Source organism: Tursiops truncatus, chromosome 10 (assembly GCF_011762595.2).
Source record: "Tursiops truncatus isolate mTurTru1 chromosome 10, mTurTru1.mat.Y, whole genome shotgun sequence".
NCBI lineage: Eukaryota > Metazoa > Chordata > Mammalia > Artiodactyla > Delphinidae > Tursiops > Tursiops truncatus.
The window spans coordinates 85310824-85887539 of NC_047043.1; the positions used below are offsets into that span (position 1 = coordinate 85310824).

The window sequence follows — 576716 nt, forward strand, 5'->3', positions numbered from 1 at the left end:
ATGGGTTTGAACTGCATGGGTCCACTGACATGTGGATTATTTTTCAATGGTAAATATACTACAGTACTGTATGATCTGTGGTTGGTTGAATTTGCAGACATGGAGGACCCACCCTAAATTATATGTGGATTTTCAGCTGGTGGAGGGTTTGAGCCCCTAACCCTCACGTTGTTCAAGGATCAACTGTATATGCAGTATTGTTATTATTGTTAGTAGTAGTCTGAGTGCTTTGACATATGTTGTCAGTTTGGTATCCTAATATGGTCTTATTTTCCCACGAATTGGCTGGGTTCTCACACAGCAAACTGAACAAAAAGCATAGTGCAGTCCCTCCACATTATTCAGAGATTGTGTGCTTGCAAATTTACCTACATGCTAAAATTTACTGGTAACCCCCAAATGAATACAGCACTTTTGGTCATTTCTGAGTATGCACAGAGTGGTGAAAAATGAGGGTCTGGGGTCCACCAAAATGACCTGGAACAAGGTGATGTTCTGTCTCCTTGTTGCAGCTCTCACACTGTAAACAAGTGTCCTTCTCGTGGGTCATTCAGAGACAAGTTTTGCAGTTTTGCATTTGTTGTTGTTGGTGGTGGGTGATTTCACTGTTTAAACAACACCCTTGCTTAGTGCTAAAGTGTTGTCTAGTCTTCCTAAGTGCAAGAAGGCTGTAGGGTGCCTTATGAGGAAACATGTGTTAGATAAGCTTCATTCAGGCATGAGTTATAGTGCTTTTGTCAGAAGTTCAATGCTAATGAATCAATGGCATATTCTAACTAACGTGTCCTTGAGCAGAAACACACGTAACACGTTGATTGGTTGATGAAAATGTTGTGATCAGAAGCTCACAGGAACCTAACCCTGTATTTCTCCTAGGAGCCTCGTTCAATACTCATTAAGTCAGTGTTCGTGGCAACTTTATAGAACATAGCGACCGTGAGTAATGTGACTGTATCACTTTCTTGAGGCCGCCTTTTCAAAAGTGTTCCTCTGCAGTGATTCAAGAATCTCAGGGGCAGGACCGGTTACAAAATTTGTAGGCTCACGCAGAATAAAAATGCAAGACCTGTTGTTCAAAAGTTAAGCAGTTCAAGATGAACATTGAACCAGGTAAGCTGAGCATATGGGGTCCTCTGCGAGTGCAAGTGTCACAGGCCCACAGAGATGGTCCAGCTCATGGGTTTACTCGATCTGAAAGACTGTACCTCAAAACAGCAGGCTGGGAGAGAAGGGGGAGAATGTGATGAGCCCACAATGGCTTCTGCTTTTGGTGGCCAGTGTGGAAGGTGTCACAGTTGAAAGTGAAGGCTCACAGTTCAATGGACACAGCTTGTCCACTAGTGTATAGTGTCCTTGCTGGTCTAGGCCCTGCCCAGGCTGCCATGTTCCTATTTTTAGAGTTCCCATCACATGATCAGTTACCCATCCCCAAAGCACAAACGCCATGGGAGGGTAGTCAGCTCTTGGTAGAGTGTGGAGTGCAGCCCAGACTTCTCCCGCCTTTTTGAAGCTCTCTTTGGAGGACTTATTTGGCATCTCATCTCAGTCCCCCCAATGGTTTTCTAAAACGTTTGATTTGGGGGAAGCAGATGTCCTTAATATTTTTACCCAGGAAGTTCCTGGGACTTGATGCTAATTTGACTTTTCTTATTCTAAAGGTCTTCACAGCACAGCAAGGGGGAGGGGACAGCTTTGCTAACTTAAAGGACCAATTAAAAAAAAGAGAGAGAGAGAAGATGAGGAGTTAACTTTTTTTTTTTGCAAGTTGTTTTATTTACAGTGCCAGCTTTTAAAGGTCACTAAGGTAAAGTTAACTGGACAATAAACTAGGCAGAAATAGCTTTACAAAGAGAGGGAAAGCCCAAAATGCCACTTTCTATAGAGAACCCACAGTTCAAGTTTATTCAGAGCAAAGAAAAAAGAACTTTTGATCATACTGGAAGAAACTGAGCCATGAGTTTGCAATCTGTGCTGAAACTACACATGCAGCGAGGATGACATTCTGCTAATACAACTGATTTGCTGCTGCATTTGTGGACCGTTTTTCTAATATTAACAATTATAAACAAAGCAGTGCAACTAGTATTTGCAACAGTCCTTACAGTGTTACAGCATCAGACACAAAATTTCACTTCTCCTCACACCACTGGTTCTCTTTGCATACCTGGGCTTCCTCTTCTTCAATAAAATCATTTTTGATATTGAATGTCTTTCTAATCTCCTCAGGAGTTTTCCCCTTGATCATATTGGCAACAGTCTTGCAGGTAACATCAAGCAAACCTTTGATGTCTAAGTAGTTTGCTGCCAGTATAAGCTCAAAAAGTGTTCCTTGGTCAACTTTCAGGAATTCTTGATCCCAAACAGGGATGTCATCTGTTCGCTTTTCTTTGTCCTCACCATCCTGAGGAGAAGGAGAATCACCCCTGTGGTGGGTGCACCACTGAACGACCTCTTTTAATATCGTTGCGTTAACATTTGGCACGGGGACTGGCTCATCATCTCCTTCATCACCCGCTCCCAAATATTTCAGCATGGTCTTAATAGTCACAGATTGTTTCGCAACTTCAACATCAACTTCAAATATCTCTCCATCAGAACTCTGCAACTCAGCTGAAGGCATGGTGTTAGGACTCAAGGAGATGGCAGGCCAGAGGCTGATGAGAGCAGGGCGGCGTCTGCAAAAAGAAAAACAGAAAAGTGGAGAACAAGGGCAGCACTGCAGAGCGGCACGACGTCTGCCTCGGATGTAACTTTTTAACTCTCTCCTTCCTCTCTCCTTCCACATACATACACACGCTCATGCACACACTTCCAGTCTCCCTAGCCTGGCAATTCAGTTAAATGATACCTTTTGGTTATATCAATATCTCTGTTTTCTTACTGTGAAATTTAAATGTAATTCACAATTTTTCTATTTATTATGTCGTGCGTCTTATCATGCATTACTTCCTTTGTTGTACAACTCTGCTTGGAATAAAATTTATTTTTTAATTACTTAAAATAAAAGGGACCAATAGTTTCATCCCCTCAAAGTGTGAAAGCCTAGGAGTTTGGCCGTATGTGAAGAGGCTCCTTACGTTACCCTACATAGAAAATAATGACAGTGTGCTCCAAGGTACCGTCTGGCTCTGCGTTGGAGCAGCAGTGAAGAACTGACACAGAGATGTCATACACATTCATTTCTTTTTTTGGTTTGGCCTGTAAAGAGGTTTTTTTTTTTTGTAAAATTTCAAACAAGTTGTCAATATTTAAATTTCATAAAGAAATCTATTGTAGCCTCTCTGGGAAAAATCTGTGGATCTGAAAACAGATGGCTTATATTCCCACATCTGCCGTGATCTGGAACTGACAGCAGCTTCCCCTACAGGCAAGCACGAGCTTTCCTCTTCCACAGCCCCCTGTGCCCACAACTTCCTTTCACCTGCTGGGCCATGTGGGCAGGGCTGATAGATGCTGACGGGGACTGTTCTGAACCCACGGGTGCCCAGGTAGTGCCAGCTGTTAAATATTCAATATTTTGAATATCACTCCCTCCTGGAGCCATTTGAGCTGCTAACCTTGCTCTGCAGAGAAGCAGCTGTCAGCTTCTTGCTAAAAAACTAAATTCAGACTCCGGGGTCATTGTGTTACAATGATTAATCTGTTAGATTGTCAGGGTTCTTCACCATTTCATTTATCCGGAGCGGGGCTTCTAGATGAGTCTATGGAATTCACAAACTGTGGCCATGTCTCTGCTGATGGTGTGGGCACCCTGGGAAGCCAATCTGCATGAGGACTGAGGCCCTTCCTGGGGGATAATTCGTCCTGATGAAACAAGGAGCCAGCTCTGGAGAGCCCGACCCTGTTAGAGGAAGCTCCGCTGTCAGATGACGGTGTGAAGTCTGTCATCTGGATTTCTCTCTGCATCCAGCCCTCACTGGATTCTCTTTGTTCTCTCGGAGAGTAGAGCAACAAGTGAAAAAGGAACAATGTCTCTACAAACCCTTGGGTATCCCTTTAACAGAGTTGAACATAAAGGAGATAAAGAGACATTCTCCCATCAGTTCCCCATGGGCACTTTCAACACTTGGAACACACCTGTACACCTGGCAGACACTCCAGTGCCCCGTGGGAGAAGACATGTGGCCCCTGTGGATGGTTTGGGGTCCTAACTAATCAGCATCACACCTTTCCAGATCCTGAAAGTGTAGCAGACAGAAGGAAGCAAATGGGTTCAAACTCAGAAATTGAGAATATGGCAGGGTGGTTATATTGGCTGCAATTTTCTTAAAATATTTCATTGTGGATGGTGGTGTGTGGGGGGTGTGTGTGTGTGTTTATTAACTTCAATATATACCCTAGGAACTGTTGATTAGCATTTCGATTATTTGTAGTCTGGTTACCTATTGCTGCGTAACCCACCCTAAAATTTACTGGGTTAGAAAGCAGCATATTACTATCGATATTTCTCATGGGTCTGTGGTTGGACTGACTCAGGTGGGCAATTCTCACTTGGAGCTTTCTGCGTCGTTGCCGCCTGATGACAGCTGGGGCTGGAGGCACCTGGAGCCTTATCTGGGCGGGATGTCAACATGGATTCTCTCCTCCTGGCTGGCACCTGGGCTGGGGTGTCTGGAACAGCTGGGGCCTAGCTGAGCATCTCTTTTCCCTCAACCCCAGTCCCTCCCCTCTCACTCCTACAATGTGCTGCTGTCTTATTTTGCCCCTTTAGTCTGTTGGTAAATGTCTTTCCCTACTCCCTCCCCACACTTTTATTAACAGTTTCCATATTAAACTCCCCTTGCATTGCCCAATCTGAGTGCGTCCTCTCTTTCCTGCCTGGACCCAGACTCAGACACTAGGTCAGCTGGTTTCTCAACTAGGGACCATTTTGTCCTTCAGGAATGTCTGGACAGATTTTTGGCTGCAATTAAGGGAGGATGCTACTGGCATCTAGTGAGTAGAGGCCAGGGATGCCGCTAAACATCCTACAGTGCACAGGACGGCCCACAACAGAGACTTATCCACCCCGAATGTCAGTAGTGCCCAGGCTGAGAAACCACACTCTAGGCGTTAACTCTCACGTCTGCTCTACAAGTATAAACTCAACACAGATCACATAGGAATAAAACTATATAACCAACGACATTTAAATTAACAATGTTAATTGTAAGTGAAGGATGCTGTTGTTTTGCTGAAATTAAACTGCTGCTCACACAGTACGAGGTGGTCCTGACTGCTGGGTGCTGGTTGCGTGTGAATTTGGTGGATGTCCATCCGTAAACCAGCCAACTCCCTTCTCTCCAGACGCCTCTCTGCTCAAGCTCCCAGGACACCTCTCCTCCTAGGGCACACAGCGGGGTCTTGTTGGCTTTTCCTTGGCATCAGTATAATTTTCATCTAAAGTCTACCACTATCGTTTCTCTCATTAACTCGTTTCCATGGAAGTTATGCTAATTGGTACCAATATACACGATTGCCAAGGAGAACCCTATGACAGTTCTCAATCCTTCAGATATTTTTTTAAGATTTAGTCGAAATGAAGGTAGGAGACGAAAATAGAAGGTTTATAGAGAGCTCATGGCACCCTGAGAAGCTATCCTTGGAGTCCTGGGAGAGAACCACTCCTGTGATGTTCGATGGAAAATGGAAACAGACCCCGTTCCTTCTTGTGGTTGAGGATGGAAATACAGAAAGCCTCCACTGCGGGCAGAAGCCTTTGCTAATGGACAACCACAGCTTTCTTCTTGGCTCTTTTTGTAGTGCCTCAAATATAAAGAAAGGACTTTCTGATTAAAGCTTTATCCCCTAGCCACACAGCAGAAGTTCTTACACATTCCAGTCAACGTGTTTTGCTTTCTCAGCTCTGGCTTTCTTAATGAACTTCGCCCGTGACAGGAAGATGGCAACATGAAATTCTTCTCTTCATCAAAGATATTTGTTGGATTTCCTCCTTTTTCCTCTGGCTGGGGAAGTGCGTCAGCTTCTCAGGGCTGTTGAGTTTGCACTGTACAGACCAGCTCTGTAAAGAGCCTGTGTTCTCTATTCCACCCAGGACATGCAGACCTCCTTCTTGCATTTAATGACACATCCGGCCTACCAGATCCATCTTGTTTTGCTCTTTCTTTTGTTCACGTGTTAGCACCTTTTGCAAATCTAAAACAATTATGAAGCCATTTAGAAACAATAATGCTTAAGTGCAAATACTTAAATGTTATTAAACGGTTGGCATCTTGCTGAATTATTTCCTTATGGTTAATTACTTCATTTCTTTATAGCTAGCCATGATTGATTCCTGCTTAGGGCTGTTTCTACTCTGTAAGAAAATATAGTTATATACTTTAAAACGGTAAGGGATGCCCACCACTGCTTTCCAAACTCTCTGAAAGCATTTTTTTTTTGGTCATGGGAGTTCTTAATTTTAATTTAGTTTTTATTTTTAAATAAATATTTAGCTACAGTGATTTTGATGAAAAGCTCTTTACTGGCTTAATGAATTTTATGGGTCTATATAACATCAGTGTCTTAATTACTACAAATGGATAATAAACCCTTTCTCATATACGGGAATAGGAAACACACAGAGTGAGTGCCATTAGGAACAATTGGATTTTCACTTGATAATTCAGTAAAAAGAAAAAAAAAAGCGTAAATACTGCAAGTAACAGCCCAAGGGGTAATCTCTGCAGCTCCACCAGAAACCGTAGAGTGTAACTAATTTTTACAGAGATTTTCTCTGTGTTTTTTGGGCTGTGACAAAAGCAAAGTATAAATTCATGCAGGGAATGAAATAGTTGTTCATTTGATAGGTGCTAATTGATTTCTCCCTGTATGTCGGAGACATTTAATTCCTCATCATAAAAGGTCCTTGAATTTAGGAGGACACCCGGAGAGGAATCTGTGACCCCAGGCGAGTAGTTGCAGTGTACCAGGAAGAGTATCGTGGGTTCTTATTGTGTGTGTGGCTTTAAGAAATTCACTTGGTCTGAGAAACTGTCACTGCTGGTGCAGAGTGGGCTTTGCCTGGTTAGCAAAAGGCCAATCAGAAAATAATCTCAGAGAGGTGGTAGGGTCAGTACTTCAAATAAGTGAATGAAGAGTTATTTAGTAGATCTTGAATGAGCTGTCGAATTGTTGCACTCTTAATATTTACAAATCAGAGGTTTTCAAGCTAGAGTGTGTCTAAGAACTGCTTGGAAAACGAGGTAAAGTGAAGATTTGGGAGCTCTTCTCCAAGAATTGATTCAGCAGGTTTGGGTGGAGTCTAGGAATGCTTTATTGATAAGAATCACAGGAATGGACCATATTTTGAGCACATTGGTTTCTTTTGGTGGGTTAAGCATTCCCCTTGAAGTTATTCCTTTTATTTTTTTCCCCCCATTACATAAAAGCGTTGAATTTTACTCAGTCCCTCATCAGATGGGCCCAAATTTCAAGTTAAAAATCTTAAGACCTGTTTATACACAGGAGGTATTTTCCCCACCGTCTTGGCCGTGCAATGTGTTGTGGTCTTTGGATTGTGGCAGCCCAGAGATCGTTCTAGAAAATGGCAGTTGTTTGAAAAAGCTTGTAAATTGAGTACGTGACTGTATCGCTACCTTTTCTTCATAGCTCTGGTTTGAATTAAGATAGGGAATCTGCAGCCCAGGTCTGAAGAAAGATTGTGCCCCCAGCTCCAAAAACGTAATTTATAAGCTTCTTGTAACAAGATTTTGGTTGGACCTGTGTCTACGATGTTATTTGATTAAAGATTTATCACTTTAATTGGGGGTTAGCTTTTATTTCTGATAGTATAAAGCATTTCCTTTGTCCTATATTTTTCTCCTTTGCATACCCACCTCCATTTTTAAACCCTCAGTGCTCCGTAATGTGTCGTTTATTTTCAAATGAACTAGTCACAAAACCAAAACATTTTCTTCATCTACTTCAATTTAGGATCTTAAGAAACTGACCCATTTTCCTCTTTGAAAAAAAAAACCCAACGTTTTCCTCTTTGAAAAAAAAAAAAGGGTCCACCATATCTAACCTAAGAGGACCACTGGGGTCCTAGGTAATTCTTATATATCACTTATTAGTACAAAAATTGAGATTTAAGTTTTGATTCAAAAAGCAACATAGTTTCAATTTTTCAAGGATTTAAAAAGTACAAAGGAGAAAATAAAAATCGCCCATTGTACTACCCTGATGTAACTCAGTTAATATTTTGGCAGAGTTGACTTTCCGTCTTCTAAGCCTAGATTTTGTTAAAAGGAGTTTAAATTTTACAGTACTCGCTCTTAGAAATTTATTAAAAACCTCTGACCTATGTGGCCACGTTTTGTCTTGTCTTTTGGAGCATCTCCTAAGAGGAGAGAGACTACACTGTGGGGTTATTTTTTTTTTAATTTTATTTTACTGAAGTATAGTTGATTTACAATGTTGTGTTAATTTCTGCTGTACAGCAAAGTGGTTCAGTTATATATATATATATATTCTTTTTCATATTCTTTTCCATTATGGTTTATCCCAGGATTTAAAAAAATATATTTATTTACTTATTTATTTATTTGGCTGTGCCAGGTCTTAGTTGCGGCATGTGGGATCTTCATTGCCGCATGCGGGATCCTTAGTTGCGGCATGTGGGCCCTTAGTTGAGGCATGCGGGACCTGGTTCCCTGACCAGGGATTCAACCTGGGCCCCCTGCATTGGGAGTGTGGAGTCTTAACTGCTGGAACACCAGGGAAGTCCCTATCCCAGGATATTGAATATAGTTCACTGTGCTATACAGTAGGACCTTATTGTTTATCCATTCTATATACAATAGTTTACATCTGCTAATCCCAAGCTCCCACTCCATCCCTCCTCCACCCCCTCCCCCTTGGCAACCACAGTTCTGTCACTGTGGGATTGCTGGAGATACTTCCAGGCTTTGCACCAATTCTGTTATGGGCTCTTTGCTACTGGTTCTCTCTCCTAATCCTCTTGGAGGTTATGGGATCCAATTTGGGGGACCAGTGAAAGAAATTTCTCTCCTCCTCTTCTTCCTTCCTCCTCCCCACTCATTCCTTTCCTCAGCTGGCTCTTGTCTGGGTGAAAACACAAACCTTCCTGTGGGGATCTTATTAATCAATACCCACATGACACACTACAGAGGTAGATTTTTCTCTCTGTTGTGACTGCTGTAATTTGATATTTGCCATGCCAATAGCCACCACGTCCTGTCTTGTAGTTAAATGACATTTATTTGACATCCTTTGTCACATGAGTAATCTTTATCCTATGCTGCCCATTTATCTTCTTCCGGTCTTTTGGTGACAATCTTTGTTCAAATAATAACAGTGGCATGTATCCATCGGTTATTGACCATTTACAGTGTGCCGGGTGCTGGCATGAGTGCTTAAAACATATTTCCTCAGAATCCTTGCAGCCTTCTCTGAGGCCAATGATGGCATCATGTTTTGACAGGCAAGGCAGTTAGGTTCAGAGGGTTAAGAAATTTTCTTTGACGTGGCAGGTTCCAATCCTGGTTTCTTGCATTGCTAGCTCGTGGTGACAATAAATGGAGACTGGTTTCTAGGCAGTATTATTGTTTGTTTTAAAATTCTCTACAGTCAGTGCTCTTCCTTATTTCCTGTACTTGGGGAGGATCACACGTCCCACCCCCCCACCCCCTGGCCCTTGGTACATTCCCGCTTCAAAGATTGCTTTGGCTTCAGGTGAGTTTTGAGCTATTTCTAATCCATTTCGTGATTTCGTTTTCCCACCATTTTTCTCAGATGAAGGCTCCTGGACGACAGTCTGGGCCAGGGTTAGCATTGTTTGATGGAGGACGTCCTTGGTCTGAGCACGTGAGCCCACGACCCCACTGCCAGGAAAAGAGGAGCGTGGTGATGCTGCCTGGAGGGCTGAGTTGGCCTCGGCCACTGACATTCTCATCCCAGCCCCCAGGGACACCACTGGCCAGGTGTCTCACCACAGTTGAAATGCCCCATGACCCTGGTACAGAGAGAAAGTCAACGGTCTGCATTAAGATCGAATCTCTTTCTAATCTGGGTTCTTTAGGAGGGCGCTCAGATATACCAGTGCCCCCGTTTCCGCCAGATGCAGAAAGAGTACCAACCTAGCTCTCCAGGCTATGCCAGCAACTTGAGTTCACCAGCTGCGTTTACCCCCCTCCTCTGGCTGCATTTTCTTCTAAAATGGCTACTTAACAGCACAATGTAATCTTGATCAGCAAATCCCATTAGGAGATGGTCCCTTTGCAGGACAATCTCATCAGAAATTCCCCTGGAGAAAAAAATTATATTAAATTTGGTTGAGGGAATCCTAATTCCATCCAGTACAGCGTCTCTAAAATATATCCTTCTTGTGATGAGACCAGAAAGGCCTGTGGATTCATCCTTATCTTGCTGGTACTTGCTTTGTAGAGATTTTATTTTTAACTGTAGAAATGATAAATACAGCAAGTGTATTCCATTTGGCTTTCCATGTGAGATAAAATACTTATTGAAATGAGGAGTGTTGGAAACCTCTGAGACTAGTAAGTCCATAGAACATCTGGAGGAGAACCCAAGAAAATGCTTTCGTAGGTTTTTGTTGCAGGGAGACAAGTGGGACTTGGGCTGTAGGAGGTGGGCGGCTGAAAGTGCTTTGTCTCATTTGAAAAGACGGAACAGGATTAGGCCGGGAGGTCCCCAAGGAGTTGGGAATCACGTGAACCAAGCCTGTTGTAGGCATAACACACTTTATGTGTGAGAGGTGCTTTGCCAGTCCTGGGACTGTTTGCCTGGAATCCAGTCTGGGGGAGGAGGGGTGGCCCCTGCAGGCTCCTATAACGCCTGGCTTGGTTGGGCCAATGGGATGCGTGGGTGGGAGGTTGGAAGCAGAGGTAGGGGTAAGCCAGGGTCTGTTTCCTCCCGTCCCCACCCTTCTGTCTTGGGCAGTGTCTCTGGCAGCAGCTGTGGTTGCTCTGTGGCCTCAGCCCTGTTGCTTCAGGGCTGTAAGGACTTTCTGCTGTTGCTTTTTCCTGGGGCTGCCTCCCTGTCCCCTATTGGCTTCTCAGCTCTTTCCTCCTTTGGGTAATCAATTCCTTGCTTTAAATTCCCTCTGCTTCAAATGCAGAGAAGTTTCCATTCTTCTGGCAGGATCCTGAAGGATGCAACCTGAATTCTTTTGTTTTTAGAATTGGCCCCATGGGAACCATACATGAACCATACACGAGGCAGATACATGTTTGGTTTATTCTTCACTTACAGTCATTCTTGTCCTTCTGGTTCTTCCTCCTTGTATTCCATCAAGGACCTGTTCTAGACTTGTATCTCTGCTGATCAGAGCACCATTGGAAAAGAATTGTTGGTTTCATATTGATAAGGTTAATTGACTGGATGGATTTTGGGGGTTCAGTAAATAGACTGAATGCTGCAGCCCCAGAGTTGGGAATAGATAGGAAGCCCAGCACCGCCCTGGTCATAGAAACGCTCCTGCTACTACTTCCATGGCTGACCTTTAACCTGACTTTCCATTCTGATGATCCCCGAGACTCAAGAGTCCTGATGGGTAGAATGCTGTTGGCTGAGCTGAAGTCATGAGGCCCCCTCCATCTGTACCAGGGGACATGGGAGTGGGGAGGAAGGAGCCCCACGCTTTGATTTCCACAATGACTGTGAGTCTCTGTAATTACCATCCCACAAGGACCACACACAAAGGAGAATAGACGACACCCCAGGGGGAACTGGGCCACTGTTGGGAAGGGCGTATGGAAGCTGGGCAGCCATAGTGGGACCAATATTCGCCACCTGCTTGAGGAAGGGTAGTTCTTGTTGGTTACTCTTCCTATTCCAGCTTCTCTGGGGAGGGTCTCCTAGTCACTACTGGTGTTTTTGCTTTTTGGCATTCAGCTAAGAGTATCATTTCATTTGTCAGTTTACAGATGAGAAGACAGTGGCCCAAGATGCTGAAATAAATGCCAAAGCTCACACAACTGGAAAAGCAGCACAGCTAGGTTTTAGTTCAGGTGTGTCTGGCCCCAAGGCTTTGGATGGCGACCAGGAAGCCTCCTTCTAGAGAGGCTAGTTATGCATGGTCTGTGGTTGCATCCACCTAGAAGGAGCTCTGTAGGATAATCTCCCTTCAGGGACTCATGGTGTATACCATACTAGAGGCTCTGAAAAGTCCTAAAATGATAGACCCTTTAGAGCTTTGCTGAACTTATAATTTACTAGCCTAATTTGACTTTAGAACCCATTATACTTATTAACATCCGTGTTAGGTAGGATTCTCCAGAGAAACAGAACCAACAGGATACATATTCTAAGCTGGAGAGGCAGGGAAGTTGGTGGTGTAATTCCAGGCTGAGTCTGAGGCCGGAGAACCAGGGGAGCCTCTGGTGTAAGTCCCAGTCCCAGGGTGGGAGGAGATGAGCTGAGATGTCCCAGCTCCAGCAGGTAGGAAGGACAAGGGGCCATTTCCTCCTTCCTCACCTTTTGTTCTATTCAGACCCTCAATGGATTGAGCCTAATCCAAACTGGACTTTGAGTTCCCCAAGTCAAATGCTAATCTCATCCAGAAAGACACTTGCAGACACACCAAGAGATAATGTCTAATCTGGGCAAGCGATGGCTAGTCAAGGCGACACATGAAATTAACCATCACAGTATGTCGTCTGATAGACACCATATTGGAAAATTGCACTGCACCGCCGCTCACCCTTCTAGGTGAATAGGTGAGGATGCTCCTGGCTGAAGACGGATAGCGCAGGGGCTGTGACTGCTGTAAGGAATGGGGGGAGATATTCTGGTAACTCAGTGTGCTGTGCCACACTGGTGCGGACGATGCCATGCAGTTTTGGTGCCAGGCCAGAAATTCTGGACTTTTTCTTCTCATTCTCAAATAAATAGGCATGCCACCTTGCTACGTCACCTCATAAAATGATTGAAATGGATTTAAGTAGATTTTGGGGACTGTTAAGACATCACTTAAGGTAACCAGAAGTCTCCTTGGTGTTTCAAAATTACATTTGGGGCCAACATTGGTTTCAATATTTTGTTACTAGATTATTGTATTCTGGGATTAGAGACACACTCCTGAGGCCATCTTGTCTTTCCCCAACCAAGATGAATAGAAAAGAGGATTCTGTAATTTCATTCATGCATTTTTCATTAAAAAAGCAATCCTGCCTCAAATCTTTTACATCTGACTTTGTTTTAGAAATCAACACAGTGATCTTTCCAGATGGAGTTTTCTAGCATGCACGTGTATGGGTGTGGGAATTAATGGTGGCAGCAGTGGTGGTCATTTCCTGGTATCTTCATTAGAGAATTAAAGAATAAAGTCTCTGAAGAATGACAGTGACTGTGTTTGAACTGTCAGCCATCTTCCCATGACACATTGCAGCTTGCATCTTTTGGCTGTAAAGCTGCAATCCTATAAATCTGGAAAGAGGCAAATTACAAATTAGGCATCTTGTGCTATTAGCTGCAGATTTCATGATAAATCCTGCACATAAAAATTTCCCTGCAATGGTTCTATCTGTGAGAATTTGTACTCCACATAGATCTTTCAAAATGAAGATCGATGAATAATGCTTTGGCTAAGCAATAAATACATAACGAAGCATCACCTTTGACCTTTCTTGCTTTCTATGAGGTCAAAGTTGGGATAGGTTATAAATCATGATTTATGCCTTTAAATCTCTGTTTTGTTTTTTTTCAAGTAGCCTCTTCCCCGCACTGGTTTGATTTTGAGGTGTTTAATTATTCATCAATCTGCAGTACTTTCACTTCTTCGATATTAGGTATATTTGTTTAATTTTGGATACCATTTGGTTTTTGAGGTTTGCCTTTGTTTTTCCATCACAGTGTATCGTTTTGTTTTTAATCTATTGCATGTTAATAACGTCACTGTGAAGACAGCTGCAGTAATAAAAAGCTAAAAGACATCTGTATATACATGGGATCAACTGCAATGGAAATAATAGATTTTAAAATAGAATTCTGAGGCATTTTCTTCACTGGGTACATCTTTTTCTGTTTTTCTTCAAAACTCAAACATCTAAATGCTCACAGGAGCCGTGGGGACTCAAACACATGGGATGTTTCTCACGCAGTTATAATGACTTTTAAAATACTGCTCGATGGTATAGGCATTTGATGAGAAGGAATTTTTTAAAACAGTGTTTCTTTATAAGATAATTGATTAATAGTAAGAGAAAACTCGAGTTGGTTTTGCAGACCCGGGGATGAGGTGCAGGGGGGAGGCACACATACTTTTCAACCTAGAGAGACAGCACCACGCAAATTCCTTTTTATCTTAGTGGTTGGTTTTAAATTTTAGGGTTGATGGATAGACAAGACCGTAATGTATCTAGCCCCTACATTTTATGTTATCTGATGTTAAAATACATCCATCAACCTTTTAGCATAACTTGATGCTGTAATTGGATACTGGCAAAAGCTTGTTTTATACATTACTTCTGTTAATTTGTTTTTAGGCCCCAGTTAAATTTCCCTGCCACTCAGTACCTCATGGCGAAGAGACAGTTGGCAACATACTCAAGAAAAACCCCGGAGTTCCTCACATACAGGGTAAAATACCTCTTTTCTCCCCCACATTGTCTTTGTACCTTGAGAGAGAGTTCTGCCGAGGATGAGGTTGTTGAAACAGCACAGAATATTTTAGTGAAAGCAGCATCACCTCATTAAGCATCCTTAGCAAGGATTGAATATGGCCTTGTGGCCACTCTCATGAATATAGTCCCCGCACTAAAAAACATTTATCGCCACCATTAAAAAAGGAACTTTTAAAATGAGTTTGAAAGAAAGCCATTAGCTCCTTAACTACCAAATAAACTCAGTGGTCTATGTATATTATGATGAAATATCTCTGGTGCTTCCATCTTGTTCTCTTTGTTCTATAAGCTGTAATTCATACCCCGCTTTTGCTGACATTTGGGTGACTCTCCTCTCCAGGTCCCTCCCCTCGCCCAGCAGCAACCTTGGCTCGCTTATGGTTTTTTGCTTTGTTTGCTTTACGCTCTTGTTTTCATCTTGGAATCAACTTGTTTATTCATTATTTTCTTTTTAGCCGCACGTGTGCATGTATGTGTGGATATAGCCTAAGGTATAGAAACTTGAAATAAAAGTTTGTTGCTGTGGAGCGTGGTAGGAACAGGCTATCACAGCAAGCATTACGTTTAGATTTCTGTGAGTGTTTCTTGCAAATACTGTAATTCACTGATAAGTATAGACTAGACTGCAACATATTTGGGAAAACTTAAATGAATTGACCTAGATCATCAGGAATAGAGAAGTATCCAGTTACTCCACCATCACACTGACCAAGGTCTAGAAATCTAGTTTCTCGAAAGCTCCATGAATCCTAAGAAGACATAGTCAACAGTTTTCCATGCCGAGGGGGCAGAGCACAAAAGCTTTTCCTTCTCATTTTCTCTTGGCCGCTTTGCAGTAGGTTCTGGGTATGGCTGTGCTCTGTCTTTAAAGGCAACAATAGGAGTGGAGTTTGGCAGAGTCTTTGGTAGGAGTAGTAGAATCCCTGGGAGGTCTGAATTTTTCTGCCAGTCAGCCATTTTATTAGCCCTGTTCCTAACATATACCCAGCAACATCCAAAATGCTTTGGGTAAGAATCAGCTAAGTCTCTCTCTCCAACTGGCCATGCTTTAATTGCAAATCATTGATACCATTTTATGACTGGAGGGTTCCTGAACTTAATCCCAAGTCTTCTAATGCAAAGGGGCTCACAAGAGAACAACTAACCAACAAGCAAGTAAACAAACAGACACAGTATCTAAGTGAGTGAATGTTCATGTTCATTTTCAGCTCATAATCTCTCTAGTGTGGCTGAGGCCCCAGACTGTGTCCATGGAAGTTCCCACCTGTGACTTCCAGGGCTGGCAAACAGGACGAAGGACAAAAGACTTTGTGGTTGCGGAGTGGCAGGCGGGGTAGGGAACGAGTCAGGAGACCTGGTCTTAATTCCTCCCGTCTCTCCTTCCTAGATGCGACCTGACACCCCGCTAAGGTTCACTTTCTCATTTCGGGAGTCAGGATAAGGCCAGGGGTATGAAAGCAAGCAAAGTAACAGATGTGGAGACACTTATTAATAACATAAATTTCTTAATGATTGTTATTTGGATTGATTTGTGGCAGGACCAGCGTCACGGGAGGTGAGCGATTCAGTCATACCGGGGTCATGCTCAGAAGGGCCCTGAGCTTGGTTGAATGCTCTCCTGTTGCCATCTTGACATTCTTCATACTTTTTGAATACAAGACTCCACAGCCCCACACTTTTATCTTGCACTGGGTCCCCCAGTTCCATAGCCAGTCCTGACTGTGAGTCCACATTTGGTTTGCACAGATGGATTTGTCCACCTAACAGGTGTTACCAGACCCTGCTCTGGGCAGATGTGATTCTTAGTCCCGCGTCCGTCTCCATCCTCACAGAAAGGCAGTGGCAGATTGACTGGAAAGCTGGTGCCACTGAAGCCTCTGGGTCCCTCCCTTGCGTGGCCCCCTCCAAGGCTTTGGGAGGGCCTTTAGAGATTTTGAAAGTATATTTACGCAAAATTGTATGACCTTCCGCTCCATCTCTGCATCCACCTCTGCTGTCAGGGAGCACTGTTTTGAGATTTATGGGAGTGTTTCTGGTTGTCATAGTAATCGGGGGGGGGGGCATGCTGGCCCTTGGTGGGCAGGGTTAAGGATTGCTAGGCTGCCTGACATGCACACGCTGTCGCACATGTTAGAGAATTTCCTTCCTTCCCATGTGATGTTCGAATGACTTAACCAGACATTCTTGTAAGTGAACCCTGGTTTCTGTTTACAGAAGGCAGGATCTTAGTGCCATTTTCCACGTTAGTACAATACATTTTTGCCGGGTTTTAATATACACTGAATCTTCCAGGAATGCAACTGCAGTAAAGTAAAAATAGAGGGCATATTATATAGTGTGCTTCATGTAGAACTTTACTGAGAATTATCCTCTATTTTTGAGGTTCTTAACCCCTGATATGGCGCTCTTGTCTGAGTCCACACTGGCTGAGGCGTTCAGGGTGCTCTGATACACATATATACACAGGTATACTTACTTACATAGGCTTTATTTAGACATGTCCAGTCCAGACCTAGAGATGATAAGGAGATACAAGCATCTGGCATCTTGTTTTTTTTTTTAAAATAAATAAATAAATTTATTTATTTATTTTTGGCTGTGTTGGGTCTTCGTTGCCGAGCGCAGGCTTTTCTGTAGTTGTGGCGAGCGGGCGCTACTCTTTGTTGCGGTGCATGGGCTTCTCATTGTGGTGGCTTCTCTTATCGCAGAGCACGGGCTCTAGGCGTGCGGGCTTCAGTAGTTGTGGCATGTGGGCTCAGTAGTTGTGGCGTGCAGGCTCAGTAGTTGTGGCGCATGGGCTTAGTTGCTCCGCGGCATGTGGGATCTTCCCGGAGCAGGGTTGGAAGCCGTGTCCCCTGTATTGGCAGGTGGATTCTTAACCACTGCGCCACCAGGGAAGCCCCTGACATCTTGTTATAGGTCTAGTTACTGTTGTTGTTCCCGCAAACTAGAGCTTCTGGGCCAAATCCATCCCATGGCCTGTTTCTGTACAGCCCATGAGCTAAGATTGATTCTTACATCTCTAAAGGGTTGTGTATATAAAAAAAAAAAAAAAGAAGAAGAAGAAGTATGCAACAGAGACTCTCCGTGGCCCGCAAAGCCTGCAGTGTTTACTAAATGATCCTTTACCGGAAAGGTTTGCTGACCCCTGGTCCACTGTAATAATGTTCAAGCACCTATATACCACAATACATAGTTCAATTAAATTATTTTCTTTTTTATTTCTCCTTTATGTTAGAGTCAGGACAAGGTATTGATTGAAGCAACTTGTCAGCTGGTAGGGTATTTACTACTTCCTTTCCGAGCAGTAGATGATGATGTTATCCACGACCTCTCCATCTCTTGCCTCAAGGTGACCTTCATTCTCAAGCTGGTCCTTCCCACCTGGGAGCAATGCTAGCTTTGGGTGAGGAGGAAATGCGTATCTCCTCACTCCTCCTGCCTCCAGAGAAGCAGGAACTTCTATCACCCTCTCTCTCCACAAGGGAGAAGGAGTGACGTCTGACGCTATTTGCAAGAAGGAACTGGGCATGTGCAACTCAGTGGCCTTTTCTTTTTTGGGATGATCTGTCTTCAAGATGATCGTATTATTGGCTGTTCATGTGACAAGCTTACTAGGGTGGGGCCTGTCCTCCTCCAGTAATAAAGCTGATATTGTTTATCTGTATCATTGACTCCTATGTCAGTCCCTCTTAATTAGATTTGTGTACAGGAGTGGAGAAAGTGCGGTTTAACCACCAACTTCCAAACCCCATGTATGACCACAATTCACGGTTTCATTTCACCAGTTTAGCAACCTGGAAAGAAAAGCTTCCTTTCTCTGTATCGTGTTAGCAGAAGTGTCCATCTGACCCTCCTTGGGTAGGCCTGAGTCCCATGTGTATCCTTGAACCAGTCTTGCAGATCAGCCACGTCTGTGGGTCAGCCCCACTGGGGTCACAGACACAGTGAGCAGAGAAAGGGTGGGGGTCTTAAGACAGTGCTTTCCAAACTGTAATGTACAAACAGGTTACCTGGGTATCTTTCTAAAATGCAGGTTCTGATTCAGTAGGCTCCTCTGGTGGGGCCTGAGATTCTGCATTTCTGACACGCTCCCAGGCGATGCTGATGGTACTGGTCCGCGGACCATCCTTTGCATAACAAGGTTTTAAGGAACATTTTAGTGTGGTTACCATAGGGGTAATGATGGTGGGCAGGGGAAATAACCCACACATGCTCATCATACTTCCTATTGCCCACCTCTTCTGCTCAGTGAACATGAGTCCCAAGCTTCCCATGAAACTTCCCTCAACAACTGCAATCCACAGTGATCTGTTCCTCAGTGATCTCTTTAATGGTTACTGTATGAAATTAATCCAACTTTAAAAAAACATTTTTATTTATTTATTTTATACAGCAGGTTCTTATTAGTTATCTATTTTATACATATTAGTGTATACATGTCAATCCCAATCTCCCAATTCATCCCACCCCATCCCCGCTGCCGCTCTCCCCCCTTGGTGTCCATAGGTTTGTTCTCTACATCTGTGTCTCTATTTCTGCCTTACAAGCAGGTTCATCTGTACCATGTTTCTAGATTTCACATACATGTGTTAGTATATGATATTTGTTTTTCTCTTTCTGACTTACTTCACTCTGTAGGACAGTCTCTAGGTCCATCCACGTCTCTACAAATGGCCCAATTTCGTTCCTTTTTATGGTTGAGTAATATTCCATTGTATACATGTACCACATCTTTATCCGTTCGTCTGTCTATGGGCATTTAGGTTGCTTCCATGCCCTGGCTATTGTAAATAGTGCTGCAGTGAACACTGGGGTGCGTGTGTCGGGTTTTTTTTTTTGGTATTTATTTATTTACATCTTTATTGGAGTATAATTGCTTTACAATGTTGTGTTAATTTCTGCTGTATAACAAAGCGAATCAGCAATATGTACACATATATCCCCATGTCTCCTCCCTCTTGCGTCTCCCTCCCACCCTCCCCATCCCACCCCTCTAGGTGGTCACAAAGCACCGAGCTGATCTCCCTGTGCTATGCGGCTGCTTCCCACTAGCTATCTGTTCTACCTTTGGTAGTGTATATATGTCCATGCTACTCTCTCACTTTGTCCCAGCTTACCCTTCCCCCTCCCCGTGTCCTCAAGTCCATTCTCTACATCTGCCTCTTTATTCCTGTCCTGCCCCTAGGTTCATCAGAACCTTCTTTTTTTTTCTGGTTCCATATATATGCGTTACCATAAGGTATTTGTTTTTCTCTTTCTGACTTCACTTCACTCTGTATGACATACTTTAGGTCCATCCACCTCACTACAAATAACTCAATTTCATTTCTTGTTATGGTTGAGTAATATTCTATTGTATATGTGTGCCACGTCTTCTTTATCCATTCATCTGTCGATGGACACTTAGGTTGCTTCCATGTCCTGGCTATTGTAAATAGTGCTGCAGTGAAAGTTGTGGTACATGACTCTTTTTGAATTCTGGTTTTCTCAGGGTATATGCCCAGTAGTGGGATTGCTGGGTCATATGGTAGTTCTATTTGTAGTTTTTTAAGGAACCTCCATGCTGTTCTCCATAGTGGCTGCACCAGTTTACATTCCCACCAGCAGGGCAAGAGGGTTCCCTTTTCGCCACACCCTCTCCAGCATTTGTTGTTTGTAGATTTTCTGATGATGGCCATTCTAACTGGTGTGAGGTGATACCTCCTTGTAGTTTGATTTGCATTTCCCTAATAATTAGTGATGTCGAGCAGCTTTTCATGTGCTTCTTGGCCATCTGTATGTCTTCTTTGGAGAAATGTCTATTTAGGTCTTCTGCCCATTTTTTGATTGGGTTGTTTGTTTTTTTAATATTGAGCTGCTTATATATTTTGGAGATTAATCCTTTGTCTGTTGATTCATTTGCAAATATTTTCTCCCATTCTGAGGGTTGTCTTTTCATCTTGTTTATAGTTTCCTTTGCTGTGCAAAAGAGTTTAAGTTTCATTAGGTCCCATTTGTTTATTTTTGTTTTTATTAATCCAATTGTTTATGATGGTAAGACATACGGATGTGAAGAAAAATCCTTGAGGAGAAATACATCCTTACAAAACTCAAAGAAAGGAAGAAACATTGTTTCCCACATTGGAGGACATTCTGTAGAGCTTTTGCTCTAAGTCCATCCATTCTACAGGTAGATTGGGACTGAGAGGCTTCTGTGGCCTGGCCCACAGAATAGATAACTTGCTTTGCTGGAGAAAATTGGTTCTACATTGCAAACCAATAATTTATAAAAAACAGTCTTCTGGAACAAAAAAATACTTGGTTGAGCAAGTTCCTTCCGTTGCTTGGGAATAAGCAAGAAATCTGTGTATCATTTGAGAGAAGTATACGCCAATGTGGTAACAGTGGTTTATCTGAAGTTGTTGGGCTTGTTCCTTAGTTAGCTAATGCTCTGTAACAAAACATTCCAAAAATTTAGTGGCTTAAAACAACAACCATTCATTTGACTCGGGAGTCTGCCATCTGGGCAGGGTTTGGCAAGGGCAGCTCATCTCTGCTCTACTTGGCATCAGTTTGTGGGGGGCAGTCACGGGAACAGGAGGGTGGAATCACCTGGCGGGTCACTGGTGTGTCTGGTGGAGACTCAAACAGCTGGGGCTGGACAGCCGGAGCTTAGCGTTTATCTCCTATTTAGTTTCTCCTTGTGATCTCTTCAGCATGGAGACTTCTTTCATGTCCATCCAGGGCTCCCAAAGCCCATGTTGAGAGAGAGAGACAGAGAGACAGAGAGACAGAGAGAGAGAGAGAGAAAAAGGGAAGAGTGGAGAACGCAGCTACAGCCACATCACCTTTTATGACCAATCCTTGGAAATTATACAGCATCACTCGCACTGAATTTTAAGTGATCAATGCAGTTTCAAAGACCCACATAGCTTCAAGGGGAGGAAACATGGATTCTCAATGTGAAGTATCCATTTCACAGTGTAAGAAGAACTTGAGGGGTGGTGTGTGTGTGTATGTGTGTGTTTATAGCCATCTTTAGAAAACAAAAACTGCCACAGAGGCTATGAGTGACATTATAGCCTTTAAAAGATACGTACCTTTTTGATTTTTTCAAGGAGAACATATTGTGTTAATAACCAGAAAAAATTACAGTAAAGCAACTTTGATAAAAAGGACTTTGTGTAGGATCTTAGAACCAAAGACTTGGCTAATATATAGTGTTTTTCTTGGCCCTAATCTCCTCGCCCCTCTGATCACTGATTATGACTGAATCAAGCCTGCTCAGCACAGAACAAGCCATTGGTAACCTGGCTGGCCAAATCACAAACAAATTGATTTCTTCTCAGTACTTCTTGATATTTCAGACCAGCAGCAAGTGAAAAGCTGAGGATGTTCTAAGTCAAATTAGAGAACCCCCGCCCCAAAACGCTTGTCAGTCCTTTCTGTTCAGTGGAACTGTGCAATTGCTGAGGCTGGGGTTGGGCTCCGAAAGCAATATCATGGCTGCAGGACATGGTGACAGGTGGAGTATGGCGTCTAATAAGCTCAAACTCTCCATCATGGCCTGGCCACATAAGGAGAGCGACAGAAACACTCAGAGAATGAAAACATCCATCAAAGGCTGACAACCTCTGACACAGATTTCCTTTCTGTTACTGAAGGAGCTAGTTAAATGTGACGGAGCTGCTCATAAAAAGTCCTTGTTGGTCCTAATGAAACAGCTTTGTATGCCCCATCTCCTTCCTTGTTAGGTGAGCAGAAAAGAAGCACTAGAATGTTCGGTGGCTAACACTGTAGTCTAAGGCAAGGAGACAAGTGACACCCAACTCAGTTGTCTTTTGGAACTGGTGATGACTCGGCGGTGAATTGTTTGAGTGGTGGTCTTTGCCACTGAGGGGCTCGTTTTGTTATTGTAGCCAAAGAGCAGATGCTTTAGAGCCAGCGAGAGGTGAGGGAGACAGGATCTGCTCTTCCCTCCATGAGTCTAATGTGTTGCTTTCTTCTGTCATCAAAGATGGTACCTTGAGGCGAGTGAGCTACTTCTTCTAGGGCTCAGCAGAGGAGAGTGATCTGTTCCATGCTGAAGGAAAAACTGGTTTCAGAGGAATTAGTGAATAAGGTACTTTAGTTGCAACATGGTCATTCTTAGGTTGTGTCCCCTTCTTAACTCACCTGCACTGACCACAAAACATCTGGGGTGACGGGGCATTGTCTTGGTCCACATTGATTACTTCCTGTTTCCCAGTGTCCACTGCCAGGAACTTTGATTCCGGTGGCATCCTTGCTTTCCTGACATTGAAGGGGGTGGCCTCTTTGGCCAAGTAGGAGACCTGTGGCCTGTGGGCCCTTGTCCTCCTGTGCGCTACACAGCCATCCCTCCTGAGATCTGACCATCTCCCAGGGCACAGTCAGGGAGCAGGGACTTCTCCGGGCAACGTAGATTGTGACTGTTCTCAGGACCCAGAGACCCCTGTCTTCTTCCCAGTCTGGGGGGATTCCTCTTCCTCATTGTTCTCCTTCCTTTCCAAGCCTCTAGTTTCTTGGCTTATCTAGCATTACGGCTTTCTTGGAGTTGGGCTTTCATAAAACACCAGGAAGGTGGCAACGTCAGTCTGCTTCTGCTCTCTTTCCTATTAAACAAACAAAAAAATCCCTGAAACAGTTTAGAAGGGACTGTCTAGCTTCCAGGAGGGGAAAACAGAGAGAAAAACATATAACGCAGCTTCTCAGAAACATAGCCTTGTCTATCACCAATTCTGGCATGGCGTGCTCTTTTGCAGATGAGGAAATCAAAGCCTGGGGAGATGAAGGGATTTGGACACAGTGACGTTATTAGAGGCTGCTCTAGGCTGAGGTTCTGCCAGTCAAAGCCCAGTATGTCTCCATCATTTGGAACCAACTCTGCTCGTCAAATGGGTAATGCACTTCTGAGTGTTTACTCTTGTCACGGCTACGACTTCTGTCCTCTGGACAGATATGTGGACCGTCAGAACACCTTGGAATTCCAGCTTTCCAGCTGCCACAGTTGTGTGATTTTGGACAATTCACCAGCCCTCTCTTGATCTCCAATTTTTAAAATCTAAAACACTTCCTAGATCAATCTCAAGAGATGGTGAGGATTAGAGGAAAATTCTGGAAGTCTTCAGTGCGTCATAAGCCCCCCAAGGGTGGGGTGTAAGCGATCAGAATTGCTATGATCTTCCTCTGCTTGCTTCAGACTTCAAGGGATCGTTTTCTTCACCTCTTCTAGTCTTGAAAATCTCCAGAGACCTGACGTCACAGTGTGGGCATTAGAGACATTTATTTGCTTATTATTGTTTTTACGACCTGCGACTATCTCTTGCCTCATTGGGATTTGACTCCTCCTACACAGAAGTAGTTTGGGATGTCATCCTGTTGACAGAAGTCACTGAACAATTAACCTGTGTCCTTGATAGTTTGTTACCAACCTCTAGGCTTTGGTGATGTGTGGCCCTGGGCGTCTCAATGAACCATTGTTCCTCCCTGGTCTCTTGTGAAAGGGGTTGACTGTGCTCTAGGGCAGCTCTATCCTGGAGGAAGAAGTTCTCCTTATTGAAAATAAAAGGTTCTTCTCACATCTGCTTTGCCAATACAGCCCCTTCCCTTGCTCAAGGCCTGTAGGTCTTAGGTGCCAAGTGGAGCAGAATGCTTCTTTTGTAGGTCTTTGTTACCATCAACATAATGGAACTCTTGTTTACTTAACGACTTCTTTCCTGACCAGATTGAGTTACCAGGGGTCAGGGCTCCTCTATTCTTTCTAGTATCACCAACACCATGTAGCCGGATAGTTCACATATTATATTTGGTGGCTAAAGCTTGTTTTGAGCTGAATTTTCCTCCTGAGTTGCCTTCTCCACACAGAATGGCCGGTGGACTTATGAGCTGTTGGTATTAACCTAGCAAGTTTATTTTGCAGATAAATGGCTTGTTTAACTGCAGAGGGTGAGTAGACAGACTCATCTTGTGCCATGTACGATTGCACCAGATAGTATGTCGAAGTAGGAGAAATCATGGCGTTGGCAGGTCTGATGTCTTTCTGCGGCAGCTGCCGGAATGCCTCTAGAAGTACTTTGGAAATTGCCTTGAAAATAAGCAGGCTCAGAGTTTCAGAAGGTCATGAGACCAGAATGCATATATGTTAGGCGTGAGGGGAGCGTCTAAAAATACATGTTTTAGGCTTTACCGTCAGAGATGAATATTCAGTGGGTTTGAGACGGGACCCAGGAATCTACGTATTACGTATTTAACAACCCCAGATGTTCAGCTGAAGGTGGTCCTCCCAACACGGTTTGAGAAACACTGATATTTTCTCCCAATTCCTGAACAAAAAGAAAACCGGACATCCGAGTGATTGGCAACGTTGAGATTTCCGAAGTATTGTGTTGACTAAAAACATGATTCACAACCTACAAGTTGAGAGTTATGTATTATTTGGTGGGAATTTTTAGGACTTCAAGCCCGGGAGGCAGCATCTCAAGTCAGCTTTAGAGAACTGCTCCGAGGAGGTGAGAGGGGAGCTGGGCTGTATAGGAGTTTTGCAACAAAGGGTGGGTAGTCTGAATGTCAAAAGATTATTGTTAATTAAAGAAAACCAGATATCCCAAGTTAAGGAATTTAGCGCTTTTTTATGTATGGGAAGATGCAAGAGTCTGGGCTCACTGAAATCATTCCTTTGATATGCACCTCACCTATCTGGGGCCAGTATCTTGGAGTTTCCTCAGGGTTCCCCGGAGGGAGTGGCTGCAGTCTGATGGCTGCTATATGGCAGGTATTCTTTCCTTCCTGAGTTTCCTCAGGGCTCACTGACACACAGCAGAGGGCTGCAGTTGCTGCTGACTGTGACATCCTTTGTTTACTATATGGCAGGAAATATTCCATTTCTCAAATGAAAAGTTGCATGACAATATTTCGGAGAAGGATGAAATCCTTAGAATGCAACATGGGCAAAATACACATTTGCAAGGTGAAGTTCAAATGTGGAAGACTGATATTCTGGTTATCTACTGCTGCATAGACAACTATCTAATCTGTAGGTTAAAATAACCATTTTAGTTTGTTTTCGAATTTTGGGGGGGTCAGGAATTGGCGAAGGACTTGGCAGGGCAGTTGGAGTCTGACTCACAGGCTATCAGCTGGGCCCACACAGCCGGAAGATCCACTTCCACGACGGCCTTTACAATCACATGCCTGGTGCCGACAGTGCTTGTTGGCCTCTCTCTGTCCACATCCTGCAAGGCCTCTCTGTGTGGCTCGACCTTTCCGAGCGTGGTGGTTTCAGCGTAACTGTACTTTTTCACAGTGGCTGACTTTGGAGAAGCAGAAACAGGAAACCACCAGGCCACTGAAGGGCTACGTGGATAACTGGCGCAGTGTTGCTTCTGGGGCATTGCGCTGGTGAAGGCTGCCCAGGTTTAAGGGGATAAAGGAATATACGCCACCACCGGATAGGGTGTTGGGAGGTCTCATTGCAAAAAGAGCCTGTGGGTTGGAGGATGTTGTTGAAGCCATCCTTGGACAATACAGTCTGCCATGTGTAACTTGCCCGGGATTAGGCCAAGAAGAGGTCTCCTGGAGGATGCGTGCCTAGGGAAGGGGTCCCATTGTATGTATCCTTTAGGAACAAGTGCATATATTGGTAATGAAAATGTTGGGGGGTAGACTGTTACAGCACATGCTTAATAATCTCTATGTTTACAGAATGTTTACTCTGTTACTTTGCATATTTTCTTGGCATTTTTGCGAAATGCAAACTCCCATCACACACACTTTCACATTTATTCTCTTTGTCTTGTGTACCTTTGTGAAGAGTGAGACTGCACATACCACGTGCCTCCCATTTCCTGGATGGCCTTGGAATGTTCACCTGTACTCATGGGTCACTTTTCAAGTTACATATCCTCTGACTTTTTTTTTCTAGTTAAAAAAATTCATAACCTCGTGTCTTTGGTCCTTAGTGGTATTTCCTCTTTTCCAATCATACTTTAAAATCCAATTTCATTGTCCCATTAGATGTGGTTCTTCTATTTCGATTTCTGCTTTTTCACTCTTTTGCAATTGGCGCTATCACATCAGTGACACTGACTAGTGGTTCTATTATACAAGAGTGCAAAAGAATTGCCTTTCCTCCACTTTTATAAATGTCGTGCCCACATTCGGGCTGTGCATAGATTTCGCTGAAATAACCTGAACTCGTCAGTTGTTCCACAAATAGCTCCTCTCTCTGTTTATGCTAATACTTTACGCTGAACAACAATTTCACACTTAGAACTGTCCCTGTTGGTCTGTCTGTTTTAAATGTCATCTGCTCTATTTATGAACATGGAATGAGCTTACTTAAATTGGATTTCTTGGGTCCAGGACACTTCTGATTTTCCTAATGACCAAATAACCAAAAAAGCAGAACCGATTAAGAAGAAAAAAAAGAAATCTCAGGCATACACAGCCTCCAAGCGGTCAGGGTTTGTTTAAAGCTGTTTTGTTCGGCAGGAATGGTTAATAAAAGAAACATTTCCCCAAAGAATTGTTGTGGTCTTTAATTAAACTCCTTTCGCATAGGTTTGTAATATAGCATTGGACAATATTTGGTCAGTTTCTCTGCCTCTCTTTCTTAGTCACAGGCTGGACTTGATTGGATCCCAGGTCCTAAGGGAACATTAGGAACAGAGAGAGGCAGGCTGCATCCGATGAAAAGTTAATTGTGTTTAAGCTGTGTTGGAAACCAGCCTCCTGTGCACCTCAGCTGAGAGCCAAGTTCAATGTGCAGGTGCCCTGGCTGTCTGGCTGGGTCCACAGCCAAGCGTTGTGTGACACAGAGTTTAGCAGCACAGAGGCTCGGGATCGTGGAAAAGGCTGGTCCTCAGCCTCACCATTTAGCTGTCACGGGCTCTGGAACAATGCACAGTGGAGGTGATTGATTCTGCTGCGGGGGGGGGGGGGGCGCTGGAAGTTGGGGTTTTTTCTCTTTGAAAAAAGTGCTCCTGGGCTGCAGTCTCAACATATAGTTCGTTAAGACCCAGAAGTGTCTTGTGGGAAAGCTCTGATGAATTGCTCTAAATGATCAGGAAACTAATCGCTGTTGGAGTTGTTCAAGAAGTATTTCATCTGGCTTTCTTCCCCTCCTTGAATTGAAACTCACTATACCAGAGCAGACACATGCCGTGGGCCATGTTTTTAGAGGAAATGCGCCCTTTCCTTCTTGTCTGCACCTAGGGTGGACCACTCCCATCTCCCCCAGCCTTGGCACATCCCGGCACACACATCATTGGGAAGGGATGCTCAGAGGTCTTCTGGGGGCGCTGTGAACATTCTCTTTCTTCATCTGGATGGTGGTACCACACCCGCGCGATTTATGATTACTTATCCACTCGCGTGTTTTACTGACGTTAGGGTGTGAATTAAGATACAAAATTGCTAGTAGTTGAGCGTTTTTCAGCCTATAAAAATGGAAGTTTTATAAGGTTAAACATATATTTTACAAGGAAATCATAAAGTAACGTAGTGCAAATACATCGGTATTTGATCAGTAGTCGTGAGATGTACGTAGGGCAAAAAAAGAGGCATTATCTATAATCTAGGTGTTGGTGGTAATTATAGAAGCTATTCCATTAAATAAGGGTCCTATTTTCTTTTGCTCTGAGAAACAGTGCATTGTGGTGCTCCCACAGCCAGACATATTTGGGTTTGAGCCTCTGCTCTACCGTCTACCAGCTGGTTGGCCTTGGGGCAAGCTCAGGGCCCCAGTTTTCGCATCTGAAAATAAGGCTGGTAATAGTACGTACTTTCTAGGATTGCTAAGCAGATCATGTTAAATAATAGAGTCGATCCTTGGACAATATGAGTTTGAACTGTATGGGTCCACTTATGTTCAGATTGTTTTCAATAAATACATACTACAGCACTACATGATCTGTGATTGGTTGAATCCCCAGTTGGTTTAAACCACGGATGCATGAGCTGACTGTAAAGTTATACTCGGATTTTCTACTGCACAGAGGGTCGGTGCCTCTAATCCCTGCATTGTTCAAGGGTCAACTGTAGCTATCTTGCCAGATACATCTCCCACCACATTCCTTTCACATTTGATGCTCTAGATGCTCTGGACTTCTTTTCCCTTGAGTCTTCTGGGTCTTCCCTTCTGCCACTGAGTCTCTGCATGTGCTCTTCCGCTCTCCAGAAAGTTCTTCTCCCATTCCTTTGCCTACATGATTCCCCCTCCTGCTTGGGATCTCAGCTCCCTTCTTGTTTTCTTAGCTGTCCTCGACATCTCTAGCTGGGTCATGATTGTTGACTTAAACTCTAATGGAACCCTGTAACTTTCCTTTGTGACACTGATGACATCTGTGATTTCAGAGTAAGACATGTGATGGTTTGATCCATCTGTCACCCTCATTTGACTGTGAGCTCCATATGGGCAGGAAATGAGATGTTTCATTGTTGTTCTCTGGGGGATCTGGCTCATAGTTGGGGTTCCAGAAATATTTAATGAATGAAGGGGCTTATGTTCTAGCCATTCTTATGATTTAAGACTTTCTGATATTTCTTGTAAAATAACGAAATAGGAAACCATGTACTTAAGCACATGTATATGTGTCTGCATAAGAGTAATTGATCAACGCTTCAGCTTTCAGAAAGTCACTCTCGGCATTTTTTACAAAGTAGTGGGTGGGCAGTGAAGTGCAAGGTTTAAGAGCAAAGTCTTTGCAGAAGTTGAGGTTCAAGCTTAGCTCATCACTTGTGTGCTCTGTGATCTTGGAAAAGATACTTTTTCTGAAACTCAATATCTTTATCTGTAAACTGAATATTAAAACTCGTACCTATATGTTGCAGGTTGAATTATGTCCCTCCAAAATTCACATGTTGAAGTCCTAACCTCCAGCTACCTCAGAAAGTGACCTTATTTGGAGGAAGGGTCTTTACAGAGGTCATCAAATTAAAACAAGGACGTTAGGTTGGACCCTAGTCCGATTGGTGTCCTTATAGAAGGAGAAATTTGGACATAGAAACACAGATAGAGGGAACATGATTAAAGAGATAGAGAGAGAGAAGATGGCCATCTACAAGCTAAGGAGAGAGGCTCGGAGACAGGCTCCAGAGCCCTCGGAAGGAACCAAAACTGTCAACCCCTTGATTTTGCACTTCTAGTCGCCAGAACCTTGAGGTGTTAAATTTTTGTTGTTTAAGCCACCTAATGTGGTATTTTGTTTCAACAGCTTTAGCAGACTAATATGCTGAATCAGTTTAATATACAGTAATGCTTTGTGTTGAACAATCCAAAAATCTCAGTGACTTACGGCAGAAAACATGCATTTTTCTTGCTTGTGGGCCTGTGGGTTGGTTGAAGTTCACCCAGACTCTAGACCAGTTGGGTTCTGATCCTTGTGCATTTCTCACTCTGGCACTGGCAGCTACCTAGGGCATGTTCTCTCACGGAAGAAGGTAAGAGAAATGCCCAACACAAATGATGCGGACCCACTGAAAGTCTTTCATGGCACTGTAATCATGCCTGGTAGCATTGCGTTGGCTAGAGCAGATCACCTGGCCAAACCTACTTCCGATAGGCTGAAATAGATACACTCTGTCTCCTGTAGGGGGAGGCATTGAGAGCCACATGGAAAAGGCAGTGAAATACTCCAATTGACCACAGTACCTACACATCACAGGGTTGTCTTCGATAGATAAGATTTTGCAGGTAAAACTCTTTGCACAGTGCCTGGCACCTAGTAGCAGTTCCATAAACGGTCATTGCTATTGTTGTGGTTTTTGTTCTTATTCTTGAACAAATTCTAGTGTTCATCTTCAATTGCAAGTCTTCATGGACACTTTCCTTTCAAACAAGCAGAATTAGCTGAATAAATTGCATTAATACTTGGTTAAGTAGAAGTCTCTGTAGACTGCATTCTCGCATCTGTGATTAATTCTTTTAAATTCTTTTAAATTGCATGTCTGCTTCAGTGGATTGGAACAGAGATATGACTTCAAGCTTATGTTTCTCGTTAGGATGCAGAGGCCACAATTAAATGTACTTTTTCTTCTTCTTCTTTTGAAAAAAATCAAAGTCTCTTAAAATGGATTGTTGTGAAAGGACACATAAATATGTCTAAATCGATAGTTGAATTCTCCAAAGCACCATTGAGACAAAACTGTTAAATGTTCTGATTAAATTTGTGATTGGTTAAGCTAGAAATCCATACAGTTGCATGTCACACAGTATTTAATAAATGGCATGTAGAGTATCTTAATTGTACCCATTTCTCTCTTCCCTCTGCTTCTAACTGCATAAAGTTATCAAAATCTGGACACTCAAACATTTTTATTTCAACTTGCTTGGTTGGGCTTTGTTCTCCATATTTCTTGCCGTATTGGGTCTGGTTTTGAGTTAAATATTTCTGACACAACCTTCATGACTCATTTACATTTAAATAGTAACAGGAAATCTCTTTGCCAAGAAGGCTATTGGAATCGAATTTTATACCAGATCTTTTCTTTTAAATATGTTATTATCAAATATTTTGTACATCAAAGTACTTTTTTGCTTTCCTTTTTGTCAATCTAAGTATTTTAGGCTGTATACAAATGTTTCATTTTTCATCTTGGGTGATTATTATTGCTTCTGACGCTCATAATTTATGCCAGTTGCTATAATGTTAAAAATTAGAAACGGACTTCTGAGACGTTCATTGCCATTGAAGTTTTGTTAAAGAGAGTTTAAAATATAATGCATGCCCTTGACCTTGTTATTTCATGTTGAATGAGATCTACCTATAGGATAGGGAGTATATAATTATAGGAAAGGTGATGAAATCAAACGGATTCCTAATCAGCAAATTGAGGTGTGATTTACCGACATCCAGATGATGAGAAGATTTAGTGCAACTTGGTGCAAGTTGAAGATGATCAAGAGTAAATCTCTCGAGCTGGGAAAACAAGTATCTTTTTTTTTTTTTGCAATTAATTAATGAATTGTTTTTGGCCGCGTTTGGTCTTCGCTGCTGTGCGTGGGCCTTCTCCAGTTGCGGCGAGCGGGGGCTATTCTACGTTGCAGTGGGCGGGCTTCTCGTTGCAGTGGCTTCTCTTGTTGCAGGGCATGGGCTCTAGGTGCGTGGGCTTTGGTAGTTGTGGCGCGTAGGCTCAGTAGTTGTGGCTCGTGGGCTCTAGAGTGCAGCCTCAGTAGCAGGCTACTGAGTAGGGGTAGTAGTAGTAGGGGTAGCCTTCAGTAGTTGTGGCGCACGGGCTTAGTTGCTCCGCGGCCTGTGGGATCTTCCCGGACCAGGGCCCGAACCCATGTCCCCTGAATTGGCAGGCAGATTCCCAACCACTGTGCCACCAGGGAAGCCCAAAACAAATATCTTTAATAGAGGCTCAGAGAAAAAAAATTCCCAGGCATCCAAGTGGATTTCACCTACCACACTACCTCATATTCCAAGGAACTCTTTTAAGGAGGTATTCGAATCACAGGAAGGTTTCCAAGCTTGTAAACCAACGTCAGTGGCATCAGCTTCATTAGACATTGTTATTCTAGATGTTGTCTGTAGGAGGAAGAACAAAAGCATTGTGTGCTGAGATCTTCTCATGATTCTCCCTGAATTGGATTTTTTTGAAGGGCTGGTTAAAGCCTTGTTTAAAAATAACTTACATTTTACTGAGTGCTTAGTTTGTACCAGGCATCGAGGGTCTTACTTATATCAGTTCATCTTATTCCTCCCCAAAGTCTTTTTTTTTTTTTTTTGGAGGTGATGGATAGGTTTATTACCTTGATTACAGTGATGGTTTCATGGGTGTAGGTATATGTCCAAATTCATCAAATTGTATGCGTGAAATATGTGTAGTTTTAAAATATATCAGTTACATCTCAGTAAAGCTTAAATAACATGAGAGGATACAGGTTTCTTGAGCTTGAAAATCTCCCCATTTTCCTCCTGAATCTTCTTTGAGGGAGATTTTTTGTTTTTAACTTTTTATTTTATATTGGAGTATAGCCAATTAACAATGCGGTGATAGTTTCAGGTACACAGCAAAGGAATTCAGCCATACATATACAGGTATCCATTCTCCCCCAGACTCCCGTCCCATCCAGGCTGCCACGTAACATTGAGCAGAGTTCTCTGTGCTATACAGTAGGTCCTTGTGGGTTATCCTTTTTAAATATAGCAGTGTGTATGTGACAATCCCAAACTTCCTAACTAACCCTTCCCTTTGAGGGAGATCTTTGATGCCCACGTTTCTCCACTACACATCCTCCTGTATCTAGAATTCAGTGAAATTCTCCTGCGAAATCCTCATGTAACAGACTCACTGGGACAGGCAGGGCTGGGGGTGTCCTCCCCAAAGCCTTCTGGGGTAGGTCGTATTATTCCTATTTTCAGAAGACAAAACTGAAGCCCGAGGAGGCTGGGCAGCACTGGAGCTGCACATGAAACCTTGGTGGCCAACCTGGAGTGTCCACGGTCTTAATTACTGTGCTTGTCTTCACACTCTCTTGCTGTCCTTCGTGCAGTCTCTCCCTCATTCCCTTGGGTGTATATATATAGACACTGTATGTGCTGTGCTCTGTTCTAGACACTGGGGATGAGATGTATTTACAACAGAAACGATGCCTGTCTTCAAGGAGTTGATAGTCTCCTGGGGCAAACAGACAATAAATAAGTAAGCGAACAAAACCATAATGCAATTTCAGGTTGTGCAAAGTGCTATAAAAATAAAGCCATGTCGGGCTAGAAGTGCTGGGAGGAGAGATGCTGTCATAGAGATGCTGATGTTTGAGAGATTTCCAACAAGGGATTCAAGATGTTGAAAAGTTCATCGACTTGCAAAGTGAGCAAGCCCGCTCTCCCGGTGTAACTCAGGGTGTGATCTGGGACGTCCGGGAAACTCTTTGTTAATCTTTTACCACATTGGACCACAGATGTAGAAAGTTTAAAAGCCTGTAGGCTACATTTTTTTTTTTTTTTTTTTTTTTTGCAGTACGCGGGCCTCTCACTGTTGTGGCCTCTCCCGTTGTGGAGCACAGGCTCCGGATGCGCAGGCTCAGCGGCCATGGCGCCCGGGCCCAGCCGCTCCACGGCATGTGGGATCTTCCCGGCATGGGGCATGACATGAAACCGTGTCCCCTGCATCGGCAGGCGGACTCTCAACCACTGCGCCACCAGGGAAACCCTAGGCTGCATTTTGAATGATCTCAGAACAAACTTGGGACTTACTTGTTTTGCCCTATTCCCCTCCCCAACCCCCGGTATCTTCCCTTTGAAAATCCAGGCTGGAAGACTCAGCAAATCAACTGTTTTCTCCTTAATTGGGAAGGTACTACAACTGAAATAGTTCCTCTGTATTACAGACCTAGTGGGGCAGATCACCATGGAAGGAACCTGCTGCCATTGAAGAAGATTAGATGGTGGGGGGGGGGGATTTAAAAACATTGCAGAGTGATAGTTAGAAACCAATATCAGACTATGTGTTGAAAATTATGAGATAAAAACAGCTTTTAATCATCTGCTTATCCTTTCTTCATTTAACCAAGTACTGATAGATTAACATCAGGACTATTGGTGAGCTAGGATGGGGATAAACCAGAAGAGGAATGAGCAGTAGGCTGCATCTCAAGTGCCCGCTCTGATCTTTTTTAGAGGCTTCGTGGAGTGCAGTGTTGAGAAGGATTCTGAGGTTGCATTTGGGCTTGATGGTAAGAATGCTGTAGCCAGTAGTGTTTTCTGCTGGGAGCCCAGGTAGGAGGTGTGGTTCTGTGTCTATAGAGTGGCGTTGGAACCAGGTTGTGGAAACCATTATACTGTGACTTCTCTGGCCTGATTGAAGTCAAGCAGCACAGTGAGGAAGTGTAGCAGGTGGATGTTAATTAAGGCTGACTTCCTTCCTCTGTCCCTTCTTAGTTTCCTCCCTCCCCTGCCCTCCTCACCCCTCCATTCCCTTCCTCCTTCTCCTTCTCCGCCAAGTAGTACAATATGACAGTCCATTGTGAGGAAGATCAGAAGTTCTAGAGTTGGGCTCCTTGACTCCCAAGTCTGATTCTATCACCTTCTACTCGTGTGACCTTGTGCAAGGCACTTCAGCTCCCTTGTCTGCAGTCTGGGAGAACAATGCCTGCTTCCTCATGCCTCTCATTTCTGGTCTCTTGTAATATTACTTAGAAGGACTGCTTCTCAATATGTGACACATACACCCAAATTGGCAGTAAGTCTGAGACAATTTTCGGTGTTTGGCAGACAAGGTGTTAAATAATCCTGTCTTGCAGAGTGAGATGTGAGTCTTCTTTGGCTTCTCTTTGAATCCTTCTGTGAAATCAAGGATAAAGTCTCAATGTAGAGTGCTGTTCTCTAACACTTTTTCTAACACTTGCACGTCTACCTTATTAGCTAAAGAACAGACCTTTCTGAACAGAGCTTTCTGTTGGGACCATCTCTAGCCTGAAATTAATGTAATTTGTATCATATCGCATTTTGGAGTTACCTTTCTTCGTGGCAAGCGATACTAGTTTTATGCTGAGAGAGAGGATACAAAATTTCTGTTCACATTTTTGTGCAAAGAGAAAAAGTCAGTCTCTTTTAAGAAAAAATCCCAAATGCACAGTGGAATGGGACATAATCATGACTGAAGCGTGGCATGCGCATGACTAATACTCTGGCGTTTGCAGTGGGATAGATGGAGAAGGACAGCAGAGATGGGCAACCAGTTGGGATTAAGTTTGAATATGGTTCTCTCTGTTCAAGCCAAACTGGGCTTCCCTCTCTCCTGCCACCAGCTGTTTGCAGGGCTTTTGCCAGATTGTTCCCTCTGCCCGCCTTTCCACTCCCCTTCACCGAGTATTTTTTTTTGCGGTACGCGGGCCTCTCACTGTTGTGGCCTCTCCCGCTGAGGAGCACAGGCTCCGGACGCGCAGGCTCAGTGGCCATGGCTCACGGGCCCAGCCGCTCTACGGCATGTGGGATCTTCCCGGACCGGGGCACGAACCCGTGTCCCCTGCATCGGCAGGCGGACTCTCAACCACTGCGCCACCAGGGAAGCCCCACCGAGTCTTTTTAATATTTCAGATTTCTGCTCCTTTATCTCATTCTCAAAAAAGCCTTCCTTGATTCCACATTCAAGGCCATATTCTTTGTTAGTGGTTCTCCTAGACTGGTGTTCAGTCCTTGTGAGCACACATCTCTTGTGAGCACACACAACCAGAGCACACATCTGGCTCATTGTATATTTCTTGGCAAATGTGTTAGTGGTGTCTGCCTGTGCTGTTGAACTCTAGGCTATATGTGGACAGGGTCCATGTGTATTTGAGCTCATCCATTATCCCCAGAACCTACTAGGATGTAGAAGTTATATCTTTGGTAGTTTACTGTAAATATCAATACATCAGTATTGACCATTTCATATATCTTTCCATGTGGGTTGAAGTCAACTTTATATTCTACTTTAGGAATAGTTAATGTCTGGATTAGTGTCATCATGGACCCACACTCCAGGGCAGCCAACAGGTATCGCTCTCTGAATATGCACCATTGGGTCTGTTAATTTACATAAGGGACATTAGAAATAAGTTTTATTACTTATGACGCTTGTTACAGATGGTGAGGCAGGCTTTCTTCAGGACCATCGTGACAGGTGGGTAGTGTCCACTGCAATGGGATGTTACAGCGTGGGAGAGAGATTGGGCCCAACCCTGAATACAGCATGAGAAAGCGGGGATGTATACCAAAGGAGCAGGCTGGGGGTCCGTGGATGGGAAATTACTAAGAGGGAAACATACGGGGTCCAGAGGATTCTGGCCAAACCAACTAACAGGATTCTTGCCGAGGCCAGGCCAGGGTAATCAGACATCACCTGGGGAATGGTGGCGGATGAGGAAAGTGGTCAGATATCGAGGGTGATGGGTCATCGAAGGTGTGGGGAATTTTGATTAAACTAATTCAGCCGGGTTCTTGCTAAAACTGGATTTTACAAAGGATCTAGGAAAAGGTTCGGGGGCCTGACTAAAGCGTGGTCAACAAAGTGTCTTTGTCGGGGTTTAAAAATAAGGTTCATCGAGGTCTAGAAATCCGAAAGGTTCTAGTCCTCTGTTCAAGGGAGAATTCTGTTGCCTGAATTAATTACACAGAGTTGAACCTGCCTTTAGAACACTGTGGTACTTGCCCCAGACTGCATCTATGCAAAGTGCTTTATAACGCGCCTAAGAAGCCTGAGAACAGGGACTTAAGTTCCCTCTGCGAAGGCCAGGTGGTTTGACTCTCTGGGGACCTGCTTGCTCATAAACGTTTGGAGGGGTGGTGGAATTCAGCGTGAGACTTGCTTTAATCGTGACCTACCACCTGGCTAGGAACAGGGGTTTGAGGAGACCTATGGTTCTCAGCCACCTCTAAACATTGGACGTTACCCAGAGTCACTAAGAGAGCTCGGCAACCATTAATGGCCAGTTGACTTGGTCATCTTACAACAAGAGAGCGATAGACCGTTGTTGAAGGAAGACCTGAATGGGAGAGGCGGGGGTGGGTTGAAGAATGTGGAGACAGAGTTGAAGGACCTTGATGACTGATTTACGTGGAGGTGCAGGGCGGGCGGCAATGATGCCTGGTCCTGGGAGCAGGTTTTGAGGTGTAGGTTGGTTGAAGGAGTCTTATTATTCCATCTTGTAAACTGGGCTGGTCCCTGACTCTTTTAGGAAGCAGACAGTGTTGGTTTTTGATAACCTCTCACCTCTCTTTCACTGTGGCCCATTGTGAGATATTTCTTCCCCCAGTGCTTCGTCTTAAGTAACATCCTGCCTGTCTGGTGTGCTGTGTGTAACAGCAGGCTCCCAGGCTTTGTTTTCCAGAAAAGGCGCTTCAGGGTCATCTATTTACCCAACCTTTGTTGTGATGATTATGGTTGGAAATCCCATGGGACTCCAGCCCATGTAAATAAATCTTTTATATTCAACTCATTTTAGATTTACTGAAAAGTTGCAAAAATACTGTAGAGAACTCTCTGATACTGCTCACCTTACTTGCCCTTAGCATAACATCTTAAATAACCACAGTGTTATTATCAAGAATAAGAATTTGATATTGGCATGATATTATTAACTGAACTACAGACCTTATTTGAAATTCACCAGTTTTTCCTCTGACACTCTCATTCTGTTTCAAGATCCCATCTAGTCTCACGTGTTGCCTTTGGTTGTTATTTCTCCTTAGTTTCCTCCAGTCTGGGACAATTCCTTGATATTTCCTTGTCTTCGTGACCTTGATACTTTTGAAGAGTACTGGTCACTTATTTTATAAATAAACCTCAATTTGGGTTTGTTCGATGCTTTCTCATGATTGAACCGAGGTTATGCATTTTGGGCATGAATTTAACAAAAATATTGTATCCTTCTCAGTGAATTATATGAAGGTGTTCACGATGTTGATATGTCTCATTACAGGTGAGGTTTTCCTTGATCGCAGCTTGGTACGTTGGTGTTTGCCAAGTTTCTCCTGTGTAAAGTTACTATTTCCTCTTGTAGTTGATAAGCACGTCTGTGATTTTAAACCTGATAGCATGCCAGTGAGGGTACTGAAATTTTGGACAGGAGAAATTGTCCCCCTCCTCCCAGCCTTCCTTTAAAAAGCATCCATTTGAACACGGTGGCTCGTCCTGGAAAACCCACGCAGAATGGTTGATACAGCTCAAATGAAACTATCTTACGGCTGCTTCGGTGGCAATTTTAAAAGATGGAAAAAGTGATAATTCCTTTCTCCCTACCACCATTAGTGTAGAACCCATCTTTGATCATTTTATCTTCCTGATGAAAAACGTCTGGGTTCCAAATGACTGTAGGAAAATGCTCTAACTACTCCACGTGCCACCGAGGACCCTCCACAGTAGGACTGCGATCGACTTTTCCATTTTCCTTCTTACTTTCTCTCTCCTGTGCCCTCCACGCCCACAGATCCCATATGTCAGCCATGTTCAACCAACAGCGGTCCTTGGGTCTCTGTTTTGGCGTATGCTGTCCTCTCAGCCAGACGTTTCTTCTTTTCTCACCTCTGCCTCTTAAAATGCTTCTTTTGTGTGGATTACATCATTAGTTAATTACATCATTAGTAATTAAGCTATTGTCTCTCAGCTCCGAACCCACCTTTCTCTATTCTGCTCTGCGAGGCTTGGGACACTGCACACCACATTTCTGCTTCGGTCAACTGCTTCCTAGGAGGCTCTGCCAGTGTGGGGAATTAGAGGATACTGGAAGCTCTTGTCTTCCTGTGAGCATCACCCCAGTCATTCTTCTTCATGCCAGCAGTGGCATTTCCTTCTCGTAGCAGCACCGGAATTCATCTGCAGTTTTCCCAGCACTGTCAGAATCAGCCACGTTGTACCTTCTCAGACGCTGGTCCTAGCTGCCCGTACCCTCTCCTTGGATATCAGAGTCCCAGCCGCATGGGAACCCCTCATTTAAGCTCAGAGTTCACAGCACCAGCCTGGCAGTACCTCATCCCCAAAGATCTGCATTTTCAGCTCTGCAGAGAACCTTCTCTAAGCTTTGAGGTTCTAATAATTCCAACCTCTTCCCTTGGTTCCTGCAGTCCTGGGAGTGGTAGCTTTCTCCCTAAGTGGTCGCTTAATGTTCCCTTTTTGCTCTTTATAAAGTTAACAATCTGATCCTTAGGTAATGCTTATTTTTATTAAACTTTGTGTTACAAAACCATGCGACCAAACAAAAAACCCTGGTATCGTTTCTCTCTCCTGATGGGACCCTGAATGATATGGACATTGGTACCAGGGGCAGTCCTAAGAAACTGGTGCTCCAAGATGGGTTTGGGGCTTTGTTTCATGGGGCCCTAAGGCTTGGGCACGGCTGGATTCTGCCAGCGGCAAGTGCGCTGCTGGGACTCCATGCAAGCAGTCACATCGTAATTTGTGGTACCTTCTGAAGCAAGGATCAGGGGTCCACGTGACTTCTGTCCTTGACTGTAATGGCAGTCGTGATGACTACTAAGATGACACGCTCAGATATTTAAGCTCTCGGCTCATGTCATGGGTACAGAACCAGAGAGCTTCCCGGCAATCTGAAAACAAACTTGCTTACTTACATCATAGTTGGAGATGATGGTGACTCTCTTTGTTATCATGTTTCCCTGGTTTGAGAGAAAGAGAGAGAATATGAATAAACCCAGCTTGGTTAAGAAGTCTCCCCCTGTACAATGAAGCTCTGGCCAGGCAGGAAATGCCCCACAGTGGGAACAGGGCCGCCAGCTATGAGCAGCTATTTCGCACAGCAGAGGGTGGAGGCAATACACCAATAGTTGTCTTTTTAAAAAATTGAGATATAATTTACATATAACACTGTGTAAATTTAAGGGGTACAACGTACTTGATACATTTATATTGCAGTATGCTTGCCATCGTAGCAATAGCTAACAGCTCTGTCATGTCACGTCATTATCATTTGTTCTAGTGATGGGAACTATTCAGATCCAGTCTCTTAGGAAGTTTAATGTTTTATTGTCTCTAATCAGTGTACTATGTATTAGGTCTCCACCAGTTGCAAGTATAAGCCCTTAAACAACATCTACCCAATTCTCCTGCCGCCAGCCCCTGGTAACCCATTCTACTTTCTTTTGTTCAAGATTACACATATATGAGGCATTTGTCTTTCTCTCTTTGACTTATCTCACTTAGCATAACGTACTTAAGGTCCATCTATGTTGTTGCAAATGGTGGGATTTCCTTCCTTCTCATGGCTGAGTAATATTCCATTGTATATGTATGTGTGTATACTTCACATCTTCTTTATCCACTCATCTGTTGATGGGCACTTAGGTTGTTTTCCTATCTTGGCCCTTGTAAATGCTGCTTCAGTAAACATGACAGTGCATATATTTGATAACCTCTTCTCATTTCCCTGGGGTCTATACCCAGAAGTAGAATTGTTGAATTGTATGAGTTGTAGTTTTAATTTTTTGAGGAGCCTCTACTCTGTTCTCCATCGTGGCTGCACCAGTTTACATCACCACCACCACCAGCTGCTGCCTTTAGAATAGGTATGGGGGTGCAGACCGTGGCCCAGGGGAGGAAATCTAGCGCCTGGTCACCTTGAGGGTGGGGAGAATTGTTTTCCAGCTCAATCTCAAAAACAGAGTCTGACCTTTAAAGCGAAACGGCCTCCGGCCGATATATGAAGAAGTTGTTTTCAAGAAGGACTTTGAGATTCAGGGCCAGAGCTTGGCCGCGCTGCACCTTGGTAACAGAGCAGGACTCCGAGTGAGGGAAAGGGACAACCTTTCCTTTTCTTCACGGAGCTCAGTATGGCTTTAGAATGGCAGAGACCGAGGGTTGCTTGGTGCCGTGTGCCCCTTGAAAACCGTGTGTGTTTCGTCTTTGGGAGTCTTAAGGAGACTGCAAGCCAGGCAGAGAAACAGCCTTCTTGAAGGAGAGAAGGGGTGGGCAGGGTGGGGCTCCTTCACCCAGCAGATGCCAACCGGGAAGCCAGAGAGAAAGACACATCCAAAGGACTTCCCTAAATAGTGAGAGATTTTGAAGTGGCGTCTGAAGAGCCAGTGTAATTCAGATATAAGTGTAATTTCATTTATGCTCTCCTGCTGGCGAAGCTTGGGATTGCTCAGGTTACATTAAAACCTGCCTAAACAACTTTTTTCTTTTTTTTAAAACATAGTATTGTTATTCTGTACCATGAGCCTATGGCAGGCTCTCCTTATCCTGAAGACTTAAGTGTTTGAAACCCAGACCAAGAGAATGGCAAAGAAAGCCGTGGACATAAATCCCCTGGTTTTCACTTGCATGTCTTTTTCACTGGCATCTTTTCAGAGTTTCCAGGAGAATGAAGCTGACTGGCAAGGGGCTTCTGAGACCGTCAATTCCTCAGAGGCACTTTGGAGTTTGTCATTAGCAGACCTGGCCGAGCACACATGGAAATAGCTCATTACTTGTTTTACCTGTTGTTTTAAGAAGGGAGCTTTGAGACACTTTGAATATTTTGCTGTAGGGGTTTTGGCAAAACATATTTCAAATGCAGGGGGCGGGCAGAACAAACAGTGGGAAAGAGCAAATGAGTGTCCTCTGAAGGAACGCTAGTTAGGACACATGTGTACGTTGCTTGAGGATGTAAATGAGAACACTTGGAGACCCCCTGGTATTATTTCTGAAGCCCTTTACTTATTATTCATGGTTTCATTATGGCCCCTTTTATTCACAGACACATCTAGGAGCAGGGGAGGGGAGGGGGCAGTTGCTGTGGTTAGCCTTAAAAAAATAAAAAAAACTAAACATAAAACTCGCCATATATTTTAGAGTTATAGGTGCATGCATTTTTTTCCCCCCTTCCATCAAATCTTACTTTTCCATTTTAGCCACATAAATGGTTGTCATAGTGACATTTGCTTCCAGCCTCCATAGCTTTGGTACGGAGAAGAAAGCTCAGACAGCATCCAGTGACCGTAAATTCAGCTCTAACTGTCTCCTTAGCTCGCTGAAACTCATCAGAAACAAGGGCTGTCGTGGAGCCTCTCCTGCTATCACAGAACAAGTGAAAATGACGTTGAAATTAGGCTACAACGGACCCTTTGTCTGAGTTACTCAGAATGGTGTTATTCACTTTTAGGGCAGAGTTTGCAAGCTCAGCATTCCAAAGAACATTTAGCCACAGCAAAAGTCATGATTTCTGTGATCCAGCAGTAAAGTAGGACGTTGAAATCCTTCTAATAATCTCTGCATATCTTGGATCTGGAGTCGACCCTTAGCAGTGGTGAGATGGCTCAAAAAATAATTTTTCAAAATTTCTTCTCTAAAGATATTTCCTTAAAGATTTTTTTTTGTTTTTTCATTGAAAGATTTAACTATAATCTGGAGGCAAAGTCTTCAGGTTAAATTCAGCAGTTGAAGGTTCTAAGGTATTGAGCAGACTGTGGAAGACCGCTGAGGTGGAACTAATTTATGGGGGAGGAGATGGAAAAGTAACTTCCTGGTCTTAGTTGAGGTTGAGGGTCCGTCAAGGACTGGTCATTTCCCTCAAGCCTTTCCTGGTGGTCATGTGGGCCTTTTGCTGTGGCCAGTCTAACGTCCATCAGAGTAGGACACGCAGCTGTCAGCAGTGGCACAAAATATGAAAAAAAAAAAGGCAAAGATGACCCGGGATAATATATCATCCGAGATGCTTTTGACTGCAAGAAAGAAAATAGCACCTAAAAGTGGCTTTATTTGTTTGGACTTATTTTTCTTTTTATAACAAGAAGTCAGGAGGTAGAGAATTCCAGGGTTGGTTCAGCCAACCCATAATGCCGTAGATCTGGGTCATTGTCTCTGCAGTTTTCTTACTCTTCGCCTCCTGCTGCCACTTCAAGTTCACATCCTGAGTTGTCATCATCCGTTGTTGAAGGAGGGAGAAGATGGGCAGGCTCCGCTTGCTCTTCCATCTGTCTCTTTTTCTCTTTCTCACGCACTTTCTTTTTTAATCTGAGATCTCTCTCTGGTCCTGCAGATATCCACTTATGTTCACTGGTAGGATCGTATCACACGACAACCCCTGGTGCCAGGAAGGCTGGGAAATTGAGTGTCTGGCATTTTTAGTCTCTATTGTGGGAGGTGGAATCTGCCTACAGAGTAGAAGGGAGAAGTAAATGGTTGGGGTTGAGTGTTGAGAACCAAAAATGTCAGCCCTAGATGGAGTTTGGGAACGAAAAAACTTCACGGCATTGCTTTGCCCCTCTAGTCTGACTTAGGAGGAAACTGGCACCAGAATAGAATAGATGACCTGCCCGCACAGCTTGGTGTCAGGTGCAAAATTTGAGTCTAGATCTTCCGGCTCACAGCGTCAGTGAGGCTGACGATGACTAACGTCTGACCTGCGTATTCCAGCTGGCACAGTGAGGGCTTTGTTCAGCGTGCCTCAGCTTGCCTAACTTCTGCCTTTAGCATGGAGGGGCCCACAGGCTTCTCAGAGCAGAGGGCACCGATGCTGCGGCGTTTCGCTTCTCCTGCTGAAAAGTGGCCAATCGTTGCTTCCTAATTAAAGATCAGACATGATTTCAGATGGTCCCCTTCCTAAGCTGTCACGGGAGATGTTCCTCATATCTGTCAGTGGCGCTGATCATGTTGTCATTCTTGGCAACGAATTCCTGGAATGAATAATAAAATTATAATAATCTCGCACCAGAGGGAGGACAACCAATTTGTAAAGTCCATTAAGAATTGAGCAAAGGATTGTCCTCTAATGAGGTGGAGCACGTCACGGAGACCATACATCAAGCTGCTCTGTCACCGATGCACAAAGGGATCCTGGAGGGAGGGGCTCCTGCAGGGCTGGCAGACAGGGCGCGTTGTCCTGGAGGCACATTTACATGTTGTCATTGATGGGCTGCCAGAGAAGGGAATGGCAAGAAGAACACCAGCGTTCTCCATTGTGAGGCCTGAGGAGTGTTTATGTCACCAGTGATTCATTCCGCATAGGGCAAGAAGCATTACTCACCATTTCCTCGTGTGCCAGAAAGAGAAATGGAATCAACGGGCATATCATCTCCTTGTTGGAAGATGACAGCTCCCTTATTATAAATCCCCAATAAATTGATGGAAGAGCCGTTCAAGCTTCATAGATATAAATGTTTCCTGGGATTGATGGAAAGTTATTCCTAGAAATGACTTACAGTTTAGGAACCAATCTTTGAATTTTGAGGTATTGTTTTTGGTTTTTGTTTTTCCTCTAGATGTCATGATGCCCCTCAGAGCAGCTGAGTACAAATGGCAAAGTTTTCCCATTGACCCCTTTCCTGTACCCACCATTTTCCCACTTCTGTTGCTAAACATTTATAGCTTAAGAAAAGTTAACTTATACCTTCTTTTTGGAGGAAATCTTCTTCCTTTTGAAACTCCTTTATAGGGGAATTTAAAAAGTACAAATCTCCTCGTGACTCTTGGGGAGATGGAACCCTTCCCTGGTAGCACAGAAGCTAAACTACTGCTTGTTACTGTATTTTAAGGAGTTGAAGTGTTTTATTCAATAGATATCTTAGCATTTTTGCTTTCAGTGTCGTTTGTAAATCAGGGTGTTGAGCCCCTTGACTGTCCCTTTGGGAAGGGATTGTGGCTGCAAATGGCTTATCTGTTGAGTTATCAGAGTGCTTCTCCCATGTAGCCTCCAAGGGCCATTTGGGGACTGTCACTTGGTATTTATATTAACGTTGATACTCTTTTTAACCGAGAGCTTTGACAAATGGAACTGGATCGTTTGTCCAGCACCAGGAGCATGTGGGCACTTAATAAGTACCAATCAATAGCTTTTGCTGATACTGGAATGTGGACCCATCTGCTTCCCACATGGCTCCATGGGGAGAGATGTGTCGATAGCTTGTGATTTATTCTAAAAAAAGATGCTAAGGGCTGACACTCTGTTGCCTTTGTTGAACCTGTGCTGGTTATGACGGTTACCCAGGTGATGCCGTTTCTGTCTGTCATTTGCTGGGAGCCAGCACTACAGTTCGTCTTCCACCCGATTTGCCCTACTTTTAATTTGCCCCAAGAGCACCTGACTGGGGGGTGAGGGTGTTGTCTGTAACCCTGCCAGCCTTCCAAATGGCTTTGAACCCACACCTCAGCCTCCTGCCTGGATTTCCAAGAAGTCAGAGTTGGCCCTTCCACACTTCACCTAGCTTCTCCAAAGCGGGCAGGATTCTGGTGACTGCTACCTTCTTGCCGTTTCTACAGGAATTGATTCATGCCACCTCTTCCCCCGCAGTCCCAATGCTACATGGATGTGGTGTATAACAACGGTTTACAGAATTTGAGGGTAATGGAGGAGGAGAGCACAGGGAACATGTTCAATCTGAGAATTAGATATCACTTTTTTTTTTTTTAAACCAGTGCCTTGGTTTCCCTCTCTAGGGGCACCCTCACGGGTGGTCTTGACGACTTAGGTTCCGGACTCCTGCCATGCTACTGCCTCCGCTCTCCTCTTTGCTTATTCAGTCGACAAATTTTTTTTTTTTTTTTTTTTTTTCCCGGCCTCTCTCTGTTGTGGCCTCTCCCGTTGCGGAGGACAGGCTCCGGACGCGCAGGCTCAGCGGCCATGGCTCACGGGCCTAGCCGCTCCGCGGCATGTGGGATCCTCCCGGACCGGGGCACGAACCCGTGTCCTCTGCATCGGCAGGCGGACCCTCAACCACTGCGCCACCAGGGAAGCCCCCAGTCGACAAATTCTGAGGATCTACTGTGCATCAGGCGCTAGACCAGACGCTTAGACACAGACCAGTAAATGCAAAACAGACTCCAGCCTTGACGTGAGGGGGCTTTTAGTTTACAATGGAGGGTTACAGAGGGGAGGAGAGGTTAACTGCACTACACACAAATGAATTCTAGCTGCGATAAACTGAGATGAGGACTAAAAGAAGGAAAACTGGGTTCTGTGAACAAGATTAGTATTACAGGGCTTCCCTAGTGGTGCAGTGGTTGAGAGTCCGCCTGCCGATGCAGGAAACATGGGTTCATGCCCCGGCCCGGGAGGATCCCACATGCCGCGGAGCGGCTGGGCCCGTGAGCCATGGCCGCTGAGCCTGCGCGTCCAGAGCCTGTGCTCCGCAACGGGAGAGGCCGCGGCAGTGAGAGGCCCGCGTACCGCAAAAAAAAAAAAAAAAAAAAAAAAAAAAAAGATTAGTATTATATCTTCCCTGTTTCCTAGCTCTGTACATCTCCCCGCTTTTACAGGTCACCTTTGAACCTGTGGAACTCCAAATCTCTCTCTCCTCATCTTTCTTTCTTTCTGTCTTTCTTCCTTCCTTCCATCCCTTCCTCCCTTTTTCTTTCTTCCCTTCCCTTTCCTCCCTTCCTTCCTTCCTTACCTCTCTCTTTCACCTCTTTTTGTTTTGATGGCCTCATTCCAGATCTGGCCCAGGTTGGGGATCCTCCCCTTTCCCACCCAAAGAGACTATCAAAATACTTCCTTAAAGAAAGGGCCACCTCCCTGCATAAGAAATATGCTACTACTCTCCTATGGTAAGACCCCAGGGATATGGTTTTATTTTAAATTGCAATTATTTGCTTTCTGAAACACCGTCTTAATATTTTGTTTTAAAATGTGAGATGTCCAAAATGAGGGTGTGAAAGTTGTTTTAGACGGTTTCTGGGAGAATATTAACCAACAACATATTTCATAGTGATACAGACATTTTCTCCACCTCCTTTTATTTTTATTGAGATATAGTTGACATATAACATTGCATTAGTTTTAGGTGTCTAACATCATGATTTGATATATGCCTATATTGTGAAATGATTACCACAATAAATTTAGTTAGCATCCATTCCACAAAGTTACATATGTGTGTGTGTGTGTGTGTGTGTGTGTGTGTGTGTGTGTATATATATATATATATATAAAATCTATGATTTTTTTTTCTTATTTCATTATTGCTCCTTCCCTCCCTCTCTTCTCTCCCTTCTTTCTTTCATATTCACTGGAGGGTAAAACCTGCCACTTAGCAGTTGCCCATTTATGCGTTAGCAAATATTTTTATAGTACTTTTATGTTCCAGGCACTGTTCTGAGCACTCATTCCAAATTGATACTGTCGATTGGGTCCAAGAAGAAATCTCAGCTTGGTGCTGTTATGATTTGGTTATTTCCCCCTCTGAGTCCATAATGACCAGCTCTGGGCTCAGAAGCTCTGACGTCTAGCTAGAGTTATAGAACTCTGTTTGGTTTTGTTTCATTTTACTATCTTATTTCAAAGATTATCTTCTACTTATAGAAATCGACTAAAAGTTTCTTTTCAAAGTAAGTTTATTGTTAATGTTACATATAACATGATGGATAAATACATTAGGGTGGGTAGTGCCTGGATATAGCAAAATCATGGAGCTAACTAGACTGTCTAAAGCTTGGAAGTCCTTAGTACCGTGTGTTTCAGCAGAGAATGCAGTGGGCAGGCTCATGTCGTGTAATGAGGATGGAAAAGGATATTGGGTTAACGTCAGAAGACCTGGTGTGAATCCAGGTTTTGCCCCATCTTGTCTACGTGGCCTTGGGTAAGTCACTCTCCCCTCTCAACCTTGATTTCTTCTCCTTCCAAATGATGATGGATACCGGGCTGCTGTAAAGATTAAATGGGAAAAAGCTTGAGGAAATTCTTGGCATGGTGTCTGGCAAGTAGTTGATGTAGAACAGATGTTTGTTTTTAAGTGGAAATCGCAACATTTTATTGAATTAAGAATTAATTATTTAAAAACTGAAAAGGCCTCATTATGGAAAGCTGCTGGGTTCCAGACCCTGGGTTGTCCATGATGGAGATGAAGGACTGGGCCCCATGCTCCAGGAACTTCAGTGCCACAGGACAGACAAGACACATTTCAGTGAATCCTGGAATGCGAGTTGCGATCATCTTGAGGAAGAAGAGAGAGGTTGGTGCTATGGGAATATTTGACAAACAGGCTTCACATTTACTGGGGAATGAAAAAGGTGTACCAAGACAACGATGACAAGGAAATGCTGAAACTGAGACCCTACCCGCCGCAAATGTGTAGGTGTCAGCCAGACAGAGAGGGGGATGAGGGAATAACATTTAGACGATGAGCCTGCTCTCACTTCTACCTGAGAACTTCACGCTGCCCATCGTGCACAGAACAGATAAACTCATAGCAAGCTCAGTTTATGACATCCATAAAAGGATTTCATCCATCTGCCATTCTCCAGGCCGTCCGTTCATAGTGGTGATCTTTCTTCCTGCTTTATATTACAACCAAAGCTTTTCCTTTTCCAAATTGCCTGGCAGCCAGGCGAGTTTTATGCATGCCTGGGTCTCTAGGAGCAAGCCATGGTTCCAAGGCCTCGATTTCTCCATCTCTGCTGGCCTAGTACACTCATCTCCTCCAGGCACTCCGTCGTCCTTAAAATGAGAGTCTCATTCTGTGATGGCTGATGTTAAGTTTTCCTGAGAGTCATATTTGATGAGGACAAAAGACCAGATTCAATCCTATTAGATGGCATCTCCCTTTATATTTTTGGCTCGTTTTGAAAAGAGGGTCTGTATCGATGTTCACCGTGATACGCCCTGTAAAGAGAGGGGCATGTCAGAAGCCAGGCCTGAATTAGGATGGAGCATATTAAACTTTTCCTATTCATTGGCTTAAAAAAAAGTCCCTGTTCCCATAAAGGCAACTTGACCAGAAATGGGTGGTTGCACTAGCTTTCTGCTTCTTGCTTATTATTCCAAGCCAGGGACTCTTTCTGGTTAGGTAAGTTTGCATTTCTACTTTCATTGCTGTAAAAATAGCTCCAGTTCTGTCTAATCTCATCTCTTGCTACTTGTGGGTATGCTAAGCGTGAGCCATACCAAACGTTTTAGTTTCTTGAATAATACTCGTCCCCACTCGCCTCTTGGATCTGCTCATGAAGTTCCCATTTCCTGAAATGCTCCTCTGCCTGGAACACCACCCACCTCCCCATTCACCTGGATGTCTCCTTCCGGTTTCAGCTGATACATAACCCGTGGGACGCTCTCTCTGAAAAGGGCAAGATGAGGTTGGAGCCCCTTTCTCCACACATGCTCAGATGAGGCTCTATAATTCTCCTACCAGGGCACTTATCACAACTGATTATATTAGCCTGATTACTTGTTAGCTTGACCTCCACTCTCTGCTGAGGCTCGGGCAAGCTACCATGTTTGCGTCTGTATCTCCTGAGTCTAGCAAAATCCCTATACCTGGTGTTCAATATATATTTAAATGAATGAATGAATAAATTAATGAGGGAATAATGTGGGTGTTTTCATATGGGCTTGGATTTGCCTTCGAAATCATTAAAAGTCAGTATTTTTCCCAGTCTCTTGATATGTTCCTTTATTTTCACCCAAGACATATCCCTCTTTAAAATGTGTTAAAGGTAAAATACTGTCTTGGGTTTCGTCATCTTCATTATTCAAGGCAGTCCTTATAGGGTAGTATCTTTCTTCCTGTTTTATATTACAATTTGCCTAATTCAAAGTAGTACTACAGGAGTGCTTTTCTAATAGACTCCCAGCAATGAACTCAGTGGCTGAAGCAGGATTGTTGAGGGTAGAAGAAAATTAGTCCAAGCCTGACTTGGCACTGGCCAACTGACTTATCTCTTGAGTTTTTGGTTCCTCATCTGTAAAATAGAGATATTCGTAGTACCTACTTCATAGAATTGGTGTGAAGAGTAAAGGCCATCTATCTGAATGAAGTATAACTGAGAGGTGACTGTAAAATATTCCTTAGAGCAATGGCCTTTCTCACCAACACGAGTTGTAATTTCAAAGCTCACGTTAATTTAATTTAATTTTTTTTTCACATTAATTTTAAACAGCTAGGGTACGGTGTCAGGCACTGGACAAGTACTCAGTAAATAGTAGCCATTACGGTAATGCTCATTCAGATTAGCTTATGAATACACGTCAGTGCTTGCCTCGATCTGGAGCACACTGGGAAATGAAAGCATGTTCCAAACTTCTGAGAGGGAAAGCAAATGAACCCTCACCTCTGCCATCTTGAGAAGTCCTTGTCAAAAGATATTTCAAGCATGTCTCAGATCAACCTTCCCGTCACCACCAACTCTTAGGCTCTTGCGGCTGGTGACCCCAGTGACTAAACTCACCCTGTAACAGGGATGATTATGACAAGGGGCAAATGACTGTGAAGGAAAACTCTTGGGTAGAGGTTGAAGATTAACGCGTGCTTTGCAAATTTCCCTAGAGGCGCTCATCAGAGAGTTTCAGCCAACTGGCATTATTCATGATCTAGTGTGAAAAATTGGTGCTGAAGCCGCTTTGAGTTTTGAAGGTAATTTGAGCTTTTTATTTGCTTCCGTGGATTTAAGATACTGACCACTTTAGGGAAGTTTTGAAAGAGAGGCTAGCCTCTTTCACCCCACAAAGCAGTATTCACAGCCAATCAGACTGTTTTGGTTAATGAAATACTGTTGACCTCTTTTTGGAACTCATCTTCAGACTTAATAATATGGTTTTATGCTTAGTTTTCATGGAACTGGGCTCACGTTTGATTCTTCTGTCCATTGTGCTCTTCCGCCTGGAAGTAGAAGACAGGATACCTGGAATATCTTTTCTACCTCTGTAGGTGAGCGTATACCTAGAATTTCTGGAATTTGACCAGAATTGGATTAATAATAAATCTGGAGTTCACATAGTTTAATTATAATGATCATAATGATGGGCGTGAAAGGGAGAATACAGCTGTTTTAGTACACGTTTGTGTGTGTGCATCTGTATATGAACATGTATGGATTCTGAGATATATAATAAGCGTATGTATATACACATGCCCACGTGCACATCCACAGGTAGAATCGCAGTTCATTGCTTTAAAACAGTTGTCACTTGCCAAGATATATAAATGACATAGAACAACCCTTTCAACTTGTAAATTACGCTCGGGACTGATAGTCACGTGAATGTGATCAGCCCTTTTTACCCGTCCCATTATCCCCCCATTGATGGATCAGTCTATCATGACATCCCCCATGAGACATTCATAGCCTTGCTATCACTACACTTTTTGCATTATTTACAGTGGTGTGACTTTAGAATTGAATTATTGGCAGGACTTCCAGGTATGGCTGAATAAGGAAGTCAGTAAATCCTTTCCCCCCAAAACATCTGTAAAGTTGGATGAAATTGACACAGCAACCGTTTCAGCATTCTGGAAATTAACCAACAGCATACAGCAATTTAAGAAGAATTTATGCTTGAAAATCTGCTGAAATTCTAGAACACTGGGGAAGCCTATGGTGTGCTGGTCTGAAGCTTCTCCCCTTCCCGGCTCAGTTGGTGCTGTTGCAGTAGCATGGCGCTTTTGCAGTTTCGAGCAGTGGGTGACATACTGGTTATTGGTAACCAGCATAGTGCTTTTATGATCTTGGTGACCAGCAAGTGGAGAGGGTCAGTAGCTCTACTAGCCTCAGTTTTCAGTCATGTTTGGGGCAGGTTCTGAGGTTGTGTACATGTACAGCTGAGACCAGAGAGAGCCGAAGCTATTCATATACTCCTGGCCAACCCTAAACCTTTGCACATATCCACAGAATACATGAAAGGGCCTAGCAGGAAGCAAAAGCTGGGACAGACTTAAGAATAGCCTGACCTTTTACCATCCACTTCTATCCTCTACCATCAGCAGGAGATAATAGACTTATTGGTTCCAGTGTTTGAGTACAACCTCTTTCTAGTAGCTGACTACTGAGCTATGCTGATACAGCCCCTATGATGCCAGGTTTAAAAGTAAAATCAAGAACTTAAAAAAGCCTGAACAGAAACAATAGCAGGTACACACTATGGAGGTGATAGGTTTCAAAGTTTAGCCAAGGAAAGTTTCTAAATAAATAGAACCAATGAAATAGCAACAATTACCATCGCAGGGAACAAATCAGAATCCAGAGTTGCTGTAATACGCTCTCCAAAATGTTCAGCGTTCAACGACGCAGATGAGACATACAGAAAAACAGGTGTGACCTGTAATTGGAAGAAACTGCAGTTAATAGAACGGTTTCTGAATGTGCCCAGATGTTGGATTTCGCAGACAAAGCTTTCAAAGCAGCTATTAAAAATATGTTCAAAGAACTAAAGGAAACCATGTTTAAACAACTAAAGGAAAGTGTGTTAATCACGGTTCTCCTGAGAAACAGGACCAGTAAGATAAAACATATATGTGTATATATATATTATATACACACATACATAAAAACAAAAGGGAGGGGAATGGAGCCATGCTGGGGCAAAGTTTCTATACTTTATTAGTATCATGTTAGTATCAATCTGAAGTAGGTTGCAATAAGTTGACACATGCTGTAATTCCTAGAGTGACCACTAAGAAGATAACAACAACAAAATAACAGAGGAATTAAAATGATGCACTAAAATTTATTTAATACAGGAGAAGGCAATCAAGGAGGAAAAAAGGAACAAAAAGGAAGAAAAAGATGCAGAAAACAAAGTGGAAAATATAAATCAAACCATATCAATAATTTCAATAACTGAGAATGATTTAAATAGTCTAGTCAAGGAGCAGAGAGTGTCAAATTAGATTTACTAAGAAGCAAGACAGTCCCTGAGAGACAACACAAAGAGCACCATCTCGCAAAGAAAAAAAAATGCATTTGTATAATCAACGTGAAGAAATTTTGTGCTTTAGAGAACACCATTAAGAAAATGAAAAGACAGGACACGCACTGGGAGAAAATATTCAAAATTCATATATCTAGTGAAGGACTGTAGCCAAAATATATTTTTAAAACTCTTACAATTCAATAATAGGAAGACAACCCAGTTTTTAAAAATGGTCAAAAGATTTGAAGAGACATTTCACCAAAGAAGATACAGTGAATAGATGGCTAATAAATGTATAAAACGATGCTCAACATCATAAATCATTACAGAAATTCAAACGAAAACTGACATGAGCTACCACTGCACATCCATTAGAATGGCTATAATCAAAAAGGTGGACAGTACTAAATGCTGACAATATGTAGAGAAATTTTATTATAAAGTACGGATGGGAATATAAAATGGTATAGCCTCTCAGGAAAACAGTTGAACAGATTCTTAAAAAGTTAAAAATAACTCACCATATGACCCAACAATTCTGCTTCTAGGACTCTTTCCAAAAGAAATGAAACCATGAGTCCATATAAAGACATGTACACATAACAGCATTATGTATAACAGCCTCAAACTGGAAACAATGTGAAGGTCCATCAGTTGTGACTGGGTACACAAAGTGTGGTACCCATACCTGCTGCAACATAGATGATCCTGAAAAACATGATGACGAATGGAAGGAGCCGGAGGTAAATGACCACATGTTGTATGATTCCATCTATATGGAGTACCCAGAAGAGGAAAATCTAATAGAGGTAGAAAGCAGAGCAGTGGTTGCCTTGGGCTGGGTAAGAAAGTAGGGATTAAATCAAAATGGACATGAGAGAACTTTTGGGGGTAATGGCTGAGTTTTATGGTATGTCAGTTATACCTCAATAAAGCTGTTTTTTAAAAAACACTAAATCGTTAGATATTATCTTTGGAAAATTTGATTAAGCCATTCAGATAAATTCTTCCAGTGTGTGGATTTCTGAACAAATGGTCTACTCTTTGGTCACATCTGAGAAAAACTGTTTCAAATGAATATTTGTAGTACGTTACTTAATTTTACTTTGTACCTGTGCTTTACACATACCCAGAAGTATACTCTGAAGCTGCTGGTTTCCCAACTATTCACCTGTGTGGGGTGTCATTGGCAAACAATCTCTTGATGCATAAGAACCTTCCTTCAAGGACAGAACTCGTTAAACGTCAATTAGCACAGATTTTTTTTATAATGCTAATTTTGGGACACATTTTCAAAAGTATATTCATATATAGCCCTCCTTCATAGTATCGTATAGGATAGAAATACATTCCCCTGTAATCTGCATGCTACATTATTTGCTCTCATTCAGTAGGGTTTGACAGGCAGCAGTGTATGACTCTTGCCGAGTGTCACAAGGTGTTTCATACAGTGAAATCTGTTGGCCAGTTGGTGTCCTGTCACGTTATTTTGAGTGAGTTCTGTAATGTGTTCTGCATCATCTCCTTCTGTCGTAGTGTGCTATCAGACACCCACCCCACTGCTCTTAAATATACACACGTGGTAACTTTCCCTCAATTTTGTTTTCAAGTCTCTGTTGACATGTCTGGCAGGCTCCCTTCCCCCTTATTGCTCAAGGGTGGCCGATGTGCCTCTCCTAACTGTTCCCTTAGTATTTCCTAAACCTTGCTTTCTTGCACTTACCACACTTATGGCAGGCACTGCTGATTACCACCCCAATATCCATTCGTTCTTATTACCAGAACCCTGATTTTTCTCAGAGTAACTGTGTGCCCAGTTAAAAATTCTTACCTTCCCAGACTCCCTTGCAGATGTGTGTGGTCATGTGACCCAGTAGCAGCCAATGAGATGGAAGGGCTAGTCTACGGAGTAAAATTTCCAAGCCATCATATCCATTTAAAAGAGAAGTCAACTAGTTCTGTACATTGTTTTGCCCTTGTCCTTCGCTTTGTCTCCTTTGTCCATTTGGAATTCACCTTTGAGCCTTGAGGAGCAGCAGGCTTCTTGTGAGAACAGAAATGAAACAAAATGTTAAGGATGGCAGAGCAGGAAAATGAACTGTATCTGTGGCCTTTCTCACTGCAGGGACTGCCTTAGATGTCTGGGACTACCTGCCTTTGGATTTCTTTTCCCATGGAAACGTATCTGGTTAAGTCAAATCCATGTTTGATTAAAGTATTACATGCAGCTGAACACATTCCTAACTGATAGTACAATCTTCTAACGGGCTATTTACTTAACTGGCTTTATTTCTAAGGAGTAACTTCCTCAGAAGGCAGGAACCCTGTCTTGTTCGCTTCTGTATTCTTCGTGACTTGGTAATGAAAGTTGGCACAGAGTAGATGTTTAGTAAAAGTCTGTTGAATAGATAATTGGTTGAGTGAATGAGTCAAGGTGAAAATGTATGGATTTCCCCATGATTTGCATTTACTCTCTTTGGGTATTTTCTCTTAGGGAGCTGGGTCTTGAGACCCAATAAGACTTTTTGGCATACTTTCTAGATCAGGATTTCTCAGCCTCGACACAATCAACATTTTGGGCCAGATAATTCTTCATTGTGGGGAAACCGTGCTGGGCATTGTAGGATGTTTGACAGTATCCCTGGTCTCTGCCCGGTGGATCGCAGGAGCACCGAACTTCCTCCAGTTGTGACAAACAGTGGTGTTTCCAGACATGGCCCAGTGTCCTCAAGAGGGCAAAATTGCCCCTGGTTGGGAACCACTGGTATGGAAAAGGGATTCTGAACTTGAGTCCTATGAACTACTGGGTAGTATGTGTGCGTGTATGTGTGAAGCCTGTAAATAACACAGAAAATTTGTTACGTGTGTGCGTGCATTGTTTTGGGTGGAAGATCTGCATCTCTTATATATCCTCGAGGGCTAATGGTTCCAGCAAAGTTCAGAACCATTGCTCTAGAATTGTAAAGCTGCTTCTAAACTTTTCACTGTGTTCTTTTAACCTCCTATACACTGTTGAACTTAATAGTTAGAGAGGTTAAGACCACTGCTTAATGACTAGGTAAGTTCTAATCAAGTGTTAAAGTCTAATAAACTGCAGTTGCTTTGAGGTCCACAAAACAAGCCTTTTGAAATATTTTGGAGAGCTGTTATAAATATGGAAATCGAGGACGGTATTCTTGTGCATTGTAACATAATGGTCAATCCACTTAACAAAGGAGAATCAGATTGCAGTTCTGAAACTCTAAATGCAGCAGTAATTGGATGAAAAGTAAGAAGAGAAACTCTCATAAACAGATTACTTAAAAATGGTCTCAGGTGAATATATACTGGCAGGAAAATTTAAATTATAAAAAAGAAATAAGATGGATGTAAGCATGACTGAACTGAATTTAACGGTTGATGTTCTCACTTACTTAATCACATAATGCCACTGCTTGGGACTCTTACTGAAGCAAATCATTTGTTGCATCCAAAGAGAGCCATAATAATGCAGAACGTGCCATGAAATACCCAATTAAATTATTTTAACACGTTGGAGATTGTGGGCTGATGCATGTGTCTTAGTGTTTCCTCAGCCTGACAGTCTGGAGAGTATGATCCACGTTTAATATCTGGTGTGTATTTCTTCGCTCTGACCTGTGTGTGTGTGTGTGTGTACGTGTGTGGATTCATTGCTCTGCTCTAGCTCTGAAAATGTTTGAGCACGGCACAGCCGGGAATATAAGGAATGAAAAGAATCTGTACATAAGACAGTCACCTTCTGCAGCACTCCTAGGGGAAGCTGGGAACGTGACATACCAGGAACTTGGAAATGAGGTTTCCTAAACTTCATACCGCAGCAGAGGCTTATTACGGTGAATGTGCCGGGGGCACGTTCCTTGCTAACCGATAAAATAGAGCTGTGTGATGGAAACAACTGCTTCACTTGCTTGCATGATTTTTGCGGGTCGGGAGTGGAGAGACTGTACACAACTTCCCTTTCCACCTGTAAAGTGTTTTTACAAATTTCACTTTTAATCATCCAGCTTATTCTTGACTGTAACCAAGTATGTAGATGACCCACGTATAATTTAATTATATATTCTGTGTATAAAAATTATATGCATTCATCAGAGGAAAAGATAAAAAAGAAAATGAGAATTTCCTTATCACCACCAAAAGACAACTGCCCCGTAGTATATTTCCTATTCATATGTATTGAAATCTAAAAAGTTTCTTTTTTTAAAGAAATAGTCTCGGGGCTTCCCTGGTGGCGCAGTGGTTGAGAGTCCGCCTGCCAATGCAGGGGACACGGGTTCGTGCCCCGGTCCGGGAAGATCCCATATGCCGCGGAGCGGCTGGGCCCGTGAGCCATGGCCGCTGAGACTGCGCGTCCGGAGCCTGTGCTCCGCAACGGGAGAGGCCGCAACAGTGAGAGGCCCGTGTACCAAAAACAAAAACAAACAAACAAACAAACAAACAAAAGAAATAGTCTCATTAATACACAAAGCTGGGGAAATAGCCTGTAATACTTGGGCCCAGAAATAGCAGTTTTTCATTTTTGTTTTGTTTTGTTTCTTAGGCTGTGCTGGGCGGCCTGCTGTATCTTAGTTCCCCTACCAGGGATCAAACCTGGGCCCATGACAGTGAAAGCGTGGAGTCCTAACCACTGGACCACCAGGGAATTCCCCAGTTGTTCATTTTTGTATGTTAATGTTCCACTTTCCCCCCCAAACACTTTTGCACCCACAGACATTTGTAGATGGGATGTTACCCCACCATGGGTACCCATTCTGTCATGGGTATCTTTCCAAGGCAATAGTCAGACCTGTGTAGGACACAAAACTTTATTGTCTGTATACAAAAAAATATGTTCTACGGGATAGGAGGAGAAGGGATCTACAGAAAGATTTGCAAAAGACAGTAATAGTATCCCAAGCCCACCATGCTGATATAAGCGATCCTAACACAGATGGACATTTAAAAACACATGTGCGTCCATTAATTCAATTTTACATGGTATTGTAGAAAGCCAGCTTTCATCTACAAAGTGCTTTCGTGCAAACTATAGGAGGTACTCCCTTCCCGATGGATACAGCTCCTGCTTGCCCCATCGAGTACAGGGAGGGCTCAGAGTGCTCACACGTAAGGGGCAGACCTAGATTCTCTCACTCAGCAATATGTGGAAGACACATACTATCACCTAGAGATGTACCACCATCTCCACATCAACAGCCCCTCTATAAGAGAGAACACTGAGTCTGGTGCCTGCTGCATTCCAGTGCTGTTCTGAGAGTTTTACAGATATCACCCTATTTAACCCTTTAACAATGATGTAGTGGGTACTGTTATTTTCCCCATTTCATTTATGAGAAAACTGAGGCACAAAGAAATTAAATCTCTTGTCCAAAGTCATCCGGCTAGTGAGTGGCAGGCCCGGGATTTGAACTCTGCTCTTAACTGCTCTGCCATTCTAATTCATCTCTTCTTGGCTATTTCTTCTTTTTTTCCTTTTAAAACAATGTTGCAGTGAACATTTTTATCTAATTATTTACTTAGGATCATTTTCTACTTCGTTTTTGTTTAAATAACACGAAATGCCTGACACTGTTATAAACATTTTACCAAAATTAATTCACTTGATTCTCCTACCAACCCTAGGAGTCAGTATTTATTATAAACTTCATATTAGATGAGGCAGAGAGAGATTAACTAAAGTGAGTGCCAGAGCTGAGATTCCCACCCAGGCAGTCTGACTCTAGGACCTGTTCCTTAACCATCAAGTTATGTAGCCTCTTCCTCTCTTCAGGAAGCAAGGAAGTATCATGGGCCTTAAACTGGTTATACAACTACCAGATTACACTCAATAGAGACTATCCCAATGGATGATTTCCATATTAGGGAATTTTGTTCTAGCCATCTTTTCAGATGCACATCAAAATAGAATTTATATCATACCCTATATATAAATTTATTTGTAATTAATTTTTTTATTAAAAGTAACTTAGAAAATGAAAAATAAAGAAAATATTAAATTTGCCAATGACAAATCATGCAGAGATAATTACTGACGTCCTATAGGCTATACAGTACTTTTTTTTAATGGAAGTAGAACTATACACACATTAAAAATAAAATTGCTATCCTTCTTGCAATGAAAATGATTTTTGACACTAACAGTTATTAAAAAAGTAGTTTTTATTTGTGTCATAGTGAATTGTAAAAATGCAGTATAATATTTAACAATCTGTTAATGAAACAGATTACACTGAATTTTTGTTTTTTGCAGGAAAAAAATATTACATTGATGAACGTCTTCATACATTATTCTTGTTATGGTTTTTTATTCCCTCAAGATATGTTCTTGGGAGAGGAATAATTCAGTCAAGGGCTATGAATATTTGAGGGCTTTATAGATACACTTTTAGCTAACTTGTAAGAGGCATTTTTCTAAGTTACTATAAACTATAAGAACCATTTTACTCTCTGAATAATGTGTGGTTATATATCTAGACCATACCTTACTTAACTCTTTCACTCTAGCGTGATGACTTTATTTAGAGTGGTGTTATTCAATCATTTAAAGTCCCCTTTTGATAAACATTAAAACCTCACACCTCCTTTAATGTAATTTTTAGACAGTATTCAAATCAGTGACAACTTTAGGAATAAAAAATTCATTTTGATTTTGAAAAATTATTCCCTTCAGCCTGAAAAATCTTTTATCATTTCTTAGAGTTCAGGTCTGATTGCAACAAATTCTTTTAGTTTTCTTTCATCTGAAGATGTTTTTTTATTTTGCCTTCCTTCTGAAGGACATTTTAGTTGGGCATAGAATTCCTTTTTGACATGTTTTTCTTTAGGACTTTACAGGTATAAAAGCTAGTCCATATGATATTATCCCCAATTTTTCTGAGGCTCTGTATATTTTTCTCAATCCTTTTTCTCTGTTTGCTTTAGATTTGGTAATTTCTTTTGACATAGCTTCACTTTTACTAACTCTTTTCCCCGTCATCTCTCTTCTTCTGTTAGGCCCGACCACTGATTTAAATTTCAGATATTTTAATTTTCAGTTGGAGAATTTCCATTGGGGTCTTTTTTCATAGTTTCTATGTCTCTTCTCATTCATCAGGAGAAATTTTAAAATGTACTTCATTAAACATTAGTTAGAACAGCTGTTTCAAATGCCAGCATGGGGTCATTTCTGGATTAGTCTCTGTTTTCTCTACTCTTGCAACTAAGTCATGGTTTCTGATTCTTTGAATATTGAGTAATTTTGGATTGTAGCCCCAATACTGTGATGTTATACTGTAGAAACTCTGGATTCCATTATACTCCTCTGAAGACTATTGATGTTTTTGTTTGATCAGGCAATTAACTTGGTTGAATTCAAATGGTTAACTCTCACTTTTGAGCAGCAGCTCGAATCTCTGTTCAGTTCTTTTGTCTTTAGCTGAACTGCTTGGAAATCTGCCCAGTTAATATGTCAGCCAGACACTTGGGCAGAAACTACGTATAGAAATTAGAGTTCTTTCACTGTGGCTTTCTCATCTCTCTCCTTACTTTCTAGCGGCAGTAGTTGACCCAGACTCTATCCTCTTGTTCCTCAGGTCAGAAAAATTAGGATATTTCTTTCAGAGTTTCAGCCACCTCGTGTGGAGCTCAGGCTTAAAGCTGTAGAGACAGGTAACTCATTTTATGCCCTTCTTCCAAGTTTTGACTACCCTCTTGTTATTAAACAACGATTTGCATACCTATTTGTCTAACATATCTTTTCCATGAGAGCACAGGAAAACCTGTGATCCCAGCACATAGGCCTGGTACATAGTAGTATCTCTTTAAATATTTGTTGAGCAAACAAATACAGCCAGGAGATGCTGAGAGTCTAAACCAGGGCACAGGCAATGAGGGTAGAGAAAATAGGGTGTGTTTAAGAGAAACCTCAGAGAGAGCTTTCAAGGAATTGGCTTATTGGCTAGATAGGTGGGGGGACTTGTGGAAGATGGAGGAGTTGAGATAAAACCTCAAGGACTCTATCTGGGGTACCTTGGCAGATGGTTATATAGGGTCAGCGAATGGGTGCTTGGATTGAGACGGAACTTCTGAGCGTTGAGAAAAATGATCCTTTGGTCTTTGCATGTTGTCTCTCCTAATTTTTGATTAGCATTTATCCTGCCCTTGGCCCATCCTTGACTGGAACTGAGATTAAACTGAGACTGGAACTGATCTTTCGATCAGTAGCGAAATTTCTAATTCTTCAGTCCTGATCCGGTGCAGCTGGCTCTGCTGGGAGAGAAATGACCAAGTCTGGGGTCCAGGGCATCTATTAAAGAAGGGTGTTTCTCTATGATAAGAAGCTGAGTATTGAAATGTAATCCTCCAAACCCCTGCGTCCCCAGGACTGCATTAAATTGTTCCTGTTAGTGTGATTGCTCCAAGATACCCAAAGAGCAGGGGAAATGTTAGAAAGCCTGCAAACGAGGGGAGAGATGCTGGAAGCTGCAGCTCAGTCATGACTTAGGAGCCTCGCTAAATTCATAAGCGGAAATGTCTGACAGCCTCGGAACCTGAAATCTTTCATCCTCCTGGTGGAATATGAGTTAGCTGGTGCAGTAAAATGAAAACTGGTGGTGAGCGCGGCAGTCAGGTTAATGTTCCCTTAGCAGCGGGGTTTGGGATGAGAGCATAATTACATGTAGAAACGGTGCCCTGGGCTTCCTTTCCTGCGAGTAGCCACGATAAAGGCAGCTTCTAATGCCTGATGCCAGGGCAACCTGCTCTGTCCAGAGGTTTCTCATTAGCGCCTCTGATTTCATCTGGAGCCACAGACTTTCGGCTAATCCTTCCGTGGAGAGCGGCTGGTCTTGCCGGCCTCAGTCCAGGCATTTAGCCCCAGGAATGCCGCTCCTGATGGGCTCCCCAGCCACAATTAAGAAAAACAGGTTTCCAAGGGGAGGAACTTGTGGAGGGCTGTGCCTTTCAGCGGGGTGTCTGTCACTATTTCTGTTCTGAGGCGGGTCTCACCAGGATGTCTGGTTCTCTGCCACCCCTCAGGCCATGCACCGGGGGACTGGTTACCTTGCCATGGTCGGGGCCGGGGGGTTGCATGCTCTTCTTGTCATGCCTTTAGAGGTGGAGACGAGGAGATGCTAAAGATAGAAGCCGGCCCAGCAAATGGACGGGACTTGAAGAAATGCAGCCGTGAGTGCTTTCATAGTACTTGCACAAGAGAACACCATTGCTAGCCGAACGTCAACGACCCTCGCCTACGGGCTCCCTCCCACACAGGCCCCAGCAGTTAATTCTGAGAGAACCCAGGGGCTGTCTTGTGAGCGCTCAAAGCACGTCTCCTCTGTTTTTCTGTGCCACCTTCCTCACCGCATTCTGCTGCCCTCATGCACGGGAGCACATCTGCGGCACCAGCTTGGTCCAGCCCAACAGGCACTGCTGCCGCGGCTCGGAGTTTCTCTTCTGCTGCTTCCCTTACACATTGATGCCCCATTGCTGCCTGCCCAAGTCCACAGGGTCCCAAGGGTGGGATGGGGTAGGTGTCCGAGGGCTCCCCCTCCAATTCCCTCCATTCAGTCACCTTGTGTGTGGTCAGAGCTTCGCGATATTCTTCTAGAAAACAGACCCTGCACTTCTTCTGTGCTGTCCTCTCTCTGCAGCTGTGGTTCACACCTCTGGCTCACAGTGGGTCACACATGCAGCCTTTTATAGACACTCTTGTCCAGGTCCCAGGCCAGGGCTTTGAACTTAGTATCTCATGGGCTGGGCCCTGGAGTTGTGGTTTTTAAGCTCCCCAGGTGACTCTAATGTGTTGCCAGGGCTGAGGGCCCCCTCTCTGCAGGAAGCAGGGAAGAACTTGACCTCATTGTGGGCTGGGCAGAGGGTTGCTATCCATACCCTCGTCTCCCCATCGCCAGCCTCAGATGCCTGCAGGCTTCTGCCCTTCCGCACAAATTGATGTCTGTCCTTGGATGGTACTGGCCATGGGCCAGCAGTTTGGCTGGAAGCCAGACTGTGGATTCCAGTTCACTCTTAAACATTTTAATGTAGTTATTTCAAATATTACTTTGGCTTAGCTCACATAAATCTTATTGGAAGCCGTGAGCTCAGCGTCATATAGACGGGAAAAAAATGTGGGTTGGGAGACTTAAAGTAGCCGCAGAATCCACTTCTAGCTGTGTGATCTTCAACAAGTAACTCATACTCTCTGAATCTCAGTTTCTCCGCCTGTAAAATGGGTATAGAGTTTACCCGGTGGGGTCGTTACCATGTACCTATTAGGTGACATGTGTGAAAGCGTTTTGTAGGAGTAAGGCACTGTGGGAAAGCAACACCTTGGTATGTGATATTGACCAGCCATCTTGCAGATATAGGACTTGAATTACTTGTGGTATGAGTGGTTCAAAGGGGATTCATTACCAATATTGGAAAGGCCGTTCCGAGCACACATTCTGGGGGTGAAACCTTGATGTTTTATTTTTGTGACTGCGGGAGCAGCGGCATCACTAGGATTTAATTCTGCGATCCTCTGTAAGAGTGCCACTCCTATGGCAGAATTATCAATTTTTTTTCCAGTACTGGGAATTCTGACCCTGGAATATTTTCACATTTTTCAAAATGATATCTTCTAGCCCGGAGGTTCTTAAACACTAGAGGCATCAGAACCACCTGGAAGGCTTGTTAAGACAGATTGCTGGGCCCTACCCCCAGGCCCAGAGTTTCTGATTCAATAGATCTGGGGTGGGGTCCAAGAACTTGCCTTTCTAACAAGCACCCAGTGGCGCCGATGCTTCTGGTTCAGAGAGCACACGTGGAGAAGCCCTGTGCAGACTGTTTCTGCAGCGTCACAGCATTTCCTCCAGGGCAGCGATTCTTATCCTTAACTGCACATTAGAATTACGCGGGGAGCTTTTAAACACACTGATCTCTGGACCTCACCCCACAGCAATGGCATTGCTCTCTGGAAGTGGGCCCACGGTACCATTATTTAAAAATGGTTCTGTGGGTCATTCTCAGGTGCAGCCAGAGGTGATTTCCCTTCCCGTCTTATGCCCTATAACACATTTTCCACTCGGCAGCAGAGCCTATTTTGAGAATATACATCAGATTAGCTCATGGCATTTCTGCTTAAATCCCCTCACTTACTTTCCGAAGTCCTTAGGAGAAAGTCCTAGCCCTGTGCCTCAGCTCCGAAGTCCTGCTACACCTGCTTCCTCCTGACTCGACACCCTCGCTCTGCCATCTGCACATCTCACCTATGTGCCAGAGCACGGGCTTTCTTTCTTTCCTCCGATAGGCCTAGCCCTGCCCCGAACCAGGGCCTTGCTCTTGTCCTCTGGCCGGGATGCTCGACCCCGCCTCCCAGCACTGCTGTCTCCTTTCGTCCCTCCAGCCTCAGCTCCAGTGTCCCTTCCTCACAGAGGCCTGCCTTGGCCAGCCTGTTAATGGTTAATGGTGATGCCACTACTAAAATAGGTCCTTTCCCATCCCCCAGTTCGTGCACTCCTATTTTCCTGATCACATTTTAGTATCTTGTTTATTTACGTGATTGCTTGTGTATCATCTGTCTCTAGAAATCATTTTCACGAGTGCAGGGACCTTGTCCACTTTATTCATTGCTGTTTCATGTGCTTGCTAAGGCAGAAGGGCCATAGATATATTTATCAAATGAATGAATGAATGAATGAACCCTCCAAATTGTGGGCTACAGGAACCTACTCTGTTTGGCGACTGCAAGGCACCATCACTCCAGACACATGTGACAATAGACTCTTCCAGCCCATTGAGCTCCAGGTGGCCAACACTGGAGGCCACATGCCCGTCAGGTCATCCCTTGAGCCGGCTTGACTGCTCGCTGAGTGCCCATCACAGCTTAGGTCAGACAGTGGGGGGAGAGGCCAGGGCAGACCAGCACTGCATTTGCATTTGGAAGGGAGATTTGACAGGGGTGATGGAGGAGCACTGGCATCCTTTACAACACGGTTCCCTTACAGAGGGGTGGAGCCATGCAAGTGTCAGTAATCGATAATTGCCTATTTTATATGGATGGTTTATAGGCTAATCTCAATGAATTGTTTCTGAAAGAGCAGTAAAATTAGGCAGGAAGGCCATCCGCTGTGATGCCCTGCGAAGTGCAGCAGCACAGACAGGCTGTTAGCATCGCGGAGGTCACAGCAGTCTCTAAGTGAAGGGCAGAACGCCTCCAGAACGAGATAAGACGTTCAGCTTCCTGCAGAAGAAAAGGCTGAGAGGACAGAGTCTGTGCTGGAGGAGGGAGGTATAGTCGAGAAGGATCAGACGGAAAATCGGGTGATCAGAGCAAGCAGGTCTCTTTCTAACAGTGCATTTTCTTTTTCTCTTATACACAAAGAAGTTTTTCACGATCAGTGCGACTCCCTCATCTCTTTGAAGTTGCAGTCTTTTCTCCTTGTACAAAGTGATGCAGCGTGTGCATTTCTATGTGAAACTGAAGTGAGGTGGGAAAAAAATTGTGCTTCTCCAATAATTATCCTTGAATTCCAGGATAATTGGCAGGATAGTCCAAAATGTAGCCACCCTTGCTGTTTATCAGTGAGAGGGTGTTAGGTGTGTGTGTGTGTGTGTGTGTGTGTGTGTGCATTTGTCATTAAAAAATTTAATAGTATAGGAGAAGATCTATAACTAGGACGTAATACCTATGTGTTTTCCTTTGTATTGTGGTATAAAGTGTTTTGTACAAACCAGTTTACTTTAAAAAGGATGGGTTGATTTTAAAGAAAACTAGTAAGGAACTATCAGAAGGAAGTAAGGAGATAAAGCAACAATTATTTGGGGTTTGAGAATTCCTGGGAACCAGGACTAGGACACCCAGACCTAAGTAAACGATTAAGCAAATTTCTTCTTTGTTTAACGGATGGAACTGGGAGAAAAATTGGCTTTGCTCAACATCTTCAGCATAAACACTTGAGAAGTGCAAGGTTATCCAGCCCCTTTGACCACCTGTTAATTCGTTGGGTGAGCTGAGCTTCCTCATGGTGGACCCATGGAGCAGAAGAAGATAGCAAAGAGACTGCAATTAGCTGGAGTAACCAAACCAGTGTTGGGTTTTTTTTTTTTTTTGTCAGCGGAAGATAGATGCTGCTGTCACATGACGCTAGCTTCCTTAAAAAAACCTGCCCTGGCTCTGGACACAGGAACTCATCAATCTCTTAGCAGCCTTTGACCCCAGCAGGAAGACAAAGTTGGGCAAGGCTTAGCAAACTTGGATCTCTTCCTAGTTCAGTTACTCGAGAGGGAACAGTTTGCACTGCTGGTCACACTAAAGTGCCGTCAGTTGCCTGTTTTATGGGAATGCCCCAGAATGAATTTAGCATGGTAGTATTTTCAGATGATTGAAATGTGGGCCTCTCACTGTCAACCGTTGCTAGTAGTTTTGAACACGCCAGTAGGTGCTGACAACTGCTCTTAGCCCATTTCTCTTGATGAAGTTACTCTAATTGAAAAGAGACTTGGGTAGGAGAATTTCTTTTTTAAAAAATTTATTTTAGGGCTTCCCAGGTGGCGCAGTGGTTGAGAGTCCGCCTGCCGATGCAGGGGACACGGGTTCGTGCCACAGTCGGGGAAGATCCCACATGCCACGGAGCGGCTGGGCCCGTGAGCCATGGCCCCTGAACCTGCGCGTCTGGAGCCTGTGCTCCACAGCGGGAGAGGCCACAACAGGGGGAGGCCCCTGCATACCGCAAAAAAAAAAAAATTATTTTACTGAAGTATAGTTGATTTACAAAGTTGTGTTAGTTTCTGCTGTACAGCAAAGTTATTCAGTTATACATATATCTATATATTCTTTCTCATATTCTTTTCCATTATGGTTTATCACAGGAGATATATATATATATATATATATTTTTTTTGTGATACGTGGGTCTCTTACTGCTGTGGCCTCTCCCGTTGCGGAGCACAGGCTGCGATGCGCAGGCTCAGCGGCCATGGCTCACGGGCCCAGCCGCTCCGCGGCATGTGGGATCTTCCCGGACCAGGGCACGAACCCGTGTCCCCTGCATCGACAGGCAGACTCTCAACCACTGCGCCACCAGAGAAGCCCTATCACAGGATATTGAATATGGTTCCCTGTGCTATACAGTAGGACCTTGCTGTTCATCCATTCTATATATAATGGTTAGCATCTGCTAATCCCAAACTCCCAATCCATCCTTCCCCTAACCCCATCCCCCTTGGCAACCACAAGTCTGTCCTCTATGTCTGTGGGTCTGTTTATGCTTCCTAGATAACTCTATTTGTGTCATATTTTAGATTCCACATATAAGTGATATCATATGGTATTTGTCTTTCTCTTTCTGACTTACTTCACTTAGTATGATAACCTCTAGGTCCATTCATGTTGCTGCAAATGGCATTCTTTCATCCTTTTTAATGGCTGTGTAGTATTCCATCGTATATGCATACTACATCTTCTTTATCCATTCATCTGTCAATGGACATTTAAGTTGCTTCCATGCCTTGGCTATTGTGAATAGTGCTACTGTGAACATAGGGGTGCGTGTATCTTTTTGAATTATAGTTCTGTCTGGGTATATGCCCAGAAGTGGGATTTCTGGGTCATATGGCAACTCTATTTTTAGTTTTCTGCTGAATCTCCATACTGTTCTCCATAGTGGCTGCACCAATTTACATTCTTGGGTGGGAGAATTTCTAAATATATAGGCACATTGTTATTGGCGATCTGCACTATTCAACATGGTAACCACTAGCCCCTGGGACCATTTAAATCTAACTTAATTAAAATTAAATAAAGTTGAAAATTCGCATTAAATGTAAGAGTTAAGGTTCAGCTTAAAATTCTCCTTTGCACCAGCCACACTCCAAATGCTTAATAACATCATATGGCTATTAATACTGGATATCATATTATATAACACAAGTATAGAATATTGATTCAGGACAGAAAGTTCTTTGGACAGTGCTATATGAATGAATCCTTTCTGAAACTGGACAGAATCAGCCTGGTTTCAAGGAGGATCATTGCATCCATGGGGGTTCGAGTGTGTTGGGGTGGAGGTGTCAGCAATCAGCAGTTAGAGATGTTTTTCACTTTTCCAATTCCCAGCCGTTTCTTAGTGTACTTGCATCACCCCCGAAAATGTCTCTCGTCAGCATACCTACTCCATCTGAGGGTGACTGGCTTCTCCACATGAATGTGTTGTCTGTTCTGGCTTTTCTAATTGAAAGGAATTCTTGCCATTTCTGGAGAGTGTTAATAGTCGATGAATCAAAAAGGGAAAGTCACGGGCTTCCCTGGTGGCGCAGTGGTTGAGAGTCCGCCTGCCGATGCAGGGGACGCGGGTTCGTGCCCCGGTCTGGGAAGATCCCACATGCCGCAGAGCGGCTGCGCCCGTGAGCCATGGCCGCTGAGCCTGTGCGTCCGGAGCCTGTTGCTCCCCAACGGGAGAGGCCACAACAGTGAGAGGCCCACGTACCGCCAAAAAACAAAACAAAAACAAAAAAAAGGGAAAGTCACAATTAAATCCATTCTTAAGAGTTTCACTGTCTTCATTCTTAAGTCTTCCCCTTAAGGTGGTAAAACAGTCCGTGGTCAACACTTACCTTGTAAACATACTCTCTACCAAAAAAGATGAAGAGGTGATCTAGAGGTGGGAGGAAATTTATTTTGGAATTTCTCTAGGTGGAGTCAGGACATTGGCTTTTCTAAAAGCCAGGACTGGACATTTTTGTTGAGTGGATCTTGTCCCTTGCAGCACAGACTCCCTACTGCCCTTTGAGGGATGCAGAAGGGACATCGATTGAGCCTCTGCTAAGAAAACAAGTATCTCCACTCGATTCGAGAAAATACGTGTCACACACTTAGTGAAAATCAATGATGCAGGAAAATTTACTGGCCGCTATTCAAATCTCAGTTCCTCTAATTGTAGGGGCTGGAAAAGCCCTGGTTTTTGAAGTTTAGAGGTTTTGCCGTAAGTACAAGTCACTCGCTCTTTGGATGACCTGAAAAGAGTCTCAATTGAGTTGTTTCTTGTGATAATGACATGGGAAACAAGGGGAGGAAGCCAGTGACACAGACTGGAGGCGCCTGTGTTCAGAGCTGCTCCTGAGGCTGCAGGCTGACTCGGTAGAAGAGGATGATAAAACGATGCTTCTGGTGGGGTTTCTCAAAGCAGGAATCCTCTCCTGGCTCGCTTCACCCATATAAGTCATCCACCTCGCACTGGCTGGGATTTACGTTTATGACTCATCTTTAGGGAAACCTAGGTATTGCTTATAAATAGTTGGATTTGAAGGCAAAGAGGAAAGAGAAGGGGAACCCTCAAGGAGCCCTGGAATCGAAGAGTTGTCTGCTGTGGTCCGAGTTGAGGCAGAAGTCGCCTACCATGCTCCATCCCTTCCATTAAAAAAAGAAATTTAGAAGCAGAATAAGAGAGTTGTAGAATGTAGGGCAGGGGTGGGCTGGAGGATGCCGATACGGAAAGACTGATGAGAAATTGTAAATGAGTATTGAACTGTGGGCAGTAATATGGTGAATTATAGCCCCAGCCCTTGAACGATGGCTGGAAGTCATCAAGTCTCTGGATTTTACTAAGTTGTCGTTCACATGTTATATTAGCTGCAACTGTAACGGCTGCATCCCTCTCGGAATGGCTCTCCAGCCTATGTTACCGCCCCCATGGTACTGATTTTGGGTGGGTAGGCAGTGATTCATGGGGCCCTCCCCATCACCACCTTTCTTCCCCCTAGCTCCGGATTTTCAAGAGTCTTGTGTGAATTGTACTAGTTTAGTGACAACCCAGCAGGAAAACTCATCGTATTTGCAAATGACTGCTTGGGATTTGGGGGAGGCAGGAGGATTAGGGAGAGAATCACCAAATATAAGGTGAAATCATTAAGGCCAGGAATAAGGGGACATTTAAAAATCTATCAGGGACAGGGGGCTTCCCTAGTGGCACAGTAGTTAAGAATCCGCCTGCCAATGCAGGGGACACGGGTTCGAGCCCTGGTCTGGGAAGATCCCACATGCCCCGGAGCAACTAATCCCGTGCACCACAACTACTGAGCCTGCGCTCTAGAGCCCGTGAGCCACAACTCCTGAGCCAGCGTGCCACAACTACTGAAGCCTACACGCCTAGAGCCTGTGCTCCGCAACGAGAAGCCCCGACAATGAGAAGCCCTCACACCACAATGAAGAGTAACCTGCTCGCCACAACTAGAAAAAGCCCGCACACAGCAATCAATACCCGACACAGCCATAAATAAATAAATAAAATTTTAAAAATCTATCAGGGACAGAAGGGAACAGTTCTGCCTGGAGTTCTCACCCGTTAACTCTGGCATCCCTGGGGAAGAAAAGAGGGGAAAATAAATATTTGGGCTGGTTCTCTTTCTGTGTTTTATTGACAGTTTCCACGACACTCTCTCCCTTTTTTGCTGAAAAACTTTCCCAGAGCCCTTCTCCAGTAGGCGAGGGCTCTCCTTGAGATGCAGCGGATGCATCAGTAGTACTTAGGTGCTTTTCTGCCTCTTTCTTCTCAGCTGGGATTTGGGATCGAAGCAGGCTTCTGCTGCCTATCAGTGTTCATCCGGACACGACCCTGGAGTCTCAGTCCAACTCCCCACCACGCCTTGCCCCCAAACTTGGCTGATGATGAAGGGTGACATTCGTGAGAATCTTAAAATCTGAGGGTTTTTTTTTTTTTTTTTTTTTACGTTGGGTGATGGCTTGACCTTGATCTTTGATCTAAAAATCCCCAACTTCATTCTGGGTATACTTTCACCGTCATTTTTTCTGTTTTATTCCATTCTATCTCCTTGATTTTAGGTAACGTATTTAGCAGGTAGCTCTCATCTAAAATGTGATATAGTAATTAAAAAGATATAATAATAACAGTAATAGTTATCGTTACACTTTTAGTAATATATTACATATTAGTTATAGTAACATGTAGTAATTGTTATAGCTGTATACTTTTCTACTGTTGATATAATAATACTTTTTTGTCACTGCTAACATTTATTGAGCTCTTACTGAGAGCCAGATGCTATGCTAAACACCAATCATGTATTATCTGATTTAATCCTCAGAAAACCCTGTAGGTGAGTTGTATCATTTTACCCAGTTCATAACTGAGGAAACCGAGACTTACAGAATTTAAGGGATATGCCCTAGGACACACAGAGAGATGATGGCAGAGCTGGGCATTCTGCCTCTATTGTCCTCATTTGTCACCTCTGTAAACACTGCTCTGTGATTTGGTGGGGCAAGACAGGTGCCTCCAGGCCCAGGTGTCTGGCCCTCCTTCAAGCCTTCTGTTCTCCGGATGATGGAGAAGCCAATTTCAGCCTCCAAGATGATGTCATTTTCCAATGAATGGATGATGGCCCCAGGCCCGATTAGTTGGCCGGCGTGGTGGGTCTCAAGGTGGCTGTTTAGTGGATCATGGGGCCAGTGCACATATGGGTCACCCCATCTTTTCTGACCCCAAGTGATGCATTGGTAGATGGGTGTATTGGTAGTGATGCATTGGTAGATGGGTGTATTGGTAGTGATGCATTGGTAGATGGGTGTATTGGTAGTGATGCATTGGTAGATGGATGGGCTCCATCCAGCAGTAGGTGCGTTCTGCAGGGTGCAGCCCCGGGGGCAGTGCAGTGAATCCAGTCTGTAGATTAGCAGGATCTCTCCTCCCACTGCTGGCTGCCTCATCTAAGTAATGTGTGAGGAACTGTGCAGGGAGCCCGTGATGATGAATTACAGCTGGCGCCGGGGCTGGGAAGTGGGCAAAATCGACCCAGTCTTGTCTTTGTTCTCACTGACAAGAATAACAACAAATCCCAATTGCTGAAGGTAGAACCTTCCACCTCATCCCATGGAATCAAAAGGGCCTGAGTTTGCCTTATTCACTCCGCTCTGGGGTCTGCAGATCAGTGCACAGGGCTAGTCTGGGCAGCCACATGCTGGCATATATCTTGGAAGCAGCAAGAAAAAGCATCTGTAATTTGTCCTGTAACATATACCTGGGAATTTACAACAGTGTTGTCCTTCCAGCCCATACTCTGAGCCCCTAGCAAGTCCAAAGGCCCACCCGTGGACCTTCCTGCTAGAGGACATTCCAGAGAGGCCCCTTATCCCAGCGGAGGAGGGTTGCCTGGGGCAGTCACAGTTCACACCCATCATTCTAGAATAATTATTAATAGCGTCTCTTTTCACTCTTCAAAGTTCCTGTTGGAATATAAATTATGTGGTCATTTTATGACCTTGTAAAGAACAAGAGTGCTGGCGTCCACAGCCGAAGTGTGAACCTTGGCTTTTCCTATTCAAATCTCTGCGGCCTTGCACCGTTAGCTTTCTAAGCCTTCACTGCTTCACCTCTAAAATGGGAGGAATCACGGCCACTGTTTCTGAGGCCGGTTCTGAGGATTACATGAGATGGTGTATGTGAAGGGCCTAGTAGGAGGGGCCTACATGATAGGCACTGTGCACACTGCGTCTAGATGTGGCGGTGAGTGTGGCTCTTGGACATTCTGGAGTGTCAGCAATGCAAAGTAGCTTGTTTTCTATACGTCAGTTAAATTTCTGGTTCAGACCTTCCTTTTTTTTTTTTTTTTTTAAATGGAGAAGGTGACATGACCTTCACCTTCTTTTTTTAAAAAAATTAATCGATTTATTTATTTTTGCTGTGTTGGGTCTTCATTTCTGTGCGAGGGCTTTCTCTAGTTGTGGCAAGCGGGGGCCACTCTTCATCGCGGTGCGCGGGCCTCTCGCTATCGCGGCCTCTCTTGTTGCGGAGCACAGGCTCCAGACGCGCAGGCTCAGTAGTTGTGGCTCACGGGCCTAGTTGCTCCGTGGCATGTGGGATCCTTCCAGACCAGGGCTTGAACCCGTGTCCCCTGCATTAGCAGGCAGATTCTAAACCACTGTGCCACCAGGGAAGCCCGTGACCCTCCTTTTTTTTGAGGCTGATAACACCAATCTATGAGTGTCAGATTTTAACCCTGCTGGTGAATAGCTGTGCTCCCTAAAGCAATTTTGCAGTTCCTCACTCAGTGTCGCCTTCTGTAAGTTGAACTGATTTGTTACACTTTGAGACTCTGGAAGCTGAAGCCAAGTGTCTGCTTTCAAATCCTGGCTCATGTACCCCATTGCCACGTGACCTTGGGGGGGGATTCCTTTGCCTCTTTGTGTCTGCTTCCCATCTGCAAAATGGGCATAGAATCTACCCTATAGGGTGTTATGAGACTTAAACGTGTGAACACACATAAGCCTCTGAACTGTCCCCAGCAAATAGTGAGCATTTGGTGAATGATAAATATAGTGTCATTTTTCTGGAAAGTATGAAGAAATGTTTTAAAAAGTTCATGATTCCATCATCTAGAGATATCCACTGTTAAAATTTTAGTGTATTTCCTTTCATTTATATTTTCATACCTAATATTTTAAAAATAGAGTAATGACGCACAGACCCTTGGCACTGCGTTTTCTTAGGTCACAGTTTTTTCCCCCATTTCATTGGTGTTAAACTCAATTTTTTTTTTTTCGCGGTACGCGGGCCTCTCACTGTTGTGGCCTCTCCCGTAGCGGAGCACAGGCTCCGGATGCGCAGGCTCAGCGGCCATGGCTCACGGGCCCAGCCGCTCCGCAGCATGTGGGATCTTCCCAGACCGGGGCACGAACCCGCGTCCCCTGCATCGGCAGGCGGACTCTCAACCACTGCGCCACCAGGGAAGCCCTCAACTCAAATTTTATTAGCAGCATTATATTCCATCACAGGATGAAAATTATTTTTTATTCTCCTGCTATTATATATTTACATGATTTCTAACTTTATTCTCTTATTTGCTAAACAAAATATTTTGTTCAGCAAATATTTTGAATGAAAACTGCAGAAATTTCTGGACCCCTTCTTTGGTTACTTCCTTTGGATGGAGTCCTACCTGCAGAAACACTGGGCCGGTGAATACTGATCGTTTTTCAGGTTCTTGATATAGATTGTCAAGTCGAGCTCTAGAAATGTACCAAATTTATGTTCTTAGCAGCAGAGTGTAACAGTGCCGTTTTATCACACTTTCACCAGTGTTCTCTTTTTTTTTTTCTCTCACTCGCTGGCTTTTGTAAACAACCTACTCTGTTATCTCTAGACCAGTGCTGTTTAATAGAACTTTCTGGGATGATGGAAATGTTCTGTATCAGCATTGTCCAGTATGATAGCCGCTAATCTCGTGGGGCTCTTGAGCTTTTGAAATGTGGCTAATGCACCCAAGGAAGTGCATTTTTAATTTCACTTGGACCAGTTTGAATTTACAGAGCCACATGCGACTGGTGTTTGTGGTATTGGCCAGTGCAGCTTCTGAAATCCACCGTGACTACGGCGGAACAACACGGTGTGTTGTCACCCTGGAGCTCGTTTTGTGTTTTCGTCTGGTCCACACGGGGGAGCAGAGCGAGTGGCCAGACCACCGTCAGTCGGTGCTATTGGGGAAATAATCTCCTTTTCCTCCTGCGTCCCTCAGCAGCCCTCCCAGAAGGCCACCAGCCCCGAGAGCTGAGGATACTTCTGGCATTAAAGAAGACTTAAGTTGTGTACAAAATTGTTGGCCGCTTCCTTTTCCTTATGTTCCAAGGTTGCTGCCTCTCATACCCCGTTATTCTTAGACCTATTTCCCAGGTGCTGTAGAAGCCCCGGAATAGTGGTCCCGCTGCTGCTCTGCCACCGGCTCATATTGGTTTGGAAAGTGATGAGCTGGTTCTCTGCTTCCCGCTGCCCTTTCCGCAGATGATGCCTCTCGTATCTCAGAGTCCAGGGCTTCCGCTTCTCACTCCGCAAATGCTTAGCTTGTAACGCCTTCCAGTAGGGTTTGTCCCAGTCACGTGACTGGTGACACACAGCGGTTTAGTGCAGGCCTGAGCTCAGGACCTCGAGCTGCGAAGCGTGACTCCGCCCGTCTGCTCAGCCCCGGCCAGTGGGGCCAGAGCGGAGCGAGCCCCAGACGCCCAAGGCAACAGCTGCTGAATGGCTATTGGCAGATGTGGACATGCCCTGTGGTCTCCTCCTGCCCACATCAGAAGAGAAACTAATGTCACGCTGTATCTTCTTGTTGTTTCACTCTTGGCAAGCCCAAGCTACTGATCATCTCATTTATCAATAGTTGGACTCATTTTCAAAACCCTGAAAGAAACAGGCAGCAAGAAGCAGTTTTTAAAAAAAGGCTTAAAATCTGCTTTGGGGTAGCACTCATCCACCGTTCTGTTCAGATAAGAGTTCGCTTGCGTGGTCCCCCTGGGATCTGTCCTTGCCTTTTAGTTTTTAATCATAACTTTTAATTCCACTAATTTAAGAAAAGTCCAGGAAATTGCACATGTAAACTCTTACGTATGAATTCGCTCGAAGGCGCATTCTTCCCCATGTAGCTGGGACACTAAGAGACAGCCCTCTTGGACGGTGCCCGTGAGTTTGCTGAGTGTCAGGCGTGAGCTCCGTGCTTTGCATGGATTACTGTGTTTAATCCTTACAACATTTTCCTAGAGGCAGTGACGTTTTTATTTCCAGCTGCAAATGAAGTGGTTTTAAGGGTAGAGAAGGTAGGTGGCTTGCTTCATGTTACCCACTTAGTAGGTGATAAAGCTGGGATTGTATTCCAAGCAAATGGACTCGAGGGTCTGTATGCCTGCCCTATGTACTTAACATACTTACAAAAGTGAACAAATGTGCCAGGCACTGTGCTGGGCATTTTATGAGGATTCTTCTTTTATAATTGTTTTTTAACTCTCCCAACAACCTTATAGGCTATGGGTACTACTCTTGCCCCCAATTTACAGACGCATAAACTGAGGTTTATAGACTTGAGGGAGGGGATCCCAGGTCACATAGGAAGGAAAGTGGTGGAACCTGGGTGGGCGAAAGTTTGGCTCTTCACAGAGCCCAAGTTCTTAACTACCAGGTTATACTTCTACCCTAGCAGTTTGGAGGTTTACATAGGGAGGTGGCCAGAGTGTCATTTCTTAGAGCTTGCCAACTGATAAATAATATAGTTACATGCTTTTCCATTAAATTAGATCTGTGGTGATTGGTGAGAGAGACTTAATGGTATCCATCAGTGCTTCTTGAACTAATAGTCATGGTGAAGGACCAGATTTTTAAAAACTTTCCAATCCAGTATAGCCCCACCATACATAGATAATGATGGTGCTTGGGCCACACACAATTCGCTAGGGAGTTGGAAAGACCCAGAATTCCGAGAGACTGGAAATGTCAGCATTGTCAACTTGCTATAAAGGTTGCTCAATGCTTATCCTCAATTTCTGTACTTACGTCATTGCAGACAGGCAACAAAGAGTTCATGGATCAGTGCTGGCCGTGGACCACAATTTGAAACTCATTTCCAAACATGAGATTTCAGGCTCAGGTTTCAGGAAACACTCATTCTAGCTCTGCCTCTACCTTGCAGAGTGGCCCTAGGAAAGTCACTTAACCTCTCTGAGTTTAAGATTCTTCATCTGTCAGTGGATAGGTTTGGAGCAAATACAAGATCCCTGCCAGTTCCCAGGCGCTAAGATTCTATGTGGGTTTTGAGGGTCTCCTGCACTAGAGATGCCTGCGATCAGAAGTGCAGGAACAACACACTTTTAGAATATGCTGAAAATGGTCTGTTTCTTAACAGTGCCTGGCACAGGTGACTTGGGAGCGTTGCCTTATAAAGGGCTCTTGTGATTGATAGCCTGTGACACCCATTTGTTTGACAAATGAATTCCAAGGGCATGGGAGTAGGTTGAATTTGCTGAGCATCAAAGCATGTGCAATGTACCCAAGTGAGTTTTGTGTGGTCACTCTTTGAGTTTAATTACAGTGATAGTTAAAATAACAGGAAATATAATGAGGTTTGTAAAGTACAATTCCCTTGTTGGTTGTTAAGTCTGGTTTCTTTTCACATCAGTCAGGAAACTGGAGCTGGTGTCCTGGGTTTCTATATCAATAGTATTTGAGAAAGTGATTCAAGGGCCTCTGCTTATATTGCAGCGTCAGTGAGATTCCTTTAGTCTGTGTTTTCTAAATTCTCACCATCATCTAAAGTGTGGTCCGTGGACCAGCAGCCTCGAAATCTCCTAGGAACTTGTTAGAAATGCAGAATCTCAGGTCTTACCCCAAAGCAAATGAGTTAGAATCTGCTTTCTAAGAAGATCCCCAAGTGAACCTTATGTATTAAAGTATAAGAAGGGCAGTTCGTGGGCCCTGGAATTGCTCTTGCAAAGGTGAAAATGGAAGACTTAGTCATTCAGTGAGTGGCACTCTCGGTGGCCTGTTGGATGGCAGGCCTTATACCGGGCACTGGCCTGGCGTTTAAAGGGGACAGATCTGGTCTCCTCCTCACAGAGAGACACCACACGGTCACGTACCTCACACTGAACTTGGTGCTCTGATAGGACCCATGAATGGGTCCATGCACATCCAGAGGAGGGGTGCTCACCCAGTCCACGGAGGTCAGGGAGGGCTTCCTGGGGCTATGGCTTTTAAGCTAAGACACAAAAGTATGATTAAAAATACTGGCGAAATGCTGTTGCTCCTCGTTGGGGGAGAGGGACTTGCTTTGCTCTCTGTCCTGGAAGGTTCCTGATTCCCCTAGACCAGTGGTGTGTAATCTGTGGCCCACGGGGCCCAACCCAGCCCACTATTTATTTTTGGAAATGAAATTTTATTGGAGCACAGCCTTGCTCATTTGTTTATATATTGTCTATGGCTACCCTCCTGATAAACAGCAGAGTTGAGTAGTTGCAACAGAAACTCTATAGCCTGCAAAGTGAAAATGTGTTTACCGTCTGCGCCTTTAAAGAAAATGTTCTCAGACTTCTCTTCCAGAGCGTGGTTCCCAAAGTGTGGATTCCAGCTCAGCATCGTCGCTGTTGGCTGGGGACTCTCTAGATGGGAAAATTCTCAGGCCCCACCCCAGACTCATTGAATCAGATTCCGGGGGTGAGGCACAGTGATGTGTTTTTAACAAGTCCTGCCGGCGATTCTGATGCACAGAAAGTTCCAGAAATACTGCCTCAGACCGGACTCTGCTGTGCTGTGGGACCTTCCCGTAGTCACATCTTCTCCCTAGACCGCAAGGCTCATTCTATCCTCCAGACCCCAGCTCAGACAACCCCCTTCAGAAAGACCTTCTTTGGACACACAGTCTAGAGGGGACTCCTTAGCCAGTCTGACCCATCACCTATTCTTCTATTTCTCATGGCTCCTATCCTATTTCCCCCACTTTTTAAAATTCATACCACACCCCCCTTTTTAAATCTGCAAAGTCATTCTCTCTTAGCTTCAGTTTCCTCATCTTTAAAATGGGGATACTAATAGTACCAGTGCTACCAGCTTATTGCGGGGGAGGAATTGAGTGACCATGTTAAGTACTTAGGCTCTGGCACTTGTAGGTGTTAGCCTAAGAGATGACACAGTGCTCGACAGGTGTCCTGTGGCAGGAGTCACTTGTCATGGTGAGTGAACTGGCCTTGGTTTGGAACTCATATCTCCTGGACTCAAAGTTCTTTTCTTTTTTTTATAATTTTTTTTTTAATCATTGCGTTCTGAATTCACAGCATTTTAAAAAATTTAGTTTTTACTTCAGGCTGTGTTGGGTCTTCATTGCTGTGCACGGGCTTTCTCTAGTTGCGGCGAGAGGGGGCTACTCTTCGTTGCGGTGCGTGGGCTTCTCATTGTGGTGGCCTCTCTTGTTGCGGAGCCCATGCTTCAGTAGTTATGGCTCACGGGCTCTAGAGTGCAGGCTCAGCAGTTGTGGCGCACAGGCTTAGTTGCTCTGCGGCATGTGGGATCTTCCCGGACCAGGGCTCGAACCCCTGGCGCCTGCATTGGCAGGTGGATTCTTAACCACCGAGCCACCAGGGAAGTCCCTCAAAGTTATTTTCACTGGGCCCTCTGGTTCTCTGTTCTGGTAACTGGACCAGTGGAATGTTGGAGCTGGTGAAGCTCGAAGATCATCAGGTCTAATGCTCTCGTTTTCCAAGGGAGCTGGGCCTTGGTAGGAAGTCCCGTGTGCTCTGTTGCTGTGGAATGCTAACAAGTACTTGACATGTCCTATCTCTTTAGTTCCACAACCACTCCTCCGTGTCCGCAAGTTGAGGAGAAACGCTCAAAGAATTTCACTGACTTGGCTAAGATCAAGAGCGGTGGCTCACACACAAAGGTCTGTGTTCTTAACAATTTAATAAGCTTATCCAATGAGGTCACAAGGAAGTGTGATTTCTGCCTGTGGTGGCTCCTTCTGAGGTTGTATTTTTCCGGAAGAGTAGGGTCTCAACCCCCAACCTTGACATCAAACTCGCCAGCACTCTTACTGCCTCTGCTGGTGTGGCATTGATAGGCTTCTCTCCATGGACACGTGATTCAGGGAAACCTGGGTATAGGAAATGCCCAATGGACACAGCGGGCTCCCTTCCCTTGTATGCTGCGCTTCTTTCATGACCTTTGAAATGGTCGGCACTGAACTCAGCACTGCTGGAATAGCCTTTCACAGCCAATTAGCTTGAGATCTGGTTGGAGGTAGGGTGCAGGGGACAAAAAACCCGCCCCACCAAAAAGACACTATGTAGGAAATTAGATTGTCAGGGTTACTTACAAAGGTAAGGGCAGTAACATACCCACTTAAACATGGAGAAAATTTCCCCTAAGATGCCTATGGAAAAATATTAGCATGCAATGAAGAATTGTTGGAAAAACAGATACTTTCTTCTAATTTCCTTGCATGTTTTAAGGGAGAGGCCCTTTGAAATGAGGCAGGCATGAGCCAGGTCCTCCTCGTTCATAGAATGAAACAATAGGAAGGGATGCTGGCTGTCCCAGGCAGCTCAGCTCAGGACTTTGTAATTACTTTCATCCTGATAACATGCTGGGCCAGGATATTTTTATTGCTTTGCAAAGAAGAACTGCCCTCAAGTTATCTAAGAAAAGCCAGTCAAAGGCACGTTTATAAAGGGATTGACCTTAAGATAATAATAAAGTGTGTGGCTGAGGGAGTGTGGAGGCATATTGGGTTTGTGCGGGATTTGGAGGGAAGGGGGTTGTCACTGGGAATCGAAGGGCAGAGGAAGGATCGGAGAGTTGGAACCTAGCAAATGATGGAAAGGCACGTGGGTTCTTTTATTGTGCTCTGACTTGGAGAGGCCCGAGGTAGTTATAGAATGGAGATCATCATGGTGCCCTGTGCTCGTATGGCTTTCCTTGAGGCAGTTTCAGTGTTTGGAAAGCGCAGGAAGAAGAAAAAGGGATTTAAAATAAAACCACTAGTTCAGTGCTTTGTACTGTGTCCTTTTCCAGAATGTCATACAGCTGGAATCACAGAGGACGTAGCTTTTTTCAGATTGGATAACTACATTCTCAGTGACTGATTCGGAGACATTGAATCAACAAATAGGTTTATTTGCTTGGGTTCTGCAGGTGGACAGGTGTCTGGTTGCTCTGGAGGCTAACGTAACACTGTAAAGCGGAAGTTGGCAAGTTTTTTCCATACAGGACCAGACAGTAACCATTTTAGGCTTTGTGGGTCAAGAGGCAAAATCAAGGACATTAGGCAGGTATTTATATAATCATTTATGATATAACCACTTAAAGATGTAAAGGTCGGGACTTCCCTGGCAGTCCAGTGGTTAAGAATCCATGCTTCTACTGCAGGGGGCGTGGGTTCGATCCCTGGTTGGGGAACTAAGATCCTGCATGGTGCACGGTGTGGCCAAACATACCCACATACATGCATAAATAAATAAATAAAATAAAAGAGACCCTAGGGGTTAATATCCAAAATATATGAACAGCTCATACAACTTAACATTAAAAAAAAGATGTAAAAATCATTCTTAGCTCATGGGACATACTGGATTGGGCCCATGACTAAAGTTGGCTTACCTCTGATACTATAGATTTAGAGAGAGAACTCAGCATCCAGACAGCCATCCCCTCTTCAGTTTGCCACGGATCACTCCACTCCCATAAGCTGACTGCTTCCTCTATTTACATCACCTATCTGACCCGTTTAGGCCACTAAGTTTGCAACTCCTGGGCTCAAGGAATGAGCGCTAAAGAATAAAATCGTCCTTCAGATACTTTATATGTCATGTCTTCAAAGAGCTGGTGTCAATGTTGCGTATGAGGGGAATGAAGACGAACAGTTGAGGGTGGGGTAGCGTTACAAGCTGAGAGAACAAGGACTAGGGGCTCCGGTAGGTGGTTCTCTTTGGTTGGAGTAATCCATGAGAGCAAAAGCAGGCCTGGCTCTGCCATCTACAGGCTGTGTGACCTTGGACCAGCCAGCTCTCCAAGACTCAGTGTCTTCATCCATAAAATGGGGATGATGATCCCAGCCTTCTGGCTGGATAGGCTCGTTGTGAGACTCAGGTCATATTCCTTTTCTTTTTTTTAAAAATATTTATTTATTTATTATGGCTGTGTTGGGTCTTCATCTCTGTGTGAGGGCTTTCTCCAGTTGTGGCACACGGGGGCCACTCTTCATCGCGGTGCGCGGGCCTCTCGCTATTGCGGCCTCTCTTGTTGCGGAGCACAGGCTCCAGACGTGCAGGCTCAGTAGTTGTGGCTCATGGGCCTAGCTGCTCCGCGGCATGTGGGATCTTCCCAGACCAGGCTCGAACCTGTGTCCCCTGCATTGGCAGGCAGACTCTGAACCACTGCGCCACCAGGGAAGCCCAGGTTATATTCTTTTATTATGTGAGGCTGTGTTGGGAAGTATAGTATTTAGTATTTTTTTCTCCTGTATTTAGTATTTTTGACTTTGGATCATGGAAGATTGAATGAAGGTAAGTTTGAAGAGTGATTTGAAGGGCCTGGGAACCATAGCCTAAGAGACCAGAATTGGAGACTCTTAAATGGTTTAGTTTTAGAAATGAGAAGAAAATGTGTCACCGTTTGACAGACAGTTCTTGAGAAGCTGTTACTCTGTAAAGCCTGATGGATGAGAAGTGTCCATTTAGAGACTTAATTAGGACAAACAGAGTAGCTCCCTTTGGTCCAGAGTCTGGCCCTTAGCCATGTGGCCTCCAACGGTCCACAGTGTCCTGACTGTGTTCATCTTTCAGGACAGGACTCAGGCTGGCAAGACTCTCGTGACCAGTGTTCCAGAACCAGACTCTTAATTTATTCATTTCTAGTGAAAAGTTCTAGTGCCAAAGGGATCACAGCACTCATGCCTGGTGATCCTCTGCTTCTCTCCCTCTTTGCAGAACCATGTGGAAGCCCAGTTGGACCCAGAAAGTTGCCTGGGGAGTGAGGTGTGGGCACCAGAGAGGCGAGTGAACTGAGTCCACAGGTTCGGGGTGGGGGTAGCCTGTTTCTACCATCTCCCAAGTTCCCGTGGATGGCTTTGCCCAGGAGACTGGAAAACTCAGTCTTTTGCCTGAAATTTCCTATATCTCTCTGTAAAAATATATACCTATTTCCAACAGCCTTTGGAAAATGCAGACACACACACACAAATAGAAGCGGTCTGTAATTCCATCACTCAGTCCTACCCGCAGTTAATATGTAATGGTAAGTTTTTTCTATGTGTGTACACATTTTAAACAAGAATGTCATTATAGAATGCAAAAGTGGACTAGTCAGGGTTCTCAAGAGAAACAGAACCAACAGGATCGATCGATGGATTGGTCCTTCCATCCATCCATCCATCTATCCATCCATCCAGAGACAGAGGCGATGGAGAGTGGGGGGAGTAGAAAATACCCAAGGGATTGGCTCTGGCTCACACAGTTACGGAGGGTGAGAAGTCCTGGGGTGGGAATCAAGATGGTGGAGTAGTAGGATGTGGAACTCACCTCTCCCCACAGATACATCAAGAGAAGTCCCAAGATCTGGGTCACCAAACTGGAGACCCTGGTGTAGCTGCAGTCCCAAAGCCGGCAGGCTCGAGACCCAAGCAGAGCCAATGTTTCAGTTCTAGCCTGAAAGCAGGACAAGACTGATGTTCTAGCTCAAGGCAATCAGGCAGGAGCTTCCTCTTATTCTAGGGCAGGTCAACCATTTTGTTTCATTCAGGACTTCAATGCGTTGGATGGGGTCGCCCACATCGGGGAGGGCCATCTGCTTCACTCAGTCTACTGATTAACGTATCATCTCATCCAGAAACACACTCAGAATAATATTTAACCAAACGTCTGGGCACCCCATGGCCCAGTCCAGTTGACAGATAAAAAGTAACTGTCACAAATGCTGCTTTAGTATTTATATACCTTTTCCATATAATATATTGGGAATATTTTCCATTTCATTACATAACCTTCCACAACACCTTTTAAGTTATACCACGTTTTAATGAACCATTTCACCATTGTTGTACATTTCCATTGTCCTTCCTAGGTTTTGGTGCCCTTCCTAAAATCCTTTCTGAAACAAGAATAGTATAAATAAAGCAGTAATATACTCTATAAATAAAAGGCGTAATACAGTTAACCCTTCAACACCACTGGGGTTAGGGGAATCTCCCTCTGCACACTCAAACATCCACGTATAACTTATAGTCGGCCCTCTGTATCCTGGGTTCCTCCTAATCTGGAGTTCCACATCTCCAGATTCAACCAACATCGAACTGTAATATTCACTATTGAAAAAATCAGCATATAAATGGATCTGTACATTTCAAACCTGTGTTGTTCAAGGGTCACCTGTAAACATCATAGGGGATAAAATGCCTCCCCAGGCGATGATATGTTATTCCACTGTCGCAGATGGCCCATGGGTCTGACTCATGGGGCAAGTCTAGTTGCATTGCCTGAAACCCCTTTATATAGATTTTTCCGTTTTCTCTCTGGTCAGCACCTGCCAACCCTTTCCCTGACAATGAGCACAGTTCCTGGCATATAGCAGGTATATGCCTCTGTGTTTCTTGTCTAAAATTATCTCCCCAGCCCCTTATTCTGTACAACTATTGTTACCTTCATAGCACCTACCTCTATCTAAAAAATTCTTGGTAATTTATTACTTATTTATATGTCTTCCCACCTAGAATGGAAACTCTATGATGGCGGGAATTATCGTATCTCGTGCACTTAGAACACAGGCACATAGTCAGTGTTCAATGAATATCTGATAAATGAAAAACAAATACCTGGGTGGCTATCCTATGAAACATCTCTGAATTTCTAGAATCAAACTTATTGGTCCAGGAGGGAAACGTCCATGATTCTCTTCTGTAGTTACAAACGGGACAGATACGCATCCTGTATTGGTTAGCTTTCGCTGCAGTTACGCTGTGCCGTTTTGATCATTTTTTGTGGTCTTCTTGAATCCACTGGCGTGTATTTCTGGTAGTATTCTCTCAAATCAGATTTGGGGAAGCGTGTCCTACACAGTGGTCCCTTCCTGCTCTCTTGTAGCTTTGACGTCTCCTTTCGTTAAGCTTCTCCACCCCCCAGGAAAAGGCTCTCACTGGAAAGCTGGCAGAGAGTGTTTGGAACACCTGTGAGTCCATCCACAGAAGGCGTGGGCCTTGCTAACCCTCCCTGCCAGGGGCCTGTTATTGGGGGGCAGGGGCTCAGTGACAGAAGAGGGAGGGAGATGTGTGCCTGGTCCACAGAGACCTGCTGGGCCTTCTCACCTTTGACTTCCATGTATCCTCTTGCTTCCAGTAAGTGGGAGCTTTCTTTCATGTCAGGGGTGAAAATGTAGCCTGCAAAAACATCAGGGCTGGTCAGATAAGGCTAGGCCGTCGTGGCATAGAAGGCTGCCACAGGGGCTTGGCGTCTGCTCCACGGGGAGATTCTGTCCGGCAATGAAAACTAGCAATTGCGTAGTTTGGTCTCTTGTGGTACAGAGCTGAGTTCTACTCTTCTTATCAACTGGGACATTTTACTGTATTAGGAGTCAGCACACGTTTTCTGGTAAAGGGTCGGATGGTTGCTAGGTTTGGTTTTGTAGGCCTTGTGGTCTTGGCTGCACGACTACTCAACTTTCCTGGTGCGTGGAAACAGCCCTGGACAGTACTGAACGGCACGGCCGCGTTCTAATAAAACTTTATTTACAGAAACAGGAGGTGGGCTGGATTTAGCCCATGGGCTGTAGTTTGTGCACCCCTGTGCGTTGCAGATGTGGATTCTGGAATCAAATGTGCCTCATTTCAGAAGACAACGCCACCACTTTCTGGCTGTGTGACTTGGGGGCTTGGGGGAGGACAGCAGACTACCTTAAATTCTGTCTCCTTGTCAGAGGAGATCTGGTGAGAAAACTGCTCAGCACAGGGCCTTCACGTTAGTTTTCTTTTTCTCCCAGAAATTAAATCAGGAACATTTTACTTTTTACTGAGAGTTCCTTTAGTGGAAAAGAAAAAAATCCATTCTAAGGCAAAACATGAGACCCCTCTTTACTTAGGCAAAATGTGATCTTGTGACCACTTGAGGCAGCCAGTAGCTTAGGGCATCAGACAGGAACCTGATCCTCTAAAGAATGTTTTGCTTTGAAAGGCATAGAATAAACCAGACCACTACTGGCATCTTTTAAAAATGTTAACTGTTTTTTTTTCTCCTAGAGAAAATACAAGTAGGTTTCTAAAATCAAATTTCTCTTTGTTTCCCGTACAAAGGTACTTAGAATAGACGAAACGAACCCAACTTGCCTGTGAGACCTCCTCCATGTGGTCCAGTGGGGGCCGCCAACTGCACAGCCCCTCACGGCAGTGGCTGCCCAGTGAAATCTGGGGGGCCTGCTTAATGAGGGGTGAAGACAATATGGGCTCTGGGGTGTGGCCAGTTGCTTTTTCACAGTTGGTAGGCAGTGTTGCAGGTGCATTCTCTTAATGAGGGTTAATTTGTCTCATATTTTAATCTGACAGAATCTGGCCGTGTTGCTAGTATTCCTTGGAGGTGACTTGGTTGTTCTTGGTTGGCATAAAGAGAGAAAATGGAGTGTCATTTGGGGGTTATTCAATGAGGAAGCAGTGAGCTGGAATTGGTAGGAAATCCTGCCTTTTGGGGACCCAGAGTAACAATTACCTGGAGGGAGAGCATTTTAGTAGAAATGGCACATATGAAGGAGGCCTGAATAATGTTTCTGGAAGACTCCACTTTGTAATGGCTTGCTGTACAATGAACTGGATCAGCAAACGAACCAGAGGCCTACTGTGCACTGCGTGTGTGAATTTGCTGGTTTCAGATATTGCTACCTGTGGGGTATTTAGTGGTTGCTACTCGGACATGAACACAGATTCTTCCTCTCCTTAATTAGAGACAAAAGTGTTTCTGAAAAAACTGGGTTTTACCTGAAAAATCAATCATGAAAAATAATAAGTACCTATTGAAAAGTTAAAATAAGTGAATAAAATGGAACATGTTTTCCCTACCTTAAATTTCAATCCTAGATTTTTAGACCTAAGTGTTGTTAAACTGCTTGGATGTGTTTTGAATTGGGTAGGGAGGCGTACAAAAGCATACATGTATATATTCACAGTATTTGGGAAAGTTCTTTAGTTTGAGCGCGATAGAAACCAAACTCCAATCGGCTTGTGACAAAAGTAGAATTAATAGCTGTGCTGTTGGGAAGCATGATTGAGTCCTGGGGTTCATTTGAAGTCTTCCCTCCTTCTTTCTCTCCCTTTCTCCTTTCCCATCACCTCGTTCTTTTCTTTTCATTCCAGTCCACTGCAGAAGGATCTCCTTCCCTTGAGGGGAAAGATGCTTACCTGTATCCCCAGGCTTATAACACATCAGTTCAGTGATCCCCCGTGAAAAGAGGAACTTCTTTATCTAGGGACCTGTAGATCAGTCCCAGGGAAGGATGGTGACAGCTCTGCTTGGGCCAATCTCCGTGGACAGTGGGGACTATACCACGACAGACCTGGGTCACCTCTCTTTGTGACCAGGTCGGGGGTGGGGTGTTATTATGGGGCACTGCAAGGGACAGAACCACATGAACTCAAAGGAGAGGGAGCTGCTGATACCAGAAAAAGGAGCTGGAATGACAATTAAATAAACCCACGTATATGTGCGTGCACACACACGCACATATTAGTTTAAACAGAAAGAAGAATGTAGAATCTTTGGTATTGTACAGCTCTATTTTTCACTTGGTGTATACCTTTCTGTGTGTGTGTGTGTGTCCTTCTAGTTTCCTTTTGAAACGTTCAATAAGTTTCATAATTGGCACGCATTCTACTTTACCAAAGCCAAAGGAATAACCACTTAATGAACAACAATCATTTCACAGCCATCTTAAAGCACGTGACAATTTATATTTCAATATTCCCTGTGCGTCTCTGACAGCTATCACCAAACTCCTAATTTCATGAAATAGATTTTAAAAACAGAGAGACACCATATTCTGTGTCGGATTGGCCTTTGTCAGCAGGAAACAACGTAGAGAGTTCTGAGCCTTTAGAGAAGCCCCTCACTTATTTCTTACTGCCTGGTGTTCTATTTCTACAGTTGCTTTCCTTTAGGCTTGAAAAATGAAAATCTTAGCCCCAGAGGGGTGATGATTTTAGCCATGAATCATTTTTATTCCCTAAGGTAAATGAGTTTTCTAGAGCCTTTCTCTGCTTAGAGGTTTTGATAGGAGATGAGAGGGAATCCTGGACCCTGGGAGCGAGTGTTCCTTGGAGTGGTGGGCTGTACAGGTAAGGGGGAGAGAAGAAAAGAGGGGTAGGGTTGACGCAAAATACATGGGTGCTTCGGGGGACAAGGCAGAGCTCAGTGTTTCATAGAGAAAAGATGAAAACGTCTCCTGCCTCTCGGGGATTTGCTCCAGCTGTACCAAGACCTGTAGGAGTCCAGAGGACTCTCCCCTCCCCAATTTCTGCCTGTGTCCTTCTGCCTGTACACACCCCCATCTGCCTGTGCTGTTTCGACTCCACACTTGTTAATATCTGCACAAAGCCCAGCCCCTTCTTGGTTTGCACAGGACACTTCCTCATCCCCCAAACATTAGTAAGCATAATAACTTTTACTGCAAACTTCAGAGAATTCATGGAAAGGAATAACAGTGGGATTCCTGTGACTCCTTTGACCACCTCTGGTGCCCACGTGATTTTTTTCTTTATTCCTGTCCGTCTCTCTGGGATCAAAAGAAATTCTCTTGTTTCCTGTAGAATAGTTCTGTGTGAAGTTCCCAAGTTCTAATAACCCCAAGCACTTTTCAAGAGGCCGAATAATGTTCTCCATCGGATTAAAGCAGTGTAGGAGAAAGAACATACATGTTGGAATCAGGCAGGCTTGATTTGAAATTCTCGCCCTTCTGCTTCCTGACTGGGCAACCTTGGGCCAGTCCCGAAACCTCTCCAGACTCAGCTTCCTCGGCTGTGAGACGGTGGCCGTGACGCCCACCGGAAAGCATTGCTGGGAGCCTGCAGTGGTGCCTCCCAGGCAGAAAGCCCAGCGCGTGGACACTTGTGGGGCTGGAGGATAGGGTACATGTGGCTCTGTAAGAGGTGGGGTTTAAAAGGGGAGCAGAGGCTACGTTGTGGAACCTTCTAAATGTCAACCCAGTTTTTGACTTTATTTTGTAATCCAGTTAGGAGCCATTAGAGGTATATTAATAGGGCTGGGCCTTAGAAAGATAATTCTGGGAGCATGAAGGAAGATGGGGGTGGTCCAGGCAGGCCCAGGAAGTGCTGATGAGCTCTGGTGCTAGGAAAACTGCACCACCACGTCTGAGGTGGTGTCAATGGAATTTGATAACTTATTAGATTCTAGCTGGGAGTCAGCTTCCATTCATCCCTTTCCCTCTGTGTTTAGTTTTGTGATTTGATGCTACTCGTTGATTACGCATATTACGATTTTTTCTAATCATTTATTTTAATTTTTAATGGCGACCAAGAGAACGCCTTTGCAAAGTTCTGGTTCCCAAGAATGAGGACTACTTCTTTTACCAAGGTCCCCTAGAGAACTTGCACCCAGCACACTGGGGGTCCTTAGTACATATTAAATGAGCTGTTATCTTCGTACTTGTTTGCTGTGGAAAGTTGCATTGAGGGGTATGAACGGTAGGGTTCTTCGATGGACAGTTTGGAAGGAAAAGAATCTCTCTCCCAGGCAAAATGGCAAACATTTCTTTACACATGGTAGTTATCTGTCATTACGGGTATCATCCACAGTACATCTCTCAGTAGAATTCTGTTGCTGCAACGTCAGAGCAGATCTTCAGCTGCTGGCGTTAGAGATGGTGCTTTAGGCGTTTCTGTTGCCTACTCTGTGGGGTAGGATGCTTGCAGTGGGGCTATTTGCAGGGAAGGGGATTGGAGAATGCCACGAGAAACTTTGTATATGCAGACAAAGCACAAAGCTGCTGGTAATGAGAGTTTCCAGTTTCGACAAAGGCACAAGGGCTTCAGAATTTCCCCACACCTCAGGTGTGAGAGCTAAATTTACCTCTAGGCTGTTTCAACTGAATTGCCTAATTGGTACTTCTTTGATAAATCCGTCTCTAAAGGCTTAGCGACCAGTAAGGCTGATCTTCCATAAGGTTGAACAGTTCTCAACTTCCCTGGCAGTTTAGACATGCACTGGGCTTTCCCCTCCTCCGCCCCAGTCCTATTAGTAACGCCTCCTGCCTTGTTCTACTCTTGCGTTTTCTTACCGTGTGGGTACACGTAGCATGAAATTCCCAATTTGTTTACGTCTGACGTGTCCCGTGTTTATCAGGCTCATCTCTCCATAATTAGGAAGCACTGAGATGGACCTTTGAAATGGAAGCCAAATCTTATTAAAGACTTAATCATAGGTCTTCAAGTTATATAATTGCTTGTGATCTCCCTCTCTTGGTCCCTCTTATGCAAATTAAGTTTGGTATCTAAATTTCTGTAAGGTAATTGAGCTGGAAGAGGCTGCATCCAGTAAAAGCCTATTCAAATGGTACAGAAAAGTGTGTGTGTGTGTGTGTGTGTGTATAGGGAGAATGGATTCTTGTTATGTATTCTGCATGTTCATTTAATCTTTTTAGATGCATGTCCTTATTACTATTGTACATTGAAAATCACGTTGTCTTCGCTGGGTGAGCCCCGGAAAAGTGAAGCTTGCAAACCAGACTTGCTTGGCAGAACGATGAGCCTTGTTTCGTGGCCTGAATCACTTACGTGCTACCTGTGTGGGCGTCTGTGTCTGGATTTCTCTTGCTGTAGGATCCAGGAGCCTTCAAATCTCACTCCCAGAGGTCCATGAGACCCATCTCTCAATGAAACGAGAAACTTCTCCTGAGTTAGATAACGTTCGAGTCTGCCTAAGGGCTTGAGGCGAAGGGAATGAGAAAACGCAGAAGGCTGTGCTTATTGAACAAAGCTGCCCATCTGGGGTTCATCCAACCAAGGCTGACATAAAATGGGTAAAAAAAACTGAAATGGGAGACTTTGCTTAGTTTTATTTCATTTTTTGCCTGCTGTAGCCAGAACTTTGCATTTGCTGGGTAATATGCACATTACCCCCTGTTATCCCTGTCTATGCTTTATAGCTCTTGAAAAATCAAACTGCCCTTCATGTTGACTGTTTTTCATCAAATCCGAATGCTTACAAATACACTAAGGCATAAGGTCAGAAATCAATTCCATCTTCCTAAAATTACTTGCATGCGGGAGATGGCTGCTCCGGGGAACCTAGTTCAATATCTCATATTCTACTCTCGGAGATTACTTGTTTAGTTTCCTAATATCTGGAACATGCTATGGGATATTTTCTCTTAAAGCAAAAATTCAAAAGTGCTTGGTGAAAGGAGATCAGCGTTTAAAATCCAGGACTGGGCATCACTGGGAAAGCACTTGGGCCGAGGATACTGCTGGGTGGCTCCTCTGGACACTTGAGCATCTGAAGGTTTTTTTTTTTTTTTTTTTTTTGCGGTATGCGGGCCTCTCTCTGTTGGGGCCTCTCCTGTTGCGGAGCACAGGCTCCGGACGCGCAGGCTCAGCGGCCATGGCTCACGGGCCCAGCCGCTCCGCGGCATGTGGGATCTTCCCGGACCGGGGCACGAACCCGTGTCCCCTGCATCGGCAGGCGGACTCTCGACCACTGTGCCACCAGGGAAGCCCCAACAGCTGTTACTCTTATAATCAGGGCTCAGCTAACCTATGGCTCATGGACCGAATCCGACCCCCACCTGGCTTTGGATGGCTCACATCCAAGAATAGTTTCTACATTTTTGAAATGGTTTTAAAAAAAATCAAAAGGAGGATGATATTGAGTGATAGGTGATAGTTCTATGAAATTCAAATCCTGGTGCCCGTAAGAAAACTTTTACAGCGACAAAGCCTCCTTCGTTACTTTACGTACTGTGGAGGGCAACTCTTGCTAGATAGCAGCAGGGCTGAGCGGCTGAGGCAGAAGTCGGGTGGCCTGCAACGTCCAAGATATTTACTATGTGGCCATTGGCAGAAAAAGCCTGCCCACCCTGCTCTTAATCAGTGCTCATTCACCTATCTGTTGATCATCACTCACAATACTAGTCACGCTCCTGTTACACTTGCTGTGTCCTGGACACTGTTCTAGCCACTCAAAAACAGCCTTTTGTATCTGATGTCATCAACACCCCGTGTTCACCCATGAGGAACCTGAGGCAACAAGATGCACGTTCTGGGGACTTTGCACCTGAACACAGATCCGTGCCCAGGTGCCCTCCTCGCCTGCATTTGACAGAGGAGGAGAATGTGAGACAGAGAGGACACGTGACTTTCCCTGGGTTGCACAGGAAGCTGGAGACGGACGTACCCCCACCGTCACGCTCCTCCGTGCCGCTCTCAGAGCACACCAGGGCTGCCGCGTTTTTACGGAACTGCCCTCGACACGTGTCCCCCAGGTGAGGTTGTGCCCTCGGTGCCCCGGATGGCCTGGCCACACCGTCTTTCATCCTTTGAGAGCTGGCTCCCCTTCCCCCCTCGGGGCCCCCCACGCCTATCCATCCATCCCAGCTAAACCGAGCCTCAGTAATGATCTCATTTACGTCTGGGAGGGAAGGGAAGATTTAGTTCAAAACCGCGTGGGCAAAGGCGTCTTCCAGTCGTGCGGCTTTTCAGCCGCGTGCTAAAACTGGTCTCGGTAATTCCTTCTTCCCCCTTCTCTCCCCGGGAACCAGAGGATTCAAATCCCAGCAGGCTGGCAGCAGGCCCTTCTCCTTTCAAGTCGGATAAGTGGAGGCTCACGCGGCATCTGCGGGAATAGTTTTGATGGTCTCACAAGGTGAGAGCAGCCCTTTCCTTTGAAGACCGTGCTTTTTAGGCCTTACTGCTGAGTCCCTGTTAGAATAAATGTATGTGGTATTTCTTGAAAGCTCCCGTGCCCACACTATGGATGCTTACGTAGGATGTCTCTTTTGGAGGCGTGAGAAGAGAAAGGTACTGTTTATAGTCTTAGAAGAGCTTCCCTTCCAGACCTCTCTCCATTTCATTCTAAGCCACCCTCCCCTTCCCCACTGTCTCTCCTCCTCTCTTTCTCTCTCTCTCTCTCTCTCACGCACACACACACACACACACACACACACACACACACACACACATAGCTTGCACCCATTGCAAGAAAATGTTCATTAAGCACCCCACAGCAAAGCAACTTCATTTAGTTTTTTTGTGACTTGTGTTCATTCCTAGAAATATTCATCCCCTGTAAAAAATTGGACAAAACAGTTACACGGGCATCTGAATCGACTGTGAGAAAGCTCTGCTCTGTGTTTGTAAGTGTGGGCAGTATACTGGGAGGAGAGACGCTTGTATTTAAAACAGAAGACAAAATATTTAAAAATCCCTTCTAAGGCAAGGCAAGGTGTGAAGCCCTACAGTGTATATTGCTTGACATTGACTCCTAGTGTGTGGGGAAGCCTAATTCCTATACGTGGCTGGGGATAGTTTTACGATGCTCGCTGATGCAGGTAGGGTTAGAAATCAGCTTGAAAATGAGAATATGATTTACAGAAGAACACTGGGGCTGGATTAGCCACAGGAAATAGGCAACATCATTCAAGAAGTAAAAAGAAAAGAAACATGCTTGAATTCCTTAGCGTAGCTAGGTAAAGCACAGGTCAAGGATTGGCGAACTACAGCCCACGGGCCACATCTGGCCCTCTGCTGGATTTTGTAAACACAGTTTTATTGGAGCACAGCTATCCCCATCTGCTTTTGTATTACTTCTGGTTGCTTTTGCCATGCAATGGCAGAGTTGCGTAGTTACAACAGGGACTGAATGACCGTGCAAAGCCTAAAATATTTACTATGGACCCTTTTATAGAAAACATTAGGAAGATGCACTAGACGTTGGTAAGAAAGCTGCAGTAGGGAAATAGAATGGAGCAAAAGGTGAGAAAAAAGGGAAAAAGAGGAAAGTTTAGAAGAGTAAGTAAGAAAAAAAGAAAAATAGACGCAGAAGGCAAGAGTTTACTAGGTTTTGTGTGTGTGTATGTGAACCCTTTCTTTCAACCAAATATGTCATAACTGTTATTCATGGTACCTGGCAGTGCCACTCCCTGTGGGACTGTGGAATCACGGTAGAATCACTGTTGGCCAAATGACAACAGGTTGGCCTGAAGAGTTCAGTGTCATAGAAAATTTGAAAGAAAAAATTCAGAACTCCTGAGAACTAAATAATGTGTGGATAAGAGCCGTGTGAGACCTGAAGGCAAAAGCATTGCCATCCTGCTTTAGATGTTTCACACTAAATTTGACAACCAGAGCCACTCACTAGGGTGAATTTAGCATTTCCCCAATTTCTAGAACATTCTCAATGGTATCACATGCTTGGTCAGGGAAGTTAGGGAAGTGCTGGGTTAAATACAATTAAACTTGCTGCAGGACTTCTCAGAGCCTTTAATGTGGCTCACGAAGCTCTGGGAGCAGAAGAAAAGGTATGGTGCTTCTCAGATTTATTTGACATGAATTTCATCGGGCTTTTCAAGTAAAGCCCATTTGGGGATGCAGTGGTGTAGGCATTAGTTTGAGATTCATATGTTCATATGCAGACAGAATCTTAAAGGTCTTGTAGCCCCATGCCTTCATAATAATGTTATGAATCTTCTTCCTAGGAACTTTTTAAAATCAAATTTAAGCCTGAGAGTCTGTACTACTGATTTTAATGTTGTTCTTGGAAATTTGTTTATGAAGTTTGGGTTTAGACATTTTGTAATTGAGATTTCTAATCCAATTCTGACCTCAAATTCTACTTTTCTCTTGACCCCTGAATTCTCTCCTTCCTGAGGGGGTAATGGCAAAAAAAAAAAAAGGGGGGGCTGAAAATGATAAAACTTTGTAATTGGACACTTAGAGGTCAGTCACTGGAAAAAAATGAACCAGCATGTTGCCTCAATGGTCGTAGATGATGAGTTTTGGGTTTAAACAAAAATCCCGTATTTCAAATACAGCACAGAATCAGCCCTAATTGACTGAACTGTGGGCTTCCAAATGAGTGTCTGGAAATTGGCAATCAGCACAAGTCCACATCTGCTGTGATAAACTCCTGACTGCACTGTGTTCTCGATCACATGAAGAAGCCTTACTCATTTTTCCAGTAATACTGTCCCCTCAATGCAGATTTTGCGTCCTCTGTGACCTGCTTTGCAAACAAGGGAGGGCCACCCTAGGGGCTTGGGGAAGTGTGCAGGGTTTACTCAAAGCTCTAGGATAAACCCGGTGTATTTTCCTGGAGAATCTTTTAAAATAACTTTTTACTGAAGTATAATACACACACACACACACACACACACACACACACACACACACACACACACAGAAAAGTACACACGTCCTGATAGTATAACTTAGATTTTCAACATATGAACTTACCCACATAACCAACACTCCCAGAGTATCAATTTTAATCATATTTTATATTAAATTATGTGAAGCTATATTATCAAGTAATATACTGGATTTTTTTTTTTTTTTTTTTTTTTTTGCGGTACGCGGGTCTCTCACTGTTGTGGCCTCTCCCGTTGGGGAGCACAGGCTCTGGACGCGCAGGCTCAGCGGCCATGGCTCACGGGCCTAGCCGCTCCGTGGCATGCGGGATCTTCCCGGACCGGGGCACAAACCCGTGTCCCCTGCATCGGCAGGCGGACTCTCAACCACTGCGCCACCAGGGAAGCCCCTTATATTTTTTCAAGATTAGATTTCAAATAACTTTCAGAGCTCTGCGTGGATCACTCCAGGCTCTGTCCTCGGAAGAGCTGGTGTCCACTTCTAAGGGAACAAGTGGATGCCTCTTTGCTGTTTGGTGGAAAAGTTTAGTGGCTGTTTGGTGAAAAAGTTCCAGGAGAAATGACCAGGCAGGTATGAGAAGTAATCAGCATCACACTGAGTCCTTACCGTGGGTTAAGCATTGCATGTGTATATTGTGAATGTTCACAACATACCTGGGGGTAAGTGCACAGCGCACTTGAAGCAACTGAGGCTTCAAGGCACAGTATCAGTTACAGAGCTAGGATCCCAGATCCTTCAGAACCGAACATCCATCCTCTTAGTCTCTCTGTTCAACTGCCTTCTGTGACATTTCCCTGTTTCCTTTTGTTTGGAGCCAAGCGATCTTACAAAGGGATGTTGTTATCATTTTTTTTTTTTTAATGAATTGAACATCCTGACTTCTTGCTGTAGCATTCTGAAAGCAGAAAATTCATTTTTAGGATAGAGATACACACCAACGGTCTTGTAACATAGCCCCCTGTCAGTTTTACAGGAAAAGCAATCCAAGTTGAATTTGGAATGAATTACCTTCAAATGGCCATGCTCCGCAATGTACTACTGTAATCTGGGATATTGCAAGGAAGCTTAATGTGCTGGGTGATGACACGTATGACCATTATGTGGCTTTCCCTCATTGAATGCATTGGGTGCAACCCGAATCATAAATCTGCCAGCAGACAAAACATAAAATTTACATGCGAGATCAAACCTCTCCTGTCCTGATTTTTTACACAAGGGTCACCAGTGGGTAGTAAATTAAGATTCAGAATAAAAGTTACCTGCAAGTGCTAAATCACTAGACCATGTCAGGATCATAGCGGTTTCTTTTGTGAATAATGTCACTGTTTGTTATCAGAGCCTGTGCTTATAAAAAGCACGGGTCGCTGCTTGTATAAGGAAAGGTGCCCTTTGTCCCTTAGAGATTTTGGATTTCTTTGGTCAAAGGTACTCACATTGTTTTCCCGAACAGCAGGATATCTGGTATCAAGATCTGGGTTTGAAAGCTAGATGTAGGAGAAGCAGACATGCTTGGATGGTCTTTTGCGCTTATAAATCTCTGGATACCAAGAAATTACACATATATTTCAATTTCATTAGCTTTCAAGAAATATTTATTGAGCACCTGCTGCCAGTTCCTGTGTTAGGCACTGAGTGTATAAATAGGAATAAGACAATTCCACGGAGAAATGATCAATCAGGGAACAGCCCAAGAAAATACCACCCTAGGTATTTTAAGCAGGTAGAGGTTTAATGTTGGAAAGCGGATGCTTAGAAAGTTGCAGGAAGCACTGAAGGAGTACCGTCAGCCCTGGCCTCCAGGGCCGATTCCATAAGCACCTCTGGTCATCAGGCAGGAGGTACAAGAACCACTGTCACCAGCGTTATTACCTCAACTGCCCCTTGACACACAGAGACTGGAGAAAGCACGCTGAATGCTGCTGTACAAAAACGTGTTTCTGAGCCCTTCCTCGGTAATACGAAACATCCTACAAAGGTAGGAAGATGGCCTCTGCTTCACTTCTGCCTTCCAAAGGTTGCATGAGTGCAGTTGAGTTGCTGAGTCTACTTTATGTCCAGCTGCAAAGGAGTCTGGGAAGAGTCATTCCAAACACTCCTACTAGAAAGATGGCATGGAGATGAGGAGAGTCAGTCTGTAATATCTCCCACTGGAAGTGGGGCAGGGATAGATGTAAACATGTATACTTTCCAAATAATATGTTAAGAATAGTCACTGTCCTCTGCATCAAGTGTTGCAGGAATAGAGGGGACACATGCTTATCCGAGAAACAGCCATGGGGACAGCATGAGCAAAAGTAGAGGGCTGTGTGTGTGTGTGTGTGTGTGTGCACATGCATGTCTGCCTGTGCACACACACATACAAACCATAGTAAAGTCAGGGTAAATAAACCATTCAGTGTGAAGTGGGCTTTATTAGGCGATAGTGTCGGAGAGAGATGCAAATGTACTGAGTTAAAGAAGGCCTTGTTTCCCGTACCCAGGAACGTGGCTACTTTGCAAAAGGAGAGTGTGTTATGAACATTTATTTTTTTTATGTATTGTCATTTGTTTCCTGTACCTTTAAGAGTAGCCCTTAATTCCTCTGGGGAACTTCTCCCCAGTCTCAGTCAATGTGGCTAAAGTGAGGTTGACCCCACCCCCGACTGCAGTGGAAGACACGGGACCCAGGCCTGCACAGTGAAGATATTGTATATTCCGCGCCCTGCAAGTAGGAGATTTGAGTTGAGCCAATCGGTGACAGCATGCATCAGACCTTAGACTCTTACTGCATTTATTGGTAAATATAAGCGTATTTAAACCCTCCTGGGGTTGCTAAGTGGAGATGCCGAGGTTCCCTAGGGGGATGCCTGAGAATGACATCAATAGAGAGGAGAGCAAAGCCCAGAGATGGAGAAAGACCGGGTGCTAGTAATTTTCCTTGCATCCATGAGCCATTGGCCATGCTGGTCACTAGCCTAACAGCATCCCCAGTTTCCTGAGCCAATGAACTCTCCTTTTCTGTTCAAGCAGTGGTGATTTGGTTGTCACTTTCCGTGGAAGGAGTCTTTAGGGTTATTTGGGACCATTGAAATGTTTTAAGACAAGTATCAATACGATCAGACAGAATTAATGGGTCTAAGACTGAAAGCAGGAAGATGATTCTGGAGGCTACTGTACGCATCCCACAGAAACACCGTGTAAGCTGGCTTCCGTAGCGAGCAGTGGTGGAAGGGACAGATTTGGGAAATGGTGAGTATGTAAAGTCAGCAGTGCTTATGGCTGCTAATTTTATCTGGGTTAATGGCCACGTTCCTGGCTTGCGGCTCGGGCAGTCATGTGACTAAGTAGTAGCTGGTGGGAAGTATGCAGAAATGATATATACCCCCCTCCCCCATCAAGTCTTTAAAATGAAGCTGCTTATCCTCTGCTTCTGCTTGTTCTCCTCCTTGGCCTCTGATGGACTGAAATACAGACCTGGGGATTGCCGGCAACCTCAGCCATGCAGACGAGACCAGCGCTCTAAGAAGGGCAGGGCTTGGGCTTCCCTGGTGGCGCAGTGGTTGAGAGTCCGCCTGCCGATGCAGGGGACACGGGTTCGTGCCCCGGTCCGGGAGGATCCCACGTGCCGCGGAGTGGCTGGGCCCGTGAGCCATGGCCGCTGAGCCTGCGCGTCCGGAGCCTGTGCTCCGCAGCGGGAGAGGCCACAACGGTGAGAGGCCCGCGTACCGCAAAAAAAAAAAAAAAAAGAAAAAAAGAAAAGAACGGCAGGGCTTGCAGAACCCTGGATTCTGATGGCCTCTTGGAGCAAAACTGCCTACCTTCTTGTACGACTTACCACCTTCGCCTTCTACTGAGAGAGAAGGAAACTGTTACCTTGTTTAAGCCAGTGGTTCTTAGTCTATCAAGGGTGGCTGACCCATTATTGTAACTAATATTTATATTTAAATATAGAGCGTGAGGACAAGGAAAGAATCCAGAGGGAATGATTGCCAGGTAAATTTGTGTTTCAGAAAAATTGCTCTGGTGGAGAGTAGGTTTGGAGGATGGTACCAGCTGAGGAAATGGAGGCCAGTGCAGTGGTCCAAGGGGGAGAGAATGACATCTGGGACGAGGGTGTTAGTAGATGGGACAGAAGGAGATAAGTGGATGGACTAGATATATATTTAAGAGCTAGAAGCCACTGGACATGATGAATGACTGACTTTGGGGGTGAGGGGGAAAGAAAGAGTCAAATCGCCTTAGGCCATTGGGTTGAAGATGGTACCGTTTGTTGAGTTTGGCTAGGTTAGCAGAAGAAGGAAAAGAAGTGAAGTTGAGGCACACTGAGTTTGAAGTGTGACACCCAAGAGGGGATGGCCAGTAGGTTTTAGCGGACAGGGGCCCAGAGCTGGGGTAAAGATCTGAAAGTTAGCAGCAGGGAAATGGTAATTGAATGCATGGGTGTTGATGGAATTGCCTGAGAAGGGGACAAGGTCTAGACCAGAATTTCAAGGGTGTGATATTTCCGAAAAAGAAGTGTCCATGAAAGAGTGGTCAGAGAGGTGGGGGGAAGGAGGGAATAGGAAGATGTTTTGAGAGGAGGAGGTTAGAAATAGGCTGCTGCTGAGAAACTGGAAGAGAAAAGATTCTGGAAAGGGTCCATATGGGTTGATGACAAGGGCAATTCCAGGGGAGAACTGGGGACAGAAACCAGCTGGGAGTGGTTTGAAGAGTGAGTGGGAGTGAGGTAGGGAAGACAGTGTGTGTAGATGACCCCTTCAAGGAGTTGGGTGTAAAGGGAAAGCCAGGGATCTGGTGGCAATTGGAAGATGACATCAGACTCAAGGTGAAACTGTACTTGGGCTTTTTCTCTTCCCTGTTTCTAACTCACATCAGCCTGTGAGCTAGTGGGTCTGCATAAAGGATGTAACATTTTCTCAAAAAGAGTTGGAAAGACTTATTTTAATGTTTTAGGTAGCTATAACAGGGCCATGTAAAGGTCTTTGCATCTGCCACCAGGTCCATAATGTACGGAACGGACTCACTTTGTACTTTCATTAAGCCAGTGGCATTTATTGAGGACCTACTATGTGCGGAGCACCATGCTAAGTGCTGAGAGGGCTGCAGAAGGCAAGTAAGATATGATTTCTGTTCTGCTAAAATAACAGTGGGTAACAGCCCAGCGTTTTGAAATGACAAAGTGCTGTTGAATATGTTTTCTTATGTGAGTCTGATAGCCGCACACCTGAAGTGTGGAGTGCTGGGTACCCACAGGAGCAGAGCAGCAGTAAGGGATCCACGTGTTCCCTCTCTCCAACCATCAAACCCCCTCCTTCTTGCTAGAAGCATTTTCCAGAAACATGGACCCGAGGATGGAGAGTGGGTGGGAAGCAGAGCCTTCCCTTCTCCCTGCCATGACTTGCCAGGCCTTTCCTAAGGGCATCCAGCCCCCATGCACAGGATGAGTGGTGTGCTGGCAGAGGGACACATCAGAGCAAAGAAGCTTGTCGTTCAGGACCCTAGAGGTGGGTTGAGGTGGCTTTGGGTGACAGAGAACCCGGGGGTTTGCGTTTCATCGTCTTGTGCTAGTCAGCTTCCCTAAATCAACCTTTCATAGCCGGAAGGCTCTTTCAAGTGGCACTGAAATAGGGATGCACAGCGTGGAACGGAGTGATGTACTGTCTTCGTCAGGTGATATTAAGGTAGATTGGGGGGGGCGGTGGCATAGGGCATGGTTGGGGAGAAGTTAGTGTAAGGATGGAGTGTAAGGAACATAGAAACATTTGGCCAGGTCCCAGGAGGCCAGGGCCATCATGGAGAACGCAGCGTAAGTTACATGTCTGATGAGGGCTCCCAGGACAATAGTAATGATAAATAATCATAACCAAAGCCACTAATACTTACTGAGAGCTTATTACATTCTAGGTACTGTGCTAAGAGATGTGTATCCGTTACTCTTTTTGTTCCGTTTCTCTTTAAAGTTTCATTCTTTGTATACATAAGAGTCACACTTCAGAAAAGCATACGTGGCTATCCCTGTCTCCTGGACAACAATGCTGTTAATGATTTTGGTATATCCTTGCAGAGATATTTTATGCATAAGCAAATACCTATGTTTATTCTTTGCCCTTGTTTCTTTTAAAAACACAAACAGAAGCATTCTGTACACCTGTTCCATACCCAGCGTTTTCACTTAATAATGTAGTATAACTTGCAGTTCTTTCCGGGTCAGAAGTAAAAGAACCCATTTATTTTTGTTTATTTTTGGGAAGACAGCATTATATCCCACTGTTTGGAATAATATAATTTGTTTAGTCCTCTACTAAAAGCCACTGAAACTGTTTCCATTTGTTTGCAAATACAAACATTTGCAAACCTTGCATATAAGTCATTTTCCATTGCAACTGAATCTGTAGGATAAATTCCTAGAAGTGTAATTGACACATCAAGGGGTATGTGCCTTGGTTATTTTGGTAGATAATGCCCAAGTGTCCCGCCTGGACATCTATTTATATGGCCTGCAGCCCTATATCTATTCTGTACAGCACAATGGGTTATTCAACTTTTGTATTGTTGTTGATAAGCTAGGTAAAAACTGACATCTTAGTACGGTTACAATAGACAGTTTTCTTCTTGTGAATGAGCATCTTTTCGTGTGTTTCGTCATTTCTATTTGGTTGTATGTATGTTTTTTTCTCTGTTTTGGGTTGTCTCTTTGACTTCAATTTTTAGACGTTCTTGTTTATGAGAGAGGTTAATTTTTTGTCAGGGATGTGAGTTGTTGATATTTCCCCATTTGTTGCTCTTTTCACTTTATATAAGTGGTTTTGCCATGCTGATTAAAAAGTTTTCTACATAATTTATCAGTCTTCCGTGTTTTATCAAAAGAGTGTCTCCACTGTGATGTTATAAAAACATATTCCCATGGTTTTTTTCCAGGACTTCTGCGGCTTTATTTTTATATTACCATTTATGGTAACAGTATTACCATTACTGTTTATTCTGGTATAAGATCTAGGTACCTGTATCGCTTTGTGTATTTCTGATGGCTACCCTGTTATCCCAGCACCATTTGTTGAAAACCCATCTTTTCTCACTGATTTGAGATGCTTCGTTTATTATACGCCATTATTTCATTTAATTCTTATGACAATCCTTTGAAGTTAGTGTTGGTCCCCATTGTACAGATGAGGACACCGAGGCTCAGCGAGGGTGCATTACTCGAGTCACACGTCTAGAAGTGGAGTCGCCAGGGTCTGAGCCCAAGTGGCCGCTCTGCTGTATTGTTTGTTGAAACAGCAATTCTAGAAGTGTCTTGGTCAGGGGCTTGTGCCTCTGCTTGGCCCCTGTGACCCCATGTTACTGTGGCTCTGCATTTGTCTGTCTCTGTTCCTGCCGTCCCTGCCACTATGTACTGAAGTCCTCTCTGTGCAGCTTTTGGGCTCAAATGCTTTAAAGGGAATACTGAGTGTGTCAGCCTCCAGCCATTCGCTGGAGCACTCTTGATGGGCAGGGCTCTTAGGCAAGACTGCATCCTATGTCGTGAGCAGCTGGCTGCTTGTAGATCCACTGCCCACTCCAATGGTAGCCACAACCAAGGTAGAGGAACCAAGCCATGCAGTGTCAGCCACCGCAGAAGAGGAGTGTCCTCCAGGCTCAGGCTTTCCAGGGTGAGGCGCTCTGCTCAGCTGACTACGGCTATGAGCGATGTGTGGATGAAGTCTTGTATCCTCTGTACAGATCGAGACGCTTTGGGTTGTAAGTGATAGAAACCCAACTTGAACTAACTTGTGCAAAAGGGGAGTTTCTCTTCTAATCAAGCCACAGAAAAAGCTGTGATCTTATTGGCCCAGGATGCCTGGATTCGGGAACCTCAAAACCATCAGTGTCTGTCTGTCTGTGTTCTCTCCCATTGTCCCTCCTTCTCTTTCTGTGACTCCATAATTCCAGAAAAGGAGGTTCTGAGCTTACAACATTACAGTTCGTGAATTGCAGGGAAAGATTCTGATTGGCTGGACTTGGGACACAGATCTTCCCTGAAACAATCACTACGGCCAGGGAGGGGAGGCGTGGGATATATGACTGGCCCAGATAGCCAGGTGACCACCACCTGGGTGAGGGTAAGTGGGTAGGGTCATTGGAAGATCCAATAAAATCTTGTGGTTGGAATGGAGAGAGGCCGGAAGGTGATGACTTTTTCCAAAGACCATCAGGCAGAGAAAGAGAACAGATTTGCTCCGCCTTATTCTGCCCTTTGGTTCAGAGCCAAAGCAAAGTACTTTGCCTGGTGTCATCTAATTTTGGCACTAAATACGGTCTCCTCATCTCCTTCCTATTTCTGGAAAAGGGCTCATTGTACTTAGAGGTTCCCATGAGTTTTACATCAGTAATTCTCTTCTTCGTTCGTGGCCCCTGATCCGTTTGTCTCAGATAAATTTATTCACATATTTACAGATGGTTTCATCCAACAGATTTTATTGAATTCTCCTCTGTGCTGGTGGGTCTGCTCTGTTACCATTAATGTGGAATTGGAGATTCAAGATTTATATAAATGCTCAGTATTGGAGGTATTAGGAGAAATAGAAATCCCCTGGAATTAGCTCAAGGAGAATGGTCGGAATCGATTAAGGTACATTGGAAACCAGAGCCTCAGGAAGCGACCAGAAGCAGGCCCAGAAAGGATTCAAGAGTTTTCCGGCATCTCTCCTGTCTGCTTCTGCCCTTAGACCTTTTTTCTCTTTAGGCTCAGCTGAATGACTCTCCCAATGGTCCCACCCCCATCCCTGGAGCTTCCGCATTATAGTTCTGAACACCTACAGAGACGAATTATATCAGTCTTCTAGGAGTGCCATAACGAAGCACCATAAACCGGGTGGCTTAAACGACAGAAATGCATTATCTCACAGTCCTGGAGGCTGGAAGTCCTAAATCAAGATATCCACAGGGTTGGTTCCTTCTGAGGGCTGTGAGGTCTCCTCCATTAGCTCTAAACGTTGACTTCTCTCGTCCGCTTCTAAACTGCAAATGCCCTTCAGTGGTCATTCGTTATTGGTGGGCATTGTGGCGATGAATTAGCAGAGAGCTGTTAAGACTGACCCCCTTAGTCTGGTAACCGATATCAGGCTGGCCCTGCCCAAACTGGGATCCCAGTCACATTCCCTGAGCTTTGTTGTGCCTGGAAAAATGTGCTACATTTGGTGAAATATCTCTTTTGCTTTCTTATTTTCCCAAAGAAAGGGAGGCATTTTGTTTCAGGTTATAAATGTTCTTTTTTTTTAAGAGAAATGGATAACACAAAATACTAAGAAAGTATAAAGGGCTCCTAACCCCACGTGCCTGAAATGAGCACTGTTAGCAGTTTGGTGCACTTCCTTGCAGACTGTTGTCATTTATGAATAAATACATACAGGTGCATGCACCCGTGTGTTGATGTGTTAATGGGATTGTATCATATATAAATTTGCCTTTTTTACTAAAATCTTATTGGCGTCATTCCATGTTAATCTGCCTAGATCTACATCAGCTTTGTAAAATCGCTACATGGCGCTTCAAATCTATTTACTCCTTCTATTAATGGATACTGTAGGTGATTTTCACATTTTTGTTCGTGACTATCCTTATCCATGTGTCTTTATGAATTTCTGGAAGGAGAATTTCCAGGTCAAAGGGTGTGCTCTGCCTTAGATGGAAAAATAGAATAGGAATACTAGGGGCCTGGTAATCACACCCCTGTCCTCCAGCCCTGAAGCACACACAGGCATTTAGAGAAAAGTTGCTTCTGCGTAGCATCTGGTAGATGAGAGGATGTGGTTTTCCTGGTAGTGTTCTTTCTTGGCTAGAGTTTTCATCAGGCTGCTCCTATTACTGGGCACGATTTCCTTTGCTCTCACCTGGCAGTTTACAGCCTCAAGCCCTGTACTCCTGCGGCAGCAGGCACAGACCCAGCGTTCAAGTCCCCACCCACCAGAGTAAGTGTTGATGGGTTTTCCTGTTCCATTTATGATCTAGTTGTAGATTTCTTCTCTTCCTGTGTCGGGGTTGAAACCTTGCTTGTGAGCTGGCCTCATGCCTGCTGAGCCCACTGGATGCCAAGCAGAGCAGGTGGTGGGCCTGCTGTGGCCCCAGAGGCTGGACAGGACGGGTTTTATGTTGACTGGTGTGGCCAGGTGATTTTTTTCCTTTAAGCCACCCATGAACCTACAAAACAGCAACAAAGGAGAAATCAAGTGGCCCTTTCTTTCCAGGAGAATGTCTTGGTGTCTCTGATTTTCGAGGCGTCTGCGTTACAAAGGAGGATTGATGTGTGGCATTTTATCTAAGCTGGTATTACTCATTATGTCACTGCAGTCTGTTTCCAAGTCGCCTGCACATGACAGATGATAAAAATCAGGCCGTTGTGACATCTGGGCTGAGAAGCAGTCCCCTGTAAGCCTTTGTCTCTGGGGGCGTTTATAGATCTCTCATTCTAAGCTTGTCTTTGGGTTTATGGAACCTGCAGAGAAACTTTGCAGGGAGGGCAGTGAAGGCTGTGTGTGTGTGTGTGTGTGTGTGAGCTGCATAGCCATGTACACAAACAACCATCAGGCATACTGTTAGTGCATCATCAAGGGAGTTCCACCTGGGCACAGATGTACAACTTCTTAAAAGCTTCACACAAAAATATATTTTTAAGAAGCACCCCCTCACTCACTCGTCATACTCCCCATAGTTCATCCTGAGTTGATTGCTATCACTGACAGGCTTTGTGTTATGACAACCACTCATCAGCCCATCACGGGCCCCAGTGACAGTGCAGCAGCAAAGGATGGAGAAGGACCAAAGGAGAGGTGGGTCCACCAGGCTCTGAATGCGGTGGTTTGCAGGGAAGGAGGAAGTTCTAGCCTGTTTCTAAGAAAACCTGTGATATAGGATGTGAAGTAGGAGAAATAGATGAAGGGAATCCAGAGAGCTTCTTAAAAATGCACATCGATGGTGCGTTTGGAGTGAGATGAGACAACGCTAATTTTATCATTCGTAAGATAAATTATACATACCCAGAGCTTACTATGTATCAGGCACCAGTGCTAAGTGCTTTATATTTTATGAAATACTCATAAAACCCTCTGTGGCTGTATTAGTCCCATTTTACAGATGAGGAAGCCGAGTCGGGGAGAAGTTACATCATGTGCCCAGGATCACACAGCTGTGATTTCATCCCATTCCTCTCAGATCTCAGAGCCCCCTGTGTCCGCAGCCACAGCCCTATATAGTCCCACAAGTTCACGTGCAACTTTTGGTTTTGGGGAGAATGCTTTTCCGAGACGATAAGTGAAATCGAGGTGGACGTCATCTCATCAGCTATACATTTCCTTTCAACACTGGAAAGATGATTCTTTCCTTCTTTCCTAATTATTTGTAATAATAATTTGAGTTGACTGAGCATGGACTGGGGCCCAGCTTTTGCACAAAGGCCTTGACGTGTATTATTGCATTTAATCCTCTAATAACCCTGTGATAGATCCTATTATGATCCCTACAATTTCCAAAAATGTTGCCTGTTTACTTCTGTTTTGTTTTGATCCCCTCTCTGCAATTAGAATCCAAGCTTCATGAGGGTAGGGACCATTTCTGCTGGTTCTAACCCTAGCAAAGATGAGGATTCAGTAAATCATCACTGAATCCAGGAATTAATCCGTATTCTAGGGGCAATAAGTGAAGCCTGGAGAGATTGGATAACTTACCCAAGCCTCAGGGTCGGGTAGTAAGTAGGGGGCCAGGGGCACTTGGATACTTTGTCTACTCCAGCTGAGAGTTAAGAACTTTACTTGCTGACTCCAAGAGGATTAATGTGGATGGTTATAATTAGGGGGAATCAGAATTTTAGGACAGTTTTTAGAAAGTAAAACTCTGACCCTTTCCACCTTGGGTAGACAGTACATATCAGCTGTGCAGAACTTTTAGCCAGTGCCCCTGCCAGAGAGCAGGGCTACCCACCTGTGGGCACGCTGGCCTCATGACGTCCATGGACCATCTGTGGTTGAGCTGTCAGGATCCCAGCCTAGCAGTTGGAATAAGCTGCACTTTAAAATCCTTTTGTGTCCAAATTGGGAAACATCAAGGTACCTATATGAAAACTGCACAAACGTTTTGCAAGAAGGGCCCTAGTTTCCCTGGCACATGGTGCTCTTAAGTTGGTCTTCTTATAAAACCATTGGAAATCGTGACCGGGGCTCTACAGGCAGGAACACTGTGCCCTGGCGGCATCTTTCTCCAAAACCAGTAGGGGAGACCTCAAGGAGGGCATTTTTAACAAAAAGCTTCTGGGTTACTGCAACACGGACCCCGGTCCCACTCTAAAGGCCCGAGCAGTTACCTTGCTTCTGGACAGGGGCTGTTGAGACTAGGCCAGGATGGGCCAAGAAGGCACTCATCTGGGCTTCGGATGAGAAACAGCCCATTTGCAAATAGGTACCGAGTTCTTTTTTTTGTTTGTTTACATCTTTATGGGAGTATAATTGCTTTACAATGGTGTGTTAGCTTCTGCTTTATAACAAAGTGAATCAGTTATACATATACATATGTTCCCATATCTCTTCCCTCTTGCGTCTCCCTCCCTCCCACCCTCCCTATCCCACCCCTCTAGGTGGTCACAAAGCACCGAGCTGATCTCCCTGTGCTATGCGGCTGCTTCCCACTAGCTATCTATTTTACATTTGGTAGTGTATATATGTCCATGCCACTCTCTCACTTTGTCACAGCTTACCCTTCCCCCTCTCCATATCCTCAAGTCCATTCTCTAGTAGGTCTGTGTTTTTATTCCCATCTTGCCTCTAGGTTCTTCATGACATTTATTTTTCTTAGATTCCATCTATATGTGTGAGCATATGGTATTTGTTTTTCTCTTTCTGACTTACTTCACTCTGTATGACAGACTCTAGGTCCATCCACCTCACTACAAATAACTCAATTTCGTTTCTTTTTATGGCTGAGTAATATTCCACTGTATATATGTGCCACATCTTCTTATCCATTCATCTGTCGATGGACACTTAGGGTGATTCCATGTCCTGGATATTGTAAATAGAGCAGCAGTGAACATTTTGATACATGACTCTTTTTGAATTATGGTTTTCTCAGGATATATGCCCAGTAGTGGGATTGCTGGGTCATATGGTAGTTCTATTTTTAGTTTATTAAGGAACCTCCATACTGTTCTCCATAGTGGCTGTATCAATTTACATTCCCACCAACAGTGCAAGAGGGCTCCCTTTTCTCCACACCCTCTCCAGCATTTATTGTTTGTAGATTTTTTTGATGATGGCCATTCTGACCAGTGTGAGATGATATCTCATTGTAGTTTTGATTTGCATTTCTCTAATGATTAATGATGTTGAGCGTTCTTTCATGTGTTTGTTGGCGATTTGTATATCTTCTTTGGAGAAATGTCTATTTAGGTCTTCTGCCCATTTTTGGATTGGGTTGTTTTTTTAATATTGAGCTGCTTGTAAATTTTGGAGATTAATCCTTTGTCAGTTGCTTCATTTGCAAATATTTTCTCCCATTCTGAGGGTTGTCTTTTGGTCTTGTTTATGGTTTCCTTTGCTGTGCAAAAGCTTTTAAGTTTCATTAGGTCCCATTTGTTTATTTTTGTTTTTATTTCCATTTCTCTAGGAGGTGGGTCAAAAAGGATCTTGCTGTGATTTATGTCATACAGTGTTCTGCCTATGTTTCCCTCTAAGAGTTTGATAGTGTCTGGCCTTACATTTAGGTCCTTAATCCATTTTGAGTTTATTTTTGTGTATGGTGTTAGGGAGTGTTCTAATTTCACACGTTTACATGTACCTGTCCAGTTTTCCCAGCACCACTTATTGAAGAGGCTGTCTTTTCTCCACTGTATATTCTTGCCTCCTTTATCAAAGATAAGGTGACCATATGTGCATGGGTTTCTTAGGTGCATGGGTTTCTTATTTTTGTGATGGAGTAGTTGACCACAGTTGCGTGGGTTTATCTTTTGGCTTTCTATCCTGTTCCATTGATCTATATTTCTGTTTTTGTGCCAGTACCATACTGTCTTGATTACTGTAGTTTGTAGTATAGTCTGAAGTCAGGGAGCCTGATTCCTCCAGCACTGCTTTTCTTTCTCAAGATTGCTTTGGCTATTCAGCGTCTTTTGTGTTTCCATACAAATTGTGAAATTTTTTGTTCTAATTCTGTGAAAAATGCCATTGGTAGTTTGATAGGGATTGTGTTGAATCTGTAGATTGCTTTGGGTAGTAGAGTCATTTTCACAATGTTGATTCTTCCAATCCAAGAACATGGTATATCTCTCCATCTATTTGTATCATCTTTAATTTCTTTCATCAGTGTCTTATAATTTTATGCATACAGGTCTTTTGTCTCCTTAGGAAGGTTTATTCCTAGGTATTTTATTCTTTTTGTTGCAGTGGTAAATGGGAGTGTTTTCTTAATTTCACTTTCAGATTTTTCATCATTAGTGTATAGGAATGCTAGAGATTTCTGTGCATTCATTTTGTATACTGCTACTTTACCAAATTCATTGATTAGCTCTAGTAGTTTTCTGGTAGCATCTTTAGGATTCTCTATGTATAGTATCATGTCATCTGCAAACAGTGACAGCTTTACTTCTTCTTTTCCGATTTGGATTCCTTTTATTTCTTTTTCTTCTCTGATTGCTGTGGCTAAAACTTCCAAAACTATGTTGAATAAGAGTAGTGAGAGTGGGCAACCTTGTCTTGTTCCAGATCTGGAAATGGTTTCAGTTTTTCCACCATTGAGGACGATCTTTGCTGTGGGTTTGTCATATATGGCCTTTATTATGTTGAGGAAAGTTCCCTCTATGCCTCCTTTCTGGAGGGTTTTTATAATAAATGGGTGTTGAATTTTGTTGAAAGCTTTCTCTGCATCTGTTGAGATGATCATATGGTTTTTCTCCTTCAATTTGTTAATATGGTGTATCACATTGATTGATTTGCATATATTGAAGCATCCTTGCATTCCTGGGATAACACCACTTGATCATGGTGTATGACCCTTTTAATGTGCTGTTGGATTCTGTTTGCTAGTATTTTGTTGAGATTTTTTGCATCTATGTTCATCAGAGATATTGGCCTGTAGTTTTCTTTCTTTGTGACACCCTTGTCTGGTTTTGGTATCAGGGTGATAGTGGCCTCTTAGAATGAGTTTGGGAGTGTTCATCCCTCTACTATATTTTGGAAGAGTTTGCAAAGGATAGGTGTTAGTTCTTCTCTAAATGTTTGATAGAATTCCCCTGTGAAGCCATCTGGTCCTGGGCTTTTGTTTGTTGGAAGATTTTTAATCACAGTTTCAATTTCAGTGCTTGTGATTGGTCTGTTCATATTTTCTATTTCTTCCCAGTTCAGTCTCAGAAGGTTGTGCATTTCTGTGAACTTGTCCATTTCTTCCAGGTTGTCCATTTTATTGGCATAGAGTTGCTTGTAGTAGTCTCTCATGATCCTTTGTATTTCTGCAGTGTAAGTTGTTAATTCTCTTTTTTCATTTCTAATTCTATTGATTTGAGTCTTCTCCCTTTTTTTCTTGATAAGTCTGGCTAATGGTTTATCATTTTGTTTATCTTCTCAAAGAACCAGCTTTTAATTGTATTGATCTTTGCTGTCGTTTTCTTCATCTCTTTTTCATTTATTTCTGATCTGATCTTTATGATTTCTTGCCTTCTGCTAACTTTGGGGATTTCTTGTTCTTCTTTCTCTAATTGCTTTAGGTGTAAGGTTAGGTTGTTTATTTGAGATGTTTCTTGTTTCTTAAGGTAGGATTGTATTGCTATAAACTTCCCTCTTAGAACTGCTTTTGCTGCATCCCATAGGTTTTGGGTCATCGTGTTTTCACTGTCATTTGTTTCTAGGTATTTTTTGATTTCCACTTTGGTTTCTTCAGTGATCTGTTGGTTATTAAGTAGTGTAGTGTTTAGCCTCCATGTGTTTGTACTTTTTACAGATTTTTTCCCTGTAATTGATATCTAGTCTCATAGCATTGTGGTCAGAAAATAGACTTGATATGATTTCAATTTTCTTAAATTTACCAAGGTTTGATTTTTGATCCAACATATGATCTATCCTGGAGAATGTTCCATGAGCACTTGAGAAGAATGTGTATCCTGTTGTTTTTGGAGAGAATGTCCTATAAATATCAATTAAGTCTGTCTTGTTCAATGTATCATTTAAAGCTTGTGTTTCCTTATTTATTTTCATTTTGGATGATCTGTCCATCAGTCAAAGTGGGGCGTTAAAGTTCCCTACTATGACTGTGTTACTGTCGATTTCCCCTTTTATGGCTGTTAGCATTTGCCTTATGTATTGAGGTGCTCCTGTGTTGGGTGCATAAATATTTACAATTGTTTTATTTTCTTCTTGGATCGATCCCTTCATCATTATGTAGTGTCCTTCTTTCTCTCTTGAAATAGTCTTTATTTTAAAGTCTATTTTGTCTGATATGAGAATTGCTACTCCAGGTTTCTTTTAAGTTGCATTTGCATGGAATATCTTCTTCCATTCCCTCACTTTCAGTCTGTATGTGTCCCTAGGTCTGAAGTGTCTCATGTAGACAGCATATATACAGTTCTTGTTTTTGTATCCATTCAGCCAATCTATGTCTTTTGGTTGGAGCATTTAATCCACTTACTTTAAAGGTAATTATCAATATGTATGTTCCTATTACCATTTTCTTAATTGTTTTGGGTTTGTTATTGTAGGTCTTTTGCTTCTCTTGTTTTTCCTGCCTAGAGAAGTTCCTTTAGCATTTGTTGTAAAGCTGGTTTGGTGGTGCTGAATTCTCTTAGCTTTTGCTAGTCCGTAAAGGTTTTAATTTCTCCATCAAATCTGAATGAGATCCTTGCTGGGTAGAGCAATCTTGGTTTTAGGTTTTTCTCCTTCATCACTTTAAATATGTCCTGCCACTCCCTTCTGGCTTGCAGAGTCTCTGCTGAAAGATCAGCTGTTAACCTTATGGGGATTCCCTTGTGTGTTATTTGTTGTTTTTCCCTTGCTGCCTTTAATATTTTTTCTTTGTATTTAATTTTTGATAGTTTGATTAATATGTGTCTTGGTGTGTTTCTCCTTGGGTTTATCCTGTATGGGACTCTCTGTGCTTCCTGGACTTGACTATTTCCTTTCCCATGTTAGGGAAGTTTTCAACTATAGTCTCTTCAAATATTTTCTCAGTTCCTTTCTTTTTCTCTTCTTCTTCTGGGACCCCTATAATTCGAATGTTGGTGCATTTAATGTTGTCCAGAGGTCTCTGAGACTGTCCTCAATTCTTTTCATTCTTTTTTCTTTATTCTGCTCTGCAGTAGTTATTTCCACTATTTTATCTTCCAGGCCACTTATCCGTTCTTCTGCCTCAATTATTCTGCTATCGATCCCTTCTAGAGTATTTTTCATTTCATTTATTGTGTTGTTCATCGTTGTTTGTTTCATCTTTAGTTCTTGTAGGTCCTTGTTAAATGTTTCTTGCATTTTGTCTATTCTATTTCCAAGATTTTGGATCATCTTTACTTTCATTATTCTGCATTCTTTTTCAGGTAGACTGCCTATTTCCTCCTCATTTGTTAGGTGTGGTGGGTTTTTATCTTGCTCCTGCATCTGCTGTGTGTTTCTCTGTCTTCTCATTTTGCTTATCTTACTGTGTTTGGGGTCTCCTTTTCGCAGGCTGCAGATTCGTAGTTCCCTTTGTTTTTGGTGTCTGTCCCCAGTGGCTAAGGTTGGTTCAGTGGGTTGTGTCGGCTTCCTGGTGGAGGGGACTGGTGCCTGTGTTCTGGTGGATGAGGCTGGATCTTCTCTTTCTGGTGGGCAGGTCCACATCTGGTGGTGTGTTTTGGGGTGTCTGTGGCCTTATTATGATTTTAGGCAGCCTCATTGCTAATGGGTGGAGCTGTGTTCCTGTCTTGCTAGTTGTTTGGTATAGGGTGTCCTGCACTGTTGCTTGCTGGTCATTGAGTGAAGCTGGCTCTTGGTGTTGAGATTGAAATCTCTGGGAGATTTTCACCATTTGATATTAGGTGGAGCTGGGAGGTCTCTTGTGGACCAGTGTCCTGAACTTGGCTCTCCCACCTCAAAGGCACAGCCCTGACGCCTGGCTGGAGCACCAAGAGCCTTTCATCCACACGGCTCAGAATAAAAGGGAGAAAAAATAGAAAGAGAGAAATAAAATAGTTATTAAAATAAAAAATAATTATTAAGAAAAAATTTTTTTAAAGTAATAATAAAGAAAACACACAAAAAATGGACAGGCAGACCCTAGGACAAATGGTAAAAGCAAAGCTATACAGACAAAATCACACACAGAAGCATACACATACACACTCACAAAAAGAGAAAAAGGGAAAAAAAAAAATATATTGTTGCTCCCAAAGTCCACCTCCTCAATTTCGGATGATTCGTTGTCTATTCAGGTATTCCACAGATGCAGGGTACATCAAGTTGATTGTCGAGCTTTAATCCGCTGCTCCTGAGGCTGCTGGGAGAGATTTCCCTTTCTCTTCATTGTTCTCACAGGTCCCAGGGTTCAGCTTTGGGTTTGGACCTGCCTATGTGGGTAGGTTGTCTGAGGGCATCTGTTCTTTGCTCAGACAGGACGGGGTTAAAGGAGCAGGTGACTCGGGGGCTCTGGCTCACTCAGGCCGGGGGGAGGGAGGGGCACGGAGTGCGGGGCGTGCCTGTGGCGGCAGAGGCCGGCGTGACGTTGCACCAGCTTGAGGCGCGCTGTGCGTTCTCCCGGGGAAGTTTCCCTGGATCCAGGGACCCTGGCAGTGGCGGGCTGCACAGGCTCCCCGGAAGGGAGGTGTGGAGAGTGACCTGTGCTCGCACACAGGCTTCTTGGTGGCGGCAGCAGCAGCCTTAGCGTCTCATGCCGTCTCTGGGGTCCGCGCTGTTAGCCGTGGCTCACGCCTGTCTCTGGAGCTCGTTGAGGCAGTGCTCTGAATCCCCTCTCCTCACACACCCCAAAACAATGGTCTCTTGCCTATTCGGCAGGTCCACACCTTTTCCTGGACTCCCTCCCGGCTAGCCGTGGTGCACTAACCCCCTGCAGGCTGTGTTCACGCTGCCAACCCCAGTCCTCTCTCTGCCATCCGACCTCTGAAGCCCGAGCCTCAGCTCACAGCCCCCGCCCGCCCCGGCGGGTGAGCAGACAAGCCTCTCGGGCTGGTGAGTGCAGGTCAGCACCGATCCTCTGTGCGGGAATTTCCCCCACTTTGCCCTCCGCACCCCTGTAGCTGTGCTCTCCTCTGCTGCTCTGAAGATTCCCCCTCCGCCACCCGCAGTCTTCGCCTGCAAAGGGCCTTCCTAGTGTGTGGAAACCTTTCCTCCTTCACGGCTCTGTCCCACTGGTGCAGGTCCTGTCCCTAGTCTTTTGTCTATATTTTTTCTTTTTTCATTTGCCCTACCCAGGTAGGTGGGGAGTTTCTTGCCTTTTGGGAGGTCTGAGGTCTTCTGCCAGCCTTCAGTAGGTGTTCTGTAGGAGCTGTTCCACATGTAGATGTATTTCTGATATATTTGTGGAGAGGAAGGTGATCTCCGTGTCTTACTCTTCCGCCATCTTGAAGCCCCTCCCCTCAGAAAGCATATGTATTTTTAACGCAGTATTGCAAAGTAGCTGCTCAACATTTTTGCAAGCCCAATCGGTTAAGTTTTTTCTGAGTTTCTGTCCCTTCTTGGGTAGACGATGAGGTTTTGGTGTTCTTGCGAATCATTTAATAATGAAGGTGTGGATCTAGCCCATTCAAATCCCCTCCTAATGGTCTAGAGTTGAGGTTGTGATTTTTTTTTTCCCAAAAGGGGGCATTTTGTTTCATTTTAGGTTCAGTGTGAATCCTTCCCATAAGTTTCTAACACTGATGGAAGTCTTTTGATCAATGGTACCATAAACACAGGCAATTTTCTACATCATGTTCGTAGGCTTTTGAAATTTACAAGGTTTCTCTTTAATACAATTTTCTCTGCTAGGTAACAGGCAGTTTTATAGTCCATCCGTATTTATCATTAGGATAAAAAAAAAATACCCTCACCTTAGATTCTTTATTCTCCCAGGGACATAAATAATCCCCAATAACCAGCAATAGCTTAGCCACAATTTGATTTGGTAGCTCTGGGGGAAATAGCTCCTGTGTTGCTAACTGTTAAAGCTCTTTCGACCACTGACATCTGAGTTTTGAAAGGCCTGGGCAGATTCTAAAATGTGTGCTACGAACCTGGTTAATGTATACAAAAATGTCAGAATGTGGTTTTGAAATAATCATAACATGATTGAAGTTCCCCGGAACCCTTTTCACACTTCTATCTTTGGCTCCTTTGGGGGAGGGGAAGAGAAAAGTGGTCAGAGTGGCCAGAGTTTTGAGGTTCCATTTGTGACTGTCATAGCTCACAAATTTATAGAATTGCTGAAAATCAAGTTACATTTCTATTATATTGGTACAATCAGTCAAACAGTTTGTCATCCTGTTAAGACCATAAGATCAAATCAGTTTTTCTCCCAAACGTGTAAGTTAACCCATTTCAACAGTTCTTAGTAGTTATTTTAAAAATAGATTTTTGGCCTCTGCTCTGTATACATCTAACCAACTGCTACCAACACGTTATAAAATATAACAAGATACATATGTGTGTAGCAGGAGATACATTAAATTTTAGGTGTATAAAAACTCATCTTTCCTTATTGGCCATTATTTATCGGCTCTTGTTCACAAGCGACTTTATCAAGACTATTTCAGATAAACACTACTACAACAGGTAATAGGAAAACGACAGAAACTTAAACAAGATTCTTAACTTTTCTTTCACATAAAAAAAAAAGTCTGGAGATGGGAGATTGAGGGCCGACAGGACAGCACCACATTTGTGATGACTGCTCCTGGCCGTTTATTCTCCTTCCTTAAAGCATGACCATTGACTCATTGTCCAAAATAGTTGCTGGGGTACCAAGCATCACATCCAGGTTCCAGGCAGCAGGACAGAGGAAGGAGAGAAGTCTCTGCTCACATTCTTTTAGGGAGACTTTGTGGGAGTCTCATACAACATATCTATTTACATCTTACAGGCCAAAACTTAATGACATGGTCACATCTGCTTGCAAGGGGCAGGGGCTGGGAAATGTAATTCTTTAGTTGGTTGTCAATATACACAGCTGAAAATCAGGATTCTTTTACTGAGAACATTGGGCAACAAGCCACCCCCTTATTCCACTAGGGGAGAGAGTCTTTCCAAGTAAAGGTAACTAGGACTTTTCCTGTTGAAAACAGCTGCTTTTAGGTTAACTCTGTCTCTCTTGAGTAAATATGGATTCTCTCCTTTTTCCTCCTTCTCTTCTCCCTGGGTGGCATCTGGTTAAGGAGGGTAGCAACCTCACAGGGGCACCGCTGGGTGGAAGGAGGTGCCTCTTGTTTGTGCTGCCCCTCTGGGCCTGAATGGTTCCCGCTGTGTGTGGCCCAGGACACGAGGCTGGCAAATGCTGCACTGTGCCTGGTCTTGTTCTGTCTCTGGGGGTCGCACTGGCCTCCTATGGTTGCTGACAACAGACCATACCTTCTGTTCGTGAGGTCTCTCCTGACCTCTCCTGATCTCTCAGAACCTCCACAGCTGTGCCCTGGAACACCCGTGAACTTCCCACCTTAGCACAGGCCGGTAGAGGGGACTCACAGGTGGGACATCAGGCCCGTATCTTTTACCTTAAGTGTCCTCTTCCTCTCTTAGGTGGGTGTCTCAGAGGGGCGAGGTCTCCCTACAGTTCTTCTAGGGGCAGGGGTTGCCAGCCCCCAAATTTCCACCATCTCCTTCTCTCAAGGTCCAACCCTGCTGGTGGACTAGAGAGAAGACTGGGGGCTCTGAGGTCTTATGTCTTGGTCCTGCTTGCCTTTTTCCTTATGTCCGTAGGTTTCCCTGCTCTGTGGACTTGTTTTGGGGTAAACTGCCTTTTCCTTTCCCAATAAGCTTCATGGCTAAGCCTTATTGGTGAAAGAACTGCAGGGGGAAAAAAAAGAAATGTATTGTAAGGAAAAATACTTAAGAAAATGTCCTTTGACACATGCAAAAGCTGCTTATTTTCTGGGTAAGTCAGAAACAGCATTGCAGTATCCTGTGTTCATGTGTATGTTTTCTTGTAGATGGCATAAAAATCAACTTTAATTTTCTCCTGGTCCAATTAGCAACAACACAAAATTAACAAGAATCCTAGTCAAAAGTTGTTTATAATAATATTAGTATGTGGTAAGATTAGAATATGTACCATTTCGATGAATAGTGAGTGATTTGGATTTTTTAAAAAAGGTATTATTATTGTTTTACTGCTATTAGTGTTTTCGGTTCCTGGCGTGTATTTGTTGAATGAATGAATACCTGAACGCCAGATCAAGACTGCTTAAGGGGGAAAAGAAACTAAGAAAAAGAATTCACCATTCTCAAGCTCAGCCTTTGATTTTAACTTTAGATATTCTTTCCCCTTCGGCATTTTGATTGTCTTAATTCAAACCTAGATGGCCCTCGGCACATATTTTATCCTGCTCAGAGGCAATATGAAATTTACGCTGTCTGTCATGGGCAGTAATTGCTTTAGGGAGACTCATCAACGCACGCCTCTCTCCAGCCCCCTGCTTGGGGCTGCACCTCCTGCTACACATCAGCTTATCTCTGTCGAAATGCAGGGCACCCACATTAAGAACATGTTTTATTCTTCATCCCTTACTCAGTGACACTGAAAAAGGACAATCGTTACCCAGCTGAGAGGGGAGCGCCACTGTTTCTAAAGCAATAAACATTTTCACTCTCTTCTTTCCTGTTGGTGGCTATTAATTGTAAACTTTTGTGATATCAGGAGCAGTAAAAAGGCCAATAAAATTGTTCCTGTGAATTGTGGGGCTTTGGGCCTGTGGCATTTATTTGTTTAGATATGTATTTATTACTGAAAATTTTTTTTTTTTCTTTAAAGATCTAATAAGTCTGCTTGAGAGACCCAGGTAGCCACTTTTTTATAAGGTGACCAGATATTAATCTAAAGATTAATGAAGTTCTGCCGGTTTCCTGGGGCTGTACAAGGTACTATGGCTTTTGGTCATACTTATCTTTCTTTTTTTTTTTTTAAATTCCTTTGAGAGATGAAAATGCCTTATGATTTCAGGCAGGCTTTATTAAACTGTAAGTGGAAGTTTGAGGCTTTGCCATTTATGTAAGAGAAACGACCATCTCTGTAGTACTGGTATATCTGCTGAGTGTTTTATTCGTGGCCAACATTTGCTTTGGAGGGAGAAAGCCGGTTTCTCACTCGCCTCAGTGGGCTATTGGAATGATACCTCTGGGTCAATTTGGATCCTTTGAGAAATTTAAATCGATTAAATCCCCTAAGCCCTAAATCACATTCTAAAGCAAAACCTAAAGAAATAGGAGTGTGGGTTTCTCAGCACCCCTGTGGTACGTGGGAGGCTGTCTGCTTCACCCACACTTGGAGAGAAAAGCCGCCCCCATTCCCTGGTCCCCATCAGTGGTCCCCTGCAAGCTAAGCTAAATATTTATGTCCATTTTTTCTTGTGGCCAAATAGTACAGAAATATATATGTATGCAAAAGCAAATAATACAGAAATATAAAAAGTAGACAGTGCAAGTCTCTGGGTAAACCACCTTTAGACATACCTATTCCTTGATGCATATCAAATGACATAGATTCTAAAAGACATGGAAAATTTAGAATGTATGGGGACCGTAGGATTTAGGAAATGGGGAAAAGTAGAGAAGATGTGGTCATTACGGAAATCAGTGATTCCCAGTTATACCCTGCTGCCCATCTCGTGGGGATGGGGGTGAGATTCCACCAATTTCTGGTGAGGTGAGAAAATAAGAATAACATAAGAAAATAGGAATAATATAAGTTCTGTTCTTCCTATTTTTGTGGTGTTAAAGTATCACTAGTGCAATAATAATAGATGTTAGTTAATGTTATTTTCTTAAATCCTTTCTTGAAGTTGTAGATTGGGTTGTTAATTCAAAGTACATAGTTGCTGCCCCTCCGTAGAGGGGAAATATATATATATCCTCTCCCACTCTTGCTCCTGAGACATCAGTCTTGGCCGTCTGACTTGCTTTGGCTATTTCGCTGGTCAACTGTGTCATTTCCTATGAGAATCTTTAAGAGATGCTGTATGTTTCTCCATTCTTTCTTTCTTTTTCTTTTCTATTATGGTTTATTAGAGGATATTGAATATAGTTCCCTGTGCTATACAGTAGGACCTTGTTGTTTATCCATTCTCTATATAATAGCTTGCATCTGCTAATCCCAAACTCCCAATTCATCCCTCCCCCACCCCTCTCGCTCTTGGCAGCCACAAGTCTGTTCTCTGTGAGTTTGTTTCTGTTTTGTAGATAAGTTCATTTGTGTCATATTTTAAATTCCGCATATAAGTGATATCATATGGTATTTGTCTTTCTCGTTCTGTCTTATTTCACTTAGTATGATAATCTCTAGGTCCATCCACGTAGCTGCAAATGGCATTATTTCATTCTTTTTTTATGGCTGAGTAGTGTGTGTGTGTGTGTGTGTGTGTGTGTGTGTGTATACACACACACATTTAGATTGGCTGTTTAGGTTGTTTCCATGTTTTGGCTATTGTAAATACTGCTGCTATGAGCATAGGGGGTGCATGTATCTTTTCAAATTATACAATAGTTTTGTCCAGATATACGCCCAAGAGTGGGATTGCTGGGTCATATGGCAACTCTATTTTTAGTTTTTTAAGGAACCTCCATACTGTTCTCCAAAGGGGCTGCACCAATTTACATTCCCACCAACAGTGCAGGAGGGTTCCCTTTTCTCCACACCCTCTCCAGCATTTGTTATTTGTAGACTTCTTGATGATGGCCGTTCTGACCGGTGTGAGGTGACACCTCACTGCAGTTTTGCGTTGCATTTCTCTAATACTTTGCGACGTTGAGCATCTTTTCATGTGCCTGTTGGCCATCTGTATGTCTTCTTTCAGGAAATGTCTATTTAGGTCTTCTGCCCATTTTTGGATTGGGTTGTTTGTTTTTTTGTTATTGAGTTGTATGAGTTGTTTGTATTGTTTCTCTGTTTTTTCTTTTCCTTCTTCCCTAAGGTAGGATCTCTTCCATCTGCCTAGGTCTCAGAGCGACGATGATGTGGAGCAGAGTGGCAGGCATTTCGTGTTGGGCATGTTGCGTGAGGAGGAAATGAAACTGGGTTGTTCAAGCCACTGAGCTCTGGGGCTGCTTGTTACTGCAGCCAACCAATACACTTGGCAAAATTCAATATGCTCAACCCTCCAGGGCCTCATCAGGTATTTAGAATTTTATGTCTATGAACTTTAAGCATCTGGGACTCCTTGCTGTACGTCAAAATAAAACGGTAGCAAATGGCACTATTACTCTAGGGCATGCTGTCTAATAAGGTAGCCATTAGCTACACGTGGCTTTTTAGCGCTTGAAATGTGGCTGGTCTGCATTAAGGTATGGTATAAGTTTGAAATACACACAGATGTCAAAGACAGCACGAAAAAATGTGAAATACCTCAGTAATTTTTATATTGATTACATGTTGAAATGATAATGGTCTGAATCTCTTGGGTTGAAAATCAAATATATTAGTAGCAGTGATTTCACCTCTTCCTTTTTACTTTTCAATCTATTTATTTCTTTTTATTTGTACTTTTTTAATGTGACTACTAAAATGTTTTAAGTTACGTATGTGGCTCACATTAGATTTTTATCAGACACTCCTGCTCTAGGCTGTGGAGTCAAACAGACCTTGGTTTCTGTCTCAGCTCTGCCAGTGTCTTCCAGTGAGACCCTGTAGAAGTTACTTCATGTCTTATACTCCTCACCTGTAAGCAGGGAGAAAATCTGTCTCCCAGGGATATTATGAGGACTGAGTAAGATAACGAACAAAAGTCGTGCAGCCCGTGGTAAATGGCCTTCTTCTCTCTCCTGCTTTTCTCAATAATGTATTTTTTAGGGGCTTACTTTTACATTGTAATTTGCTCTTTTTTTTTTTTCTTTTTTTTTTTGCTGGGGATGGGAGTGGGGCAGTTAATATCATGACTTCCAGATGCTTCTAGAATTCAGAACCTTGGAGTCATGGGTGAGATGAACAGGTTGGGCCAAAGTTTTGCTCTGAATGACAGGAGTGAGGCCTTCTCAGTCTGTTTGTATACTTTGTCTTCCCTGGAGGGTAGAGAATTGTCTTGGATTACTGTTCACCCTGATTTCATTATTCGCCTCTTTAGAAAATGCAAATGGCCTGGGCATTCTCTAATGGATTGTGTTGGGATGTTCATCTTGAAATCCTTCATCTTTATTGATTCTTTTGACACAACACATTTGGGGTGCATGAAAAGCAAATTCCCCCTGGACCACAAATTAATTTCCTCCATGAATCTACTCAAAGATGCCAGGTTAGTTTGTTTATCTTGGTGGCTGAACCATGAGACAGATTGAGTCATTTGAAAAATATCTGTCTTACCAGTTTAAACCATTTTAATATAGAGACTTGCTTCTATTTTAGTTAGGTATTCCAATTCATTTATATGTATGTGTGTTATGAACATCTGGAACATTTCTGAGAGTGTTTTTGCCTGTGTGAATAGCTATCTGTCAAGTTTTAAAGCATCATTCATATCGTAAACCTATTGATGCTAAATGCTGTGAGTTAGCAAATGATGAAGGTGCAAGCTTTATGCTCTATGACCCAAGTGTTAGACATCGCCCTTCTTTGTGACTCTCATGCTACCTTTCAAAAAAGGTTTCTTCTTATTTCCATCAGAAAGCCCTGAGTTAAAGGAGTGGAGATTGGATCCAGCCTCTCGGGCAGCAGGTAAAAGAACCCGGATTGGGGCACTGTGGTTGTCAATCCAGTACCGTCACCACTATCAACAGCCTATGTTGCTGGGCTCTGATCTATGTAAGGCAATACAGTGAGCACTTCCACAAGCTTCTGATCTCCCACGGTCCCTGTTAGCTCATCACATTGCTTGAGATACTCTTTTCTTCATAATGGGATGCTGGGTCTCCTTTATCCCCTTTCTTATTTAACTTCAGGTTCAGCTACAAATCAAGGATGACCCAAAATAACTGATTTAAACAAGATTAAAGTTAATATCCCTCCTTTGTAAACAAAGACCAGAGGTAGCCATCCAGGGCTGCTAGTATGACCTCCAAATTCCTTTTCTCCTGCTGCTCTGCAGTTCTCCACCTCACAGTCCACAGGGGCTGCTTGACCTCCTGCTATCATGTCCACCTACCAGTCAGCAGAAAAGAAGAAGGGAAAGAAGGATCAGCCCATAGCCTTTTAAGTGAATATTCCAGAAGTTGCACATAACACTTCTGCTTACGTAAGATTGGCCAACACTTCATCGCTTGGCTGTAACAAGCTGCCAGGGAGACTGGGAGAGACTGCCTTGATTCTGAGCAGCTAAGCTCCTGCTGAAAAGTACAGATATTAATAAGGAAGAAGGGGAGAGAGAATATTGAGGTTAAGAACCAGTAGTCTCCTTCTAATCATCTTCATTTAGTAATCCTTAAAAAGACAGTTTTGTAAACCTTATTTTACAATACCTGATTAGTCCTTTCTCCCAGCCAGATGAGGGAAGCGGTATTATCTTCATTTTCCAGATAACGAACTGAAGTTCCGGAAGTGCCTCTGTACTGAGTCAAGGGCACAATAATAATGGCAACTATTATTGCTGTGAACGTTTAGTGTGCATAACTGCCATTAATTTTGGTCCCTCCAACATCCAGTGAGTTGGCCCTTTTATACCCCAATTTTATCGTACATAGAAGGAAATGTTGGCTGACTTGTCCAAGGTCACAGATTACTCTGTAGTAAAAGGAAGAACTTCAGACTTTTTGGACCCTTTTTCCTTTTCTACTGCTGCCATAGCAATTACCACAAATTTAGGGGCTTGAAGCTGTACCCACTATGTTGTCCCAGCTCTACAGGTCAGAGGTCCCGTGGGCTTGGCTGGTTTCTTGGTTCCAGGACCCACAAGTCTGAAACCCCTGGGCCCCAGAATCTGGGAAAATCTCCCTATTTTAAGAGTAGCTGATTAGTAACCTTAATTCCATCTTCAAAATCCCTTTTGCCATGTAATGTAATATAGTCACAGATCCTGGGGACTAGGGTGTGGAACCTCTGGAGGTACCATTATTCAGCCAGCCGCAGACTGTGACCTATCAAGGGACATACCTTTTACGTTTCAACCCAGCCCACGTGCGTAACAGAGAGTGGAGATGAGTTTCACGGACGATACTTACCCATTCATTGCTTTTACTTCAGTATCAAGGAAGCCGAGCAAACCCCAGCAAGTTGATTTCATGATGTACAGCTTGAAAAACACTGCCTAAGCTTCTCCCGTTTCCGCCGCTCTTACCTCTGTCTGGTCACCGTCCGCTCTCGTCTGGATTGTTAGGAGAAGCCTCTCAGGTGCTATCTGCTCTTCTCAGCTCTCTCCCTCCCAGAGAACCCACCAACCCCAGCACTTTTATACTCCCTACACGTGTGCTGCTCTTGCCCAGATATCTGTATTCCCCATGGTTACCAAGCTAAGAAGCCTGGTGGGCATTTCTAAGAGGGACCCCGAGTGAGCTGCTAGCTGGTTTTCATAACCAAGGCTTTGGAAAAGACTATAACTTCAAACAGTGCAAATGAGTTCAACTTTGATCTACTGATAATGTCTAAGAGTGGAGCACCGTGAAAAGCACTGTGAAACCTCACAAAGGACCGGCAGAGGGTACTGGAATCGATTAGGGGTGTCTGCTGTGGACATAGGAGGGGAGAGAGATGGCTTAACAGCCAGACGTGTGCTCTCTCTGTGGTTAGTGGATGTCTGTCACACTGTCCTTACAATTAGCAAAACCAAACCAAACATCCCTCGAAAAGCAAAACCCAAATAAAAAGGAAGGAACTTTAAGCAGGACTAGATCTGAATTTTAAGAAGGAAAAGGGCCCCTGTATTTGTGTGGAAAACAAGATAAATAAGATACCGGTATTTGTAGGAGCCTGGAGAAAAAAATAATTTTTGTAATTTGGGCTTGTAGAACTGGGAAGAATACAAATCACTCTCTTAGGCTGAAAGAATTCGTAGCTCATTAAAGCACATTGCTGCCTTTACAACCATCCTTAGCTTCATAAATCTGCACTTCATCATTTTGTGAGGTCTTTGTATTTTTCTTGGTTGTTTTTCTGTTTCTTCAGACCAGGGGTCAGGAGCTTAGATGCCTGCAAAGGAAGACCTTTGGAGCCAACCTCATGACCTGGTTGAAAGCCCTCCTCTGGAGTCAGGTCGTCTGGGTTCAAATCCCAGCTCTGCCACTTACACCGAGCTTGAATTTCAGCAAGTTGCTTGACTTCTTGGGGCTTCAGTTTGTCTTTCTATGCTGTTAATAACTGGAGGTGCTGAGAAGCTGGGTGACATTTGTTCGTTGATGATCTGTGGATCAAGCCTCCTGCTTCATAGGGTCCTTTGGTGGAAGACGTAATGCGTGCGGGGCATGAGGCACGTAGTTGGTGACTGACAAATGGTAGTTATTATCATTCCTTAGCTAGAATTGGTGACTCTAGTGTTTGTACCATTGCTTAGCCATGTTTTAATTATTTCTTTACATGTTTCTTCTCCCCAGAGAGGGTAGATCAAAGGCTGATTTCATCCTCTGTCCCTCTTAGTATCTAACAGAGTAGTCTGAACTTTCAGTCATGTTCTGTGTCCACTCTGGCTCCCCAGAATCTCCTCTCCCCACGGTGGCCAGATGGATCTTTCGGACGCCTACATCGGATCATGTTGTCCCTGGTCAAACTCTCTGATGGTTCCAGTGGCCCACAGGGCCCTTCATGACCTACTCTCTTCACCTGTACCCCTCTCACCTCATCTCCTATCCCACCGCATCCCACGCCAGCACACGGGCTCCTTGAACATGCCAAACAGGCGCCCACCTTAGCCTTTGTACTAGCTATTCCCACCTTCTAGAACATTCTTCCCATAGAGATCTTCCTGACTACGCTTTTTAAAAATTGAAGCGCAGTTGCTTAAAAATATTATGTTAGTTTCAGGTGTAAAGCAAAGTGATTCAGTTATATATATAGATTTTTTTCATATTGTTTTCCATTGTAGGTTATTACAAGATATTAAATACAGTTCCCTGTGCTCTACAGTAAATCCTTGTCATCTATTTTATATATGTATATTTATATATTTATGTGTAGCAGTTTGTATCCATTAATCCCATACTCATCCCTCCCTGCCTTTCCCCTTCGGTCATACAAATCATAAGTTTGTATTCTATGTCTGTGAGTCTATTTCTGTTTTACATGTAGGTTCATTTGTATTATTTTTTAGATTCCACATATAACTGATATCATATAACATTTGACTTTCTCTGACTGACTTACTTCACTAAGAATAAAATGGCAATATTTCAGTCTTTTTTATGGCTGAGTAATATTTCATTATATATATATATATATATATATATATACACACACACACACACACACACACACACACATACACACACCCCCCCCCCCCCCATCTTCTTAAACCAATTGTCTGTTAATGGGCACTTGGGTTGTTTCCATGTCTTGGCTGTTGTAAATAGTGCTTCAGTGAACACTGGGGTGCATGTGTCTTTTTGAATTATGGTTTTCTCAGGGTATATGCCCAGTAGTGGGATTGCTGGGTCATATGGTAACTGTATTTTAAGCTTTTTAAGGAAACTCCATACTGTTTTCCATAGTGGCTGCACCAATTTACATTCCTACCAACAGCGTATGAGGATTCCCTTTTCTCCACACCCTCTCCAGCATTTATCACGTGTAGACTTTTTGCTGATGGCCATTCTGACCCGCATGAGGTGATACCTCATTGTGGTTTTGATTTGCATTTCTCTAATAATTAGCGATGTTGACCATCTTTTCACGTGCCTGTTGGCTGTTTATATGTCTTGTTTGGTGAAATGTCTTCTGCCCATTTTTTGATAGAGTTTTTTGTCCTTTTGATATTGAATCATATGAACTGTTTGTATATTTTGGATATTAACCCCTTGTTGGTCATATCATTGGCAAACGTTTTCTCCCAGTTCATAGTTTGCCTTTTCATTTTGTTGATGGTTTCATTTGCTGTGCAAAAGGTTTTAAGTTTGTTTAGGTCCCATTTGTTCATTTTTGCTTTTATTTATTTTGCCTTGGGTGACTGATCTAAGAAAATATTGCTACAATTGAAGTCTAAGAATGTTTTGCCTATGCTCTCTTCTAGGAGTTTTATGGTGTCATGTCTTATATTTTGGTCTTTAAACCATTTTGAGTTTATTTTTGTGTATAGTGTGAGGGTGTGTTCCAATTTCATTGTTTTAAATTTACTTGTCCAGCTTTCCCAGTACCACTCGTTGAAGATACTGTCTTTTCTCCACTATATACTCTTGCCTCCTTTGTCATAGATTAATTGACTGTAGATGTGTGGGTTTATTTCTGGGCTCTCTCTCTATTCAGTTCCATTCATCTATATGTCTGTTTTTGTGCCAGTTCCACACTGTTTTGATTCCTGTAGCTTTATAGTATTGTCTGAAGTCTGGGAGGGTTATGCCTCTAGCTTTGTTCTTTTTTCCTCAGGTTTGCTTTGAGAATTCTGGGTCTTTTGTGGTTCCATATAAATCTTAGGATTATTTTTTCTATTTCTGTGAAAAATGTCATGGGTGTTTTGATAGGAATCACATTAAATCTGTAGATTGCTTTGGGTTGTATGGCCATTTTAACAATATTAATCCTTCCAATCCAAGACCCTGGGATACCTTTCCATTTCTTTGAGTCATCTTCAGTTTCCCTTATCACTGTTTTATAGTTCTCGTCATGTAAGTCTTTCACCTCCTTGGTCAGATTTATTCCTAAGTATATTATTATTTTTTGATGGAATTTTAAAAGGCATTGGTTTTTTTACTTTCCCTTTCTGAAATTATTAATTGTAGTTATAATCACTTTTGCAAAGTTTTTGGGGTTGCTTTTTAATCTATGTACTGGCTTATTTAAGTGATCTTCAATCTTTTTATTTATTTGCCTTTCCTGCTGTGTTTTTTCCTTTCCTGTAGATTCTTGCTTCTTTTTTGTTTAGATAAGATCTTTCAATATTTCTTTTAGGGTAGGGTTATTATTGCTGAATTCTTCTGGTTTTTGCTTCTCTGAGACATTCTTTCTCTCTCCTTCTGTTCTAAATGATAATTTTGCTGGGTGGAGTATCCTAGTTTACAGGTTTTTTCCTTCCAGGACTTTGAATATATCATGCCACTCCCTTCTGGCCTGCAAAGTTTATGCAGAGAAATCAGCTGATAGCCTTATGGGAGTTGCCTTGTGACTGACTCTTTGTTTTTCTCTTGCTGTTCATGGCTTTGTTTTCACTTCATTCACAACGTTGCTCAAATACCACCTTCTCAAGAGAGGCCTCCTGTAATCCCCTTTTGTAAAATAGAAACCCCTCACCCCACCATCACTCTTTGTCCTGTTGCTCTGTGCTGTTTATTTCCTAAACATTTTGTCGTACCTAAGCATGCTGTATTTTTGCTTGATTTTTAGTTTTTTTAAAAAATTGTTGTGGTGGTGTTTTTTGTTGTTGTTGTTTTACTGTCATTGCCTATTTAAAATGAAAACTCCCTTAGAGGAAGGACTTACTTGATTTTGTTCACGGCTGTATCTGCTGTCCCTGGCACCCTGCCCAGCATACAGTAGGCTCTCAATAATATTGATTGATTGAATGGCTAAATAAAATCCACTCAAAAGATTTTAACTGAGGCTCTACCGTGTGCCCGGCACTGTGTCAGCCTTCAGTATATACACATTGAACAAGATTGGACACGGTCTCTGCCATCTTGGATTTTGTGGTCGATTAAAGGAGACACACAGATAAGCCCCCAAATTTTCAAATGTGTGAAGAGAATGATGAGAGAGGAACTAGAGAGCGCTCTGGAGAGACATTGCAGAGGTTTCTATCTCATCTAGGGCCTTACAGAAGAAGGCATATTTAACCTATGCCTAGAGGATCAGTAAGACTTCAACTGAATGACAGAGTATCTTGGGATGGGGAGGCGTGTTTCAGACTGAACTGGAAATTTAACCAATCACTGGAGACTTTCCTGCCAAGGTGGGTTTCTGAGACTCCAGGAGATCTTTTACAAATGATAGTCGACCCACTGTGGAGGCCCCAGCGTCTCCAAATAGTAGGGATTTGGGGGCAACAATTTGGTTGAAAGGGGGATTGCTTTGAAGCAGTATTGGCCAAGAAGAAATTTACACTTGGTTCTTATTGTATCTTCAGTGGGGCTTAGGTTTCTGAGGAGGATTAATTAAGGGCCAGAGCCACTCTTGGCCGCGTTAGTGCCGCAACTGTGGGTGCTTCTCAGAGAGGTTGTCTGGCAGACCTGATGGAGTATGATTTCCTAGACTAGGCAGAGTAAGGGGTGGTGGCTTCTCCCTTGTCCCCTCTGTTAGCTCCCTTACCGTGAGGGAACCCACCCTCCAGGTCATGAGGATACTCAAGTAGCCCATGGAGAGGCCCACAAGGGGGGGCAGCGAAGTTTTGTGCGAACATCCAGCACCATGGGAGTGAACCACCTTGGAAAATATTCTTTAGTCCCAGTTAAGTCTTCAGATGCCTGCTGCCCTGGCCAATATATTGAATGAGACTTCATAAGAAGCCCCAAGTCAGAATCACCTGGCAAAGATGATCTCGAATTCCCGACCCACAGGCAGGAATACAATATATCCTATTTAGATATTTAGAATATAAATATCTACTGCCAGGCAGTAGATATTTGTTTTAAGCTGCTAACTTTTAGGGTAATTTGACACACAGGAGAAGAGAACTCATCCAGAATGCCACTCCTATCATTTATTTTTTATTTCTCTTCTTCAGTAACGAACACTGTTCTCAGCTCTTATCCCAACTTCCAAACTTGTTCTTTTTCTGCTTTCTCCGTCTCTGTGTTAGGGATCATTACTGGCCCCATTGGATAGATAAAGAAATTGAGAAAAGGCTTTTGTAAAGCGTCCATAGCAAACCTGAAATTGGTCCCATCGGTGCCTTTCTATCACGCCACATTTGTACCACTGATTGAGCTCTTACTGTGTGCCAGGCATCTCCCTGTGAGCTTTGGCATACATTGTCTTGTTTAATCCTTTCATCATCCCCTTGAAATGGGTACTGTGGTTTCCCCTTATTTTCAGATGAGAAAACTGAGGGTCAGAGAGGCTAAGTAAGGTGACTAATAAGATCACACAGTCGGTGACAAAGGGACTCTCTCGCTCACTACACTTTTAGCTACACTCTGAGGAGCCGTCCGGGGTTTGGGGATGGAGGAATGGGGGAGGTGAGAGGGATGACGATGTAATCCAGGGTTTCTCAAGCTTTAACGGGCAGGCAAATCTCATGCAGATTTTGGTAAAATGTAGCTGCTGATTGAGTAGGTCTCGGCTGGATCGTAGGAATCTGCATTTCTAAGAAGCATCCAGGCCCTGCTGCCCCAGCTGGGCCCTAGCCACACTGTGGTTGGCACGGGCGTAGAAGACTTGAGATGGAAAATAAAACTACCAAGGGGACCCTCTGGCCCCAACCCCATGCCTTGTTACAAAGCTCTGGAGATCAGATGTCTTGGAGCAGTAACTGCTGAGAAAGCCATAATATAAAAGGACCGGCGCTCGGGAGTTGCGCCTCATTTTGAAAGCAGTTAGCCAACTAATTTGGTTTAATCATCACAGGAAAATGCAACCAGAAAAGAGAAGGCACACAGCCTTCATCTGCCACGTTGTGTTTCAGGCTGCCAGACCTCTGGACTCTGGGCTTTCGCTGATACTATACAAAGGATTTATACATGGAATAAATATTCTTAAATCTTTGTAAGGTGCCTAAAACATTTATGGCTGTTTCAGTTGGCTTTGCATGCCATATTGTGCTCTTACATTAAGCAGTGTTTACACCATCGAGGTTTCCCATTAATCATTGCGGCCTGTTCCCAGCTCTCTTAACTGAGGGGAGATCTATTACAGTCCACAAGCAGAGCCAAATGATCTAATTTCTCCTTTGGCTGTTTCACCGAATGGTTCATAAACCGATGGCTGTTATTGTATTAGGAAGACACATTGTGGTCCTTGAGTGTCATGTTGACATGTTTATGTTTCTTTCTGTGAAGAGAAATCCTGATTAAAACGGAATATCCTTTCACAGGAGGACGTTTTATAACAATTTCGATCTGATGAAATTAAAAAATGGGGAGCATTCAGTCTCCACCAAATGCTGAACTGGTTGAATCAGTTTCGCTGAAAGCACAAAACAATCCCCCTCCTTTCGTCTTAGCACCCAGAGCTATTCCAGTGGTGCTTTAAAGAACAAGGAGATTTGCGGGGCGAGGATGATTGTCGTCCCGGGAAGACGAAAGTAGGGGTGGTACTTTTTAGGAGGAGACCTAGGGCTTGGGATGGGAGAACTTGATGGTCTTACTACTTCCCTGTCGACTGAGTATGTACACATTCTTGAAAAATAATTTTCTGGGTGTCTCGGAGTCCACCTTGACTCTTGTGAAATTGATCTTAAAATAGGTAAGAACTGAAGATGACAAATGCCATTTTCTTTTCCTGTTTTATTTGGTTGAAGTATAGTTGATGTACAATATGATATAAGTTACAGGTGTACAATATAGTGATTCATAGTTTTTAAAGGTTATCCTTCATTTATAGTCATAAAATACTGGCTAGATAAATGCCATTTTATTTTAAAAAAATTTTATTGAAGTATAGTTGATTTACAATATCATGTAAGTTTCAGGTATACAGCACAGCAATTCAGTAATACATATGTATATATGTGTATATATATTCTTTTTCAGATTCTTTTCCCTCATAGCTTATTTTATAATATTGAGTATAGTTCCCTGTGCTAAACAGTAAGTCCTTGGCTATCTATTTTATACATAATATTGACAAATGCCATTTTAAACTAATGTTAAAAAATGGAGGGCTTCCCTGGTGTCTCAGTGGTTAAGAATCTGCCTGCCAGTGCAGGGGACACGGGTTCGAGCCCTGGTCCGGGAAGATCCCACATGCCGCGGAGCAACTAAGCCCATGCGCCACAGCTGCTGAGCCTGCGCTCTAGAGCCCACGAGCCACAACTACTGAGCCCATGTGCCAAAACTACTGAGCCTGTGCTCTAGAGCCCGTGCTCCGCAACAAGAGAAGCCACCACGATGAGAAGCCCACGCACCGCAATGAAGAGTAGCCCCCGCTCACCGAAACTAGAGAGCGCCCATGTGCAGCAACAAAGACCCAATGCAGCCAAAAAGAAAAAAACAGAGAAGAGTGGAGAAAGGGCAAAATTTCCTCAAATAAATTTGGTTTCCGTATATTTCTTTGGATTGTGTGGAAGTGTGCGCATGCATGTGTGTTCTTCGTTTTTTTTAAAAAACTATTTTTTTTACATATTTTATTTTTGGCTGCGTTGGGGCTTTGTTGCTGCACACGTTGCGGTGTGTGGGTCAGTAGTTGTGGCTCGCGGGCTCTAGAGCGCAGACTCAGTAGTTGTGGCGCACGAGCTTAGTTGCTCCGCAGCACGTGGGATCTTCCCGGACCAGGGCTAGATCCCATGTGCCCTGCACTGGCAGGCAGATTTTTAACCACTGTGCCACCAGGGAAGCCCATGCTTCCTTTTTGACTGGAGGGTAAATGGACATGATCGTCTCTGCACCTAAGCCGTATTTAGACTTCTTTATATACACACTAACGTTAAGCACCATCCCGAAAACAGCCTAACCTCTTTAATCACAGGATAGTTTTTAAGGAGAAAGCAAGGCCTGCAATCTCTTTAAGTTATAAAATTACTTTAACTTTTTAAGCTTCCCTTTATTAATCCACACATCCACAGTTAAAGTGCTCTGGAAAGAAACATGTTGTTTTTCGCTTCACTGATGAGAGAATTTATAGATAAAATATATGTAAGTTCAGAAGTCATTTTTGTAAACCATTGCTTCCTTTCATTCACTGGGTCATCACTAGCAGAATGTAGACAGCACACAGCCATGCCATAGTCCTCTGAAAACCACACATGCTGTCAGTAGTTTTCCCAAGGATCCCTCTTTGCTTTCAGCGGTCATTTTGCATATTTATAGACAGATTTGAACTAGCCGTGTCACTGTCTCCCATGTCAACCTGATTAATTTGCCACAGTGTCCAAAACTACACATGGCAGTCGGGAAGGGGAATTCACATGTAATCGCAGCCAGCCCAAATCAAGGCCAATGGGCTGAGCCACGAACCCTGGAGGCCCTTCCCCATTCATCCATGGTCACAGCCGCTTTTGTGAACTTGAGGTGCAAGATTCAATGTTTTTCTTACAACTCATGCTTTCTTTAATAATTCTTGCTGGAGTAGTATGCTGGTGAGGAGAACGGATGAAGGGCTAGAAATCACCATCGTTGACCAAGATTCAAAACCTAAGCTAAGTTTTGTTTGCAGGTTGATGGTCCCAAACAGTCCATTAAAGATGCATGAATGCAGATGGCTGTATGCAGGAAAGTCACAGCTGTTGTACCCTGCAAGACCCGCATGCACATGTTCTCAGCCGAGGCGTTCAAAGCTTTAAGCACAAAGGCACAATAGGGGGTGTCCTTGTTTTGATAGAATCACTCCTTACCTCTGCCCTTCCTTGCTTCCCTCCCCTACCTCCAGCATCACGAAGCCTGAAACATGGCCAGGCTTCCCGAGTCCCACGGGGCCATGATTATTCCATGATAACAGCACTCCCTGGAGTGGTCTTATCGGTACTATAAAAAGTGTTTATTGTGGAGAAAGACGATATTTTTGGTGCTGGCAGGAAAGGCTATTGAGCGGTAGGCACAGCTGTGGTTATGATTTGAATGGATAAATCTCACGCTTTAGACATCTCATTAGCTAATCAAAGGAATCCTAAAATAAGAGGGGAATTTGTAGAGAGAGGCAGAGCATGTTCAGAACGAGGCCAGTCCTCCCTTCCTGTTGCAAACTGCAGCCAAGCTTCTCCCGGGTCCTGCTCGCTCCCTTTGCAGGAGAAAATGATTCCCTCCAAATCCTCCCCGCCCACAATCAAGCCGGGGTGCCTCCGTGGCCCTCTCAGGATTTCCTGAGCCAGGAGGTATGCTTTGTTTTTATCTCAGAGATTTGGAGCAGAGCAATGGGCGGCAGCAGAGAGTCACCGGAAGACCACCATAGGTGTGGGGATGATTTGCACCATGACTTTGGCGGGGTGGGGGTGGGGAGGCAGTGGCAATTCTCGTCTTTCTGGAGGGAACTGAACAGGTTACTTGTCCAGGCAGCACCCCCAGAATCACACCTGGGTGGAGTCCTCGGTGTAAGGTGTGAAAAGGAATCTCATGGGATATCTCTAGCAGACACATCAAGCCAGGTCTTGGTGTTGCAGGGCGATCAGATGCTGCCTGACATGTCAAAACGGGCACAGCATAGGCGTGGATCGGCAGGGAGGGGTGAACTTGGGTGGTAGGTGCGTTTGGTTCTCTCAAGCACGGAAATGGTTTAACAGCCCAGATGGGTCTGCCTGTCTCTAAAATGCAGCCTTACTCTCGCCTCAGTGGCAAAAACCTCTTTGTACGTGGCTAGTGGAGACTCTGAGCCTTTTATCAGGGGCTGTTTATTGAGCACCTGGTATGTGTGCTGTGCTGTGTTTGGGTGGTAGAGGGTCTCACAGGTAAGTGAGAGCTGGACTTTGCCCTCGAGTCAAGGAGCTCAGAGTCTGGGCCATTAAGAGGTGATTCTTTTTTTTTTTTTTGGCGGTACGTGGGCCTCTCACTGTTGTGGCCTCTCCCGTTGCGGAGCACAGGCTCCGGACGCGCAGGCTCAGCGGCCATGGCTCCCAGGCCCAGCCGCTCTGCAGCATGTGGGATCTTCCCGGACCGGGGCACGAACCCGTGTCCCCTGCATCGGCAGGCGGACTGTCAACCACTTGCGCCACCAGGGAAGCCCAAGAGGCGATTCTTAACCTACTGTATGCTGTGACCCCCTTTACCCATCTGGTGAAACTTTAGGCTCCCTTCTCAGAATACTGTTTTTAAGTTAAGTGAATAAGTAACATAAGGACAATAAGGACATCAATGACACTGACAGTATCAAAATATTAAAAAAAAATCTGTGATCTAGTACTAAATGTGGTTTTTTTATTAATGCATTACATAGCCACAGCTTGTAGTGGGTCTAATAAGTAGTTTCAAGTTAGGAATTTGTGTTAAGAATATTTTGATGTAGCTACAATAACTATGACGTGATGTGAAAACATTTGCCTTCTTCTATGAATGGCAGAGTCAGGGGTACTTGTTGCCTTTATAATTGAAAGATAAGCACAGTTTCAGCTAGATGTCAGTGAAGGGGGAGGTTTTTTTCATAAATAAGTTCGGGGACTCTTGAATTTTCTCCTAAGGACCCAGGTTAAAAGCTGAGACGGAGGGGGTGGAAATATAGAAGTTCATCTGTGGCAGTCTCAAGCGATAGTGACCTGGGTGATGGAAGCAGGAAGAGGGGAGATTATCTACCTGAAGGAGTCTGGAAACTCTTTGTGGAAGAGCTAACATTTGGACTAAAGGATAGTGTTCCCTGGGAATGGAAGTGAGGAGGGATTGAGGGAGACACGTGGTAGGTCTGGGATCTTCTTCCAACAAAATCCCTTCTTTCTCAGTCTTGTAGCTTCACCCTCCTGTGTTGAGCTGGCACGGTAACACTCCTAGGTACAGCGTGAAGGCACACAGCCCAGATGCTGCCCCTCAGTAATCCCTTGCCCAGGGCAGACATAACCAATCAATCAGAGTCCTAAACATAGATGTGGTCCCACAGATCCTAAGAGGAGTTTCAAATAGCCTTCTACTTTTCATGTGTATTCTCAGGTCAAACATACTGGCCATTGCAGCCCTAAAGACAAAAGTGTCCTAAATAATGTCGTGTAGAAGGACGACATACGGTTATAAATTGAATACTCAGCTCCAGCTATGTGGAGTTCATGAGCCATCAGGTTGCTTGGTCTTGTGTTTCCTCCATTCATGATACTTTTGTACAAGCAAATGAATGCAGATTGCAGTCAGCAGGGCTACTGACTATGGTGTTTGGGTGTGTCTTTTTTCCTATATCCACTTGCCACCTCTGCTCTTGTTTACTTAATATTTTTAAACCAAAATTTACTTAAAAAAACATAAATTAGCATACACTGCAAGAAAACTTTAACTTGTAACTGTAAGTAGAAAATAGAAATTACTTGCCACAAATAGGAAGTAATTGTGAAAGTAAGTACTATGCTATTGAAAACAAATATTATTATTCAGTTCTAGTTAAATACTGTTGTCTTGAAGGCTCTGAGCTCAAGGCCTATTCCCTGTCAATTAGCAGAAGACATAACTATTACAGAAGTTTTAAGGACCCGTTTGTACCAATAGGAGGCTCTTTTTAAAGAAGCACTGTAAGAAAATCGAAGAGGAAATAGCTTTCTCTCTGCTTTTCAATTTAATATTATCTGAATCTTCATACAGAGGGACCCTGTTCCACCCTACCTTGTCCTATAAAGAAAATCAGAGCGAGGAGGCATCTGTTTCCGTGGAGTTAGAGAAGAATGTCATTTCACAAGATATAAGGAAATGGTTTATGCCAGCCACCTGATTCCCAGCTAAATGGGGATGAGCACTTTGCAGATTTCATCCCCTCAATTCAACTGCTATTTCCAGAGCCTGATTTGAGTGGGTCTTGAAGAGGCAGCTGGCATGGTTGGGGGTGGAGGTGCTCATTACCAAGGTCGTCCTTGGCCTTCATCTAGTCCCCATGTGTATCCCTGGGATCAAGCTGCGCTCAGCGTCACAATCAGCCCCACAGGTATCGTAAGTCAGCGGCCAGGTCTCCTAGGAGCGAGTCATTTGATGAGGAAACAGCATGACATAGTTGTTGTTTATGGGACGTGTTCCCATGGCTTTCTTACCGCAATCTCCTGGGCTCCCTTCCCGCTGCCTTCTTATGTTTAAGCAGGGGCTTCTGTTGGCTTACAGCAGGGTTTCTCCACACCCGCAATGATTGACATGTTAGGCAAGATTATTCTTTGGTGTTTCTGTGGCAGGGGCGGCGGGGACGGTGGATGGTGCAGGACTGTCCTGTGCACTGTAGGACCTTCAGCAGCAGCCTTGTTTCCCTATCCACTCTATGCCAGTAGCACTTCCCCACTCCCCATACTGTGTGACACCAAAAATGTCTCTAGACATTGCCGAGTGCTTCCCAGGGGGCAAAATCCACCCACCCAGCCCTGCTGAGAATCAGTAGCCTAAAGGCGTTGTATTTCTTGGTGCATTTTGGGATGTAAACAGACCAAGCGGCTCAACACCACCTCGTGTCCTCCCCCCTTCAGATGCTTTCTGTCCTCCTCTGACACTGCCTGGTTACCGGATGGGCAGAGAGTGAGTGGGTAATGGCTGGTAAGGAGACATGGTGTGGTCTTCTTTACCCCTGTAACTCCAGCCTATGATGCAGCCCGTGGCTGACATTAACAGTCTGCTTGTAGGAGGAATGAGTCTGACAGGTTGCAAGAGCTATTTTTGGTACTCAGGTCATCTGCGGTTTTAAAGACCAACATTACATTGCCTACAGGAGACCCACATTAGCTTTAAAGACACATGTAGCTTAGAGTAAAGGGATGGAAAAAGATATTCTAAGCAAATGATAACCGAAGAAAGCAGGGGTGGCTATACTTATATCAGACGAGGTGGACTTCAAGAATGGTGACAAGAGACAAAGAGATCATCATATAATAATAAAGGTCAATTCGTCAAGAAAGTATAATATTTGTAAATATTTAAGCATCCACCATAAGAGCATCTAAATATGTAAGCACATGCTAATAGAACTAAAAGGGGAAATAAATAGCAGCACAATAATGTTGGGGACTTTTTAAAAAAATTATTTATTTATATTTGGCTGTGTTGGGTCTTTGTTGCTGCTCGCGGGCTTACTTTAGTTGTAGCGACTGGGGCCTATTCTTCGTTTTGCGGTGCGCGGGCTTCTCATTGCGGTGGCTTCTCTTGTTGCAGAGCATGGGCTCTAGGCACGCGGGCTTCAGTAGCTGTGGCTCGCGGGCTCTAGAGCGCAGGCTCAGTAGTCGTGGCGCACGGGCTTAGTTGCTCCATGGCATGTTGTATCTTCCCGAACCCGTGTCCCCTGCCTTGGCAGGCGGATTCTTAACCACTGCGCCACCGGGGAAGCCCTAATAGTTGAGGACTTTAATACCCCACTCTCAACAATGGATAGATCATCCAAACAGAGGATCAGTGAGGAAATAGTGAAGTTGAACACTTTAGACCAAATAGAACTTGCAGACATATACAGAGCATTCCATCCAACAGCAGCAGAGAATACATTCTTTGACATTGATCTTAGAAATGGTATTTTGTTTATGACACCAAAAGCGGAAGCAATAAAAGCAAAAATAAACAAATAGGATCACATCAAAATAAAATGCTTCTGCATAGCAAAAGGAATTAGCAACAAAATGGAGAAAATATTTGTAAATCATATATCTGATAAGGGGTTTATATCCAAAATATATAAGGAACTTATCCAATTCAGCAAAGTAACAAATAATCCAGTTGAAAAATGGGCAAAGGACCTGAGTTAACATTTTTCCAAAGAAAACATACATATCGTCAACATTTCCCTACATGAAAGGGAAATGCAAATCAAAATCACAGTGAAATGTCACCTCATTAGAATGTTAGAATGGCTGTTTACAGAAAGACAAGAGGGCTGGTGAGGATGCAGAGAAAAGGGAGCCCTTGTGCACTGTTGGCGAGAACGTAAATTGGTGCAGCCTAATGAAAAACAGAGGCTCCTATATGATCCAGTAATCTCACTTCTGGGTATATCTCCAAAGGAAAAGGAATCACAATCTGGAAGAGATATCTGCTCCCCTGTAGTCATTGCAGCATTACTTACAACGGCCAAGACACGGAAACAACCTAAGTGTCCACTGATGGATGGATGGATAAAGTGTGGTATAAATATAATGGAATATTATTCATCTAGAAAAAAATCCTGCCGTTTGCAATAATGTTGATGAACCTTGAGGGCATTATGCTTAGTAAAGTGAGTCAAACTGAGAAAGACAAATGCTGTATGATCTCACTTATGTGTGGAATCTAGAAAAAAAACAACAACAAAAACTCACAGAACCAGTAGATCGGTGATTGCCAGGGGTGGAAGGGTGGGGGGAAAGGGTGAAGGTACCAAATTTGTACCAAAAGGTACAAATTTCCTTTCTAAGATGAATGAGTTCTGGGGAGCTAATGTACAGGATGGTGACTATAGTTCGCAATACTGTATTGTATATTTGAAAGCCGCTAAGAGTGGATCTTAAAAATTCTCATCACATGCACACGCACGCACAGGGTAACAGTGTGTGTGTGTGTGTGTGTAATCATGCTGCACACCTTAAATTTACAATATTACGTGTCAATTATATCTTCGTAAAACTGGAAAAACAAATTAAACTTTTAGTATTATTTTGAAAAGCGGTGGTGTTTAAGGAAGGAGTTCCGGAAAGGAGTGCAGGGTCAGTTGATGGTACGAGCGGCTCTTCTAGTAAATGATGAACAAGATGATGGCGAGTCATGGGGTACCATCATCAGTGACTGTGGGCCAGGCAACGTGATAGGGTTTTACGTCTTTTCTTCCATTCGATCATTATGACAACCTTACTAAGCAGGTGTTAGTATCTGCATTTTCTAGATGACAATACTGAGGGTAGATAGGTTAATTCACTTATCCAAAGTCACGCAGGTCCTTTCTCCATCACCGAGAAGCTGTGTGACTTTCAGAAGGTCATGCCACTTTCTGTCCTCCTCTATCCTCATTTCTAAAGTTAGGGAATTAGACTAGTTATTTTGAGCTCGAAAGCTCTATTGCAAACTGGGTGGCTTAAAACAGCAAAAATATATTCTTTCACAGTTCTGGAGGCTAGAAGTCCCAAGTGAAGGTGTCAGCAGGCCTACCCTCCCTCCACAGGCTCTAGGGGAGAATCCTGCCTTGTTTCTTGTAGCTTCTTGTGGCCTTGTGACAGCATCACTCCATCGTCTTCACGTGGCCTTCTCCTCTTCTGTCCATTCTCCTTTCTGTCTCTTACAGGGATGCTTATTGGATTTAGGGCTTACCTGGATAATTCATGATGATATCATCTCAAGACCCTTCATTATAACTTCGAGGAGTCTTTTCCCAATAAGGTCACATTAACAGACACGGACGTATCTTTGGGGGGCCTACAGTTCAGCGCACTACACTGGGCTCCTGGTTCCCCGATGGAAAAGGAAGAAACTCAATAACACTAAAATTCTAGCCAGTCCTAAAATGCAGCAGCCCTCAGCCCTTCAGTAGGATGGTGGCAGTGAGAAAGCGGAGAGAGAAATAAATCCGAGAGACACTGAGATGAAAGGAAGAGTCTGTCTCAGTTGTGGCTTTTAGAGTCACCACTTGCCCTGACTGCACGGTAGGGCCAGTCCCAAGGCTGAGTCACCGGATGGCCCACCTGCCTTTTATGCCCTTCGGACAAGGTTTTCTGAGAAAATCTACCCTGGAATTGCTTTGACGCATGGCTCACCCCACGGCTTGAGAAATCTCCCAGGTTTTCCGCTGTGTTTCCCAGTGGTCTGCCCCCTCCAAAGTAAACCAAGTTATCACTCAGAAAAGGCCTGGTGATATCCTCAAATTTGCATACCCCAATGAGGCTGCAAAGCCATTTATCTCCTGAGAGCAGCCTGCCGTGGTCCCTTTTATTTTTTTTATGGGATTGTCCTTAAATGGCTGATTAGTTTGGGGTGATTTATAAATGCTTCAGGATTGGCAATTTCCTCCTTAATGATTGGACAGATTTGTGTCTGACTTTCAGCAGTCTTGGCTTTTTTTTTTTTTTTTTCATTTGTTTTAGTGTATTCTCCCACTGCCCATCACCCTCTACCTACTGCTTCGAGTCTGAGTCCACTTCAGTCAAAGTCAACTTTATCTTTCTGCAAGTTTTCCCAGCATTTAAACATTGCCTGTCTCTGGTCGTTTATTTTTTGGAAAGGCAGAAAACCGGATACAGATAGTTTCGTCTTATTCCCTTCTATTCAGGCCCAAGAGAGAATTGCACTGACCTTGGTTCCGTTAGTTATCTTTTCTGAGCCTTGGTTTACTTGCTGGAAAATGGGAAAATGATAGAATCTTGTTCTACCTCAGGGGCTGTTTGAGAATGGAATTACCTAATGTTAGGAAACTGCTTAGCACTGTTCTCTGTTCACAGTTAGCCCTTGATAAATGTTAGCTGCTGTTTTTACTATTCTAATGATATGGCAAAAGGCAAGCATGAAAAGTGAGGACATTTGCACGTTATCCTCTTAAACCCATTTAATCTTTTCACAGTTATTTATGCCTGGCCTCTTTCCAGTGAAGCTTATCTATGGGGAGTCTAGCTTTGCACCACTCTGTGATAATATACCCTCACGTATTAAGTAACTCCTTTATATTTTGCTCTTTGCTATTTTTAATTTAATTTTTAGTGTAATACATGTACACCAGCTTTTTCTTATGCTGGTTACTTTTATATTTTTAAGAAATATGTTTGTATTGCTATTTCTTGACTTATGTATTTTAGACTACTTACAGGCTTCCTAAAATGGAGGATGATAGATTCACCTTCTTATATACCCTCCCCCAGAGGCACAAACCCACATACATTTTCCCCTCTCCACATTCTTCCATTATCGTTATATCGTAAGGTTTGGTCAAATTAGTATTCTGTAATCATATTATTTTTATTATAAAAATAGTGTTCACTGCTGAGCCATGGAGTATACTATACAGTTAATTTTTCCTTTCCTGTGAAGACTTTCGTTTTTCCTGGAGTTAATAATTGCTTTGATTATTTATTTGAATTTGCTTAATTCTCTGTGTACTTGTCTCTCATTTTTTCCCTCAAATATTCTGATAAAACTATAAGGCTCTTCTCATTATAGACTAGCACCTCAGATAAGACATAGTTTCCTTTCCTGAGAGGCATTCCTTCTGTACCAACCTGAGCTGGTTATCCTGTAGGCCAGCTGTACCATCATCTTCCAGGGATTTCCTTTTACCAACAGGGAATTTTCTTTCCTCTTGTGATAGGTATTCTCTTTCCTGTATGTCTTGGAAATTATCCTTGGTTTACTCACTCATTTTTCTGGCACAAATCCCCTAGTAACTGGCCGAGAAAGGATACGTAGAATGCCAGAAAAAAAAAATTAAGTACATGTCTAAAAATGTAAAGACATTTTATTATTGCATTTGACTCATACTTTATTTGGGTATGTAATTCTGGGTTGGATACAATGATTTCTCAGGGTATTTGAGGCCTTGCTCTGTTGCCTTCTCGTTTTCAGGTTTAATGTTGAGAAGTCGAATGCTCATTCCTGATCTTCTGTAGGTGATATGCTGTATGTATTTGCCTCTCTGGAAGCGCTTAGCTCGTTTTTCATAGTGTTCTGAAATGTTCTAACGATTACAGTGGACTTTTAGCCAATGCTTGTGCTGTGCCTCCTCTGGGCCATTTAATCCTAGAAATCTATTTCCTGCTGCTCTGGCACATTTTCTTGTTTTACATCATTGATGGATTACTTTATTTTCCCTGTTTACCACTTTCAGCCTTCCATTTTGGACTCTTTGGGTTGAGCCTTTAATTTTATCTGTTCTCTTCTGCTTTCCGTGTACTTTGTCTTTTTGTTATACTTTCCAGGAGATTTTTTTCCCCAACTATTTCTACCGTGTCTTGAACGGATTTTTTCCAGTATCATGTTTTAAATTTCTAGATCCTCTTTGTTACTTTCAGAATGTTTCCTTTATAGAAATCTGGTTTTGTTTCATGGATGTAATATCTTTTAGTCTCTCTCAGTATTGTGATTATGCTATTTGGAACTTTTATTCTGTTCCCTGTACTATCTTTTTTTAAAAATTCTGGATTCTCCTCCCTGCCCAAACTCACCCCAGTCTAATTTTTGTGTTTTTTTTGGCTTTGCTCTTTCATTTTAGAAGATCGATTTAAGCACCTGGTTGTCTTTTCCCAGTCATATTATAAGAATCAGGGGAAAAGTTTCTGGAAAGTTAAGTGTGTATGTTCAGGGTTATGTGTGTCTATATGTTTTAAGTATGTGTACGTGTCTGAGATAGTTGTGTAGTGTTTGGTATTTGTGGTTTGTGTGTATATGATATGCATGTAAGTGTGTTTGCTCTATGGGTTTGTGTGTGTTTGGGGCATTATGTATATGCGTCTTTGGGGTGTATGTGTGTGTGTGTGTGTTTGGGGTATGTGTATATAGGTCTTTGGGATATGTGTGTGGGGTGGAGTATGCGTTTGTATTTGTGTCTGTGTGACGTACGTGTATCTGGAGTGGATGTGCGTGTGCATTTCTGTTTGGAGCGGGTCTGTTGGTGGGAGGAGATTGATGGCTTCACTGTAAGGTAAGCAGGTGCAGCCCTGCCATTTTATCACGAGACTCCTCAAATGTCAATATCTGGAGGTATTTTTCTCTCAGATCCGTCAGTTTTGCAAGCTCGGCTCTTTCATCTTTTGCCTCCTCCTGTCTGAGCTCTGCTCCCAGGATGATTGTCGAAGTCCCAGTGGACAGAAGGGACGAGGCTCGCGCTATGGGTGTGCAGACTTCTACCGCATCCCCGTTTTCAGTGTGATGCCTCACTTGAATCTTCACTGTGCCTTGAGTTTTCACGTTTGGAAAACGTGTCTGGTCTGATATCTCCAGATATAAAAATCCCCCCAACTCTTGGGGTCAGGTTGGGTCCTGACCTAGCCATGTGGTGTTAGGGGAGGTGCCCTGGTGGTTTAAATACTCCTTTCCTGGACGTTGAGCTAATTTTTGTTTTACCCTTATCGGTCGCCCCTCTCTTTAGAGATTCCCGGTGCCTCTGATTCCCGAGTCTTTCTGTGGCCGGTTCAGCATTTCAAGGTGGCATCCTTGTTTTTTGCTGTGCCCACCCCGACCCATGCACACTGAGGGCCCAGCGTTCTGTGTTCAGAACAATTTTTCTGATGTCTTTCAACTCTTGGCGTCTTATCTCCTATTCTCTTCATCTTTGTGAGTTTATACCTTTTTGTACCTTTGTAGTATTTATTGAGATTTTTGGGAGGAAACAGGAACAATTGCATGTGTTCAATCAGTGAAGGCCTTCTAGGGGTCTCAGTTCTTTTTGCCACCTTATCACAAGGTCCGTACATCTCTAAGCAGTGTGATGGAAAGTGGGAGTCACACACACACACACACACACACACACACACACACACATTTACATGTTATATATATATTTTTTCTGGGCTAGATTCTATGTATTACATGCTGTGCACATTTGTTTCTTTCAACATATATTTATTGAGCACCTACCATATGGCCAGGAAGTATTTTAAATTGGAGTGGGTGGGGATGCCCAGGCTAACAGACAATCTGTGTTTGGGGGAACTGGTATTCTTGATGGCGGTAGGAAACAGGCTATAAAAAGTAAGCAAAGTCAGCGTTGTCAGGTGGTCTTCAGTACTGTGTGGAAAGTAAAAGAGGTGAGTGCTGGAAAGTTACGAGGGAACTAGTTTAGATCGGGTGGTCAGGGCAGGCCTCCCGGGAATCAGGACATTTAAAGTGACCTGTGAGTGACCAGAGGGAGGCAGCTTTGCCAAGGCCAAGGGAAAGGGCAGCAGGGACATCGGCAACAGCTGGAGCAAATGCTGCAGGTGGAAACGGATGTCACCAAGAAGCATAAAGAAGGACCCACAGAACCCACGGGAAACTTCCAGGAGCTCAGGGAGAGGTGCTGATGGCTTGACCAGCTGGTGGGGAGAGGGCCGAAGGGGCTTTGTGTTGGCAGCCGAGAAGGCAGGGTGTGCCGGTGAGCTGGATGTGGGAAGAGAATCCCCGAGGATCATGTCGGGATTTGGGCCTTCTCCGGGGGGCGTCTAGGGAGCAAGTTTATAGAAAAGAGCAACTGAGAGCGTGGTTCCAGAAGGTTAATTTAAAAGGAAAATGCTTTTTCTTGCAGCCAGAAAAACACAGCCGTCATCAAGGATGAGTTTTTGCTGAGTGAACACAGTCACGTGAGCGCCGTGGAGAGCAGGACATCGAGTCTCCTCGTCACTGCGAGGTGTGGTGTGATTTGGAGTCTTCTGTGCACAAGGAGGGATGTGAGGTAAGTGTCTGGAACAGGGACGAGGTAAAAGTTTGGGAACCACTGGCATATGAATGATATCTAAAGCCAAGGAACTAGATGAAATGAAGTAGAAGGAGCGTATGGTAGAGCCCAGAAGGTTTTCTGCTGCCAGCCTGTGGGTGGTGCAGGCGGTTGGATTGGGAGCCCGGGGGCGGGATGACATTAGGGCAGCGAACAGCAGCCGTCAGGTGGGACAGACAGAGGATCACGGTGGGCCGGACGTCAAGAGAGGGTGTAAAGGGGCGCGTGATTGGATACGTTGCAAGGCGCTGGGAAATTGGAGGAAGATGAGGTCAGAAATGTGCTCTCTGCCCCGGTTAGCACGAGGGTCCCCTGTGACGCTGGGGCCTTAGTTACCCTTGTGGGGATGGGCGTCCAGCTGGAATCAGTGACAAAGGAAACAGGCTTTGAGGAAGTAGAAACAGCAGGAGGATATAGAATTAGATGGATCACTGATGGGAAGGGAAACGCAGAGATGCTGTGATGTTTGCAGGGGGTCCTGGGATTAAAAAGGAGGATTTTTTTTTTTTAATTTAAGATGGGAGATGCTCTTTTTTTTTTTTTTTTTTTTTTTTTTGATCCAGTGACAGGGAAATAATGATGACACGGGGAAGAGTGGATCTAAGCTCTCAGGAAGGGGAACATCCAGAGGACAGTTAATTTTAAGGAATAATGACATTTTCCTGATGAGAACAGAAATTTTAAGCAGAGAGGGGCATCTGCCTGCAGGTCAGGCTGTGGATATCACCGTGGAGTTCTTGTCTCACTGCTTCCCCTTTGTTCCTGAAGTATTGACCTAGGGCATTGGCTGGGAGAGGACGGAGGAGGGAAGCAAGGGGGTTTGAGGAAACAGAAGACTTGAAACAGTCGTTGAGAAACTGGGGAAGTAAACTTACCAGAGAGGTACGGTTGGCCTGGAAATTCTCCATGGCCCCTGGGATTTGTGGGTGTGAATTTCACATGAGGTCAGCCAGCCCCGTGGTAACTTTGTTTCCTGCAGCCACATTCAAATGTTAGGTGTCAGCCTGGAATAGGGGGTGGAGAGCCACCAGTGCCATCACTTAGTCCTCCAGCAACGCTCCAAGGCGTGGGGTGAGCTGTCCAGAGACCAGAGCTTGTCGGGGGTGGGGCCGGAGTCCCCGTGCCTCTCGAAGCAGTGTCACTCTGTCCTGCAGAACCACTGCCAGGACACGGAGACAGACGGTAAGGTGAGAGGGCGGACGGGGACTTCTGGAAGTTGGGAGCTTTTTGATCTGAGAAAGGGGCCTCTTGATTGGAGCATCGCCGGAGATCCTGGTGCGAGGCGTCGTCCGCTGCGCTTTGAGCCGCGCTGTCCTGGAAACTTATTCAGTGACGTAGCACCTGTAGAGCCCTGGGCACGGGAGAGCCCGGTGAACCCGCTTTGCCAGCTACTGAGGCCTCCATCAATGTTAGTGGTGAGGATGATAATGATGTTTTTTCATAATCGTTCCTAAGGTGCCACTAGTAATTACTGTGCTAGGCCCATTGCCGACAACCTTCCTTCTCCCCAAAAGGAACAGGGATTGGAAGAACAGACGTGTGTCTGTGGCAGCCACTCAAGGAGAGAGCAGATGCCTGGGTGACCCTGGGCAGCCAGACCGCACGCTTCAGTGCCTGCGGGAAAAACGAGAATATCAGGGTTTGCACAAAGGAGAGGAGCCGCCTCTGTGTGCCATCGCTCCCTGAGCATCCCGGGACCGGGTGCCGGGTGCCTTACCAACCAGCCCGAGTGGGTACCACAGGTCTCTCCCTGAGACGTGCTGGAGTTGCTCTTAGCACAATATTTATCTCACCACGTAAACCAATCTAGCTGGTTAGAAAAACAAGTTTTATTGCATTCTTAGGCAGTGCACTTAGGTGACAGTGCACTTAGTGTTTCTGACAGTAGAGATAACTTACCGGCATAAAGGCTGGGTAAATTGGATTAAGGAATCACTGTGTGCTGAGAAAGTGGACAGAATAAATTTAGAAATGGGACAGAACAAGAAACAAACAAAAAAATCAGGAAGGAAGAGTGAACTGGTGGCTGAGCCCAGCTGCAGAGCTGGAATCTCTTGAGTTCAAATCCCAGGTCCTCTACTAGCTGTGTGACCAGGGGCAAGCTACTTGACTTCTCTGTGTCTTAGTTTACACACTCAGTGGGGAATTCAATGAGCAAGTAGATGTATTTAAAAAGGCCTTCAAACAGTGCCTGTAAATAGTAACAGCTTGGTAATATCAGTTATAATATAACAGAACTTTGGAAAAGTTGGAATGTGGGAGCTAGGGGGCTGGGACTGGGGTGAGGGGTGTAAGGTGCTCACTTGTAGTATAACATTTAAGGGGTGCCAGAAAGGTTAGCAGTCGAAATATAAAGAGGACTTTAATGTAATATTTTTAGAACATCAAAATGCATGATAAGAAAATATCAAAATTGTAAAATAAACATAAGATGTGACCCTGTAATTGCCTCACCCTGCCTCACTTGCCTTACTCGAATCCCAGCCCCGGATTTCCAGTAAAACTTTATTTACAAAAACAGGTGGCCAACACAAGGGCCAGAGGTTGATACTTTGATTTCTTTTGAAAGGATTGCATTAAAATATTATTTATCCTTATCATTGAGGGTTTTGGCACCCCCTTAAATTTTACACCCAAGGTTAGTTCCTCACCCTAGTCCCAGCTCTGGACGTTTTCCTTCTCTGAGAGTATCAGAGAAATTCTAAATCGTACACTGACCTCAGAGCTCTTAGGGGCCAACAGGAATTTCCCCCGAGCTGGAGGACACAGACAGTTAATTGATTCCGTGCATGTGGGAGTTTGGGATGGAGTGAGGCTGTCGGAACTGCTCTGAGGTCACCTTAAGACTAAACTTCCAACCCAGAAAGGAAAAAAGAAAATCTGATTTCACATAGTCTCCTTCTGCCCACAGAGTGTATTTTTGAAAATAAATTAGATGCAGCGGGGAGGGAAGGGCCAAAGCACGGAGAAGCCTGGATGACAAATTCCAGGACCAAGAGTTGCTGCCTTTCGCTTTGTTGTTTTAACCTTCCTGGGGCTCTTCAAGAAGGAGGCATTTGTCATCCCGATGATCAACTTTAGTGCCCTCCGCGTTTATAGCTTTGAATTTAATAGAAAGGACATAAACATATACTTTTCATCCATTTTCACTGTTACCTGCTCAGCTCAGACAGCAGCTAGGATTATCATAGCCCTTCGGAGGGAGATATTATGAGGCTGCGGTTTACCCCTGCCCTAGCAGAGCCATAAAGACGGTGCCTCTGTGTGCAGAAACACGCCGTCGTTAACGCGGCCCGGTCATTTTCAAAGCCCCCCACCCACCTTATTTGTTAGGATTAATCCCCTCTTTTCAAAGCTTAAAGTCAACCAGCGTTTAGCTCTCCCCTGACAGTTGCTCCGATGTTGCAGTGGGTGAATATAAAACGCAGGCTGTGAACTGACCTTTCTCGAGGGAAAATAAGCCAGAGCTTGGAGTTTTTGCTGCTTTGGCCCACAGCTAGGGCAGCTAGGGCAGTGGCCCTTCTGCATCATTTGGACCCAGAAGGCTGCCAACACAGCCACTCATTCCCGAGAGCCAGGGAGGAAATGAGCTTTCTTGCTGCCTTAGCTGCAAGCAGCCAGTGAGATGTGAGCCAGGCCAGCTAAGTGGCCCCGGCCTCGGGCCCTGTGGGTGGAAGATGACGGGGTGCGGTGTCAACCCGGGGTAACGTAATGCTGATGGGAGGCGTTGGCGTGACTGCCACATCCGAAAGCGGTAGCGTGGGGGTTGTGATTACAGATTTTGTAGCTTTTTTTTTTTTTAAACTTCCTTTACTAGTAGTCAAAGAAATGGAAGTTAAGGTAACTGGATAATTCATAATTTTTTTCAAGATTTTTTGATGGGAACCATTTTTAAAGTCTATATTGAATTTGTTACATTATTGCTTCCCTTTGCTGTTTTGGCTTTTTGGCCCTGAGGCATGTGGGATCCTCCCAACCAGGGGTCGAACCCACGCCCCCTGCACTGGAAGGCGAAGTCTTAACCACTGGACCTCCAGGGAAATCCCGATAATGAATATTTTAAAATAATATTCTCTGCTGCTGAGGGTATGAAGAGTGAGTTTCTTACAGTCTGCTGGTCAGATTTTGTAACTTTGCAGAGAACTCAGCAATGAAAAGAGTCCTTCAACTATGCAGTCTGATGTGAAGGAGAGTGTATTAGAAGTCACTTAACAGGAAGACAAGATAAATCAAAATGCATGCACACACACACAGACACACAGATACCAAATGACCATCCCGTCCTAATGCGGAAATTCTGACGCAGCAAAACAAGGATTAATGTTTATTCCTTTCAATACCATGCTTTGGCTCGGGTGCAGGTAGGGAAGTTGTTTCTTTGTGTTAATGTGAGTTTTGTGACATCCCGGATGGTATAAAAATTATTTAGTGGTTCTTAAAAAAATTCAGTTTATTAAAGTCATACTCTAATTTTTCCTTAAACTTTTTTTTTTATAAATTTATTTATGTATTTATTTTTGGCTGCATTGGGTCTTCGTTGCTGCGCACGGGCTTTCTCTAGTTGCGGAGAGCGGGGGCTGCTTTTTGTTGAGGTGCGCGGGCTTCTCATTGCAGTGGCTTATCTTGTTGCAGAGCACGGGATCTAAGCACGTGGACTTCAGTAGTTGTGGCACGCAGGCTCAGTAGTTGTGACATGCGGGCTCAGTCGTTGTGATGCATGGGTTTAGCTGCTCCGCGGCATGCGGGATCTTCCCGGACCAGGGCTCGCACCTTTGGCCCCTGCATTGGCAGGTGGGTTCCTAACCACTGTGCCACCAGGGAAGTCCCTAGTGTTTCTGCAAACTTTTAATTCCAATTTCTCAATCTCATGATCTTGTTTATAAATCTCACATTTTAGCCATCTCATTAAAGATTTTGTTTGTTATTTGAGATAATTTACTATTAAAAACATAGGTGATTAAACCTTTTTAAACATTTTAAACTGAATCTATTAGCTGATATGTTTAATTTCCTTTTTTTTTTTTTTTTTTTGCGGTACGCGGGCCTCTCACTGTTGTGGCCTCTCCCGTTGTGGAGTACAGGCTCCAGATGCGCAGGCTCAGCGGCCATGGCTCACGGGCCCAGCCTCTCCGCGGCATGTGGGATCTTCCCGGACCGGGGCACGAACCCGTGTACCCTGCATCAGCAGGCGGACTCTCAACCACTGCGCCACCAGGGAAGCCCCTAATTTCCTTTTTAAGAACTTCAGTTTATTCAGTCATATGGAGAGAGGGTCTTTACAGAGACGGTCTAGGTAAATTGAGGTCACTGGGGTGGGCCCTAATCCTACGTGACCAGTGTCCTTATAAATGGGGAAATTTGGACATAGAGAAAGAGACACACAGAGGGAAGATGGTCACATGACACTGGAGTCAGGATTGGGGCGAGGCATATACAACTCAAGGAACACCCGAGGCTACTAGACGCTGGGAGAGAAACATGGAACACATTCTCCTCCGGAATCTTCACAGGGAGCGTGGCCTGCCATCACCGCGATTTCAAACTTCTAGCCTCCAAAAACTATAAGACAATAAATTACCGTTGTTTTAAGCCACTCAGTTCGGGGTACAGTATTATAACAGCTCTAGGAATCGAACCCACGTACTAAGGATGTCCGTTTCTTTCTGCCGGTTGGAAGGATGTACCTCAGCTTTAGAGTAAGTTGACCCCGTCTTATTTTTAAAAACCACTCTTGCTTTTCCCTGGCCTCAGTTCTTCTTGTTGCCATCTCCTCAAATGTCACCTCCTCGGAGAGGCCTTCCCTGACCCCCGCCTGTAGCAGTGTCCACCCTCGTTCTGCATGACCCACCTGTGTTACAGGCTTCTTCAGTCTGGAGTCGTCCTGTTCAGGTATTGGTTCGTTGTTTATTTGCTCTCTCCTCTCCCATCCTTCTAGGACATGAGCTCCAGAAGGCTAAGGACCTTCTCTGCTGTCTACAGCAGGGCCTAGGACACGATGGGCACCTGATCAATATTTATCCAATGGCTGAGTGTAAAGCAAGTTTGAGATAAAATAGAGCTCCCATCTCTAGTTCTTCACTCACTACTGTAAGTTCTTCCTCCTCCTTCCTGCCTTCCCTGGAAGATCTCAGTGGCAAGTCTAACTCCCTCCTTCTTCCTCCCCTCCCTTTTTCCCTTTCCTCCCCCTCCCTTCCTTTGTTCCATCGCCCCCTTCCCGCCCCCCTTTATTCCTTCCTTCATCACAGTATCACCAAGCATCTCCCACGTCAGAGGCACCGTGCTAGGTCTCTGGGTGTCCTCATGGAACCTAGAGTCAATCAGAGGTGACAGACATTCAAGTGATTGTTAGCATTTTCATACATTTTAGGAAGTAATTTAACACATTGAGGAAGTATTCCAAGGTGCTCTGAATGTTGACGATGGGGGACCTTTCTTAGTCTGCAAGGTGACTGTGGATGGCAAAGCTTCTCTGAGGAGATGCTATCTTACCTGGAACCTGAAAGGAGAGGAGGAGTGACCGGGGAGAGAGGCGAGGAAGAGATTCTAGAAAATGAAACTGTGTGTGCTAAGGTCCTGAGTGGGAAAGAATTCTCTGGAAGAAATGGAAGAAGACAAATGTGGCTAGAGCACCAGTAGGGCTGGAGTAGTCAGCCTCAGGATCAGGGGAATTTTCAGAGGAGCAGTGAGAAGTGTAGAATTTAAGCACAGGGGGGACATGATCAAATTTATATTTAAAAGAGATCATTTTTGACTGCCTCGAGGAGGAAGCATGGGTGGGGTGGGCAAGACTGAATTTGGAAGACCAGTTAAAAGACTATAGCGGTGGCCCTGCTGAAGAATGCTGGTGGCTTAGGGATGGGGATGCCTGGGTGCCTGGGTGCTCCCCCTGTGCTAACAGACAGCCATTTGTGTGGATGGTGTTCCTCTGGTCGTCTAGCGATGGGATCTGCTAACACGTCCCACATAGCTGGGCGGTGGGGCGTTGGCACAGACTTCCTGGAAGTGGTATCTCTCAAAATGAAAAAGGATATTGCAGTTCCCCTTGTGGGATTGCTAAATGATGAAACAGTGGAACAGAGGTGCAGAGATGATTCTCTTAGCACGTTTACCGCAGAGCTGGTTAGGAGAGTCAGACGTTGGCAAGAGTGCAAAAGCCCCGTCTCGTGGCGTGATTGAAGACATGTGTGTACCTGGGTGATGGTCCACCACGTGCCCGTGAAAGCGATGATGCAGATTTTTATTCATTTACACAGGAAAATGTCCACGGTGTCTTTTTTTATGGAGAGAAAGTTACAGAAATTATTCTGTTGGTGTAAATAAGCAGACAGCTGTGCTCCAGCATGCAGGCAGATATAGAAATGCTTCTCCGAGTATTGTCTTGTGTAAGAGACTCTATAGGCTTGCCCTCATTCTGGAAGGAGAAAAAGAAAAGACTGGGGGAGGTTTGAAGTGGTTGCTTGTGGAGACACAAGGACAGAGGCAGAGTGACCTCATGGGATCACTGTCAGTCATGCCGTTGCTTTTATGACTACCCTCTCACGCTAAAGGAAATCCTGAAAACGTAGTCTTGTTTAGTTAAAGTGGTGCTCTTGATTTCAGGACTGGTCAGAGGGTCCTGCAGGGAGCGGTTAAGAGCCTTGGCCTTGGAGTAAACCCTGAGGGGGCCTGGCAGCCCTGCTGCTTGCCGTGTGTCTGACTTTGAACAGGTCACTTAGACTTGCAGAAGGCTGCCGTCCTCACTTGTGCAAAGGCACACACTTCAGGGGATTTTCTAAGAGCCAGATGAGGTTTAAGAGCTTAGCTCAGTACCTGGCACATGGTAGGTGCTCAGTAAATATTAAGAACTTTTAGCACCTACCTGCTCCCAGACACCTGACAGGTTCTTCGTGATCTTACTTGACTTTGACAGCCCTTGGGGGCACAGTAAAAGGAGGATCATGTAGTGATGAAAGCATGGAGTGTAAACAAGAAGCTGGGGTTTTTTTACTCTTGGTTTTCCATGAACCTGGTAGGTGACCTTCAGTACCACTCACCCCCCTGGGCTAAGTCTCTCTTTTTTTTTTTTGTGGCCTCTCCCATTGCGGAGCCTGACGTGCTCACGGGCCCCAGCCGCCCGCTCCGCGGCATGTGGGATCTTCCCGGACCGGGGCACGAACCCGTGTCCCCTAGCATTGGCAGGCGGACTCTCAACCACTGCGCCACCAGGGAAGCCCTGGGCTAAGTCTTTTTAACTTTAAAGTGAGAAGGTTAGACTGAGAAAGCTTCCAACTCTATAATTCTATGACTGCATGGCCTGAAGACCTGATAAAACCTATTTGACTATCTTGTTGAGGCTTCCAGGTAGAGGCCGGTTATCTGTGTGCCCTAGGCTAGAAGGCGTCTTTAATGGACTCATAGCAAAGAATTCAGTTTCTGTTTCCTGATCCTGTGGCACCAGCTGATAGGCCTGCAGAAGGCTGTTATCAACGATTTATGGTCACCTCCATGCCTTGCTCTTATCAGCAAAGCTAATCATATTTTAAGCTTTTTGAGTTTTTCTGCTTGGAATAATTGCTTGCTCTTACTGCCTAACGAATCTTCAAATGATAGTTTGATTCCTTGGTGTGGGAGAACTGGAGGATGTTTCCTATAGACGCCAGCTCTTTCTGCCCCAGGTAGGGACCTATGAGGCGAAAAGGGCAGTGCCTAACTTTTCCTTCCTCTGCACGGGTGCCATGGGCCTCGGTCCAGCTGGCTTTATATTGGCTGACTTCCTGCTTTCTCTTCCGTGTCTCTCTATCCATACTGCAAAGCTCATTACCAGCATCTTCCAATTACTTTCCTTAGTAAGTAGTTCTCAGAGATGTGATGGGGTGTTGTGAAAAGAAGTGTAAGATGAAAAAAAAAAGTTGGTAATGAAATAAAATTGGAGTCTTTGTTGATTATATTTCTTTTTAAAAAAAATTTATTTCATTGAAGTGTAGTTGATTTACAGTGTTGTGTTAGTTTCTCCTGTACAGCAAAGTGATTCAGCTATACATACATATATATTCTTTTTCATATTCTTTTCCATTATGATATATCACAGGATATTGAATATAGTTCCCTGTGCTGTACAGTAAGACCTTGTTGTTTATCCATTCTATATATAACAGTTTGCATCTGCTAATCCCAAACTTCCACTCCAGCCTTCCCCCATCCCTCCTCCCCCTTGGCAACCACAAGTTTGTTCTCTGTGTCTGTGAGTCTGTTTCGTAGACATGTTCTTTTGTGTCATATTTTAGATTCCACATATAAGTGGTTATATTTCTTTCTTTTTTCTGGAGACTGATAAAGTACCATGTCATATCAAAGTCACTGCAGAGTCCTGCAGTCAAGAAATAACGTTTCACTTGGTTTAATCCAACGTATCCATATTCCTTTCAGAATATGGAACGTTTTCATGAATAATACTTCTTAGCATCTTGGTAAACTGATACTTTGAAAAGATTCAGGATTGTGCTGTTGACCCTTTGAGCAGAGCTAGACTCGACTTATGGCTTCTGTTTAGAAGAATCCTTATGAAGTGTTGGAGGTTTGACCACCAGCTGCCTTGCTAGGGGGTGACTGCATGAGTCGTGTCAGCCGAGGCTCCCTCGCTCTCCTTCCTTCCCCACCAGGATGTGTGCCCCTTCTGGGGCCTCCGTGAAATGTCTTCTCTCCCCTGCTTCTGAGGCCTTTGTGTAGCTGGGCCAGGCTGCCAGGATCAGAGGTGAGGGAAGGAAAACCTCCCGTTGCTCCAGCCGCCTTCCGGCAGCTCTGGGGCGGGCCAGGGGCCCAGTAGCTGTTCTGAGGCCTGAAATCCTAGGGGAGGGACCAGCTGCTCCTCTGTCTTCTTGGTCATCTAACGTTGGAAATCTGGGCCACCTGCTTCTTGTCTGGAGACTTGATGTTGCCAGTTTCCACCCCATCTTCCTCTCACATATTGACCCAGGGGTGACGCCTCTACCTGGCTCCTTGGAAACGGGCTCTGACTTTATTTAACTTTTACATAGGCACTCAAAAACCATGCAGTGATCCTCCCTGAGAGGAAGCAAGTGGAGCAATAGGAAACTTCACCATAAAGGGAGGCCAGGGCTTCCCTGGTGGCGCGGTGGTTGAGAGTCCGCCTGCCGATGCAGGGGACACGGGTTCGTGCCCCGGTCCGGGAAGATCCCACATGCCGCAGAGCGGCTGGGCCCGTGAGCCATGGCCGCTGAGCCTGCGCGTCCAGAGCCTGTGCTCCGCAACAGGAGAGGCCACAACAGCGAGAGGCCCGCGTACCGCAAAAAAAAAATAAAAAAGGGAGGCCAGGGCCCCATTCTTCTCCGTGTTCTGTGCTTCAGTGTGCTCGTTTGCTAGGGCTGATGTAATGAGATACCACAAGCTGGGTGATGGGAAGAACAGAAATTCATTCTCTCACAGTTCTAGGCTAGAAGTTTAAAGGTCAAGATGTTGGCGGATTTGGTTCCTTCCAAGGGCCGTGGGTGAGAGTCAGTTCCAGGCCTCTCTCCTCGCTTCTGCTGGTTTGCTGGCAATCTTTGGCGTCCCTCGGCTTGTAGAAGCGTCAGCTCCATCTCTGTCTTCATCTTCGTATGGCCTTTTCCCTCGGTGTGTCTGTCTCCAGATTTCTCCTTTTTATAAGGACATCCGTCATAGTGGACTAGAGGCCACCCTGAGGATCTCATTTTAAATTGATGACCTCCTTAAAGACCCTTTCTCCAAATAAGTTCGCATTCTCGGGTGCTTGGCGTTACGACTCCCATATGTTATTACGGGGGGGTGGGGGGGGCAGGACATAGTTCAACCGTAACTTTGAATGTGAGGGAACACCGGGATGGTGATGAGAGTATGGCATCCCTCACTCCAGATGGAAGCTGGGGGAAGGGGGGCTGTTAAGATTGCCGTGCCATGACCTGTGGGAGAGTGTGGTAGACACAGCACCGGAAGCCTCAAATATTTGGGACGTAGTACTCATTTCATGCTTACAGAGCATCAGTTAGCTTTGCTTTCGTCATCTCATCAAATCCTTATGAAAAGCACCCCACGTCCCTAGAGACACTCCTCCCAGGTGCCTCCCCTGACCTCTCCAACCATATTTCCAGTCATTTCCCTCTTGTTTTCCTGCTCAAGCCACTCAGGACTCATTTCCTCGAGAGGAATCTGTTATCAGGGAGGTAGGCAGAGGCCAGACAGGAAAATCAAGGGCAAAGGCATTTGCGACCTCTCTGGCAGAGGCTCTTACACATTCGAGTCAGGCTATAATATGTGCGGGGAGCTGACGGATTGTTGAGGAAGTTTCTCAGAGCAGTTCAGGCAGGAAGTACAGAATAGCTTCTATTGGACCAAAGTCAGAAATAAAGGCGAAAGACATTTGTGTGTATACAGTGCACTCAGAAATCTGTTTTCCGCCCAGGGTGTGAAGGAAGGGGAGCTCGGGGAAGGGGAAATGGCCCCTCAGGGAGTCTAGGAGACGCATGTGTGCCTGAGAATGGCTTGGATGCAGGCAGTCGTGGCATCTCCAGGGACGTGTTGGTCCCCAGCTGGACAAAGCCAGAACCTCCACCTGCATCATGGAGCTGTACCTGTCCAGGTGTAGTTAGAGCCACACATAACTCTCAGTTTTAGGAAAGTAGGTTACATTGCATCCACGGCAGTTTTCCAGCCACTTCCTGGCAGCTGGGGCTGTGGGAAGAGAGAAGGATGCTTGAGTTTTGGAACCATGGTCTCGTGAGGAGTCCGAAGATATGGATGGTGGTGGTCTGTGATGGTCAACCTTACGTGTCCACTTGCTTGGCCATGGGGTGCCCCGTTATTCGGTTACACATTATACTGGGTATTCCTGTGAAGGTGTTTTTGGATGAGATGAATATTTAAAAATCAATAGACTGAGTAGAGTAGATTCCTCTCCCCGATGTGGGTGGGCCTCATCCACTCACCTGATGTCCTGAATAGAACCCAAAGGTTGCCATTCCTCTCAAGTAAGAGAGCGTTCTTCCTGCCTGATGGCCTTTGGACTGGACATCAGCTTTTTCCTGCCTTTGGACTCAAACTGAAACATTAGCAGTTCCCGGGTCTCGAGCCGACCAGCCTTAGGGTCAGAGCTAGAACTGCACCATTGTCTCTTGTGGGTTCCAGCTCACCAACTCACCCTGCAGATCTTGGGACTTGCCTGTCTCCATAACCGTGTGAGCCAATTCCTTATTAAAAAAAATACCTTTCTATCTGTGTTCATCCATTCATCCATACGTATGTGTACACACACACACATGTGCACAGTGGTTCTGCTTCTCTGAAGAATCTTGAGTAATACAGGGTCTCAGCTAGAAATGAGCAAACTAGGGCCCATGAGCTAGATCCAACGTGCCATCTGTTTTTGCACAGTCCACGAGGGAAGAATGGTTCTCCCTGATACATATTTGTAATCGATTTGATGATAGGAACATTTATAATAACTTTGATCCCCAAGTAAGCAAAATGTTACCCCTCCACACCCTAATTCCCTTCTTCTCATTAGTAGACCTATATGACTAAAAATTCTTCTCATATACTTTGAAATTCATCAGTGAAAGTTGTGGAAATGTGTTTTTTCTCTTCTTATGTAAGTACCTACTTAACGTCCTTGATTTCGTGTCTGGGCCCACACATCTTAAGATATTTACTGAAAAAGTTCTCTGGCCCATCATCTAAGATCTGACTGTCCTATAACTGAAATAATGTGGTGGGTATCTTAAAGACATCTACAGCACATCTTTCCCCCTTTATAACTTTAAAAAGTATCTATGTTAATATTCTGCAGGAATCTTTTTAACATTAAAAAAACAAGAAAAAAAGGAAAATTTCCCAGTGGATGTAATTAGAGCAAAGATGGCATCTTTTTCCTGGATGAAGGTGAATTCAGGGGAGGAGGAGAGTGGCGTCCTCGGAGTCTCTCAGGCCGGCTGGCATTGTGTGTTGTGCTCACCGGAACTGGGTCTTTACAGTGTCCTGAGTAGCAGCCTCGATTTGGCCCCAACCCGTCCCTCTGGCCCCAGGCACCTTGAATCACTGCAGTCGTGTTTGTCATTGCTTTCTTTCATTTGCCGCTGTTCATCTCCTTTTTATGAAGCCGCCTTGAATTTGTCTGGGAGCATTCTTTGTTTATTGGCTTGAAGTGAAGAGAACTCAGCTGCTTCAGAATAGAGTGTAGAAAGTCAGACTGCCCAGGGTCTCCCGCCTTGCTTACTGGGTGACACCTGGGAGCCCCTTTGTCCAAGGTCACTGAGAGTTCATTCTGAGGGGAGACCCAGCCAGGCTCTGTAAACGATGGCCTCGGCTTCAGTAGGCCCTCCTTGGTGGGCTGCCAAACGAGAAAGGCAGTCGTGCTCACAGAGAAGCGTAGGTTTTTCACCTGCTCATTAAGCTAAGAGGAGATCTACCTTTGTGTTCCTTGAGAAGGTAAGACTCTGGATCCCACAGTCAGAGATGGGACTCGTAAGATGCAAGGCATGGCCTGTCGGGCAGTCTGATTCCATAGGAAGTTTTTTCCTACCCCAGGCCTTTTGCACTTGCAGTTCTAGTTGGCTAGGAACATTCTGGCCTACACTCTGCATGGCCGTCTCTTTCTCAAACTTCAGATCTCAGCTTAGGTGTTTAGAGTGGTCTTTTTCAGCGTAAAGTACAATAACCCAACTGAGTGTCCCTTCGACATATTTTATAAAGCCCCTACTTTGTCCAGGGACTGTTCTAAGAATTAGGGATAAAAACAACCAACCAAACAAAAACCTTCACAACCCAAACAGTCAAAATTCTGTTTATTTGCAGTGTTTCTCAAACTTTGGCATGCATCGAGTCATCTGAAGGGCTTGAAAAAACAGACCGCGTGGCCCCCGAGTGTCTGGATCTGTTGGTCTGGGTGGTGCTCGAGAACCTGCATTTCCTATAATATCCCAGGTGCTACTGGTCCTGCTGGTCCGGGGACTCCACTTTGAGAACCACTGGTTTAGTGGGTAACGCTCCTCTCAGACCAGTGCTTGTTTGCCTAACATGATTTGCAAGTCTTTTTCTTTGTTTACTTGTGCTTTTTTTTTTTTTCCCTCCCCCCGGCGGAATGGGTACTCTGTGAGGGGGGAGTCATCTCTGTCTTATCCCCAATGTAGCCCTGGTGCCAGGAGAGTGACCAGCACACAGTAGGTGCTCCGTAGATACTTGAAGGACTGAGGAGGAGTGAAGGCCGGCAGGCAGCAAGGAAAAGCTCCCTTTGCTGTTCCTCCCTGTGTCTGCCCTTCTTCATTTCGCCACTTCCACGATCCATGAGAAATCTTGGCAGGTGGGACGGGTAGAACCTGGGTTAGCTTGTCATCCCCAGTGAAAACCTCAGGTGTTCAGTCAGATTACTGAAGTGAAAACAATTCTTTATGCCTCAAGGGGGTAAGATTGTAGAGCAGGCAAGTGAGAGATCGGGGAATGGTGGGTGTCCACACGTATGGGATGGGCGGTGTGAGGGAGATTGCAATCGGAGACCTCGTGACATTTAAGCATCCAGACTGTTTTTTTTTTTTTTTTTTTTTGCGGTACGTGGGCCTCTCACTGCTGTGGCCTCTCCCGTTGCGGAGCACAGGCTCTGGACGCGCAGGCTCAGCGGCCATGGCTCACGGGCCCAGCCGCTCCGCGGCATGTGGGGTCTTCCTGGACCGGGGCACGAACCTGTGTCCCCTGCATCGGCAGGCGGACTCCCAACCACTGCGCCACCAGGGAAGCCCCAGACTGTTTTAAAAAGAGCTCCCAGAATTTGGGCAGTGAGATAACCCTTGTTGAGAGTTATCTTCGTGCCTACGTTTTTTAGATTAGAGAGAAGTCTGTGCTATGAAATCTCCCCACAGAGGCAACAAGAGGCCAGCCTTCTTTATGCCTGGACACAGACCTGCCAGTTACAGAAGAGCCCCAAGTGTCTTTGTACCTCCCATCTGGCATCTTAAGGAGTTTTCTGAAAAGCGTTTTGGTATTATTTGGCACCATTTGTAATTGATGAGTCCTGCGAGAGAAACGAAGTGTCTTAGTCCATTCTGTCTGCTGTAACGAAATACTATTGACTGGGTGGTTATAAACAGCGGAAATTTATTTCTAACAGTTCTGGAGGCTGGAAGTCCAAGATCAGGATGTCAGCAAGCTCACGTTTGGGGCGGAAGGCCCTCTTCTGGGTTGCAGACGGCTGTCTTCTTGTTGTCTCCTTACATGGTGGAAGTGGGGAGGCCTCTCTGCGGGGCCTCTTTTATAAGGGCACTAATCCCGTTCATGAGGGCTCCAGCCTCCTGAGCTAACTACTTCCAGAGGCCCCACCTCCTAGTACATCACCTTGGGGAATTAGGTCTCAACATAGGAATTTTGGGGGGCACAAATATGCAGTTCTGTAGCACTAAGGTAGGCGTGGCCCGTGCCCCGAGCAGTCCCTAGGCCCAGGAGACATAGGTATAATTTGTTTCCTGGGCACCCAAATCATAAAAGCATTCTCAGCACAAATGAAGGGTCACCAGCTTCCTTTTGCTTTGGATCCATTCTACCTCAGATGAGATCCAACGCCAGTATCTGGGAGGACTTCCGCAAAAACTGTGGACCCCCTAGGACTGCAAATAAAATGTGGCACTTGTGTTCATTTTCTGATTGCGGGGGTGTGTGTGCAGCTCTCCTCAATGTTGGTAACAATCTACACACCCAAGAAGCCAAAGGGAATTTGGTTTGAGATGTAAGACATGAGTTATTTTTTTAATTGTGATTATTTACATACACATGTGTATACCTATATATGAATATATATCATAAAATTTGCCATTTTAATCATTTTTAGGTGCACAATTCAGTGCACTAAGTACATTCACACTGTTGTGCAACTATCACCTTTACCTGTTTCCGAAACCTTTTCATCACTCTAAACGGAAACTCTGTAGCCATTAAGCAGTAATTCTGCATCCCTCTGCCCCCCAGCCCCTGGTAACCACTTAAGTTTCTGTCTCTATGAATTTGCCTATTCTAGATATTTCATATAACTGGAGTGATACAACATCTGTCTCTTTTTGTCTGGCTGTTTCACTTAATGTTTTAGGGGTTCATCCATGTTGTGATGTGTATCAGAACATCATAGCTTTTTTTTTTATAACTGAATAATATTCCACTGTGTGTTTACACCCCATTTTGTTTAGCTCTTGATGGGTACTCATGTTGTTTCCATCTTTTGGCTGTTGGGAATAACGCTACTATGAACATTAGTTTACAAATATCTTTTCGAGTCCCTGCTTTCAATTCTTTTGGGTTTATGCCAGGATGTGAAATGACTGGATCATCCGGTAATTCTACATTTAATTTTTGAGAAACCACCAAACCGTCTTCCAGAGCCACTCTAGCATTTTTACATTTTCACCAACAATGTACAAGGGTTCCGGTTTCTCTCCTTTCCAACACTTGTTATTTTCTGTTTTTCTGATAGCAGCCCTCTTAGTGGATGTGAGGTCGTTTCTCGTTATGGTTCTGATTTGCTTTTCCCTAATGATTACTGACGCTGAGCATCGTTTCATGTGCATATCGGTCAGCTGTGTATCTTCTGTGGAGAAATGTCACCTGAAGTCCTTTGCCTGTTTTTATTTATTTATTTATTTTTAACTTTTTTTTTTTTTTTTTTTTTTTGGCGGTATGCGGGCCTCTCGCTGCTGTGGCCTCTCCCGTTGCGGAGCACAGGCTCCGGACGTGCAGGCTCAGCGGCCACGGCTCACGGGCCCAGCCGCTCCACGGCATGTGGGATCTTCCCGGACCGGGGCACGAACCCGTGTCCCCTGCATCGGCAGGCGGACTCTCAACCACTGCGCCACCAGGGAAGCCCCCTTTGCCTGTTTTTAAATTGGGTTATCTTTTTGTTGATGAGTTGGATTAAGGTGGGCCCCTATCCAACATGACTGGAGTTCTTTATGGATTATAGACAGTAAACATTTATCACATAGATGATTTGCACATCCTTTCTCCCATTCTGTAGGGTGTCTTTTCACTTTCTTAATAATGTCCTTTGGTGTAAAAAGTTTTAAGTTTTGATGAAGTCCAATTTGTCTGTTTTTCTTTTGTTGTTCATGCATTGGTATCACATCTGAGACTCCGCTGCCAAGTCCAAGCTCATGAAGATGACCTGAGGTGTTCTTGGACTAGGAGATCAAGTCAACATTTATCACATCTTTGCTTAAGATCGTACTGATACACTGCTTCTGTGAATCCCCTGAATTATATGCAAAATTGTCTGCTTTCTCTGGCACTTTACATGTGTCTCTTTGTTAAAAACTAAACAGCACTGAAGCATTTTGGTATCATATGAGTTACTGGCTGGTTGCTATGGAGTTTTGATTGCTCACATCTCCCAAGGCATTACTTTGAGAGGCAGGTGTCCTGGCTTACCCTGTGGACCTTGAACATGCTCATTGAGTCTGGTAGTGGATCTAACATACTTGCAGGTCTTTTCTCTTTATATAGGATGAGGATTCGCTGAGCTCTCGTGGGTTTTAAGAAACACAGTTAATATGTGGCCTTGTTACAAAATGTAAAACTACCCACCAAAGTATATACTTCTCTTGGAATTACGCTTGACGCTAAATGAAGGAATGACTTCCAAGCCTGGCTTATAAATTGTGCTTGTTGCTCATAAGGAAAATGAGATCATGGTACATAAGGTAGATATTAAAGAAGTGATTCTGGTAAGGAGGAGGGAAAAGCAAAAGGGTTAATGGAGTGGAAAATAGAAACCAGGTCACATTCCTGGAAAGGCTGGGTCAACCAGAGCCAGAAGATTTAAAACTCAGCTAAAAATTGGTCATGTATAAGTCTCCCCGCGGAAGTACCGCTTAAAATGTTGGCTTGGAATCCAGCAAGCGGGCATGCCCGTGTACTTAAGGAAACAGAGTCCATACATACTGGCAACAGTGCTCAGGTCAGACCGAAGGGGGTTCTTAGAAGCTCATTTTTCCATCAGCCCCCAATACCCCTTGTCCCTAAGACTCAACTCAAAAACCAAGTGGGCAGGTTTTGTTTGTTCATTCTGGGTAAAGGTTAGGCATTTGCAAAGTCAACATTCCTTGCCTCAAACACCCTGCTTCTCAGAAAATGGAAAAGCTTAAATCGTATGTAATTAGGATTTATTCAGCCCCTCTATGCAGTCCATTGGCACCGAGAAACTTCTTTCTGGAGGTGGATGGGCCTTTGGGACCTTGTGTCCTCTGCTTACGGCACTTTGGAGATCATTTATGAAGGCAGGAAGAGCTGACTGGGTGGCAGCAGGGGTTGGAAAGCCTCCCTGTTTGACAGGAGTCATTGACATTAGTTTATACAGCAGGGGACCATTCAGGAGCCTGCCTACTTAGAGAAGCTGTGTGGCCCTGAAACGAAATTTCCTTCTTCATTATGCGTGTGAGGAGACCATTTCATCAGATCAGGCACTCCTCCTCCGGATAGCGGTAAAAACTGGCAGGAAAAGCTTTCGCTGGAAAGGAAGGGAGGAGGAAACTCACTTTTTGTCTAAGCTACTGATCTGTGTGTGCATGATGGGTGATGGCAAGTGGAGCCCTAGATGGAGAAACATGTTCTAGCCAGAAGCCAATTTGCACTTTGTAGAAGTGAATTGACTAAGCTTATCAAGCTTATCACCTGTCATGGCATAGAAATGGGAAGCAATGTGGTTATAAACAGATTTATCCTTGGGCTGGAAAAAGGCAGAGGATGAAAAGGGTGGCAGGTTATCCAGACTCTTAACGATGAAATGTTGTGTGCCCCCAAAGTCATGTGTTGAAGCCCTAACCTTCAAATGTGATGGTATTTGGAGGTGGGACCATGGGGAGTTAATTAGTTTTAGATGGGGTCATGAGGGTGGGGCCCCTATGATGGGATTAGAGTCTGTGAAAGAAGAGAGAGAGACCAGAGCTTTCTCTCTCTCTGCCGTGTGAGGACCTAGCAAGAAGACAGCCATCTGCAAGCCAGAAAGAGAGGGGTCACCACAACCCAGCCATACCGGCACGGCCTTAGACTTCCAGCCTCCAGACTGGAAGTGAGAAATAAATTCCTGTTGTCTAAGCCACTCAGCCTGTGGTATTTTGTTAGGGTAGCTTGAGCTAAGAAACAGTCAATTAGGTATGAACCTCCCCCAGAGTGAAAACCCATGAGCCCCTGTCATGGAGATGCTGCTTCCCAGGCCAGTGATGAAGTGTGGGTACAAAGAACTGGTCTCACTTTGCCCCTGAGCCTGTACGTCTCTTTCACTTTGAGTGAGTTGCTTCCCTAAGTCTTCTTTGTTTTCTTATCTGCAAAACAAGGATAATAAACCCACCCATCTCACAGGCAATTTAAGGTTAAGCAAGTTAGTACGTGTCAAACATTTAGCATAGTTTCTAGCACATATTAGGTGCTCCGTAAGTGTCGGCCATATTGAATAGGGATTTATGGTCAAGTGTTTGGTTCTCTCCTGTCCCCCCACTCTTACTACACACCATTCTCTCTTCCAGTGCTTTATGCGCTCAAGCCACACTGGCTGTCTTTTCGGTTTGTTTTAAATAAACCATGTCTCTCCCACCACAGGGCCTTTGCACATGCTGTTTGCATGGCTTGGAATATCACTTCTGTCTTTTCCTAGTTAACTCACATTCATCCACTGGCTCTCAGCTCAACCATGACTCTTGTGAGAGACCCTCCCTGAAATCCATGGCACTAGCTCTCCGGTCCGTCGTCCCCTCTCCCACTCTAACCTTGTTGACATTTTAAAAGTATTTGTGTGATGACTGGATTTTTATTTTCTTTCCCACTAGATGTAAGCTCCATGAGAACTCATGGCCCTGAACACAGTGGGCACAAAAACTCCTGGCTGAACAAATCCATCCTGGCTTCTGACACAGTGCCTAGAGCATAGAGGTGATCATGATTCTTCAGAGCTAAAAGTGCTAAATCAGACCCATACCGTCTGGGCTGGCAGCTGAGGAGGAGGAATGAATGCACGAGTCAACGTGATCCTAACGTGTTTTCGAGAGACTCAGACGTCTAGGGAGTTTCATTGGGCTTTTGACAAGAATCACTGCATTGGTAAGCAAGTTTAAGTTTGCAATAGCCCCAATTCAAGTAAGGATCATTAATTCCTCATTTTTCATTTTAAAAAGATGCTGAGTGCATGTGGTCAGCGTTCCGCCACTGAAAGGCAAAACCATGTTCGTTATAGGCAAAGCACATGCCCCCACGGACCGTGCCCTTTTAGGATTAGCTTAAACTGGAAGCTAAAGGAAAATGGATCATGTAATCAGAAAAACCCATCTGAATGAAACCCCAGGAACCACACTTTGTTTTCTAGCTGCTTTCGGGAATTCACATTTAATCAAAATTGAAGAGTACAGCGGTTGCCGTGAGAACTCTTGCATCTCATCTCCGTTTTAATGATTTCTTTTTAATTAGTTGATGCTCTGCAGATATCCTAGTGTGCTTCAAACAACTGGGAAACAGAAAAAGAAGTGGGAGTTGCAGTTGCTTCTGGCAGAATTGTGTTTGCTTCCTTGGTTCTGGGCAATCTTGCTAACAAGTAACCTGTAACCTACCGCTAAGGCTACAACTAGATAATTACTTGGTTAATTTTCATACTTTAGTTTACAATCCTAATGAGTTCTCTGACTCGTATTCCCTAGGCAATGTAGAGTTCTATCTCGTCACATTTGTGGTTCTTGTATTTGGAGTCTCCTGTTTTCATTTAAAAGATGAAAAGCTTAATTAGTGCCCCCAGTTCCTAGATTTTTATACGCTGTCGTATGCGTTTGCCAGGAGTGTTAGGATATTTTGTCATTTAAAACTCAAAAGGGAACTGAGTGAAATGCCTGTCACTTTGAAGCAGTTTCTTTCATCGTAATCATGACTAGGTTACAAAGAGTAGCATAACGCAAACGGACTTAAGAGTCACTGCTTGAGAAGCCCGTGGAGGCAGAGTTGGGAAAGGTAAAGGGTTTGGCGTCAGGAGGATGCAAATTCAAATCACATCTCTACACTCATCTGGGCAAGGTTCTCAGTCTGAATGTGAACTGGTGATAAGGCCCTTTGCCTGGCAGAACTGCCCTATGGATTTGGTGAGATCGTGAGGTCCCGTGTTTTGCACACCCACACCTGATGGTCTCTGTATTGGTGCTATCCAACAGAAATGAAATGTGAGTCGCATCTGTGATTTAAATGTTTCCAGTAGCCACATTAAAAAGTAAAAAAGGTGAAATGAAGTATAATTATTTTATTTAATCCAAGATGTGCAAAGTATTAACATTTCAACATGCATAGACTTCTTGAAATAGTTTACATCGTCTCTCTTTTGGAGCACTAAGTCTTTGAAATCCATTTTCTCAGAACAGTTCAATTTAGACTCACCATACTTTAAGTGTTTAATAGCCAGCTGTGGCCAGTGGCTACTGTACTGGAAAGTGTAGCACTGGATGATCAATCAATTTTCATTTCTTTCCCTTTATATTTTAGGAATAAAGTTGCCATCCATCCAGTGGAGTGGCTGTTACGGAGCCTCGGGACTCTTTCCTCGTCGTAGTTCGGAAATCGGTTTAATCCTGGGAGAAACGACCGTTAGCACGACTGGAAGAGTACAGGTATCAGTGGTTTGTTGAATTTTAATTGCCTTAATATGGGTCTCATGGGGGAAAATGTACTCCTTGATATTTAAAATGGTCATTGAAATCAAAGAGTGCTTATAAAAGGCGCCTAAAGATAGTGTGAAAAATATAGAGCGATCAAGTTCAGTTGGTCGAAACTCGAGATTTTTGTACCTTTAGACGAGGTCCATGAATGGACTTCGGGGGCACATAAAGCCTCCAAAATTATATGCAAATTTTTTTGTGTTGTGTATCATACGTATATTTTCCTGTGGGGAGAACCCGTAATTTCCATCACGTTCTTAAATGCGCCAAGGAAATGACAGTGTAAGCAGCTGTGGTGGTAGCAATCCCTGTTGGCTACAGGGGAAATTCTGTTTACGTGGGAACTACGGTTTCATATCTGGGAGGACGGAAGTTGTACGTCGTCTCTTGTCACCGTTAACCAGGAAAATCCCTCAACTCGCCTGTTGAGGAAATGCCTGTGCTCGGAGGCACTTGGGGGCTCAGACTCACTGAAAAATGGGATTCGCGTCTCCTGACTGATGTTCACTCCAGGGCATCCACTGGTGAGCTGTGTTTATATCTTGGTTGAGGGCACAGGAGTGAATACGTTCAAGTTAACTGTGCACTTGACAGCGACCTTCCCCCGTGGGAGTGGCCGTAAGGGCTATGGGAACGGGTGTTGGGTTCTGAATTCAGATCCCAGTTTGTTCATTAAGCAGCCACCGTTTGTCTCCTTGAGTCTCCTGCTCATTGATCAAATGATTTCTCAGGTCTCTTCCGACTCCTTTTAGGAGTTGATTTGCTAAATTCGGTTCGGGAAACCTCGTATGACATTGCAAATTAGGACCAAGTGTATCCATATGAAAAAGTGATTGAAAAAATAAGTTGGAATTGAAGGGTCTGGAATTGGGATTAGAATGTATGTTACTTTTTATTTCCCTCCACTGTTTCACACGGGGCACAGACTGACCCCTAAATCCAGAGGCACCCAGGGAGCCCTGATTGGAAACCCCTCAACTTCAGCCTGATGGCACATGACTGTTTAGGTGGGAGATCTTTGCTCTTGTAGCCGCGTACACCCCTCTGGCCTTTAATGAGAACACACAAGGCAGGAAGGCTATTTCTCCAAAGAAACCCACGCACTTAGTCTTATACCCAACCTGTGTATGTCTTGCCGCGTTTTTGTTTTGTTTTTGCGGTACGCGGGCTCCTCACTGCTGTGGCCTCTCCCGCCGCGGAGCACAGGCTCCGGACGCGCAGGCTCAGCGGCCACGGCTCACGGGCCCAGCCGCTCTGCGGCATGTGGGATCTTCCCGGACCGAGGCACGGACCCGCGTCCCCTGCATCGGCAGGTGGACTCTCAACCACTGTGCCATCAGGGAAGCCCTCTTGACGCAATTTGTAATTCATCTGACTGGTGTTGGTTCTCGGTGACACACTAACTAGCAAGAAAGGGTGTGAGGTTAAGAGAGCTGGAGATGGGGCGCTGCTCCTGGGAGCCAAGGATCCAATTCTGTTGGAAGTTGAACTTGGAGAGTATTGGAAAACCATGGTGCTAACAGGCCACCTTTTGCAAACACTAAGGTAGCAGGTGTAATTATCTTCGCGATGCCTGGTCTGGAAGAGGTTATGAACAGATATCTTAATAGTGAGGAATAAATATATCGGTGTCGTATCTACATTGTTTGTTCTAATGGAAGTACGACTACTAATGACTAGTCTTAAGATGTTGGCCACAAGGGAGGAATATGGGTTCGAACAGGGTGTGTTGGAGGAATCTAAGTCTCAGATACCTAAACACCTGGCCACTTCAATCCAAATTTCAGTGAGAAAACCAGGTGTCTGGCATCACGGCAAATGAAAATACCTTTTGTGATCCCAGTCATTCGTTCATTTGTGTATGTATGTATGTACGTATGTCTTTTTAGTAGACATTATAGCTGACATTTGTGTGAACGCTATCATCGGGGAACAATTCGTAGTGAATTCAGTATTTGGGATCCTGTGGGGTGTTGCGGTGTGAAACATACCAGTTTTGAAGCCCACCCACTTTGGTGACCCTTGCTATTCTATGAAAATATTGTGGCTTTTGCAGATGCATGTTAGAAATGGAAAGTTGGGCCTAGCTACTCAGAGATGTTGTTAGATACTACCGACAGGCGGTAATGGTGGCAGTAAACCAAAGGGGTTTTGTTGTGAACACGAGCTTGGTTGATAAACTTGCTCAGTTATTCCAGTTTATAGCACAGTGGGCCAAGTTGAGGGTTTCTGTAAGGCAGACAGTCATTCGAATGCTAGATTTTTTTCCTAACAAACAAACAGACCTGTCTTTGGATTCCGAGCAGAATGAAGGTAGTGGATGACCTGAAACGCTCAAATTCTTCCGAGGCAGCAGGTAATACAATGAAGGGAAAAAAAATACACACTGCAAAAGGCTTTTATTTTATAGGCACCACTGCAAAATGAGGAATCACTTCAAAACATATCAAATAGAAAATAATAATTTATTTTAACTTCATTTTACTTACTGTTTATAACTAACCATGGTTCTCTGAATTTGCTCGAAAAAGTCTGTCCCTTTGAATCTACAAAGCAAAGGTTTACTACAGTGAGCACTTAAAATTCCACAAACCGTCTCCATCCACAACTTTCCTGTACATGCAAAGTCCTCCAACGGGTTGCAGTATCTGCAAACATGCTTTAAACTTCCACGAAGCTGTGTTGTTATAGTTTGCCGTCTGTTAAAAACCTTTACACTCTCTTGGGAACTTTAACCAGGAGAAGAATGTTTAAATTTATGTGTAGTATACCTCGTGAACCACAGAGTTTGGTGGTTTTTGGAGCTGAAGCTTTGACCTAATGTTAAACGGTCACTCACATATTATAAAGTAGGGTTCCATTAAAAATACATACTGGCAGTCGTATCTGAGTTTTCGGCAGGCAAAAAAAAAAAGTGTGTTTGTTTAACTTTCGTATATGAATATAGTGTGTAAACAAATTCTTCTGTGAAGGTATGCTTAATAAAAGAGCTTTTTGAAATTTTAAAAACTTCATGTGAAAGGTAACGCGTATAAAAAGTCCCATTGCTATTTGAAAAAAAGCTCTGTTTGTTTTGTTAATATTGCCTTCCAAGACAGTTACGGGTGGTTTTTCTCCGCTTAAAATAGAGCTAAGACGACACCCAGAGTGAGTGAGTGGGTAGGGCTCGCTGATTTCGACTATAAACATGATGACACTATTTATCTTATATACAAAAGCTTGCCGCATTGAACGAGGCAGGAATTGCTACCTCAACGGTAGTGTTCTCTCTTATGTACATAATGCAGAAGGGAAAATTATACAGTAGTCACCGATAGGAACGAATTGTATACTCTAGTGCCGTCTGGAGATTTCGTGCCGTGGGTTAAGAGTTCTTGGATCGTCATCCAGTTATCAAATATCTTTTTATTCCTCTTCTTCATCATCTTTTTGTGGCTGAGTTCCAGGATGTTCATCTCCTTCCTGTCGTCGGCCCCTTGCTGCTCCTTCAGGCAGTCGAGCCGGCTCTGCATCATGAACTCGCGCCTCCGCCTCTGCTCCTTGGCCTTCACCACGTGTTGCTTCCTCTCCTCCTTGCTCCAGTACCGCCCCATCTTCAGCTCGCTCACCGCATCGTCGTCCGTGGTCATGCCCCTGCGCTCCTCGCGGATCTTGAGCGCGCGCTCCCGCAGCAGGCGATCCCGCACCGGCCGCTTGGTGATGTAGCGCGTCCCGTCGCTCCGGATCTTCACTTTCCACTCCATTCTCGGCTCCGACTGGTTGGCCGAGTTCAGGTCCTTGCACATGCTCACCAGGCTCATCTGGCTTTGCGCGTACTCCACGGCCGACTTCTGCTGGATCAGCTGCATGTAGCTCTGGTAGTGCTGCGCGTGCGCCGGGATGTGGGCGTGTTTGTAGGGGGAGTGCGGGAAGGGCGACAGGTACGAGCCACCGCCCAGCTTCTGGCTGGGGGTGGGGCTCCCGCTGCCGTCGTCGCTGGGTTTCCTCTCCTTGCCCTCCAGGGCCTGGCTGGGGTCCAGCTCTTCAGGGGAAGGGCTGTAGTCCGGAGAGCCCACTTCGGGATCTTCCGTGATGGAGAGCAGATTCCTTGGGGACGGCCCGTACGCCTCGGTGGTCCCCGCGGCGCCTTCGCCGCCGGGGCCGCCGACGCCCTCGGCCGCTCGCCTCAGAGAGTTGTCGGGGGACATCTCCAAGGTGAGCGGGGTGCTCCGGCAGCTCTCGCCTGTGTTGTACGCGCTCGAGCTGTCTTTGTCGGACTTCTCGGGGAGCTCGGTGATGTCCGAGAGCTCGCGCCTGCGCACGTCGACGCTGGTGTTGTAGTTGCGGAAGCCGCTGTTGTGCAGCATCCAGGGCTCGCGGTACTGCTCCTTGAGCTGCTGCATCTTGTGCGCGCGCACGATGCTGAGGCACTCCAGCTCGATGCTGCGCAGCTCCTCGTTCAGCAGCTCCAGCTCCTTGTCCACGCTCTCCGGGTCGCTCTTGCTGGCGTCCAGGGGGCTGCCCGGGTAGTACAGGCCGTAGGGGCTGGCACTCTTCACCTGGCACTTGAGCTCCAGCAGCTCGCGGAAGCGCTCGCACTCGTCCACCGGGATGCCCAGGTAGTCGGCGTCGGCGCAGTCGGCCGAGATGAAGGACTCGTTGCTGAAGGGCAGGTCGCTGCTGCCCAGGGTGTCCTGGCTGCACGTCAGCTTCCTCTGGCCGGCCAGTGGCGGGGAGGCCGCGGGGGCGTCGTCGCCGTTGTTCTCCTGCTCTGAGCTCTCGTCGTTGCGCGTGCTCTCGTCCGTCCGGCCCACGCCACTGTCCTTCTCGTGCTGGTTGGACAGGATGGTGGCCGTGTCTGTGGTTCCCCCGTCTTCCTCGTGCTTCTTCTACACGACAGAAAACAAGAACACACGGGCACAGTGAGGGGCGCCAGAGGTGCAGTTCCCAGGTGTGACTCTTCCTGTAGGAGGGGGGCCTGGGCATTAGCTACGGGTTAACTACCCGGTCAGCCTGACCTGGGGGAGCCACTGAACCTCCTTCTCGGCCTCAGTTTCCGCACCTGGGAAAGGAGGACGGTAGTCACCTTACCTCACCGAATGATTCCAGCCATTCGAGGACCCCTGTGCACGCACGGGAAGCAGGAGGCATAGGTGATGTCCTTTTAGCTCCTAAGGGCCTCGATTAGCAGTCACTTAGGGTATCTCTGACAATGGTCGTGGCACAGAAGGGGGACGGAAAGGGTGCCAAGCAGCTCAGGTTAAACAGAGGGAATTGCTTTGCTTTTCAAAACATGACTTTTTCTTTCTCTGCTCTAGCGATTAATGCCGGCACAGGGGGGTTTGGTTTCGAAACGAGTGTCAGAAGGTCAGGGGTACCCGGGCATTACTGCTTTTGCTTTTATAAGCCACACGGCACTCTCGTGGTCAGGGAAACTACGGGCTTGCCTTTCACTCGGGCGAACAGAAAAGCACTTCGTGAGTTAGTTTCCTGGCCGTCTTCCCGGCGGCAGCTGGGTTGCTCAGGGGCTTGGGCATCCCGAGGGAGATGTGGGGCCGGGTTTCCCTGCTGCTGAGAGGGCGGAGGGGCTGGCGGGGGTGGTACCTGCTGCAGCACGCCGGCGGTGAACTGCATGGCCTGGTGGTGCTGCTCTTCCAGCATGTCCATGTGCAGGTCGTCCAGAAAGTCGTTTCTGTCGTCGTCCATCCACCCCTCGTCCAGCTGGGGAGAGACAGCCGCCCACACATGCCCTTCAGCTGAGGCTCCTTTCGCTCTCATTTTATGTATTTATTTTTAAGAAAGGACAGTAACCCTGGGGAGAAATACTTCTGGGGCCCCCTCCGGGGGTCATCAAAATGCAGGCTGCCTGTCGTTTTGCTCTACGACAGACGACTACCCCACGCTCACGGTGAAGACAGCTCCCCCCCTACACATCCGGGGGACGGGGCTGCGGTCTGCTCTTTTACTGTTGGAGGGTGAGGCGCTTTCCCCCAGGTTAGCTCCTTTCGGTGAAGGAGGCCAGTGAGTATAGGGGCGGCGTCCAGGAGCCCTTGCCCTGCCTGCCCTTCTGCTTGACGGCCCGCACATAAGTTTAGCAGGTCCCCACGAGAAGGCACTTACAGTACGGAAAGCATTCTTTCTGACAAAAAAAAAAAAAGGTAGCTCTACTAACCTAGCCGTTTGTTAGTCTTGGGCAAGGCCTATCACTTTGATCAGGGCTCTTCTCTCTCATGCTCATAAGAAAGCAGACCGCTCAGGGGTCTGACATCTACCTCCCGTGGGCCAAATCTGGCCTGCGGCCTATTTTTGTTTGTTTAAAAACAGCGTAATTGGAACACAGCCAAGCCCCTTTGTTTACGTATTGTCTGCGGCTGCTTCTGCACTGCAGTGGCACCGGAGACCATATACACAGCTCCCAAAGCCCATCCTACTTCTTCTTTGGCCCTTTAAGGAAGAGTCTGCTGACCACAGTTTCTTTCCTTTTTTTTCCAGTAAAAACTGTCCTACGTGGCAGATGTACGTCACGATGATTTGATGTGCATATAGACATAGTGAAATAATTACCAGTCGAGTAACTAACGTATCTCACAGTGACTGTTTTTTGGGTGATGAGAGCACCTGGAGTTTAACTATAATCGTCATGCTGTACGTTCCTTAACACGCTGCGGTTGTAAATGAGACCCACACAGATACTGGTCAGGTCCTGGGAAGTCAAACATGTTGACGGGCATGACCCTGGCTGTGTTTTCCACGCCCTCATGTTCCCTCCTCTTTTCTTTCATTATGCTCCCTGCGTTAACGAACGTGCGGGGCTCGCGGTGTAAATGCCAGGGTGGATGTCAGCACGCTCCTTAGAAGGTCAAAACGAGAAACGGATTGGAAGTCCGAGCAACTCAGATTACCTTTCCGGGGTACGGAGTACCCTTCAAGCTCAGATTCGATAGGTGGGCAGTGTTCTGCAGGGCCAGGGACTTCGTTAGACTTCGTTACTGATTTTAGAACTACAGACCCAGCTTCACGTGCCGGAAGCTGACTCACCTGGAGTTCGGGCCTTGCAATTAGCAAGGAAAAGTTCTTGTTGTCTTCACTGGTTAGAAGAGCCACGGCCTCTTCGCGGTTCTGTACCTCTATCCCGTTAATCTAAAAAGGAAAAGGTGGAAGGGTAGACAAGGAGCATGAGTAAGTTGTGCAGAATCATTCTGCACTGTTGCAGGCCTGCATCTCACAGCTGGAACAGAGAACTTCCAGGCAGCTTGAAAAGAAAACGCTGGTGTTCAGAAGGAAAGGCCTTGCTCAAACTGACACAGTGTCTCTGGGCTACATGACAGCCTCCACGGGCGTAGTGCCCAGGCGGAGGCTACGTGAGCAGAAGTAGCTGGGACTCCAAAAGGCAGCCCTGAGAAAAATCACAGCGTTGTGAAGAGGGAAAACATCTAAGCAATTTAATGACACGTAATTAAATATACTCAGGCAGGAGTCTAAATGGAATCTACTAAAGCGTGACTACAGCTAATTTTCAGATAATATCGGAGAAAAAAGCAGCACTGGGGGCTGTACGTGAACGTGCTGGAATTATGCAGCGTGTTCTGTGTTCCCAGTTTCACACTTGAATGTTTTAAGGTGGGACACAAGGTCAAGCGGGAGGGAGTCTCTCACCATCACGCCTGATCACGCTAGGGCAGGATTCTGGCTTCCTGTCCTGTCACCTTCGAGCTCTGCTGGTCTGGAGGTCTCAGCTCCAGGGTGCACGGCAATGGTTCCGTGGAGCTGGAAGGGGAGCCTGCCCTCGACTCTCTATGCCAGTGAAGGAACGGGCAGCAAAGGGGGCGATAGCTCTCGGTCAACGAGGGGAGGTGTGGCAGGCAGGGAGGCGGGGAGGGCCAGATAAGGAACTCAGTGCTTCCGTGGCCAAGGGCAGATGCCAGTGGAAAACTAGAGCCGCTGAAAAGGCCGTTACTCCTGAGGGTTCAGCCCCGTCAGGAATGACAGTCCGGGCTGAAGTCAGGGCAAGTGTAAGAATAAGCAGTGGCAAAAGGAAACGAAAATTACTCGCAGGGAGGTAGGCAGGGATACGTCTAAACACAGTGGATTCGAAATGAGAAGACAGGAATGAGCAGAGGTAGAAGCTAAGTCTTCTACCCATGAACCAGAGCCTCTCAATTTCTGTGAGATTAAAAAAGACTGTAATAGAATTTACCATGTGATCCAGCAGTGCCACCCCTGGGCATATATCCAGACAAAACTATAATGAATTCCAAAAGACACACGCACCCCGGTGTTCACTGAAGCACTGTTTGCTACAACAGCCAAGACATGGAAGCAACCTAAACGTCCATGGACAGATGAATGGATAAAGAAGGCGTGGTACATACAGACAGACAATGGAATATTACTCAGCCATCAAAAAGAAAGAACGAGACGATGCCTTTTCCAGCAACGTGGATGCAACTAGAGATTATCATACTAAGTGAAGGAAGTCAGAAAGAGAAAGACAACTATCTTATGATGGCACTCATACGTGAAACCTAAAATATGACACAAATAAACCTATGTCTGAAGCAGAAACAGACTCACGGACACAGAGAACAGACGGGTGGTTGCCAAGGGGGACGAGGGGGGGAGAGGGTTGGATTGGGAGTCTGGGATTAGCAGAGGCAAACTGGTATATATAGAGAATGGATAAACAACAAGGTCCTACACTGTGTGTAGCACAGGGAACTATACCCAATCTCCCGTGATTAAACCTTAATGGAAAATAATAGAACGTATACACGTGTATAACTGAGTCACTTTACAGCTGTAACTAACGCAAGATTGTAAATCAACTGTACTTCAATAAAGAATGTTATTTGTTAAAAAAAATAATTAAAGCTTAAATTAAAAAACAATTAAAGGGAAAAAAAGACGGGTCTCAGTTTGACTCGAAAGAGCAACAGGTATCCTTTACAGATAAAGAAACTACTCTTAAAAGCCATGGCATATACTAGTTAAATGCTGAGGCATGGCGTTTAAAAGATGGCTCAAACTTGAAATGTTCGGTCCAAAATTAATCCCTCCGAGAAAGCTCAAATGAGCATTATTTTGTTTCACAAGAACTGTGGGCCTGAGCTGGCCCACTGATGTGTTGTCTGTGGCCCAAAGAGAAGGGCAAGGAAAGGAGATGAGCTGGCTCATATGCTGCAAAGCGCTGGGGCAGCCTTCCTGCTTAGGTGGGGCAGGCATCCTCTCCAGTTTGTCTCACGCCTCACACACCCTGTTGCCAGGTATTTTCCATAGCTTGTACTTCAGCCATCATCACCTTCTCTGGCCTCACCACACACCCGATATTTGCGACCCCCTGTTTGTTAACTTCTGCATTTCCACCCCAAAGCTATTAATGAGAACCAGTTTGCTCTTTAGTGATAAACAGGAAGCTGACCTACCTGGATGATGCGGTCTCCTTCTCGGATGCGCCCATCCTTGGCCGCGATGCTGTTAGGGTCGATCTGAAACACACAGCAGACATCTCAGCACCGAGGGGGTAACTTAAACACGCACGAAAATAAACAACAGCCCTTTCCAAAGTCTGCCTCTAACACATGGTCGTGCTCGTCCCTCTGTTTTCGTTTTGTGCCGAAATAAACAAGACTTAGGGTCATGCAGAGGGAGACGAACAGGGACTGATCTGTTTCCAAGCCCTTTGCAGGCTGTGTTCCGGGATCCTTGCACGGCAACCCTGCTGCACAGCAACCCTGCTGCACAGCAGTGTGCACAGACCCTGGTGACCTGAGGGGATGAAGAGGCACAGCTGACTCCTGTTGCACGCACAGGAATGAAAAGCAAAAGTGTGCTGGAGAACAGGTTAAAGGGTACCCTTCATCATGTGGGCTAGCAACCTTGAAAATAATTAAAGCAACTTAATTATTTTACCAAATGGGTATATTGAAGTTTGGAAAGTAACTTTAAAAATGAAATATAATTGAGACAAGTGGGATTCAGTTTGGGAGAGACACCCCCGAAATGCAGTCATGATGGGCCAACTTAAGCTTGGTGGGCGAAGTATACCCCAAGGGATAATTATTAAGCCTAGCAGACACATCCCTTGATTCATCCCATGGGGATGGATTGTATTTCCTGACAAAATGGGGTTTCTGTGCTTGCAAAGAGGGCAGTGCGTGGTAAGGTATCCATCCTGAAATCAGTTGCTTTGCATTGTCTCCTCTGGGAAGATAAAGATAGCTTCCGTCTATGTACTTTGAAATTGCACTGAACTTACGTGAATTCAACTGTACACACCGCACCAAAAGCAAAGAAAAAAGAGAAACAGACACAGAAATACTTTAAAAAGTGTAAGTGATGCCCTCCCCCATCCCATTCAATGAACACGAGAAGGGAAATGTCAATCTGCTCTTCCCTCGGGGTTGAACACATGAAGCCATGTACACGGCTCCATTTTATGGCCGATTTGCAGGCTTCTGAAGGGTAGTTTTGTCTTATGTGCCAACATTAGGACTTAACCCCTATGTAAAGACGTCACTCCATGGAGCGTGATAAAGGGGACGAAGAAATCTGTCTGCGTCTTTCCACAGACATCTCCGTGAGCCAGAGTTAAGGTTGGTTAACACATAAAAGGCAAAAAAGAGACCAACTCCCTTGCTATGATAGTTATAAAAAAATCAGCCCCGATACCTCGCTTATATAGATCCCAATGTCATCTTCATCGTCCGTCCGGTAGCATACTGTGAGGCCCAGCTTGTCCTGGCTGTTCATTCTGTAGAGATCCACTTCCTAGACAAAGAAAGGGCATTTCCCTGTGAGACCCCGGCAGGCAGTGAGGGCTGGGAGGACGTCCAATGCTTTAAAAAACATTTCGTTTAAATGATGAACTGGATTTCTTCGCATTGGATGTGGGCAGAGCGGTTAACTTACTAAACAAAAACATGATTACGGGCATGGGATCAATGCCCAGGGCATTTCTGACCTTTCCGTCAATATAAAGTCATTTTGAAAATAGTTATTGTATTGATCCCCCCAAAGAAAAATTACCCATATTTCACTCAGCGTCAAGACTTCTGGGGTCGGGCTTTGAAAAAGCATTCTTTCAATGTCTGCCGCAAACAAGAATATTTCCAAACCCCAACCCATCCAGCCATTTCAGTACAAATGCCTCCAATGTGTGTGGTGAGATTATTTCCCGTTGTGTTCTGTTAATATGCACAGTAACAGAACTTGCAAACAGACTACACATAAATTGATCCAGGGAAGGAGGGTAACGTGATAGCACGCAATTAATGCTTTCCCCAACAGCTGTGATATTTACAGTCGAGAAATTAGTTTCCGCCGCTATTACAGCAAATTAAGTAAAAGCAAAGCGAGCCCAAACGCGAGACACAAGGGCACAGGGAACGCCACTGTATTTGCCAATTAACCTGCACTTTGGAATGAAGTCAGAACTTTGAAAACTGTTGGACCCCTGGAGGAAGTGGCGTGCTTCTCTGAAAGCGTTCGTGGGCCAAGTCTCCCTTTCCGCCCATCCTGCCAACCACCCACACGAGACGCGGCAGCACGAAGGGCCAAGGGCTGCCTGATGGTAAGTTCTCAGGCAGAGGCCCCGGTCTGGTGTTTAGTGTTAGCTGCTTGCCAACCAGCAGGAGCTCTGAGATGGGGTCGGTCTCTGGAAATATCTTCTCTCTCCCGGTTCTTCTTGGTGAGGGCACAGTTGTTTTTGTGGTCAAAGCTCAACACAGTTACATAGCAGATACTTACGGAACCCTCCCCTGGGTGCCCAATACCATGGATACTTTCGAGACAGAAGAACAGGAGGTGCAAAGGCCCTGGGGCCAGGAGGGCTGAAGCCCTGTGAACGAGGAAGAGCGGGGCAGGCTGAGCATAGCCAGGCAGTGGGGCCAACGGGCCAGCGTCGGGGAGCTCAGATTTGATTTCAGCATCACGGGAAGCCTTGGAAAACTTTTAAAGTGAAGACTGCCATGATCTGCTGGATACTTTCAGCAGGCTTTCCGGCTGATGTGTAGAGTATAGTGTGGTGCTTAAGAGATGAGGCTCAAAGACCTGTGTGCAGATCCCAACTCTAGCTTTTTCTAGCAGCTTCATCACGGGGTTTCATGGGCTCGTTACTATATCTGAGCCTGCTTCCTCACTGGCGCATGTCACCCTGCCGCTTGGTCAGGGTGAAGAGTCACTGAGACGAGACTGCCGAGCTCTCAGCACAGTGACGGGCCCAGAGACAGTCCACGGAAAACCGCAGTACGATACGTGCAGGCAGCTTCTTGCCGGAAGTCACAGCCGTTGTCTGCAGCAGCCAAGTGCGTGTATTTCTCGTGCCCCCAATAAGATAATTTTATTTTCTGAATACTGACATGTGATTTAATTCAATGACTTCCTCATTATAGCTTTAGCAACCTGGCACGTTTCCCTTAAATGAAATCCCATTAATTTCTGATAATTTAGTGGAGTTGGATGGAAATTTCGTTTCTTGTTGTTTTGAGAGAAAGACTAAGCGATCAAAGAGGCAGCACGAGTTTAACCACGAGGGCACATAACTTTCCAGGTACTTTGGAATAACCCGGTTGCATACCGCAAATACACTAGGCCCACAGCATCCTCATGTTTCAAACGCATGCCCAAGTCTCTGTCTCAGGTTGCACCCCATCTGGGTACAGGCAAAAGGGAAGACCTTCTCCGTTTCGGCGCTTCCTAAGAGGCAGCGTAAATCTGTGGAATGTCCCGATTACTCGTTTGTCTCTACATGCACCGCTGCAGCCCCACTGCTGCCACAGAGCCCTGGCTTCAAGGTGGAAGCCAGCTGGTTCTGGAACAAGGTCACGTGCAACCAAAGCAGAGAGAAGGGTAACTGGAGAGGCTGAAAGAAGAAAACTTAGAAAGATAATAAACATTGTGATATGACTTTTCCCAGAATAAAAGCGATACTACAGGTTATAGTTTTCACTGAATGACTGGCCACCAAGGTGAACAGCTCTTAAGAAAGGTCAAAAGATACCAGAGCTCCACTGGGCTTCACTCTACTATGACTCAAAGTTTGCTTCAAGGTCACGGCGAGGTAGGTGCGGAAAATGAGGGCAGTGTTTAGAAATTTTATAGCACTTGGATGCTGTCATGATAGCCAAGGATAGGATTAGCAGACTTGTCTCACTGACCACGGTGTGAGACTGCGTCAGGTACTATTGAGCTGAAGTGGCAAGGGGTGAGCTATGGAGTCACTCATGGCAGAATCACGTATTGGTCAGTGACATGTTAAAAATTAAACCAACCGGCTAACCTGGTCCCCCCGGTCCTTCACCGCCGAGAGTCTGAGAAGCATGACTCTGTAATACACGTGTAGGATTGAGGGCTCCATTTAAGAACTCGGGAAAGTGAAAAGTCTGGAACTGATGTCTTGGGAAAAAAACAGCATGACGTACCAGGAGTATTCAAATAGGAAAAAGGAAGACTCGTAGGGAATGTGACAGATGAAGGTCCGACACGTAAAAAAAGATTTCATGCATTTGGCCTAGTCCCCAAACTCTGTGCAGTCTGCTATCTACAATCAATAGGATTTTGATCAAAACCTAACTCGAAAAGCACTCCTACTCTATTTTTTGTCAATATTTTGATGGACAGAAATTGGAAGAACTACTATTATAACAAGAGACAACCTTCTTAGAACAAAACAGCAGGTTGGCGTGGAAGAGATCCTAAAACATTTGTTGCTTTAAAGTATTTTCACCTGAATCACTGATAATTAATCAAGAACAGTATCTTACGCTCTTTCTTACTTAAACCCTTTTTATATGCTGCCGTTAACCCCATATGTGGTTCGAAAATTAGTCATAGATTCCCCATAAATGCTGTTTGGACTTATGTTACATACAACACGTGTTGGTGAAGATGACATTTCTGCCTGGTAGACAAGACGTTCTGATTACCAGGTCTGTTTGCAGTCACTGATATTCTGAAAACAACGCTTCCTCACTCTAGTAGAATGATATACGGCCCAGCACTGCACTGAGCCTTTAAATCCCACTGCAAAATTTCCCAGGACAGGCTGTCATGGGGACACTCACATTCTCACTTTGGATAGACTTGACTTAAAAACTGCAAAGGCCAATTTACGTCCTTGCTGCGGAGGAGAAGCCCAGGCCTGGCTGCGGCCTGAGGCGTACGCTGTGTGTCAGGGCAGTGCATGGGAGGAGCCAACTCCAATCTGAAACACTCGCCTGAGGATGTCCAAGCCCCACGCCCCACCCCAATTCCAGCTGGCTGCCAAGCACAACTTTAGCACTCGATGCTTTAAACCAGACTCAAGAAGGGGAGCGCAATTCTACTTTAAGGGCAGTCCTTTAGGAGCCGCTTTCTATCTTGGAAGTGGTCTGGTTCTAAAAAGGATGTGTGGTTCTGGATAAACAGATGCTGGTAAAGCACATTTTCGGTAATAATAAAGCACAGGGGAACTTCCCTGGTGGCGCAGTGGTTAAGAATGCGCCTGCCAATGCACGGGACACGGGTTCAAGCCCTGGTCTGGGAAGATCCCACGTGCCACGGAGCCACTAAGCCTGTGCGCCACAACTACTGAGCCTGTGCTCTGGAGTCCGCGAGCCACAACCACCGAGCCCGTGAGCCACAACCACTGAAGCCCGCGCTCCTAGAGCCCATGCTCCGCGACGAGAAGCCACCGCAATGAGAAGCCCACGCACCGCCATGAAGAGCAGCCTCTGCTCGCGGCAACTAGAGAAAGCCCTTGCGCAGCAACAAAGACCCAACGCAGCCCAAAATAAATAAATAAATAAATTTATAAAACAAGCAAACAAACAAAGCACAGGGTATTACTCTGGGGTTTACTCTAGGTATGTACTTGACAATGATGTTGAGATAGCATGGGCTATAGTATTTGCTTTTGTTACCTGGATCTTCTTGGGAACTCTAAAAAGAAGTTGGAAAAGTGTCACTTACAACCCACACGAGGACAGAGACAAGACAGTGGAGTAGAAGGATGTCAGCTCACGGCTTCCTACAAAAAACAACCAAATCACAACTAACTGCTCAACAACCATGGACCAAAAAACCCCTGGAAGCTACCAAAAAAAGACATACTACATCCAAAGACAAAGAAGCCACAACAAGATGGTAGGAGGGGGTGCAACTGCTATAAAATCAAATCCCAGACCCACCGGGGGTGGGGGGCGACTCACAAGTGGGAAAATAATTACACCACAGAAGTTCTCCCACAGGAGTGAAAATTCTGAGTCCTACGTCAGGCTCCTCAGCCTGGGGGTCTGGTTACAAGAGGAAGGAGCCCTCAGAGAGTCTGGCAGGGTTTGATTGCAGGAATTCCACAGGACAGTAGGAAACGGTAAGTCCACTCTTGGAGGGCACACACAGGGTCCTGTGCATACTAGGAGCCAGGGAAAAAAGCAGTGACTTCATAAGACTCTGGGCAAGACCTACCTGCTAGTATTGGAGGGTCTCCTGCAGAGACGGGCATTGGTTGTGGCTCACTGAGGGTACAAAGACACTGGCGGCGGCAGTTCTGAGGAGTACTTATTGGCTTGAGCCCTCCTGGAGGCTGCCATTTTCTTACCAAGTCCTGGCCCTACCCAACAGCCTGCAGGCTCCAGTGCTGGGATGCCTCAGGCTAAACAACCAGCAGGGCAGGAACACAGCCCCACCCATCAGCAGACAGCCTGCATAAAGTCTTCCTGAGCCTACAGCCCTCTAGGCACGCCCCTTGGCATGGCCATAGCTACCCGCCAGAAGGACAAGACCCAGTTCCACGCACCAGTGGGCAGGAACCACTGCCTCCCACTGGGAAGCCTGCACAAGCCTCTCAGACAGCCTCCTCCCCCAGGGGGCAGACAGCAGAAGCAAGAAAAACTACAACCCTGCAGCCTGGAACGGAAACCGCAATCACAGAAAGTTAGACAAAATGACATGGCACAGGAATATGTCCCATATGAAGGAGGAACAAGATAAAACCCCAGAAGAACAACTAAGTGAAGTGGAGATAGGCAATCTACCCGAAGAAGAATTTAGAGTAATGATAGTACAGATGATCCAAGATCTCAGAAAAAGAATGGAGGCACAGATCAAGAAGATGCAAGAAATGTTTAACAAAGACCTTGAAGAACTAAAGAACAAACAAACCGAGATGAACAATACAGTAACTGAAATGAAAAATACACTAGAAGGAACAAACAGCATAATAACTGACGCAGAAGAATGGATAAGTGAACTGGAAGACAGAATGATGGAAATCACTGCCACGGAACAGAAGGAAAAAGAATGAAAAGAAATGAAGACAGTCTCAGAGACCTCTGGGACAACAATGAACACACCAACGTTCACATTACAGGGGTCCTGGAAGGAGGACAGAGAAAGGACCTGAGGAAATACTGGAAGCATTAATAGCTGAAAACTTCCCTAACATGGGAAAGGAAATAGTCACCCAAGTCCAGGAAGTGCAGAGAGTCCCAGGCAGGATAAAACCAAGGAGGAAAACACCGAGACACACAGCAGCAATCAAACTGACAAAAATTAAAGACATAGAAAAAGATATTAAAAGCAACAAGGGAAAAGCAACAAATAGCACACAAGGGAATTCCCATACTGGCATCAGCTGATTCCTCAGCAGAAATTCTGCAGGCCAGAAGGGAGTGGCACGATATATTTAAAGTGATGAAAGGGAAGACCTGACAACCAAGAATATTCTACCCATCAAGGCTCTCATTCAGATTTGATGGAGAAATCAAAAGCTTTACAGACAAGCAAAAGCTAAGAGAATTCAGCACCACCAGACCAGCTTTACAACAAATGCTAAAGCAACTTCTCTCGGTAGAAAAGGAAAGGCTACAACTAGAAACAAGAAAATTATGAATAGAAAAGCTCTTCGGTAAAGGCAAACATACAGTAAATGTAGGAAATCATCCACACACAAATATGATATCAAAACCAGCAATGGTGAGAAGAGGAGAGCACAAATGCAGGAGATTGGAAATGCATTTGACATTAAAAGACCAGCAATGTAAAGCAATCTTGTATATATATACACTGCTGTATCAAAACCTCATGGAAACTGCAGACTGAAAATCTACAATAGACACACACACACAAAAGACAAAGGAATCCAAACACAACACTAACGTTAGTCATCCAATCACAAGAGAACAAAAGAGGAAGGGAAGAAAAAGACTCACAAAAACAAATCCAAAACAGTTAACAAAATGGCAATAGGAACATACATATCGATAATTACTTTAAATGTAAATGGATTAAGTGCTCCAACCAAAAGACACAGGCTCACTGAATGGATATAGAAACAAGACCTGAATATATTGCTATCTACAAGACACCCACTTCAGATCGAGGGACAGGTACAGACTGAAAGTGAGGGGATGCTAAAAGGTATTCCATGCAAATGGAAATCCAAAGAAAGCTGGAGTAGCAATACTCATATCAGACAAAATAGACTTTAAAATAAAGACCGTTACAAGAGACAAAGAAGGATTCGACACAATGATCAAGGGATCAATCCAAAAAGAAGATATAACAATTGTAACTATATATATGCACCCAACATAGGAGCACCTCAATATATAAGGGAAATTGTAACAGCCATAAAAGGAGAAATCGAAAGTAACACAATCATAGTGGGGGACTTTAACACCCCACTTTCACCAATGGACAGATCATCCAGACAGAAAATCAATCAGGAAACACAGGCCTTACATGACACATTAGACCGGGTGGACTTAATTGATATTTACAGAGCATTCCATCCAAAAGCATCAGAATGCACATTCTTCACAAGTGCCCATGGAACATTCTCCAGGACTGATCATATGCTGGGCCAACAAAGCAAGCCTCAGTAAATTTAAGAAAACTGAAATCACATCAAGCACCTTTTCCGATGACAACACTATGAGACTAGAAATCAACTACAAGAAAAAAAACTGTGAAACACTAAACATGTGGAGGCCAAACAACAATATGCTACTCCACAACCACTGGATCCCTGAAGAGATCAAAGAGGAAATCAAAAAATATCTGGAGACAAATGAAAATGAAAGCACAATGATCCAAAACCTATGGAACGCAGAAAAAGCAATTCTGAGAGTGTACTTTATAGCAATACAATCTCACCTCAGCAAACAAGAAGAATCTCAAGTAAACAACCTAAGCTTACACCTAAAGCAACTAGAGAAAGAAGAACAAACAGGACCCAAAGTTCGTAGAAGGAAAGATATCATACAGATCAGAGCAGAAATAAATGAAAAAGAGATGAAGAAAACAATAGCAAAGATCAATGAAACTAAAAGCCGGTTCTTTAAAAAGACAAACAAAATTGATAAACTTCTAGCCAGACTCATCAAGAAAAAAAACAGAGGGCTCAGATCAATAAAATTACAAATGAAAAAGAAGTTACAACTGACACCACCACAGAAATACAAAGGATCATCAGAGACTGCTACAAGCAACCATATGCCAATAAAATGGACAACTTGGAAAAAAATGGACAAATTCTTAGAAAGGTACAACCTTCTAAGACTGAACTAGGAAGAAATAGAAAACATGAACAGACTAATCACACAAGTAGTGAAATTGAAACTGTGATTAAAAATCTTCCAACAAACAGAAGTCCAGGACCAGATGGCTTCAGAGGCAAAGTCTCTCAAACATTTAGAGAAGACTTAACAGCTACCTTTCTGAAACTGTTCCAAAAACGTGCAGAGGAAGGAACGCTCCCAAACCCACTCTATGAGGCCACCATCACTCATACCACACACAAAAAAAGAAAATTACAGGCCAATATCACAGATGAACCCAGGTGCAAAAATCCTCAACAAAATATTAGCAATCCCCATCCACCAAAACATTAAAAGGATCGTACACCATGAGCAAGTGGGATTTATCCCAGGGATGCAAGGATTCTTCAATATACGCAAATCAATCGGTGTGATACACCACATCAACAAACTGAAGAATATAAACCACACGATCATCTCAAGCAATGCAGAAAAGCTTTTGACAAAGTTCAACACCCACTTATGATAAAAACTCTCCAGAAGCTGTACCCAGAGGAAACATACCTCAACATAATAAAGGCCGTATATGACAAACCCACAGCAAACATCATTCTCAGTGGTGGAAAACTGAAAGCATTTCCTCTAAGATCAGGAACAAGACAAGGATGTCCACTCTCACCACTTTTGTTCAGCATAGTTTTGGAAGTCCTAGCCATGGCAGTCAGAGAAGAAAAGGAAATAAAAGGAATCCAAATTGGAAAAGAAGAAGTAAAACTGACACTGTTCGCAGATGACATGATACTATACATACGAAATCCTAAAGTTGCCACCAGAAAACCACTAGAGCTCATTAATGAGTTTGGTAAAATTGCAGGATACAAAATTAATACACAGCAATCTGTTGCGTTTCTATACACTAACAATGAAAGATCAGAAAGACTAATTAAAGAAACAATCCCATTTACCATCGCATCAAGAAGAATAAACTACCTAGGAAGAAACCTACCTAAGGAGGCAAAAGACCTGTACACTGAAAACTATGTCACCGATGAAAGAAATCGAAGATGACACACAGATGGAAAGATATAGCATGTTCTTGGATTGGAAGAATCAATATTGTGAAAATGACTATACCACCCAAGGCAATCTACAGATTCAATGCAATCCCTGTCAAACTACCAAAGGCACTTTTCACAGAACTAGAACAAAAAATCCTAAAATTTGTATGGAGGCACAAAAAACCCTGAATAGCCAAAGCAATCTTGAGAAAGAAAACTGGAGCTGGAGGAATCAGGCTCCCTGACTTCAGACTATACTTCAAAGTTACAGTCATCAAAACAGGATGGTACTGGCACAACAAAAGAAACCTAGCTCAATGGAAGAGGATGGAAAGCCCAGAGATAAACCCACACACCTATGGTCAATATATATATGACAAAGGAGGCAAGACTATACACTGGAGAAAAGACAATCTCTTCAATAAATGCTGCTGGTAAAACTGGACCGCTACATGTAGAAGAATTAGAACACTCTCCAACACCATACTCAAAATGGATTAAAGACCTAAATGTAAGACCAGATACTATAAACTCTTAGAGGAAAACATAGGCAGAACACTCTTTGACATAAATTGCAGCAAGATCCTTTTTGATCTGTCTCCTAGAGTAATGGAAATAAAAACAAAAATAAACAAATGGGACCTAATTAAACTCAGAAGCTTTTGCACATCAAAGGAAACCATAAACAAAACGAAAAGACAACCCACAGAATGGGAAAAAATATTTGCAAACGATGCGGCTGACAAGGTGTTAATCTCCAAAATTTACAAACAGCTCATGTGACTCAATATCAAAAAAACAAGCAACCGAATCAAAAAATGGGCAGAAGACCTAAATAGACGTTTCTCCAAAGGAGACATACAGATGGCCAAGAGGCACATGAAAAGATGCTCAACATCACTAATTAGGGAAATGCAATCAAAACTACAATGAGATATTACCTCACACCAGTCCGAATGGCCATCATCAAAAAGCCTAAGAGCAATGAGTGCTGGAGAGGGTGTGGAGAAAAGGGAACCCTCCTACACTGTTGGTGGGAATGTAAATTGGTGCAGCCACTATGGAGAACAGTATGGAGGTTCATTAAAAAACTAAAAAGAGAGCTACCGTATGATCCAGCAATCCCACTCCTGGGCATTCATCCGGAGAATAGCATGGTTCGAAAAGATACATGCACCCCAATGTTCACTGCAGGGCTGTTTACAATAGCTAAGACATGGAAGCAACCTAAATGTCCATCGACAGATGAATGGATAAAGAAGGTGCAGTACATATACACAATGGAATATTACTCAGCCATTAAAAAGAATGAAATAATGCCATTTGCAGCAACATGGATGGACCTGGAGATGATCATACTAAGTGATGTAAGTCAGACGGAGAAAGACAAATATCATATGATATTGCTGATATGCGGAATCTAAAAAGAATGATACAAATGAACTTCTTTACAAAACAAAAACCGCCTCACAGATTTAGAGAATGAACTACGGTTACCGGGGGAAGAGGTGCGGGGGAGGGATAGAGTGGGAGTCTGGGATTGACACGTACCCACTGCTATATTTAAAACAGATAACCAACAAGGAGCTACTGTATAGCACAGAGAACTTGGCTCAGTATTCTGTAATTACCTAAACGGAAAAAGAATTTGAAAAAGAATAGACACATGTATCTGTATAACTGAATCCCTTTGCTGTGTCTACCTGAAACTAATACAACATTGTTAATCAACTGTACTCTAATATAAAATAAAAATTTTTTTTAATTAAAAAAAGATTTTAAAGTAGAAAAAATTAAATTCAGAAAAGTGCAAAGAAGGGAATGATCATTTATATTCTTATCACCCAGAATTAAACATGGTTAATCTCTTGACAGGAAAAAAACAGAACAAACCAAAAAACCCCCCCCCCCCCCAAAACCCCACTATGACTTAGTTGTGGTCACTGCATTTCCAGGGGATGGTTGCACATCATAGAGAAGAGCCTGGTTGCTAATAGTTAAGCAAAGAGTGAACCATAGAGGTTTTCAGAAGCTCTGGAAATACAACACTGTTAAGAGCCGATACCGTCTTGGGATCTGTATAGATTTAGGTTTTACCTTGGCTGCTCATACAGAAGATTAATTACAGTAACGCAGTAGCAGTTGAACTGTGCACTAAAGGCAGCGTCTAGCCTTATATACCGCGCATGGTAGGTGCTCAATAAAACTGAATTAGCTTGAGGTTCCAAGGCAGACTAAAGATCCAAACGAAAATTAAACTTGGCTCTGCCATTAGCAAGCCAGGCTGCCCTAGGAAAGTCACTTCACTTCTCTGAAACTTCTCGGCTCTTCTACCATCTTATCCCCAGAGACAATATCTTGGGGCTCGGTGGCAACTGCCGTTCCTCCAGCTTATTGAGTGGTTAGTAAATTCTCAACATTTCATTCTCACTCCAAGCTAGACGTAGAACCTTCCACAATTGAGTACCTCATGGAAAGCACAGAGGGCATCAATACATATCTGTCTGTGATGATGGAGATAAGATGGCAAAGAAGACCATTAATCAAACTCGTATGAATAATGGATTACCATTATCTGGATTACGCCTCCCCCACCACTGGTGTCCTGTTGCTTACCGGTCTAGATGGACGGCTGGATAAAAATGAACAGCTAAGCCTGACATTTTAGATGAAATGGAAACGATAGCTCAATTGAGTAAAGTACGGGGGCCGTTCCACCTTGGTTGATTCCAGCTTTCTGTTTCAACGACAGCCACTTTAATCGGAGGGCATCCCAGAGACTAATTTCGATGGCTTCTGCACCTCTAGGAAGACTGGTTACTGAAGCATAACTCTAAGACCTTATCGATCCAGAACTGCTTGTTCATATTTCTTGAAATCATCTCCACACGTTATCTATGCGTGGCACTGTCGGGGACGTAGAGACGTCTCTAGGAAGACCGCACTTGGCTTCAAGGTCCTGACATGTGAGATTGGGTCACAAGGCATTTATTCCTGTATCCAACAGATGTTTCTTGGGTGCCTACCCCCTGCCAGGAGCTGTCTGAGCACAAGGAGTCTAAGTAGGAAATGGCCCTACTGGGGGAGGGGTGCTTTAGCCAGAGCCGTACGGAAGCTTTGCTGGAGATGAGCCACACTGAGCCGGGCCAGGATCTGGGGGGATAACATAAGAGCAGGGGGCAGGTTCTGACTGCAGGTGGCAGGAGAAAGAACGGTCAAGTGCTGATGAAATCGGGAGGGTGGTGAGGAAGCTGACTCAGTGAGGGTAGGGCCGACCAGGGAAGGTTCCCCGGAGGAGCCATGGCACTGTGCCTTAAAGGCTGAAGAAAAGGGCATAGGTTGGCGGGGACAGCCTGCATTACCTCCAGGACGGTCTCGCTTCCCTTGAGATCTTATGACGTTACACTATGCAACCAGGTTTGGAGATCATTTTAGTCTCCCTGGTGAGAGCGTAGCTTTCTTTTCCTTTCTGGTTTCAAAATGACATCATCAAGACCCAGCATAGGTGACGGCAGCTTCACAGCCCGGCTAGGATGCTACTGATGAATCAACTGGGAAATTAAAACAACAGACGAAGGAAAAAGAAAAGCCTCCTTCAGATGTCTATTTCTCCGTCTTAATTACCTACAGGAAGATCCAGAGCAGGTGTTCAGTACCTGAAAATTTACGGGTAATTATTTGGCGGCTCGACCCTTGGGTATACTGGGGTGTAATCCTTTTAACGCTAAGCAGTTTCACAATAACAGGGATTTGACACTTACCTAAATATGATCATTTTGTGTGCTTTAAAAGAGAGAACATCTGTTTTTCTCTGTGCATTTGCTTCCATAATATCCCCAAACACTCATATATTTTCCTCCTATATAATATCCACGGAACGGGTTCCTTTTCGAAAGGGGCAGATGTTGATCTACTTCAGCTTAACACGAGGAGCGGTGGTGGGCTGAGGGTGGCCCCCTTACTCACAGCAAGCCTGGGTGGGGGGACCCAACAGGCTGATGGGACCTAGCAGGGACACACCGTTGACGGCTCTAAGAAATCTTGCGAGGAAGCGGCGATGATGGTACACGCCGTTCCCCCAGAAAACTGGGTCTGCTTTAGGAATGCCAGCTCTTGGCCGTGCTGCTGTTCATTAACCTTCTCGAACTGACCGGGTGACGTTCCAGAGACACGCCTCTGCAACAGAGCCTTCCTGGAAGTATACACACCGTCCTCTCCTGGAGATTCCCTCCTGGTGAGGGGCCATGGAGAGAACCTCCCTGAACCTTGACCTCAGAACTTGGGACGCGCCGCTTGTCCAAAACCACCAGGTTCACTTAGTTAACAGAAGTAACCTGGTGACATCCAAGCGGCTCTAAACGAAAGTCCAAATGTAACAGCAGCCTTCCTGCCTGGTATGGACTCATGGTACTTCGTGATGATGCTCAAAGGAGCTGTAGATGGAGAATGGCCACAGTTTGGTTTTCTAGATGAAAAGCTCACGTCTAAGCTAATGGCTGATGACCCAAAGGGACTATGGCCTCCTGAAGGGCAGGCAGGGTGATGACTTGCTGATTTTGCCTTTCTAGCACCAAAAAGGATATTCCGTGTAACAGATGCTCAGTAAATGCAGGCGGGCAGAAATGAATGTAAGCGTGCGCGTAGGCTCTCTTTGTGCTTTCTACTTAACAACAGGAAGAAGTCTGAGCAGAGTCTTGAATGTCCGTGAGGGGCTTAGTCATCTCTAGTCCACGGGACTTCACTCTGCCCCAATGGCGTGGGTGGTATTCGAGGCTCGGAGGTACAGCTTCCCGCCATAATGAAGGAAACGCACAGAGCCTCGATCGTGTGGCTCAGGACGAGGGCAAATGCAAGCCTGGGCTTCTCTGCCTGGGCCTGGGGCCTCCGGGTCAAGGGCCCTGGGACTTGTGCACCGCAACACCTGGGGATCTTGGTAAAATGCAGATTCTGATTCTGTACGTCTGAGGGCCCAGATTCTGTGTTTCTCACAACCCCCCCCCCATGCTGCTGTCCCAGTCTTTGCACCACACTTTGAATAACAAGGCTCTAGGGAGGCGTTTCAGAGTGGCCTCCTCCCACTAAAAGCAAGATGCTCTCAGATAGTTCATGTTGAGAAAGTTACTTCCTTTAGGAAGTAAAGGAAGTACCTTCCTTACCACTTCTGTGATACTAGCCCATCTCCTTAGACAGAGAGAAAGGCAGCAGGAGGCAGTGGAGAGAACGGGCCCCAGGCAGCCAGCCCTGGGCAGGTACCAGTGACAAGCACCAGGATTTAATAACACTGCCTCGTGTCCGCTGTATTTACTGGACACCTTCCATTCATGTCAAGGGATGCTGATTTTCTGACTGAGCTAGGGATACAGCATTTCCTTTCAAATTCTCCTTCGTTTACAACCCAATCCAAAAATGGGCAGAAGACCTAAATAGACATTTCTCCAAAGAAGACATACAGATGGCCAAGAGGCACATGAAAAGATGCTCAACATTACTAATTATCAGAGAAATGCAAATCAAAGCGACAATGGGGTATTACCTCACAGCGGTTAGAACGGGCATCATCAGAAAATCTACAAACGAATGCTGGAGAGGGTGTGGAGAAAAGGGAATCCGACTACTGGGCATATACCCAGAAAAACCCATAATTCAAAAGACACATGCACCCCAGTGTTCACTGCAGCACTATTTACAATAGCCAGGTCAAGGAAGCAACCTAAATGCCCATCGACAGACGAATGGATAAAGAAGATGTGGTATATAAAGACAGTGGAATATTAGCCCTAAAAAGGAACGCAGTTGGGTCATTTGTAGAGACGTGGATGGACCCAGAGACGGTCACACAGAGTGAAGTAAGTCAGAAAGAGAAAAACAAATATCGTATATTAACGCATACACGTGGAATCTAGAAAATTGGTACAGATGAACCGGTTTGCAGGGCAGAAATAGAGACACAGATGTAGAGAACAAACGTATGAACACCAAGTTGGGGAAAGTCCGGGGGGGGGGGCGGGGGGGACAATGGTGGTGGGGGGATGAATTGGGAGATCGGGATTGACATATATACACTAATATGTATGAAATAGATAACTAATAAGAACCTGCTGTATCAAAAAAATAAAATTCAAAAAAGAAAAAAATTTACCTTAGTTTAAGGGAGTTGGGTTTAAGTTAAAGGGAAAGAGAAAGCAAACAGCGGTTCTGGTGTATCAGATATAACAAAACAACCGTAAGGCAGAGTGGGCCACACGCGGCAGATACTGTGGGAACTCAGTGACCCTCCAGATATCACATGCAAACTCTTAGAGACGGGAGCATTTTTCCAGGGAGAGCCCACAGCTTCCATCAGATTCTCAAAGGTGTTAGAAAGTAAGATGGAACTAAAGAACCCACTGCTATAAAGTTAACGAAATATCAAAGATTTACAAAGTCGACATCCTACTCCAAAAATCTAGCTCCTGAGATATTTCGTAGCTTTTTAAAGACCTCTGCTTTGTCACAATGATCCTCAAAAAGCAGTGCTGTCCTATAAAGGTTATTAAATAGCCCTTCTTCTTGCAAAGCAGTGTTCCAGGGAGGCCTCAACCCACTGAACGCGGCTCTTCTAAAAGAAATCCACGAGAGGTGGACATTCCATGAGCATCCGTAATCTCAATGCATGCTGCTAGAGACGTATTAGCCTTCACAGCGACTATTGAAACGAGCCAGGGACGTGCTTCTTACCTCCAGCTCCAGCTCCTCTCTCTCCATCTCCTGATGGATGCCTTCAATGTAGTCATTTGGATCGTAGTATTCATGGGCTGAGGGATGCCTGAAAAAAGATGAAAGATCGTTAAGGCCCTGCTTGCGGTTCTAAGTATCTGTTCCCATCACCAGGCCCATCAGTGCCACAGGGGCTGTTCTCGGAGGCTGGGGTTCTTACTCAGTTCACTTCCCTCTGGTTGCGTTTCCCGGCACAGTCAGGACCTCCCTCACAATATTTCCACCATCTTCTCTAAAGCCCATTTCCTCCACAAGAAGGAGTTTAGATGCAGGTTGAGGGCGAGGGATGGAGTGGGAGATTGGGGTAAGCACACGTAAGCTAGTATACGGAGAATGGATCAACAACAAGGTCCCACACTCTAGAGCACAGGGAACTATATTCAATATCCTATGATTAAACCATAATGGAAAAGAATATAAAAAAGAATGTATATATATGCATAATGAATCACTTTGCTGTACAGCAGAAATTAACACAACATTGTAAATCAACTATACTGCAATGAAAAAACTTGTTAAGAAAAAAAAAGATGCACGGTGAGAGAGGGACTGGCTTCGTGGTTTGCAGTGATCATTCCCTGGCCCACTAGTCATGTGAGTCAATGTGACTAATTTCTAACTCAGTCTGTAGGTGGGAGACAAACTCTTATTGACTGCTCATGGCTTCATTCTTAGATTTTATCTCTGGGGAGAAAAAAGCTTCACTTCAGGCAACACTTAAAGACACGTGCCGGCCTCTGAGATAGGTTCAAAGGGCTGTGAAACTGAAACTGCTATGCTGTCATCTAGGACGTTTCTTTTCAAACTTCTTTGATTGTCTCGCAACGAGAAATACATTTGACATCACCCAGTATACACGTATACGTATGCAGAACATGTGCACACAGGCACACATATAATGCATGTGTGTATATATGCAGACCCACATGCGTACACACGCCTAGGAGAACGGAAGCTTGCATTTCTCTAGGTTAACAAGGATACAGCACAATTCACAGAGCCCACTACCTCTTTGGAAACACCGCTAATGGAACCTCTAGGACCAAAGCCAGCGGGAATTACAACATGCTCAGTCAGGGCTGTGGCTCTGAAAGGTGTCAGATGCGGATGGAGAGCTTCAGCCTGATGGTTGGCTGGGGACCCAAACCTCCGCGTTCTCAAAGGTCAACAGGGCAATCAGTGGGCTCTGGTCTTCTCACCCAGGCACTTAGTTTTGAAACAACAGACCAGACATGAGCGGTCGTTCAAACGAGGGCTGGCTTTCAATTTTCTGCACCCATCAGGCAAATATGCTGCCTGCACTTAAGGGGCTGTTAGTACTGAGGACGCTGCTGGAAGGCCTGGGCTTTCAAGCCTCAGGGTAATCCCCCCCCACCCCCACCCCCCCATTCAGCCCTGATGCACACTCCTGCTGTCCTCTGACCTCGCAGCCAGAAGCAGGAGAGCACTGACCTCAGCACTCTTCTGACATTTCTCAAATTGCCCCTTGGGGGAAGAGTCATGTCACGTTAACTAGACTTAAGAGGAAATTAAGGGTTTAGCTTCTAAAAGGCCTGTCACTGTGACGGTTCAACATCGAGAGTCAGGAGTAGCCTTAAAGGCCTCATCAATGTGAAAGGCAGTTTGGGTCTAAAACATCCAACAACTGATTTGAATGACTGTAGTCAGTGAATCATCCAGTTGTTTCCTATCAACTGGCACGCTATGGAGTATTGACGCTGAGGTGGGACAGACCTGCCTTTCCATCCAGCTGCCAACTTTCATGGAGTACCACTGCTGAGTCTGCAGTTCCTCGTGGCACAGAAGGGACAGTCATGAGAAATGGGTGAGGTGACGGTTCTCTGCATACTGCCTTGTGCCCTTTGAGTGTCAGACGGGATCGGGGGCGGGGGGGCACCCCCTCCTCTACCTTTACCCGCTGCCCGCCGCCCAATTCACCTTGTCACGCCTGGGGAATTAGCCCTGGGTTCTGATGACAGCTAACCGTCAGAACCACGGGATGAGAGGCCAGCCTCTGTCTGGAATCTGGTAGAACAACAGGAAACGTGTGCTCACTCCAGCTACTGAGTTACTAACAGGAATCCAACAGGTATTGATTGCTCAGAGGATCTCCCTAGGAGAGGTGGAGATGCCCTTTGAAATAAGGCATCAAGGCAATGATCCGAACCAGCCGCAAGATGGGAGGAGGGGCTCTAACATCAACCGGAGAGGCTAAGAAGGGGAGGTGGACACCTTGTCCAGAGATGTGCAAAATCACATCCGAAAAGCCACCTTAAAATGGACATCTTTTAAGCCACTTGTCCACCTGAGAAAATTTCTTGCTCTTCATTTTTGTCCCTCCATATTTTACATCAATCACTAAATTACCAGTGATCGCCACTATCATTTATCCAGCGCTTACCGTATGCCACGCTGAGAACCTGTCACGCATTAGTTCATTTAATCCTTCAACAATCCTATAATGTGATTATCATCCCATTTTAATAGAAGGAAAATAAGGCCCAGGGAAATCAACTACCCAAGTTACACAGCTAGAGATTAGGCTTTGTCCAACTCGGAGCCTCTGAACTACCTGATATCTCTGGCAGTAAGTAAGGTAAGAGGAGAGTCGTGTGTAAAGTAATTTACGTGATGCACTACATCACAGCTGTTATTTAATCGGTAACTGCAGCGCTTATATGAGGCACGTGTGAATTTACTCCATGGATCCAGGTTTGAAATGAGACCCAAGAAAGCAGAAGGCACAACCTCCTGGGCTCTCTTGACACTCACAACTTGCTTTGCTGTCTCTTTAAAACAACCATCAGCATTCCCTCTAGTGAGAACTACCAAACCTTCCCACTGCCATTTGCGGTGATTAAATTTCATTCGGAAACAACTTTTATGACATTTGTAAGTCATTTTGTTCTTCGAATATAATTTGAGTAACTCCGCTCCAGGGTTCTAACAAAGTAATTAATATGTCGGAGGGGTTTTGAGCAGGATTCAATTTATTGCCTCTACAAACAATAAAGTGAAACGTGGGCAACTTGGGGGGAAACTGTAAGATGTGTTCATTTTCTTCACCACACGGAAGGGAAGAAACCAACTTCTCTGTACTTCTGTACCACACTTAACACATTTAAGATTCATCACCATGTGACTTACTCCTCAGGCAAGAGATAGGGATCCAGCACAGGTGGGGTGGGTGAGGACATCTTGGTAAGAGCCATGATGTGCTCAAAGGTGATGTCCGTTTGGGTTCCCGTGTCCACCATCTGTGACTCTGACGGAGGCGTGAACATTTTGGTCCGTGGTGTTCGCCTCAACACCTGGACCACGATGGGCTCCTTAGCTGTCTTGAAGGCTTCCACAGCCTGGTCATGAGTTGCTCTGGATAAGTCTTTGCCATTAACCTGTCGAAAAACAGTAGAGGGGGAGAGGATTATAATTAAGCAGAAGCCGGAAAGACGGTTTTCGTGTGTAAGCAGCTAAAAGGAAAACGTGCGGGCGTCCGAGGACTTCACTGCTCTGTTTCAGGTTTCCCCAGGAATGCCTGGTGGGAAGGCGGTAGGTTTGGAGGTGTGCAGATCAGGCATGAAATAATAAATCTCACGGCGGGGAAGGCGTGGCTTCCCACTGGAGTGTCTTTAACACAATTTCATCCCCTTCTCATCTTGCCTGGGAGAGAAAAGAGCAGCCTCAGGCTCACAGCCTTTATGGGCCATACTAGCTAACTGGAAATTAATTATATTGTTCTGTTTTAATGGTGTGTATTTTCCCAGTTCCTGTCAGGTGAGATTAGTTTCCCTTTTATGGAAGCGATATGACATTTCCTTCTTAAATGAATGCCTTTGCTTTTCCTTAAAAAGTCAATGAGAATATTAAGTAAGTGATAATACAGGTCACAGGTAGATATGGCAAGTATCAAGGAGGAACTCAAATGACCTGACATTCTGGCCCATGTTCGGGAAACAGCAGCTAGCTTAACTGCTGTGTTGTTTCCCACTGTGCACACAGTCCTTTGCTACTGCTGCATCCTCAATGTCTACACTTACCGAGTGCCCACTGTCTACCACATGACTTAAATGAAGACGCCTCTTAACACGTCCGTCATCACAGTCATGGGAAGCTGGAAAGACCAGAAGTACGTGCATCCCTCTCCCCTTATAGCCACAAATAAACTGCGCAAGATGACCTTGCTGGTGACTGATGGGTCAGAACTTCGGACGCTGCATCCAGGATTCTTTCCAACGATAGAATCCGAACTGAACACGGCTGTCTTTAGAACAGCTTACACAAGAGGAAATAGAAGCCGGAACCTTATGTCTAGAAAATGAAGTTATTCCAAGCAACATGGAAGCTCAGCTATTTACCCTCCCCGTCCCACTCCCCACAGCAAAGGACTAAGACACTGTGTTCCGATAGCTAGGTGATGTCTCATGACTGCACTCACATGAGAGTTATCAGGCTCTGAAATATTTTGATACCATCCCCCAAGTGGTATGTATACTGCTTAAGGGCCAATATAAAATGATGGTATAGGAATCATATTCTGCAGAATATATGTTTGTAGAAGTTCCTTGGCTTCTCAGATCTTCTCTGGACAGCACCACTGACAAACTCATGTCACTTATTTGTAAATGCCCAAACCAACACCGAACCTTTGCTAGTCTGGCGTCTACATGCCCCACCTTAGCATCGTGTACTTCAAAGCACACTGACGATTAGGTCTGTCCCCTGAGGTAGAGCACTTCGGTTTCTCTTTGCCAAGCAGAACATGAATACCGATTATGCAGCAGTTTTTCTGGTTTTTTTTTTTCCCTAAGCCCTTTCACTCTGGCCCTACAGGGACAAGAACTCTAGGTTGGAGTGCCTTGCAAACAACTGCTGGGTTGAGGAAGAGATGTCGGATTCTTTCCTTGTAATGAAGCCCAAATGAATCGCCAGTGGAGATTATTAATGATTTGGATTCAGTCCACTTAAGTAATTTACTATCATCATGAGGGAGTTAGGCAGAGCAGCAACTGTGGGCTGCAAAATGACTCAGGTGCACCAGTAAATAAGTCAATGGCTGAACCATCAAACTCTTACCATCCTTCACCCTGGAGGAGTGGAAACACCAGGATTTAACACCACGGCCGTCTTCATTCCTCCTCCATGGAGGACAGAATGAAAGGACACGAAGGAATTCTTCCTAGCTTTGCAAACCAGTTGAGCACCTCGACCCCTTCCCTGCTCAGAGCCTAGAACTCTGAGGGCTTGGGGATGAGGTGAGGGCAGGGGAATGAAGCCCAAGTTGGAGTGCTGTGAAATTCGCGCCAAGGCCGAACTGTCTGAGCCGTGTCTTCCGTTAATGCGTGACACCGGGAGTCAAATCATCTACGAATTTATGATGCCGTAGTAAATTTCTCCCTGGATTAAATGAATGCCGTAGACAGCACCCTGAGGAGATATCGGTTTGGCCAGTGCCAGCTCGCCATGCTGGGGATGTCTTGTGCTAAAGGTAGTTTTACCCACAGTGAACTCACAGTAAGACTTTTGAATGGGTCTGCAAGTTGGCCTTTTGCCAAACAGGAACGAGCATGGGACTTTCTTCTAAGGGAGCCTTCCAACTGTGTCTTAAAAAAAAAAAAAAGAAATCCATCCTAGGAGTCTTTACGTTTTATCCACATAATTAGGTCTTGCAAATACCTCAGCGGAAAGGTCAGCTGCCTGATAAAAAGCACCCCTCCTTGTTCCTCCTGCTTCCTCTCTGCTGAAAGAGCTTGGACTTTGTTTCCTTTCCACCAGATCAGAGAGCATTCCCTCTGGGGGAGACTTGAGATGTGGGTTTAATTGGCTTTAGCCCATTGTGGAGGTCTGGTTCCTTTTGCTTAGACATGGAGCGGGGTCTCTGAGGCCAGGTTAACACACTAAGGGATGCAGAGCAGAAAAATAGAGAACTGGGGTCTCTTGATGATTATCATTGAGCACATGAAGCGACCAAGCTTAGAACCTCTTAACCCCAAACTTCTTGTCATATTTGATAACACAATCCTCATACTTGAGGCCATTTTCACTTGTATTTTAACTCCCTGCAGCCCCAAACACCCCAATAGGTATAGATATTGCACCGATGTACTGTAAAGTTAGACAGGAGTGTAGTATTTGTTCCTACAGACGTTCCTCTGATGTGTATAAAACAGGGGGTGAAAATGCTTTTCTGATTAGGAGTGTATTTTACTCAGCTTATTATTATTATTATTTTGTACAGAAAAGTGATGGCAACTATTGCTTTCTCGTACAGGTGTCTAAACCAATGCTAGAACCGCTAAGCAGATGCTTAAATGGTACCTACAACACTTAAAGGATGGACTCGTCTGCAGCAGTCTAAGCTAAGAAGATTCTCGGGGGCAAAGAGCTGCCCTGTGTCCGGGCGCACACGATTACAGACGCGGGCAAGCTTTTCCGAATCCCTCTGACTTTGGGTATTATTCAACGGCATGGATGCATCGGCACCCATAACATCCCGAGGGCCTAAGATGCAGAGAAAGAGGAGGTGGCAAATCCCAAGGGAGGCCAGGAACTTGGTCGGCGACTGTGAAGCATCCTCTCATCCCCCACCAGATCGTCACCCCCCGCTCACGGCCGGGTCCCACAGAAAGGCAGTTCTGACCACTGAAGCGGACCCAACAATTTCAGGAGCCCGGTGCCCTGTATATGTTAATCAAACACAGTTCCAGTATGCCGCTCCACAAGCCAGGGGACCTGCTCCTTTCTCACGGCTCAGGGCTGCAGTGCCCAGGGGCTCAAACTGTGGAATCAGACCGGGGTTAGAATCCGGACTGTCGCTTTGGACAATTTATTTCCCTCTGAGTCTCGGTTTCCTCATGTGCAAAATAAATGTAATTATAGTGTCACGCCTCTTAGGGTTATTATAAAGTTTAATGAGATAATCTACTTTACAGCCTAGCATGCACATCATAAGAGTTTACTAAGATACCAGTGCTCACGGGGATCCTACCCCAAAACAGTCACATTTTCCCAGGAGAAAAGAGTCTGCAAATCAAAGAAGCAAACGCAGCCTAGTTAGGTGGTCTTAAGAGGCATTTGTATACTGAGAGGCTTTTTGATTTTTCAGGGAAGTTCCCAGCCCAAACGTTCCTCCGCTACCGACACACATATTGATATTTTCAGTCCGCAGTTTGGGATTCTCTGGGGCGGGCGGTGCAACGGAGAAATCTTACAGGACGCCTAGACCCCTGCCACACAAGCTTCTTGACAACGTATTTTAGGCATCATTACATTCTCTTAAAAGACGATGAGACAAGGCAGGGACTTACTCTCCTAGACAATCCATTTTTGCGGCCAAATTTGTTTGCAATTACCTTGTGCACATAACACTTATTACCCTGTCATCTTGGAATCACATCACTGAGAGACTTAAGTGAGGTGATGAGTCCGGTGCATGCCGTCAGCCAGCCGAGAATGACAACCTTTATTCCCGGGATTAGCATTACATGTACATTACACAAGACGGCGGTGATGATGGCTGCAATTACAGGCGCAATGCTCATCCCGTGACGTTTGGCCCAGTCAAATTAAATATCATTAACTCGCCCAATTGAGCAGATTGCCTTTAAAACAGTTTATGCAGCTCTAAAACCAAGGAAATGGAATGTTTGGGGAGAAAAAACGCTGCTGGTAAACTTTATTATAAATTAAATGCTTACGTTATTCACCTAAGGCTCTGGATGGTCCCCTGGGATATAGGTGCCATTAGGGTGAAAATCCAATTCCTTTATCTCAGGGCAAACATCACTGCTGCAAAAGTGACAGGACACTAAGGGACCTTCAAGAGGTCCTTTAGCATACGATCTCCAGGGACAGGATGCCGAGGGCACGGAAGGATTCCCTCCCGGTTGCATTTAAGCCTGGGTAGCATGACTCCGGCTCTTTGCATGAGGTGCCCGTCGGTATGTTTTCCACGGTCCTGAGAACGAACGCAAAGCTGGTAGGTTTTTCCACATGGGGGTACATTTCATGGATAACCCAGCTGTCCATCTTTCACCCATTCACCAGGTATTTTCTGAGGTTACTCAGGGAGACCTGTTCCCCTCTTGGCTGACGGGATACCACTTGGAAGGATTTCTTGGGGAAAAATGAGGCCACAGGAGGTGCAAGCCACTTAAGAAATGGTCAGATGAAATGCACTGTGGGTAGCATTTCACCGTGGCATCTAATGAGAGGTTGGATCTGGCCGAGGAAGGCAAAATCTACACACGCTGGAACGGTAATTAAGCTCACGACCTAGAAAGACTCTTGGTTTTCACGGTCTACCTAGAAATTCCACTGGTGAAACTACTGTCATACGCTTTTTAAAATCACCTTTCAAAACAGGAGCCGGAAAGCTTTCAAAGTTCCCTACAACATAATTATAAGCATTTCGCGGTATTTTAAGATCTATCTGGAAAAGACATAGCATATTCTCTCTAAATTAGGCAATCCTTTCTATTTATGGGAAGACAGTTGGTTTCTGAGGATCTACGTATCACGATCACCTCGATTTCTATTACCTGTGCAAACGACCCCAGTATAAAGTGCTAATGCAGTTTTCAATTCAGCCTACTATAAATTACGCCCCGGGCTAAAACCCCAGTTTTATAGGGTTCATTTAATTAAATACAGGGGCAGTGATTGCATTCTGTAAAATATCACACCTATGTTGTCAAACTAATTAAAACTTAGATTCCACTGGAAGCAATAGACGATAATAAACTACACACCGAAAAGTAAAAGGTTTCAAGCCCTGATTTAGGTTGGATTAAAAAAACTTCTTTCATTCAGGCAAACTCCTGTCTGCCTTAATTTATTTCAAATTTATAGTCTGCTCTGGGGCTTGATAAAGGGAAGGCCAACTTATCTAAAATAGAGGTATTATGGCGGTGAAGAAGGAATATGGGTCTTAGTGAACAAATGGTGTTCAAATTAATATGTTTCTGTGCAAAGTACTCACTTTCAAGACGGTATGAACAAGGAGAGTACACTCACAGAGACCTCAGTTCCGATGTAGCAGAACTTACATCTGTACGGGTGCATTCGGTTTGCAGTAAGGACCGCAGTGAGGTTCGTCCATGGTCATTTCTAAATGTGTCCTGATGTTTTTTCCTAGGTTTGGTATTTCTTCAACGGGAAGATCCCCTCATTGTATTCTGAGTGCCCTGTGTGGATGAAATGTGTAGCCTGGCTAATGTTCCTATCAGAGGAGTCTTCCTTCTGTCAAACTTAAGCCTATCATGTTTCAAAATGCTTTACTGTTTTTTTTTTTCCCCCTAAATATAGAATATACATGGCTACCAGCCTCCGAGTGATAAAAGAGATGACACATCTTAAAGAAAGAGGCTAAAAATCATAGATGTACTCAGATTAAAAAGTATTAGTCCTACACTATTACAAGATGCTTTTCTTCTCAGGTCAAAATCTTGTCTTCATCAACAAAATTCTGCTTATCTCCTTTTGGAAGCCTTGATTTCATCCCCCCAAAATCCCACTGTGAACGATAGGTCACAGAGGTCCATTAAACTACAGTGGTTTTGAACCATTTTGCATCTTAAAATGAACATGCCTACTTTAACCTCATCTTAAAGGTGGTAATTTAAAGAAGCAGCTCAACGTATCATAGGAAAGCCCAGTGGTGAGTACTTGGAAACAAGGTTTTTCTACAGCTGAATCTCTCTACAGTCTAGGTCCCTTAAGTCCTTCTTTGAAACGCGAGTGTCTTTTCCGGGTATGTATTTAATGCTGGAGGAGGGACTGGTTTCAGGTTACAAGTCAGTTAAATATGGTCCTTCACATTCCAAGGGTTCAGCGCTGTTCATCCCGGGAGGATGTTCTCGCAAATGTCTTCAACCATCCCTGCCCCTCTCTTATTCTTTCTTACTCATCTGAAAAGCCCTGGCCTATCTTTCTGGCCAGTCACCTGCCTCCCCGTTTCTACCTGTAGACTAGTGATGCTGGAGAACATTCCCACAGGAGATGTCGCTGAGTCAAACGGGATCACACCCTTCACAGCTGTTTTGAAATGTGTAATTATGTACTTATTTGATTTTCGGTTGATGGCCGACATTTTCTCATGGGGCCCTAAGTTCCACAAGGGCAAGAACTGTGTGTTTTGTTCACTATAGGACACCCGGAGCTTAGCACAGCGGCTGGCATGTAGCAGCCTCGCAAATAATTTATCACCTGAGTGACCTATTCACGCATCTGCAGACTGTCATGTTCCTCTCGTGCACAGTTGTTGGCATTTCATGGTCTTTCCTACTCTTGAAACAAAAGCATTTTCTGCTCTGATCTTACATTCATAGCTAAGATTGACACAAACCTGATTATGTGTCCATTTTTATAATTGTCAGATTCCAAACAAGAATAAAACGTGTGTTGTATTTTGTTACATACATACATATTCCGTGAGGAGTGCTTTCGATCTTAAAGCGTCTCCTGTTCCATTTCTTGATACGATCCAAGTGGTATCAAGGAAAGTACCCTCTGATGTTTTGGAGAATGAAATATATGAGGCCCAGAGAGGTCTTGGAGTGTTTGTGAAGAAACAAGGCAGCCCTAGCTAAGCTCTCCTGAAGTCCCTGGGTTCTGAACTTGCAGGTGACAAGGTGGAACCACTAGAAGTCAAAAAGGAACCTTGAAAAAAAAAAAAAAGGAACCTTGATCCCCAATGGAGAGGAAAGAAATAAGAAATACCAAATTGACAGACCTCACCGAAAAATCCGAAAATGGGAAATTGCTTCTTTCTCTTTCTCGGACCATTCTCTCTCCTCCGCATATCCGTCCTCCCCCTTCCAGCAGGGGCGCAGACTCAACCGTGAGCAACGTGCCCAGGCCGGGAGGTGATGAGGACAGGTGGGCTACAGGCGTGTCTGCCCAGAAGAAGGCGGGCCCTTCTCTAACTCACAGCGAAAGCCAGAAAGGCTGGCCTTGGGCCCGCTCGGGTGCCCAGCTCTGGAGTCGGGTGTAGTGGAAGCGCGCGATGGCCTGGCCTACGGGCATTTACACTTGAGTCCTGGATACATGGAGGGGACTGCTGGGTGCTCGGCTACCTCACCCTGCACCAGGAGGGTTGTCAACAGGGGTCCTCCCTGAGGACATCCAGGTTGAACACTCCGAGGAAGCTCTCTGTGCGGCATCGCTCACCTTGGTACCTAATGAGTGAACAGAATACGTGAGGCCAAATGCTGGAGTCTCTGACACGTCAATCGTGATACAGCCAACAGGGGGACAGCACCCTGCTGTCCTGCCAGACGAAGACTTAGCCTAAGCACTCTGTCTGCGTTAACTCACGCAGTCTTCCCATGAGGGTGGTGCTACTATCCTCACCATTTAACGGGGATGAAATCCAGAAGCACAGAGAGTGTTTGTGCACCTGAAGACCTTCCGCTAAGGATGCTGGTGGCTTTCGCCTTGAATTGGGAGACGCACGCTTAGTTCAGAAGGGTTCACGCTTCTTTCTACACGTCAAGTTTACTGCATTTAACCATCCATATTGGCATGATCTCCTACGGTAACAGCAAATATAGCCGCACGTAGAAGGAACAAAGTGTGGCCAGGTTTTTGCAAGCATCACAGCAAAGCCTTATGAAAACCATTTTATGTCATTTCCATCTCCTTGGTATAAACTTCATATTGGTCTCATAAATCTCCTGTACAAACTTAAATTTGTTCGTTGATTTCCTCAGACTAGAGGGCTGGCTAGAATAAAATTTCTACCCTCTGGTCTCTGACCATTGGAGGAAGGGACGTGTAGGAAGATTCTTCCATCAACAGAATTGTCGTCACACAGGATTTACAACAACGTTTCGTGATGTTTCAAGTCACCACAGTCATTTAAGTTTCAAGTGAGGAGGGGCTTCTAACGGATACTGCATGAAGACGGGCAAGAAGAGGCAGGAGTTTTACATGTGATGGGGGTCCGCGGTGAAGGTTGTAAGCTCCAGCCCTAGGGCTGATTGCCTCGGCTTCAACGTAGGCCGTGTCACTTATGTGCTGTAGCATCTTGGGCAAGTTAACCTCTCGGTGCCTCAGTTTTCTTACCAGCGAAATGGGTTTACAGCAGGACCTATCTCGTTGGGTGGTGTTAGAATTAATTAGGCTGTGCAGAGAAAGTAATTAGGGTGTACGGCCCTGCACAGAGTGAGGGCTCAATAAACATTAGCTATCTGTTGTCCTCACTCATTTGGAGACTTACTGGGGAACCCATCATGTGCCAGGCACTGATACAGTGGTAACCAAGGCCCAGTAACACTGGGTAAAGAATGAACACTGTCGGGGCTCTGGGGGGAGACACACAGGGGTCTGAATCCCTGCTCCGTTTACCAGACGTGTGACTTTGGGTAAATCATTCTACCCCTGTGCCTCAGTGTCCCAGTTGGAAATGGGGGACATTAAAGTATTTCCCTCCTAGGGTTTTGAGACAAAGATCTAAGCACAGGGCTCAGTGTTAGCTGTTGTTATAACCCTACAAACCTGGACAAATTACCTACCTCTCCCTGTGCCTTATCTGTAAGTGGAGTTGCAAAGGTTTGTAGAAAAGGGCTTAGAAGGGAGTCTGGCTCGTAGTCACCACTTTTACAGGAGATACTGGCCCACATGTGGTTCCTAAAAATTCCAGCTGTCAAACCTAGCTGCAAATAAATCACAAGAACACCCATAAAACAGATCCTACGTCCCACTCATTTATGGGGAAAGAAAGCCTCTTCTGGATCCTGGCGTCCATCTCAAGGATGTGATACTGTGCACTCCACGCACTGGGTGTTTGCTCTGTGCCAGGTGCTGTGCTAAGTGCTTTACGTGCACAATTTCATCCCATTTCACAGGAAGAAGGTCAATGGTGAGGTGAGCGGTATTACCTCTGCTTTTCCGGGCCAGGAAGTAAAAGCCCGAGGAGTGCTGGCAGCTTCCTAAAAGATGTGCAGCTCGTGAGCAGGAGAGATGGGATTGGAACAAGGCCTGCCCAACTTCAAGTGCATGCTCTAACCACTGGGCAGCACAGCTGGACTGCTAGGACCCAACCTCAGCCTTGAAGCGAAGGGAAGTGTTAATGGCTGATTATACTGACCCCAAGAAGGGATGGTGGGATGAACCTGGGATGAAACGGTGTCATCAGAAAGAGAAAGGGGTGGGCCCTAGACAAGGAACATACTCTCAAGTGGGAAGAACAAAGACCCTCGTCAAAGGAGGACATTCACTGGACGTGCCTTGCTGGGGATGGGTGGGCTCCTCCATGCCGAACCAGGTGGGCTCACCTTTCCCAGGAATTCGTGGTGGTAATGACACCACATGTAATGATGTTCACTAACCCATCCCTTCCTACTTAACTGCAGAGAAGCTCAAAGCAGAGGGGAATCTATCTTTTCTCTAAATTCTTTTCTCACTAAGTTGTCTCATCAGATTTTAGCCTGTCTGTCCTACGAACGTCCATGTCCCAAGGCATGTTGTGAAGCTCTGGCAACGGAACACCATTTAAAATAGTCCAATTAGGGCAAAAGTAGTCTTTTGTTAAAAAAGAACATTCTTGAGCAGTAATGAAATAAGTAGCCTCAGAGCTTCTGAAGCCTTTGAATCTTAAAGAGGAGTCGGGCCAAGAGATCTAATTGTGAAAAATCCTTACTGGCCTTAACGACCTGCACTTTATTTGCTGCTCTTAACAAGATTATGAAATTTCCTAACTATCTCTAAAGAACACGAAGGTCAGGCAACAAACCAATGAATTCCAGAAAGAAAATCAAAGCTAAAGTTGAGTCACTTTGAATAGAATTTCCTGGCTCTCAAGGATTTGTGTAACCTCAACAGTGATTTGGAATCTTGTTTGTTTGTTGTCGGTTTTCTATCCAAAGAAATACAATTATGATGCGTATCACTTAGATGAAAACTAATTTTGGCTCCTGCATCACCAACTAGTTCATTTAGTGGTCTACAGACCGATTAGTAAAACGTCTGTTAAAATGACTGTGGAGGATCCTTGAAGAAAACGCTGTAGAAATTAAATGTCGTCTCAGTGGTTAAAAAAAAAATCAGTTGAGAAGGGCCTGGTGTCAGTATGAAAATAAAACTACCCTTGAATGTTTAGAGAATGGCTAGTTTTCCTTCTGTCCTCATATAGGAGTAATCATTAGTTGGCTTGTCCATAATCACCTTTCTAAATGAACTATGCTGTATCTTCTCAAATACCCCCCATTTCCTAAAAAGCATTTTTAAAAGTTCCACATCAGGGGAAAACTAGAAAGCAGGGCTGGAACTCGAAATGTCCTCCAAAGACCAAAGCTACTTGATTCTTTGAACAAATACTTTCTAACACTTGTGAGTATCTTCTATGTACCATACACGAGGCTTAGCACTGTACACTCAATCACTGCACATGAATAACAAAACCTGGGAATGATTATGTGCCCAATACCCCTACTGAAACCCCAGCGCATTAGTGAGCAAAACCAGAAATGGGAGCTGCCCCAGGCAGTTCATAGTCTGGGTAAGGAGACAGATGCTAATAATCACGTAACTGAGGGAAGGAAAGAGAACCTGGCAGGGTTAAGAGGGCGGGTGTTGGGAAGAGGGGGCTCCTCTGAGGAAGAGACGTTGAGGACAAATCAGAAGAATAACCAGGATTTACGTGGAGAGGAAGAGAGGAGAGATTATTGCAGACGGAGGGAGAAGCATGTGCAAAGGCCCTGAGGCTGGACGAAACCTGGTACACGAGGATCAGGATAGGTGGAACCGAGATGCTTATGTGATGAGACTAGAGGGGTGGGCGGGTGCAGACTATGTCGACCCTCAGAGGCTACAGATAGGACTTTGGTTCTGAGATGATTTAAGCGAGGGTGGGGGGGGGTGGTGGTGGTGGTGGAGAGGTGACAGGACTCAAAGGCTACGTGTTCAGGTTTACATCTTAGACACATGATCATAGCATGTGGCTGCTGTGTGAAGAATGGACTGGAAGAGGCTAGGAACGGGGCGACTGAGTGGCACAAGCAGACCAAAGAGATATTTGGAAAGTGGAGCCCTCCCAACCACCAGGGGAGTTCTTTCCATTTTCACAGGAAGTTGAGACTCAAGAGGGCAAGTGACTTGCCTAAGGGTTCCATAGCTATTCAACAGGAGACCAAGTTCAAGCTCGCCCGAGCTACTAACTCCAAATACAGCATTCTTTGCAAAGTAAAATACCTGTTGAGGTGTGACTATCAAGACAAAACAAACGCAAGCTCCAACTCTCAACACCTTGAACTGCATAGGGACCTAGGCAGGTCCTGGGTTTCTTGATAATGTGGGTGGTTCTGCTACTGGGTTACTTCCTGCCTAGAGGCTCTCTGTAATGGGCGGGGTCCTAAGTCCCTGCTCCCTGCTCCTTCTTGGGGTGCTTTCCTCACAAGTTCACGTGGACGCTGAGAGCGTCCTGCCCCGACCAAAGCTCCTAGTTATTGCTGGAGACTTTGCTTCCCAAGACTCTGGAATCCTGGATCTCCACCCTTTTGCGGGAAAACCATAAGGAGCTTAGATTAGAAGAGGAAGCACAGTTTATCTTGCTGATTGAGTGAAAAAGCTACTCAATCTCGAATCTCAACAATCCTCTCTGGCAAACAGGACACAGACTCCCCAGCTTCAAAAAGCGGAGCTCCACCCACTTGCTCCTAACACTCTTCGTCCTTCACATAAACTGTCCCACGTTATTGGTGTTTTAGTATGAAAAATGCAAACCATGTCCACTGACGAGAATTTTTGGATTTTCAGTTTTGACCGTTACTGGACATCAGCAGTTCTAAGCGGTATTACGATAGCTAACTGTGGGCATTTTCATTATGAAAAATGTCCTAATCTTCCCACAGGGAGAGGTAAGAAGGGAAAGAAAAACTGCAGAATTGAAGCCTGCAGTTTGGCAGGACAGCCCTTGGTTTGGTTTTGTTCTGTTTTGGGGGACAGCCCTTGTTGTGCAAGTGTTCTCAGAGTCGGGAACATGACTCCATATTTTATGCTAACAGAATCATTGTGGAGAGTGATGCTGCGTAATTGGGGGACGGGTGCCATTTCACTGCTTATCTAGTTGACATAATTACAGCACAAAAGTTAACCTTGTGTCTGTCCTCAACTTTGGGAAGATTCTATGTTTTTAATTGCAAGTTACTGTTCAATTTGTTAAGGAAATTTAGGTTAGAGGAGAAAATATTTGCTTCTTTTCTGCTGGGTTGAGATGTATTTCTAAATTTGAATAACATTTCCAAAAGGAAAAACACTTCATCCTACCAGCTCACATTTCATCTGTAATATGTACGACTACTCCGTTTAGGAGTGCTTACATGCAGTAATGAATCCGGACACATCTTTCCTGGATTGCCAAAACAGTCATACTTTGCTGAGACCCCTCCCTGGCAACCAGAGCCCAGGAACAACTTTACATCAATAGATTGTATAAGTCCTAAGTTACCTCCACTGAAATATGCAATTACTTCGTGGCTGCTGTGAGAAATTAATGCAGATTTCTGGAAATACTGCCTGTGAAAGAAGAACCAATGAAAATGAGTGGGAATAACCAACTCTGGAGACATCTACGGTGGAAGAAACAGAAACTGGGAAGATTTAGAACCTTTATGAATCAAAAATAAACTTAAGTTGGTACTCCTTTCTCAAAGATTTATAAATGTGACTTACAAATGGCACGAAAAGAATAATGATGACATTCTAGGATATTTATCACCTCTGAAATAGGAAATAAAATGACTCTCCCTCTTGACTTCACAGGCACTGAAGGGCTTAAACTACGACCCCATTATAATAATTGATTCTCGCTTTTTTTTGGTGATTAAACTCTGGGCAATAAGAATAGCAGAATAATTGCATATTTCAACTGCACAGAATACCTAGCACATAGGAGGCCCATGATAAGTCTGTTGAACTGAGCAAAAATAAAATTAGAGATATTTGTAGAAAAGATGAACTGGGTTAAAAGTACTAAATCACATACGCATGAGTCTTGTCCTTGATAAATGCTGGGAACCAAGAAGATAAAGTAAGCAAAATATTATACTTTTTGTCAAAAGAAACCACGGGTCCTTTCTGGCCTCAGTTTCCTCACCTGTAAATGAGGGGATTACTCTAGGTGATGATGATGATGACTTTTAATGTAGGATGAATCTCAGTGGACCCTGGGGCCCTCCTTGATTATTTCTGATTACCCAACACCTGGCCTATGCCTTACAGCCTTTCTAGACACAATCCCATAATCCCCTGCTCCAACAATTCAGTCACCTCCTGGGAGCAAGACCTGTGTCCCTAAACCCTTTCACATCCTCTGGATACTCACTTAAAACCTCTTGATTTCCCACTAGCTATCTACCTCACGTTTGGTAGTGTATATATGTCCATGCCTCTCTCTTGCTTTGACAGCTAGTGGGAAGCAGCCGCAGAGCACAGGGAGATCAGCTCGGTGCTTTGTGACCGCCTGGAGGGGTGGGATAGGGAGGGTGGGAGGGAGGGAGACGCAAGAGGGAAGAGATATGGAAACATATGTATATGTATAACTGATCCACTTTGTTATAAAGCAGAAACTAGCACACCATTGTAAAGCAATTATACCCCAATAAAGATGTAAAAAAACAAACAAACAGACAAAAAACCTCTTGATTTCACTTTCTTGCTCTCCATTTTGGTTACATGGAAGCATCCCATCAGGGTAGCACGTCCTTTCAGTCATCCCCCTGACTCTCAGGTCCAGCAGGGGACACAGAGGAGACGGACCCCTTGCCTGCAGCCACCTGGAGAAACTTTGTTTAGATGACAAAACAACCCTGAGTATGATGCAGGGAAGTGAGCCATGGGGTGCTCCAGTGAGAGGGTGGCCAGCCCTCCATTCTGCAATCTCTCTTCTGCTATTGGACGGTTAGAGAGCTTTAATAATTGAAGCTGAAGAGGATAATCTTGTGAGAGGAAGGAGAATAAAACCGCTTGCAGGGGTGCAGAACTCTAGTCTCTAGGATGGAGAAGAACCTGCAGCGTTTTCTAAGATGATTTATTAGACATGGGTAGAACTTGCTAGAAACCTACCAGGAGCAAATCAGCTGGGAAGGAATTAATGAACCAAACAAAACACTTGACAATGCAATTAGAATATGAGGAAATGTAGGGGTTTTCCAAAGAGAGAGAGAGAGAGAGAGGCAAGTGTGTGTCCATGATTTTGATTATGTCATACAGAAGGCTGGAAAAAGAATGGAATAATATTTTTGAAGGTAAAGTTATCACAGGGGGAGACGGAGATGGCTGCGGTTGATATTTGCAGTTTGGATGCTTCAGGAGAGTTAGCAAGTGTGCCCAGATGGGTGGAAATTCACTTGCAGCTGTGTTTCAGCAAAATGGTGCTTGGGTCTGAGAAACAGAAATAAGACCGCTGGCGGCAAAAATGATTCCCCATCACGCGCAGCGGCAGAGGGCAGCCGTGCAAACACTGTGTTTCTCTTCAGTTGCTTTAGGCAACAGTAGTTTTTTTCCCTCTGTTTTGGTTTGGGTCAGGGATTTTTCCTTTTTAAAACCTTTTCTTAGTTGAGTTAGAAACCAAGAGTCTGAAGCTCTGGAAACTTCCCTTCGACCTCATTTCATCGTGCCTGTCGGATGAGCTCACTGAAAAACAAGCTCGGCAGTGGTAACATTCGCTGTGTGTGTCCAGAGGAAACTTCTGGCTGCATACCTGTGCTAATTGCTATCCTAGGCTTTGCATACAAACTCTATCTGGGAATAATATAGGCTCCTTTTTATTGATATGAATGTATAAGTCTAAATACATACTTAAAAAAATTTTAAATTGAAGTATAGTTAATTTACAATGTTGTGTTAGTTTCAAGTGTATGGCAAAGTGATTCAGTTATATAGGTATGTGTGTGTATATATATATTCTTTTCCATATTCTTGTTTTAATTTTAGGCAATAATTTTTTTAATTGAAGTATAGTTGATTTACCTTTTCATACTCTTTTCCATTATGGTTTATTACAGGATATTGAATATAGTTCCCTGTTTTCAAAATCTACAGTCGGACAACTTATGTGCCCTCATCGCCTTAGCTAGCATTTTTTTAAAAAATTTATTTTATTTTATTTTATTTTGCAGTATGCGGGCCTCTCACTGTTGTGGCCTCTCCCATTGCGGAGCACAGGCTCCAGACGCGCAGGCTCAGCGGCCACGGCTCACGGGCCCAGCCGCTCCGCGGCATGTGGGATCCTCCCGGACCGGGGCACGAACCCGTGTCCCCTGCATCGGCAGGCGGACTCTCAACCACTGCGCCACCAGGGAAGCCCCTTTGCTAGCTTTTTTAGTTTAGCAGGGAGATGGTTAATATCAAAACATTTCTTCTTTTAAATATACGTCACACAGTCACAACACCACCTACACAGACCTTTTATTCGTTCAAAAGTGTTTTCGTCGGCTGGAGCTCAACGAGTAAGTGTCAAAGTTTGCATAGCATGCTGGAAACAAAGCCCTCTCTGGATAGCGAAGCATACGTGGGACATGCGCACGTGAAAGTAATGATACGCTTCTCCTAGAATCCGGGACTCTTGCTGCCCCAGAGCCTCTGTCTGGGGACCCGTGACTATTCACAGGTCAGGAAGCCAGCCTGGCCACCATGACTCAGTCTTAATCCCCATTACAAGTGCCCCGAGTGCTGGTCACAGGTGTGACTTCACCTGAGAGGCAACGTGGCGATGTCTCTCTCCATCTCTGAGTGGTGAGAACTGTGAGGGCCGTAACCTTTTTAGTTAGCTTTGCAACCACTGCAGCATCGTCAGTGGCTGTCCCGATGTGGCACACGGTCGGCGTTCAAAAAATAACCTATTGGGGCTTCCCTGGTGGTGCAGTGGTTGCGAGTCCGCCTGCCGATGCAGGTAAGACGGGTTTGTGCCCCGGTCCGGGAAGATCCCACATGCCACGGAGTGGCTGGGCCCGTGAGCCATGGCCGCTGAGCCTGCGCGTCCGGAGCCTGTGCTCCGCAACGGGAGAGGCCACAGCAGTGAGAGGCCCGCGTACCGAAAAAAATAAAATAAAAAAATAACCTATTGAACAAATTACCGAATCTGAGCATTTCCTCCAAACATATGGCGTCATTCCACCTCTGCATATTATTTTGGGGAAGACTTGGCCTTACAGACATCTCCTGAAAGCCCTGTTCTCCACTGTTGCTTTAACAGAAATGACTTAGCTACAGTGGTACCCAGTGGTGTCCAGAAGCTGGCCTTTCTGGATTCATTCGCGGCGCTTTACGCATTGCCCTGGAGACTTACGACCCATAACGATGATCCTCTTTGACCCAATTTTGGAGACCTGGCTGCCCCCGCCTCCTCTAGAAATGCCGGCTTTCTCCCTTGGTCCCCATAGATCGGCTTGTTTGACAATATATAACAGTGTTCAGCGCAATATCGTGCCGTACATACACTCAAACATATCACAGCTCACTTGCACACTCCCGACACCCTAGGCAGAGGGGGAGTTTGCATTCCTGTGCTTCAGAGGAAGAGTCTAAGGTTCAGAGAGGCTCAGAGAACTTTCCACAGCACAAAGTTACTCCATAGCACGGCCCTGAGTTTCCCCCTTTTATACATCAACGCTGAGTAAAACGAGGTCTCTGGTTTGTCTTCTCAACTAGGCCATGAATGCTGTGAGCACAGGGGTTGTTTTCAGTCTTTCTCTCAGCATGTGGCCCAGAGAACACAGTAGGCACTCAATACATGCTGCCCGTAGGACCACCAGAGGGTGACCCTCAACTGGGGTAAGCTTCAGGTGGAATCCCTCCCCTGCCTTAATCAAACAATAGGATGAACTTCCACTTGAAGGCAGTTATCACACTGATAACATCACATAACCTCTAAAGCTGTAGACCTACCTCCATTCAAAAGAGGACAAAACCACGCACAGTTTCTTGGTTAGGTCTTTCTACGATGCCTTTGTAGTTGACCAACCTTCCTTTGCAGTTTACCTTACGCTCACTGGTGTAAGATTTAACTTCGGACCCCCTCCTCCCTTCTCCCCACGAATGTCAACCCCACAGGGCGGGGACTTTGCTTTCCATTGCAGTGCCTGATACTTAGCACGTTACCAGGACCACGGAGGGACCTCTGAGTGTGTGTGGAAGGAAAGGGTGAGGGGGTCTGCCCACATTCAGGTCTCTGCTTGAGTCAGGCAGTCCTGCGTTAGGATAACTGCTCTCCCTCTCACCAGCCACGTGATCCCAGGCAAGTTAGTCAGCCTCCCTCACTGACTCTCAGTTGTCTCATCTGTAAAATGGAACTAACAATAGTACCTGGACGTTAAGGGGCTGTGTGAGAATTACACGTATATGTATGACACATGTGTATAAACCACGTGCACAGCAAATAACAGTCATCTATCATTGCTATTATTATTTATTGGATGCTAATAAACAAAACCCCCAAATCATGAGAATATATTGTCCTCGGGCCTTCACTATTCATTCGAGGATAAAGAATACGATGCTGGAATTGCTTCCTCCTTTGTCTGGACATTTCTTAACTGTGGCTGGATAGGGAATAGAATTGGTTCTGAAACCTCAGAGCCAATTGAGATAAAAGAGATGCACTAACTCTCACACTGATTTGCCCCCCTTCCTTCAGTCTTAGGGGAACAGCCATATGCTCCCAGGTTCCCCTCCATGGAAGACCTTGAACAGAAACTTCATCGGGGTGGGAGAGATGAGACAGACATGCCGAACAACTCAAACTTCAATTCCTGCAAAGTTTCCAGAGGCCTAGCCCTACCCTACAAATCTTAAGCTTACAAAGTTGCTAGATCGAGAAATAAAAAGGAGAAAATGCCAGTCTGGGGGCAAGAGAGGCACCCCTTGCTAAGGAATTATTCCAAATGGGAACACATCAATATATGCAGGTAAGTGCAGCATAGGGTCGCTGGTATCTAACACGGAGAGGATGTGCAATACTTATGCCGGCATTTCAAAACTAGATAAAAAGGTACGGAATCCCGGATGTAAAAGACTACTATGATTCTGCGGGGGGGCGGCGGGGGGGAAACATCCACTGCTTTTCACCTCCTGATGCCACAAGGAATACTGTTATGAGGGATACTTATTTCTCTCGAGGTTTTTCCAACTCCCCAAATATTAAGCAGCTGCCTGATAGAGGGAAATTGGTTCCTATCCTTTGCAGTTTTCATTTATTAAAATGCACGTCACTTTGAATGCTATGTGTGACAACCACTGACATTTTGGGCAGGGGAGGGGAATAATTAATTGTCATATAGGGTAGAACAGGAACATGTCTGGTAATTCTATGGTAAACTGCTTAACACAGGGAGGAAACTGTTATCTTCCCAGATGCCTGACAAATTACCTGCTTTCATTGGTTTAACGCTCTGAATAGTAGGTGTCTGCATATTTTAGTTTATGCATTGTTTGTTCACAAAAAAGGCAACATTTTTGCCAAAGACTTCTTTACATAAAAACATGCAAACTCTTAGGAAATGTGTTTATAAAGACGCCAGCTCTGCCTGTAGTCTTATGGACGTCTTCTCTTCCGTTACAACTAATGTTATGGTTTGAGAGGATTCTTTTATGGATGAAGAATGCTATATGTGAAGAAAAATATGAAGTAGTATTCTATACTTTTTAAAGATCTTATAGCTTATCAACTCCTCCCCTGCCCGCCTTACTATCTGTGAGTTACTTTCCTTCAGAACTGGGGGAAAGGGGAGGTTTTAAAATGAGTTATTTCTTCTTGGGTCTTTTACGAATACTTTTATTAAATATTGAATAAATTTAAAAATATCAAAGATATATGTAATTGAAAACACTGCTACAATGAAGACTTGTAAATCTCCCACCCACTTTGAGAAAAAGAACACTACCCATATGTTATCTTGACAAGCTGAACTTCCCAAGTCCACAAATGATAAGAGCACCATGAACAGCCCAGAAGAACACACCGAGGTGGCTCTGCTCTACCAGGGACCAAGAATTACTGCATAACGACAGCAGGATATAACAGACACTGTAAGTGCAATACTGGTGCCGAGGGAAGAAAGGGAGCAGAACAGAAAGGCCAGAAACAGTCCCTACCACACAGGGAAGCTGGTATTGCCCCTTGATGCGGAAGAGATAGGCTTTTCTCCAAGTGGTACTGGAAAATCCATATTAAAAAAATGAAGCTGGGGCTTCCCTGGTGGCGCAGTGGTTGAGAGTCTGCCGGCCGATGCAGAGGACACGGGTTCGTGCCCTGGTCCGGGAGGATCCCACATGCCGCGGAGCGGCTGGGCCCGTGAGCCATGGCCGCTGAGCCTGCGCGTCCGGAGCCTGTGCTCCGCAACGGGAGAGGCCACAACAGTGAGAGGCCCGCGTACCGCAAAAAAAAAGAAAAATGAAGTTGGACTCCAACCTTACACCATATATAAAAAGGTGCTGTGAAAGGCATTATTTATATTAAATTTTTAGAAGAAAACAGGTGAGTAGTTCTATGACTTCAAGGTAGAGATCATGTTTGAGACTAAAAGCACAAACTGTCAGAAAAGACTGATATATTTGATGACATTCAATTAAGGGATTAGGTTCCTTGGAAGACATCCTAAAGAGAAGGGAAAGATGGTTACAAACTGGGAGAAAACGTATAAAACTACTGAGGGACTCGTATCGGACTATGTTTTAAAAAATCCTACAAACCAAGTGAAAAAGATGCAAAATCCAATAGAGAACTGGGGAGAGCCTGGACAGGGACTCCATACACAGAAAAAGAAACTCAAATATGATGAATGTACATCTGAAAAAAAACACAGTCAGCTCCGTGTATTTGGGGGCTTCACATCTAGGGATCCGGACAGCTGACTACTTTCACTTGACTACACCATTTTATGTAAGGGACTTCTGCCCCTATGGATTTGGGTATCTGCAAGGGCTTCTGAAACCAGTCCCCTGAGGATACCGAGGGTATGTGCTCAACTTCATTGATGATTAGGGAAAAGCAAATTTAAACCATAGTGAGCTACCTCTCCATGTAAATTACATTGGAAAAGTTAAGAATTCAGACAGTACCAAGTGTCGACAGGGATGTGCAGCAACAAGAATCTCTCTACCATGATGATGAAAAACGATCTGGCATTAGTGAAACTGAAAAGGTATATGCCCCCCTTTCCTTCACATCCTGTCCTTCCTTCCCCTCTTTCCTTCCATCCATCCACTCACCCACCCACCTACATGTAAGTACCTACGTTATCTCCTAGAGCAGTGGTTCTCAAAGGGTGGTACGCAGACCAGCAGCATCTAAAACCGGAGGGTGATGCATGGGACCTCGTGTTTACACAAGCCTTCCAGGTGATTCTGATGCCTGTTCACACTCGAGAACCACTGTCCTAGAGGGATTTTTATACCTTGAGACTGGTGTCAGAATGAAAGTTACAAATGAGGTTCCATTCTCCTCTCCCACTGTTCTTTGCTATCAAATAGGCAAAATGAAAAAAAGCGGGGAAAAAAAGTGAGACTCTTCTTAATACCCAGTGAGTGTGGGAGTGGGGGTGACGAGAGGCGGACACTCACACACTGTTGGGTGTTACACAGAGAGGCTTATTTGGCAACACTTAATAAGTAAGAACCGCTAAAAATGCAGATCATCTGACAAAAGAACTAGAGACATGTCCTAAGAGAATTATTTACGATTGGCCAATGCTGTCGTTTAATTGACAGATACAGTTAGATCAAGTCCTGCAGCCTGGATGTCCCCCAGAAGTGGGGTGTGTAAATCATGAACTGTCATTACGGTGACGGCTAAATGACTCATCACCGCCAAGAAGTCCCCGATCAAACCTACTTCCTCCAGATTTCTGAAAACCAGGATTCATTTGGGTAACAAGGTCCTTTCTAAAAACACAGTTTCTTCTGGCAGGAGGACTCTGCCCACATTATTCGGCATCACTTCAGATTACTTTCCCATTTACTACTGGGAAGGGAAGTGTTTGTAGAAGTAGGAGGGTCTGTGGCTAGGAGGATACAGGATAACTTCAGAGGCTGGGGTGGCTCTGAGAAGGACAGTGGTTAAAAAAAAACAACTGAAGGTTAGTGTAGTTTTATCTGTGAAAGATACACACACACACACACACACACACACACACACACACACGTGTGTGTGTGTGTTTATTTTATAGACAAAACGTCACTGACCTACAGTTTTTCGCTTGTAAACTAGAGAGTACAAAATTATTCCCTTGAAAACTCTGCTTAAGCAAAGTAACGTTTCTGGTATTAACCAACAGATGGTTAAATTTTCGATCTGCATTTGAATGTCTGAGATAAGAGCTTGTCTTGCTGCCTACTTATCTAGAGGAAGACTTAAGAAAATCTGCCAGAGAACTTAGGGAGCGAGAGAGTCCTCTTCCAGTACTTTTGGTGTAACGTGGAACAGAGGTTCTCTAACTTGAACGAGCACCAGACTCACCAGAACGAGCTTGTTAAACACAGATTGCTGGGCGCCACTGGCAGGGATTCTGGCTTAGCAGGTCTGGAGTGGGGCTGGAGAATCTGCGTTTCTAACAAGCTCTCAGGTGATGGTGACGCTGCCGGTCGAGGACCAACCATACTTGGAGAACGAACGACTTCGAAGAAACTTCCGGAGACGCTTCAAAAGTCAGAAAAGCTTTCCTTGATCCCTACTGCCACTCAAGACCCGTATTCTCCACAACTGAACACTGGTGCCACTAATTTTCTTTCACTTCTGCACTATTTCAAATGATTTTTTATTACAAGCTGATGAGTATAATCAAATGTATTTGAAAAAACTATTATTCTGCCAGTCAGGGGGCCGGTAGACTGGGAATGAGACCGCTTCCCCAAGGTTCCCCAACACACACACACAATGCAATATGCCCTTGGTGAAGAAACAGGAGCGCAGGCCATCTGAAGTAGATGAACTCATTCTTGACAGTTCTGTGCTCGCCTCTCCGCCGCATGGCCCGACGGCCTCTCACTCATATGATGACACCTGCCATACCACTGAAGGGGACGCTGCCAGGAACACGGCTTTGTGCGCTTCAGAGAGGATGCTATGCTCTCTGCTGAATCCCACACTGGTGGAGAGTGCGGGAGGGTTACTTTGGCTCTGGTGGGCCTTCACCCAGAGCTGCTGATGGTATTCCTCTGTACCCCCCCAACTTAGCCACAGCCTCTCCCTGCATTACTGATGCGGGTAGGAAGTCATGTATAAATACTGCACTTTTCCTCACTGCTCCATATGTCTGTTTCTGCCGGCCATGGCAGGCCGTTGACAGGAATGTGGTGAGCGGGGCAGTCCCCTCCCCTGTGACCGCCTGCCTCACGGCAGCGCGCAGCTATACCGATGGGAGCCATTAGAGGCCTGGGACCCGGCCTCACGTGTCACCGCGTACACCTTTCCAGACCAATGTGGGACCCACTTGAGCCATTCCTCATTCAGAAGTTAACTTGGTAAATATGTCCTGATTAGTTACTGGTTACGTGTCAGGCCCGGGGGTGCCACAGAGAACAAGGCAGTGTCCCTACCTTCACATTTTCCTGGGGGCTGGGGTCGGAGACGAACGATAAGCAAGGTCGTAAGTGCATGAGTTGTGATAAGTGCCAGAAGGGAAATAAACTCTGCAGAGAAAGGTCAATGCAGGTGCGGGTCGGGGGACTCTCAGATCAGGGGCGCTCTCTAGGGGGAGGGACGTTTAAGCTGAGCCCTCAAGGATCAGTGAACTACGCTGCAGGTGCGGGGGAACAGTCTGTTGGAAAGCCTGGGGAGGGAAGGAGGAAGGTGGGTTCTGGGTGCTGAATGGAGCCCTGCGGGGACCAGGGCAGATGAAGAGCAGGCAGGTGCGAGGCGTGAGGCTTGTGCAGCCGTAAGGAGACCAGGTCACACAGCGCCCTGCAACCTGGGTGAAACGGTTCCTTTTATTCTAAGGGCACGGGGGAGCCGGTGAGGAAGGCACAGAGCAGCTCAGAGCTCAGAGTGCGGCTGGCTGGTTGAACCTGCTGGCTGAATGAATGAAAAATAAATGTCTTGTATCCCCTCTGCTCTCCCTCCTGGCCTCTTGAGTTCAAATCATGGTCATCTCCTCTCCTTCCGGGCTCCTAACTAGAGCCCTTGTTTCTTTTCTTGCTCCTCAACCCCTACAGACACATACAAAACCGCACGTGGTCAACCAGCCATGGGCTGAGGGTACATGTGGTGATGAGAGCTCCCAGGCGGTTCAATGAACAGAGAACGTGGAAACCAAGTGGAAGGAAGTGCAGGGATAGAGTGATGTGCAGGGTATCATGGGAATACTGTGTGCAGGGCATCATGGGAAGGCTCAGTGGAGGGAGCCAGGGGTGTGCAGGGCATCTTGGGAAGGTTCAGTGGAGGGAGCCAGGGGTGTGCAGGGCATCTTGGGAAGGCTCAGTGGAGGGAGCCAGGGGTGTGCAGGGCCTCATGGGAAGGCTCAGTGGAGGGAGCCAGGGGTGTGCAGGGCATCTTGGGAAGGCTCAGTGCAGCGATCCAGGGCTGTGCAGGGCCTCATGGGAAGGCTCAGTGGAGGGAGCCAGGGGTGTGCAGGGCATCTTGGGAAGGCTCAGTGCAGCGATCCAGGGCTGTGCAGGGCCTCATGGGAAGGCTCAGTGCAGGGATCCAGGGGTGCGCCCGGCCTCAGGGGAATGCTCAGAAGGGTATCTAAGCTGGGTGGCAGCTAAGTGGCCTCAGTTCTACGGGGAAAGCAGGACAACTCCCTGCTGGTTCCCCCACAGCTTTCTACTTACAGAAGAGACAGGGAGAAAGAGGGGAGTAAGCCCTGGTCTAACCCTAAGCTCTACCTTTTCAGTTCTTAACATAAAAGTGGCTTATGATCCACCGTTAACTGAAGAGAAAACAATAGCCAGTGACAGTAGCCCATGTTGAAAACAGTGACTTTCTCAGCCACAGAGAGACAGGCGCCATACTCGATAAAGGGCCCCAGGTTGTCAAGGCAGGAGGAGACGGGCTTGCTTTTTCCACACCTGCTTTGCTTAAACTAATTCAGAATAGAAAGCCATTTCTGAAACAAAGCTTTGAGAATCTATCGATAGGTCGTTTAAGCGAGCACACTCTTACTTGCAGGAAAAGGATGCCGGGCTCCACACTGCTGTGTAGAGGTCAAGTTTATGTTCATCTAATTAGCCACCATTAAGTCTGTACGACCACTGGGCTGATTCTCAGCGGACTCATCGTTGCTTTGCTTTAAAGCAGTAAATTCATCTAATTGAGTATTGAATGTAGCTAATTAAATATGAAAATAGGACTGTGTACACTCAAGTTTCCAGAATATACCTTAAACTTGTTGCTCTGCATTAGCATTTCCTATAGAAATCTGTTTTCCTAGTCAACTGGCTTATTAATAGAGTGAGGGAGAAAGGGTCACAAAGACATACATCTTTAGTTTTCTGGCAAGTCACGGTTATTGGGTGAAGTTTTGGCTTTTCAAAACCAACAACATTTATGGCAGAAAGAGTCACAAATCCTCTTCTATGATACTTTTTTTGTAACTGAGAGGCAAAAGAACATAAGCTTTCTCAAATCATCCATTCTTAAAGCTGCCTGGGGCGTTAATGAGAACTCTCCGCTCCACTCCCCCTCCCATGCCCTGCCCCACGTGAATGACCAGAGGCTCTACGGAAACCCCTCTCATTTGTAAGAAAACAGATCCAAGTAACAGCAGGCTGACAGAGGTGTTAAGCACACATGGCTCGAGTGAGACTGTGGTGTCTGCAAGAGAGCCCCACAAAGGCAGGAGCAAATTTTAAAAACCAACCCAAGTGTCCCATATAACATGGGTGACTTTGATGAAAATGACTTATACGAGAGAAGAATGCACAAACTTTAGAATTATAGCACAGATGTGGCTCCTGGCCCCATTTATAACTCCTTTGCGTTTCAGTTTCTTCATCTTTGAAATGGGGATAATAACACCACCTATCTCTTGGTGCTGCTGTGAGGATCTGACGGGGAAATGCATGGTTGGCGCTTAGCACATCACCAGCATGTAGTAAGTGCTCGATAGATACTACTATGGTTAGAGTTTGGGAATAACAGATACACACTACTATATATAAAACAGATAAACAACGAGGACCTACTATATAGCACAGGGAACTACAGTGAATACCTTATAATAACCTATAATGGAAAAGAATGTGAAACAGGATACATACCCACATATATGTGTATAACTGAATCACTTTGCTGTACACCTGGAACACTGTAAATCAACTATACCTCAATAAAAGAATAAAAATTTTAAAAAGTACTGTGGCTGCTGAAAGGAATATCACTGCCATTTATCGACACATTTTACTTGCCATCTTGAAAATGTGCATGCAGATTTTTAGAGAACGTGTTAGCTGTTGTAATTTTTCATTTGAAGCCTAAGTCCCAACCAGAATTATTTCTCTGTTGTGTAATCAAACAGCAAAGGTCATTAATGCTGAGTTTCTGGCTGACCTCAGAGGAGGCGGGAGGAATGAACGATACTGCCTCGTGTGTCCCTCCTTTACCCTCCCCCAGGCCTCCGTTCGTGGGAAGAGCCTCCTCAGAGCGTCCCCTGGGTGGCCTTCCCTGGTCCTGGAGGGGCACAGCTGGGTGGAGTCACGGGCACAAAGCCAGCTGAGCCGCAGACCTCCTCATCTCTGCACACACCCTTCCCGCACAACAGGTCACCAGCTTTAGCCGGATTCCAGCCACAGCCCTAGAGCTGCGAGGCTCCCTGTCCCATTACCCTGTGAACGTGAGATCCCCAGGGCCAATTAATTTATCCAAGAAGAAGACTGCACCCCTTGATAACCTGAAAGCCTCTTCCCTTCTCACTTGCCCAGCCTTTCACTTTAACAGTGCTTCTGAGTATTCTAAGTCACCCTAGGCAAGTGAAGGCTTTCCGAAGCATGAAGCAGCTGCTAAGTTAAACTTTAAATCTCACATAGGCAGGGGCCCTGTCTTGATGCTCCACAGGACGCCACAGTCACCGGAAAAGCACAAAGAACTGCTGTAAGTCACCTGATCCTACAACCCCAGGGTGGGCAGTAGGCACATCTTATACTCTCCTTCGAAGAGCTCCAAATATCTCAACGCATCCCTTAACACACGGCGCAGATCACCGGGATGCGTGCACTCTGTGCAACGTCCTTTAACGACCAGGCAACTTTGTGTGCTGTCGGTGTTTTTCTATTGTGATTAAAGGTACAATAAGGTATGTTTGCAACAAGAGGCAAAGCCATTGTTCTGCATCATTAAGTTCACAGCAGCCCCTAAAAGAAACTGTGGGCAGCTTGCCAAAGGCCCTAATGAAGAGCATCTCTTTGAATTATCTCTGGATGAGGAAAGGATCAAGTCTGAGCCCCAGAATATTTGATCCTCTTTGTGCTGCTGTTACAAGTGCTTACGGAAGCCAGACACACCGGACCTTCTGGAACCGTAATTTATGGAAACCTTAATTTCTCTGCTCTAATAAGGCTTTGCATAATAAGACTGGGAATGCAATTATTAATTCCTGCAAGTGTTTCGTGAATTCCTTTATGCTACGGTTCAGGACTTCCAAAGAATGGGAGAAAGGGGAAATTTACTTAGTTGGCACAAGGGTAATGGGTCTGAAAAGTAGTTTGAGTTTCCTGAAAATACATCTGCATGGCTTCCCAAATTGCTGACAAAGTGTATTCCAGATGGAAGTCATTTATCAGCAATTTACTGCACGATGCTTTGGCCAGAAATATTTCCATATAAATTCACCTAGTAAAAAAACAAACAAACAAAAGCCAGGCTCCCTCTTTCTGAAGGCAGAGAGGGGAGGAGCCCAAATAACACAGACAAATAAAGCACAAGTTAATGCAGATTTGCAGGAAATGCGGTAGGGTTGCCTTTTGGAGGGTGCCAGTTTAATTCTTACAGCTACAGCAATGTACGTGAAATAATACTTGCGTGCATTGATGGTTAAAAGAACAAAAAGCAAGTTATTATAACTCCATTTTTACACAGAGCATTTATTTTCTATGCAGCGGTGAGTGACCGTATACAACCACCTTGGTGATCGTTTTGTCGTTCTGCTTGTTTCACTTCTGAATGCCTGACTCACTGAGCACCAGGGCTCACTGCACATGGTAACTTGGCAAATTTAGGATTACAACGTTACCATATGATCACATAAGGGGTGCGGGCCAGATCTCCAGCGGCAATAGCCCTTCTGCCCAGACCTCCAATGTGCCCTCGGACTGCTCTGAAAGGACGGGAATCCAGCAAAGCCCTGAGCGTGAAGTCATACCTCAGAAGTATTACTTCCCAAACTTATTTCAGAGGATTGTTTTTTGTAAGCTATGTGCTCTCCACACAGGAGGGTGGTGGAGGCGCCTAAGTCCCAAAAGATAAGATTTGTTTTGACCTTCTCTATGCCTCAGTGCCGGTGCGCGCGCACACACCCACCCACACCCATCCCTTTTATTCACCCAATCATTAGAATTTGTCCACTGAGGCAGCCAACTCACAAGCAGCCCAGTCTCGCTGTGTTTTTAATGCTAAGCGCCCTCTGCTGGCTCTTGAAAAAATGGCACCCAATTGACGGCTAATCAAATTCTTTTTTAAGCTGAGTCTAGCCCCTTTGAAGACTATATTAATATACCATGTATTGTCATAAATTAAACAGCAAGCGCCGTTTTTCTCAGTATAACAACCTTCTTCTAATGTGCTAATGTTAACATTCCTTTGTAACAGAATTATGATTTTCTGATTACTGGAGAAAAATTTGAAGGAGTTAGAATGATTTAAGGGGAAAATCATTAACTGTCAGGTATAGCAGTGTGAAAACCTCCTAGGTGAGGATAAGACCGGAATATTAAAAAATAAAACACTCAGCATGAACATAAGGTAAGTTCTCTGGGTCGTACCGTAAATACCCCATTTCATCTCCACTGAAATTTCCTGCTAGCGACGCTGCAGAAGTTTAGAGGAGTCATCGGCTGTGGACGAAAGCACCCGAGATCAAGCCACTTGCTCTGGAAGTTCTTAAAGTTTTCACAGGAGGAGGTATAGAAATGGCAAGTGTGAAGCGTGAATCTGAACCACATGTTCTGTTACGAGAAGTTGCTGAGAGACTGAAGAGTGCAGTAGACGCCTGTGCTCTCCTGAAAAGAGCGCCTTACAACTATTCGTAAACAGAGACAAAACCGTGCCAGCATTAATCATCCTCCACGTCTTCTGCAACTTGTTCACAGGGTGTGTGACCACGCGTTGACCCTGCCTAGGACATCTGTCCGCCACTCCGGGGAGAGCGGGCAATTGTAAAGGAGCTTTGTGACATTATAGCTTGAACCACACCTTATGGCCCTCAGCATCTACTGAAATATTCAAATACAAGTATTTAGGTGCCACTGAAAAGGAAATCACCTAAGAGACTTAATAGAAAATATGCAGAAACGTCAGACAGGCTGTCACATTCCAAGTACACACACGCACAGAAATCCCCAATTCCTTCCCCAGAAGTTACGCTCAGCCAGGTGAGTGCCCGGGCGCTCCCACAGGAAAAGAGGCAGCGCGTCGTTACCTGACAAACTTCGTAGAGTAATTTGTACTGCTCCTCTGGCTTCTGCAGGCTGCACAAACTGCATCCCATGTTTAGAGAAACGGCAGACGAAGGCTGCAGGACTCGCCGGCGCCCGGGAGGAGCAGCGCCTTCAGCATGCAGGCATGAAGGTGTCCTCGGAGAGCCTCAGGTGCCAGGTGCTGCGACACGACACTGCACGCTGGCGGTGCTCTCCTCAGAGGCTGCAAACAACTCTCTCCCCTTCCACGCTCCCTTCCCTAGCAGCAGCATGCACGCGCACACACAGACACACACGCACGCACACACACCACTCCCTCCTCTGAGTGACTCTGGCAGCTGGATTGTGGTCCAATGCACACGCTATATATACTGCCGCTCATGTATATTAATCAGCCCTCATTGACTATTCATAACAGACAATGATACAGAAGCTATAATTGCCAACCATGACAGTTGAAATTTCTCTAATTAACAAGCAAGTACTCCGGTGGCAGGGAATAATAAAACACACTAACAGTTTTGCAAGCCATTTTCTGGCAGTTACAAATAAACATGACTGCATTTTGAGCCGGGTCTCTTAGGATAATCCTTAATGCATTTAAGCTAAGTAGAAATTCATTTTTAAATATACCATAAAATTTCTGATGATATAAAATGTATTTAATGCTGTAGAAAATGACAGCATATAAACGGGTTTTATGGAATGGACATGTTTTGAATCACGTTCATGTAATATTTAGCGCTTTACTATGCTGCAAGAATAATCCTCCACGTATGAATAAAATATAAAAATTTAAATTGCAAGATATATGCGTGAGTATGCAAAGTAACCAGGGCGGTGTAAGGAGAGAGGCTGCCCTAAAGGTGAGCAAGCAGATAATCATTGCCAAGGTGCATTTCCAATTCCCAAAGCAGAAAGTTATTCGTGAAAGGGCTCCCGGGCTAATTGGAAGGAAGAGAAGCGGCCAGTCTCGCGCATCCCCACAGCCATGCAGCAGTGAGCTAAGTAGCACTGGCTACTGCACATCTGTATCCAATGTTCTGTATCTGCCTAGACTTCTGTAGCTTTGCCCTGCCCTGAGTCTCAAAGAAGCAGGGACTTGTCATTGCCCACGGAAGGTGAGCACAGATAGGACTGAAGACATTTGGTCTTTGCTGCATTGCTTCTTGCCCCGCTTTCATTCAGCCTCTGTACTTACTATGTAAGCTTGATGGCTGCAAAAAAACTTAAAAAAAAAAAATTTATCAACAATCGTCCCACTACCAGAACGAAATGCACAGTCAGTTCCTTTTTTCTCAACCCAAGTGGTTGATGTTTAAAATTCTCACAACTGGGGGCTTCCCTGGTGGCGCAGTGGTTGAGAATCTGCCTGCTAATGCAGGGGACACGGGTTCGAGCCCTGGTCTGGGAAGATCCCACATGCCGCGGAGCAACTAGGCCCGTGAGCCACAACGACTGAGCCTACGCGTCTGGAGCCTGTGCTCCGCAACAAGAGAGGCCGCGATAGTGAGAGACCCGCGCACCGCGATGAAGAGTGGCCCCCGCTTGCCACAACTAGAGAAAGCCCTCGCACAGAAACGAAGACCCAACACAGCCAAAAATAAATAAATTTAAAAATAAATAAATAAATACTCCTGTTCTCTGTTTTAAAAAAAAAAAAATTCTCACAAGTGCTTCCACAGCCTTCACTCCCTTCAGTTTATAAAGGCTGGACTGTTTCTCAGGAGGGCTCCCACGTCTCCTGTCAAGAGGCATCACGGAGCCTGAAGAAGAAAGCTCCCTTTCTCTGGGACCCAAGACACACCTGCGATGTGAGTAAACCAGTCCCAATAAACTTCGGCTTGGGCTGGTGGCCAGCGGGCACAGCTGGTCCCATTTCTCACCTCTGTCTCAGGTCCTCACCTGGCGTCACCATCTGGGCTGGAGCAGAGAGCTGAGGTGTGGCACCAGGGAGAGGAAGCCGCAGACAGAGCTGGGCAGTGGCAGTGACCTCTGACTTGCTTTGATGCTGGGAAGGGGCCTTATGGACCCATGAGCAAGTCACTGAGACCTCCGTTTCCGAATCTCCAAGTAGGTATAATGCGAATGACCTTGCCGAGTTGCCAGGATGTGAGAAAACACAGGTGGTTCAAACCCAAACCAGAGGCTATGTTTGTTCATGCCCCTGGCCTCATCCCCAGAGCCTTCCGTCAGGAAGTCCGCTCTCTTCTACTCCACACTAGATCTCACATCTGCCCACTTCTCTGTTGCCCAGGGCCCGCCATCCAGTCTCACCTGGACGACCTCAGGAGCCTCCTGCCCCGCTCTCTGCATCCTCTCGTGCCTCCCCACTGACTGCCCCTCCCCCAATCCACTCTCCACATGCCAGGTTGTTCTTTATGAAGCAGGTATCACACCACCTCTTTCGTTTGCTTTGGGACCCTCCAATGACCTTTCATCACACTTGGATTAAAATCAAACCCTCCGCCAGGGCCTCCAATGCCCCATGAAGTCAGATCCTTACCCATCGATTGCTCCATCCCCATCATCCCCCACACTCCCCCCCTACCCTGCTCCAGGGCTCACCTCACTTCCACCAAGTCATGTCCTCTGTCGGGGCCTCTGCAAGTGTGGTTCCCTCTGCCAGAAGGGCTCCTGCCCTTCTCCTTCTGACCCACCCAGCAGCCCCATCTCAGCTCAAAGGAAGCCTCCTTAGAAAAGCTTTTGCCAGGCACCTTGCATGAATTTATTTCTCATTCCTCCAAATTACCGTGTCATTTCAACCCATTCATTTCCTTTGAGTCACTCTTCAAATGAATGAATGATCCTGTCCACGCATGCTCATTTGCCTACTGAGTCTCCCTGGCTAGGAGTTTCAGCGTCCTGAGAGCAGGGACCGGGTCCGAATGTGACCACAGTCCAGCCCTGTGAACGTGCTCGCAGAACACATACTCTGGCTCAATGAATACATGAGGTTGGCCCAGCGGTCTCAGTAACTTTCAGTTAGAGCTCAAACCACAAGTGCCACATGCAGAGGAAAACAGCGTGCTTGGGTCCCCACGAGGGAATCACGGTTACTTTTCCTCCCCCAGTGCTGTGGGCCTTCGAATTATTTTTTTTTTTTTTGGCAAGTTTTTGTGTTTCACAGTTAGCTTTCTTCGTCGTTTCACTGTACATCCCCAAATCAGTGTAGAAATGGGCCCTGGCTAAGTGGATGGGCAACTTCTGCCAATCCTTCTCCTGTTGCTTAGAAAACTTTCACATCTCAACCGAAAGCCAAGAGTTTTATTGCATAATGCCCTGTACTTCAGAGCGGCGTTTCTCAAACTTTGGGGGCTTACAAACCCTTCACACTCTTAAAAAATCACCGACACCCTCCCCAAAGGGCCATTGTTTGTTTATGTGGGTTATGTCTACTGCAGTGTAGCATGTTCGAGGCAATGAGAAATTTAAAAATATTTATTCCCTAATTCATTTAAAAGAGCAATAACAAATCCATTACAGATTAATATAAACAACATTTTTGGAAAAGTTACCCTATTTTCCAAAACAAAAACATTTTTTGAGAAGAATGGCACTGTTTTACATTTTCACAAAACTCTTCAGATCTCGCTACATTGAAGACAGCTGGCCCTTCACAGTGCTTTCTGCATTCAGTCCTTTCTGATATCGGGTCATAGAGGAGCTTCTAGAAAACTCCACAGTACTGTACACTCATAAAGGAATGAGAGTGAAAGAAAGAGGAAAATAATACCTTGGTATTCTTATGAAAATAGTTTTGACCTCAAGGACCCTCAGCGGTACCTGGGTCACGCTCTGAGAAGGTCGCTTTAGAAGGACACGTCCATGAGCTGGGTGTCTTAGAGCCTCTTGCTCTAAGAAGAGGAGGAGTAGAGAAATTACTCGTGCAAATTCAATTCATGGTTGGTTTTCCACCCACTTGTGATTAATTGGAATTATTTGGTTTCATTAATTGGAATTAATTGGTATTATTTGGAATCAACAATGCAGAACACTCATGTACCCATTACAGTCAAAACAAGACTTTCTTGTGATAATCTGCCTTAAAACTACCCTTTACTTTGGAAAATCATCTAGGGCATCAAGAATACGGTTTCGGGGGCTTCCCTGGTGGCGCAGTGGTTGAGGGTCCGCCTGCCGATGCAGGGGACACGGGTTCGTGCCCTGGTCCGGGAAGATCCCACATGCCGCGGAGTGGCTGGGCCCGTGAGCCGTGGCCGCTGAGCCTGCGCGTCCAGAGCCTGTGCTCCGCAACGGGAGAGGCCACAACGGTGAGAGGCCCGCGTACCGAAAAAAAAAAAAAAAAAAAAAAAAAAAAAAAGAATACGGTTTCGCTTTCAAAATGTTGCTTTCGCAGAGTATGTAAGAAATACAATTGTGTGAAGGGAGGTTCACCTATCTTGTGCCATACACGAGGCATTTCACGCCGTGGATCCAAAAGGCACAGAATGTCTGCGAGCGACAGGAAGTCATTTACAACAGAACTGTTTTTGAGAGAACAGCTGTCCCAGGAAAAATGAAAACTACTGGCTGTCCACAGGCGCACACGGTTTGCCGAAGACGCTGAACATCCTTTCCAAGTTAGTTATCACCCCAATGGAAGGTGCTTCGTAGGTTCACCAGCGCCCACGGCACTCTCCCCTCTCTGCACCAACTGACGCCCGCTTCTTCCTGCCTTCGTGGAAAGGAAAACTACAGTGCAAAGCAGCGTCACTGAGGAAAACACACTGAGAGAGACGGACAGAAGAGACACGTACAGTGGGGGCTGACGGGGACCGGGGAATATCCTTTACAATCGTCCTTTGAACTTCCGTAAGTCATCAGGGATGCTGCAAAAGTCAGCAGATGGAGACATCAACTCACGTTCACTTAATTGAGGATTCATCCAACTAATTCAAGCATATCATTTTCAGCACACAGACTGGGGCGTCTATTCGTCTGACACCTGTAAGACGGCCTTCTTGTTTTTCCCACTGTATGATAAGCACAGGTCTCAGCAAAACTACAGACTTTCAGCCGAACTCTATGTTCTTCTGGGAAGAGCCATGACAAAAAAGAGGAGGGACGATGGGGCTAAGGAGGAAACAAGACCATATGGAGCGATGGAGCCCTTTTGGGGCCAGCCCCAGCTAGTCGAGGAATAAATCCCATCTCCCCCCAGTCTCTGAGAGACCTGCCTACTGGCTCTGCCTCGCCTGGGGCTCCTTTCAGCTTGCTTCCAGATCATACGGATTCACTAACTTGGCTTCCTCCTGGTTTGAACCTCACTCTCACTTCAATTCCTACCATATACTGTGGCTAGGATACTCTCTCTTGCGCGCGTGCGCGCACACACACACACACACACACACACACACACACACACACACGGCTGATAAACTCACTGCCCTCAAGCTGCAGCCCAAGCTCCGCGTGTGTGGCTCTGGCCTTCTTGCTCTGCCCCAGCTTCCTCTGTCTTCTCTGTTGTCCAGCAGCACTTCCTGCCTTAGGCTCCTGCACGCCTCCATGACTGCGCACCTGCTGGGTCCCTGGCCTGGACCGCGCATCTCCATCACCTTCGATGCGCCCCTTAAATCTCCCCGCCTCTCCCCACCAGCAACAGGGACCCTCCTCAGTGCTCACTGCACTTCTGCTGCCTCCTTACGGATGCTTCAGCCTGCGTGGTCCTTCTGTGTCTGCATCCCCTCTTCCTCCCTGGAGAGGGCTATTCCAGTGCAAGGCCCAGGCCTAATCCAGCTGGATGTGTCCACCACCCTCCCTCAACCAGAGATGGTCAATAATGAATCAATACAGCACTGGGTATTTATGGGGCGCCCACTCTGTACCTGGCACTCTCCTGGGTCCTGAGAATACAGCAGTGACCCAAATGGACAAAGAAGCCTGTTCTTACCCTCAAGATCAAGGCCATAAACCCGGAAAAAGCACTTTTTATGTCTGCTAGGGTCTGAATGTTTGTGTGCCCCCAAAAGTCGTATGTTAAAATCCTAATGCCCCCATGTGACGGCATTGGGAGGTGGGGCTTCGGGGAGAGGCTTAGGTCATGAGGGTGGGGCCCTCCTGAACGGGATTAGTGCTCAGATAAAAGCCACTCCACAGAGATGCCAGTCCCTTGCACCATGTGATGATACAACTCAAAGTCTGTGACCTAGAAGCAAGGCCTCACCCATCATGCCGGCACCCTGATCTTGGGACTTCCAGCCTCCAGAACCGTGAGCAATAAACGTCTGCTACTGGTAAGCCACAGAGTCTACGCTGCTTTGTTACAGGAGTGCGAACGAACTAAGACAGCACCTTCGGGACAAAAATTGCTCCTACAAGCCCCCCTACTAGTCACGGCCAGAGATTCAAAGTTACAATCTGTTGAGGAAACGCGTTAGCAAATTCTAGTTAACCCTCGTCTTTGTCAAGGTGACTTTTCTACAGCTTGTCTGAACCCCATTCAGTGACTTCTTGAATTGATTCTTGAACAAAAAGTAAGAATTGCTAGAAAGCCAAGTGTGGATGGAAACCACATCATCACAGGAAAGAGAAAAAGCAACTTCAAAGAGGTCAGGACACATAGAAAAATGTCAGATGAGTCGAAAGAATATATCAGAGCAGCTACGAGTGCCATTTTATTTCTGAAAAAGCTACCTAAACTCAGAACATCTACTCAGGACCTCAAATCTTACTTAAAAAAAATGAAAGGATATTCTTCCCTTGCCAAATGGATGGAGGTGCTGCTGTCCTGGGCTCCAGGTGCCTGACGAGGTGCTAGGTGCTGGGTGCTGGAGACGGATAGCTCGCTGTTCTACCGGGAGCCATTTGGAGAGAAGGCGCACGCTGGGCCCCGCAGGGGTGGGGTGGGTGGAAGAGAAGGCGGGCTGAGGGCAGCCTGGCCACGGCTGCTGCTCAAACCCCGTGTGGGTGTACGAGCATCAGTCTCTGACAGCTGCTCAATGAGCCACAAAACAGGCCACCGGACACGACTGCAGCAAGAGCAACAGGGATCAGCCCCTGGGAGGCTGGAACGCGGGTGTCGAGGACGAAGACAGCCAGTGGGAAAGAGCTCCGATGGGCCCTGACTTCAACGCAAGCCCCGGGGATGCCCCTGGAGACGCTTCAATTCCTTGCAGCCCCAGAGCACGTTGTGTGTTTCTGGGGGGTGCCAGTGCCTCTATTTCCCCGAGGAGATTTGAAATTCCTATAGGGTGGATTCCTGAGTGAGTCATCTCTGTGACCCCAGAAATGCCTAGAAAGCATCCGACCCCAAGGAGGCTTCGCTCTGAAAGGCATGTGGAAGTGATGTATGTTGTAGCCCTGTGACCCTGCCCAGGCTCCCAGCGACCTTGGGGGTTATCTTGGCCTTGAGGAGACCCTGCTGGGTCTGCTCCAACCACTGGACGTGAGACCTGACAGCCAGAAAGAAGATTAGAGGCCAGGAGTCCAGGCGGGAGAGATGGAGGTGACAAAGAGACATGTGGACACGGAGATGGAAGAGACAAGAAATGACCGGAGAGGGTGTCGGGACAGGATGTGGGAGAATGAAGGTGGGAACCCTGCACATGCTTTAACGTCCCAGGCAGCTGAGCTGTGAAGAGAGACTTGGACGAGAGAGAAGGAAAGCAGGTGACAGTACAGACAGCCAGGACGAAGACACCTCGGGAAGAGGAAAGTTGGGAGACATTCAGAATTGGAGCCGAGGGACACAAGAAAATGGTACCAGGCATGTTATCAGGGATTCAGGGGAAAGACTAGACTAACAGGCTGGAAAAAAAGTACATAAAGGGACAAATGAACATTATAAAACCCTGGAGGGACAGAGGAGGAGATGTGACCTCATTAAGTTAAACACCTAAGTCAGAGGTTACAGACTGCATGCCGGACCAGCACGGCATCTTCACCTTTGGATCAGGTGCTGATTCAATAAGTCAGCTGTTTTCACCTAACTGTGTAGAGTTCCTCTTTGTTGTTCTTGTTGTTGTTTTTACATCTTTCGATACATTTTCTAGGTCTGGCACACAGGGCCTTGCATCTCCATGTGACAAACGTGGGGCAAGTGCAGAGTCCGGGCTGCCGCCTTGAGATGGACGTGTGGTCCCCATTTCCCTCCCAGGCCTCCTCGCTCACGGTTTAAGCTGGCGCCCAGGTCCCCGCCGTTGTTGGCTTAAAATATAAAATGAGTCTGGGTATAAGACCACAGGCGGAGACTACAGGCCGGGCTGCTGGGCGGCCCACCTCCCTCCTGCACCCGGGGAAGCCCTGTCCCCCCAGGCTGGCTCTCCCGGGGGAATCAGGCTGGTCTCAGCTCAGCAGCTCTAGCCCAGGGGTGGCGGGAGGAATGTACCTGCAGGACTCATTGCCATGGGTGGAAATAAAATACCTTCCCCTATTGACTCACTACCTCCTTACTAATCGCCTGCCGTGAGCCAGGCACTATGGTTGAGGGATAAACAAAACAGAAAAGCCCTGCCCTCATGGGACAGTCACCCTGGACTTGACCTGGGGCCTCCCCAGGACTGCAGCTGCTCTAAGTTCACCGATGGCTTCTCCACTGTCAAACTGCAACACTCCTTCAGTCCTTGGTCTGGGTAGCTTTCCTGCAGCAACTTTCCACTCAGGTCTTCCCGGGTCTACATCAGTACGTTCCAAACTTCCAGACACAGGGAGCTACCATGATTGTTGATATACTAGCCTCAGCACTACTTACCTGATACTTTTCTTTAAAGCTACTCAATTGGTTTTATTTAAACACATGTATCTTTTGTTAGTTTGCGGTACGTGGGCCTCTCACTGTTGTGGCCTCTCCCGTTGCGGAGCACAGGCTCCGGACGCGCAGGCTCAGCGGCCATGGCTCACGGGCCCAGCCGCTCCGCGGCATGTGGGATCTTCCCGGACCGGGTCACGCACCCGTGTCCCCTGCGTCGGCAGGTGGACTCTCAACCACTGCGCCACCAGGGAAGCCCTAAACACATGTATCTTAAAGTGAAACCTAATCCTGACTGTAAATGGAAACCATTATCACTGGCTATGTATTGATATAAAAAATTACAGTAAACATTATCACATGAATTCCAAAATATAAAAGGGGTTCGTTCTCATACCACAAATTCTTCTGATGTCCCACGTTTACCACGTTGTGTGGAATGTACATCCACTTGGCGCTCAGTTTCAGCCTCACCGTGACCTTGCCCACGTCTGTTTTGCCAACCTTCTCGATCTCCCCCTACCCTACCTGACGGACATCCCCAATCTCTTCACTCCATTTATGCTTTTATTGAGACTGTTAGCTCTAATGAGAATACCCTTCGACAAGCACAAACCTCTGCTTGTCGAAATGTGGACTCCATCCTTCAAATCCCATTCATATTAAGGCCAACCCCAATCTCCTCATCAAAATTTCTCTCCCGTCCCTGGGTGCCCTGCCAGAGCCGTGTGCTACAAGACTGTGCTAGCTTCTTGGGGGCATGTCTGTCTGTCTTCCCAATCATTGAGCTTGAAGCTAGCAAACGTTACCCTGAGGGTCTGGAACAGAATGGTGACCGTGACCAGCTTCTTCCTTCTAAGAGGAAAGCTACAAGGTCCTGGAGACAGACACTCTGCCATGTTTTATGACCAATAAATAGTGATTCATCAGTAAGCGAGCATTTACCGAGCATCTGTGCTCCACACCGCACCAGCTGAGGGAGCACGGAAAAATGGTCAAACCTTGTCTCTGTACTCAGGGAGCTCAGCACCTCCTCTGGAAGACAGGACTGAGCTGTGAAGGGGGGAAAGGGGAAGTCAGCACTACAGACAGGAGACTGAGACACATTCCTCCTAATAACCCCACTGGGGCAACTACAGCAAAGCTCCTTGGGACCATGCCTCTGGGTCTGTTGTGATTCCTCCAGCCTCTGTGGGGCGGGCGTGATTTGAGCTGGCTGCTGCAAGATGGAGGGAATTCGGACCTAGGAAGAAACGATCCAGGCTGGAGACTGAATGCACTTCCTGCTGGACATGAAGCTGCGTGCCAGGAAAGGTAAGCCCATGGGAATGGTGGTCTGGAAAGCAAAGGGGTGCTGGGACAGAGTGACGTCTGAGAAAGTGGCCTGGGATGTGAAGGGGGAAAGGTATAAAATGGCAAGAGGGTAACACCAGGGTAGAGCTCACGTCGGGAATTCAGAACTGGGTGTCCCAACCGGCAAATTACTCTGTACTTTCTTTGGCGGATGTCAGGTGGAACTGCAGCCATAAGTGGATCTGGGAAACGCAGCTTCTCTTTTTCATTCCTGGCCAGATTCTAGGACTCAGGACAGGCCCCTGCAGCAGACAGTCCTTTCCAATAGCCTGTAACTGAGCCACAGGCTACTGGACAGTTTGCATCTGAAGGAATTTGGAGGACAGGAGAAGCATGAGCTGGATGGATGACTTGGGCACTAAGGAGAAGCTCGTTCAACATTTTAAAATCACTCAGAAGATAAACAAGTCATTGTGACAAAGAGACTTACTTGAGGAAAAAAGAGCATCACAAAGTGAGGCTTCATAATTCACCTGTACCTATAAGGTTCATGTGCTATCAAGTCTGAAATTACTTATCAGGCTTCTATCCTGGATTTACTTTCTATATAAAATAGCACTTCAGAGAATAAGTAAACACTATTATGACCAATGGTTGGTTTTAAGAGAAAAATGCTCTCTCACCAATGGCAATACAAATTTTTTTTTTTTTTAACATTCTAGGGGAAAATATAACGACGCAATATACTTGAGAACCAGGTAAGAACTATTGACATTGTACTTAATCTTTAAAACTGATAGACGTGTGTCCAAAAGCTAATAAAGTTCCCTCTAATATAAATGGCGGGGTGGTGGGGGGAGTAAAACACTAGATCACAGGCAGTACTCATGCTTCGGCTTCTGGTCTTACGGGCAGAGCCCAAGGGCAGAGAAAATTGAAGTGATTTAAAATAGTCCCTGATAGGATATATCTGATATTAGTGAGCTTGTGGAAGCGGCGGAACAGTAATATCGGAGAAACACAAAGGTGTAAAACCCATTAATGTGTGTCCAAATGTTTTGATGGCTGGACCTCAACATCTTTCAGTGATCTGCCCATGGGACAGGCAAACTTGTGCTGGGTAATATCAACGAGAAAGCCAGTGAGTGGGCGCTTTGAAACCACAATTTATTTTATGGGATGAAGCGAGGAACACTAACAGCTTCTTTCACTTTGCACCTTTCACTGTACAGGTGTCCCCGTCAGCATTCTGAGTTCTGCCCATCTTGTTTTTGCATCCATCTACCATGACCTACCTTGGGGCAACGTATTTTATTATAGGAAAAGGAACAAACACACTGTTACGTCAGCAGTGGGTGTTCTTTCAAAGCTTTGCTTGACCAAGCCATACTCCAGTCTCACTCACTTGCACACCAGCCAGTCTTTGAATCGTGCCATGCACACTACAAAACGATACTTCTCCATCACTTGGAGTTCATGGACTGGTAAAATTAAAGGGGAAGAGATATCTGAGGACTAATAGAAGGGCCAGATACAGATCGTCTTGCAAGGACCTTAAAGAAACAAAAATCATCTGTTGGTACCTTAACTGAAAAAGCAAACAAACATAAGAATCATTGGACTTAATCTAAGAATTTAAAAAACAGAATGAATTTATATTTCCAAAATACCGCACTGTCATATTTGACTCTCTTTATATAGGTTATTTGGTCGCTGTAGCTACAGACAGCCCACATTCCAGGGAAGCTGCAGAAGAACACGAAAGCCAGGCTTTTTCTGGTAATTTCCCTGGCTTTAGGAAGAAGGGCTAACCCGGGCGCTCAGAAGAACAGAGGATTGAGCATGTTCTCTGCTCACTTCCTTCTTTCCAATACTGAACTGTAACGCACCTTGCTGATCAGCTTTCTGTATCTTACCGCCTTTTTTTTTGTAAATTGAGGAGTAGCTAATTTACACTGTTGTGTTAGTTTCAAGTGTCCAGCAAAGTGATTCAGTCATACATATATAGGTATGTATTCCTTTCCAGATCTTTCCCATCATAGGTTATTACAGGATATTGAGTAGAGTTCCCTGTGCTATCCCGTAGGTCCTTGTTGTCTGCCTATTTTATATATAGTAGTGTGTGTATCCTGCCATCTGAACCAGCCCTCAGTGTTTCCCACGTCAACGGTGCCAGGTGGGGCTGAGCCGCAGCTCCTGCCTCACCCCCTCGCAGGGGTTCCCAGCCTGCTGGGCCCTCTGCTCCCCGTCACAGAACAGCACAGAAGGATTCCCGAGGGATTCACACAGACATGGGCTGAACCTTCCCTGCTTCTTTCCAAGCTCTTCAAATCCACATATTTTGCAATCCATGTATTTATCTCTGCTACTTCCTCTCCCCAAATTATATGCATCGGTGGAGAAACAAACTTTGCGCACCTTCTTTTTTTTAAAAAATTTTTAAAAATTGTTTTTATTGTGGTAGAAGTCACGTAATATAAAACATGCTATTGTAACCATATTTAAGTGTACAGTGTACAGTTCAGGGCACTAAGTACCTTTGCACTGCTGTGCAACTCTAACCATTATCCGTCTCCCGAATGTTTCATCTTCCTCAACGAGTGTCCCCACTGAACACTAACTCCCCTTCCCTCCCATACCCCGCCCCCCTCGCCCCCGGCATCTACCAGTGTACTTTCTGACTCTATGAATTTGACTGTTCTAGGCACCTCGTATACGTGGTATCAAACAGTATTCTTCCGCACCTACCGGTAGAAACCGCGTATCCTTCCACATTCCTCTCCCCCAGCTTACGCCGGAAACGGAGGCCTCTCTGCTTCTGAACTCAGGCCCTCCGTGCTGGCAGCCGCGGCCTCCCAGACTGGACCCCTCCCACTGTCCAGTCTAGGCTGTCCAGTCTGGCCTCTGCTGCCTGTCTCTTCCCTCCCCAGGCCCAGGGAAGTGTCCCCATTTTAAAGGGGGCGGGGCCACGCTTGACCCCGCCCCTCCCCTCCTCCTCCTGGTCGCTGCCGCGCTTCCTGACGGTGGCGTCCGACGGTGCCCGCGCTCCTTCCTCACCTCCACACCACGTGGGATGCTCGGCACCTCACCCCTCCCTCCCACTGCCAAACGCGCTCCATCTCGGGTCACGCTGCCCTCTCAATTGTCACAACTGAGGACCCTGTGCAAATCCTCGATCCAAACTATCTAAGCCGGAGGACATAGAGATCCACGGTCCAAGATGCACCTCCATCCACTTTAGGGATAAGCTGCTGTCCAAAATGATTAGGGGCCGGTGGCCAAGGTCACCCAGCTACTTAGTGGCACAACTGGGATGTGACCCCAGCCTTCCGGCCACTGTGTTAGGGTCCTTTTTCCTAGACACCACCACCTGCCTTGCCTTCTCCGGTAAGGTCTGACCCTGTGGACCATCCACTCCATCTTAATTCCTCCTTAGTCCTCCTGTTCGCATATATTCCTCATGTCCATGGATCCCCCTCGTGCTGGTTTCCCTTCCTCCTCCTCCCTTACAAATAAATGGGGAACACCTAAGTCAATTAGAGAAAGAAGAACAAAAAAACCCCAAAGTTAGCAGAAGGAAAGAAATCATAAAGATCAGATCAGAAAGAAATGAAAAAGAAATGAAGGAAACAATAGCAAAGATCAATAAAACTAAAAGCTGCTTCTTTGAGAAGATAAACAAAATTGATAAACCATTAGCCAGACTCATCCAGAAAAAAAGGGAGAAGACTCAAATCAACAGAATTAGAAATGAAAAAGGAAAAGTAACAACTGACACTGCAGAAATACAAAGCATCGTAAGAGACTATTACAAGCAACTCAATAAAATGGACAACCTGGAAGAAATGGACAAATTCTTAGACAAGTACAACCTTCCAAGACTGAACCAGGAAGAAACAGAAAACACGAACAGATTAATCACAAGCATTGAAATTGAAACTGTGATTAAAAATCTTCCAACAAACAAAAGCCCACGGCCAGATGGCTTCACAGGAGACTTCTATCAAACATTTAGAGAAGAGCTAACACCTATCCTTCTCAAACTCTTCCAAAGTATAGCAGAGGGAGGAACACTCCCAAACTCATTCCATGAGGCCACCATCACCCTGATACCAAAACCAGACAAAGATGTCACACACACACACAAAATACAAATAGGGGCTTCCCTGGTGGTGCAGTAGTTAAGAATCTGCCTGCCAGTGCAGGGGACATGGCTTCAAGCCCTGGTCCAGGAAGATCCCACATGCCGCGGAGCAACTAAGCCTGTGTGCCACAACTACTGAGCCTGCGTGCCGCAACTACTGAAGCCGCACGCCTAGAGCCCATGCTCTGCAACAAGAGAAGCCACCGCAATGAGAAGCCCGCACACGGCAATGAAGAGCAGGCCCCGCTCACCACAGCTAGAGAGAGCCCAAGTGCAGCAACAAAGACCCAATGCAGCCAAAAATAAATAAATAAATAAAATTGAAAAACAAACAAATAAAGGTGGATACACTCAAATGCCATAGCCTTTCCAGTTTGACGCTGGAACATCTAGCACAGATCTTAATTTCCTTCCTCCTGCCTCTCTATGTACTCCGGTCAATGGCAGTTCAACACAGCAGAAATGCCCTCTTCCATCCAAAAATATCCTTCCCTTTCATTACCTACAAACATGCACCTACCATGCGAGGTTGAGCAGGGCAGAGTGAGGAGACAGGGCTCAGGGCTCTGACTACCACATTTCAAATCCAAGCTCCGCCTTCAATTTAGCACACGACTTTGGGACTTGGCAAGTTTCTTCCTAAGCCTCCGTTTCCTCATCTTCGCACACAGGACTGTTGTGAAGACTAAAGGGAAAGCTTTTATGAGTTACTCAGTAGAGTGACTGCCTCCAAGCATTCGTGGTAAGTTCTCAGTAGATTTCTTCTTCTTTTTATTTGAATTTCATTATTAATGTCTGCCAGAGATGATGCTAAACACTAGTTCCTTCTCTTGAGTAGCTCAGTGTCTTGGGCCCACAGACGTGTCCACTAAATGATGCCATGAACTTTAGATGTGCTCTGACAGATGTATGCAGAGGCATGCGGGGCAAAGGGAGAAAAGAGTTCTTTCTACTTAGGGCACCAGAAAAAGCTTCCCGTGAAGAGCTGAACACTGATCTGAGTCTTATTTTCCCTCCTGGGAATTAAGCTCCTCTATGGACCACATGCAAACTTTATAGAAAAGGAAGCTTTGCAAAAGGGCAGTTATCATGGCAAGGAAAATCTCCCAAAACATTTAGAACAGAATTACTCCGACTTTGCGGCGCATCAGAATCCCCCCCTCTAGGGAAGTGAGAGGTTCGTGTTTGTGAAATACAGATTCCTAGGCTCTACCCACTCAGTAGACCTTGGCACCCTTGTATTTCATGTAGGTGGTCCCTGAATCATACGATAAACACCCTGATTGTGGGGAAGGGTGGATGCAACAACAGACACCAACCAAAGTCACTTCTGATGATTGTCACACGCTCTCACTTCTTTCTAGGAGTGACCTCCGTGGCCCGCGTAGCAAACATGCTTATGGTTTCAGAAGGAAATGGCTGCATTTCGCAAATGTCATGGCTTAGTAAATAGTAACCTAGTTTGAGGGTTCACCCCGCGAAATGGTTTGGATACTCTGCCAGTCTCTTCTTCAGAAGAAAACCAGTTCACGATTCTCTCTGCTTTGTTCTAGCCACCAGGGGCAGGCAAGAAACACAGGTGGGTATAATTCACGGCCACCCCCGGGGGCATTCACAATAGCTAATACCTCAAGCCAGAGAAGCCACGGAAACACCTGGAAGCATACATCCACCCCTGCAGCACCAAAGTCAGAACAGCGTCTTTCTATTTTAGAACAATCACCATGACGACCACGACCCGATTTCCAATGCTGTGAAGACCCTTGGTTTTCTCGCTGCGTTGCGGCTGGTGTGTGGTGTGCCCGGCCGGGAGGCTGATTTTCACGGGCCTTTGAACCTCGAATGTTTGTATGTTTCTTTGAGTTTCATTTAAAGCCTGGTCTTTGAGAGACTGGGGAAGAAATCATGGATAATTACAGCTGAGAATATTCTCATTTCACGGCGGGGCTAACAAGTGAAACTACAAGTAATGATGTAATCCAACTTGTCAAAAGGAAAATAAAAAGAGGAGACAGAAGGCAGGTCAGAGCCTTGGGACCCGGCATGCCGTGTCACCTTCTAATTAGCTAACTGATCCTTTAAACTGTCAAACTCCAAGAGGAACTCCCCGGCTTGGAGTCTGATTAATATTCATATTTGGGCACAGGATGCTCTGATTCAGGTCCCAGTGGTTGTAGTTAAACGTGAGTCTTTAAAAAAGAGAGAAATAAAAACCTGCCTGGCCAGCCTCAGTCCCCAGGTCTTACATTCATAGGGAAATGAGGGAAGGCCACCCTGGAGTCCGTAATCCACGGCGAGCGCCGATCCTCCCAGGATGCACACTGATTTCTGAATCATGATGAGGACTTGTGTACAGAAAAAAGAATTATTTTGCTTCTTGCTCCTGGCAGCCACATTGTTAATCACACTCCATGCCTCATGGTTAGATAAGGGAAGGATGCACGTAAAATTACATAGCATTCAGCAATATAATCAAGCATTTAATTTCAAACAAAAATAACTGAATATGTAATTTAATCAAAGCAAGCTAGAATCGATCATTTCGTTAAACTGTGATAAGCGGCAACCTGGACTTTGACTTGTATGGCACAGGCTGCAGAAGAATACATTCCCTTGTACTACTGACTTCCCTTGACTAAAAGATGTTTTGATTGGGTTGGAACACCATTGAAGAATGGGTGGAAGACCTAAATAGATATTTCTCCAAAGAAGACATACAGATGGCCAAGAGGCACATGAAAAGACGCTCCTCATCACTCATCATTAGAGAAATGCAAATCAAAACTACAGTGAGGTATCACCTCACACCAGTCAGAACGGCCATCATTAAAAAGTCTACAAATAACAGATGCTGGAGAGGGTGTGGAGAAAAGGGACCCTCCTGCACTGTTGATGGGAATGTAAATTGGTGCAGCCACTATGGAGAACAGTAGGGAGGCGCCTCAAAAAACTAAAAACAGAGCTACCATATGACCCAGCAATCCCACTCCTGGGGCATATACCCAGACAAAACTATAACTTGAAAAGATACGTGCACCCCTATGTTCATACCAGCACTATTCACGACGCCAAGACAAGGAAACAACCTAAATGTCCATCAACCGATCAATGGATAAAGAAGATGTGGTACATAGATACCATGGAATACTACTCAGCCATAGAAAAGAATGAAATAATGTGATTTGCAGCAACATGGATGGACCTAGAGATTATCATACTAAGCAAAGTTAAGTCAGAAAGAGGAAGACAAATATCATATGATATCACTTATACGTGGAATCTAAAATATGACACAAATGAACCTATCTACGAAACAGAAACAGACTCACAGACATAGAGAACAGGCTTGTGGTCACCAAGGGGGAGGGAAGGATTGGGAGTTTGGGATTAACAGATGCAAGCCAGTATATATATGGGATGGATGAACAAGGTCCTACTGCATAGCACAGGGTACTACATTCAATATCCTACAACCTGTATTCAATATCCTATATTCTATAATCAATATGCTCTATTCTATCTTCTATCCTACTATATTCTACCCATAATAGAAAGGAGTATGAAAAGGAATATATAAAAAATGTTTTAGCCTAGGGTGTAAGAAGTTCACGTTCTACCTACATGCTTTTTGTGGAAAAGGCAGTTGGCTTAAAAAAATAAAACCAGCATCCCAGACAGTGTCTGAGTTGGGTTCACACTCCCAGCCACCAACAGCCACGCAGGACACCCTTTGGGTTGCTTCTTTGGAAGATGGTGACATGAAGAAGGGTCCTTCAGAGACACTGGACTGGCCAGGCTTTTTCTTTTACTCTCAATTCACCGTTTGTTAAAGGCCTCCAAAGGAAGAATATAATTCAACTCAGTTCCAGAGCGAGTTCGAAGAGCATTGGCTTTTACAAAATATTTCCCAAATTCTAATCTGAGCCTTGCCTCTCAGGGTGTAATCCATCCTACATTGCTCTATCCTGTATTGAGATGCCACGAATCCCGTCAGCCTTCTCCGTAGGCATTCTTCTTTATCCTTAGACCTTGTTAAACATTCTTCAGCCCTTGCTAAACTTACCACTAAGCTATTTCAATTCCCATTAAACACGGGTGCCACTGCTAATGAACGCACATATTGGGGCCATGATTCACACACATATGGAATACAAATGGCGTGGAACGGCTAGACTCAAGCTCACCCGTTCGACCAACAGATATTGAGGCCTAGCATGTAATCAGACACAGTTCATTTCCTTCCTTGGGCGGGGGGAGGGGACGAGGACATGCCACATATACAACGAATACATTTTAATGAAAGAATAGCCTCCTCCTAGTAAATAAATGTATACATTCCAAATGACTTGTGGGTTTTCCAGATTGAGAAGAAACACGCGGTCAAGCTGGTTTAGGACATAAGCTCACATTCCAGAAGGCGTTCAGGTGTTTCTGCCAACTAGGGTAGGAGAAGGGTGAAAACCACCGCACAGCACCAAGATTGTTCTGGCTGGGTCACGCCCACCTGTGAAAGATGAGAACTAAAAAGCCAAAGAAGAAAGCCTGGCCCGTCAGGACCCTCAGTTCTTTCAGCCCCTCTGGATGAGACCTTCAAAATTAACGGTCAGAAGTGTTCTTGCCCTTGATAATGATTTCTAAGATGACTTGGAACATTTCTCATGACCTTGAAAAAACAACAACAAAAAAAGCTGACACGCTCCAGATTCACTCCCACCCACGTGGAGTTGAGACCACTGGGAAAACCCACCAGGACTGCCAAGCCTGACCTGTGAACTCCACACTGGAGAAATCCAGTATCAAGTCAGGGAAAGTCTTGACATCTCACTTCCAAAGTTGAGGCACAGCGTCTGTGGACTGTTTGCCAGGCGACATCCTGAGCTGTGTTTCCTGGAGCTTCAAATACTCCTTCGGGTGGGGGGCAGGCTCTAGGGACACCCTAAGTGGCTCAATTCCACAGGCAGTAAAGTAATTAATGGTATCTTTCAGGGCAAGCGCCGTAAAGAAAAAAAACTGCTCTCAAATTTTGACTGCTAAGGAATGACTGGTACAGCCCATATTTGTGTTGTGGGGAGTAGCTATGTGAGAAAGAGAAAGACCTAGAAGGAGAGGAACATCTTGGCTACAAATACCCAAGCCAGCCCCTCAGCCCGGTTAACAACTCTGAACCGTCAGATCACAAATGCTGAACACGCTGACTTTCAGTGTCTACGGGGAACACATGCCATGGATCAAAGAGCACACTGATTAATCCAACAGGGACCAAAGTCTGTCACTTCGGTCATGGTGCACGGATGTGCGAAACGGGGTCACTAAAGAGTAAATGAAGAGGAGAAAAACACCAAAGCAAAACTGGTATCAGAAAGGGGCTCGACTGCCAACTCCCTGTCTATACGCAACTCAGAGGAGGTAGGTGAATAGCCTTCCTCCCCAGCACATCCCCCCACGTGTGTTAAAGCAGGGCTTCCCCTTTCGTAAAACAATGACCCGCCTGCCGATGCCAGGTAACTCTCACTCACACCATCATCTTTTAATATCACATGAGGTCATCCGCTTTCCCGCTACTGAATCCCCCAGACCCACTAGCTTCTTGTCACACACACAGCCCTGTAAACAGAGATTTAAAGATAACTCTGCTCACGTTGTTTATTGGGAAGTCAGTTCTCGTAAGTAACAGGAATCCATTGCTAGAATAAACAGTGAACACAGGGAGAAAACTGGGAGAGCCTCACACAATTGGATCTCGACCGGTGTATGTAAGAAATGAGCTGCCATGTGTTTACAGGCCAGCTGGCTCGGCTGGTTGGAACACGGCTGCAGCTGAGGCCACTGTGGTGAGTCTGATTCCCATGTGAAAAGGACAAAGGGCCTCAGGGCTACAGAATGAATCCCTAATCTCCACCCATCATCCCACATATATACACTCTTGGGATGAGGGCGGAACACAGGACTAAAACAAAGACACAGCCAATATGGTAGATTGGTAGTGGGGTCTCAAGCAGAGGCGTGGTAGGAGGTGGACTGATACCTAAGCAAAAGACACTTTTCTTTGCCAGCAACGTGATGACACTCATTTGTTATTTTCCCCCAAGAGACCACAAAACGTCTGCCACACAGAGCTCTCCAGAACTGATATGGAAATAGACACTTCGGGTAATTCTCTTTAAATTCACTTTCCTCTCATTTCACGGAGGGCAGAGCCATGTGCTGGGAACTCCATGCTCACAGGGAACCGAAGGTAACGTCAAGTCAGTTCTGCCTGGGCTTCTAACGCATCCCAGAGCCCCCCAACTGGTGGCGTTATTAAGGCACTCATCTCATACTTGGAATTCCAGAGTACATGCTCTCTCTTCGGGGCAACGTATTTTATTTGGTTTCAAGTTTTGAGCTCCTCCAGTGCTATCCCCAACACCATGCTAGACACTTGACTAAAAGCACACAGTAGAATGAATTTGTAAGTTATTCACGAAGTAACAACTGGTGCCGGGAAAACAAGCTTTCCACAGGAAATTCTTTTTCACCGGCCACGTGTTTGTTTTTTTCAAAGTCCCCCGCAGTTGTTTTTGACTTGTCCCTCTGCCTAATTTATTGGGCAGCTGTCAAACATGCACATTCTCTTGTCTCGTATCTGACATTTGTACAGAGAGGAATGACATTGGAAACGTGCCGCGGACAGACAGACACTCTGAGACTGAATAATGAGAAAGAAAAAAAAGTGTAATGATGAGAGAAAACAGCTGGGAGAAAGTACGCTACTTCCTTTGCAGCCAGGCAGGCCTGTGAGTGCCTTCACGGTAATTCTGGAAGATTCCACAGAAATGGACTTACTTCACAGAAACACTTCCTTTACACTGGCTTTTTTTTTTTTTAAAGCACAGTAATTTCCATGTACATAAAGTCGTTTTCTTCATGCTTGAAGTATATGAAAATCTATATATACACAGTTTTTTATAATCTTATACTTGTAGACAATATCTATACAATACATAGTTTTTTATAATCTTACTTTTAGACCATGATTTTGTCTACAGTCAATATTGTAGACAACCATCAATAGTCAACAATGTGGATATTATAATGAAAAACACAGTCTGAACGACTTTCTTAAACGTCTCAGGAGAGAACGCCTAATGCCTCCAAGTGGGCCAAACAATATGATTCTGAAACCCTCACACGCACAGACCATTGATCTCCGTGTAAGCCCATGAAGCATTGTTACTGAGCTAACACTCATTCCTTTTGATCTCTTTCCATTTCCTGCATTGTATTCAGTGTTTCTTATCCTCGTCCAACATCAACAGGTCATTTCACAGAGGGGTCAGTGTTGGCCAATATAAATAACCATTATAAAACCTCTAGCACGCTTTAAGTCAACAATCAAAGTGGCCTACACTGTTTGAAGAATAAATTCCAAATATTTTCACGGCAGAGGGTAGTCAAGGCCTGTGAAAAGTACAGGTACAGATTACAGCTAAATAATCAGATGGCGGCAAGCTAACCTAGCACACGGTTCCCTATTTTTAAACCAGCTTGAAAACAAACAGCAATGGCAGTGCCCCTCGGGCAGGACTGTAAGCCTGGGCTCTGTACCACAGGCAGGTATGTTTCAGAAGACTTTCATGCACGTGGCTGAAACGCCCGCCACATACATCAACACAAGGGGTCTCGGCCAAACCTACAAGAGCCAGCAAGTTAGAGAGCCCAGAGAGACTCAGAGGCAATGATTCTCTTAGTTTCTAGGTGCCTCCTCCCCAAGCCCCTGCATGACCCATTAGCAATGACTCCCACCCAACCCCACCTGGGCAAGGTGACGCGCTGCAACATCAACGTGGCACCAAACTCTCCCTTGACACGGGGGTCAGAGAAAGGCGTCGATGTGAATAGTTCAAGAATTACCAACATCTGGCTTTGGGAAGCACTGCATGTATCCTGACTCCAGATTTACCTCTTGCGTCCGCTTTACCTCGGTTGTTATTGGAACTATGTGCATTACCTAAGAACACAGTCATTAAGCTGGGTGGAGCAGTGTCTATAAACCCTAAAGACCAAGCAAGCCAAAGATAACACTGACTGACCATGACTATGGTGAAGATCTACATTTATTGCTACGGAGAGACTGCTACAACGTGGTGCTGACTGAGAAACAGGAGGTTCTAGGACAAGCATGAACAGTGTGGAATTATTTTACATAGAGAACTAAACAGGTGGATTTAAAAAAAACGCATGCAGGGCTTCCCTGGTGGTGCAGTGGTTGAGAGTCCGCCTGCCGATGCAGGGGACACAGGTTCATGCCCTGGTCCGGGAAGATCCCACATGCCGCAGAGAGGCTGGGCCCGTGAGCCATGGCTGCTGAGCCTGCGCGTCCGGAGCCTGTGCTCCGCAACGGGAGAGGCCACAACAGTGAGAGGCCCGCGTACCGCAAGAAAAAAGAAAGAAGCATGCATAAATAAATGAATACATAACGTCCAGAGGATGTTTATTCAATCTCATCTCTGATTTGAATCAGCTGTTATCCCAGTACATCACTATCATTATTATTTGTTATTTATTTTTTTGCATTGGCATTTTGGTTTGATTGACTTATGATCCCTAGGAAATATGTCTGAATTTCTATACTTTCTTGTGCACTGGCTGGTTTCTCCTGGAGTTCCATGCAAGTTTGCATCTCCTGTTCCAAGCTGTTGGTTTAGGAATGTATATATATTCCTACTGAACTGAACCCTTATCCTTAGTAAGTTTACAGTTTTCATAATTGGGAAAAAAAAGCTGTTTTCATATTAGAGAAAGAATCACCATGAGTAACGACCAAAGACTATGCCCAAATCGTCATCATCAATACAGTTTAAGAATTACTCTGTACCATGGCGTTATGTCATTTAGTCCTTACAGTAACTCCATGAGGTAAAAACTCTTGCCTAGAATATTCTTTCTAATTTATGGACAAGAAAGGTGAGGTCAAGAAGGTTAGGTGACCGACTCAGAATCACACAGTAAGTGCTGGAACCACAATTCAACCTCGGTTGATGCAACTGTAGAACTTCTGCTCTTACTGATCACACGATGCTGTGCTGACGTTAAGAAATGGCTCTATTACAATCCCCACATTGGTAGCAAAACACGCGTCAGATCCGAAGTCAAGACACTGGCTACTATGTGCCACCTAGAGAAATCTATTTTCTTAGCCTGTAGAGACTTCTAGAAGTCAGGCATATATAATTTCTGAGCTTCTATTTTTCTCACCTGCAAAACAGGTATTACAGCAGATTTTGTTCTAAAGACGAAAAAGTCATATTTGTTCCCAAAATCCTCTGGGGGGGGGATGCACTATGTCAGTTTAAACGACGACACATCATTTTTTCCAATATTGAGCAAATAAAAGCATAAAACTGTTTAGGTTTTTCACACACCGATTCAGACCAGTCAAAATGTCCATTTTCTTCACTTTCTTCATGAGGCCAACTGTCCTCCTCTGACCTGCTCCTTTTCCTGATGCTATCTGAACAGACATGCTGATCTGGGTAGTTCCATGTCCATACTCAAAAATAATTGATGGCATCAGCATAGTGATGGGAATTAGACTTATTAGTTAATTACAGAACCAGCAGAGGGAGCACAAAGCCTGCATAAATAATACCCATTTCTTCTGTGCTTCTTAAAAAACAGCAGTAAGGGCAGTAGTGAGAAACACATTTAAACTTCAGTGGTCAACAGTCAGAAGATGGTCCTTGCTTTATGGGAGCAGTGTTAGGTTAAAAATCCAATGCGTTATTCATACAGTCTATGTACAAATGTTAGTTTGCTGGGTATCTAAGAGGAAGAAAGCTGTGTGTGTGTGTGTGTGTGTGTGTGTGTGTGTGTGTGTGTTTCTCTTGGTATCACAGTGATACCTTCCCCACTGGTGGTGGACTCATTAAGGTCAGATGGTGAGACTTGCCTAGAGTTGGCAAATATTCCCTTCACCCTGATAGCAGAGCGTCTTTCATTTTAGCGTTGTTCCTCCTAACAAAGTCCTCAGTGAATAGGCCTGTATTATTCTTCTAAGATACAATCAAGGTTTACATTTATGGTTGAATAAAATTTTGACCCAAGTAAAACAAAATAATGCCTATTGGTAAAAAAATATAATCGTATTTCTAGAAATATGTGCCTTAATTGCTGCTAACATTTTATTATTTATTTATTCATTCATTCACTCTTGGCTGCGCTGGGTCTTCATTGCTGTGCGAGGGCTTTCTCCAGTTGTGGCAAGTGGGGGCCACTCCTCGCCGCGGTGCGTGGGCCCCTCACCGCGGTGGCCTCTCCTGTTGCGGAGCGTGGGCTCCAGGCGCGTGGGCCTCAGCACCTGTGGCGCACGGGCTCCAGAGCACGGGCTCAGCAGCTGTGCTGCACAGGCCTAGCTGCTGCTCCACGGCATGTGGGATCTTCCCTGATCAGGGCTCAAACCCGTGTCCCCTGCACTGGCAGGCGGACTCTCAACCACTGCGCCACCAGGGAACCCCAATTACTGCTAACATTTTAAATAAATGATCATATTTTCAAGTGTGAAGCAAATGACTTTCATCATTTCTTCTGGAATAATACTGATAAATAGTAAAGAGACACAGGCCTCTAACCAAAGTAACAGTTTCATGTATAATGGAAGTTAAGACAAAGGATGTCCACTTATCCATCCTTCGATAGGTTAGGTCCACTGCTTTAAAGACAGCTATGATCGCTACACCACCACCTGGCAAGATGTAAAGTTTAGACACAGAGATGAATAATATAACAAAGGACTTATTTTCTATGCTATGAATTCCTTTTGTTGATTTTGAGAAGATGGTCTCCCCACACGAAGTGGGAAAATTAAAAAGGAAATAATGGTACTTATACTGATATATTAACATTTAAATTATAGAAATCCCAACAGTACACTAAAACACAATGTTTATTTTGAAGAAGTCTCTGCGGAGGGCGGTGGTGAGCAGAAGCTGCGGCTTTAGCGCACATGCCGAGAACCATCCAGGCTCAGGAACAGAGAAATGGTGTTGGTGAACAAATGGTACCTGTTGGTGAAGAATGGCCCCCATGTGGGCTTGTCTGGCTCTAGCTGGAAACAATTCAGGGATGCTGGGGGCAGCCACGCTGCTAGGGTGCCTGCTGCTCCCACGTGTCCCCTTGGGCTTCTGCTGGCCTCTTCTTCCACATCAAGCCCCCCTGTCTTGTGGGCACTGTTTCCCCTCACCCCACCAACCCAGTGCCTACCACGCCAGGGACATGAAAGGGCAGAGTCAGCAGAAATTCTGCTGTGCAAACTGGAGAGGCACTCAGGTGCAGAGACCTGGGGTTTGGATACCAATGGGGAAAACCACACCCTGCCCTTGCTTTTCATCCCTTTTCTCGGTTAAGGACTCTGAACACAGTGGACCCTCCAAATGTGGCCCTTATCAACTGGCTGCGGTTTACCTTGGGGTGCTTCGCTTTCTTCATCAACACGATCAGAAAACAGGAGGCACCAGGGTGGTCCTAGCGGGTGGACTCACCTCTGTGTCCAGCAGGTGCCCATAACAGCTGTCAATTGACTGCTCCCAAATCAGAGGCCAACACAGCTCCCTCAGAGACTGGCCACATCTGAGTGTTAGTTCCTTTCACTGCTTTGAAAAAATGCAAATGAGTTTATCTTACAGGGTCAGGTAACTGCCTGTCCTCTGTCTCACCGCAGATATTTCTGAATCTTGTCTCCATTTAAAGTAATTTTCCTCCAACTTTTGTGCATATCTGAGGTTTTAATGGCAATCTAGGAGGTACTGGACACCTACTGTATACTAAGCACAGGGCTAGGAACCTTAGCTACCTGTTGTCACTTAGCCCTCAAAATAACTTTATGAGTTAAGCACTCTCTTTTATTCCAGCGTCATCGACGAGGAACCCAGGACCCAGAGCAGTTAGGTAACTTGCCCAAGGTCACCCTGCTGGGATGTGGTAATCAAAAGTCACATCCAGATGTCTGCCTGTGCAGTCCACACCCGCCTTTTCCACTGGAGCTCACTGCATCTCCCATTTCAAGTGAAGAAAGGTAGATGACAAGGTTTACGGGAGATGGGAAAACCTCTTATTGTTAGAATTCTCATACATACATCGTAGGGTTTCTGTTGTGGTGCTTTTATGCGACAGAAAGTTTGCTGGTTTTGAGAATTAACAGTCAAAGAATCCTGTGACTGAAAAAATAGCAATTGGTGAGAGAATGACGATTGGGACAATAACGACCGACGCTAACGTTCTCTCTGGTGAGCCTGAGTTATGAGTTGTGTCCTCCATGGAAAGGAGCTTTTTTTTTTTTTTTGGCTGGTCTGCATGCGAGATCTTAGTTCCCCAACCAGGGGATCGAACCCATGCCCCCTGCAGTGGAAGCGTGGAGTCTTAACCACTGGACTGCCAGGCAAGTCCCCAGGAAGGAGCTTTCTTTTCCACCATGATGGCTGAAGATCACCACAGACCCGATCGGCAAGCCAACTAGCCCCTCATCTGTCGGTATCATTAAGACCAAAATAAATGGGACCAACATTCTGAAGCCTCAACTTCTGGTTTATCTCGACAATCCGCTGGAAACTATAGGTTTCGTACGAATTAAGAAATTTTTAAATTCTCCTCTGGGAGCATATTAGATTTCTAGCTAGTGTAGCGCCATCATTTTCTTTATTTACGATGCCACATTTTCTAAATGAAGAGTCCTAGCATTGAATGTGATGTGAGTGCACTCTTAGTAACCTTCTGTAATCAATCAAGAACAAAGAAACAAACTAACAAGGCTTATTTTCATCCAGTTAGTGAATTCAGCACAGCTCCTCTATGGATTAGGCATGAATACAGGGATTCATGTTACATTTACTATTACTTATTATAATTTGTGTCAAATGGGTCTCAAAATGAGTAAATCAACACACACTAGCACTGGGTCTCATCCAATCATGTTAGGAAATGGTTGAAAATCTAAACCCTATAATATTTTAGTGGAAACAGCCAGCCTTGAGAAGAGCTAACCATTTCATCAGGCCTATGTTACGTGTGTAAGTTTTTATTTCTAGTATCTCACACCCATTCTTAGCCAACTTTGCAGATAATTCAGGAAGCTATATAAACTTAGGATAAGTAGTATGCATTTGGGGGCCTCAGAAATATTATAATAAATCCTTTGGACACTAGCTTCCCTACCCCACCCACCCCGTTAAGCACATAAACACCAGTAAGATCTGTGTTAGTGGAACTCATCTCACGAACATATGAAGTGTTGATTACAGCAAATGTGCTTCTGTTAAGAATAGGTGGCTTTCTTCATTCATCTGTTTAGAGACACTGTCTCCCCACCAGCACCCTGCAGGCATCAAGTTTTCATGATAATCTGAAAAAGAAACCCCAAACTTTTCACCTAGACTTTGCTCCTAGGGTTTGCTCTTTCATAGAGAGATGTGGGAGACAGCATTAAGTTATCCGGCTGGTTCTGTAGCCCGTGGCTGTATCCTACCACAGTCACATCACACATGTGTGAAAAAGTACATGTCACAGCAACTGCCGAGTCACCCACAGCCCGAGGTTCCCCAAGGACAGGGGTTCAGCCGTGGGGCGGCCAGAGAAAGAGCCATGATTCACGCTGGCAGGGCCGGGGCCTGGACACCGTTGTCTTTAATTGCCTGGCTGTCATCTCTGAGATATTCCTGGGTGACACTGTGGCCAGAGTAATGAAGAAAATAAATACACAGCATCCCATATATTCCGGGGTCCTGAAATGCTCTGCTTATTTGCTCAATATTCATTCACGATGAAAAATAAAATCTAGACTTCGTCTTTCATGTTTCACATCGATACCATCTATCATCTTTTGCTCCAGTGTAATTTGGGGTGTGCGTTCTTTCAATTATATAAAAAGCAAGGTGTCAAATAGCTTACGCATTTGAAACGATGCTTTCTTTGTCCTTCCATTTTTTATTGTGCAGGCCTGTAGTTGGAAGGCTCAGAAAAACTTGAATGGTAAATTTGCTCTAGAGGTGTAAAAATTACAATTTTATCACTAAAGTGTTCTAGGGCTTGTGAACCTTTAAAGAGAATCTGATTCTATTTAAGTTGTAGACGTTTTCTTCCTATTGCATAATGGAGCAAGAAGTCTAGCATTTAAGTTTGGGTACAAGGGCATGTCGAGGGAAAACCAAGCCCTTTGATCCCTCTGCATGGGCCGCTGGGGGCTGGCCCCATTCTCTCAATTAACTACAGCGATGGCGGCAGCCGCGTACGTATGAAGTGGCCACCACCAGATACCAGGTCCCACGCTAAGCACTTTGCTCACATTATCACGTTTCTCAACATCCTTTTTCCGTAAGCAATACTGGTCACACTTTTACAAATGAGAATACAAAGTTTAGAGGGCTAAGTATTACGTCCAAAGTCGGGATTCACACCCAGGTCTGTCTTGCTTCCAAGCTTGTGTGCTTAACCACCAAAATATTCCACCATCTTTAGGTGCTCTGCTTGTTCTGTGACTACTCACTGTTGAGACCACCAAGGATGGAAAGGAAAAGGCAAAGAAAGATGCGAGGATAAACTTTGAGCCTTGCAAGAAAGGTCTGCAGACACTGCGAGGAGAGAAGGCAAGCTGCTAAAAGAAGTGGTCCTCTTATGGGGGGGGTGAGGGTTGGCAGAATCCCTGCTCTCTTGGGGCTCACTGCACTGTGACCTCAAGCAGGGCCCGTCCTTACTCTATCAGACTTGGGAAGGAAGGTCTAGCAAAATCAAGAAGCAGGCAGCTGAGACCCTCAGATGGAAGAGGCTGATCCTAGGACAGCATTTGGGAGCTACGGGGTTGCTCAGTGTCAAGACGACCCAGGATGCTAGGAGCATGGGAAGCCGTTTTATCATTCGCGTGATACCACTTATTCCAGCTGTTCCTCATTCCTTGGAAACTTTATACACAGACATTTACTCTAAGAGGATTTATAACTTAGAAAAAGGTGTCTCTTTTTAAAAAGCTAGAACCAGACTCTGCTCTGCTAGGCTTCTGGATGCCCCGATCACATCTTTCAGTGGCTAAGTTGTTTCCAGGCTGATTACCTGTACTGTAATGAGTTTAGTTATATTGGAAGAGAGTATGCATCCTCCCTTTCCCCCCCTAGAATAGAAGCGCTCACTGGAAGAGTTGGTGTCTTATCCACTGCTTTACCCCCAGAGCCTAGCCTGCTGCCTGGTATACGCTGAGCACTCGCTAAGTATTTGATGAAGGATGATGTGTACTTTCTTTTGTGTTTTTTAGTGTTTCCATCTTGACTCTCAGCCTCTCCCCTTTTTTTGTATATTTCCCTTCCTTCACCTCAGATCAATCATCCCCTTCCTAAAACAAAGCGCCTGCCTTAGGCACGGTGGCAGAAGATGTGGACCGAACATCCACCAAGTTGCCTGTTTCCAGGCTGCAAAATGCAAGGAGGACATTTGGAAAACAAAACCCCAAATGAAACAAAATATCCCTTTCTCATTTTTCAAGGAAAACCTCTGAAGGGGCCGGAGTTGATGAACAAGACCCCATACAAGGATAAAGCCAACTGCTGAGGATCAGAAAACGGCTACTGGGAACTCACAATTATTGTCACACATTATTTGTCTTTAGTGCCACAGAAACAATTTTCCTTTAGCAATATCTCTGTCCCAGTAAAATTAAGAAAGTGCAGAATCCAAATTCCCCCCAAAGGAGGCAGCTTAAAAAAATTTACTAACTCTACTGCCACAGGGATTTATGGTTTCTTTTTTAATAGTTGCAGTCTGATATACCTGTTTCTTGGGTCACAAGGTAGATTCATTTATCTTTCTTTTGAACATTTCAAGCAAATTCCGGCCCTGTAAATTGACTGAATTTTTACATCAAGGAATACATTATAGAACGGGGTTGGAGTACGTCTCCAAAACAGGAAGACCTTAAAATAAAAACAGATACTGAAGTCTGTATTTTCCTGATTGTCAGTCAAGCTAATTATGCTCTACTCTAAAGCTCTATCAGGCAAGAAAGGAAAAGGCAATTGGGGGCTCTTTCCTCGCCTAGCCTGATGTCTGGGAATATAACACCAGTTTATTCACAGCAGGAGGCTGCTGTAATTGGCAGCTCCGTTTTCCCCGACTAGAGGGTAATTCTCTAGCGAAGAAAACACACTGTTAACAAGATTTTACAAATTTGACATATGGTATCCTATCTGAAATGACCAACAAAAGTTCCTTCTCTCCCCAAGCAAACAGTTATCTCTGGTTAGGACTATAAGACAGTGCAATAAAAGTAGGTAAAGGGCCCTGGAGTTCTTTTAGGGGGCCGGTAAATCTCTGATCATAAAAAAAAAAAAGCCAATTAATAATGAAAGGTAAGATACTCAGGGCAGCTGGGTCTCTGAGAGGTAGATGAAATGACAGTAAAAACCTCACCTGGAACACTGGGCTACATTCCTGGTGTTCGATCATCCCTAAAGCATTTAAGGCGAGGATTTGGACCCAGACAGAATCCTTCGTGAGTCTATTAAGGTGGGGCTGGGTGTGGGAGTGAAAGCAGGAACCCTAAGAGATGCACTGGACCTAGAGATGGTCCTGGGCTTACCTTTATCCCCACCCTAAACATACAGAAACACTAGAACGAATTTTTAGGGAGGGACAAATTGCTTTGATGACTCCAAAAACTTCATCACAACAATTCTAGTTTAAATCCATAAACCCCCAGTGAGATCTCTGCATTCTCCTTTAACTAACAAAGGAATGGAAGAAAGAATATTCCGGTAGGTAAAATACTAGGCAGAAATATAGAGAGTTTCCAGGAAAAAAGGAACAAGGAATTTTCCCTTTCCTCCTGCGCATGTTAAGTGACGCATCGTTTCATTCGTTCTTGCCAGGATGCTGGGTAGATTCCAAAGAGAGGAAAAAATGGGTCCCCAAGAAGTTATCCTGGATTCGCTAAGATACCCACAGTTTAGTGCCTACGGCCAGAGCGCAGGGACCGACTCTCGCCAGACGCCATCTGATGTTCCATCTGACCCCCAGCGCAGAGACGGTGCTCAGACTGCAGATTCATTTGAAGCTTGGTGATCTCAAGGGGGTTACACAAAGGGATTAATGAGCCACTTCCAAGCACCAGGTACTCGGAGTGAAGACACAGAGTCAGGTCAAGTCCTAATTTTCATGGGGAATTAAACTGACTTCTCTCACCTCCTGGTGACACATAACTGACAATCGACTGGAATCTGCCCAGGTGAAGGAAGGACGGACGGCAGAGCCCCTTTTTGGTTTCTATGCACCCAATGGCGCACACACTCCAAATACTCCAGGAACAATATCTGCTTCTTCACTGAGGTCATTTGCTCATTCGTCGTACCTGCCCTTTTCCTCTTTCCTTTCTGGGTGTTCTCCGGTGGTGAACGCCAGTAGCACCTGAACTATTTTTAAGTGGTACAAGGACAGTCCTTGAATTAACACTGAATCACGTAACAAGACAGTTTTGCTTTCTCCAATGTCTTTCCTCCAGAGTGTGAAAAAGCGAGAGGCTCAGTCTGGTACTGATACATCTTGCATCTCGCTAGTATCTGCCGATCTCACAGGGAGGTAAGAACATCAGAGTGTCCAAGAGCCAGTAGAACCCAGCTAGTACCTAATCATGGGCTGTTTTCATTGTATTCATTTTTATAGCTATTCCTTCTCTTATGACAACCATGACTGATTTTCCATTTCTAGATGTTAGAGAAAAGTTTCATTTAAAATAGAATATCTCAAACCAAGTGAAATAAGCCAGTCACAAAAACACCGATACTGTATGATTCCACTTATATGAGGCATCTAAAATAGTCAGATTCGTAGAAATAAAACTTAGTATGGTGGTTGCCAAGGGCTGGGGCAAGGAGGGAACGGGGAGTGGTCTAGTGGGTACAGAGTTCTAGTTTTGCAAGATGAAAAAGTTCTGGAGGTTGGTTTTAGAACAATGCAAATATACTTAACACTACTGAACTGCTCTCTCAAAAATAGTTAAGATGGTAAATTTCATGTTATGTGTATTTTACTGCAACAGAAAAAAACGGGGAAGACAAAGGTAGAGGAAGATGTGGCTACAGAAGACAGACGTAACGTCGCTGGTTCTGAACGTGGAAGAAGGGGCCACGGGCCAAGGGAAGCAGGCAGGCTCTAGAAGCAGGAAAAGGCAAGGAAACAGATTCTCCTCTAGAGCCTCCAGAAAGGAACGCAGCCCTGCCAACACCTTGATTATACTCCAGAAAGACATATTTTAGACTTCTGCCTTCCAGAACTGTAAGATAATAAAGCTGTGCTAAGTGCCCCTTCTCCTCTCCTCACCCTGAAAAATAAAGTTACTCAACGTTTTTTCTTACAGTCAGTTAGAACGCATTAGGAAATGATGGTGATGAGGTACATGTCTAGGGGAAAATGGTGGTGTTTGCTGAACACATACCCTGTCTTCTGGGCTGTAAAGGGCAAACCAAGTTTTCCAAGATTTATTATACATAAGAGGCATCAGGGGAGAGGAACCAAGATGGCGGAGTAGAAGGAGGTGCTCTCACTCCCTCTTGCGAGAACACCAGAATCACAACTAGCTGCTGGACAATTATTGACCGGAAGACACTGGAACTCACCAAAAAAGATACCCCGCATCCAAAGACAAAGGAGAAGCCACAATGAGAGGGTAGGAGGGGCGCAATCACAGTAAAATCAAATCCCATAACTGCTGGGTGGGTGACTCACAGACTGGAGAACACTTATACCACAGAAGTCCACCCACTGGAGTGAAGGTTCTGAGCCCCACGTCAGGCTTCCCAACCTGAGGGTCCAGCAACGGGAGGAGGAATTCCTAGAGAATCAGACTTTGAAGGCTAGTGGGATTTGATTGCAGGACTTTGACAGGACTGGGGGAAACAGAGACTCCACTCTTGGAGGGCACACACAAAGTAGTGTGCGCATCGGGACCCAGGGGAAGGAGCAGTGACCCCGGGGGGGACTGAACCAGACCTACCTGCTAGTGTTGGAGGGTCTCCTGCAGAGGTGGGTGGTGGCTGTGGCTCACCGTGGGGACAACACTGGCAGCAGAAGTCCTGGGAAGTACTCCTTGGTGCGAGCCCTCCCAGAGTCTGCCATTAGCCTCACTGAAGAGCCCAGGTAGGCGCCAGTGTTGGGTTGCCTCAGGCCAAACAACCAACAGGGAGGGAACCCAGCCGACCCATCAGCAGACAAGTGAGCTCTGCCCACCAGAGCAACAGTCAGCTCTACCCACCACCAGTCCTCCCATCGAGCCTCTTAGATAGCCTCATCCACCAGAGGGCAGACAGCAGAAGCAAAAAGAACTACAATCCTGCAGCCTGGGGAACAAAAACCACATTCACAGAAAGACAGACAAGATGAAAAGGCACAGGGCTATGTACCAGATGAAGGAACAAGATAAAACACCAGAAAAACAATTCAATGAAGTGGAGATAGGCAACCTTCCAGAAAAAGAATTCAGAATAATGAGAGTGAAGATGATCCAGGACCTCGGAAAAAGAATGGAGGCAAAGATTGAGAAGATGCAAGAAATATTTAACAAAGACCTAGAAGAATTAAAGAACAAACAGAGATGAACAATACAATAACTGAAATGAAAACTACACTAGAAGGAATCAATAGCAGAATAACTGAGGCAGAAGAACGGATAAGTGATCTGGAAGACAGAATGGTGGAATTCACTGCTGCAGGACAGAATAAAGAAAAAAGAATGAAAAGAAATGAAGACAGCCTAAGAGACGTCTGGGACAACATTAAAAGTAACAACATTTGCATTATAGGGGTCCCAGAAGGAGAAGAGAGAGAGAAAGGACCCGAGAAAATATCTGAAGAGATTATAGTCCAAAACTTCCCTAACATGGGAAAGGAAATAGCCACCCAAGTCCAGGAAGCGCAGCAAGTCCCATACAGGATAAACCCAAGGAGAAATACGCCGAGACACATAGTAAGCAAATTAGCAAAAATTAAAGACAAAGAAAAATTATTGAAAGCAGCAAGGGGAAAACAAAATGTAACATACAAGGGAACTCCCATAAGGTTAACAGCTGATTTCTCAGCAGAAACTCTACAAGCCAGAAGGGAGTGGCATGGTATACTTAAAATGATGAAAGCGAAGAACCTACAACCAAGATTACTCTACACAGCAAGGATCTCATTCAGATTCCATGGAGAAATCAAAAGCTTTACAGACAAACAAAAGCTAAGAGAATTCAGCACCACCAAACCAGCTCTGAAACAAATGCTAAAGGAATTTCTCTAAGTGGGAAACACAAGAGAAGAAAAGGATCTACAAAAACAAACCCAAAACAATTAAGAAAATGGTCATAGGAACATTCATATCGATAATTGCCTTAAACGTGAATGGATTAAATGCTCCAACCAAAAGACACAGGCGTGCTGAATGGATTCAAAAAGAAGACCCATCTATATGCTGTCTACAGGAGACCCACTTCAAACCTAGGGACACATACAGACTGAGAGTGAGGGGATGGAAAAAGATATTCCATGCAAATGGAAATCAAAAGAAAGCTGGAGTAGCTATACTCATATCAGATAAAATAGACTTTAAAATAAAGAATGTTACAAGAGACAAGGAAGGACACTGCATAATGATCAAGGGATCAATCCAAGAAGAAGATATAACAATTATAAATATATATGCACCCAACACAGGAGCACCTCAATATATAAGGCAACTGCTGACAGCTATAAAAGAGGAAATCGACAGTAACACAATAATAGTGGGGGACTTTAACACCTCACTTACACCAGTGGACAGATCACCCAAAATAAAAATAAATAAGGAAACAGAAGCTTTAAATGACACAACAGACTAGATAGATTTAATTGATATCTATAGGACATTCCATCCCAAAACAGCAGATTACACTTTCTTCTCAAGTGCACACGGAACATTCCCCAGGAGAGATCACATCTTGGATCACAAATCAAGCCTCAGTAAATTTAAGAAAATTGAAATCATATCAAGCATCTTTTCTGACCACAACGTTATGAAATTAGAAATGAATTACAGGGGAAAAAATCGTAAAAAACACAAACACATGGAGGCTAAACAATTTGTTACTAAATAACCAAGAGATCACTGAAGAAATCAAAGAGGAAATCAAAAAATACCTAGAGACAAATGACAATGAAAACACGACAATCAAAAACCTATGGGATGGGCTTCCTTGGTGGCGCAGTCGTTGAGAGTCCGCCTGCCGATGCAGGGGACGTGGGTTTGTACCCCGGTCCGGGAAGATCCCACATGCCGCAGAGCGGCTGGGCCTGTGAGCCATGGCCGCTGAGCCTGCGTGTCCGGAGCCTGTGCTCTGCAATGGGAGAGGCCACAACAGTGAGAGGCCCCTGTACCACAAACAAAAAGAACAAAAAACCTATGGGATGCAGCAAAAGCGGTTCTAAAAGGGAAGTTTACAGCTATACAAGCCTACCTCAAGAAACAAGAAAAATCTCAAGTAAACAATCTAACCTTACACCTAAAGGAACTAGAGAAAGAAGAACAAACAAAACCCAAAGTTGGCAGAAGGAAAGAAATCATAAAGATCAGAGGAGAAATAAATGAAACAGAAACAAAGAAAACAGTAGCAAAGATCAATAAAACTAAAAGCTGGTTCTTTGAGAAGATAAACGAAACTGATAAACCATTAGCCAGACTAATCAAGAAAAAGAGGGAGAGGACTCAAATCAATAAAATTAGAAGCAAAAAAGGAGAAGTTACAACAGACACCACAGAAATACAAAGCATCCTAAGAGACTACTACAAGCAACTCTACGCCAATAAAATGGACAACCTGGAAGAAATGCGCAAATTCTTAGAAAGGTATGACCTTCTAAGACTGAACCAGGGAGAAACAGAAAATATGAACAGACCAATCACAAGTAATGAAATTGAAACTGTGATTAAAAATCTTCCAACAAGCAAAAGTCCAGGACCAGATGGCTTCACAGGTGAATTCTATCAAACATTTAGAGAAGAGCTAACACTCATCCTTCTCAAACTCTTCCAAAAAATTGCAGAGGAAGGAACACTCCCAAACTCATTCTATGAGGCCACCATCACCCTCATACCAAAACCAGAGAAAGATACTACAAAAGAAGAAAATAACAGACCAATATCACTGATGAATATAGATGCAAAAATCCTCAACAAAATACTAGCAAACAGAATCTAACAACACATTAAAAGGATCATACACCATGGTCAAGTGGGATCTATCCCAGGGAGGCAAGGATTCTTCAGTATACACAAATGAATCAATGTGATACACCATATTAACAAATTGAAGAATAAAAACCATATGATCTTCTCAAGAGATGCAGCAAAAGCTTTTGACAAAATTCAATACCCATTTATGATAAAAACTCTCCAGAAAGTGGGCATAGAGGGAACCTACCTCAACATAATAAAGGCCACATATGACAAACCCACAGCAAACATCATTCTCAATGGTGAAAAACTGAAAGCATTTCCTCTAAGTTCAGGAACGAGACAAGGATGTCCACTCTCACCACTATTATTCAACATAGTTTCGGAAGTCCTTGCCATGGCAATCAGAGAAGAAAAAGAAATAAAAGGAATACAAATTGGAAAAGAAGAAGTAAAACTGTCACTGTTTGCAGATGACATGATACTATACATAGAGAATCCTAAAGATGCCACCAGAAAACTACTAGAGCTAATCAATGAATTTGGTAAAGTCGCAGGATACAAAATTAATGCACAGAAATCTCTTATATTCCTATACACTAATGATGAAAAATCTGAAAGAGAAATTATGGAAACACGCCCATTTACCATTGCAACAAAAAGAATAAAATACCTAGGCATAAACCGACCTGGGGAAACAAAAGACCTGTACGCAGAAAACTATAATAAGACACTGATGAAAGAAATTAAAGATGATACCAACAGATGGAGAGATATACCACGTTCTTGGATTGGAAGAATCAATATTGTGAAAATGACTACACTACCCAAAGCAATCTACAGATTCAGTGCAATCCCTATCAAATTACCAATGGCATTTTTTATGGAACTAGAACAAATCATCTTAAAATTTGTATGGAGACACAAAAGACCCCGAATAGCCAAAGCAGTCTTGAGGGAAAGAAACAGAGCTGGAGGAATCAGACTCCCTGACTTCAGACTATACTACAAAGCTACAGTAATCAAGACAATATGGTACTGGCACAAAAACAGAAACAAAGATCAATGGAACAAGATAGAAAGCCCGGAGATAAACTCACGCACCTATGGTCAATTAATCTATGACAAAGGAGGCAAGGATAGACAATGGCGAAAAGACAGTCTGTTCAATAAGTGGTGCTGGGAAAACTGGACAGCTATATGTAAAAGAATGAAATTAGAACACTCCCTAACACCATACACAAAAATAAACTCAAAATGGGTTAGAGATCTAAATGTAACACCAGACACTATAAAAACTCTTAGAGGAAAACATAGGAAGAACACTCTTTGACATAAATCACAGCAAGATCTTGTTTGATCCACCTCCTAGAGTAATGGAAATAAGAACAAAAATAAACAAACGGAACCTAATGAAACTTCAGAGCTTTTGCACAGCAAAGGAAACCATAAACAAGACGAAAAGACAACCCTCAGAATGGGAGAAAATATTCGCAAACGAATCAACGGACAAAGGATTAATCTCCAAAATATATAAACAGCTCATGCAGCTCAATATTAAAGAAACAAACAACCCAATCCAAAAATGGGCAGAAGACCTAAATAGATATTTCTCCAAAGAAGACAGATGGCCAAAAAGCACATGAAAAGCTGCTCGACATCACTAATTATTAGAGAAATGCAAATCAAAACTACAGGTATCACCTCATACCAGTTAGAATGGGCATCATCAGAAAATCTACAAAAGGCAAATGCTGGAGAGGGTGTGGAAAAAAGGGAACCCTCTTGCACTGTGGGTGGGAATGTAAATTGATACAGCCACTATGGAGATCAGTATGGAGGTTCCTTCAAAAACTAAAAATAGAATTACCATATGATCCAGCAATCCCACTACTGGGCATATACCCGAAGAAAACCATAATTCCAAAAGACACATGCACCCCAATGTTCATTGCAGCACTATTTACAATAGCCAGGTCATGGAAGCAACCTAACTGCCCACGGACAGACGAATGGATAAAGGAGATGTCATACATATATACAATGGAATATTACTCAGCCATAAAAAAGAACGAAATTGAGTCATTTGTTGAGATATGGATGGATCTAGAGACTATCATACAGAGTGAAGTAAGTCAGAAAGAGAAAAACAAATATCATATATTAACGCATATATGTGGAACCTAGAAAAATAGTACAGACGAACCGGTTTGCAGGGCAGAAGTTGAGACACAGATGTAGAGAACAAACGTATGGACACCAAGTGGGGGAAACCGTGGTGGGGTGGGGATGGTGGTGTGCTGAATTGGGCGATTGGGATTGACATGTATACACTGATGTGTATAAAATTGATGACTAATAAGCAGCTGCAGCATAAAAAAACAGAACAAAAAAAAAGCCCCTGGGCCCTGCAGTGAAAGCGCCAAGTCCTAATCTCTGGACCACCAGGGAATTCCGTATAACCTCTCATTTATTTATGGCAAATCAAGGTTTTCTTCTTTTTTTGCTTTATTTTCATTTTAAAAGTCCACTAAGTGTATACTCATAAAAGAAATCATTTCTGGAGTAATAAATGTTCTGAACAGCTAAAAATAAATAAATAAATACATAAATAAATAGGCATCAGGACCATCGGGATGGACTGAAAACAGGTGTCTATCATGCTTCACATACGACTCAACAACAGGCAGTGATCTCTAATTATTACAAGCGTCCCCTTCCCAAACTCTCCCATTGTGCTGACTGATGCAAATATGAACTTAAGTAGCTCTGCCAACGTGCCAACCGTGTAAACTTGGACTCGTCACCTAATCTCATAGCCTCAGCTTGCGCAACAGTAAGATGGGATAATCACCACTTCCCTCAAAAGAGCTATGAGAATCAAGGAGGAGGATGCCTGTCAGCTTTTGGCTCAGGACTGATTCGTATTATGATTATGATTACCAGGCATTATGATCCTACCAAATATCTATTTTCTTTCTGGAAAAAAAAAATAAAGGATTCAGCACTTTAATATAAATTAAGTCTGAGCAACTGCAGCCTTTCCATATGTTGAAGGCCCCATTATTTGCAGTCATGGTGACCCTGAATTCCTCCAACATGTCGGGGCAGGCGTGCTCTACCGTTTGGTCTGCTCTGAGTAAAATTCGCCAGTGCTGTGTGCTCGCTCACTGTGCAAGTGCAGTGAATGCAGGGGCCATCCAAAAGCTTTAGCCGTTTGATGTTTAAAGCCTGGCCTGAGTGCCAGGTTCCTCCACAACTGTCATTTATCAGCAACGCAATACCACAGGGATATGTATTCATCAAATGCTTATCGACTTACGCTGCAGGGTTTTGGTTTTTTTTTTTTCCCCTTTCATAACATTAGAAAATACTGCTTCTGATTTCAATAGTTTTCTTTGCAGGATGGAAATAAAAAACGAAGTGCTATTACATGGTACCCATTTTCTGATTGGATGCATTGATTGAAGGGGAGCAGTTATTCATGGAAATATACTGGAGGCTTAAGGCAGGGTTCCTCAAGCCTAGCACTACTGACATCTTGGGATGGATAATTCTCTGTTGTAGCGGCTGTCCTGCACTTTATGGGATGTTTAGCAGCACCTTTTGCCTCTACCTACTAGGTGCCACTAGGACCACCCCCAGCTGTGACTACCAAAAATGTCTCCAGACATTAACAGATATCCCCTGGTGGCAAAAATCACCTCCCGTTGAGAACCACTGCATCAGAGGATGATATCAGCGCTGAGATTACTAACTGCAGCTGTTTGCTAAAAAAAAAAAAAAAAAAAAATTAAAATGTTTAACATTGGAAGATTCACAGTTATGGCTACCAGTTATGAGTAATTTAAAAGAAGCATTTTAATGTTTTTAACAGTGTCCATCCATCCAATAGATATAAATTAAATGTAATAATACGTGAAATGGCTTTGTAAACTGTAAAGTACGGTATTAATGATTATTAACATTATATCAGCATGCTCTGGGATTATACAAAGGATAGGCTGCTCAAGGAACTAACTTTTTTCTTTTCCCCTGGCCGTGCCGTGGGGCTTGTGGGATCCTACTTCCTGGACCAGGGATCGAACCCGTGCCCCCTGCAGTGGAAGCGCAGACTCCTAACCACTGGACTGCCAGGGAATTCCCACAAGGAACTAACTTTTTATTAAGCCCATGCTGTGTGCTAAGTACTTTGCTCTTACCATCTTATCTGAACTTCATCCTCTGATTTTCATGGATGAGGGAACATGATCGAGGTCATCAGCAGTACTAGGACCAAGGTCGCTCAGCTGATAAGAGGTGTTGGCAGAATCTGAATATAGGTCTGTAATTCTCTAAACTCAGGCACTCCTATTCCACCCACTGCCTGCCATGTGTCGTGGATACCATTCTCAAATGGGAGAGAGAGCACTCATACACTCTTTGACATGCTTTTCTAGAAACAATGGCATCTATATCTAGAGAAGGCAGCAGGGTTGGAGTGAAATCTACAACCTGGAGCTAAGGCCAGTTGAACTGGTTAACTTGGGCCTAAATTCAGGACCCAAGACCCATTGAACCAATCATCCAAACCAACTGCTCACAACCTGACATTTTGAGGATCAATTGTTAATACCTGTCATCCTTTTTTTTTCCCTTAAATACCCAGAAAATTCAGCTTTGATGGAAATATCTGGGAGAAATAAATTCCAAATTGCCCTGGATGACAAGAAGAATTTAGATTCGTAATTTTTTTAAACTATAATAGGTTGAAATGTGTCCCCTAAAAAAGATTAGGGTGAAGTCTTAATCCCAAGTCCCTAAGAATGTGACCTTATTTGGAAAGAGGGTCATTCCAGAGGTAATCAAGTTAAAATGAGGTCACTGGAGTGGGCCCTAATCCAGTATGACTGGTGTCCTGATAAAAAGGGGAAATTTGAACGAAGAGGGAAGATAATGTGAAGAGACACAGGGAGAACGCCTTGCAAAGCCAGAAGATTGGAGCGATGCTTTTACAAGCCAAGGAACACCAAAGACTGTGGGCCAACCACCAGAGACCAGGAAGGGCCAAGGAAGGATTCCCCTACAGACGTCTCAGAGGGAGCACGGCCCTGCTAACACTTTGGTTTCTGACTGACAGCCTCCAGAACTTTGAGTCAATATATTTCTTTTTTTCCACACTAAGTCTTTTTTTTTTTTTTCCTGTGCGGTATGCGGCTCTCACTGTTGTGGCCTCTCCCGTTGCGGAGCACAGGCTCCGGACGCGCAGGCCCAGTGGCCATGGCTCATGGGCCCAGCCGCTCCGCGGCATGTGGGATCCTCCCAGACCGGGGCACGAACCCGTGTCCTCCACATCGGCAGGCAGACTCTCAACCACTGCGCCACCAGGGAAGCCCCAATGTATTTCTTTTTTAAGTCACCCAGTTTGTGATTTAATGGACAAAGGAAACAAGTGTTATGGCAGCCCTTGGAAACTTAATAGAGTATCTATGTTTCGCAAATTAATCCACTGGCAGTTTCGGGGAAATGCATATGGTGTGTTTTCAGGGGGGTTCTAGAATACTGTATTTGTATGAGTGTAGAGCAGACTGAGTTTCCTGGGGTGGCTTGTCACTGGGTTGTGCTGGCCATATGCACATGTTGGCTCACAGCCATGAAGCCACAGGGCCACTGTGCCAGCTGACAGCTGGGCCCCAGTCAGCCTTCGCCTCTGGTTTTGCTCTCAAGGAGGCTGGGACTTCCTTGCTGTCTGTCACTGGCTGCTCGCCGCTTCCTGACCACTTCCATGCACACATTCAAGGTGCGTCTCTCCTAAGTCCCATGCAAAACAGCCTCCTGGCTTTCGCCCCAAAGATCTCAAAGGTTTATACACATCAATTCTAAGGGATCTGTAAAAATCACATCTTAGAGTAAAATTTCTATTGTAAGACAGCTGTATAAATAGGTTCAGAGAAAAAGGAAGACTATTTACAAAACACAGAAACACAAGGGGCATTCATGTTGTACACCCACCTGGAATGTGGACAACAAATGGGGATAAGTCAGTGGGCTGCAGGGAAGAAACAAAAACAAAAAAACTGTTCGCGAAATTTCTTGAAGTATAATAATGCTGATCTGCTGTCTTTAAGAGACGGCTGCAGAGAAAAATCTAGGTGCAAAGTTAAAAAGTGCCCATCTGGCAATAGGAAGCAATGCAGAAATCCACATAGCTCCTATGCAGTGGGCTAGGCGGGCGCTGCTATTGGATGATTTCAATTCTGCCTTTGTCAGAGCCGAGGGCGCCGGCTTTGTTTATAGGTGTCCTTTCCTTCAAATCCGCCTGCAGGGACTCACCCATGTCATCTGTCAGGGGCTAAACAGCCCGAGGCCAAGAGCAGACATTTACTTACAGCATCTTCAGACTCTTTTAAATAGGCCTTTGGGATTTTGCCACTGACCGCTCAGTAGCACGAGGCCCTGGGATGCCCTACCCTGGGTGTTTCTCTTAATTGACTAACCTCGATGGTGCTGTTCAAAACCGCCGTAACCCATGCGTGCCCTCAGTCTGAAGCTTCGAGTGACCTTTCTCTGGCCCTCAACACATATGGCGGAGACAATGCAAACATCATTTGGAAGAGGAGTAAATTCAATAACTCAATTACAGCTGCACCAAAGCTCCATTTATCAAACTCGGACTACAGCACTCTGTCTCTCTTAGACCTCTGGTTTTCCACGGCCAGGCATTTGGGGAAAGTCACTAATCAATTTAGGAATGATTAAATTGGAATTTGTAACACTTTCCATTATTAAACCTTCAATCTTCATTACGGCAACTTAATGATTACATCATGGTGGGGAAAAACAAATTATGGGGAGCTGGCATCGTTCAGAAAGCTGGAGTAGCAAGTAAATTGTCAAAAACACCAAAAGTCTAATACACGTGGCTGTATAAGTGATGATTTGATGTGTTTAAGGCACACCTGATTGCTACTCGCTTTAGATAAAAAGTGAAACGTGACATCCTAGGCCTTTACTACATCACTGCTCTTTTTATAAAGATTGCGTTGATTTACCTGGAGGAAATGGGTGGGAGCTGGGAAACTCATAAAATCCTATGCAAACTTGGATGTGTGCACACGAGCTTCACTCCAGGAAGAAGGTCCAAAGATCCTTATCAGATCCTTAAAGGGGAGGCGGTCTCTGTTTAGTAAGCAAGGGCATATTCTACAACTTTCCACTATTACTTTCTATGCCCTTTGTCCTCTTTTTCTCAAACTCCAGTATTAGCTTTTGGACCAAAAACTCCTGTAAAGATTTTTTTTCTCATTGTTTTAACGACCAACGTTTTGTGCAGGTTCTCTGCGAACTCTTCCGTTAGCCATATTGTGAAGGTTCTGGCAGCCAGCTGACTCAGCAGGGCTGCCCGTCTGACTTTAGGTACTGACGTTCTGGTGGGTTCTAATTGCGCGCGCCCAAAAAAGACAATGAAATTCAAAGAAGTGGGAGGATCATTCAGGGCAAAGAATTAAAAAAACCCGGAAATTGGAGATATACAGGCCCATTTCAACACTGCAGAAAGTTACAGGGTAGATATCGACAATGATGATGATGATAAAGATGATACGTAATATTGAGAGTTTATCGGGAGTCCAAGGACGTACTAAGCATTTTCACTAAAATTCAATATTCACTATAACCCTTGGAAGTAAGTATTGTTTTTCATTCTACAGAAGAAGGAATGGAGGCTCAGAGAAGTTAAGTAACTTGCCCGGTTGTGGTAGCCAAGGTCCCAACGGTCTGTGTGTGGTACTCACACTCCTGCAGTTCTCTCGCACTCACACTGCACCATGGCTGGTCTGTGTGACCAACAGAATGTGGCAAAAGTGGCTGGATGTCACTCCACGATTAGGGTATAGAAGATACTAAGGCTTCTGTCTTAGGCGTTCTCTCTTTCTCTTTCTTGGATTACCTGCTCTCAGGGAATCCGGCTAAAATGTCACAAACAGACGCATGTGGTAAAGAACTGAGGCTTCCTGCCAAGGGCCATGGCCATGAGCTCAGAGGTGGAACTTCCAGCCCCATCCAAGCCTCAGATGTCTGCTGCCCCCAGTAACCTGCCTACAGCCTTGTGAGAGATCCTGAACCAGAGCTACTCAGAACCTCAGCCACGCCGGGCTCCTGACATTCAGAAACTGTGTGACGGAACAAAGCTTGCTGTTTGAAGCTCCTAGCCAGTTCCACATCTACTAAAGCACTAGAGCTTGGATTCAAACCCAAGCCTGCCTGGCTGTCGAGTTCATGTCCTTTATCACGATGCTACCCTGTTTCCTCGGCGTTTCCGAAGCACTGCCGTACGCACCTAGTACCTCTTTTATGGGAAAACAAACTTTACTTCTGCTCCCCCCTGCCACCTCACCAGGCGCTTTTAGGCATGGCTACAGTCTTCCCCAGCCAAGAAAAAGGTCAAAGGTAACACCGCTCACCACCCAGACAGATGGGAGAAATCCCAGCGCTTAGCAGGTGTGCCCCCTCTCGCTGGTTTTATCGGCTTTGGAAGTTTATTTTATACACGTGGGATTTCTAAGGCAGACTGCTATCCACGGTATTCGGTGGGAAAACAATCACATCTCATAATCAAACCTTATTTATGAAAAAAGACAGAGCAGATTAAACTCACCAAATACCATCTTCCACGATGGGGTTTACACATGAAGGTAAATTTACTCAATAAGGTCATCCTCATGTGTTCCACCTTCACTGGAAAATCGCCTACATTAAAACACTGCAGGCCCATAATTTCTTTGCAATCCAAACTTCATTGGTGGTGAGGGTGTACAGCAAATGCTACTATTCGTGGCAACGGTGTACACTTTTAAGCTCAGAGAATAGAGAGGCATTAAACAAAAGAGGGCCAGCGGGAGAGCCATCCATTTCAAGCCCTGGGAAAGGTCCCTCTCGCCAAGTGAAGGGGGGGAAATGAGCCGTGCGGCATTAAGAAAGGAGCAAGCTGTGAAATGAACCAAGGGGTAGATGGTGTGGTTCATGACCCTGCAGCCTCATAACACAGTCCTTCAGCCACGGGGTCGCTAATGAAGGGCGATGCCTGGAAATTAATGGAGTGATGTGGCGTGTGAGGGTGAAGATGGGAGCACGGCGATTTTTCCAGTCCTTTCTGCTCAGACTCAGGGCAGAATGGTTATTAAAGCTTCCAGCACTTTGATAAGTTAATATTTCACCATTATGTTATTAGAATGAGCAAGACCAGGCATCAAGTAACCAAGCATCTTCTTTTTGAGACACAGAAGGGATCACGAGCTCTAGCAAGAAGAAAGAGAATGAAGACGTGCCCATCTGATTCCAAGCTCTGACGTTCTGATGAGGCAGCAGCCTTCCTCGTCTTTTGTTTTAATTCGAAAGGCCCCTTTAGCCAAGTGGACCCTGTGATAATCGTCTACCGAGAGCTCACACCCTCATCACATCCTTCCAAAGCCTCACAAATAGATATTTATGGCAAATACAAAACACCAAGCGTGCTGACTTATGAAAGGTGATTTGTTCCACCCTGAATTGAGACCTGAAACCTTCCTACTTTCATGTGAGCTGTCATTTTTCTCCTACAAATGAAATGAATAATTCCTCCTCATGGCAGTCAATTTCAAATTCATAGGGTTGCCCCGCCCCTGAACCCATTATATTTTGTTACATAAAACCGATCTCATAAAATAAACCTCTCAAAGTTGTAAATTAAAAAATAAACTTTCTTGAGAAAATGTCAAATGCAGGCCTGAGAGAAAGGCCAGAAAATCCGTTTAAAGGAATACTGCAGTGAATCTGTCCCCAGGAAACTGGGGGGAAACACTCTGGTGATTGAATATAAATTCACTGTCTTCAGCCAGTTTGTAGTGAAATGAACCTTTACCTAGGGGTTGCGATATGCTTTTAGAGCTGACTGTAAGATGAGCTGTGCCTGCAGTGGCGGGAGATCAAAAAAAACAAAATATGTACCAGAATATTAAAATAAAAGCCAGGGCGAGCAAACGGCAGAGGGGCCAACACAAGTGTTTGGTACCATCTCTGGGTATGCAAATAAAAAGTCACCGAAAATACTCCCCCCACGTGCATGGTGGTTGCACTGAACTTATACAATACGGAACCATATAATGACTGGTCAGGCTAGTACTCTATCCTAGTTTATCCCAGACTAATTATCCCAGACTAATAAACTATCCTAGTTTATTATCCCAGACTAATCCTTAAGTCTGGAGAAGTTTTCCTAGGGTCTCTGGTCAACTTCCCATCTTTATGGTTTGGCAAGTGATTCGATGTAGTACTTAGAAATGCACAAATACCACGGTGGTAGTCAGCCTCCAAGATGGCCCCAACGACCCCTGCCTCCTGGTATGCACGCCCCTAGGTAGTCACCTCCTACACTGTGATGGAGTTGTTTTGTGTGCCTAACAGAATAGGGTAGAAGCGATGGTATGTCACTTCCAAGACTGGGTTATAAAAGACACCGCCGTTTCCGTTTTGCTCACTCTCCCTCTTTCTCTCTCTTTTTGATCATTTGCTGTGGGGGAAGCCAGTTGGCAACTCCTGAGCAGCACTCTGGAGAAGCCCACAGGCTGAGGAACCAAGGCCTCCTGCCCACAGCCAGTGAAGACCTGAGGAAGCCTTATCAACAGCCCTGTGAGTGAACCACCCTGGACACGGACCCTCCGTTGAGCCTTCAGATGACCACAGTGCAGGTCGACATCCTGACTGCAACCTCGCTAGAGACCCTGAACCAGAACCACTCAGCTAAGTTTCCCCCAGATTCTTGACTCTCAGAAGCTGTGTGAGATAGTAAGTTTTTGGTTTTGGTTAAAGCACTAAATTCGGGGGCAATCTGTTTGTTACACAGCAATAGATAACTATTACAACCACCACTGACACCATGTGTTTACTGAGTTCTTATAATGTACCAGACAGAATGTGAAACGCTTTTCAGGAACTATCTCAATAGTGCATCACACCCTATTATGCAGGTCCCATTTTATTATTCCCAGGCGCACCTTATGGGATTGCAATGAGGATTAAGTGACATGTAAAGCATTTAGAACAGTGGCTGGCACATGGTAAGCACTTACTACGTGTTAGCTATCAAGATTATTATTATTCCCATAAGACAGAGGAGGAAATCAAGGTCCAGCAAGAGAAAGTGCTTTGTTCTAGGCTGTACAGCTGAGAAGTAGCAAACATGAGTCTCTCTCATTCCAAGGCCCACATTCTCAACCCAGGAAGCTTACTCTAACAGAGCAGTCTTCAATAAACAAAACGCTATTCTCCATGTCTGTGAGTCTGTTTCTCTTTCGTAGATATGTTTATTTGTGTCATATTTTAGGTTCCACATATAAGTGATAACATATGGTACTTGTCTTTCTGACTTACTTCGCTTAGTATGATAATCTCTAGGTCCATCCATGTTGCAGCAAATGGCATTATTTCTTGCTCTTTTATGGCTGAGGAAATCACAGACATAGAGAACAGACTTGTGGTTGTCAAGGGGGAGGGAAGGATTGGGAGCTCGGGATTAGCAGATGCAAACTAGTATACATAGGATGGATAAACAAGGTCCTACTGTATAGCACAGGGAACTATATTCAATACCCTCTGATAAACCATAATGGAAAAGAATATGAAAAAGAATATATGTATGTATAATTGATCACTTTCTGTACAGCAGAAAGTAACACAACATTGTAAATCAACTATACTTCAGTAAAATTTAAAAAATAAAAGGGTACTGACTTTTAAAATAAAATAAAGTAAAATACATGCTAAAAGCAAAGGTAAATAATTCCTGGATTGTCTACAATCTTGGATTAACCCTGATCTTGGATTCTTTACACTAAAACCCCCTTCACGTGGGCTGCTGACTGAGCCAATAGTATTTCCTAATGCTCTAAAAGTATTCTCAAACATTAAAAAATAAGGAAAGAAATGACTTATCAACAAAAGCCCATAGCAAATCAAGGTTTTTATCTGGTGTAAAAATTTATCGAATATCAATGACATTTAGAGCACTGGCTAATTGGAATTAGCCATGCAATTGGCTAATTGCAGTGAGTGCGTTGTGGTGAGTCACTAAATCATGGCTCTCTTTAATCAAAGCAGAAAGAGGTGTATGTGCATCACTCTGGCCACATCCTGAACCTCCAGAGAAACTGTAACCTAAGAGTTTCTGTTCCTGGGTTCGCCAGTAGCGGTAGGATTTTAAACAAAGAGAGGGCCAGCCCTCTGACCCAGGTGGGTCAGTGCATTTTTCCTTCAGTGCATCCCAGGTGGGGTTATAATCTCTCTAAGATTAATAGGGATTAACAGAAACTGCCTACTGATATTGTTTCAAAATCCCATGTTGACCAAGTCTTACAGAATCGATGAATCGATGTATAGCTGTTATCCCCAGAGCAGAACCTTAGACTGTATATAGTTCACCACTGAATGAACATCGGTTCACCACGGAGACTCATTTATCATCAGCATTTGTGCAACGGAAAAAGAAGAAATGTGGCCTGAATACTATTCTACCTTCAAGAGTTCTCTGCTCCTTTGAGCTCAGGCAGCTTGAAAAAGACCCTGGCTTTTTCAGATCTCCTTTCTTTATGATACTATCATCGTCAATGAAAGTAACACAGCAACTTCAAATAAAACTGCCACTCAGAGCATCCACGCTCTTTCAGCCCTCAAGGAGGAGAAGCTAAATCCCTTCTGTTCACTGGTGTTTTCGACTTCGGAAGGGAACACTTAGCAGAACCCAGCCCCGAGCGAGAGCCTCTCTTTCGCAGAGGGGCTCCTTTGAGCCAGCATACGCTTTCCCACAGTCAACCCAGTGAGTTCCCTTTCCACTGTTATTCCATTGCTGGGCTACATCCAACAACTCGCCGAGAACTCCAGGGGGAAGTCATCCCCCAGCCTGCTATATGTAGCCCAGGGCAGGTACCTGGTGGAATCACTCAAACCCGAGATCCGTGTGCGGGCTCAGCCTGAGAAGCGGATCCCCCTTTGTGTGGCCGCCAGCGAGTGCTTGGAAACGGTCTCTGTGATGAGAGCTTGGACCAACAGGGCCAGCCCTTCCCTTCCCCTTCCTCGACCAGCATCACCAGATGGATGGAGTGACCCAAAGCAACCCCGTCTCCCCTCCTGCACCCTGCCAGGCTCCCGAGTCACTATGTGGTAAGCTCAACTCAATATGCACAAGTGTCAGGGGCTCTCACATAGTCACTAAAAAACAAGAGCTGCGATTCAAACCTGGCTGTGCGGGGTGTTATTTGGCAAAGGGAGAGGGACAGACTGAGCGGGATGGGGAGACGACGGGAGGAAGCGAAGGAAGTCAGATTAGGTGCAAGGGAGAGTGTAGTGCAGGGAACGCAACTTCCAACAGAGAGGCTGGCACCAGGTGTTCCAATAAACCCTGTTGTTTGTAATGGGATTTTATTGGGGGCAATCCAATTACGGAGACGTTCAAACCACCATCCTCAGGGTAAGACCTGAGGCCAGGGACTCACTATTAGTAACTCTATTAATACTTCTTCTCACCAGACAACACGTGTCTTCCCTTGGCCCCGGTAACTGCCCGTCAGAGAGCGCCCTGATCCCAAAACCACTGGGCACGAAGGCCAGCCCAAGGTCTGGCGGGGCTGCAGCCACGGTGGTCAAAACTGTGGCCAACAGGCCCTGGAGTCTGGAAGGGTACAAGCCTCCCGGAGCTGAGCATCTGGGCAAGCCCTGCGCGATCCGCTGTTTCTTACTGTCCTGCAGCCCACTCGACCCTCCCTGTCCTGCCTCTGTTGAAACGTGTCAGTTCAAGTTGCAGGAAAAGCAGGCTCAAGCCTCTGGTCCTCGGCACACACGGGGCTCTCTGCTCAGAAAGGCTTCCGGCGTCGGCCTGATCTCTTTTTGTCTAGCTCTCCTCGAAACTACGCTGATGGCATACTCTCTATTCTTTCCAGGAACCTGCTTCAATTCAGCTTCTCAAGTCTGATTGGAAAGCTCTCCCCGGACCTTGTCCCCACCCTCTGACCCACGGTGCTGGCCTCTGTCAAGGCACTTGCTTCAGCGAGAAGGACGGTGATATTTCCACCTCTCTCCCCGCGGCACTGTGTGCTCCTTCACAGGTGGGGCGGGGCGCTATTCCTTCCTTCATCTGCACAACCGGAAATGCATCAGCCTAAACAAGTGCTGTCCTACAGAAGGTCCTTGCTCCTAATTCAGGGTGTTTCTAGTGGCTGCTGGCCCTGGACACGTACTGCTTTCTTAACCCCATGTCCCACATCTTCTCCGTCATCATGAAAAGAGGACAAGCAACTTCTGTATCTCACTTTCTTGGGGTTGCTGACTGCTTAATTACATGCGCTATCTCACCTCTAACACTTCTGTGAATCAGGTACTTGTATTATTCTTTTTTTTTTAATTGAAGTATATAGTTAATTTACAATGTTGTGTTAGTTTCAAGTGTACAGCAAAGTGATTCAGTTATATGTGTGCGTGTGTGTATATATATATATATATATACACACGCACACATGTATCAATATATGTATTCTTTTTCAGATTCTTTTACATTATAGGTTATTACAACATATCGAATACAGTTCCCTGTGCTACACAGTAGGTCCTTGTTGTTTATTTTATATATAGTAGTGGGTATTTGTTAATCCCCAATTCCTAACTTATCGCTTCCCCCCTTTTGGTAACCGTAAGTTTGTTTTCTATGTGTGAGAGTCTATTTGTTTGGTAAGCAAGTTCATCTGTATCATTATTTTTTTAAGATTCCACACATAAGCGATATCGTATGGTATTTGTTTTTCTCTGTCTGACTTACTTCTCTTAATATGATAATCTCTAGACTTGTATTATTCTTGATTTACACCTGGGTGATACGGTTTGGGTAAGTGACTTGCCCAAGGTCACAACAGTCCAGTAAACGGCAGAGCTGGGATCTGGCCCCCGTCTGTCTTGACCCTGAAACCTGTGCTATTCACCCCTATGCACGAAGTTCTTATTCCCACAGGGCTTCTAATGGGCTTCTGAACCCTCTGACACAGGACTGTGTGTAGTGATCAGATATGCCAGAGGTTCAACAGAATATAATGCCCGTCCAGGAGTGTATTACTTCGGAGAACAATCTCCTCCACTTACCTTAAAAAACAAAGAATAAAGAGAAGACAATTAATTCAACTTAATAAAAAGCTTTGATTGATAGGTGTCTAAACCTCCTACAAGACAAACAACCGGACACATGGGCACCCACTGAGCTCAGGAGCCACAAACTGCCCGTTCTTATCTCTTACCCTTGAAAAAAATGGCATAAAATATTCAAATTTATGAACAGGTTGTTCTTAAAATTTAGAGTGTAATTTAAAAAAAACTAAGGGATATCAGAGATTATCCAACCCACCTCACTTACTTTATAGAGGAGAATAGAAACGCCCTTGAAAAGTGTAAAAGACTTGACCAAAACCACAAAGCTAGCCGGTGGCAACCTCGGGACTACACACAGGTGTCCTGGATCCCAGCCCAGTATTCTTTCTATCATCCAAACATAGCAAAACATTTTCAGTGTAAGGGCATCTCTCACTGATTGGCCGTGACTGTAAGGGGCTCTGAGGAGAGGAAGGCAATGATTGATTAGTCACGCCTGATGCAGGTGTCAGGTTAGAGTCCACAGGAGCAAGCTGTTCCCTTCTCAACTTCCTTTTTCACAGAAATGTCTCCAGGTTTAATTGTAGTAAATTCATAATTTATCTCCAGAGCTATTGTATCAATACCAGACCAAGTCAAGTTCCTTGGAATGTTACGACTCTATTTTTAAGAGAATACATATTTTGATTTGCAACACAGGACCCCAGAACCCTAGACCCAGTCTTAGAGGCAAGCTGTCAGAAGGGGAGATGAAGCTGGAACTCACTGAAGAGTAATCCACTAGAGAGCCTCAACTCTTCATTCTCTTAAAAAAGTAGGTGACAACTTTAGATGGATACACCCTTTCCAGGTTGCCTCAGTGGTGGCTATCACTCTTCTAGGCTGTGTCACAATGGCCAAATCACACATTTACCATCTAGTTCCTTAAAGCATTCGAGATGTTTTTAAATGACATCTCCAACGGTCTTCAACTTCTTTTTTCAAAACATTGTGCGCGGGCTTCCCTTGTGGCGCAGTGGTTAAGAATCCACCTGCCAACTGAGGGGACACGGGTTCGAGCCCTGGTCCAGGAAGATCCCACATGCCACGGAGCAACTAAGCCTGTGCGCCACAACTACTGAGGCTGTGTGCCACAACTACTGAAGCCCACACGCCTAGAGCCCGTGCTCCGCAACAAGACAAGCCACCGCAATAAGACAAGCCACCACAATGAGAAGCCCGCGCACTGCAATGAGCAGTAGCCCCCGCTCGCTGCAACTAGAGAAAGCCCGCGCACAGCAACAAAGACCCAACACAGCCAAAAGTAAATAAAATAAAAATAAATTCATTTAAAAAATAACAATGTATAAAAAAGACAAAACAAAACCATTGTGCGCCCTAAAGTACCCATGGAATGCACTAAGAGAAAGTTCATCAGTTTGGGGATTGCCCCTGAGCAAGGTCAACTAAGTACCTAAAGACACCCCAGGGAGTGGGGTCATGTCCTAGGATACCCACAGGGCTAGCCTGGGAAGCCCTTCAACAGTAAGAGTAAAGGACCCTGGGTTGCCACCAGGCACCATTCCATAGTAATATAGCGTTTAAGGGGTCTTAAGCCTACACTGTTTCTGAGGATAGACTATATCCTCTCTTTCTGCAGGACAGACTCAGAAGCTATCCTACATGCCCTGGATCAGTGTAAAATACGCATCGTTCTTCAACTTTCCTCAGCACATCTGCATGATGTTTCTCTGGACACCACAGGGCTTAGCAAACGGCTACTGACGGTTTCATATTTGCGAGTAAATTAAGCTCTCCAGCATTAGAGAACAGAAAACAACTAACACGCACACCTTGCCCTTGCATCGTACTCTAAAGATGGGACTTTCTCTCTACTTCAGAGAAGGCCAACGAAAGAAGAAAAGATGGCTCTGACTGTCATAGAGATATCAGGCATTTAAGTGGCTGATCAAAGCACTCCAGATGGAGAAAGTCACCAAGAAAAATCTACCAGGATGAAGGGAAGAGCTTCACTTTGAAGCAGTCCCTAAGAAAGAGATGTGCTTTCTGGAACTCACTTCTTCCCCACTTGTACAGTCAACATGATGAAGATGCGAAAAAGAGCAGTTGGCATGAAGTATTTCAGCTAGATGCACTTGTGCAAGCAAGATACGCCATCAGCCGTGTCTTCACCGCGCTGTCCGTCATCCCACAGCAGAAACGTGCCCCAGATTCACGATGCTCAAGTGTTTACAGAGTAGGAGAAATTTATTTGTAGTTCACCAGATGCTATCATGCTACCATAATGCTCTTTCAAGTTTCCTGTCACTATCTCTTGCCTGGGCGATGTAGGTGTCATGTAATTAGGCCAATATATACATACCTTTTCTTTAAAAGGCAAATGTGGAGGTGATATAAGTTAATTGCACATGCTATAAAGTGAGGGCGATAAACTTGTTGATCATGTTATTCACAACACAGAGCCTTAGGGAAAAAACCATGTGGAAGAATTTAGGATGAAGCTACGAACGTAACTTTGTCTACCAACCACTGGAGCGTCTACTGACTTGGAACAATGGTCCAATCAAGAATTTGGTGGAAAAGATACTAGCAAATGGTACTAGCAAATGGTATTTGCGAACTATGACCCACATATGCTCCAGAGGTATCAGTGAAATCTCTCCACTTTTGCTCTTCCCTGATTTGTTTTTGGAGGATGGACAGACAGTCCATTCTCTCAGTCCCTTTTCTAGACCTGAAAAGTGCAAGGCCACCAGTTGAAAGATGAGCTGGATTTAACTGGCAAGGCTAGGAAGGGGCATCCCAGATGGAGAAGACAGTGGATGCAAAGGCACGGAGGCAGGACGTTCCGGATGTACTTGGGACACAGGACAGCTAGTGTGTAAGGTTCGGGTGAGAGCAGGCTAGAGAGGGAAGTGGGGGCTATAGGAGAGGCTGGGAAGAGCCCCAGACGCCAGGCTAAGTAACTGGCACTATATAGCAACCAGCAGAGCCTTTCTTCACAAGGTAAAGATACGTCAGATACGGGTTTTAGAAAAATTTTAGTGCTTGCAGGTAGTATTAAAAAAAGGATTTGAGGGCTTCCCTGGTGGTGCAGTGGTTGAGAGTCTGCCTGCCGATGCAGGGGACGCGGGTTCGTGCCCCGGTCTGGGAAGATCCCACATGCCGCGGAGCGGCCACAGCAGTGAGAGGCCCGCGTACCGTAAAAAAAAAAAAAAAAAAAAAAAAAAGGATTCGAAGGAGACAACAGTGGGGAGGGAGGGAAGAAGGAAGGAGCTATAATAGTCACGGCAAAGGTAATGGCGGGGGAGTTTAGGCTGGATATGCAGAGGAGGGGATGGACACGAGAGGCAATATGAAGTCAGAACTGGAAGGAACTGACAGGTAGGTGGGCGAGGAAAGCCCAGAACACCTCCAAGATTTGTAGCTTGAGAAACTGGGTGGATGACGGTGATGTTAAGTAAGACTGGGGACGTGAGGAAGAGGGGGAAGAGGAAAGAACAGGAGGAGTGTGGATTTATATACCGTAGGTTTGAGACGCACTGACTTTGGAGCAGGGATGTCCCAGAGATAGGCAGCAATACAGATCTTGGTTCTGGAGGGGGCGCATGGACGATGTGGGAGTTGCGTAAGTCACGACTGCCCAGAGCACGAGAGAGGTGAGGTCAGAGGATCATTTTCCAGCGAAGGGGAGTGGTTGGCCACATGCCCCAGAGGGCCCAGGGTAAGGTAAGCACTGACAGTACTTGCTGGATATGATGGCAGAAAGGCCCTACAATGTCCTTTGCCAGAAGAGCTTCGGCAGAGAGTTGGGAGAAGAAGCCAGGCTGCGACACAGAATGTCAGGAAAGAAAGCAGGGATTGACTGTTCCTTCAAGATGACTGGTATTCAATGTGAGAGAGAGATGAAGCAGAACTTCCAAGGGGAGGAAGGTGTGGTCTTGGAAAGGAGTGAAACACAGAACCTTGCTGCGTCAAGCGTGGTCCCTGAAGCAGCATCACCCATGAGCTTGCTGGACCCTCAGAATCTCAGGCCCCTCTCCAGGCGTAAGGGAATCAGAATCTGCACTTCAGCAAGATCCTCAGCTGCTGTGTTCACATATCAAAGCCTAAGTAGCTGGTATAAGGAAGGCTTGGGCTTTCTCTTTACGCAGAATGGGAGGCCCCTGGAAAGAGGCAGCATAAGCGTTCTACTAGAGGAAGTGAGATGACATTAAAATAGAAAGAGTGAAATTAACCTTAAAATGAAGCCAGATGGGACACATATTCTAACCTTTCTTCCTTTTCCCAGTTTCCAACAAATATACATGGGTGATGAAAGTAAGCTTTTTATGGGGTCCCAGTTCCCTAGCTGGTTAAACAAGGATAGTGAAGAATTACTTAACTGAACAATCAAAACTTTAACATCATCGTCATGGAATGACAAATACTTTCCTCAAACTCCCTTGACCTCTTTGCAGAATGAGTCTCCTGTGGAATTCAAACCAATGACACAAGGATTTCTCAGAGGTTCCAATACTGCTCCTCACTCAGATCCTTCAGGGGAGAAGTGGTTTTCCTACCGCTACGTGGTTACTAAGTGCCTGCAGCTTCAAAGTCAAATACAGTTTGACTGCATCACAAAAACATTAAGCTCTACTGTTAGGATAGGTGGTAGTATTTTAATCTTGCAACAACTTCCTTAATGAGAGCTTTGTCAGGTTCCAACTTACTGGTAGCAGGAAATGTTTGTTCATTTTAAGCTGTAAGACCACGAAAAATGGTTTTTTTCTTTTAATGCAGGCACTCAAAGAAACATAGCCAGCATGCAAAGGATGACGATTAAATAAGTTAAGTCAATTTCAGGAAAATCTGATGTGTGTTAACCTATCCGTCTCCACTTGTAATCTTCAGAAAGAAATTTGGAAAAACTTACAAGCAAGGCAAGGATGATAAAAAAACTATAATTACAACCAAAAGGCAGCCCATGTAGCAACTCTATCAAGTAATTAACAACATGTCTGGCAATGATTGCCCATGACTCACTGTTTCCAATTTCTTTAAGTGAATTTTAAAGCTATTACCAATGCCCTTGCCAACACACAGCATGGGATGTGCAAAAAAACTTTATCTTCATCAGCGGAAGGTAAGTGGATCAAGCTGACAGGAAGCTGGGAAGCAGCACACTGCGAGGACCGAGGTGCGTGCCGAGGGAAACGGAAAAATAACATGCACATTACCCGACAGTGGGGTCTGGGAGATGCCGGTGGCTGGGAATGGCTTGCTTTTAGGTCAACAGCTTGAATCTGACTCTGATGGGTAATAACTCCAAATTCTATGGCCTGTGTAAGAGCCCAGGGATGGCAGGGGTGGGATTACAATCCAGGCCCAAGTATACAGATAGGGATTTCCACGGCTTTAGAGTTGGCAAGGCACGTGCACACTGCAGACGAGCACGAGGTGAGAGACAAAAGATCGTTGGGCTGACGGATATGATTTTCCGAAAACACTATTAATCCAAGCAACGAAAAAAGCCATCCGTTTACTTAGTGGTTACAGAGTTTCTCTTTGGGATAATGAGACTGTTTGGGAAATAGGGATCATAGTGGTACAATACTGTGAGTGTCATTAATGCTACTGAATTGTACATTTACAACTCGTTAAAATGGTGACCGTTAAGTTATATTTTGCCACAGTAAAAAAAGAAAGAAAAAAAAAGCCACACATTTAATTTATCCAGTCCATGAAACTTTCCTCCCTGTAGCACTGGCTCAGCTGAGGGGCAGAGCTGGGAGATATATTGTTCCGTGACTATTTGCGGAACTGCCAGAAGCAGATTGGCATAAGTAACATCTACGCATGATCGTCAGACATGTTTTATTTCACATCAGGCAAGCTAAATATTTCGAAAGAAAGATATGAATAAATCAACCCTAAGAAATAGCCTCAAACCTATTATAAACTAAATGTGCCTTGTCTGGTTAATGTCTTTTGCTCCAAAGTTGGTGGTCATTGTTTTTTATACTACCGCCCTGCCCCCTGCCTCCCCGCCAATAAACTGGTTAAAACATAGAAATAGTCAACATTTTTCCTCTGTGTGGGAATCACGTGGATTTTCAGAGTGAATATAATACAAAAATTCCACAATATTAATTGACTTTTAAAAGGTAGAGATCTACATGTCACTGTGCTTTACTTTTTTCCAGTAACTTCAGTGCCTCAAAATTTATAGAGATGTGTCTAAAGAGACAGTTTCAGATTTTGGAATTCAAGGGAGTTCTCAAAAAAAATTTTTTTTAACCAAATTTAAGTAGTATTTTAATTCTGTCTTATTATTAGAAGGTCATGTTCTTCCTTAAAAAGAAAACAAATTTTTTTTTTTAACCACTGGGAAAATAACGCCAATACAATAAGTACTTAAATAATGTAGCGGAGGAACCTAAATTGTCATTTCATACATTCTCTGTACAAGTCCCAGGAGAAGGCTGTCTTCCCATTCTATGTTTTCTGAGAGGTCGACTAATCACTTCATTATACTCCGCAAGATGAAGATGTCCCAATTACCTGATCCCAGCTAATTACTGCTGTGACTGTCCAGGCCATTTCAGAGCTGTGCTCTCTTGTGACCCTCAAGCTTTCTTCTACTTTTCTTTTTCTTTCTTTCTTTTTTTTTTGGCAAATCCAGAACAAATGCGCCCCATGAAGCAGCCAAAACATTCACCATCTTGCATTTTGCAAGTGTCTAAAAACAGCTTTTGTGTAAGCTGAGTAATTTGTGTCGCTGTTTAAGCAAGTGCACACAATTGTTGGAACCCATCTGACTTTCCCAACGACGTCACCCTCTCTGCCAAAGTGGGGCCTTTTATTGCTCACAGCTTAAATCATTCACCTCTGAGGCCATTTCACAACAGAAGCAAGGCCTCCCAGAAACTTCACCTAATGAGAACCCCAGAAACTATCTTCTTATCTGACAGCAATGTGCAGCAAAAAACCACATCAGATATCTACTGCAGGCTGATTTTCCCCAATTTTAGATAAGCTCTTTTCAATAAAGTCGTGATATTGGAGGCCCTTGCCTTTCGTATTTCACAGGGGCAAATGAGAAAGCACGAAGTGTGGTTTGATTTTTAGATTAATTGTCAACACGTGTGCCGACAGGCACTCTAGCTACTAGATGAAATCCCCCTTTGAAGGAAACAAACTAAAAAATCTAAACTTTCCTCTTTTCGGGTCTCCCTGGGGTGAAAAAGCTGAGTCTTTTAGGCAGGAATTAACCCAAGAGAATGAGGTGTACAAAGACACAGGTACTATTTAAGGAAAAGGGGGCTATGAGGAACAAAACTTAGCTTGTCCCCAAATACTCCTCTAGATCTTTCCCACCTTCTCCCATGCTGCTCCCCTTGTCAATCCTCAAGCCACAGCCACAGCACCTGCTTTCAGTTTCAACAACAAGCCAAGCAATTTCTGGCCTCAGGGCCTTTGCACATACCGTTTTCTCTGCCTAGAACCACCTTCTTCCCCACTCTTCCCTTGGCTGCCACCTTCTCACAGATGGTCTTAGTTTAAATGACCTGTTATCCAAGGTGCCACCTGCCTACCATCTCTAAGAGTCTGTCACCTTCCTGGTCTTTCTCTGCCCTGGCCTCCTTGTTTCTTTCTTACCTTAGCAGAAAATATATTCATTGGAAGGGAGGCGGGGTAGGTGTCTTCTTGACTATCTTTCTCTTTTATTCCTGTAGGGGCTGGCTTCATGCACTCATATCGGTCCTGTGCCCGGGGCTTAATATCCTGTGGTTACTGTCTTGAAACTTTCCATACTTCCATCTGTGAATTTGCATATTGTAAGTGAAATCTGATGGGACATCAGACATGCGCCGGGAGCTTGGAGACTCGGCTCATCAGCAGTCCCCGGGGCCCTGCGTGACCTCCTCCTCCCTGCCTCTGCTGCTGACCTCACCCTTGCTAGGGACTGGGCAAGGGGAGCAGTGGAGTCATGTGTGTGTGCGCCTGTGGCATCTTGGGGCAGGGCAGAGCGGTGGCGGTCCCTGCCCCAGGCTGGCCATTCCACAGTATGTGTAGTGGGCCAAGCACATCCTGGCATACTGGTTGTGATACCCTTGGAGTTCATCCATCAGCTGTGGATTAGGGCTGCAGGCCCAGGCAACAGGGAGATACCTGGCTCAACTCCCCTCCCCCGGGTGAGACACAGTGCATCGGGCAGGTGACTGGCAGGAAGGGGACCCAGCAGCTGGTGGCTGTGTGTGTGCCATGATGCAGGGTGGGGCCCCCATAAGCCTATGAGGGTCTGCACTGCACTTGCCCTGGGAGCAGCTCCATACCTGAGGGTGCATGGCATCCAATAGCAAACAAAAACACCATGACAGGTAGACAGAGAGACCACGGAAGAAAAGAAAGTGCTTTCTGTTTTAGTTTTAACGGCACTTTTCCCTGCTTTTTCAAACAATGGGGCCCTACATTTCATTCTGCAGTGGTCCCAGTAAATTATGACGCTGATCCTTTCTACCACGGTATCCCCAGCACCCAGCTCAGAGTAGACACTCACCTTCTGTCGAATAAAACGCTCTACCCCATTCTGTTTCGGGGGTGAGAGAAGGGCTTTGGTGGAGCAGCACTACAGAAGACTAAATACAACCCCTGAGGTTGTAAATACAATGTCTGAGGTGATCCTACCCGGGCTCAGGGGGCAGTTTCCAATTTTCCTACAGGCACCTGAGGCGGTGGTGTTTCAGACTGTTTCCCGGGTATCTAAACCCACACATCTGATTACAAGGTAATGACCCGATTTCGTGAGCAGCTTGTACAAGCAGCCATATTACTTATAATCACATCTCTTCGTATGCGAACCTAGGGACTGACTAAAAATCCTCTGATGAACTGATTTTAATTGACACTACCTGCCCTGCAAAACCTTAAAGACATTATTTTTTTTTTGCAAACAACTGATTTCATCTTCATGCCCCAGCACACCTGCAGCCCTGGTGGGGCACAGTCCCCCTCCCCAAGGACGCATACGCAGCAAGCCCTGCTTTCCTCCCTCGGGTTTCAAGGGCGAACTCCCCACAGGAGGCTCTGCGCGGCTGCAATAACACTGCCTGGCCCATCTCACCACTGCACACAGAACCCTAGGACCCCTTCTACCCACCCAGAGAAGAGAAAACACAGAGCCTGGTTAGGAGTCTTGTTGTTCATATATAACCAGAACATCCTGAAGGTTTTCAGTTCCACGCTCAGTTCGGCTGAGAGAATCCGAGCCCCTCCCATCACTCCCTAGAAGATCGGTTCTTGCTTCTTTTTGCACAAGGACCCGTACCCTCCGGTGGCAGGTGTAGGCAAAATCCTCACTGCTATACTTGCACCAGTGGCCGAACAAAGGTGTTTTTCTTTACCGGTTCTCTCGCTATAAATTCCAATGTGAGCAGAGTCAGCAAAAACTGGGGATATGGGGTGACTTTTCTTGACTGCTGAATCAGCATGAAAGCCCACGGAAAGGGGAACAGGCTGAGGATACGGTACATTCGGACCAACATGACCTTGCCCGTGAAGGCCTGGTTCTTTGGCAGGTAAGCCACTGCAGAACCCAGGCCTGCCTTCCTGAATAGGGAATGCCAGCAGTGGCTGCTGGTCTCTGGATCCCTGAACTTGAAAGGAACCCAAGGGACTTGGTCCAGCTGGCTGCCAAAGGAAACAGTGACTGAGGACCCCCTGGCCAGAGGTAAGTGCGGTACGGCCGTCCTTAAATGTACTGGACCCCTCTTTTCCTGCCCCTCTCGGGCTGAAACTGTAGTATCAGGAGTCCGTAAAAACCGGCCCGGCAAACTTTCCAAGTTCACGGTAAGTTCAGCGAGCCCCGGGAAAGCTCAAGGAGGCGGCTGCGATTCCCAACAGCCCGTTTGCCTCATGCTCACTTACGTTGACCCTCCGGCCTCCTGGGAGGCAGGCTGGCAGGCTTCGTAAGCCCCTGCACCACGCGGGTTCCTGCTCAGGTTACAGCAACTCTCCTGGGGCGCTGAGGAGGAATTCCTGCAACCCAAGTCGTCCCCTACTTCAGGGGCTGCGCTAAAATTAGCCTATCAATGACTCAATGGTTCACACCAGGGGCTCCTTTTTCAGTCTCCCGCACAGAACAAGCAGCGCGGAGGGGGATCTCGATGTCTGAACGCGTTTCACCCACGCCTTGTCCCGAGCTGGCTCTCGCCCACCTGACACTGTGCCTTGGAGCCTGTTCTTAAGGATGCAAATTTATCCTGCCGGTTGGGCTTTGCGCCGGTTGGGCTTTGCACCACTTGCTCCAAAACAGATTTGAAACTGCGACAGGGGGAGGTCCTGAGAGACGGGGCTTGTTAATTCAGATGAGGAGGCTTCCCAGCCACTGGGAAGAACAAAAGAAGAGCCTCACAGGGAAGGTTCTTGATTGGACCAGAGGTCCGGCATGCCAAGGGTCTCCCAACATGCGCTGCAGCTCCAGCAGCGGATGAACCTGGGAACCCCTGCAGCCGCTCTGAGCTTGCGCAGACCCCCTCCCCGCAAAAGAAACACACACAAACCACTGAACAGAGCGATCTGAAAAGACTGCAGTGAAGACATGTTCAACTAGTGTCTCTCATATTCACAGATCCTTGAATCTCCGTCCCAGGCCCTATCAGGCTCCTACTCCCATTTCAAGGGGGATCTAATTTTTTAATTGGTTTCCAATTACTAAATAATGGATATATTTCATCAGAAAAGCCCCGTTTTCTCTTTTCTCTTGCAAAAACCGAGAAGCACAAGCAGCCGCAGGCAGGCTTGCATCTCCTCGTGGCAGCGAACGGCTGGTTCTGACGGTGGCTTACGGCCGAGGCCAGGCTGTGTGTCCACGAGCCGCCACACAGCGGCCCACCTCACTCCCTTAGTCCTGTGCCCCCCCGGGGCCGTAGGAGGCAGATGTGTTTACAGTCCTTGTCTCATCACGCTCTGGAAAATGTGGGATTTACCAAGTGTCCAAAGCACGAGTGAAGGATATTCATTGGGTGCCCACGTGCAGGAGTCGTTCTCGGTGATCTGGGACTGTAGAGGTAAGAACGCACCCCCCAGGGGAGCTGAGAGCAAGGTGAAAAGACGAGGTGAACTCACAGGGTTGAGTTCACGGTACTGGGCGGCACTGAGGCTCTGATGCCCATGCTTGGCAAGGCACCTGGCTTTTCTGGGCCTCCTGGCAGATAAGCATTTCCTTTTCTTTTTTACTTGAACTTTGGAAAAACCTTCTCATGCACAATTTTACAAAGGATGACATCTGAAGGGGATCGCGAGGGTATGTCCGGGGCCTCCACATGCTTGGCTTTCCTTCCTAACTTTAAACTTTTTCCTTGACCCCAGAGGGATCTCTATACTGGGATTCAAGGCTCCTTAAAGCCCACGTTGGGCCTCAGTGCCCGCATGACGCCTGAAGTCTCTTCATACTCTTATATTCTACCTGTCTTTCGAGAAGCTTCAGGGAAAAGGGAGGGTGGACGGGAAATGGGAGAATTGCCTAGCACCTGACGGAAGAAAATAACTGGGAAGGAGAGACACTGACAGCACTTGTGACCTCATATACACGGAGCATGTGACCCTGAACCTGTAACATGGAAGGTCAAGTACCATCTCTGCAGCATCTCCAAACCTGGTGGAGTGGAACTCATGATAGAGCATGACACCCCTCAAAAACAGCACCCTAGTAGATGACGACTACGTGTGTTTATGCGTCTGTGTGCGTACACAGACACACGCACGTACACACAAGAATACGAGCCCCTGGGGAAAAAACCCAGGACTCAGTATCTCTGAAAGGTGCATCTCTTGCTGCCTGCCTGTATCCACGCTTGGTAACAGCTCCTTGTTTCCCCTTGGGTTACTACCCCTTCTTCTTCTCTCAGCATGGTTCCCCTGAAGTTGACTCCATCCCTAGTTCCAGTGCTGAGCATGTGTCTCAGGCCTGGCCAATCAGACTGCTACAAATCTTTGGCATCAGTGATTGGTTAAGGGATGGCACATGACCTAACCTGGGCCAATGAGAAACTGCCCTAAGACTTTTATGGAAATTATCAAGAAAAAAAGACTTGCTTTTACCCTGGGGTTGCTGGGCTGATAAAACCAATCTTGGAGATGCTAGGGGCCACATTTACCACCTGGGTGAAAAACACAGCCCAAAACGGAGCCAACAGAGTTAGGCAAAGCTAAGAAAAGGATGACAAGACTGGAATAGCTGGATCTAGCTGAGCCAAAAGCTAGATATGCCGGTATTTTTCCATTGCTTGAGACAATGAATTGCCATTTGTTCTTTGTTTTGTTTACTGCTATGGCCAATTTGGGCTGGGGTTCTGACACGTGCATTCCAAAGAATCCTGACCGAAGTAATCTTTCTTCACTGACCACCACAGTACTTTAACTTATATTAACACTTTAAATTCATACAAAGTCTTTCTTACTATAAAACCAAAAGATCAAATCAGAAGAGTAAAAGGCTGTTTTCCTTATCTCTAACATTACTCATGAGAAAACTAATTTTAACCATACCATTCCCTAAAATAACACACTTTCCTTGGTTAACTATGAAGCTCAGAGCAGGACAGTCCTGACACATTTACATAAAGTTACTCCTCGGAAGATGTGTGAATAAAATCTATGTTTGCCTCATGCAAGGTCATTTGCTGTCATACAAAACACCAATAAAGGAACTCAAATAACTCATGAAACACTTACCAAGGGAAATATTTACAACCTATGACATAGCATTTGCAAAAAAAATTTCAAGGCAACTGCTTATGAAACGCATTATTGAAATGTAATATTTAAGAGCTGTTGGTTTTGGACATAATTCTTTAGTTTCAAGAAGCTGAATTTATAAAGCAATTTTTGCCTCTCCATGACCTTTTTCTTCTGCATTATTTTAAGAACACTTATGTAACCTCATTTATTTACTTAGTTCCATGCACCATTCAATATAAAAGGCAACATCTAAGGAGTATACTTTTTTTAAAATGAAGAACACGATTTCAGGTTTCTTAACATGCCAAAAAATAGAAGATATAGCTTACTTTTCAAGAACCAAATAGACAAAAATCCAGTATTATAAAACAAATAAAGCAAATCAATAAAATTTTTTAAAAAAACAAAGCAAAGAAAATCAATCACTTTATAAAAATTATTTACTCAAGAAGTCTTTCCAATAGCAAGGTGCACTTAGCAAGTGGCTTGCCCTTTACACAATTTTTAATTGCAGAAGTAATACGCAAATATATTATGCCTGTAAAAAAATTAAAGCATGCGCTATATAGCTAAAATTCCTCTGATCATCTCCTTCCAAGAGGAAACCCCTGTCACCTGTCTGGGTATGCCCTCCCAGATGTTTTTACTTATAGATCTATATTGTGTCATAGATATGTGTCTTTCCATAAATGCTATCAAACATTGTGTAGTATTTTGTAACTTCATTTTTTCTCTCATTAGTACATCTTAGAGATCTTTCCGTGTAGGCACATATATTTGTCTCATTATTTTTAACTCCATACTTTAATCATTCTGTTGTTGATGGGCATTCAGGATGTTTCTGAATGTACAACACTGCAATGTACATCCAGGTATAAACCTCTTTACACACATAGGCAAGGGCTTCTCTGGGGGTGATTTACACTCACTTCTTCAGGCAGAGAGCTGTTAAACGTAAAACAAGGTGGACTTCTAGGACAGTACTGGCAACCAAAAAAAAAAAAAAAAACCCCACCCAGATCCAAAGATCATTATCATGAACCAAAGTTGTTTTGTCTACTTTTTAAGGATCAGATCACTTTCTTTCCTTTTCAAGAATTCTTGTCGCTTTAAGGAAAGCTGCCCAATTCAGACAGAAGCTATATCTGGTACGCGAAAGCAGTTTTTTATTTGATCAATTACTCTGCTCTGCCCCTCCCAAGAATTTCAGCACTGTATGATTTGAAGGATTGTTGATTCATCAAAGTACAGTCCTAAAGACTCTTACTAAGTCACAGTGAAGATACGTATTTGCAAAAAAACAAAACTGTTCCATATAGATGAGCTTCATTTCTAAAATGCAATGTATAGTACATACAAAACAACAGGCTCACACACAGTGCACGCAGTACAAAGAACAGTAAATTAAATACCCACGTCCCCACCATTCAGCTTAACAACAATCTTCAAACTGCTGATGCTTCTTGAGGGTTCCAACCCAATTTCCCTATTCTACATCTTCCCAGGGTAAACATTATTCTGATTTTTCTGTTGATCTTTTCCTTTGCTTTGTTATTGACATTTTATTGTGGAAATCTTCAAGCATACTCAGAGAGACTAACTTAATGAACCCCGGTGTATGCAACACAAATTTGAACGAATACCAACTTTTTGCCACTCGTGTTTCATCTATCCCCACCCCTCCATTTTTTAATTTCCTGGGGTCTTTTAATGCAAATCCCAGAGAACATGTCATTTCATACATAAATACTGCATAATATTATCTCGAAATAAAGAGGACTTCAGAAAAAACCTACCATGCCATTATCACACCCAACACAATGAATAATAACTCCTTAATTTCACCTAACATCTACCCATACTCACATTTTCTCAACACAAAGATGCTTTTCATAGTAAAAAAAAAAAAAAAAAAAGTTAGGATCCAAACAAAAAATTCCCACATTATTTTGAAAATATTTTACTTCAAGCTATTAAATGGCCAATCCTTCCCACAAATCAGCATGCAATAATGAGGTTTTATTATATAACTAATAACTCAGCGAGCATTACTAAGTATATTCAAGGAAGCTAAGCGAGGACACCGTGTTCCCTTGCCCTCCCTCCCCATATCTGCTATAATATACAACAGAATCATTAATGTACGGGCGAAGCAATTGGTAGAGTTTTAAGATTCACAAGTGTATTGATGCGGTTAACTGAAGAACTAAATTATATGGTGACTACAGGGTTACAATGTGACTATTATACACTCTGGGCCTTATTTTCCAAGCTTAAAAATAACTGGGTAGACACCACAGAGTATTTGGGCTAGGAGCCTGTTTATTTTGCTTCCTTTAAGGAAGCATATGATTAATTTAAACATGGCTATTCAGAAACATTTGCTTCCTTGTTCTGTTTGTTCTTTACACTCAGAGGGGGGAAAAAATGTATGTTTGGGAAGCAGTAACATACATGCACTTGACAGGAACACTGTTAGGTAAATGATGAAACTGTTTCTGCGGGGTTTGGGTCCGGCCTTTCTTGGCGTATTTATGAAGAGTGAGGAAATACATGAAAACTCATCTTTAAGCTGAATGATCAGAATTCTGTCTGCTCAGCTACTTTTCTAAAGCAAAAGTCTCGTGATAATTGCTGCTATGATCGGTGCATCTCGAGTTAAGAAAACTCAAAATGCAAAAGGCTCAAGAGTTAGAGGGTGATTACCGATGTTATAAAAATATTTCTTTACTATGGAAATTTTCAAACATATATAAAGGTAGAGAAGTAGTGTAATGAAACCCTATGCACCCATCACCCAGCGTAAACAGTTAGCACCTCATTGCCAATCTTGTTTCAGCTACACCATCACTAGTTTTACAGCAGTGACATCACATGGGGATTGACTTGCCTCCATGAGTATCTTAGGAACATAAGGAAGTTAAGAAAAGTCACCTACAGCTGGGGCGTAGCACCTCCTAAGCTCAGCACAAGGCTGGGCACGTAACAGGGGCTCAAACGTTTGCTGAACCCATCAGGAACCCACAAGAACCCCCCAACCTTCAGCAAGGGAGAAGTGACCTCGGTGCGATCTGTTGATTTCTGAAGGGAGACCTGTAAAATCGCCTTTCTCCCCTGCATTTTCCAGTTGTGGTAAATCACCAAGTCCTGTCACTCCACTGAAAATACAGTCATCCCTCGGTATCTGCAGAGAATTGGTTCCAGGACCCGCTGTGGATACCAAATCCAAAGATGCGAGCAACCCGGATCGCAAACACGGTACACTATCCCGGGCTGGTCGAATCCAGGCATGTGGAACCGTGGAGACGGAGAGCTGACTGCATTTATTGAAAAGAATCCAAGCATGAGTGGACTCACACAGTTCAAACCCGTGCTGTTCAGGGGTCAACTGTACCTCCTAGACCCGTCCCCCTTTCTGCACCCTCCTGACGCCACTCTTGCCTTCTTTAGCGTCCATCAATGGGTGACTCCATTTGTACCCTAACTTGAAAAGATCTTCATCTCTGTGGCTGGGATAAGTATAACATTCAGTGGTTAGTTTTATAAGGGCGGCTGTTCCAGAATTACTGCTGACATCTAAGTATCACATGAGAACACAAGAGTTTAACACGGCTTTCCTTCAAAATTAAAAAACAACAATAACAAAACCTAGCTACCTGAAAAAAGAGTAAATGTTTGAGTATTTTTTCCTAATTGCTGCATCTGAAACAATGAATGACTTGCTATTAGCTGTAACCTAACCCTACCTTTTCATACCAGTCGTAGAAAGGGAGTAGAGAAGGGAAAATGCTCCAAAGCTGTGACGAATCAGTAACAAGCTAACTTTTTTTTTAATAACACATACCGGGTAGGGCCACATGGTGGCCGTGTGGCTCACTGGTCAGACTTGCTGCTGTTTCTGAGGTAAAAGCTGTGTATCCCGACGTCCTAGAAACCTGCCCTGTCGCCGCCTGAAGATGAAGAACTGCAACCAGGTGACCCCCAGTGGCCAGTGATACCACACGAAAGGGACAAATGGCCACATGGCTTATTCTTACGCTAAGAATGTGACGGAGTTTCCTGGACCCCTTTAGTAACCTGCCGATAGCCTACCTGCTGCCTTTCCCCCTGCAACGCACTCCAGGTCCCAGGCACTGGTACAGAGCTGCGGAAAAGACTGACGGTCCCTGATCTCATGCCATCTGCCTTTGAAACTGCAGAGCGTGATGAAGGATCACCCATGACCATGACCAAGGCACGAATCTGGTCATGCCAGATTAACCAGAGCTGATGCTGGGTAACACACAGCCACGAGCTACAGTCTCCACACCTGGAGGCTGACCGCGAGCCGCCATCCTCCCAGGCTCTCAGGGCTGATCTGCAGTCACAGCCTCCCTGCTGAGTCCTCACACCAACTCAGCACCTATCCCATTTCAGACGCATCTATTTCTATTAGTGTCAGGCTCTAGATAAGAATGACTGCAACAACTGGATTTCCTGGAGATATCCTAATTCTAATGACTCCGCAGATGTTAAGAAACCATTGAAATTTCAAAATCGTGGCATCCAACTAACAAGCTCCAAAATGCCCATGCCTGGGAGGGGGGAAGAGGAAGGGCAAAGAGACCTTCTGTTGAATTATAAAAGGAAGTAGGGGGTCTGCGGAGACTTCCTGGCTCATATCTGGGTTTGCCACTTATTAGCTGCATCTTCTTGGGTGAATTACAGAACCTTCCACGCCACAATTCCTTTGCCTGTGAAATAAGGATCACGACAATACCTACCTCTATGTTGTGACAATTAAATGACTTAATACACATTCAGTATCTAGAAAGAACCAGCCACAGGGAAAGCTGGATGGATATTAACTAAAATTATGTTGTGGTTGTTACTGGTATTACTTGTCAGAGATTTATTGTTTGGAAAACCCAGTCCCCGTCGGATGGGGAGGTTACAAACAGTACCAGGGGAAGGCCTAGCTGTTTTCGAAGTCTGCTACTGATTGAACTTGAACTTCCCTTTTAAACTTCTTTCGCTCCCCTTCCCCATATCCACGTGAGGCGTGGCACATTTCAGTTTGGTCCCTGACTGTCTCTGAGCTGAATTACTAGGACTGCTGAACGCTAATCGCCATGGCTCCAGCCTGCATCAGCGTCACCGCCGGGGTAATCCCCCTAAAACACACACTTAACACACTCTTCCCACCAACAATGCTTCCTTGTTATAGACTGGATTAAGGGCGAGCTCCTCCTTTTACTCTGGCATCTCAATAACTCAGCCCAGCCCACCTGCCAGCTCCCACCTCCACGCAAGTTGGGTCAGCCCCTTTAAACCACCTACATATATATTCCAGGCCATTTCTACCTTCGTCCTATCTTCCTGACACCTAATCCATCCACGGTAGCCCTTGTGAATATCTCCATCAACTCTCTGCTCCTTCTGAGTGATGTCGTTGCTTCTTTTGTTCAGCTCGGTTGGGTTCGGCTTCCTCTATGCCAAGTCTTGTCTCCCAAGACGGACTCCCAATTTCTGAAGAGCAAGCGTGCTGTCACACCTTCTTCTTGTATTCCACCTTCCCTTTTCTTTTCCCACAGAAGTCCAGTCAGGTGACTCAGAAATCTTGTAATCCTCGGAACTATTTGAACATGTTATCACTACAAACTTTCGCTGAAATTTTGCTACGACTTCATGAACCTGATTCGAGTTGCAAAATCCAAACACGAAACCACAGCCGCCTTGGTTTTCTGTGGGGCTCTTAATAACGGAACTAATTTCTCCACTTGATTTCCACCTCTGATTAAAATCATGCCCACTCCTGTGCTGAGCGAGGGGTATCTTTCCAAGTCCTTTCCACTCTCAACTGGGAAGTGGCTTTCAGAGATGATACCCTGCACTCAAGGTCCCATCTACTCTTAGTATGTTTCTCTGGTTTGTTCCTAGGTTCTGTGCCACCTGCCTGCCAAACAGGGCACAGCCAGCCTGTCTCAACTTCCCCACCAATTCTCCACACGATTCTCCACACATACCAATTCTCCATCATCATCACCCACCTTGATGACTGCAGAAGACTCTTAACTATTCCCTCCCTCTCCAGTCTCTCCCACTTCCAATCTATCGATAATTCATTCAACGAATATCTCTTTTGTGCCTACTATAAAGAGAGCATAAACAACAATCTTGGAAAGACAGGAGGCTTACCACCCTAGGCTTACAGGGTGTCGAAAGGAAGCCTGGTTAAATCTGACCCTCCGGGTCCGCACACATTCGGTGGGTGACACTGTCATCTAAATTGTAAAACAAACGATCAGAAAACGAAGCTCCATGAGTTGTCGCCAGCTTTTAGATCCAATGAGACCCTTTTCTTAGAGCTGTGTTATTAAGCAGAGAGGAAAACACAACAGCAGACGATACCAGAGAAGATCAGCGACCAGTGGCGCAGGCATCTTGACGCACCTGGCTCACGAGCACACAGAAGCAAGTGTAAAACCTTTTGTCTGAGGTAATTACTATGTTTTCAGTCAAAATTACAACTTGGTTGCAGCCCAAAATTACAACTTGGTTGCGATTTTTATAGAGAAGATTCCATTTCCCTAATGGTGTTCTTTACCGTCTAAATAAATGGCTTCCCGTAAGAGAGAGACTGTCAGATGGATGTGAGAAGAGAAAAAGAAGATACTCAGTTCTTGATACGTTTAGGCCCCTAACAAGTAAAATTATTTTCTTCAATACTCATCAATTCCATTTAATATTTATCTTTCTGAATGTTCTTTTACTGCAGTATTCTCCCAACCCCTGAACCCCCTCTCCCCCCGCCGCCAACATACGTAAGGCTGCTTGATGGGAGTGGCTATTTTGCGGTATATTATGTTATTATGTTCCGGACCTGACACCACGAATCCAGGCAAGCGTAAGAAATGATAACTTTCAGTGTACAGCTACGGAGAAAGCAGCTCGGTCAAGGAGTGGTCAGATGGAAGGCAAATCCCTCAGGAATCCAGGTATTTCTAAAGATAAGCTATGTGGCATCTTACAGAAAATCCTGGACTCCGGTGTGCAGTGTGACTGTAGTCTCTTCTGTGGAAAGGAACGATTGCAGAGGTATGGTATCAGAGCGCCACCTTCTGGCAGAGCTATGACAATGTTTTACACACAACACTTCCTAAAGGACACGTACTTTGATCCTATATAAATAAATTTTTTAAAAAAAGAAAAAAGAAACTCTTCCTATGAGCAAAAGAGACAACACACGAAAACTCAGCTGTGGTTTTGCATTATTGGGGCTGGGTATATGGATATCATTGATCCGAGAACTTTACACTACCAGGGCTAGTTATTCTGTCATTTTAGATAAGGCAATTTTATCTCAATCTTTGGGGCAGAAAGGCACGACGAATAAAAACCTACAATGAAAGCTTTTACACAAAATTTATACATAGATCAAGTTGTGCTCTGTGAGACATAGGCAAGATAGCAAGGCGGGTAGGGAGAGAGCCTGGACAGATGCGTTTTCATATCACGTAGACGACCTCGACATCTGAAATATAACTCAGTGAAACAGAAATCTCAGCTATGTTATTCCTTTTCCAAGGAGAACAGAGATGCAAATATGGTATCCCAAAGTTGCAGTGCACATGGTAGATGTTCATTTATTCATACATCAAAAAGATATATGCACCCCGATGTTCACAGCAGCATTATTTACAACAGCCTCCTTTATTAAATGGAAATTAATATTACACTATGGGCTGTGCATCTGTGTCTGTCTTTTGTGGGTACATTCTTCTTCTTCTCAGATGACCACCCAATGCCCCTCATTCTCACCATTAATTAAAACAGTTATATAGTTAAACACATAGGAATATGGGGTTAGTTAGCAAGTGCTGTGTAACAAACGAATTCATACGAAATTTACCTGTGATTTAATTAGCTGATAACTGAGGGGCTAAAGAAAGGAAACATATTCTTTTGGACACATAAAGGCACCATTCAGGAAGAATAGATTTGTTTCTGTTCAGCCCTTCTCAGCTAGGAGAGCCACCTGTGCAAATACGGGACTCAGGTCAGATGACCAGCAGGGGTTTTATGGTACCAGGAAGATTTCCATCTCCATGACAACTTTCCTGGTCCCAAAGAGAGAACGTTATTTTTCTGGAGTCAACATCTCAGCCATAGTAGCAGACACAATTCTGGCCCGGTTTGCATCTGAACACTCTTTCTTGGGCAGCCATCATGAACCAGGGCTGCTTGTGCAAAATCATTACTGATGGGTGATTACAGATACAGATCTGACATATTTTATAATGACTCCACCTTCTGAATGCCCCATTTTCAAGGAATGAAGTAATGCTCGGACTCAATAACTCACTGGAACTACAAACCACTTTTTCCCACCTCCAAAGAATAGCACTTAGTATTTTTTATTTTTAACATCTTTATTGGAGTATAATTGCTTTACAATGGTGTGTTAGTTTCTGCTGCATAACAAAGTGAATCAGCTATACATAAACATATGTCCCCATATCCCCTCCCTCTTGCGTCTCCCTCCCACCCTCCCTACTCCACCCCTTTAGGTGGTCACAAAGCACCCAGCTGATCTCCCTGTGCTACGTGACTGCTTCCCACTAGCTATTGGTTTTACAGTTGGTAGTGTATATATGTCCATGCCACTCTCTCACTTCGTCCCAGCTTACCCTTCCCCCTCCCCGTGTCCCCAAGTCCATCCTCTACATCTGCGTCTTTATTCCTGTCCTGCCCCCTAGGTTCTTCAGAACCTTTTTTTTTTTTTTTTTAGCTTCCATATATATGTGTTAGCATACGGTATTTGTCTTTCTCTTTCTGACTTACTTCACTCTGTATGACAGAATCTAGGTCCATCCACCTCATTACAAATAGCTCAATTTCGTTTCTTTTTATGGCTGAGTAATATTCCATTGTATATATGTGCCACATCTTCTTTATCCATTCATCTGTCAATGGACACTTAGGTTGCTTCCATGTCCTGGCTATTGTAAATAGAGCTGCAATGAACATTGTGGTACATGACTCTTTTTGAATTATGGTTTTTTCAGGGTCTATGCCCAGTAGTGGGATTGCTGGGTCATATGGTAGTTCTATTTGTAGTTTTTTAAGAAACCTCCATACTGTTCTCCATAGTGGCTGTATCAATTTACATTCCCACCAACAGTGCAAGAGGGTTCCCTTTTCTCCACACCCTCTCCAGCATTTATTGTTTGTAGATTTTTTGATGATGGTCATTCTGATCGGTGTGAGATGATATCTCATTGTAGTTTTGATTTGCATTTCTCTAATGATTAGTGACGTTGAGCATCCTTTCACGTGTTTGTTGGCAATCTGTATGTCTTCTTTGGAGAAATGTCTATTTAGGTCTTCTGCCCATTTTTGGATTGGGCTGTTTGTTTTTTTGATACTGAGCTGCATGAGCTGCTTGTAAATTTTGGAGATTAATCCTTTGTCAGTTGCTTCATTTGCAAATATTTTCTCCCACTCTGAGGGTTGCCTTTTCTTCTTGTTTATGTTTTCCTTTGCAAAAGCTCTGAAGTTTCATTAGGTCCCATTTGTTTATTTTTGTTTTTATTTCCATTTCTCTAGGAGGTGGGTCAAAAAGGATTATGCTGTGATTTATGTCACAGAGTAGCACTTAGTATTAAGGAGGTATCTACCCATGTAAGTCACTAGATGTTATATATAAGGGTAACTGAGTTACCCTTATATATAACATTGTTATATATAAGGGTAATTGTTCAGATAGTAATTAACAACATGATTGACTGATATGTGGGGGAAATACACAAAACAAAGCATTTCTGAGAAATCCTTTCAAAGTAAGTATGGCAAAAACACAAAATCACCATGTTCTTATATGACCGTGCTTGTGATATGAAAAGGACAGTTTTTGCATCAACTCAAGTGCTCCCGGCTCTTTGGAAATGATAGTCTATCAAGTTTTTGATTTAGAGCCAAATCCCATTTCTATTCTAAGAGAGCCCCACTCCCCAGGGAGGTAGTTCAGAATAGAAGATTATGAGATCACAGAACTGCAGGCCAAGAGTTTGCTCTTTTCCTTAAGAGCTAAACTATACTTCTTCCACACATGATGCCGTTTTAGGTACGTGGTTTCCCATGAATCATCATTTTGGGCACTACTGGGAGGAAGTCCTTCTCTGACCGCACTCTTCTAATAAACCCAGGCTCCTTAAAGATCTAGACTTTCAGGATTCAAGGCATAGACTTTGGCTCAGAATTGAAAGTCACAGAATTTAATTCATGCAACTTTCTTCACTGTGTCAGGCATGTTGGTGGTGGTTTTAATAGAACTGGACTACAATGTACTGGGCAGGAACAATATCACACAAAACCCTCCCAAACAAGGTGGCAGAACACTGATTAACCAGATCAGAAAAAACATATTCCACTGTATAAACCTGTAGACCCATCAGCCTAAATATTACAATTTTCAAACTGCCCATCTTGTGAAAGATAGTCCATAACATTTATCAACTCTTTGAAGCCTAAAACCTTATGCATTATTTACTAATTTATTATTTAATAAACAATTTGTTAATTAACTAAAGGTTGTTTATTTGTGTCTCTCAAATCTCAGGAAAAGGCAAACCCAACGAATGGGAATGAATGTTTGCAACAAAGATGCAAGTGTTGCTGTCTCTAATATAAATGAAGCTCTTCTACATCAGAAAGATAAAAGATGAACACCCCAAGCAAAACCGAGGGAAGGCAACAAGCCTTGCACCAAAGAGGAAATACGACTGGCTAATGAATAAATGAAACAAGGTCCAACCCAATTAGGTATAAAAACAAGGGCTAATTTAAATAACAAGGTGCTGGTTTTCACTTATCTCCTAGCAAAGGTTAAAAATGACCCAGTGCGAATGAAAGGGCAAGGAGAAGAGCTGCTCAGACACTACCTGTGGGAAACCAGCAGCCCTCACCTTTCTGAGGAAATATCCATAATGGCGCAAACACTCCAAGTCTAGAAACTTTTAAGAAAAATATATAAACGGATGTAAGGTTTTATATATAAGAATCTTCAATATAGCACTGTTTATAACGGTAAAAATGACAACGATAATATGTAAAGGAAATCGCAGTACAGCCACACGTTGACAACTACACAGCCATTAAAAGCACTGTAATGACAAAGGATATTGTTTATGACATGGTGCTAAGTTAAAAAAAAAAAAAAAAGCTATAGTACCCCAGGAAAAAGGTGATCTCTTAAAAACTGTGTGTGTATGAGTGTGTAAACATACATTTTTATTCTCACTTTCTAACATACTTATTCATACATACACACCTACACAATAAACTACAAATAAGGCAGAAAGTAAAAGGGTAACAGCTTTTTTCCTGCATCGTCAGATGACAGGTGACTTCTCACTCTCGGTTCTTCCCGGTGCTTTTAGAAACAAGACTGTATTACTTCAGTAACTGGACAAAGTGATGGAGTTTCATTACGTCAGGTCTAATGAGAATCGGCCAAATGAGAAATCACGACCGGCAGGTGAACACTTGGCAATGGAAAGATGGATTTAAAGGAAGATGTAATCAATCTCTAAAACTGTATAGAGCAAGGAGGTCTCAGGCATCAGTAATCGTAAGTCAGACTTCAACAAAATTTTGTAATTAAAACACAGCTACTGCCAGCCCCGTTCTCCATTCTTAACGGGTGTGGCTATCGAAGAGAAGCTTGCTTGAAAAACACCTCTCTTTCTACACAGTGCTGGACACCCCAGCTGAGCTGCAGTCACCTCCAAACAACCCCTCCCATCACACGGCCTTGGATGAAGTACTTGCCAAGGAAGGCCTCCCTCTCTCTGGTCATCAGAGCTTTGGGCATGAGATCCGTCTTGCATCATCTCTAGAAATTGGGGGACAGTAGCACAGAAGTAAAAGAAAAACCATGGGAATGAAAGAAGAAAAGCCAACCAGCTGCTCCACGCAGAATTATGTCACTGTGGCGGCCAATTTCACCTCTGAGCAACCCAAGAGGCTGATGGTGGTGCTTCCCCCAGGGACCAGATCTGCCAGTGCCTTTTGCACGAGACCATCAATAACCTATGGGACCACTAGGGGGCAATCTCGGCGTGAACAGTTTTCCATCCTTAAGACAGATGAGCAAGAAAGCCTCTAATTTCCAACCTTTAGTTATTTGAATGGAACTAGCTCCCAGGTAAGGTCTGTTTTAAATTGTTGATTATAAATATAAGCAAGGTCTTTCTTTTTTGTTTGTTTGTTTGTTTTTGCGGTACGCGGGCCTCTCACCGCTGTGGCCTCTCCCGCTGCGGAGCACAGGCTCCGGACGCGCAGGCTCAGCGGCCATGGCTCACGGGCCCAGCCGCTCCGCGGCATGTGGGATCTTCCCAGACCGGGGCACGAACCCATGTCCCCCGCATCGGCAGGCAGACTCTCAACCACTGCGCCACCAGGGAAGCCCAGGTCTTTCTTTTTAACATCTCTGGAAATGTAGACATAAACGTCTTTGTGCTAGGGATCTGAGAAAGCGTATGACACACAAAATTGATAAGTTCGAGAATAAGTATTTTTTCCCTCCTCTCTGTACTTCCGTAGCCATCCCCAAGCTTTCCGCCTCCAAAAGACAAAATAAATAAGTAAACCCCTGGCAACAGAGCTTCTAGTGTCCCTCTGAGGTTCTATTTATATATTATGACTGTGGTTTATACAGACAGACCTGCACACGTTCTTTAGAGACAAAGATAATTCCACCTGCCCCCTGCCTCTCAGCATTTATCTGTAAGCCTCACGTGGCAATCAGTTACTTACTGCCTAGTAAGGGCCCTGCTACTGGCGTTTAACGCTCATAAGCTGCTTCAAATCCTTTGTGGAAGGAGGCAAGATATAAACAATAATTTTAAAAACAGGCAGGCTTACTCTGCTGTTTACATTTTTTATGTGTTTGACTTTTCCTTTCTTATTTCCCAAGGCCCCCGCGAGGAAGTGACTTTGCCTTCATATTCACGTTGGTAACCAGCCACCCCGAGGATGGGATGCTCAGAGGATGACGTGTTCATTGAACACCTACCACGTGGCCGGCGCTAGTGGGGTTCTGGAGGGCACCGATCCAAGCGGTGGTCCCTGCCCTTGGAAGGCAGAGGAGCTGGCCCTCTGCAGCGCTGGTCCCCTAACTTCTCGCACATGTGTGAGCCAGTGTGACCGTCTCACTCCCCGGGCCTCAGTTTCCTCCTCTGTCATAACCAAGGGGTTGACCGAGATGATGACTCATGTCCCTTCTGGCTCTCCCAGCGCTATGGGCTCCAAGGGGCGTCTGTCGATATCGATTAACTTACTGAGGAACGAGGCTTTGAGCCCTGGAGGGCAGAAGGGTCTCATCGGGAGAGTCGTGACAAAGTTTGATTTTCAACTGGGGTCTCAGGCTTTTCGGAGGAAAAAGAGCCTCTTCCCCCCACCATCTCAGCAACTGCAAGCGGTCACTGTCGGCTCTTATTGAATCATCAATTCTTGCCAGAAGATGCCTGAGTAAATACCAAACAGACAACTTCCTGCCTTGAGCCCTGGCGGGCGGCTCTTCCCTGTGACGTCTCTGAAAACCCACTGCAAATGTTTCCACCTGGGGAAACAGGGCCTCCGGCCCACCCATTCCTTGAAATCAATAGCTGCAAATGTTTTGAAAACAACAGATATCTTTAGAGCAGCGGCAGCAACAACAAAAAGCCGTTTGTTTCTTCTACGAGGACTGATTCATTTGCTGTACACTTGGAGGTGCAGGGGTGCGGAGGTGAGGCCCTCAACCAAATGTTTCCTATCAGAGGCAAGTATTGTGACGATCAGGACACCTCGAGATAGATGCGCCAGCAGCGTGGTAAATGACTGAGCCTGAGGATTCCACACCATCCCTACTGCATCCTTTCTGTCCCCTCCGTCCACTTTCTTGTCCATTAATCCGTTGCCCGGAAATCAAGCACAACTATTATAAATGGACTCAGCGGGGGCATGAGGTTAAGTGCTTTTGCCTGCCACGTTCAGAGTCTGGTCTTGCCCAGGAACCAGCAACTCCATTCCTAGGTCTCCACCACAGAAGAAACGCCAGCACATGTGCACAAGGAAAAATGTGCAGGGAAGTTCACAGCAGCATCGCTTGGAAAAGCAAAAACACAAAACCAAAATGGCAAACAACCTCGATATCCAATAACAGGGGGATGGATAAAATATGTGCTCTAGCCTGGGGAAGAGATCTGAACCAGAGGGCAATCTAACAGACCCAGAAGTAGAAAATACAGACGGAAGGAACACATATCACATTCACAGCAGGGAGTGCCCTCTGCACTGGGGAGGGGTCTAGCTTGGGAGTAGGGCTGGGGTTAGATTCAAGGAGGGTTTTAGATGTATATATAACATTCTGCAACTTTAACATGAGAATATGAAGGAAACTATACTCAGATATTCTCAATGTATAAACAGAGGATGAAAAAAAGCTCTGAAAGCAGGTGTGGCAAATGGGGCTACTTTTAGGCAGCAGGAGTACAGGTGACTCAATTTCTCTTTTATGCTTCTCTCTCTTTTTCACCCATCCCTCGCCCTCATAAAACAAAAACAAAAACAAAAAAGCAAGCCTTTCTCCTCTGTGGGCTCCTGGATGCCCAGCGTTTGGGAGAATGAACTCCACGATGCAAAAAAGCAGCAGCAAAGCAGGAAGCAGGTACTATTCTCTCCTTCCTTCTTGTTCATGCCAGAAAAATGGTCCTCCTTTCCAACCCCCCACCCCACCCCCCGCCCTGGGTATCCCTGGATCCCCCTTTGGCAGCCAGGGGCCCCCAGAGCTGGCTTTCACAGTTGCGTGAATCTGGTTGGATCCCACGCTTGGTCTTTCTTGTGTCTTTGGACAGTCTCTCTGGGGCAAGTTTTCCATTCTCCCGTTCCAAGCGCTCCTAAAGGCAGTGGCTTTGCTGCACGTCTCATCATGAAATCCCGGGCCTGGGGCAGATCAGGGATGGAGGAAGAAAACAGCAGTGTTTCTCACCACCCTCAAGTCCCGTCTACGGCTTCAACACACAAAGCAGCTCTGCTGGCACACGGAAAACAAATCTGGGTAGTATTTGGACCAAGGCTTGGCGGCCTCATCTAAAACAGACATCTCATTGTGCTTGGTTTTCAAAGGAGCCCTTCCGAAGCGGGGGCCTTTGGGGCTGACAGTTAAATCACAACGGCCGGTATTTACACGAACGGCTTCCAACTGTCTGGGCGAATACATAATATTTCTATTTCACAGAAACCAGGGATGGTGAACAACACAGAAGCTGGGGCTACCAGAAAGTAAACCTCTGATTAGTAAGAACGGGTTTCAAAACCAGACCTTACATACTTACAGGAGTGAACACACTCGTTTCGTAAACAAGTTTGTTGTTTTTTTTTTTTGAAAGCAAGTGACAAATGGAATAGATCAGAACACGCCCATCTATACGCGTCTCAAGACGGCTTTACGTTCATGAAATCAAGCCTGCTCCTGGGAGTGCTTTCAGCCATCTAGGCATTATTAGGGAAGCCGCGGGCTTCTTAGCTTCTTCTGAACAGCTAGGAAAGCAGAGCAGCAGCGAACCATTCCAAACGCAGACAGGAAACACCTGGAACTCTCTATGCCACTGGGCCCACACTTTACATTTCAAAACAGAGGATTCTGAATTGTTCATAAATATTTGTCTTGTTTCAATAAAACACTCTTCAACCAGTTTCATAAACCCTCGGTTCAGGAGGCTACAACATACACGCTACTGGTCGTCCACATTCTTTGAACATTGCATATATTTCTGTGGACAATATCCTGGAAGCATAAAACCCAAAGGAAGGCGTTTGATAGCGTCAGAAGGGAATTTCAGATTTTTGGGGGGAGGACAGCTCCCCATCCAGAAAGCCCAAATCAGGCTTGTTTTTGAAAAAGATGAAAAAGGTACTGAACTGAAATATAAATGACACCCAAATTTCCCTAACTTGCCTATTACGGTAAATAAGACCCAGACAAACCCTTCCAGAGACTTAGAAAAGCTTTAGTATAATTGATGATTAGACCTCCAGCTACAGGGTAGAATCATACCAAAGGCCCTGTAGCCAAACACTCATACTTGCATGTTGAACCCTTTAAAATGTTTTAAAAAGCTCTTTTTAGACAATGAAATGAAAATTAACTCAGCTTTCTTCTTGAAAATTAGATTTTTGAAAGCTCTTTTTCTTTATTTTTAGACTCTTCCAGATTTTTCACCCTGTATATAGACATGTATTGATTTCATTTGTTGTTATACTTTAAGAGTCAGAAAAATGAAAATGTCACACACAGATTTAGACACACAAAGAGGGAAGGAGCAGAGAGGAAAGAAAAAAGATGGGCCTTATTCAGAGCAGTTTAGAGATGCTGTGTGTCGTCGTCCCCCCCCCCGCCCCCCCGCAGGAGAGACTGGAGTCCTGAGAGCATCTGTGAAAATTACAAGGCCTGGTTCCAGGGCAGGGACCCTGCCAGGAGCTGAGCTGACACGGGGAGGAGAGGGGCACTGAGATGGGGCTCCGGGATGGTGCCAGCCGGAGCCTCGAACCCAGCCTGCCTGCCAGGGCACTCTGACTACTCCCACTAACCCAGTCCTCCAAAAAGAAAATGGAGAGGCCCAGGGTTATCAGGAGTTAAGTGGAGAAGTAGGTCATGAGAATATGAACTTCTAAGCATGGTCCGAAGACTGCCATGAGTGAGCTGCTATTTTCTTTCTTTTTTCCCCCTTTTCTTTCTCTTTCTTTTTAAGCAGTTGTGATTAAAAATTCAACTGGCCATAAACGGCTCACTCTGGTCCAACTAAGAAATATCAGCACACTGCCTCCTCCCCCCACAACCCCGAGTTAATGAAGGTTAGGCTTGGCGGTGATAAGAGATTTCATAGAAGCTCCTCGGAACCATAAAAGGCAGTAGTTAGAGGTAATGATAAACTAATTCTGAATACACGGGGCAGCAGACGCTCAGGCCCAGGTTAATGATTAACGTGCTGGACTCTGGCCAGTTAAGAAGTTGTTTAACCAGCGCCCCTGAGAAGCAAACCTGTTAACATTCGCATGTCCATAACGACTGCCACTGTTTTTCCCCTCCACCTACACAGAACTGAACTGCAAGGAAGTTTTCACCTTTCCCTCATCAGACCACAACATTTAGCATCCAGATCCTGAGCTAAGACCCAAGAACGAGGCACCTGCAATCTTCTGGGATCCCTGAACGTTGATTGAAACAATGAACCAAAGAAATATGGGTCTCCCTCTAAAAGAAAATATTCTGACCCACCGTTGAATGGTAACTGCTAAGAGAGCTTAGGCTGTAGTTCTTCAAACAAACTAATTTTTAATTACTCTTGAAAATAGACACCCACAAAATTTAGGCATGTTGATGAGATTATACTTAAAATAAAGGATGGAAAAGACGAATCCCATTAGTTTCTGTATCAACGCTTCCGTGACCTTCTTGTTGAGATCTTCACAGAAAGGCCAACCCCTACTGAAGGGTCAGACAGCCTTTGTCAAACACGAGGGAACCGGAACAGTTTAGGGACATTTAACCTAATTTTACGAACAAGACATCTGAAGAGGGTGATTAGAAATGCAAATGAAAAATCACCTTTGATTGAGGATAAGCAGGACAAAGGATTCTTAGAAGCCTCCGTGCTGTCTTCTGGGGTAGGCAATGCTGCTTTGATCATGTTGAAAGGCAGATTTAAAAAAGACTGAAAAGCTGGGTCTCCAGGGTAGGAGGTCTGGGGTCTGTTTATCCTACTTAGTTCAAGTTGGAATTAATGCATTGAAAGGTGTGGGATGACCCTAAACTACTCTTCCTCGGGGCAGGCCTTAGCCAAGTGGTTGATTTAGGCAAATAGAGTATAATGAGTGTCTGTGTACGTGTGTAACAATGAAATAGTGGTCCCGTGAAGATTTTGGTTGAAAGAAGATATGACAAAAGGGGGGAGCCTGGAAGGCTGGAGTGGCAGGGGAGAAGGTGGGGTGGTACCTAGGAGTTTACTTAGGTCTCTTTATCCGGGCAAATTCTCTGGTTTTGATTTGGGCTGTGAGGGCCATGAATACACAAATACACTTGCACCCCTCCACTTCCAGTAAGTCTCTGACGCAAGAAATTTCCACCAACAGGTATGGAACTTGCCTATTTTGCACTTCACATCAGGTAACTAGCCAACCATTCTGAGTTCTGAGGCTCTGCTGGTTCTGCAACCCAATTAACGAACGGTCCGAATCCCAGGCCATGACCTATCTGACCTAGTGTATGCAGAACTGCACAAACTCGTGAGTTAAGGTCGTAGAGCTGTGGTTCAACGGTGATGACAGGTACCAACAACGGCTTGTCACGTGCTCCCAAGTGCAGATTTTCACCTACATCATCCCACTTAATGCTTAGCAGCTCTGTAAGCCAGGTATCCTTCACAAACCCATTTTACAGATAAGGAAACGAGCTCTGCTAGATGACAAAGGGAGAAAGCAGTGGAAGCCGATTTACATCTGGTGTGAACAGACTGTAAAGTGAAATCCCCTCATGTTTCCCAACATGAAAAATCAACCCCTCAAAAAAGAGTTTACCCTAACATGCTCACTAGCAGTCTGGCACAGAGGGGCTCCAAACATACAACAGTTTAGGTGTTCTTTTCTGACCAGATAATCTAGTGAGCCTCCCTTTCCACCACAAATCAGCCCTGCATACAGCCTAGAACCAAATGTGCTTTCCTCTCACCCCAGGAAAGTTCCTATAAGGAAATGACCTCACCCACACATTCTGTTTCAATGTAACTCCACCCAAGAGTTTTAAAAAAGATGGATTTCCATAGAAAAGCAGAGCCCAGGATCTATCCAGATCACAGTCAACTTTGGAAAACAGCTCTCAGCCCCCAAATAGATAACCCTGTATTTCTCCCTCCCCAAAGAATAGCTCTGGACAATTGTACTGCATAGATTAGATCAAGACTTAGAGCTAAATGGGGTTATAACTGCTAGAACCATCCTCAAATGCATTTCAATCAAATTTTAAATTTTTTCAATAAACAGACTGCACTGGGGAACACTTCTTTCCCCACAAAGTATAAAATGTAAAAAGGAAAAACAAAAGCTTATCCACACCCCTAAAACAGCAGTCCCAAAACTTTAACCACTGGCAACAACTTCCTGGGTATAAGCATATACGTACAAACAGCCGGACCTCCACATCCACTGGCGTCACAACCGCAGATTCTACCAGTCGTGGATTTTCTACCATGAAGTTTCTATCTGTGGACACAAAGGGACGACTGGATTTACTGTACCAGGCCACCTACAGAAGGGACTTGAGTATCTGTGGATTTTGGTATCCAAGGGTGGCGGTGTGTGTGTGGGGGGGTGTTCCTGGAACCAATCCCCTTGGGGATACCCAGGGATGACTCTAGCAGTATATAGGTATCATTTTAAGAAATGATTTACACAGGTACTTGCTGTTTCAAATGATAATGAAGCTCAAAAATCTGTCCAACTGAGCACTTTCAGATCTATTTCATTCTATTTTTAATAGTGATTGTCATTAATTTAACATTCAGCTTGTTTCTAATTTGGGAGGAACAGCTATTTTGTTGTGGTGTTGGTTTTCCATTGCATAATGTTACAAATAGCATCACTGCCTGTGTGTGTGTGTGTGTGTGTGTGTGTGCGTGTGTGTGTGTCTCTTGTATGCGTGCGCAAGCACAAATCCTGGCGTACTCTCTTGTGACTTTATCCACAGTGTAGATGCCTTATAACGGAATTTATGAGCCAGTCAGAATGCACATTTTAATAGATATTGACAAAAGCTGCACCAATTTACACTCCCACCAACAGTTTATGAGGGTGCTTATGTCAACACACTCGTCAATGTTGCACATTATTGGACAGTTACATCTTTGCCAACATCATCTCGTTTTGCATTTTCTTGATTATGAATGAAGTTGAGCACCTTTTCATACATGTACTGAAGGTACTACTGGCTCACGTTTCTATTGAATAGTTTTTCTTTTTCCTACCGACATGTAGGAGCACATGAGGAAAGCAGGAAATCAGCCCTTTGTCTGCTCTTGCCAGATTATTTTTTATTCTATTTCTGCCACCATATGTCAGTTCTAAGTTTTATACAAATTATCCATCTTCTTCTTTATGGCTTCTGGGTAGACCGGGTAAAAAAAAACAGATTTCAATTCAAACCTATAAATAGGTACCCATGAAAAATGTAAAACCAAGCCTGGCCAAAATTACCCTAGAGTTCTGACATTTACAACAAACACTCCAGAAAGGGATCTACACTTGTTACAGTACAAAGAGTTCTGGACACCTGCCCAAACCTTCCGGAGCACAGCACTAAAAAATCCATGTATGGTCTTGAGCTGCTGCTGGTTCTGTTCGTTTGCCTATAGACTTTGAGGATTCTTTCAGGCCAAGGCAAACAAGAGAAAGCTGAGTTCGAGTTGCTGAGCGGAGCTGTTGCCACGACCGTGCTGGAGTTCAGGGGGATCTTCCATTAACCCTGGTTCCTCCAATCCCACCCCCATGGAAAAAATACAAAGGACTTATTTAATATTTGGCGAGAGTATTCATGGGCTACCACAAAGGAGGTGTGGAAGCAGTCCAGATATCTGAGCGGAGGTGTGTGTGTGTGTGTGTGTGTGTGTCCATCCTACGTAGAGGGAGAGAAATCATGGATGCAGTGGAAAGACCAGGGTTTAAGTTCTGTAACCTCTGTTTACTAGCTCTGTGACTTTGGGTAACTTAGGTTACCTCTCTGAGTCTCAATTTCCTTGTCTAGTAAATGAGGATAATTCTACTATCTTTCAGGATTATGAAAGTAATAATAAGACCAGATAGCTGGGTCTAACTGCTAAGTGCTTGGGCTATGGTAAGTACTAAAAAAAAGTTACTCGTTACTATTATGTAAAATAATTCACCTGTGACTAACTTTTGGGAAAGGTATAATACAATTTCAAACTAATGGCAGTTTCTTTTAAATGTATAATCCTGGTATACCAAGGATTTTTCCAAATAAGTCTTCTTCCTACATGAAAAGAACTCTCAACTGGACCATGGAATAACATGCTATTCCTACAAGCACCTAAAATTTAGTTATAGAAAAACAGGTATTAGATAAACAGGCAGAAACCCCCAAACTTAACATCACAGCTAGGTATAGGTCCAAAAGGATGCTGAGAGACTCTTTAAAAGGTTGGAGGCTGGACCACTGAGGTGTATACAAGAGGATACTTCCGAAACGACAGAGAGGAAACAGAATATTTGTAGCATCTGTAGCCATGGCAATCAAAATCCTCAGTATGCCACAACTGAATAATTATAATTGAATCCGTATCTGTAATTTACACAACTGCTTTGAAAACTGGCTTCGTGTTTCCCCAGCAAGATGATGTAAAGTTTCTGCAATGCACTTTGCTAAAACTTTCCGTGGACCAAATTACCTGCCAGCATCAAAATGATAAATGGGTTAAGACAAAAGCAGCTGACCTCACAGACACGACCGAAATAAGTTTCTTTGATGTGGGATACCATAGAGATAGAGCAACTGTAAGAGGGAGCTTTTCAGGTCAAAGCAGCAGAAGATGAAAACAGCATAGTGGATCCTCAAAATATTAAAAACAGAATTGCCGTATGATCTGGCAATCCCACTTCTGGCTAGATACCCAAAAGAATTGAAAGCAGAGTCTTGAAAAGATGTTAGTAGATCCATGTTATAGGAGCATTATTCACAATAGCCAAAAGGTGGAAGCAAACCAAGTGTCCACTGGTGGGTGAATGGATAAACAAAATGTGGTATATGCGTACAATGGAATATGATTCAGCCTTCAAAAAGAAGGAAATTGGGACCTGTCCTACAGCATGGATGAAGCTTGAGGACATTATGCTAAGTGAAATGGGCCAGTCCGAAAAGGACAAACACTTTAGGATTCTACTTCTGTAAGGTGCCTAAAGTAGTCAAATTCACAGAGACAGAAAGTAGAATGGTGGCTGCCCGGGGCTGGGGAGCAGGGAGATTGGGAGTAGGGTTGCCATCTGGGATGACGAAAATGTTCTGGAGATGGACACCGGTGATAGTTGTACAACAATGTGAAATGTACTTAATGCCACTGAATTGCACACTTCAACATGGTTAAGATGGAACATGTTATGCTATGTCTATTTTAAGACAATTAAAAAAAAAAGAGTGGGCTTCCCTGGTGGCGCAGTGGTTGGGAGTCCGCCTGCCGATGCAGGGGACGCGGGTTCGTGCCCCGGTCCGGGAGGATCCCACATGCCGCGGAGCGGCTGGGCCCGTGAGCCATGGCCGCTGAGCCTGCGCGTCCGGAGCCTGTGCTCCGCAACGGGAGAGGCCACAACAGTGAGAGGCCCGCGTACCGCAAAAAAAAAAAAAAAAAGAGTGAGGTATACCTCTGTAGTGAGGTTCCCAGCAGGAAAAGGATGCCACACTTAAGACAAATCAAGTTGACTTGCAAAGTAGGTATCGGAGGACCTCAAAGACCAAGAACAGTGACTAGGACCAAAGGAGAGCACGTCCTACGCAACGTTCCTTGAGAGATGCGGGGTGCTTCCCTCCACAGCTGTAGCCAGCCTGACATAACCTCGCAGTGGGAGGCTGAGGAATGAGTCCCCAACCCCATTTTCCTTCCTCACTCTGATACCCTGCAGACCTCCCCATGGCCAAACCCACCTAGGAGCCAGGAAGCACTGGAACTGCTGAGAGGGTTCCCTGAGCATAGAGCAGGGGGGCGGAAAGAAGGGATGATAAGAAACAGCTGGGGCAGAGAAGAGGGGCAGTCCAAGGGGCTTTAGACTAATCTGTAATGTTTCCAAAATTCTCAACAAGAATGTGGTCCTGTGCTGCTTGTACAGTTCGATATTAATATGAAAATAGGTAAACATCATCATTTAATTTGGTTTTATAAAATGGAGATCCCTCTAGCTCTTACGAAACTGAATTAGGTAGCCCCCGCCCAGGCATGTCCTAGGAGCCCTAAGCGAGCAGTGTTACAATAGAAGACGTTTCACATTATGTCAAGCTATATCTATATCAGCGGTTCCCCGAGTGTGGTCCCAGGACCAGCAACATCACATCACCTGGGAACGTGAAAGAAATAGACTTTCAGGCCTGACCCCAGGCCTACGGAATCAGAAACTCTGGGGCTGGGTCTCAGGGAGAGAGTTGTATGGGATACGGTAGGGCTGGAGTTCAAGGACAGATGCTGCCGGAGCCTGTGAGCCAGAGCTGCCATGTACAGGAGTACAGGCTGTACACTGTACAACTGAAGGAGATGCTATTCACGCAGCTAGGATGAGAAGAATGGTGCCTCCTAGGGTTGTGCAATGCAAAACCTGCATACTATACCCGGCAGTCCTTAAAACAGTGGGAAACTCACAGAAGGATTTTAACAGAGGGAAGACACGATCAGATTTGTCTGTGAAAAGGTACTGCTGGCACTGGACTTATCTAGGAGAGAGGCAAGGAGGACCTACATCCAGCCACTCTGTCCCATGTGTATCCTTGGGGTTGTTTATGAGCTGCACTAAGAGTGAACTAAAGTAAAGACATCTTAAATGGAATTCAAGTTGTCTTTATAGCCAAACCTCAAAATCAGACTACAAGATACTTGGGTCTAGATAAGCAGAGGGACAGGCGAAAGACAAAGGAAGACTTCAGGTTAATTTGGCACAGAGAGAGACACAAACACGGAGAGAGAGCAGGGAGGGGTGGGGAGAGAGGGAGGGAGAGAGAGAGAAACCGAGGGGTGAGAGATAGGAGAGAGCTGAGGGGGGAGAGGCGGACAGAGGGAGAGGGAAAGAGAGGGAGAAGGAGGGAGGGAGGGAGGGAGGGAGGGAGGGAGAGAGAGAGAGAGAGAGAGAGACACGGAGAGAGAGAGACACGGAGAGAGAAAAAGAAATGGAGGCAGAGAAGAGGCAAGCCGGTCTTGGTGAGGAAGACATGAGCTACTGGGCAGGCAGTTTGAAGAAGCCTGAAGCCAGAAGCCAGGGTGCAGGTCTAGCTGGGGATACTGATCTGAAAGCCGTGAGCACTTGGATAGTAGTGAAATTACAAGCACAGAGAAGATGACTTGGAGGGAGTATGTAAACACTGGAAAATCTCTGCTGGGGACCGAGCCCTGGAGAACCTCTACCTTTAAGCAGAACAGGCTGGTGAAGGTGTGTGTTGCACCTAGCTTGGAAGCTAGGGGACTGGAAAAAGCCAGCAGGGACACAACCAAAGAACCCTTGGTAGGGCTTCCCTGGTGGCGCAGTAGTAGAGAGTCCGCCTGCCGATGCAGGGGACACGGGTTCGTGCCCCGGTCCGGGAAGATCCCACATGCCACGGAGCGGCTGGGCCCGTGAGCCTTGGCCGCTGAGCCTGCGCGTCCGGAGCCTGTGCTCCGCAACGGGAGAGGCTACAACACTGAGAGGCCTGCGTTCCGCAAAAAAAAAAAAAAAAAAAAAGAACCGTTGGTAGGGAAGAGTCAAGAACTTAATTCTAGAGAGACAAGTCAGCAAGAAGACAAAGGAGACAAGCACGGGGCAGCGTTGCCCATGGACTTTGTCTCCCGGGAGCATCCTTCTGTGGTCAGTGTGCCTGCAACCCCATCAAGCCCCCTCACCCCTGCTCAGCCTCAAGGAAGACTTCACGCTTCTGGACCTCAGGCACAGCCGCCCCCATTCCCCATTATATTTCTCATTTCTGAGGAGCTAGAATCAGCTGAAGGAAGATTCGCCGAGCTTCAGAGCATCACAGTGTGCATCTAGGAGAGGTGGGCTGGCAGCTGGGACGGGATTAAAAAGTCACTGGGTTTGCTCACTGCTCTGCGGTCTCTGAATGGTCTCTAGCACGGCAGTGTGGAATCAGGAACTCCGTCGCATGACCTAAAAGCACGTGTGTCTCTCCGAAAAGACTTTGCACCTCCTACAAGACACTGAGGGGGGATGTAGGGCAGTTCTAGAGGGTCTGGGCCTCTAGGAAGCCTACCATTCACCAGGAGCTTGCTGGAATCAATGATCACATACAAATCTGCTTTAGGTCTAAAGTATTTTTGATATTGCGTGGCCACTGTTCATGCAAAAGTTTCTACCACTTCCACCCTGCTACCTCACCCCTCTCTCCAACTAGACTGTAAACTCCTTGGAAACAAAGATCACCTTACTCATCTCTGTATCCTTACTACCCAAGGCGTAGCTGCCATGCAGCAGTCGACCCTCAAAAACATTTGTTAAATAAATGTGACGGGAAGAATGATTTGTACAAGGGTTGGTCAAATGTATACCTCTTCATTTATCTGAGGTTCTAAGACTTAAGTGTGTCAAGTAGGGTTGACAAACTCAGCCTGTAAGCCAGCTCTGGCCCATGTGCAGTTTCTATAAAGCTTTCAAGCTTTTAAATGATTGGAAAAAAATATTTTGTGTGTGATGTATGAAATTATATGAAATTGAAATTTCTGTGTCCATCAATAAAATTTAATTGGAACAAAATATTTTGTGTGTGATGTATGAAATTATATGAAATTGAAATTTCTGTGTCCATCAATAAAATTTTATTGGAACCACAGCCATACCCATTTGGTAACGTCAACGGCTGCTTTGGGGCTATTTCAGTATTGTTGGGTAGTTGCTACAGAAATGGCACGGCCCCAAAAGCCTACAATATTTATTCCCTGGCCCTTTATTGGAAAAATGTGCTGACCCCTGATATCCAGCAACACGAAATGAGGAGATAAACATAGTATAGTCATCAGAATATGAACTTCCTGACAAGTAGACTTCCTTTCACTTTGAGACTTTCCAGTCACTGGCATGAAAACAAAAGACATTTGAACATGAGGCACGAAGAGCAAAACATCTTAGTAGTGCAGGGCAGCAGGCTCTGGACTCAGAAGGGCATGCGTTTAATCAGTATGCTATAGTAATGTTTAACAGGTTACTTACTTTCTAAACCTCAGCCTCCTCAGCAGTAAAACAGACACAAAGATAAGACCTCTTCTCAGGTCGTTGTTCGAACAATCAAATAACGCAGTGTATCTTTACCTGTTAACCTGGTATCTAACATCTAGTAAACATTTGATAAAAGAACTATAATACTTTTCCTCATTGTCTTTGGAGGAATGTTTCACTTTGTGGAAAATGTGCTCTTTGATATGTGTCTCTGACATGAATTATTCATATCAGACTGCAGTTTTTATATTTAAGGATCATAATATGAATTGCTACTCTAGGACCTAGCTGCTAACGATGAATTCACTCAAACCTCAAACCTGTCTATGTGAAAACTTAGATTCTTGTGATAGAGCAAGAAATCTCTTGCTATTGGCTATTGTGATAGCCAATGAAATACGACAAGAAAAAAGCAATAAAAGGCAAGAGATATTGAGAGAGAGAATGAATTCTCATTATTTAGACATGACACGATAGACTTCAACAAAAAAAACCATAGAATAAACCTTAAAACTGTTTAAGTAGTTATGAATTACAAAAGCTGTATGTATGTGTGCATATATATGGAGACATACACATATGTATGCATAAAGATATGCATATATACACATATATATATATACACATGCACAAATATAAAATATCAAACAGCAAATGAAATGCGTAGTGATTCTCTGCAGAAAAACACAATGTTCTACTGACACGTACAAAAGAATGTTATGAAAGAATATGAATTGTAACACTTTAAATCAGTGAAAAATAAGACCACAGAAAGAGAACACTTGGTTAAAGGTCCAAAGAGAAATCTGGTGGCGTAACGACGGGGATGGAAGGGCTTAAAACAAACCTCAATCTCAGGATTACACAGCGGGACAACACAGCCCTCCCATTGCTCAGATGTTGGCCGGCGCTTTCTTGAAGCTGCTTTCATTTAGGAGTGAGCAAATGCAACTGGCAGAAAGGAAGTAGGAGGCTTTTCAAAAAGCAGCAGGAAATGAACAAGTAAGGAACACATTCACTGAGATCCTGGCAAAGGATCCAACGTGTTCTGTAAAAGGAGTTTGGAGCCTGTGAGTCGATTCATTGGACTTAAAACCCAGGACGGGATAGTTTCAGTATTGTGGACTATATCTTTCGGGCAGATACCAGAGGGCACGCTTACCCTTCAGTGGAACCTTTCTGTTCACCAGACACTTTTTTTTTTTTTTTTGCGGTACGCGAGCCTCTCACTGTTGTGGTCTCTCCCGTTGCGGAGCACAGGCTCCGGACGCGCAGGCTCAGCGACCATGGCTCCCGGGCCCAGCCGCTCCGCGGCATGTGGGATCTTCCCGGACCGGGGCATGAACCCGTGTCCCCTGCATCGGCAGGCGGACTCTCAACCACTGCGCCGCCAGGGAAGCCCTACCAGACACTTTTATTCTGGGAGGCTGGGAAACATTTTTGGACTAGAAGGGCTGATTTTTAGTTTAATATAAAATACTGCAAAAAGAAGACAGGGCTAGATACCACCATCCCTTCTTATAGTCAAGGATGCAAATGTATCAAAAATTTTGGCGACTAGAAAACAGAGAAGGTGGGAGACTGAAAAAAAAAAGGAAATTTAAGTAAAAGTAGAAGTATGTACATATTTTTCCTTCTTATAATACAGAACTCCTTTCTCCTACAGATCTTCAAAATCCGTCTTTAAAAAAAGGCTTAAAAACTTCAGTGATGCGTATTACTGCCAGTAGCCTAAAAGAAATCACATGGAGATTTCAAGTTTTCTCTGATTAACAAATTAGCCTCTCTAAACACACCAAGTTCTGAAAAAGCTATGACCTCCGAAAGTAGGCTGTGACCTCCATGGGCCACTCGTCACAGGCTGCCAGTGCTGGCTGCACTGTGGTCAGGTGTGCCCTTGGGGATCAGAAAACCTCTTTATTAAAAACGAAAGAGAACTTGGTCTTCTCTTGTTGCTTTGATGTGAGATCAGCAATTTCTAATAAAAGGGATTTTTTTTTTTTCCTGAACAGGGCTACAGAACCAAAATCTGAATTTAGGAGGGTATGTTTTCACTGGCAAGCTCTAGTTTAATTAATTTCAATTTATAAAGGAATAGCAAAGGTTAGTGACACTGTTACCCAGGCATGCAAATTCAAAGTGAACATAATCCGAGTTTACATTTTAGGAAAATAGCCAGTGTGTCTCGGGAGGTGAAATGTACCAGAGAGGGACAAAAGATATGTGATTTCAATAATGTTTTTTAAAGAAATGTTGCCTCCTGGGGCACAGTCAAAGGGTATGGGTAGGCACGAAAGGTTTCTTCGTGAAACCTTTTTGGTGGTCTGCGTGACGTTGCTCCGTTAAAAGCAGAACAGATAAATTAGCATTCATTAATTTTATGCATAGCATATTCCAGCATTTATAATTGCGATTCTCTTTTGAGGGTTTCCTTGCTCAGAGTTATGACTCTGTTAAATCTTTTTTTTTTTTTTTTAAGAAAAAGAATGTATATAAAGGCAGAGGAACATCATGTTTTATGAACACATGTCAGGTTCTAAGAAACCAAGCCCCATAAAAGACCACTAAGGAAATATTTGGAAGCAGAACTTCAAAACTTCTCCTTCCTTCTGTTTTCCCACATTTGGGAGTGGGGAGGCGTGGTGCAATGTGGTCAGTTATAGGCATTCATGAAAAGGCTGAATCGCTTTCATGTTTATACAATTGAACGTATGTAATAAAACAGAGAAAACACTAAAGCCGCAGAGGCAGCTGCAGAATCTTTACTCAACTGATTGTGAAGAGATTTCAAGCTCAAAGTAGTCTTTACCAATAACCTTGGTCACTCACTTTGAGCAGCTACTCTGAGTCCCTCGTATCCAGATTTTTCCCACCTCTAGACTTCAGCGTGATGTCCCGCCCCCACTGAAGCCCTCTGCTCCCCACTTGTCACTTGGCTAACTGCAATTTATTTCTAGATCTCAGCTTAAACATCACCCCCTCTGAGAGGCCCTCCCAGATTTGCCCCTCTCACTTAGGTCATCCTGTTTATTTCCTTCATAGCGCTTAGTGCAGCATGATGTCATTATGTTTGCTTATTTTCATCCTTTCTCTACTGGACTCTGAGCTTCCTGAGGGCAGAGACCCTCTATGCCAGTAGAGCACAGACATCATAATGTCATGGTTAAAATGCAGGTTTTAGATGTGGACTGTTGGGTTCCAATCCCAACCCCACCATGCACTAGCTGTGTGACCTCAGCAAGTTACTTAACCTCTCTGGGCAATGATTTCTTCCTCTTACGTGGAGGTAGGGTTAAGAATACCTACTGCATGTTTTCCATGGTTAAAATCCAATGCGATGATGCAAGTAAAGCACCTAAATGACCCCTGGCACATAATAAGCACTTCATAAATGAGCACTATTATTATTTGCCACTGTATACCTACTGCCAAGTACAGCTCTCATGCTGAAAGGTGCAGCATAAATACCTACTAAACTGATACACTTTAATATAATTATATCAGAGTATTCTCACAACAATCCATGAAGTATTTCTACACCCACTTCACAAATAAGGGACTACAAAGATTAGCAATGCCTTTCTCAAAGTCTCACAGCACTCTGGAAACTTCTATCTCCTGAGCCCCAGCCCCACCAGCATAAATTGAGGACATTATCTCTACTGCGTTTCTCCTGAGAGGGTTTCACATCCACCTGTAGTGGGCAGGGGTGGTCAGAAACAAAGTACATACACAATAAACCTAGTAAGAACCAATCTATACTCATGAAACAATGTTTATTTGATTACGAAAATGGTGTGATGTGGATGCTCTCCTGTCCGGTCCTACAAACCCTTTGAGCCTCAGTTTTTACCTTCTGTGAAATGGGGATAATAAAGATGAAAGGAGATAATATATGGAGAAGCCCTTGCATAGGGTCTGGCATTAATCGGGAGCTCAAAGTGAGCAAAGTAGGACCTGCTACTCACTTCCTTCTCCCTCCCAGAGGATGTGAACCGGGAAATGATTTTTAAGGCTGTAAGTTACACTTTATCCTAGATCTCATTAATTCAATGTTGAGAAACCATCAGAAATAGCTATTGTGCTTTCAAAGAACAGGGCGGCTAGAATGCTGAGGTCCTTGCACTTGCAATAGATACTATATGAGGTTGGGCTATTCTTCCTAAGAGTTTCTAAGCTCTCTTAACATATAATAAGAAGAATCAAAAATCCCAAATCTGGGGCATAAAAAAAAAATCATACATTCTGAGATATCCTTAGAATTCTTTGACTCATGAATACAGTTGTTTCAGGGAAAGTGGCTGTCTTCCTTTGATCTATTTAAAGAATCTGCCCACTCCTAATATTAGAAGGATTTTTTTTTTTTTTTAACCACAACTCTAGTTAATGGGGACTCAGCACTGTTACAAGAAAGACAAGGAGGTTCCTAAATAATCATGGTTCATGTCACGTCCCAGACCACACAAAACGACCACTTGACCTAAAAACCCAACGACGGAAATAAACCCCCCGTTTACCCGGGTTGGGCAAAATACAAACAACAGACAACTCTTCTCCCATGATGAGCGGAGGGTTCAGGCTCCATTCATGAGCCATCCTTGCAGGCAGTGTCCACAGGCTTAGGTCTGCACACAACTGACCTGAACAAATCACTCATGCTGACTCAGAGCTTTGAAGGTCAAGGTCAAAGGGCAGTGGGCTCTGGGGTCAAGGGCCACCCACCACACACTAAAGAGGCCGTGGGCAAGACCACTCATTACTGCTGTGGTTGGTTGCCTTGGACCCCTCCTGGCCTAGACTTGCCTCAGAAGCGGGTATTCTTTAGCAGCAGGTTTTAAAACCTGCTGGTTAATTCTTCAAACACCCAGTCCTGCTTTCTATCCAGTGTGTTGAGAAGGTGAAACTGAATGACCTCCCTTCTGAAGGTCAGGGAAGCTTGCTAAGGAGTTTGCAGACTACTGCTGGAGGGAAAAGCACTTCAATGGGAATAACGGCCAACAGGGCAAGCAGCAAGCAATTATCAATAAGGATTAGATAAATGCAATACGCAGGAGAGCTCTTGTTAAAGTTAGACAGGATAACGTGGCCCCGACATTACTCCAAGGAGGGGCAGAGATGCAGGAAGGACACAGGTCACTCAGAAAGTTGACCATCTTTCACACATAATTGTGAAGTAATGTGGATGATTCCAAATTCTGCTGACTTAAACCTTCAATGCCATTCCTCACTCTATTTCTGGCTGCATTCTTAATTTTTTTCACAGCATAAGAGGGCCATGTAGTGGGGATCAAAAACAAACAGCAGAAAGTAACAAAACGAAGCCATGTTCACAGACTAGTGAAACAGCGTGAAACAGAGAATGAGGATTTCGCGTGGGACTGGGGACCGTAAAAGGACTGTACGTCTTGAACACAATCTGACACTGAGGTCATCAATGCCTTTTGGAATAGAGAGGAAGAGGGATGGCCATGAGGAAAAGTGGATATTTTTAGTCTCAAGAATCTTTTTGAAACAAACAGCTGATAGGAAATGCTTTAAAACCTTGTAAGAAAGAGATAGCTAACCCAAAGGGAGAGAAAACTTTCTGACCAACCTATGTTCACTAAAAGAGATCTAGCAAGAGTAATACACACTTAAAAACATGTAAGAGCTTTTTGTTTTGTTTTATGTCCCCATGGCTAGAATGTGGGCTGAGGAATGAGGATTTGGACCTGGGGTCCACGAGTGCAAATACAAATTAAGCACCTCTGCTGGAATGAATTATACACAGTGACTTTCTACCTAAACTGGGCCTCATTCATTATCCTACTAAATGAGGACTTACAAACCTTACACACGCGACCTGAAGGGCTGCTGGGAGCTCTGACTCCTTGTTCAGGACCTGTAAGGCAGAGACCTTGGAAGGGCTCTGATGGTCGCCTCTGGCCCTCGCCACTGGCAGATCAAAGCGCTCATCCAAGACATTAAGACAAAACTGAACTGAGGCCAGGGCACAGACCCATCCCTAGACGGGGATGCAGACAGGTGGCCTGCGGTCTCCGCTGCGTGCTCTTCACTACACTCAGTCCCCACCCTCCCTGTTATCTCACACCCCTGCTCGTCTGCACTGCCACCTCTGGTGCCCGTCACCCCTCCCCTCACCCAATACAGCTCAGACCGTCCATTTCCAATTCAAGCCAGCAAATGCTGACTCTGTGCTCTGCAAAGCACCATGTTAATAAGCAAGGGGGCTTTAGGGATGGGAAGTGGAAAAGGAAGATACAGAAACGGTACGACAGAGCCTGTCCTCAAGGGGATGGCAAGGTGTTGGCTGGGAAAATAAGAAACCTTTCTTTTTTAAAGATGCCTAGGTCTAACTATATCATCGTGATAGTCTTACTCATTAATTCTCCATTTAAAAAGAAAAAAGGAAAGAAAAAAAAGAGGAAAAGAAGAAAAGGGAGAAAAGTGAAAAGGAAAAAAGCAAGAAATGAAATGAAATAAATGGGGCCTGGTCCTGACTTTCCTTCGGGAACCTGGGCTGCTTTCTGGTGATCACATCACTCTTTTCACAAGCCAGCTGGCCTGCCTTCCTGTCTATATCACATTAAAAATGAGAAGCAAAAAGAGAGAGGAAGTGGAGGGGGGAGATTTGTACTCAAAATCCAACGGTACGGAGAAGACCGGAAAAAAACACAAAACATAAAACTGTAGATGTGTGAACTCCCAAGTACAGTTTTGGGCTCTAAGGAGTAAAAGAAAAGCACCTGATGCAGTGACCCCTCTCTGTTCTGCCAGGAGAGTCACGGCCGTTGGAAAAGATTTGCAGTATAGCCACTACCTGTTCTTTAAGACAACAGGAGAGTAAAGTAATATACTTTATGAAGAGTTTCATCAAACTGGTACTATTCAGTGCACTCCTGGAAAAAGTGTTCATTCATTTCCTGACAGCGTAAGATCAGAACTGCCATGCTGCCTCAAGAACTGTTCAGGCCGGAGGGAATTAATCAACAGGTGAAAATAAATGTTTCTCTTTGTGTGTTTGTTTTCTCCAGACACAGGAGCTCAGAACATCAACCAGGCTGGGTTGCCTAATCCTGCCACTTCACTAGATGCTCTAAATGGGGCAAGTCATTTCATCTGTCTCTGCCTCAGGCTCCTTATGTGTAAACAGGGGAGAGTAATAATACCCTCCTCATAGGACTGTTGGGAAAATGAAACGAATTCATGCACAGCAAACCCTTTACACCAAGGCCTGGCACATAAGCTCTGTAAGTGTTAGCTGTCAACACCATCATCATCATTATTAGCATGACTTTACTTCTCACCCTTTCACTTCAGCATAATTCCTTAAATGTCTGATAACCACCACGAAAGCCTAATGCAAAGCCACGGAACACAGAATCTCTTTACACTCTGGGGGTCAAATTTTGGCCTCCCTGCAGTGGTTCTGTTCAACCATACTCCCTACCAGCCTGAAGTGAACTTGGAAATGCTGGAACAATGACCACAGAGATGTCTAGAGAGGTCTGGTTCTTTTACTGGGCACAGTGTAGACACTTTTTCCAACTTAATACTAGCGCAATAAAAATTAAGCGGTTACATAAGACCTCTACCAAATGACAAAAACATGATTATTTATTGGTTCACTACAAAATCCTTCAGAGAAATGGATGCTATAATTGAGAACTAGTTATTAAGAATCAATAACCTCAAGATCAATGCCAACATAGTCATGTTGTTATGAAAACCAAGGTAATTCTTAGTTCCTTGAGAATTAAGGAAGAAATCAAAATACTCGTCAAAGTGATCGTGTAAAAATCTTGATATACCAGGTTATGCCAAATCTGGGTCTAATACAAGAACCAAATGGCCTACAAAATTGTAGCTGTCATTTAAAACAGCATGTAGACCCTTAAATTGTAGTGAGAAAAATACAGATTAAATGTCACTTTTTAAAGTAAATTTAAGCCCAAAGTCTTAAATTTATTTCTTGGGGAGAAAATCATGGATATCTTTGATTTATAATCATTTCTTATACACCTCAAAATGTAATCAATCAAAACTTTGGAATTTTAAGGAAGAAATGTCATGAATTCATTGACTGGACCAGGGTATCGACTGACACCACTTTTGTCACTGTGCTGTGAAGACTTTAGCAGGTTGTGATGAAGACCAGATAAGGGATATAGCTTTGAAGAGAAATAAGTCAGGGAAATGCAAAATTTTATGACTGGACTATACTTTTTAATTGTCTTTATTCAATCAAGAGTGCTGATTCTGTCCCAAAATATGTCTGGTAATGAATTATCCTGTTTGTTGTGGACCAACTGAATCCTGCCTTTTCTCTTGATTTCTCCATTGCAAGCTTTATGCCCTATTCTATTCATGGTACTACTACAATGTTCCCCCATTCATAACCTCTGTCATTACCATGTCTGCCTTTGTCATACTGAGGATGACTTGGATGTGTATCTATCCCCCGCCCCCCCCACTCAGTGGATGACTGTAGGGGCTGATCTTCTTGCCTGACCCAGTGTCCCAACCCCCTCCCCGAATGCCATTTTTCATTAGCTGAGGACAAAGCTGCATTGTCAATCAAACAGATAGCCTCCCTGGAAGGAGGTACCCCTCTTCTTCAGTCAGGGGTGTGCAAGGGGTTACCTTTCCTTGCTAGAGCCAAACACATCTCAAGGCCCATATGTAGCTTCCAAACTTCTCAATGCCATATAGAGAAAATATACACATGCTGGCTCAGCGAATCCAGTCAGCCTAATGTCTAGACTGGGTGTTGGTAACACTTGAGGTACCCTCAGGGAGCAGGCAAGAACAAGAAGGAGAGAAAGGAGCTCAGTGCACACATCCTCCCTGCGGGAAGCCACCACCCCTCCGCTACTGCTGGTTGTTGGCCTTGAACGGAAGAGTGGGGCAGATACAATGTTTTCAGACAGTCTCAATTTTCAAATAAAGCCAGAAACCCAGACTTCTCTGTAAAAATCTCCGGATTTTTAAATGTTGGCAACAAATTCCAAACATTTTTAAACACAGTGGTCAATAAGCCAAACACTTCTTTTAGCCACATCCAATCTACAGGCTGCCAGTTATGGAGATGAGTCCCCCAAAAGGTTAGGCAACCTGAGTAATCATTTCCATCTCCACAGTATTTGCAAAGGACCAACAAATAATGAACACCTACCATGTGCCAGGCACCATGCTAACTGCTTTCCATGAGTCATCTCATTTTGAACCTCATTACAAACTGACTGTCATATCGTTACCCAGGTTGAAGAGATAAACAAAGACGTTTCGGAAAGTTCAGACCTTGTCTAAGTTTTGATAGTCAGGCCGGGGCAGGGTTCAAACTTGAGTCTGCATGACTTTAAACCCTACCTACTTCCCACTGGCCCACAGGATCCACCTAGAAACAATTGTAGAATAAAGCAGACCTTGCAGGAAGGGCTTACCGTGCCCTGGGGAAACAGCTGAGGTGGCATACGGATGTCTTTTTTATTTGTTGGGTACACAGTACCAAGCCTGCTGGTTGGGGCTCAGTGGTTTAACGCGGTCACCTAAATAGGGACAAGTAACAGTGTATTTGACCACGTTTCAAATTTTTGATTCAGCCCTTCGGCGTGATGATTGCTGGCTGGTGTGTTTCTGGCCAGAGGAGGTCAGACATCTGGCCCCTGACTGGATTTGCAAGCGAAATCACTCTTAATAATAACAATAGCAACAACAATAATAATTTTTAAAGAGGCAAACCAGAAAAATCTTTTTAGAAGCCTTTACTCAATGACACTTCCTTACAGCTCAAGGTTTCACATTTAACAAGTTGATTTTAATCTTCTTATTTCAACATCAAAGAAAGAAAAAAGGTTCAACATCAAATGGATCAGAAATGAAGTATTTTACAAAAAAATTCCAGTAACCTCATGCAGCACTCTTTCCTAATTACATGAACTTAAGTTTCCATATTCCTTAATGCTTACTTTTGGCAAAAATTAAAGCAAAAGCAACTGAATCCAAAATGAGTGCACAAGCCAGCTGCGACTTGTATTTGCCTTAATTTGACTTGACAATAGAGCGATTGTGAAGGATACAGCTTCCTCCCAAATCTTCCACCTCCACCCTCTCACTCTAACCACTTTCGAGAACAAACCTCTGGTTATTTATATAGAGCTGCACAACTACAAGAGTGTTCAACCGAGTATCAATCCACTACCTATTTGCAACTCCAAGTGCAAAAAAAAAAAAAAAAAAAAAATGAGAAAACATCTATCCGTGAGTGTATTATAAACTCAAAGGGCAATTTTATTATTTAAAAAAAAAATAGCCTGGAATTGCGTGCGGCTACATTCCCGAATGCTTTATGTAACAGGAGTGGCTTACTGGAACTGCCTAGGTGACACGTGCCACACAGCAGACAAAGTATCCACTAAAGGTCCATAGGAACCGCCGCCCTCTGCGAAAGGCATGGCTAGTAGGAGGAGAGGGGAGTTCTTACAAAGAACTTCCTTATACCACGTGAGAAGCCCAGGTGAGAGACAACCAAAGAAATCAGCTGGGCATCCCACTCTGCACCTTCTACTCCCTCCCTCTGGAACATCCTCGGCCAATATCACCTTCATCGCCTCCGGGTTTCTGTTTCCATGTCACCTCTTCCACGAGGCCCAACCTGACCCAAGAGCACACTTAATGCCAACCCTCCACTCCCAAACTCCCGACCCCATTACCTTCACACTTTATCACAGCACTCGGCACCACCTCACATTTTGTCTAACAACTCATAGATTATATCCTAGTTATGCCCCCAGGAGAATGGTGTGTCTATGAGGGCCGGACCTTGGCCTGTTTTTGTTCACTGTCGAGTCCCCAGTATCATACTTCATAAAACAGATATATATATATATATATATATATATATATTTTTTTTTTTTTTTTTGCGGTACGCAGGCCTCTCACTGTTGTGGCCTCTCCCGTTGCGGAGCACAGGGTCCAGACGCGCAGGCTCAGCAGCCATGGCTCACGGGCCCAGCCGCTCCGCATCATGTGGGATTCTCCCGGACTGGGGCACGAACCCGTGTCCCCTGCATCGGCAGGCGGACTCTCAACCACTGCGCCACCAGGGAAGCCCTAAAACAGATCTATTTTTAAATAAAATAATATACAAGTGATAGTTCATTAACAATCGCGCCCACTAGAACGTAAGTGCCTCAAAGGCAGGGCTCCTGTGTGTCTCAGTACCTACAACAATGCCTGACAAACAGGAACCAGTGCCTGAATCAGTGGGTCAGTGAAGGCCACTCCCTGGGTTACTGGGCAGCTAAGCCAATTCCACCGGCCAGGCTGCCATATTCTTCCAAGTTCAGGCAAGTCTCCGGTGGACCTTCAAGATCCCTTTCTCCTTTTTTGGATCCTTGGAGGTGGATTCTGTGCCTAGTTAACCTTATCTTTCACGTGCTAATTTTATTTTAACTCTTCAAAGGGCACCGGTGAAGGGAAAAGACTCATTCCAGCGGCCTCATGAGATTGCATGTTGTTGGAGAGGAATACATTTATGGGAACCCAGGAGAGACAATGACCAGGTCTCAGGTGGTTCAGAAAATTATGGGTCAAGACTGACAAGGAGTCTGTGAACCTCAAAGCAGGGGCTCCTAGGCCTTGCCCGGGCAGCCCTGGAAGCTCCCATTTTGCCACACTTATCATATATTTCCTATTTTTCCCCTCACTTCTTGCAGACGACACCTTTGACACCAAGGATTCTTGGTCACTCTATGAAACAAGGACCAGCAAAGAGCGAGCAGTCCATGTCTATCCCTCCCCTAGCGTGTCCTTCAGTCTCCATCGGCCAGTATGAAACCCTTCTAGTTGACAAAGGGCGGCACTGAGGAAATCAATCTTGCCTCGCCGAGCGCAGCAGGCTCTACTACTGCCCAGAGTATTTGCTGCCCTTCCTCGTCTTGGTGATGTCAGACTCACTCATGTCACTCACTAGGGAAATAGACTGGGAGGGAGTGTGCCCCTTCTGAGCAGAAGATTAAGGACCATCACCTGGTTCTGCACCGTGTCTCTCCCTTCTCCCTTGAGCCCAGCAACGTCCCAGGTGGCAGTAGGGCACTCCTTCAGCCTGGGTTCTGGAAGGCTGATGACCTGGAAGACAGCTGCCGCTGACCGCAGAGGAATACATCAGGAGAGCAGGAAACAGACCACTGTTGTTGTAAATTGCTGAGATTTTCAGAAGCTGTTACTGTAGCAGAGCTCAATCTGCGCAGAATGATAACGGCTTCATGGTAGTAATTAATTTCCTCACACTCCAATCCCTTCTTAAGACGTGTGAATAAGGTCCCGTTCATGCCGTAACAGTAACCAAAGTTTCCTCTTTCTACGTGGAATGGAGACTCACCAGAGCATCGGTAACGCAAGCACCCGGTAACAGCAACGGCCAACAGAGTCCACCTATCCGTGCCCCCAGCCCTACTCCTGATGCTTAAAATATGTTTGAAGTGAAAGCAAAAGCCCTCGGAAAAAATGCAAACAGACATACATCCACAGAACTGGCTTTCTGGGGAGAAGTTATCTTGTGAAAGTTTCACCTGACAATTCACATGGGCAGATGGTTCCCTACTGGTCCATAACTGGAGTAACTGCACGCTTAGTATCTACATTTCTACAACTGTCTACTGTTGTTACCTACGGTGTAGCCCTCACACCTAATGTGCACCTTGAAGGTGATTACGGAACAGTATTTACGGTGCACCCACATGTGTGGGACACAGCACAAACAAGCAAAGCAGACTCCAGCTATGCTGTGGAGTAACTCAGCTCAGGATTTAACTGCAGGGACAGGGAGAATTTACAAGGATATGAACTGGGGGTTTCTCCATAACTATATACTACGTAACATCACTATAAAAGGAAAAATGATATGATCTAGACAGACTCCCTTAAATATACACAATTTGATAAATGTGACTGAGAAATAAAAGCTAGAAGTTTTTTTTTGATGCTCATTTGACTTTAAAAAAATCCATGAAAGTACTGTAATTTCTTTCTCTGGGTCACTTTTGCTCATGGTAACCAATACAAATGTCTGTGGCACTGCACTCCCCAGTAAGTCATTTCTGACGTCACAGCATTTACTATCTCTAGTGACTCGCAGGCACCAGGCGTGTACCCCAGAGATGTTTAAAGTTTCATTAAATCGGACTGATTAATAAACTCTCAAGATTCAGCGCTCCCTATTAAATTCTCCTGGAGTCCTTTCTGCTTGCCTGCAGGCTGGGGGTCCAGAGCCGCTCTGACAATGCAGGCATCGCTGCTGCCTGGGGGGACGCTCCGAGGATATGGTTTGCCAGCATGACAGATATGTGTGTCATTCAGGATCATCTGCCACGCCCACTGAAAAAATACTCAGACACATCTGAAACCTTTGCGCCTTCGCAAAGATTTCCAGCTGCTTCTAATCCTGAGCACTGAGCACTTATTTTAAGAGACAAAGGTTTCTTTAAGCCAATATCCATAATTTAGAGACTGGAAGGAGGGTCTGTGTCTAGAATGCCACACATGTTCTTCAGCTGTCCCTGTCCTTAAATCCCCCACGACGGCAGGTCTCTACACAAGGAAAACATGTTTTCCACACTCAGGAACCACTGCATCAGAGACCAGAAAGGGGATGCACCCAGAGGGGAATACGGCCATGTGGCCCTACTTCTGCTGGGTGGCGGGGGGAAAGGACATGGGGGTCTTGATCGCTCCAGGAAACATCTCACACTTACAGAGAATTTCTCCTATATATGACAAGAGTCATTTTCACTGCACAGCATCCCAGGGCCATTGGAGAAGCCTCCCATTGTTGGTGCTAAGACTGGCGACTACATCTGAGAATCCAAGGTGCAGTTATCCCCCCCCCCGTTAGTCCTCAAGCACAGAGCAAGAGCCCAGGCTGCCAGCGCTCACTGACACTGACCATTCTCACAGCTCACTATTCCTTTCGGCCTCTCCTGCAGTTAACTGAGGTCACGTTCTGGCCAAGAGAAGGTGAGCAGAAGCCATGAGCATCACTTCTGAGTCTGACCCAGATTCACCGGCCCTGCCGGTTCCTCACTCACTTTCCAAGTGGAGAGATTCAGGAGTCCTGTAGAAGGTGGGGCTGCAAGATGGGACAAGCTGGGCTCCTAAACTGCTGCGAAAAACAGAGGCCCCAGCCCCTGCCAGACTGCATCTGGTGCTTGACTTGAATACGTAATAAATGTTTATTGTGCTGAGCCTCTGAAGTCTTGGGGTCATTTGTTCCAACAGTCATCTACTCTAATACAGTGATAAATTTGCTTTAATTGGCCAGATGGCTTAAACCTATAATGCTGAACTGTGTAATACTTGGGGATGTGTTGGTACTGGGCACCAACTAACCCTAGGCGATAGTCTCAACTCTCCATCTTTTAGAGAGCGCTACACAATCTGGACAGTACGAGTCAAAGGACGGCCAGTAAGCCCCAACTATTACCTGCTCTAAGAGATGACAGGAGGCCTTTCTTTCACGTTCTCCTTGTGTAGAGACCTGCCACCATGGGGGGATTTAAGGAGAGGGGCAGCTGCAGAACACATGTGGCATTCCAGACACGGGACCCCCCTTCCAGTCCCTAAATGACGGCTATTGGTTTAAAGAAACTTTGTCTTTTAAATTGTGTTCAACATCAGCACCCAATTCACTGTTCTAACGGGGGCTTCTGGATCAAAATGACTTCCTGATGCTCCCAAAAAACTCGAGGGAACGTGGTCACGGAACCCATGGGGCATGCTGACAACTGAAAATACATCAACTGTGTTCAGCTGTCCCAGGCCTGGGCCGTCACCTGAAGATCTAGGACTCGCAGACATGCGTCCCACTTTCATTTTCCACCTTCATTTAACACTTCAGACTTCCAGGAGTCTTGCATCTGTTTTCCAGCGGCCACAAAAGACGCCCTCTAATTGCTTCTGGATGAAAAGCAGAGACTCTTAATTTCCTTGCACAGAATATGCACGTATTACACACAGTCCTGGCACAGTGTGGGTGTCTCCTTCTCTGTAAGTACTGTGCTTCGTCTCAGTGGCAAAGAAGAACTTCTCAAATCAAAATACTACTCCTAAGAGAGGCAATCTAGTTTTCTGAAGGTCTTCAAAACGAGCTGTAGCCAGGACTCCAGGGACTCCAATTACACATATTTACCTGATGTACTTTTATAGGAAACATAATTCAAAAATTGCAGTCTGTCTTTTACACTGCGTACTATTCGTTTAAAAAATGTCCTTATGACGTCGAGCCCTTTCTTCTGTGGTTTCTCAACGCTACCACTCATTTGGAGTACTTTCCTGGTCTTTCCTTATGTGAGACAATGCAGTTACTCTTCAGCAATATGAAGCACTTAAGGGTTTTGCAAGCCTTGTTTTGCATCCATTTTCCTCCCACACAGAACATTTGATTTTTCATCTGGTTTTAATCTTATACAATGAGGTACGTAAAGGCAAACTCCAAGACCTGGTGATTAAGCCCTCACGGCAGCCCAACAGATGCACATGAGATGTTTGCTAACCGTCGTGGTAATGGCTCTACTCCTCTGAGGGCTCCCCGTGTTTCTTCCAATCTCTCGAAAGTTCCTTATCTTGTTGCTTCCACAAAGACACAAAAGGGCCAAACTGTTCCCTTGTAACAAAGCATATTCCCAAAGAAATGCCGTTTTTATAAAATACCTGCATATTTTGACAACAACTGTAGACAGCTTTTCCCCCCACCCAGCCCCCATGGGAACACCACCCCAAATCTGTCCCGTTCTTCAAGGCTGACAACAGACTTGTGTTTGTCCCAGGGTCACTAACTTTATCATATTTACTGAAAGAAAACATAAGGTGATTATTCCTCAGAGGAGGCATTCCCCTCACATTTGGGTCCTTAAAACGGTTTTCACATTACAAGTCATTCTCTTACTTACTTAGTTTTGAACCACCAAACAACGTTCAGGGAAGCTATGTTAGCATGAAACGTTTTCAGTGGAAGAAACTTTGGGATGTCTGTGGAGTCACTGGAGGGGATCAGTTAAAAATGGGGTTGTGATGGGGCTTCCCTGGTGGCGCAGTGGTTGAGAGTCCGCCTGCTGATGCAGGGGACACGGGTTTGTGCCCCGGTCCGGGAGGATTCCACATGCCGCGGAGCGGCTGGGCCCGTGAGCCATGGCCGCTGAGCCTGCGCGTCCGGAGCCTGCGCGTCCGGAGCCTGTGCTCCGCAACGGGAGAGACCACAGCAGTGAGAGGCCCGCGTACCGCAAAAAAAAAAAAAAAAAAATGGGGTTGTGATGGGTTAACAATGGCCACAAATTCTCTGCTGCTACTCTCGCCAAGAGGTGGGACTCTACTTCCTCACTTCAAACCTGGGCGGGCCCTCGGACTAATTCTGACCAATGGCATGCAGGAGAGATGGCACTGGGTGACTTCCGAGTGAGGTTTCAAGGACCTCTTGACTTCTACTCTTCCCTTTTGATGCTCCAAGTCAAACATACCAAGAGCCCACATTAGCCTCCCGGGGCAGGAAAACCTACTTTGAGAGAGGGGCCCAACCAATATCCAGCACCAATAGCTAAACACATGGTTGGGACCATCTTAGACATATGAGACCCAGCTGCCACATGAGTGAACCCAAGTGAGACCAGTGCAAGCAGAGCCCACTTGATTTCGAGAATCATGAGGAATTATAAATCATTGTTCTAACAGCAAACCTGGAGATGGTCTGACACATAGCAAAAGATAACTGAAATCGAAGGGAAAAAATTGACAGAGACATATTATTTATTCCTGATGGGTATATCTATATAATTCCAAGTGTCAGACACCACTGGAAAGAAGGCTTTTAGAGATTAATTTGAAAGCGATCAGTGAGGGGTTAACTGTGGAGAGCACAGATATACGTTTATGGGATGATGGGAAAATACGTTGAAAGGCTTCATGAGGATGAGGATTTATGGCTCGGATGAAACTTCCTGTGACATATATGACAGAAGAAGTGCTGGGCCTCTAATAAAAGTATGGTGTGCACTGAAAAACTGCTGGATTAAACAAGCAAGTGAAGTTTTAATAAAACTGCTTTTTTGAAATACGACAGTAAAAAGGCAGTGTTTCTAACTTAGCACATTATTTTTATGTGATTTACCTCAAAACCTAAATATGTACAGCAGAAAAAAATTATATTATTAGTTAACATTTGACTACTTTATCTGCATCTATCCAAGTTTATATCTTGATGTCGGCCCCTTCCAAAACAAAACACGTTTTTGAATGTTCTCATGGGGGAAGTGAGGGAATCGTCCTGTATTGGGTCAAATATGGTATTTTTGAAAATGATAAAGCACAAAAGTATAATAAATGATTGGAGATTACAATTTGACAAAAGTTACTCTAAGGAGGTACAAAAGCTCTATTTGTTTTCTGGAAACAACTACATTACCGACTGAGATGCCTGGGTATCCGATTCTTCAAACAGACTTTACCATTACAAGTGATAAAGGGAATGAACTAGTTTATCCTAATGTACACGAAAACTTCTTGAGAAGCAAAGAGGTTCTGGGAGCTTTTTAACTCCATTTATGGAGGTAATGACGAATGGGAGTTGAATGTTAGCAGCAAGTATTGCCTAACCTCATGAAAATATGTTCTAAATGGCTTTCCAGTCATCTAAATATGACTCACCTGTGCTATACATAGATTTAAAACCCTACTAAGAAACTCTAAAAATATTTTTCTTCTAACTATCAAAGCCACACACGTTCACTGTAGAAGAGCAAGATATAATATCTCATCATCTCGCCATTCCAAACCGGCAAGTTAGCTAATACTTCCGGAACATTCACTGCAGGCCAGACAGTGGTCTAAATTCTTTACATATATTAATCCAGTTAATCCACCTAAGCCTCTGAGTCATGTACCAGAACTATCCCCGTTTTACAAATGAGGAAACTGAGGCAGAGAGAGATGTTAAGTGACTTCAGTTACATGGTCTGATAGCCAGGAAAAGGAACATCTAGATGTTTGGGCTCAAGACTCAGGCTCTGAATCACCAGATATGCTGCTGCCACGGGGCTGTCATTCTACTACTTCCTTTCAGTCTTTTCTCTACATTATTTCTATGATGTACACATACTGGACTTATACTGAGATTGCTGTTGTTGTTGAGACACCTAGTAACCATCAAGCAGAATCTTACCTTTGCCACAAAATCTTTCCAGCTGTCTCCAAACCCACACTAATGTCTCCTAAGTGGCTAATTCACCTATTTCAAATATTTAGCATTTTACACTGTGGTGTTTAGTTCAGTGTGTTCCATAGGTCACTGAGCGCAGGAACCATATTTTATCCTCATCTCCCAACTCTCTGGTACTGTCTAAAATTTTGTTAATGCTGGAAACATCTGGGTGCCTGACATCTTGCCACCAGAGAGGTATCCGAGAAGAGGAGTATCTGAGTAACTGATTTTCAAAAACCCTTTGGAACTATTCTAGACCCTAAACTACTAATGAATGAGATGTCATCAGAAACGAATGTTCTGGGGAACACGAAGGCAAGATAAGAATAATCTGCAGTTTCTCCGGATCGGGAACTATTAACAATGGGGTCAGTGTTGGAACAGGTGTCCAAAGTTTTATAAATGACCTGGGGAAACAAGTATACAATAAAATTCCCGCTTTGATAGCATTATTAAATAATTACAGAGAAATGCAAAGCCAAAGAGAAATCAGCAAAATTATTGTACAGGTCTCGCTGGAAGAGCAGACAGCAGGGTGGTCAGTAGTGTCGGGGCAGGAACAAGCTGGTGGATTTGTGTTGCTAAGAGCAAAAGCCCTGCCGTCATGTCATCACACCGCCTGGGTTTCAATGTCAGTGCAAACACACCTTTATCAGTGGGTCTTCAGCAACCAATTTTTCTAGCAGATCTATAAGTTAAATGTAAACAATCTTTCCTTAGATCAAAACACAATAAAGGGCATTCTAAGACCTCACTGCTGATGATCACTGCATGAAAACACACAAACACACTAACTTCACACAGTTATGCGGAATGTCATCACAATTGGTACTTCACGAACCCCAAGCACTCATGTGAGTTTCAAAACAAAAGTGAAGTCACACAGAAAAAATGATGCCTTCCTGCTGTGTCCTACCAGTGTTTGGCACTTTTGGCCACACCGAGTTCTATTCTGGGATTCGTATTTTACCTGTATAAATGCAAATATGCCCAGTTCACATTCATGGACAGCTTTAAGAAGGTAAAGATGCTGTCCAGAAAGAATCCCCAAGGGCTCAGACCTGCTTTCTCTCTCCAGGCGTCTCTAGCAGCGGTGTGCCAGGACAAACAGCATATCCAGAGCAGAGAGGACCAGGCATCCGAGTTCAGCAGGGAGGCAAGTGCGGAGCCCTGCACCTGGGAGGCCAGCACTCAGCCCGTGGCATCTCCCAGGAGCCCTCCTCAGAACCGGAAGGGCAATTTCTGCAGTGAGATGGGGCAGCACAGAGAGAGGAGGGAGTTCCTTCTTACACAAACCAGGCAAAATTGAATCTTGCATTGAAAAGAAAAAGGGCATTTCATCCAGCCTTTAAATTTATTCTTGCAAGTTTACAAATGCTATTTGGCTCTAGATAGATAGATAGATAGATGAAAGAAAGAAAAAAGGAAGGAAGGAAGGAAGGAAGGAAGGAAGGAAGGAAGGAAAGAAAGAAAGAAAGAAAGAAAGAAAGAAAGAAAGAAAGAAAGAAAGAAAGAAAGAAAGAAAGAAAGAAAGAAAGAAAGAAAGAAAGGATACACACACACACACACACACACACACACACACACACACATATTTTCCGTCCTAACGTACGTAAACTTAAAAATGGGGGCATTTCTGACAGACAAAAGATTCAGTCTTTCCTTCAGGCTTTTCATTTCTTCCACAGTTATTTCCAGGGAAAGTTCTCAAGGCAGCTGGCAACGACGGATGCCACAGGCGTATTTCCTAAAAGCAGACCAACTATTTAACTGAGAAATGAAGTTCACTGTAGGAACGGGTTCAGCACAGTCAATCCTTGGGGCTATGACACAGGATATCTCATGCTTTCACATCTGAAACAGACTCCGAAGACTGACTGCAGACCAACACGCACACGGCAAGGAAAGAGAACTCCCCTGCCTAACTCAGATTCAGCACTTTTAGTTGTTATTATCAAAATAAATACCTTTTCATTATAAAAAAATTAAAGACTAAAATACGTATAATGAACTCGTTAAAGTTCCCTATGCTCACCCAACTCGACCGCCAACCAGCAGTCAACCGTGTGCTTCTCCAAACTGCCGTTCTGCCCCTATGTGTGTTGTTATTATTTTACACAGATGAGACAATTATGTTTTAAAACATGCCCTTTTTACTGTATCTGAAACTGTTATGCATATCTGAACTGTAAAGAAAACTGTGAAGAAAAACTCTCAAAGGCACCGTTCCTTCATTGTGCCACAATATTCCGTTTTACTGAAATTTTGCCACTGACTGTCTTGAATCTCCACCATCTGGACTTTTTCCTGAAACAACCAAGTCAAGGAGATGCCTTGGCATTTAGAAAAAGCCTAAGGAAACATGCTGTATCATCAGGTAGTTGGTTTTATTTTGAGAAGGAGGGAACTGTGTGTTGGAGTTACTGTCAGTAACGTTTTCTGGGGAGCTTATTATGAGCCGGCATCAGCCTGTGGCCTGTCTCCTTACAGATTTCAGAATGTGCATGAGATCTGATATGAAAACTGAACCCGATTCTGTAACCTTTTCATCGAAATTTCCACAGCTGCTTTCCCCATTTCCAAGTACTCGCACACATATCTACAAAATATCAACAACAAAACAACAGAAACAACTTGCAAGGGAAACAAAATGAAAGAAAGAACATCCACTTAGGTTACTCTGTTCATTTCCCAGCATGCCTTCCCACACTGGCGTTTAATAACAAGTAAAAAGCCAACTGCTAACTTTCACTGAGCCCAACCAGCACCTGTGTCTCGTGCCAGGGCATAAGTGGGGGCAGGTATGCCGGAGCCTGCCCAGGGATGATGGTCCCCAACATACAGCATCTTCATCTATTATGCTTTATGTCCGGTGTCTTTGGAACCCCTTTCAGTAACGCCGTAAGAGGTGGTGAGGAAGGCACCTTCTTCCTCCGTAAGGTCATAATCTGAGAATCTGAGTTTAAGAAACCCTTTGGAGAAGGGCAGATCGCCCTGTGAAAAAATCCTGTCAGCTACTGCTGCAAAGGTTACGAATACCAAGTTTTGATAAAACATTATATCACTTTAGCTATCTACAGAAAAAACACAAAATGGACCAAAGTTTAGACTGCTCAGAAATGCCTGAGTCCCTGGGACATACACAGCAATTCTGCTTGCATTTAAGGACTTAAAAGAGGAAGGAAGTGTAGTGGACCAAGCCAGAAGGAATTACCGATATTCACCCGTTTTGACCTACAACAAAAGGACATTGCACATGGCTCACCCTAGCAGTTCTAGTCCTTGAGACATTCTCAACTAGAAATGACTCAAACATGCAGGCAAAAATCCCCAGATCTCTAAACTTCTTGGCAACAGCAACATTTTGATAAAAATGCTTTTTCCTCGAAGCCTTAGATTCTAACGTCGGAGTTTGGCCGCGTGCAATGGCAGAGTTATTTTACACATGGTACTGGAAGGGCTGACAGGAGTCAGCTACAGGGTGGGTCGGGAGGAAAGTCACCACTTATTAAAAATATGTATTAAAATTTGTATTTAAACAAAAGACAAGTGAGCAGGGGCTTATTCGCCTTACTTAAGAAATATCTGATACAAGAAATAGTGCATTTTAAATGCTAATTTCCAAAAACTGTTCAAAACACAATTCAACTTGCAAATATTGAATTCAAATTCACCTATAGCGAGGCCTGAGGTACAACTGCCACTGAGGGGCTGTGCACACAATTTAGGCTAATATGATTAAGGAGCAGTATATCACATTGGGATTGATCACTCTGAATCAAATTCATCAGTCCTCTTTACATGAGATGAGGCTGGTGCAATGAAAACCAAAACTTCCATGGGCCTGGGAAGAGTGAGAAATTCCCACTGCTACTGAAACTGGAAATTAACCAGCTGGTAGGTTACCAGTTCTGCCGCTTGACCTTGACTTGCTTAATGACTTTCAGTTCAGGGAAAGTCATCACTTTTTGAACAAAACCAAAGGTCCAGGCTCACCACCTGGCTCTGCCACTCCCCATGTGACCGCTGGGATGGAAGCTCCGTCCACAAGCACAGAAGTTGTGTGAGGGCAGGGACCGCTTTTGTCTGGACGCTGCTTCCCCAGCACCTAGAATAAGACCACACCCAGGGAAGGCACTTCCACCTGTTGCATAAATGAGCAAATCGGTGAATGGATCACACCGGGCAAAATTCACTGGATGAACGTCAACTATTATTTCTCCACCTGGAATGACAGTACTGAGAGACCCGGGGGAATTACACAGACTGTGTGTATAGCATTGGTTTATCTGTAAACCTCAGATAAACAAATAGATTGTGTGCAGAGTATTTGTTTATCTTCCAAACCTTTTATGTCTGGAAAGTAAGGACCCGTTGGAAGCAGCACAGAATGAAGAAAATCTCACCTGCGCTCATGCAGCCAGTGGTCCTCACTATGTAGCAAATTTCAAGCCACCTGAAGGTACTGTGGCAATGGACTGACAGCTATCTGTCCTCAGATCACAAAAGTACTGGCTTATTCACTTTGAGAAATAACTAACCAAATAAACCCAGCACACTCAGGCCAGGTCCTTTCACCAGTGAGGAAAGAGCTTCAACACAAGCATCTCTGGTAAAGGTTTTCCCTGCTATGGGATTTCGGGTGAAGCTCAGATTTCAAGGTTCCACAAGCGTTAACTCAGACTCCTTACCAACTCGCCTAAACATTTTACAATTGCTGTTAAGTATTCTTAAAGTTCTGCTAAGAATGGTTCCCCCACTTACACATACACAAAACGTATACATATAATATTTAATTGTATTGTCTTCGTGTTGAAACTAAGCATGGACTTTATCAAATTCTTCATACTGGAAGATAAAGAGTGCTTCTGCAGATAAATATCTTTGGAGTCCATGTAATTTATGAATAAGTGGATGGCTGTTATCACAGTGTTACGCGTCCACATGCAGAAATAAACACACTGCAAAGAGCCTGAGTTCTGCAGCTGGGAGGAGGGGCAAGAACATTCAGGCCCAGCTCTGCTCCCCACTCCCCGCCTCTGCATTTCCACGTGCCCAGCCTCTGGCCCCCGAAAGGCCCAGCACCATCCTGACAGAGGAGGAGAAACAAGCCGAGACGTGCAAAGACAAGGGCAGAATTCCTTCCACCCCACTCATGCCAACAGCCCAAGCGAGGAATCCTAAGCTCTGGAATGGCTTTCCATTAATTCATCATCCTTAGGATGGAGGAGGAAAATCCACCCCCCGCCTCACTAACCCACCTCTAGAAACAGGTTGACTCATTTCATGTCTGTGGTTTGACAGACTAGAAGCTCTGGAGTCTTCGTGGCAGTAGGTAGTTTTTTTCCTTAAAGCTTATAAGCCTTTCTTGATGAAGAAAAATGAAGAAAGACACAACACTCCAAAATGTCATAAAATGATGACCACGCTACCCCGAAGCCCTGTTTACAGTTGTGGGTGCTTCAGCCACCATCCCAGCAAAAAGACACAAGTCACGGGTGCAAAGTAAACAGCTTGGTAAGAACCTGTGGCCGCGAAAGTCTGAGAGCGAGAACTTAGGGAGCGGTGAGTGGATAGAGGTGGGGATGGCTGCAGAAATGCACTCTGAGCTCTGCGCCCGGCAGAGGCTCTCAGCTCCCCGGCCGGAGGGAAGAGGCTTGGCTGCAAAACCACTGTGTGGAGGCAACTGGCTGCCTGCTCCCAGGGAAGCAGAGGGGAGCTCCAACTCACTGCCATTTGGGGTGTAAGTGGCATGAGGGCTGCTTCCCTGGCACCCTAAGAAGGGGGCAGAGAGTCTTCTCTGTTGTTGCTGAAGTTGTGAGTCCACTGAAGTGTAGCGAATAAAACCCTGAAGCTTGGTTTTATTTATTCTTGGCAAGTCCCGACTTCCTGGTTCTAAGGGAATGGAGGAGGGGTGCGGGGGGTGGGGGGCGGCGGTTAAAAGTCTCATAAAAAGGCTCCAAATGCTTCTTGGACACCGAAGAGCTCTTACAAAACTACATTTTGATGAGCTACATGTAAATGAATCAAAAGCATATGGATCTCATTTCCTTCATAATACACAGGGGTTTAGGAACCTAGAGGTAGGGGAGGACTTCGCGAGATGAGCCCGGGCTCTGGCGAAAACGTTAAAGGGCGGAGGGAGCTTCAGCCATTAGCTAAACCTGAATTAAGACGAAGACGACACCCACCCCCACCCCCTCCTCTACGGGCCTTTGGGATCCACCAGCCAACTTTAAATGCTAGAGAGAAGCAGGACCCCAGAGTGACAAGCACGGGGGTCTGACGCTTTCTCTGATGAAGAAGCTGGGTGAGTTGGAAGTGCTCTGCAACCAGCTGACAAATACTGGATATTCTGGGGGCTGCTGGGAATCACGAAGCAGAGAGTGGGAGGTCTTATGTCCCTAGGATTCCACTAAAGGGAATGGGGGCAGCACTTCCGTGAGAGGTGTCTCACCGAGGTACCACAGCAAAGAGGGAAACCTACTTTTGAACACTCACCGACTGGAGATTCTTCGAAGCACCACCTCTCGGAGGCTTGACTATCCCACCGAGAGCTTGGTCGGTCCCTTAGGTCCCCGGGATGCAGGCAGGGGAGGGGCGGGCAGGCAGGAAGGCATCCACACTATATATAGCAGTGCTTTCGACCTCGGCCTTTCACACATGCGTTTTATTAAGCTAATGAATTATGAGAGGGTAATAAAGAAGCGAGGAGTAAATGAGGTTTCTGGAGTGAGGGTCAATCACTCAACACCTGGTTTGGCTAAAACTTAAACGGACTGCTTTAATTTTACCTGTCAGAAAGCTAGTGGCACGTCCAAGTCGAGAAAAGCGATTCTTGCCAAAGAAGAAACAAACAAATAAAACAAAAAGCAGGGAAACAGATGCAGGTGAAAGAAGACCTACAGAGAAATGGCAAACAGGCAGATGGTACAAAAACAGTACCGAGAACTGAGGAGAAAGAATGTTCAAACAGCCGGAAGAGAGAGAAAATGGTACGTAAAGTGGCACCTGCCCCGCCATCAGGCAGGGAGCTGGCTGTCTGGGGAGAACGTCAAACATCCCCAGCACCATTTTTTTTGATCGGTCACATGCTTGCTGGCTTATCTCTTCTCGCCTCTGAACACAAGTACAATCACTTTCTGATAATAATCATGTTCAGCTTAATTACACAGAGGTTGCACTTGGACATTTCCTTCCTTAAAGCTGAAGTGATGCCATTATTTTTCATTTAATTGCAGAATAAGGGGTGCTCTGTTCCTGCAGTCCAGGAATCGCTAAGACAACAATGGTGAATAGCCATGGCCGTGCACAACTTCAATTTTCGTGATTACTATTAATTAAGGGTCTGTTAGAGGGATAGAATGGGCTCTTTTCTTCTCTATCAGCCAGCATAGGGACTTTCCCCAAGAGAAGCTGCACGGCAGGAAGGAAGCGTGAGTCAGGCTGCGCCATGGCTTGGGTTCAAAGCCCAAGCCCACAGGCCCAAGATGGACACGGAACAGCCGCGTTTACAAGTTCGCTCTTCCATAAAGGTCACGGGAAGGTAAGTGGATGGTGAGGCAGGAAGCCACGCTCTAGGGGCGTCGCAGAGCTGGCACCCTAGAACATCCAATGTTTCGTCATAGGTGTTTCACTTAAGGACTGAGGGAAGCGTTTGCAAAGGGAAATAGGAAAAGTCCTAAGAGTTGGAGAAAGAGAAATTTACGGAGTCCACTGAAATAAGAAATATACACGTCTAGTCACAGACTGTACATTCTGCAGCTAGAATGTTCTCTTTTGGGGGCCAAGGACCATGTTTTGTATTCATCTTTGCACTTCCATGCCATGTCTCATGTTCTCTAGAACATTAAAAGTGTTGCCATGTCATCTTCTCCCAAGCTACGTGTGTCAGGAAAGCTGCACAATCTGTGGGTAGTTTGCTAGCGTGAGCAATGATTCTACAGACCCCTGCAACGTTTTCTACTTAAAAAACAAAACGACAAAACTTCTCATCTGCCTTGAATCCAGTTCCTTTCAGATTCTGGGTCTCTAGTTGCCTGCTAGTGAGGATACTGGTTTAAAGAAAAAACTAATGGTCCAACTCACCGAGGAAAAGAGAAATGTATTTTAATATTTGTGCCTAAAGTGGTTGTTCTACTAAAAGCAATGCTGGTTATTTGTATAGGCATCTTTTTTTTTAAAAAAAAATAGAATCATATAAAGCTATTGGAAAGATCTCTCTAGGCCAGAGGTCAAAGCAGGTTCCCAGAACAGCATCACCTGGGAGCTCAGCAATGCAGAATCTGAGACCCCACCTCAGACCTACTGCACTAGGAATTCTGGGGGTGCAGCCTGGCGGTCTGTGTTTTCATTAGCCCTTCAGGAGATTCCGTGGCATGCTCAAGTTTCAGAATCACTGCTCCAGGGCACTAGTTCTCAATCCTGGCTGCGTATTATTAAAGCCTGGAGAGCTTTAAAAACTACCAATAGGGCTTCCCTGGTGGCGCAGTGGTTGAGAGTCCGCCTGCCGATGCAGGGGACACGGGTTCGTGCCCCGGTCCGGGAAGATCCCACGTGCTGCGGAGCGACTGGGCCCGTGAGCCATGGCCGCTGAGCCTGCGCGCCTCCGGAGCCTGTGCTCTGCAATGGGAGAGGCCACAACAGCGAGAGGCCCACGTACCGCAAAAAAAAAAAAAAAAAAAAAAAAAACAACTACCAATACCTGGTCCCACCCAGATCAATTAACCAGAAATCTCTGAAGGTGGGACACGGGCTTCAGTCTTTATTGAAAAGCTCCCCAATTGATTTAGTGCACAGTCAAAATCAAAAAGCACTGTTGTTGGTGAGTAGACCTGCTCTGTGCAGTTTCAAGGTAAATTTCACTGCGGCAGACATTTTAGTGACCCCCAAAGCAGCTTAATTATTGCAGATTAAGTACTACTTTCTAAAAATAAAGGGCTATTTATATACTGTGGCTTCGACCCAAAGAAGTCTTTCTCTAACAACAGGTTTGGGTGTTAGAAAGAAATACAAGTGCCAGGGATCCAGGCAAGGAGAGGATGCATGAACGAATGTTCAAGAAAATAAATACTGATGAGAACCTACTGTATAGCACAGGGAACTCTACTCAATGCTCTGTGGTGACTTAAATGGGAAGGAAATCTAAAAAAGAGGGGATATTAGGTATACATACAACTGATTCATTTTGCTGTACAGCAGAAACTAACACAGCATTGTAAAGCAACTAACTATACTCCAATGAGAATTGATTTTAAAAATAAATAAATAATGCCGGCCTCTGGGCCCACATCAGAAATCAGATTTGTTGAGACAAGGGTCATACGGACAGCGATGCTGCAAGTGTCCCTGCCCTGCGGAAACAGAATGTTCTTTTTGATGTTTACAATGAGAGTACCAGAAAGAAAACTAGTTAAGGCTGAACAGTACAGAAAAGAGTTCTGGATGCTCTCAAGGAACCGTGGTTTATTTTTCTGATGCCGTCATCCTCCCAGTCGATGTTTAAAGTGATAAACGGTAAAGTCATTCACTTAAGTTCAAGTGAAAGGAGATAACATGAAGATGGAAGCCAGTCCGACATCACTGTGTGCGCAGGGTTTCCACCGGCTGCCGCTTCGGGGGAGACTGGTCCTGGCTCAGAGGCTCAGGCAATTGAGAGCAGACCCACCGCCAACCCCGACATCTCCTTACAGGCGGCAGCTGCCAATTTGCAGCATCTGAAACATGACTCACACTCATCACCACCCAGGAAGGCAGTGCTCTGGTCTGACTCAGTTTCCTCATCTGTAAACTGAGATGTTTACCTCACTTCCCCCTCCCTTGAAAGGAGATCATGCTTGGGAAGCCCTGCTCTACACAGTAAAGTTTTGATCTTCAAATTCTTTACAAATAGGTTCAAGTGTGTACTTCTGCAGAGCGGCTCCTTTCCCTCATTTCCCACTGTTGCTCTTTACCAATATCCCCCATATTGAATAGGCTACTCCAGTAAATATACTCTTTGTTCCTAGACTGCAAACTTGCCACTAGACGCTCTTCAGTTTAGGTTTCAGTATAGTTCATGTTCATCTCAGTGTGACAGTTCACAAGGAATAGAAACAGTAAAGCACTGTACCTGCAACACAGACTCTGAGGTCAGACCAACAGAGCCCCACACTGGCTGCTCCACTTACAAGCTGTGTAACCTTAGTAAGGATCATTTTGACTTAAGCCTCAGTTTCTGCATCTGTAAATGGGGATGGTAATATTACCCACTTGAGGGTTACCGTAAGGAATGAAGGAATCCATTTTTCCTACCTGATTCTCAATCTAAGAAAACGCCTGTCTTAATTCCAGAAACAGTCTTTAAAAATGCACAGAGACAGCAAAGTCAGACACCAACTTTAGCGGAGGCTTTACATGTCTGGGGATGGAGGGGATGGGATCAACAAGAGCTGGAAATTGGTAGACATCTTCCACCACAGTATTTCCCCCTTAAAAAACTTTCAAGACTATGGTAAAATATCAACAATTACTAGAATACGCCCACATCAATGTTTTAGTCACTCTCTACAGAATTTGAGTATATTTAAATCTCGAGTATCTTATGAAAAATAAATTTAAGGCAAGCAAAAATGGAAAAGCATGCACAAAACCTTTAGATTTGGTCACTTGTGAAAAAATGAACACCAACTCATAAACTATACAGAAATCATGTTTTTACCTATTTTCCAAGGTTACAGTGTTACCGATTTTCAGTTTAGGTTTAATTCTGTCACTTCTATATTGTAGCTACATAAGGAAAAGTGTATGTGTTTTGAGAGACAGATACTGAAGTACACTTCAGTACAGAAAGTGAAAAAAGAAGAAAGGAGGGAGGGAGGGAAGAAGGAAGCAAAGAAAAGCAAATGTTGCAAAAATCATGATCTGTATTGAATGCAAGTAACGGTTACAGTTGTTCAATGTCCCTGGCTACACTTGAAACATACATAATTATTTTTCCTAAGTCTAACATTAGAAGCCTACAGATAAAATCCTGAAAGTGGTAAAGGAACATATTCACTGGGTGCTACAACCTTGAAGCAGCAGACTAATAATCCTTTTGTTATATGTTATTTCTTTTTCACAGCATCACAACGGCCGTTATGTACCAGGGAAGAACCTGAGGCCCAGAGAGGGTTAGTAACTCACTTAAGGCCAATCGCTGGGAGGCAACTGAGCTGAAATACCCCATCCATGTCTCACTGTGATGCCTGTGGCTGTCCAGGTCCCTTCACTGTCCCTCCTTCCTTGTGGACTGTCCCCTCCACTTCAGTTCAGGGACAACTTCTGTCTGCAAAGGGAAATACACCAGCCCCCTGGAGCTTTCCAACTTCCTACTCAAGCCCCTTCTGTCCCCACAGTCACTCCTCTTCCCTGGACCTCAGTGTCCTTTCCTCAACATTTCCTCTTAGATTTCTTGAGGGAATTAAAGGAATAAATGTGTACATGTACACCTACAAAACTTGGCACAGTCCCTGGATATAGGAAGTGCTAAATAAACAATCACTGCTGTACTGGTGATTAGGTACTAGTTAGCCCAGTAACTGCTCACCACTCGAAAGTTTTTCCCCATGAAGTGTCTCAGTGACTAACTTTAATTGGAGAGTAATCGTATCTAGACAGGAAGTTTACTGAGGAATTCACACAACCATCTCATTTGTTCCTCATGGCCCTAGAAAATTAGGGTATTTTCTTCCCGAAGAAAAGCACGAACTATAAAAAGCAGATATTTCTGTTGTGTGTGAGTTTTGTGTGTGTGTGTGTGTGTGTGCGCCCATGATAGTTTTCAAAAGGACATTTCATTTTTTTATCAACTAGATTCTGTAGAAACTAAGAGAAAGATTATATGAAAAACTACTGCTAAGACATCACTATTTGTGTAATTCAGCAAATTCTAACCGGACTGATCTAGATGTCTGCCTATGGAATATGTGCCCAGAGAAAACAGGTGCCCCTGCTTGGGAGATGTATGATGGATAAACTGTTTGGAATCTGAAGATACTCAGATGTGGTATTTGGAAAACAGCTCTTCAGAATTAAGGTAAATGTTTCTATTCGTGGATAAACAGAGCACAGTGGTCCAGAGCAGAGTCGCCCAGCATGATGACTCATGAATTCTCAGCAATACAGCCCTCAGTAACAAGCAAGGTCTACTAACTGCTCACCACTGTGGGCTGGTTCTCCGGTGGCCAGATGACCTGAGGTGACCTGAGCTCCAATAATCTAAAGAGGCAAAACTAACATGTAAAGTAGAATAATTAAGGGCTAAGGCAGAGGCTACAGAGAGAGGAAAGCATTTTGAGAATGTAATTGGTAGTATAAAGATAATTAACGTTCTTTAAAACATTATCTCATTTATTCTTCATGACTGAAGTAAGAAGTATTACCCCCATTTTACAGATGAGGAAGCTAAAGGTCAGCAAAGCTAAGTATCCCAGAGCCAGTACTGGAACCCAGGCCCTCTGACTGCACAGTTCCCATCCTGCAGCTTTCCAGTAGATGCCTTCAGAACACAGAATGAGAACCGTCAATACAGGCTGCAATGGCTGGTCGGCCAAGGTGACACGGAGAAGACTGTCTTCAGCTCCGGCAGAGCGACGGTAGGATATGGATACATGAGAAGGGCACGGACAGAGGTGAGGAGAGATGCTGAAATACGCACGGCACGAGTATGACAAGGGTGCTCATCCTGGCCAGTGTCCGTACAAGGGGTATAAGGAAAACAAAAATGAGAAGGAATGGGGTTGGGGAGCAAGAAACCTACAACTGTACGCAAATGTCTCACTGGCAGCTGGTGATGCAAAGCAGAGGCAAATGAAGCCCAGAAACCTGGGCGGCACCAGCACAGAGCTACTATGTAGCTTTGAGATGGAAGAATAGAGGGGCAAAGTCTGGGTCTGAGTCATGGCCACCATTTAGGGCAGGAGGAAGAACTAGGGAAGAAGATTATGCATTTTAATGTATTGATATACCTATCAGGTTCTATTTGGATCAAATCCCAGTTAGGAAACCTACGAGCTTTGTTACTTTGGTCAAATTAGAAAACTTCTCTGGGTTTCATTTTACTCAAATATAAAATGGTGATAATAAGAATACTTTTCTCATAGGATTGTTGCGAGGATTAAAACACACACACACACACACACACACACACACACTCCAATGATAAAACTAATGCTGGGCACACAGTAAGTACTTTCTAAGTGTCTGCTTGTTGTTGTTACTGCTGTCATCGTCATCATCATCATTGTTCATATAAGTATGGTCTACAGCACTGTGTGTAGCAGGGAACAATTAGAAACAATCCTACTGAGAGAAATGGCTATCCCATGGAATACCGTGTGGTAGTTTAAAAAGTTTGAGTATAGTTCTACATATCCCAACCTGGAAAGGCCTTCAAGATATAAAGGAACAGAAATACATAAGCTAGCTTCCAGAATTCTCATCCATATTCACTAATTCTGACAAAGGCAGTGATGATGATGTCTGTCATACAAACATCTCAGTCATTTCTCAGTAGAACGAGTCTTTGCAGACCCCTACATGGAAGGGAGAGCAGTTTTCTCTACTGATGTATTTAGCAGGGCCAAGCACATCGGGAGGACTGAGCCAGAGTCCTCAGCGGCAGGGAAAGAACCAGATTCCAAAAAGCCTAACTGGCTGCCGCCTGTCTTAATCACCAGACAACGCAGATAAGTTGCACAGGGGATAGAAAAATTAAACATGTCTGTTTTACTTTTTAGAGGCAATTAGGGATTTATGGCCAAAGTGTTGTAATTTTTTGGATCAGAGCCAGTCATTTTTTTTTTCTCTCAAGGAAGATGATTGTGCCATAATCATCGACATCTTAAAGGAACATTTTAGAGCCACTACTTTACTCCCCTAGAACGAGCACGAGTTACTAAAAACCGAGCCATGTCCCCTGGGACAACGAAGCAAATTTTTGAGTATGAGGCCTTGGAGAAGCTCTCAGAAGAAGCACCTTTGTTCTCAGAGTGAACCAATAAAACAGAACAGCTGCAAGGGTTGTCGAAAGGCAGAGCCAGGCTCTGAATCCACAAACCCATGGGGAGAACCCTAACTTTCAGCGATTCCTACAGCCCAGGATGTTTAGAAACAGTTCAATTCTCTTAAGTAATTCAAATTTTCCCACTGACATTTGTGTGAAAACAATCGTTCTCCTCGGCATTGCCTTTCCTTATGAAAAGTAAGGGTTGTCTTCACACTCCCTCCAGCATGACGACCTCCCATTCCACGTTACTTGAGTCTGAATCAATGCCATGTCTCAAAGTCCTAAACTATGGGAAGATAAAACTGACAAGAGATATACACAGTGAATTTACAGGGTAGGAGAAGGGGAAACGCTATGAAAAGAACAAAGTTCAGGATATGGAGAGGTGACAGGGAGAGGCCAATGGTAACCCGGGTCTCTACGTCTGAATTTAACGTAACTATTGTGTCAAACGTATAAATTAAAAAGAATAGGCTTAAACACAAGACTGTTTCTAGCTGAATCTACGTCTTTCTTCCATGATTTTATCCGTAACTAAATACATACATAAATTCTAACGAATACCAGTACTTAACACCAGCAGGGTGCTGTGCTCATCACGGAAGAGGGCAAAGCGATCCTGCAGACAATAATTACAAAATATGCTAAGGATTCAAAAGGGAACATTCCCGAAAATGCCCCCCCCCGCCCGATTTTCTTTCCCAAATCCACCACTGATTTGAGAAATTCTCTCGACTTTCAAAATCCTCATCTTAAAAAGAGCATAATTACTGCAAACTCTCTACTCTTGGAAATTTTTAGAATGGCTTGAACAGCAAGGAAATCTCAAGCAAAAATCATTCATAATCTGTATTTTTCACTTAAGAAAACAATTTGCATTAAAAGGTAAGACCTTGCCAAAAACAATTTCAGGCATTAATAATATAAAACTTACATAAAATAACATAGCAATATTTTATAATAATATAAAATTATATTAAAATGTAATAAAAATAATCTAAGGCACACTGTAACTGTCTTTTTCCTGTTGGCGAATGTACTACTATGCCACCAAAAAAGAGCTTTCGAAATTTACGTGACTATTTTCATCATGAGATTTTAGATAGCTAAACTAACCAAAGAGAGGTAAAATAATATGTCAGAAAGTCTTTTTTTTTGCTTTCAGTGAATATTTACCCAGGGCTTTCGGTGGACCAGGAATGGTGCCTGCTGCTGGGGATAAAACAGTGGACAAAATAGGGAGAGGAAGACATTAATCAAATAATCCTAATACATAATAACTACAAACTGTGCTTGGAGATGATTTCGTGCCAGGGATCAAAGGCAACCCTGAAGAAATGAGATCCCGAGTGGCTCTCCAAAGGACACCGAGGTCACACAGCAGCTTTGCGGAAGCAGCCCAGGAACTGGGGAAGCTTCTAGCCCTGAGGGTCTTCCCCACTCGTCCCTATGGAGGATGCTGGGGGCAGTGATTCAAGTGCCATGCGCGGAATTCCATTGGGAGCCTGAGTGATGAGTAGCTGACAGAGCACTGCCTCCGCCCTCTCCCCTCCCCCTGGGACTCTGCCTCCGGTCTCCCTTCCCCTCCAAGTGCCTGGGGGACGGGGTTGCTCTCCTCCTGCCCCTCCCATCTGAGTACCTGGGGTAGGGTTTATGACGGTGAGACACAGCAGCAGGGCTGGTACGGGGGAAGTAATAACGGGACCCCTGCACAGGACGGTGGAAGCCTGCTCCCCCTCTCCACCCATCCCCCCAGCTCCTTCCCAAGGAAAACATCCAGGGCCTGGGGTTTCTGAGCTCACAAACAGCCCAACGATGGGAAGCCAGCTGCTTTCAAAAAGAAACAACACAAGTACTCTTTATTTTATACGACCTTTTCCATTTCCGGAAAAAAAAAAAAAAAAGTAGCGCATTACAGACAACAGCTGCTTCAAGTTAATAAAATCTAAATTCTCTTTGCTTGAAAACTGATCACTAGTTGTAAGTTACGAAGCTGGATTTCTGGGATGATTGCTCATCTTGTGATGTAAGTCCTTCGTTCTTGTGGTTGTTAAAATCTTGAGTGTATGGTTATTCTTTATTCTTAATTTAGGTCAAAAGTGACATTTAAAATCTAAAGCTTCAAATTAAAAACTATGCAGGCAAACTAGTGGGAGTAAATAAAAGTAATTACACATGTGGAATGAATCTCAGCATTTTAATCAATCTCTTTGGCTATTTTCTTCCATTTAATATTTAAATGTCATATCTTATGTCTAAAGATTAACATTACATTTCTGAAGAATATTTAAATATACGAGGGACTATGCTGTCACAATGATTGGAAAAGGCAGGCAATTTAATAAGGCTATAAAACACTGTTTCAAATCATTTAACTAACTCTATGAGCAGTGAGTTTTAGAACATAAATACCATTTAGTTCAACTTGTGTCTTACAAGGAGAGAAGCAAAAATAAGAAAATTCACGAAGTGGTTTAATTTCAACGGTTTTTTTCCTATGCATAAAAATCAAAGAGTAGAAGACACACCAAAATATTATCTCCAGTTGGTGGGATCTCACTGTCACATATTTTTCCGTATGTTCTATAAAATGAAAATACATTACTTTCATAATTTGAAAAAATTTGTATCTTTAATACGTGCTTTTTGTCTTTAGGACTAATGAAATCAAGCACAGAAACTCTGTTTTCGAAAACAGCTCTCTGTAATGTACTTGCTATTTTTAAATAATAAAAATAAAATCCATGGCTAGCTGTATACAGAGGAGCAAAGTTCCCTGGGCATGTGAAAACACAACCAACCAACCCCAAACCCTCCAGGAACATATCTGGAAAGCTAGCAGGCAAACAATTTTTTTTAAAAAAGTAAGTACTAAATATTAGTTTAAATGTCCTAATTTTTGCACAGTATGAGAGTTCTTTGTTAAGATACAAATATCACAGCATGGTTCAAAAGTATCATTATTTTGAACACTAAATTTTTTTGCTCTAACATAATAACCCTCCCCCTGCCAAAAATAATTATGATAAGCTTAGAGTATCCACTCAATCAAAACAGAAAAGCAGGCAAAAATAAATGAGATGACTCATCCCTCACTGGCGTTTGCCAGGTCTGAGGCACACCCAGTGCCCAGGCCCAGAAATGTGAACATGCAAACTCTCCTTCCGACTCCTTTTCCCATCCGTCCAGCCTCCCTCCTGTTCAGGGGCTGTGACCCCAGGACTGATAAGGTGCGGTGAGAAGTAGGTGGCTCCAAACCTGAAAAGAGTCCATTCCAAGACCTCTCTCCATGCAAATGGCAGGGAGGGGTGGGCTAACATTTTAATGACCTAAACACGCCGTGTCAGCTTCACATTAACCTCTTACGTCACGCCCTGTGGTGAGTCTTCGAGTTTCATCACTGCTCCCACAAGCCAGGAACACCTAAGAGCTGTACTGGGTGGCAGCGTCTGCAATAGGATTACAAAAGCTTCCAAGGAGACGGAACTGCCCTGCTTGGCAAGCTGCCAGATGCTCCAAGTTTGCCCAACAATTGATTACAGAGTCGACTATACACATGGCACCCGGCTTCGAATACAAGAGAAACGCTACAGTAGCATTGAAACAGCGGTCCTATCCTCAAGAAATGCCCAGGTGTACACCTAGCAATCAGGTCACCCCGGTAGCCTCAGTTTCCCGGGGGCTGTACATGGCAGTTCTCTGGCTAATGTCTTTCAGTGGGTTTGGATTTATTACATTCTGCCTGGTTGGCAATGTCCTTCCCAACCTGATGGGCTAACTGAGAAAGAGTTACTCAAATCTGTGTTTCTTAAGAGTACAGCTGCAGCCCGGCAATGCGCTGAACTTTGTTTCCAGGGGAGGAGAAAATGGGAGCCCCTAATGATACTGGCATTAATAAGAGATTAGGTGATGGCATTAAATGGAGTCTAATCTATAAAATATGTTGACACAGGAATCCCAAAAAAAAACCCTCAGAACTTGTCTAAGCTGTTCGCGTTAAGGAGAAACTCTCTGATGGGCGCTAACACATCTTAAACATCTCTCTCACCCACTTGATAATTTCCTTTTGCACAAGGGCTGCAGGCCTTAAACTTGGTGCCTTCAGCAGATCTGAAGACACTGTTTTCCCTGCACATTAAAGCACTTTCTAGTTACTGCATGTGGCAGTTTTCCACTCACGGTAAGGAGAGCATTGTTTCCTTTTAAAATAAATTCACATTTTTGAAGCGTGTACTTAAATAAAAATATTAAATAGGTAACAGTATGGATCGCAGAAGAACTGGCAGTGGTATCTGGTTGACCGAAGTCTGGCCAAGGCTGTGTTGCAGTTGTAACGTGCATGCAATTAAATACAGCAAGGCAAAAACCTAAACAAGGAGAAAATGTCCCACCACAATATTATTTCAGTTCTTCCTGAGAATCAATATTTACACTTAGAGAGGACATGTGAGCATACAATTCATTTACAAACCCCAGATAATACATTCTGTCAAAGGCAGATGCGGCAGACCTGCCCGCTGTCCCTAACATGATCTAATTAGCAAGGGCAATGTCAAAATTTCTATCTGCATGGGACATCTCCCCAGAGTCTGCACCAGACAGTGCCTGCTCTCAAAGTAAACAACCCTCGGGACTTCCCTGGTGGTCCAGTGGTAAAGAATCCAACTTCCAATGCAGGGAAGGCGGGTTCGATCCCTGGTCGGGAAACTAAGATCCCACATGCTGCGGGGCAACTAGCCCCACGCCCCACAACTACTGAGCTCGCGCACCTCAACGAGAGAGCCCACGCGCCCTGGAGCCTGTGCACCACAACTACAGAGAAACCCGAACAGACCACACGCCATAACGAAAAGATCCCTCACACCTCAACAAAGATCCCGTGTGCTGCAACTAAGACCCGATGCAGCCAATCAATAAGGTAACCAACTTTCTGCAGATATCAACGTGGCTTTAATCCAAGAAGGCTTAAAATCTTATTCCTCAAAGCCTTGGAAACCTTTCCCTTCAAGCCTCAAGAGAGCCTCTTTCATGTGCCAAGAGCTACACCTGGCGATTTACACATATTCCTCCTAATTTGGTTATCACGAGGATCCTATACTTAGCAGTAGCAATGTAGCCGTTTCACAGATGAAACAACAGAGGCGAAGACAGATAGTGACTGGAATCCTCTTGAAGCTGAGTATTCTTCCTCCACCCCTACCGTACAAGGGTGTATTTGAGAATACAATCTCTGGATCCCAATTTACATACACATACTGACAAACAGGACCTTCCATAAGAAAACCTGCACTACTGTACACATGCAAGAAGAATTGGGAAATTATTTAAACACATCAACTCAATGGCATGTCAGATACATTTCGCTCCATATCTGGAAATACTCAACCTACTCATTCAAAGGTGCTTAAACAAACCTTTGCAAACTCTGCCAATTTTATCTGCTCCTTTTCTCATCATGGTGGGATGGTGCCTTGACCTTCGGCAGATGGACCTCTTTGCATCAGCATCATATTAATTAAACGGAGATGGAGGTGTTGGAATAGGGACACTTCCGTGTTAATACCGCCAGGACTAAGCCTCACTCACTTAATAATGCAGAAGAACATTATTATGTTAGAGGATTAAGATCCTCTAACATAGAAAACCTCCTGGCTCCTGGAGACCATCACCAAGGGTCATGGTTCATGTGCATGAAGTGGGTTTGGCATTTTTGGACCCTGAAATCTATCTCCTAGGTCTAAATGAGGCTTGTCAGAGACAAACCGGGAAAGACAGAGGGAAAACGCAAGGGGAGGAGGACAAGCAATCATGGAAACAGCTCATGTGGGGAAACCATTTGAAAATTAAGCAAATTTGTCTATTAGCAGAAGACAACCAAACAAAGGGATCCAGGAAATAAACTTTATACGACTTTCCTACCTTCAGGGAAGGTTTTTTTTAACTTTTTTTTTTTTTTTTTGCGGTACACGGGCCTCTCACTGTTGTGGCCTCTCCCGTTGCGGAGCACAGGCTCCAGACGCGCAGGCTCAGCGGCCATGGCTCACGGGCCCAGCTGCTCCACGGCATGTGGGATCTTTCCGGACCGGGGCACGAACCCGTGTCCCCTGCATCAGCAGGCGGACTCTCAACCACTGCGCCACCAGGGAAGCCCCAAGGAGGAACTCTTTACTTCTCACTGATCAACTGGATACTGAAATAAAATATGTGTTTTGTCTGAGATTTGACTCATCTGCGAGCAGGATAACGTTTAGTTCTTACATCTGCTCAACCACTCTCGCGGAGCTGTTTTAAGAGAAGCAGCAAATATTCTGAAAGCTTTCAACCTCTCAACCATTAGGGCTCATTCCCCACTTAGATGAGCTCCTGCACCCTCTGCCTGCTTCATAATTGCTGTGACCAGAGCACGCTGCTGCCCGTCTGTCCACTGGCTGGGATGGAGTGAGTGTCCCAGCTCTGATTACGCAGTATTCCCAGAAGGCTGCTGCACACACCACAGGGCAAGGGCTTCCCCGACCACAGACACTGTTTCTACTCACTAACGGAGACCCCCCAAGTGTGTTCTAAACATGTGGGTGCGAGCTTCCTTTCTCAGCATCTGATACGGCTAATCCGCTCAGTTGCCCAGGAAGCCAGTACTCTCAGGGAAACACTGAACTGCACTAGTGCTGAAAAATACTACTGGGTCCACATGACGGGCATGGGCAAGGATGCTGGGGTCAGTCTTCACATGCAGATCCTCATGCACTTTCCACCATGGATGAGGCCCGTGTTTGGGAAATGTCAGCCCGAACTCAAGTCCAGGGTTTCCATTTCTGGACAAGCAAACTTTAAAAAGAAGTTCTTTTTCCTCATTTCTTGGTATGATTTTAAACAAATAATCACAACTTGGTACAGGTAATATCTCATAGCAACCCAAATTATCTTTTCTGTTGGAAAAGCTCTTTTTTTTCCATTAGGAATCCATTGAGCTTACTGGATTTCAAGAAGATATATTCTGCTTGCCAAACTCCACTGCCAACATCCTCTGGGAGATTTATAAAGTTTGGTCAAAAAACATCGCCTCATCTGAGTCAATTTCTAATCTCCAAAGCAGCCCAGAAAAGCCTGAGTCATCGTGACTTACACATTCACAGGGATAAATGGACGGACATCCCTATGGTCCCTCCTACCTCTAAGTACTGCACATCGTAGGAGCTGACTGACACTTAATAAATTAATGTCCAACATATTAAAAAAAAAGCAATGAGAACTTCATTACCATTATCAGAGTTAAGCCAATAAAAGAAGTCTAATAGGTGATGTGATGCAGAGTGTATATGTGAATACAGGACACCCTGTTACATGATGACCATGAGATGCAATTCTTATAAAACACTGGCCCAAGAAACCCCTGATGTTAGGAGGTGTTTCAGTAGATTGAAATTAGACATGGTTTCCAGAGTCTCTTTGAAAAAATAAACAAAAAAGCCCCATTCCTTGTAAAGCACGACAAAATATGTCATTACTCAGACCTCAATTTGCTTTTGGAGAGCCATGTTACAAAACCATCCTCCAGCCCCACAAAGCCCTACTTACCAAGGTTGGCCCCATCTGAGGCACACCATGTACTTTTTTTTCCCTTCATTTAGTGCAAGAGCATCTAAAATTTACAAAATTGGGGGCATAATGAATACATATTGCCATTTTCCCCCCATATCAGAGCTCAAATAGACAGCACCACTGAAAAACTTTTTGCGCTTTCTTTACTTTTCTTCACTTTTTAATTTGAGGAGAGGGGAAGAGAATTCTTTACCAAAGGTTCCTAGATACACGCCTCAGTTACTTGTCACCTTCAGAATGAAGTGCATCTTCTCAGCATTTCCAAATCAGCTTAATCCCTTTTTCTATAAACAGAAAACACGTTTTCAGACTTGAGGGCGATCCTTACTTAACCATGGGCTGCGACTTGTCAAATTATATTTCTATTTTTTAAAAATGGTAGATGAGCTGGATAAATCAAAAGCAGTGTTGAGGAGAAAGCTGAGCAGACGTGCAGAGAGGACATGCCTCTTATAATCACAGTTACACAGACTGAAACCCTGTATTTAAAAAAAGTTATCTGTTTTTTGCATTTGACTGCATTAACCATTTGGAATCTGAAGCTGAACGTTTACGGCTACCATTTTATGGGATTTCATTCACAAGCCTAGGGCCACTTGCCTACTGCGGGATTTTCTGCAAATTTTCTATGACAGATAATAGGTTTTCAAATGCCTGAGTTTTCCACCAACTTATAGGAGAGTGGAACAGTCTTGACAAAGACCGTATGGTCCCCAAGGGCAAAAATATCCATGAACTGTCCCTTTTAGAAAGGTTTGCCAACTCCTGCTCTAAATCTCATTGAACTCTTCCAACATTCTAGGAGGTATTATTCTTATCCCAATGTTCACAGAAGATGCACCTGAGGCCCAGAGAGGGAAAGCAATCTGTTAGAAGTAACACAGCATGAGGATGCAAAAGCTAGGGCGTGAAGCAGTCGGCCTCCAGAGCCCAGGCTCATCCCCGGGGTGCAACCTGTTACTGGTGTCACGGTAATTCTGATCACCCACATGCACTGTGTGTTACACACACGTTCTTCCCTGGGCTCCTGGGCTTCCGTGAGCGTGGCTGAAGCCTTATAGGTTGAACCTCTTTGGTCTTTGGTGTACTGCCTTCTTCCTACCTCTTGTCCTTCTCGCTTCCTGAGCCAGCCCTTCTAGAACCAAACCTATATAACTCTACATCCAAGATCTCAAATCCAGGGCCTGACAAGCCCAGCTGAATGACTCAGAGCTGTAGACTTGGGGCTGTCACTTAAAGTCTCCAAAATTCTGTTTTCCCATCTGAAAAAGCTTTTTATAATCCTGGGACTCACCGCCTGCCTTGCAGGGCTCTTCAGACTTTAGCTGGTGCCTCCCCCTAGGACACCTGTCCGTGTGTCCCAGGCCCACCTTTTACTTAAGCATCTGGTCTACTCTCACTAGTAGCACTATGGCTTCAATCCAGGGTGTGTGTCACAGGGAGCTGGGATCTCAACCCAGCCCCACCCGAGTTCCATCAGCTCCCTCCAGCACCTGTAGCTGACTTCTCATTTCACAGCCTGAACCCCTGGCTGAGGTTTCCTCCCTCGCCAGCACTTCCCCTGCTGGGGCGAAAGGAAGTTATACTTTTCCCCTGATATATACAGTACCCTATGCCCACTCGGTGATCCAGTCCTTCCTAGGGCTGGTCATGCTTGATGTCACTCAGGACCTTTCCTTCTCAGTGTCACAACCGCCGCCCCTGCCCACCACGGTTAATGGCAAGTCTCTTCATTAAGAACCCAGGCTCTAAAATCAGCCAAACATGGGCTGGAATCCCAGCTCTGCTACTCACCAGCTGTGTGACACTGGGCTAGTTTAACCTACAAACTTCACTCCTTTCATTTGTAAATGGGGACCGATACAGTTATTGCTGGGCTGAAGTGAGAGCATGCCAGTGAAACTCTAGGCATGCTGCCTGGCACACAGTAAGTGCTCAATAAACGTTAGGCTGCTGTTCTGTTGACTTTTATCATTCTCATCATCACTATTACCACCACTCCCAATTGCTACTTTTACAATAAATATCAAAGTTACCTAAGTAGAAATTTGTTAAGGTGACTGTATATATACAACGCTATACAATATTGCATGGGCCGTGTGTTCTCTGGGGCTATAAGGAAATAGTATATCCCCCCAAATGAACAGATGTGAACAAGTCCGTTAATCTCTTTAAGCCTACGTTTCCTCATCTGAAAAGGAGAAAAGTTGGATGAACTGACAGATAATGTTTCTTAATGCTGTCTCTAAGAATAAGGATGATAAACCTTTATGCTGATTTCAACCTCCATAATACCCTGTAAAGACGGGACCAATCCGACAGGTTTCCAAACTGGCACCGTTTGTTGAAAATTATGTTTCTAGTGAAAAGCATCCCTGTTCTCATAAAAGCCAGGTTGGTCTTCATTCCATAACCCATTTCCTGAAGCTTCTCCTGTGAGATAAGGATTTTTATGTCAAAGAAATGAGTGACATCTGGGAAAAGTAAAAATCAACTCGATACCTTTTCTCAACTTCAGAAAAGTCAAACATCGGAAAGCCTAAACATTCCAAGTATTAACATAATTAGGGGAAAAGGCAAGGTAGTGCAAGCTTGAAATTTCCAGAGACCACACGATGATTGTTTGACAATTTTGAGTTATATTTCTATTTTCTATCGCAGGAGAGAGACAGAGGGTGGGTTTGATTTTGCAAACTTCGCAGTCAGACTTACTTGAACCAATTTCCTTTCATAGTCTGCACGAAATGACATCTCTTCTAGTACAAGAAAACCTCAGCTGGTAAACAGGCGTGCTCACTTAGCACATCTGGATTAAAACACTATTTTAAAATCTTATCCAAAGAGTCTTATGACCTGTGAGCGCAGCATTCATCTCGTAAGAGAAAATACTGCAGGAGGAGCTTTCATCACAGAATTCCCAGGATGAAAATCTGACTTGATGGTGGGAACCATCCACACAAAGAATTGTCACTTTGTTCCAGTTTGGTCAAATGTTCATTATCAGAGAGAGATTGACACACATCCGTGAAGAGGACTTTTAGCAGGATAAACCTGGAATGGCAGGGACTTCCCTGGTGGTCCAGTGGTTAAGAATGGGCCTTCCAATGCAGGGGACGCAAGTTCAATCCCTGGTCGGGGAACTAAGATCCCACATGTTGTGGGCAACTAAGCCTGCGTGCTGCAACTACTGAGCCTGTGCACTCTAGAGCCCATGCACCACAACTAGAGAGCCCACGTGCTGTAAGTACTGAGGCTGCGTGCTCTGGAGCCTGTGCGCCACAACTAGAGAGAAGCCCGTGCACCACAATGAAGAGCCCGTGTGCTGCAACTGAGACCCGATGCGGCCAAATTAAAAAAAAAAAAATCCTGTTAAAAAACCCCAAAAATACCTAGAATGGCACAGACCTCTTACTGCCTGCTCATCTCTTTTTCACCTTTTCTTTCACAGAACAATCCACATTTTAGTCACCCTCAGAGAAAGTGAATAGATCCCAAGTGGTCCAAGCCAATCATGGTAATTCAGGCCCCATAACTCGAGGAGGGGCGTGGCCCCTCCTGCCTAGCAAGACATTATAAAGGTGCATTCTCTTCTAGGGCTTCTAGGAAAGCGTCCTTTACACTACTGCAGAGACAAGGAGATTATGCCTTGCTGCCGTCTCTGGAGGCTGTCATGTCTAGATGTGATGCCAGGATCTTCGGACCACGAAGAGACCAAGTGAACATGCTAAGGATGACCAAGGAGAACTTGAGTCCTTGACAAGAATACTGAGCTGCTCAACTCACTAACCTGGGAATCACCTAGTCTGTATCCCTAAGACAACATGTTTAAGCTGTTTTGATTTGAAAGTTCTACCACCTATAGCTGAAGATACCTCAAGTAATAGAGTTGGACCCGTAGAAAAATATAAGAGAAATATCTGCTTGTTCATTAGACAAGTTCTCCAACAGTCATTCAGAACTGGACTGTCCTGCCTCACCCAAATGGTGAGATGTAAAAAGAACAACTTTTAAGAATCGTGTAGTTTGAACAACTTGGACGCCTATCACTGAGGAGGGAGCTTTTTCAACTGACCTGGATACTTCCACAGCTAGTCTTCTAAACTACACGCAGATATGCTAAGAGTCAAAAAACAATTAGTAACTACACAATCTGTTAAAAAAAAAAAAGCCAGGTATGACTATTATTAGAAATAAAAGTTCAAGATCATGGCCTGGGTTTCCAAACTTTAAAAATTCCTCAGGTGTTTTAAGCAAAACTGATGATTAACAGATTTTCATCAATCCTACTCAAGTAGAACAAGCACTGAAATGTCCTCTAATTCGAAATGTGTTGTATTAAAAAAAAATCTCCCAAAGCAAGTCTTATTTGTCTGCCAGACATTATTCAGAAAACTATACACATTAAAGCACAAACCTATTTCATTGTTGGAAATGTGTTTTCATTACAATGTTTATACCTCAGTCAACCTTCCTTCAGTCTGCTTTCTGCCTTCTGAACATAAACATTCAATGAACAGCTTAGCCTTTAAAACCTCAACTACTACCCCCTTGCTTAAATATTAACAAAGGGCCTCACAGGTGTCAGGTACTGCACTAGGGCAACAGGTACAAAGATGGAGCCCTGGCCTTTAGGGAGTACATGTTCTTACAGTAGAGACAGACTCATAAGTAAAATTAAATAATAAACACTAACAGCAAGCTGTCATAAAGAAAATTAAAGCTCCTGACTATTGCTAAGAAGGGAATTAAGTGGCAAAAGGAAACAACGGGTGGGGAAAGCAGTTTTACTTTCAAGGAAAATGAAGCAAGGCCTCTTTGACAGGCAGCATCTAAGCTGCGATGTTAGGGATAAGAAGAAACCCACCAAGGGAAGAGCCGTGTGAAGCCTGGCATCAAAGAGAAATGGATGCTGGAAGCCACAAACCTCGGTGATCTCATCTGTAAAATGGTGCAGACCATCACTAACTTGTTTATCTCCCAGGAGCTGGTTATAATTACAGAAGAAAAAAAAAGTCGTCTCTTTTAAAATGCAAGGTTAAAGGTGCTACAAGCAATAAATGTCCTTATTATTAATCTTCCCTTGGAAACGCAGGCGTCTTTAGTTGCTCCAAAAATACACACCCATTGCTGTCCTGGGTTTCATACTGCATCTCTGAAGCAGTAAATTCAAACCAGTTTTGACTGGAGGCGTTTTATAGCCTTTGAGGTACCTGGAGATCCACAGGGCTCTCTCCAGGCAGAGCTGAAAATGACTCTCCAACAGAATTTTGGTAAATGCATGTCATTCCTATAATGACCGACACAATGACACTGCAAAACTACCTTCGACACAGTCACCCAAGTGAGAAGGAGCCATCAGCGGCAGGCGGAGGATCCCGGCGCAACTCATTTGATATGGTAACACGTGGCAGCAAAGGCAGCTAGGAATTTGCTGGCCCACGACTAAACCCTGTTTGTGGCCATACTCTTTATACAGCCCTACCTCCTTATGCAGGATATTTGCCACACAATTACGTCAAAATTAAATAATCAGCCACAGCGCTAAGAGAAAGTAAAATCCTGTGATTAAAACGAGTGACAAACCTATTAACCAGCACAGGGCCTTACGCTGAAACTGTTCCTATTTCATGGGGGTAAGCCAGACCTGCAGTTTTTCAAAGAGATCTGCACTGCAACAGGGGGCAGGTCACAGAAATTAAGAGAGCTCGGCTAAAATTCCTGTTCAGCCCCGGATCCCTGAGGATGGAGGTATCATTACCCCCACTTCCAGATGAAAAGCTGAGTCTCTAAGGAATAAAAAGTCTCATCCAAGGTTAAATGCTGCTGCTGAAATCTGAATCAAGCTCGTCTGATCCTACATCAAGTACGCTTCTTCTTCATCACACGGCCTCACCTGGTGAATTGCACTCTGGTCTTTATTCCTAAGACTTTTTTTTGCAGGTCCTTCATAAGAATGTCAGTCCCTCAAGATGAACAAGAGGAACCTGGAGACTGCCTTACGAAATGAAGTCTGAGCTTCTCTCCAAACAGCCTCTGGGGAACCTCAGCACAAGCAGGTTACTGATCCTTTGTGGGGGGGAGTGGACGCCACCTCATCCTTGCACGATGGGACATATTCCTGCCTCTTGGCTGCCACGTTTTTCCAAGCCTCTAGGCTTCTACACTGATAAGTCCCACTGCTGGAAATGCCCTTTTCTTCTCTGCTCTCTCTACCAAGGCTGCTCCCTCCTCGGTGAAGCCCTCCGAGAAGTTCCACCCACTCCCCACACCACCACACTTGGGGATAGACCCCACCTGGCCCTGCACCGCAGGGCCTGTGGGGCTCAGCTGGGACACTCCGAGCACGGTGGCGGAGCGTCTCAGGGGCCTTCCTCATTGGACTGGGACTTCTCCAGGCAGGACCTGCGTTTACATTTCTTTTCCTTCCCAGTACGGAGCACAGTGCCTTCAAGTATCAAGCCTAAACAGATCCTCATTGAGCCCCATGCCAGGTACTGGGCTGGGGGTGGCAGTGGTAGAGATGAGGGACTCTCACGAGGTTGAGAGAAGGGTTTCTGGGTGACTCGACATCTACCCTCTGAGTCACCTTGCCTGTCTCTTAAACACTGTGCCCTGCTTTCCTCATCTGTAAATGGGGAGAACAGTCCTGGTCAGGCCCCCAGAGCTGCTGTCAGGATGACAGGCAGAGAAGGCCAGGAAGTCACTGACACCTGGAGAGGCTGAGAACACAATGGATGCTGGCTTATCCTCCCATCACTTTCTGTTCGCCACCACCGCCACTTCATTTACTTCCAGGCACTTAAGACCCAGCGGACACACTTTATATCCGACTTCGCGTACTGCCACGCTCTGACCTACTAGGATGTAAGCCCCCTGAGGACAGGACTCTTGTTTTCGTTGCTGCTGGGTGCTGGCACTGAGGATAGCAGGTAGAAGGCCTCAAGTATTTCTCGAATGGATAAACGAGCAAATGAATGAGTGAACGAACAACTAAATAAACAAATACTGACTGAGGAACTCATGGAGCATACAGCACCTAGAAGAGACCAGGAACGTTAACAAAATGGAAGACTCCGACTTGACATTTTATGGCAATAATTACAGGGATATTTCCTTTTTTACGCTAGTCACAGAGTAAAGGCTGCACATGCATTAAATTCTTGGAAAATAAGTGATGGCTGACTTCACGCTAGGTGGCACAGAAGTCCTCACATCTGTACCTTACCTGTCCCCAGACTCCAGTATGTAATGAATGCTGCGTGAACCCACACGCTCATTGCCGACAGATCTCTGCTCTAACAAAGCCCTGCGGAAAAGGATGAGTCCTCTGGAAGGAAGTCTTTCACTCCAGCTGGCCGGCGGCCTAGATTCGGGTTTCCTCAAAGGCTAGTCTTTGACCAGAGCCTTTCTATCCACGAGGAGGCATCGGTGGAGGCCAGCAGGAGACTCCACCCATCCAAGTGGCAATGGTATGAAGTTAAGAGGAAGAGAAGTAGAGGGGAGGAAGGTCCCAGGAAAGAAGACCTCGAGCTTCGTAATCCCTCTCTGGACTCACACCTTCCGAGACATTCCTAAAAAGTCTCTTAAGGTGCTTGCTTTGTTCTCACCCTTAACATCTTATAAGTGCATTTGTGCCTGTTTTCTCAGATCCACCCGGCTGTGGGCAGTAAGAAAACTTACACAGAGTCCAAGATACAGGTCCTGATTTTTATCATCATCATAGTCACCTCTTCTACTTGCACGAAAACCCTAAATTGAAAAGCATCACTTACTCCATCCAAGGTATGGACTGAGTTTTTCAAGATTCCATTTTCTCCACGCAGATCTTAACTATCACTTTACTCAAAATGAAATTAAGATATTTCACGTTAAGTGTACACATACCCACAATCCCAGTTCTCTAGCAAACTTTCTGCCCTGTATCACGTAGAAACCAAAATGCTCTGGAGTGCTTTTACTTTTCCTATGGCTAAAAGGTCTTTGTATCCCTTTCTTCTCGATATCCAGTGGTGAGAAAAGTGATTTATCACCTGCCACGGTAGCTACGTGGTATTCCCACCATAAATCGTCCTCTGTGACAAAACGCTTATCTGCAAAAACAGATAGCATCAACCATTACTGCTTTTTATGTCAATGTCCCTTTTATTTAAGAAGGACTCTGTTTTCCTTATAAATCCTTAAACATATTAGTAGAAGACTCATTCGTAGCAAACGCCTTCAGGGAGGGGCAATCCGGCTGAAGCTGTGTTCTCGCTTCTAAGCAAAGGCAAAATCCCTCAGCAAACAAGTGCCACAGGGGCTCGGCCGAAGTGCATTTTTCAAAGACCAGTGCCACTGGGTTGAAGTCAGCTCCAGAGGGCCGCATATCTTTTCAATCAAAGCCACAGCTGCCCCAGCGAGAGCCCTGCCCAGGGAGAAGGGCCGGAGACCTCTATCTCTAAGAGCAGGTGGTCCCCCACCTCATCAACAGAGCCCATCTCTCACTCAGTTGCTCAGAACCCAGAGATCAGAGGCAGCGCCGTGAAAGCTGATAGGGACACACACACTTCCCGAACAGACAGGGATGTACCATCCCCATCCTGCACTGAGACAGGGCAGGACGAGAAATGTTACAGGGGCTTAGGTTTGGGGAAAGGGTCCCAGGCAATTTGGTACCTATCGTGAGCCAGGGACAATGGGATGGTTTTCGGAAAATTAAGCAGGTTTGTGTCAACAGAATTCTGACTCATACCAAAAAAAGATCTCAAGAATTGCTTCATTTAGCATCTTCCTTACACAGAGAGGGTAGCTAGAGTCAGGTCTCCAAAGGAAGTCTCTCTTTTCAAACCCGATCATCACAACAATAAAAACAACACACCCAATCTGGTTGCTCACAGCTGTGCGTTTTCTAACTTTTGACCGATTTCATGGGTGGTCACGTGGACTGTCTTCCTCGACCTCTTATCCCTCTTTCAAAAATTGTAATCAGTTCTTCCCGAGGATCAAAGTCCATGTGGTCAAACTGCGAGTTTTGCTAACTCCTAACTCCGCTGGGTGGAAATCCAATGCTATGTTTTACTCCAGGTTGATTGGAGAAAAGAAAAGAAGTCCTGGATCAATTCACCACAACGCTTAGAAATACCGTGAACTTCCCTCCGTTCCTTGGAGTGTGCCCCCAGCCCTCACATGGATGGCAGGGAATTAAGCTATCTGCTGATCTCTATGTCAACAACCCCCATAAAACACACTGTACATTCCGGCTGTCATAGTGCATATAATTCAGCCACAGCTGAATTACTGCGCCCCAGTTACAGGCACACCAGAGTCACTGCAAGCAGTAGGACAGAAGTATTAAAAGGAGCCACTCATCAGGAACTAATAAAAATAATCACACCAATCCAAGAGCGCTCGGGCAAAGAGGGAGACGCTCCATTTTGCAAAAGGCCCCTCCCACAGCTTTCTGATAAAAATGCAGATTCCTTCCTGCATTTGAGAAAACACTACATATATCCTGCTTGGATTTCAACAGTTTAAGGAGAAACGTGGAAAAACTTCTGGAGTTTTGAAAGGCACTTACTGAAGCTTTCCTGCTGGAGACCTCGGATAAACCAAAAAAATGCCACGAGCTCATCAGCAAAAGGGAGGTTTTCAGCTCTCCTTTGGTGCCCCACAGCGTGTCCCTGGAACTGTGGCTTATCTCAAAGGCTATAGCAAAATACAGAGCTTGCTGATCCGTTGGCTGGAAACCAGCAGCAGCTTGTACAAATGCGGAGCTGTCTTCCTTGCCCCAAAAGTCTCTTTGAGGTCCGAAGGCGACCATCTCCTGCAGTACAAGAACCCAGAGCAGACAGCTAGGCATGATCTCCAGGGCCTTCCGTGGCCAGGGAAGGACAAGAGTGTGTACGATGCACCCCAGGATTGGTTGCTTTTATTACAAGGTGTAGCAAGTGACAATCTGGAATGCTGGAGCCCCGGAGCACCAGGACAGAACATAAAGGACAGACTGGTCTCTGAGATGAAATCTAGCCACAAAGCCAGACCTACAAATCAGAAGCAGTACTTTCTACCAGAGGTGAGCACACCACAGCCTGCAAGCCAAACCTGGCCCACCACCTGTTGGTTTTGTTTTGTTTCAACAAAGTTTCACTGGAACCTAGCCACATGCATCTGTTTACACACTGTCTGTGGCTGTTTAAACACTAAGATATTGTTGTGTTGATTAGTTTCAAGGGACTATAGGGCCCCCAAAGCTGAAAACGTTTACTATCTGGCCCTTTACAGAGCGTAAACCCCTGTTCAATGAGAAAATGTCAGTGTTATGGGCCATTTTCAGTCTTCCAAATCTATACAAGCCCTCCAAAATTACCTTTTATAAGGCTTCTTAATAAGCCAAAAAATATACAGTTTACCCCTCCCAGCCTTGGGTCGTTACCACACTAGGCCCTCAAATTCACCCATGCTGTGACACTTGCAAAAAATCACAGCAAATAGTGAAGGGTGTTTCCACCCCACTCAAGACAAGCTGTTCACTCCTGCCTTGCCATGAATGCACACTTCTGACTGCCAGGAAGAGTGTGTAGCTGGATCTCAGCACAACCTCTGGACATGAGCAGTCTGCAGGAGGCAATAAGGCCTGGAATTAAAAGGGCAAATACCCCTCTAGCATCAAGAGAGAAGTAACAGTTGTCAGGATTAACGAGCTGGCTCTAGCCCTGTCCGATATTTGACACTCAACCTCTGAAGGAAAAAAAATGTCCAACATTAATTACCTTCTAGTGCTAAAGGCCGTCCTCTAAGTACATTCTAACCCCCATACTCAGAGCCTCTTCACTGCTAATCTCCCCATGGAGAAAACCTGCCCCAGGGTAGAAGCTTCTTCTTGGCTAAAGCTGGATAAAGTTTCTAAAACCCAACAGAGTATGCACTTGACCATGTTAATTAGGCAGCGGGAGGCTGTGGGGCTGAGAAATCCTTCTCAACTCAGCCTCCTTCCCCAGACGCTTCTTCCAAAACAGAAAGAAAATCAATGAGTTCAGTCAAACAAGCACATTGATGACTGCAAAACAGCCAAAAGGGAGAAACCAACATTGACTCAACGTAAGAGACAGGAAGGTGATTTTTAAAACGAATTCAGGTTTCTTTCTATTTTTTTTCAGTTTAGTATTTTTCTTTAATCGATGATATTCTGTGTGAGAGACAGTCCAGTAACACAGCTCAGAGCATGTTTTCTTCTCTATGGCTAAAGTGCCTTCTTTGGACCTTGACTTTCCATCTGATGTGGCACGAACCTTTTTCATTTCTTCCCACACATCTTTGATTTTATGGTCTTCAAGCATGACTTCCTCCACACTGGGTCCAAGAGTTGAAAATGTCATTTTTAGCAAACAAATTTTCAAGGTTTCCTGTTTCTCCTTCCCGCACCTAGCCCGTTTCTATCTCTGGCAGTTCAGTCCTCGCTGAACAAAGGCTTCATTTATAACACAAGTCCTACTGGGACAGCTGTCAAATACAACTGAGTTTTCTACCTCTCAGCTTCCCAAAGAGCTAAGTTGTCACTCCTTTGAAGTGTGGGACCAGAGAGCAAAGTGATGGTTTTTTAAAGAAAGGGGGAAAAAAGTTAATAAGTTAGCACACAGAAAATCTCCAAGCTCTGGAGGATTTCATCTTTATCACAAAAACCAGTACTTCTGTAATTCGACATGATCGCCTATAAAAACAATGAACACAATCAGCATCATGCTGTACTTAAAAGGAAGCACGGGGTTTATAATTACACACGTAATTCCTGAGATGGCTCACAAACAACTACAGAGCAAATACAATATGTGTGCTGCTCACAGATCACAAAGGTGCCTAGAACCTTCTGGAAAAGCCATCCTTGCAAGACCAACTCGAGAGTAACACCTTATACCGCCAAGAGCGCTTGGAGATGCCATTTCTAAGGCAAGTCCTCCTTCCCAACTAACATCGGTGACAAGCTCAAGGAAGAGCCACACGAGAAGAAGTTGTTCCTAGAATGTTCGTCTCATCTGTTTCTCCCAGAAATCTAACACAGTGACTTTCTCAAGGAGACACTTGAGAAATGGCACTCAGGTCTAATGGAAAACTAACCATCAAACTTGATCACGTTGACAGGTGGGCCAAAACTGGGACGTGTGTTTAAAGGACAAAGTGCTTATAGAACACAAGAACTTTCTAAGTTCAGAATGAAGAAACACAAGAGCATGTGACGAAACACACAGTGTTGTGTTTGTGCACCTTGACAGTAAAGCCTGGTTCCAGCCCAGCTCTGCCACCCATCAGCACGTCCTTCAGCTCCATGTGGCTCCATTTTCTCACTACACAAGGAGGAGACAGAATGAACTGGTCTCTAAGGATCATCCTACTGTTTCTACAATTCTCTGTGTATGTTGATCAAAATCAGTTTCTGTATCATAACTCTGCAGCAACGCTCTTAAATGTAGGTTTGACTGCCAAGAACACTTGAAGAGTGATGTAATCTGAAAGTTAGGGTGAAATATTAGAGATAGAGAGAGAGAGAGAGAGAGAGGAGAGAGAGAGAGAGAGAGAAGAGGGGCATCAGGATGAAGAAGGAAGGGAGGGAAGAAAAGGAGAGAAAGCCTCAACTAAGTCACCTTTAGGTATCTATCATTCTGCAAGGAATAACTATATGTCCTTTAGAAAAAATTACACGTGTGTGTATGCCCCCGCACATACATAGGTGCACACATTGGGGTAGGGAGTCACCTGTTTCCCGCCCAAATCATTTGCTTACCGCACCCCGCCAGCCACCCCAAACTGGGGAATTGAGCTCTAGCAGGTGTTAAGGACAGATGAACCAAGTCCAAAGTGAGACTGATTAAAATAATGCAGTTGACATACCTGACGAGAGGAGTTACCAAAGCCACTGAAAAATAAAGCTGATTAAAAGGACAGTCCCCTACCTAAATAACTGATACAGGCTGAGGCAAACTGCATCTTCCAGACCTGAGCTGCATTTTGCCCCCACCACCAATCTACAAATCAAGACAGCTGCATAGCTTTCCCGGAGGCAGTGCGCCAAACAACGAGGCCACAGCCCTGGCTCTTAGCGGGCACTCTCTATGTGCCTTTCTCTGCATGTAAAAATAAATAAGTGATCCAAACTACAAAAATGCAGAGAAACAAGTTTTCAGGATGATGCAAGGAGAATTCTAAGGTCCAGAATACTAACAAATTATCTTTTCAAGATAATCTGTCAGAATACAAGCATCGACACCAAACATAAATTCCCTGAAAAGCCTGCTGAGATCATCGACCTTTAGCCTTTTATTATTTTGTGTGTTTAAACTCACCGACTAGATATACTTGTTGACAGACATCAAGACCCGTTTACCCCGGTTCCTGCAAAAGTGGACTTTAAAGAACTGACATCTTGTTGGTGTGGGTTACTATCCGTTTAGAGTGGTAGTTAAGAGCTGCAAATAAAGAAGTCAAGGTCCTAGAGGTAAGTACAATTTCTAGAGAAAGCACCACGAAACTGAATTATGAGCAAAAAAAAAAAAAAAAATCAGGAGTGGGGAGAGACAGTATAGCGGTGGAGGAGTAAGACGTACAAACTATTAAGTATAAAATAAGCTACAAGGATATATTGTACGACACGGGGAATATAGCCAATATTTTATAATAACTATAAATGGACTATAACCTTTAAAATTTGTGAATCACCCTAATATACACCTTATATAACATATAATATTGTATAACAACTCTACTTCAATAAAAATAATTTTTTTAAAAGAGAAAAAGAAACAGGATAAACCAAGCACAACACGCATCTTCAAGACACCTATCTTCGACGTGTCTATTAGTGAGGACTACAAGGTTATCAAGACATTCATTGTGCTGGCCTCACTTTAATCTGAAATGTGATGTGATATTTTGGGACATAACTCAAGTAATACTTTCCGTAAATGGAAGCACTCGCTCATGCATCGTTGACGTCTCATTCGATAGAAGGTCAATTTCCATTCATTCCTTCTGGCAAACACGGTTTCCCTGCTCTCAAAGCCCAACTGAGAGCTTAGTGTAACGTCTTTCCAAAAGCATCCTTGCAGAATGAAAAATCCGGAGGAGCGCGTGACTGGCCCAGGGGATTAGAAACTGTTACATGACGAACTTCTGCATTGAGTAGGTCTCTAGGGAACATTCTGTTCATGCTCTCTTTACTCACTGACCCTTTAGATTGTAAATGGAAAGAACGCATGCAAACCCTACATGTAATCAGAGATGCAGGTGTTTACGACTACTAGGATTAATAAACAAAAACAGGAAAACAATGTTTACAGAGCCCTTGGTGCTGGGAGAATCCATGCTAAGTGTGTTGGGTGCCGGACCCCATTAACTCCACCTGCCAGAGAGGCTGCCTTTTCCCACCCTGATCTTTATTCCCAGGGAGGACTCCCTTTACAGAACAGGCTAATGGGCCCCTCTGCTCAGCTGGCTTCAGTCACAGCAGAGGAGAAGAAAAAAACAAAGGAGAAAGAGGACCTGGATATTCATCCTCCTTGTGGAGTGGCTTCTCAACCGTAGCATCTTTCCAGAGACCAGCGCTCCTGTCTGTGCAGCCCCCTCCACAGTGCCCTCTCCTCCTGGCTTCTGTACCTCCTTCCTGCCCTTCAAACCGAAGCGGGTCACAGCACTGCTCTTGGCCCAGGTTACTGCCCCATCACCTAAGTGTCCCTGGCACTAGGGGTCAACAAGCAATGGCCCATGAGCCAGACCCAGCCCAAAGCCTGTTTTTGTTAATAAAGTTTTATTGGAAGCTACATCCCTTCAGGTTGCTCTCACACCAGAACAGCAGAGTTGAGCTCAAAGAGAGGCAATGTGGCCCCCAAAGCTGAAAATATTTACTATCTGGCCCTTTATGGAAAAAGTGTGTTAACCCCTGCCCTACACTCTTCCCATACCCTTGAAAAGATGCGTCTTACTAACCTCTCCTGACTTATCCCACTGCAGGTGTGCCGTCTGTTTACTCCTGGGATTCTGAATGCCGCTCAACTACTCCCGTGGAGTACCTTTAGTTATTATAATTATTCCCATTTCACAGAGGACAAGGAAATTTAAGATTCCTTCAGGAGGAAATATTTAGGTGAAGGGAAAAGAGAGTGAGAATGAGTTACCAAAAAAAAAAAAAAAGGCCAGCCAAAACGAAATTTAAGGGCACGGGGGGAGAGAATGACCGATTGGTGAAGTGTTAAAAATCTGTCGATACGTTAAGCATCTAGAGGATTCTCCTCCCTTATTTAAAAGATAAATTAAGAGCAGCCGAGAATCCAAGTTGCTTTGGCGACCGATGAGAAGCCTGCATCCCTTGCCATTTCTTGCTCTTTCCTGTTGGATATGAGAACCATTCATACTTCAGTGAGCATAAAATAGATTCTGCTACAGAATTCTTTTCTTCATTCACGAACGGTGGGAAAAACAATTGCATGGGTTCTTGGCGAACAGAGAGCTACACGGTTAAACACGGTCCCACTTGGCCAGTCCCTACTCCCTAGATTTTGCAAACTAACTCAGTAGTTTGCCCCATCCCTCGGTAGGTAACATCTGAGTCAACTCTGAAGACCCAAATCTTCCAAGGCACACTGATCCTGGAAGGCCCCACTCTGTGTGGCCTGAGACCAATCAACAGCTACTACTAGATAATAATAAATGGTCCTCGATTCCGTTTACCAGTTATTTAGCACTTTAGACATGCCAAGGCCTATGCAAACACTTCATGTTCTTTTTTTTTTTTTTTTTTTCATTTACTGACCCAACAAACTTATTTTTTTTCTTTTTTGCGGTACGCAGGCCTCTCACTGTTGTGGCCTCTCCCGTTGCGGAGCACAGGCTCCAGACGCACAGGCTCAGCGGCCACAGCTCACGGGCCCAGCCACTCCGTGGCATGAACCCGTGTCCCCTGCATCGGCAGGTGGACTCTCAACCACTGCGCCACCAGGGAAGCCCCCAACAAACTTATTTTTAAAAACACTACTGTGACTTTTATTTTTTTGGATGAGAAAATAAAGGTGAACAGGTATTGAAAACTGGCCCAAATTTATACAGAGCCTAAACTTTAACTAGCCTTTCTGAACGAGGCACGTCGAAAACTGTCGTTGCGTGAGAGGTGCCGTCACTCCTAAGAAATGAGCAACCTGCCACTGACATTCCGACTATAACAACAGGACAACGCAGAGGTCACTTCATAAATCACGGCACCATTGTTCCTGGAGCTCCCGGTGGCTGGAAACTATTAATGTGATCCTAACCCTAAATGGACAGGTAGAATGTCTGGTCCGCGGGATCTACTACTAGGTACAGAATGTGTGTGTGTGGGGGGGGGGGGGGGGGGCATTTTACATCATAATATTAGACTAAGCTCCTTCAGATCCGTAGAGAAAAAGTTATGTGTCAAACTTCACTGGAGAAGCAATAACTCCAGATAAACTTATCCCAGAAAAGGAAGGTCCTTCCCAGCACTCCGAGTCACCACCTATCATTTTCTGTGGTGTTTGATACCCCCTACCTTCAAGTCCTTATTTTGGGCAGTGCTCCTGTGGATGTTCCTTTATCCAGTTGGAAAACGGAAAGGCTGTTTTAGGACTGAGTTGATCTTGGCTGAAGGAGAATAATGATTTTCAGAGCTTTGTCTAGACACTGCAAACTTAAGAATCTCTAACAGGGGGCTCAAGGATGGGTTCCAAACAGTCTGTGTGTCCCATGAAATCGTGTGTGTGTGTGTGTGTGTGTGTGCGCATGAGGGAGAGAGAGGGAACGGGAGAAGATGAGAGTATGCATTTTTTGGCCAAAAAACCCAGAACTCTCATCAGATCCTTACGGGGGAGGGCGTCCTCAAGAGGAGTCCTCTCCTCTTCATGCCAGCGGCTCACACAGCCAGGTGGGCCCAGGTAGAAAGGCCAGCAGGTCAGCCTGGAGCCTGTTCCTCTCCCTAACAAGCCTACAGCACTTCCCATCACTCTTTGAATGATGCCTTATTCATCAGTGACTCAAAATGATCCTGTGATGTCACTATTCCCCACAGAGTGGAATCCGACACAAAGAGGAGAGGGCTGGACTGGACTCCATCCAAATGGCGTAGCTACTCAAGTAACATGGGGCCTCTTCTGCGGCCGTTTCACCTATAAGGCAACTTCTTGACATCCAGCCTAAGACACAAAATAGGGTTTTTCTTTCATCTTGACTTCAGTATGATGAAAGAAAATGAAACAAAATATGCACATGGACCTCTTCACATACCATCTCTGTGGTTTGGTAATTCTCCATAAATGACTATGTTTTGTTACTGTTGTTATTTTTCCAGAGACTGGCTTGAATTATACCTTGCTTCGTAACAATAAAATTTACCTCCAATGAATTCTGAAATACAATACATCCACCTTTGCAGTATCCAGTCCAAAGCTTCCACATAACACACCAGAAGCAACCAGCAACTGTTTTTATTTTAGTAAAATGCCGTTTTTTTGTGGAGGGGGTACGAATTCTGGGGCTTGAGGTTTACCCAAGTATAAAATTTCAAAGTTCATACATACTCTCGTATGCAGAAGAACAGGCCTATGCAAAAGCATAAGCAACATTCCTTCGGGATTCTTCTTCGTACAAAGAACCGTGTGTGTACGGGAATGAGCATGTGCACAAGCATGTGTGTGAGTGTGAGTGCAAGCGCGTGTGTGCGCGAGCGCGTGTGCGCGCGCGGCTTTCTCCCAGGCAGCTGAGTAGGCAAATAGAACTGATGGTTTGCTCACTACGTTTACTAATTTCTCCCCTTCTTAAAACAAAAACACTCCCTGTGCCGTGACCGTATGTCCTTAAATATTATCTTTTACTACAGAACCCCACAATATCACCAACGAACACCCAACTACGTTACTTTAGCCTTTGAATTAATGTGACTCTGCTTTTGGAAGCTCCATCTTTCCACACCAAGCCCTGGGGTTTGTGTGGTGCGTCTGTGCGGGGGTCTGAACATGTGATCACCTGATTCTATGTATTTTATGGGAAGTCTTATCTCTGATTACAAAGAAACATTTACTCATTGTGGAAAATAAAATCTCCACACTCATATGACTATATACAGCACACAATCAGCTTTTTGGAGTCCAAGGACCAGGTCCAAAGGGAACAACCACAGGCATGTTATGACGGCAATGTTGGCAGGTCCACAAAGTGCAAGATAACTGAAGGACGTATCCATACATGTGGCATCGAATAAGCTGGGGTCACATGCGTGTGATGAAACAGTATGCATTATTAAAGCTGAGGGGTTATCTGTGTAACTGTTGGAGGCCTGTGCACGACACAACGTAAAGAAAGCAAGCCCAAGAATGAGTACAGCAGGGTTTCACTGTGTAAAGACAACGGTCTAAAGAAGAAAAGAAACTAACATCCCGTGTGTGTGCGTGTGTTTCTTTTTCTCTCTATTCACAGACAAGAACATGTCCCAGGCTGAAACACAACTTCCCTCAAACACAGGAGGAGGGAGAGGAGAGGAAGGTAGGTGGAGATCTACCTTTTTGTTTTAAAACTTCTACTGTCTCAGTGATTGTAGCAACAACACATAACTTTACGACCTGGGCAGCAGTAATTCAATAAAGGATGTTAGTTAAGAAGAGAACTGTATATTTTAATAAATATCGATAAAAAGGTCTCAGCACCTATCCCCTCCTATCCTTCAAGTGAGGTCACTGCCGGCCACTCGTTGTGTGCAAATTCCCATTATTCTTTATGCCTACATTAACTAAAATAACTTTTTAAAACAAAATAAATTATATATATACAAACATACACATATATAGTTCTGTTGTACGCCTGTTCACTTAATGAGGCTTCGACCCGCTTTCCATGGACATGGGATCTGGCTGGCCAGTAACGTGACATCAAGGTGAGCACACAGAGAGTCAGATGGGGATGTGGATCCTGTCATCCGCAGCTGCCAGCTGTGAGACCCCAGATAAAGCCCTTCACCTGAGTCTCAGTGGCGTCAACTCTACAGTGGGAACAACGCTACCTGCTACTGCAGGGCTGTGGACAGAATTAAATGAAATGACCCATTAGGATAATGAAGTTCCCTGCTTGATATATAGTAGGTACTCAACAAATGCCAACCACCACTAAGAACGACGTAGTATGAAAAATGTCACTGAATACTTGCTGTGTACTAAAAACTCTTCTAAGAGCTTCTAAAATCTTGAGACATATTAACTCATTTAATCTGCACACAATTAATGAGACAGGCACCACAGTCCTCATTTCTCGGACCACAAAACAAGTCCAGAGAAGTTAAGTAACTAGCCCAAGGCTACACAGCTAATTGTATCAGAGCTGGGCTCCCAACTCAAGCAGCTAGCTTACCCTTATCCACTCCACACACTGCTGCTTAATGCTGAGATTGTGGCAGGAGTTCACAGAAGTAAGTTCTTCTGCAGGAGCATCTGTGCGGACCATGTCACAACAAATGAACCACACTAGCTAAAGCAGCCTCAGGCTAGCGGGTGATTTTCTCAGCACTGGTTCCCAGACCTTTTCACTTGGGTACACAGGTGTGCACTTACCCGGACATCCCAAACTAGCCCACCTGGGACGTGCAGCACTCTCCCCCCATCTCTCCCCGTGTGTCCCACCAATTACACTCTACAAAGGAGACCCAACAGCCAGGAGATTCTCCTTCCCCCATAAGCACTTCCAGCATCCCAAACTAAATTGAACCAAATGGAGGGAAAAAAATGGCCCATGTAAAATAGGACAAGGTGGCCTCAAGTCTGCACCCACCTGAAACAGTCCTTCACTGGACCACCCCAGGAGTCTGCACCCCAAGGGGGCAGCCCTTGCCAGTGGCCAGGCGTAGCCCACACAAGCCAGCCCATCACTAGCTTATGATGGAATGAAAGGTCTCACGGATCCTGATCAGGAGAATCCTATGACCAGCTTATTAAACGTACAGGCGACCCCAATGTCACATAAAAATAACTTATTTCTAATCTGCACATCTAGCCATGTGTCTACCTCTTCCAGGACTCCCCTAAATTAAAAGCAAAGTGGCATTTCTGTCTCCTTAAAGGTCGAAAAGACCTCAAGTTCGAGCTCTGTCTCGTAGGTGGTCTGTAACATTAAACCATCAATTAGCTTTATACTTTCACTTTCAAGGCCACAGCAGTTCTTTTCTGTCTCTGACAAGGCCAGGACATTCCCTCTGTTTGGTGTAAATGAAAAGAAAGAGAGGAAAGAAAGAAAGAAAGAAAAGGAAAGAAAGAAAGGAAGGAAGGAAGGAAAGAAAGGAAAGAAGGAAAGAAGGAAAGAAAGAAAGAAAGAAAGAAAGAAAGAAAGAAAGAAAGAAAGAAAGAAAGAAAGAAAAAGAAAGAAAGGAAGGAAGGAAGATAGAAAGAAAGGAAGGAAGGGAGGAGGGAGGGAGGGAGGGAGACAGAAAGAAAGGAAGGAAGGAAGGAAGACAGGAAGGAAGGAAGGAAGAAAAAGCAGGCCATTTATAACCCAAGAGTTTGCTTCAATGCTCTTAACGAGCAGAATCTGGCATCCTTGTTACAGAAGCATCTTCTGCGATAGCTACTGAACCTCAGGTATCTCGGGGGGGTGAAGTGAGGAAGGAGGGAAAAAAAGAAGGAAAAGAGAAAAAGAGCCACTTGTGCCAAGGAAACAGGATAATGGCAGATAGACCCATTTTGCTTAGGAGTTGAACTTGAGTGCCAACAAGACATTTTCCTCAATTAAGACGATGGCTACATGTTCAGCAGAAGTTACCAACTTTTATTTCTTAATTGGATGCTCCACTGAATGGTGTGTGTGTGTGTGTGTGTGTAAGAAAATAAATACTCATTTAGGAAAAGAAGAAAAAATTATTGCTATGAAAACAACCTAGTGTTTAAAAACTTTTCTTAAAGGTCCTTTAAATATCTATTTCGAGACCTCTAGAGTTATTTTGTCTTGGACTCTAGCGTTACTTACAGGATGTCCTTAAAGAACATTTCAAGGCAGTTCCTCTAAAGCAAATACAGATACTATTTTGCATTCTTTCACTAACGTTGTGCATTCTTGTTTGGGCACCAAGCTAAGCAAAACGTTACATTAGATGCGTTCAGACATCACTGACATGTGTTAACAAAAGCGGCTAATTATGCACAGAGCTGCCCGTGATCCTTTCAACTGGTGCAAGAGAGAGAGCGCTTATTTTTTAAAACGTCCATTGAGTGAATTCTGCCATCCCACATCCTGAAAGGTGAGAGAAACTGCATGATTTTTCGTTTTATCTCCTCCTTTTGAAAGCTTTAACAAAAAATTATTTTCTCAAAATAAACTCTTTTTAATGAGTCCAGGCTGTGTCCACCTTTGAGAGAGAACATTTTCACTCTTGAGCTGGTTGGCATGGCAACACACAAGCAAATGCCCGACTCTAAACCAGTTTGGTTTCCCTTCTTGGCTCAAGGGTTTAAAGGAAAAATTAAGACAGTTGCTCTGTATTAGTCTTAGCAGTTTAGAGCTTAGGAATTCACGTTTTAAAGTTTCTGCTAGCAAACGGTATTAGAAAAACAGAGCAGGAACTGTCTCTGAAGCCATTTCTACCTGATTTCTTCATCTTTATTCACATTTGCATTGTTTTTAGCTTAATGTTAATTCTATGAGGACGTTCATCTTTTTTTAATATTGTAATTTTATTGGAGTATAGTTGACTTACAATGTTATGTTAGTTTCAGGTGTACAGCAAAGTGATTCAGTTATACATATATTCATTTTTGTAAGATTTTTTCATATAGGGTATCAAAGAATACTGACTGAGCAGAGTTCCCTGCACTACATAGTACGTCCTTTGTTGGTTATCTAAATATCTTACGTATAGTAGTGTGTGTATGTTCATCCCAAGCTCATTCATCTATTTTCAGCTTGTCATCTTTTCTCACTAATACAGCACAGAACACATATCTCAAACATTTTAGCACAAAGGTAACAGTGAAAGGGTAAAATACATCTGTTTACTACGCTGGGCTGCAAACATCATCTCACTCATCATCCTGGGTGTGATCTGGGGTCAAGAAGCAATGAAGGCCTTTCCCAAGGCCTTTGTTTAGTGCTCTAAACGTGCATTTCCCTCCAAAGGAGCCCTCGGAAAGTCCTACCACGAATTCTGGCTTCACTGACAACTTGGTTTGATAAACAACAGAATTATTTCCCGGAACAGGCATAAAAATTCCATGGCAACAACAGTGGCTAAACATTCATCTAAAAACATGACACACTCAAAATAAAAGGGGGTGAAGGCATCTTCCAGAACTTAGTTGCTCTTGATTTCATGCTGTTAAACGTGGGTCCTACAGGTGCGAAGACCGAAGTCAATGAGGGGACAGAGGTGGCCAATGTCAAACATTTTCCAAATATGGTGGCAAAGCCTGCAGCTTCGTAAGCAAAGACCACAACTGTTAAACGAAACTCATACTCTATCTCACAGAAACGGAGTTAACCAGAGAAGACACAACTTCCTATATCTTACTGCTAAACATGACTAAAAACAATGTTTTCTTAAAATATAAAGTCTGGAATTCATAAATGTAGGAGATTTTTTTTAAAGTTTAGTTTATAAAACCCAACGTGGTATATCAAAAATTGAACTCTTGATTTTCTTAGGATCTCATTATATTTATATTGCTTCCCGATAAAGGAACTCTACTCCTAAGCTCCCCCCGGCACCAGGAGATACGTCTATTTTCAGCTGGTGCTATTCCTGTATGGACAGCTGGTAGATTCCACCTGTCCACAGGAGGTGTTGTCAAAGTCTCAAATGTCCCCAAGACCTCATGACATACTGCCACCTGCCTTGAAGGCTTCTAATGTTAGACTTCCTACAGTTTTACCCTCAGAAGCTGGTCATGTGACTTGAAAATCTATTTCCAAGTCACCAGGCATCGGGCCAGGCCCCAAGAACACTACAAATCCAGGGCTCAACCGATGTGGCCCTGCTCTCAGGACCTGACACTCAAGCAGGACCCGCCTTAGTCCCTCCATCATGAAGTCAATTTCCCAGGGGGCCCTCCTCCTCAGGAGAGCCCAACAGAGGCTGAATTCAGAAGCCATAGTGGGTATAGCTGACAAACTGCCCCACAGAAAACACCAAAAAAAGCATCCACATCAGACACCAGGCAGATACACATTTCCTCAACGCGTAGTGAGGGGAACTCACCCTGCACACCAAAGCTTTGCACATAGAAGCAAGTTAGGCTTCCAAAGGCTGGACCTGGGTCCCCTTTGTAGTTAGTCCATTATGACGCCAGTGACCGCTAATGAATGCCCTCCCTCTGCTGGTGGCCTGCAGAGTCCATGAACTTCGCCTCAGGCAGGAAGTTCATAAGCGGAGAGTTGACAGGGAGTGGAGCTTAGTTTTTGTCAATACAGTCATATATCCTAATAGATCTGACTCCATTCTTCGGCCAGAGGCTGGGGCTCACATGGGCCATCAACAGGGCATAATGTCAGAAAAAAACATCTGCTGCTAACGTGGAACGTACAGTTCTTTCCTCCACAGGAATGTTTCCAAACTGCTGGCCACTGCCTTTCAGTGAGCCATGAAATCAACCCACTCGGTGGCAGACAGCATTAGAAGAGAAGGAATAAAATAGAAATACCAGACAGCTCTGCATGTCCTGAGGATAAATATCTCTCACGAACTTCTTCCTCAATTTTTAGACACATATACCAGGACCTGCTCACGTTAGTGAGTGCTGCACCGGGTTGTATACAAGCATATTTCTTGCCAAAAAAGTTTGCAAAATGCTCTTTCAAAGAGCAGGGTAGCAGGAGAGGCTGCTGGGGCAGGACTTACGTATCTATGGGCTGCATCGATGGACAAACGGGCACACTATACACAGCTACAACTGGAATGCAGAAAGATAGTACAGATTTTCAAGAATTTATAAAAACAAAACTGTATCGAAGACGCATTCCCTGATGTCTGGCCTATTACACGATTACTCACCTTTCTGCCTCTGAAATTCTTTACCAGTGATGAAATTATTCCTCCCTGTGGTGGACTCAAACTTCTAAGAGCTCCTTCATCCCTCCACCAACCAAACTCAAGCGCCTGCACAAAGTGTAGCTCAGACTGGCACATGGCAGCAGAGGGCAAGGTGAAGTCTGGAGCGTTTGACCTTATTGGAGGTGGCATAAAAGGACCCGAGGGACAGGATGCGCAAGGCATCCCACTGTCAATCTCCAACTTGTCTGACTGCCTCTAGGGGACAGAGTCAATCTGGGCCTAAGTGTTTCGAACACCATTTGGTAAAATAAGTGTTATCTCCATGTAACATACCTACACGAAGTGCACGTCTCGGTGCGTATGCACAGCCTGAGCACATTCACTGACCATATCCAGACGAAGAACAGGACGGGACCAGCGCTCCAGAAGCCCTCCTGGGGCCTCTTCCCAGTCACCATCCTCACTTCTAACCCCACAGGATAATTCTGCTCTTAATCAAAGAGAAAGCAAGGTTCAGGCTCAGAGTCTTCCCCAAGCAACAGTATCTAGATGAAACTGACCAACTCTACACTTTTACGGTATTTATTTTTACTGTCACCTTCTGTTTACAGCACATGAAATGGCTTTCCACTTGCAATCATGACATAGGTTTCCTTTTAAAATAAATCTAGGCGAAACAAAAGCTTTAAGGACAATATGAAGTGTTGAACAAAACAGGTGGTATATGAAAGGCGAAAACTGAGCAGGTGGTATACAGCTGACTCGAGTTTGCGAAATGCTTGTTCAGGTTTGCCGATCAGCGTGAAATGCTAAACTGGCTTAACTGACTATACCATACCCTGATTTTCCAAGGAGGATGGTGGATTCTCTCTCTGTTGCAGGGTCTATCAGAAGGACTAATTTCCTCTCTTACATAGTCTTGAAACAGTTTCACATCAGCACTCCCTGGAGATGATACGATGTTATTTTTTTATTTTTTTTGTGGTACGCGGGCCTCTCACTGTTGTGGCCTCTCTCTTGCGGAGCACAGGCTCCGGATGCGCAGGCTCAGCGGCCATGGCTCATGGGCCCAGCCGCTCCGCGGCATGTGGGATCTTCCCGGACCAGGGCACGAACCCGTGTCCCCTGCATCGGCAGGCAGACTCTCAACCACTGCGCCACCAGGGAAGCCCACGATGTTATTTTTATAACCGTTCTGACTTGTACTTCTCACACGCATCACGCTTGAAAAAAAAAAAAAAAAGACTGGACTAAGCTGATTCCGAATGAAAAGAAACATCGATTTTTCTCTTCTTAAATCTCTACTATTTTAAGTTTTAAAAGATCACTTGGAACTGGGATCAATTACAACAAAAGGCCACAAACAGATCACATTGAATGCCTTTAGTGTTTTAATAATGGCAAAAAATAACAAACCCTTACATGGACTTAACTTTCAAACAAACTGAAGAAGAAAGGAAAAATATCATTGCAATGGAAAAAGCAACTTCCTTCCCTGGCCTCTTCTCTCTGAATTAGTGTAATTCCCCGTACGTTCTGTTAAATCTAGTAAATTTAAGCAGAGGAGACTCTCTGAATTTCACTTTTAAAATGTACTTAACGTGTCAGGCAAATTAACCTAATCTTACCTATGAATAGGCTTCGCAGGTAATTCAATAACCTTGTCAAAACAAAGATTTCCTTGCCTGCACTTTACCTAATACCACCTGCCCAAAGGATTCTCCTTTCATTTCTCACGAAGTGTAAACAGAGGTTATTAAGCAGGGACTACATTTGAAACAGCTTAAAACTTCATCTGATTTGTCTTGGGTCTCCAATGAGCGGCTCATACAAAATAAAGACGAAATCTCACAAGCAACTCATGTGAAGTCAATGTATTCAGGCATATACACTTACTCACAGATTCATATATATGTATACTCATACACGGACTCATATAGATACATACAGTTTTCACAAGCTCTCGAAGCAGTCCTAAAACAAATCTTATTTGTCAAAACACGGTCTACTAAAGGTTTGTGGCTAATAAAAGTTTAAGCGTGGTTTAGAACTTGATGAAAACGCAGATACCAAGGTTAAGGTAACGTTTCTCTGAAAATGATTCAGCCCAATGCGGCATTTAATGTCCTTCCTCTATCTGATCATGTTTCCCTCTGCCGCTTCGTATACCAAAGCCATCAGTCCTTCAGATACCAAGATGCTGATCAGGGCAGCTGAACGGAGAAATTATAAACTTCACCAACTTTGTTACCACCATCATTAGTCCTTTAAAAGGAAAGAGGAAAGGAGATCTTTTTGCTAGCTTTCAATCTTCCCTTTCAGTCACCAAAGAAAATTAAGATGTTGTTCCATTGATAGTGAGTTTCCAGCTTTCAGTAAAAATATGACATATTTTTTTCTTGCTTGATTCCCTCTTCTCACGTTCCTTTATCACCAGCAATTCTATTCCAAGCCCCCAACGTATGTTAATATTACCCCACCTCAAGGTTCCTATAAGCACACTGACTCTTGCAGATATTTCAGACAATGATACAAAGTATCTGAAATCCACTAACATGGCTGTAAAAAATCATACATCATCCTGTTTTACTTGTGCTCCTACCATCTCATTTAAGCTAGGGTTTAGAGCAAGTAATATTATGTGTTCCACATGCAATTTCCATGTCTCATCAGATTCTAACAAGTAGGCCATTGTACCCTGTGATTAAGCAAACTGATTAAAGTTTTTTCAAGACACTGCTTACTATCCGTAAGGTTTTCTATTTTCGTCTTTACTGTTTACCGTATTTCTCAATTTTTCTACATTGGTGTATTGCACTGACATCAATTTATAAACGTTACCTTAAAGAGAAGTTGACGCGAGTTGCCATCTTAAGGGAAGATTTTGTTCAAAGAAATACAAACTCCACAGTTTCAAGAAAATCCCAATATTCCTCATGAGTCCATATAAAAACGGAAATCGTAATCGGTTCAGGCACTTTAAAAATAGCTGATATTAAACATGAATTGTTTTACTTTATTTTTAGAACACTGAAGTCAGCACATATGCAATGAATTACCAGGTTCACACTAACATGTAAACTAAGAATTATTCCTGATTGATCAATTACCGTGATTTATATGGCCTTAGGAGGTGATAGCTGTTTCTCCATCCAGATTCAAAGGGTCACTAATTAAAGAAAAGAAATCTAAAACAAATTAAAATTATCTATTCACAACTGTAATTTGGGGTTTATGAAACTGTACCATAAAACCGTCATCAAAGCACTGGCTTGTTAAAAGATCCTTCCAGCCCAGCCTCTACAGAATGACAAGAAACACCACCAGCGAAGCTAACCACCTGGGGAGTGTTTATTCTGGAGCCAAATTTACAGTTTTCAGACACGTGCATTATATTCTTTATTGTAGCGACGTTATGATACACGTACAGGCAGACCTCGTTTTATTGCGCTTCACCTTTCTTGCGCTTCGAAGATTACTGCATTTCTTACAAATGGAAGGTCTGTGGCAACGCTGCGTCAGGCAAGTCTATTGGCACCGTTTTCAATAGCATTCTTGCTTCGTGTCTGTCACATTTTGATAATCTGCAACATTTCAAACTTCTTCCTGCTTGTATTTCTTACGGTGATCTGTGATCAGTGATGTTTGGCATTTTTTAACAATAAAGTGTTTTTAAATTAAGGTCTGTTACATTTGTTTTTAGACAGAATGTTGCTGTACACAACAGACTACAGTGTAGTATAAACATCACTTTTATATGCACTGGCAAACCGAAACAATTCATGTGACGCCTTTTATCGTGATATGTGCTGTACTGCAGTGGTCTAAAACTGGACCCACAGTATCTCCAAGGTGTGCCTAAATGGTGTCCATAATTTACAGAAGAAAGCCATGCTCAGAGGTGAGGAGAACCTTGTCCAAGGTCGCAAGGCTAGCGATGGTAGAATTAAAATTCAAAACCGGGTGTGATTCCAGAGTCTGTGACTGCTAACCACTCTATACAGCTGACTGCCTTTCTCAGGGCCCTAGTATCAGCTACCGTCCTCTGTCCATCAGTCTGACATGGAAACTCCCCAGAGCCAGGGACCACATATGAGCTCTCTAGGCATCTTGGCCTATCTCAGTATTAGGGAGAATACAACTCACCTCCAACAAGTAGAACACATGCCTGCTGATGGTTTCTCGTCCACTGTGAGCCTGAGAACTCACACAACATGAAGATTTTCAACAAGCCACGACCAGAGATCACTCTATATAATGCATCCCCCTCCCGATTTTTAAAATAAACACCGAATAGGAGTTGTATGTGTCTGGCTAACAAATTCTCAAATCGACGTGTGTAGAAACATGAATGTCCTAGTAACAATCATTCCAGGAAAAGAACAAACACTGCCTTCTTTGGACAGTGACTGCCAGCAACTTCTAATCCACCCCAGAGTTTCTCCAGATAGTGAAAAATAAAACATAAATATATTTAGCTCATTTTTAAAAAAACAGACTGGCACGTCTCTTTGGGGAGGTGGCAAGTGGCTAAGAAAGCAAACACTCTTAGGCTTTCAGTTCTCTTGGTCCCCGAGAGCTGTCAAGTGACTCATGAGGAGTAGCAGGAAAAGAGGAAGTGATGAAAGATGGAAATTAAGAGAATCAAAAGAGCCAAAAAGGAAGCAGGGAGCGCTAGCTACCCTCAGGAGAAGAGAGATGGGACCCAGACTGTCTGCAGTTCAAATGACTGTCAAAATAGACACAGACAAATAGACAAAACAGAAGAGCCAAAGGTCTTCTTGGAGCAACGTGGCACTCTGTGTGGCCGAGAACCCCATCCCTGCTGCCCTCCCCCAGAGGCTCATGGGAATCATTCATCACCATTGCACGAAATCGTGCTGTTGCAGCTTCCCACCCTGGGGTACTGGGAGTTTTCAGTGAAAGTGGCGTAATTGCAAATCAGCGCTTGCAGCCGCCAGTCCACCTGAGTCTTCCACGTGTCATTCCTAGTGATAATTCCTAATCTAACTCTCCCTGCTCCTGTTCCCAGCCCCCTCATCTATAGGCCCCCTGCTTAGTTTTTGTTTTCAAAATGATGTGGACCTACTGCTTTCAAAGGTTCTCCCAGGGCCTCTCCCACACCGCTTATTTTACATATACTTCATTGTTGATAATTTAAGTCAGACCATTCCAAACATACCTTTCAAGTCCGATAAAAGTGCACCTGGGGCTTCCCTGGTGGCGCAGTGGTTGGGAGTCCGCCTGCCCATGCAGGGGACACGGGTTCGTGCCCCGGTCCGGCAAGATCCCAGGTGCTGCGGAGCGGCTGGGCCCGTGAGCCATGGCCGCTGAGCCTGCGCGTCTGGAGCCTGTGCTCCGCACTGGGAGAGGCCGCGGCAGTGAGAGGCCCGCGTACCGCAAAAAAAAAAAAAAAAAAAAAAAAGTGCACCTAACTCTTTGTGTCTTACACCAACAGACTGAAAGACAAAAACTTAATTTTTAAAAAAATGACATGGGTTCTTGCTCTCAAAACCCCCATACTTAAAGATAAGGGTCTAGATATGGTGTACAAAGAAGACAACTGAATATAAACTGTATATTATCTGTACTGTTGTCAAGGGTTTGTTGTTTTGTTGTTGTCTGGGAATTACCAAAGATTTAATTTTTCGACCTAATCTTTATTCAAAAAATTTAATGGGGATGCCAGTCACTTCTGATTTATTCTTATTTTAAAGTGCTTTGTGGATGATCTAAATAACTCTTTTTACTAAGGGCTGACCATGAGGGGATAGATTTAAAACTTCTGGGGAGCCACAACCCCCACAGAAGTACACAGTGTCAAGAGGAAGTAAACTCTGATAATCTGGACAGAGAATGGAAGGGAGGAACTTCCAACAGCCTGGTTCCAGCGTCTCAGCATGAGCTGCCCACCCATCTCATATGTGAGGCCATCTGCTAGGAGCTTTTGGAAAAGAGAAGGACAAGTAACATACAAAAGGAAACACACAAGCAGGAGTCAGCTTTGTGATACTTAAAACTCAAAGGAAACTTCTAACTCATCGTTTTTCCTCTTTACTGTTTTCTGGATTATAAAAAAGAATACTCACTTCTCTGGAGAAGCCCAACATTATAGAAAGGTGACTTAAAAGATGTAGAGTTTCCCCATAATCCCACTCTACGACTTTATATGTAACTTTAAAATGTTTTATTACCTCCGAGTACGTTTTCCTATGAAAAGACTAATATACATAAATGTCTTTAAAACAAATTGCATCACGCCATATGTTTTATTCTTCACCTAACGTTTATCTGGCTGGTGTGCAGTGATGTCTGTTACAAACATGTTCCCTGAAAACCTAGTGTTTTTTTTTGGTAAAGCTAATTTTTATAGCAAAACAGTAATAAGAAAATAAGAACAATAATAAATATTACCAAGTCAATACATCAGTACAGTCATTAGGAAAAAAATTAATACAAAATGTTATTTTTTTAAAGGCAACTGGGAGGAAAGAGGAAATATTTGGCATTAATTGGTCACATTGTTAATTCTGAAAAGTATGTCTGCCTGAAACAGTTCAAGGTTTCCTCAATAACCTTGCAGCAGCACTACATTCTGGCTAAAACACACAAGAGGAAAACAGATCTCAGAAGTATTTTGCTGACTTTTATAATTGGCTTTGGTATTAAGTTCTTGTATCAGACACTAAAATTTGAATTTTAAAAAAAACCCAAACAATTCTTCATATTGGCACTTAAGAGCAAAAATCCTTTGACCTATGTTATCTCCTTGCTCTACTCAGACAGCATGACAGGTAGGGGAGACGGAGAGTAATGCTCTTCCCGTTTTAGACATGAGGCACGCGAGGCTCAGCATCTAGGATACTAAGACCACAGAGCGAATAACCTGGTAGAAACCTAAACCTGGGGTCCTCATTGAAACCTCAGGGCTCTTTCCACTTCCACATGTGCCTGCTAATACTAAGGAAATCAGCTGCTTTCATTTTGCCAGAACTTCTATTGCTATGGTACAGGCTATAAGAGTAAGATGAAAGTGAAAAGCGTCTTTAAACAGGGGGAGGAGGGAAAAAGAACTGAGATGCAACAAAGGTGTCCACTTTCTTTTACATCTGAAGACCAAAAAGAATGACTGATACATTATTATGAAATACACACCATCCCAATGAGAGTCATTACTTCCAAATGATAATGTCGTCATTCCAAAAACATCGTATGAGTCCAGCCAGAGATAACAAGTCCAGAGTCGAACTGTCACCCCTCCTCTCTTGTGTCCATGGTAAACATCACTAAATGATCACCACACTCACCCCCACTCAATCCAGACATGGCCTCAGAATCCTGCCGCATAGAAATCCAGGGTACAACGCTGTCGACCAACCGAAATCGGTAACTCAGATGAAACTCTAGTCTCTGCCTCTGGAAATGGAGAGTTGAGGCCCATTACTAATAAGGGGTCTCTAAAACCTGCTTATTTTTGCAGCTTAAAAAGAATCTTCTCAACATAGCTTGAATTATACCACATCTCTTTCATCAAAACAGATTATTTGTGTAACTGAGGTAACAGAGATTTCAAATTGACACAAACAGGTTTTACTTCTCAGGAGGATAATTGCCACAGAATTTTTTCCTCTCCTCTGCTGAGTGTGGTCCATGGCTATCAGTCACTACAGAGGACAACAGCATAGCCTCACGTGTTTATTTTTAATGTCACCCCCAAATGGCTTGTGCATCTCTCTGCCTGTTGAGCAATAATAGGTTTCCTGCATACAGTTACACAAGAAATACCGAGACTTTCTTACCCCATAATGAAAGAAAAATGTAATTACAAAATCACCTACTTTAGAGCACATTTTTCCTCCCAAAATCAAACCAAAAATAATATAGAAATATTTTAAACAATGTTCATCAACAATTTTTACTTCACTGATAACATCTAAGCAAAGATCAGAGTTTTGATTCAAAAGAAGAAAGTACATTCATCACTATTTCAAAAGGGATTCCTCTAGGAGTTGCAAATCTTCAAAGAAGGAGGAGAAACTTAAGCATGCAGACTTGGACTGGAATAAGAGGTACTGATACAGGCATAGTTTTCAAAATATATAAAAGGACGAACAGAGAAACAGAAGGAGAGAGGTGTGTTGTTGATGATGATAATGTTGTGTGTGTATCTGCATATTTCCATTTTCTAGCTCTGTCTGCTGAGAGTGCCTAGAAACAATGAAACCTCAATTATAACCTCGTATAATTATATATGATCACCCTAGCACCCATATTTTGGTTTCTAAATGCCACTCACTCTTCACTCAATGGAGTTAGAGCTACTTGGAAAAAGAGCTGATTCTAGGGCTGGGGCAAGGAGAGCACAAGATGAGCCTGGGACATCTCATGGTGCCACATAGTAAGGAAGTGCTCAGAAACTGATGGAAACATGAGAAAAGGACAGAGGTACTAGCTTGAAAGAGCGCTTTCTGGCCCAAACTGGCCAAGGTGACCACCAAATTATAAGAATCCATGAGTCCATACTGAAACAGACAGACAGACACATGGAGATAGGCAGAAAAAAACAGGGAGGAAAAGAACACTTCTTCTTACAACTCATAAACATAGAAGGATGTACTTAGTAAATCACCATTTGTCAACCATTATAATAATAATAGTCAAGTAAAATCCATAAGTGGGTGCTAAAACCAGTGTATGAGAGTTTGAGTCGCGGCAAGATATTTCCACAGCCTCAAAGTATCCCCCCACCCTCCCCGACAGGATACAAGACAAAGGAGAAACCAATACCTTTACAGCAGAGAGACGTGGCAGATAAGACTTTAACCAAGCAGCCCAAGTTAACATCACTAATAAAGGGACAAAGTGGCATCGTGTGACCCCCGACAGGATGCGCTGAGAAGGACACACTATCACTTCTTTGGTATTCCTGCCCAAAATGTATGGCCTGAATCCGTACTCATGAGGAAACATCAGACAAACCCAAACTGAGAGACGTTACACAAAAGACCTAGTTTGTGTTCTTCAAAAACATCAGTAGCATGTAAGACAAAATACTTGAGCCACTGCTCTAAAGGAAAGGAAATCACGAACGATGCCAACTCAGTAAAACCTATGATCTGCGGTTTTCTCTTGCTATCAAGGACACTGTACGGATTATTAGAAATCTGACTACATTCTGTAGATGAGACAATAGGGCCCTACCAATATTAATTTCCTGACTTAGATAAATGGATTGTAGTTATGTAAGAGAAGGTCTTACTCCTAAAAAAAAATACACACTGATGTATTTAGGAATAGGGGTAGAGAGAGAAAGGGATAAAGTAAACGTATTAGATGTTAGTGCTGGGGGAATCTGGATAAAGCCTGTACAGGAATTCATTAATGCAAGCCTGAAATTACGTCAAGATAAAAAGTTAACAGAAGAAAAAGAGCGTCTTCCTTTTTCTAAAACTAAATGCTTTTGCAGGTGAATGCACATGCCACTCTGCCATTTTAGTTGCTGGGAGAACATTATCTTCACTAACAAATAGTAAAATCTTGCTTTACCAGGCAGCCTAGCTCGGGAAGGGAAGGCAGTGTTAATCCGTTCTAGTCAACCCTGTAATCCAGCCTTTTTAGCAATGACAAACAAAACAGAGAATGACTGATGTACACAAAAGCCACTGAGCTTACAGACCTTCTGTGACCACATGCTTGGGTCTTCAAACCATAACACTCCCAAGATGAACACGTATTTACAGAGGATTGTACAAAACAAAGGTTAGTGGCAAAAGAGGGCTTCACTCCCTGCCTGCACTGCACTCGGAGAATAGCATTTACTATCTCAAAGCAGAAGAGGACATTGCATTTAGCCCAGACAACTGTCACAGAAATTCACTTACCGCCAAATGAGAGACGAGTACAATGCAAGAACGAGCTTCTGAGCAACGCACCTTGCATTATAAGGTTGGGAACAAGACAAACCTCTACCCCAGTCATTCTCCCCGGGGTCCTTATCATAACCCGAGGTACTGCTGGAAATCTATGGAAGCATTTTTCATTGTCACAAGGATTGGGGTGGGGACCAAGGATGCTAGAAACCCTAAACGCACAGAGTCTTGGGCAATGAAGAATTATTGGGCTTCCTGAATAACCGTCCCGTATCCTGCCAGACATTAGTAAAGGTAAAGTGACAAACTTTTTATAATTACCTGAGGGTACACCCTAACTCTGTTTTACATATGAACCCTGAGGGGTTTTTTGTTTTGTTTTGTTTTTGCAATTTCAATGCATACAGATTACACACCGATGTTCACAGCAGTATTATTCACCACAGTGTAAAGATGGAAGCACACCAAATGTCCATCGATGGATGAATGGATAAACACAATGTGGTATATACTTCTATACATACAATGGAATAGTATTCAGCTTGAAAAAAGATGGAATTCTGACACATGCTACAAGTCCACAGATGACTGCGCAGGCCATCATGCTAAGTGAAATGGGCCAGACACAGAAAGATAAATACTGTATGATTCCACTTATGTGGGGCACCTAGAGTAGTCAAATGCATAGAAACAGAAAACAGAAGGATGGCAGCCAGGAGCTGGGGGAAGGGGAGGAGGGGTGGGTTAACGGCTACAGTTTCAGTTTGGGAAGACAAAAAAGTTCTGGAGATGCATGGCGGTGATGGTTGCACGATAAAGTACTTAATGCCCCAGAAAAGTACACTTACAAATGGTTAAAATTTTATGTTACGTATATTTTACCACAAATTTTAAAAAATACACACACACACACACACACACAGAGATGTGTGTAAATCAAAGGAAGACTGTATTTAATTGTGCCGTATCTTAACCACAATCTGTTCACCACCGTGGAAAGTCCAATCGTGGACGGCGATGCTGCTTGTGGTGCCAAACTCCACAGCACCGCCTTCCTGGACCAGCAACTTCTGTCGCCGGTGCACCGTGCCGAGACCACAAGGACATGCCAGCGTCTGGCAACAAACATCACAGTGTCTTCTAATGCGGCTGTGCCCGAGCGTTTACATACCGATACATACATTTTATTATAAATGATCTTCCTGTTACTTTTCTATTAATGTCAGTATATAGGTTCTACCATTAGGTGTGCATTAGGTATATAAATATTATTTATGAATTTCGTTTCATGAGTATTGATGGCATTTCACAATATTTCTGATAAAAAACGAGGCGAGTGTGCTTGGCTCCGATGTGGGTGAGAACTACAGCTCCGGTCTCAGGGAACAAAGAGCGGTAGGAACACGGTAACCGTTAACAACTCTGCACTGAGGACGAGATTTAGTCAGTCTCTATGGATTTAATATAAGCTTCCTTTTGCCAGGATGAAAGTTTTTATGGTGAAAATCTAGTGGGAGTTTGCTCACTCCTCTGAAAAGGAAGAAATATGGAGGAAAACTAGAAAGCCGTTGACTCTTCTTAGTGAACCCACGTGCACACTTAAAATAATCAAATTCATGCCTGGTAATAAACTCAGATACAGACAAGGTGAACAGGAGAACATCGTTTTCAGGCATGGGAATCACTGTATCATGTCAAAAGAGATTAGGATTTGACGGAGAAGGGCACGGGGTGTCAATTGCAATTACACATATGTTGTTTCTCTATTGTGATCATCCTTCTTTCCATCTCAACACTGGGACATGATTAATATTTTACATACTGTCCAAAAGGGGAATGTGACTCACCAGAAACCGTACTAAATGTTTCAAACACAGATCCCCCTTTGCCAAGAGAAAATCCTGCCCAGCTGTACAGTTCTCATTTGCAAAACGTAAGAGCAATGAAATTCCATTACTTACAGAAACTGGCTGTTCCACCAAACCCTTGGCAATGGAAGCTGTACTTATCTTTTGGAACAATGGTCTCAAAAAATGTATTCTCGGGTTTCCCTGGTGGTGCAGTGGTTGAGAATCCGCCTGCCAATGCAGGGGACACGGGTTCGAGCCCTGGTCTGGGAAGATCCCACATGCCACGGAGCAACTGGGCCCGTGAGCCACAACTACTGAGCCTGCGCTCTGCAACAAGAGAGGCCGCGATAGTGAGAGGCCCGCGCACCGCGATGAAGAGTGGCCCCCGCTTGCCACAACCAGAGAAAGCCCTCGCACAGAAACAAAGACCCAACACGGCAAAAATAAATAAATAAATTTATTTATTTATTTTTAAAAAAATGTATTCTCTCTTTCTTGAAAAAAAAGACAGTAAGGATGCATTTGAGCTCGTGAAAAAGCATCTTGCCCAAGCAAATTCCTGGTAGGGAAAATCCACCCCCCTGACCGGGGAAATATGAAGATTGACCCTAAAACGTGCAGCAAAAAGATCTCCAAGTTTAAGAACCCTTCAAAAAGTCAAGAGGGATGTAGCAGTATTAATGATGTCCTTAAAACAAAATCAAGTATCCTTTTTTTTTTTAATAAAAACGTCCCATCTCATTTTTTTTTTTTAAGATTTGGGGGTAGGAGTTTATTAACTAATTAATTTATTTTTGCTGCGTTGGGTCTTCATTTCTGTGCGAGGGCTTTCTCTAGTTGTGGCAAGCGGGGGCCACTCTTCATCGCGGTGCGCGGGCCTCTCCCTATCGCGGCCTCTCGTTGCAGACCACAGGCTCCAGACGCGCAGGCTTCAGTAGGTGTGGCTCACGGGCCCAGTTGCTCCGCGGCATGTGGGATCCTCCCAGACCAGTGCTCGAACCCGTGTCCCCTGCATTGGCAGGCGGATTGTCAACCACTGCGCCACCACGGAAGCCCCCAAGTATCCTTTTAATATGTAAACTGTCACACTGCATCCACTCTTTCAGAAAAGTAACTCTTATACCCTAACTCGTTCAGTTTGTTTTCTTGGAGAGATATAACCGTCTGTTCCCCTAAGGATATAAATTGACCCGAAGTGTACTGCTTTGCACATTGCAGAATTCATCCAAATGAGACCAGAAAAGCGAGACTCTGTCCTCCTCTCCCCAACGCTCCCTCCCCCGGAAGCACATGGCCACATTCCGGCGGGTTACGGGAACTTCCCTCGTGGCTCATCCCATGGTCAGAGTTCCCACTCGGTCCAAGGTTTGAAAGAGACCACACATATACTCAAGAAATATAGATGCTATGCAAATGTGTGTTTGGAACATAAAACATCCAGTGGTCACAGTGCCATTTTTCCAGTTTCCTGTTTCATGTGCTATATTATGGCTACGGCCCATGGGTGAGTTTCTTACGGGCTTCAACAACTCATCCTGGATTCTCGTATTTAATTTTTTCCTCATAGGAGAGCCAACAAATTGAGCCCATGTATATATATATAATTTACCCATTAAAAGAGCAATCAACATAGTCAAAACCACCAGCAAAATATAGTCATTTGTATCAAACTTTGCAACAGGAGCCCACACAAGCAGGCCATGAATCACTCTTTCCCTTTCAGCAACTCGGAAGCACGCTAGGACACAGTGTGACCCTATTCCAAAGTGTCCTGTGGCGGGGCGGAGGGAGCTACCTACCTCCCCCGGTGAAAATCTACAAAGCCCCTAAGTAAAAGTTGAAAATGATGAGTGAAAATTGAAAACGAGGAAGTCGGTGATGAGACGAGTGACCATCCTGAATATCAACCTTTGCCTGCACGTCCCCGGACAATCAACTAGTACAAGTGACAACAGGCAGAAAAGACACGCGTAAAAGAGGGATATGTAGAAATAACTGTGTGCCGTGAGCTCTGAGGACGTTAGAGTGATTCCGAAGCTGACACAATGATCCCCTCCCTGGTCACCGATCCGAACAGAGTCACCATTTGCACCACAGGGACTGCTCATCTGGTTCTAACTAACACACGACTCCCCAGTGGTTTTCACACGAAGCTCTAACGGAAGAACGCAAAACAGATGCGCGGCCGCGTGACAAGAGCCAAATCGTGAATAAGCCACTCGTAATCTGGCTTCTCTGCACTGAACGTGAACAAAGGCTTAAGAGCGAGGCAATCAGCACCCAGTCCGGTCCCACACCCTCGGAGAGGTCTGACTCCTGCGCCTCAAGAGTCCCAGCTGAGGCCTCCCTGCCCCACCGAGCACCCTGCCTTGAACCGGATGAAGACGGGATGCCATTCGGCCTACGGAAGACCCTGGCGGTGTCCACATACCTCGATAATCCTGTCGTGGATTTGCAGGCCTCCGTCCTTGGCTGCAGGTCCACTGTCGACTATTTTGGATACAAAGATTCCTTCAGTGGACGATCCATCTTGGTTGTCCTTTGGGTTAAAAGAAACACACACGTGAACGCTAGGCATTAAGTTGGTCATGAAAAGCAAGCTTACGCTCTTAAAACAGTAATGGGTTCTTGCTGCCGGCACAAGTGGCAAGGGGGTAAAAGCCAGCTGTCTCCCCCGATTTCTGTTTTAAACTAAAAGTAACGTGATAAAATAAGTCAAGCCGTACCAAAAGGTATAAAATGATAAGCCCCTGCCGTCTCTAACCCACTGTCCTTCCACCCCTTCACTGCATCGAGTGGCAGTTTATCCACCCTTTCCAAAACACTTTAATGTATTTCTTTCTTTCTTAGACACAGAAATGGGATTATGCTCCCCACGTTCTTGGGGTGCCTGGTTGCAGATTCTCCACCATCAGGCCCACTGTCTACCTCACTCCCTTAAGTGCCTGGACAGTAACCCCACACAGGGATAATGAGCACTGTTTACAGTTGTTGCTATTAGAGACTGTGTCACCTCTAATTCCCTTCTATCTGTGTTCTGAAATATCTTTGCTAGTATGTATCGGGGCAAATCCCTAGCAATGGAACTGCTGGGTCAAAGGGTACGTGTATTTGATAGACGTCGCCAAACTATCCTTCAGAGAGCTTGTACTTACAGCTCATTAGACAGAGTGTATTCTCATATCCCCACAAGCACAGAGTATTATAAAACTTTTAAATATCCAAGAATCTGATGGTGAAAATAGGCGTTTTATCTTTGTTCTGATTTGCATCAGAAAAGCCCACCACGACCCCTCCCCCTTCCTAATAAATTCTGATCTCCAATCTTCTTGAATTCCTTTAGATCTTTCAAAGTCCAGACTGAAACTTTCTGGGAAAGAAGACAGCTCCATGCTCAAAGTCCTCCCTTTATTTAAAATCAAAAAGCTCCAACTCATAAAAAAAAAAAAACCCTCACAGCTTGTTCATGAACTTCTTTCCAAATAGCACTGGGATGAATGCTCTCCAAGTGTGTGGATTAAATTTCTCGTGATTAACAGATGGATTTATAACTGCAATGGCAAAAGCATGTGTTGTTTCCAAACAAAAAGCATTTGGGAAGTAAGTTCAGGATGTTCCACAAAAACTCCAAAATCTACCGTCATGGCAATTTCCCTGACATAACGCCATAAGAAGATCTACTTCACTACTTATTTCTCTACATGCAAATACATCAAAATTCCATTTGTTAAAAAAACATTATGAAAATACAACATTTTCCTCTTTAAACTGCAAAACAAAAACAAACCTATATTCTAAAGGAGGAGAGACATGGCTTTGAAGTGGCTCCATCTACCCCTTGAAGTGTAACAGTAGTAACCAAGGGTGGGAAAATGCACATTCTCTACCTCTTCTCTCCCCTCCCATCCCCGCTTCTCACAAAGACACACACACACACACACACACACACACACACACACACACACTACATAATGTTATAGATATGATTCAAAAGACACCAAAATCACAAGCAAAAATGAACCTTAAGTGTTTTTCCCAACATTTATCCCCACAAGACAAAGATAAGTCTCTCACTGCCATCTGGATTCTATCAACACTCTTCCAAGAGAGAAGGGTCTGCAAGTCTGTGGGTGTTGTGCTGGATCAACCGGCCCCCAAAGGCACCCCTGGCCAGCATCACAGCACTCCGCTCAGGCCTTCACTGTCTGAATTTCTATGAGGCTCCTTTCTCTCTCACAGCCACTACTGATGATGCACGACTCCCAAGGCATCTGTGTAGCTCCCTACGGGCCTATATCAGATACAAAGCAGTGCAACAGCTTCTATTTACTGAACACACATTAGGTACCAAGTACGTAGTGAGCATACTCTGTCCGCCATTTAATCCTCATAATAACCACAACTGGTATGTAATATTATTACCCATTTCATAGATGGAAAAAATCTGAGACAGAGAGGTTAAGTAACCTACTTAAGGTCACACAGCTAAAAAGTGGCATAGGTCACTTTCAAACTAAGGATAGGTTGATTCTCTTATACAAGCTCTAAGTGCAATGCTGTCTCCCATTGAGAAAAGTCTCAAAAATACACATGAATTCCAACATTCCAGGTTATGGGAATATTCCACTAGAGGAACCTGAAGAGTCTCAATGGACCACAAAGGATTTATGGACAAGCTTGACTTCCCTAAGGGATGATGTCAATATATCAAATGAAAACAGATCTGTGTTTACTCCGATTTAACTGTTTTGCATTTCTTGGCTGGGGAGGAAGGGGGGAAAAAAGGGGATGGGATTTGGGCTTTGGCTTGTTTTTCAGAAAAATACATCGTACACAAGTCATTTTTCTTAAGGAGCATCAGAAAGTCCAAGCAAAAATCAGAGAGGAACAGGCAAGAGCAAACACCACAAATGAGCTTAAATAAAGACAGTGGTAGGGGATGGTAACAGAATTCAAAAAATACAGAAAGCACAAAATAAAAAAAAACCAATCAAGCCCGTCGCTGATAGCGAGACTTTTGTCTTAAGAGCCATCTCTTTAGTCTTTGTTTGTTGGCTCCTCTCCTAACACATTTTAAGGTAGAGCTATGCATGAAGGTGAACCAAGATGAATTAGGATTTGTTTGCTTTTGTTGGCTTGAGAAACAGAAAAATGAAAGGGACTTTTTTCATCCCAGGGGTGCCTGACAATGAAGTATATTTGCCAAAGGCTGAAGGGAAAGGTCTGATACACCAAACTGGGGGCTGTTTCTTTAGGGATACGAGCACTCATGAATGGGTGATGTGATTTTGCTAAGAGCATCACGTACTGCATCATGCAATGAAAAGCCTTATGTCAGAGCCCCCGGCTGGGCTTACGTCACAACCCAACCAAGCATCCAACACAGGAATTCCTTGGGAAACACACACGTCATCCGCACAGCGTTCTACTTCCAGTAACCGACAATGAGTGCGCATTGTTGCTTATGCTGGCTTTTTAGCATGTTCTCAATGACCTGCCAGATTTCCAGGCAACAGTGAAGAATCCATTTAGGTTTCCCTTTGCTGTTTCTGCTAATCAGGACAAGTTTTTAAAAACACAACGGCAAACACATGCATATGGAATTCAATCTTCCTCCCCAGGGCCATGCATGGAGTTCTTGCAAAAAGACCACATAAACTGAGAACACTTTTGAACGCTACAAAATTGAGTCTGGTTTGTGCTTAAATCACTTTTTTTAAAGGAAAAAGAAAATGACCTAAAACATGTTCTTTGGTAAGTCTGAGAAAAAAAAAAAAAACCAACAACTGCATTCTAGTGAGGCTGGAAGCATCCTTTCACCCCTGGGGAGGTGCAGAAACTAAACACCATCTTTTCGGGCTTTCCCATAGTCGGCTGCCCAACAATTGTCAAGCCGTAGGCTTGCCTCTCTATTTCAGGCATTTTGCAAACATCAGGCTCCCTTCTTCTATATACGCTTTGGTGTGTGCAGAAGAGATCTTCCTAGTTTGGGCGCTTTTGGCTGCAGAAACTTCTAAAACATCTAAAAGTGAAATGCATCTTCGCTTACGGTAGTTGTTTCTTAAAACTGGTAATGATGGGTATGGAGAGGAGGAATAAAAATTATGAACAAAAACCAAGTACAGGGCTTCCCTGGTGGCGCAGTGGTTGAGAGTCCGCCTGCCGATGCAGGGGACGCGGGTTCGTGCCCCGGTCCGGGAAGATCCCACATGCCGCCGAGCGGCTGGGCCCGTGAGCCATGGCTGCTGAGCCTGCGCGTCTGGAGCCTGTGCTCCGCAACGGGAGAGGCCACAACAGTGAGAGGCCCGCCTACCGCAAAAAAACAACAAAAAAAACCATACAGTCAACTCTCTGTTATTTGTGCCAAACAGCAAAAGACGTTCTTGATGGTAAGTTGGAGAACTTGGGTCTGTCCGGTCCTGGTGTTTCCTAGGGACAATTACTGAGCCAGTCAAGCCCCAGTTGGCTCCCTCACGCCCTCCCAGGGCTGGAGAGCCTGACCCCTGGCAGCAAGAACTGAATCAGAGTAGCAGCGGGACATGCCACCTAGGATCTGAGTCAACTGGAAAGAGGGGAAAGTGAAAAGTCCCAGCCTGACACAGTGTTAGTTTCCTTTTTTTTTTTTTTTTTAAAATGGGTGTCAGGAAAACCCTGCTGGGATTTTTGTTTGTTTTTTATAAATTTATTTTATTTATTTATTTTTGGCTGCGTTGGGTCTTTGTTGCTGCGCACGGGCTTTCTCTAGTTGCAGCGAGCGGGGGCTACGCTTCGTTGCGGTGCGCGGGCTTCTCATTGCGGTGGCTTCTCTTGTTGCGGAGCACAGGCTCTAGGCACGTGGGCTTCAGTAGTTGTGGCACGCGGGCTCAACAGCTGTGGCTCATGGGCTCTAAAGCGCAGGCTCGGTAGTTGTGGCGCATGGGCTTAGTTGCCCCGCGGCATGTGGGATCCTCCCGGACCAGGGCTCAAACCCACGTCCCCTGCATTGGCAGGCGGATTCCTAACCAGTGCGCCACCAGGGAAGCCCACAATGTTAGTTTCTTAAGAAACCCCTCGAGACGATGGGAGGAACACAAGGGTGTGTGTGCAGTGCTGGGGCCCAGCCAAGTGGGACCGGCCCCTACCCCTGCCCACCTTCATTCTCCTCATTGTCTAGAAGTGTGCTTTTTAAAGTATGTTTTATAAGGCAGATAATGTATTAGTTCATCATTTTAATGACTACGTATCACCTACAACTAAGCTGTCACTTCTTGCAATAAACGGTGTGGAAGTTTCTTGCAAGAAACTGTGGCCTTGGCTAAAAGCAAAGGGAATTTAATCATAACCCGCCTCTGCTTCTCCAGCCTCCTTCTGACTACTTCCTGCCACCCCTCAACTCTGTTGCTGTCCTTGTCTGGGCTTCCCTGGGTCCGTCCACTTTCTTTTAGCTCAGTGGTCTTCAAAGATGGGTACGTGCAATGCAACACATTGGAATGACAAAAAAGCATTTTAAAAATCATATTCATATTTTAACTTCGTAATTTAAAATGACTCTTGCATGTAACTTTTATAAGACAGGTAACATTGGTTCAGTAGTCAATATATTTATAATCTGTAGCTAACTAAATATGCTCAATATATATATATATTTTTAAAGTTAAGACTGCTCAAATGTATAAATGTATTATATATGGACCCTCTGATCTAGCAAACTCCTACTTATCCTTCGGAACCCAGCTCCAATGGCCCTGCCCCAGGACGCCTCCTTCCCTACGGCTAATGGACCCCCCACTCCACCGTCCCCAGGCATCTTTAGCTGGACCCAGGCACAGCGTGTATCAGTGAGAACAGTGCTTTCCTCTCCTAACTCATCAGTTCCTCCATCTGGACTTGAGCTCTATGAAGGCGGGGGCAAACATTAACCACAGCTGGATGGCTGACATCTTCTTATCCTTTAGGATTTGCCTTAATATCCCTTCCTCTCTTTCCTGATTACTCTAGCCAATGATGGCCGTTGCTCCTTGGTAGCTACCACATGCCATCCTCCCACTTTTTACCCTTCATTGTACTTCTCCCATCTGTAATTACTGTATCTACTTGTTTCTTGCCCAATATCACCCAGGACATAAACTCAATGACCACAGGGACCCAGTCTCCCTGGCCAGTATCTCCAAGCCCCTAGCAAACAGCCTGTGTTCAATACTTATTTGTTGAATGAGTGAATCTGATTTTCTTTTTCCTTCCCTTGACAATTTTCCTTCAAAGCTAACAAACAAGGAGAGGGTCAGCCCCAAAAAAGAGCAAGAGATGACACATACTCGGGCAATCGTGAAAGGTGAGATCCCAAAACACATCCTCTGCCGCACCCTTCCCCCCCAAGCCCTCTTAGCAGACATTTTCTTTGCAATTAAATTGACAGATTTGAATTCAGTCTCTCCTTTCTGGAGGAGGAGATCATGATGAATGGCGTGAACAGCTCCAGAGGGAAGAAAGAGCATGGGATGCACGATGCCACAAATGGGGGAATTGCCCCTGACTGATGAAGGGCAGACAGAGCAGAAGCCCCGATCACATGGCCAGCCTCAGAGCCCCCACTCTAGCAAAGTCACTCCGTGCAACTGCACGCGTCTCACGCGACGTGCCTCAGCTCAACTGCTACCCAACCAGACACGCATCCCCAAAGCTAAACGGCTAAGATGAGCTACTGTATGACTAGGACAATGCTACATTAGGAGATCACAATGAAATAAAAATCCCCCAAACGGAACCACTTCGCTGTGCAGCTGAAACTAACACAACATTATGAATCAACTATGCTTCAATAAAAAAATAATAAAAATCCCTGAGCATGAAGATGTTAGATACACAACGAACTCTAATAAGAGCAGAATGAAGTGACCAAGGTTTCCTACCCCTCGCCCCCCAAACCCTGACCCCTCTTCCACCTGCATTAGGGACAAGAAAAACCCATTTCAGCAATTAACATACCACACACGGCCGGCCACCGATAATATTGAATCCCAGGGAGCCGGAGTCCCGATGCAGGACAAGAGTCAGGCTTTTTGTTTCTTCACCCTGCAGGGAACAAATGAGTTCAAAATTTTATTTACAAACAGCGAAAAAAATGGGAGGAATTTTCTTTCTATCTAAGTGGACTCATGGGCTGCTGAGCGTTAAAAATCCTATGTCTCTAGGGAAGTTTAAGCAGGGAGAACTTTGGGGGCCCATGATGAAACTCTGTCCTGTGCTGAAGAGGTTACAAACATTTCTTGATACCATCTAACCCTGGGGCAATCACTTAAGAACGTTTGGAGATGTCCAGACACGTGGAATGAATATTTTCTCTCAGTGACACCTTGGTCTGCAAACGCATCTTTCCTATGGCCAGCCCAGCGCCAGCTGGCTGTCTAGATGACTACTGTCTGTCTGTTTCTCAACCACTGTCAACAGCAGCATTCACGTTATGTCATGAAAGGTTCCAACAGCAATCCCCTCGGAAGTCTGTGTGCACGTACGGCCCATCAGTAGTCATCTGTGTTTGGGAGACTTGGGGGGAAAATGGCTCTTGAAAAGTCCAATGCAAACATGGGTGGGAAAAAGAAAAATCCTGAATCTTACTGAAAAGGGGGGAGGGGGCATTTTCACAAAGTAATGACTGTCCAGTCCTGAGGGGATGCAGAGCGTTCAACAGAAAACACTCTGTTTAAGGTGGGGGGGGGGGGGTCTACGTGAGCCCCTTTAAATCAACCAAGCAGAAATGGCCCCAGCAGGTCTCAGAGGTGCAACGTTCAACAGTCAAACAGGATGGAGATGCCAGGGCACCCCAACTAACACTCTCAAGTAACAGACAGACAAATAAAAATAGATTTAACCTTCTGCGCAAACTATCACTTAATAGGCTTAGACATAAATATTAAACTTGCTGATACACCTCTGAAACAGTTCCAACTACCTGAATGGTATGCAAAACTCCACATGTACTGGCTATAAATTTACAATTGCTTCACTCCTGTTTTCTGTTTAAACAGGGTATCATTTAAATGCGGTATGGTTTTTCACGCTTCTCAAAAACAGCACTGACAGCTCATCACAAAGAGGTTTTATTTTGCTATTTATTGCTTCCTGATGAAACCTGCGCTTTCTACTTCTGCTGGGGAAATAAATGGCAACATTTGAATGACATGAATGCAAATATCTTATTCGACCTCCACGGTGGCAAAGAAAACCACTCTTGCCGACTGTGCAGTGCCCAGTGGTTTTTCTGGAGCACTAATTCATTTATTGCTATAGTTGTCAATGTAAAACACTGTTCCATATTTGGCGAGGAAAACTGTATGTAACACAGCCACACACACACACACTAAAGACTAATGGGTCTCAGGGACTTCCCTGGTGGTCCAGCGGTCAAGAATCCATGCTCCCAATTCAGGGGGCACAGGTTCAACCCCTGTTCAGGGAACTAAGATCCCACATGCTGGGCAGGGCACGACCTAAGACATTAAATAAATAAATAAATAAATAAATAAATAATAAGTAAAGATTAAAGTTTCTAAAAAAAAAACCTAACGGGTCTTCATGAGTAAAACTATCTCCAAGCGCTTAAAGTTCTTAGCAACAACGGCTGTTTCTCATGCCTAGTTCGTGTATAGCAGAATTCAAAATATTTTCAAAAATGTCATAGAAGCCTTAGCGTCAATTACTAAAACCCTGTAAAAACAAAAATGATAATTTATTAGTAGAAAAAAGCAGTTTCTGATGAAAGAACTAGGTGTCCTATAAGAACAACACAACAAAATCTTCATTTCTGCAGCGTCACTTACTCAGTGCAGAAAATACAGTAGGTAAATATAAAAGAAGCGAGCCTCTATCAAACTACTGTACTTGAACAAAAAAACAGCAGAGCCTCAGTAATGACAACCTATTTATGAACTTAAAAAAAAAAAAAAGTCCTATTCACAGCACCACCACCCAGAGCATCTATCAACGCTATCAATCTTTATTGTTCATTTGACCTGCAACAAGAGAAGAGGCAACAATATTCACTGCTGTAAGAGAATAAAACTTCAGAATCACCTTAATAGTTTTGAGATGTAAATACAGTGATGTGCAAACTGAAAGAGTTTATATCTTTCTGCCTTGGAAACGGAAAATGTTGCTAACTCCATTTCTTGCTTTGTTATCTTAGAGAGGTGAAAAAGTTAGACATACATGGGAATTGGAGAGAGTTATCATACATATCTTACATTTCTGGCTTTCATAACTAATCAAGGATAGACACTGTACAGTCACACAGTAATCCAAGGCAGATGTCTCTGGTTGAACAAGCTCAAATGATGCACAAAGGAGAACGCAGAGCCAAACGATTAAAACAGACCAGTTTTAAATCGACTGTGACAACTATTTATTCTTCTAAAAAATGAAAGAAAAATAAAGAAATCTCATTGCATTGCATTAACAATGATAACAGCTAACCTTTATTGGCTCTTCATCATGTGCCAGAAATGATATTGAGCACTTAAGTGCTTTATTTTATTTAATAATCCAACCAATGTTATCAACTGTCACTATTACCACCCTCATGATACAGGTGGGAAGACTGACGGAGAACAAGAAAGAAAGCTGTCCCTTGTCAAAGAGCTAGTAAGAGGTCAAGCTGGGATGGAAACCGATGATCTCCCATTCTAGACCTTAATTACCGTCTACACTAACTCCCTTTTCGTGTGGAACATAGAAAAGAGTGCCACGTAGACTAGCAACATATTTGGTCTCACCCAAGATCGTTCCCTTGTTGGAGTTCCAAAAAGTTCCACAAAGGAACTCATCATAGGAGGTCTTACCCAGGAAACCAGTTTCAGAACAGAACTCCAAACTCTTTAGTGAACTATTTATCTCCAGAAGACCCAACCTGAGATGCCCAAAGACACCTAGGTCTGGTCCCAAACTCAGAGATCTCTCTCCAGGGACAGTGGAGACCAACTGAGACGATGCCTGAAATAAGATTCCTCCGCCAAATAGCAATGTGCAAAGAACAATCAAGTTAACTGTCTACACCTCCTTGCCAGATGCACTCAATCCCAGGGAAGAAAGAAAGGAGGTTCTCCTTTTCTAGAAGTGTCTTGACCCAGTCTGTTGTCCAGGACGGATAGACACGGGATTTAGGTGACATTGCCTATTTTAGGACTAATTTACAGGACTGAGCCATCATGTGGAAGATTCAACACATGATACCGGGAGCACTGACAGAGAAAAGAAAAGCTCTGTCTGAGCCGAATTCCTTTCATTTCTCCATCTAATGATCAAAGGTCATTTCCTTTTCTCCGACACCCCGAGCTTGATCCTGATATCTCCTTTCCACTCCCCTTCTCACAAGCAACCTTAACTATCAATACTTTCATTGAATTTCTCATTCTTCAGAAGAAATAATAGAGAATTTAAACACCAGGCTTCACACAACACCACGTTTAACAGGTTAACCTTACTTCCTGCTTAATTATTTAACCTGTTCCTGGGTTCAAAATGCATCGGATCCAGGGCATTTAAACGAGTCTCATTCAATTATATCGCACTGAGTGAAGACATGTACAAGTGGAATAAGGACAAAGGCTCTCATCAATACTGCGTTCCCGGCTGCTCACAGACATTATGTTAATAAGTGACACTGTTCATCCAAAGGAAAACTTAACCTATATTGCTCTGTTTTGGTCGTTTATCAGAATCCATGCTTTGAAACTTTCTCAGTGGCTTGGTATGGTAAAAGAAGGGAACGAGGACTTCTCTGGTGGCGCAGTAGTTGAGAATCCGCCTGCCAATAATACAGGGGAAGTGTGTTCGAGCCCTGGTCCGAGAAGATCCCACCTGTCATGGAGCAACTAAGCCCATGCACCACAACTACTGAGCCTGCGCTCTAGAGCCCATGAGCCACAACTACTGAAGCCTGAGTGCCGCAACTACTGAAGCCCGCGCACCTAGAGCCCGTGCTCCACAAGAGAAGCCACTGCAATGAGAAGCCTGCGCACCGCAACGAAGAGTAGCTCCTGCACGCCGCAATTAGAGAAAGCCCACGTGCAGCAACGAAGAACCAACACGGCCAAAAAATAAATAAATAAATAAATAAAATTTTAAAAAATATATATACCAATTAAAAAAAAAGAGAGCTCTGTTTCACAAAAACAACTGAACAACCGCAGCATCAGCCTTGGGAGGCACGTATTACATCAATGCTCTACACCTGAGAAACTGAGGCTCGAGAAATACATACACTTGCTGAAGATCACGTGGGTCCAAGAGGGGGGGCAGGGTTGGAACCCAGGTCCACAGGACTCCAGCACCCATGCTGTCCCTCCTGGGCTGGTAAACATGTGCACCCTACCCTAAACTCCTTTGCCTCAAAAGACACGGCTTTCACATTAAAACGTCATGAAGGATTAGACATCTAATTAGCTTTGTAATTAGAGTTTTAAGCAAGGCTTCTTTGGACTATGCAATAACAGTGGCAAAGATTAGAGTATCTATTATACCCTGAAGGGTGTCATAAGAATACTATACCTTTGACAGGAACAGGGTGATGGTTAAGATCTTGGACTTCACAGTCAGAACCTGAGTTGAGTTTCCTCATTCTTAGAATGAGGATAATAATGGTTTCTTCTTGAAACATGAATGAGATAGACTATCACTGCCTAGTGCCCCCGTACAAGGCCTGGCCAATAGCAAGGGTTCCAAACACAAGCAAAGCACAGGGTGGGCCGGACACTAGCACATCTCAGCAATGAGGCCATGGTGCTGTTTAACCACATAAATGACTCTGCTACAAAAATCTGGAAATGAGGAACGTCTAATCCTAAGTTAACTTAGTCTACAGCAAGTTTGGGAGAGCTGAGGCCTGAAGTTAAGGAAATAAAGACAGTTGTACATTCATCCCAACATCTGGCCATCTGATGGGAGCTATTACATCCACGTGCACGTTCCTCCTTTCCCCAAGTCTGGAAAAAGAGCAGCACATTCTTGGAGGACTGCACAAGTGCCAGGAGACAGATTTTATCCTGGAGGTAGTGGGAGAGAGACACGATAAAGAACACGAGGGGAGCAGCTCGGCGTGGACCTTCGGGGGCATGGAGGTGGCACGGGCAAAGGGTGCTGACCAGACGGCTGTGCGGCACGAGGAGGGGAAATCGGACACAGGACACCCCAGGCCCGGAGGGAGATGGCCCTGGGAGCAAAGGGGGTGGGGGAACAGATGGTGGCTCGCAACAGGACAGGAGAAACATCCAGTCCAAGGAAGTGTGGGCTTGGATACGGACAGTGGAGGGAGGAGTGTGGGGCACAGGATACCCAGGTATTTGCTGAGACACCTGGACACCTCCCAGTTCTATCGGGTGAGTGAGTCTTGATGGGCTGGGAAGAAAACAAAAAGAAAACGAAAGAAACCACAAAACTGGAAATGAGATAGCTTTTCCCAGAGCCACCCGCTTCCTGAGTGGCAGGGTCTCTTCCCTTCCGGAGCCAGGACTCAGGAGGGAGAGGCGCTCTCACCAAGAGCCCGGGGTGGGGGATGGAGAAGGAAGATGCCTTCATATCCTGGAGTCCAGAGCCAGCACTGCCTCCTTGGGAGAAGGGGCACGAAGCTCTAACAGATGCTCAGCACCCTGTCTCTACCCCAGAATCCAAACCTAGTGGACAGTCAGGCCCCTAGTGAAGTGTAGGGTGTCCCTGGGAGACGCTTAGGTCTTTAGGATTGAGAAAGGGCAGAGATAGAGTAACCCTGGAGAAGCGGGTGTGGCGTGAGCCATCCACAGCCAATAAGTTGCAAGCAGAAAGAGAAGCTCCAAGTTCAGGAACATACACTAGATTCTGCTGAAAATAAGCTTGGCTATCATATTCAAATGTGTAACTACCGATCAGTGTTAAAATCAACTACCGATCAGTGTTAAAATCACCCAATTTGTAATCTGCTCCATTCAGGGTCTAACTGGACAAGAATTTTGGGGGGGGGGGATAAAAGCCACAGCGAAATAGCAGAACTCAAATGTACTTTGTCAAAAAGACACCTCATGGTGGCTGCTTTTCTTTTAAGTCCAAGAATGCAAACTGTCTTCTATGGTAGAGTCCCTCTTCCTTTCAGCGTCACTCTGTCGTTGTTCTCCTCCGAACAATCCAGCCTCAGAAGCTTGGACGCCAGCCATCTCCTAAGCGGTGTGGCAGCCCCCAAAGTCCATCGTGCCGCTGTCAGTGTGGATTCTTTCTAAAAACTCCTTTCCGCCCAGTGACGGGTGTTCCTTGATTACTGCTGTTGTGGGACTTGTAGCCGAGAACGGGCTAGACTGGAAAGCTGCCCGGCGGGTTGTGAGAACTGTAATTGACTGACCACTAGTCTGTGTATCTGGGGTGACACAACACCTCTCAGCCTCAGATTATGCAAAGCTCCCAGAGACTCGCACAGCTGGGAAACAGCTCTGTCTGTTGACTAGTGACAAGAGAGCGCAAAAATGTGGAGGGGCGGGGCTGGGGGGACCAGGCGGCAGAGATGGCTGCCAGAAATTCTGTCCTAAAGAGAATGGGGATGCCTTCTCTCCCCGCACCAAGATGTTTCTGTCCTCTTCGTTGGTCAAACTATGTTTTTAATGAGGAAGCAGCCTGGACCAAGCCCTCCCTGTCATTCCAACTTCAGTTCTAAAAGAAGGGATTCTTGGAGGAAGAACAGAAGGGGGAAACTGTTCAAGTCCAAGACCGAAGGCAGTCGTGGGAATGACGCTTGAAAATGAATTGGAAACGGAGGAGACTAGTCCACTGAAGTATTAGCGGTGTTGATCTGTCACCAGAATAGGTGCAGAGAGGATGAAAAGAGACAAAGGGCAAGGGAAACTGGCAGCAAGGAGCAAAGGCACAGCTTTTATGGAGCTATAATATCTACAGAACGGGATATATTCACCCACGGCCAAAGATGTTTCTGAAAAATAACCTAAGACATTAAGATTGTCAGCGCTGCCCTAGGCCAAGAATATACACATATTTAAAGCTGCTGCTATATTTAGATAACCTAAGAAATCCCTCAGTCTACTTCTCTATCTCCATGAGTTTGATTTCAAGTCTGTATCTCTCATTTCTATCATCCGCTCATCTGCTTTTCTGGTGAACGCCCACAAGCGACGCTTTCACCGACATACGGACAAGAACAAACCGAATCAAGGTGCGGCAGCATTTTCACATTTCCGCTTGACGGACTACAAGGTGATTTCAGTTTCTGAAATGGGATCATCCAACTACCCAACCTGGAGCATTTTCTTGTCCAAATCGGCAACAAAGCAAAGGCTACCCAGCTGCGAACTCCTACATTGTCACTTACAGGAAGGTGGGAGCTTGGCCTGGCCCATCCCTCTTTACCTTTGTTAACTGCAGTTGGACGACTATAAATTCAAGTAAACACACAGTAACCTCATTTTATTCGCGCCTTTAGCCTTCTCCTTTACACCTTAGCTCAGAGTTGCTACCCAGATGCAGTGAACTTGACTTGAATATCCCTCTCTCACAAAGTTTCCAGCACTGACAAGCAGTCAGAGAAGAGAAAGGCAGAGATTCTGGTCACCCAAGGGCATTCCATGGCTTGCAACGAGCCTGTAATCCTTCGAGTAAAAATCCCCTTCCTTCTTTATTAAACCATCTCCAATTTCTAATGTTTCCTCAGTGATTTACTTGAAGAACATCCCTAAACCTATAGGTACTGAAGAAACATTCACTTAATAAATGTTTAACAAGTGCTTGGGAAGCCTTACTGTGCACACTGCGTTCATCACCTAACCCTAATGCCAGTCCTATCAGCATTACCCCATTTTGGAGATGAGGCAATTAAGGCTTAGAGGAGGTTAGAAGATCCTCCCAGAGACGCTCAACAACAAGGCAGAAGGAGCACAGGAGCCCGGCTGTCACCAACTCCAGGGTCTGATACTCATCACAGGACAGCTCAGTTCAGGGTACCCTGGAGCTGCTGCTGGTGACACATCCAACCCTGACCCACAACCTTAAAGCGGCTTCACCCCCTTCCCGATCCACGTGCAGCAAAGACAGAGGGCACCTGAAAACAGCTTCCAGCAAAATTCTAGGGCTGACCCCTCTGCCTAGGAATCATTTCTGCACACCCGTCCCCCTCTGCCAGGGTGAAAGGTCATCCAACCACCCCTCCTGGAGAAGGGGCTGCTGCAGGGCCCACGTGCACACAGGCTGCACGCGGCTCCACCCCTTAGGCTCCCTGTAAACAGACATACGGGATAGGGGAGAAAGATGGACGCTCGGGTCCATCTGTTAGTTACTTCTTTACAAGGGTAATCATTATGTTACACCACTTCCCTTTCTTATTGTAACAGGCTTATTAGAACACCATTAGTCTGGGGGGACAGAGGTGACCCGCGGCTAAAAGGCTTCGCTGAGCAAAGAACAGCAAGACGTGTTGTTTTCAAAGGCACAAGTGGGTGTCTGACTGATCCAGGGGTGAACGCCGCTCAAGTTCCCCTTTGCACCCAGCGGTGCCTATCGCAGCGCCTGAAACGCAGTGTGTAAGCATGTGAGGAGCTGGACTGAAAGAACACATTTGGAAGCATTTCATTTACTTCCTACCATCAACCACTCTTTAACTTACTAGGTTCGAAATTAAGGAGATGAGGCGTGATTCCATCCAGGACACCACCTCTTTTCTCTTCTTTTTCTTCCCTTTCCCTTTCCCTTTCCCTCCCTTCCTTCTTTCCTTTCCTTCCTTCCTTCCTTCCTCTCTTTCTTCCTCTAACTCTCTTTTACAAGCAGAACCTGTTTCGTTTTATACTGCATGTATACTTTCAGAACTCTGAAAACAAGAATTACAGCGTGGGGTGGACACACCTCATCACCATGGACCAGAAGCCATCAGACCAACTAAACGGAGGCAGAAAATGATGCTGGGAAAGCTGTTTAATCTTTGGAGGTTCTCTTTTTCCATCTGTAATACGAAGGGTAATGGGCTGTGGGTACTAACCTCACAGAGTCTTCCTGAAGATGCACCCACATCTCTAACCCGCACAGTGCTTGCACGTACAGTAACAGTCCTTTGGAAACCCTGTATGACACTTTGGAGGGGACTCTGCCTCAGGAGAAAATACTGTTCTTATTTTGGTAACAGCCTGGAGTCGGGTGCTGAGTTCAAATCTCAGCTCTACACTTAGAATCTGTGTAACTTCTGGCCTTAACCTAGCTGTTTGATAATGTTTTACAATCCTCCTCTCTTACCAAAAGGGGTCTACCAAATGAATGAGATGGGGAAGCTAATGTGTGTACATACACAATGTACCCTAAGTGCACGGCACCCAGTTAAACTCAATGAATGTTACTTCCTTTCCTTTTAAGCTCCTTAGTCTACAGCCAACACAAAACCACCTTATAAATAGATTCTCTCACATCAAGTATTTTTACAGAGGAGCAAACATCATCTGTGAACTCAGAAAGAATCACTTACAGATAAACGGCAACAGAGTTCCCAATTCAAATTATTCAGTTATGATCATTCAAGCCAGTGTAGCTGGGTAACATATTTGTAAGCCAAATCCTAATTTTCTTTATAAATCACTGAAATGAAATGGACACAACAACCCACAATTCCTTTAGCTGAACTGGGCTGTTCTGTAAGATACACCATGGAATGGCCACTTGCTGACACTTTTCAGAAACAGAAAAGACACTGAACTATGAACATTCTAATAGATACATTTCCAACTGTGTGGACATCTGGAACACCTTTTCATACAATTGTCTATTAGATTCACTTATCTCCAGGAGTTCTGAAATGGACAAAATCGTTTCTGGGATTTGGGAGTTTACACAAATGGATCTGGGGAAACAAAAAGCATACCTCCCACAAGCCTGGAAACAATTTTGTTAACTTGCAGGTCACCGAAAAACTCGTTCTTTTTTAAGAGTGCGCTAACAAGCTCACTCTTGGTTAGCAATCTGAAAAGTTTCGAGGGCTGACGAGACAGCCCCTTGGATCTTGAATTTATTCACTGAACAAAGACATATCGAGAGTTCACAGGGTACACGGTAATCGAACCGGTGCCGGGATACGTAGCCCTGAAGAACACACACATGGTCCTTCCTTTATTGTCCTTCACAGACAATGAACAGCTCTTCCCATTATTCACTTACAGCTGTGATGAAGGCCATGCAGGCAGAGCACCAAGGTGAGAGTCTCAGGGCACCAGACCTAGTCTGTGAGGTCAGAGAGGGCTTCCCACAGGCAGTGATGCTTGAGCTGGGATGGGAAGGATAGAAAGGTTATCTAGTCAGGGGCAAACCCTAAGTGCTGACAGAAAGGCAGGGGCTAGAAGGGGAGAGTTGGAAAACTTGCCAGTTACCTAACAATGAGCAACTGGAAAGACTATTCCAAGGAGAAAAAGGAGCAAGTGCAAAGGCCCAGGGGCAAGAAGGAGCTCAGGGACATATTCACGGACCTGCCAGAAGCCAGTGAACCTGGGAAGAGAGACTAAAGGGGAGAAGAGTACAGGCAGGTGGAGGCCAGCAGGACCCAAAGTGTGCTTGGCCTTATATCCACCCAAGAGGAACTCAAGGCAGAGCAGGGTTGAAAGAAGAGTGACATCAGATTTCCATTTCTAAGAAATGATTCCCAGCTCGAGGTAACTGGAGGGGAGCAGGAAAATACATAGAGGGAGCAGCTGTGATCTAGGCAAGAGATTATGGGGGTTGAGACCAAGGATGATTTTTGTCCCACAGGGAACAAGGGCAGTGTCTGGAGCTATCTGTACCTGTCACGACGTGAGGCATGCTTCTGACATCTAGTAGGTAGAGGCCAGGGATGCCGCTACACATCCCATAATGCACACATTACCTTCCCCACAACACACACACAACCAAGAATTATTCACCCCAAGATTCTAATAGTGCTGAGGTCAGGACACCCTGGTTTGGACCAAGGTCATCTTCTGATGGGACTGGAGAGCAATGAACAGATTCAAGAAGTGTTTAGGAGGTATAATCCACCTGATTTAATGACAGACTGGAAGTAGGGCTACAAGAGCAGAAGCTATCAAGGCTGGGTCTCAAGTTTCTCAACAATTCCAAGGAAAGTTACACGCAGAACTTCCTCTTTCCCAGAAAGCCAAACAAGTTTTTTGCTGTGGAATGCCTTTGTTCTTAGAATCAGGTGGACAAGTCAGGGTAGGAAACTGAGGCTGGGAGCCCAACTCTTTAACATCCTCAAGCATAGCATCACCAAGTCTGTTGTAGCCCGGATGAGGCTTCAGACTGGTTCCAGAAGACTTTCTGGACCATGTTACCTATCATATAACTGCTAGGCAGTCTGGGTTTTAGAACTTCACCCTGGTCTTTCAAAAAACGTTCAGGGGGCTTCCCTGGTGGCGCAGTGGTTGAGAGTCTGCCTGCCGATGCAGGGGACGTGGGTTCGTGCCCTGGTCCGGGAGGATCCCACGTGCCACGGAGCGGCTGGGCCCGTGAGCCATGGCCACTGAGCCTGCGCGTCCGGAGCCTGTGCTCTGCAACGGGAGAGGCCACAGCAGTGAGAGGCCCGCGTACCGCAAAAAAAAAAAAAAAAAAAAAAGTTCAGGAAGGGATGTTCAGACGATGATCAGTAAAATCATAACTGTGTGAAGACCAACATGTGTTGATCTATATCTGTACTTGAGCCCACACTCCTTGTCTCGCTGAGTAGCTACCTAAAATGTGATAGGTGGCCCAGCATGAGCTGGTAGCTTGTTAGAAACGCAGAACCTCACGCCCCATACCAGCCCTGATAGATCAGAATCTCTAAGGGTAAGAATATGCGATTGAACAAGCTATCCAGGTGATCCCAATCGTGTGAAGGTTTGCGAAGACCTGTTCCAGCTCACCTGGTAGGACAGGAGAAACAATGCCTAAGTAGGTCCAAACCCTAAATGCTCAGCTGGTATCAAAAGTCCGAAACCTTATATTATTTAAATAATGCCAGATCATTTTATGGAACAAGTTCTAGGCCTTGAAGAAAGGGTATGGAAAAATCTTCTGAGTCTTTGTTATCTACTTCAGCTTGTAACAGAGAGGTAAATGATAGGACTTTAAAAAAAAATAATAAAAGTGTTGTGCATGCGAGTTTCCAAGCAATATAAATCCTTCTGCTTTTTAGAAGAGAATAAACAGTACCCAGCAGGAGCAGAGAGTCTGGCCAATGAAATAAACAAGTTCTTAAACAGCTTGCAGTGGGAGGGGTCCGTCTGGCAGGCGCTGGAACACCAGAAGCTTTCCACAAGGGCCACTGAGGGTTAACCAAAAGGCAAAAGGAGCGAGCTTCCCCCTAAGGCCTGGGCTGGGACCAGCCAGGGTCTGAGGCCAGAAAAATGAACTAGTGCAGCTTTCAGGCCAGGCCATTCTTGGCTGTCCTCAGGCCCAGCAATGAGGTCCATAAAAGTCCCAAGCAGCGCTCCAACTCCAGAAGGAAACTCTCTCTGTAAGCTCAAAAAGCAACATCTTGTCCCTAAGCTTACTGCCCTGATGAGCCAACTGACTCACCCAACAGAGCTTCAAAAACATGCACAGTTTTGATTCAAGTATCATATTTTTGATTCCGAGACGGAGTTTACCCAAACACTCCAGAAAGAAAACAGAAAGGCAAGAAGAAATAATAAACTAGCTTCACAATGAATGATGTATAAACTCTGGGGGAGTGAATGGCTTATTTATAAATAAGCATCACTTAAAACTATGCAGGAAGTCCAGATGACAGCATAAACAGGAGAAACTCCGGAAACTCCTTCACCCCAAACGCGGCGCCTGCTTGAAGACCCAGCTTTGCCCCTTACTTTGGTGACTCGCAAGCTCACGCCAGTCTTTTGTACGCCTGTGCGGTCCTGGGTGAGCCTCAGAGCTGTAAATATTTGCCCTTCGCCCAGAGCCGGCCAGCTGCTGAGGCTGCTGCTGACAGACAGGCCAGGGGCCAGGATGGGGAGGAGGTGGGGAGGGGGGAGTCGGAAAACTGGCAGACCGGGTGTGCGCTGTGGAAGAGGGGGCTGGGAGAGGGCAGGGAGAGGCAAAGCACACAAGCAGACACAGGCCCCTGGGGGCCCCTCAGGCAAATACATTCCCCAGAATGGCAGCGGCAATGGCCCACGTCCCTCCCCAGCTGGTGAAAATGTGGCCTTTGCAACCAGAGAAATCTTGGTTCTCATCTTGTGACTGTGCCCCACTCAGAGTACAGGTGACGACACATGGAGACATTTCTGGTTGTCACCACTGGGCAGGGGGCGGTGCTACTGGTATCCAGTGGGTAGAGGCTAGGGATGCCGCTCAACATTTAACAACGCGAGCTTCTCTGGCGGCGCAGTGGCTGAGAATCTGCCTGCTAATGCAGGGGACACGGGTTCGAGCCCTGGTCTGGGAGGATCCCACATGCCGCGGAGCAACTAGGCCCGTGAGCCACAACTACTGAACCTGCGTGTCTGGAGCCTGTGCTCCGCAACAAGAGAGGCCGCGATAGTGAGAGGCCCGCGCACCGCGATGAAGAGTGGCCCCCGCCTGCCACAACTAGAGAAAGCCCTCACACAGAAACGAAGATGCAACACAGCAAAAATTAATTAATTAATAAAAACTCCTACCCCCAACATCAAAATATATATTTTTTTTTTTTTTTTTGACAACGCACGGGACGGCCTCCCATAACAAAGAATTTTGGGGCCCAAAATGTCAAAACACCCCAAGGTGGACAACTGAGGTAGAACCTGAATGCCAGCTCTGAACGAGTTCTATGACCTGAGCCTGCTTTCTCATCTCAGAGGATTAAAGACAGAATGCCTCCGAAGTGCTTTGCCACAGTCTCTGGTACATAATAAACCCTCAGTAAATGGCACCTGTGGTTACATTGGGAGGCAACACGATAGTGCTCGCGAGCTTGGTCACCTGTGGGTTCAGAAACCAATTCTGGCACCTAGAAGCTGTGACTCAGGCATCTGACCGCGTCTCACTGGTCCTGAGTTTTCCTCACCTACAGAACGAGCAGCAACGTGCCTCCCTTACTTGATTACAAAGGAAACAGCTGAGAAGCAGAAGTGCTTAGAACGGGGCCTGGAGCAAAGCAAGCCTCCAGTAGTGGTGGCTGTTACAATTTCACCAACTCCCAGCACAAGGGGATGGCTTACAAGGGGAGGAGGTTAAAGATAAGTGCAGGGGATACTTGCTGAGCGTTGACTTTCCACCAGGCACCGTGCTAGATCCTTTTCACATGTTCTCTCCCTGAAGGGGGTAAACAAGCTATTTTACATTTAGGGAAACGGAGGCACCTGGAGGTTAAGCCACAACATGACTCAGCTGTTTAGCCAAGAGCCCAGATTCGAGAACAGTTCTGATTCCAGAGGCCTCACTGTCAATTATTACTTTGTATTTGGTGGTGGTCCCTTTACTGCTTTCTGGAATTCTTTCAATCCCTGGAGGAATACTACAGAAGGGGCCTGTCTGTGTTTCACCCCCCGTGTCACAACTTGAGGGAGCGTGAGCTGCTACCTCAAGGTCAGCCGGCTAGTTGGCAGCAAAGCCTACGTCGGAATCCAGCTATTACTCCAGAGGTCTCTCTGGCAGCCTTCTTAACTTAATCTACACGGGCTGGGGGCTCCTTTTATTCTTTCTGGAGCTCCTGAGGGTGCATGGATAGAGCTCACGCCGTGTGTCAGTATCTTATCCTGTGGGTCACGTGTACAGGAGCCATGTTTCCCAACCTCCAAAGAGGCTAAGCGACTTCCCCAAGATCACCCAGCTGGTCTGCAGCACAGCCTTTGCACACTTCTGACTCCGGAGCCACACTCATTCTTACTCTGCGCTGGTCGCGGATTCCTTCGAGTCTTTCCAGAACCCCTGAAGCTGCTGGAGCTACACTTCACCCTGAGTCTAATCTGTCAGAGGACCACAGTTCCCAAGTTTAGACCGATTCCCCGACCTTGCTCACGGTGATCTATCTGGCAAGCAGTGTCGGAAGAGGGAGGCAGAGATGCTCCCGGGCAGCTCCCGGGACCCCAGTGCCCAAAGGGACTGGGAGGCGCCCCGGGGACCCAGGAGCCCGGCAGGGGGTCGGGGCGGGCGGCGGGTGCCTACCTTGCCGCCGGGCGGCGTGGCCACGCAGCGGCTGAGCGAGTCGAGGCGTGCGCTGTACTCGGTGAACTTCTTCTGGTAGCGCAGAGCGGTCATCTGCAGCTCCAGCTGGGCGGCGGCCAGCTGTGCCACCAGCGACTTCTCGCGCTTGCCCGCGCGCAGCGCCTCCTTCTTGAGCGCCTTGTGCAGCGCGCCCAGGCGGGCCTGCAGTGCGCCGTTGTGCGCCCGCAGGGCCCGCGCGCAGCAGTGGCCGCCGGCGCGCTGCTCGCCGTGCGTCAGGGGCAGCCCGCAGCCCTCCTGGCAGCGGCCCACCGGCCGCGCGTCGCACGCGTCGCGCATGTGCGCCTCCACGTCGCGCCGCAGCAGCACCTGGCCGCAGCCCGCGTGGCGGCAGCGAGCGGGCGCGAAGTCGCAGCGCTCGAGGTGCTCGGGCAGCTGTTGCAGCTTGACCACCCGGCCGCAGCCGCGCGCCGCATGCGCGCACTTGATGTCGAGCTTGAGGATGAGGCGCTTGAGCGGCAGGACGTGGTTGAGCTCCTTGGCCGAGAGGCGACCGCGGCAGCGCGCCGGGCAGCTGCCCTCCTGCACCACCCAGGGCAGCACGCAGCCGGCGCAAAAGACGTGGCCGCACGGCGTGGTCAGCGGGTCCTCCAGGACCTTGTGGCACAGCGCGCACTTCAGGTCCGGGTCCACGTCGCCGTCGAAGCGGTCCAGCTCGAAGCCCATGGTGGCGGCCGGGGCCCGGGGTCGCCGCCGGGCGGCCGGCCGCCCCCTCCTTCCCTGCGAGGCAGCCGAGACGCGCCGGCTGCGCCGCCCGCTCTCTCGCTGGCTCTCCCCGGACTGAGCCTAATTGCTCCAGACTTCCTCGGAAAATGCCCGAGGAACAGAACTCCTCAGCCGTATTTGCGTGAGCGCGTGCGCACGCACATCCTACCTCGGCTGCCTCCCGCCCGTACCCTGCAAAAGGGAGGAGGACGGGTGGCGAAGGAGGGTAGGAAGACCCAGAGGCTCGCCAAGGAGACTGGCCCGCCCAGGACGCCAGCCTGAGCCTTTCTCTCCGGAAACTCCACTCCGCTCTCTTGCACTTTTCGCTATGGGAGACAAAATGCCAGCCGAGAAAAGCTCACTAGGTTAGGCGCAGAGGGTGCTGCTGTCGCCCAGACGAGTTTTCCTGGAGCCCCTTCCGGGCCAGATCACGACTTTTTACTCCCCACCCCCCCCCCCCCCCCCCGCCTCGTCTTTTTGTGGCTGATTACAGAGAGCGAAAAATATCGCGGGGCCCGCTATCTCAGCATTTACGGTCTTTATTTATTTATTTCATTCCGGGGAAAGTTACAGAGCCTGCGGGACGCTCCTGCAACTACAGGTCCCACCAGAGGTTCAGCGGCCCCGGAGGTTTGCCAGGCCAAGGTTTCCAGAAGCAGAGGGCGAATCTACGAGGGCCAGTTTTCGGGGACGAGAGCTGCTCGCCGGCTGCCAGCGTGGGAGAAGCTGCCGGGCCGGCTCCGTTCACTTCACCGAATACCTCTGAAGTGTCTGCACTAAAGTGTGGCTTGCACTGTGCTGGGCCCTGATAAATCGGTCCCCTTAAAAATCATCAGTACAATATTGTAAGAGAGCGTCGTACTTAAAACTTATTTTCCCCCATTACAAAAGAAGTAACGCTGGTCTTACAGCGTTAAAAACCGCACAAGTGTAGAACTTGGAGAAGTTCCCCATAATCACCCCCACAACCATGCGAACTGCGTTCCTTTCAGTTTTGTTTTTTTTCCTATGTATGCACTTTGTTATATTTCCATTCTCCAGTTGAGGAAATTCAGGCTGAGAGAAGGCAAAAAATAAAATACTCTTGAAGGCCCCGAGAGCAGTCTTTCTCACATTTTAATGTGGATGCAGATTCTGATCCGGTGGGTGTGGGGTGGAGTCTGAGAATCTCCTTGTCAAAAGAGCCTCCACGTGGTGCCGATGCTATTATTCAATGGATTTCCACCTGATTGGGAAGTGGCCATCCATGAATCTGGACTTTTTTCTTCTGCTGGGGGGTAGCTTCAAGCAGGGCAGTTTTCAGCAACAGTTCTGAGTGTTGAAGAAATACTTTGGGATTCCAACCTAGGTGATCAGTTCATAGCATCACCCATGGATTTCCTGTTTTGTTTTCTGTTTTTTTCCTCTCCCCTGGCTCTCGATGGCTAAGAAACATCCAGCCAACATTGGTAAGAAAGAAAAATCAAGCTATGGCTTTCTCATTTGGAATGTGCTGCTAGATCCTGAAGAATGAAGTGGAAAAGTTGCATCTCTGTGTTCAGTGTGGCTCTGGGGTCTGCAACGTGGGATGACAGCACCCATTTTGTCTAATTGCTTTTACTTCTCTCCTTTTTGTGTCTGCGAAAGCCCCATGACCTTCACTACTTAACTGTTTCACCAGAGTGAAAGGGTTGTGTTGATGTCCACAAGGATTACTTGTTTTGAACCGACCTTTAGAAAGTTGTCCCTGGGCTTCACTGGTGGCGCAGTGGTTGGGAGTCCGCCTGCCGATGCAGGGGACATGGGTTCGTGCCCCGGTCTGGGAAGATCCCACATGCCGCGGAGCGGCTGGGCCCATGAGCCATGGCCGCTGAGCCTGTGCGTCCGGAGCCTGTGCTCCGCAACGGGAGGGGCCACAGCGGTGAGAGGCCCGTGTGCCGCAAAAAAAAAAAAAAAAAAAAAAAGTCACTGATTAGATTTCTCAGTGCCTTCCTGAGGTCACTGGACAGTGTGCTTTCATCAGTGTTGGTTGCATTTGTTGTCTATTTGTGGTAGGGGCTTTCGTTTAATTGCTTAAATCGATTAATGCATTCCTTTGCAAGTTCTCGAGGTGGAATATAATTGGCCTTTGTTCAGATAAGCATGTTCCAGAAATCCTCCTTCAGTGTATTTATTAAGCTGCTCACAGGTTCTCAGATAATGGGTAAGAAACACATTCTTTCATCAAAGGTGTGTGGGCCTGTCAGTTTCACAAGGTGGGCTAGTGTCAACAGGGTGATAATCTTCAAACCAAACTGGTTTTGAGAAACAACGAAAGCGCATCATACGCCATAAATGGGAAATGACTGCTTACTTTGGGTGTAGGCTTCTCTGCAGACTTGTTCCCCCCCATCCCCACCCTGTTGCCAAATGAGAGGCTGTTGATGAAATGCTACAGCTGAGGCCACAGAAAAGCTATAGCAGACTGTGGACTGGCCTCTTGCGGCACAAGAAAAAGAAAAGTCTGTCTAAACCATCCTCGCTGGTTAATTTTAGAAGCAAAATTCTTGGAGGTCAGAAAAAAAAAAAAAAGACTCCTAGAATGTCAGAGTTGGCAGATCCTGCATACTATTTAGTGGCTGAATTTAATAGGGGAATTGAGAACCAGAAAGGTTAAAAGAAAGACCAGTTTAAGGACAAGTTTTCTCAGTTTCTGCTTTCGGTCAAGTAATAGTTTGTCCTGTGCGTTGTAGGATGTTCAGCAGCATCTCTGGTTAGATGCCGGTGGTTACCTTCCCCACCCCCTGCAGTGGTGTCAACCAGACATTGCCAGTGTCCTCGGGAGGTGAAACTGCACTGGGTTGAGGCTGAGAACCACTGGTTTGGGGCAGCCTTTCATTCATTGCTAACGTCAGACAGTGCTGGCAGCCCGTGTCCTCTGCTGGCTGTGGAATGACCTAATGAATGCAGCATAGTGAGAGAGAGGTGTTACCTTGAAAAGTTGGGGCACCACAGTAATACACATGAATACAAATGGTAGGAAGCTAAACGTTTGGTGTGGCAAGTCATCTGAGAAAAGTAGCTGGTTGTTCTGACATGGATTAGATACTTACTCAGGTGTCTCAGAAGCAGCCGAATGTTGATGAAGGGATGATTCCTTGTGGAAGAGAGCATCAGTCCCTTTGCAAATGATTCTTACGGCTTCCGCCATCTCTGCCATCAACGCTTCCTTTTATGGTCCGATTCTGCACTTTCTAACCAAGGCGTGGTCCCAAGCCTAACAAAAATGCAATATTCCCTGTCACTCCGATTTAGATTCTGTTCTTGACTCTCCGTTCCATCAACCTGTTTATTCAGAAGGTGATGATAATAATGTCTACCATTTTTGAGCTGCTACTCAGTGCCGAGCATTGTCCTCACCAGTTGACCTTCATTATTTCATTACTTCTCACAGCACATCAAGAGGCAGATGTCTTGTTGGCCCATTTTACAGATGAAGAAACTGAGGTTTACAGAGGTTATGTAGTTATCAGAATGGCAGTCAGTAACATAGACAGAAGGATTCTAGCACCCTCACTCTTAATGTCTGTGAGCACATGCTTCCTCCTCCACAACCCCTAACTGGGGACTTATTATCTTACAAATGGTACAGATAATCACTCCACACCTCCAACATTACTCATCTCCTCTTTCCCTCTATCAGTCCTCAGTTTCCCCTGGGCTTTAGATAACTTGCGGGTTCAGTATTGGAGAAAGCAAAAAAAGAAAAAAGCAAGTTTTTTTCTTCTTGTTTTTGGTGGCTTCCCTAGGCTTAAATATTCGTACTCCACTAGCTGAAATAGCACCAGACAATTAGATTAATAAGCATCTTTTTTTTTAACCAAATAGAAGTACCACCAGAGAGTAGTGAGTTATATCTGTCATCCACAAACAAGTGTGAAACATCTCAATGAGATTGCTTGCCCCCTACCATAGCCAATGTCACCCATTCTGGGGCCCAGGAGATTCATTGAGCCTTTAGTAGGGAGAAGAATAGGTAATTTTTGGCCCTGGAGACTTTGGAAGACTTGGGTTAGTCAGGATGACCCATCACAGTGGATGCACTGGACAGAGAACAGGAAGAGTTGGGAAAACGCTTCCTACAAATTTGTACAGAAGTCTAATGCTGCACATTGGCAAGGCCTCCATCGCTGTCTCTCCAGATGGGATTAGCTTCTGCAGCACCATGTACATTCCTTGGTGTAACACTCATCACTCTTGAAATCTCTGAATTTATCTAGTAGTTATTTATTTAGTGGATACTATATGCTAGGCAGGTGCTGTTCGGGCACAGCGGTGACAGGGGTAAACACGATGGGCGATGGTGCCTTCCTGAGCCCTCGTTCCAGGCTGGGCAGAAGGAAGCATCCAGAAACAAAGAGCTTCCTGAGACAACAGTGGGGTGGGATACGTTCTCTAGAGCAGGGCTGCTCCAAGTGTAGCCAGAGGCACAGGCATAACCCTGGAGCTTCTTGGAAATGCACAGTCTCAGGCTTCACCCAGGACCTACTGAGTCAGGACCTGCATCGTAACAATATCCCCAAGAGATTGGTGTGCACTTGAAATTTGAGAAGCCCTGCCATAAAGACCATAAACCAAGCCGATGTGCTGGAGAGAAATTAGAGGAGGCTGTTCCCAATAGAAAAGTCTGCTGAGAGGAAATGAGATGTTGCTTGAAAGATGAGATGGGCCAGCAACAGTCAGCAGAAGATTCCAGGCAGAGAAGCAACAGAAAGTGCAGTGGTCCACAGGGAGTCAAGCTCTTGGTTTACTGAAGTTGGACAGAGCATGCCTGGAACTTACAACAGGCTGAGAAGGGGGGAGAATGAAATCAGATAAGGGTAGAAAAGTCGGCAGGAGCCAGACATCCAGGGGGTTGCAGGGCGTACATAGTAAGGAGTGTGAATTGCTTTTAGGAGCGCTGGACAGACGGCACTGAAGGGTTTTGGGTGGTAGAGGAGCACATTTGGGCAAAGTCTAGTTCTCGCCGAACGTTCTATTAGAGAGTCGGGGCCTCGTGTCCACATTCTATCTCACGTATGTAACACTTAATTCATGTTGAATTAAGACACTTAATTCATGTTGAACAAATAAGCGTTCCCACTCCCTGCTCCATGTAAGTTCCTACTCCTAGGATCCCAAGCACAGGCTGATGCTAACAGCATGAGTGTCTGTGTCACAGGATGGGTTAAACAGGCCTCTGTGGCCTCTTTGGAGTACGTATCATCACTCAGAACATTGTTCCCAGAACAAAATTTATCCTGATATTGGGAACAACCAAATCCCATAGGAACAGCTGGACCATGCTCTGGTTGTGAATTGGCAGGCTTTGCACAGAAAAAGTGTGCGTACGACAAATAGGATCCTACATGGCACTGTAGACATTTGGAGCTGGAAGACACCTTCTCTTTTATTCCACAAATACTTACGGAACAACTATCATGTAGAGAACTTAGAAGGAAAGAATATGAAAAAGGACACAGGACCTAACTCCTGCCTTTAGAGCACTTACAAGGCCCCCAAGGTGGCCAACTGAGTGAAAGTACAAATAGTTCTAACACAAAAACAAATGTATTAAGTATCTTATCCAGCCCCTACTACTCACTATCTGATGAGGAAACAGAAGTTCAAAGAAGTTAGATGACTTTCTAAATATTTATGATGAAACATAATGTCGTTGGAGATACCCTGCACCCCAGTTCAGTGGAGAGAGAATTGGACTAAGTGTCAGGAGACGTGTGTGACACTGATCAGTGAGTGGCCTGGGATCCGTTATGCGAGTTTATGTAAATATGAATGTGTATGTATAGGCAATTGAATTAGGATAAGCAAACCCCAAATTCTCAGACACCTCACGCTGAAGAATTTTTTTTTTTCACTCTTGTCCCCTGGTGTGGATATCCATGTGGTCACTCAGAGCCCCAGGCCCCTTCCATCTCATGGCTCTGCCCTCCTCAAGTCCTCTCCTCAAAGTCATCTCCACTGAGTCAGAGGTGGGGAGAAAGAATGAAAGACTTCCATGGACCAGGCCTGGGAATGGCGTACATTACTTCCACCACATTCTACTGGCTGTAATCCAGTCACAGGGCCACAATAATAGCAAGGAGATCTGGGAAGTGTACTCTAGCTATGTTCCCAGGAAAAACAAGAATTAGGCTTCGTGAGCAACCAGCCAATATATCCGTGTGTGTGCATACGTATATGTGTGTACATACTTATGTGTGTATACACACACACACGCAGGAAAAAAGAGGATTATGTTGAGCTAATGTAACAGAACATCCAAAGAGCCAGGGAATAAACAAGCTAGAATTTTATTTCTCTCTCAAGTAAAACCATATGATTCATACTTCGGAGCCCAAGGCTGATGTAGTAGCTTCCAAGTCACAAGGACTCAGGATTCTTTTATCTTCCTGCTCTAACATCTATACCACCTGGTCTCTACACTCACTTCATGGACTAGGAGGCCTGCTGCAGAGCCGACAATTCCAGGGCAGAAAAATGGAGGAAGAAAGGAAAGGCCAAAAACGACGACCCCTTACTTAGCCAGCCTTCTTGCCGAGCTTCTCTGGAAGCCCCATCCAACTATGTTCTCTTACAGCTTAACAGCAACCCCTAAATGCAAAGAAGGGAATCTGTGAAATGTAGTCTTTTATGAGGGCACATTGCTTCATGGAATATTAAGAGGGTTTTACCACAAGCTATCACTTCACACTCACTAGGATGGCTAATGTCAAAAAGACAGATAATAACAAGGGTTGGCAAGGATATGGAGAAATCGGAAGCCTCGTGCGGTGCTAGTAGGATTGTAAAATGGGGCAGGCACTTTGGAAAACAGTGTGGCAGCTCCTCAGAATGTTAGACGTTGAGTGACCATCTGACCCAGCAATTCCACTCCTAGGTATATTCCCAAGAGAACTGAAAATATATATCAACACAAGAACGTATACACGAATGTCTACAGCAGCATTATTCGTGAGAGCCAAAAAGTTTAAACAACCCAAATATCCATCAACTGATAAACATACAAACAAACTCTGGTGTATCCATGCAATAGAATATCATTTGCCATGAAAAGGAAGGAAGTACTGATTCACGCTATAACATGCATGGACATTGAAAACATTATTCTAAGTGAAAGGAGCCAAACACGAAAGGCCACATAGTGTTTGATTCCATTTATATGAAACCTATAGAGACAGAAATTAGATTACTGCTTGTCACAAGCTAGCGGGAGGGAGAAGTCGGGGGGTGCCCGTAATGAATATGGGATTTCTTTCTGAGGTGATGAAAATATTATAAAATTAATCGTGCTGGTGGTTACATAACTCTGTGAATATACTAAAAGCTACTGAATCATACACTTTAAAAGGGTGAATTTTATGGTTTGTGAATTATATCTCAATAAAGCTATTATAAAAACACAAAAATATTAATAGGGTTCTGTTAGTAAGGAAGAAGGGAATTGTGGATATTAGATATGTAGGTAGTACTCTGCATGTGTCTGTATTCATGCATAAGCTTTTTTTTCAAAATTACATCTATTAAACTAGGGTTGATTTTCTTATGCATACCAAAGGCTATATATGTTTTTAAATTACTGATTTGAATTGCATTAGAACTCTTTTTACCTACAAGTTTTTAACATCTAATTCACAGTGACTCAGGCATTGGGGGAAAAAAAAAAAAAGACTAGGCCACATCATTGAAAAGTCCTGGAGGTAAGAACGGCTACAGGTATGGCTAAATCCAGGTGTTCACAAGAACACAGTACAAATCTGCCCTGCTTTCCTCTCGGTCGGCTTGCTTCTCAGGCAGGCTCTCCCCACATAGTTATGCAGCCCCTGCAGTCCAGGTTTGCATCTCACCAGCTTCTCAACCCCAGCAGAAAGAGCGTCTCTTTCCTAACAGTTTGAATAAATGTCCTAGGCATTGTTGGCCTGCCTCAGGTCATGTGCCCATTCCTGAACCAGGGAGTGGGGGACAATCACACCCAGACCACAAGAAATGAAGGTAGGGGAGGGAGTGGTTTCCCAAAGAGATGCCAAAAAGCCAAAAAATGGGTGCCTACTACAATCTTATTACAGGATTCATCACTAGTCCTAAAGGGGGAAGAAGCAGCACCTGTAAAATATATGTACACCCGTTGTCTACGAATAAAATTTTAAAAATCCATCAGCCTCCCTAACTGCTATACCCTGATTTGAAGCAATCATCTGTGAAGGGAAAACAAATACACATAACGAGGCAATGTAATGCTCTTTTTTTCAAATTTGTCTTTTAAAAACACAAAGTTTAATCTCTTACAGTTCTAGAGGTCAAAAATCCAAAAAAGAGTCCTATGGGGCTAAAATCAAGGTTTTGGGAGGACTGCATTCCTTGTAGAGGCTCTAGGGGAGAATTTTTTTCCTGACCTTTTTCAGTTTCTAGAAGCACCTCACATTCTTTGGCTCACAGCCCCTTCCTCTATCTTCAAAACCAGAAGTATAACATTTTCAAATCTCTCTCTCTCTTTTTTTTTTTTAACGGTACGCGGGCCTCTCACTGTTGTGGCCTCTCCCGTTGCGGAGCACAGGCTCTGGACGCGCAGGCTCAGCGGCCATGGCTCACGGGCCCAGCTGCTCCACGGCATGTGGGATCTTCCTGGACTGGGGCACGAACCCGTGTCCCCTGCATCGGCAGGCGGACTCTCAACCACTGCGCCACCAGGGAAGCCCTCTCTCTTTTTAATAAATACATTCAAAATGACTTTTTTTTTTTTTTTGCAAAAGTAGACCCTCGTCCTTCAGCTAAATTACATGAAGGTACAGTTTCTAAAGTCAAATTTAAGCTATTAAAGTTTAAAAGATACCTGTCTTGTCGGTCAGTGCCGGATCCCTAGGCCCCGGGACAGTGTTTGGCTTACCGTGGACACCCACTCAACATATAGATTGCACGTGTAACTTATTCAAATATTCACTGGTCCAAAAAAAAAAAAAAAAATTCTGGTTTCTAAAACCTCTCAGATCTTCGATTATTCCTAAAGAGCAAAAAACCAAGGAATGCCATTTGAAGAGTGAGAGTTACAATCGCATGGAATACCCCATCAAAAATAAGACCCTCACAGATATATGGGAAGATATAAAATCATACAAAGAAATATTCATAAATAAAAAACAGAATCCCAGCACTGGTTTCACTGATAAATAGGACATTTTATTATAATTTGGAAAAGCTACTTTTCCGATATTTAAGTTTCACTTTAAGAAAGCGTGTTCTTTAAAATAAACAAGCTCTTGAAAATCCTTGCAGCTCGGGCCTGTGATCTAGGAACTCATTCATTTTAATTTTTCTCCTGGTACCGTCTTCACCATTCTCATTTACTCTGTCTGTAAAACTATGATAATAATAATCCATGCTTACCTAAGCTACGGTAATAATTACTAATTAACTAATTTTTATAAGTAGAAACCCGTGAAGAATGTACATACACAGTTGCTCAATATAATAACTTTAAGCTGATGGGGAAGATAGCACTTTCTGTTTTCAAGAATGCTGTCCGCTCCGCAGGGATGGAATTTCATACACTGCTTCCATGTATCTTCCATTACTGATGGATTTGACAAGCCAAGCCCTGCAGAGTGATATCACTTTCTCTTGTCACCTAGGACCTCAAATAGCCAGAGCTGTGCTTGGTGTCTCCTCTTTACAGCAAGAATCAAACCACTTTGGCACTGGCAGCAACAGAGGTCTGAGCTCAAATCATGTAGAATGGCAGCTCTCAAACTAGCAGATTTCCAGAGTACCTCCCTACCGCCTCCATGAAGTATAACACAATTGCTTTCATTTAAATCTCATTGCATTAAAAAGAGGCTTACCCATGTTTGTGGGGTCTTTTTGTTTGGTTTTTTGCCTTGCCTTTTCTTTTTATAATTTTTACAATCAGAGAATAACTTCTTTTCTTCTGGGAGGGCTTCAGGCAAAACATTTTTGAGATGTCAGCCAACCAAGAGAAATGTAACGTCGCCGTTCTTTGAAATCTTGTCCATAAACTGTGGTTTTGGTATCCAAATCAAGCGGGCACTTGGCAATGAAAAAGCTAAAACATAACATGAACGAAAATAGTGCTATGATGGTATGGGGTTTCTAGGATAATCGTTTGTTATATTTTAACAAACAAAAGTCACTTTAACCTTTCGTTCTCTTTTCATCACTTTACAGGAACAGACACAAAGCTGGCCCTGTGATTCTTTCTACCGGGGCAAAAAGCAACGATGGAAAAAAACCTCAGCAATGATAATATTCTTTGATACAGGTAAAGGTTGAAAATATGTCCCAATGCTGGCGTACTGTCTGTAATTTTGGCAAATAGCACACTCCATCTTGACAGAATATAAAGAAGCTTAGAAGTGGAATCCAGAGAGACGAAAGGACTTGGAGGACAGTGAGTCAGTTTGTCGTTGGTGGAAATCTTTGTCATAACTTATAATTTATCTGTGGGTTGTATAAGCTTCAAGATGAAGATAAAGCTGGAATCAGAGAGCTCATACTGGTTTTCTTTCTATTCCAGAATGGCAGAGTTTCTGACGGTTCTTTCAGTTGTAGGAGATAAGTGCAAGTGTGTTTCTAACTTGTGTATTATATACTTTGCTTTTGTTTTCCAGTAGGGCAGTAACTGACTAGCCGGGTGAGAGACTACCCAGTTTGTAAATGGAATCAAGGGGTGATGTTCTCAGAACTGCACACAACTCCAGATAGTAGCAAAAACGTAGGGGTGCCTTTTGGAAAAAGTCAAAAGAAGTTTCACATTTTTCACACGTTAATTGGGAATGATGCATTTTCTTCTTCATCCAGAAATCCCCCATGGACGGACTTACGACCTTTTTCTTTGGGGGGCGGCGGGGGGAGTGGCATTTGATAAAAATGTATTGAATGGAACAAATAATGTGCACATATAAATTTAACAGTTAAACTGACCCTAAGCCTTGAATACCACCAGTCTGTTCACTAGAAAGAATTTAATCAAAGAAACAATATATATGATTGTGCTCTATATCAGGGTTTGGCAAACTTTTTTTGGTAAAGAAACACGTAGTAAATATTTCATCTTTGTGACAGCTTTCTGGGCTCTCTGTCACAGCTACTCATCTCTAATGGTGTAGCACAAAAGCAGCCACAGACAATATGCAAATGAATGACTGCAGCTGTGTTCCAATACAGCTTTGCTTTCAAAAGGGCTGGATTTGACCCACAGGCTTTAGTTTGGCGACTCTTGTCATCTGTAAATACACTGCCTTTGTGATGAGACAAAACCAACTAAACTTGAGACCATTAAGACCATCATAGTGAGATAGAGGGATATGGACTTTATGATAAATACATGCTCAATAAATAGTAATACTTTGAACAAAGGAGATAGTGTAGTATCATGAACTTGGGAGTCAGAGAAACCTACCTACAATTCCTGTATCTACCACTTATTGGCTGTGCCACATTTGCAAATTTCCTCAGTTTGCAAAAGGCACAGGTTATTAGCGCCTACTTCATAGAGTTGAGGTAGACTCAATAGGATAGCATTTAAAGTGTTAGTTACAATCGAAGAATAACTTCTTTTCTTCTGGGAGGGCTTCAGGCAAAACATTTTTGAGATGTCAGCCAACCAAGAGAAATGTAACGTCGCCGTTCTTTGAAATCTTGTCCATAAACTGTGGTTTATGGGAAGTGGAGTGCTTGGCACTACCGAGCTGAATAATATAAAGACTGAGTTATTGGCCATGGGGAGGGTGAGGATTCTAGTGAACTGGCGTCGCTCATGCTTTCTGAAGTTTGAAGCCCAGATTCTCTGCCCTACAGCCCTGGAATTCCAGGATCCTAATGCATGTGAATACAGGCTGTGGATACAGAGCCACAGATACAGTGATACTGAGAGGCAATTTACTGACACCCTTTGCCAGAAAGGAATTAGAGGAAGAAGAGGCCCTAACAGAGCCACATATGAATCATCTCTCTCTTCTGAAGTTACTATTCTGCAAATTAGCTGGTTAGCCACTGTCACAATGTTGACAACCCCAAAAACAAATGAAGAGAGAAGAATGCGATATCCTCTCTTTGTAGGAAAAACGGTGCCAATAGTCGTTTAGGCAATTCCTTGAAAGTGAATTACTGAGTGGTATTGTCTTTCAAGGTCAAACGTGTCCACCATGCTAAGTATAAAAACCAAAGGATCTCTTCAGGAGTTCTATAACTCAGATTGCCAAGATGCCTTCATTCCTGGAAACCCATTTTAAACCAATTAGGGAAATATTTATTCATCCTTCATTTACAGGGGCCGGGGGCAGAAACCAGAGAGCTATTTCATTGAGGAGGTCACAAGGTCATGCCTTATTCATCTCTATGTCCCTAATACTGAGCATTTACTAAGCACCTACCCATACGCTTGGTGCTTAGGAGATGCCCACAGCAGTACTGATTGAAGTAAGAGAAGGTACCATGGCTTTCTCAGGCTTCCAATGGCACAGACACACGGGACTGGAACATTCTACGATTCAAAGCCCTTGCACTGCACCACAGGGCATATGGGAGACAGAAACCAACTGCATCGTATTGTATGCTTGGCATAATTATACTGTAGGCTTTTGCCTCCTTTGGTGCCAGTCAGACTCAAAACACGCTTTGCTTATGTCAAGCGCTGGGGTTGCCCCCTCGTTACATGTGGGACTTGTGAACTCCGTGGCCACATCCTGGGTGACTTCAGCCCAGAGTCTTATGCTTGGGAGAACCAGGATGGTTTTTTTTCCCAGAAAAGATGTTGAACAATAGGTATGTTGAGTCCTGGAGGAAAAAGAGGAAAGTAGCAGACAAGGACCAGCTGGGGCTGGATCAGATGCCCAATGTGGACGGCAGTGATCAAGTCTTTTCTGTTTAAAAAGATTAATAATGAAGCTGCGTTCTCTTAATTCCTCAAAAGGGAGTTTAATCTACAGGATGCTACAGATTCTCTCCTCGAAATCTCTCTCCCAACCATTTACTTCTTGTCTTTAACACCATCCTCATTCAAGCTACCGTCTCTCTTACCCGGATGGCAGCAATATTTTCCAAAGTTGTCTCCCCACATCCCTGCAAGCCCCTTCCACACTGCTGCCAGAGTGATCTTTTTAAAATGGAAAAATGGCTCCGAAACACTGCTGCTTAAGAGATTCCCATTTCTCTTAAGAGAAAAATTGTAACCCTACACTTCATTTCATCTCTGAGGCTGGCATGATCTCACCCTGCCTCTCTTCCCAGCCTCATTTTGTGCTTCTCTCTTAGCATCATTTCAGCAGTTGAGGACACTGCCAATTGTCCCCCAGTATCCATTCTCCCTTGTGCATAAAAAACAAAAAAAGCTGAGCTCCCCCTGGGCCCATGACTGCCCAGCCAAGAACTACATTGCCAGCCTTTCGAGTCCTGGACAATAGGATGTGAGCAGAAGTCATGTTGTCCTTCAGAAGGACATACGCCTCCCCCTCCGACTGGGCAACGTGCAGACCAAGCCCACGTGACCAAGCAGGGGCCCAAACTACATCCTGTGGGCTAAACCCGGTCTATCGTGTTTACGTCAATAAAGTTTGATTCGAACACAGCCACACCCATTCACTTAGGCGTTATCTGTGGCTGCTTTTACAGGACGGTGTCAGAGTTGAAAAAAGCTGTGATCGAGACTATATGACCTACAAAGCCAAAATATTTCCAATCTGGTCCTTCACAGAGAAGTTTGCCAACCTGTGCCCTAGAGGACACAGAGCAACAAGGCAGAAGGAGGCTGGGTTTCTGGCACTAGAGAGCTGGCCATCTCAGCCAAATCAGTCCATTTGGGCTGTTAAACATATTTCTAAAAACCCTATCTTGTTTAATCCTCTGTGTTTGGGCTTCCTGTTGAACAGTTCCTCAGCCTTGCTACTGATGACTTTTTTGGGTGAGATGATTCTTTGTTTAAGCGGGCTGTGCTGTGCACTGTAGCAGCATCCCTAGCATCTACCCATGAGATGTTCAGGAGCGTCCATCCCCCAAGGTGTGACAACTAAAAATATCTCCAGACACTGCCAAATATCCCTTGGTGGCTAGAATCACTCCTGGTTGAGAACCGCTGTGTTAGAGCAGCTTAATCAGCTGTTCTCAGCATCTCTCTCCCCTTCACTGTGCCCAAATCTCTCCCTCACTACTAGGGACACTCCCGTGCTGTTCTCTCCTGCTCTCACCCCACCCTCGCTTAGTTATCTCCTATTTAACTGCCGTGTGTCAGCTTCCACATCACCTCCTCGGGGGAACCTCCACGGGTCCTCCCGCCAAATAAATGCTCTCGTTTACGAGAGTATATTTATGTAGTTTCCCTGTGGAGCAGGAGTGTGATTACTGAGGTCGTTCACCATTCATAGACACACAGAAGGCCGCTCAATAAACAGTTGCCGACTGGCTTAGTGATGTGACATTGCAATTTTGAGGGGAAAGCAAGAGACTAGTAATGGTAAAGGAGGTGAACACGAGTCTTGCCACAGTCCTGGCGGAGGGAGAGGGATTCATATTGCTGATTATAGGAGGGAGAAGTGGCCAGTGAGAAATGGGGTCTCCTTACCGCCCAGCCCCAGGATTCCCATAAACCAAGAAACCTGGCTTCCTTCCACAGCAGCCAAAACATCTGCTGAAGTGGGTGCATTTCAGAGCAACATATGGATTTCTACTTTGTCTTTGGTTTTGACATTGGTTGCATTTTAACCCTGTACTTTTCAGGCTAAATTATATATGATATGATTTATTAACCCTGCACTACCCTTTTTAAAGTAAAGTTAAAAATAATCCCTACCACCACATTCTAAATTCACACATAGATACACATATGCACCCTGCGTTCCCCAGCCCCACCATTATCCGAATTAAAAGGCTGGACATTCAGAGGGGTCTAGATGCTTCTTTGGCACGAGGCCATAAAGGGAGATGTGTGCGGTCTCCTGAACGCCTTTAGATTTTTCTCTCTAGTCAATGAGTCTGTCTTCTCTCTCAATCCCTCTCTTTAGATTTCTGTGCCTTTAAAGCCAAAACCTCTATTTTCAAGAGTCTTAGCATTCTAAAAGTGAACCTCTATATGTTTAGAATAAAGGCACCCTTCTCACCTTCCCTTAGTAGAACACTCACTAGGTGATCTACTAATGGTTGCGAGAGATATGTTACCAACAGACCAAAAGCATGCATTTTGCAGTCAGATCTGCTGTTAAGACTTATTTCAACCAATTAGTCAGGATGCTACGACGACTGGGAGCAACTGCATAATCTCCCTGAGCCTTAGTTTGTTCATCTTTTTTTTTGCAGTACGCGGGCCTCTCACTGTTGTGGCCTCTCCCGTTGCGGAGCACAGGCTCCAGACGCGCAGGCTCAGCGGCCATGGCTCACGGGCCCAGCCGCTCCGCGGCATGTGGGATCTTCCCGGACCGGGGCACGAACCCGCGTCCCCTGCACCGGCAGGCGGACTCTCAACCACTGCGCCACCAGGGAAGCCCTTCGCTGCTTTTGACAGATGAAGAAAATGAAGCCCATAGTTGCCAAGACTTCCTGCAGACCTGTGAGTGACGCAGCAGAATGTCAAGCTCCTGGGTGCTTGATCCCAGACCCTGAACTCACCATGCCACAGAGTGGGGTCAGGGATTCCACATAGCGGGAAGGCTGAAGATTTCTGCGGTGGAGGACGCTAGCGGCCGCACCCAATCCCTTCTCCCCACCTATGGCATGATGCTGTTGCTTTGACGCGGCTGCCCAGGCAGGCTTGACACTGGTACCCCTCCTTGCGTGGAGGTGGGACTTGTCACTCACATGCAGTAATGGAGTGTGACAAGAAGAGATCTGTGCCATGGCAGAACCAACATTCTTAAGAGTCAGACGTGCCTCTTCCATGTTGTTTTGCCCTTTCCACTAGCTCGATTCACAAGACCACCAAGAACCAAACTATGACAATGTGGAGATGGAAGGAACGTGGGTCTCTGAATCACTGCGTGGATGTAAGGCTGACTAGCAACACTGTCTGGGGACACTTCCATGAGGAAGAAATGAGCTTTTATTGGGTTTTTTGCCATCATAATATTTAGGCCTTCTTTGTCACAGCCATCAGACTATCCTAACTAATACAACTTCTCACTCTGCTTTAAGGAACAAAAATGGCCCCCAACTCGTCTAACCAGCTAAAAAGATGCCCCCAGACAGCATAAGTAAATGGAAAATGAATTACAGCTCCACAAGAGAAACATCTCCATAATATGGAAATAAATTCAAACATGACTTATTAGACATGGCTATTATTAAAACTGTTTATACCCCATCTTCTTCCCTTCCAATAAAGCAAGTCAGCTGTATGATAGAGAAAATGTGAGAAGACAGCAGACGATGCTAATAATATTTCAAACACTGGAAGGTGTTCTGACTATTAAATTATTTCAGATTAATATCAGGAGAAGAGAACGAAGCATTTGCTTTTTAAAAAATTATTAGCTTCTTTTTCCTTTGGCCTGGAATTATTTTTCCTCATTTTCTTCAGTCACACTTCTTTTCAGTTGAGTGTCTGGCTTTCTGAGCCAGCTTGTCTTTTATGAGTTTTCCATGTGCTTTGAAACCCTGAGTAATTAAGTGACTTCTGCAGGGTTACAAAGCGCTGTCAGATCTGCATCCTTCTCTCCTTACCTCCAGCTACCCCCTCTGTATATTCCTCTCCACCTCCGTGCACGAAACCTGACCGAAATGAGTCATATTTCTTAAGAAAGGAGCATAAAACCTCTTTTAACCTTAAAATTAAACTTACCTACTTACCATTTCTAAACCATTGCATTTTAAGTTTGGGAATTCATATTTGAAATGCCAAATCTCGAAAACATAAAGATTCAGAACTACCTCTGCTAAGGCTGATGCCTGATGTGTATTCCCAGACAACTGGAAACCAACTCTGCTTTTCTTTCATGGAGAAAGGGAAAGCGCATGGAATTAAAACACAGACGTGGCACCCAGTTACAACCCCCTGTGGTTCTGGCGTTTTGCTTTTATATGACAGGCTCAGAACAGGGACAATAGCCAGTACATAAACCTAATTACTCTGTGTGCGCAACTTGAGAGCTGCGGTCTGGACTTTGGTTTGATTTAGCGTTTTTGAATAGAACGTATAGAGTACAGCTAAGACTCATTACCGCAGTTGCGGTTTCTAAGCTGTCACACCCACGCAGAAATTTTGGGTCAGGCTCCATTTCTAAAAGCTACACATATTTCACCTTGCTCAATACCCTTTCCCGCCAAGTTTAGAAATGGGCCTGTAGGCTTTGTCTTATAAACGTATCCCTTAGGGTATTTGCGTTCAAAGTTTTCTTATTAGGACGCAGGCCCCTGACCCTGACAGAATTCTCAGATATTGGCCTTGGGGCAAGGGAAGACTGTAAAGGTTGCTTTACCCAATACAATGTCACCCACTCCTGTTAGAATCCTGAGTGTGGCCACTTCCATAAGCAGCCACCCTCATTTCTCTGACTTTCTCCATATCTGTCCATTTGTATTCTTACTCTTGAGGGTAGGAATCTGACCTCTTTCTTTTTGACCTCTTAGTATGGGAGCCATCCTGCAACAGCCCACCCCAAACCCACCCACAGCTACCTCCAGTGTTTCGTACATAATGCCCACCCACTACAGGTAAGGCAACTTTTACGTCCCTTGCCTGATGGGACAAATGGAAATTTCAGATGCTTCTACACAGTCAGTGTACTTTAGAGACACAAGTGACCTCTAAGCATGGCTGTTGCTTTTCCTGGTCCAGCACCAACATCCTCTTCTTCTAGAAGGGCATTCTGCTTTTTCCTTTGAAGTATTATACATACACCCCCTGCTTTCAGGCCAAGTCGTCGTCTGTATCTCTTGGATCTAGGAATGGGCATAGGACCCAGCCTGGCCAAACAGCATATGCTGGGCACAGTGATTGGCATCAGGTTAGATACATGACCCAAGCACCATAGACTGAATGTTTGTGTCCCCCACCAAATTCATGTTAAATACTAATATCCAATGTGATAGTATTAGGAGGTAGATCTTTGAGAAGGTGATTAGGTCATAAGGGCAGAGGCCTCACGAATGGGATTGGTGCCCTTCCTTATCAAAGAGGCCCCAGAGAGCTCCCTCGCCCCTTCTGCCGCATGAGGTTACGGCCAAAAGATGGCCATCTAGGAAGCAGGCCCTCGTCAGACACCCAATTTGCCAGTGAAAATTGATCTTGGACTTCCCAGCCTCTAGACCTGTGAGAAATAAGTGTTTTGTTATAAGCCACCCAGTTTGTGGTATTTTGTTGCAGCAGCCCAAACAGACTAAGACATCAAGGTAGTACGAGTAGAAGACATCCACAATTTTTTCTAGAACTACTGGAATGGAAAGCTCTCTTTAACTTTGAGTTTGCTCATAGAAGAATGTAAGTCTGGCCTGTGACACACCACGTAGAGAGAGCTGGCCTGGAATGAAGCCAGCAGAGAGGAAAAGAAAGCCAAGAAATAGTGAGTGACTGTGTCCTGGTAACCTATAAGATCTCCTGGATCGATCTGTGCCTTTAGGCGTATTGACTCTTGGTCTTACCAGTGTTTGAGCAAATAATTCCCTTTCTTGCTTCATATAACTTGATGGGGGTTTCTCTCATGGGTCACCAAAAGAGTTGATTACAGTAAGGCCAGTGTAACTATATTCAATGCTTTTCAACATGTGGGCCATGGAGAGACTTAAAACTGCTAAGGCTCCTTCCTTCGGTCTTTCTATTGCCTCATTCATTCGTATGACTTTAAATATCTTTTGTATTACACTGACTCCAACATTTATATGTGCTGCCTAGATTTCTCCTTGGTGCCCAGGTTATCCCTCAATAAATTGTTTTCTAGTGCGTTTGCCAGGATGCTCAGAAACACGCCAAATGTTACTTTTCTAGAATTGAACTCTTGATTTCTCCTCCCAAACACATTCTTTCCTCGGTCACTCTCATGTCAGTGAGGGCCATCACCACCTGTTCAGTTGTCCAAGCTAGAAACTGGAGACACAGCTTTCATTCCACCCTCTCCTTCACCACCCACGTTCAAGCCATAAACATGTCCTGTCTGTTCTACCTCCTAAATATATCTCAGATCTGCAGACTTCTCTCCATCTTTACTGTCTCTGCTCTAGTCCAAGAATGACCAGTTCTCTCCAGGATTATAGCCTACGTCTATTTTCTGATTCTTTTACAGTCACTTTCGAATACATTCTCTACACTACAGCCATTAAAAATGGATTTAATTGGATCAGGGCATACCCCTGCCTGAAGCACTCTGCTTCATGTTGGATGTAGAATTAACTTTTTACCGTGGTCTAAAGGGGCTCTGTTTCTCTGATTACATCTGCATCTCTGATATTTGGTACCAACTCATTGACCACGTATCCAGCCCCACAGGCTTTGCTTGCTGTCTAGGACACCTGCAGGCCACTTTAGGGGAAGCTCCTGGTGGTGTTCCCTCAACTGAGCATGCTCACCCATCCCCTCCAGCTCTTCACATGACTTTGACCATTTTGTCCTTCAGGAGGCCAGCTTTATGGGCAGGTCATTCTCCATTTCAAACTCCATTCATTTCCTTCACATACTTCCACATTTTGAAACCACTTATTTATTGGTTTACCTATTTACTATCTGTCTCACCACTAGACCAAACCCCATGAGGGCACGTGGGCACGTGGTGAGCACCTGATAAATACAAATGAATGAAAATGAGTTCTGTGAAACTCAGACAGAGAAAGAAATATTGTATGATACTGCTTATATGCGGAATCTAAAAAGAAATGATACAAATGAACTTATTTACAAAATAGAAACAGACTCACAGACTTAGAGAACAAACTATGGTTACCTGGGGGGAAGGGATGGTTAGGGAGTGTGGGATTGACATGTACACACTGTTATATTTAAAATGGATAACCAACAAGGATCTACTGTGAAGCACAGGGAACTCTGCTCAATATTATGTAACAATCTAAATGGGAAAAGAATTTGAAAAAGAACAGATACATGTATATGTATAACTGGATCACTTTGCTGTACACCTGAAACTATCACAACATTGTTAATCAACTATACTCCAGTATAAAATAAAAAGTTAAAAAAAAGAAAAGGAGTTCTGTGAATCCATGTGTAGACATTTTCCACAGACACAATAAATAACATATGATGCCCATACACAAGCTCTTTGTCAAATGTTTGCAAATGCTATTGTGTGTACCAAAACACAAGTTCATTTACGATGTTAACGAATTCATACTGTCTTTTTGTCTTTAGGTATTTTCTTAATCCAGGGTTTCTTTACATGAGATTTCCCCCAGTTCCACATCCTGGCCACCAGGCCCTGGTAATCTGTACAGGCCTAGACCCTAGCATTCCCCCATCCCTCTTTCAATTTTAAAAGTTGGTCCTCATTAGGGTCTTCATGTTGAGAAACTCTAATTTGGATTTTTCTAAAATGAGGGAGATGTATCCTCAGGAAATTTAAAAATATATAGATTTGATGAGAGAGTATAATAGATCATAAACCTGAGTGGAGGCTACTGGTTGTTTCAACAGCAATGCAATTATGTCACTCCCCCCTGCCTTCAGCAAGTTGTGTGACTTATTCAAAGATGTTAATAAGAAAAGGGTCAACCTGAAGCTTATGTATAAAAACTGGAAAAATATAAACAAGAAAAATTGTATATTATCTCTCTCTCAAGATAACAAGAAGAAATACACAAAATATGATGGAAACCATTTCAAAGGAATTATATGCAATATAATCTCACTAAGAAAATATTTTAAATAAGAGATGTAAAGATTCAAAGAAGAGGCTATAAATCAATAGAAGATGATAAACGTGAGTTGGCAAAGTTTCGGGAAAAACAGAAAAGGAAAAAATCCACAGTGAATTTCCTAATAGATGAAACAAAAAAAGTCCTAACTCCAAACTGATGACAGACTTAAAGAAAGCCTGCAAAATAAAATGAAAAATACTAAAGATATAAAAATGGCTGTAGAAAAGATGATAGGTATGGACAGTAGACAAAGGAGATACAACTGATGTATAAATGGGGTTGCTAAAGAAGAGTGGCAACAAATGCAGTAGAAGAATATATTCCAAGATAAAATGGAAGAGAGTTTCTTGAAATGCGCACTTTAATTTGAAGAGAGAGGCCCACACCACATTCTTGGAAAAAGTAACATATAACAATGAGCAAAGGATATATCCTGGAAGAAGTGAACACCATTTTATTTAAAAAACAAACAAACAAAAAAACCCCGAAAGATTATTTTGAATGTTCTTCAGAAAGAATATTCTTGCCTTTTTTTAAACGACAAGAATGGGGCATTGGAGGTGGGGGGGCGGCGGTGGATAATCAAGTAACCTATAAGGTGGGAAGATGTTTCAGCTGGGATGCTCCTGCTCATAAGAAACTCTAAGTCAAACTGGCTTACAACCTCCCTGCTCCAGATGTGAGCCCTTAGCAGCAGGATTGCCTCACCTGGGAACCTGTTAGACATGCAGAGTCTCAGGACTTATCCCAGATCTATTGAACCAGAACCTGCACTTTAACAAGATCCCCTAGTGATTCATACGTACATTACAGTGTGAGAGACACTGGCTTAAATGATACAAGATTTACTGTCAGCAGTGTTCTCCATGTGGTAACACATTAGAATCTCCTTAGTAGCTTTAAACAGTCTTGCCATAGAGGCTACACCCCATACCATTTCAACTGAATAATCTTGGATACAGGCAGGCTACTACATTTTATTGCATTTTTTAACAGTCGAGGAAATTCCAGTGTAAAGCTGTAGTTGAGAACTACTGTATTAGAAGTCTAGAAGTAGGTGGGATTTTAGGGTTGGCTAATTCCACAGTTGAATAGAATCATGATAGATCCAGGATCTTTCCACATCTCTGCTTTGCCATCTTCAGGATTGACTTTTAATTCATAATGTGTCTTCCTTCTTTTGTCTTATTTTCCATCCCTCCTTCCCACCTTCATTTTTGATTTTCTCCATTTTCCCTGTCTTTCTGCTTTCCTGTCTGCTTTCCTTCTTATACACTTAAAGTAATATTGCCTGTAATTATCACCAAATATTAAGATGGTTATTTCTTGGAATTTTGAGTGATCTGAGGTATAAATTTAAAAACTTATAGAACTATATTATAGTCCTCAAAATTATTTTTTTTTAAATGTGGGTTGGGTCCCCATGATTAAAAATATTGAAAACCATTGGCTTGGTCCAACACTCTCATCTTACAGATGAGGAAAGAGGCCCTAGAGCGTACCATTAGATACAGCATGGAGGGGAGGGAAATTGAGGAGCGTCCTTGCGCTACTTGGTATGGCCCAGAACCATCAATAATATCCATGGTGTTAGGCATGCCTCCTGGGATTAAGTGGTTCCCGCAAACTTCTAAGCATTTGGAGTCAGGTGGGGAAAAGGGGTGAGGAGGAAAGGATGGGATCTAGAGCAGGATTTAGCCAATGATTGGTGCCTTGGAGAGGCATAGCTCCTGAGAGATTGCCAGAAAGAAAAAGAGAGGCTTCTGTATTGACGGCATCTTAAGCTGGCAACAGTTGGCAAGAAAAAGAACCACACTGCTGAAATTAGAAAGGACAGGGAAGAAGACAGCTGTGTTCCAAGCCATGCAGAGCTGTGCCAGTGTCGGGTGGTCACCTCTCTGAGGAGGAGACCTTGGAGGAGAGATGTGAATGAGGTGAAGAGATGAATTTAAGGGTCTATTTCAGCCAAGTTATACCAAAGACTCAGAGCTTTTATTTGTTAGGGTATTTGTTCGTAAATCTTGGTGGCTGAAAGAAAGACAAACTTTTCCACTATTAGAGAAAGAACAGAATTGCTTCCTATGTTCACAGTTTACATAACTGATATTGTCTGCTTTTGATCATTTTGGTATGTTTCTAATAATTGCAATTTTTTCCTCTATAGAGTTGGGAACGGGTAAACCCTGCCCCATGAACTACCCTGACCCTGTAATTTTAGTCACACCGAATATATTGTTATTATCTAGGACTGTGCTGTCCAACATGGTGGTCACTAGCCACACACAACTATGAAGCACTTGAAATGCATCTAGTCTGAAATTAGTTGTGCTATAAATACAAAATGCACACTTAGAATAAAAAAACTCAGGAATAATTTCCTTTATATTGATTACATGTCAAAAGGATAATATTTGGGATATATCAGGTTAAAGAAAAAAATACGTACATTAATTTCACACCCATTTTTACTTTCTAAAATATGACTACTAGAAAATTTTAACTTCCATATGTGGCTTGCATTGTATGTCTATTGGCCAGTGCTGTTCCGTTCTGGATACGTTCCAAAGCTCGAGTCACTTCCCGAAAGCAGTAGGTGAGCATTGGTATTTTCGATGGGTATGAGATTATGGTTCACCCTTGAGGGTCTGGTTTATTACCAGAATGATTCAGGTATAGGCAGAGGCCATGATACTCATAATATCAATGCTCACTAGTGTGACTGTTACTATGACGACTGCTACTCTCCCTCTACAGTTCTTGCTACTGTTACTACTTCTACTCCAGCTGAAGCTCTCATTTTGAGAGTTCCAGGTACCGAGCCAGGTCCTTTTTACATATGTTCTTTCTGATCGTCACAAGCAGCCTGCTAGCGTACTTGGTCTTCTCACCATTAATAGAAGAGGCAACAGAGGTTCAGAGAGATGAGCTCCTTTCCCCAGGACACAGAAGATGAGAAGGCACAACAGGGAGGCAGACCTACGGTCGCCACTCTCCGCCCTTCTCAAACTCACAGCCGCCTCCCCGATCCTTGGATGTGGGCCAACCACAGCCTTCCATTGTTGAGGGTGGTTTGGCCAGAGTTAGTCTAACAGGCTGGCCCCTCTCCAGTTAACAGCAGATGTGGAGCCAAAGTAAACCAACTGAGCTTCTCCAGAGGGTCGTTCAAGAGTAAGACACATGCTGGATATTTCAGTCAAAAGCCCAGGCCAGCAGGGTGGTGGATATCTCTGCCCAACCCCCTGTTGACAGCCCTGAAATTCTACCTCCAAGATGACCGTCTGCTCTGCTTACAAATAAGTGTAATCCTAGAGCCAACAAGAAAACCAAATTTCTGAATTCTCCCTTTCTCAGGGAAGGGTGGGCTTCAGATCCTCATTTTTGGAGCACATTTTCCGAGCTCTTGGCTTCCTTCCTCCGCCACCCCAACCTTATCCTTAGTTCTCACATTAACTGTCCTCTCCCTCCCCCTCGGCAGATCTTCTCTGCTCTAAAGAGGCCCCCTTCAGAGTTTCCCTTTCTCAGTTCCTTGCTTATTTTATTCAAAGCAATTATGGCCATTACAAAGGTTTGTGTTTTTTTCTTTCTCTTGTTCATCCTCCTGTTAAAAGTTAAGTCCCATGTAGACCTCACTGTCGTATCTATCGCCTTTACCACAGCATCTGAAACGAAGTCGGGGCTCAATAAATATTTGTGGTATGAATAAATGATTCCAACATATTTTCTTTCTTAGAGATTTTTCCTTTGCCCTAAAAGAGAGACTACACTTTCATTTGAGAAAATATCCTATGACAATTTAGTTTCAAATAATGACCATCAACCCACAGGTGCAGGAGGCTTGAATCTGTTCATTCTCATCTGTGTGACCTCGGGCAAGGTGTTTACTCTCTCTGAGCCTCAGTTTCCTCCCCAGTGTGATGGAGGTAGTCGTACCAGTTTGAAGGCTTATTCAGATGCTGCTCTAGAAGCATTTGGAAAACGCTTTAGAGTTACGCAAAGTAATGGGTTCCTATTGCAACATGCTGTGTACCAGCAGGCAGAACTTTAAGAAGCTTGCTGTAACTCCATGGCTTAGGTGGGTCCCCAGTAGTATAGCCCGAAATGAGGATTTCTGTGAGAGCGATTTATTAAGAAGTAATCCTGGGGAAAATGAGAAGAGAGTAGGAGCGTGAACCAGGGAATAGAAGGAGATCTAGCAAGGATGAATCACCTTACTGAAGGTGACTCATTCCCACGGGGGTGGGGGGGGGGGTCTGGACACAGCCAGGCTCATGCCTCAATTGTCCCAATTGGGAGCGAAGGAGCAACAGTATTTAGAGCCCTACACCCATCAGTCATTGGTCAAGAGCTGCCCAAAAGTGTGGGAGTGCCTGGACTACCACGTCATCCTTCTATTCAAGGGGGCAAAGCCGGCTCCAGTAGCCCGAGGGCAGCTCTCCAACAGAGAACCGGTGTGCTGGCTGTTGGGCATGATATTATTCCAAGAACGGGCGTGCACAGAAAAGGGACATGAAGCAAGGAGAGAGCGTACATCAGGAAATTCCTGTCTCAATCAGGGACTATCATACTTAGCAACAGGGTTCAAGTTATGAGTTAAGAGTAGACTTGAGTTCACGACTACCTTGTATTTATGTAGTGTTTCTCTTTTCTCTTTGAAGTGCTTCTCCACATAACTCATGTGAAAGGATCGCTGAGAGCAGGCTTGGTTGGATCACGTGCGAACCATAAAAAAGTACATTTTCAAGGGCAATAGGTTAAATAAAGGAAAGAGGTTCACTGGTTTTATAGCCATGAGTGGTTTGTATTTTTCAATAAGTCAAACCCCTTAGAAGACATGGCTGAACGGGCAAAGAGCCCTCTTGGGGAAATTCATGATTTTACAATGTGATTTTCTTCGGGGTAAAGGGGAAAACGCAAGCCATTGGCTCAAAACTATTCATTTCATCATGGTCCTGAAAAAAAAAGTTGTGGTATTTTTTGTGACATAGAGGGAGTTTTCTAAAACATGCTCTAAAAGTATTACGTTTAGATTTTAAGTGTTGTTTTTCACAATCAACGCTTTCTTTCCATCCACCAGAGCGCTCCAACTTTACTGACTGTCAAGAGCTGACGCTTAGGGATACCACAGGCCAGGACGGAGCTATCATCCTATTAGCCTCTGGCTTGTCCCTGGTGTGGGAGAGCCCTTCTCCTTTTCATCTCTCTGTGTGGAAGCTTCCATGGCTCAGTGGAAAGAGATCTGGTTTGGAATCAGACACTATTTGGTGACGTGACCTTGGCCAAGGGTTGGCAAACAGTGACCTGTGGATAAATCCTACCTGCCACCTGCTTTTGCCTCACTCGTGAGCTAAGAATACATTTCACAAGAAGTCAAAAGAAGTGTGATCTGTGTCAATATGAAAATTATATGAAACTCACACCTTGGTGTCTATACATTAGGTTTTATTGGAACACAGCCATGCCCATTCACTGATGTTTTTCTATGACTGCTTTGGTGCTACAAGAGCAAAGTTGCATAGCGATGCAAAGACTTAAGGCCACAAAGGCAAAGATACTTACTATCTAGCCCTTTATAGGAAGTCTGTGGACTTGAACCAGGACAACTCCCTTGTCTGACCCTCACTTTCCTCACCTGTAAAATGGGATAATAACGGCACCTCCCTCCCAGGCTGGCAGCTTAATGAGGCAAAATAACACACAGGCGAGAGCAGACATTCTAAGGCTTACTAATTACGTAAATTTGGGCAAGTAACTTAACCTCTCAGTGCCTCAGTTTCTGTTTCCAATGGGGATAAGAGAGCCTCTGCGTCCTCATTATGAGATCATTGTACATGCATCAGCTGGCACGGTGCCTGGCACACATAAGTGCTAAGTGATGTTAGCTACTGCCACCCTTACAGGGTTGCGGTGAAGAGAAACACTCATGTTTATGAAAAAGAGGAAAGCTGAAATCATGTTCTTGGTTCAAAATGCCCAGCCAGGGCTCCTCTCACAGTAAGCACCCTCACCACGCGGCAGAGAGAGCGAGGACTCTGCTGCCAGACTGCCTGAGTGTAAACCCAGGCTCCTTCGCTCACTAGCCACGTGACCTTGAGCACTGACTCAACCTCTTTGAGCCTTGGTTGTATCATCTGGGTAATAATAATAATAATAATCTCCTCTTTGGATTTTTGTGAGGATTAAATGAGGTTGCATGTGTGAAAAGGACTTAGAACAGTGCCCACCACAGAGTAAGTTAATTTTACTTTTCGTATTTCTGAACACCATTATAATAAATGCAATAAATGCATAATGATGAAAACAACGTTTACACAACGATGACCTAAAAATCATCTCTCATGCACTAACAGGTAGATATACCATGATTTGGGAAACATGGACCGGCTGACAGATAGATGGAAGAAATATATGGAAGGCAAAGGGGAGCAGGTAGTAGCTTGTGTCTACCGTTCTACTCGTCAGGATCTATCCTAAAATACCTGAGAACAGGAGAAGCATGACACGAGTATGGGTTACCTGCCTCCAGATTTGGGGCTACATGACACCCCTACCCACTGCTGTGCCCACTGTCCCCTGATCATGTCTTTCTTGGTTGTTTGGCCCGACTGCAAACCACTTCTGCTGCCAGCTCTCAGCTGCTGTCAATGCCGCTTCAGTCACCATTTTGCGGAAGCTTCTCTGGCTCACATTCTGCCCTTTCTCACACACGGTCCTGGCCCTGCACCCAGCCTGCTGGCCAGGGGCAGTGGACCTCTGACATTCTGGCTGTATGACATCTGAATATTCTATCTGGGGAGCTCCCAAGATCAGAGCAAAACCAAGCCCACCTCTCACTACAAAAGCTAAGAGGGTGGGATGAGTATTCTCTCTCCTGCTTCCTGGCCCCATAGTCCATCAGGTGCGGAAGTCCAGATCTCTGAATGTCAGTGGAGTGACGGAAAGGCACAGGGTCAGATAGAAAGTGTGTGCTGTAGCACCGAGAGCCTGGGGCCACGGGAGGAGCCGTCGGCAGCAATGGCTCCGTGGTAGTGACAATGGCCCTGGTGGAGCAGGCTAAGGGGATCATTCCTGTGGCTAGACTTGGCTTTGCAGTGCCTGCCCTGGTTCCTGCCTGCTATGTGCTATCTGATATCCTTCCAATAAATTGCATCTCTGAATAAGCCAACCAGAGATGTTTCCATGGGTTGTAACCAAAACCCTGGCCAGAGCACCAGGGTTGGGGGACCGGGCTGTAGTTGAAAATCTATATTTACACTTAAGCCCAGCCTGGTGGGCTGAGCCAGGATCTCTACTGGGGAGCTCCCGGAGGAGCACAGACAAGGACCTACATTTGTACCTTGCCTGTCTTATTTTTTTAGCATCATTATTGCCACATTCATCATTTTCTGCTAGCTGCCATGCTTTTTTGCCTTCCATGTTCCTTTCTGACCATATACCATTCATCTGGTTTTAAAAATCTAAAAATGTTGGAAGCCTAGGAATAAACCAGAAAGAAAGGGGAAAAAATTTTATTAAAAATGTAAGTCAAACTTCTTCAGATGAAGCCAAGTAACATTACCGGGAAAGAATTCTCTCCCATTTTCTTTACTGGATTTTCAGTGATTTGGTAGCACTGTGTCATCTATTCCACACAGGGTTTTTAACTTTTAATTTCCACTACTGTCTTGGATTTTTTCAATGGCATGCAGAGAGCACATCCTTTTGGGCTCCTGGAGGTGATATTTAGAGAAGAACTGAGGATAAGCTCTTCTCTCATGAAACACTGGGGCAACATCAAGAAAATGTACAATATACACAGATCAACTTCCTCACACAAAGTAGTGTCTACTATCTGTATAATTCCAATGGACAGAAGTGCATTCCACTGTCACCCAATAACTTAGATTTCTTTCTTTCCAGTGGTTTCTCCTATTGGATGTATTTATAGCCTAATTTATGTCCCTTTTCAACACAGGTATTTGCTTAACAAATATTTACCATGAACCCATCTTCTTACAGGCACATAAAGGAATGAAGAGAAAATATTTTTCCTTTTTCCTTTTGTTTTTCCAGATCAAGAGCTCACTGAAAACAAATCCTTTTTGGGTAATCACAGACCATAGCCGATATGATACCAGATGCAGTGTTTGACATCCCTGGCCCGACAATCTGATTGACCACTCGTCATCCTCGCGACTTTTCTTGCTGGTCATAATCACACACACACCCCCACAGCAGCCTACACGTCCACCTCCCCCCATCACCAGATACCCAGCTGCTCACAAATTCTGGTGAGTGTTTCACGATGAGCAGGCAAGTTCTCCTCCACCTACTCTCACTCATGTCTGGACTTGCCCTTGCTTTTCCAAGACGTGTTGGTGGTACCCTGCTACTCAAAGGACCGCCAACGCTGGCATCCAGCCTTAGCACGACCGAGAGCTGGAAGGAGCTTCAGACTCAGAGATCTCACAGTTAGGCTGGAATCCCTTCTCCACTGACCGGAACTAGAGTGCTGGGTGGGGGTGGAGAGGCACCTTTCCTCTTACATGCTTAGCACACAGTCAGACAGAGGCTCAAAGGTGTTTAATAACAGCATGAATGGAATGGGAGGGACACAGAAAGAGCAGCTGGCTGGGGAGGCAAGTTCCCGTACGAGTCAAGCACAGATGGATACAGGCTCTCAGGTTAGTCCTGGCCAGGAAAGGGGGATGTTCTTTCTTAGAAACGAGCCAAGAAAGACAGGATGGGCAGGATAAAAAATTAAATAAATCATGGTGTGCTTCCCCCCTTGATTTCTTCTGCACTGGATATGAATGGGAAAGGGTTGGGGAGTATTTTCCACTCTAAGATTTGTCCCAGGCCTCCTCAGCTGGGAGTGGGAACTGTAGCATATCTAGAAAGGGAACGCTAAACTTGGGAAAACCAGTCCAGGGAAACCAAGAGTTCGGATTTGTGGAATCAGTTTTAAATGTGCCTTACAGAACTCCAGGTGCCCTTCAGTTGAATTTATAGGAGTTATTTCTCTTTGAAAAAATAAAAACTCAGCAAGCCTGGCTCTTCTTTCTTCTCTTTGGTTTGTCTGAGGTCCCCCATATAATCTGTCAGTTCCAAGGATGGCTAACACAAGGAATGAAGGGTAACTGGATCCCAGCCACTGCTTTTATTGTCTGCTACCTTACCAGACTACATAGACGCATAGACTTTTCCAGCTTTACACTGAGAAGAGAGAAGGAAAGAGAAACAAAAACAAACCACACCCTGTTGTTTTCCCAGGGTGTTCTGATTTTGAAAAGGGATTGTCTTATGCTGAAGTAATGAACTCAGTCATGGGCTGTAGAAACCAACGTCGCCCTCCCTAATTTGCCCAAGTTTGAAACCAGCAAAATACAATTTGACTGTGTATTTTTATTCCCTTCTACCTGCATGAACGGTAATGGGTAATGAGTTACTTATCAATTCTGTAAACCTCATGGTTGAGGAAAGTTCATGATTGGAAGGACGCTTGCAGTCATTTAGTTCCATCCCTTACTGGCATTTGAGCCCCTTTTCAAAGCCTCTGCCAAACAGCCGTCCTCCTTACCTGTGCCAGCCTCCTGTGTGGGAAACTCATCATCTTTAAATCACTTCATTCCTTCCTTTGCCAGTTACGACTGCTGAAAAGTCCTAATTTATATAGCATCCCCGTCCATCTACCAACAGTCCTATTTCTACCCTATAAGGCCATACAGTAAATAGAATCTTCACTCATTCAATTGCTCAGGTCAAAAATCTGAGTCATTCTTTACTCTTTTCTGTCTCTTATACTCGCTATTCAATCCACTGGCAAACACCATCAGATCCACCCTCAAATTTATACCAAGATGCATCACTTTTCATCTTTACTCTGACCACCCTAGTATAAGCCCCATCATTCTCCAGCCTGGACCGCTACCATAATTTGCTCACTGCTTACTATGCTCTCAGCTGCTGTCTATATATCACCCAAGGGGGACGTTTTTCAAAAATACATTCTGCTATTCACAATAGCCAAGACATGGAAGCAATCTAAATGTCATTGACAGATAAATGGATAAAGAAGATGTAGTACATATATACACAATGGAATATTACTCAGCCATAAAAAGCATGAAATAATGTCATTTGCAGCAACATGGATGGACCTAGAGCTTATCATACTAAATGAAGTATGTCACACAGAGAAAGACAAATATCTTATGATATCACTCATATGTAGAATCTAGTTAAAAAATGATACAAATGAACTTATTTACAAAACGGAAACAGACGTATGGATATAGAAAACAAACTTACGGTTACCAAAGGGGAAATGTGCTGGGGAGGAGGGATAAGTCAGGAGCTTGGGATGAACATGTACACATTACTATGTATAAGACAGATAACCAACAAGGACCTACTGCAGAGCACACGGAACACTACTCAATATTCTGTGATAACCTATATGAGAAAACAATCTGAAAAAGAGTGGATATATGTATCTGTATAACTGAATCTCTTTGCTGTACACCCGAAACAAACACAACATTGTAAATCAACTATAATCTAATAAAATTTTTTTAAAAATGTATTTTGCTCTCCCCATCCCCCACCCCCCCCCCCGATTATTTTATCATGTTACTCCCCTGGTCAAAACTTTCTGGCAGCTCTACAAAGCCTCTATACTGTAGCCATGCAAGACTCTTTTTCTCTGATCTCTTCTCTTCCCACTCGCCACTCTCTACCCATTCCTGGACATCCCTTGAAAAAAACAAAGCCTTTGCATTGGCTGTTCCCTCTGCCTGGAATGCTCTTCCTTCAGGGAGCCCTGAGGCTGGCTCCTTTACTTCATACTGGTTTTTGCTCGTGTTACCATCGAATATCACCACCACTCTTCATAGCATTTATCATCTCCTGTCATTTGCTAAATTCATTTCTAAAACGTGTTCCCTGTCCATTATCTCTAACTAGATTGCAAGCTCCATGAGAACACAGATATTGTGTTTATTCACTTCTGTAACCCCAGCACCTGACACATTTCAATAAAACTGTGTTGTGAAAAGAGTGAATGAATAAATGACTATCCATCTTTCATCTTTCTTCCAAATAACTGTCCTTCAGTCATTTGAAGATGTTTACTTATCTCCATGTCAATCTTTCTCCAGAAAAAATCAATTTCATTCCATCACTGTTCTACACATGATTTCCCATCCCCTTCCCTCCTGGTTCCCCCTTTTCTCTCCTCCATGTACTTTGCCTGCTATCCTCTCACAGGGCCTGGTGCTGGGCCAGAGCAGCAGTTAACTATGTGGGTTCTGGAGTGAGCCTGAAAGGTTTGAATGACTTGTTTACCTCGATGCAAGTCACTTGATGTTCTTTATAATAAGCAATAGTACCTGGCTGAATTAAACAATAAAAAGGTGCACTTATTAGAAGTATATGGACTGGCTCAGAGATCTGATTAAAAAAAAAAATCAGGCCCTGGAAAACTGAGTAACAAGCAAAGCTTGGGGACCAAAGCAGTAGGGCCATTTTTTCAGAGCACTGATGTTGGTTGTTATCAGCTCTATTCTTTTCTGTCCTTGTTATACTCCATTCACGGCTCAAATACCTGGAAAAGGTAATGCCATGGGTTTGGTTTGATTCACATTCTCACCCTTTGGTCTGCAATATGACTGATGTTCAACCAAGCCTGTACATAATGATGGAGAGGTAGTTACCCAAAGATAGAGGATGGAATGAATATTGGGCAGGCCAACAGGCAGATGCCCACTGCACTCTCTAACCTGCCATTTGCTGCCTCACTGATTATCTGAGGCTTAAGCACGATAACATGCATAAAGGCTTTGGCACAGGGCCTGGCACACAGCAAGCATAGGAGGCCTACATCAAGTAGGGGACCCAGATCGGAATTCAGTACTCTGGGGAAGGTAGAGTGCGCTGACATTCTTCTCATTTCAGACCCTAGTAACAGAGGCTTCCACTTCAGTGGAATGCACACTTTCACCAGCCACAGCAATGAGTGACTCTAACTGAGCTTTTTATCAACCAATACCCCTGAGTTGTTACCGTCAGTGCTTCTGCCAGGTCTTGAATCCCCCTCTCACATGAACACAGTTGACTGTTTGGTCCTTACACTTACCCCACAGCACTTAATCTTGTTAAGATAATGACCCTCCTGGAGTCTATCTGCTACCAAAACCTTTCAGTTTTGTGTCACCTGCACATTTATTACCAGATTAACTGCAATCATAAGAGAAAGTTCACATGAAATTCTTTGCACATATGCAGCACAGCAAAAATTAAAGGTGTTATTTTAGTTATCATTTCGGTCTCCCAAGTGGTGGTGGATGGAAACTGCTTAGTACGGGCTCCATTTTCCTGGCATATGCCCAATTCCTTTTTTCTTCTAGTTTCAGTTCCACTAGGTGAAAAACTGCCGTGCGCCTTCCCAGGGCATGCAAATTCAACTACCTTACAAGCAAGAATATATGAGGTTTTTCCATTAGCATCCGTCTTCTAGAGAGCTTCAAGGAATTTAGGTTTTCAGCAGATAGCAATCTAGTTCTTAAGCCATATGGGCATATGTTCTCCATCTTATAAGTCTGACCTTGGCTGGCTTCAAAAGCAACAGCCAGTGCTATTTCAGAGCAAATGTAATTTATATTATCTGATTGTCAACAATGCAATATCTCTACGCTACATGATCATGGTCAGGGAGATAGCTACAATAAGGACTTTATATGAATAGCTCTGGTTAGGGATCTAGAGTAATGTTACGTACATAACTTCAGTGTCTTCTGTGGAAACAATGCAGAGCACTGATACTCTGTGAAGACTATATTAATGATGTGTGCCTGCTGCCTGCACGTCCATCACCTTTTTACAAATTTACTTAGATGCCAAACAAAACTCCTTAGCACGACTGTTCTTTTGGCCGGAAGTAAATTCACTTCACCATACTACAACGAAGATGTCTTAGCGAACAAAGAAACTATATATCCATGTGTTTTAAGCCATGGTCCATACACCTAGGTGCCTAAGGTGTTGTCTGATACTGGCGTTATCATTCTATATTTCTATTTCCTGTGCCATTATAATGTTCATGTCTTTCGCGTTAATCTTTCTTCTTGACATTTATTATGTTTATATATTTGGGGAAAATAAACGCCTTTTTTGTTCTGTTCAAAAATGAACATTTTCGGGCTTCCCTGGTGGTGCAGCGGTTGAGAGTCCGCCTGCCGGTGCAGGGGATACGGGTTCGTGCCCCGGTCCGGGAAGATCCCACATGCCGCGGAGCGGCTGGGCCCGTGAGCTGTGGCCGCTGAGCCTGCGCGTCCGGAGCCTGTGCTCCGCAACGGGAGAGGCCACAACAGTGAGAGGCCCGCGTACTGCAATAAAACCAAACCAAACCAAAACAAACCAACAAAAGAACAATTTCAAGTTACCAAACTCATTGGATTATAGTTTTTTTGGCTTTCCAAATATAGGCATCTTTAAAGCATGCTATGAGACCTTTGAAAAGTGATTAATGGCCTTTGTCCCCCCAGACCAGCCCTTGGTCTTCAAAGGAAAATGATGATAGCCATAATTGAGGTTTAATGGAGTAAAGCAGAGTGAATAGCTGAAAGGAAGAACGAGGGCTTAGGGCCAATGCTGACCATTAGCAGATAACTTTTCTTCTGTCTTTGAGGATTCTCCATTCTGTAAGTCTGGTCAGGCTAAATTTCTGCTATTCTTAAACAGTCCCTGGATCCTTCGAGGGCGCTCTGGTTTCAATCCTCTTGGAGATAAGAAATGCTCAGTTGTGATAAGAGGCATTTGCAGGCCAGAGCGTGTAAGTGGCTGGGGAGGACAGAGAGGTTCGCTGAATTGTGGCAAAAGGACTCTAAACAAAGACCTCCGAAAGTGAGAGTCTCCCGCGGAGAGACATGCTGTATCCACGTGAGTGCCCCCTCCTCAGGCCTGGAAGGGATTCCACACCTTCTCAGAGCTTTGATGTTCCGAATGCTTATTGGAAAATGTAAACCTGATAATGCTTCTCTCTCCTCTATTTATTATTTGTACTTGGATGAATTCTGACCTCACAAGGCAAACTCCTGATCTCTGGTGTAAGATTCTTTATCCGGGCAATGTTTTTATTTTTCCTCCATGCTAGTTTTTAAACATCCCGGGGCCAGATTCCATTATTTCATCTTTCTTTTCTGCCTTAAGAAGGCAGTTGATGATTCCAGTGACCGGCCTCCTCCTTTCTTTTTTTTTTAACTAGTAAGAGGTAAACACAACCTGTGTCAGTTTTCCTACAAGATGAGACCCAAGAGAACCTACAGGATGAATATACGTGTGAAACGGTGTAAGGGAGTGAAACAGAAGGCACTTTCAGTAACATGACATCATGACTTGGTATTTGGAAAGTAAGTATAGGCTGGAATTTAACGACCAAGTATGAATGTGGTGGAGGAAAATATAGGCTAAGGGGTTACGTAGTAAGACTGCAATCTCCTTTAGTGGCAGGATCTCAGAACGGATTCAAGCTCAGGATAATTTACGGAATTTGGTGCTGATCATGCAGTCTTACGAACGGCCCTTAGGTCAGAGGATGGCTCTTATCTCAGGGCCTGTTTTGTATCATCCTCTCTGCTTCACTCTTCTGTGCAGCTGACAATCGTCAGAGCCCTAGGCTGACCTGTGGAATGTCACATGCATTATAACGAATGACCATCCAGGCATGGAGGCAGATGCAAAGTGCACATCGTAGCATTAAGGACCCTGCTTTGCATATCTCGTTTCACATCGTGTGCGGGGGGGGGAAATGATCTGCTTCAGGTTTTGTTGTACGGGATTATTCAACTTTGTTTCCTGCGTGTCTGGTGGAATTGCAGAGCCTTACTGGCATCTAAAACATGCTACGCCATGCCAAGGTCTATCGCATCATTTAGCTGAAGTGGAAGAAGCGCCAGAGCACCCAAAAGGCACCTCCAGACAGCGTGGGAGGGTCCTTACGAAAACAGATCAGTACAGAGGAAAATACTTGCAGCGGCAAGGCTCACACCACTGTGCGTAAGATTACCTGGGGCTTGTTCCTGCCAACACCTCTGCCACACAGTCTAGGCCACAACCATGGAGAATCAAATTCTCTAGGTTTTAGGCAAGGCTCTCTGGATTTTTAACAAACTCCACATGATCTGGAGGCAAGTCGTCCACTGACCACACTTTCAGAGACACTTAGCTGCAAGGTGCTGCATGGTATAGGAAAGAACTCGGGCACAGGAGCCCGGCTGGCACGGGTTTGGCTGCATTGTTGCTCACTGGTCAGATTTCTTAACTTCTTTAAACTTTATTTTGCTCATCTATAAAATCGGTACGACAGTATGCCCCCTAAGTGTACCGATGTCAGTAAAATACCTAGTACACCGCTGGGTATATGACAGGAGCTCACTAAATCACAATATTATTCTTATTACTACTATTATTTTAAAAAATCATGTTCAGGGAAGCGCTAAAGTGACTTCAACACCAGACAAACTCCACCAAGCAGGGAATGGGGCAGTAGGGCCAAGCCAAGGAAAGGGCTTTGGATAACTGGAAAATACCCTGCTATCGACTCCTTACGCTGGCCAGGCCATCCTTCTGTATTTGCAGTTTCCTCGTTTTTATTCTCTGTGGCATCTTGCTCTTTCCGTATTGAAAGGTAACCATCACAAAATTTGCTTTCTTACCATTGATTATATTTTCTTGTGGATATACCAGTAAAAGTATGGAGTGAAATATTCCTAATTTTCTTGATTTCCCCATGCCCGTATGAGGTGATAGCCAATACCACTGGGACTGCTCTATTATTCTAAAGAAGTACTTGAAGACACAGTGACTACGGCAAAGGGAAAATGCTAGGAAGGCATGTTCTGAAACTCAGCTACGCTCTACAGTGATGGGAACTGTGTGTGTGTACAACTCCATTTTCCAAAATAGGATTCAGTGCTCCAACGCACTGGTTGCGAAATGGATATAATATGTCAGAGGGTTGGTGATGGTGCTGGTGGGGACTGGGCTGGTTTCACGGTTGGGTCACCCTCAAAGTGGCACAGGAGGGCTTCCCTGGTGGCGCAGTGGTTGAGAGTCCACCTGCCGATGCAGGGGACACGGGTTCGTGCCCCGGTCCGGGAGGACCCCACACGCCACGGAGCGGCTGGGCCCGTGAGCCATGGACGCTGAGCCTGTGCGTCCGGAGCCTGTGCTCCTCAATGGGAGAGGCCACAGCAGTGAGAGGCCTACGTATCACAAAAAAAAAAAAAAGTGGCACAGGGTCCCGTGATTAGAAGGACCCCACATTTGTTTTAATACTCTCCTGTTGCCATCTTGAAAGTTGCAATAATATTGAACAAAGTCCCCGTACTTTGATTGGGCTCCGTATTTTATAGCTGGTGCTGGGTCTAGATGAAGGTAAATATTAGCAAAGGCATTGAAGCTTATCGTGAGGCCACATCAGAAAGTTTAAAAACAAATGTGCTCTGATTTACACTCTTAAGAGATCATTTTTGTTTTTTCTGCTGAGTAAGAACAGATCACAGGTGAATGGGAAGAAGAATTAAAGCAAAAAGACAAGGAAGAAAGCAGGTCATTTTAGTACCTGAGTGAGAGAGAATAGTGATCATGGATTGGGGTAGACTACGGAAGTACTATACTCCACGCCCCGGAAGGAATAGAGATGAGATACATTTTTAGTGGCAAAGCCAACAAGGCTAAAGTTTAACAACAAGAACAAGATATTGGAGCTTCCCTGGTGGCACAGTGGTTGAGAGTCCGACTGCCGATGCGGGGGACGTGGGTTCGTACCCCGGTCCGGGAGGATCCCACGTGCCGCGGAGCGGCTGGGTCCGTGGGCCATGGCTGCTGGGCCTGCACGTCCAGAGCCTGTGCTCCACGGTGGGAGAGGCCACAGCAGTGAGAGGCCCGCCTACCACAAAAAAAAAAAAAAAAAAAGAACAAGATATTGATGTTATAAACTTCTCCCATCAGCAAGATGTCTTCTTGTTAAGCCAGGGGAATGCTCACAGAACCACTCTGGTGGGAACAGTAAGTTGTACGTGAGATTTTTTGGCCCTGACCCTGACAGCTTTCAGGCCTGGAGTCTAAAGACCAAGCCGAATGAGAGCTGTACAGAGCATGTTTCAGGCTGACCAAGGTCAACCACAGCCAACCTTGCGGATGGGGTCAGAGGAAGATCCCATCTTGCAGCTGTGGCCCAAAACCACCTATGACAGCAATTATTGATGGCTGTTCTTTGTCCCAACTTGGTGGCAGTCAGGTGACAATGAACACAAGCAGAATGAAGAGGCTAACGTTGGATTGACTATGTGAGTACAAGCTTGTTAAGGGAAAGGAGCAGACGAGCCCCCAAACATTAGTTAAATGTTGTCTAGACTAGAGGGGCCAGTCTTTAAATATTTACATGATTTCTGTTTATTACATTTTATTTTATTTGGCCTTTGGAAAATATTACAAAGGTTAATTGTATTATTGTTACTGATGATTAAATTCCATAATTAATTTTAAACTCAACATGACCTACCACTATTTCTTTAATCTAACTATTGAGACTCCTTGGAATTTACATTAACCAAGTAATCAACATGGCTATGGAGAAGACACTAGGGCTGCAGCCTCTCATAGCCATAAGGTTGAAAGCCCGTTCAAATTTAGAAACCTCAGAGACCCAAGCTTATTTTTTCCCCACCTCCAGTGGCTTTAATCATGCTTATAAAGTGCATTGAGCTACCATTATTTTTCTTCAATTTATTTAGCTTATTCTGATTATGGAGCTGAGGATGTCATATGGTTGTGAGATAATGAACTCCTTTTGTAGTGGGCCCATGGCAGGCTTCTGTGCTTGCTCCCTTAAAATGGAAAAAGAAAGCTAGGGTGGCCATTCCTAAGTGAAAAATGTTGCTCCAAATCTGTGTGACACTGTGAGTTAACAAGTCTACAATCCTGTGCTCAAATGCAGATGGAATCCTACAAATGCTCACTGACCACCCATCCCTTTTTCTTCAAAAACAACTGAAACACAACTTGAAGGTTTTCAGATCACTTCTGCCTTGCACCTCGTTCCGTTGTGTTGGGTTTTTGCTGATGTAGTATCATCGTTTGATGAAATGAATGGAAAAGGCAGGGTGGAGCATAAATTCCTTCAAAAACAAGATGACAGGATCGAATGAAACCCTATTTCCTCAGAGTTAAAACATTTAGCCTGTTTTCATGTGTAAAGCACAACTAGGGCCTCAGAGAGGCATTGGCCAGCAGACATATATATTTGTTTTAATTTGTGTATTCAACTGGTCTTAGAATCCACTTTAAAAATACATAAATATTTTCCTTGGACATGTAGATACTTCCTGCATTTATGAAGGGAAAAATAAATGAAAGCTCTGTTTGTTTTGCATGACCAGATGTGGGCTGGATACAAGGTGGGATGGAGCAAAAAAGAACTGGGCTGGCTTGGGGCCCACACTATCAGCAACTATAGACTTGGGTGAGTCCCATGCACCCTTCCCCCAGCCTCAGTGACAACTGTGAAATACCAATCAAATAGTGATGTGAATGCTAAACGTTCTTTTAGTTCTCCAATTTGTCACCACTAGCAGCCACTTCCTTTTCTTCTTTCATGTCTGCATTTTCAATAATTTCAGGGACTTCTTAAAACTTGAAACTCTGTTTAGTATTTTTTCCATATTCTCACCTTCTCCCCCACTAACATTTTTTTTTTTTTCTTTTACCCTCTGGTGAACCTCAAGGCAAACCAAAATGTCTGTTCAGAGGGATTTGATTAGAAGTTTATTGATTTTCCTCACATTGGTCCATAGTCCTTTGGTTGTTTATAAACACACAAACTTGTATTTAGGTGTTTACAGGCAGAGATTATGTAAATAATTTTTGGAGAGTCAAGAAAACGTATCATCACAGAACGAGTTGGTTGTTGATACATTTTAAAATATTTGATTTTTCTCTTGGAAGAAAAAATGGGATGAAGAAACGTGAACAGCCCACGGCCTGGACGTATATTATGTAAACTTAGATCTAATCTAGTCCATCCATCCATCCACCCATCTTTCTTCCTAGCAGGAAACACTGATGTACGTTGTATAGTAGCAACATCACTCATCTTGGGAATGATTTGAACTTCAGTACTATAAATGTTAGAGTTGCCATATAATTTCATTGTTTGATTAAGTAATGCTACTTTCCTATAACAAGCCAGTACACACTCCAAGCATTAAGACACAATTATGAAAGGCCCAACGAGCTACATATTTGACAGAAGTATCCCAGGGCTCAGGAGTGATTTCAAGTCCCTCGTAAATTATTCTAACACCATCTTCTATTTCCTTGCAGAGCTGCTAGCATTTTTCTGAATTTAACTTAATTTTTCCCCTAGGAAAAAGGAGCTTCACAGAAATTGACCACTGCTAAGTGTTTATCAAAGTACAGCTCCTCCTTTCTTCTGTATAATGAATGTCCTGTTGGAAACAGGATGGGATAAAACTTTGAAATATATTACTGGAACATACAATTTAAACTTTCACAGACATAAAACGACAAATATTGCACGATTCCGCTTATATGGGGGTACCTACATCAGTCAAATTCATAGAGACAGAAATTAGAATGGTGATTGCCAGAGACTGGATGAGGGGGAAATTAGGAGTTAGTATTTAATGGGTATAAACTTGCAGTTTGGGAAGATGAAAAGTTCTGGAGATGGATGGTGGTGATGGTTGTGCAACAATGTGAATGTACTTAATGCTACAGAACTGTACACTTAAAAATGATTAAAATGGAAAATTTTATGTTATGTATATTTTGCAACAATTTTAAAGACAAACAATTGCACCAAAAAGAATGAAATACCTAGGAATAAATTTAACCAAGTTGGTGAAAGACCTGTACAATGAAAAGTATAAGACACTGATGAAAGAAATTGGAAAAGACACAAATAAATAAATAAATAAAAAGATATTCTGTGCTCCTAAATTGGAAGAATTAATATTGTTAAAATGTCAACACTACCCCAAGAAAAATACAGAGTCAATGCAATCCCTATCGAAGTTCCAATGATATTTTTTGCAGAAATATAACACAATCGTAAAATTCATAGAAATCTCAAAAGATCTCTAATAGCCAAAGCTCTCTTGAGAAAGATGCACAAAGCTGGAGGCATCACACTCCCTAATTTCAAACTATATTACAAAGGTATAGTAATCAAAACAGTGTGATATTGGCATAAAAGCAGACACATAGATCAAAAGAACAGAATAGAGAACCTAGAAATAAACCCATGCATATACAGTCAGTTAATTTATGACAAAGGAGGCAAGAATATACACTGGGGAAAGGACAGTCTCTTCAGTGAATGATCTTGGGAAAATTCGACAGCCACATACACAAGAATGAACTAGACTACTATCTTACACCATGCACAAAAATTAACTTAAAATGGGATTGAAGACTTGCATATAAGACCTGAAAGCATAAAACTCCTGAAAGAAAACATAGGTAGTGAACTCCTTGACACCAGCCTTAGCAATATTTTTTTGGATCTGACTCCAAAAGCAATGGCAACAAAAAACAGATGGGACTACACCAAACTAAAAAGCTTCTGCACAGCACAGGGAATGAGCAACAAAATAAAAAGGCAACTACTGAAAGGGAGAAGATATTTACAAATCATATATTCGATAAGGGGTTAATATCCAAAATATATAAGGAACTCATACAACTCAGTAACAACTACAACAACAAAAACAATCTGTTTTAAAAAATGGCAGAGGATCTGAATAAACATTTTTCCAAAGAAGACACACAGATGGCCGACTGGTTCATGAAAAGACACTCACACTGCTAATTATCAGGGAAATGCAAATCAAAACCACAATGAGATATCACTTCACAACTGTTAGAATGTCTATCATCAAAAAGACAAGAAATAACAAGTGTTGGCAAGGATGTGAAGAGAGGGGACCTCTTGTGCGCTGTTAGGAATATAAACTGGCACAGCCACTATGTAACACAGTATGGATGCTCCTCAAAAAATTAAAAATAGAACTACCATATGACCCAGCAATTCTCCTCCTATGCTATGATTTCTATTCATTAAAGTTTTTTAAGGTGTGATATATGGCCCAGAATGTGATCCATCTTGGTGAATGTTCCATGTAAGTTTGAGAAAAATGTCTATAAATGTCCATTATATACAGTTGATACAAATAAACTTTTTGAAGCTTCAAATTTAGCTTGTTCATATGTAGTGTGATATTGGTGCAAAATATAAATCATTCTGCCATTTTTTGTTTTGATTATTAAATATTTGACAAGCATTCATTTTCTTCAAGAAGATCTTGGAGTGGAGTTAAATCTTCGTAAAAGTCTTGCATGACTCAACTGACGTGTATTGGCAAAGTATACAACATCATTAAAATCACTGTCTTCTAGTCTCACCAAGAGTTCTATAAACTGGTGATGATTTATAGCATTTGCACACATATTAAACAATTTTTAACAATTGCACCCATGATACTTTTCATAGAGTTCACTTTAGTAAACTGAGCACAGAGAGTTTCAATATGAATCTTACAGTGAAGCAAAGCATTAAAGGAGTCACCCGTCTTTTGTTTTCAAGTTCCATTAGCTTTAGATTTTTAATCTAACATACCTGGAATACTGTCCATCATGATAGAAACTAATTTTTCATGTCTAACTGAAATTCTTCTTTGACAGATACAAGTTGAAAAATATCTACATAACTTTGATTTTTTTGTTGTTTGATTTGACATTTCTTAGTAAATTTGGAAGCCCTTTAAGACAAAACAGAGTACTAATTGGGCTGTGAAGCATATGTCATACAATTCATTGAAAGCTAAAGTAAAGTACTTGCAATGTTTTCATAGTTTCATCATTTGTTCTTTGATATTGTTAGAAAAGTCTTGCATTCTATGGTCAACGGTTTTCCGGCTCTGTTAAAGATCTTTCATTTTTCATATATTATTTTGTGTTTTCCTCATGATTTTCTAGCACAATTTTCATAATGGGATTAATTTATTTGACCATATCTCTGTCTTTAAAATGGTTTTCTTTTTTCTGTGCAAGAATCCAAGATGTTTACAGCTGGTCAAAATTAGAAGCCCAGACGCTGTAAAAAACAAACAAACAAACAAAAAACTTAAAGTTTATTTTTGGGCATTTAATTTGGATTTCAGATGACTATTTCAGTGATTTCTTTCTGAATTTTGAGAGGAAACCTATTACCAATATTATGGAATAATATTTTGAAATAGACTTTTGTAGAATGAAAACAGAAATATTAGACTAAATCATTCTTTTTTTAAAAAAATTTGTTTGTTTATTCTTGGCTGTATTGGGCCTTCGTTGCTACACATGGGGCTTCTCTAGTTGCGGCAAGCCGGGGCTACTCTTCACTGGGGTGCACACCTTTTCATTGCGGTGGCTTCTCTTGTCGCGGAGCATGGGTTGTAGGTGTGCGGGCTTCAGTAGTTGTGGCTCGCAGGCTCTAGAGCACAGGCTCGGTTGTTGTGGCCCACAGGCTTAGTTGCTCCGTGGCATGTGGGATCTTCCCGGCCCAGGGCTCAAACCCGTGTCCCCTGCGTTGGCAGGCGGATTCTTAACCACTGTGCCACCAGAGAAGCCTGACTATATCGTTCTTTTTTTTTTTTTTTTCTTTTTGTGGTACGCAGGCCTGTCACTGTTGTGGCCTCTCCCGTTGCGGAGCACGGGCTCCGGACGCGCAGGCTCAGCGGCCATGGCTCACGGGCCCAGTCGCTCCGCGGCATGTGGGATCTTCCCAGACCGGGGCACGAACCCACGTACCCTGCATCGGCAGGTGGACTCCCAACCACTGCGCCACCAGGGAAGCCCAAACTAAATCATTCTTAACTCATAACGATGACAGTGACTTTTCCGATCTTAATGCAGGAAGAATTTAGAAGCTAAATCCAGTGTTCATGGTAAATGTTCCTGGTCCAATCAGCCCTATCTGTCTCGGGCATGGAGTGGGAGTTGTAGCAACTATACTACCATCTGTTTGGAAAAATCTGGGATTATGAAGTCTAGCTGCTTATATATGACCTTGGGTAAAAATTACTTACATTTTCTGTTTTTAAAATTATGGAATATAACTACTAAACCAGAAACTAAAATAGCTCCATGACCCGGCTACAACCATTCTCTAATAAACTCTTTCTCTATTTGCTGCAAATTCCTTTATCTACCAAAAACCTTTCCTGCTTTTTCAAAAATTCTGTGCTGTTACAACATGGCTTCTGCTCGCTGTGGCACCAGTTCTACTCTGTAGTGCCTTCACGGCACGGTTTCACTTCCTTCTACCAATTCTAAACATGGCTTAAGTGCTCCATGTTTCCCAGGTGGAATTGCTAAGAGCAATGATGTGACTCACCAGCTCAGCTTCTTCACATGTCACTGGCCAGCCTACTAGGCAGATATCCATCCCTGAGCCAATCAGCTATGGAAGCGAGGTCACTTGGGAGAAAACAGGACGATGAGGGCAGCAGTGGCTCTATACAGGGTGGTTGCCCTTAGGAAGAGGTGTGGGCAGGCAGGCAGGAATTAGTTGACACTGGAAATCCTCAGGATTGGCACAGAAAAACACTATAGCTCCTATTCTGACATACTGTAAACCAAATCATTGGAAAGATTTAGAAGAACTTTCTGAAGATGCAGAGAGATTTGTGAAAAAAACTTCTTTATCCCAGTATAATAGAAGAAAACTAGGACACCAATATTATCAGTTCTCCTCAAACTAATTATGCGTAAATTTGATCTCACCTTTCTGCAGTTTTCCATCCATAGCACGGCTGTATGCACCATCTTTCACCTTGTACAGATTCCTTCTCTGCTAGTAAGCTCCTGGCTGGCCTCCCTACAGCCAACTCTCTGTCTTTCGATTTGGTTCACACACGAGAAGAGTATATTATATTACTTAAATGTGTGCTTGATTTTCACTTCCCAGAACTGAGTTGTCGCTTCTAATTAATTCCATTTGATAAGTAAATATTGAACATATACTATGCTAGATGTTTTGGGGAATATAATCATGAACAGGATATCTGTCCTGCCCTTAAGGACTGTATAATCTAGAAGAAAGTTTAAGACTTATAACCAATGATCTGCAATGCAAGGGGGAGCATGGTGTCCTAAGAGAGGTACAGATTTTTTAAAAAAACATAAGCATTCAAAAGAAGTCTAAAAGTCATGTCATGCTGGTAACTACTTAACACCTAACTCTGGGTTGTGTGCTTAGAGAAAGCACTGATTTGCAGCGACTGCTGGTTTCCATAATGTAAACAGTCCCATTATGGCCATTTTCAAGCTGCCAGTCTAAAATCACTGAACACCTAGCTGGGAAGAGACATGTATTAGCTCACCATCATAGAGTATTTCCATCATCCAGACAGCATACACATACTTACCTAAAAGAACATAGATAGTAATAAAATGTAGTAAAATAATTAGGAAGTGTATTGTCTATGTTTTTAATGGAAGTCATTGAATTCTAAGTTTAAATAATTTAATATTTAATAATGGTTGTATTTAACAACTAGCTTAGAAGATTCCTGAAAATTTAACGACTCCTACTCTCAAGCTGGTACAAGCCTACTCCAGCACACTGCTGGATAAAGGGCCATGAGAACTTGGATTCTATAACTGAGTGAGGGAAAGATCAAAAGGAGGCCCTTGATTTCAGCCTGAAAGCACAAGGAGGATTTAGCCTCTGGACCCTGGGGTGCAGGGAGAGGCATATTCCTAAGAGAAGAAATCACAAGGAGTCAGAGGACAAAAAGCTGGGGGCAAGAATGGAAGAAAATGAGTACGCTGATTCTGTAATCCAACTCCATTACTGACTGTCGACCCAACTCAGCACTAATTCTCATCTCCAACTCCACCCATTTCAAACCAATGACAGTGAGAACAATAATAATCATAATGACAGCTAATATTTGTTGAGTTACTGCTCGGTGCCAGGTACTGTTCTAAGGAAAAAACCTTCCCGTTTCCCTGTTTACCATGTTGCTGAGCAGCCGTTGCCTCCTCTGGGTGAGGCCACTCCATTCCCCCATTCACCACAGAGCCTGCCAGGCTCCGTCCTCTTCCCGACACCAAAGCGCAAGCCGCCATTTGTCACTGAGTTTGCGCAAGTGCGTTGCGCAGAGTGAAGCCATCTCTCTGCACCCATGACTCAGAAAAGGGGCAACAAAGGACCGATGACCACATCTTTCAAGAACAATGGGAAAGAGCATATTTCTTTGTAGAAGTCAAGAATACTTCTATGTGTTTAGTGTGGAAATATCTGATCTGTTTCATTAATTTATATTCTACGGGGACTCCCATCAACGAATAGTAAAACAAGAGACAGTCAGTTCCATAGTCAAAGACTTGCTGTACATAGGAAGTACACAGTTCTAAAATATGTCCAAACATGTATAAGTCAGCGTGGAACTTGATATGTATCAAAATAGTTGTGAGGCAGGCTCTCTGTCCAAGAGTTTTGAGCAGTTAGGATGAAGGGAAGAAAAAAAGAGACCAGGTTTTGTTACTTTTGCCAGTTTCTCTTCTACCCTGTCTCTTTGGAAGCAATCCTCTTGCTAGCAATTTCAGATTAAGAAATTACAGGTGCAACCCACTGTGTTGTCACTCAGATTCCAAGAATGATGGGAAATAAAAAAACAAAAGGTGAAAACAAAACTAAAAGGAATGATATTCCAGATGTGGCAAGACTAGTCATTCTGTGTTTAGTTGGAAATCCATTTATTTTGGTAAAATTCACCTGTGCTCAAGTTGGAGGAGATGTCTACTTAGGGAGAAGCAGTTTCTATGGCTCAAGTTTAAAATTCGCTTTTTACAGTGGTAAGCCATATTGGGAGTGTCTACCCTTATAGGAAGTGATGAGCAGCAGACTTTACCCCTATGGCCTTCCTCCCAAAAACCTGTAAGATCAGTCTATTCATAAGAAAAACATAAGAGAAATCCCGGTTGAGGGGCATTCTAACAAAATACCTAACCAGGGCTCCATAAAGTTCTCAAGGTCATCCAAACCAAAGAAAGTTTGAGAAAGCGTCTCAGCCAGGAGGAGCCTAAGGAGACATGACAACCGAATGTTACGTGGGGTCCTGGATGGGATTCTAGACCATAAAAAGGACACTGGGTAAAAACTAAGAAATCTACATAAAGTATGAACTTCAGTTATAATAAGGCACCAATACTGGTCATTCATTGTGGCAAATATACCAGACAATATAAGATGTTAAGAGAAAGGGAAACTAAGTGTGCGATATTCAGGAACTCCCTACTATCTTTCCAATTTTTCTGTAAAACTAACATTATCCTAGAATAAAAAGCTGATTTTTAAAAAGTTAAAAAATATTTGTTTTTCAAGGAGAGATGAAATGTATAATTGGAAGGGAAGGGAGAGCACGCGTGAGGACACTCGTAAGGATTACCTATATCATGCTTCTCACAGGAACCAATGTTAATTGACAAACTCTACAGCTCGAGAGGTTCCAGAGAAACAAAAGAACTTGTTAATTACATAGGTAAAACGTGCGTGAGCGTGTGTGTGTGCGTGTGTGAGCATGTGTGTGTGCCTGTGTGCGTGTGTTTGCATGCGTGTGTGTGTGTGTCTGGGCAGGGAAGGGGGATTAACCAAATACTTTCTTAGAATTTATTTGGCTTGTATCTACAAAACACCCAAAAGGCAGATACTCTTTCCGCTCTCCAGGAAAATATGCTGAGTTACATCAACATTATTTTTCACATTAAAGATAAGCCCAGTTGTTTGCTGAGGGTAACATGAGGTATATGGCTTTAGAATCATCACCCCCAGACTTGCCAATAGACAGCTTTAGTGAACTCAACTTTCTCTAATTTATAGTCAGCCTGTTTGAATTACTGTTATTTGGCCAGGATTATTTCACAGGGATTTAATTGTGCCTGTAAGTCGAGTTTCTTTCACATTCATCTCTTTACTCACTTTATCTCCCTCCCCCATGTCCCATTTTACATATGCTCCGAAACATATCAATAATTTATGCCACAAAGCCTTCTTTTCACCTTTGTAACGACACCCATGTTCTGCATTGTGTAGTGATGTCAAAGGAAATGTATATATTTTGAAAAGGTCTTGAATTTTTCATGAAAGCTGCTGGGGGCAAAATGGCTATTTGCTGCTCTTTGGGAGAAGGACAAATCTAGTTTTTGAAAGGATTTCAAAATCGAGTCAAAACAACAAAGATAATATTTGCTGAGCAGGTATATATATATATATATATATATATTTTATCTAAAACAAATTTAAGCATTTACACACACTAATCCTTATAACCACACTGCAAGGGAGGTGTTTCTTATTATCTCCATTTTACAGATCAGGAAGCTGAGGCTCAGTCATAAGAGGTCACTAGCTCAACATCACACAGTCAAAGAGTGACAGAATTTAACTCAGGCCTTTTGGACCTCGAAGCCCAAGTGGTCTTCTTACAAAGTCACATATGTAACTTTCTCATATTTGGGCCACAGTAGTTCAGACAGATTGGTGTGGCTTTAGTTCTAGGTCTAAATCTCGAAGCCCCAACTCTCTTCCTTTTCTTTAAAAAAGGAAGATTGTTTTTCATCTTGTCTGTCCTACTTTCTTCTGGCTGCCTCTTAACTGACCATCAAATCAAGTGAACAAAGCCTGATGGAATTTTGAGCAGAAGTCAAATAGAAAGACATCACTGATGTCCGTATGGTATAGACAGTTTGAGATCATCCTGCGCTGATTTTAAGTTGATGCAGAATATTCATTCACTTAGCATGTACTGAACTCACTAACTATCTGCTAGAGCAGGGGTCAGCAAATTGTGGTCCATGAAACATGTATGTCCTGCTTCCTGTCATCACAAGCAAAGTTTTACTGGAACACAGCCCTGCCCATTCGATACATATGGTCTATGGCTACTTTGGTGTGACAACAACACAGAGTAGTTGCGACAGACACCATGTGTCCTGCAACGATCAGAATATTTACTGTCTTGCCCTTTTCAGAAAACGTTTGTTGACCCTGTACTAGACCATGATCAAAACAGACACGACCTCTGTCCTTATGAAGTCTATAATCTCACGACATATTTATCAAATAATCACGATATTATTAAAAACTGTGATACATGCTATGAAAGCAAAGTATAGCAGAGTGGGCAATGGGTTTTACTTGTGCTCCTCACTTGCCATTGGTTCTTGATATTCAATCATTTGGGCCTTATTCTTTTACATGAAAAAGTACTTCTTGCCTGGGCTGGCAAAAATATCATTCATTTATTCAAATTCACTGAATGTGTACAGAGCACCCACTATGTACCGGACACTGTCTCAGGCACCTAGATTTTGGAATCTTCCATTTGGCCTTAACCCTCAATGGGTTCAGAGCCCAGGAAATGAAGTGGACGTCTATCTGTTGGATGCCATCAGGCTCTCCAAGAGTCCATGGTAAGATCTGGCTCATTCTTATCCCTGAATTCTCTGAAAGGGCCTTGTGTCCTTATAGCATATCCTCTTTTTAAATTGAAACTAGTTTGAGTGGGTTTCTGTTACCCAGAGCCCCCAACATGTGGGGTTTAGAGACTCAATCAGCTGGGTGAGCATCCGGCCTCATGGACTCTATGGTGGCAGGAAGCAATGGAACACGGCGTTGGCATGGCCTTTATGTAGATAGCCATGTCTGCCCCAGTTCTGTTCCTGGCTTTCTAATCTTCCTTCCCTATGTGTTCTTCTCCTTCATCTCAGCCTTGAGGACTTGAACTACCACTGCCCTCCTAGTGTCTTCCAGGCCATAGCTCTGTCTCAAGTCCTCATTCCCAGGTGTCTGCTGCTCAAGTGGACTTGAATGTCCCACGGGTGCCTCAGACGTAACAGGACACATCAATTTCCTCCATCCGTCTCAACTTGTTTCTTGTCTTCATTACACCCCTGGAGATAAATATGGATCATAGAAACAGCTGAAGCCACAAGCCTATGTCACACCCCAGTGGGGAAAGAGATTCAGGCTTTGGTGGACGTCATGCTGGTAGGAACATCCAGGTGGATCCTGTCTCCCTGTCCTTAGCCAGGCCCCGTTCATCATCTTGAAAACATGCCTTTCCTGTCCCTCCTCACTCTGACCTCTGTCCCTCCTGGATCTTGACATGAATCTTGAATTCTGAGTTCTTGAACTTCATTGTGTATTTTCTAATTCTGTGTCATCCTCGACCTTTGGATACTTATTGGCTATTCAGTGTGTTATATATGTTACCTAATACAGTCCTTAAAACAAACTTGTGAGAAAGGTAGAATTATTATTAAAATCTATTCCCAGATGAGGGGGCTAGAAACCAACAGGTTTAAGTGACTTTTCCAAGGTTACACAGATGAATGTGTTTAGAGCTAGGATTCCAACCATGTCTGTGTAGCTCCAAAGTACAGGCCATTCTAATGCCTTCTTCCTATTACTGGGAATTGATTTCTGTTTCCTTCTCCCTTAATTGTACTATGCTGGAGGTCCCGATCTTATAACTTACTTTAACATCTATACCAGGGGTTAGCAAACTTTTTCCATAAAGGGCGAGGCAGCAAATATTATTGGCTCTGCGGGACATATGGTCTTCGGCGCAACGATTTAGCTCTGCCACAGGCAAAGACATAGACAACGACACACTGAGTGTGGTCATAGATAATACTTAAATGATGGCTGTGGCCCTGTGCCAATAAACCTTATTTTGGACACTGAAGTCTGAATTTTATATAATTTTCACATGTCACTAATTATCATTCTTTTTCAAAAACGGTAGAACTATTCTTAGCTTGCGAGTCATACAAAGTAGGCAGTGGACCACTTTAGGCTCCTGAGCCACAGTTTGCCAACGCCTGTTCTATGTCCCATTATCTGGATTTACAACGTTTCTGAAACCCTAATCCATTAGCAGCCATGTATGGTGAGCTTACTACACACCGGGGTTCTGCGTATTTTACAAATATTCACTAATGTGGTCCTCATAGCCACCCTATGAGGAAGATGCTACTATCATCTCAAGTTTACAGATGAAGAAAAGGAGCCACAGAGAGACAAACTAATTTGCCCAAGGTTGTACTGAGCTAGGAAATAGCGCACTTGAGATTGGAAAGGCAGTCCCACCCCAGAGCTGGCGTCTTAAGCTCGAAACTATGCCTCCTCTCTGGTTTCTATGAGATAATGTACTTTAAAGTGTTTTGAACTATAAAGGGTTCTATAAATATAAGTTAATAGCTATCATAGTTATTAGTGGTACATCTCTGTCTAGGTTTCTGAAGGGATTAGATAGCAATCAAATTGATGTTAATCAAAACAGAAACACCCAGGCATGCCGTGGGATGGTATCTATTTTTCTGTCCATCTTAGCAATAAACGTTTTTGAGCACTGAATTTCCATCTCCAATAAACAATGGAGGAGCCTTCTTCCTGTGTAGAGTTCACTCCTTGCTCCCATCTCCCCTGAACTTGGCATTATGCCTCAATTCTGATTAAAACCAAAATAAAGCTGTATATATGGAAGAAGTCACATATCAATAAGAGCTGTGATTAAGTGTTTTTTCCCCCCACTATTTCACTTCTTTCGGGTTCTTAAATTAGACAGCAAGAGACACATGACTTAATTATGGAGAATACTTTGGAGCCAAATGGAAAATTATACTACTACTTACTGGGATGCCAGGGTAATTAGAGGCCAATTATCTCTCTCATTTGGCGCTAATGAATAAAGATCAATTAAAAAAATAATGTAACTGTGAATTGCTTTTATTGAGCAGAGAACTCTAAGCAGCTGAAACTGTCTGCTCTTTCAGTAACTGAAAATACGAAATGAAGGCGACCCAGAATGTGATTGTCTCCATGTAATTGTAGAGCAGCTTGGTATTCAAAACCCATGCAGATGGCCAGAGCCTTGGATTAGAATCATTTCCTGGGTACAGCACACTGTTCTTTCTTCCATAAGGAGAGTCAAAACATGGCTCAAGCAATTCCTATTTCTCTAGCGATAACATCAGATTTGCTGGCAGGACTTTACTGTTGCTTCCGAGCCCGTCGTGCTTGCGCTAAGATGGAATGTCTGATTTCCTTGGCTATTTTGTGTTTCTCCTGATTAGTATAGCCATTTCTTCAAATGTATTCTGAAAACAACATTGATTTTACTGTAAAAATCTGATTGAAAAAGTCATCTCCTTGATTAAAGTCTGAGATCCAGTTTATGTGGATGTGGACTTACCTGCTGAGAGATCACGTGGAGTTCAGTTAGCCTTTTAACACAATGGTTAAACAGGCTCCCTTAAAAAAACAAGCTTATGCTATTTTATTCTACTTTATCTAGCGTATAGTTTTTCTCTTTTTTTTGAGGTGGTGTAAGAATTTCATTTCTTTCAGTTTGTCTGTGGTCTGAATAAACATTCACATGAAGGGGTTAGAGGGTTGTCTCAGGACCTGCATCTATGGAGAAAGTAATGGTACCATTTATAACAGTGGGATTCTGCTTGTATAAGGTCAATTATATATAAAGGCGGCTAGTCAATTCTCTACTTCCCACCCCAACACACACTTCATACACTCTCTGAAGAACTTTGCAATTCATGAGGTGTTTACCTCTATTATTTCATTACCCCTTCAAACAACTTTAGGAAATCAATCGGGCAGGTTCTACCCTCAGTTTACAAAGGAAAAAGACGAAGCTTCAGAGAGCTTAAAGGGTACCAACGCATCATAACCAGAGCTGCTGAGTCCCACTGTGGTCTCCATGAATGGTGACCCCCAGAGTTGCACAGTGTGCAACCCGCACAGTCATACTGGCACCCTAGTTTTGACCCCCTAATTTAGCTTTAAAGAAAATGCAAAAGAAAAGCAAAAGAAAATCCTGCAAGGCATGAGTCACAGTGAAGGCAAAGCTTAGAACATTCATTCTGTTAGCATTTCCCCAAAGAAAAAGGGTGTGACCAAAGCCTGAATCAGCTTTGGTCATTGGGGCTTGGCTACATGGCTGAGCAAGTGGGAACTCAGAAGAGTAAATCTCCTTTATCTGGAAGTGCAGTCAATGCATCTGTGTCGTGTTCTGATTGTTCAGTGACACTGATACAGAAGGATGGGGATTCTGAACTCAACAGTTAAGGTCTGGCTTTTGCCTTTCCAGCCCTCGGCACATCCCCAGGCCACGCACTTCTTGGTTAAGTTCCTTCAGCACTGTCAAGGCCTCTCACAAGGTGGGAAGAAAGTGAAGAAGAACTGTTTATCCTTTCAGCAAACAGGGGCCTCAAATTACGACTGCCAGATGAGGCCACGCCTACGGTCTAGAAGAAGACGCCATTCTTTTGTGTCTTGTAACTGCATCTCCCCACGTGGAGTTCATTATGAATTACCACTGTCTTTTAAAAACTCCCATTATCACCTTGTAAATAGTACTCATAGCTCATTGTGTTCTCGGTGTGTCTCGTAGGTTAGAAGTGTAACTGTGCTAAGTGAACACACTTAAACTATTCCACAAATTTTCCACTCGATTTTGACGTCCTCCTTAAACACAAGACAAACCATATCAACAGCTTAAAAAATAGGAAGTAACCTTTTTTTCCCCCGGCTCTGAGAGGCTTGTTCAGTGCATCAGAGATGAAGACAGGATGCAGATGGGGAAGAGCGTAACTCTGAGATCAGCACGCTTGGGATCAAGTTTGGCTATTCACATCTAAGCCTTGTACAAGGCAGTTCTTTTTAAATCTTAGCTTCCTCATCATTAAAATAGGGACAATGAAAATGAACTTCCTCATAGCATCGTTCTGAGAATTAAAGAGAATCTTGCAGGTCAAGGGCTTGGCATTTAACACCTACCATATAGAGATGCTCACTAAACGCGAGACCTAATGATTTCGTTCAACTAAGATGGAGACATCTATCTGTAGGGGAATTCCAGGTGAGTGGTGTGTTTTCCCAAAGGCACGGAAGACGGAGGGGGAAACGGGAGGTCTGAGGCTGCTGGGGTTGAAGCTGATGCTATGGTTGTTAACTAATTAATTCAACAAATGCTTATCAAGCTCTGCTAAGAAGAGACCCATACAAGGCATGGGAGATACGGTGGCAAACAAAACAACTGTCTGCCTGCCTGGAGCTTGCACTCTAGTGAGGAAAACAGATACATAGATCTTAAACACATAGCGTGTGCTATGAACAAGTGTGAATCAAGGTAACGGTGGGAATAGGGAATGATTAGGTTTGTACACATTAGTTGTAAGTTCGGGGGGGGTGTGCTATTTTAATAGTGCAGACAAAGAACTCCTCTCTGATGAGGTGACATCTGAACAAAGCCCTGGAGAAACGGAGGAATTCGGTTGCATGAGCGGGGAGTTGATTTCCGGGAAAAGGGAAGAATATGGGCAAAGGCCCTGAGGCGGGAATGAACTTGGCCTGTTCAAGCAACAAGACCTCTGAATGTCTAGAGCAGAAGTTGTGTGTTGGGTGTAGGCACTGGTAGGGTTGAGGTCAAGAAGAGAATCAGGCAGTACATAGATCTATACAGACCAGGTTCACGACTTTGGATTTTATTCTGGATATATGGTGAAAAGCAGACAGATTAGATGCAAGAGAGAAATCATCTGCTGTGCCTGTTTTTTCAAAGGTCATTTTGATTTCTGGAAGGAGGATCGACTCTAGGGGGCAAGAGAGGAAGCAAATAAGATAGACTACTGTAGTTGTAAGAAATGACAGTGGTTTGGAATAGAGTAGCTGCCATGAAGGGCACGAGGAGTGGACTGATCAAGGAGACTCTTGGAAGGTTCCATGGAAGGACTTGCTGTTGGACCGCATGGCGCGTGAGGGAAAAAGAAGAGTCAAAGATTTACAACTTCAAGATTTCTGGCCTGAACAAATAGGTGAATGATAGCGTTCTTTACCAATGTGGAGAAGACTGAAACCCAAGTGGGTTTGGGAGACGAAATCAAGAATTCTGCTTCAGATGCCTATTCAAACGATGCCAAGTAGGCAGTTGGATACATGGGTCTGAAGATCAGAGAGAACTGGACCTGGCGATATGAATTTGGGAGTCATTGGCTTACAGTTGGTATTCAAGATTCCGCAATATATCTTAATGTTTATTAACTCAAACATGAAGGGTCATCGTGAGCTCTTCTCTCATATGTTCAGCCATAGGGTCTTAAATGTTGCTGTGGTTTTCTACAGTTCAAAATCATCTAGAAGAGTTTATCGAAAATGCAACTGCTCAAAGCTGTATTGCTTAGAAAATTATACCTGCGTTTATGACTTCAGTAGTTGCTGTTTTGTATAATAAAGGTACACATATGTCTACTATTCCATTCTCTTCCTTGGAAGCTCTTCCAACATTTCAGAAAAGGACTTGTAATAACCACGGCTATCAATACTGAGCACACTCCAAAGGCCAGCCCTTAATTCTCAGAACAATAAGGAGAATTTCAGGGGTGCAGACAGTGCGAGGGATCTGGTCACCAGCCCTAGCAAGAAGAGCAATGATGGTGATTTTTGTCCTGACGTGGGTAATTGGAGAGTGTATTGTCTGTATCTGAGACGTTGCAAAAAGTCTACCGACCCCCTTCTGTGATATACATGTGCTCTAGTGCTAACTTACTTGGAAATGCTGAGGGGAAAACAGGAAGACAGAGTAGGGTAGAGATAGTGAGTACTTTCAATCTTTCATGTGAAACTGTGACTTGAGATTGAAATTTGGCTTGGGAAGGCTCAGGTCTACATTGCTTGCAAGTGACATGGCTCGTACCAACTGGCTAAAGCAAAAAAGGGAAATTAAGTGGCTCACAGAGCAGAAAAGTTAAACAATTAACGTCAAACAGGGCTGACTCCAAGGGCTAAGATGAAGTTGTCAGGAACATCTACTTTTTGAGACGTGCATTGAGAAGTGAGCAGTGTTACTCTGCAAACAAGGATCAAGTTTCCATTACCTGAAAGAAGGGGAAGGAATGATAGAGAGAGAAAAGCAACACACGCCCACTACAGGCAGGAAAGGAGAAGGGAAAAGGGACCCTGGTTTCAACAGGTTATTTGAAAAGTGAGACTTGTGGTTTTTAATTCGTATTTTTTAAAAAACAAAACCCAGGATGATGGGCTTGCAGGAAAAAGGGTAAATACGACCAAGACTTGGACTTAGAAAGTTCTCTTCGTCCTTAGTGGAGGAAGAACAGGTGATCAGGATGGTGAAGGGTTTGCTCAGACCATGTGGGCTCTAGTCCAGTTCGACCACGCACAACCTGTTAGAGTTAACAGAAGACTTAGCTTTCATAACACACCTAATTAATTTTTCGGCTTCGAATCCTATCATTTCTGCAAAGATGGTGTGGACAGCTTGGTGCTGTAGAAAGGGGATGCATCTCACAGTCAGTCTCATATGGTTTCAAGTCATAGTTTGGCCACTTCTCATGTGACTCAGGAAACGTTTCTTTACCACTCTGAGCCTCAGTTTTCTCATCTGCCCAATGGGAGTGCTAGTGGAGTCTGCTTCTGAGGGCTCCAATAAGGACGCAATGAATCCTGTATACATCATGCCTAGCACAGCACTCTGTACGTGGTAACCCCTCAGTAAAGGCGACAATGCCTCCTTTTCTTCATCCTTATCAGTATCGCTCTTATTTTGGCTAAACTGGATTCGTAGTCAGGGATAAAACGCACATAAGGCCGGCTCGAGACATTTTACTATCTGCTTGGGCTCAAAAGGATTGTGTTTTGTCTCGAAACAACAATTTTTTGAGTGGCTAACGGTTTGGCTTTGGATATAGAAAGACTAAGATGCTTTATCTGGGACCAGGCTATCCTAGCAGTTAACCTCTGCAAGCCTCAGTTTCCCCACACAATAACCCTCACAGGCCTGTGAGAACAGCATGAATCATTCATCTATTGTGCTTAGCATAGCGTCTGTAAGATGTCGATAAATAAATAAATAAATAAGTAATAAGTCTTAACATCTATTATTATCCTATAGCGATTTCTGCCAGGCTGCCTTGGGCCTTGTGCAAAGAAGGTTCTGGAAGAAAGACAGAGTTTCCCTTGAGGATGATGTTTCTGTGACATGATAAACCTTCTCCACCATATGGATCGCCTTAGTCATCCTCATTCCAGTTGGTAGGAATGTGACATCAGAGTTGATTCGCCCGCTGGGTGCCTCTTGAGGAGGGGCACCTTGATTCCAGGCCACGGATGATTTATTTAGTAACGCCTGGGAGCTGAGAGACACAGAACGTTCTGAGCAGTCAATGTGTTCACCATGTCCCAGGGTGATTTCATGACTGTTCATTTGCTGTTTACGGGCTTAACGCTTTAATTTATAGACTCCGAAAGCACCGGTGAAAGCAACAAACTTGCTTTTGGATCGCCTAATACAGTTTATAGGGCAACCATAAATTTGGAACCATTTATGGAACATTATGACTTGCAAACATCTCCCCAGTTTTATGACTCAGACAAAAATGTGTGGAGCTCACAATTGCTCTAAAAACTGTAAAAGCATTAAAAAAAAAATTCAAACGACACTCACAGACGACACAGGGCAGTGTGCTAGCTTTTATCTTGAGTAGTATATGGAAAGCCCAATTTTTTACTAAAATGTCAGCTCGTTTCAAAAAACATGAGATGACTGGCTTGGAATCCTTACTGAAAAGAACTTATCTTTGCTCTTTTCTCTTTCAAAAAAAAAAAAAAGAAAGAAAGAAAAAGAAAGGAGGAATTTAGCAATTAGATGATTGCTATAAAATACCAATTGACATCGGCCCTATTTTTTCTACCATCAAAGAAGTTCAATTTGAATAAAAGCTTTCTCCTCCACAATCTGACATTCTCCCTGAGTTTTATCTTACTCTAAATCATGATCTTACAATTAGGTCTGAACTTAGGGGTAAAACAACAATAACACAGACCAGGAACTTCCACAACAGAGAGCTTACTTGGGCTGTCTTGTGGTGTCTGATGCTATCTGGGTTGAGCTGCCTTTTATCCTCCTGGTGTTTAAAGGGAAAGGTCTCTTCTATTGCCTTCTACCCCTGCCCCCCGAGCTATTATTCTTTTCAGTTGAACCTGCTGAGTAGACCCAGGCCTGTGTGTGTCAGGACAAGATATTGTTATCATAAAAATGAATGTGGAGGTCACGCGTTTATCTTTGTCTCTTTGTCTCCCCGACAGGATCCAGAGAAAGAAAAATTATAGATGAGGTGCTTTTGTCCAAGCAAAGTTCAGATGGAGATAACTAGCTGGGGTGGCGAGCAAAGAGAAACAAAACCGGGCAGGGAGAGTCTTGGGGGAGAAGATTCGGTTCTATTGAGTCCTGTAATTGGCATTACAGAAGAGACCTTAGAAATAATCTAGTGTGACCCCATGAGGGCACAGAAGAGATGCAGCATGGGAGATCTGGGAAAGTGCAAATTCCTTCTGTACTGTTATTACATTAGGAGCTTAAGGGCTCAGGAGAGTACAGGTTAAGTGTACGGGGTTTAGGGTCAGACAGTTTGCTTTGAATCTTGCCTGTGTCAGTTTTTGGTTGTGTACGGGCAGGGCAAGAAATATAACCTCTCCAAGCCATAGTGCCCCAGCTGTCAAATGGGAAAGAATGTACATCGTGCATTACTGAGTGTATTACCTAAAGTAAGGGATGCAAGTTACAGCATGCTGTGCCTGACAGAGTAAGCACCCTTCCTTCTTTTCTCCTTTCCTCCCTTCCTTTCTTTTTTCTTCCTTCTTTCCTTCCTCCCTTCCTTCCTTTGATCATTTATTCACTCAATAAACAATTACTGAATATTTATAATGTGCTCATTCTGTTCTTGGCACTGGGGATAAAATGATACACAGGACAGGGTTCCCAATCTCATAAAGTTTACTAAAATGTTAACTACTATTATTATAATAAATGAGGAAAACTGAGATTCTAAGAAGTTGAGTCATGCAGCCAATTAGTAAAACGACTGGAAACAGAGCAGGGTCTTCAGATTCCCATGCTTCTCCTTCACCCCCGCCCTATACTATGCTGCTTCTACTCAGTTTGTCACCTGCAATGTTGTTTGTTAAAAATGGATTTTTTTAAACAAAATTTATTTTTAAGCATGGTTTTAGGTTTATAAAAAATCGTGAAGACCGTACAGAGAATTCTCATATGCCTCACACTCAGTTTCTCCTATTACACCTTACATTAGTATGGTACATTTGATATAATTAATGAACCAATACTGATACATTATAAAGTCCATACTTTATTCAAATTTCCTTAGCTTGTTTTTTTTAAAGCTAATGATCTTTTTTCCATTCTAGGATTCCATCCAGGATACCACATTACATTTAATCATCCTGTCTCCTTAGCCTCCTCTGGGCTGTGTCAGTGTTTCTGTCTTTCTGTGTTTTTGATGACCTTGACAGCTTTGAAGAGTACTGGTTAGGTACTTTGTGGAATGTCCCTCAGTTGGGATTTGCCTGATGTTTTCTCAAGATTAGACTGGAGTTATAGGTTTTTGAGAGGCAGACCACAGAGGTAAAGTGTCATTTTCATCACATTATATCAAGGGTACATATTACCACTTGGTACGTCACTGTGGATGCTGACCTTGATCTCCTGGACAAGTAGTATTTGTCAGGTTTCTCCCTGTTTATGATCACGTTCCATATTAAACTCTTTGGAAGAAAATCACTACGTGCAGCCCACACTTAAGTGGAGAATTATGCTTCACCTCCTTGAGAGTAGAGTATTTACGTGAAATACTTGAAATTCTTCTGCACAGGAGACTTCATTCCCATTAAAAAAATTATTTAATCATTTACTTATATCGATATGGATTCATGGATACGCATTTTATACTTTGGGTTATCATCCAGCACTTGAGTCGCCTCTGCTTCGTTGTCAAAGATCAATTGACTATATTTGTGTGAATCTATTTCTGGGCTTTCTATTCTGTTCCATTGATTATATATGTCTATTGTTTCCTCAGGCCCATGCTTTCTGATCACTTATAGCTTTATAGTAAGTCTTGAAATTTGCTAGTATGTCTTACAGCTTTGGTTTTATCCTTCAGTATTGTGCTGGAAATATTCTAGGTCTTTGCCTTCATATATATACTCTAGTATCAGTTTATCAATATATACAAAGTAGTGGGCTGGGTTCTTGATTGAGGTTTATTGAAATCTTAGATAAAGCTGGTATGAATAGACATCTTAACAATGCACCTTTCCATTCCATGAACACAGAATATTTCTTCAGTCATTTATATATCTTCTTTGATTTTTATCAGTTTTATTGTTTTTCACATATAGATCCTATATATATTTTGTTAGATTTATACCCATTTTATTTTTTGATGCTATTATAAATGGTAATTTTAAAAATTTCTAATTTCAACTGTTCATTGCTGTTATATTGGAAACAACTGACTGTCGTATATTAACCTTGTACCCTGAAACCTTGTTATGCTCACTTACGTGCTCCACAAGGGTTTCTTGTTGTTGTTGGCTTTTTTGGTTTGTTTGTTTTCTTCAATTCTTTGGAATTTCTACATAGACATTTATATCAGCTGTGGACAAAGTCAGTTTTATTTCTTCCTTCCAAAACTGTATACTTTCTTTCCTTTCCCTCTCCTCCCTTTACTTTCCTTTTATTGTTCCTTTTCTTATTGTACCAGCTAGGGCTTCTAGAATGATGTGAACAAGGGTAGTGAGGAGAGACATCCTCGACACGTTCCTAAACTTAGGGAGAAAGTAACTATTTCTCACCATTGAGAATGACGTCAGCGCTACTGTTTTTTGGTAGATGTTCTTTATTTAGTGGGGAAAGTTCCCGCTAGTCTTAGTTTGCTGAGAGTTGTCATCATGAATGAGTGTTGGATTTTGTCAAATGTTTTTTCTGCATAAATCAATATGATCATATGATTTCTCTTCTTTAAATTACAGATGTAGTGGATTATACTGATTGCTTTTAGAATTGAACCAACCTTGCATACCTGGACTACATCCATTTGGTTATTGTATATAATTCTAACTGTTGTTGGATTTTATTTGTAATATTTGGTTGAGGATATTGCTCTGTGATTTTCCTTTGTTGTGATGCCTTTATCTGTTTTTGGAGTTAGAGTAATACAGGCTCCACTGAAATGATGTGCATAATTAAATGCATTTCCCTCTAAGCACTGCTTTCACTGCATCCCACAAATTTTGATTAGTCATATTTTTATTTTCATTTAGTCAAGACATTTAAAATTTCTTTGTGAGACTTCTTCTTTGACCAGAGGTTATTCAGAAGTGCGTTTTTTTTTTTTAAATTTCCAAGTATTGGGGGATTTTGTTATTCATTTCTGGTTTAATTCCATTGTGATCTGAGAACATCGTTTTCATAATTTATATTCTTTGAAATTTGTTAAGATTTGTTTTCATGGCCCAGAATGTGGTCTCCCTTGGTAAATGTTCCATGAGAACTTGAGAAAAATGTGTATTCCTCTGTTGTTCAGTGGAGTGTTCTGTAGGTGTCAATTAGATCAAGTTGACTGATAACTCCGGTCAAGTCAACTGTATCTTAAAAATTTTTGCCTGCTTAATTTAATTACTGAAAGAGGGGTATGGAAATCTCCAGCTAGAACAGTCAGTGTGTCTATTCATCTTTGTAGTTCAATCAGTTTTGGCCTCACATGCTTGATAGTGTTGTTAGGTACGTACATGTTTTGTCTTCTTAGAGAACTGACCTCTCTGTCATTATGAAATGCCTCTATTTATCCCAGATAATTTTCTTTCTCTGATGTTAGCTTCCAATTTTTTATGTAGGAGGTGATCTCAAGAATCAAGAGTGAGGGAGTGAGGAGGGTAAAACAGGGAAGGAGCTAAAGCCCAAATAGTAGTTATTGAGGCTGTCACTCTGGGAAGTGGGGACTTGATTGTGCTGGGACAGCTGAGAAACATGTGGAATGCTTCCCAGAATTGTCCATTCCAAAGATGGGAGGCTGGAACCTTTAGCTACTAGCTCCCAACCCACGCTGGATGAGGGTAGCTCCTGGGGGCATTAACTTTCTCACACTTAGGGGCTGGGCTTGCTCTGAGTCCGGCAGACTCCAGCAGTGCCACAGAAAATGCTAAGGCAGGATGTAAGGTGTGGCCATGCCCTTGAGGTGAATGTCACTTACCAGTGCAAGGTGGATGGAACTGTCCACTGCAGCTGTGACTAGAACACGGAGCAGGCCAGGCTAAAAACATGCAGAGCAAAAAAAAAAAAAAAGGCATCTGATATGATGGGTTCCTATTGCAATCTTTAGCATGGAAAATTGTTCTAAAATGCTCCAGTCACTTTCCTACCTGAGCAGTATACCTGGATAATGCCAAGGGGTGCTACTTATGTGTCCTCACCACGCTGAAGGCCACCCCAAGGAAACATACTAAGTAAAACCAGCACGCTTCCTATGGTCTGCAGCTTTAAAACAATTCCTTTGGCTGTTCACTTCCACTTACATGGCTGCTCCTAGATAAAAATCCTGAAACCTCCAGAGGTAGCAGGGCACACAGAATGATGCTGATTCCTTGTTTGAACACTGAAAAATTAGCGGGTCATCTCTGAACACCTCTTCTTCTCAAATCCCATTATATCCTGTACGCATTTATTTCTCAGGCTTCGTTTGCAGGTTAAGTGTGGCAAAGGGGTACAGTTATCTGAAAGGATCTGGTACAGTGTATCCAAACAACTCAGTTGTCTAACTGAGGTGTGGTACTTGCATATTCTTATGACAACACACCAGAAGGCAAAGGAAAGAATTAATGTGATAGTGATGGTAATGGACTCTAATTATGATGGGGGCAGTGATAAGTAAGCCTGAAACCCAGGACATTCGTTAGGGGTGTCTCTCTGTGTTTCCATGCCTGTTGATTATGGTATATGGAGAAGGGCAACTACTCTAACAGTGGCAAGGAAGCTAAGGACTCAGACCTCCTGAAGGTGAATATTTGAGTCATTACCAGGCAAGCATCCCAGCTGAAGTCCTAATCAAGAGAGAAAGGTATCTAGAATGGCTGGTAGTAGAGACATCTAGTGAATATCCGTTATAGCCTCAGGGCTGGCTGCAGTCACTTAGCCTGGTTCACTAACCCCCTTGCATCAAGTGTTTATACACATTGCGGTGGCTACCACTTTAAACATACTGTGTAATTGTTTGGACTGAGAGACCAGAAGCACGGCCGAGTGGATCCAAGGGTAGACTGTATCAGACACACCTTGGGAACCACCTCAGAGCCTCTTATCTGTCTTCTCTTCACCTCTTATTCTAGCCAATCTGAGATAACCCGTTCCACCCATGCTTCAGCCAGCTTCACGCAGGTGAAACTGACAGTGCTTTACCTTGAGATTCCACTGCACGTCTCCTGATTTCTGCCCTAGGATTTCTTGCACGGTATACAGTGTGGGATGCCCTTGGGAATCCATTTGGCACTTGTTCAGATGCAGTCCGTGGAGCAACAACCGATCCACAGAAAATAGGAACCAGTGATCAAAGCTTCCTCCTTCATTCCTCTGGGGTGGATGGACCTGAGGAGCATTTCATGTAACTTCTCTGAAAGTGCCGCGGCGTTAAGAATCCAGTCTACCCTAGCACGTGTCAACTCAAAATCGCATCCTTGTATTTGGTCTCAATCATTGCCTGTGTTTATCGGTCCACCTGACACTCCCAAATAAGCTACTTGCACTAAGTCTTTTTCTTAAGGGCTGCTTTCAGGGAAATCTAACACTAATCAAGACTAAAGCCGATAGGAAAAATAATTTTTATATGGACAGTGAATGCTTTCTCAATTTGATGTGAGTTAAGAATAAAAGCATTTTAGGAATCTTTGCCATTTTAACTATCACATACAATGCTATTAAAAGCAGCATCAAGAGTTGTATGCAGATATAGTACCGAGCCAAGTCCTCTTCCAAGCAGCCTATAACCCCTGTAAAAAACTGTTGAGTTGCCAGTGAATCAGAAGTTCTGACACTGGGGGAAGCAAGAATAAAAACTGTTGCCATCATTGAGCCAATGAGAGTGGGGCTGAAGGAAGGTGGAGCTTATGTCATGGGATGGTGCGTGTGGTTGCCACGTCTGAAAGTGCATGAGCATTTTCCTACTCTATTTGTCTCAGGTTCTCACCACTGATGTTGCAATTAGCTACTGAAGAGAAAGGCCCTTGCGCTTCCTCTGACCTCTTTTCATCATGCTCTGAACTTCATTAAAGATAATTCGTTAGAGATACTTCATTAAAAACCTGTTGCTTTTTAAGAATATGTATCTTCCAATTATCTATTTATCTACAAGGAACCACCCCAAATATAGTGGCTTGAAACAACAAAATCATCTGGCTGCCGAATCTGCAACGTCGGCGGGGTATAGCAGGAACATCTTTTCTCTGCTCCACCTAGTATTAGCTGTGGTGACTCAAAGGCTGGAGTCTTCAGAAGGTTCCCATGTCTTGAGTTTAATAAGTTTACTCATTTTATTCAACAGAAGCGAGTCACGGATAGCCCATATTCAAGAAAAGGGGAATCAGATGCCACATTTCGATGGTCAAAGTGTTTATGACATGCTTTAAAATCACCCGCGTGCATAAGAATAATAGTTCTCCTACTGACCATCTAGCTGTGTCACTGTTTTTCACGTGACTCATTTGTTCCATGATGCTCGAGGCCATGTTGTGGAGCAATACTGTCCAGTAGAACTTTCTGTGATGATGTAGATGGTCTACATCTGCTCTGTCCAGTACAATAGTTCACTAGCCACATGACGCTGCGTAGCACTGGTAATATGGTTAGTGAGTAAATTTGAAATTGTACTAAATTGTAATCAATTTAAATGTAAAGAGGTGCCTGTGTAGAGCAGCTACTACGCTGGGCAGCTCAGTTCTAGAAAAGCAAGTAAAGGAATAAGAGTTCAAATTCCAGCCATGATGTAAGTACTAGGCAGGCTTTCTGGCACAATGCTACAACGTTCCAATTGCAAGCAAAATGCTTCCACGCCTGACTGCATTCAAAGGTACAAATGGAGATGATTTGGCCTAGGATGTCCTAGAGAGGAGAAATTTCCTGAAGTGTGGGTGTGGAAAAGTAGAATAATCACTGGTGGGAAGAAGCAGAACAACTCCTCAGGTGGACAAGATGCTACAACCATTTAGACATGCAGAGCTTCTCTCAACAATCCATCTCTTCACATGGAGACGACAGCCAACTTATCTTGGTGTGAAGTGTGAGCGCTGGTCAAGGTTGGATCTCACAGGAGGATGACTTCTGAAATTCCTGTGTGCGTCTGTTTCCCATGCCCACTTCCTTTAGCCCCTCTGCCTCCTTCCCGTCATCCTTCCTGATCCTTCATCTTGAAACTTGTGATCTTGAACACACAATGTCGAAAAGATCATGGCTATCCCATCCAAATAATGAGCAATCATTATCCAAAAAGATTTCTTAATCCTCTCCTGTGTATAAGGCTCTACACCAGGTATGTCAAGAAGAATTCATCTCTACCCTTAGAATGCCATCCTTTCATTGGTGAGATTTAATAGAAAAACTGATGTTTACAGAGATCTTGCAACGTGCCAAATACCACGCTAATATTCTTACGAATATAATCCCATGTGTCCTTTTAAAACCCTATGACACTGCAACTTCTTAAGCCATGCTTTACAGATGAAGAAACTGAGGTCTAGTGAGTTTAAAATAGCTCACCCAAGGTAAAACATCTATTGAAGTGGGTGGGTGGCTTTGAACTTCGGATGAGTAAACGCCAAAGCCTGTGCTCGTAACCACTCAACTACGCTTACACCCCATTATACTGAACGGCATTTCCCACTTGTCTGGGGACTGATGTTTGACAAAGTTAAATCATTAAGAGTTGGGGAGATTTAGCAGAGTTCCTGAAGGACAGCAACATACTGGTCTTCGGGGTACACCAAAGAGTCAAGGTAGTAAAATTTGCTCATCTATTCCAAAGACGTGGTAGGAGGTTGAGGAAAGAGTTAGCCAGAGAGGCTGGGAGAAAACTTTGCTTTTAGCATTACCCATTGGAAGAAAACATTTTTAAAACAGCAACGAGGTAACTGGAAGGGATAAGTGGTAAATGAGAAGGTTTTTTTTGAGAGTCACAGCCCTTCTATGAAAGGTTGAGTCCTGCCAACTTAATCTGCCTGGGAAGGAATGTTACACTAGGTGTGCATGTTTCAGTTGACTTAGCTCATCAAAAAGCCTTGAGGAATTGCATTCAAATGCCAGCAAAATCCTCCCTGAGACAGGGGAAATCCATATCATTATGAAATCCAATTTGAAGGGCTTTGATTACCTATAGGGAGGGGGAACTATCTCTGCTGAGGGCACACAGAAAGAGAAAGAATTCAATGGAATGATCACTTGTCTAAAACTAAGTATGGGATAGAGATTAATTGCTCAAGCCCTGGATTCAGAGACTTTGATTCAAATCCCGGCTCTGTTATTTACTAGCTAAGTAACTCTGGATAATATACTAAACTTCTTTCTGTATTCCTTGTTAGAAAAGTAGGGACAATAATATGATATTGGGGCTTCCCTGGTGGCACAGTGGTTAAGAATCCGCCTGCCAATGCAGGGGACACGGGTTCAATCCCTGGTCCAGGAATATCCCACATGCTGCGGAGCAACTAAGCCCGTGCGCCACAGCTACTGAGCCTGAGCTCTAGAGCCTGAGAGCCACAACTACTGAAGCCCGCGTGACTAGAGCCCATGCTCCTCAACAAGAGAAGCCACTGCAATGAGAAGCTCGTGCACCACAAAGAAGAGTAGCTCCCGCTCGCTGCAACTAGAGAAAAGCCTGTGCGCAGCAACGAAGCCCAAGCAGCCAAAAATAAATAAATTAAATTAATTAATTAAAAAAATGATCTTGCAGGTTAGTTGTGAGGATTAGATGAAATAATTCATGTAAAATTCCTTGTGCAGTGCCTGGCACATAATCAATGTTCATTAAAGGGTAGCTGCTCTTAGCTTTAAAAGGTCTGTAGAGAACAGAATCCAGTATGGTTTCTGGAGCTGCACCACTTGGGTGTGAATCCCAATTCTACCGTCACATAATAAATATGTAAACTTGGACAGGTTATTTTATCTCTCTGTGCCTCAGTTTCTTCACTTACAAAGTACAAATAAAAATAGCCCCTCCCACCTCACAACCATTCAGATGGCTATTATAAAAAACCAGAAAATAAGTATTGGCAAGGGTGTGGAGAAACTGGAAATCTTGTGCTCTGATGGTGGGAATGTAAAATGGTGCAGCCTCTATGGAAAACGGAATAGTGGTTCTTTAAACTATTACACAGAGAATTACTATATGATCCATCAGTCCTACTTCTCAGTATATGCTCAAAATAATTCAAATCCAGGACTTGAAAAGATATTTTTACAAAAAAACCCATGTTCGTAGCAGCAGTATTCACAATAGCCAAAAAGTGAAAGCAACCCCAGCATCCACTGATAGATGAATGGTTAAACAAAATGTCTATATATACAGTATAACGTTCTTTGGCCTTAAAAATCGAGTGAATTGGGCTTCCCTGGTGGCACAGTGGTTGAGAGTCCGCCTGCCGGTGCAGGGGACACGGGTTCGTGCCCCGGTCCGGGAAGATCCCACATGTCGCGGAGCGGCTGGGCCCGTGAGCCATGGCCGCTGAGCCTGCGCGTCCAGAGCCTGTGCTCCGCAGCGGGAGAGGCCACAGCAGTGAGAGGCCCGCGTACCACAAAAAAAAAAAAAAAAAAAAATCGAGTGAATTTTGGCACATGCTACAACATGGATGAACCTTGAGGACATTCTGCTAAATGAAATAAGCCAGTCATAAAGAACAAATATGCTATCATTGCTCTTCTACGAGGCTCCTAGTGTAGGCAGATTCGTGGAGCCAGAAAGTAGAATGGTAGTAGCCAGGAGGTGAGGGAGAGGGGCGGTGGGGAGTTAGTGTTTAATGGGTGCAGGGTTTTAGTGTGGGAAGGTGAAGAAGTTCTGAGGACTGATGGCAGTGATGGCTGCACAACACTGTGAATATGCTCAGGGCCATGGAACTGTCCACTTAAAAGTGGCTAAGATGACGAATTTTATATTCTGTGCTTTTCTATCACAGAGTTAATATGTGGCAGGTGTTAGCGGGCACTCAGTATAAAGCTCTGCTGTGATGACGACGGTTCTCAGTATTATTTATATTACATCTTTGTGCACTAGCCTCGTGTAACGCTGTGTAAATTAATATTCTCTTTCTGTCTCCATATGACAAGGAAAATAACCAGCCAGCAGTTAAACAGAAGATTAGCGCTTAGCCTAACCTACCTGCCAGATTCTTCAGAACACTGATTTTTTTTTAGTGTGTGAGACAAAAATGAATATTAATGACTTTCAATTTCTTTCTCTTATCTTCATGACCAACCTTATAGCATCAGTATAAAGAGGACAGGCATGTAGGAAGATTAAACTGACGGCTTTTCTTTCAGTAACAACTTTTAAAAAATTCAGGTGTCCAGCTAGTCACCGAGTCTAGGGGGATATTTGAAAACAAATGAAATATGTCATCCCATCATTAGTTAAAAGATTAAGAACAAATTCTGTGAACCATGAGGCTGGAAGAAATTGCTCACATGCTAAAACTAATCATGGTAATTTTCAAATGCCAAACTAGTTGAACTGTCAACTTCTGGGAAATTGTGTGTTCCCAGTGATAGTAATTCCTAAGGCTGAGGAGAGAAAGGAAATTAAGTGACAGGCTTGTTCAACTTTGCTCATTGCCAAGGCTGAGGCTTGTTTCTAGGTTGTACCTGAGAACCCGGGGCACTGTGACCAAGGCTACAGACTGAGACAGCAGACTCTGGCACTGGACCTGAATGTGGGTTACGTGTATCGACAGCGCTGTGATGGAGGCGAGGAAGTGGAGGGCAGGGATAAAGTGCAAGGCCTGTGGCGTGAGACTGTCTGGTCTAAACCGTGGCTTGGCCACTGGTTAGCCATGAGACCTTGGAAAAATTGGTCCCTGAGACTCAATTTCCTCACCCAAAAGTGACTAACAGCTCTTTCCCCAGAATTATTGTGATGTTAGATAATACTAGATAATTGATAATTAGACAATAATTTTGATTATTAAAAAATTATTAGACAATCGGGCTTCCCTGGTGGCACAGTGGTTGGGAGTCCGCCTGCCGATGCAGGGGACACGGGTTCATGCCCTGGTCCGGGAGGATCCCGTGTGCCGCGGAGCGGCTGAGCCCGTGAACCATGGCCGCTGAGCCTGCGCGTCCAGAGCCTGTGCTCCGCAACAGGAGAGGTCACAGCAGTGGGAGGCCCGCGTACAGAAAAAAAAAAAAATCATTAGACAATAAATTATATAAGGATTGACAAATACAAAATTAGATAATAAGGAAATAAGATAATACATGTAAATGTTCAATAAACATTAGTGGCAGTGGTGGTGATAATGATGGTGATGATGCCAAAGGAGCCTGGCACCTCTCACCTCACTCCAGTTCTGTCACAAATTCCGTGGGGTATGTTGGGTAGATCACTAAACCTTACTGTACTAGAAATGATATTAGCAACTAGTAAGAGACACTTAAAGTGCCCTACAAAATAAGTAAAGGTTTATGAAGGAAGAGTACTGCTCACAGTGGCTCAGAGCCTCAATGATCTAAGGGCTAACCTATCTGTGAGGTCCTTGGCCCTTTTTCATTCTGGTTGCCTCATGGTCAAAAGAGGGTTGCCGTAGCCCCACACACCATGTCTGAATGCAAGTGAGAACAACGGGTGATGGATGGCACCAGATGTGTTTGTGCTCTCTCATCAGGAAAGCAACATTTACCCAGAAACCCTAGCAGAATTGTACTTACAGCCTACTGGGCAGAACTGTGCCAAAGGCGACTTCTTGCAACAAGTAAACTTAGGAAACAACTATTTACCTGGGCACACTGCTGCTGTGAACAAACTGGGTGATGACAGCAAGGAAGAAGGAGGAAGCAGCCTTAACTACCGCACTTACACTTGCCCTCATGTATTCCCTTTAAAAATGGTGTGAGATGCTGGATGCTAATTTACAGGCTTTTTTTTTTATTTCATTCATTTTTAAATTTTATTTTATCTTTTAAAATTAAACCTTTAGCCAGACTCACCAAGAAAAAAAGGGAGAAGACTCAAATCAATAGAAATAGACATGAAAAAGGAGAAGTTACAACTGACACTGCAGAAAAACAGAGGATCATAATAGCCTGCTACAAGCAACTCTATGCCAATAAAATGGACAACCTGGAAGAAATGGACAAATTCTTAGAAAAGTACAACCCTCCACGACTGAACCAGGAAGGAACAGAAAATATGAACAGACCAATCACAAGTAATGAAATTGAAACTGTGATTAAAAATGCTTCCAAAAAGGGGCTTCCCTGGTGGCGCAGTGGTTGAGGGTCCGCCTGCCGATGCGGGGGACGCGGGTTCGTGCCCCTGTCCGGGAGGGTCCTGCGTGCCGCAGAGCGGCTGGGCCCGTGAGCCATGGCCGCTGAGCCTGCATGTCCGGAGCCTGTGCTCCGCAGCGGGAGAGGCCACAGCAGTGAGAGGCCCACGTACCACAAAAAAAAAAAAACCTTCCAAAAAACAAAAGTCCAGGACCAGATGGCTTCACAGGTGAATTCTACCAAACATTCAGAGAAGAGCTAACACCCATCCTTCTCAAACTCTTCCAAAAAACTGCAGAGGGTGGAACATCCCAAATTCATTCTATGAGGCCACCATCACCCTGATACCAAAACCAGACACAGATACTACAAAAAAGAAAATTACAGGCCAATATCACTGATGAACACAGACATAAAAATCCTCAACAAAATACTAGTAAACCAAATCCAACAATACATTAAAAGCATCATACACCATGATCAAGTGGGACTTATCCCAGGAGTACAAGGATTCTTCAACATACGCAAATCAATCAACGTGATACACCATATTAACAAACTGAAGGATAAAAACCACATGATCATCTCAATTTACAGGCTTTTTCTGTGAGAATTATGTCAGGAAGCGGACACTAACGACACCACAGCCCTCAAATTCAGCACGCACGATGCTGAAGTGGTTATTTTGTCAGTCTTCTGGATCACGGGTGGCAACTTATGTCACATGGGCCAAATCTGACCCTTGGGCTGTTTTTGTAAGGCCACTGTGTTAAGAATGGTAAATTCACATCTCTAAAGGGTTGCAAAAACAAGCAAACAAATGACAAGACACGTAGGCAACAAAGATGCTAAATCACCCATGAAGCTTAAAACTATTTACTTGTGGCCCTTTATGGAAAACCTCTATTGACCCTTTCTGGTCTGTGGACAGCCTGAGAGAACTGCTGTCATTCTCTTTATCTTAGGGTCTCTCTGACAGGGTCTGGCACATCCTAGGTGCTCAAAGTGTGATCCATGAATGTAGAAAGAGTGTCACGAATGACTGAATAAACTGTGCACCCATACACTATAAAGTGTTTTAGATTAATAAAGAGTTTCCAGTTAATCTCCCTTAATCTTCATGATAATGCTGCCTATTGATGCCCATGTTTCTTCAGCTAATGAAGCCTGCCCAGGACTTGTAGCTTCAAGCATCCTGGAGGCACCCAACCTGGAAATATCTTGCTTACTTATTTCCCTTGTTTACTCTCTATGAGCGCAGGGCTCCTGTCTGTCTGATTCACTGACTACTGAATCCCCAAGTCTCAAAAAATATTTGCCCAATAAGTGAGAGAATGAATTTGAGCCTTCCCACATTAGAAAATGGGGGGTCGGGGACCTTGAAGACGGCAGAGAAGTAAGACGTGGAGATCACCTTCCTCCCCACAGATACATCATAAATACCTCTACACGTGGAACAACTCCTACAGAACACCTACTGAACGCTGGCAGAAGACCTCAGACCTCCCAAAAGGCAAGAAACCCCCCATGTACCTGGGTAGGGCAAAAGAAAAAAAAGAAAAACAGAGACAAAAGAATAGGGACGGGACCTGCACCTAGGGGAGGGGGCTGTGAAGGAGGAAAGGTTTCCACACACTAGGAAGCCCCTTTGCGGGCGGAGACTGCGGGGGGGTGGGGGGCGGAGGGGGGAAGCTTCGGAGCCACGGAGGAGAGCATAGCAACAGGGGTGCGGAGGGCAAAGCGCAGAGATTCCCGCACAGAGGATCAGTGCCTGTGGGTTGGCTGCGTGAACACAGCCGGAACGGGGCTAGTGCACCACAGCTAGCTGGGAGGGAGTCCGGGAAAAAGCCGGGACCTTCCTAAGAGGCAAGAGACCATTGTTTCAGGGTGTGCGAGCAGAGGGCATTCAGAGCACCGGCTAAACAAGCTCCAGAGACGGGCTCGAGCCGCGGCTATGAGCGCGGACTCCAGAGACGGGCATGAGAAGCTAAGGCTGCTGCTGCCGCCACCAAGAAGCCTGTGAGCAAGCACAGGTCACTCTCCACACCTCCCCTCCCGGGAGACTGTGCAGCCCGCCACTGCCAGGGTCCCGGGATCCAGGGACAACTTCCCCGGGAGAACACACGGCACGCCTCAGGCTGGTGCAACGTCATGCCGGCTTCTGCCGCCGCAGGCTCGCCCCGCATCCGTACCCCACCCTCCCCCCGGCCTGAGTGAGGCAGAGCCCCCGAATCAACCACTGCCTTAACCCCCTTCTGTCTGGGCAAAGAACAGATGCCAGAGGGCGACCTACATGCAGAGGCGGGGCCGAATCCAAAGATGAACCCCAGGAGTTGTGCGAACAAAGAGAAAGCGAAATTTCTCCCAGCAGCATCAGGAGCAGCAGATTAAAGCTCCACAGTCAACTTGATGCACCCTGCATCTGTGGAATACCTGAATAGACAACGAATCATCCCGAATTGAGCAGGTGGACTGTGGAGGCAACTGTACACTTGGGGTTTGCTGTATGCAGCTGACTAGTTTCTGATTTATATGGTTCTCTTAGTTTAGTTCTCAGTGTGTGTTATCATTGGTGGATTTGTTTATTGGTTTGGTTGCTCTCCTTTAAAAAAATTTTTTTTAATTTTAATAAAATTAAAAAAAATTTTATGTCAATAACTTTATTTTATTTTATTTTTCTTTCTTTCTTTTTTTTCTCCCTTTTCTTCTGAGCCATGTGGCTGACAGGGTCTTGGTGATCCGGCTGGGTGTCAGGCCTGAGCCTCTGAGATGGGAGAGCTGAGTTCAGGACACTGGACCACCAGAGACCTCCTGGCCCCATGTATTATCAATCAGAGAGAGCTCTCCCAGAGATCTCCATCTCAATGCTAAGACCCAGCTCCACTCAATGACCAGCAATTCCAGTGTTGGACACCCAATGCCAAACAACTAGCAAGACAGGAAAACAACCCCACCCATTAGCAGAGAGGTGCCCTAAAATCATACTAAGTTCACAGAGCCCCAAAACACACCACCGGACGCAGTATTAGCCACCAGAAAGACAAGATCAAGCTTCACCCACCAGAACACAGGCACCAGTCCCCTCCACCAGGAAGCCTACACAACCCATGGAACAAACCTTACCCACTGGGCTCACACACCAAAAACAACGGGAACTATGAACCTGCAGCCTGCAAAAAGGAGACCCCAAACACAGTAAGATAAGCAAAATGAGAAGACAGAAATACACAGCAGATGAAGGAGCAAGGTAAAAACCCACCAGACTAAACAAATGAAGTGGAAAAAGGGAGGGTAACCAAAAAAGAATTCAGAGTAATGATAGTAAAGATGATCCAAAATCTTGGAAGGAGAATGGAGAAAATACAAGAAACATTTAACAAGGACCTAAAAGAACTAAAGAGCAAACAGACAATGATCAACAACACAATAAATGAAATTAACATTTCTCTAGAAGGAATCAATAGCAGAATAGCAGAGGCAGAAGAATGGATAAGTGACCTGGAAGATAAAATAGGGGAAATAACTACCACAGAGCAGAATAAAGAAAAAAGAATGAAAAGAATTGAGGACAGTCTCAGAGACCTCTGGGACAACATTAAACACACCAACATTCAAATTATAGGGGTCCCAGAAGAAGAAGAGAAAAAGAAAGGGACTGAGAAAATATTTGAAGAGATGATAGTTGAAAACTTCCCTAATATGGGAAACGAAATAGTCAGTCAAGTCCAGGAAGCACAGAGAGTCCCATACAGGATAAATGCAAGGAGAAACACGCCAAGACACATATTAATCAAACTATCAAAAATTAAATACAAGGAAAAAATATTAAAAGCAGCAAGGGAAAAACAACAAATAACATACAAGGGAATCCCCATAAGATTAACAGGTGATCTTTCAGCAGAAACTCTGCGAGCCAGAAGAGAGTGGTAGGACATATTTAAAGTGATGAAAGGGAAAAACCTACAACCAAGATTACTCTACCCAGCAAGGATCTCATTCAGATTCGACAGAGAAATTAAAACCTTCACAGAGAAGCAAAAGCTAAGAGAATTCAGTACCACCAAATCAGCTTTACAACAAATGCTAAAAGAACTTGTCTAGGCAGGAAACACAAGAGAAAGAAAAGACCTACAATAACAAACCCAAAACAATTAAGAAAATGGTAATAGGAACATACATATCAATAATTACCTTAAATGTAAATGGATTAAATGCTCCAATGAAAAGACATAGACTGGCTAAATGGATACAAAAACAAAACCCATATATATGCTGTCTACAAGAGACCCACTTCAGACCGAGGGACACATGCAGACTGAAAGTGAGGGGACAGAAAAAGATATTCCACGCAAATGGCAATCAAAAGAAAGCTGGAGTAGCAACTCTCATATCAGACAAAATAGACTTTAAAATAAAGACTATTACAAGACACAAAGAAGGACACTACATAATAATCAAGGGACGAATCCAAGAAGAAGATATAACAATTGTAAATATTTATGCACCCAACATAGGAGCACCTCAATACATAAGGCAAATGCTAACAGCCATAAAAGGGGAAATTGACAGTAACACAATCATAGTAGGAGGAGTTGAACACCTCACTATCATCAATGAACAAATCAACCAAAATGAAAATAAATAAGGAAACACAAGCTTTAAACGATACATTAAACAAGATGGACTTAATTGATATTTATAGGACATTCCATCCAAAAACAACAGAATACACTTTCTTCTCAAGTGCTCATGGAACATTCTCTAGGATAGATCATATCTTGGGTCGCAAATCAAGCCTTGGTAAATTTAAGAAAATTGAAATTGCATCAAGCATCTTTTCTGAAGACAATGCTATGAGACTAGATATCAATTACAGGAAAAAAACTCTAAAAATACAAACACATGGAAGCTAAACAATACACTACTAAATAATCAAGAGGTCACTGAAGAAATCAAAGAGGGAATCAAAAAATACCTAGAAACAAATGACAATGAAAACACGATGACCCAAAACCTATGGGATGCAGCAAAAGCAGTTCTAAGAGGGAAGTTTATAGTTATCCAAGCCTACTTCAAGAAACAAGAAAAAGCTCAAATAAACAACCTAACCTTACACCTAAAGCAATCAGAGAAAGAAGTACCAAAAACTCCCAAAGTTAGCAGAAGGAAAGAAATCATAAATATCAGATCAGAAATAAATGAAAAAGAAATGAAGGAAACAATAGCAAAAATCAATAAAACTAAAAGCTGGTTCTTTGGGAAGATAAACAAAATTGAGGAAACATTAGCCAGACTCATCAAGAAAATATGGGAGAAGACTCAAATCAACAGAATTAGAAATGAAAAAGGAGAAGTAACAACTGACACTGCAGAAATACAAAGGATCATGAGAAATTACTACAAGCAACTCTATGCCAATAAAATGGACAACCTGGAAGAAATGGACAAGTTCTTAGAAAAGCACAACCCTCCAAGACTGAACAAGGAAGAAACAGAAAATATGAACAGACCTATCACAAGCACTGAAATTGAAATTGTGATTAAAAATCTTCCAACAAATAAAAGTCCAGGACCAGATGGCTTCACAGGCAAATTAGATCAAACATTTAGAGAGGAGCTAACACCTATCCTTCTCAAACTCTTCCAAAATATAGCAGAGGGAGGAACACTCCCAAACTCATTCTACGAGGCCACCATCACCCTGACGCCAAAACCAGATGAAGATGTTACAAAATAAGAAAACTACAGGCCAATATCACTGATGAACATAGACGCAAAAAACCTCAACAAAATACTAGCAAAGAGAATTAAGCAGCACGTTAATAGGATCATACACCATGAACAAGTGGGGTTGATCCCAGGAATGCAAGTATTCTTCAATATATGGAAATCAATGTGATACACTATATTAACAAACTGAATGATTAAAACCATATGATCATCTCTGTAGATGCAGAAAAAGCTTTCAACAAAATTCAACACCCATTTATGATAAAAACTCTCCAGAAAGTAGGCACAGAGGGAACCTCCCTCAACATAATAAAGGCCATATATGACAAACCCACAGCCAACATCGTTCTCAATGGTGAAAAACTGAAACCATTTCCACTAAGATTAAGAACAGGGTTGTCCACTCTCACCACTATTATTCAACATACTTTTGGAAGTTTTAGCCACAGCAATCAGAGAAGAAAAAGAAATAAAAGGAATCCAAATTGGAAAAGAAGAAGTAAAACTGTCCCTGTTTGCAGATGACGTGATATTACACATAGAGCAACCTAAGGATGCTACCAGAAAACTACCAGAGATAATCAATGAATTTGGTAAAGTAGCAGGATACAAAATTAACACACAGAAATCTCTTGTATTTTTATACACTAATGATCAAAAATCTTAAAGAGAAATGAAGGCAACACTCCCATTTACCATTGCAAAAAAAAAAGTAACATGCCTAGGAATAAACCTACCTAAGTAGAAAAAAAGATCTGTATGCAAAAAACTATAAGACACTGATGAAAGAAATTAAAGATGATACAAACAGATGGAGAATACACCATGATCTTGGATTGGAAGAATCAACACTGTTGAAAATGACTATACTACTCAAAGCAATCTACAGATTCAGTGCAATCCCTATCAAACTGCGAATGGCATTTTTCACAGAACTAGAAAAAAAATTTCAAAATTTGTATGGAAACACAAAAGATCCCGAATACCCAAAGCAACCTTGAGGAATAAAAACGGAGCTGGAGGAATCAGGCTTCCTGATGTCAGACTATACTACAAAGCTACTGTAATCAAGACAGTATAGTACTGGCACAAAAAGAGAAGTATAGATCAATGGAACAGGATTGAAAGGCCAGAGATAAACTGATGTACATATTGTCACCTTATCTTTGATAAAGGAGGCAAGAATATACAATGGAGAAAAGACTGCCTCTTCAGTAAGTGTTTCTAGGAAAACTGGACAGCTACATGTAAAAGAATGAAATTAGAACACTCCATAACACCATGCACAAAAATAAACTCAAAATGGATTAAAGACCTAAATGTAAGGCCAGACAGTATAAAGACTCTTAGAAGAAAACACAGGCAGAACACTTTGTGACATAAATCACAGCAAGAGCCTCTTTGACCCACCTGCTAGAGAAATGGAAATAAAACCAAAAATAAACAAATGGGACCTAATGAGACTTAAAATCTTTTGTACAGCAAAGGAAACCATAAACTAGACAAAAAGACAACCCTCAGAATGGGAGAAAATATTTGTAAATGAAGCAACTGACAAAGGATTAATCTCCAAAATATACAAGCAGCTCATTGCAGCTCAATATCAAAACAACAACCCAATCCAAAAATGGGCAGAAGACCTAAATAGACATTTCTCCAAAGAAGATATAACAATTGTCAACAAACACATGAAAGGATGGTCAACATCACTAATCATTAGAGAAATGCAAATCGAAACTACAACGGGGTATCACCTCACACCAGTCAGAATGGCCATCATCAAATAACCTACAAACAATAAATGCTGGAGAGGGTGTGGAGAAAAGGGAACCCTCTTGCACTGTTGGTGGGAAAGTAAGTTGATACAGCCACCATGGAGAACATTATGGAGGTTCCTTAAAAAACTATAATAGAACAACCATATGACCCAGCAGTCCCACTAATGGGCATATACCCAGCGAAAACCATATTCAAAGAGTCATGTATCACAATGTTCATTGCAGCTCTATTTACAATAGCCGGGACATGGAAGCAACCTACGTGTCCATCGACAGATGAATGGATAAAGAAGATGCGGCACATATATGCAACTGAATATTACTCAGCCATAAAAAGAAACAAAATTGGGGCTGCCCTGGTGGCGCAGTGGTTGAGAGTCCACCTGCCAATGCAGGGGAGATGGGTTCGAGCCCCGGTCCGGGAAGATCCCACATGCCATGGAGTGGCTAGGCCCGTGAGCCATGGCCACTGAGCCTGCGCATCCAGAGCCTGTGCTCCGCAACGGGAGAGGCCACAGCAGTGAGAGGCCCATGTACCACCAAAAAAAAAAAAAAAAAGGAAACAAAATTGAGTTATTTGTAGTGAAGTGGATGGACCTAGAGTCTGTCCTACAGAGTGAAGTAAGTCAGAATGAGAAAAACAAATACCATATGCTAACACATATATATGGAATCTAAAAAAAAAACAAAGTTATGAAGAACCTAGGGGCAGGACAGGAATAAACATGCAGACTTAGAGAATGGACTTGAGGACACGGGGAGTGGGAAGGGTAAGCTGGGACAAAGTGAGAGAGTGGAATGGACTTATATATACTAACAAATGTAAAATAGATAGCTAGTGGGAAACATCCACATAGCACAGGGAGATCAGCTCGGTGCTTTGTGACCACCTACAGAGGTGGGATAGGGAAGGTGGGAGGGAGACGAAAGAGGGAGGGGATATGGGGATATATGTATATGTATAGCTCATTCACATTGTTATAAAGTAGAAACTAACACACCATTGTAAAGCAATTATACTCCAATAAAGATGTTAAAAAAAAAAAAAGTATGGTACTGGCACAAAAAGAGAAATATAGGTCAGTGGAACAGGATAGAAAGCCCAGAGATAAACCCACGCACATATGGTCACCTTATCTTTGATAAAGGAAGCAAGAATATACAATGGAGAAAAGACTGCCTCTTCAGTAAGTGGTGCTAGGAAAACTGGACAGCTACATGTAAAAGAATGAAATTAGAACACTACCTGACACCATACACAAAAGTAACCTCAAAATGGATTAAAGACCTAAATATAAGGCCAGACACTATAAAACTCTTAGAGGAAAACACAGGCAGAACACTCTATGACATAAATCACAGCAAGATCCTCTTTGACCCACCTGCTAGAGAAATGGAAATAAAACCAAACAAATGGGACCTAATGAAACATAAAAGCTTTTGCACAGCAAAGGAAACCATAAACAAGATGAAAAGACAACATTCAGAATGGAAGAAAATATTTGCAAAAGAAGCAACTGATAAAGGATTAATCTCCAAAATATATAAGCAGCTCGTGCAGCTCAGTATCAATAAAACAAACAACCTAATCCAAAATTGGGCAGAAGACCTAAATAGACATTTCTTCAAAGAAGATATACAGACTGCCAACAAACACATGAAAGAATGCTCAACATCACTAATAATTAGAGAAATGCAAATCGAAACTACAATGAGGTATCACCTCACACTATTCAGAATGACCATCATCAAACAATCTACAAACAATAAATGCTGGAGAGGCTGTGGAGAAAGGGAACCCTCTTGCACTGTTGGTGAGAATGTAAATTGATCCAGCTACTATGGAGAACAGCATGGAGATTCCTTAAAAAACTAAAAATAGAACCACCATACGACCCAGCAATCCCACTACTGGGCATATACCCTGAGAAAATTATTATTCAAAAAGAGTCATGATTGACATATGTACACTAGTACATATAAAATGGATAACTAATAAGAACCTGCTGTATAAAATAAATAAATAAAATAAAATTATGTCCATAAAAAAAAAAGAGTCATGTACCGCAATGTTCATTGCAGTTCTAGTTACAATAGCCAGGACATGGAAGCAACCTAAGTGTCCATCAATAGATGAATGGATAAAGAAGATGTGGCACATATATACAATGGGATATTACTCAGCCATAAAAAGAAATGAAATTGAGTTATTTGTAGTGAGGTGGATAGACCTAGAGTCTGTCATACACAGTGAAGTAAGTCAGAAAGAGAAAAACAAATACCGTATGCTAACACATATATATAGAATCTAAGATAAAAAAGAAAAGATCATGAAGAACCTAGGGGTAAGACAGGAATAAAGACACAGACCTACTAGGGAATGGACTTGAGGATATGGGGAGGGGAAGGGTAAGCTGTGACAAAGTGAGAGAGTGGCAGGGACATATATAACCTACCTATGCGGGAAACATCCACATAGCACAGGGAGATCAGCTCGGTGCTTTGTGACCACCTAGAGGGATAGGGAGGGTGGGAGGGAGGGAGACGCAAGAGGGAGGAGATATGGGGATATGTGTATACGTATAACTGATTCACTTTGTTATACAGCAGAAACTAACACACTATTGTAAAGCAATTATACTGCAATAAAGATGTTAAAAAAAAAGAAAATGTGGGGTCACGTTTTAACATGTAGGTCATGCTCTTTGTCCTCACTGTGTCGGGGATTGGTGTGAACTCTGTTTACCTGGTTTGTTTTCCTAAGGAAAGAATTATTCCTCATATTCATTGTACTTCGAGGGCTCATTCAGCTCTGAATTCACATTCATGACTCAGGTCACTGGGACCTTCCCCATATTCTTATGGGAAATATACATGTGTGCGTGAGAGCTCTGTTCTCACTGCATATTCAGCGGTATCCAATTTTTTCTTTACATCCTCCAAGACTCCTCTCATATAGATGCCAGCTAGCTAATTCACGAACTCACCCATCATCAAGTAACGTTTGAGCCTCTCTGCATCAGGCGAGGTGCTGGGTTTCATTGGTTCCTGCTCTAGAAAGATGCACAACCTAGATGGGGGACAGGTGACAGGCAACTAAGTACCACGTGGTTCTACATATATAGACTATGAGGTGATATTTTGAGGTTGAGTTTTGTTCGTGTTTCTTTCTTTCTTTTTTTTTTTTTTTGCGGTACGCGGGCCTCTCACTGTTGTGGCCTCTCCCGTTGCGGAGCACAGGCTCCGGATGCGCAGGCTCAGCGGCCATGGCTCACGGGTCCAACCGCTCCGCGGCATGTGGGATCTTCCCGGACCGGGGCACGAACCCGCGTCCTCTGCATCGGCAGGCGGACTCTCAACCACTGCGCCACCAGGGAAGCCCTGTGTGTTTCTTTTGAATGGTACCATGTGTAAGGATGTAGTATCCACGGGGAGCCAGTTCTTTACTGAAGAAGCTGATTATGATAAAAGAATTGGTTAACAAACCAACCATCACCTCTTAGGAGTGTCAACCACAGGGCAATTTACTGCTTTGCTAATTGGCTTTGTTCTCCTCGTTAGACATCTGCTAGGTCTTGGTATCTAAGCATAGGAATGGAGATGGGAAGAGTGCAACATCAGCTCTCAGAGTTATCTGAGCCCTAGTGTGTACACACAAGTAGCAGCATCATTAAACTCATGTGGTTTAACATGGGTGATGTTCTTCAATTTTTAAAATAAACTTCTTGAGATAATTAGATTTACAGAAAAGTTGCTAAGAGAGTAAAGAGAATTCTGTAATCTTTACCCAATTTCTTCTAATGTTATCATGTGACACATTTGTCAAAACTAGGAAATTAACATTAGCGCACTACTATTAACTAAACTTCACATTGTGTTCAGATTTCACCAGTTTTCCTACTAATGTCTTTTTTTTCCATTTCACAACTAAATATTAATGTCATTCATTTTGGGGATAAAGAACTGTAGATAGAAGTGGTTTTTTCTTTTAAAGTCTATAAGTACATGAGGTTACCTTTTGAAACTGTGTTGTTGCTATATAAATTCATATAAAAAAGTAGTAAGATATAGCCACTAATTTAAAATTTGCTTAATTTGAACGTATGCTTGTCAAAATAATTCACCGTATTTCACATAGAGACTGACAAAGACAGACATATTATTTGGAAGAATTAAAAGCACAAACTTCTTTGGTAATCATCAGTAAAGAAGTTGAAGCATATGCCAATAAAATATTCCAGCAAAGGGTAGTGTCTGCCTCCTAAAATATGTGTCTAAAATACGACAAGTACCCCATGGAGACTACTGTTAAGTGATAAACATTTATTCAGAAAAAAACTCTTCTAACTCTGATGCATGAAACTCTCTGTTCTGTAAATTCCCCAACATTATATATAATTAGGATTGCCTGTAAAAACATCTCCCACTTAACAGTCTGAGATTTTTCTCTGCTAGTTTTAGCCAATAAATAATTTTTATGGTCACACCAGAGAGATACTGACAGATTTGTGATGTCTGAATGGTGTCTCGCTACTGAATTATATTTAAGTGTAGTAAACCTATGTGGTCACGTCACTTCCCTACACTTCAGCTACTTTATATCTGAAAGTTGCTCCTTCATGGAAAGGAAGTTCCCCTTACCTTGCACACATTCCAGAAGTTTAATTACTTCCAAACAAGCTGAAACAGGTTTCCGTCCTGTACTTGGCCCTAAGATTCGCATGGGATTAACATGGAATATTGGAAACTATGAGAAGAGATGCATTTGGTATTTGTAAAGATGTTACACATCACGTATTCATGCTTTGACTTTAGCCATAAAGTAGCCTGAGTCTATTCAGGGTTTATCAGAGTCTGTTTCTCAAGAATAGAGTAGCGTGGAGGGCTGAGAATATGGCTGTTGGAATCAGGCAATGTTTTAAGTCTGAGCTCGGCCACTAGCTATGTGGGCATGAACCAAATTGCTTAACGTTTCTGAAGCTCAGTTTACCACTCTGTGAAATGAGGATAGTAATAACGACCTCCTATGGCTACTGGGGGAATTAGTGGATGTTTAAAGCCTGCAGCACAGTGCCTGGAATGTACTTAGCATTCCGCAAATGTTAACTGCTATTATTATTATTAGCCTGTAGTATGTTAATAGGTCTTCCTAGAGAAAAGTTTGGGAAGCAGTGGGTTTCAAAGAGTTAGAAACGGTTCTTTAGTGTAATACGTCTCACGGTATAGGATGGGGGATTTCCCAAACATTTAATCAAGACATCTGTTTTCTATAAGCTAGTTGTATTTGTTTTCTGTTGCTGCTATAATAAGTTACACAAACTTAGAGTCTCAAAACAACACAAATTTTTTCTCCTACAGTTCTGGAAGTCAGAGTCTGTAATGAGTCTTACTAGTCACATTATCAAGGTATTTGTGATGTTTCATTCCTTCTGGCAGCCCTAGGGGAAAATCTTCCCTTTCCAACCTCTACAGGCTGCTGCATTCCTCAGCTCACAGTCCCTTTCTCCATCTACAGTGCCAGCAGCATAACGTCTTCAAATCTCTCTCCTTCTCTCCCACCTCTTCTTTCCTTGTCCTATTTCCTTCCCAGATTTTGACCCTCTGGTCCGCCTTTTTTTTTTTTTTTTTTTGCGGTACGCGGGCCTCTCACTGTTGTGGCCTCTCCCGTTGCGGAGCACAGGTTCCGGATGTGCAGGCCCAGCAGCCATGGCCCACGGGCCCAGCCGCTCTGCGGCACGCGGGATCCTCCCGGACCGGGGCACGAACCCGCGCCCCCTGCATCGGCAGGCGGACCCCCAACCACTGCGCCACCAGGGAAGCCCTGATCTCCTGCTAGAGTACTGTTGACTGAACCCAACCACAAAGCCAAAGAACAGGAGGGCCTTCGATGTAGACCTGCGTTTTTCACACTTGAGCATCGTCAGAAACACCTGGAAGCCTTCCTCAAACACAGACTGCTGAGGCCTCTCCCCAGTGCCTCTGATTCCGCAGGTTCCCAGATGAGTCTGATGCTGTGGTCCTGGGTTACACTTCGAGAACCTCTGGGGGAGACGGAACAGGTCAGCCCGCAGGGGCACAGAGCAGGGTGGAGAAGGGTGAAGAATGGATTTGGAGGGATAAACTGAAGATATCTGGCACAGTAGGCAAAGGGGCAACAAGTTCTGAACTCAGGAGTGTTGACTGCAAGTACGATGGGGGTCCTAGCACAGTTGAAGTCCAAAAGGGATGGAGGAATTGAGGAAGGTTTCATGGAGGAGGTGGAATTTTACTGAAGAGATTATAAAGATTTCAAAAGGAGGGACAGAGAGAGTACGCAGGTGGTAAGAAGTACATAGAACAGAGTACATTAGCACGGTCCCTATTAGGAGATGTAATTGCCTAAAGAAAGCAGTCTCGCTCAGTGAGAAAGGCAATATTTAGGAGTGTTTGGAAAATATTTATGTAAGACAGGGGCACAAAGATGGATAATGGCATCTGGGATTAGTAGGGGTGGCAAAAGGGAGCCAGCGCAGGTTCTTGAGTGAGGGAATACTATTACGAATGACCAGGATGATTGGAAGGGAAAAGGGGACTGACTTGGTGATACCAGTTAAGAAAGCTGTTAAAATACTTGCACTGTAGTAAAAACAAACAAACAATCTTCACTAGGTTTGGGAAAGAGAGACTATTTCTAGTTCAGGCTCTGTTATTAACTAGCTGGGTAAGTTTGGTCCAACACTGAACCACTCTGAAAGGAGTGGTTTTATTTATTACAAGAGTGAGCTGGTTGCTCGAAGAGAAGCGAGTACATAGGAGAGACCTTTCACATGCTACCCACATGCACACCTAGAAAACAGCAACGTCTGACAACCAGGGCGTAAACTTTGTCAGTCTCTGGTAACAACAAATTAATCCTTGCTGGTGGTGACTTGTTGCTGACTGTGAAAGGATGATGGTTTGCACTTCAAGGAGACAAAATATATCGGTAATTTGAAAAAGAAAAAGAAAACCTTTACACCACTGAAGTTAATTTACTTTAATTGACTGATTGACTAATTTCATGAATACAACTGATAACTGAGTTGCTGCCATACGTGAGAACAGCAAGCCTTGAAGACTTTGAGATTGTGCCTTAGTGTATAATAGCTCTTGCTGAAGAAATTTACTCTCTTCAAAGTAATAAACATGGAACCCACATTAGGCATCTGCCCTCCTGTGATGCTGGAGGTTTTGAATATGCACCAATCACGGTGTCTACACTGTTCAAAAGGAAAGAAAAAAAAAAGGGAGTATCGTTTTCTTGAAAGAGTTTTTATTTCTGTTCAAATACATTTTTTTCCCCAGATTTATCTGTTTCTGTTTTATATTCTATGCTTTTCTTCCTTGGAATGTTTGGGAAACACAGAATTGTTTAAGATAATCCACGTTGAAAAAGTTCATTAAGGTTCTGATATACTTCAGAATCACACACACACACAAAAGCATCAAAATGGAATTTTTTTCCCTGAAAAGACTGGTAGCGCCACGTCCGAAAAGTATATGAGGTTTGCCCTCAGTGACATGCTCTCTAATAACTTAATCCCATAGAGTGTTTACCACGTGCCAAGTAAGATATTTCATGAAAAGTCTGTCTTTTCATCTACACAACAACTGTATGAAGTAGTTACTATTATTTTGAGAACACAGGAAAAAAAAAAAGAAGGAACAGAAGCTTAGAGATGTTAAGTGTTTACCCGAGGTCACATAGCACTGATATGTGTGTGTGTGTGTGTGTGTGTGTGTGTGTGTGTGTTCTGGGTTTCAAATTCATGTCTGATTTATTTTAAAAGTCCAAGCTCCTTACCATTATGCTATTCTTTTCCAACACCCACACATATACTGTTCTCTCTCTCTCTCTCTCTCCTGTTTTTTGCACTGGTGGTTTATACTCAATGCCTCTACCTTTCCTACTTTATAAGTTATTGAATGCTGCATAACAAATTACCCTAAAGCTTACTGGGTTAAAACAACAAACATTTATTATCTCTCAGCTTCTCTGTGTCAGGAATTCAGGAGTGGCTTAGCGGCGTGATTCTGCTCCAGGGTCTCTCATGTCAGCTGGGGCTGCAGGATCCACACTCGAGTTGGCTCACTCATTTGACTTTGCCTGGAGGACCCGGTTGCCTTGCCACGTGGACCTCTCATGGTGCTTCGAGTGGCCTCACGTCAGGGCAGCTAGTTTTGCCCAGAGTGAGTGATCTAACAGAGAGGCAGACAGAAGCCAGAGTGCCCTTATGACCTAGCCTTCGAAGTTATCCATTAATTAATTTGTTTATTATTTATTTATATATTTTATATTTATTTATTATATTTATTATTATTATAATATTTATTATTTATTTATTATTATTCGAAGTTACTCATTATTTCAGCAACAACCTGTTGGTTACACAGGCCAGCACTATAATGCTGCTACTACTTCAGTTCACACACTCATTTCATTAGAACTTCTGTAAGAGAACTCCCTGCAGCAAGAATCTTACCCCCCAACAGGTCCCATTCACTTCCCTAAACCGTAATTCTATCATGGCATTCCTCTCCTCAATACATTTCCATGTCTCCCATTCAAGATAAGATGAGATCTGAAATTCTTAACCCACATGGGCGGCCTCTAACATCTGACCCCAAACCCACCCTCTATTCCCTCCCTATATCCGTTCTCCACTCCAATCAAATTTCCTCCTTGCCATGGCCTGCCCATTCACTGGGCTTTCTCTCGCTCTGCTCTGCTGTATATTTCATTTAGCTCGCAACGCTCTTCGTCTTTCTCTGCCTGCTGATCCTGCCTATGTCTTAAAGCTCAGGCGCAGGGGAAGTGCAAATGCCACTGGCTCTGTCTTCCAAACCTATTGAGAATCTGCCTCAATCCCCCTCCCACTGCTAATCCCCAGTTCCAAGCCCCCATCCTGTCACTGCTGGGGTTCTGCAGGAACCTCCTATCTGTGCCACCCTCTACCCTTCTCCGGGCTACAGCCTATCCTCCACACAGCAGCCAGAATGATCTTTTAAAATGTACATTAGGAGAAGGTCACTCCTCTCCCAGACCCTGCAATGACTCTGTTTCACGAAGGTTATAAATCAAAATGCTTGGGAGGCACCCAACCGGATCTGCTCCCCCACCCCACTTCCCCACCTTCCCCTCTCCAGCCTGACCTCTTTCTACTCTCACCCTTGCTCACTCCATTCCAGCCACACTGACCTCTGTGCTGTTGCTAGAATATTCCAGGTACAGTGAGGCTGCAGCGCCTTAGCCTTGGCTGGATCCTTTGCCAGGAATGCTCTTCCCCCAGATATTCACACGGTTCATTTGTTCAGCCCCTTCATGTGTTTACTCAAATGTTACCTTCTCAATGAAGCCCAATCTTACCTTGAAAATCTCCAAGCTCCCTTATCCGACTCTGTTTTCCCTATTTCCACAGTACCCATCACCCTCTAATAAACTCTAGGCTTTACTTGTGTTTATGTCTATGGTATATTGTCTGTCTGGAATGGGAGTGCCAGGAAGACGGGCATCTTTGTCTGTTCTGCTCACTGACATATTCTCAGCACTAAGCACAGAACTTTGCAGACAGAAGGGCTTCAGGAAATTTTTCTTGAATGACTGCATTGTCTCATTCACAAAGAACTCCCACTCCTATAGCATCCTGTGACATGTACAATGTCCAAACCATTCTTTTGGCACCTATCGGGTAGGCACTGCCTCACTTCAATTCTGTACCTAAGTCCTGTCTCCTCAGACAGGATTAGACTCTAAGGACTTAGATTCTAAGTCTGGAGATGTGACATCTGTGGTTTTGTCCTGCTGACGATCCAGTCCATCTCCTTTGGCTCAGCACTGTATAATCCTTTGTGAAAGCTATCTTTCCCCAACTCTCAATCTATGTGGTTCTGGTTGGGCTAATATTACTCCACACCCCAGGGATGGCTGTGTGACCCATACCCACCTAAAGAAAACATGGCATTGCCCAGTAACAAAGATTGGTTTGAGGATGCCTATTGAGTCAAGCCCGGTACTGCTGGGGAAACACTGACGGTACTATTTCTGCTGAGATGGCCAGAAGCTACTGGTATTTCTCTTTGCCACTGTTTTTTGAGGTCCTGACTAGAAATAAAGCCTATACAGAGGAAAGCAGAGCCCAGAGATGGAGAGCGGTAGATTTGTGCCATCATTCCCTAAGCATCTAGATCCAGTGGTCCCTAAAGTCCATCACTAGAGCTTCCCAGTTACAAGGGCCAAAATACCCTCTTTTTACTAAAACCAACTTTACTTAAGTCAATAGTACAGTGCCCTATACTATTCACTTATTCTCAACCTTGTTTCACAGAGGATTTAAAGAGGCTTACAAAGGTACAAACAACTGTACGATTAAAAATATTTCAAGGAAATAAGACAAAAGAGCAAACAAACCCACAAAAGACGGGACAAAAAGGAAACACGGAAGAGCTTAGTCCACAAATGTCTACCAGTAAGTCCTGTACATTTCTAGTAGTTGCTCACACGTTTAGCTCTCATCTTTGGAGAGCCAAGGTATAAAGGAAAATACAGTTGATTATAAGAGTCACAGGCGACGTAAGTTAAAAGACACGAGATTGTGAGATTTCAGAGTGGAGGGGCTGGTCTTACTTATCACCTGTTCCTGAAATTCTGTAAGTTTATTAAAAGGATTGAACAAATGAATGAGAACAAGTTGTACAGAGGTGCCCAACTATTCTGCTGTTGAGGCTACAGGGAATTATCTGTAATGGTGTATCTAATACTTGGTTCTATATAATTATTCAGAATCACACAAATCAGTCATCAAGGCCCCTTCTAGGGTTGTCAGCATTATACATATACAAATGTTTATGGACATTTTTTGACCCAAAGTGAAAAGAACCCTCCAATTTTCATTCATTTTATGGGTATGTTTTGTTTTGTTCAAAAAGTGTGCTGTTTACCAAGCAGATTCTGTTTACCCTCACAACCTACCTTTTATGCCCTGACATTTATATGCTCCTTGAGGCAAGGAGATTAACCTTATTTGTTTACTTGTTTTGTACACAGCTTTGAAACTGTAGGTGATTACTAGTTATACGCTGACTGATAACCTCTCATTACTCTGAGTATTTTGTCCTCTTCAGCTTGCATGCGTCAGCTCCACCATGCAGCCAACACACTGGCCTCTCTGTTCACTGACCTCATCACTCCCCCAAATCTTTCCTGCTGTCTTACCTCAGTCAACCCACGCCAAGTTCAACGCTAGACTTTTCTCATCATCACCGAGAACTGTACTTCCTCCACTTCTTCCAGTCCATTTCCCCAGGGCAACAATCCACCCATCCCTTCCAGACTTCCAAGCACTGATTCTGCCACTCTATCTCCCACTGAGAAACCTCTCCTACGCTCCTTTCCTTCTCACCCTGGTGAACGTCCATGGTCTGTCACTATCAGTACTCCCTTGCGTATATCCTCAAACTCCTCGTTCCTCACCAGGCACATCTCATACCTGGTTATATCCCAAGCTGGACCCTCTCCCTCCATCATGCTCCATCCCGAGCTGGGAAATGTAATCTGAAGGAAACATAACCACACTGATGGGCTTCACATTACATTCATAGCTGTGATCATCAAGTGGGACGCAGCGTAGTTCAGCAACGTGGTTACGGTTCCTTAATTAGTTTATTCTCTTACTCATCCCAATGACTCACTCGTGCTCATTAAACTTTCATCTTTCCCCAATACTGAGGTGGCAGAGAACTCTCCCAACTTCCTGCTCACTGCACCTGTGTTCTCATTCTCAGTCTGCCACTCTTGTTTCTATTTGGGCTGATTCCCCACTGGTGTAACCAGGTCCTTTCCTTTCCTACCCACTCAAGCACTTCGCTACCGCAGGTGACTCTGCTCTTTCCTACATAACCAAGTTCTCCCTTTCCTGGATCGACTCGACCAGAATGAACACTCTCCCTTCTTTGAAAACCCTCCTAACTTCCCACTTCCATTTTCTGCTACCATCTCCTTTCTCTGCTCTCTTTTAGTAAGACTGTTCATTGGAATAGTTATCTCTACCCATTGTTTTTCTTTCTTCACACACCATTCTTTCCTCCCCCATTCTAGTCGGGTTTTCCTCCCCACCACTCCACTGAAACTGCTCTTGTCAAGGGGGTTCCATTTTGCCATATCTAATGGTCAGTTGTGTATCTTGATCACTTAGCAGCAATGGACACAGTTGACCATCTCTTCCTTCTGGAAACACTTGTCTTCTGGCTCCTCCTTCCCGTCCCATCCTCAAAATGCTGGAACCTCAGGGCTCAGCCTTCAATCCCCTTTTCTTTTCTCTCCGCATGCACATCCCAGATGATCTTGGCTTTGGGCGATCTCTCCACTGACGATTCTCAAATTTCTCCTCCAACATGGACAGCTCCCCTAAGCTCCAGACTTATAGAATCACTCAGAATCCCTGCTTGGAAGTCTAATCACAGCTCATGACTTGTCCCACACAGAGCTAATCATGTCCTGCGCTTTCCCCTCTTAGCAAATATCAAGCCCATTCATTAAAAAAAATACAATTATGAACCATCCTAGATTCCTTCCTTTTTTTCCACACCTCGTATCCAATTTAACAGCAACTGCAGTTGGATCTACTTTCAAAATATATCTCAAATCTCACCACTTCTTATCTCACTTACCATCAACATCTTAGTCTAAATTATCATCACTCTGTGTCTGGATTATTGTATCGATAGTAGCCTCTAGCTGCTCTCCTCACTTCCATTATTTCCTCCAATACGATCTTGAAAACAAAACCACACAATAACACTTCTCCAATCAAAACCTTTCACGGTCCTCCCATCACACTCAGGATAAAATCCAAACTTCCTACCACCCTCTGAAGGCTCTGCAGGAGATTTCCGGTTAGCTCTCTGTTCTTACCATCTACCATTCTCCCTTTAAATCACTTCCTTCTGAAAGCCACCCAGGAGTTCTCGCTCTATCCTGAAAATGCCAAGCCTATTCCTGCCTCAGGACCTTTGTACTTACTGTTCTCTCTACACGAAATCTTCCTTCTCAAAATCTTCGCATGACTTGTTCACTTATTTCATTCACTCTTCCTCAGAGACACCTCCCCTGACACTCTACCTACAGTTACCTCCTACCCCCGTCACTCTCCATCCTTCTGTCCATCATTTTACAAATGTGCTTCTTCCATGACTGCCCTACTAGAATGGAAACTCTCTGAGCACATGAAAGTTCCCTGTCTTATTCACTGCGAATCCCTAGCGTCTAGAACAGTTTTGAATGCAGTAGATACTGAATAAATAGTAGTCGAATGAATGGAGAGAGTTTGTCATTTATTGGAAGATGTCTTTTTACCAGACACAGGACAAGATGTTCTAAAGGGATGAGTAAGCCAGTCCCTGCCCTCAAGAAGCTCCCAGTCTTGCACAATGAGTACTTCTTGATGTGTCTTCCTTAGACCGGCAGCATCCACACCACCTGGGAACTTATGAGAAAGGCAGATTCTCAGGCCCCACCTGGAGCTACTGAATTAGCAGCGCTGGGGGTGGGACAGCGGTCTGTGCTTTAACAAGTCCTCCTGGCAATTCTTATGCTCTGTGGACTTTGAGAACCACGGTTCTAGTGGGGAACTCAGACCCAAACAAGCAATTAGAGTTTAGGGGGGGCCGGTGCCGTTGGCAAACGCTTGACATTTTAAAGAAATTCTTTGTTAAAAGTCAGACGGCTGTGCCAGCACAAATAAACCCCTCCAATCCACTAGTCAGTTTCCATTTTCTTATCCTTTTCACTTTTCTAAAGGGAGTGAACTTATACTCCAAACAGAGGGGAAAGAAAAACAAAAACAAAACACAAACAGCAGGTCCAAGACCAGGGAGCTGTAGCCTTGTTTAAGCAGTTTTCTAAATCCAGTTAAACTAGGCTATAACTCTTGAGGGTGGCCCACGCTCTGTGTTGTTTCAACTACAGAATCTCCACACGAATGGGAACAAGAGGCCCAGTGTTGTCTGGTGTAAGCTGGCAGCACACCTAGACAATAGGAGTCACTCTCAGAACAAGGACCAAATACAGACTGAGGAATCCAAACCTCAGCGGAAAGTTAGCCTCTGTCCAAGAAAGCAGGCCAGCCTGATTTCGGACCCCCTCTGTCTGCACTGCCCACCTGGAGCGCCTCTGCTCAAGGTTTCAGTCTGTTCACGAGCTGTTGTCAGCATAGTTTTTAGTGAACGCCAGTGGGCTGTTTCCCTACCACCCTGATGACAAACACCAATCAGCCTTTGCAGCTCCCTCTGATTTTAGCTCGAGATAAAAGAAGACCCCCTGGACATTTGCACTTCATATTTACCTACTGAGCAAAACTTGGTGAGCCAGTTTAATTGGCCTGAATACCTCAGACTTGCTATCAGCTGATGAATCAGCAGGAGGCACTTAGAAAATTAGGTTGGCCTTAATCTTATTTTAAAACTTGGAGTTGTAGCAAAAAAAAAAAAAAAAAAAAAAAAAGAAAGAAAGAAAATGAGTTTGACTGGGTCTTGAAGCAGTGAAGTGATTGGCCATTTCAAATTTTCTAAGATGTCAGCTGAAGCCCATATGAAAACAGTTAAATGTTATTCTAAGAGATTCCAATATGCTAGGAATATGATAGGGGACGTTGAATGGAAAATTCTGTAATTACTATGTTCATGTTTCATGGTAAAATATATTCAAGATTAACTGTATTCTAATGGAATGGTACATGTATCCAAAACATCTGGGAGCAGCCTTGTTGGGTGGGAAGGAGGAATAATTTAATTAGGCCACAGATAGAATTTTCATAGAATTCCTGGTCGTACAGCACTAGGTTTGAATTTCCTCTTTCACAACTTTGAGCCACTGGTCATGAGATCAGTATTGTTAGGAAACAAAGCTGGGGTGCAGCCTGATCTTTTCTGTGCTACCCACGTGGGGCTGTATTTGACCCAGTGGGAGTGGCGAGGGTCAGGACAGACACTCGACGTATTGCTCGTATACATAAAGCTCAGGGTGGGTTTCACAGGCATCCACTGACTTTGGAAACCAGTCAGTTTCACTGAAAATATACACAACGTTAAACCACAGGCTGAGTTTTCAATATGTTGTAAACATTCTCACAGCGAGAACAAAAATAGCCCACTTTGATGCATGGCCTGCCAGCGCTTGCTCTTAAGAGTGGCCAAGAGGAGCAGAGAAGCTGGGAAAGAAAAAAGTCAAAAGAGAAAGAGACACAGAGAGAGACAAGAGAGAGAACAGAGGGAGCACAGAACTGAGAGAGAGTAAAAGACAGAGAGAGAGAGATACAAAGAGAGAGAGAGACAAGAGATTTCAAAGTAAACCAGCATCCCTAAGTAACCTGGGATTTTCAACTTCCTAAAAAATTCAGCGGGACAATTCAAGGGCAAGGGTTACTTGGAGGCTCCTTGGGTAGTAATAAGACACCTTGGTTGTGTGAGGGTGACGGGCATTGGCAGAGCTGCTGGCTGGCTGCCTGCCTTGTTCCATGAGTTTAGAACTTCACTTGGATTTGGATTCATGCAAATATGGCCATCAGGGAGGAAACAGTCCCCGATGACCTCCAGAATGAATTTCTCAGCAGGGCTCATCAGTACATCATTACTGTGAAGCAAGGAGGGGTTTTCTGGGATTTCCCAATTCTCTAATTCTTGCGCTTAGAGACAAAGTAATAACTGGAGTCCATTCACAGATTGCAGAGAGACGGGGAAAATGCAAGGACAGATGGTGTTCATGATAGAGTGTGTACGTAGAAGAGAAAAAGATATTCAAAGGAAACAATGCTGATTATGTTAACATTTTAATTTTAAAGGTTTTTAAAAAAAATTTAGTTAATGGTATTTTTGTTTTATTGTTCTCTGTAGTTTTCATTGCCAATTTACCAAGTTTAACAGTCATGTTTTTTATAGGGGCATTTTTAACTGAGTTTTAAAAACCTTAACACTTGTTTAAAGCCATCTCACTTCCACGTCATTCAAAGGAGTTGGCTCCTGGATCTCACAGACTCAATTTTAGAACTGATGCGCACTGTTTCAGCCTACCATATTTGCTCGATTGAATGATATATGTGATTCCAAGGCCTCTGCAGATCGCCAAGAAAGCTCTGGGTTTTTGCTTCAGCCAGGTACTTGTGTTCAAACCCCAGGTTCACAGTTTGTTAACTGTGAAACTTTGGAACAGTGAAATATTTTCTCTGTAATTCAGTGACCTCATCTGTAAATTGGAGATAATAATAATACCTAGCTCATAGGGTTCTTGTGGAGGTTAAATGAAATGATATAAATTAAGCACTTTGAATAATGCCCAGAATATGGTAAGTGCCATAGACCCATTAGCTGTTATTCTGAGTCAATCATTCATTCCTACATCCAATTTTACTGATCAACTACTCTGTGCCACATTTCCTCTGACCCACAGGGTCTTTGCTGCTATAGTACCCTTTGTCTGGAATGTTTTTCTCCTTTACATTTGATTAAACTATATCTCTCTTTCAGATCTTAGCTCAAATGTCAATTTCTATTGAAAACTTTCCCTTAATCTCCAGAAGAGATCAGATTCTTAATGTCCTGAGTTCCTTTCCTTCATAGCATTGATCAGAGTTGGTAATATTCATTTGGCTTTTATTATTGGATTCTTATATGCCCCTCACTAGACCCGCACCATGTACTCCTTAAGAGCATGGACCATGCAGGGTTTTGTTCACCATCATGTTCTCATGACTAGCAGAGGGTAGATGCTCGCTAAAAAAGGTGGCATGAACCAGTGGGTAAGGGTGCCGTCACTGTGCTGAGCATTAATGATGAAAAGATCATCAGTCCATGCCCTTGAGGAGCTCATAGTCAACTAGAGGTTGGCGGTCAGTCTGGAATCAATCTCAACTGTCCAACTGAATAATGAGAGGCCCGACTGAAGGCAGCAATACTCAGCTCACTCAGCTCACTGGCCTAGTCACCTGCTGTGGCAGCTCCAGAGCAGCTGAGGGCACGGTCCCAGGACCAATGAGAATCTCTGTAGTTAAGCAGGATAATAGGCCCCCTCACAAAGCTGCCTTTGGGAATCCTCAATTCATATTTACTCTCTGGTCAACTGTTAGCTGGAAACTCCAGGAAGTTTCTCTTTGTTTTTATGCCAGGCTGTTCCTAGCCGTACTTCTGCAAAACTTTCCTCTTGCAAAATAATTTTACATTTTAGTTGTGAGTTCAGTGCCATTTGTGATTCTCTGAGGTCTACTCTCTCTGGAATTTGGCCTAAATCTACTGTTCTGTGCAAAACATTTGACTGCATCGTCAAATCTTTGTTGTTTCACTTCCGGGTACACTCAATCCACTTATGTAGTATAGAGGAAAGTGGAGATTGGAGGATTTCATCTCAAAACTTAAATCAATGGAGCCTGTGTCTTTGTTTCTATATTTTTTTAGCTTGTAAGAACAAAAGCATTACAGTGATGAACATTATCAACATGTATTTATTAACTACTCACTATCTTAGTGGGTTCTGAAATTTAGGTCTTTAGGACTTTAATAGAACTTTAATATCTCTGCCACCAGCTGACCATATGACCCAGGGTTACTTAATTTCTTAATGTATTGTACCCTAGCCTTTTCTCTGAATTATGGGGATAATTGTAATACCTGTACCCTCAGGCTTCTATGAAGTTTAAGTGTGATCATTCATATGGCACACTTAGAATCATGCCTGTGTAGAATGAGCGCACAATAATGGTAGGAATAAAGATGCTGATGTTGACGATATGCTCCCAAGTTGTGAAGTCCATTATTTTCTCAGTCCAGGAATTTAAAGTTGTCCTGGACTGACAGTGTATCTAGTTATGCGGTAGAAGCACCTCAGATTATCTCTGGAGAAAGGAACTTCAACTTAAAACAAATACAATCCCTACGAACACTTTTTAAGGACAATGACCAACATACCATGAAAAATGATCAAACACATAAGGAAACAAGGCAACAAGAGTGAGAACCAGCAGAAACAATAAAGAGCAAAAGCAAAATTGTAAAGACTTTAGATACTGCACTCATGAATAAAATATTGTAAAATGACAATTTTAGAATGTTTAAATAAATAAGAGGCAAGCTTTGGAATACCTACAAGTTATTACCCAACTCTAGAAATGGCAGAGATGAACTGTGAGTTATCGTTATAGCTGAAAATCTTTTCTTTCTCTTCTCTATTCACCTTGGCCCTCTAATTGGCCTGTTCTCCCAAGGTCTACTTTTAGGTCTAGGCCAGGCCTTGAAAGCTAATCCTTATGGATCGGGGTCCGAAAACATGCTCTTTGGTATTTCCCTTCCCTTGAGGAGGAGGGTTGATTCTTCGTCCTGCACTTCCTGGGGAGAGCTGGAAATCTTCCCATGAAGGGACAGATGTTCTGGGATCTCAGCTTGTCACAGGGTAGTAGCAAATCTCATTCCCCAACTTCAGTCCACTTTGGTTCCTATTTCACAGAAAACAAGCCTCCAGCTGGTTAAAAAATAAGGAAATGTATTAACAGTTAGGCTGGGATTTAGGGTGGGTTAATTAGCAGTTCAGCAACAGACCCAGATTCTTTCTTTCTGCCTTTCTATCCACACCACTGGCTTCAATCTACAGCTAGTTCTACTCATTCTCGCAATGTGGCTGTCAGGGGCAATTAGACATATGTTTGTCTTTACTCAAGCCCAGTCAGAGACAGTAAAAGAGGCTCTTTCCTAAGCCAGTGGATAAAAGTCTTTCATACAATCTGGTTGGGCCAACATAGGTCATGTGAACACTATGGTCTAAAAGATTTACTGATTGGCTTAAGCCTGAATTCCTGAACCAATCACTAGCAAGGAAGAATTCATTTATATAACTTGTTAAACAAGTGGCTCATGGTTCTCCAAGTGGCTGAAACTAGCCTTGTGAGGAAATTTAAGGGGCTGTTATTGTCCTCACAATGATTTGGGGTAACAAGTAGATGAGAAGCTAAAGGTCTTACAAAGCATAAAGAGGACTGCAGGAGAGAGTAAGGCATTGTTGAGACCACTGGCACTGAATATGTGACAGAAACCATGTTAAAGCCTCCATATAAACTTTTAAGATTCTGGCGGACAGGTGAAGAGAACTACTCATTTTAACAGCTGCAGGAGACAAGTCTCTTACGTTCACAGGCCAGGAACATGCAAGAATCAAGAGCAAATGTATTTCCACCCGTGTGGCTGGCAGGGTCTTGGTGCTCCGGCCTGGTGTCAGGCCTGAGCCTCTGAGGTGGGAGAGGCGAGTTCATGACACTGGACCACCATAGACCTCCCAGCCCCATGTAATATCAGCTCCCCCAGAGATCTCCATCTCAACACTAAGATCCAGCTCCACCCAACGGCCAGCACTCCAGCGCTGGAGCACGCAAGCCAAACAACCATCAAGGCAGGAAGACAACTGCACCCATTAGCAGAGAGGCTGCCAAAATCATACTGAGTTCACAGGCACCACAAAACACACCATCAGACGCGGTCCTGCCCACCAGAAAGACTAGATCCAGACCCACCTACCAGAACACAGGAACCAGTCCCCTCCACCAGGAAGCCTACACAACCAACTGAACCAACCTCACCCACTGAGGGCAGACACCAAAAACAATGGGAACTACGAACCTGCAGCCTGTTAAAAGGAGACCCCACACACAGAAAGTTAAACAAAATGAGAACACAGAGAACTATGCAGCAGATGAAGGAGCAAGGTAAAAACCCACCAGACCAAACAAATGAAGAGGAAAAAGGCAGTCTACCTGAAAAAGAATTCAAAGTAATGACAGTAAAGATGATCCAAAATCTTGGAAATAGAATGGAGAAAATACAAGAAACGTTTAACAAGGACCTAGAAGAACTAAACAGCAAACAGACAATGATGAACAACACAATAAATGAAATTTAAACTTCTCTAGAAGGAATCAATAGCAGAATAACTGAGACAGAAGAATGCATAAGTGACCTGGAAGATAAAATAGTGGAAATAACTACCACAGAGCAGAATAAAGAAAAAAAGAATAAAAAAGAATCAAGGACCATCTCAAAGACCTCTGGGACAACATTAAACGCACCAACATTCAAATTATAGGGCTCCCAGAAGAAGAAGAGAAAAAGAAAGGGACTGAGAAAATATTTGAAGAGATTATAGTTGAAAACTTCCCTAACATGGGAAAGCAAATAGTCAATCAAGTCCAGGAAGCACAGAGAGTCCCATACAGGATAAATCCAAGGAGAAACATGCCAACACACATATTAATCAAACTATCAAAACTTAAATACAAAGGAAAAATATTAAAAGCAGCAAGGGAAAAATGACAAATAACATACAAGGGAATCCCCATAAGGTTAACGGCTGATCTTTCAGCAGAAACTCTGCAAGCCAGAAGGCAGTGGCAGGATGTATTTAAAGTGATGAAAGGGAAAAACCTACAACCAAGATTACTCTACCCAGCAAGGATCTCATTCAGATTAGATGGAGAAATTAAAAGCTTTACAGACAAGCAAAGGTTAAGAGAATTCAGCACCACCAAACCAACTTTACAATAAATGCTAAAGGAATTTGTCTAGGCAGGAAACACAAGAGAAGGAAAAGACGTACAATAACAAACCCAAAACAATTAAGAAAATGGTGATAGGAACAAACATATTGATAATTACCTTAAAAGTAAGTGGATTAAATGTTCCAACCAAATGACATAGATTGGCTGAATGGATACAAAAACAAGAATCATATATATGCTGTCTACATGAGACCCACTTCAGATCTAGGGACACATACAGACTGAAAGTGAGGGGATGGAAAAAGGTATTCCAAGCAAATGGCACTCAAAAGAAAGCTGGAGTAGCAATTCTCATATCAGAGAAAATAGACTTTAAAATAAAGACTATTTCAAGAGACAAAGAAGGACACTACATAATGATCAAGGGATCAATGCAAGAAGAAGATATAACAATTGTAAATATTTATGCACCCAACAGAGGAGCACCTCAATACATAAGGCAAGTGCTAACAGCCATAAAAGGGGAAATAGACAGTAACACAATAATAGTAGGGGACTTTAACACCCCACTTTCGCCAATGGACAGATCATCCAAAATCAAAATAAAAAAGAGAACACAAGCTTTAAATGACACATTAGACCAGATGGACTTAACTGATATTGATAAGAAATTCCAACCAAAAACAACAGAATACACTTTCTTCTCAAGTGCTCATGGAACATTCTCCAGGATAGATCATATTTTGGGTCACAAATCAAGCCTTGGTAAATTAAAAAATATTGAAATCGTATCAAGTATCTTTTCCAACCACAACACTGTAAGACTAGATACCAATTACAGGAAAAAACTTTAAAAAATACAAACACATGGAGGTTAAACAATATGCTACTAAATAACCAAGAGATCACTGAAGAAATCAAAGAGGAAATTAAAAAATACCTAGAAATAAAAGACAATGAAAACACGATGACCCAAAACCTATGGGATGCAGCGAAAGCAGTTCTAAGAGGGAAGTTTACAGCAATACAATCCTACCTCAAAAAACAAGAACAATCTCAAATGAACAACCTAAACTTACACCTAAAGTAATTAGAGAAAGAAGAATAAAAAACCCCACAAAGTTAGCAGAAGGGAAGAAATCATAAATATCAGATCAGAAATAAATGAAAAAGAAATGAAGGAAACAATAGCAAGACCAATAAAACTAAAGGCTTGTTCTTTGAGAAGATCAACAAAATTGATAAACCATCAGCCAGATTTATCAAGAAAAAAAGGGAGAAGACTTAAATCAATAGAATTAGAAATGAAAAAGGAGAAGTAAAAACTGACACTGCAGAAATACAAAGGATCATGAGAGATTACTACAAGCAACTATATGCCAATAAAATGGACAACCTGGAAGAAATGGACAACCTGGAAGAAATGGACAAATTCTTAGAAAAGAACAACCTTCTGAGACTGAACCAGGAAGAAATAGAAAATATAAACAGACCAATCACAAGCCCTGAAATTGAAACTGTGATTAAAAATCTTTCAACAAACAAAAGCCCAGGACAAGATGGATTCACAGGCGAATTCTTTCAAACATTTAGAGAAGAGCTAACACCTATCCTTCTCAAACTCTTCCAAAATATAGCTCCCAAACTCAGTCTACAAGGCCACCATTGCCCTGATACCAAAACCAGACAAAGATGTCACAAAGAAAGAAAACTACAGGCCAATATCACTGATGAACACAGGTGCAAAAATCCTCAACAAAATACAAGCAAACAGAATCTAACAGCACATTAAAGGGGTCATATACTTTGATCAAGTGGGGATTAACCCAGGAATGCAAGAATTCTTCAATATACGCAAATCAATCAAAGTGATACACCACATTAACAGATTGAAGGATAAGAACCATATGATCATCTCAATAGATGCAGAAAAAGCTTTCAACAAAATTCAACACCCATTTGTGATAAAAACCCTCCAGAAAGTAGGCAGAGAGGGAACCTACCTTAACATAATAAAGGCCATATATGACAAAGCTACAGCCAACATTGTTCTCAATGGTGAAAAACTGAAACCACTTCCACTAAGATCAGGAGCAAGACAAGGTTGCCCACTCTCACCGCTATTATTCCACCTAGTTTTGGAAGTTTTAGCCACAGCAATCAGAGAAGCAAAAGAAATACAAATCGGAAAAGAAGAAGTAAAACTGTCATGGTTTGCAAATGACATGATACTATACAGAGAATCCTAAAGATGCTACCAGAAAGCTTACTAGAGCTATTCAATGAATTTGGTAAAGTACCAGGATACAAAATTAATGCACAGAAATCTCTTGCATTACTATACACTAATGATGAACAATCTGAAAGAGAGATTAAGAAAACACTCCCATTTACCACTGCAACAAAAAGAGTAAAATAGCTAGGAATAAACCTACCTAGGGAAACAAAAGACCTGTATGCAGAAAACTATAAGACACTGATGAAAGAAATTAAAGATGATACAAATAGATGGAGAGATATACCAGATCTTGGATTGGAAGAAGCAACATCGTGAAAATGACTGTACTACCCAAAGCAATCTACAGATTCAGTGCAATCCTTATCAAACTACCAATGGCATTTTTCACAGAACTAGAACAAAAAATTTCACAATTTGTTTGGAAACACAAAAGACCCCGAATAACCAAAGCCATCTTGAGAAAGTAAAATGGAGCCGGAGGAATGAGGCTCCCTGACTTCAGATTATACTACAAAGCTACAGTAATCAAGACAGTATGGTACTAGCACAAAAACAGAAGTATAGATCAATGGAACAGGATAGAAGGCCCAGAGAAAATCCCACGCATATATGGTCACCATACCTTTGATAAAGGAGGCAAGAATATATACTGGAGAAAAGACAGCCTCTTCAATAAGTGGTGCTGGGAGAACTGGACAGCTACATGGAAAAGAATGAAATTAGAACACTCCCTAACACCATACACAAAAATAAACTCAAAATGGATTAAGGACCTAAATGTAAGGCCAGACAGTATAAAACTGTTAGAGGAAAACATAGACAAAACACTCTTTGACATAAATCACAGCAAGATCCTTTTTGACCCACCTCCTAGAGAAATGGAAATAAAAACAAAAATAAACAAAGGGAACCTAATGAAACTTAAAAGCTTTTGCACAGCAAAGGAAACCATAAACAAGATGAAAAGACAACACTCAGAATGGAAGAAAATATTTGCAAATGAAGCAGCTGACAAAGGATTAAACTCCAAAGTATACAAGCAGCTCATGCAGCTCAATATCAAGAAAACAAACAACCCAATCCAAAAATGGGCAGAAGACCTAAATAGACATTTCTCCAAAGAAGATGTACAGATTGCCAACAAACACATGAAAGGATGGTCAACATCACTAATCATTAGAGAAATGCAAGTCGAAACTACAATGAGGTATCACCTTGCACCTGTCAGAATGGCCATCATTAAAAAAATCTAGAAACAATAAATGCTGGAGTGGGTGTGGAGAAAAGAGAACCCTCTTGCAATGTTGGTGGGAAAGTAAATTGATACAGCTACTATGGAGAACAGTATGGATGTTCCTTAAAAAACTAAAAATAGAACTATTATATGACCCAGCAGTCCCACTACTGGGCATATACCCTGAGGAAACCATAATTCAAAAAGAGTCATGTACCACAATGTTCGTTGCAGCACTGTTTACAATAGCCAGGACATGGAAGCAACCTAAGTGTCCATCGACAGATGAATGGATAAAGAAGATGTGGCACATATATACAATGGAATATTACTCAGCCATAATAAGAAACGAAACTGAGTTATTTGTAGTGAGGTGGATGGACCTAGAGTCTGTCATACTCAGTGAAGTAAGTCAGAAAGAGAAAAATACTGTATGCTAACACATATATATGGAATCTCAAAAAAAAGAAAAAAACAGTCCTGAAGAACCTAGGGGCAGGACAGGAATTATGATGCAGGTGTAGAGAACGGACTTGAGGACACGGGGAGGGGGAAGGGTAAGCTGGGACGAAGTGAGAGAATGGCATGGACATATATACACTACCAAATGTAAAATAGCTAGCTAGTGGGAAACAGCTACGTGGCACAGGGAGATCCGCTCGGTGCTTTTTGACCACCTAGAGGGGTGGGATAGGGAGAGTGGGAGGGAGATGCAAGAGGGAGGGGATATGGGGATATATGTATATGTACAGCTGATTCACTTTGTTATACATCAGAAACTAACACAGCATCGTAAAGCAATTATACTCCAATAAAGATGTTAAAAAAAAACAGGTCTGCAATATAGTTTCATACAATAGCGAATTGTCCTCTGATCTGCAGGACATTAAAAAAATAACAGCTTTATTGAGATATAATTCGTATACCACAGAATTCACCTATTTCATGTATAGGATCCTGTTTTTTTTTTTTTTTAAGATTATTCAAAGTTGTGCAACTATGAACACAACCAATTTTAGAACATTTTCATCATTCCTCTCCATGGCAAATAAGCTCCCAAAGCAATTACTCAGCCTGACCGGCAGCTCCTCAACACACACATCCTAGAAACCTAATCTATCTTCCGTCTCAAAAGATTTGCCTGTTCAGGATATTTCATGTAAATGGAATAAAACAATATGCAGCCTTTGGTGACTGGCTTCTTTCACTTAGTATACTGTTTTCAAAATTCATCCATGTCATACCATACATTAACACTTCATTTTTTTAAGGGCAAAAAATACTCCATTATATGGATCTACCACATTTTATTTATCTGTTTGTCAGCTGATGGACATTTGGGTTGTTTCCACTTTTGAGCTGTCATCAATAATGCTGCTTTGGGCATTCATGTACAAGTTCTTGTGAGGATACATGTTTACTTTTCTCTTGGGTATTTACCTAGGAATGGAATTGCTGGGTCATATGCTAACTCTATGTTTAAACTTTTGAAAGACTGCCAGATCGTCCAAACCATTTTCTATTCTTACTTGATCTGCAGATGGAAATAACCCCTGTTTCTGATTATTGGAGTGCATTATATGACCGTCATTTACACATAAACATGAAGCACTGTTTTGCAAGTTACTTCTGCACATTGAATTTTCAAAGAACGCAGCCATTGTGTTCAAGAGAGGGAAGACTTCAGTATGTTTGTTGGGAACTTGACTACCAGTTGGTCATCGTCTCAGAAAAATCACTTTACTGATAACCACACTGTTTGTTATATTTGAGTTGCCAACAAAACACACCTTCTGTCAGTCTACGCCAGTGGTTCGTAACCAGAGGTGATCTTGCCCACTGTCCCAGGGCTCGCTGGCAATGACTGGAGACGTTTTTGGTTGTCTGGGAGGTGGGTAAGAGATGCTGCTGGCATCTAGGAGGCAGAGCCCAGGGATGGTGCTAAACATCCTTCAGTGCTTAATAAGGTGGCAACGAATTATCCAGACTCAAATGTCAATAGTGCTGTGGTTGAGAAACCCTGGTGTACACACATAGTTCTCGAATTCACAGCGCACCTTCCCCCAAGCACTGTCATCCCACTATTTATTATGTGTTTTAGTGGAGCCATGCTGGGGCATTTTCTGATTGAAATGCATATAATTTTATTAAATGAAACTTTTATTTATTCTTTGTATGGCAGTTACGGAATTATATTGATTTCACAAAATATGTATCTCTGAATTTCATTTCATGGTACTACAGGGATGCTACAAATTACATAAATCTGCTGGAGTGGAAGCCGGTGGTTTGGGCCTCGCTGGGAGCTGGGCTGGGCTCCCTCTGTAAGCACTGGGCCCTGGAGGGGAGAGCTGAACACCAAGGGGAGCTGGGACTCTATGAGGAAGAAGAAAGGAAGTTCTAGGAAGACAGTCAGCCGTGGGCACCACAATTTCCAGTGTTTGCCAAGACCCTGGTTTTTGATCCCTGGGAAGACTGAATGTATTTCTTACCTTGAATGAACACCTTATACCCTGATCACCTTATACCCCCCTTTCTTTTCTTGCTTAAATTGATTTCAGTCTTTTCTTACTTAAATTGATTTCAGTAGATTCCATTATTTGCATCCAAAAAAAAGGCTGGAAGTAAAACAAAGGCGGGGGGAAAACAGAAGTGGGAAAACATAGGATGGCATTCTCAGAAGCTTAAAGAGGGACTGCCCTTCATATGACTTGAACCTGGTTTTCCCAGTGCTTCTTATCAGCAGTGGATGTTGTTGTGGAATGTCTCCATCTAAGAAGATGACAATAGGTGGAGAAATGGAACTTTCCTGTTGAGAAGGGTGCAAAGCTGGCGTGTGGACCGCAGAGACCCCACAACAAAAGATCTGTCATGGGACAAATAAGAGCTGAAAATATTTCCTCCCCCTGGGAAGTGGGTGCTATGAAACCTTCTACTCAGCAATCAATCAATGCATTTCTTGGCTGGTCTGTAAGGAAAGAGGTAGCTCTATAGTTTACTCAACATTTTCCTTGCAGTTAAAAAATTGAGTGTGCATGAGATTCTCAGCGTGGGTGTGCATGCCCACATGTGCTTGTTTTGGTTAAAATTCAGATTCCTAGATTCCGCCCTGAAGGATGACTATCTCAGTAGGTCTGGTGGGTCCTTGGGAACCTGTATCTTAAACAAGATACTTCTCCACCCCATCTGCTCCTCCCTTGACTCCCTTTGATTCCAGCTCTGAGAATCCTGCTTTAGACATAATGATTCTGGTCTTTGTTCCTGACTGAGGCAAGAGTTGAGAAAGAAAACACTGCCAGAGTATTTCCTGCTGTGGAAAGCTTACTCGTATCTGTGTGTCAGCTTGGCTTTCTGGCTGCTTACAGAGGGCTAGAGAAGTTGGCTCTTCCAGGGCTGGCTGACATTCCCTCTGCAATGGAATTTCCTTTGCTGCAGAACCTGTGGCTTGCCTCATGCTGTGCACAGATTCTGTTGCTACTCAGGAAGATTTCCTTGAAGTGGCCTCAGTCGACCAATGGTTAGGAATGGGGCGTGTGGGCCCTGGGATCACATGATTTGCAGTTTGGCCGTCACACACAATTTGGCCACTGAGGGGACAATGCCTGTGGTCACCCCTCAAAGGGTTGGGCCACTGATTATGTCAGCTGCCTTATAAGATATGCTTCTCATGCCCTTGTAAACGACTTACTCTTGATAAAGACCAGCGTTAGAGAAACTGATAGATGTATTTATGTATGTATATAACCCCTGATGGGTTGAGGTTTGTGTGTTTCCAATGGACTTTGATGTGGAGGAGAAAATACATTTCAACAAGAAATCCCTGTTGGAGAGAAGACTTGGGTGCCCTCCCCCACCCTCCAAAGTCTTCTGAACCAGACAGAAAGCAGGTCCCGGGGAGATGAAAAGTTGAAGTGCTGTGGAAAACAGTCATTTCAGCCAGGATTGCTGGTGGGTGTGGAGAGATGACTTGGATTCATGAAAAAGAATCAGAGAAGCTGGAAAGGAGAAATGTATCGCATATGGTTGTTACGCCTTTTTCCTTCTGCGAATGGGTGCAGGAGCTTCAAGAACAGGGAACACAGGACAAACAGTAGTGTTTAGTTAAACCAGAGGTAAATACTTCCTGCCAAGGCCAGGTGTGTCCTCAGAAAGAATTACAGACCGTTTTGCTGACAGAAATGCTTCCAGCTCTTCAAGGACAGAAAATACCAGGCATCCGTGTCACACTGCCGATGGATCACTGCACACTTTCACTGCCAATGGATCACTGCACACTTTCACTGCCAAAGGATCGCTGCACACTTTCTCACCCTAGGCAGCCATTAGCAGTTGAGCAGAGTTAGCACTCAAGATGAGACAGAGGATAATTAAATACTCCCCAGGGCAGATCTGAGAGAATATCTCAGACTAGGAAAGATGTAGAAACAAGACTAATATCAAGATTCCAAAGCCTCATGAATCTTGGGGGAATCCTGATTCCTTTCTAAGGACTGTGGGGAACCTGGGATAGTTTATATCAGTGATAATAAAAACAACTTTTTTTTTTTTTTTGCGGTACGCGGGCCTCTCACTGCTGTGGCCTCTCCCATTGCGGAGCACAGGCTCTGGACGCGCAGGCTCAGCGGCCGTGGCTCACGGGCCCAGCCGCTCCGCGGCATGTGGGATCTTCCCGGACCGGGGCACGAACCCGTGTCCCCTGCATCGGCAGGCGGACTCCCAACCACTGCGCCACCAGGGAAGCCAAGCAACTATTGTTTATTAAACCTTTTCAGTGTACACTGAACTATTTTTGTGTCGTTTCATCCTCACATCAGTGCAGCGAGGGGCTGGCGTTCTCATTTTGTAGATGAGGGAACTGAGGCTCAGAGAAGTTAAGAAACTTGGGTGAGGTCACACAGCGAGGGAATGGCTGATATTCAGACCCAAGAAGTTTGAGTGCAGAGTTATCAACTTTCAGCTCAGAGGCCTTGGGCGCAAGATGATCTCCCTCAGTCTGGGGGAACACAGGATGGTATAAAGGCAGAGCCCAAGACAGGCTCTTGGCCAGCTCCCTCAGATGCGTTTATCCCCTAATTGCCTCTGTAGAGATTTCTGCCATCCACCATCTCCCTTCTCTGTTTGCAGAGGGTGGGCTCTGTAGGAAGGAGAAGCATGCGAAGATTGTAAGCTGACGCCTTGCCCTGGTCATTTTCATGACTTATGAGCACATATCAGACATACAGTTGCCAAACACCCTTACATGATACTCATTTTCCTCGGGTCCCAGCTGCCTGTGAGTCCAGAAAGAAAGCCGAGGCCAGCTCCAGGGTCAGCGCAATGAACAGATGGGGATGAGCAGAAGTGACACCTCATCACCCCTCGGCATCTGCCGGGCCCATCGCGGCTGCTTCGGCTGGCCGATGCCTTGACCTGGCTAATCTCGTTGGTCATCCTGACGCCGGCTGTGTTGTGTCACTCATCCCAGCCCCTGGGGTGACTCCTAATTCCAGAGGGTTTCCTTCAGAAAGTCAGGACGATAGCGCTCTGACTGGTTGCTCTAATTTTGACCTTGGGTTGGCCTTCGGCAAACAAGCCCTATACATGGGGTAAAAGAGTATCTAAGACGCCTGATTCTAGGGAGTTTATTGAAAACACTGGTCTATCTCCAGGTACTTCCTTTCTTGACATCTGTCATCTGACAACAACAATACTCATATACCTGCTATGGTTAGCTAGATTTTCTTGAATATCACGCTAAAAGAATAAGGAAACAGGCTTAGTTGGGTGCACGGCCACAGATCTCATTTATCATCTACCTCTCTGATGGTTACTGAGCACCTATCATGTGTCAGTCAACCTTAATGGGGCACCGTCAAAACAACGATGAAAAATTCAACTTCATTACTGCCACTCGGAGCTCCCAGTCTACTGGAAGAGGTTACAAAATAAGCTGGTTAGAAACAGATGAGGATAATTATAATTTGAGCAAAGCTATAAAGGAAAAGAGCCTTTCCAGGACTGATGTGTGAAGAGCCAGAAGCAGAAAAAAGTTTGGCTTATTCCAGAAACTGAAAGGTGGCCACGGGGGCTGGAGTGTAGCAGGCCGTGGGGATGGGGCAGGAGATTGGGAGGAAGAGGCAAGCACAGGTTAGACGGTACAGGGTCAGGCTAGAGAGCTTAGATTTTATGTGAGGCCCACTGGAACTCGTTGAAGGGTTTTAGGCAGGAAAATGGTATAATGTAGGCAATGTTTTAAAACATAATGTTTTTTTGTAATGTGGCGAATATTTTGGACAAAGCTAGAGTGGAAAAAGTAACACAACTTAAGAGACTATCACGATACAAAAAAAAAAAACTAAAATGGCTATAATGGGAACAGAGAAAAGTCAGAGATCTCTCATAATTCTTCTTTCTGATTATGGGGGAACAAAATGACAACAGGTAAATGACCTGGGTGATTTAACTTCTCCATTGTGAGTTTACAAATTCTAAGATAACACCTAATTAAAAATTACTCTTCTAGTAATGTCTTATGTGGAAGAAAACAAATGAACACAGGTTTACTACAAGAATGTTCACTACTACAATGTTTATAGTTGCAAAAAATTATAGTCTGAATGTCCCAAATATTCAACCTAGGAACTTGTTCAACATATCACAATTCATCTATGTAATTTATGAAACAATTTTCATGAAACAATTATCGCATATATAAATCTATTTGATGATACGGACAGTTATCCATAACGAAAAAACGGAGTGAACAAGGCATATTTAAGATCAATACGGACAATACAATACCCTTTGGGGGTTACATTTGCAAAGAAAAATAAAAATCCGTCAAATGACATCCAAGCAAATATTAACAATGGTGAACACTAGGTGCTAGACGTTAGGAGTCATCATAAATCCTTTTTATTCTCACATCTATTTTCTGTTTATTTTACTATATACTAGAGTATCATTTTATGTAATTTTAAGAAGTTAATTTAAAGAATTTCCTATATGTATGTAGTGGACTGGTAGTAATAAACTTCATAAACAAGCTGCATATATACTTGTCTGTGTTATTGTTAAACACATAGCTTTACTCACTGAGCCTTGACATGTGCCTTATATCTTTTCTCTTTGATCTTGCTTATCATCTTTGTTTACTGCCTTCTGCAATATCCTTCCTACTCTCCCTTCCTCCTATCTAAATTCACTCTTCCATAGTAGGTTGACCACATAATTTCTCATGCAAACTATGACACTTTTGAGAATGAAAAGGGCCAATATTACACCATTAAGTATGAACTAGTGTTGTCTCAGCCAAATCAGTACATCTGGTCAACCTCTTACAATCGCTTATTCATTTTGCATCTCCTCTGTAATACTCTTTGCCATTTTGAACTCTAATAATTTACTGCATCCTCTGGCAAGAGTTGTAAACACACCATTTGTTTTATGTTCTTTTCCATAAAGTTCTTTACATCTTTGACTGTTATTGACCATTTCTTCTGCTTGTGTCTTCTTTGTCGACTGGACACCAAGCTCAGGGATGGCAGGCACTATACTGTCCACCCACCCTCCTTCACTTCAATGCTACATGTCTCTTACCTAACAGATGCTCAATAAATATTTTCTTTATTTAGTAGTAAAATTATTACATCGTTCCAGGCAAATAAGAAAAAATTTATGCAGGTCAGAAAGAGAGTTAAGGCAAGCCTCCTGGGAAGGTGCAGCTAGCAGAAAATCTGCCAAATCAAGCCAGGTTTCTAGTTTTCCAAGAGTCAGGCAGCACTTTGGATGTACTCTAACCCAAACTGTGGAAATTGGGAACAAATGCTTTGGGAAACCTCATGTTTGGGGGTGGGGGATGCTTTGCGGGCTTCTAAGCTACAGGGCAGTTTCAAGTTTTGGTACACAAGGCTTGGGAGTGAAAGTCAGATGTGATTAAAAATACACGTCTTACAGATGTCTGGGTGCTGTTCAAATCCCCAAAAGTGTGATAGAAAACCCAGTTGCTCTCCAGATTTTTAGGGCAGAAAAAAAAGGCCACCATGGCCCCTTTGTCTCTTTATTGAATGGGTATGTTCAAGCGACGTTTTAAATTTGTAGTGTTATCTCAGCTGCTTGTTTAGCGCCCCTTCTCACTGCCCTGAAACCGAAAGCAGGGTAATTGGAGGAACATGTGACATGTCTCAAGAGATGAAAAGTCCTTATTATTTTTAGCATATGCTAAGTAAGCCTAGGTAAGTGCAACACACATATAAACATGCATTATGAGAATGAAAAAAATATAAAATCCTGGATACTGTCTCCTTGATACCAAAACAGAACAAAATTATTTTCTTTCAACATTTTCCTATGTTCTCATTTTTAAAAAGAGAATTTAAATTTTATTTGTTTTACTTATTTTTTAAAAAACATTCTCTAACCATATCCAGCTGTCTGGCTTTGTTTATAATACACTGTTTACTCCTCATCAATTTAAACATACAATCTGAACATCTGTCTCCTTCAACCCCAGCTTATTTGCTTTAAGTCTTCATTTTAGTTTGAACTTGAAGTCAATGTCTTTTTCTCTGGGGCTCAAAGGAGTGGCAGAGACCCCAGCGATGTTTCCTTGCAATGGGCTTGAGAGGTATGTCTAATTTAAAAATTCACAACCCACCCCCCGAAAAAAGAAGGAAAAAAAAATCAATCTCTGTTACACAGGCAGAGAACAAAATGGGCAAGAAAGGCACTTTGTTTTGCCAGACAAAGACAGGCTATCAATTTTCATAAATCTGCATTCCCAGGACAACTGCTCTCATCTGGTAAGAGGTCTATTTCTTTGAACTTACATACCAGAAAGTATTTTTTCCCTTGTGTTAGAAACTGAAGAATAGTTAATAACAGTAAAACTTAAGTAATATAACACAGATAATTTTGTTAACTTCAACAATTCTATTTTATAAAGATGAGAGTCCTGGGGGTGGGAAAGTGGTCCACAGTCAAACAGGGAAGGTAATAAACGCAACTTATGCAAATACGCTTTCTGGTTTTCTAGAAAACATTATTTGCAACCAGAATGTGTGTGTGTGTTTACGTATCAGTTTGCTAATTGTAAGATGGACATTTAAATATATTAAATAAACACCAAGAACCTAGCACGTCTCAAACAAGACTGACAACCTGTTATTAAAACTATTTTGCTTCAGAGTCAAATATTACCAACTTCTGCCAGTTTTCAAGTCTTATGTTTCTTCCTGTTCTCTTTAATCTTCCCCTCCAGTTTTAACCACTGACAAACTAATATTCTTGTACAAATAAAACCCTAGCCATAGATATCAATACACACCAACACCAAGCATGCATATGTACAGTATCTGTCAGGCTTAATCCGTTTTTTAGTGCAGTTTCAGAGCTGGGTCTTTGAGACAAACAGGGCCTATGTAACAAGGACTGCCTAATATACACATACGTCGTTATATAATGAGGTCCCAAGAATCACTAAGCATAAATGGCATAGATCAGTTGAAACAACACACTGAAAGAGGCCAAGACTTCGATCTTCAAAACTGGTAGTGATTGCCGTAGATTCATAGTATTAGAGAGTCCCAGGGTTGAATCGTTAGGGTCATCTAGACTAGGGATTCCCACCTGGCTGGTGATCTGTCCCTTCATATGCCTGATAGTCATTGAATTCTCCTGACCTCTCTTCTCGAGATTTTGACTCAGCAGGGTGGGATGGTTCCTGCAGGGGCATTTTCCACAGGTGCTTCAGATAACCCTTGTGATGGGACAGTATGGACAACACCACTCTAGACCCCTACTGCTCAGAGTATGGCCCATGGAATGGCAGCACCAGCATCACCTGGAAGCTGGTTAGAAGCACAGAAGTGCGGGCCCCACCCCAGGCTCACCAAGTGAGAACCTGAACTTGAGCAACATCTCTAGATGATTCACACACAGTCATGTTTGAAAAGTACGGTATAATGACTGCCACTGTCTTCGTTCCATACCTGCAGCACCAAACACCGTTTTGTTTTATCCTACTTTGGGGCAGCTAAATATATCCTACAACTTTGTGTTCTGAATCTCAGTTCAAGGGACTGTGATTTCATGAGGCTGAACTTACTGGCTGAAGTAATTAGTCTGGTCAAATGTGTGGTTACTCCTGCGAGGGAAGAAACACGCTCTCACAAAACCCCGAAACCATCAGGCAAGATAATTATCCAATATAGTGTCAACCAGAATACCTACTTGTGTGATGGAATTACTCCTGTTGCAAAGCCTCGTTCTGATGGGAAGCCGGGTTGACTTGAGGTGACTTAACAGCAGGATGAACCTTGTACGTCTTCACCGAAGCCACGGTGTGTTGGGTAAAAGCCTGAGTTTTGGAAAGGAAAAGAACGGGGTTTTTTGAGTCCTGGTTCTTCCACTTATAACCAGAGCGTTCTTGCGCATTTTTTCTTTACTCTTTGAACCTCAGTTTCCTCATGTGTTAAATGAAAATACTAAGAGTCCCTGTTTATTGTGCATCTCATCCCCACATTGTGAAGCCCGTCGCTGAAATGGCTTTAAAGAGTACAGTAGTTGTTTTTTGTTTTGTTTAAAACTGAGGTATAACTCATCTACTATAGAATTCACTTCTTTAAAATGTGTAGGGAATAACTTTGGGGCTGATTTTGTTGGATTGGGGGGATTGTGTTGGTGTTTTAAAGGCCAGGAAGTTTTATCAATGGGTAGTCTATGTACATACAAGCCAGTTAAGGAGACTTGAGTGGATCTCATTTAATTTCCAGATCTTGGTGGTCCTGTTAGAGAGACCCAGGACATTACCCACACATATGTGTTTTGTTTAGAATGAATCCTCTTTGCTTGAACTCTGAAGCTAGTTCCTGTATACCTGAGACTTCATTTAATATTTATTATTGAGCTTGTCAGTTCCATAGGACTTTTGAGTGACACTGGCTTTCTTTGAGAACCATTGGTTGAACAAGGCCAGTCCAAGGGGGATTGGAATAGGTGGCAGATCATAGCGTAGGTGGCCTTGCTTCCAGCCCAACATATGAATTCAGTGATTTCAAGTTAAAATAAAATTTCAGGGCAAGAGATATAAAAGTCACCAAAAGCAAAACACACGGCCTGGAGTTTGGCAGTGGGGTGAAGGAACAAGGATGGTTCTTTCGGTGACTGCTTATCTATGCACATGAGTCTTATATCCTGTTCAGTATCACCCATCTTACTTCTTCACCTACTGCTCCCAGAGGCAATGCCCACTGCAGGGTCTCCTCAATATTGGACAGAATCCCACTGGTATCTGCTCAAGCACTGATCTGCTAATTATATACAAGCCAATTCAGAAAATACTTGGGGTTTCAAAATTAGTTTTCCTCCAGTAATAATTTGCCTTAGCAATAAAAGAAATACAACTGATAACAGTAACATTTTATTCACTTACCCAATGAGTAAATTTTTTTTTTTTGGAATGACTATATTCAATCTTGGGTAAGTTACTAGCAATCACTTGTTCTTAATCATTGGTGATGAGACTTGAAGTAAATATGACAATATATAGTGAGAATCTTCAAAAGTTTTATTTTTTGGAACACTGTATTTGGACTATCAACCCTTAGGATGAATGCAAAGAAATTATTAAGAACTATTCACCTCTACCTTAACAGGTTTTTTTTTTCCCACAGAGTTATGGGTTAGCAATTATGAAACTTACTTTCAGTGTAAACTAGGATTGAGCAAATCAGTAAATAGACTGTGGATAGTAGTAGCCATGTTTTAAATTATTTGAGAATGGGGCCACATATATGAAAAGGTTTGAAGTTAGAAGAGATCTTATTCTGTTGAATTGGATTTGGAAGTCATTCCAGTTGGAGGTCATACAACATGTATTATTTTTAATATATATAGCCATGGATACAGTTATAGATATGGATAGAGATGGGTGTGGGTATGTATACACAAATGTACATATAAGAGTATATATATACATATTTGTATTTTCTAGCTCTGTCGGTTGAAAAGATCTAGAAGCATAACACCTTGGTAGCCACATGCACACCTATCTCGGTTTGAAAATACCATTTCCCGCTAAAAGCAAGGATGGCTCTTTGGAGAAATAGCTGACTCCAGGGAAGAAGCAAAAAAATAAACAAACCAACAAAGACAAAAACAAAACCAAGATGGACCTGAAACTTCACATTATTCAGGAAAGTATGAAGTTGTCAAAGAATTAGGGGTCATGCCAAAAGGACACAGGAGCCAACTCGAAGGAGCCCCCCTGGCTATATTTGAGCATCAGAATAGTGAAAATAACACATTAAGACCTACTGGGTAAAATAGGAAACCATAAGTCCATATTGATATAAGTAAATTAAGGAGTCAAAGAAAAGGAAAATTTCTCCTCACGGGAGAATGCGCCTAATAAATGAAAAATGAATGATGGAATCAGAAAATCACCATTTGGCAAACATCACAACAACAATTCATTCAAGCTAAAATAAATAGTGAATAGATACTAACACGAGTGGGTCAAAGGATATTTACATAGCTTCACAAAATGCATATCAATTATAACGGGGAAAAAGGTACATTTAGAGTGGAGAATCCTGGCAGACACCACCTTAACCGAGTGATCAAAGTAATGGGACAAATCACCATCATGGATCTTATGAAGAAAATAATATCACCTCTAGATTATTCCTGCCCCAAATGAAAAACCTGAAGCTACTCATGAGAAAATATCCAAGAAACCCAAAGTGAAGGACATTTTACACCATAACTGGCCAAAGATGTCAATATCACGAAAGACAAAGAACAGATGAGGATTGTCCTGATTTACAGAAAACCAGAGACATATGACAACTGAAAACAACATATGATCCAGAATTTTCTTTTGCTATAAATATTATTATTTGGACAATTGGAGGAACCTGCATAAATTCTGTAGATTAGATAATAGATACTGTCAGTGTTAATTTTCTATCTTAATTCTTATACATGGTTGCGTAGGAGAATATCCTTAATTGTATGAAATATACACCGAAGTATTTAGGGGTAAAGATGTATCATGTCTGCAAGGAACTCTAAAATGGGAGAGGGAGAGGGAGAGGGAGGGAAGAAGGGGAGAAGAGAGTTTCATAAAGCAAATGTGTTAAAATGTTACAATTTGGGAAAACTGAGTGAAGGCGTATATGGTAATTTTTTATACTATCCTTCCAACTTGTCTGTATGTTTAAAACTAGGTCGAAATAAAAAGTTAAAAAAAATATACCAAGGCTGGATAATTTCACTTCGAAAAGACTCCCTTAGGGATATAAGAGGACAGATAACTATTTATGTACAAATATGTTTATCAAAGCATTATTTACAATAATGAAAAACTAGAAACAATGCACCTGTTGAATAATAAGAGAATGGTTAACTGATTATACATAGCAGTTAAAAAAAACGTAGCCAGTAAAATGAAAATTTTCAAATAGACATAATTAAGTGGAAAATGCTATAATAGTAATTATAAACATGAACTCAATTATGCAAATTATATATAAAGAGGAAGTACATTAATATGTTGATGGATTATTTCTTTAAAGAGAAGCAAAGAACTAAAGATTACACTTCTTAAGTTTGTGTTGATTTTCACAGTTTGTTCACAATTAATGTATTTCTAATGAGAAAGCAAAGACTTTTGTTATTTTTATACCTTCTCATTTGAGATTCTCCTTAATTTGTGCAAGGGCTACGTTTTCAATAGAGGATTTCTTAGTCAAAAAGTAGAGAAATCATTTTAACCACAAAATTATTTCAAACGTTGGGCACTTCAGAGATCTCAATTTATAAATACTAAGTATGCTAATTACGAATTGTAACTTGTTAACACTTTGGTGGCTTAGTTATTTTTTTACTGCATGTATTTCATGGTAATATGATTACACAATGTCCTGGAATACGTGTTTCTTCTATTTCAGATTTGCCTTCCCTCTAATAAATGCAAATTCTATACATTATATATCCTTCTGAAATGTGAGTTCCAGAGATGAGAGGTGGCTTCTGGTAAAGTGGCAGATACCTTCTATAGAGAATGGAAGACATCACCATAGGGGTTGGAGCAAAGATTCCTCTCTCATTTAAAGACTTTATAAAATGTTGGCTAAGAGAGAACTTGACTGAAGATGACATAAGAATATTTTTAACAGTTGCTAGTCACGACTAGATGTATATATATTTTTTAATATAAAAATCTCCAGGGTTATATAAGTGACTAGAGAAGATCCATTTGTAATTTGCAACGTTAACAACGGTAGTGGTGGAGGATGTCATGCCAATGCTTCCATGGCGGAGAGTCTTCTCTGGAATCAGACACACGTGGTGTTCATTGAGGATTTCTTCTTTGGAGGTGGTTGGTTTAGGGACCTTGACATTTTTGGGGAAAAAAAAAAAGATTATGCAGAATGTCCCATCTTACTGAAAGAAGGGATCTGGAGAAGAATTCACAAGGGGAACATTTGTCAAGTAAAATAAAAAAATGTCTTGAAGTTGGCGTTTACCAAAACCAACTTGGTAAATGAAAGCCAATAATAACAACAATGAACATTTATTGAGCATCTTCTGTTTGCTCATTGTTTTGCCAGCCTCATCCCCTTACTGATAGTTTCTAAGCTGGGAAGCCTGGAAAAGATAAAAATAAAAATTGTCTCGCAATGACTTAGCATCATCTTCTATGCTTAGGGCCCAAATGGCTCAAGGAAGACAGCCTGGCTGACTTGTTTACGAGAAACAGGAATTGAGTTTGAGGAAGAAATCCCAGAAGCTGGGCTTCAGGTAGACTGGAGGGCTTGGCAAAGGAAGGCATGAGGCAATGTTTCCATTAGGAATGATTGTGGGGGTGGGGGTGGGGAAGAGGCTGGAAAGGAAATACCCATGGGCTCTTGCATTGCCAAGAAGAACATGACTCACCAACGAGAGATTTGTTATCTGAGCCTCTAAGTACCTTCTTGAAAAGTGATACTTTTCCTGAGGTGGACTGGACTCAGGAAGAATGAGATGTGGGAACCTGGATGGGTTCCATTCTGAGGGCGAGTGACAGGAGACTGCACTCTGCCGCCAGTACCTTAGAAGCAAGGTATTGAGTTTCCCCCGGACTGTATTACAGATGTACAAGCCTGACCAACTCAAACTAGCAGATCTCTCGCACTGAGCCCTTACTCACTCCTGCAATCTGTCTTTTCTTCCTTCTCTTCCTCCTCCACATATTCTCCCACATGTCGAAATTCTGCTTTACTTTAAAGGTTAAGCCACAAATACAGTCTCCACTGAGGAATCTTCCCTGACCCTTTTCAGTAGGAACTAGTTGCTCCCTTCTTGTTGCTTTCATAGAACTTTGCTTATTCTTCTCTTTGTCAAATCACATCTTACGTTGGTATAGCACGTCTTCTACTGAAACAACTGGTACAGATGTAGGTCTTCTCTGCTGTTGCGAAATGTCTTTGAGGGCAGGAACCCAAGTCTTATCTTGTTGCCCCTAGACTATCATTCAATGCCTTGCCCAGATGAAAGATCAATAAGTATTTAATTTTGGAGTTGAATGGAAGAGGTCCATCTGTGTGATATACATTTATATAGTGAAGATGGTGAGAAGCAGCTAAGATGTATAAGCAGGTGGGAGGGTGTAGGTGGATATGATGCTGTAGAGAGTAGATCTAGAGCAGTCAAAAAAAAAAGTCAGCTAGGGCTTCCCTGGTGGTTGAGAATCCGCCTGCCGATGCAGGGGACACGGGTTCGTGCCCCGGTCCGGGAAGATCCCACGTGCCGCGGAGTGGCTGGGCCCGTGAGCCATGGCCACTGAGCCTGCGCGTCCGGAGCCTGTGCTCTGCAACGGGAGAGGCCACAACAGTGAGAGGCCCGCGTAAAGCAAAAAAAAAAAAAAAAAAAAAAGTCAGCAATATCCTTTCCTCTTTCCTCTCAAATGAACCTGTGAATTGATCTTAAGTTGGTAATGATACTTAAGTCAGTGAAAATTAAAGTGAGGGCAGCAAGAAATTGCTGGAAGAACATTGGATTAAAATTCTGAATGTCTTCCCATCTGACTTTAAGAGGCCATTTAACTTCCATGCAACATAGTCTCCACCCCTTCAAAATAGAGACAAAGCACTTGCTGCCCTTTCCACTGGTCTGTTGTCAAGATCCATGAGGTCACTGTGAAAATGACTATAAGCTCTAAGGACTCCTTAGGATTGTTGGACCAGTATCATTGGCATCCCCTGGGAGCTGGTTGGAAATGCAGAATCTCAGGCCCGACCGGAGAACTCCTGAACCAGAATTTACAGTTTCATAAGGTCTTCAGGCAATCTGCATGCATGTAAAGAGTGTCAGAAGTACACCGCTAAAGGGCTATCAAACATAAGGCGCAATTGTTGTTTACAAGGTTCCTGTGTGTTGGGGAAAATAAACATGGGCTCAGTCCTGAGGACTCAGCACTGGAAGGGGAATCAGACTGGAGAGTGAAAGGATGCTGACACCCATGTGTCCTACCAGTAAGGCAGGAAACAAAGGTCCTATTCTGTTGCATTTAAACTGGTGGACATGCCAGTCCTTCAGCTTTGTGTTGTTTTGATGCCACCTTTGCTTAGAACTTTTCCCTGTCCTTTTCCCCTATCAAAACTCATCTGTCCTGTGTTCCTTGTAAGAATCCTTGCCAAATAAACACCAGAAATAAAGTACTGACTCAGTGTTAATGGGTGCTAAGTTGGTATCTCGGACATTTATATCATGTTAGAGATCTTCCCAACACAGCACCTTCATCCCAAAGAGTTAAGAAGAGGTGAAAAATCTGGAGTGTCAAGCAGCACCCAAGGGACTCCATAAACAGCACCATGTAGATAATCATGGCTATTAATGACCATAACTTTGCATATCCCAGAGTGGCAGGGCTACTGCGGGACTGTAGGGGTTGCATTCATCTATGCACAGTAAGAAACTTGAGAAGAGTCTCGAAGGAGAGTGGAGATAGTAATGAGAGCTACCATATATTAAGCACCTACTGTGTGCTGGACATCACGCTGGCATCTTATCTTTGCAGATATCATTCCATTCGTACCACACTTGATAATTATGCCTATTTTATTAGCACAGCAGCTGAGGTTATGAGACTTGCCCAAGGTCACACAGCTGAGAAGAATGCAAGAAACAGGGCTCTCCAAAGAAGTACCTGTGGATATCTTAAACTTAATGCCATAAAAACAGATGTAATAAAACTTAGGGGAACTTATTAGGACACAAAAAAAAACTTTCTCCTGTTCCACATGAGATAATATGTGGAAGAGGAAAATTCTTTTTTTATTTATTTCTGCATGACATAATATGTTATACTGGAAGTCAAGACTTTGGATAGTAACTAGAAGAGTCTTTAAACTCTGTTGTCGATTTTGTACTTGGAAAATAAAACCAAAAATACTCCCCACTTTACTTATACCTTCATTTTGTGTTTTGGCTGAATTGTAAACAGTTCTTAATATGAAGACAGGATGAGGGTTAATTGAATTTGACCTGGAAGGAAATCTCCACATGTTTACTTGTGCCCATAAAGTCTATCTTCAAGGACAACCTATATATTCTTCCTTTATATTTTTTAAATCATAGATTCTAAAGAATAATCTTGAAGATACTTTTGAGCTTACATGGTAAAGAAAGGATAGAGTATTAGTATACTCTTTCTATTAATTTTTTAAGAAAATTATAATTTTGTGCTCTTGTCTAGGGAAAGAGTCACCTGAGATCAGGGCCCCCCTTTACCCCCCATACCAAAATCTGCAGATGCTCAAGTCCCTTACAGATAGAATAATATTTTTGATCCACATTTGGTTGAATCCGCAGATGCGGAACAAGTAAATACAGAGGGCTGTGTACGTGTTCTACCAGATGTGTAATACCACAATTTTAATTTCAGAAAAGTGGGACTTTGGAATGATATAATATTAATATATTTCATAATAACAGTCCTTGAAATTATCCTACTTCTTTTCTATTAGTTACAGTGTTACGGGCTGAAACACGTTTGACGGTGTCAAAAAAAACTAGCCAGGCCACAACAACAAAAAATCTTTTTGCGAATATGTAACATTAGCGCATCTGTTCTAAGGATGTCACGTAATTCTCTCTAGCTCTATGCTAAAAGGGAAGCAAAGAAGATTTAAATGTATAGGGCAAGCAGGAGTGTGTCAAAGGGTTAGGAGTATGGATGTGATGTCAGCCGTGGCTTCAAGCGCAGCCTCTACCACTTCCTGTGGGGATTTCCACAGGTTACTCAACCCCTAGTTCACATTTTGCTAATAAAATGATGACACAAGCAGTATGTGTATGATGTAGACAGGATTCTTGGGAGAATTGGATGAGACAATCCATGTCAAACTTTAGCATTGGATCTGGCCTGCTGCAGTTAAGAGAAAGCTATTGTTATTGAAAGTCACAAATGTTACCTCTGATTATTTCCAAAAAAGAAAAGAAATTCTAACTTCAGTTATACATGGGAGCTCTGGATGAAACTGGGGTGAATAAGAATTGGAATTGTTGGAATTTGCTGTAGAACTTGGCCATCCCGACCCCTTCCTGGCTTCTGCCCAATTGGCAAGAACTGTGGTTTCGCAGTGGGTCCTGTGAGTCCTTAAGTATCAGAAGATGACAGTTGGGGCTCCTTAAGAAAGTGGAGTCTTGCTGGATATATTTATTTGTGTGTGTGCCAGGCCCTTTAAGATGCCCTAAAAGTGTGCCAAGAACTGGATTTTCAGCGTCCTACCAAATCTGAGAATTTGAAAACCAATGTCTAGAGCATGCTGGGAAATCTGATAACTAGACCAATATGCAGTGGATAATATTCCCCAAAGAGCAGCAAAACATCTTAGCTCAGGCTGTGGCTGATACTTCTGTTCTTAATTGAAATGTTTCTGCTTTAAAAGCTAGCGATGGTCTATGCTAGGGAACGATAGAGTATTATGTGGGAAAACGATAAATTGCTCATGAACTTTTTCATCTTTTGATAATTATGGTTTCAATTTTATTGTTTATGTGTAACAATATGGATGAAATTATGTCTTCTCAGCAGCTGGTTTGAGGATTTTTTTTAACTGAGGAAATGTGGCCTTTGCTGAGGAGTTAGTTATATTCCGCCAGCTGTGGGGAAGGAGAAAGTGTGGGGCTGGGACAGGTTTTTATGTACAGGAAGGAAGGATGGGAGGGAGGGAGGGAGGGAGGGAGGGAGGATGGAAGGGAGAGAGGGAGGGAGGAAGGGAGGGAGGGAGGGAGGAAGGGAGGGAGGGAGGGAGGAAGGGACTTTACATTTATAAGCATCAGACCCTGGAGTGGAGACAAGGGCAAAGGGTAACAGATGAGAGAGAGGAAAACCCACTGGTTAGTTGGAAAACAGCCCTGATCCAAGAGAAGGTCTAGTGGGGACCTTTTTCAGATAAACACCATGGGCTCCGAGAAAAAAGCATTCTCTCTCTCACTTAAAACTTCCATAGAATTTACATTGCTCATCAGAGCTCACAGTTTCAGATTCTTTTTGGAAAAGGAAGAAAGGAGCTGAGGCTGCCTCAAACTAGGCGTGAGGAAAAAGCAGCGCCTGCATGGGAGGAAACCAACATATGGTACACACAAGTGGCACATGCTAATTTTGGAAAAGTGAGACAATCTGGGTGAGCACAAGGAAGGAAAGAAGCCATCCAGATTTATACCACCCCAAGATAGCTGTTGTTAATGTGCCGATGCCTGCTGGTCCTTCTAGATTATTGTGCACAGTTGTGTTGTTCCATTATACTCTTCTTTAAAAAGAAAGTAGGATCCATGTAGTACACACTGCTTTATAACTTTTTTCATTGGTTTAATCACACGCCGGGGCCACCTCTCTATGTGTAAGTTGTCATTGGTAGAGGCTATATAGAATATTGATACTAGAAGTACTGATTCCCTGGATTTTGCTATTATAATTACTGGTCTGACAAATATCGTGACAGCTCAGTCTTGCAGACTTCCCTGGTTATTTCCTTCAGATACATTTTCCCTCCTCCCTTTTTTCCTCCCTATTACCCTTTGTCAACAAACAGGTGCTGTCTTAGTTAGCTTGGGCTGCTATAACAAAATACAGTGTGGACTGGGTGGCTTAAACAACAGACATTTATTCCAAAGTTCTGGAGGCTGGGAAGTCCAGGATCAAGACGATGGCAGATTCACTTCTGGGGGAGAGCTCTCTTCCAGATTTGCAGATAACCGCCTTCTATGTCCTTACATGGCAGAGAGAGAGAGAGAGAGAGAGAGAGAGAGACAGAGGGAGGGAGGGAGGGAGGGAGGGAGAGAGAAAAAAAGCTGTCTCTCCTCTCCTTATCAGGACACTAATCCCATCATGGGGGTCCCACTTTCATGACCTCATCAAACTTAATCAACTCCCAGAGGACTCACCTCCAAGTACCATCACACCGGGGGGAGGGGTAGAGTTTTAACGTATGAATTTTGGGAGGGACACGAAACATTCAGTCCCTAGCAGTTGCTGAATGCTTCCTCAGTGTTGGGGGCCCTGGGTGAAGTTCTGGAGATACCGATCTGTTAACCTTCACTTGAAAGACACAGGCATTAATCAAACAGCCCTGAAGAAAAAATACTAAATAGCTACTGAAACAAGTGCTATACCAAGGAGATGTATGGTCCCATGGGGACCTAGAGCGAGGATTTGACTAATTTAGGGAAGTCACTGGAAGACTTCTTTGAAGAGGTAACACTTGAGCTGGGATGTGAAGGATGGACGGGAATTAATTAGGGCAAGAGAGAAGGAAAGAGGATCACAGGGAAAAGGAAGAGCAGATGCAGAGGCTTGAGGGCAGGAAGGAATACGCTAGAACAAAGGACTAAATGAAGATCAATATTATGAAAGTAGACTTACCCAGGAAGTAGCAAGGAACTGCTACTGGCAAAGAATAGAGTATGTCCAAGCCTTATTTTAAGTAACGTTACCCTTAAGATATGTAGTATCACATTCATTGTATTGTTTTAAATACTCCACTGAGTGTCAAACTACCCCAGTGAGAAAATTTAAATAAGAATCTATTGGATGTTGGATACGGTGTTGAGAAGGTTGAGTAAACCTAAGCGAACCTGAAAACAATCATTTAAGAAATACCACCTTCATTGTGTTTGTGACTCCTTTTAACAGCCCACACTTAAAAGCTCACACTTAAAAGCTCATCCAAGATGGGCTTAGAGACGACACATACATCACAGTGCACAAGTCAGCAGAATACCTAGACGGCCTCGGCCACACTTGGTAGGCTCCATCAAAGGACCATTTCCCCAGTCACTAATCCTGGGCCCTGTCTTTCTCAGCTAGCAAAATATGCTATCTACAGAGCAAAACAATGTGGACCCAAGGCAAGAAGGCTATCATTCAGCTGATAGAACTCCATGATATTCTTGGACAAGGTACAGAATTAGAACATAATTTCATGAAAATGTCCATGTTTTTCGATATGTCTATTGGTTGACAACACTCGTGAGGCCTGTAAGGAAAATACTGTTTATTATTCAAAGGTAATACTTGGTAATCACTTCAGATTCACTTGCGCCCTCATCCGGGTACCTATGTGTCAGGGGCAATCAGCAAGACCATGCCAGCGGCCCGCTTTGTCTTACGCTCATCTTGGTGTAACACAAGCCTATCAGGTTGCTTGCCTCACTTTTAGTTCCGTGATTTTTCACAGGAGCAGTGAAAAATGAAAAAAAAAAAAGAAGAAAAGCAAGGTTTGAAAGCCACCACTTCTTTTATTCACTTTCCCAATCTTTTTTTTTTTTTTTTTTTTTTTTTACTGCGGTACGCGGGCCTCTCACTGTTGAGACCTGTCCGGCTGCGGAGCACAGGCTCTGGACGCGCAGGCTCAGCGGCCATGGCTCACGGGCTTAGTTTCTCCGCAGCACGTGGGATCCTCCCTGACCGGGGCACGAACCCGTCTCCCCTGCATCGGCAGGCGGACTCTCAACCACTGCGCCACCAGGGAAGCCCCTCCCAATCTTTTATCCAATATGTAATCTGGTCTTATTTTCATACTGATGAAAATTAAGACCATATTGCACAACTAATGTCTTAGTTTCATAGGGAAACTCAGAAAATTTGATCCATTTTAGTTATAAGTGATTAAGTTCATTTTAAAGTTATAAGTGATTAAGTTCATTTTAAAGTCTGTTCTTTTCTTAAAACGTTCCCTTACTCTATGCTAGAAGTATAACTTTTCTTTGCAGAAACTTTTCGGGCTTTTTCCTTCTCTTTGTTAGTGGTCTAGAAGGACCCCAGTTTAAAGCTCTTTATCTATGCTTTCAGAAAGACCAAGCCGGCAGCAGTCAAAAGTAAACAGGCTTAGTTTTAAAGCAAGTTTCATTTAAGAAACAAGTGATTTAATTGCCAAAGAACTGAGGGGAAAACAAAGAAAATGGATGGCTGGGAAAACAAAGAAAATGGATTGCTAGGAAAACTCTCCAGTCAAACCACTGCACTCAGTGAAAATGATCACAGTGCTACCCCCTTACCCACTGGAGATATTTTCCAAGACCCCTCCCCACTGGCAGTGGATGCCTGAAACCACGAGCAGTACCAAATTCTACATATGCCACCTTTTTCTCCTATACGTACATACCTATGATCAAGTTTAATTATAAATTAGGCACAGTACGAGATTAACAACGACAACTAATAATAAAAATCGAACAATTATAACAGTAGACTGTAAGAAAAGTTATGTGAACACAATCTCTTTCTCTCAAAATATCTTACTGTACAAAATTAATGTCTTTTCCACCTTAACTGTGGCCGTAACTTTTGCAGTCTGAGATGCAACAGCAAAGCTAGCGTGAGTTTACTTTGCCTCCTTCACAATTTCATGGATAGAAGATGCACCTTACCCTAGATCTAAACAACCTCAGCAGACGATTTTTTTCTTTCCTTATTAAGTCGAGAACTCTCACCTTTTCACTTCAAGGAAGCACTTTAAAGCTTCTCCTTGGCACACCGGACTGGTCAGCCTCACAACTCTTATGCTTTGGGGGTCATTATTAAGTAAAATAAGGGTCACTTGAACACAAGCGCTGTGATACCCTGACAGTGGATCTGATAACCCAGATGGCTACTAAGTGGCTAACACGCCGGATATGCTGGACAAAGGGATGATTCCCGTTCTGGGTGGAACCAAGTGGGACGGCAGGAGATTTCATCACGCTACTCAGAAACGTGCACAACTTAAAACGTATCAATTGTTTATTTCCGGAATTTTCCATTTAATATTTTCAGACCACAGTTGACTGCGAGTAAATGAAACTGTGGGAAGTGAAACTTCGGATAAGGGGGGACTACAGTAAGGGCAATAGAGGAAAACAGTGTGCTCCATTGAATTCCTCATCTTGTGTTCCCGAATTGTCCCTTTCAAGTATATAGTCAGTGTGCCAAATATTGGCTCTATGTAGGCCAACCATTACATACAGCCTGGCACCAAATTTTTGTTTTTTGCGGTACGCGGGCCTCTCACTGTTGTGGCCTCTCCCGTTGCGGAGCACAGGCTCCGGACGCGCAGGCTCAGCGGCCATGGCTCACGGGCTCAGCGGCCATGGCTCACGGGCTGGCACCGAATTTTTAACAGTTGTTTAATACAACACAGCTAACTGGTTCTGTGTAATTGGAATATGTGGATATGATTTCGAAAAATCTCCAACAAATACAGTTCCATGGAAGCTCGATCCACCCAAGGGTTTCTTCTGAGCTCTTAAATGCTACTTGAATCATTTTTTAGCAACTGAAGCTTCTATTCATCCTCTCTTTATAACACTGTCTTTTCTACTTAGAGGAAACCTGATCTTTTTCTCTCAAATCTGTTTTCAAGATGAACAAAATGAGATTTCTCTCTCACAATGTGCCATGTGCCAAGCTTTGTTGGGAATAAAAACAAAGGGAGAAAGAAAAATAAATAAATACAGCAACGATTATTCAAAGCATGATAAACGATGATATAAGAAGCAAACTGTAAGTGTGTCAGAGGCGTTGGGGGTGGCACACCACCAGGGTAGTTCCGAAGTGTCACAGAGAATTGGGGTTCATCAATAATTTCACCCCACAAATACATGATCTCCTATCTTGTTCTGGAAAGTGTGATTATGAGGCCACACCAAGAGGATCCTCTACCACTAAGAGCTGCTTTATGTATATTTCTTTTTCTTTTTCTAGTTTAGTGGCAAGTAAAGCCCGTAGGATAAGGAAATTTGAGTTTTCGTCCCAGCTCTGCCATTAACTTGTGTTTCAGTCAGCTACTGTCTTAATTACGCCGCAAAACAAAACGTCCCAAATCTCAGTGGCGCACAACAATAAATATTTATTGCTTGCTCGCTGGACTGTCAGCTGCTCTGCTTCTGGCTATGAGTCTATGGGTCATTACCAATCTACTCCACGCTGCCAATCAAGGTCAGGCCTACTTCAAGGGTCTCTCATGCCTGGGTCAGACTGAAGGGGCAGTGGCTACCTGGGGCATATTGTTCTCATGGAGGAGGTCAGAGGGCAAATGGAAACATGTAATTCCTCTGAAGACCTGTGAGTGCAACTGGTACACTGTCACATCCACCCTCAGGGGACCTTCCTTCCTTATCTGGCCAAATGAAGTCAGCTGACCAAACCTAAGGTCCAAGAAGGGGGACAGGGATGAGGGAAGAATCCTCCCCCGTTGGAGGGGAATGAGAAGCGGATACTGTCTGCACAGTAACAGAATTTACCATAACCGAATTGCAAGTAACAACTGTATTTTCTGTTTTTTAAATTTGTAAATAAGGCTTTGGATCACATAGGCAGAGAGAAATCTCTCCTGCCAAAGATCAAGTCAGGTGACAAGGGTTATTAACTACCCTTTCTGAAAGTCAAAATTAAATAAACTTAATGATTTCCATAAAAATCATTATTTAGGTTGAGTGTATTTAAGCGTCCGAAGGTCAATGAGAAAGTTGCTGTTGCTTTTTAGCCTCTTGAATTTTTTATTCCAGCCTCTTGGAGAAGACACACTCAGACAAGTAAACAAAGCTAGCCAGGTCGCATATGGCAACCTGCCACCTCCACCCCAGGGGTTTTGTTACGGGGTTAAATCAGTGTTTAAAAACTATGGCCTAGGGCTTCCCTGGTGGCGCAGTGGTTGAGAGTCTGCCTGCCGATGCAGGGCACACGGGTTCGTGCCCCGGTCCAGGAAGATCCCACATGCCGCGGAGCGGCTGGGCCCGTGAGCCATGGCCGCTGAGCCTGCACGTCCAGAGCCTGTGCTCCGCAACGGGAGACGCCACAACAGTGAGAGGCCCGCGTACCGCAAAAAAAACAAAAAAAAAACAAAAAAAAAAACCAAAAAACTATGGCCTATAGGCCAAATCTGGCCCACTGACTGTTTCTGTAGAGCCTGTGACCTAAGGATGGTCATTTTTATATTTATAAATGGTTGTAAAAAAACAAAAGAAAATAATATTTTAAAACTGTGAAAATATACGAAATTCAAATTTCAGTGGCCACAAGAAAGCTTTATTGGAACATAGCCACACCCATCGTTTGCATATTATATCTGACGGCTTTTGGTGCTATAGCAGCAGAGTCAAGTAGTTGCCATGGAGAACACACGGCCTGAAAAGCTGGAAACATTTGCTATATCCTTACTGGCCTACTACAAGAAACATTTGCCAACCTCTGGACTAAGTGATTTACTCAAACACAAAATACCATAATTCTATATGGTTCTCCAACAGTTTGAAGCCTAGTCTTAAATAGGTTTGAAGCCTGACAGTTCTGTACCATGAAACAGAGAGGTGAGTCCAAGATCTATGAGTCCATTTGTACCCTTGAGTGTACGTCACTTTGAGAAAGCAGGAAACCCAGATGTAGTGGTCCCTGGCTCTCCCCTGATACGCTCCACAGACTGCAACTTAGAGTCACTGTTTTCTGTAATGATGGAGGCAGTACCACCCCTCTGCTGCTTAGGTAAAATTCCATATTCCTCCCCCTAGGTGTATCTTAGCACTGGCCAGAGGTAAGTATTCAGCTACTCAAGGACTTATGGCACATGCGTCCACGTCATCTCGATTTATGTTTCATATTTCACTTTGAGTAACGCCATACACAGCCCCTCCGCTAACAATGATTTACATTTCATGGTGGCTTACGCAACAATCTGATTTCTGCCCATTGCTTTTCACACACATTTTTTTTTAAACCTTCATAAGCTTAGATATTGATTGAACTTTTGTTTTATAAAAACAAATGTCATCTCACAAGGGGAGATGGCTCTTGTTATAAACACAAGCACATACGACTGTAAAACGTAATGAAATTCACAACCAAACGTTATAATGAAATGGCCTCAGGACAGCAACGATCTCATCGGCCTCCAGTGAGTCACAGATGATTGGCTGGAATCCTACACAGGTGACTGAGTTGCCTCACAACACACAGGGGACGAGGGGACATACATTTCATGACCCAACTCTGCGCGCCCTGTCGCGCTTTATTGCTTGCATATTTCTGTCCAAACCTGTCCTGGCAATGTAGCCGCACAGAAATTATAGTCTGCAAACCGCCCTCATCAGGAGACGTGAACGAATATTTCACCTCCTGAGAAAGGACCAGTTCCTTTCGGAGCAGCACCCAGATGAAACCCAGGCTTTGGGGGCCCTGGCTGAGGCTTGCAGCTCTGAAAAGGAGCACAAAGGGGTAACTGCTCCCTCCTCCCTATTTGTTCTGAAGCCTTCTTTTGATAATTCTCTGGAGGAATAGAAAATGTGTTCTTACAACTTGTACTACATGCTTTACGGAGTTGAACAGCATCACTGAGAAAGTTGACACGACTTTGAGTTAACGCAATATAAATATCTGAGCATCTTGGAGGAGTAACAGCACGGAGACAGCTTTCCAAACTTTCACTCCAAAATGAAACCGTGAGCTTTATCACGAAACTTGGTAGGTGCTGGGAGGTCACTGAAATTACTCAGGGAGCCATTTGCTGCACTTGGTTGTCTGCTGGTGCTGGGTAAGGCAGGTGGGTAGCACGAGTACATTTTAAGAAAGATAACGCCAGCCTTGTCATGGCACTGACTGATGCTAACGAGGGAAAATGTACGGGATCATCTAGCTACATGGGGCTACTGGTGACTTCGAAAAACATCTATCCAATTTGAAAAGAAATGAGTAAACAGTATTTCATTATTTTGAGAACAAAGCAAATACCTCCATTTTGGGAATCACACTAGCCTTGGCACATTCACTACCAGGGACTACTTCCAAGGGTATCTGCAGTCCTTTTTTGATGGCATTTAGGTAGCAGACTGGTCAAGGGCAGACTCTGAAACCAGACCACCAGGGACTGAGTCCTGGTCTGCCATGTATAAGCTCTGTGACTTTCAGCAACTTAGTCGGTATCTCTGTGCCTCTGTCACCCTTCCAGAAAGACCAGGATAATAATAGTAGCTGGCGACTGTGTTGATGCTATGAGTTAATCCGTGAGAAGAGCACAGCGCCTGGCACATGGTCAGTGCTTCACTGATATCAGTTATTATTAATTATTTGGTATATACGTTCATACATCCACACAGGACACTACAATCACTTATGTACAAAGAAAGATGCAGGAGAACTAACATTTATTGCATACCATGGGCTAGGTCTTAGCTGACTACTCTCTATTTATTATCTTATTTAATTCTTCTAATAATCTTATAGTGCAAGATACTATCTCCACAAATGAGAAAAAAAAATATCTCCAAAGGCAAACAAGTCAGAAAGTGCTCATCAGCTCTGGTAGAGCTAGTGTCAGCATGTTGCTTATAAATCTACACCAGGTTAAAGAGCTGGGACTTTGGATGTAATTGCTGCCTCTATCTCTTACTAACTGTGATCTTTTTAACCTCTTTAAATCTCATTTTTCTCCCTGCAAACAGTACCCAATAACAGAACTACTTCATGGTTACAGCAGAAACTTTAAATGATATATTAACACCTACGAATGCTTAGCACAGTACTCAATAGTTGCAAGATAGCGAACAGTAGCCATTAGTCATTATAACATAAGATCTGTGTGTACCCATGGCTCTCTGTTGCCCCCTTCACAACATTTACTGTGTTGTTAACCCACCCATCACCACTGTCAAAGAGTGAGCTGTGTGCTAGTGGTTTCTTCCCCCCTCTGTGGATCACTGTGTGTCTTTTGCTTCTGGGGCAAAGATTTTGGCACACCTCTGGTCATCAGTAAATACAATAAAGAGGTGTTGAATGGCTAAATAAATCCATTTTTATATTTAAGTCATCCATTCTTGCGTTTTCACTGCAAGTATAAAAAGAAGATACTACACGTGCAGTGGAATATTATTCATCCTTAAAACAGAAGGAAATCCTGCCACATGAGACAACAGGGATGACCTGGGGGACATAATGCTAAGCCAGTCACAGAAGGACAAGTACTGCATGATACCACGTACATGAGGTATCTAACATAGTCAAGCGCAGGAGCAGAGAGTAGAAAGGTGGTTTTCACGGGGAAGTGGGGAGTGGCTCTTCAATGGGTATAAAGTTTTAGTCACGCAAGGTGGTCAAGTTCTAGAGATCCACTGTACAACACTGTGCCTGTAGTTAGCAGTTATCGTGCACACTTAAAAAAGTTGGTTAGGAGGGTGGATCTCATGTATTCTTAACACAATATTGAGAGAGAGAACATTAGAACTGAAATTCTTCAAATAGTTCCCATCTTAATTTCAAGGGAATTTTGCCCGAGAAACCTGTTCTGATTTTTCTTTTAATTTGGCGTGAAGAAACTGATATCTTATGAATGACCCTAATGGGCCCTTTTGTTCTTTAAAGAAAGAGAAAGAGCAATGGAAACAAGAAGTGATCATGGCCGCCTGGGACTTGAAAGATGCTGCTTAGTGATATGGTACCATCAGCATCAAACTGCTACCAACCTTAGCTCTTTCTCCGTGCAGCAAACTGTACCGAGACCTTTTAAATGATATCTTATTCAGCCTTCCCATCAAATCGATGAACGCAAATTTTCAGTCCTATTTTCTCAGTGAAAAAAGGTAGATGTCCAGAGAAGTTAAGTGACTTGCCCAAGGTCATACAGCGGCCATGTGTCAGATCCAGGGCTGAAACATGGCTCAATCTGACCCCAGAGCCACACCCTTGCTGTCTCCCTTTATTCACCTAGCCTGTCAATAGTCATCAAGTATCTACCATTAAGTGAGTAAATAATTTTAAAGAGTTTAGAACAGTGTCAGATACAAAATAAGTGCTGTGTGTGTTTGACAAAAATAACTAAATTCTTGGCTTGAATGGAATCGATCAGTGAACAAAGCACACTACCATCCCTGCTCTTGTGAAGCTTACAAGAGGGGACATATAACAGAGGGGACACATGATAAACAATGCGTATAGTTAACAAGTAGTAGAGTCGGGCAGAAGGTCATACATGCATGGAAAAATAGATCAGGGCAACAAAGATGGGGCAGGAATATTCACAGGGGTGGTAGGTTGCATGGCAACGTGGTGGTCAGGGCAGGACTTACAGAGAAGATAAACTCTGAGTGAAAAGTGGTGGCTCTCTCAGGGAAGGGGACTCCTGACAGGGGACAGCCAGAGCAAGGGGCCGAGGGTGACTGAGGTACAGCACAGCACACAGGCCACGTGTCGGGACTGGAGTGACCAAGGGCCAGAGAGGCAGAAAGCGATGTCGCAGAGGTGATGGGTGGTGATGGATACTGTGTAGGGCGTCCTCTCAAGCTGCTGGAGTAGGACCCCGCACCCTGACTCCTAGAGGCTGGTCCGTTATTTGGAATTCCTGCTTGCAGACATGTAGAAGGTCTGAGCAACCCCTTCCAATGCTGACATTTTGGGATCGAGAGAGTTAAGATAGAATATTCAGGCGCCAGCTGGTCAGCAGGGTCTGCTCATTCCATGAACATTAGATCATGCAAAGGGCAAGGGTGACTTGAGTGACTGCAAACCTATAACATCTGTCAGCCATGCATAGATAAAGGTGCCACGAATAATTTGAAAAAAAAATGAGTATGTGGGCTTCCCTGGTGGCGCAGTGGTTAAGAATCTGCCTGCCAATGCAGGGAACACGGGTTCGAGCCCTGGTCCGGGAAGATCCCACATGCCGTGGAGCAACTAAGCCCGTGCGCTACAACTACTGAGCCTGCACTCTAGAGCCCGCGAGCCTAGAGCCCGTGCTCTGCAACAAGAGAAGCCACCGCAATGAGAAGCCCACACACCACAACCAAGAGTAGCCCCCACTCGCCACAAGTAGAGAAAGCCTGCGCGCAGCAACGAAGACCCAATGCAGCCAAAAATAAATAATAAATAGATTTAAAAAAAAAATGAGTATGCAACTGAGGGATGGGCACTCTGGGGAGAATAAAGGACTGAGCAACCACAAGAAATCTAAAGGTGTTTGTACATATATATGCATATGTGTGTACATGCGTGTGCATACATGCATCTGTGTATGAATCTATGTACATATATTTATATGTGTGTGTGTATGTATTTAATTCAAGTAAATCACTATGTAAGAACTGCCTACCACGTTCAAGTCACAGTGAAGAAGTTACGAGATTCTTACGACATGGAGTGAATTTTCAGGCACCTTGAAATACTGGAAAGAGCACTGATATTTAGAAGTCAAGAGCAGAGCCTGGCAGACTTTTTCTGTGAAGGGCCAGAGAGTAAATATTTTAGCCTTTGTGAGTCACAGAATCTGTGCTGTAACTACTCAACTCTGCTACTGAAAGCCTTGGAGACATCATGTAAACAAATGGGCGTGGCTGTGTCCCAATTAAACTTTATTTACACACACGGGGATTTGGCTCATGGGCAGTAATTTGCCATCTCCTCTGCTAGAGACTTGTATTTCTATTAGATCTGCAGAAGTAGCTATCTACTGAGTGTCCCTACTCACCGCCAGGACCATGCTAGGCGCTCCTCCTACTAATCCTAACATAACTATTATAGCATATGTATTATTATCCCTATTTTGCAGATGAAGGAATAGAGGCTCTGCTCAGAGAGGGTAAGCAACTTGCTTAGGGTCACACAGTGATTAAGTTGCAACACTGAGCAGCAAATTGCGGAACACAATTCCATGTGGCATGTTCTTTCTATCACAACGGGCTGAAGCTCACAGAAGAGAAATGCAGAGAATAAGCAGATATGTATCCCTTTGTCCAAAGTATGAAAAACCAAATGGAATTAAACTGAGATTTTAGTCTCCATATATTCTTGCATTTACAAGGTCCATTTCAGCTTTGGAGAAAGAAAAAAAAAGACATATTTCTACTGTGCCTTCTGTGGCACGTACGTAGATTTCTCTCCAGAGATTGCCAAGCTGCCAGACCCTCAGGTTCTGCATTTCTCTTGGAAACAATCTGTGCTTTATGAATGATGGTGGGGCTTTTAGGCTGTGGGGAATAAATTAATGCCCCCCTCTTGTTCTGTGCGATGGGTTGGCAAACTCAAGGATGAAGTGAGCAGAGTGAAATGCAAAAATACTTTTTGAGTCACGTGCAAACTTAGAAGCGGTACAGAAATAAGGCCCCACCACCTTGTGACCGTCCATGCTCTCTTCCCATGGGGGCTCCGACCAGCTCAGCCTTCGCTCCTCAAGGAGAAGTGCCAACCTCAGTCCTGACTCACGGGCCTTGTACCTGCCCCCTTTGCCTGGAGTGCTCTGCCCCTGGATTCTCATGGGCCTGGTGCCTCGTTATGCAGGTCTGAATTCAGTCCTCCTCTTTTTTACAGGAACTTCTCCTAGGAATTCCTGGTCTAAATTTCCCAAGTGCAGGTCTTTCTCTATCACACTAAGCTCTGCTCATGTTCGGCATCAAACACTTCCTATCTTGTTCATTTATTCATTTACTTTTTATCTTTTCTTTCCTCTGATTAGCTCATGCGCTCCATGGAAGTAAAGAACTTGTCTATTTTTTTGTGTGTGTGTGTGTGGTACGCAGGTCTCTCACTGCCATGGCCTCTCCAGTTGCGGAGCACAGGCTCCGGGCGCGCAGGCTCAGCGGCCACGGCTCACGGGCCCAGCCGCTCCGCGGCATGTGGGATCTTCCCAGACCGGGGCACGAACCCGCGTCCCCTGCATCGGCAGGCGGACTCTCAACCACCGCGCCACCAGGGAAGCCCAAGAACTTGTCTATTTTGTTCATCACTGCCCATGGTGCTCAGGAGAGTGCCTAGCACAGAAAAGGCATTCAGAGAATGTTTGTTGAATGAATGCATGATCAACAGCAGCAGAAAAACACCTATACTGAGTGCTTATTATCTGCCAGGCACTGGGCTGAGCCTTTATATACATTCCCTCACTCATCCGTTTAACAGCTCGACTTCTTCCAGGAACGCTGATTATCCCCTCTTTACAGACGATACAATGGAGGCTTGGAATGGTCAGCCCCACAAGGGCACTGCTGCACAAGTGATATGCTATTCCCACCCCAGTCCATCTGACTTAAAGCTGCTGTTTGCAAGATATGGGGGAAGTGGAAGATTGAACTCTACATTTATCACCCTGAAGGATAAAGAAAATGTTCTAACCAAGGGGCCAAGAGCCACGTCAAGAAAGGAAACAGAAGTATTCCAGCCTCCCTTTCTCAGAACGCCCACACAATGGTGAAGGAATTGTCATCTGTGTCCAACTCAAGGCAGTACTGAAGAAGGGGCAGCAGGCAGACCACCCGCACGTGTTCATGGACATCCAGTAAGAGCATGAGGCCACGCCTTGCACTGGCATCCCCGCGGAAGCAGCTCTTTTGTCATGTGTCTTTGCTGCATTTTCGAGGTGTTATTAAAGAAACCACCTTAGGGGACGCTGGTGATCTCAGTGGGGAGCCCTCGTCTCTGCCCAGGCTGGCGTGCCTGACTTCTGCTCTGGGTGTGATAGCGGTCACCGCTGCTCATTTCGTGGGCTGGATTAAGAAGTGACACTTCTAAAGCCTTCTCCAATTCAGCCCCTTCCATTTGCGCTTTTGGCACATTTGCTTTGAGTTTCCGCTTTGATGTTGGCCCTCATTCAGCTGCTCTGGGCCTTGGGGGCGGGGGGTGGGGTGGGGTGGGGTGGGGGCGGAGCTCCAGCAAGCAGGCACAGTGATAAATTAACCCTTTCTGTAACTTATCTGGTGAAAAAGAGACGGCTCCGGCAAGCAGGCTCCAGATGGCCACAGGATGCAGACCACACGTCCTGAGATGCTAATTTCAGGGGTTCTAATACCCTGGAAGGGACTGAGTTTGACATGTGGCCATACTAACATGTGAACCCTGGGAAGACTGAGTGCCACGAGTGCCTCTAAGGAATTTGCAAGTGGAGATTTCATTCTCTGAGCAAATTTTTATCTCAGGATGGCCCTCGTCACCGCGTGGCAAGAAACCAATCCAAACAGAGGGGACAAAAATAAACTCAAAATTAAGCTTGTTTAAAACTTATTTTGGTTTTGTTTTTTGTTTTGTATTTTGTAAACTCCTCTGTTAACTCCCAAGCTGTCAGTACAATTGGGTAACAGGAAAATAAGAAAGAAAAAAAAGCAAGGAAGAAAGGAAAGAAGGGAGGGAGGGAGGAAGGAAACTACAATACTAAATGTAAATAACTGACCTTCTATAGAAGTTTATAAACACAACCCTGTTGCTCCAACATTCAGTAAGTAAAGCAATATTTTCATTTCTAGAACATCCCTTAATATTTTAAAGCAAGAGATACTTGCTTTCCTTTTCCATTTATTCCATTATTCCAAACAAACTTATTTTGGGGTGAAGTCAAAATAAGCCAGCTCTGTTCTCTTGCTTAAGTGAAAAAGAAGGGAGTGTTTACAAACATGTTTTTAATCAGACTTTCAAATTTTTATTTATTTTGCCATTTACCAAACATGTTGCTAGTTCTTTCGAGGAAGAGAAAGTACCTTGTGAAACATGACTCAGTTCTCTCTGTGGTTCTACCCACAGGTCCAGCCTTTGCAGTTACTGTTCCTGATGGCGGGAGAGTCATGAGTTCACTGTGTAACTTAGGGACAGATTACAGCATCTGGGCCAACCTCCTTACACAACCTCAGAAACCAAACCAAAAATCAGAACAAATACGCCCCGCTCCGTTTCTTAAGTATGTTTGCAGTAGGAAACTGGATGCAAATGCACAAAATGGTTCAATATTGATTTGGGCATATGCTAAAAAACAAACAAACAAAAAAAACAGTAAGACAAGGCACCAATTGTAACTGGTAACAGTAACTCAAGGCATGTCATTGGACCAAAGTACCTTCAGACTCAGTTATCAGATGTGGGAGTTTTACCTGCATCTCACTTCCTCTGATTAGTGCCATAGAGAAATTGTTATGTACATTAGGCCTGGGCAAACTGGCTTTGATGCTGTTGGAATGTGGCCAGCCAATATGCAGACTTAAGCTGCCCTTCTTCCATCTCTCACCCAGGGCAGACATCACTAATCGATTACAGCACTCTTTCCCACTGAATCCATGAGGCCTCAGAATCTCGTCCAAAAGAGGCGCCAGGTAGTCAGTCCTTCAGTGTTGGAATTGTCATCACTGTGAAAACTTGCTGGGGCCGTCTCCAGGTGACACAGAAGTATTCCTACCATTGCAAGCCCCCTCCTGGTATTTGTATCCTCATGTAATTCCCTCACTGTGAGTGTGGCCTGGACCTAGCCATTCACTTCTAGTGAATAAAATATGCAAAAATGATGATGGGCTGTCACTCCTGAGACTAGGTTACGAAACACTGTGACTTTTATCTCACTGGTACTTGCTCTTGCCCTCTCACTCTGAAAAAACCCGCTGCCATGCTGTGAGCTGCTCCATGGAGAAGTCACCTGGCAAGGATCTGAGGGGTGGCCTCTGGTCAATAGCCTGTGAGGAACTAAGGCTCTCAATCCAAGAGAAAGACAGTGACTGAACTCTGCCAACAACCAGGTGAGTGACCTTGGAAGAGGATCATTCCCCAGCCAGGCCTTGAGATAACTGCAGCCCTGGCCATTTTCTTCACTGCAGCCTTGGGAGACACCTTGAGCCAGACGACTTCCAACTCACAGTAACTATGCAATAATAAATACCATTGCTTTAAGGCCACTAAGCATTGGGATAATTTGTTACGCAGCGAGAGATAACATAGCAAGATTTTAGCAGACTCCATGAAAGGAAAGAGGCAGGGAGAGAGAAGACATGTTACAATAACTAAACAGTTTCTGAAAGGGAATTCAAATTTCCTCTGGGATGAAAAAAACTTTAAATAAAGTCACAGTTCCGGGCTGGGCTACTTGGTTTGGGGATTTTATCATTCTTATCAAACATTTATTATGTATTTAACCTAAGTATGGCCCCCTGTGAGATCTTGGAGATACAAAGAGGCAAGACCTGGTCTCTATCCTTAGGTATCACATCTATTAGGAAATAGATGCTATAAGCTAAGGACATGAGGTAAAATAAATGTAGTGGACATTGTTTTCATTTGCACAGCAACTATCTGGATTCTTTTTCAGTTTCACCAGGCTGACTTTCCTTGAGGAAAACACCTGGATGTCTCCTAGGCCCATGTGGTCTAAGTGGAACTAACCCCATCTTAGGTCAGGTCTGATACCGAGCTTGCTAACTTGGCAGAATATAAGCTTGGGGATGTGGGTGACCACGGTTACCTCTACTCCGAGCGAACTGGTTTGAATTCTACCAGAGAGGAAAGAAAAGCCAAGAGAAGGAAAGAAGCACATCTTTTTTTTTTTTTTTTTTTTTTTTGCGGTACGCGGGCCTCTCACCGTTGTGGCCTCTCCCATTGCAGAGCACAGGCTCCAGACGCGCAGGCTCAGTGGCCATGGCTCACGGGCCCAGCTGCTCTGCAGCATGTGGGATCTTCCCGGACCGGGGCACAAACACGCGTGCCCTGCATCGGCAGGCAGACTCTCAACCACTGCGCCACCAGGGAAGCCCAAGAACACATTCTCGACAAACTCTTTCCGGCACCTTTCTCCAAGTGCTCTTGTACTGGGATTTTTAGTTCTATTAGCCAAGAAATCCGCCCCCCCCCCCTTTTTGCCTTTCCCCTTGTTAACCCTACACCTGTTTGAATTGGGTTTCTGTAACTTGCAATGGAAATAATCCAGAATAATGCAACAGGAAAGATGTGAAAATATAGGAACTTTAAAAAGCTAGCACCTCATCAAGTTGGTCTTGAGATGGGCCTGGATCAACAGGATGAGAGGGTCACAAACAGGTATCTAGGTTGTTAAAGTTCTCTGGAGACAACTCAGATAGAAACAGGGACATCACTTCTGACGTGACTTCTGTGGGTGACTCTCAGTCTGCCTGGACTCATGTGAGAAAATGAGCTGGGATATCAATAATGTTCATTCATTCATCAAATATTTATTATGTACCATCTATGTGTTAGGAACTGTTTGGCGGGGGGATGCTGAGGACACAAGAACAAAACAAAATGTCTGTGCTCCTGTGCTCAGGGAGTATACAAGTGTCTAGTCTGTTTAGGAAGGTAGATGATAAAAAAGTATATCTATCAGTGTATGATACGGCTGTGGTGAAAAATGCCAGGAGAGACAAAGCAAGTAAGGGCTGGACAGTGATGCTGGGGGCTAAAGAGGATGGGTGCCATTTCGATATGGTGGCCAGGAAAGGCCTGTGGTAGAGTGAAAATGTGAGCAGAGATATGAATGAAACATGGGACGATTCGTGCAGGTATGTGGGGAAAGTCTTCTCGGCAGAGGCAAGGGTGAGTACAAAGGCCTTCAGCTGGAATGGAATATTCACTTTAGGATTCTCTACGTAGAGTACCATGTCATCTGCAAATAGTGACAGTTTTACTTCTTCTTTTACGATTTGAATTCCTTTTATTTCTTTTCCTTCTCTGATTGCTGGGGCTAAAACTTCCAAAACTATCTTGAATAATAGTGGTGAGAGTGGGCAACGTTGTCTTTTTCCTGATCTTAGTGGAAATGGTTTCAGTTTTTCACCATTGAGAACGATGTTGGTTGTGGCTTTGTCATATATGGTCTTTATTATGCTGAGGTAAGTTCCCTCTATGCCTACTTTCTGGAGGGTTTTTATCATAAATCGGTGTTGAATTTTGTCACAAGCTTTCTCTGCATCTATTGAGAGGATCATGTGGGTTTTTCTCCTACAGTTTGTTAGTGTGGTGTATCACGTTGATCAATTTGCAGATATTGAAGAATCCTGGCATTCCTGGAATAAACCCCACTTGATCATGGTGTATGATCCTTTCAACGTGCTGCTGGATTCTCTTTGCTAGAATTTTGTTGAGGATTTTTGCATCTATGTTCATCAGTGCTACTGGCCTGTAGTTTTCTTTCTTTGTCACATCTTTGTCTGGTTTTGGTATCAGGGTGATGGTAGCCTCATAGAATGGGTTTGGAACTGTTCCTCTCTCTGCTATATTTTGGAAGAGTTTGAGAAGGATAGGTGTTAGCTCTTCTCGAAATGTTTGATAGAATTCGCCTGTGAAGCCATTTGGTCCTGGGCTTTTGTTTGTTGGAAGACTTTTAATCACAGTTTCAACTTCAGGGCTTGTGATTGGTCTGTTTATATTTTTTATTTCTTCCTGGTTCAGTCTCGGAAGGCTTTGCTTTTCTAAGAATTTGTCCATTTCTTCCAGGTTGTCCATTTTATTGGCATATAGCTGCTTGTAGTAATCTCTCATGATCCTGTGTATTTCTGCAGTGTCAATTGTTACTTCTTTTTCATTTCTAATTCTATTGATTTGAGTCTTCTCCCTTTTTTTCTTGATGAGTCTGGCTGATGGTTTATCAATTTTGTTTATCTTCTCAAAGAACCAGCTTTTAGTTTTATTGATGTTTACTATCGTTTCCTTCATCCCTTTTTCATTTATTTCTGATCTGATGTTTTTGATTTCTTTCCTTCTGCTAACTTTGGGTTTTTCTTGTTCTTCTTTCTCTAATTGCTTTAGGTGTAAGGTTAGGTTGTTTATTTGAGATGTTTCTTGGTTCTTGAGGTAGGATTGTATTGCTATAAAGTGCCCTCTCAGAACTGCTTTTGCTGCATCCCATAGGTTTTGGGTCATCGTGTTTTCATTGTCACTTGTTTCTAGGTATATTATGATTTCCTCTTTGATTTCTTCAGTGATGTCTTGGTTATTTAGTACTGTATTGTTTAGCCTCTATATGTTTGTATTTTTTACAGATTTTTTCCTGTAATTGATATCTAGTCTTATAGTATTGTGGTCAGAAAAGATACTTGATATGATTTCAATTTTCTTAAATTTACCAAGGCTTGATTTGTGACCCAAGATATGATCTATCCTGGAAAATGTTCCATGAGCACTTGAGAAGAAAGTGTAATCTGCTGTTTTTGGATGGAATGTCCTATAATTATCAATTAACTCCATCTTGTTTAATGTATCATTTAAAGCTTGTGTTTCCTTATTTATCTTCATTTTGCATGATCTGTCCATTGGTGAAAGTGGGGTGTTAAACTCCCTTACTAGTACTGTGTTACTGTCAATTTCCACTTTTATGGCTGTTAGCATTTGCCTTATGTATTGAGGTGCTCCTATGTTGGGTGCATAAATATTTACAATTACTATATCTTCTTCTTGGATTGATCCTTTGACCGTTATGTCGTGTCCTACTCTGTATCTTATAATAGTCTTTGTTTTAAAGTCTATTTTGTCTGATATGAGAATTGCTATGCCAGCTTTCTTCTGATTTCTGTTTGCATAGAATATTTTTTTCCATCCCCTCCCTTTCAGTCTGTATGTGTCCCTTGGTCTGAAGCAGGTCTCTTGTAGACAGCATATGTCTGGGTCTTATTTTTGTAACCATTCAGGCAGTCTATGTTTTTTGGTTGGAACATTTAATCCATTTACATTTAACGTAGTTGTCGATATGTATGTTCCTATTACTGTTTTCTTAATTGTTTTGGGTTTGTTATTGTTAAGTCTTCTCCTTCTCTTGTGTTTCCTGCCTAGAGAAGTTCCTTTAGGATTTGTTGTAGCACTGGTTTGTGGGGCTGAATTCTCTTAGCTTTTGCTTGTCTGTAAAGGTTTTCATTTCTCCGTCGAATTTGAATGAGATCCTTGCTGGGCAGAGTAATCTTGGTTGTAGGTTTTTCCCTTTCATCACTTTAAATATGTCCTGCTACTCCCTTCTGGCTTGCAGCATTTCTGCTGAAAGATCAGCTGTTAACCTTATGGGGATTCCGTTGTATGTTAATTGTTCCTTTTCCCTTGCTGCTTTTAGTATTTTTCTTTGTATTTAATTTTTGAAAGTTTCATTAATATGTGTCTTGGTGTGTTTCTCCTTGGATTTATCCTGTATGGGACTCTCTGTGCTTCCTGAACTTGATTGACTATTTCCATCCCCATATTAGGGAAGTTTTCAACTATAATCTCTTCAAATATTTTCTCAGTCCCTTTGTTTTCCTCTTCTTCTTCTGGGACCCCTATAATTCAAATGTTGGTGTGTTTAATGTTGTCCCAGAAGTCTCTAAGATTGTCCTCCATTCTTTTCATTCTTTTTTCTTTATTCTGCTCTGAGGTAGTTATTTCCACTGTTTTATCTTCCAAGTCACTTATCTGTTTTCTGCCTCCGTTACTCAGCTATTGATTCCTTCTAGAGAATTTTTAATTTCATTTATTGTGTTGTGCAGCATTGCATGTTTGCTCGTTAGTTCTTCTAGGTCCTTGTTAAACATTTCTTGTATTTTCTCCATTCTATGTCCAAGATTTTGGATCATCTTTACTATCATTACTCTGAATTCTTTTTCAGGTAGACTGCCTATTTCCTCTTCATTTGTTTGGTTTGGTGGTTTTTTACCTTGCTCTTTCATCTGCTGTGCATTTCTTTGTCTTCTCATTTTGCTTAACTTACTGTGTTTGGTATCTCTGTTTCACAGGTGGCAGGTTTGTAGTTCCCATTGTTTTCAGTGTCTGCTCCCTGTGGGTAAGGTTGGTTCAGTGGGTTGTGTAGGCTTCCTGGTAGAGGAGACTGGTGTCTGTGTTCTGGTGGATGATTCTGGATCTTGACTTTCTGATGGGCAGGACCATGTCCAGTTCTGTGTTTTAGGGTGTCTGTGAACTTATTAAGATTTTATGCAGCCCCTCTGCTAATGGGTGGGTTTGTGTTCCTGTCTTGCTAGTTGTTTGGCATAGGGTGCCCAGCACTGTAGCTTGCTAGTCGTAGAGTGAAGCTGGGTCTTGGGGTTGAGATGGAGATCTCTGGGAGAGCTTTCGCCGTTCGATATTATGTGGGGCTGGGAGGTCTCTAGTGGAACAATATCCTGAACTTGGCTCTCCCACCTCAGAGGTTCAGGCCTGACACCTGGCCAGACCACCAAGACCCTGTCAGCCACATGGCTCAGAAGAAAAGGGAGAAAAAAATAGAAAGAAAGAAAAATAAATAAATAAGTAAAATAAAGTTAATAAAATAGAAAAAAATCATTAAAAATAATAAAGTAATAAAAAAAAGGAAGAGAGAAATAAAGAAGAGAGCAACCAAACCAAAATAGAAATCCACCAATGATAACAAGCACTAAAAGCTATACTAAAAACAAACAAACAGGGGCTTCCCTGGTGGCGCAGTGGTTGAGGGTCCGCCTGCCGATGCAGGGGACATGGGTTCATGCCCCGGTCTGGGGGGATCCCACGTGCCGTGCAGTGGCTGGGCCCGTGAGCCGTGGTCACTGGGCATGCGCATCCGGAGCCTGTGCTCTGCAACGGGAGAGGCCACGATGGTGGGAGGCCCGCGTACCAAAAGCAAACAAACAAACAAACGAAAACAACAAAAAAACAAAAAACGGACAGTCAGAACCTTAGGACAAATGGCAAAAGCAAGCTATACAGACAAAATCACAGAAAGAAGCACACACATACACACTCACAAAAAGAGACAAAGGAAAATAATACATATATAAGAAAAAAAGAAGAGAGCAACCAAATCAATAAACAAATCTACCAATGATAATAAGCTCTAAATACTAAACTAAGATAAACATAAAACCAGAAACAAATTAGATGCAGAAAGCAAACCCCACGTCTACAGTTGCTCCCAAAGTCTACCTCCTCAATTTGGGATGATTCATTGTCTATTCAGGTATTCCAGAGATGCAGGGTACATCAAGTTGATTGTGGAGATTTAATCCACTGCTCCTGAGGCTGCTGGGAGAGATTTCCCTTTCTCATCTTTGTTCGCACAGCTCTTGGGGTTCAGCTTTGGATTTGGCCCTGCCTCTACGTGTAGGTCCCCTGAGGGTGTCTTTTGGGAAGTGTGAGTTTTTCTGCCAGCATTCAGTAGGTGTTCTGTAGGAGTTGTTCCACATGTAGATGCAGTTCTGATGTATTTGTGGGGAGGAAGGTGATCTCCACGTCTTACTCCTCCGCCATCTTGAAGGCGCGCCCCTCCTTTAGCCCAGGTATCTTTGTGAATTAGAGTTTTCTCTGGATATATGCCCAGGAGTGGGATTCGTGGATCAAGATGTGAGCTTTTACACTGAGAGCAATGGGCAGCCAGAGGAGTGCCATGATCTGACTTGTTAGGCTCTCTCTGGCTGCTCTATTGAAAATAACTTTCAGGGGACAGGGGTGGCACAGAAGACCACCTGAGAGGCAATTGCAGCAGTTCTGGCAAGAACTGATGGCTAACAGCTGGGGTTGGACTCTGGCTATAATTTGAATGTAAAACCTCTAAGATTTGCTGACTTATTGCCTACAGTGCATGAGAGAAAGTATGGTTGTCTTGAAGGAGTAGATGGAAGTCTAGGTCTGCCTTTAACCAAATGAGGAAGACTAGGGAGGAGAGTCTGCTCAATGTATGATGACTATCAGACACTTGAGTGATGGATCAGTTGGACGGCTGGATGTGAATCCTGAGTACAAGGGAGAGGTCTGGGTTGGAGATACACGTTTGGGAGACAGTGAATAAAGCTATTTAAAGCCGAGAGGGTAAGATCACTTAAGAAGTGAGTAAAGACAGCACACAGAAGAAGTTCAGTAGAATCCTAAGACACTCCATCATTTAGAGGTTGTTGGAAGAAGAGGAGGAAGTTGCTGGAAAAGAAATTGAGATGACAAGTTTGAGCCACAGTGCTCTATAACCAGGTATAAAACAAAAGCAAGCATCTTTCTGCTTCTGTTTTTCTCTGTTTTACCTAATATCACTTCCGTTTCACTTAGTACAGTACATTCTCATTAAACAGTAGGAAAGCTGGTTTCTAAGTATACAGAATCACTATAGCAGAGTTTTCTTCCTCAGAGATAAATTTAAATCAGGACATAGGACACTGGCCTTAAAGAAGATACAGAGTCTCTGCTGCAGTGAATGGTGAATGCAGGATGAAGGGCAGGTGCTAGGGAAATGAGGCAAGTTTCAAGGAATCTGGTGGGCATTGGAGTCACATGAGAAGTCAAAACTACGAAGGCCGGCAAAGCTGAAATAAGCAGCTACCCAGTGAGGGGTCAGAGGAAACAATGGGCAAGAACTATATTAGATAAGGATCCAGCAGGGTTGAGACCTTGAAAAAGAAGGTGGGAGGTTCAAATCTGGCTCCAATACTCAGACCGTGGGCTTCAGAGCCAGCAGATTTTTAAACTTTTAAAAAATGGCTTGCACACCTTTTATTCTGCATTTTGGGGCCTCCCTTCCCCCATGGAATTGCCAAATCTTAAAGCTTGGCTGTATCACTCACTCACCTAGAATGCCAATTTCCTCACCTATAAACAAGGACAAAGCCCACTGTGAATAATAACAATAACAACTAGCACATCAAAGTGCCTTCTGTGTGTCAGGCACTGGTCCGAAGCCTCAGACCTTTCCTACTTCCCATTCCCATTTTATATCTTCCCATTTTGTGGCTGAAGAAATTGAGACTTAGCAGTTAAGCGATGTGCTGAAGTTCCCACAGCTAGTGAGTAAGAAAGATACAATTCAAACCTAGAGCTTTGCAACACAGTCCTAGCAGTGTCAGAGGCAAGTGGGGTCGGGGTAAGTAAGTGCTAGGGTAAGTGGAGCTAGATGAACGTGGGTTTGAATGAGGGGCTGTTTGGCCATGGGGACCAAAGTCGGTGTTGAGCAAAAGTGATGGCAGGGATCATTTGGAACACACCCCAGGAATGTGTACCAAGGTCTGCCATCTTGGATCAGAATATCTGCCAAGCAAAAGAAGTGTCCTGACGATTTAGACGAGTACAGGGAACCAGAATATTGTGCTCCTTCCCGGCCCACGGTCTGTGATCAAGAGCCTTATCCCCCTAGAGAAGGAAGGTGGGGAACACACATTTATGGAGAATCTGTTTAGCTAAGTGGCCAAGGAGCTAGGCATTTCCCCATGTATGATTTTAGTACCTTCTGAGAACATTTCAATAGGGAGGTATAACTTCCCATATGCTATCGATGAAGAAACTAAGACTCAGGTGAGTGACCTACATAGGCTTATCCAGTAGGGAAGAGGAGGAGGCTGGTTGCTCTTTCTTATACCCCTGGGGAAAAGGTATTCTTTCCTGTCTCCAAAGCAAGTACAAAACCAGATGTGTCTTTTATTGCCACTTCAATCTCTTATTGTAACAGTTTTGCCCCAATCCCACAAACAGTTCTGGGGAACTATGAGTAGCGTAGACCAATAGTCCTTTCTTTCCCTCCTGTTTCCTCTCCTCTTGAAGTCTCTTCAGCACATTTGAAACTCTGTCCTCATTCCCTTCCCCCAAAGTGAAAGTTGCTGTCTTTTGGTTAACTCAGAACTGCAGGGATAAATTCTTGGGAGAATCATATGCTTTTTATTATATGTTGTTTATTCATGTACTTGAAACACATTTATGTTGGTAGGCTATTCATGGAATAAAACATTCAGATGAAAAAAAAAAAAACAAACCAGCGAGTTTGGTAGTCATCTTGAGGAAACAAAGAGAAGCCTCCTATAGAGAAGCATGTTTAACTCTTCCTGTCTCACTTCCTAATGCGGAAACCCCGTTGACCACCACCATGCTTGAGAGCAATCCGAGCTTCTCCACGTGAAAGTCACCATGACAGAGACTCGGCACGTGTTGTTATCAGTACAAAGGAAACAAGCTGTCCAGAGCTCACTGGAATCCCACGCAAAGTAAACAGTCAGTGCCTACAGCTTACCTGCCTCCAACTTGCCATGTCAAACTCCATGGGGGGGTTATATGTTTTTATGGAGGAAGGGGGGAATTAATGTCTATTAAGCACTGTGAGCAAGCATTCTACAGCCTTGTTACTCCAAGTGTGGTCTGGGGACCAGTAGCATTGGCGTATGTGGGGATGTGTTAGAAATGGACAATCTCAGACCCCATCCCTACCCTACTCAATCAGAATCTACGTTTCCACAAGATTCTTGGGAAAATTTTCCTAGGTATTAAACTTTGAGAAGCTCTGCTCTGCTAGGCATTTTATTTAGGCATGTCATACGTTTAGAGAACAGGTATTTATGTCCATGTTACTTAAATGAAAAAACAACAGATCAGAATGGTTAAGGAGCTTGGCCCAATTCCTGCCTAGTCTGTGGTAGGGCCAGTATTTGAACCCTGTTGTGTCTGACCTCAAAGCTTCTCTATTTTCTACTGTTTCGCATTACTTTCATTTTTTTCCCTAAAGGTTAGGTTGCAGTGAGCTGCTTTCATTTCAATGAGAGGAAACATGAGACCTGAATTTCCACAAGGAGAGACTTAGTGAAGCAAGAATTAGAGGCCCCAGTGATGGTGGACCAAGGGAAGCATTGGTTAAGTCAAATGAAGACAGACTGTCATAGGTAGGGGTGAGAAGGGCACAGCCTGGGGATCGGGGCTGCTCTCCATATGTAATCAGGCCAGGGTAGTATGGCCTGGAAATACATTTGTGTGTGCCGTAACCTTGCAAGCATGTCTGGCCCTTTCCTTCCTCCCGTGCCTTTGAATGAGTGGTAGACAAATCAGCAATTTTTCTCCCTCTAAGTTCTCTAAATTAAATTTGATAAAGAGTGACCTCGAGGGCTTAATTCATCCCACAGATGGGCATTATTTGGCCTACATGATGTTGGCCCACATAATGTGGTAAAATTCTCCTAAAATGCCAACACATTTACAAACTTTTTCATGAAAGTATAGCATACATACAAAGAAGTGCATATAGAAGCATCAGCTCCATACATTTTCACAAAACAACACAACTGTGTAATTAGCACCAAGATCAAGAAACCCAAAATTCTACTTGTACTTTCTACATAAGGGTTGTCAATATCCTGACTTCTAATTGTATTGATGACTTTACTTGCCAACATTAAAAAATTAGAAGATTTAACAGAAATGTCTGAGACTTCTGGCTTCTCCTGAAAACATGAAGCATCTAGCAACACTGGGCTCATGTTCTCACAGAGCAACCATCAGCTGGACTTGAGAAAGGACTACTCTCTTTAATAAGGCATGCCCTCTCCAGTCTGCCACAGTCCCCAGCACTCCCTACTACCCAATACTTAGAGCTAGTGGCAATGGTCTTTAATCAGTGCACTTGCACTTAAAATAGAATTAAGTAAAAACTTTTCTTATATTCTCTTGCTTCCCTAATTTACATTATATTTACATTATATGCCTGGCCCCTATAGGCATTTGAGTTTGAAATCCCTGCTCCAAACTTGAGGATTCTTTATATAATTGTGAACCTCACAGAGTGTCTCAAATATTTCTTTTTTAAATGTTTTTACTGGAGTATAATTGCTTTACAATGGTGTGTTAGTTTCTGCTTTATAACAAAGTGAATCAGTTATACATATACATATATCCCCACATCTTTTCCCTCTTGCATCTCCCTCCCTCCCACCTTCCCTATCCCACCCTTCTAGCTGGTCACAAAACACCGAGCTGATCTCCCTGTGCTATGTGACTAGCTATCTATTTTATATTTGGTAGTGTATGTATGTCCATATATACACTACCACTCTCTCACTTTCTTCCAGCTTACCCTTCCCCCTTCCCCTGTCCTCAAGTCCATTCTCTAGTAGGTCTGCGTCTTTATTCCCATCTTGCCCCTAGGTTCTTCATGACTTTTTTTTTTTTTTAGATTCCATATATATGTGTTAGCATACGGTATTTGTTTTTCTCTTTCTGACTTACTTCACTCTGTATGACAGACTCTAGGTCCATCCACCTCACTACAAATAACTCAATTTCATTTCTTTTTATGGCTGAGTAATATTCCATTGCATATATGTGCCACATCTTCTTTATCCATTCATCTGTCGATGGACACTTAGGTTGCTTCCATGTCCTGGCTATTGTAAATAGAGCTGCAATGAACATTGTGGTACATGACTCTTTTTGAATTATGGTTTTCTCAGGGTATATGCCCAGGAGTGGGATTGCTGGGTCATATGGTAGTTCTATTTGTAGTTTTTTAAGGAACCTCCATACTGTTCTCCATAGTGGCTGCATCAATATACATTCCCACCAACAGTGTATGAGGGTTCCCTTTTCTCCACACCCTCTCCAGCATTTATTGTTTGCAGATTTTTTGATGATGGCCATTCTGACCGGTGTGAGATGATATCGCATTGTAGTTTTGATTTGCATTTCTCTAATGATTAATGATGTTCAAATATTTCTTAAGAACAGATGTTACAACAATCCTTTCTTATCCTCACAGTTTGGTTTTGGGGGTGCTAAGTTAAGGAGTTAATTATACTTCTCAAAGTTCATGCAAAGGAAAGAAGATTCAACTTCTTCACAGATTATTTTCCTTTTCCTCTGTCTGGTATTGCTAGGTGTTTTGTAGAGGGTTGGGATGTAGAACCACCAAACCCAGGAAGGAAGCTGAGCCTATAGCCCGGGCAGGTACTCAGGAATGACCACATCCAGACCTGAGTTCTGAGGCTGTTCTTTTGCTGCGCTGCAATAGTCATCCACTCTCGCTTAATTTGCCCCAAGTTGTAAATTGGTGAAAAAATTATTCTCATGGAATAGGTGTTGCTCCAGAAAATTTCAGGAGAAGGAAAGTAAACCAGGAACTGGGCAGAAGCTTTCCAAACGAGGAAGCAATAAAAACAACAACAGCAACTGTATCATTTCCAAGTTGGAAGGGTGGGTGTCTAAGGAGGGCGAAGCCAAGCCAGGATGAACGTACAGCCCCTTTCTCAAGGCCCTACATCCTCTGTGGAGAGAAGCTCTATCACACCTTAAGAAAACCACTTTGATTCAATGAATCCAGTGAAAAGAAGTACACATTCCCTGTCGTGTAACACAGGTATGAAAAGATTCCCTGAGTTAATATTGGTTGAAAATAAGTTTAAGAAAGGTTTTGATGAATGATTCTAGGCTAATAAAGGGAAGTTACGGGCCAAGGTTTTCAGCCTTGAGGTTGATGTCAAAGAGGACAGGCTTTCCCTCCCTTAAAGTCCCAGATATTGAGACATAAAATTTGGGGCTGGATCATCTTTAACAAATAGTGTTGGGAAAACTGGATATCCACAGGCAAAAGAATGAAATTGGACCCTTAACTTACACTACATGCAAAAACCAACTAAAAATGGATAAAAGATTTAAATATAAGACTTGGAACTGTAAAACTACTAGAAGAAAACATAGGGGATAAGCTTCATGATATCAATCTTGGCAATAATTTCTTAGATATGACACCAAAAGTATAGGCAACAAAAACAGACAACTACAGCAAACTAAAAAGCTTGACGGAAACAATAAAGTGAAAAGGCAAAGGAAACAATGAACAGTGTAAAGGCAACCTAAAGGATAGGAGAAAACATTTGCAAACCTCAACCCTGATGAGTTAATATACCAAACATATAAGGAACTCAAACGACTCATTAGCAAAAAACCAAATAGCCTGATTAAAAACTGGGCAAAGACTTGCATCGACATTTCTCCAGAGAAGAGGTACAGATGGTCAACCTATATACGATAAGGTGCTCAACATCACTCATCATCAGGGAAATGCAAACCCAAGGCACAATGAGGTATCATCTCACACCTGTTAGGATGGTTATTATAAAACAAAACAAAACCCAAAGATAACAAGTGTTGGCAAGGATATGGAGAAACTGAAACTCTTGTACACTGTTAATGGGAATGTCAAATGGTGTAGCCAGTGTGGAAAACAGTATGGAGATGCCGCTAAAAGTTAAAAATAGAATTACCATATGATCCAGTAATCCCACGACTGGGTACTTATCCACAAGAATAGAAATCAGGATCTTGAAGAGATGTTTGCATACTTGTGTTTGCTGTAGCTTTACTCACAAGATACAGAAACCACCTAAGTGTCCATTGGTGGATGAACGGATAAAGAATTTGTCATGTGTATACACAGTGGAATATTATCCAACCTTACAAAAGAAAGGCTATCGTTCCATGTGCAACAGCATGGCTGAATCTTGAGGACATGATGCTAAGTGAAATAAGCCACTCACAGAAGGACAAATACTGCCTGATACCACTTGTGTGAGGAATATAAAATAATCAAATGCAGAGAGTAGAATGGTGGTTTCCAGAGGCCAGAGGGAGGAGAAATGGGGAGTTGCAACTCAACTGGTATAAAGTTTCAGTTATGCAAGACGATTAAGTTCTAGAGGCCTACATTGTGCCTACAGTTGACGATACTACACTGTATACTTTAAAATTTCTTAAGAAGGAAAAGCTCATGGGTATGTGTTCTTTCCATAAGAAAAACAATTGGGAGACCTGGATACACCATTTGTTCTTAAGAAAAGTGAAAATAAACCCCTTGGTGAGAGGAGACTGACCATCCCTCAGGTTCTGCAGTATGGTAATCGGTTTGTGTGACCTCGTAACAGCAAAGGTCATAACCAACCTTAATCAAATGCTTCTTGTCTGTGTCAAGCTCTTTATCAGGCACCCAGGTGACATAGCTCCTATCATTTCAAAACTCACCCTAGGAGGTAAACGTGATGGAATTTCACATTTTAGAGTTGAGGAAGATGAGGCAAAGAGGTGTCAAGTCCTACGTCCAAGCTGCCAAGCTCGGGCTCTAAAGCACGCTGTCTAATGCCAAAACCTTCTGCTTTTAAAAATCACACCTATTGTCTCATCACCACTGAAGCAAGGGTTTACAGCTGACCCCTGGTGCCATCACCCCTCCCCCAACTTTCTAATTGGGATGATAAAGAGATAAAGGGTCAAGGGGATGAGCATTTAGCTGGGCTCAGCTTCTCCTCTGTCAAAGGGCATCACATGGAAAGTATGAGGTGTTGTCACAGGAATAATTGGCCACCTGGGAGGGAAGAGGAGAGCCATTTGCTCCTGAAAATCCAGGAGGGCTCTTCTAGATTCTCCTGGTAACTCTTTACAAGGAAGTGTCTTGAGTACATTTTCTATTCCAGAAAGATTGCCGCTAAAATGATCTCGGTTAGGAATGTGACAGAGCTCTGGCCCCCCGGAGCATTTGGTATGGAAGTAAACAGCAGAGCTGATTATCTCTATTCAAGCTTAAATGAAACCGTATGAAGAGCTCCGCCGATCCCTCCTCCACCATCCCCACCTCATCTCTTAGGAAAGACGGATGATTTTTGGACCATCTATTACAACAGAGCTTTTTCTTTCTCCCCTCCCCCGAAACGGGGCCCTTTCCTCTTCTTCGCTGTGCCCTGGGAATCAGCAATACCTCCACTCTTCCCCAAATATCTAAAGACTAAAGAAACCCCAAACCTATCTGCCGAACCTCCTTCTCCTGAAATTTTGAAAGATGACATTTTCAGAAATGTCATCGGGATGAGTAGAACTCATCGGCGCTTTGCTCATTAAAGTTGCATTTTGCGAGAGCCATTTGATGTCAAGTTCGTTTTTTTGAAGTCTTCTCCCCGCTCCCACCCCTCAAGTCTTTTATCTTAGAACCAGGAAGTCATATTTTGCCAGCCAACTATGAACTGTAACCACAGAAAGTTGGAGATGGGTTCAAAGCTTAGGACTCACGAGGCTTGAATCCGTTTTAATGTTGGCAGAAGGCATTCCTCACTCACTTGGGGGGGGGATGCACATCCACGGGGGCTGCTGGGGCAGCTGTGTTATTGGTGACATGGTTGGTGGCTTGTTCTCACAGTCTGAGGAATGTGTGAGCAAAACAGCCTTGTTCTGGGAGGTGCTGTACAGGCTGAAGGGGTTAGTTTCATTTTCCACTTGGACGCAGTTGTGGAAAGAATCCGTCAGGAACCTCTCCCTCTTTCTGTGCTCCCTCCTTCTGAGCACAGCTGTAAAAAGGGTGACCACTGGTTCTCTTACACTGGGGAAAGAAAAGCTAAGCCGTCATGAGGGTTCGCTCTAACACTCAAAATCTAGTGGGCGATTTTCTCTCCTTAGTTGCATCTCCTTCCGTCTAACTTTCCTTGCCTCTCAGTCTCTAGCCTTCCACAATACAGAACAGCTCGGGTTCCCTGAGCAGAACTTGTGTGGTTTTCTGTCTTCCTTAAAGCCTTTGCACAGATGTGCCTCTTCAGAGACATTTCTCCTTCCCTCAGGTCTTTCTAAAAGCACTCTAATACTCCTCAGACTACTTCTTGAGTATCATCTTTTGTGTCAAGGCTTCCATTAAAACGACCTCTGTCTCTAAATTTTCTGGGACACCACAGGGAAGAGTTCATCACTCTTTGCTGTTTGTTTGTTTCACCTCCCTGTTCCGTGTGTTGGTCTTCGAAAGCGCTTTTGAAACTGATCATCAACTTCTATGAGTCTGTTTTAGCCATCCAGACCAGTGCTGTCCAATAGAATTTTCTGCAATGATGGCAATGGGCCCTATCTGCATTACGTGATATGCTACCTATGAGTCACATAAGGCTATCAAGCGCTTGAAATGTGGCCAGTGCACTCCAGGAACTGGATTTTTAATCGGACTTAATTTTGCTTACTTTAGATTTAAATAGCTGCACATGGCAAGAGGATGCCGTATTGGACAGCTCAGCTGTAAACTGTGACCTTCTTTAGGATAAAGCCAATGTAGTGCGTATTCCCCGGGCTTGACACGATGCCTGGTGCGTAGTCAGAGCTCAATCAACATTCAGTGAATTCAACTACTGTATATACTTATGACAATAATCCTACCAGGCAGATATCGCTAAATCTAGTCGTTTCATCTTTGTATGAGTCAAGTGATGAAGCCGGGATCGGAACCATAATCTGTTTAAAATCAATCCCCCATCCTTTCTGTTTCCACTGGCAGTGCTTTGGTACTTGGTGAGTAAATGTGTAGGTAAGTGGTTACACATACGAGATAGGTAGAAGCAACATTTAATAGAACAGTTAGTTGTCTTTATACTGTTAGACACGCAAAGATTTGCTTGTATAAAAGCCAAGAGAAAGAACGGAAAAAGAAAAAAGGCAGGTTGGCACACTGCGGATGCATCTTCAGTACTGTGCACAGATTTGAAGGATATATGGGTTAAATGGATCTCTTTGAAAAGAGGAGTGCATCATAAAAGAAGAGTTACAACAGCCAACAAATTGGGCAGCCGGTATGCAATTTGTGACTGTTAACTTTCAAAAGATGATAGCCCCGGAGTTTGGCAGATAAAGATCAAAATGGTGGAGGTTATGCTGCCACCTACTGGTCATCATTTACAGTGAACTCGTGCTTCAAGGGCTTCAAAAGAAAAAAAAAAAAAAAAAATCCGGAGGCTTGGGTAATCACAGTTACCTATTCTTTTAATTTGCTATTACCTAGCCTTACACATGAAAAACAGTTTTGAAGCTATTCCAAATTTGAAGAAAACTATTACCGTGCTTCAAAATTTCCTTTTTTTTCTTTTTTGCAAATAAATATAACCATCTGGAGTTTTTAACTCTTCCTCTCCCTTCCCCGCCTCCCCGCTCCTCCCCACTTCCTTCTCGTGTAGCCGAACCGCTTACTGAAATCTGACAATAGTTTTAGTTGGCTTTTATTTGATTCACATTCTATCTCCTGTCAAATGATTGCATCAGGATCAGGCTGTATTATGATGGGACTAAATATAATCCTGGACCCCAATCAGGTCCCGAGTTTCTTCCTCCCTACATCACATCTGTTTCTAGATCACGGTGGATGACTGCAGCTGAAGATATACAGTTAGGCCAAACTTTGGGATTGGGTGATAGTGCTGATCAGATACTCCTAGTCTTAAGAAATCTTCAAGAAAGTTCCAGTCATAACCATTGGGGGTAGATTAATCACTACTATCTGCCGGAAATCAGAACTTATGCTGCCATCTGGATCAGCCATAAATGCCCCAAAGACAATACGGGACATGAGATTTGATATTCTATGACTTGGGCTCTCTGCAAAGGGATCGAAACAATAGCTGGTGGTTTTACAGGGGTATGAATTACACCGCATGCCCGTCTGCCCCTACATGTTCAGGCAGTTGGGAGTAAGGAGAGCAACGAGAGCCTTGCGAAGCAGATGAAGAAGCAAAAAGAAGCGTTTCTACTTTGGTTCATAGAGAGATTGTTTATACAGATACGAGCTTCAGTGCACTTTTAGTGACTGATGGTAGAAAGCCCATTATGCGACCTCCCCGCTCCAGGATCTCGCTGCCTAGCTGGGTCACTGTTCAACCTTCAAGCATCTGTGCTCGAAACAGCTCCTCGGATATAGCTTACTCGAAATGAATTACATTAACACATATCCATTAACTCATTGATTTAATTATTCACTGAACCAACATAATTGAATACATACTAAGTATCTGATATATTGCTAGGGACACAAAACGGAATGAGAAATGACACCCATCTTCAAAGGATCCATTGCTCTATTTTTGAAGAACTCTTACTGTGTGCCACATACGATGTTAAACAATTTTATAACTATTATATCTGTCATTCCTTTGTTCAACAGTGTTCAACTCAGGGCCTGCTCTGCGTTAGGCACTGTGCTGAGTGTAAAGATGAACTGGTACACAAGCTGGATGTGGTTCTTGGCCTCTCGGATATTGCCGCCATTTGGGAAAGGCAGAAAAGTAAACAAAGAAACATGGCCTGTTTAACTCCTGCAATTTATTTTAGACACTTAGCATTTGATCTGCTTTGCTGAGAAATTTCTTATTGAGATGGAGCAGAGACCTCTTCCAACTATAAAGGCTGAAGATACTGGGTACATTTTCCTAGCATCTCTTGCAGCTATATCATAGGCATGTGAAATAGGTTGAGCCAATCAGATAACACCTTGCTAGACTCTGAATAGGTTCTTTTGTCTCAAGGAAGGGACAAGGCACTTTATTTCTCTGATGGTGGCTGTGATGGGGATAGCATTTTCTTCACCAAAATCTCTCCAAAGCATGATTTTAGCTATTTTTTCCTGCTGCTGACTTTAAGCTGAATTCTCCAGTCTTCCCAGTGATGCTGGAGGCCTCTTATTACTCTTTTGAAAGTTCCTTTTCTTTTTGGTCAGCCTGAGTCACTTTTTGCTGAAATGAGTACCCTGATGAGACCCACTGTGACATGGAAATGACAGGGATGTGGTATCATCAATGCATAGCAATCACTGCCCTCCTAGAGCAAGTGACATCGACACTTGCATCTTAACATACACAGATGGTCAACAGGCACATGAAAAGATGCTCAACATTGCTAATTACTAGAGAAATGCCAATCAAAACTACAGTGAGTTGCCACCTCACACCGGTCAGACTGGCCATCATTAAAAAGTCTACAAATAACAGATGCTGGAGAGGGTGTGGAGAAAAGGGAACCCTCCTACACTGTTGGTGGGAATACAAGTTGGTGCAGCCACTATGGAAAACAGTATGGAGGGTTCCTCAAAAAACTAAAAATAGAGTTGCCTTATGATCCTGCAATCCTACTCCTGGGCATATATCCGGAGAAAACTCTAATTTGAAAAGACAGATGCACCCCAGTGTTCATTGCAGCACTATTTACAATAGCCAAGACATGGAAGCAACCTAAATGTCCATCAAGAGACAAATGGATAAAGAAGATGTGGTACATATATATGATGAAATACTACTCAGCCATAAAAAAGAATGAAATAATGCCATTTGCAGCAACGTGGATGGACCTAGAGATTATCATACTAAGTGAAGTAAGTCAGAAAGTGAAAGACAAATATTATGTGATATCACTTATATGTGAAATCTAAAATATGACACAAATGAACCCATCTATGAAAAGAAACAGACTCACAGACAGAGAAGAGACTTGTGTTTGCCAAGGGGGAGGGGCTGTGGGGGGAGGGAAGGACTGGGAGTTTGGGATTAGCAGATGCAAACTATTATATATAGCGTGGACAAACAACAAGGTCTTACTGTAGAGCACAGGGAACTATAGTCAATATCCTGTGATAGACCAAGATGGAAAAGAATATTTTCAAAAAGAATGTATATATATGTATAACTGAATCACCTTGCTGTATAGCAGAAATTATCACAGCATTGTAAATCAACTATACTTCAATAAAATAAATTTTAAAAAACCCATTTGTATCTTAAAGACTAGTAAAAATTATCCAGCTTAAACGAGTTGGAAGAAGGGTCCAGAAAAAGGATAACAGGCAGAGGAGCAGCACAGTTGCAAGCCCAAGGTAATCCTTTTAGGTACAAATTCTTACGTCTTCACCTATGAGGACACTGAGACGGATGAACAACAAATACAGGTGTGATTGTAGATTTCCAATTCACCATGGCTCTTTGACAATTCAGGACTGGAAATATATTTATTCCAGTGGTCTCCAGTGGTATTTTTTCTTAAATTTTTATTTTGAAGTGTCCATATACAGAAAAATGTCCAACCTATAAATGTACAGCTTAAATTATAGAGACCTCATTTAACTACCACTGAGATCAAGGACTTAGAACACCAGGTCCCCCAGAAGACTCCCCTCTAGCCCCTTCCAATCAATACCCTTCCTTCCTCCCCAGAGGTGACCACCATCCTGGCTTCTACCACCATAGTGCTTATACGTGTTTTTCCACTTTGTATAAATAGAATAATACATAACGTATTCTTTCGTTTCTGGCCTCCCTCACTGAACATTAATTTCCTAAGGTTCATGTATGTCATTTGTAGCTTGTTCATTTGCATTGCTGTACAGTATTAATTGCATAGATTTACTTATATTTTATAGGTGATGGGCATTTGATTATTTTCAGTTTACAGCAAGTACAAATCATGTTGCTAAACACATTCTTGTACATGTTTCTAGTATGTGTGAATATATTTGTTGGACATATACATAAGGGTGGAACTGGAAGTCACAGAGTGTGTGTGTGTGTATATATATATATATATATATATATATATATATACACACACACACACACACACATATATATATATATACTTTAGTGGATAATACCAAATAGTTTTCCAAAATTGCTAAAGCAGTTTAAGTTCCCACCTGCAGTTTATGAAAGTTCCAATTTCTCCATCCTCTGAAATATGTGGTACGGTTAATCTTTTTCACTTCAGCCATTCTGGTAGGTGTAATGCTATTCCATGGTGATTTTAATTTGCATTTCCCTGATGACTAATGATGCTGAGCAACTTTTCATATGTTTATTGGCTGTAGCCCAAGTACTATTTATCAGATGGCCACTTCTTGGCACGTATTTTAGGGTTAAGTGCCTTAAGGATGAATGTATAGGATTTCCAAAGAGAGTGAAGTCTTTTTTTTTTTTTTTTTGATGCTCCAAGTTCATGGTTTTCATCATGTCTCTTAAGATAGATGCCCTCTAGATTTGTGAGGTTCTGTTGTTTCTCAGAAAGTGGCTCTCTTGGGGGCAAACTTTCTGTATGTAGAGTTGGCTCAATAAATGTAGAAAAATCAAGGACAGAGTGAGGCTAAAGTGGCTGAGGCCCTTGGCTGGGTCACTAATGGTTTCTTGGATGTTGTTTGGTGAACACTGACCTTGACGATATTTGTATTTTCCCCCACATTCACTGGTAAAAGTCACGATGGACGTGTTACTGTGAATTTACGATGCTCTTTGAGGGGGTTGGGTTAGTTCTGTAATAAAAATTCTGGCATATGGAGACATACGTCTGGTTCCCACACATTTAAGGCTGGAGAGAGCAGAGCTACATTTTCCTAGGTCAGCTTACTGATGTCTCCAGAGATAAAAGGCACCTCCTGATTCAAGGCTTGCTCTGAAAATATTTCTGGCAAAGGATTTCCAAGTTCCATTCTCCTGGGATGATCAAATTGAGTTCTGTTTTGTCTGCTGTTTTGACAAACACACTTTGGCAGGGGAACGGGTTTATTGCAGGCCTTTCTGCTTTGATTTCAAGATTTTTATAATCAGAGGCAAGAAGACAATTGTAATCAGTGAAAACCATTCACTCAGAATACAGAGTAGTGTACAAATATACAGTAAGAGAAATTGCAGCCTTACTTTGGGGTTTGGCCAAAGTTCATTACACCTCTCATTGAGAGGTTTTCAATCAGGTCAAGTCCATAACCCCTACTATCTTTAGCTTTATCCCATGATACATAAATAAGATTCTAGCCTACTGTACCAATGTCATCATGTCCCCAGTCTCCCAAATATATGGACATCAACTACCAACAACCCTTTGAACAAAGCCCCTTTGTTTTAGCCAGGATTTTGGTTGTGAGCAACAGGCTCTGACTATAGTTATCCTAAGGAAGGGGGAATTTATCTAAAGAATATCAGAAACTTACAGACTCAGCAGGAAGCTGGGGACTAGACTTGAAAAACAGACCAGAATCCAGAGGGCTGCAGAGGCCTGGCATCAAAGACCACAGCAGTGGTCACGTGGCAGGAGGTACAGCCCGTCACGAGCTAGACACATTGAAATCTCTCTTCTGGGAAAACGCAACTCAAGTAGACACATGAAAATGGGTCTTGGAGTTGATTCATCTCATGGCAGCACCTATGTGAATAAACTCTCCTTGACTTCTACAAAGTAAAGGCTGGAGCTTTCCTGATTCCCATCTTGACCTATGCATAGTTGTTCATCTCTTCCATGGATTCAGTGGATTACCCGGTACTCTTCCAATAAATGATTTCTATGGCTGTTGCCAGAGTTTTCTCTTACTTGCAATCTTACTTGAAATCTAACAGAGATGTTAATGATGGTACACGTGGCCCAGGCTTGTGTTCTGCTATAAGAAGGATGGGGAGAAAATATCTTTAACCTTTCAGTAAAGCCAGAAGGCTCACGCAGTCCAAGGAGAGGTTCTGCAACTGGCCTACTTCTTGTATCCATCACATGAATCACTCCTTGCTTTCACATACGAAGACCCTGGATTCTGGTCAAAGGAACATAAATGGAAGTGGTGTGTGCAACTTCTGGGAAGTATCTTTAAGGAAGTGTCATGACCTTTTCCTTTATCTCTTCCAGTGGCCTAGAATGAAGCCATGACAGCAAGAACTGAAGCAGATATCTTGAATCATGATGTGAGCTTGAGAACAGAAGGCAAGAATGGTAGAGAGCAAGACAGTAGGAGTCTAAGTTGCTGGAAAAGTAGAATCCCATTCCAGCTCTGAAATACCTACACAGAATTTCTCATAAGAAAGAAATAGATTTCTACATTTTGAACAGCTGTTATTCTGTTTTTTGGTAAACTTGCAGCTAAAAGCACAGAGCATTTCAGGCCCAGAAAAGAGAATTCTTTAGAGTTATGACTTTCAGACTTTAGCACTCAAAAAAAAAATCACCTGGAGAGCTTGTTAAAACATAAACCTCTGGATCCCACCCCCAGGGGTAGAACCTGAGAATTTGTGTTTCTTACCACCTACCAGATGATACAGAAGACCCTTGGACCACACTTGGAGAAGCACTGTTCTAGGGTTTTGAGGCAGAAGAAAGTATGGCACATTCAAGGAACTGAATCAAGGTTAGTTTGAGAGGATACTGGGAGGCATGGAATAAGGATGGAGAGGTAGGCAGAGGGACAGATCATGCAGGGCTCTGTAAGCCAGGAAAAGGAATGACAGTCTTCTAAGTGCAGTGGGAAACCAACAATATTGAAGAACCACTGAAGAATATTTCATTCTCTACTACAGGAGAATGGATGGCAAAGGACTAGGATGCTACCTCAGTTGGCAAGGCCAGAGAGGCTGGTGGTTTGGTCCAGAGTGGTAACAGTGGAGATCGAGTCAAGATCTATTTTGGAAGTAAGAATAACAAGTACTTTGCTGACAGATTCATCGCCTGGAATAAAGGAGGAGGAATCAAGGATGATTCCCAGGTTCTTGTCTTGAGCAAATGGGTGGAACCTTCGTAAGATACAGTAAGCAGATTCGTATGTGACCAACCACAAGGCAGAATATTTTTTCAGGGATGGTAGTCCACCACTCCCATTTGTAGTCCACCTTTTGGATTACTCTTCTACCCCAGCCTATGCACTGCAAATGCCCAATAACCCTCTGGGTGGGTCAACCTCACCCACTTGACATGTCTTCTAAGCACTTGTGCCTTAGATGTGGTTTAGAATTCTTTTGCCTATTTTCCAGAGATGGTCTCCAAGGCTTTGTTTTTGTGTGTTTGTGTATGTTTATCTTCCATTTGGCAGGACACACTGTGATTCTTTAGTCTCAGGGCACAGTGAGTTCTCAGAATCCTACAGTTCTGGAGATGTCTGGGTATCTTGGCCAATGTGTACAAATGGTCTGTCTTCCAGATCATTCCAATTATAATTGACCGCATTATGGAATGAATATTACAAGAAGAGTTGTTAAACTTTCTTTGGTCTTACCTCCTGTAACTTCCTGTTGCACATAGGATAATGTCCTAAGTCCTTACCAAGACCCTGTATCATCTGACTCCTAGCTACTCCTCCAGGTTCATCTTGGCTACCACCTTCCCCAATTTCTTTCCACTTTAGCTTCTCTGTTTACACACTCAATCTGCTTTCTCCTACCTTGGGGCCTTTGTACAAGCTATTAGCTATTTGTAGAAAGCCTTTCCCCACTGGAAACCCAGCCAACTCCCAATTATGCATGATCAAGCTTGAATAAATGACACTTCCTCAGGGTTACTTTCTGTGTCTTCTCCATCCCCTTTCTCATTCCCCTAGATTGGACAGACTTCCTTATTAAATTCTCCTGAGGATTCCTTAACAGTATTTTGCAAGTGTACCGTAGTTTAGCCAGTTATCTATAGGCACTTGTCTTATTATTACTTAGTACTTGTTTTCTCAAGCGGACTATAAATGCTGTGAAGACACGGAATACACCTGCCTGGCTTCCCTTGGTATGTCCTCAGAGCCGGACATACAGTAGGTTCTCACTAAGTATTTATTAATTCATTGACTGATTTTACTTATTCTTTACCTCTAGGAATAACCATCATAGGCTTTTAACAGCTCAGATTGTTTTCAACTCCAAAATCATGCACTGACCTTATCTGCAGTCCAGTGCATTCGATGGGCAATGCAATACAGCTTCCCAAATGTCCATAATGCTGCTTTTGTCCTCTGTTTCCAACAACTTCAAACTTAGGTTTCTCTTGAAAAAATCTGTCTGTAGACAAATTAATTCTCTGTTCTGATTCTTAATCAATTTCAATAGAGGGTTCTTTTCTGTTAAAAATTTCCTCCCCTGATTGCTATTGCTCCTTCCCTTTACTATGAGTACTTTTGGGAAATTAATTTGGATTTTCCTCTATAGTCAAACATCATCGGTTCTCAAATAGCGTCCCCTACTTCAAAGGAACAAGAAGGAACGTTCTCTCCAAGATACCCACCCAATCTGTGGTTGTTTTTCAGTTTCCTAGATTAAAGTTAACTGCCTCTATCTTCAGATGGTAAAATTTCTCTAGCTGGGAGGTTTTCTGCTCTGTGCACTTTTATGACATTTTGTAAGCATTAATGATATGCTACAGCATTTTTGTAGAGTACTATAACAGAGAATTATATATTAGAGAAAAATTAGGGCCATCAAGCCTGTAATCAGGCCTTAGGAGAACTGCTGAATATCTCAAATGCGTTTTGGATTCCTACAAAATTTGGCTTGGCATTTATGTGGGGTTCCAAGCACTTTTTATCTCTCTCATCTTCATGATCACCCCAACTCATGTATTATGGTTTTTCCATTTTGCAGAAGAAATCAGCAAAAGGGATTTATAGATCAAGTCAGAACTGGTAAAGGCAAAAGTAGACTTTTCAATTTCTGAGTCTATTTTTAAAGTGAAGAGAAATACCTTTAGTTGCCCAATCCTCCCAAATGCTGGACTTGACTAAAATGTAAATATCAATTACTATTCCAAACACAAGACAATGAAAGACCTAAAAGACATGAATCTGTTAAAAGGCTAGCAAGTGACAAGTCCTCTGATGGGCTCTTAATACGTGTTTTTAATTAATGCTCAC

At 43.9% G+C, this 576716-nt stretch overlaps 1 protein-coding gene, 1 long non-coding RNA gene and 1 pseudogene across 6 annotated transcripts; 1 reads left to right on the forward strand and 2 right to left on the reverse strand.

Annotated features, from left to right (window-relative positions):
* Positions 1-2011: 2011 nt before the first annotated feature.
* LOC101334840 (S-phase kinase-associated protein 1 pseudogene) lies at positions 2012-2620 on the reverse strand (annotated as a pseudogene).
* A 164993-nt stretch (positions 2621-167613) lies between these two features.
* PDZRN3 (PDZ domain containing ring finger 3) lies at positions 167614-414801 on the reverse strand. Of its 2 annotated transcripts, XM_033865291.2 has the most exons (10): positions 413861-414801; positions 398750-398836; positions 392217-392324; positions 194623-194870; positions 191437-191524; positions 175815-175913; positions 174569-174631; positions 172185-172286; positions 170751-170867; positions 167614-170035 (listed from the first exon to the last, which is right to left on the reverse strand). In XM_033865291.2, exons 1-10 carry the CDS (start codon positions 414581-414583, stop codon positions 168464-168466), a joined length of 3207 nt encoding a protein of 1068 aa, XP_033721182.1. In that variant the 5' UTR covers positions 414584-414801; the 3' UTR covers positions 167614-168463. The 2 variants fall into 2 exon arrangements, with proteins under 2 accessions (XP_033721182.1, XP_033721183.2); XM_033865292.2 differs by lacking the exons at positions 392217-392324; positions 398750-398836; positions 413861-414801 and adding an exon at positions 315047-315115.
* Positions 337629-348658, forward strand: LOC117313968 (uncharacterized). 4 transcript variants are annotated; one of them, XR_012323897.1, is made up of 5 exons: positions 337629-337963; positions 343551-343599; positions 344282-344504; positions 344864-345099; positions 347641-348658. It is a non-coding gene; the product is annotated as an uncharacterized lncRNA (long non-coding RNA). The 4 variants fall into 4 exon arrangements; XR_004528602.2 differs by having other exon boundaries at positions 337634-337963; positions 344352-344504; XR_012323896.1 differs by lacking the exon at positions 337629-337963 and adding an exon at positions 338405-339992.
* Positions 414802-576716: the final 161915 nt, after the last annotated feature.

What these genes read in the sequence shown, in the direction of transcription:
- PDZRN3 (XM_033865291.2), bottom strand. Translation starts at nt 414,583, where the DNA reads ATGGGCTTCGAGCTGGACCGCTTCGACGGCGACGTGGACCCGGACCTG. An exon ending in CCCTATCTCTTGCCTGAGGA is followed by an intron (nt 191,525 to 194,622) that starts GTAAGTCACATG and finishes ATCTTTTTTCAG; the next exon opens with GCATCCCTCAGCCCATGAAT. An exon ending in TTGGGATCTATATAAGCGAG is followed by an intron (nt 174,632 to 175,814) that starts GTATCGGGGCTG and finishes TGTGTGTTTCAG; the next exon opens with ATCGACCCTAACAGCATCGC.